General features: G+C 40.8%; 1 protein-coding gene and 1 pseudogene across 11 annotated transcripts; one reads left to right on the forward strand and one right to left on the reverse strand.

Annotated features, from left to right (window-relative positions):
• Nucleotides 1-59,643: 59,643 nt before the first annotated feature.
• Nucleotides 59,644-446,429, reverse strand: NEBL (nebulette). 11 transcript variants are annotated; one of them, XM_004014213.6, is made up of 28 exons: nucleotides 179,351-179,513; nucleotides 179,190-179,261; nucleotides 170,511-170,615; nucleotides 168,221-168,331; nucleotides 162,279-162,389; nucleotides 150,670-150,771; nucleotides 149,647-149,748; nucleotides 137,075-137,188; nucleotides 135,280-135,381; nucleotides 131,398-131,502; nucleotides 129,429-129,536; nucleotides 126,712-126,822; nucleotides 123,934-124,044; nucleotides 119,698-119,808; nucleotides 113,444-113,554; nucleotides 113,166-113,276; nucleotides 108,088-108,192; nucleotides 106,100-106,192; nucleotides 103,003-103,095; nucleotides 99,866-99,958; nucleotides 98,064-98,156; nucleotides 96,301-96,393; nucleotides 94,980-95,084; nucleotides 93,832-94,003; nucleotides 92,364-92,456; nucleotides 91,002-91,151; nucleotides 67,380-67,486; nucleotides 59,644-65,744 (listed from the first exon to the last, which is right to left on the reverse strand). In XM_004014213.6, exons 1-28 carry the CDS (start codon nucleotides 179,429-179,431, stop codon nucleotides 65,568-65,570), a joined length of 3,042 nt encoding a protein of 1,013 aa, XP_004014262.2. In that variant the 5' UTR covers nucleotides 179,432-179,513; the 3' UTR covers nucleotides 59,644-65,567. The 11 variants fall into 11 exon arrangements, with proteins under 11 accessions (XP_004014262.2, XP_012043684.2, XP_042086433.1 ...); XM_012188294.5 differs by lacking the exon at nucleotides 135,280-135,381; XM_042230499.2 differs by lacking the exon at nucleotides 113,166-113,276.
• LOC114117557 (BRCA1-associated RING domain protein 1-like) lies at nucleotides 86,647-90,227 on the forward strand (annotated as a pseudogene).
• Nucleotides 446,430-576,716: the final 130,287 nt, after the last annotated feature.

Genomic DNA, 576,716 nt, shown 5'->3' on the forward strand with positions numbered 1-576,716 from the left:
AGATCTTATAAGCCAGACTAAGGAGTTGGAACATTATTTGGTAGCTAAGCGGGAGTGGCTGAAGGCCTTCTAGCAGCACAAAAATTCTGAAAATAAGACTTTGACCACTTGCACCTCCCTGTGAAGCTCTGGTCACATCCCAGAGGAAACCCAAGGAGGACTGACCAGGAAAACAGAATTGCTCACTTCTCCTTCTCAAGTGTAGGTGGAGATCAAAGCCTCCTGGCCAAGAGTTCACTTGGAAATCTGCACCATGATATTCCTCCTGTCCCAGATGTGCTGCATGAACAAACTGAAACCCCCCAGGAATAGTTCTGGAGCCTACACAATCTTTTCAGAGAGATCTAAGCTTGGTTTTGGAAAAAGAAAGTGTTTGATTCTGAGTTGAGATTGAAAGGGAAATATTTTTTATAGTTTTTGGAAGAGACTTCAAATGAGCAACTTTTCAAAAAGAATGTATCACTAAACAAATCTTAGAAGTCAAACCCCGATCCAGAGGTGTCACAACAATGATGGTTTAATCCTACCATTGGTCCCAAGAGGCCCTTCCGGGAGAGATAGTTATTAGCCTTTAAGTACAAAACATATTACCATCCCAGGGCCTCTCATATAAGAAGCACAGGGCCTAAGCAGTGTTTCTAAAGGAGATTTTAGAAAGGAGATTTTGGAAGGAGATACAGTTTTGAGTACCTAAGGTCTCCGAACTTCTTGTTGTTCAGACGCTTAACAGTGGAGAGTTCAAAAGTAATAGCTGTGCTCTCCTAACTTAGGACTCAGAAAATGGGGCTGAACATGAGAATCAGGAGGATAATTTAGTAATCTGACCATCTTGGTAGACAAATTTACATCTCTGAGTGGCCCTGATGGCCCATTTACAAAGACACTCTGAGCTAGTACAACCTCACCTATCTGCACTCTGCAGATATAAAACACCCCACCTGAGGGAAAGACAATGGATGGACTGTGTTCCAGAGTTTCACTCTGCAGTCTAGACTTTGCATTTTATGTCTGCCTGAATGATGAGGTTCTGTTTTCAACTCTTTTCCTTAGATTTTTGCATCACCTGCTGCTACATATTTACTTACCTGGGCTTACAAAAGCACTCTGATACAAAAATTGAAATGTCACTCTATCCCCACCCAAATCCTGGGAACAACAGCTGGCTCAGTCATCTGCAAAATATCAGGTGCTAATAACTGGAGTGAAGGTGAACAGGAGAAGATTATCGATGCGAACTGCTGCAGCTAAGAAGTCAGATTTCCTTTTTGGTGTATTTTTGAAGAGTTCTACCTCCATCTGCAAGTGCTGTTGTTGTTGTTTGGTCAATAAGTCATGTCTGACTCTTTGTGACTCCAGGGACTGCAGCACACCAGGCTTCTCTGTCCCTCACCATCTTCCAGATGAGTTTGCTCAAACTCATGCCCATTGAGTCAGCAATGCCATCCAGCCATCTTGTCCTCTGTTGAGGGACTTTCCCGGTGGTCCATTGGTTAAGACTTCACCTTCTAATGCATGGGGTGTGGGTTTGATCCCTGATCAAGAAGCTAAGATCCCATATGCCTTGTGGCCAAGAAACCAAAACATAAAACAGAAGCAGTATTGAAAAAATTCAATAAAGACTTTAAAAATGGTCCACATTAAAAAAAAAAAAAAACTTTAAAATATAAGGAAAATTGTTAAGCAGAAACATTCATTCAATTCCCAAATTTCAACATGTTGAAAGGGAGCAGTGATGTCCTTCTTAACCACAAAGGCATAATGTTTTTAAATATGTATTTAGCTTTGAGGTAAGCTGGGGTGTCTGTATTTGAACACTAGTGCACTCTGATGCTCTAGGAATTCACATCACTAAAAGCTGTTGTAGGGCCTGGAGGAACTAAATGGTTATCCATCTTCCTCCAATCTCTGCTCCCTTCCCCATTCAGTCAACCCTGCAACAAGAACAGGTTTTTTCTCAGACTAATGGAAAGTAGAGATCAAAACAGGAAGATACATGTTCTCCAGTCTTTCCAGAATTACAGTTGTTCTTAAGCTTCAAATAGGAGTCTTTCCTTATTAGACTCTGCACTCAAAGTAGATAGTATACAGCTTGCCTTCAACCAGGACACAGTGCAAAAATCACTGGTATGAATTTGTAAGAAAAATAATTTTAAATGGTACACTACAGGTACATTGAAATGTCAGTATATTGTGAAAATGAAGTGTTAACTTTGATCTTAGTGGTAAACCAAGTAGCTGTGTGCCACTAAAAAGAGCATAGGAAAAAATTCCATCATCTACCAGAAACTTGATGTGTCTCCTATCTCATTGTGTGCTCACTGGGTCATGAAGAGAAGCATAAGACAGCACGTGTGAAAACCAGCCAATGTAGGGAAGCAAGTTTGCCACCCGGAACGTCTCTTTGGCACGTGGATTATTTCAGACTGAAAACAATCCAGACCCAAAAGACTCAGGAAGAAATTTTGACCTTACCCCTAACTGCCTAAAAGAGTTTAGATTGAGAACCTGTTCCTAGAATACAGCTATCACTAGACATGTCTGCAAAGATTCTGGGCTGAGTGTGGTGGGGGAAACTTGGCAGGGCCTAGAAATCAGGGTCCTCTCTGTGTCCCATTGTCTCTGCAGACTCCGCAAACATTTGTTTACCAAACATTTGCTTTTCTATCTCCACGGTGAAAAAGAACCCACTTGTCAATGCAAGGGATGCAGAAGACATGGGTTTGATCCCTGGGTCAGGAAGATTCCCTGGAGGTGGGCATGGCAACCCACTCCAGCATTCTTGCCTGGACAGTCCCATGGACAGAGGAACCTGGCAGGCTACAGTCCATAGGGTCACAAAGAAGCGGACACAGCTGAAGCAACTTAGCACACATGCACGCAGGCTCCATTTCCTTCTTCCTCCTTGAAGTCCCAAACCACTACCCCCAACATCCTCTTTCATCTTTAACTGAAGATGGTATTTAAGGGAGGGCTTTTGGCGAGTTACACAGTTTACCTAGGTCTCTCTCATGTGTACATTATTAAACTTTTGTTTGACTTTCTCCTGTTCACCTGGCTCAAGTCAATTTAATTTTAAGACCACTCAGAAACCTACAAGGGTAGAGGAAAATTTCTTCCTCCCCAACACAAGCACTGTTGTTAACGTTCCCCTGAAAATCCTAAAGATGGGCCAGAAATCCTGAGATAATACTATCTTCATGAACAAAGATCAGTGACACAAAGGAAAACCATAGTGTAACAGATCCTGCCTCTCAAGGTGGAGAAAACTTAAGCATGTGAAATGCAAAATGACGTAAATTGTTGAAACTTCTGTGGTGCTTGCCTAACATACAGTCCAGCCAAATAAACACAAGGACATGGAGGAGGCTGTGTAAACAGTGTTTACCAACCATGTCTCCCCAAGATGTTGTGGAAACAAGTTACAGCTGTGGTTTTGGAGGGACCCAGATTGCAGCCTGGAGATTTCAAAGCCGAGCTATTTGATGTACAAATCTGGGTTCAAAGAACTTCGGTGAAGTGGGAGAAGGTGCCAGGGACGCACCTTCTGGAAACAATTGAAGACCAGACGTGAACCTACAGATTGAGAGATATGACCTGATGAGAAGAATAAACTAAAAAGGTTCAAGGACAGGAACATGATCCCAGAACCTTGACTGTCACATTACTTGGTAGAGATGTGATTGGGAAAACCCTATAATTTCAAAAATCACAAAAACAGAGTGGGCATAAAAGTCATATTATAATTTCTCAAATACAGACCTCAGTTCAAGGCAGTTTAATCCAGTGAGCATTTAGTATGATGAGTGAGTTAGTGTAGCAGTTATCAAAGATTCTTCACTGAGCTATGGCACAAAATGCGAGGACTTCCTCCCTTTTTACCTCTCTCCTTTTGAAAAAAAAGTATTGCCATCTTTGGGCTTTAAAACATACATTTGAAATGGACTGAAAAAGAATCCAGTCAGAAAGTGTCAACTTGTGAATTAGATTTAGAAACATTTGCTAATCTTAGCTTTGATCTGGGAAAGTAAGGATAAACCTAACCTCAAGATGAAACCTTAGGATCTATCTGCAGGAGAATTGTGATGATCTTCAGTGGCCTCCTGATATAGGAGGCTAAACAAAAAGTCCAAGTTAAAGTGATTTAAAACTATGACTCTTTTAATTAAGAAAAACACTTTAAGTATAACCAACAAATATGTAAGAAATTTTTGCAACTTACAAATTCTTGTACATTGAGACTGTGATAAGATTCCGCTACCAAGAATTGTTCCCAAGTAGCCAAAATCTTAGGCAGCATATAGAACATATAGACTCTGCAGTGGCTCAGACAGCAAAGAATCTGCCTGCAATGCAGGAGACCTGGGTTTGATCCCCTGGATCAGGAAGATCCCCTGGAGAAAGGAATGGCTACCCACCCTAGTATTCTTGCCTAGAGAATGGAGAATTCCATGGACAGAAGAGCCTGGCAGGCTACAGTCCAAGGGGTCGCAAAGAGTTGGACATGACAGAGCACTTGTATCTAAATATTAAGATTTCCTGGTTAAAGGTAAGAGTTTTATCTGGGAGAATCATTCATAACTTTATGTTCACTAACATCACAGGGTCTCATTGGCAGGTGATGAAATAAGCTTTTCAGAGGGAACAGGGTACAAAGCAGGGTGGATGGACCAAATGAGGCCTCAAGCAGCAGGAAAAGAAAGAAGAGAGAGCTTGGAAGGAAGAGGAAAGATGTTCAACAGCAGAATGAAAAGCCGCAGATAACTAACTTTCCACCAAATGGATCCTAGGCTCATTGGAGACCAGAGGCATGTTTCCCAGAGCTCAGCTAGCATGCGATAATATATCCCCACCTGTGAGTCTAGGAAGGAAAACTGAGCCGCTCCATAGGCAATGAAAGTAAAAAGCAGCAACTAAAAGAGAATAGAGTGGGTAGTAAAATACAATGGCAATTTGGGGGAGAAAAGCTACAATTCGGTATGGGTGTGCCATTTGCGTGTAATATGATACTGATACACATTCAATAAGAACCTCACCACTTCTAACATTTTCCTTCTCCCAGGATATTGTGATACTGGAGATAGAGACCTATCAGCCATCCTTAGTTACCACTTGAATAAATATTCATGAAGCGTTTTAAAGTAATCCTTTCAGGCTTCCACACAGGGGTGCTACAATTAAGCCATCCCACAAGCCCTCTTCCATAGACAGTGCTGTACTGAACATCTGTTTATACTCTGGATGTTTTGCAGTTGAATTTTCGTACCTGGAATGTTTACAGCTTGGCTTTAAAAGGAAATGCCCCCAACTTGAGATCAGGATTCAGTACGAAGAAGAAAACTTCTCAGGAAGCTTCAGAAAATCCGCTACTGTTCATTTTGCCTTCTCTAACCTGTCGCCTAGAGTTGAGAACTGCCTAACTGACTTCTCCTGGTGGCTACAAAAATGAACTTTCAATCAAACACAGGTTGACGTAATCATTTGCTTAAATTGACCAAGCCATGGGATGACAGACTTGATCTGAAAGGGGTAAAATGTTTGCAAGAACTTGAAATCTTAAAGAATTTTGCCATCAGCAAGAGTTGTGACAGGAAGTGGGGTGAAACTGCCAAGTATTCAAAATCAACACCTCAGCTGTTCACCTTTCCTTTTTTTTTTTTTGCTTTCTGAATCATTGTTCCCAGCACTGGGTACTTTTTCTGATGGCTAGTTTTTCCTTCACATTAGAATGGTTTTGTTCTGTTGATTTGTCTAGGGTGGAGAGTCTCCCCCGATCTGTCTCTTTTTCACATTGCTTTCAGGCACATTTCTTCTCTGAGTTTGAGTTGGGTGTGTATTCACAATTTCCCATGGTACCTGGCACCTACTTTTTCTTAGCACATAAAGAGGATTTTCTCTCTCTTTGCAATCTACGTCATGCCTGTCCTCACTTCAGCCAATACCATGTCAGCTTCAGGACTGCAGAAAATGAAGGATAAGTCAATGATTTCTACGCAACTGCATGGTTTTAACTTGGGACCTTTTACTTTATTTTTATTCCATTTCTCTGCTTCAGTCATCAAAGCTTTCTGGGTAGCTCAGCAAAGAGGCAGTAGTCGCCATTTTTATTCAACTTAATTCTTATTTTGTGAAGATATCCCCGCCCCAAAAAAGCAAAATCAATCAATCAAAATGAAATTCTGACTTCAAATGGTTGCTTCCTTTCCTATTTCTTTTTTTGACTGTTTTCCATCACCTTTTCACTTTCCATCGGGTACTGGTTTCTTGTTCTCCTACTCTATTTCCTACTTCATCTACCTCAACCCCAAGCTGTCCATTTGGAAAGGTTCAGATAAACGACTATCTTATCTCTCTGAGGATTTTCTCTTAATAGAAAATGCTTCTTAATCCAAAGGAAAAAATCTCTAATGGAAGAAATTCCTGAGAATAGGGGTTGGGAGGGATGGGAGGGACTTTGAAGGAGCAGAAGAAAATTTGGGGGAATTATGGGTAGGTCCCTTATCTTGATTGTGGTGATGGTTTCACAGGTATATGCCAAAATGTACCACATCATGCTCTTTAAATACATGCAGCTTGTTGTATGTCAATTATACTTCAGGGAAACTGTTTAAAAATAAACATGATGCTGGAGAGGATTATGGACTATTACTCAGCCATAAAAAAGGAATAAAATAATGCCATTTGCAGCATGGATACACTTGGAGATCATCATACTAAGTTAAGTCGGACAGAGAAAAACAAATACCATATGGTATCACTATATATAGAATCTAAAAAAAAAAGAAAGATACAAATGAACGTATTTACAAAATGGAAACAGACTCAGAGACTTGGAAAACAAACTTATGGTTACCAAAGGGGAAATGTTGTGGGGGGTGGAAGGGATATATTCAGAGTTTGGGATTAACATATATACACTACCATATATAAAATACATAATCAACAAAGACCTACTGTAGAGGAAAGGGAACTCTGCTCAATATTCTGATAACCTATATGGGGAAAGAATTTGAAAAGAATAGATATATGTATATGTATGACTGACTCACTTTGCTATACACTTGAAACTAACATAACATTGTACATCAGCTATACCTCAATATAAAATAAAAATATTTTTAAAGGAATAAAAACGGAACAAAACCTCTCGAGTGTCTCTCTTCTATGCATAGTTCTTTCTCTGGCTCCACCACTGGCAGAAAGCTCTCACAGAGAAGGAGAACATGGGTTTAGCTGTACATTTCCCAGAGTGTTGTCTGGTTCACTGGTGGTGTTCATTCAGTATCTACTGAATTGTCCTGTGACGTCTGATCGTAATGGTTACCATCTCTGGTGTCTTTTGTCTGCCACCACTTTTCGCTGATTAACTCTTTAATCCTCCCAATAGTTCTCTAAGTTGAGTCCTGTTACTATTCCACTTTGCTCTTGAAGAAACCCAGGGGCCCACTGCAGGGCTCTTGCTGTCTTTCATATGACCCAGATACTGCCTTTATGGATTACACTTGAAATAAATGAGAATCTTCAGAGATCTGAAGCCAAGACCATAGAGCCTGTGGTGTGGGGAAGCCAGAAAGTTTAGGAATAAGGTAATGAATGCAAAAGACCAAAGGAACAGTACTAAACTTAGAATTAGAAAATTTGGTGTTGAGACCCAACAGGGCCACCTCAGAATTACTGCAAGGATTAGGTGAGAAAATGACTGGAGAATTACCAGCGTCAACTGAACAGCATCATGACCATGCTCTAGGATAAACCCTTTTGGATTATAATAATCCTAAATTGGAGACAATTTTCTTAACAATACCTAGTTCTCACTGCAGCACATTTCCTTTCTATTACAAAGATAAATTCAGTTTTCACGTACCAAGCAGTATGATCTAGATGATGGCCTTTACTCTGAAGGCATGACCAAGACACCCATTTGCTCTAAATGAAAAGCTGTGCTTCTCAGAGAGACATCTAAATAGATCTTCTGCAGTCCCTGTGATAACTTGTTAGCTTAAAACAATTGATTTTTTAAAAGATAAAGATGCTTCCTTGATAGACCTGTGTCCTTAGGTCTTCATATGGTCGCTAATATTACTATCATCTGCCTCACAGATGAGAAATGTTTTAAGTTACACATTCAACATCAACTTGTCAGAGAAACTTAAAAATCAGTATTTAATTTATCAGAAAACATGTATATCTTTTTCTGACATTATTCTTTAAATGTTTTTTTCCATTACAGTTTACCACAGGATTCTTTCTCTTTTTTAAGTCATTTTAAGTCAGTTCCGGATGGTTTGTTGTAAAAAAAAAGAAAATTAATTGCCAAATAATCAAAGAAATAAATAGTGGTAGGTTTATCCTATAGAATGAATGAGTTACTGGAGTAAGAACATGCGACCACTGTCTAAATTCTCTGTGGTGGAAATGTTTAGCCTGTAGCTCTCACACAAATATAATTCCCATTTTCCACTGATTTCATTGACCAGCAGCCTGATGATTTTATATACCTTGAAGGTTATAGCAAAGCTAAAGGACAACTAGCTGATACCCCAAGTAACAACAGGTAACAGGCAGCAAATACTTCTATCATTATCTGAAACAGGAAGGAACTGAATTATTTACCCTTTGTGTGTCCAAGAGCACCTGGCTTTATCACTGGATGTCCTGAAAAATTAATGTCCTTTAAAGGATATTATTAGTTATCTTGAGTCTGGAAAGACTCATATAAAAAGAGAGACTGGTTAATGTTCGTGGTCTTTCATATTTAACCATGCTTTCAGGCTATTAACAGGAAAACTATTCACTCATGCCTTTAACATAATGTGGGATGAGACCATAGCAGAAGATAAAAGGATACAATGAAGGTCTATCAACCTCCACCCTTACTGTAAATGCAGCTATTAATAGTAAGATTAATCATAGTTAAAAACCATATCAATGAAACTATTAATTTTTAAAATATATTTGAAAGAATTTGGACACAACTTGGATGAATCCCAGGGCAACTGATACAATTCAGGATTGATTGTGCCTGGCAAACTAGGTTGTGTGATCATCCTGCTAGATAAGCTATTTAAAGAACAGTGAAATTCTTAAAAAATGAAGAGGAAGAAGGAGGAGGGGGGTATAATGGAGGGGGAGACTATGACTGTATGAGGAAGAAATGATATTTCCATGTCAACTTGGAAAAGTGAGGCTGTTTTTTGACACTAAAACACACTGTTTTTGTTCTGGTTTAGGCTGTAGCCTTGTGGTGTTGTTTCTTCCTATCCGTTTCCAAAAATGATTTGTGCTTACTTAACTGCCAAAAGGGAGGAACAAAATATTATATAAAATCCCTCTGGCTTTCATATATTGTGGTCTCTTTCCAGCCTTTTAAGCCTAACATATTTTTTAAAAAAATCAGAAACATTTCTGTGCTTTACAACAGGGGTTCAAAGCTAATTTAATATTTTTCATCGTCATTCTATTTTTATGTTGATAGTTCATCACATACAATAGGTGGAAATGTTGCATAATTCCACTGCCATGTAACAATATTCACAAATAACTTAGGTTTTATTTTCAACTGTGAATTTTAAACTTAATTACTCCATGTGTGAGAAGTAATATTTCTTTTTTCTTCACATATTACTTGTCATTCCCAAAGCTATTTCTAATGAAAGAAAACTCTCCTGATCCTGAAAAATACACAGAAGTCACCATCTTCACCTCTTCTCTTTTACTTTCACTTATTCAGCATTTATTACCTACACTAATTAATTTATGTATCCTTCATTAAATGTGCACTGATTGGAGGCAGCAGTTGAGTGCTAAGAAGATCGTCAAGCAATTTCTTCTGTTTCACTGTAATGCATCCACCAGGAACAACAGCCGGATCTGTGGAGTTCTAAGCTGACAATGATCACCCTTGGCTCCACACTGAAGACTGGTCATTGAACCGGACCACGTGGTAGCTCTGCCCTCAGCCTGGTTCCTAACCGAAGGGCAATCCTTATACCCTTGGAACTGGAAGTGTGAGAATGGTGCTTATGAGAAGAGATGTGTGATTCTTAAACTGTGGGTTTCTCAGACTATAACTACCACCCTTGAGCACAAGTTCAAAAGTCTGAGCTGCTACTTTGAGTTCCCCTTCTGTTTCTGAGTAGCATCTGTTTGGTTCAACTCTGCTGTTGGTATTCTTGTGTGTTTGAATGGACCCTTTTTCATCAAGCCCTTTAAGATATCAGTAAAATATAAAATATACAAACAGCTCATACAACTCAACATGAAAACAAATAAACCAATCAAAAAATGGGCAGAAGATCTAAAGGGACATTTCTCTGAAGAAGAAAGATAGATAGCCAACAGACACATGAAAATGTGCTCAATGTCACTAATTATTTGAGAAATACAAATCAAAACTACAATGAGGCATCGCTTCATGCTAATTGGAAAGGCTATCATTAAAAATTCTACAAATAAAAAATGCTGGAGAAGGGGTAGAGACAAGAGAACCCTCCTACACTGTTGTAAGTTGGTACAGGCACTGTGGAAAACAGTATGGAAGTTCCTCAGAAAACTAAAAATAGAATTACCAGACAATCCAGCATTCCCACTCCTGGACATATATCCAGACAAAAATCCTAATTCAAAAAGATACATTCACCCCTATGTTAATAGCAGCACTATTCGCAATAGCCAAGACACATAAATAACCTACATGTTCATCAGCAGATGAATGGATAAAGATATGGTACATAAATACAATGAAATGCTACTCAGCCATATAAAAGAATGAAATGATACCATTCTTAGCAACATGGAGGCAGCTCAAGATGACCATACCAAGTGAAGTAAGTAAGAAAGGAAAAGACAAATACCGTATGATATCATTATATGTGGAATCTAAAATACGGCACAGGTGAAACAACTATGAAGTCAAAGCAAAATCAGGGACATAGAGAATAGACTGGTGGTTGCCAAGAGGGTTGGTTAGGAGAGGGTAGGAGCGGGAGTTTGGAATTAGCAGATGCAAACTGGTATGTATAGATAAAGAACAAAGTCCTACTCTGTAGCACAGGGAAATATATTCAATATCCTGTGATAAACCAGCAAGAAAAAGAGGATGAACAAAATTGTAATCATTCACACACATATACATGTGTGTCTATATACATGTGTATGGGTATATGATGAGTTATGATGTAAAATATAATTTTTTTCTACTTTGAGTATGAATCAAAACAAGTAGGAGGAATACCACCTCCTTGGTTAACTCAGGATATTTACTAAGAAAGAATTTATTTGAAGGCCCAGGTGAAAAGAATGAGTACCTAGGCTATAGGAAGGAGGAGAACTAAGGGTGAAAATTATACATCATAAAGGACAAATATAAGCTTAGCCAATGGGAGAACAATTCCTTTCCCGTAATGAAACACCGAGTCTCTCCAAACTCATGGGAACATGGGTTTCTATCAAAAAAACAGTCGGTTGGTCACTTGGATGAGCTGTAGAAATAGTGATTCCTGCATTTAGTAGGTAGTAGCTCGGTATAGCTCAGTTGGTAAAGAATCTGCCTGCAATGCAGGAGACCCAGGTTCAATTCCTGGGTTGGGAAGATCCCCTGGAGAAGGAAACAGCAACCCATTCCAGTATTCTTGCCTAGAGAATCCCATGGACAGAGGAGCCTGGCAGGCTACAGTCCATGGGATCGCAAGAGTCAGACATGACTTGGCGACTAAACAGAGAGATAACTCTGTATAATTTCTATCCACTCCTTTGGATGTCTTCATTTTTCTACAATGATCACCAGTTCCCAAGTTGCTGATTGTACTATTGAACTCTAAGTTTTTAAGCTATTAAGGATTTCTTTTAAACTTTTTTTTTAAATAACTTGACCCTTTTCCTGCCTTTTGATATATGCCCTTATCTTTAAAATAGCACTTTTAAGATTTGGGACTGAGAAATTTCAAAATGGTAAAAAGCAATTGCCATAGCTGAAAAGTAGTCCAGGTTATGTTTCATTTTATTTCTTTTTCCTTTATGTTACAAAAAAATCACATATCACAAAATAAGCAAGAACAAATAAAATAATATCAGTTGCAGTGGAAACACTTTGAAATTAGTAGTTAGAAAAATCACCTTATTTTTTACTGAAGACTACAGCATATTTTAAAATGAGAAACTCTGTAAAGTGGTCAGTATCAGTAGGCTTGTGTTTCTCAAGGAGGAAGGCATATAAATTCAGCACAGGATGTTATGTTGGACAAAGAAGCCATAAAATAAAATAAAATGAGTACTTGTGTGGGTTTTGATTTCTAATTTCAAAATCCGGCATCCTGAATTTATGGCTTCTCAGATACAGGCCTAGACCCTAGTATCTGGTTGTAAAAGATTTAAACATTTTGGATAGGGATAATCACCAATAAATAGGATGAAATGCCAGTCTGGGTTTTACAAAGATCATTTTGGTAAAGAAAAGTTACAAGTAGAGTTCACGTGAACTACACATGGTTTCACAGTGGAGGAGAGAGACTGTAAGGTGTGTGGCTTGCTTGCCAGAGAGAAGGTAACCTTGGAATCCCAGTCTTCTCTTCTTTCATTCTCTTTATTCCATTCTGTTCTACTTACGTTAATGTCCCTAATTGCCCAGAGGAATCAACAAATTCAAAATCCACAGAGAACTATAATCTACATGGGCCTTCAGGGTCCCCCATGGGTGAACATAAAGCCCATGGAAATAAGAAATGACTTCCTGAGACTAACTGGCCATTCACCCCAAAATGACAAGACTTGGAAGACGTGTGTAGGATCACAAGCTTTAAAAGCTCAAAATTCATTTTAAGGTCAATCCACTAAGGAATTCAAGTGCAGTTAAGTAAGCTACACTGATAAATTCAATTTCATTAAGCACGCAAAACATATTCTTCTATATGGTTAATCACAGGGGTTGGAGTATGTACTAAATTATTTCACAAACCTAGAAATCATATTCTAGTGTGGAAGCCCAAATTGCTCACACTATCTAGCTTTCCATCAGCAACAAAATTTCCACTATAGCTTAAAAAATTAGGTGATATAATGCATAATATGTGTGAGACTTGGAACATTCTCCATTTCTTTTTTCTTTCTCCATAATGTAGCTGCCAGTGCTCCTATTATGTAGAAGGAAGACACTGAGTTGGTACAGGGGCCAGTGGTCTAGAATGGCTAGCTTTTAAAAACCCAGTAATTAATTTAGGCTATTTATACCTTAGGAACGCAGTGTCAATCACTTGTCATGGGCTAAAAGGCTCCAGAGCTTTTACCCCCACAGACAACCGCTCCTTCCTGTCATAGGATCTCATTATAGCAATGATTTTATAAGACATAGCCCTATCTATGACCCTGGCCTTTGCCATTGGTAGGAAAGATATCCTTAGTTAGGCAGGGTTTTCATATGTTCCACAATTTTCTCATTCATTAAAATCCCTGCTAATAGGGAAGCATATATTTTTCTCTGATGTCTCTCTGTAGTCATTATCCCTTTGATGGCACATCTAATTTCAGCTTCTATATCATATTCCTTAAATTTTCTAGTATCATTTCATAAAAATTCCTTTTTATTTCCTTTCAGTTCCACTGCTTGCTTCTCAGTTCATGAGCACTTTTTACTCCAGTTGCTCCCTAACTAAGGGATCTTTTCAGTCGGACTACTCTCTAATCTCTTAGGCCTCACCAAGATTTTCAGAAGTCAGGCTTAAGTGATACAGGCCATTCCAGCTTCCTTTTTTGCTTAAAGCAAGGAAGTCTGCTGTGTTTGATTATGTCCCCAAGTTTCTACCGCACTCGTGAGTTTTAACTCTTCTTTCTAGTGCACCAAGATGACCCAGTTTCTAAATTCACTTCCAAAAGAACTACTACTAACTGCAACAACTCTATTTTGATTTCATACCTCAAATCTAATCTTCTTTTAAATTGAAGTATAGTTGATATACAAAATTATATTAGCTTAAGGTGTACAGCATAGTGATTCAATATTTTATAGATATATTTCATTTAAAGTTATTACAAAATATTGACTAGACTCCCTCTGCTGTACACTCAATCCTTGTAGCTTATTTATTTTATACATAGTAGTTTGTGTTTCTTAATCCCTCACTGCAATTTTGCCCCTCCTCTCTTCCCTCTTGCCACTGGGAACCACTAGCTTGTTCTCTATAACTATAAGCTGTTTTGTTATATTCATTTGTTTGTTTTATATTTAAGAGTCCACAAACTAGTGACAAAATACAGTATTTGTCTATCTCTTATCTAATGTATTTCACTAAGCATCATACCCTCTCAGTCCATCCATCTTGTTGTGAATCGTAGGATTTCATTCTTTTTTATGGTTGAGTAATATTCCATTGTGGAGATATATATGGACCCTTAGGTTGCTTCCATATCTTGGCTATTATAAAAATTTTGCTATGAAAACTGTGGTGCAAGTATCTTTTCAAATTAGTGTTTTTATTTTCTTCAGATAGGTACCCAAGAGTGGAATTGCTAGAGCATATGGAAGGTCTGTCTATTTTAGTATTTTGAGGAACCTCCATACTGGTTCCTATAGTGACTACATTAATTTACAACAGTGTGTTGGGGTTCCCTTTCTCCACACCCTCGCCAACATTTGTTATTTGTAGATTTTTTTTGATGACAGTCATTCTGACAAGTGTAAGGTGATATCTCACTGTGGTATTGATTTGCATTTCTCTGATGATTAGTGATGTTGAGCATTTTTCGTGTGCTTGTTGGCTATCTGTATATCCTTTTTGGAAAAACATCTATTTGGGCCTTCTGCCCATTTTTAATGTTTTTTAAATATTAAGTTGTATGAGTGAAGAACCGACTCATTGGAAAAGACTCTGATGCTGGGAAAGATTGAAGGCAAAAGGAGATAGGGGCAGCAGACAATGAGATGGTTAGATAGCATCACTGACTCAATGGCTACGAATTTGAGCAAACTCCAGGAAATAGTGAAGGACAGAGGAGCCTGGTGTACTGCAGTCCATGGGGTCACAAAGAGCTGGACACAACTTAGTGACAGAACAACCACCATCAGCTGTTTTCTCTCAATTCTATCAATAGTTATTGTGGGCAGTACATGCTACACCCTTCGGAAAAATCAAGAGAAGAGATAATCAGTCTCTGACTAACAGACATTACAAGGTGATTCAGGAAACCAGACTCATGCACGTGAATGGTATCTATATGCAATGGAATATAATTAAATGCCGGCAGGTTTGAGCTGAAAATTAAGAGGGCCTGGTTGAGTGCTCTAAAGACAAGCTGATATTCAAGCAAAGCTCATTAACTAATACCAGTAATAATTTATAGCCAATCTCATTAGAAAATGTATGTCTGGCATTCCAAGATAATGATTTTCAGAACATAAAAATATGTTGTCCTGGCCACTAATACCAATAGAGGCTATGAATGTTGACTTCCTCTTTTTATCTTTTTTGGTCATTTGTTTTTATCTTAATAAATAAAACAAAATAAAGAAACAAAAAATTTAAGACACATTGCATAAGAGAGCAGCGTAGAGAGCAGGAGCAACTTGAGTGGAGGGAAGGTCATTTCCCCTCCTGGGCCCTCACAATTGCTGTAATTCATACCTGTTTGAGATCCAATTTGAGATCCTGTGATACTCCGACTTTTTGTTTCCATGAAACAAGCTTATCAGCAAGCTTCCCTTCAATGTTCACCTCTATAAAGGCACTTTCTTTCCCTAGATTCTTGTCATTATTCCCGTCAACTGCTGGTGAGAGATCAACAGCCCCAACATAACCTATAGGCTATCTGCCAGGAGCACAGGACCAGCTGGAAGCAAAGAGAACAGGATTTTTTCTTCTCGGATAAGCACCTCTCCTTTGTTACTTTATCCTTAGGTCTATGAACTCCTCTGGCTTGGAAAAAAAAAGAAAAGAAACCCTCTTAAGAACCTTAATATGAAAAGAGCTCAAGAAAATATTACCATTCACCCACCTGAAGTAATATCCAGTTATTATAATACAAAGACAGAGAAAATCTGCATCGGGTAGAAATTTCATTATCCTACAGGATATTAAAACCCTGATATCAAGGTTGTCAACAATGTGATAACAAATGCAGCTCTAAAACTGATTGCTTCTTGAAATGTATCTTTAAAGATCATTTATAATTCAGTAATATCTTTACTACTCTAGCTGCTAATATTGATTAGCAGTCAACTGCATTCATCAACAGCACACAATGAAAAACTCCAGGAGTAAGAAACACAAAACTGAAGAGAAGCCAGAAGGAACTTTTGCAGGACGTTTTTTAAAAATAGAAAAATCACTTGGCTTTTCTTCAACTTCTGGTTCCTCTGTGATAATAATAACCAAAAGGAAGGTACAGTTTCAGCAGAGCAGTAAAAAAAAGATACAGAGAATACACCAGGAACATCCTATATTACTAAGCTTGACTTCTATATTCTAAGTTTAAAAATATAATAAAACCAAAGTTTATAAAGAGATCTTCTGGCACCTCTAACAAGACACCCCTTATGGTAAAAGTCAGACTTGTTAGGCAGAGCTTTCTTAAAAGATTCCTATAGGCATTTCCCATCCTGTAAGAGCTGAAAGCCGGTATTATTGAAGCCTGTAGGACAAAAGTGTGGAAAGGGCCAGTATGCAACTTTCAAGCAAATAACTTAAGAGAAAGACCTAAAAATGCTCTGCACTATTGGCGCAGAAGTGCCAGCTATGTCCACCAAAATGCCTGTTTCTAGAATCATTTCTACCCTACTTTGCTTTGGACACACTGGTTGCCACAGCACTTTAGCAAACCCCAGGATATGGATACGTGGAAAACTGGGGAGATGATAATGACTAGGTCACCCAATCAACTATAGCTGCAGTTCAAATCCCCCACTGCAGCCTTAGACCAAGAATGAATCCTCTTAAGTCACTATATCAATAACAATTGACTCACCTAAACTTAAGGATGGTTAGTGTTTGAGCATCACTTGCCTATGGGTTCCTATCACCAGGTCCCATTTTCTACATTCCTGTCCAGAAACAATTCTTGGGAAGTCCAGAAACAATTCTTGGGAATTCCAGATGACTCTGTGCCCACCTGGGTCATGGGAATGCTACTTAAACTTGAACAATCAAGTAAGAGGATCTAATTGAGAAGAGCTTATGGAACATAAGAAATCATACAAGTAATTTTCATTTAGTTTAAGGATATCCATATATGCCCATATAATCAATCCAACCTCCCATGCTGTGGAAGTGAAGAAGTAGAATATTTGTCATTTTTCCTCCTGCTTGTTCTTCATCTTAACTCTCAGGGATTCCTCTCATCTTTTCTGACCTCCAGATCCCAGTGACTATTTTGGGATTTTTCTAATTCTTTTGTCCAATTATCTCTCAAGACCCTATGCTCGGCAATTTGGATAGGCTGTTTCTCATTTCTCTGTGTTTTCAAAGTGAAGTTAATAGCTTCTGTGAAAGAGGTTAAAAGGAAGACTACTCCCTTGGCAATAATAGGTTACTTGTTTACATTCTCTTCCTTTTTAAAAATAACACTTCCGGGTCCCCTGCTCATACTACAATGATGCAAGGGAAAGATGAATATTTATCACATATATAAAATTTAGAAAATGAAAACTCTATCAAGGTGTTAAGTTTGTCTTGTCATCACAGAATTTTGGCTGAAGCTTCAGAGCTTAGAATACAAAGTATTTGGTGTTCACATATTCTCAAGAAAGGGGATGATCAATATAAAATATGGTAACAGATGACTAAAAAATACAAACAAGGGACTTTGCTGGTAGTCCAATGGCTAAGACTCCATGCTCCCAAGGTAGGGGGTCCAGGTTCAATCCCTGATTGCAAACTAGATCCCATATGCCACAACTAAGACCCAGAGCAGCCAAATAAATAAATACAATAGAATAAAAAACAGAGAGGTGACCTCAGCTCCCTTACCGCAACCTCAAGCCAAGTGAAGAAGGCTTCCAGAGACCTGCTCAAAGAACGTGGGAATGTTTTCTAGAACAGAAACGTCTTCTGACTGTATGCTTGCCAAGCTATGTAAATACATGGGTCCCTCTCTACTAAGGGACCTAGAAGAGTGTGGAGACAGATATCTTGAAAGAACCTAATACGTGTCCCTTTGAGTTCAAGCAACACAGAGACTTCTGCCTGACACTTACTTGGAGAAATTCTAAAGATCAGAAGTTGTCCTGGCTGGATTGTCCTGTAGCAGAGTAAGTAGAGAAGCTGTCGTGAAAGCAAAATGCCTTTCCAGTGATGAATTTACCCGTGGAAAAGAGCAGGCCTCACAGAATTTAGCTGGACTTGATTTTTCTTGAAAGACACACTGCCCAAGACGTGTGCCAAGGAATTAGGTGAGCCCAACAGAAAGAGGCTGTGAGGGATGAGCCTCAGAAGGGTAAGTAATAAGATATTAGTCAGAGTATGACAGGAAACCTCAGGAGGGAGGCTGTGTGAAGAAATCTGTTTGAGTTATTAGTTACCTGTGGTTGTAAAAAAACAAGAACGTAAACTTTGGAAACAAAGCACAATTTCCATGGGTCACAAGTCCAGACATGACTGAACTGTGTGTTCTGCAAGGCTGCAATTGAGAAGCTGGTTGACTCTGTGGTCTCATCTGGGACTCAACTCAGGGAGGATCCACTTCCAATCTCATGTGGAGGCGGGCAGCTTCAAGTTCCTCATGAGAGTCATGTTGAGGGCTTCAGTATCTTGCTTACTATTAACTGGGAGCTGCCCTCGGCTCATTGCTACATGGCCTTCTCCACAGGCAGCTCACAACATAGCAACCAGTTTCAAAGCCAATAGGGGAAAGAGTGTTTTCTCACACAAAAAAGAAATGTTTGTTATGAGAGAAAGAGTCAGTCTTGAATGTTTACCACGACCAAGGGCATTTGGGGACCAAGGGAGAGATGCAGACAATAGCAGCCAACTAAGATTTTAGCTCTCCCCTCTTTCTCCCCAATCATCCAGTTCTGGAGGAGTCAGGACCAGCAGCACGAAGGACAGGAAATGAAAAACCCAGGATAACAGTTTAAATGTCAAGCCATAGTCCCTTCCTCACTGTAGACTTCTAATCCTATGTCAGACTGGGAGCTGAGAGGATGGGGGAAAAGTCATGATCAATAAGGCTACATTTCATTTTTTTTCTATTATGGCTAAATAAACATTAAAAATCTGAAGCTAAGACTACATGAACACACAGAAGTGAAGGAAAAATCTATAAGGTCATCAAAGATACCATCCTAGGAATGTCACTGAGGAAAAAAATCAATGTGCTCTATAACTTCACTTCTATTAGGTCCAGGTTGTTCATTAAACTGTTTTTCATGAGCTTATTATATAGGAGGTTTCAAGAACCAGTGAGAAATATTGATGTGCACTGGACTCATCTAACAAAGAAAAAGGAAGAGAAGTAGTAATAGAAGAATGAGGAGGTAAAATAGGAAGAAGAAGAGGTTGAGGAGGAGAGAAGAAAGGAAAGAAGGGAGGAAGGAGAGAGAGGGAGGGAGGATGGAAAAGAAAGAGATTGTCTTTCCTTTAAAAGCCAGAGAAAACTGGTTTTTATGAGACATCAGCTCAGACATCAGTCGGGCAGGAGAAGGACCAGTGAAAGACAAGCCATTTACTGACTTGTACCCAAACAAGTTTAGTTTGTTCCTAAAACAAATTGCCACTGCCTTCAAAGAGTCGAAACTTCAGTAGCAAGTGAAATTGATTACTATTAAATCATTGAATTACTCCCTGATCTCTCTCTTTTGGATTATATTTACTCCTAACTTAAAATGCTATTCAAAAGCCAATCAGATAACAGCTCTAAGTAGCCTTGTTCATCTAAAGGATACCCTATCATTCTTTTTCAATTTACAGAAATAAATTTATTTTGCATTTACATAATTTAATTTCATTAATCAAAGGGGAAAAGAATAAAAAGTATCAGATGTCTCAAAAATGACTTCTGTATATCTCTCATCACCTCTAGGCCCGGTTCCCAGTCCTGATTTTTTTTTTTTTTTTAAACTCACTAAGCTCTGACTTCTGTTGGTAACCTCTGTTTGTCTAAATTATCATGCTTTATTATTTTTGCATCTTAATTTTCTAAATGTTAGACATTATGATAAAGATTTATCTTTCTTATAATATTCTAACAACACCATCCCTCACTCATCTTTCCATTATAACACTAAGTTAGGTAAATCATTATTTGGTATTGATTTATGTGAATAAACATATATGTAATATTTTTTCCTGAAACACTAAGTGTAAATCCATGATTACAATGTTTTTCCTTTCTCCTAGTTTATAGTCGCCTTAAAAAACACCCTTGGTCTAATTATTTTTTGTGTTTTTTCTCAATACAGTGGACCCTTTGGGACTTCCCTGGCTCTCCAGTGGTTAAGATTTTGTGCTTCCACTGCAGGGGGCCATGGGTTCGATCCCTGGTTGGGGAACTAAGAATCATGCGTGCTATAAATAAAAAAATTAAAATTAAAACAATTTAACCAATAATACATTTTAAATTAAATAAATATAAATAAAATGGAGCCTTGGATAACAGATTTGAACTGTATGAGTCCATTTACATGTGGATTTTTTTGCTAAACACTTATTATGGTACCACACGATAGTGGTGGTTTGCGATTGGTTGAGAGGGTCAGCTGTAAAGTTACAGCTATAAAGATGTAAACTTCTGTAAAGTTACACGAAAATTCTCAACTGCACAGAGGGTTGGTGCCCTTAGTCCATTAAGCACCAATGCTTTTGATCTCCTGTTGCATCAACAAATACCCTTCTTAGGAGCAAAATAACCCAAGTCACTAACTGCTGGCTAGTTAACTTTCCAATCAATGAGGAGTTTTTCATGAATCATACCATGTATCATAGATGGAGACCTAATGATTGCTGTATATTTTATACCAAAAATATTTTAATGCCAAAGGAAGATTTGGGAAGCAAAAGTAATACCAAATGAGAGTTTCTAATTTTAAAATTCACTCTAGAAATTATTCAAATAAATTAATAATCCAATAAGACTTTTGCAAATAAGTTAATTTACCCTTGAGTTTCTAATCTAATGTATAAATACCTGCTAGAAGTGAAACATTTAAGAAAAATATCAAAGGATAAAAAGATGACCATAAGCAGTAGCTTAAGCATGATCAATAACCTAAGAATATTTTCAGAATGTTGTGAAATATTGATAGCTTGGGGAAGAAATTTCCAGGCACTGTTCTAAGGGTAGAAAGACAAATTCTCTCAACCTCATGTGACCTTCAGAAAGCTTCTTCACACTATTTGGACCCCTGGACTGGAAAACTGAGTTCATCCAGAATCAGCTGTCTCATTGCATGCTGAGAAAACATTGTGGTTTTCAGCAGGTTTGGCATCCAAAATATGAAGTGGTTTGTTTTCAGTGATGTCGTTCTCCCTGCCTACCTCTCCCATACAGTTAATCATCATAAATAAATAAGCAGTTAATCATCATAGAAAGAACTCATGTGTGTGTGTGTGTGTGTGTGTGTGTTCAGTGCATGAGGCAGAGTATGCCAAACCTTTCAAATGCTGCATTTGTTCAATCATCTGGAAAAAAACAAAAGAAGTAATTTCCATTTTCAGTTTAAATAATGCAAACTCTCATCAGAAGATGACAAATGGTTTATGAACACTGTCTCTGACAAACACTACCAAATCACTCCCTGTTTGAGAATAAAAATACATGCTGGGCACAGGTCAATCGTCTTTCCAGCATAAGCAAGGAATGAGCCGAACTAATTTCCACACCACAGTTCATGCCTCTCCCAACAGTAACTGGGTAACAGCCACGTGCTGACTATGTGGATTTTGCAGCTAGTTCTCCCCCACAAATGGCAAAGCATCCCATTTCCAGAGACACATTTGATTTCACATTATTTATGCACAGCCTGATTTCCCTTTCATTCTCTGCTCAGATGCCTTCATTTCAATCTTGAGAGTTCTTTATGATCTTTCAGCATACATCTATCCATCACTACAGCCTCTCAAATATCACAGGACCTCTGCTGAAGGGGATGTTTTTGAAGAATTAACTCATTCAATCACTCAACGTTTTCCAAGCCAGCTATCTTGCATCCTGATGCCAATGAACACACGCCACATCCAGATTAATGTGAGGTGTGCTTTCATTATCAGGTACATTCGTGTCCCCCAGTACCTCCTACACCATGACTTCTCCTGTCACTCATCATCACAGTGATGGAGACTGAGCAGCCAGTCTCTCATTGTCTGTTATCCCCGCCTCAGGAGCCCACATTCTTCCATGCCATTCCCCACATTCAGGATCAAGGCGGAAAACTGAGAGGCCAGGAAGATAACCCCTCATTACTTTGGAGGGCCTGAAATCTATCCTGAATGGTACCTCAGGGTTGGAGCTGGCAAGAAGCTAGACCCCCATGGAACTTCCCTGGCTGTCCAGTGGTTGGAACTTCACCTTCCAATGAGAGGACACAAGTTTGATCCCTGGTCAGGGAGCTAAACTCCCACAATACTCACAGCCAAAAACCACAGCATAAGACAAAAGCAATTGTAACAAATTCAATAAAGACTTTAAAAATAGTCCACATTTTTAAAAAAAAACTTAAAAAATAAAAAGAACAAGCTAGACCCTAAATCCTTGTGTTTGAGTGAGAGTTCTCCATAGAATCAATAGGATGTGTAGATAGATAGACGATAGATAGATAGTTAGACAGATCTATAGATAGATAGAGAATTTACTTATGAAACTTACTTATGCAATAGAGGTTGAAAATTTCCAAGACTGGGGGTTAGCAGGCCAAAGACCCAGGAGAACCAATGGTGTTGATTTCAGTCTGAGAGACAGCAGGCTGAAGACGTGAGAGGAGCTGACATTTCCATTCAAATATGAAGGCAGGAAAAATACTGATGTCCCAGCTAAAGCATCCAAGCAGGAGGAGTCTCCTCTTTTTTGAGGGACGGTGTCAGGCTGTTTGTTCAAATGAATCAATGAGGGCCACCTGCAGTAGGGAGGGCAATCTGTTTCACTTAATTTACCCACCCTGTTCAAATATTCAGTTTAGTTCAGTTCAGTCACTCAGTCGTGTCCAACTCTTTGCAACCCTGTGAATCACAGCACGCCAGGCTTCCCTATCCATCACCAACTCCTAGAGTTCACTCAAACTCATGTCCATTGACTCAGTGATGCCATCCAGCCATCTCATCCTCTGTCGTCCCCTTCTCCTCCTGCCCTCAATCCCTCCCAGCATCAGAGTCTTTTCCAATGAGTCAACTCTTCACATCAGGTGGCGAAAGCATTGGAGTTTCAGCTTTAGCATCATTCCTTCCAATGAACACCCAGGATTGATCTCCTTTAGGATGGACTGGTTGGATCTCCTTGCAGTCCAAGGGACTCTCAAGAGTCTTCTCCAACACCACACTTCAAAAGCATCAATTCTTCGGCACTCAGCTTTCTTCACAGTCCAACTCTCACATCTGTACATGACCACTGGAAAAACTATAGCCTTGACTAGACAGACCTTTGTTGGCAAAGTAATGTCTCTGCTTTTGAATATGCTATCTAGATTGGCCATAACTTTTGTTCCAAGAAGTAAGCATCATTTAATTTCATGGCTGCAGTCACCATCTGCAGTGATTTTGGAGCCCAAAAAGTAAAGTCTGACACTGTTTCCACTGTTTCCCCATCTATTTCCCTTGAAGTGATGGGACCGGATGCCATGATCTTAGTTTTCTGATGAGCTTTAAGCCAACTTTTTCACTCTCCTCTTTCACTTTCATCAAGAGGCTTTTTAGTTCCTCTTCACTTTCTGCCATAAGAGTGGTGTCATCTGCATATCTGAGGTGATTGATATTTCTCCCAGCAATCTTGATTCCAGCTGTGCTTCTTCCAGCCCAGCGTTTCCCATGATGTACTCTGCATAGAAGTTAAATAAGCAGGGTGACAATATACAGCCTTGATGTACTCCTTTTCATATTTGCAACCAGTCTGTTCTATGTCCAGTTCTAATTGTTGCTTCCTGACCTGCATACAGGTTTCTCAAGAGGCAGGTCAGGTGGTCTCGTATTCTCATCTCTTTCAGAATTTTCCACAGTTTATTGTGATCCACACAGTCAAAGGCTTTGGCATAGTCAATAAAACCCATTTGATGAGGTTCAAATGTTAACCTCATCCAAAAATCTCTCACAGACACACTCCGTATAACATTTGACCAAACATCTAGGCACCCTATGGCCCAGTCAAGTTGACACACAAAATTAATCATTATACCTTGGTTTACAATCTCAGCTGTAAACTAGACTCAACTGAGAGCTAATCCCACACTCTGTAAAATATGGGGAAGTGTGCTGCGATTCATGGGGTCGCAAAGAGTTGGACACGACTGAGCGACTGAACTGAACTGAACTGAACTGAACCAAACCACAGCAGGAGGCCATGGCAAAACCGTGCCACAGGGTCTTGGCGTGCATCCCTCGTTCCCGCAGAGCAGAGATGGAGCAGGCTGCATTTTCCAAAGATGCCCACGGTATCTTCCATACATTTGGCCCTCTTTCAGTGACATGTTGACACTCTTCCCCTCGAGAGATTGGTCTATGCTGCCTCCACTTAATTTGGGCAGGCTTGTGACAAGGGCTCCCATGACCCAATGTGACCTCTGAGGCCAGATCATGAAAGATGATCCATCTACTGCCTGGCTCCCACAGGGTACTCGCTGTTGGACCCAGGCCCCATGCTGTGAGGATGCTCAAACAGTCACATGGAGAATCAATATCTAGGTGTTCTACTCACTGGCCTCAGGTGAGATCCCAGCTGAAACCAGCGCTAGCTGCCAGTCATGTTAGCAAATCAGCCTTCAGATAATGCCAGTTCCCCAGTCATCAAGTCTTCCCAACTGAAGCCCCAGATATCGTACAACAGAGACAACCTATTCCCAGGGGCTCTTTCCAAATATCAAGCCAATAATATATTAGCTTAATAAAATGGTGGCTTTCTGTCTTTAAGTTTCCAGTAATTTTTTACAGTACAATAGTAACTAGGGGCTTCCCAGGTGGCACTAGTGGTAAAGACTCCACCTGCCAGTGCAGGAGATGTAACAGACATGGGTTTGATCCCCAGGTCTGGAAGATCCTCTAGCTGAGGGCATGGCAACCCACTCCAGTATTCCTGCCTGGAGAATCCTATGGACAGAGGAGCCTGGCAGACTACAGCTGATGGAGCTCCAAAGAGTCAGACACGACTGAAGCTACCTAGCAAAAGTAACTAGACAGGGGGCCAGGCCATCATTTTCTTCAATGATTTCCATCCACAGGAATCTGTAATTATTGCTGTTATTCTCAAGATTACTGTGAGGATACTTTCATTACAGGGAAAACTCAACACATTCTACAGCAAGTTTCTGAAGAGGTCATGACCATGAAATCTATTGACAAGAGTGTGACCTCAATATATTGATGCTATGACAATGAGTAACAAAAAACCACACTGGATGCTTTCCATTACAAATTCAAAACCACGCAATCTTTTAATGAGGAATCCCTAAAGTGAATTAATTAGTGAAGCTAATATTTGTGGACCCATGTGAACATTTTTTATCAGTACCCTTATTTTATTAATTACCATAGAATTAGAAACAGAGGAAACAAAATATCAACATTCTTAGCTTTGGTCAAGCATAACATTTTATGGGGCTTCCTGGTAGCTCAGCTAGTAAAGAATCCACCTGCAATGCAGGAGACCCTGGTTCAATTTCTCGGTCAGGAAGATCTACTGGAAAAGGGATAGGCTACCCACCCCAGTATTCTTCTGCTTCTCTGGTGGCTCAGCTAGTAAAGAATCTGCCTGCAAGGTGGGAGACCTGGGTTTGATCCCTGGGTTGGGAAGATCCCCTGGAGAAGGGAAGGGCTACCCATTCCAGTATTCTGGCCTGGAGAATTCCATGGACTATATAGTTCATGGGGTCTCTGGACATGACTGAGCAACTTTCACATAACATTTTATAGCAAATTTAAGTTTATTTTGCTTAAAGTGTATTCTTTTATATTTCATTTCAATTTCAAAATAATAATACTTTTACCAGCAGAGCCACAGCTTGGTTGAAAGCACATGGATGTCACTTTGGTTTTCCAGCTCAGCGAGAAAATCACACCTTCAGTAAGTGAAGCCACAATTCTCCAACTTAGTTCAACATAAATTTATTGAGTGACCACTAGAAGACATCAGTGGAATGGCTCCATTTTCTCCGGCCATGTTCACTTGACCACAGACAGCCTAACAGTGTTTCCCTGCACTGATAGATCTGACTGGTTATGTTGAAATTACAGAAATTCATTACTCTCCATACCCATCACTCCATAAGATGAATAGTTTCATTTTCATTTATGCAGCTCTCCCAAGCTAACACGAAGTGCATCACAGTTCTTAAAACTGTCTATGCCAAGAAGCATAAATGAATTTTTCAATATCATTTTTTTCTGGCAAAAAAAAAAAAAAATAGCCATGTGCTAAAAAGAACACTTTAATGAGACAGTTAACATCTGGCTGAGCCACGTTGTAGTCACTAACGAGCTCTATGACTGAAGAGAAGTTCACCTCTTCCTCGTTTTTGTTGTGAATCCATGATTCTAACATACTTAACGGTGCCACTTTGGCTCAATAAACGAGCCATTGCCTAAGTTTTAACAAATATTAGAAAATATCAACTTACAGTTGAGATTTTTGTTAGGAGAATTCGAGTCCCAGGATTTTAATTCCTGATCCAAGTAATAGAATATCTGGGCTAAACAAATGTGCTTTTTGACTTTCCAGCTCCAGAGAAGCTGCGTACATTTGGGGAATCATGGACGCTGCGTTAGAGAGCTAATGAAACACCCAGCACTAGCTTTAGCTTTACTGCTTGACTACTGAGACCCTGGTTCTTTTGTCTCTGCGATTCTTCATCGATTTAGGTCATATTTCTTGGCTTTTATGATTGTGTTTGAAAGAATAGAAGAGGAAATAAGCTAATATTTACCAAATGAATAACATTTGTTGAGCACCTAATCTGTTTTTGGAGAGAAAAAAGTTACAGCAAGTGTTCAAAATAATTCTGTGGGACAGAGGTCATTTCCCCACAGTCATTTGAGTCATGACTGGCAGAACTGGGACCGCAGCGTAGGTGTCTCTGGCCAGAGAGTTCATTTTCTACCTTCAGTGCAGAAGGACATTGGAAAATACTGAAACTGGTATTGACTTCAATATCACATCCTCCCTTCAACATATCTCACCATGAAGCTTATTTCTGGAGCCCAAAATTCCACCACTGATTGATCTTATCAACTCATTGGTATGATACACTGATGCCCATTAAAATAATAATAGCGATAGATGACTCAGCAGTAATGAAACTGTCTGCAATGACTCTATCTGCAATGCAAGAGACATGAGAGACGTGGGTTCGATCCTTGGGTCCGGAAGATATCTTCTGGAGGAGAGAATGGCAACCCACTCCAGTATTTTTTGCCAGACTGATCCCATGGATAGAGGAGCCTGGCAGGCTACAGTCCATGGGATCACAAGGAGTTGGATACTGAATTTATATGTTGAACACCCAAATTTTACATAATACTGTAAATCAACTATATTTCAATAAAAGTCAAAATAAAATTTAAACAAAAGAAAGTATTCAGGAAGGGGAATAGGAACATAATTTGTCTACATCCTGTATAAAGAGGAAATAGGGCAGAGCCTTAGGTAGCAAAGTTTGGCCCTAACCCTAGGTTGAAGCTATTGAGAGCAACATGTTGATTGAAAACACAATGAGCCAAGATATGGCACTTTTGACAGTACGCTTGAAGCCAACCATCTTATCTGCAGAGCTCATGAACAAGACTTCATCTTTTTGAGGATACAGTGAAGTGGAAATAATGACCCACTTGTAGTTGGAGACAGAACAAGAATATATTTTAAAGTCCTTTATCAAATGGAAAAAAAGAACAATTCATCAGAAAGTTATGTTCCCACCATCTACATACACATAGACAGAATAACTGCCAACCGAATTACAGAGCTGAAAAGAATTTGTGCAATCATTACATTTTTTCAAAGCTAAAAATATACTTTCCCCAGAAACAAAAATAATAATTGAGTAAAAACTTAAAGCAAAGAATCAGACTTTAGAGATTGTACCAGTTTCAGATGATGTCAGATTTAAAGATTTTACAGTTTCAGGGAATTAATTAGGATCATTCAGTTTTATATGCAATCTGAAGCTCTTACATAATATTTCACTCTTGAAGGGTCTTCTTGCTTGTTATTTTTAAATTTTTTCCATATTAATGTCCTTGTAGAAATTTTGATGATTTAAGAAACTACTAGAGTTCTGCATTTACAGAATTTGAGGAGTGTAATTCTTAGACAGCAGATAGCATCTCTTCCTATTTAGGGCCACACCGCCTAATCAGTGACCAATACTATTATGGGAGCTCAGTTGCCTAGGAAGGAAACTTCACTTATGTCTCAGAAGATAGAGTCAGAAATTCATTTTCTTTCACAGAAGCCTGATCAGTCATGCTGTAACAGGTATCAGTTCAGTTCAGTTCAGTAACTCAGTCGTGTCCGACTCATCACACCAGGCTTCCATCTCCATCACCAACTCCCAGAGCTTGCTCAGACTCATGTCCATCAAGTTGGTGACACCATCCACCCATCTCATCCGCCATCATCCCTTCTCCTCCTGCCTTCAATCTTTCCCAGCATCAGAGTCTTTTCCAAGGAGTCAGTTCTTTGCATCAGGTGGCTAAAGTATTAGAGCTTCAGCTTCAGCATCAGTCCTTCCATTGAATATTCAGGACTGATTTCCTTTAGGATTGACTGGTTGGAACTCCTTGCAGTCCAAGAGATTCTCAAGAGTCTTCTCCAACACTACAGTTCAAAAGCATCAACTCTTTGGCAGTCAGCTTTCTTTGTGGTCCAACTCTCACATCTATACATGACTACTGAAGAAACCATAGCTTTGACTAGATGGACCTTTGTCAGCAAAGTAATGTCTCTGCTTTTTAATACTCTGTCTAGGTTTGTCATGGAGAAGGCAATGGCAACCCACTCCAGTACTGTTGCCTGGAAAATCCCGTGGATGGAGGAGCCTGGTAGGCTGCGGTCCATGAGGTCGCTAAGAGTCGGACACGACTGAGCAACTTCACTTTCTTTTTCACTTTCATGCATTGGAGAAGGTAATGGCAACCCACTCCAGGGCTCTTGCCTGGAGAATCCCAGGGACGGCAGAGCCTGGTGGGCTGCTGTCTATGGGTTCACATAGAGTCAGACACGACTGAAGCGACTTAGCAGCAGCTAGGTTTGTCATAGCTTTCTTCCAAGAAGCAAGCATCTTTTAATTTCATGACTACAGGTATAGCCCCATGTGATCTCCAAGAAGATAGATCAGACTATTCTCCCAACCCTGAACTCAGCTGAATCAGGAAGTCCCCCTCCAGTAAAGTGTGACTCAGATAAGACTACAGATGCTTCATGAGTGTGAAAAGAACCAGAAGAGTTTAGTCAATGTCATAGAATAGCAGGGCTCACTTAACTCACAAACAGGAAACAACTTAATTTCTCTTCTTCACTCTAAGATGCTCTGATGGCTCTCCCTTCCCCACCATGTTATGGGAAGAACATATCATTTCTTCTAGGTGCCCTAGGTCCTAATAAACAAATGAATGTTAACAAATAGTCTATAACCATGCATTAAAATTTTCCATTTGTCATCCCACCTATAGCTCCTTCCATTCCCCATAGCTCAGAGCTTATCCACATTCAAAAACCTAGAGCAGGAGTATTTTCCCTCCTCCCTCAATGCCCTCCCCAATCAAGAGCTGCTAGGGGTTTCTCTAAGGTTGGGGTGAGAGGAATCCAAAAAAATTAAGGGGACAAAAAGTCTTTGCAGAATGCTGCTGGAGTGGTAGATGTTAGTGTTCTTCATGTGTAAGATGCTCAAGTGGCAACTCTTCACCCACATGGCTGCAGGTGGCTGTGGGGCTATGACTATGTCTCAGCCACCTATTAGGAAGCCCCGCCCATGGAGATGCCAACACTGGTCTTTAAATGTGTTCTTCTCAGCTAAAAATCCAAGACCAGAAAAGTCTCATTTAATATTCTTTTATTTCTTGAAAACTGCCTGGATGCTGTGGGTAGGGAGAAGGTATGGAAGCTGCCAGGTGACAGGATGCAAAGACAACAGCCTTTCCCTTGGCATCAGAACACCTGGGCTCCTTCTCCGGAAGAGTCAGTGGCTGTATCAGCCTGACCAAGTCACAATAATTATCTTATGTTGGCCTCCGTTGCTTCCTCTATATTCTGTTGGTTGGATAAGGAGATCTCAAAGTCCTTTCCCATCTCAAGTATACCACCTTCCTATGGAACTGCTGCTGCAAATACTATATAGCCCCCACATATCAGAAATTTTCCAACACATACAAGAGATTTCCACAGGGTATCTGTATCTCTAGCATGTCAGAACCCTTGTCCAGGTGAATGTAAGCCACTGGAATCCAGATTTCTTGTTGTTTTCTGAAACCTGTCTACCTACCCCATTCTGCCTCGCCTTCATGAACATCTTTAATCATCAGTATTCTCTTTGCCCACGCTCTGCCATATTTACATAGCTTTCTACATGATATTCTTTTTTTTAAAGCATGTTTAAAAACTATCCAACTGGATTCAGAGAATAAAAATCTCCTGTGGATTCAGGCTGTCAGAAAACATAAAACTGCAGTGCTCAGACCCCAGGATTTTCTGACTTGAAACTGTCCATCAGTCCATTTCCCTCTGCCTTCATCCAATTTTACCTTTATCCTACTGTAATCCATTAATTATCAAACTAGGAGAAACTGACAGTAGGAGAAACTAGCACTCATTCTTTTTAATTGCTTATCTGAAGAGTTTCATATAAGAAGCCAAGAACTCAAAAAAAAGAAAATGAAAACAGATACTCTTCAATGCTAGGTAAAAACAACCCTTGAGAGACAAGATTCTCACTATTAGTATTTTTTATTAAATCAGACTAGATGTAATGTAGCCAGCTGGGTATGCACCATCCTGGGAGGACACCTATTGCTAAATCTCAATAATCCTAAGCAATGAACTAGATATCAGAAAACATACTGGAGATATTACCTAGCCACGTAAATTCAGGCTACATTTTATACAAACTAAAATGTACCAATCTATTTTTAAAATATCTGTTGTAGGCAATAGAAACTACCCCAAGCCATCGAATTAGGAGTCATGACCCATCTGCATCATATTAAGTAATTTATTTAACTTCTCTGCCACCTTTTTCCAGTTTTCTCAACAGTTCATCCAGTTTATCCAATAGGTCCAGCATTGGTTGGTTCCTGTTGCAGTACTGCAGCACATTTATCCAAATCAATTGACCATATAAGCGTACAGCTAATTTCTAAACTTTATTCTATTCCATTTTCTATAGGATGCCATTATTACGTCTTTGTTGCCATAATTTTAAGTCTTGAAATAGGTAGTGTAAGTCTTCCAGCTTTATTATTTTGCAATATTGTTTTGATTATTCTAGGTTCTTTGCATTTCCATGCAAATTTAGAATCAGCTTGTCGATTTTGCCCATCAAATGCTATATTTTGAATAAGTGGCATGTCTAGATGAAATTGGGGAGGGAGAGTTGGACTGTGAAGAAGGCTGAGCGCCGAAGAATTGATGCTTTTGAATTGTGGTGTTGGAGAAGACTCTTGAGAGTCCCTTGGACTGCAAGGAGATCCAACCAGTCCATTCTGAAGGTGATCAACCCTGGGATTTCTTTGGAAGGAATGTTGCTAAAGCTGAAGCTCCAGTACTTTGGACACCTCATGTGAAGAGTTGACTCATTGGAAAAGACTCTGATGCTGGGAGAGATTGGGGGCAGGAGAAGGGGACAACCGGGGATGAGATGGCTGTATGGCATCACGGACTCTATGGACGTGACTCTGAGTGAACTCCGGGAGATGGTGATGGACAGGGAGGCCTGGCATGCTGCAATTCATGGGGTCACAAAGAGTTGGACACCACTGAGCGACTGAACTGAATTGAACTGAACTGAACTGAATGCCTCAACATATATTGAGTTTTCCAATTCTTGAACAGCAACATTTCATGGTTTTCAGTAAAGTAAACTTGCACGTCTTTTGTTAAATTTATCCCTAAGAATTTTAAGATTCATGCTATTGCAAATGATTTAAAAATTTTTTCCATGTACTTATTATTATTTATATGTTTGATTTTTGTATATTGACCTTGTTTTCTGAGAACTTGTTCATTCTAGTTCTTTTGCATCTTCCTGAGGGTTTTTGTCATCTGCAAACGTCATCTGCAAATAAAGGTAGTTTCATTTCTTCTTTTCTCATATTTATGCCCTTTGTTTCTTTTTCTTACTTTATTGGACTATAATCTTCAAAACAACATAAAATAGAAGTGGTGACAGCAAGCATCCTTGTCCCATTCTAGATCTTAGGAGAAAGTATTTGAGTTTCCCTTTTAAGTTTTTGGTGGATGCCCTCTTCCAGATTGAGAACATTTCTTTGTATTTCTACTTTGCTGAAAGTTTTTAATTTTAAATAGGTTTTGATTCTTTCAAATGCCTTTTCTAAATCTATTTGAAATCATATGACCTTTTTCTTTAGTCTACTAATTTTTGGTCTTGATGTGTAGTGGTTTTTCCAGGGCGGACATAACCAAGTGCCATAAACTAGCTGGCTTAAGCAACAGAAATTTACTTCCTCAAGCTCTGGAGACTCCAAGGCCCAGATCAAGGTATCAGCCCAGTAGGTGTGGTTTCTTCTGAAGTTCATGAGGTAAGGATTTGCTCCAGGATTCTCTTCTTGGCTTATAGACGGTCATCTTCTTCCTGTGTCATGACAAGGTCTTCCATCTGTGTCCGAATTTTCTCTTCTTACCAGGACCCCAGTCATACTGGATTAGGGTCCCCCTATGACTGCACTGTAATTTAATTCCCTCTTTAAAGACCCTACTTCCAAACAGAGTTACACCCTGAGGTCCTGGGTATTAGAATTTTAGAACTACAATGTATGATTTTGGCAGGGAGACATAGCCAGCTCCTAGACATGATGCATTATCCTTTTGCATGTTGCCAAATTCTATTCACTAATATTTTGTTAAAGATTTTTGTATTTGTATCCATAAGAAATAGTAGCCTGTAATTTTAATTTCTTGATGTCCTCCTTAGATGATCAGTCTCCTTCAACTCAAACAAGTTTTGATAAGGCAGTGCTGAGAATAACAGAGCTAGAAAATGCTCAATTTCTATAAGATAAGCACCAAGAGAGGTTTAATATGCAAAATGGCATGACCAGGTCAGCTGCACGATTGCACATGGAATGACCATGTTTTACTCAGTAAACTGTTATTAATAACGACTCTGTGGCAGAATCTGGGATTCAAAAGCAAATTAGGCAAATTCTTCACCCTCAACGTGCTTACAACAAGACAGAGAAAACTATAGATTCAAAACAGCATCTAATCGAAATTGTGAAGTCGAACACACAATTGAGAACCAGTGCAGACTGTACAAATGTGAGAATAAAGACACTAATATGATTCCAACTAAGAAAATAGAAACGGAGGAGAAATCTTGAGGCTCCAAAAGTAAGACTCAAGTGAGACAGACACAATGATGACACAGAAGTAGAAACTTTGCCGCCTTGCATGTCGGTGATTACACACTTCACATCCAGTGTTTCCCCATCTGCATGTCTCCCCAGCTCCATATTCAAACCCATCTACTCTCCGGCTAGCCTTCCTTCTCTTCAAAGAAAAAAAAAATTTTTTTAAGATTTTTTAAAATGTGGATCATTTTTAAAGTCATTATTGAATTTGTTACAGTATTATGTCTGTTTTATGTTTTGGTTTTTGGGCCCTGAGGCATATGAGATCTTAGCTCTGGAACCAGGGCTTGAACCTGTATCCCCTGCATTGGAAGGTGAAGTCTTACCCACTGGACCATCAAGGAAGTCCTTATCCCTCCTTCTTTATAAAGGCTCCCCTACAGTCCTCAAGAGGAAGTAACTTACACTTCTCACTCCCTACCTTTTACTGTGTACATGTGGTTTCACCATTATTGGAAATACTAAATTCTTTTAAGGGAGAAAAACCTCCATCAAGTTTACCTATGTGTCTCTCAGCATCCAGTACATAGTCCTACATTTGGGCACAATTCACTCACTCTTTGTGTTGTATCAAGTCAACAGTTTCCATGTCATTACAAGTCCCATATTCTCAGTATGAGACAACCTAACCTGACAGCAAAGACACATGAATCGCTTCTCTTCAAATTTCAAAATCTCTTTTTGAATAGACTACAGAGCCTACATCAAAGACGTTTAATGAAATTGCCACTTCTGGCAAAAACACATTTGCAAAACTACATTTTTCATAAATTTTAATATATCTAATGTTTGCTTGTGACATATAGATGTAAGTCAATATTTTATTATGGTCATAAGCACCTGCCTTTTGATTTATGAGCTTTCAGCACTAGATAATCAAATTGGTTGGAGTTAACAGTGCTTCAAAGTTCTGTGCAGTCCTGAACCTCAGTAAGGGAGCAGGATACTGGTAATGCAAACCACCCTCCAGGAAATCGCTGCATAATGCACAGCATCTGTCTGCCAAGTGTGAGATGGCAGGAATGGGATACACAGAATAGAAACAGATTCTCAGATCTCAATGTGCCATCCTATGAGATGGGCATCTGGCTTATTGTGTCTTCTTTGAAGTGTGATTACTTTGAGAACACAGCTGAAGAAAACTCAAAGTAATTCTGTTTTGAAACAGAGTCTTAGGTAACTTGATTTTGTATCAAGAGTCATTATCCAGAGACTGGTTTTCCAAATGACCTTTCTCTGTCCACTAGATTATGATACTTCAAGTGACTGACTTAATATGTGTCTGTCTTGCCTGCTGTAGATTCCTGTGGTCTAGTGGTGGCTGCATCTTCCAAATGTCTGTAATCTCCAGCCAGGAAGATTCGGAGCTACCATGGCCTAATCTGTGTGAACAACTGTAATAAGAATTATAGAACATCTGATTCTCCTCTCAGCCTCCTCACTAACCAGATGTCTCACCTTGGGACAAACATTTAAACTTTCTATTAAGTGGATTTCCTTTCTAGAGGAATTCTCATACTATAAACACCTTCTAGAGAGGTATAGTGGTGTTTACAGTGTACTATTCTTGCCAGATATATTTGATCAGAGATGGCTTCTCATGTAATTTTGCCTGAGATGATACCAATTCCTTAGGATACTGGTTTCAGTTCAGTTCAGTTCAGTCACTCAGGCATGTCCGACTCTTTGTGACCCAATGGACTGCAGCATGCCAAGCTTCCCTGTCCATCACTAGCTCCCAGGGCTTGCTCAAATTCATGTCCATCTAGTTGATGGTGACATCCAACCATCTCATCCTCTGTCATCCCCTTCTCCTCCTGCCTTCAGTCTTTCTTAGTATCAGGGCTTTTTCCAGTTAGTCAGTTCTTCACATCAGGCGGCCAAAGTATTTGAGCTTCAGCTTCAGCATCAGTCCTTCCAATGAATATTCAGGACTGATTTCCTTCAGGATTGACTGGTTTGATCTTCTTGGAGTTCAAGGGACTCTCAAGAGTATTCTCCAATACCACAGTTCAAAAGCATCAGTTCTTCAGCATTCAGCTTTCTTCACGGTCCAACTTTCACATCCATACATGACTTCTGGAAAACCATAGCTTTGACAAGATGGACCTTTGTCAGCAAAGTAATGTCTCTTCTTTTCAATATACTATCTAGGTTTGTCATAGCTTTCTTCCAAGGAGCAAGCATCTTTTAATTTCATGGCTGCAGTCACCATCTGTAGTGATTTTGGAGCCCAAGAAAATAAAGTCTCTCACTGTTGCCATTGTTTCCCCATCTATTTGCCATGAAGTGATAGGACCAGATGCCATGATCTTAGGATACTGGTTTGGGAAACAACCACCTAGCCAGATGCCACAAACATGGGATACACATAAGTCATGATATTAGTATTCACTAAGCAAGATGGTGACACTGGGAAAGATTGAGGGCAGGAGGAGCAGGGGACAACAGAGGATGAGATGGTTGGATGGCATCACTGACTCAATGGACATGAGTTTGAGCAAACTCTGGGAGATAGTGAAGGACAGGGAAGTCTGATGTGCTACAGTTCATGGGGCCACAAAGAGTGAGACATGACTGAGTGACTGAACTGAACTGAAGCAACATTGGGCCTTGAAGTGCTCAGCCATCACAACTTCAAGGGCCAGCCTACTGATCCTTTGGTTTGTAGAGCACATGAGGGATTCTGTGAATGCCAACATTCCAGATGCATAAGGAACTGGGGTCACCATGAGTAAGAGTGAGCAGATGACCGAATAGGATTGCATTAAGTTGTATTTCCATGGCCATTGTTGTAGAAGGCAATCAAAGAAAAGACTCTGCCAGGATTGAGACAAGTAAAATTTTCTGTCCTCCTTGGGCAAGCTCTGTACTGGATGAAGCCCAAGGCCAGACTTCTTTGGAGAGACAGAAGGACACGCTGGATGAAACAAGGACATCAGGTTCACACAGAGCTGGGAAGAGGAGGGTTCTGTCATGTGGTCCAGCTGGGTGATGACAGCATGCTTGTGTGTAAGGGCAGGACCTATAGGGCAAGGGTTGCCTAAGGAGCAAGGCCTAAAAGATTCATACCCGCACAGCAGGAGGAGAGAGCTGAGCAAGGAGAGGTTGACAGATGATCAGGGTCGATGAAGACTGGACTTCATCCAAAAGACAATAGATTTCAGCAGAGAGAAATGATACAAGTAAGATGTGATTAGGGAAAGAAAGGACTAGCTTCTCCATGAGAAAATTCAACGCAGGGGAAAAGGGGGCACCACAAATCCAGAATGGTGTCTGGTTTTCTGCATTAGGCAGTTGGGTGGATGAAGCAAAGACAAGAAGACAGAAGAAAAAAAAAAAGAATCCAGGAAGCAAAGTTGTGATCAAAGTCCAACACAGCTCTCAGATTCCAAAGCAGCAGCTGCCCATGGCAGTAGCCACAGAAAGAATGACCAAAAAAAATCATGTCTTTTGCAGCTTTATGAACACATCGGCAGCTCATCAATGACTTTTCTTTCTTTCTTTTTTTTTTTTTTTTTTACTTTACAATATTGTATTGGTTTTCCCATACATCAACATGAATCTACCATGGGTGTACACATGTTCCCCATCCTGAACAGCCCTCCCATCTCCCTCCCCATACCATCCCTCTGGGTCATCCCAGTAAAACCAGCCCCGAGCATCCTGTATCATGCATTGAACCTGGACTGCTCACCAACAGTGCTGCACTGAGTGTTCTTCAAACGAAATCATTTGGATAATGGGGTGAAGCTGGAATTCTTCTAAAAGACTCTGACCAGGCCAGGCATGTAGAAAATATTTGAGGTGTTACAGGATATTTTAAAAGTTAGCTGCCTGCTTTGCCTTCACACAAGAAATTCGATGAGCCTGGAAAAGTTCAGCTTCACAGGCAAGACCCACAAAGTGGAAGTCACTGAAGGTAAAAGAAAATTTCAGGCCGTGATTGTTAGGTTTAATAATAGATAGTCCAGTGAAGGACACTGAGACCTTCAAAATAGCACACTGTGGTGGAACTGGCAGTGACTACAGTTTCTACAGAGTGCTATTGGTTTTAACAAAAAATGGTTTCTTAAAGCCTGCACTTAATGTCTGTAAGTGGCTATTTAAACAGTGCTGTGTTTAACAGCCTTTGCCCCTCCTATGCAGAAATCCTGGGCTGTGTGTTTTAGGAAGGGAGCCCCGCCCATGGAAAGTTAGAAAGAAAGAAGGCTGGCTCACTTCCTCCCACTGTGACTGTTTTGGGACAAAATGGAATCAGGCTAGATAGACGTGTTGTAGTCTTATTCAGAAGCCCTAAACAATTTTTCAAATGTATTGTTTCTTTCCTTCCCTTTGCCCATACGTCTACTGTATGTTTTGACTTTCGATTCCTTGAGGTTCTGTTATGTTTCTTGTTTCTCTCACTCAGGGACCTAAGATGCCATCAGGATGTTTTAAACCGGTGGGCTCCTTTTCTTGCCTTTCCTTATCATCAAGCCACTGGAGCATCACTTCCGAACTGGTTCTGTGTGCTTTCCTCCTTTCCGAATCTGCCAACCAAATGCCCTCCAGCTAAAGTCACATCACATCACACAAGTTAACAGAACAAAGTCAAGTCAATCCCAGGTCAGAACCCCTTCAGTGGAGACGTTGGATGTATTTACCGAGCATTAACCAGACATCACGTCATATTGAAGGAAACGTTCCTTCTGTATCATGGCTAGCAAAGTTATGGGAAAGTGGACTTATATATTACATTGTGTTTTGGAAAACTAAGTGTGACAACCTAATTGAAATGCAGTATTTAATAGAAATATTTACAGCTTCATACAGGAACTTTCAACCAATGCTCTTAGAGATTTCTCTCCCTTATTACCCACCTCCACGAAAGTTGTCTCTAATGCATCTGATAATCAGACACACACACACACACACACACACACACACACACACACACACACACTTCTAATTGTAGGACATGAGGACATAGAGTTATTCCTAATGCCTCAGCAGTAAACCCCAATGAAACAACCAACACTTCATTTCTAATTCCCTGAAAAACATAAAGCTGGCAATAAATCTATAAGCAAAAGCCAGATCTACATTAGCAAAATGAAGCAGAGAAATAAAGCAATTATTTAAATAATTTATCATGAGCCTGGGATAGGTAGCTGAATTACTTAAATGAATATTTCAGGGAGAAAATGCATTTTTGTGTAAAAAGAAAAAAAAAAGGTTTTGAAGACTCTCTCTTGGCTCATTGCACATAGAACAGGAAAATCATTACAGTGATGAAGTCTATGTGTACATGGAAGTACCCCTGCTGGAGCTTTGCTTTGAAAATGTTCAAAATGTTACTGTGATTTAGAATTTGGGACATTTGGCTAAATAAATAAATTAAAACCTGGGAGTACAAAACAATGGTATCGAACACCTGGGCTTTGGTTCTTTCCTCCATCCTTTCCTGGGTCCTACAATGTAAAGGCTCAAGAACCTTCCAGGTCTAATTTCCCTCCCTGTACTCATCTCTAGGTGAGTCCAAAGTCAACGTTTGGTCTCTAGGCGAGTCCAAAGTTAAACACTTACCTTGACTGCAGGAGACAGAGGCAAATTTTGAGTTTCTCAAGATAAGATACTTCTTCCTTTCCTTCAGCACTCAGCCCATCTCAGAAGGCAGGGTTTTTTTGCTCTGACTTGGCCTCTGTCAGTTCCTCTATTCCTGCCACACAAAAGCCTTGGGTCAGGCCCTCTGAACTAGCTGGGAGGATGCAGGGCAGGGTACCAGGCTCTCTTGTCAAACAGGGGGATTTAGAGCCTTGCCACAAAAATGTAGCTCATAGACCAGCAGCAGCAGCCACACCTGGATGCTTGTTAGGAAAGAGGAGACTCAGGCCCTACCTACACCTGCCAATTCAGAATCTGAACCAGCTCCCAGGACATTGATCTTGAGGACTTTGTGGAACTGGGAGAGAAGGGGGAGATGTTGAGTAAACTGGCAAAGGTGGAAGAAAAAGGAAAGAAGGCTCACACAGGGCTGCCCGAGTCCAGAGCTCAGAGTCCAGAGCTCAGAGTTCAGAGCTCAGAGGTCCGAAAAAAGCAAAAGGACTATGAACAAACCAGGTCACTGAATCACGAGCCCAGAGCCTGCTGACTGTTACTGCAAGCTGACGGTCAGCCCTCAGGACTGCAGGGGTGAATTATGGCCACAAAGTTCTCAGAGGCCTGGCTATAAATCCTCCCCTGCATCCTTGTTAACCGTGTCCTTCCCTGCAGGCAGGTAATGTACACAGAAGATGTCCAGTCCCTTGGTCTTTATTAGAAGCTGGGGGATGTGGGCTGGGAGTGATGTGAGTATAGACAAGAATGCCCAGTTTATACTCTTTCTCACCTGAGTTGAACATAATGCAAACATGCTATTTCCACGGTAGAGATTGTGTTAGCTCCTATTTGAACACATTATTGCTGCCATTAATTTGATTATTTTATTAACTGGTTTTGCAGAGCTTTGCATCCTGAGAGTTTTCTTTTTCTAAGAGAAAGCTCACTTGAAGATGAATGTACAGATTGCATACGTGGCTGAAACCAATTTCCTCTTTATTTGTTCTCAGAAAAGAAGGAAAGCAGCTGGCAGGCTTCTTCCACATGTCCTTAAAGAGCACAACTGACTCCTAAGAACTCTCTTACTTCTGAAACCCAGCAGGACTCTGTGGGGTTTCTGGGCATGGACGCCTTTCTGCGCCCACCCCACCTCCCCCAACCCTTCCCCCACCCCCCATAGGCTTCAGCCTCCATGACCTTCCCTGAGTTTCAAAGGACAGGCTCAAACAGTAGCTAATCAGGGAAGGGAAGGGATGCGAAGGTAAGGGAAGAGTAGCCAAGAAACAATAGTGCTGCTTCTTGGGACAGGAGCCTGGTTCTGCCTCAAGACATAGCAATATCTTGAGCTCTTCTGCAGAACTAGAATCCATAACAAATGGAAGATGTCAACTACTTGATGGAGCATTCTTCATTCCAGAGAGAAGGTTACAGTTTGATAACCTCCTGAGCCACAGAAACTCATCAGTAGACCACCTGAGGCCAGATTAGAGGAATGCAGACCCTGCACAAACCCTGATCCTTATCAGCAGCCCCACCCTTGAACCATTGCTGTAAAAACTCCTCACCAAATCCCTCTGGGTTGGAACACACAGTTTTGAGGCATTAGCCCCTTTTGTCCAGTGAAGCGATGAAGCTATTCTTCTCTATTTCACTTAAACCTCTATCTCCAGGATTCCAATTGGCACCGGTGCACAGAGGCTGAGTTTAAGCATCATTTTCAGGCTAAAGAACCCCAGGCTTAATCCTCTTGTCAGTAACATCAATAAGACCATTTACTGCCACCAGCTACGTGTGAAGCACGATGCTGTTGTCTCCTCATTTCATAATAGACCCAAGTTCCCGCTGAGTTCTACTCTCTGCTTCAAAAGCTCAGCCATTTAACTACTCTTTTCCTGACCAGACTACCTGCCTTGGCTGCAAACCAGGGTTGTAATAAGTATCAGATGAGAATACCCCGTGGGAGGGAGCAGTTCATCATGTAAAGGTTCACTGCTCCTGTGGAGCTTCTGTTTCTGCCTGGAACTTCTTCCATAAAAATTCCCACGCAGGATTCAGAGGCAGCTGGTACACTGACTAATGCGTGCCTGCTGGGCTGCCACTATCAGTAACTGCCTCTCTGTGCAAACAAGGCAGCCCTCCCGTATCAGACAACTTTCCCTCCCAAAATGCGTTATGCTCTCCTGCTCATGATACTTGTCAAACTTTAACTCCAACACTGCCCTTCCTTCACACTATTAGCCACACTCACGCCCACTGGAGCCATCAGCGGGTCCTCTCCAGAGCCCCCCTGTGTCACAGTCACCTAAACACCATCAGTTACTTCCTTCAGCTAGCAAGGGCAAGGGAAGTTAATTTATTTGAACATCGGATGTCCTGGAGAAGTCTGACCGCACTTTAACATGTCTAATCCATACTTGAAATGCTGTAGAATGAGATTCGGGCTTCCAGATAACCAATCTGGGGACATAAGACTCAGATTCAACATTTGCTGTTGTTCAGTTGTTAAGTCATGTCCAACTGTTCGTGACCCTATAGACTGCAGCACACCAGGCCTCCCTGTCCCTCACCATCTTCTGGAGTTCACCAAAGTTCATATCCATTGAGTCGGTGATGCTATCCAACCATCCCATCCTCTGTTGCCCCTTTTTCCTCTTGCCTTCAGTCTTTTCCAGCATCAGGGTCTTTTCCAATGAGTCAATTCTTTGCATCATGTGGCCAAAGTATTGGAATTTCAGCTTCAGCATCAGTCCTTCCAATGCATATTCAGGGTTGATTTGCTTTAGGATTGACTGGTTTGATCTCCTTGCAGTCCAAGGGACCCTCAAGAATTCTCCAGCACCACAATTTGAAAGCACTGTCTATGTTTGTCATAGCTTTCCTTTCAAGAAGCAAGCATCTTCTAACTTCATTCAACATAATGCTTATTCACCAAGGCAGATTCAACATCCCATAATGCTTATTAAATAGCATCCTTCTCTCCACTGGGTCCTGTGGCAGATATTTCACCTGTACTGGATACTTCATCCTTACAAGTAGCCTTATAAGATAAAGAGTATTACCCCATTTCTACAGTTAAGGAAACAGAGGCTCAGGGATGCTAAATGTCTTGTCCAGAGTCATGCTGCTACTTGGAAAAAGTGATGTTCAAGTCCAGGAATCCCAATTCCCATCCAGATGGCTGCCTACAATGCCACACTTGCCATCAGAGTCATGTGGAAGAAACATTCACAGCACTCTTCACGGAAAGCCTTACCTTTACTACATCTGGGAGCTTTGCAGAAGTATCTTGAGATGCTTAAAAAGGAATGTCACTTGCTTGATTTAGCTGAATATCTATTTTCCTGTCACTACTTACCTCATAAGGATGCAAAACACATGAAGTCCCGACTGCAATGCTTTATAGTGTTCATCTAAAATGACTAAGAGTTATTTCATATTTGGCAGAGATTAGTACATTCTGTCAGCCTGAAAGAATTTTTGGCCAACAGGTTTTATTTGGATCCACAGTTGTTAACTATTAGAGATGTCTGAAGAAACGCTCAGATCAGGCTGGTTGAAATATTTAACTAATGGCCGGAGTCGACTGAAACTGAGAATCTCTAGTTCTGTCATGTCACTGGCAACCAAAAGCAAAGAAGACTTTAATTTTCTCTCATCATTCAGGACATAGATTTTGGGAAGCAGATTAAACCTTTCTGTTCTAAGATGTGCTAAGTGGATGATACTGTTTTGCAGATTTAGACTCTCCATCCTGTTGAAGGATTTATCATTTATGAGAAAAAGCCCAATGAGTTGTAATACTTAGAAATTTCATTTAACTCCTGGCAACAAAGATCAGAAAGACAGTGATTTCTTTATTTTCATAAAAGAAACCTGGAGGCAGGCAGTTTAGGGCTTGTGTGGCAGTTCTACCATGTCATCAACAGCCCAAGGTCCTTCTATCTTTCTATCAACCATTCCAGTAGCTTCTACTATCAACATGGTTTCTTGGTCCTTGCTAGCTGCTGGGGCTCCAGCTAGTGTTTCTACATTCCAAAGAAGCAGGAGGAAGGAAGCAGGGCAAAAGAGGACCTAAGAGCTGTCTGTTGCTTCCTTACAAAGCCTTCTCAGACTTACACAAAGCTTCCTATCTTCAAGGGAAGCCAAGTTTCTTTCTTGTTGTTCTTAGCCAATAAAAACTGGGCTTTCTTACTAAAGAAAAAAAGAGTGAATGGGTATTGAATAGTTGACTAAGTTACCAGAGTTAAAAGACTAAGAAAGACTAAGACTAAGACTAAGTTACCAGAGATAAAAGACTCCCTGTTCATTTGGAACCGTCTTTGGGTGGATTCCAACCATGGATTCATAAACTTTTAGAAAGATCAACTAGTCCAACACCTGCCTTTTAAAGTTTAAGAAATGGAGGGCCAGAAAAGTCACTGGACCTGGCAAAGACAGGAAAGGCAGTATGCATTAGAGCCTGGACTAGAAATGAGGCCAGAGATTAGGGTGCCAGAGATCAGGTACTTGGTGAGGGCTCTCTTCCTGTGCTTCCTTAATGGCCATTCCTTCTTGTAGTGTAGGCCCAAGGAGAGACAAATGGTCCTATTTTTATAAATGCATTAATCCCATTTTAGGGGCTCCACCCTCATGACCGTATTTAACTTTAATTACCTCCCAGAGGTCCCACCTCCAAATTCCATCACATGGGGGATTAGGGTTTCAACATAGAAATTAGGGGTAGGGGAACTAGACACAGATATTTGGTCCATAGCACCCACTCACCACTAACTGCTCCAGGCTTCTACCTCAAGGCAGCCCCCTGGGATTGAGGGCTGGCTGGCAGACGGTGTGGAAGGACACGCTAGGAACCACGCCCCCTGAAATGAGATTGGTTACAAAGAGAAGGGGCGGGGCTGACCATGCTCAGTGCCTCCCCCAGGAGAGGACTCTCTTCTCCGCCCCCTGCAGGTACAAGAGGAAGCAAAGCGAAGAAAGACCAGAGGCTGTCATCTAACAGGCTACTCCAAACGGAGCGTCTTCCACATGAGACTAGAGAAGAAGATCCTCCCCCTCAACACCTGTGTTTATCTGTATCCTTCATGCTTCCTTCATTGTGTTCTACACAGCGACCCAAGGGCACCGTCCGTGACCTACTGTGAGACTCACTATGCTGTTGAGTGTGAAAGAGTCTGGAAAGTAAGACCCCGAAAGGTAAGGAGACTTCTTCCACATCACAGCAAGTTGGGGGCCAGCTGAAAGTGGCCCCACTTTTGGAGTTTTCTCTACTCTTGGCTGCCTGTCTGACAAAGCAACTGTACACCACCCAGCTAGAGACCTCCTGGAGCACTGGAAGAGCTGGCAAGATTTTGCTGGATTTAGATGGCTGCCCTTGCAGTTAACAAAAGTCTCTGAGGGTACAGGATACTCAGGACAGGATACTTTGTGACAATGGCTGGTGAGTTGGAGAATTAACTGGTCAACAAACAGTTTCAGTCACCTTCTGGGTGCCAGACTATTAGTGGGATAAAGTGGTTACAACAAACAAACAAACATACTCCTAATAGTTGAAAGTTGTCTGAGCCTAGTAGGGAAGGCAGAGCAGACAGACCCCACTGTGACTAGTGCAATGACAGCTATGCACTAAACTGGGGGGCAGAGGGGACAGGCTTTTGGAGCAGAAAGCAAGCAGGGGTGGGAGAGCATGTCTCCTGATCACTGCAAGTCACTTAGAATGACAGGCTCACACGATGCAAGCGAGGGATGGAAGGGACAGAAATTTCCTAGGACACACACAGATTGATGCGCATCTATTCAGGCCAAGCGTGAAGGGCCCATCAAGGTCTGAGGTCATCAAAGGTCATCTGTCACAATAAGAATAAACCTAGAAGCACCCATTTGAACATTATTCTTCTGAACCTCCTTTCCACTACTCCTGCTCCTGTGGTAAAGTGCTACTGCCGACGTCAAAGCAGAGCCATTGGGATGACTGATTCCCTACTGAACAGTTTCTTTTATGCGGATGCCGATGTGCACTTAGCAATGTAGCTTATGTGCTTCCTCAGATGGACTCCTATTTGCGCTCAGCGTTTTCATTTACACTTTGTTCATAGCTCTGGCTCCTTTCTGAAGGAGGCCGGCTGTAAGCTGGAAGTAAATTCAAATCATCTTAGCACGTTTGTGAGCAGCCAACTGAACAGGTTGAATGGGAATCCATGTTGCTTCATTCTTAGTCTCCACTTGGGATTTCAAGTCCTCAAAATGACTTTCAGTATGTAGATTTTCAAAAAGTTTAAGCCTCTAATCCTTTTCCAAAATTTATACTGCCCAGAACTTCACAGAAGAAGCTGATTCCTGTCCTGCCTCATCCCCATAGCAGCACCCGAGACACCTTCACAGACCCTCACATCCCCCTAGGAGACATGGTGAAAACTGCTGATCTCTGAGTGGTCTGATCTGGGCAGAGATGAGGATTAGGGGCAGGGGCAGGGCCCCTGTATGTAACGGTTCTCTCTGGGCCTCACTCTTCACCCAGGCTGTGGGTGTGCCGGCCACCTCAACTCCTTCCTAAACCTCCAAGTTTCCTGGTTAAGAACACTAGCTCTGGCCTCCAGGCCTGCTGTGGATAAGCCAGTTCCAAACGAAACGACAGGATCTCACTCATCTGAGATTCCCAAGATCCAGTCAAAGACACACTTCCCTTAAAAAGAGCAAATGCAACACAGCTTCTGTAATTAACTGTTCCCTGTATCATGCAGTTTCCAGGCCTGCTCACTACCTTGAGAATTTTCTCCTGGATAGAATCCAGTTTTCCAGAGTCTAAGAAAAACAGAAATTTAAGAGGACAATTAAACTCTCCAGAACTGGAGAGCAGAACTATAAAGTATTTGTATGTTTTTTTTTTTTTCTTTTTGTGGGAAAGACACATGAAGACAAAAATATTAGAGGTGGTTTACAGTGTCTGGGCATTTCACATATGTTACATCTTCTAGTTTTTAGGTAACAGCTAGAAGAGAGTTAGATCACTAGTAAGACAGAAAATCTCTTTGGTGATTTTTCTGTCTTATAGCAAAGCCAAAAAACAGCAACAAAACAGAAAAACAAGCTTTGGGCCTGGGGATCTTCTTGGATTCCACAGGGATCAAACACCTTCTCACTCACAATTCCATCATTTCTAAGACGTAGCCCTCGACTTCATGATTCAAGGAAGCGTTTCCTTCCAGGTGGTGATATTGAAAGACAGAAGGAAAAAGAGTTGGCCAGCAGGTGCCAGGTCTTAAGGAAGGTTTGTGGACACCAGAACTCAGTTCTTCTACTGGGTCCCATTGGTTAGAACCTTGCTACATGACTGTATCTGAGTACCAACAGCCCAGGAAATGAATTCTTTCATCTGATGGCCGTTGGCTCAGCCAAAATTTATTTTATTCTGGAGGAAGGGGAAAATAGATATTTGGAGATGGATGGTGCCCAATATGCTACTGGAGATCAGTGGAGAAGTAACTCCAGAAAGAATGAAGGGATGGAGCCAAAGCAAAAACAATACCCAGTTGTGGATGTGACTGGTGATAGAAGCAAGGTCCGATGCTGTAAAGAGCAATATTGCATAGGAACCTGAAATGTCAGGTAAGACTCTGATGCTGGGAGGGATGGGGGACAGGAGGAGAAGGGGACGACAGAGGATGAGATGGCTGGATGGCATCACTGACTCAATGGACATGAGTCTGAGTGAACTCCAGGAGTTGGTGATGGACAGGGAGGCCTGGCGTGCTGCGATTCTTGGGATCGCAAAGAGTTGGACACGACTGAGCGACTGAACTGAACTGAACTGAACTGAGCAGTGCCTACCACACAGTCCAACAGCTCCACACACAGGTATTAGTAAACTCATGGAGGATATGGGGAAACCACAGTTCATGATGTTCAAATAACTTGCCTGCAGTCATCCATCCAGAACATGCTACATCCACTACCTAAATTAGAAGATTTTTTAACAAGACTGTTGTATTTCCCTTCTACACTCCCATAATAAGAGTAGAATGGCATTTATATAAAAACTTGAGCAGTAGTATCACAGCCTTGGTTTTCAGGATGCTCTGGTGAACTCAAGTAAGTCAACTTTCTCTTCTATTTCTTTTGCCCCTGCCACCAGCCTAGTACAATCACATTGCCCGATTATTATCTCTGCCTCCTAATCAGATTCTCTCTTCTTCTCTGCCACCCCTCCAATTTAGTCTCCACACGGCAGAAGGGTGGGCTTTTAAAATCTCAAATGTAATCATTTTATTTCACTGCTTAAAACCATGAGGTTCTAAGGCCCTGTGTGCTCCAGCCGCCTACCTTCCCGGCTGATTCGCTCATGACTCTCCTGCTTTCCTCTCCAGGCTACTCTGGGCTTCTGTGGACACTCCATGGGTCCTCCTACCTTGGGGCCTTACACAGGCCATTCCCCGTGTCCTCAGTCTCTGCCCCCTGTATCTTTGTCAAGTCCAAAATAAGAAATTCCTCACAAATTGTTAAGATCTATTAAACTTGTAATTAATTATAGAAGAAATAACACATTTATGATGTCTGATTGTTTCATTCAGGAAGAAACTCAGGAATAGGGTTCTCCATTTATTCATACTTTTATATCACTTAGCCAAATTCTATCATTTTCTTCTTATAAATCCATTCATTTCTTGTAGAATTATTCTTAGAATTTGTTGTGCTCTGTGTCTGGAGGCTTTCTTCCCATGCAGAAGGAGGAGATATCCAGTTTCCTAGTTTTATAGAATCCATGTTCCTAAAGCAGAGACTAAGGAGAGGAGGAGAAAAGAACAGGTCTTTCTACCTACATGTAGGCAATTATTTATAGATTATTGATTGTCATCTTCATCAGCCTTGAATTTAATAAAATGAGCACCTTGATCCTGGCATCTAATGTGGTAGGCAGTCCTAGTTCCAGTTTTGTTTTTCAGTGTTCATAAGTCCTTCAGAAAGAATTTGCAAGAGTCAGTGGGAATGCAAGAATTTGCAAGAGTCAGTCCAAATGTCACTGTGTAGCAAATTTTTTGTTCTTACGTTGTGAGCACAGTTTTCAAACAAGTCCCAGCCATCCAAGAGTACTTTTAATTACTCTGTGTATTTTGCCATATTATCCACAGTGATATCGTGACCGATTTTTGTCAAACATTTTCCTAAAACTAAGAAGAACTAGGTCTATGTTACTCCCCTGATCTCTCGGCTCAGTAAAAAATACTTTCATAAAAGATGAGGTTAGTTTGGCATGATTTGCTCCTGGTGACTCCATGTTTTCTAGCAGTCAACACATTCCTTTCAAAGTGCTCATAAGACATCTGCTTTAAATTCATTCTATAATTTGACCAAACATTGACCAAAGTTAATAGTCTGTAATTCTGGGAGTCCACCCCTTTTCATAACTTATGACATTTACTTGTCATTAGCTTTCTGATTCTTCTCTTGTTGTACATGATTTTTAAAAGATTACCACTGGTGACTCCCTGATTGCATATTTGAATTCCTCCAGCACTCTGGGAGGAAACTTGGCTGTACCTGAAGACATGAACTTATGACATGAATCAAGGCTTGCTCTCTATTTCCAGCCATTTGGGACTGCTATCCCTTTATTATATAGGTTGTTCTACTCTGCTAGAAATCAGGGACTGTCCAGAGAACAAGCAGCTGTGGGGACGTTCTTGTCCTTACCAGGAAAATTGTCTTAAACCAGCACAAAAAGCAAAGTGCTTCCTGACTTGTGATCAGTCCCATCCAGACTCGTGGTGGCATGGTTTCCTCTCTGATCTTTGTGCTGTTGTGCAGTCGCTCAGTCGTGTCTGACTCTTTGTGTCCCCATGGACTGCAGCACGTCAGGCCTCCCTGTCCATCACCAGCTCCTGGAGCTCGCTCAAACTCATGTCCATAGAGTCTGTGATGCCATCCAACCATCTCATCCTCTGTCATCCCTTTTCCTGCCTGCAATCTTTCCCAGCATCAGGGTCTTTTCTAATGGGTCAGCTCTTCACATCAGATGGCCAAAGTATTGGAGCTTTAGCTTCAGGATCAGTCCTTCCAATGAATATTCCTTCAGAATGGACTGGTTGGATCTCTTTGCTGTCCAAGTGACTCTCAAGAGTCTTCTCCAACACCACAGTTCAAAAGCATCAATTCTTCGGCACTCAGTCTTCTTTATGGTCCAGCTCTCACATGACTACTTGAAAAACTAGTTTTGACTAGATGGACGTTTGTCAGCAAAGTAATGGCTCTGCTTTTTAATACTGTCTAGCTTTGTCATAGCTTTTCTTCCAAGGAGCAAGCATCTTTTCATTTCGTGGCTGCAGTCACCATCTGCAGTGATTTTGGAGCCCAAGAAAATAAAGTCTGTCACTGTTTCCATTGTTTCCCCATCTATTTGCTCTTCCTGGTTTCTCAATTTCTGAGCTTTGTTACCTCCTTATTTCCTCTCATTGGAAGCCCCGTGCACTATGTGCATTTGGATATTTTGAATGTCTGGCTCATTTGTATTTGGTCCTGCCTGAATTGGACCTGCAGGAGGACCTTAGGCCACACAGTCCTGCCCTGTTGTTTCTAGGTGAACAGTCAGTTCCTGAGTCTCCGTGCCACGCCCGCTCTGACCTGCCTTCCCTTATGACCAGTGCCGGTTCACTGTATTTTCTCCCCCTGAATTCATACACACTGTGCACCAGGGTCTTGGGTATCTTTCCCCAGGCTCCATTAGTATTGTTACGAATTTGTCCAACCAGAATGCACTGCAGCACAAACTATTGACCCCATGGGCATACAGCATCCTATTTCCTTACTACTACCCCTTCCCTGATCAGTTCTTGTCAGAAAAGCCTGGGTAGCTTCTTTGCAACCACATGAACTGGACCTGGACACAGGTAGAAAGTTAATAAATGCTTGCTGAAGTGATTTAAGTAACAATGATCCATTTACATTCACTTTGCGAAAAACTCTTTAAGTTTTGCAGCTGCCCATTTTCACAAACCAGGTTGATCCTTCCAAAACCACAATGGAAGCACAAGAGATCCATCCCGCATCTATCCCTGATCTATAGTGAGACACAGCCCTGTCCTCTGCTGTCCTCAGGCAACTACCCAACCCCCTTAATCTGGATGTAATTCAGGCCTGGAACATCCTAGGCATCCTCAGGGCCCTTTGGCTCAGGCACATTCTCCTCATGCCCAGGACCTCTCTGAGCCCAAGGAAGGGACACCCAGACAGAGGTCACACCACTGCTCTCCAGGTATCATGCAGGATATTTACACATTGTGGGTTCAAAGATGACAAACAAAAGTACCAGAAGCAAGCCAACCTCCAAGATCCATGAGAAAACATGGAGGCTGAGATATTCCTGCCCAGCCCCACAGGACTGCTAAACCCTGGTGTACCAGACACACGTTTCGTTCTAACACAGAGGCTTCCTGTGGGGACCAGGTTATGCCTTGGCTTATAAGCCCCTGCCTCCATCTTCCCACCTCATCCTCAGATCAGCCAAATGATCTTTAAGCATCACTAGCAAGTTGTGTGTCAATGTAGCAACTACCGATCATCAGGAGGATGCTAGTTCCATCATTACTTGTCAGTCTTTACTTGCCAATAAGGATTCGAGTGGTATGAAGAATTAAATTACTTCTAAATAAAATAATTTTATGACATTTATGTAATAAGTTTATGAAAGATAATTTCCTATCATACTGATTATACACATATTCAAGTTTAGCCTATTGTAGCAAAAGGTATTCAGAAACAGTACACAGCTGCCCTCTTGTGTCACTTTCATATAATTAAGTCTATTAGTGTCTAAATGCCAGGATTCAATTAGCTATGCATTTTTAAAGGTCACTATGTACCACTACTTTTCTACTTCTGAAATTAATAACCTAAATGTTAATTTACAAGGTACAGTATGTAAAATATGCCAGATATGTCTATCAACTAAACAACTTACTGGCATAAACATCTAAATATTTTAAAAGTAATATAATTACTGTGTCCAGGTTCTCTTGTAACCCCATACTGGAAGTCTTTACCGGCATTTGTATTTTCTCATTATACTTAGTTAATGCTCGATTAATATTTAATCTGCTCTCACTGAGTGCATGGGTTTGCATTAATGTTTTGCTACTGGCCACTCAATGGCCACCTAGAAGATGAGATGGAAACAAGTTCTATTTTATAACAACTGACAAGGGCATCTCCCAGAGAAGACCACTATGGTCTCTGTTGCCATTCACTAAGCATCTAGTATGAGCTAAGTCTGTGCTAAGTTCTTTACAACCGGGATGTGAAGAACCTGTGTGAAAGGGAAACCTTATCTCTGTTGAACAGATCAGGAAACTCAGGCGCAGGTGTCAGGCAGTGCCTTCCAAGAAGCTTAAGGTGGTGTCATTCTTCAGCCTGTAACACTGTCAACCCAGATGACTGCTCTTTGCTTTGGCATCCCTCCATCATAATAAGCCATCTCCGTGAGTTCATGGTCTGCCAGCCATACAGCATCCTGAAAACAACCTGATTAAAAAGTGAGAGGGAGCTTAGACAATGAAGACATGTTTATCATCAGTGTTGACAAAAATGGATGTTCTGTTTATTAAGTTGTGTTTCCTTACTAAGTACTATGTACTTCTAGCTCTGAATAATGTTTACTATATTAAGCAAGAATGAAGATAAAAGATGGAAAACAAGCCATGTTGTTACAGGACAGTTAGGAAGTGGGCTTTTGCACAGGTCAACACTGAATTGGTGGCTACACACAATAACCAGGTAGAGAGAGGATCCAGCGGTGATGCGAGAGGACGGACCAGCTGGGAGGTCTCAGTCCTTAACCTCCTGGGAGATGAGCATCTGGAACTTATGAAAGAGATACAGAAGTGAGATGCAGTTAAGCAAACATAAACTGAGGTCTAGCGTTCTGTGACTATAACCAGGTATGCAAGGAGGTGGGAAGGGGAAATTCTGGATAACACTTGGAGGCGAGGAAAGGGTGAGGGAAGTGGGATGTAGGGCACGGAAGAGCCTGCACCTCCACATTGTATCAGTATAGAAACCCAGCTCCTCTGGTGGAGCAGCGGAGCAGGGAGGCGGGCTTCCTCCAGAGAGGGCTTCAAGTGAAATTGATCTTGCTGCATTGACTGTACCCGAGAGAGAAGGGAGAAGTGGGAAATCATTCTTCTGCAGAGTGTAATTTAGCCACAGGGATTTGGAGCCTATTGCAGTGAATTTCTTGGCTCAAGATCACTGCCAGGGGTTGGAGTCAGAGCAGGAGGGGCCCAAGGGCACAGCCACACTGCAGAGCTAAGCTTCCTGAGGGAGTGTGGGGCAACAGGAAGATCAGGAGAGTTGAAATCCCGAGTCCTGGGCTCCTGTCCTAGTCTATAGCTAACTTGCTGTGACTCTGGGTCAGTAGGCTCACCTTTCTCCTTCCTATTTTCTTTATCTTTCAAATGTCTTCCTTGGGCACAGTCCTTCTACTTTCGAAGTTTTCTAAATTCAGTCCCTTCCAAGATCCACCTGTTTGTGACTGGCTGCCCACACGTATGGATTTTTTTCATTCTTATTATGGGTTGAACTTTGTCTCCTCAAAATTTATATGTTGAGTTCCTAACCCCCTGGTAACTCAAAATGTGACTGTACTTAGATACAAGGTCTTTAAAGAGTAAGTAATATAAAATGAGGTGATGAGGGTGGGCTCTAATCCAGTATGACTGGCATCCTTACAAGAAGAGGGAATTTGGACAAAGACCCAGAGGGAAGAGCATGTGAGGACACAGGGGGAAGAGGGCCATCTGCAGGCCAAGGAGAGAAGCCTCCGAAGAAATCAGTCCTGCTCAGACCTGGATCTTGGACTTCCAGTCCCCAGAAAATAAATTTTTTGATGTTTAAGTGACCCAGTCCCCAAAGAATTGATGCTTTTGAACTGTGGTGCTGGAGAAGGCTCTTGAGAGCCCCTTGAACTTCAAGGAGATCAAACCAGTCAATCCTAAAAGAAATCAACCCTGAATATTCATTGGAAGGACTGATGCTGAAACTGAAGCTCCAGGTACTTTGGCCACCTGATGCAAAGAGCCACCTCATTGGAAAAGATCCTGATGCTGGGAAAGATTGACGGCAGGAGAAGAGGGCAGCAGAGAATGAGATAGTTAGAGAGCATCATTGACTCAATGGACATGAATATGGACAAACTCTGGGAGATAGTGAAGGAGAGGGAAGCCTGATGTGCTGCAGTCCATTGGGTCACAAAGAGTTGGACATGACTTAGAGACTGAACAACAGCAACTGCTTTGTTATGGCAGCCTTAGCAGACTAATGTGACTCTATACTCTTTTCCTAGTCAGCCATTCTCCTTTATTCCCAACTTCTTCTGTGCATTTTCTTATTTCCACTCCTGCAAAATCTTGTCTGTCTCTCTGCTCTGTACTGTGAGGTTTAACATGCAGCAATTGCATAAGTAAAAATAATGGCATAAACAGGCACCAGACATAAACAGTTTCTGTAACTAAAAGGGATACTCACAAAAATTAAAACAATAGCATTCCATGTCAGAAAGGACTTGATGCAACAAACCCACAAATTGTCGATGGCAGTATAAATTAGAAGAAATTTCTGGGTGGCAATTTGGCCACATATACCAAATTGGAAATTAAAAAAAAAAAAAAAAACAAACAGGGAATGAACTACAAACAGCCAGTAAGCATGTGAAGAAAATGTTCAACCTCACTAGCAATCATGGAAATAAAAGCTATAAAAGAGGAACAATCTATTGACACTAGGTATCCAAATTGTAAATTGTGCTAAATGACAAGTTAATAATAGTATTTATTAAAAGCCTTCAAATCATACAATCCTTTTGTCCCAGCAATTCCATTTTGATGGGATTTACCTTAAAGGATATAATAATGGAAATAATAATATGAAAATATTCACTGCATTAGTTTTAAAGGGAAACAGTGTAAATGTCCAGTAAGAGGGCTAAATAATTTATACATATGATGGAATATTTTTCAAAAATTATTCAATGATAAAAAAATTTTCATTATACAATGTCAGATGAGGAAAAGGTTCACAAAATTGTTTATAAGACAATTACTGTTAAAAATGTATGCATATGTATCATAAATATTCTACAAGATACACATGAACACCACAGTTTCTGATAGTAGACTTAGAAGTCACTTTTTCCTTTACTCTTCTGAATGTTTTACAGTGAGGATGGATTACTTTTTTAAAATTTATTTTTATCTGCATAATAATTGCTTTACAATGTGTTGGTTTGTGCGGTACAACATGAATCAGCCATAAGTATACATAGATCCCCTACCTCTTGAAATGGATTACTTTTTAAATTAGAGAACCAACACATTCTTTTAAAAGCAGGAACCAGAAGGGGTAGAAGAGAAAAGACAGACAAGGAAGGGAAAAACAGGATGACTCATAATTGGGAAGAAGGTGACTTGTCACAAGAACCCAAATCCAATGCCTGCTGGCATCACAAGTGGACAAACATTTCGGTGTTTAAAAGTGCTTGTGGAAATGACACACAGGCTGGTTAGTAGTCCTGAGGCATTCTAACTACTTGAACAACAAGAGGTTTGAGTTTGGACCAAATGGCAGCTTCCCTCACCCTACTAAAGTCCCCCCAGGAGAAGAAAGGGCTGGACATGGAACAGAACGCATTCTGACTTCAGATCAGTGCTCTGAAGACCTTGTTCTCCTTTCATCTTAATTTGCAGTTGCAGAGTCTTAAAGGAAATGAGATACTGCCTTCCCAACCTGTGATAGGAGAGTCTGGACACCATCACTTCCTCTGCTCCTCCAAAGGGTCCTTGCCCCAGTTCGGGTGATCAAAGTCAGGCACCGCCTGGGATCGCTTTCCTCAGCCCACAGCTGTGCAGCAGAACTGGTGTTGGGACAATAAAGGAACAACAAGGGCAGCTTCAGATAAGCACTCACTCTGCTCCTCCCCATGTGAACAGATTGAGCGGATATCAAGAGCCACAGCATGTGAGGGGAGGGGTGCGGTGATGGAAGATAGAGGAGCTGGCTTTTTATCTGCCCTTCAAAGTCCAGCCACTTGATTATGACAGAGTCACCCTGGGCTTCTAATTGATACAGTGAGACAGTCATGCCAGGTCTTCCCGAAGGTGGGCATTGGACTGATGGTCTCTGCTCCCCCTGAAAATCTGTGAGTACAAACGCCATGTGCCTGGAAGGACACATGTGCTGCCTGTGAAAAAGCATCCCACCCAGAGATGTGAGACACCCAGATTCAACAGAACGCAGGACCTACTAAGCTCTCCTCCAATGAACACAGCTTTCTCAGACTTAAAAGAAAAGAAAAAACAAAAAAACAAAATCATTAAGTCTGGGGTATCAGACAATCCGAAATTCAAAGACTATATCCCAACTTGCACTCATGCAAAGTGAATTTTCAGCATTTTCAGATGCTTTCTGGAATCTATCTTTCTCCGAGAAAAGTTCAGTGATAACAGCTGAGCCTGGCATTATTTTGTGAACATGAGACTTCATGGGTAGTGGGCAGATAAAGAAGGCCAATACAGAGAGTCTCTACCTCCTGATACTGGAATAATTTTGAAAGACTTAATTCCACTTGAAGCTAACACTTCGGGTTTTCATCCAAGTGAGGCCTTGGTCTCTTCACCTGCCCTTGCCCTGGCTATGTCCTTCCTTCTCTTTCCTGTGATGCTATTCTTCGACAGGTACTCTCTCACTCACCTGACATGGTCATGTCTAGCATAGGACTTCTTTTGGCTGATAACTCCCCTCCACCCCAATCAATCACATGTAGATCTTGGATCTGTGCAGAAATATAGTAATAAATTGACTCTGTCAAATGCTTAAGGAGTCTACGTTGTCAAAATACCATTTGAGGGTCTCTGTCATGAACAAGTAGCCTATCAAGACCAGAAGGCCCATTTGAAGCTCTGAAACTGTTTTGGTATTCTTCAAACAGGAAATCTTGCAATAATACTCAGAGGTGACACACTATAATGAAGTTCTCATGCTCTAAGTATTTTTTCATTCGCCTGTTTTGAAAAATAAAGCCTCACAGGAGCCATCCTCTCCTCTATTGTCATAGCTTTTTCAAGACTTAAGTCATAGAAGATGGAAAAACCTTCCTGCGCCAGCTCCTTGTTTTTCTGGGTGAAGGATGACTGCAGGCAGAGAGAAGCCGTGTTCACCTGGACTGTGGGATGCATCACATAAAACAAGTTTGCTCCTCCGGGTTTTCAAGCACCTCTTCTCCCAACCCCACTAAAATGAATGTAAAATAGTGGGCATATGGTTTGTGAACAAAAGAAACTTTGTATTACAATACCAATTAGGATGCTGTAGTCGGATCATCAGAACTACTCTTTCGGAAAAAAAGCAGCACAATGAAGAGACGGAGAAGTTCAGAAATCACTTTGCAGGGCACCGTCTTGAAAGCCAAAACATTTCTTTCTAAAAGAAAGTGCCCATGCAGCCAGGAAGTGTTTATAAATATCAAAAAGTGTTCCCGCAGCAAGCATTATATTAGGCATTGGTGAAGGAAGACAACACATCCAAAATATTATCGATCATGAATTTACCCGGGCCAAGGGTACCCAAGATAAGATGTGCAAACATATCGTCAGACTTCGAAAGAGGCAGATGGTCAACAATCTTGCCAGAATTCTATAAACAAAGCTATGACTTACCTCTGAGCAAGGATCTATTATAAGTAATCATCAACAATAGACTTGCTTTGTGAGTGATTTTTCCCTGTGTTGCCCAGTTAATGTTGCAAATCTAACTTGTATCACATATTAGATGGAATGACAGTTTCCCAAATCTGTGGAGTCTAAAACCGGGGAGAACTGCATTTTAATCAATGGTTCTGCTGCTCACTGTACGACTGTAAACTCTAGTAAGCACATGCTTCCTAAAAATATTCAGGGAGGAAATAAGGACACAAGAAACTCTACATAATAACCAACTATCCAAAAAACGAAGTGAAGCATTGCAGATCTATAAAACTTTGTGTATATAATTCACTCTTTGCAACCTGCTGACTTTCTAAGTGGAATTAAATCATAATTAGAATAATCAATGGGTAGTGCGTACACACCTATTCATGCACATCTGTAACCCAACTTTTGTTCATGAAAATTTAATTGTATGAAAACTACAAAAATCTGCATTGCTACTTAAATTAAAATTGGGCAGGAGACTGGAATATTTCTTCCATTAGCTGCCAGTGACTAAATTTTCCCACGTCTAAGGCTTAGATGGACCGAGCTCGAAGTTCAAATAGCAGCTTCTCGGGTTCTTCCATGCCCTCCCCACCACAGATCACCCCTGCCCAGCTACAAGAACTCGGGTAGGACTAGGCTTCCCTTTCACAATACCTTTCAAACCGCAATGAAGCAATTAGCTGTATAAGTATACACAACAATAAACATGTGGATAAATGTATATCCTTGGTTGGTTGTTTTCCCTACCAGTATAGTAGGAAAGTCTCTGTGTTCTATTCCTTGAATCACATAAACACTGAATAAATATATGTTGAATGAATAAGTTACAGTCACTGATTCATCCACCTTAGTCAAAAACTATCACCGAGGAAACCCAGGAGAATTAGGTATTTCTGAAAGCTCTACAGAAACAATTCAGCTTTTGTCCCTGGGACATCAGTGCCTGTATCATTCTCTAAGGGAGCCCAGTCATTCTCATGTTCTTTACCCAACACTCAGACATTGATAAGAATATTTTTCCAAATCCCCAATCCTTTCTTTGTACAAACCCAGTGGTTGACATTAAATTCTTTTGTTATTAATTATTGATACCTTTCACAGAGCCCAGGGAAACAACTTCTAACTAAATTGCTTTTCAGTAGGACATACACAGTGAAATATGCCACATCATAAAACAAAATGATTTAAGACAATGTTGCAACATGGCAACTGCAAAAATGTAATTGGCATTTCAATCACATTGGCCACTTGTGCTGTCTCATTTGGGGACACCCCACAAATGTTCCTAACATTCATGCAATCTGTTGTTTAGCAAGATAAGAGGAGGTGGCACCCCACAGGCAGCAAGACTAGAAGGGAACCGTGTGCCTCTGGTATGGAGAGTGGCCACTCCCTCTGCCATGGGGAACGGGGCTGCCGAATCTCAGGGGCTGCCTTATCTCAGGGGCTGCCGAATCTCAGGGGCTGCCTTAAACAAGAATCAGCGTCCTCCCATCTTCAGGGCTCATGCTGCCAACAATCACACCCTTCACTTTTTGCTCCATCTCTCCTCTCCATCTCATGCTTTCTACTCACTCACAGCGACACTTACTCCTGACTTCCTCCTTCTTTCTCTATGGCTCTTAGTTTTCAGTAATCACACCAGTTAACCAGCCAGCTCTATACTGTGAACTCGGATTCCCCAGGGAGATGTGGACAGGTTCAGTGACCATCCTCCGTGTTGGGTAAAGTTCTTGTGTGGCTCCTGTCAAGGGCTCCTGGGCAGCCTATAGATCGGTCAGGTCACAGCCATCTAGTCGTCTGTCACCAGAGTGACAAGATAATGAAAGCTAATTAGGGCCACATGGCCTTGGAAAGCAACCCTTTGGAAAAAGCAGGCTATCTCAACTTAAGAACCAAAAACTAGTTCATTTTAAAAGCAATCTAACCACTAAATTTGGGATGCAGAAAAGTTCCTTATTTTCTCACATGGAATAACAGGTGTTCAGATTTTGCTCATTTCTCTATTTTAGTCTACTAGTCTCTTTTATGTTTGCAACTTTAAAAAAAATAGTGAAAGCAAAGATCAAAATGCCATGGTATAAATACAAAATCAGTAACTGGATCCTTTGTTCTAATATTGACTTTTCACCCTTTAAACCCATTTTCTCATTCTATTTTTCATCAGAACTCTGCTGCTCCCAAGTACAAATATAAATGGACAAAGCCTGAGAATTGTGCTGAGAACTGCAGAAAGTAGTTGAAATTCACATTTGGACCATATCCAGTTTTCTGCCATCACAAAACTCTATTCAATCTCTCTGCATAGAAGCAGATTACATAAAGAAAAGAACAAAACTTTCCTTTTATCTACTTTTCACTTTACTATGTATGAGTATTTTTGTAAAAACTTACTTTGCTAGATTTCTAGTGGTCATGTATGTCTCAATTATTTGTAAAACTGGCTTCACAAGGTTTTAAGTTAATACAAATATAAGATTATCTTATTCTAAATCTGAATCATTTTAGTTCAGAAAAAAAAACCTTGCTAAGTTGGTCATGTCTCTGTGGCTTGAGTTCCAAAGAGTAAAATCTATGAGCATAGTGGGAGAATAGAAACTTTGAGAGAAAAAAAAGTAAATTCTTCAAATAAATAAATAAGCTGATTTACCATTTGAAATATTATAAGTATGTTTAATGATTAATAGCATACAAATATTTCATACTTTGGGAATATGAAAAACAGAAAATTCAAGATTAGGAAGGGTATTCTTTGCGCAAGAGCACTAAATGTGTCATCAGCAGAGTTTATCGGTTTATAATTAGGAGAATTTAGGCACCATCAAAGAACTGTTACAAAATAACACAATAAAGCTAAGACCCTAGTCTCAGTAGATTTACAAGAGGGCAAAAAAAGGAACAAACTCATTTTTTCCAACTATGGGAAAATTAGGGGGAAAAGCAATTATCCTCTATGATAAATGAGCCATTCTGAGATGGGAAATCAGAGCATCTCCCTGTTTCATGTACCCAGTTTGAGCATTTTCTACTCTTTGCTGCAAGCTGTTTCCTTCATCTTTCAAACACAAGAAAATTAAAGTTGTACTATTGAGGATATATGAGGAAGTCAGTCTTGGAAGCAGTGAACTAGAATGATGTATTACTGTAGCACTCTGAAATAAAATCAGAAAGAGACTCAGCTTGAAAAAGCATACTATTGTTTTCACTTAAAGCTAAGTTTATGTGTAGAAGGAAGACACATTCTGAACGGCTCACCAAGGTAAGCAGTCTGAGGCCGGCACAGACCTTTGAGGCGATTTGACGTGAGTTGTCACGATAAACCCACACCCAGGGTATTATCAATGAGCACTGCTCTAAGAAACCAAGGTGAGAACTGACAAGTGGAACCATTTTGTTACATCCTGCATTTATTTAAGCAAACCGAGTGTGTAGAGATAGGAAATTAAAGCATTATAATGTTTTACAAATACACAAAGAAGACACAGAATAATAATACCCTGGAGAGAGTGCATCTGAGCACGAGGCTTCATCACAGGAGAACGCTTGCAGGGACCACTTGGGAGCCATGGCTGATGCATCCATCTGTCATTCTTGTTCTGACATCGTTCAAATGGTTTCGATAGATAAGTCAGCAATCTGCTCTTACACAAATGATAATACTAATGATCATGGTAGCCTTGAAGGGTTTGTGAGTAACTGTCTGTACATACACGATGCTCGACTGAATGTGTTATTTCAGTGCTGTTGTACATTACGCGGGGGAAATAACGGCATATCACACAATTACTGTGACATCCACTAAAATGTGAACTAGTTTGCATAGGTTAGTCCTTTGGGCAGCACGATGTTGCTCTAGTCCACCAAGGCTTAAAGATTCACAGTGTAGAGGAAAAAATATGAATTAAAGCATTTCTACTAAAATATATTTTAATAGCTGGTGTTAACAATTTGCATAACAAAAGCCAAATTATATTAATAACGTATCATTCTGTAAGCTCCTTCATTTTAAAACATGAAGTGTTTTCTATAAAACTGGAGGCTCTCAAAGTTAGTACAGTCTTGCAAATTAATCATCAACCACAATTCTACATATTTTGAAGCAAAGAGAAACCAATCTGCACAAGGATTCAAGTTCATGTTTTAATCACAGGTCAAAGAGCAAAGATTCCACACCCTGCCTGTAATACACTTGGTGCTGCTTATAAATGCTCAGCTGTTCATTGTATGAACACTAAAGAAGGGAACTACGATGTATTCTCTTTTCCTTTAAAGTAAATAATTCTTAACAGCAACTGGATTACAAAGAAGTGTATACTATGCAAATTGAATACCATATATCAAACACAAAAAGCATATGAAATTCCCATGAAGATACGGAAGTAACAAGGACAACTGAGGTGTAGATTTGCCCCAGGGGTCCTTCCAGGCTTGTGGATCCAGTAGTCTAAGCATCAGGGAATGATGCCCAGAGAAGGAAGCATCATACAATGTCTTGATTTTCTTGAATCAGTGCTAGTGGACAATTGCCTGGAAAGAACCTTTAATGGGTGTGGAATACTTCAAAAAGAGACTTTCATTTTAGCATTCTTCACTTGGTTTACAAGAGCTTCTTATTAACTAAAGCTTTCTCACCTCCATGTCAAGTTACCCCAACCAACCATACTCTAGCCACTTTCAGATTATCAGAAGCAAATAGCTAAGGTATAATGGATTTATGAAGTGAATTTCATTTTTGAATTCAGCCTTATAACATAATTCTTCTAATTTACAATAGGTATTTTAAATCTCAAACCTAAAGTTTATGTTTACGCATCTCAACTATATATAAATCCACAAAGAAACTTCCAGAAATAGACGAAAGAAGTCAGTATTTTCTAAAGTTCTCAACCTCTAGAGGTAAAATACAGTCATCACCTTTCCTAACCATCAGGAGCATCTCACTTCTCCACCATAAAAACACCAATAATCAAATAATAAAATATTATTACAGAATAGGCAGAAGCTTGCTTGCTTGCTTGGTTTTCTTTCCAAGACCATAATGAATGAACAAGGGTAATCAAAAAGGCACCAATATTTTTTAATCTCTATATAATTTTGGTATAAACTATATTCACTTTATATAGAGGGTGTTATTAAAGGATCACACACAATTTCTTTAATCTTTTCACTAAAAAACATTCCACTGGAGATGGGCAAACCTGAAGAAAAGATGTGCCTCTTAAGCTTCCACCGTGTGTTTAGGGAGATTTTCCTCCCAAATCCCAGAGTGTTGTTGAGCTCAACACAGACAAGATAAGGAAAGAAAGACTGTAGCGTGACTGGCAAAACTGTATGTTCGCCATCCTCAGAAATGAGCCTGGTAGCAAGAGAGGGGCTGGTCTAATCGCATCCACATTCATGAAAGGTGCTCCTGGGAAGTGTGCTTGCAAATTCCTGTGTGGTCTCTGAGGTGGGGGAAGCCTGAGAAGATGCAGGGACAGTGTGGGGATCTGACAACCGGATAATTATTTCCAAGTGGGCTGCACTGTGGATGTGTAAACAATAAAAAGGAGACATGAAGACGTGCCTTGTCACAGGTTAGAAATAGAAAGCTTTCCCAGAGAACAAGAATTAGTAAAAACGCTCACTACAAAAACTTACACCACAAGCGATATATTCGGTTGCTATGCTCTGCTCAAGAGAGAGATGATCCATGTAAGTTCTGTTTTCGGAACCTTTTAAAAGCGTTATCAGACTGCCCTTGTGCTTTAATCAGGTTTGAGAACACATCACAATTAGAAGATCAGGTGCATGCTCTCTGTGCTTGGGCATTTACAGCCCTCTTTAACTTGATTTTTAAAAGACTTGTTTTTTTAAAACCCTTCTTGAGCTGTCACATTATGTAGGATATAACTGTTGCCAAATTGAAAACAAGAGGGGCGGTGTGTGGAAAGGGGAAAAGGTGTTTGAGGATGTAGTCTTGAAAATGATGCTGTAAAAATAGCACTTTCGTTTTATACATGTATTGTTTTCTGTATTTCTGCTGAGATGCTTAATATCCTGACAGACTTTAATAACAGTGACAATACCATCAAATTATAGCATTAGGCAACTTGTTGTCCCTCGGTCTTTACTGTAAAATAACTCCCCTCTAGTTAAATTCTGATTAGTTCTTAATTCCTAAAGGCTGGAAGCAGAAGTATCTTGCTACGCAAACATTATGTGGAGCTTAAAATTTGGGGAAAATTACTCCCCAAATAAGTATTGACTTTGACATTCAGTGAATCTGATTTTAAAATAAGTGGAAGAGAAAAACAATGAAACATCAAGCTGTTACTTTATGACTACTTCCCCATTATAATCATCATTTGAAATTGGATTCCTTTGAGCTTCCTATAAATGTGGTACTTATCAAAAAGTGTACCCATCCCACATTTAGTCTGCAGATTTAATCAGCAACTACTCTCTTATAATCACAAAAAGTAGTCTGTCTGGGTGAAATAATAAATATTTATTTAATGGTATAATAAAACTAAGCAAGCTTGTTGCCCTCAGTTTTAATGCAAAGGAATTTTTGCAAGAATATTTCAAGTTCTGCTTGTTTTTGTAGGTTTGTGTATAAGACACCAAAACCAGTATGGGGTTTAAGCAATTGAATCGCAACTGATCATTTCAATGACAGAAAATCAGGCAAGCTGATTACGTGGTGATCTGTAAAACCCCCTCAAATAACCTCCAGTTATTTGCCTGAATTTTTCTCCTCTCAGTTTTACATCAGTGTCATATAGTATGTTGCTTGAGTGTAATAAAGCTTATCTAATTACCCTTTTAGCATGATAAAAATGAGACTACAGATTTCAAAACTATGTGCTTACTTTTCAAAGGTGTAAATGAATTAATATTTGCCTTTGGACTAATAAGCATTTCAAGAAAAGATGTTTTACAGCTTATTTTGTTAATTTCTTTGAATATATCATTAAAGCAGATATCCCCAAGGCCCATATATTTGATACATGTTTATAATTACATTTTGCTTTTTCAGTTTCATCACAGCTGTAGAGTCAGACCCTACATGACTGCTACCCTGTTGCAAGTCTTACTAATGGCACTATCAGAAAAACGCAGAGTTGCTGATGGGCATGAATCTCTCCAGTGATCCTGACTGTGGACTCCAGGTAAAAACTCCATGACGTGATGGTCATGCCTGTGAATCCAACAAGAGCCTGCAAAGTCACTCATTTGAAAATTAAAATGTGACAACGATTTCTTTTTTAACGAACAATTTGTCAAATCTCTGGTGACATCCCCCTCTCACTTCCAAATGTGATTTAGAAAATAAAAACCAGAAAGTGGAAAGGAAGTCTTTCCATTAAGCAATTTCAGTAGCTAGATTTCCATCCCAGAATCTGAATACTGTTTTCCCAGAGAAGAAACCAGATCACCTGTCTCTCTGTGTGTGCAGCTGGTAATCTTTTGTTCATTGGTTTCTCCCAGCACACTTCATATTCCAGCTTTGTCACTGGCTTCTAGGAAGTTTTCTTAACTTTTAAGTCAACAGTGGCATTAAGTTAATGGAAGCTGTTCAATAAATGCCTAAATCACTTATTTGCTAGCGTATACATCTATGTTCTAAGGTGTAAATCCTTCAAAACTAGAGTGCAATGCGGCAGGAGAATCTCAAGCAACTTTTCAAGTTATGCTTTTCTGCTGAGCTGGCATCTAGAGGGTAGGGCTTTTAGGTATCGGCCACACTTTTTGTTTGAATAACAGGAACAGGGCAGTGCAGCTGCCTATGTTACAGAAGCTTGAACCTACATGACATGCAACAGGGTAAAGGCTATTAGTATTAGGGAAATAACATAGATGACCTTAAATTTTGCCCTTTGCAGAGCAGCTGTGAAGTTATTTGGTCCTGACATTCTATGGAGCCAAGCGTGTACTTAGGTTCATAGAATGTAAATGGAGAATAGGATATGCCTCGGTACAAATGAGAAATAAATAGACCCAAGTCGGCCCAAGGAACAAGGAAATTTCTTTGTTCATTGAAAGTTTCTAGATCCCTAAGGCCACCAGTCAATATAATTTTAACAGAACTGTCATTCTTCCACTGCTTACATTTATTATATTTAAGCAATTTTCACTTGAATTGGAAATTGCCTTGTGACTCGAAAGCTAAATGGTTTTTAAATTATCAGCTGTATTATTGAATTAAGAGGACTGGCTTCTGGTGATTCCAAAGTGACAGCTAAGAAGTTTCATATATTTGTGACATTTAAGGGACAATCAACATCTCTATTAAAGTTTACAAAAATATGTTTTCCCAGAAGGGTTCAATAGCCAATCAAAGGGAACCATTAACACAACTAGCAGCACCAGGTCTCCAGACCTAATTATTTGTTTATACCAATTACCAAAAATGCTGCTGTTTTTCAGCCCGGAAGTCATTCCTTCTTCCTGCGTATCTAATTGTCAAAGGAAGGATAGATTATTGTAAAATAATTGCCAAGTTGTCTTAAAAGTATCTTCTATCTTTTAAAAAGATTGGGTTTAGTATACATTAGAACAAAGCTCAAAGGGCAAGGAGAAATGATTAATTAACAAACTCAATGTAATTCGCTGGAAGCATTCCGGTTTTTCCAGTTCTCTGCACCGTGCCGTACATCCAGCCGTCGTCAATGGGCTGCACATTGACGATGTAGTCACCATCTCTGAAGGAGACTTCATCTTCATCCTGGGCACTGTAATCGTACATGGCTCGGTAGGTCCTCTGAGAAAGGAGAGATGGGGTCACACAATGGACACCAAGACAGTCAAGGCTACAAATGACAACCGCGACAAAAGGAACTACCAGGAACCTTTCCAAGCACATCTATTTCTGGAGCCTACTGTCTGTCTTGATTGTGTTCATTTCAAGGTTACTAGTCTGGCAAAAGGCGTAATATTGTGGACCAGAGCAAGCCACTAAATACAACAGCTAGCTGTCAAAAAGTAAGCTTTGAGCACTTGGAACTCTGCTCCATGTTATGTGAGAGCCTGGATGGAGGGCATACAGTTTGGGGGTTTGTATGGCTGAATACTTCTGCTGTTCACGGGAAACTATCACAACATTGTTAATCGGCTATACCCCAATACAAAATAAAAATCTTTTTTTAAAAAGTAAGCTTTGAAGCAGTAAAGCCACTCTCCCAGCTTCAGATAAGCCCAGAGACCTTAGATTATGTAGATTCTCCCGTAGTCCACATTCTTCAGAGAACAAAACCCACCATAGTGGCAGACAGGCCCAAGTCACTGCCAGGTCATTACAACAATTGGTCCCCTGGCAGAGGTGATGAACTTTACCTGAAAATTTTGTTTCTACTTTAAAATATTTAAAAAATAATAATAAAAGAAAAATAAACCCATAATACACTCAATAGGATTTTGTATCACATAATAGGAGACATTTAACATATAAATGTCATGAATATTGAGGTATATATAATTAAATTCTTGTTATAATGAGTTGAGTTTTACTATATTTGTTTTCATTTGAGGCCAAGGATTTTGCTAATAATATCAGACAACCTCAAAATCAAGTGCATTAGTAGACTGAGGAAATTGGCTGAGATGCAAGAATTTTAGAGTGATTAAAGATTCCTTACCACCCATTAAAGGAAATAAGTCATAGACATGTGATGTATAGCACAGGGAAATAGTCAATAATATTATAATAATTCTGTACAGTACACAATCTATAAGAATACCAAATCACTATGTTGTATACCTGAAACTAACATAATATTAAAGTCAACTATACTTTTACAAATATATTTTAAAAAGGTATCTTACAAGCTGTTTAGAAGGGCCACCTATTTCTAAGGACACAGACAAAGGCCAAGAGACTGTGTCAGGAGCTTGAGAAGCAGTTTCATCATAAGATGCCAGACTGGACTAACTGGTCTACAAGTCTGCTTCCACGTCTTCCATTCAATGAATGAGTCAGCACTCCGAGATTTCCAAGAGGAGAACTCAAAGACATGTGTCGGCCTTGTCATTTAGGTTTCCATGGCCATCTTGATTAACTATTTAACATGACCAAATATTTGTGCTTTTTTATTGAATGAAGACCTTGGTTGACTATTTCCAATCATGAGGTAACAATGAGGACAGAATACTGGCAGAGTCTTACTGTTTCATTGTTTCCATGCTTTCACATCATGCTTTCCCTTCTCGATGGTTTACCTCTATCCTCCACTTCCTTCTACTTCCTTCGAAGAAGCTATACAAATGGCAACACATCATCATTTATATTTTATGTAAAAAATGAACCATATTCAATCCAACTGTATTTCCATGTGCCTTTATATTCTGGAGATAAACTATGAAGACCAGGCAAGGAGGAGCACTTCAAATGGGCACTTACTAGATTTGGTGAATGCTGCATTGACCTCACAGATGACAGGCTGGTCTGATGCATGTACCCATACCCTTGAGAATGGCTTTGCTGGTAGGCTCCAGGAAGAACAGGTGCTGGACGTTAAACAGACACACACACACACACACACAGAATCCTTAAAATGAGCCTCAGAGTACCCATCCCAAGCCTCAAGTAACCCCATGCTCAGCTAGACAATTCTGGAACAAAACGCCATTTTCAGTGTCATGTGAAATTTGAGTGGTGATGTTATAAGTGATCTCTAGGGTACTATAAATTTCAGTCATTAAGGGCATATATATAGGTAATCAGTGTAACATGCAATCAAATATATGTTAGAAATGCTTGTAATGCTATATTGCAGATGCTATATATTAAAACAACACAAACAACAACAATTCCCATAATCTCTTTAAAAAATCATGTTTTCACTTGGCTCTATGATCCTTGTAGGCATTTTCCAAAATAAAAATAAGAAATTTAAAGGAATTTATAGCAAAGACTTACTGTATAGCATAGGGAACTATACTCAATATTTTATAATAACCTAGAAAGGAAAAGAATCTGAAAAAGAATAGATTTACATGTATATGTATAACTGAATCACTGTGATGTAAATCTGAAACTAACCCAACATTGTAAACCAGCTATATGTCAATTAAAAAAAAAGAAATTTAAAGGAATTTAACTGGATTTTCAAACCAGTGACAGGATATAAGTGTTTTCACAAAATATTGAATACTTAACAATAGATGCTTTCAGTATTTTGAGACATACTGCTGAATGTTACCTTTACAAAGATGGTAAACATAGCATATGTTTAGAAACAAATGTTTGTTAAGCAGTTAATAATAAGTCTGTACCCTTTAAAGAAAATTTTATTTAGAATATATGGATCATATATATAAATCATATAAGAATTTTATTTTGGCTGTAAATCAGTTGAATAATGTTACAAAACCTTAGGAACAAAACCACTTAAATAATTTCATAAACATTAAACTTGTACATTAAAAAAAAGAGAGTATTCACTTAGTCTGTGCTAGTCTCACACTAATTAATGACATTCAAAAGACATAGTTCCTGCTTTGAAGAAAACAGAATTCTAGAGAAACTAATACAGAAGCTAGATAAAACCCCACAGAAATCAGTAGTGTGTATTTGTAATCAGAATCACAGGCTATACATGAAGGTATTTTAGTAGGCATTCCCTTCATCATAGTAAAACTTGTATGATACAAGTCCTATAAAAATCCACAATAGATTGTCCTGTTTGTTCAATCGGGTTGAGTATATAAAGTAATTACAATGGTTGATTTACTCAGGACATTATAATAAAAGAATAAAGCAGATGTAATTCTTAGGTATTATGAATAATTACTATTTTATAAGTGGCACACTCATTCTAGTGATATATGAGAACATCAAACTTTAAAGAAGTTTAATCAGAAAGTTACAAATCATTAATGTATTCTCCATATAATAGTGATACTAGGTTAAATTGAGATTTTTAAAGTAGTTCTTGAATTAATGTATATTATAATGTTGTAATGGTGTTTACTTAATGTCTTTCTAGAGAAAGCACTTAACTTGGATTGTAGTATATTTTAAAGTTAGCAAACATCAAATACTTCAGAAAATAGCACTTTTTAACATTATCAACTCAATTTAAATGTTTAATGTTAATAGATGTCAAGGATGTTGTCAAAATTCACTCATGATGAAAAAATAATTTCCATAACTATCTAGACCTAGTTAGTTAGCTGAGTAAAAAAGCTTTTCCTTGTGTTGGAAGCAGAAAGCACTGACCACTCATTTATTTTCTCCCTTGACTATCAGCAAATATTTAAAAGACTTCATGCGTGCAGAGAGCTTACTACCCTTCCTGTCACTTGGTAAGCCTGCCTGGATGTGAACAATTTTCACTGTCCACTACATTCGAAGCATGCAGGCATTAGAGAAGGGACAAAACCAGTTGTCTTCCTATAGCTGTGATGGTCTTGGACATTTATCCTTTGCCCAGTTAAAGAAATGGCTCAGGATACTTAAGGCATTTCCTTAAATACATATCAATCAGTGACTCCAACTGCATCCCCAGGCTAGCACTTCTGGACTGGGTTTTTATCCACTTAAACAAGCCATTTCTTCATTATTATCTTGATCTATATGTGAATACTTAAGTTTAAATAAGTAACCCTTTAAAATTAATTAAAATTACAAATTAAACTCTCAATCCTTTGTCACACTATTTAACTATGATCTTTAAATTTTGATGTACAGAGTCAAGCACAATCATCTTAAAATATTTTGGAGAAAAAAAATCAAGAAAGGACAATGATGAAAAAATTCTTAAATATGCTATCTCATAGTCTGTAACACATTTAAGTTTACACAGGTTTAGCACCCATCAGTAATGAAAACTCAAGAAATGTCATTTAAAAGTATTCTCTAGATTCAGAACCGTAAGTTGAAAAGATACATGTACTCTAGTGTTCACTGCAGCACTATTTACAACAGCCAAGGTACGGAAGCCGCCTAAATGCCGATCAACAGAGGAATGGACAAAGATGGGGCACGTATATAAGTGGAATATTACTCAGCCATAAAAAGGAATCGTGCCACGTTCAGAGGTGTAGACGGATTTAGAGACTGTCATAAGGAGTGATGTTAAGTCATAAACAGAAAAACAAATCTTATATATTCACACACATATGAGGAATTTAGAAAGGTGGTACAGATGGATTTATTTACAAAAGAGAAATAGAGTCACAGATGTAGAAAAGAAACTTATGGTTGCCAAAGGCAAAAGGAAAGAAGACTAAATTAGGCGATTGGGATTAACATATACACACTATCATATATAAAATTGATAATAAAGACCTACTGTGTAGATCAGTGAAAGTGAAGTCCCTCAGTCATCTCCGACTCTTTGCGACCCCATAGACTGTAGCGTACCAGGCTCCTCCATCCATGGGATTTTCCAGGCAAGAGTACTGGAGTGGGTTGCCATTTCCTTCTCCAGAGGATCTTCCCTACCCAAGAATCGAACCCGGGTCTCCCATATTGTAGGCAGATGCTTTACCGTCTGAGCCACCAGGGAAGCCTATATGCAGCGTTCTATGAAGAGGACATCATGAGTAACGCTGGACTGGGAGAAACACAAGCTGGAATCAAGACTGACGGGAGAAATATCAATCACCTCAGATATGCAGAGGACACCACCCTTATGGCAGAAAGTGAAGGGGAACTAAAAGCCTCTTGATGAAAGTGAAAGAGGAGAGTGAAAAAGTTGGCTTAAAGCTCAACATTCAGAAAACGAAGAGCATGGCATCCGGTCCCATCACTTCATGGGAAATAGATGGGGCAACAGTGGAAACAGTGTCAGACTTTATTTTTTTGGACTCCAAAATCACTGCGGATGGTGATTGCAGCCATGAAATTGAAAGACACTTACTCCTTGGAAGAAAAGTTATGACCAACCTAGAGAGCATATTCAAAAGCAGAGACATTACTTTGCCAACAAAGGTCCGTCTGGTCAAGGCTATGGTTTTTCCTGTGGTCATGTATGGATGTGAGAGTTGGACTGTGAAGAAGGCTGAGCACCGAAGAATTGGTGCTTTTGAACTGTGGTGTTGGAGAAGACTCTTGAGAGTCTCTTGGACTGCAAGGAGATCCAACCAGTCCATTCTGAAGGAGATCAGCCCCGGGATTTCTTTGGAAGGAATGATGCTAAAGCTGAAACTCCAGTACTTTGGCCACCTCATGCGAAGAGTTGACTCATTGGAAAAGACTCTGATGCTGGAAGGGATTGGGGGCAGGAGGAGAAGAGGACGACCGAGGATGAGATGGCTGGATGGCATCACTGACTCGATGCACATGAGTCTGAGTGAACTCCGGGAGATGGTGATGGACAGGGAGGCCTGGCGTGCTGCAATTCATGGGGTCGCAAAGAGTCAGACACGACTGAGCGACTGAACTGAACTGTGTAGATCAGGGAACTCTACTCAATATTCTTTAATAACCTATATGAGAAAAGGTCTAAAATCTAAAAAGAATGAACATATGTATAACTGACTTACTTTGTTATACACCTAAAACTGACACAACATTGTAAATCAAGTATACTCCAATAAAAATTATTTTAAAAAGTATTCTCTAATTTTGGCATTTAAAAATGAAGTAAATTTGCTGCTGCTGCTGCTAAGTCGCTTTGGTCGTGTCCAACTCCTAGCGACCCCATGGACTGCAGCCCACCAGGCTGCTCCGTCCATGGGATTCTCCAGGCAAGAGTACTGGAGTGGGGTGCCATTGCCTTCTCCGGAATTCAATTTATGCCTACTCAATTGTTCAAATCTGACCTCCAAAAGGAATCTGTAGCTACTGTGAAATACAGAGGGAGAAGAAAGTATTTATCCTAAACATGCATGGGTTGGAAAGAACAGAAGAGTTTAGAATGAGAAATTTCAGAGTAAATACAAACTACCTTGTCCTTATGGTCTCTCCTCACACCTTTATTGATTATTTTTATCTCCCTCTCTGGCTATAGTATTTAACACAAGTACTTTTGGGGTTATCAAACCTGTTATCTACCTTATACTTGGTACAATAAAAGATTTTTTAGGAAGCTCCTATTAGGACTATAAAAATATAACTGAGAGCTCAGAGGAATCAACTTACTAAAAGCAAACGCCTATTTAAAAGCAGGCACAAACATTGCTTTTTTATTGTTTTGCTACATGAATTTTTTTTTAATGAAACATAGGTGGAACAAGCAAAAGGAAATTTCACGCAATAGCTCTGGAAATTGGGTTTATTCCTTAATAAAATTTGAGTAAAAGATGAGTATGATGGGGAGGGAGGTGGGAGGGGGGTTCATGTTTGGGAATGCATGTAAGAATTAAAGATTTTAAAATTTAAAAAATAAAACACTAAAACTAAAAAAAAAAAAAAGATGAGTATGAGATATTGTTCATGAAAATATGAAATTCAATCGGTTTTGCAAAAGCAAGATATTAGGCTAATTTTGCAATGAACAAGAATTTCTTAAGAAAGAGAACACGCAGTGCCTTCCTTATTGCACTAGTGGTCAGTCCCCACGCACACTGGTACCGATGATGGCAAAGGTATGATGGCCTTCCATCCCAAGAGTCTTGAGGTTAAGCAGTTTCTATTTCAAAACAACAAAGGCCAAAAAACAATAGCTTTCATGATACTAAGGCAACCACAAAACATGAAAGTGTGACTCAACTTCCATTTCACATTGATAAATCAGAGACTGACCGGAGATCAGGAAGCTGACTAAAGCTCTGCAGATTTGGGGCTCTATTTGAATGTCCTGTAATATTTATAAGGGTTGCCCAGGTGGCACTAGTGGTAAAGAACACGCCTGCCAATCAAGAGACATAAGAGAGATCGGGAGGGTCCCCTAAGGAGGGCATGACAATCCAGGATTCTTGCTTGGGAAATTCCATGAACAGAGGAGACTGGAGGACTACAGTCCATGGGGTTGCAAAGAGTCAGACAAGACTGAAGCAACTTAGCGTGAATGCATGCATAGTATTTATAAAACCAAAATCTCTCTTCTAGTGCCCAATACATTCTTCCATAAACAGCCAACACTAATATTTTCTATTTAAGGTCTAGTCTTACAATGGAAGGAAAGAAACTCAAGGTAAAGAAGTAGACAGGAAGACCATAAAACAGAAGGTGAAAATGTATGAAGAAAAATCTTTAGGAGCCTTCAGAAATCTGAAACTAGAAAAATAAGGAAATACATGCAAACACAAGAAGATTAGAATAAATGAACCGAAAAAATCCAATGAAGAAAAAGTAGAATTACCTCAATTAGCAGTAGAAAAAGCACACCCCAAAATGACCCATCTTGGGGAGGTACCCAGAGTAAGCAGCAGAAGAAAAGGAGTATTATGGAGGTATCCTCCATGTGCCTGGGGCTTTATATATTGCCCCCTAGCAAAACAGAACAACCCTCTAATACAGGTGTCACTGACTTTCCACTTTATATAATAAAAATCCAGAGGCTGGGAGGTTAACCAGGAAGGCATCAGAATAACCATCTCTGCACAGTGACCACGATAAAAGTCTCAGGTCATTACAGACAGAGCGGAGGTTTTGACAGCCTCATAATGACTATAGAATAATAGTAGACCGCCAAATTTCAAATGCAGAACATAAAAATAAATATCATGCTGTACTGATGTCTTGGCCAGGTATAAGACCATCTGGGCTGGTTTAAAAACACCGGACTAGGTGGCTTAACCAACATCGTTTCTTTCTCACAGTTCTGGAAGCTGGGAAGTCCAAAGCAAAGCATCAGCAGATTCGGTGTCTGGTGAGGATCTGCTTCCTGATTCACAGAAGGCTGTCTTTTCACTGAGTCCTTTACATGGCAGGAGGGAGAGAGGGTGATGGAACTGTGTGGGGTCTCTTTTGTTTTTATTATTTATTTATCTATATGGGGGGTGGGAGTCTCTTTTATATAAGGGCACTAATCCCATTCACGAGAACTCCACCCTCACAAACTAATCACCTCCCAAAGGCCACATTATCATCATATTGGCAGTAAGGATTTAAATATATGAATTTGGGGGAACACAAGCATTAAGTCTATGGCTACTATAGACAACATGCACAGAGAAAATAAATTGGGGGTTTACTTAAAGGCATTTTTAAAAATCTAGAATAAGGAGAAAATCAGCCCTCAGGAGTTTTCCAGTAAAGAATACAAGATGCAATGAAATCATCATATTTTCTAACACCTGATTATGGTTTTATCAGCTAACACATGTCAAAGAATGTAATTAGGTTTTATCTTCCCCTGGTGGCTTAGTGGTAAAGAATCTGCCTGCCAGTGTAGAAGATCTGGGTTGGATCCCTGGCTCAGGAAGATCCCCTGGAGAAGGGAATGGTAATCCACTCCAGTGTTCTTGCCTGGGAAATTCCATGGACAGAGGAGCCTGGTGGGCTATAGTTCATGGGATTGTAAAGAGTCAGACACAACTTGGTGGCTAATCAACACCAAGGACAAAAAAAGATCTCTATTTAGACAAGCACAGGAAAATTGCTAAACTGAATGAAGACATGAATTTTAAAGAGAAAGAATGCAGATGCTGTTAGTTTTGAAGTAAATATTAAACAATAAGCTTGATCCTATCTGGGGCTTCCCTGGTGGCTCAGATGGTAAAGAATCTGCCTGTAATGCTGGAGACCTGGATTTGATTCCTGGGTTGGGAAGACCCTCTGGAGGAGGTTATGGCAACCCACTCCAGTATTTTTGCCTAGAGAATCCCATGGACAGAGGAGCCTGGCGGGCTACAGTCCATGAGGTCACTATGGGAATAAAAGGAAGAGACAGACAGGATTCAGTTACTTGCAGTGAATTTCAACCCTGGCTGCATATTAAATTCACCTGGAGTATTTTAAAACCAGGCTGTTGTCCATGTCTCCCTACCACCCTGATTAATTAAATCAGAGTCTCTGGGGTGGGAGTGGGAAGGAGTGGACACTGGTGTTTTATTTTTTAAATCTTCCAGGCAATTCAAATGGGCAGCCACAATGAAGAGCAACTAAGCTACCACCGGATTCCTCTTCTCCACCTGAAACAAATATAGGGGCACATGTGACCCTATTTATGCTACTCCCAAATTCCCTCTCTCCCCCTGCAATGGACCAAATGTCTGTATCCCCACAAATTCATGTGTTGAATCCTAATCCCAAAATGTGGTGGTATTTGGAGACGGGGACTTTGGGGTGATTAGGCCATGAGAACGGAGCCCTCATGAATTGGATTAGTGTCCTTATCTGTGCGGGCAAATATTTAACCCAGGACTCAAGGAACAACTGGGGATTGTGGGAAGAAGCTTGCTGCAGGATAACTGAGGGGCTAACATGTGACACTTCCGTGAGGCAAGCACCATGTGGCACCAATGACAGAGGGGTAGACAAAGTCCCCACTTTGGGGGTCTTGAGCAGGGCAGGGCCATCTGAGAGGAAATGTAGACTTTGCAGGCAAAAAATGTCTTTCCGATAATACAATTTCCCTTTCCTCCCCAGAGAAGACTTGTTTCCTAATTGGGTTCATATAGATAGTGTCTCCCTGTGGGGCAAAAGTTGGACAGGTTTGCTAGATAATCTGTGATTATCTAACATGACTTACATAAGCTTAGCCCTTCTCAGCTGCGACACACAACCTCTGTGTGGTCAGCATCTACCTGGGCTTGCACCCACGACCCGTTGCCATATCTTCCTTGGAACTCAGAGGGTGGAGGGGCACAGGGAATCGGCATCCTTGCCACATGAAGCCCATGCTGCCTGCTGTGTTGTGGGTATAAAGGCTTTTTTGTTTTCTTACCAGCTGGATTTATAGAAGTGTGACAAGACAGCCCTGCAGCCACACTGTGCTTTGGGATTGCTTGATCACTTGATTAAACAGTAGCAATCTGTGATTATATTTTCTTTTGCGTATAATTTTTTCCTGGAGGTAACAGTTAACCTCTTTTATTATTCACACTGTTCTAAGCATTTGGAATACATTTTTAAAAACTATCTGTGCAAAACCAAAAATTATCTCTCAAGCCAATGCTACATTCCTAACAATTTCTCCTCCATGTCATCTTTAATTTTCTAGTTGTATGTGAATTTTATTACCATAAGGTAATGTAAATCTGTTTTAGGAAAATGCAGAACACAGGAAGATGTTCAAGCACCTAGATATGAGCCTCTGTGAAACCTAACAGGGGAAAGATGTAACACAGGAATACAAAATATAAATACAATAAATTTGAATAATATAAAGGAAATGCTTACAACTAGGGGGACTAACTCAGCTTGCTTTTCAGGTTTGCACTGACGGTTCTGCTTCCCAGGAGCCCTCTTGGTCTTAGGTAAACTGGCACAGTTGGTTCCTCTCCTAAAACCATGCATGGCCCTGTGCCTAGTGTTTCAAGTACACAAACTGGTGGAATCATCACCACTTTACAGATAGTAAATGCCCACTTTACAGACAGGAAGTCCAAAGGTTAGCAAGACTCAGTAACTTGGTCAAACATATCAGAGCCACATAGGAGCTAGTATTTAAATGCTAACAATCTGACTCCAGAAACTAAACTCTGGGCTGTACCACATCAACATGACCATGGGCAAAATGACAAGACAGCAAAAGATGAATCTACAAATATGCATTATGAATTCAGAAACGTGGAAGAGCTCTGCGGCGTGGAGAGGAGCTTCTAGACATGGAGACGGCATGACCTTAAGTCAGAAGAGTCAGCATCAACCACACACCCCCACCAGCGGGGCAGACGGGAGTGATGGGGAGGGGAAGAACACAGAACGAGGTCTAATGGGGAGAAGCACAAGGCGGGCTTCGTATGATCACAGAGGCAACTTCAGCTGTCACTGACTTTTTGTGGTAAACGTAGGGTACAAACTCCACAAGAAGTTCCCATGTCTGTGGCTGATGAGTGTGCCTGAACATCCCTGGAACAAATTATAGTGAGAATAATTCATTCACTTTTGGAAAAGCAAGCTGAAATCACTGACAGCAGCATCACTTCTGAAGCAACAGCTTTGCGATGTCTTTAAGGGTCATCCTGGCCTCTGATAAGTCTCTGATGTGTGCATGTGGATGTGTGTTTACTCTTCTTCCTGTGGCCAGTACTATCCTACGTTACCCAGGGTGACTACATTCAGTCACCTTTCCCCGTTTGAATAATTTCAAGTCTATGTTCAAGTCACATCTCTTAATGTGACTTGAACTGCTTTTCCAGTAAGCAGCAAAACCCCCCCATCATGATGCCACCTAACAATTTTTAAAATCATCCTGTAGAAACAGCCTGAAAAATGTGACTGCCTCAAGTCATCATCAGCACAGTGACAAATCGATTCCCACAGACGTATCAAGAATCTAGCCGAAAATACAATTAAGCCCAGGAGACGACCTAAACATTTTCTTCCCTAAACTTAAATGACAGACTTAAAATGTTGCTTCAATCAAATATGTTGGCTAGTTAAATATTCCTAATTACTTGTTCACCACAAAAGGAAAAATATATATGAATTATGTACTTTTCAGAACCATACATACATACATTTGGCCATTTTATGAATATATTTGGCTTAGTTTTCTCAAGTAAGAACTTCTGAAATATTGTTTTGGGACTCTGCAATTCCTAAATGTTGAAAAAGACACAAAAATTAGTTATATGTTAAATTATCTTCCAGCTAAACGTAATTAGTCTCAAAAAACCAGAAAAGAATACGTTTTGATTTCAAAGCTAACTGTTTTTTCTCTGGAAAACTTCAGTCTGTGAATGACTGAACTGACAGAACTGAGCTGCGACTTAATGTGGTTCGAATAGAAATAGAATGCTTTGGATGAAGAATATCTGCTATTTTGCTTCAGAATAATCTAGTCAACTCATTCCTACATTTACATTTGAATTTCAACTTGCATAGTTTTTTTTTTCTCAGATGTATTTCTAAATTTTAGCTATCAAAGCCAAAATAATCTCCCCAACGATAACCATAACCCAAACCACAAATACAAGCAGGGCTGTCACTGATGGAAAAGGAAATAATTTCTGCCCCAAATTAGAGAGTCTTCAATAATATTCTCAAGGCACAAAATCCACATTGCACATATCTGTATCTACAGCCACATGCACACAGTCCTCCAAAATAAGACCAAAAAAAAAAAAAAGAAGAAGAAGAAGGGATGCACACTGTGGATATGTATGTGGTTTCCTGACAAGAACTATACAATTTGGGGCAGTTCTCTCATAAGATGAAAGCAATAAAGAATTTAAGGACAGCAGGTAGATAGGGACACTGTTTCCATTTAGGTAAGCCATACCACCAAGACTAGCTATTGCACACAAATTATGCCATGACTGAAAAGTCATCTCGCAGCAAACCCCAATTTTCCTCAGTGACCACTACTGCTGATATTGTGTAAGTCAATCTTACATAGCAAGATTCACCATTATTCAAGTACAATGAAAGAAAATCTCATTATGCTATTGAAGGAGCAATTCTGTAAATACTTATTGGATCAATATATGTAATATATTCTTAAAGATATAAAACTGGACTATGCATTTAGTTTATTCTAGCGCCAATAAGATGCTGACTCTTCAGGAACATCATCAGTCCACTAGGACTTCCTGAATAGTTTTACATTAGACTGCCTTAGGAACAAGCTACATTAAATATCACATCTAGACACCTCTCAGTATTGATTACACTTGCGAATAAGCAGGCATGTTTTTCCACCAATGAAAAAACATTTATGCAACTGACGCAATGTGCCTCTGATATGATTTGAAGATAGGGAGATGTGGAAAACTGAATGTCAAGGATTGTCTGGCTTTCCCAGAGCCCAAGCTCTAAGTTCAAGGTAAGTGGTGGGGGCCAGAGAAATAGACAGGTATGAAAAGTCCCAGTCAGGTAGGAAGGTGAATAAGGGGTCATTGTGATCAAGGCACACATTTATAAGCACAATGAGACAGGCTCTAGGAAAGTGCCTGACAGAACAGTGAATAAATTCAGTGTACAAAGGTCAGGTATATGGTGTAAGATAAAGATCAAGAACCAGAATGTCTGAGAAATGCAGCATAAACAGAGCGTTTGGGAGGAGGGCAGAGATCAGACAATAAGAAATAGGACATTGGTCACAAGAGAAGCAGCGCATAACAAGGAGCCTGGATGGCAGGAGCTAATGAGAAAAACGAAGGCCAGAAACTCAATCCATCGCCCAGCTGTATCAGCCTGTGGACATTTTAAGTAGTTCCTGTAAAGTCCAGATCCAACCCCTATGACCCACTAGCCTGGGGCTTGGGGCAGGAGGATGTGGGCACCTGGATGAAATAGGAAGTTGGGGGAGAACAGGGAAATTTGTGACTACAAAGATAAGATTACAACTTGATTGTTTTATGTGTAAGACAAAAATGTAAATATATATGTACACTCAATCTATTACCCAACTTGGACCTCAATTTTGATCTATATAAAAACCAAAACTACCACTTCCCATCTTCATTGCTAATGTTCAACAATACTTAATAATAGATAATAATAAAATACTAAACAGAAAGCAAGAATGCCCAGTCTCTCCTTTACATGTAGCCATTTACGATTTATAAAGCTCTTTCAAAGCTTACTCATTTGACACAGATGCTATAGCTACATTTATATCCTTCTTGATGATCAAACCTTCTTTTTCCCAATCAACTTAGCTTCACAGGAAATATATTTTTAAAGTTTTATTGTTTGCTACTTCAAGTGTCAGATGGTTCTCCTTCAGACACATATGGAATCCTTTGATTTAATTTTGGCAAATCAATGAAAGACACATGTGTATCTTGGAACAAGTGCTATTCATTAGTATTTGATCCTTTCCCCAACTTCACACTCAGAAAAGGAAACTTATGACGTTTCTTTCATTCCAAGTCTATTGATACTAGGAATATGAGTCTCTCTAAGGAATTCAAATTCAGTCAGAGCCCTGAACCTTTTTCTTGGGGGAGCAACAGAACTAAAGAAAAGTTTGTAACAATCTACGTTGTGTGTTTTTTCCCCCCCAGGCTAGATGTACTGACTAAATGGCTAAATATAATTATGTAATATTCTACTAACTGGATTTTATATTATAAAGGAATCATTTGTTTTCCTATAGATTCGTTTCACCACAGAAATTCAGTATTTCAATCAACTCCTTAAACCTTCCTAAACTTAAAGTGAAAGTGTTAGCTGCTCAGTCACGTCCAACTCTTTGTGACCCCACAGACCGTAGCCCACCAGGCTCTTTGTGACCCCACAGACTGTAGCCTGCCAGGTTTCTCTGTCCATAGGATTCTCCAGGCAAGTGGGTAACTATTCCTTTCTCCAGGGATCTTCCCAACCCAAGGATCAAACACTGGTCTCCCGCACTTAGGCAGATTCTTTACCATCTGAGCCACCAGAGAAGCCTTAAACTTAAATGAAGATATTAAACAGATTTTGACAGATTCTAGCAGACATCTCAAAACTGGATGGGAAACAACACTCAAATACACAGAAGGGAAATAATGTAACTGGGATTCTCTTATTGAATGTACTTTATTTACAGAAGTCAGGCTGGGAAGGATTGGATTTTTTTTCAGGGGATTAAGGGTTGTCAATCAGTAATCACAAAACTGAATTAGTGGCAAAAACAGAAATCCTGGAAAGCTTATTTTAAATGAAGGCAAAGAGTTTAAAATCCAGAGTGTATTTTCTTGTAGGCTGTTCTGGTTATCTAATTTTAAAAATGCTCATCACTGAAAACCAATAACAGGAACTTGGGACAGAAAACCATCTATAAATCATAAACCAGAAATCTTCAGTGGAAAAACAGAATCAACAGAAAAAATTAATGTGAATACTGGGCAAAGTATTGTGACTTTATGGACACTATTCATATTAACAGATATTTAGAAACACTGCTGATTGGATACATACCCATCCCTTTAAAATACACTAGCAGTTTATTATTGTGCCTGCGTTTAACATTTCTGTTTCCCGTTTCATAGCAAATTAAGCTCTCCATGATGTCTATTGTTCTTTAGGAACTTAAGGCAGATCCTAGTGGTCTTCACTGAGCCTAGGAAAGCGATGACTTGTTCAAGCTCTTCACCAAGCAAGCGCTCCTGGTCCTGTTCCAGGCACCGGAAGGAAAGCCACATGGTCCATTCAATTCTCTGACTCCACGTATTTCATGATTAAACAAGAAGCTAGAGTACACCAAGAGAGGAGCCATAAAAGGCATGAATTTCAGAATTCTGATGGGCACTTCTACTCTAAAGTCCCTACTGAGAAGAGATGTCCTCAATAAACAGAACACTGAGAGAAAATTATTTATATGAGAATGGAAGTGTTAATGTAGGAATAATTTACTGATGTCTTGGTTATGAAAGGTCATTAGCTGATTCAGGTATTGTAATAAACATAGGTCTCAATGTTACATTCTGGTGATACATTCTACGTGACTTCTCTTTTAAAAAATATAATAGGCTACATTCAAGTCAAATTAACTTTAATTAACGCTAATAAATTAAAGACTAATGCCAACTTTTAGAGATTTAACACATGCAGCAAAGCTGTTTCTTTAAATTTCAGATCAAATTTAAGTAGAATATATTTATATACTCTACAATATACATCAATGACTAATATGAGGTCTAAACTGCACCTACAGTTTAGAGTACTGTATTATGCACTTTAAAATATTTTAAAAGGGTAGTTCTCATGTTAAGTGTTCTTATCACAACACACAAATGTACACACAAAAGAACACAAGGAAATTTTTAGAGGTGGTATACATGTTCATCACCTTAATGTAGCAACAGTATCACAGACATATGTGCATGTCTGAACTCATCAAAATTTATAGATTACATAGGTGCAAAATTTATATGTCAATTATGCCTCAATACAGAGAAGGCAATGGCAACCCACTCCAGTACTCTTGCCTGGCAAATCCCATGGACAGAGGAGCCTGGTAGGTTGCAGTCCATGGGGTCGCGAAGAGTCGGACACGACTGAGTGACTTCAATTTCACTTTTCACTTTCATGCATTGGAGAAGGAAATGGCAACCCACCCCAGTGTTCTTGCCTGGAGAATCCTAGGGACGGGGCAGCCTGGTGGGCTGCCATCTATGAGGTCGCACGGAGTTGGACACGACTGAAGTGACTTAGCAGCAGCAGCACAGCTTAAAAAAATCCAAAAATAAAGCAAAGCAAAGGGACAGTTATGAGTGTGTGTGGGTTGAGAGATTTCAAGGCAGAGTGATCAAGGAAACCCTTTCTGATTTGTTGTTGCTGTTGTTCAGTCACTAAGTCATATCCAACTCTGTGACCCCATGGACTGCAGCATGCCAGGATTCCCTGCCCTTCACTATCTCCTGGAGCTTGCTCAGACTCATGTCCATTGAGTTGGTGATACCATCCAACCATCTCATCCTCTGTCACCCACCTTCTGATTAGTTGACATTTAATCAAAGACCTGAAGGAAGTGAGCAAACCACAGAAATATCTGGGATAGACTGCTCCAGACAAAGGCATCAGAGATTGCAAAGGCCCACATGTGAGAACATCTAACATCAATAGCTCAGAGGTCTGTGTGGCTGGAGCAGGTAGTCCAGAAGATGAACAGGGGACAAGACCAAGGGCCAGACGATTTGACACGTTGCAGACTGGATCTCAGTTTTTAGACACAGTGTGATTGAAGCCATTATATTATTTTGAACAAAGATGTAATGAGATCAGGTGCAAGTTTTTAAAAGTCACTGGCAGCTGAGTGGTGGCCAGCCTGAAAAAGTAAGAATGGAATTACAAAGACCAGGAGCCAATATCTGCAATCTCCAGGAGACAGAATGGTGATCCTCTTGGGGTGCAGTGGACGTGGTGAGACATGGCTGGATGAGACATAAACACATTTTGAAGACAGAGCCAACAGGCTTACAGATGGATTAGATGTGAAGTGAGAGGAAGAAAGGTAATGGGCGAGGCCAGGGTTTTTGCCTCAGTACTGAGGTGAAGTGTTGTGTCATCAGCTGAGCTGGTGAACAAAGGCAAGAGCAGATGTTTGTTTGTTTTGTGGGGAAGATAGGAAATAAGATTTTGGTTCTAGACATAAGATTTAAGATGCCTAGTAAATGTCCAGCTGTTGACTATTTTGTCTGGAGTCTGGGAGTCTTAGCGTAGGAAGGAAGGTGCTTAGGTTTTGGTGTTTCTGCTCTTCTACACAAATGACAAATGTTAACAATAAGAGTAGCTGTGATATTTGAAATAAAAATCCACCAGGCTGTCTCTACACCATTAATCCCTCTAGAAGACTGATAAGACCTTGTGGTCATTTGATGCCCAAGGAGTCAAGACTCTTGGTAAAATCTAGATTATTCAAAGCAAAATGGATGCTTAAGTGGATTAAACTTCCAAGGCAGAGACTCGGTGGCTTACCAGGCTAGGTAACTGGTCCTCTAAATTGCCTCTAGGTCTCCTGCACAGTGAAGTCCAAGAAAACATGCAAAGAAACCATATTCAATTATATTCAGCAGAACTGTGCCTCTGAAGAGACAGTGGCTCAGCAGCACCCACTCTCTGGCTCTGGCTCATCTCTTAGATGCACAGTCCCCGGGCTTAATGTATGCCAAATACATTAAGTTTCCAATGTGCTATACTCTCTCTCACATGCTACTTCTCTGCCTAAAACACTTCTTTCCCATCAGTCAGCCTGGCTGATTCTAACTTTCCATTACAATGTCTTCATGAGCACAATGGGTTCATGCATCTGGTTCACCCACCAAAAAGCAAGTTCACTGATGACAATAACCTTATCTTTTATATTTGTGTTTCCAGAATCTCACAAATATGGGAGATACTGGATAAATGTTTGGTTAATGGACAAATGGAATTATGGGTGTTTAACCAGGGCTGCTGGCTATCTAGTTGGTGCACTGCCCTCTTGGCACATCTACAGACCATATACTGAGAATTCCAGAAGGTATTGAAGCATCTCTTGCAACCTAACCTCTTTTGAGGATATATTATATGGAATGGAATGCTATAAAGCATAGCCTAGCTGGGACTGTCCCAGAATTTAGAACCTTGTTTTCCATCACTTAAGGCAGAATGAGGATTCTCGTCCAATAAGATCCTTCCAGAGCAAAATGGAAAAGTTCACAAGGCTGAGACATTGAGAAGGTCGGCTTTGAAAAGTGCATCTGCTTTTCCTCCCCATCACACACCCATCCCCTTTATGCTCCAGAGGAAAATAGAAACACATAAAATGCCTGAAGCAAAACTGAACTAGAAGAGTAAACACTGGGTGAGATGGCAAACACATAAAAATATAAGTAATACAAAACACTGTGAATTAAAAGAAACCAAAGAAATACAAAGCAGTACCAGAAGGCAAATACATGTTGCCGGCAAGTGACCTAAAGACAAACACAAAGATCAAAGAAAACCTTGCAGTGAAATAAGCAGAAATCATCAGGATTATTCCCACTCAAGGAAATGTGTGTCAAATGAAAATAAGTTAACCTAATCTAGTACCAAAAGGCAATAAAGATAATTTCAAATAATACCATTCAAGAATCAAAACAAAATTAGATGACATTTAAATAAAAGCCTCCTTTATTGAAGCAAGGCAACAGAGTAGAGATGGAAAATGCAAGCCCTTTGGTAACGTAATATCTTAGAAAGTAGACCTAAAACTAAAGAAAGCCCAAAATAATCCCATAAGAAAATGAAAATATTCAGCAATCAAAGCAAGATGGGAAAATATCATGAGAAGTGCATAACTACAACAATGATAAAAACGCAAAGGAGAAGGTTGCTATGTTAATGCTCATGAAAACCAAATGTGAGTGATGAAAACATTGTACTTCTGCCTCAAGGAAATGAGCTGATTGTTTAACCCTTTGTCCTAACAACCTAAATTTCCTGTAACTCAGAAAAAGGACCCCAAAACTATAATTCTCATAACTGTCCAGTCATTCAATACACAAAGTAAAGCAGGTCACCTTCAGGACATAAACACATTCTCATACATAGAAAAGAAGAGAAAGAAGAAAACAAGAGTTTATTTCAATTATGGCACTTGGCTTAGGAAATGTAAAACATCTTAGAAAAGCTACTTGTTACAGAAGTGGAATCTGAGCCGGGTAAGATCAGGTGACCTCCTGAGACCCCAGACCGAGGAGTGCAAGAGTGGGATGAAGCCTCCTGCCCCTGCACACCGTTCTGTCCCCCACAGGATAAGCTGCTACCATACAAGCCATCTCGACAGCAGGGAGTCAGCCCAACATGAAAGGTCACATCTCTGGGACATCATACTTTTTATCATATGAAATTCTAATCTAAATGGAAAGAAATCAGTAAAATCTGAAATAAAGAAAAAGATGGCATCTCTAAATAGAAACATTCTCTTTTTTCTCTATCTTACCAATAATAAGCATTGTTCTAAAGTCCCTTCCAATTTTCAGAATAGTATTTAAACAAATGTATGTGTTTTAACTGAGGACACTAAAGGTTTTCATCAAACCGCTGTCATCACCATGAAAGCTACCTCCTTCTACAGACTCACTCAGCACCTCCTGACCAGGGCCCAGCACAGCATGCATTTCAAAGGGGACCCCAAATTTCAAAGCAACCAGGACCTCATGGGTACTACTTCTGGCCTCCCCACCAGAAAAGAAACTATCCTGGGAATGTTTCCACTTTCAGGTCTTTTTTTCTCTCTCAGCTATGCTTTAATGTCATTGAAACATATCAAAACAAAAATGGAAGGCTTTTTTTGAAGGCCTTGCATAACAAAATTTCATATTTTTTTAAAAAACATACATATATTTATATATGCAGTTCTAATTTTTCAGATATTAATATTTTGTACACCTAAAATTAATACAACTTTATATGTCAATTATATCTCAATTGGTTTAAAAAATGGAGTGGAATAAGTGGAAAAAAAGTCATTTGACCATTTCATTTATTCACCAAATATTTGCCGAGTGCTTATTCTAAGATCTAGAGACAGAGTAGTCATAGTAAACAAACCAGCCAATATCCCAGCCCTGGGTTCGATCCCTGGGTTGGGAAGATCCCCTGGAGAAGGAAAAGCTACCCAGTGTTCTGGCCTGGAGAATTTCATGGACTGTATAGTCCATGGGGCCGCAAAGAGTCAGACACAACTGAGCGACTTTCACTTTCACTATGGGCATCTATCCTAGTTAGGAGAGACAGACAAGCACATAAACAAATAAATATATATCTCAGGTGATGTCGAGTGCTATGAATAAAGAGCAAAGAGTAAAGGGCCAGACAGAATGGGAAGCAGTCCTGTTTTGTATCTGGTAGTTAGAGAGGGTCTCTCTGATCAAGTGATCCTGAGCAAAGATATGAAGAAAAATAGGTCTAGACAAGCAAATAGCTCAGGTGCAGTGGGAGGGAGAGTGTTTCAAGCTGGGGGCACATGCAGGTGCAAAGGTGGGTAAAAAGCAGGGAGACTGGGATGGGGAGAGAGGATGAGTGAACCAAGAAAAGCAGGAAATGGTTCAGGGCGGCAGTCAGGGCCCAGGTCGGAAGAGGGCCCTGTAGGCAACAGCAAGGATTTGTGTTTTATTCAGCATGAAATGGTAGCAGAAGAATGATGTGATCTAACTGGTATTAGATTTAGGTGTTTCCTAAAGAGCCTCATCCTTAGAAATCATCCTTAGGAATGCTCAGTGAGCTTGCAATGATTCTTAAAGGCTAAAAACTGCTGAGTTTGACAGTACAGTAATTCATGTCAGTACATGTAACTCATGTCAGAACAGTAACTCATGTCTTGGTGATACAGTTCAAAGCACCCTGAAATGTATGCTTGGAATTCTCAGTGGATGCTGGATCCTAAAATTTGAATGGGTGAAAGCATGTCTGCAAAGCAAAGAATGTGAACAGGAAGAAAAGTATGAAATTCCTGAAGGACCACAGAAAAGCAGGCTCAACAGAGAACAGCTGTTGTCAAAGCTGTTTGATGGATGTTACTTCTATTTGGGGGGAACCTTCAAACACCACCCAAAGGATAACCTTATTAAGCTTGTCGCTGCCGGTGGGGGCCAGATCCTCATTAGAAAGCCCAAGCCAGACAGTGATGTGACTCAAACCATCAATACAGTTGCGTACCATGCCAAACCTGATTCTGATCAGCGCCTCTGCACACCATATACCATTTATGAGGACTTGTCTAATCATCGCCCAGAAAGGGTTTGGCAGGGCAAAGTCTGGATGGCTCCTTCCAGCTGGTTTATAGATTGTGTGATGTCCTTTGAGTTGCTCCCTCTTGACAACTGAACTCGTACAGTGTGATAACCTGTGATTGCACTGTTTTCATCAGTCACATTTTTACAAATAGGTAGACTCATTCATCGGAGAAGGCGATGGCACCCCACTCCAGTACTCTTACCTGGAAAATCCCATGGACAGAGGAGCCTGGTAGGTTGCAGTCCATGGGGTTGCCAAGGGTCGGACTCGACTGAGAAACTCCATTTCCACTTTTCACTTTCATGCATTGGAGAAGGAAATGGCAACCCACTCCAGTGTTCTTGCCTGGAGAATCCCAGGGACAGGGGAGCCTGGTGGGCTGCCATCTATGGGGTCACACAGAGTCGGACACAACTGAAGTTGACTTAGCAGCAAAGAGCCTCTGGCTGCCAGGTGGAGAACAGACCAAGGCAGAGAGAGGGCTGGTGGCTTGGGGTGGTAAGAACAGAAGCTGGAAACTCATCTGGAAACTTCTGTGACGACTGGAGGCAGAGAGGGCAGCAGCTGAAATGGGGGAACGGTGGGGGCCAGGGGTAGAGGTGGGCCATGCAGTCAAATTCTGGATGTGTTCGTCCCAGGCAAGCTGACAAGATCTGCTAATGATCTGGATGTGGATGTGAGTAAAACACAAGTGTGGAGGATGATCCCTAAGGATGTGAAGTTAGTATCTGGAAAGTCGCAGTCGCTACTTAGCAACCCGGGGGCCTGGAAAAGTAGCAGAATGTTGCGGAGAAGGTGAGGAGGCACTTTTGGACTTATTAGGTTAGATATGTCACTGACTGTTTGAATACAGACATAAGGTACCAACGAGTAGAATATGATTTGCTTCACTTAAAATTAGAAGCATATTCTCAGGTATCCCCAAATCTTTTTGAATTAACCTAGATATACTGTGGGTATGCCACTGTGTTAATGTTATAAAAACTTACTGGTATATCTACGGTTTTACTTCATACCTCAATATCAACTTTCCAAAACTGGAAATGTCACCAAACACAAGCCTTTTAACAGGTGACTAAGAATGACAGGTTATAAACACCTCCAAGGAGTCAGCTTTTCTTACAAGGCATTATTTAAGTTATGAAGACACTCCTTCCTGCCAACAATCTTCCTTCTGCCACCTTTCATGGAGTCTGATGTCCCTCCACTTTAAAAAATGTAATTATTCTCTCTTAACCATGTGCTGCTGCTGCTGCTAAGTCACTTCAGTCGTGTCCGACTCTGTGTGACCCCATAGACAGCAGCCCACCAGACTCCCCCGTCCCTTTGTTACTCTTACTCAAATTCCATTATAAATATAATAACATTTATGTATACTTTCTTTCAATGGAGACATTTGTTATTCATTTTGGCAGAGTGTAGGGTCCTCTTGCTAGAAGTAATTAGAAAGTAGTGGGGGCTTGAGAGGAGGAAGAGAAGATAAACCAACAACAGTGGGTTTTTAGATGAGCCAACAGAATCGGAGACAAGTGCCAAACTCCTCCCTGGCACAGACGGAGCTGAGAAACCTGCAGGAGGGGGCTCAAACTCTCCTTCTCCACACAGATGAATCCAAAACCTGATCACGGACACAGGTGATGACTTCCCATTTATCTCCAGTGCAGCCTCTTCCTCTGGACTCTAACTGCCTGCTCAATGCCTCCATTTGAATGTCTCACTGATGCACCACTTCTGTGTTCTGTTCTGTCTCTGAGAAACATTATTTTCCCAAAGCCCATTGGCATAGTTCACTTCCATTTAGCATTCACATCTCAGCTCAAATCTTCCTTCCCTGAGGAAGGCTCCCATGACATCAAGGCCAGATGGAGTACCCCCTTGTGGCCCCCACGTGCTCCCCTCCCAGCACTTACTCTGTTCATAATTATAGATTACTTGGGTAAGTATCTGCTCAATGTCAGGGTCTTCACCAGACTCCAAACCCCTTAGAGCAGATGCATATCTCTGCTGCTCACTGCTATGTACACTGCCAGATCTGAGCTCTTGGCCGATGCACAAAAAGCACTCAAACATTTGGTGATTAAATGAATGAATGCTGTGTTTGTGTGTTCAGACATGAAGTTAAAGGGTCCCTGATGAAGCAGACTCTAAGGTGCATCGCTTTTGTGAGAGACATCAGTTCTACCACGTTGAACTGAGAAAGTTAAATAAGGTTGATGGAAATTTATTCTTGTATTTGCTTTGGGTTTTATTTATGTTACCAGGCATCAATATTATTCTGTACCTATAGAGTCACAGAGGACATGGAAGAGAGAAATCAATAGCCCCAAGCCAAAAAAATAAAGTTACTGAATCCTTTGTTAGATAAGCAGACACTGAAAGAGGAGCTCTCACACCTTTATCTTACCTACAAGAAAAAAGCACTAGTTTATAAACATTAGAAGCATAGAGGAAGGAGACTCTTAAAAACTTTCTACAAAGATCAAGCCAAAAAAAAAGAAAAGTCAAACTCATAGAAACAGATAGCAGAACAGTAGTTGCCAGAGGCTGGGGGAAATAGGTAGAAATTGGTAAAAGCGTACAAATTTTTGCTATACAATGAATAGGGTACAAGAAGCTAAAGAATAACACAGTGACTATAGTTGATAACACTGTGCTATCTGAAATTTGTTAACAGAGTAGAATTTCAGTGCTCTTGCCAAAGGAAAAAAAGAAGATATATTTGTGAGGTAATGGATATGTTAATTAACTAATTGGGGAGAATCCATTCACAACGTATCATATATCAAATCATCATGATATACACTTTAAATATCTTACAATTTTATATGTCAATTATACCTCACTTTATCTGAAATTTAAAAAAGAAACATCTTTCTACCAAGCTAAGGCAAGTCTGAATGTACAATTTAAGATTATTGACTGTAATTGATTTTCTTCTCAAAGGGGTTTTTCCTATAAGTGCAAAAAAAAAACAAAAAAAAAAACAATTACTCAATTGCAAGAGATTTCATAGCTTCATTGGATCCATAGTCACATTGCTTTTCCCAAGATGTTAAACTCCTCCACTTCAAAATCTCCTTCCTTAGGGATTTCAGTGCTATGGCCTTTGGTTGTAATGGAAATTCAGTTTTCCTTTTGTTCTGTGTTCATTCCTCTCCCCTCCCCAAGGCACTAAAATGTAGCTGTCCTTTAATAACAGCTAGAGAAGTTTAACATCCAAAACAATTTCAACGACCGATTTCTAGACCTAAGCCATCAGCTTGGATCCAGAAAACAGAAGAATGTAGAGGACGAGGATAGTAATATAAGATAACAAAGATTATTAACAATCAACAGTATTTTCCATTTTTTAAAAATCTCATATCCCAAGTACATACCCCATTTCTATTTGGCAAGATCTAACTCTGTCTGCAACTGTATATGAATATTTAAACACACAAATTCATAGCACTCTCTTAGCCACTCAAATATAACCATAAGATTGATTTTCCTTAATGGAAATCAGATATGAACTCCACAGAACTCAAGTTTCCACTCTGGCTGTGTATATCCATCACTTACAACTCCTGTGAAACAGATTCGCGTAGCAGATCCCAAGACCCTGTTGTCATTAAAGATCCGTTTTCAGTGAAAACAGTGAGGAAAGATAGGAAAAACAAGCATGCAAAAATGCATATTATTAGTTTTTTTAAAAAAGACTCAACTTTCTAAACATAATTTTAAATGTTAAAATATATCCATGCCATATGTTTGTGCAAAAGTGAAGAATTTGTTATAGACACACTTGTGATACATTAAAAGAGACTTCTGAGAGTGGTTAATGTTTGATACCTCCTTCATCAGATGGTCTTGTTACCTCACTGCAGCATGAAAAGCTACGGTAAATCTCGGATATTTCTGATTTGTCATCTCCCAGACCTGTACCAAAAGTACTGCTCGAGTAAGACCGAGACCGTTGTCTCCTATAAAGATTCGCCTTTTCTATATTGGAGGGAAAATATTCATATTTGTGATTAAGCGACTTGAAGAACAAAGAAACCAAAAAAATTACTTAAAAAATTAACAAGGAAGAAAAATAATCCCTCATTAAATTGCAACCCCAAAGCTCAGGTATTATAAACTCTAGCCATCTATTCCCAAACTTCAGTACATATTATCAACAACACAAATGACTTAATCATCATTCACACTCAATTTGGTCTAAATGTTAAAGGAGAGAGAAGTTGACAAGAACTAAGAAGATACTGGCAAATTAGTAAATTTCTATCAAAAGTTTGGTTATAAATAGTTCTTTTCAAATATCACTAATGATACAGCATTTGTTGCCTTTATTTTTAGAAAATTTGGATAACAATTTGGCTGATTATGTGGATCAAATTACTATATAAATATTAGAATTTCTACTTTGCCTTGGGCTTTCAATTTTGTTAATGTTAACACTTAATCTTGGAGTCACAATAGGGGACAGAGAAGGACCTAAATGATAGATCTATTTATTTTTAAAAAAGTCACATAACTGTCAAATCTTCAGTCTGCTAAATGTGGTCTGAAAGCCTACAAAGATCAACCCTTGCTATTGCTATACCCAAATATCCAAACCATTTGGGTTTTACTTTTAATTATAAACATACAGTTGAAGTTAAAAGTCACATAAACTTCCTATGTAAACTACAAATTTTGCATTTTATAAAAACTCAGAGATAAATTTTAAGGATAGTCGAAAACCTATTTTAAGACATTCACAGTGATATGTAGAAAATCTCTCCTCTGTTTTATATAAAAGTCTTCAAAGAATTCCTTACATTAAAGAACGATATCTTTAAAATGTTGTGCTTTTCATAAAACAAATATTTATGTTAGCAGTTTAGTGCAGTCCAAACAGCTGCATTTCAAAGCCCAGAGAATTTCTAAAATCATATTCACTAATAAAAAGGAAGTGTAAGTAAGCTCTAGACACCTTTAAAATAAACCTAGAACTAATCTAGGATATACGAAAAAGCTCTTTTGTAAGTTTTGTTTTCATAAATGGTTAGTGGCATATTAAATAGCACAGCAACTCTCCTGGGTTTTTGAAGCCCAAACTTAAAAATTCACATTACACAGAAGGCACAATGAACCTGCACAGCTCACAGCAGTTTCACTTTAAGGACAAAAGCCATGTAAATGGGGAGGAACTCAAAACGTAAGCAGTACCAGAAAGCATATGTAGACTTCTAGACTGAATATTGTCTTCCAGGGGATCAATGTCGAAGATGGAGCCAGGATCTGTGCGCCAAACTTTGAGGTCTTTTACCAAAGGAAGAAATCAACAAATCAAGAATGAATTAAAAAATTTAAAAAAAGTCAGCACCCAAGAGAGTCAAACAAAAGTCTGAAAAGGGGCATATGCAAAAAGCAAGCATGTAATATAGGCAAACCCACTGTGCAGCAGACTTCAGAGAAGAACAGAGGGATATTCACACTCTCAGTGTGATTCACACTCACAGGATTTGCTAAAAAACCTTGCGATCAAATGTAAGTTGCATGGTTTATTTGTTGACCTTCCACAGGAAGCCTGTGACTTCTCACACATGCACACCACACCACTCCCCACATCCCCAAACCCTCATCACTCATGCTCTCCACACACTGAAACAGGGAAAATATTGGGTTAAAACTCCTGAGTAAGGACATGCGAGTAATTTATAAGAGGCAACTACAAGGTTTTTGTCTAAGAAAACAAAACAAAAATAAAAAAACTTATCTTCCTACAACAGAAACAAATGTTGAACAAATTGAAAAAAATCAGTATCTTTCCTTTCCTGTCTTAGCTTTTAGTACAAACCTTGCTCACTCTGTCACCATTCACCACTATGTTCCTAAGATTTCCCCTGGATGACAAAAAGAACAGCAGCTTGAGGCTCCTTTCTCTCTGATTTGTGAGACTTTCAGACAGCTCTACTCTCCCAGTTCAGAAATAATATTCAAAAAAAAAAAAAAAAGCTACTCACATTGTGGAAACCATCAGAATCTTTCAGGCATGTCTATTTGATGTCAAAGGACCTATATGGGGTTACTTCTGTTCTGTTACCCATGCAGACGATGTCTACAGTACAATTATTGATCAGTACATAAGCTAAAAGTGAAAGTGAAAGATGCTCAGCTGTGTCCGACTCTTTGTGACCCCATGGCCCGTCCATGGACTTCTCCAGGCAAGAATACTGGAATGGGTAACCTTCTCCAGGGATCTTCCCAACCCAGGCATTGAAATCAGGTATCCTGCATTGCAGGCAGATTCTTTATCATCTGAGCTACCAGGGAAGCCCACGTAAGCTAAAGGGAAACAAAATAATTGCTTAATCTTCATTATCACCTATGTCTGATTTTGGGGCTGCTTCTTTGCGTAGCAAGCAGGAACACTCAAGACCAGAAGGTTATTAAAAACAGAGAATGTCCAACTACAGAATGACTTTGCAATAACACCTGGCAAAGGCCATGAATAATTCCCTCCAACGTGGTGCAAACAACACTTTGCCTTTGGTCCACTTTGGTGGTGCCTGAGCACCACGTCACACATTTGAGGAGGGGTCTGATGAATAAGGAAGCGAATTCCATTAATAAAAACAGGGAAAGCACCATCATTTTGACTGTGCAGACCTGCCAAGCAGGCCAGTCAGCTTACCAACAATGATTCCAGGTCTCCTGTCCATCTCCACGATGTGAGGATGGACACCTTTATAGGCGGCATCGCTGACGACCTGGGTGTTCCTTCTCACTCGCTCTGTCACAGGGTCATCCACAACAGGAGTAAAGCCCCTTCCCTTTGTCTTTTCAAAATCTTCATGATATTTCACCTGAAAGAGGGAAAAACCATAGTAACTCAAACTGAAATTTCCTGAATGCTACACAGCTCACAAAATTTGAGTATAAAGACAGTTACTATACCAGCTGCATCTAGATTATTTTCTACATAAATGTATTTTTTCCAATTATTCCAAAAATAATCTATGAAATTTCAGTTTCCAAGCATCAGAAATCAAGTGCTGACATTTTCACAATGCTTTCCATCATTACAGTTAGCAGCTCTTTTAATATATAAGCTTGTATATAAGTAAGAAGTGTTGAAAGATTCATTTTTCAAATCCTAGTTACTTGCTAAAATGTACTCACTTAGATATAAGTTAATTTCCTATCTCTTAAACTTTAGTATGCAATAAAATGATAAGCTATTTCTATACAATTATTTAAGAAAGCAATATTATTTAAAATTAGATTAAGATAGCAAGTTACACATAACTATATATACAATCTTTGTATATAGTTACAAAAACATATACTTTAAAACACGTGTTTTTTGCATTCTGAAATTAGGTTAGGGTGATGGTTGTTTAACTCTGTAAATTATACTAGAAACCACTTTGTATACTTTAAATGGGTGAGCTTTATGGCATATAAAATATATCTCATGAGATTGTTTTTTAAAAAATACATATTTTCATATTCTTTAAACATGTAAACACACCAAACTCCATCTTAATATTAATTGGAAAAAAAAAGTCGAAGCAAGTATCTTCCATAAAAAGCATTTATAGTAGCAGTCATGTTAGAAATAAAAACACACCCGAAAAAATCAGTGAGAAAAATTATTTTATTAGACTGAATATTTCCCGTACATTTCAGTAAGATTAGAAAGCTCCCCCCAAAGGGTGGGCCCATGGGCCTTTCCATGCTTTGTTAGTTATCCAGATTAATGGTGAACAACGCCATCGGTGCATGGGGCGGTGCCACTCCTTAGTATTAGTCACGGATGGAGGACCTGTTGGACCCTACCATTGAAATATGATTTTGAGCTTCTTTGACATGTCTGAGACCAGGTGTATCTAAAATCAGACTTGGTCTACCTTTCATCTGTTTCTGGTCCTGGGTATATTTTACCTGCAAAGTAAATAACAGAACATACTTCACAAAAAGACAACTATAATTTAAAAATTACGTAAGTTTTTCAAGCTTTCCAAATGAGTGAGGCATATACAACATATTCTGAATTACTTCCCAGGTAACTTATTTAGTGAATTGCATTTCCTTCTAGAATAATGAGCTAAAATTGTATCCTTGATGGTCTCTTTTAAAGGCTACAGCAAAGATGACCTAAATCTCTCTACCAACTGAATACAAATGTATAAGTGACCAACATCCACTAACCATGAGTCTGTAAAAGTGGGAAATACTTTATCCATAGGGAAAATCCAAAACTAAATGGAACCTAAATTTCTTCTTCTGTTTCTCTATTTCTCCATTTTCCGCCATAACACTGTGGAAACATGCATAACAAACATACCTCTATCAACATTTCCTTTTATTTGACCAGAGCAGATGGTAAGACTCATTAAGTATCCATCTTAGGTTCCCTCTAAACAGCCACAGCTTAAAGGTAATTTGTGTTGAATACAGTCAGCATCTCTGGGCAGAAATGCCACTAGAGAGCTGCACAGTTTAAAATCTAAATGCTGAGTCCCAGTCATAAAGCTCTTTCTGACATCTGACTATCAGAACACTGCTTTTTGTGAGGCTGATTCTGTGTAAGATCAGGATATGGATTATTGCGGACATGTGTGCATACATGCACTCAGAACGGAAGCCCTGATATTTCCTGAGAGAAGGCGCATTCCCCAAATAAGACACTGACATGCAACACGGAACTTCAATGAGTAACCAATTTCTGTGTTAAATATATTTAAGGACTGTTTTTTCTCCCTAAGTCCTTACTTTGGAGTAATGATTCATTTCTTATATTGTTTTGCAGAGAGGACTTAACAATCAACATTCAATGGAATACATCTGTAAAATGATAATTGTTTAACTTATACATCAAAGACTACCACTTTCAAAGACACTGGCTAAAATAACATGATTCATTGTTTAAATGAACATAAATTCAGTTTAAAATGAAACTTTAAATATAAGTGTTGGTCACATCTGGAAACATCAGTAGGGTTTCAGGACAATGTAAAGTTAGACAGTGGCGGCTTTCAGATGTCATCTGAAATAACACATGTACTTTCTGCATATCTTACAAAAGCTTCTTGGTCTGCAAATAGATAATAAAGAACAGGTCCTTCATGATAGCCCCAAGTGAATAAAAACAACTTGCCGAACTAATATTTTCTTGATTCTTCTTTACTCTTTCCATTTCAGGAGTTACACTTAGGGCTGTAGCTCTTCCCATCTGAGATTTATAATAAACCTATCATTTTGGAAAACAAAAAACAGAGCACTGTGAATCAATTCAACCAACCAAGAGTCTCAGAGTACTTATTTTAAAGAGCTAAGCAAAGATAGGAAGCTGCGGGGGTGGAAAAAAAAGGAGGCTAGCAGAGGTCTTTGTTGTTGTTTAGTCACTAAGTCATGACTGACACTTTGCGACCCCATGGACTGTAGCTCGCCAGGCTCCTCTGTCCATGGGTTTTTTTTTCCAGGCAAGAATACTGGAGTGGGATGCCATTTCCTTCTTCAGGGGACCTTTCCAGACCATGGATTGAAATGGAGTTTCTTGCATTGGGAGGCAGATTCTTTATCACTGACCCATCAGAGGTCTAAAAATGCTTGTATCTTAAATCATTCTATTTTAATTCATCCTATGGCAGAGAATCTCTGTGAATGTACTCATTATATGGGTGTACCATCAGTAAAGCTATAATAAGCATTTCATCACAAAGGAGTAAGGTAAGAAATATCCTCATGGATGTTACTTTAAGGTACTCTCACCCATATAGAAGGCTGCTGGACCATTATGGTTTCTTAGTAATTAACTGTGGTAGAACTTTGGCCATGAGGCCTAAGTGGTAATCATGGTGATCCATAAGGCCAGCACGCTCCCCAGTGCTCCCTCCCTCCCTCTCCAGAACCATGTTCCCTTTAGAGAGTAATGGAGTTACATCAACTGTGACTCTGAATACATCAGGAGAAGGTGAGTATCTACTTCTCCAAAATACAGTTGTCAGGGACAACGCCAAACAATAAACTGCCTTTCCTTTATAATCTGGCCAAAGGACTTTAAAGGTTTAAAGAATAAAAGATTTCTTTGCATCTAACAGATTTTCAAATTTCCTCTTCCAAAGAACACAATTTATTATTAATGACTTCAGAAAAAGGATTCTCTCAGGGACTTCCCTGGTGGACCAGTACTTAAGACTCCAAGCTTCCAATGCAGGGGGCATGGGTTTGATCCCTGTTTGGTGAGCTAAGATCCCACATGCTGCATAATGTAACTGAAAAATAAAAGTAAATTTTTAAAAAAATTTTAAAAGAAAATAAAAAAGGACTCTCTCAGCAAACTGCATCCTTGGATGACATAACAGAAAGGAGTTGGAACAGGCCAAGAATTGGTGTCTGAGTAAAACTGGACAGCCCTGAACAAGTGCCCTGAAAATGGACCTGTTTCATATGACCTATTCAGCCAGGCACACTTCATAATTTTTTCCCAGCATCATCCAAAAATAAAGTAATGATAGCTATGAGTGGGAAATGGGACTGGATAGGCTATAGAACAAGAATAATGTATTAACACATATGGAGGAAAGGGAGTGGGAAAGCTTATTTGTAGAGCCAAGATGCCAAAAACTGCCATGGCATCCCTTTAGAGAATCCCAGGAACTGCAAGCATGAAAAGCAGATAAGAGGGATATTCAATAACCTGGAGACAAAAATCACATTGCAGTCACTGGGAGCTCTGAGCAGGGCGTGCCTGACTGGACCCACAATACCTAACACCCTGAAAACTATCCAGTAAATTGACAGTCAACTGAGAGCAGAGGCAATCAACTCAAAGTCGTGAAAACTGTGTAAACACAATCGCTTCATTGACATGTTGACGATATGTTTGCTTTCATAAGAAAAAAGTGACTAAGATCACACATTGCTGAGGTTCTTCTGGTTTTCTTTCACTCTCTTCAGCTCTGGTGGATCAGAAATCGCAGTCGCCTGTTTAATCTCTCCTCTGTATTTTACCTGTGGAGGATTAATATGAATTTTAATGAATAGCAGAATGGTCTCCAACCAAATACCAACAGAAGATAAGCCTTAAAATTAACCCTATTTTTTACATAATTTTTCCCACAGTAGGTGTGTATTAGCCTTTCAGTTCAAATCTACATCTGGCTTCTGATTCTTCTGACTTGGCAAGCACCAAGTGCTGGTTGTGCTTCTTAAAAATGATTTTTAATAAATATTTCTGTGTTCAGTACCGAAACTAATTGCAAAGACCACGACTAAATGTAATAGAAATACAACGGGAAGACACTGTAATGAAATCATTACAAGGGATTTCCTTGCCAGTTCAGTAGTTAAGACACCATGGTGTCTAAACTTCCACTAGCGGTGGCCACATGTTAGATCCCTGGCCAGGGAACTAAGATCCTGCATGCTGTGCGTGGACAAAAAATAGGAAAAAAAAATATTAAAACTAAAAAAAAAAAAATCATTAAAAGAGAACTATAGTGAAGTAGTCATGGCAGCCTGGGAAGGCCATTTACTCCTATTCTGACCCTGGAGCCTCTACCTTCAAAAGACGCCTAAGACCCCTCACTCATACCACTATCAGGGATACTGTAAGGATAAAGCAGTATTCAGCCTGATTTCCTCCTCCATCTGGGAGAAGTCACTCTTAAATTTTAAAGTGTTTCAAAACTATCTGTTTCAGAAGAAGAAGATTATTGTTTATAATGGTAAAAACTCCATAAAACGGTCCCCCAAATGGGGAAAATAACCATTAGGGGATACATTTGAAAGAGATTTCTGAATTCAGCGAGGCCTGGGTTCATATCCCAGCCCTGCTGTCACAAACCATAGGTTCTTGCATGTCCTCTGACTTCTCAAGACTCAGTTTCCCACACCTACAAACCAGAGCAATAAATCATGCCTACCCCACTGAATCACATAACACATTTAAAACAGGGTCCACAGCAGAGGAACCTCATGATTATTAACTACCCTTGCTTTACTAGCAACAGATCACTGAATGATTGATGCTTTCTGTTTTATTTATAAGGTTCCCTGCCACGACATTATGTCTCAGAACCCCAGTCAAATCAGGTCTTCTTTTGCCTTATGCCAATAGACAACTTTCTCTTTTGTCAGACTGACAACATACCCACTATGCTGCTCTCCAGGTCTTTAGATTTGGACGTAGTTTTAGAGATTTACCATCTAAACTATGAGGCCCATGAAGATAGGAAGGGGTCTTATCTATCTCTGTGTACCAGTGACCAGGATAATGCCTGCCACGTTGCTTAATGAAGAGTTCTTCAAATAGGGACTTCCCTGGTGGTTGAATGGTTGGAACTCTGCTTTCCAGTGCAGGGGGTACAGGTTTGATCCCTAGTCAGGGAGCTAGGATCCCATATGCCTCATAGCCAAGCAACCAGAACATAAAACAGAAACAATATTGTAACAAATTCAATAAAGACTTTGAAAAACGGCCCACATAAAAAAATATTTTAAAAAAAGATTTCTTGAATAAATAAGTATGGCCGAATAGTAGCAAAGCAGTTCCCAACTTCCCGGACTCCCGCAAGGGTGCCACAGTCCACACGCCTCAGTACGGGGTAGTAGAAAAGGAGTGGCTAAGATGCGGAGTGTCTAATGGTTTTCAGAAAGCATTGCAAAGACTAAAAGCAGCTCATGTTTGGCAATATAAGAGCAAAACAGAAACAACTTGCCGTGCTCAGCTGCTCCTGGTTTCTCCTCACTCTCTCTATCTCGGGCGTCATGCTCACCGGAGTTCCTCTGTCACACGGCTCTTTGTACCTGAGCTGGGAGACAAACGCAAGATGGCGTGGGGTTACCGGAAGGAAGAGGGAGCCAACACACAGCAGCTGGGGAAAAGAAACGTCACACAGCACTCGTTAGCTGACATCTTTGCTAGGATTTTACAGTGAAAGATGCTTTGCTAATAGATGTCATCATCACAGTGATCCTGGAACTCAGCTTTTCCTTGCCCAAATGTTTTGAATTATACCTGGGGTTGTTTTTCTTCAAACTGTATTATTTCTTGGTGGCCTCTCTGAGTTTGATCCTATCAGTAACGATAAATGGCCACTTCTGTGAGTTCATTCCTTCACAGTACTAAAATGACATTACCAAATGATCATTTTATATTTACATTTACAAATAAAAATTCTGGATTCATCACCAGAAAGAAGGGTTATGCCAGTCCTATGCCTTCACCTCAGTGATTGGTTGTCACTATAAAAAGAAACCCTGAACCTCCTTCTCCACCAAGTTCCAACAGTGGAAGACCATGCTCTGACCAGCATCGTGGAGATATTTCTTTTAAAAAAAAAATTTATTTATTTGACTGCACCAGGTCTTAGTTGTTCAAATGGAATCTTTAGTTTCATCAAGTATGAATTTAGTTTTCTGACCAGAGATGGAACCCTGGCCCCTTGCAGTGGGAAAGTGGAGCCTTAGCCACTGGACCACCAGGGATGTCCCCTCATGGAGATACTTCTGACCTACTGCTAGAGCAGGGGATCAGAGTCCAGCATTTGTGGTCAGCTTTCCCAGTAATTCCACAACATTCCAGGAAATAAATGAGGATCCAACACAGGGAGATAGAAAGCATGTCCACCAAATGAATTTCTGACAGGTGAAAGGAAAGCTAGAGGTTAAAATTCCATTACGAAGAACTCCACAGGGACAGCCTTAATGACTTTTTGGAGCTTAAACTTAGCGTGATGGAATTTTTTTCTTTTTTTGCAAGACATCACAAGGCCTGCAGATGAAATGGACTTGAGATGTACACCCTCAGCAGTGCATGTGCAAGTGAGTAGATATCTAAGCCTGGAAAATACATGACAAAGGGTCAGGCTCTTGCCAGTGCGACTTCTTTCTCTGTACCATGGTATGCAGTTTGAGAGTTTAGGCAGATTCTGTGTCGAATAATTGCCTAAAATGAGGAAAGGTCCAAGGTAATCTTTGTTGATGGCAGGATACAAAGAAAGATGACTCTGGGTAGAGTTCAGAGGAGAAACATTTGTGGAACAGCATCACTAATGTATAGAAATTGCTGCAGACGATGTCTAGTGGATGTCAGTTTGGGGACATAAATTTGCTATGGAGACGCTTCCTGTATTGCATTCATCCACTCACAAACATGCTGAGTGCTTTACAGGCAATATCTCACTTAATATTCCAGTCCCTGTTTTAAAGATGAGGGGAATGAGGCTTGGAGAGGTTGGTGGCTTATGAAGGATATACAGCAAGTAAGGTCTGGAGCTAGGATCAAACCAACAGTCCAGAGCCCACACTGTTCTCCACTCCAGAGTTATTCAGATTTCAATCATGTATACACCACTTACCATATGCTATGCAAGGTATCACCTGAGCTGTGGTTTCTAGTATTTTTTAATTAAATTAACTCCTTATTTTCAAATAGTTATTTTAAGGGAGTGTTATGCATCTATGATAAATTGAAAACTGGTAAACTCTTATTTGATTTTTGGAGGATAATTGCTTTACAAGGTTGTGTTGGTGTCTGCTGTGCGACAATATGCATCATCTATACGTAACATATCTCCCCTTCCTCTGCAGCCTCCCTCCCAACCCTCATCCCACACTTGTAGCTCATCACTGAGCTGAGCTTCCTGTGTAACTCTTCTTTCACAAAAAGGGACATACTATGACAGTCTCTAGGTCACACTGAGCGAGGCCAGTTGGAGAAAGACAAATATCATATGATATCACTTATAAGTGGAATCTAAAAAAATGGCACAAATGAACCTATTTACAAAAAAGAAATAGAATCACAGATGTAGAAAACAAACATAGTTACCAAAGGTGGGGAGAGGGATAAATTGAGAGATTGTGAGTGGCATACACATACTACTATATATAAAATAGATAACTAATAAGCACCTATTGCATAGCTCAGGGAACTCTACTCAATTCTCTGTAAGGACCTATATGGGGAAAGAATCTGAAAAAGAGTGGATATATGTATAACTGATATACTTTGTTGTATAGCAGAAAGTAACACAACATTGTAAATCAACTTTACTCCTAAAAACATTAATATTTTTTAAAAAAAAGAACACATTTAAGCTATTTAACTCATAAGTCAAGGCCTGAGCATAGGCAGGCCATCTGAACCAGGGACACTGGCACTTCCGGCAGCCTCCTCATGGCCTGAATTATGCTTTCTCTCCCCACCATCTCTCTCCTGCCATCTTCCACCCCAAGGACTCATCACACTAAACTTTCCCCTCTTTGAACAGATCTCAGATCATGAACACATTCAGTTTGCACTGCCAGGAGGGCCCTTCCTCATGAAATCCACCCCAAACTTTTATTAATCCTTTAAGAGCTAGCTCAAATGTTACTCTTTTTCCAAAGGTTTTCCTCTCTGTCACTGACATAGCCTTCCTTCTCTGCATTTCCCCGGCACTTTGAAAATAAGAGTTATTATTTAACATTAAGTGAGATATTGCATGTAAAGAACCCCCAAAAGGTAGTAAGCACTCACAGATATTAATTATTTTAGAGCACTTAATGCACAGTCTTTATCCCCAGAACTGCTTCTCTGAGAGACCTTGAGAATACACACAGCCTCTAACCTTAAGGTGTATCTCACTCATCTTTGAATGCCCCCAAGGACAAGAACAGAGTAGGCATCAACGCCACGTTCTTTAATAAGCAAACGCACATGCTTGGTGTAACGCTAGCCCAACACAAAGATGTGTGAAATCTCATCTCCATCTTTCAGGAACTGGCCTTCCTACAGGTACTCATTCTAATTCATTCTAGTGTGCAAGTGTCCTGCCCGCAGAAAACAATACTTAAAGAAATGAGATCACACATTGCTGATGTTCTTCTGGTTTTCTTTAGCTCTCTTGAGTTCTGGAGGATCTGAAATGGCTGTTGCTTGTTTCACCTCTTCTTTGTATTTTACCTGCATGATTTATTAAAAAAAAAAAAAAGTGAGTCTTATTCAACATGTTTTAAAAAATAATTAGGAATTCTTCATTTTTAACTATTACATAGCCTATTTTTTTAATTCCAATATTAACTTTCCTTCAATGACAACACACATTTTTATTTCATCTGGTGCTTTCAGGATTCCTTTATCTTAAGGTACAAACAAACCCATATCTATTCACCTATCCATCATTGGAGAGGTTTTTTAACTAACATTAGCATATACTGCTTATAAAAATAAATTTTATCATCAGGCAGATGCACTGAAAATTTTGGAAATTATCTTAATGATTCATTATTTTTCTATAATAAAAGCAATTTCTATTTATTATTTGTGTACTCGCCATGTCTTTAAAGGCAAGAGTCAAACTGAGTTAGCTACTAAGTCTTGAAAACACTGCTTACCTGACTGAGAGTACACAAATAATCTAGAATAAGAAAAAAAACATGAGATGAGAAAGAGGAAAGTGGGAGGAAATATGTACAAGCAGAGGCCATTGAGTGCTGATCACTATAGAAGGTCCAGTACCAGAAAGTCAAGAAGTGTCTTCTACCACGCAATCACGTTATGTAAAGCCCGCCTATATCCTGGCATTCACAACAGTCAGAAGCTCCTCAGTCAAGTCTACTTAGAGGAAGAGCAACCAGATAAATGATAACACCAGCACACAGTTATGCCCAGGACAAGCCCTTTAACTTTATAAAATGATTAGTGATGCTATCATATCACATGGTATTTTAATATGTCTAAAATGCACAGAAGATTGGAATTGAGATAAGGACACATATATACATATAAATATGGACACATCAGCTAGACTTAAGTGCCATATGTTGAAATTTAGCAAAGACTTAGATCTATGCAAAAGACGTTTTAGAAATCACTTGGTAATGACTAAGGCTGAGAGTCATGAAGAAAGTGAAAGTGAATTTGCTCAGTCGTGTCTGACTCTTTGCAACCCCATGGAATGTAGCCCACCAGGATCCTACGTCCACGGGGTTTTCCAAGCAAGAGTATTGGAATGGGTTGCCATTTCCTTCTCCAGGAAATCTTCCTGACCCAGAGATCGAACCCGGGTCTCCTGCACTCTAGGCAGACGCTTTTACCATCTGAGCCACCAGGGAAGTCCTCAATACCCAAATATCTTCACTATCATCTATGTTTTAGCATCTGTAAATTTCATATGTGATACGAGTAACACCACCAATATTAGGCCAGATCCAAAACAGTTAAATTAAGAGTACACTGAGACAGACTGTCTCCCAAGTAGGATTCTAAAATATTCTTAAGAGAGAAAATACTCAAAAGGCTTGTACTCTGGAGGTTGAAAATGTCGAGATCTTTAAATGTTAGAGAATCCTACCTTGGTTTGACAGATCTTGCTAATCTTGAAAGGGCAACTTTCCATTTGAATACTAAGCAGGAGTTTATAGCCCAGGCTCACAGAGATACAGAACTATGCGTTTATTGTTTGCTAGAGGAGGCAGGGGGACGTCGGGAGAAGAAATGAAAGACTGTGCGATTTTCCTAGGGTGAGACGCTAAACACGATTAAAGATAAACATTTTTGTTTTTCATACGACTCCAAACTAATCAAAATGGCACAGTCATTTCGCTGTAGGCAATAGAATTGTGCAGTACAGAACGTTTATAACATTATACCCCAGTACGTGGATGGGTACATTTCAAATGTCATCATTTGGAAGTGAAGGAAACGACCACTTTACATGTCTCAGCTGAACTAATTTCTCTGCCAGACTGGCGCGCTGCCTGACACAGACTCCTGCCACGGTGGATCGGCACTCTCGCCGCCAGGTCCTGTTCCCTGTGCTGTCTTCAGGAAACCAGATTCCTTCACCGCACTGGGCTTTAGTGCACTCGCATTCTGCAGGTTTTCTGCAAGTTCGTTTCCTGTAAGCCTGTTGACTACAGCGCTCCCTTACCTTCCCTACTCTGTCTCCACAAATGCCAGTGCACACATACTCCAGGATGCCAGGTAACCATCGGAGTTCCTGACAAAGGCGTTTAATCCAGGCAGTTGGACTTGGCTGACTTAAAGAAACTCTGCCTCCAAGGGTGAAGGTGAAGAGAAACGTCAGGGAAGATGTAAGGAAAGAACCCTCAACAAGAAACTAAATAGCAAGCTCCTCACATCCTCGATGTGGAACCTAAGGATGTGGAGGCCCAACATGAGGGACGTGGGCATCTGCAGATGTTGGTGTGAGTGTGTGTGAATGACTCTGTGCATGTGTGTGTGTGTGTGTGGGGGTAGGTGGGTGGGGGTCCTGCAACCACTCCCTGTGGACACCGAGGGATGACTGTATAACTATTACCAAATACACCTATTGGTAAGGGTAGCAATGGTCCACTCTAAATCTCAAGCACTGAGTGAAGAAGTTTTTAATTCATAACATTAAACACCTCCTCTACCCTTCCCCCAAGTTCAAAGGGCACTGGGGAGCGGGGTGGGTAACTTATTTTACAAATGATAATGAAGGTGTGTGCTTTTCTTTGCTGGAAGCTCAAAGAAGTACAAGGTAAATGGGGCCTTTGAAACCTTCTCTTGAGCCACCAAATAAGTGTTCTAGTGCCTTTAATCATTCTATCAGGATAAAATTTCTTCCGTCCAAGTTGAGGGGAGGTATTGAAAAGTATCCTTTCTCTGAAAAATGTAATACAGCTAAAATTATGTTCAGAAGGATGAAAACTAATCCTAGATTTCATTGCTGTACTATTAAAGTGATCTATCTCTTATGCACTATGATATATATATATCAAGATGAAATACTGCTTTAGGTTCAAGGGGAAGAAGGCTACAGTTTCCTTCTGAAAGTTAGGTCTTTGATATTTGATGAAACAGTGTTTCAACAAAATGAAGGGAAAAAAGAAAAAGGCAGCTAGTTTTGTAAAGAACTAAAAACATTTATCTAGCTTGTGTTTGCTTTTGCAAAGGATAATTAATGCCATAGAGAACTTACTGAACTAATGTTCTGCTGATTTTTCTTCACTCGTTCAATCTCAGGAGTATCTTTTACTGCTGTGCCAGCTCCTACTTCTTTCTTATAAAATACCTTTATTATAAGAGAAGGAAAAGAATAACTAAGCTTATTAGAATTCAAGTCCTAGATTCGATTCTTGTAAAGGAAAATTTCTCAGGTTTTAAAGTAACGTGAATACAGCTTCTATTTATGAGAACCAATGTTACATTAATCAATTAAATAATCCATCATGGGAATAAAGAACTTTGGTTTTGTATTCCACAGTCGTACAAGCAAACCTCTACTACCTGTTCTAGGGTATGCCTGGAACCTTACATGGCTACAGATTACTTGCTCTAAGAATATAAGTTTTCTTCTTCAAATACAAATATATGTCACATGTGCAGCTGAGAAAAATTAAAGGACATATTACAAAAGCTCACTAAGCAGTTACCCTTTAATTCAAAAATAGCATGAAGTTTCAAGCAACTGCTCTTCTTCAAGTGAAAGCAAAGACAGTCTTGTTCACTTCAAAGAAAATATTAGTTTTACCATCAGCATCAACACTAAGTCAGCCTGTTTTCCTTATCTTCCACTTATTCCTTAAACCTTCCCACATCTCTCCATCCCTACCAACACCTACCCCTTTTGACCACAAAGCAAAAGAAAAAAACAAAGTGTCCTACAGAAAAACAGACTAATTATAAGGAAGTCATTCGAGGCCAGAACTACTCCCTCTCTTCTTTAATTATTTTTTAAATTGGAGGATAATTTCTTTACAGTATTGTGATGGTTTCTGCCACACATCAACATGAGCTGGCCATAGGCATACATGTGACCCCTCCTTCCTGAACCCCCCTCCTGCTTCCCTCCCTACACTATCCCTCTAGGTTGTCACAGACACCGCCTTTGGGTTCACTCTCCTGATATTTGTTAACCAGTAGATCCCAGCGGGGGTCAGGAGGGCAGGACATATGAGATGTTCTCCTGCAAAAGCTAGAAATCTGGAATCACAGGCGGTAAGGGCCACACAACTCTTCTCCCTCATCCTCTCTTCCAGCAAGATTTCTACATCTCTTGGCACAGCCTGCCTGTGAAGACCCTAGAGGTACCTGAACAGCATACCTGCAGAGTTAAGAGGTTTCCCACTTATTAGAAAGTAGAAAACATTACAGAAATTTTCAAAAATAATAGAATTTATATTTTTAATAACATTTGCTTAACCACTAAGTTAATTCTATGTTAAAATATTGGCTGTACCATCAATTTTTATTTTAGAATTCAAGTTCATATACCCATTATATATATGCCCACTATCTTAATCAATGATGCTAATAAAATTCCTATTCCTCAAAACAAAAATATGAACGTTTAGGAAGTAATTGTTGTTGTTTAGTCACTAAGTGGTTTCTAACTCTTTTGCGACCCCATAGACTGTAGCCTACCAGTTTCCTCTGTCCATGGGATTTCCTAGGCAAAAACACTGGAGTGGGCTGCCGTTTCCTTCATGGGGTTTTCCTGACCCATGGATTGAACTCACATCTCCTGAATCAGCAGGCTGGTTCTTTACCACTGAGCCACCAGGGAAGCCCTTAGGAATTGGTTACAAACTAGTAAATCCCTAGATATATTATCAATGCAATTAATCAATGACCAGGAAGGCAATCACTTCATATGACTATTTTTATCTTCAAAGTAAAATATGTGTGTAAAATTAAGATCTCTTTCCTGAGTGAAATTTTAAAATTCGGTTAAAAGGAGCTGTTGCTTGTACCTAAAAAGGAAATATGAATCTGTAATTCTAAAATAATCATGATAAATTATAAGTTGTAAGAACATTTGGTGTTCTAATGATTTTAAAGAAGGAAAGATATGCATTTGACAGAAAATTCGAGCAAGGCAGCAAAAAAAAGCAGACTGAGGAACAAAGGCCCCCTTTCAAAACATCATTTCAAGGTGACAACTGGAAAGAGACAATGGCTACTCACCGCACTAATGTTTTGTTGAGTTGTCTTAATTCTCTGAATTTCAGGAGTATCTGCCACAGCAGAATAGCTAGAAAGCATCTTCTCCGCCTCATCTTTATACTTTTTCTAAAAATATAAACTGAATGTGAATCTGAAACTCTGTGTGCCACATTCAAGAGAGACAGAGACAAAGAGAAAATGGTACTACTTTTTCCAACTCTGCCATATCTGAAAGTGAAAGTCCCTCAGTTGTGTCTGACTCTTTGCAACTATACAGTCCATAGAATTCTCCAGGCCAGAATACTGGAGTGGATTGCCTTTCCCTTCTCCGGGGCATCTTCCCAACCTGGGGATCGAACCCAGGTCTCCCGCATTGCAGGTGGATTCTTTACCAGTTGAGCCACCAGGGAAGCCCACATGTTCTAAATTATACCTTAGGATTCAAATCAGTTGTTGATGTGTTTGTGTGTGTGAGCTCAGTCGCTCAGTCTTATCCAACTCTATGATGTATTTATGCAACAGTAAAAATAAACAGCATACGCAAACAGAGTAAGCAAACAGTCTAGGAAAACACATTCACCTTCTCTCAGGCAATGGTTCCCACTCAAGACTATTCAAACACCCTGGGACAGCCTGACCTCTACGGAAGTCCTAAGCCTAGAACCTACTCTCTTATGAGCAGTTCCAGTTCCTGTTCAAAATAGCCCTTACAACTCCTACCAGTAACCTGACTCTCTTTGCTTACTTGTCTTCATGCTTCTAGATTTATACTTTGCTTCCTACTTCAGAAGAAGATACATTTGACTAAGGAAAAGATACTAGTATTTTGTACTAGAGATAAAAATCTCAATTTTCCTTTTGCTACTAAATGTACTATTATGAGCTCAGCTATATCCTAGGCAATGCCTTCTACGAGTGCCAGCATTTACACAGTAGTTCAGTTCAGTTCAGTCACTCAGTTGTGTCCGACTCTTTGCAACCCCATGGACTGTAGCACGCCAGGCCTCCCTGTCTATCACCAACTCCCAGAGTTTACTCAAACTCATGTCTATTGAGTTGGCGATGCCATCCAATCATCTCATTCTCTGTTGTCCCCTTCTCCTCCCACCTTCAATCTTTCCCAGCATTAGGGTGTTTTCAAATGAGTGAACTCTTCATATCAGGTGGCCAAAGCACTGGAGTTTCAGTTTCAGCATCAGTCCTTACAATGAATATTCAGGACTGATTTCCTTTAGGATGGACTGGTTTGATCTCCTTGCAGTCCAAGGGACTCTCAAGAGTCTTCTCCAACACCACAGTTCAAAAGCATCAATTCTTCAGTGCTCAGCTTTCTTCACAGTCCAACTCTCACATCCATACATGACCACTGGAAAAACCATAGCCTTGACTAGACGGACCTTTGTTGGCAAAGTAATGTCTCTGTTTTTCAATATGCTGTCTAGGTTGGTCATAACTTTCCTTCCAAGGAGGAAGCATCTTTTAATTTCGTGGCTGCAGTCACCATCTGCAGTGATTTTGGAGCCCCAAAATAAAGTATGTCACTGTTTCCACTGTTTCCCCATCTATTTGCCATGAAGTGATGGGACCAGATGCCATGATCTTAGTTTTCTGAATGTTGAGTTTTAAGGCAACTTTTTCACTCTCCTCTTTCATTTTCATCAAGAGGCTCTTTAGTTCTTCTTCACTTTCTGCCATAAGGGTTGTGTCATCTGCATATTTGAGGTTATTGATATTTCTCCCAGCAAACTTGATTCCAGCTTGTGCTTCATCCAGCCTGACGTTTCTCCTGATGTACTCTGCATAGAAGTTAAATAAGCAGGGTGACAATATACAGCTGTGACATACTCCTTTCCCAATTTGGAACCAGCCTGTTGTTCCACGTCCAGTTCTAACTGTTGCTTCCTGAACTTCATACAGATTTCTCCGGAGGCAGGTCAGATGGTCTGGTATTCCAGCTTCAGCTCACACCAGAGGCAAGGGGTGGCACGGTACAGGGTCTCAGGGGTTTTGGGTTCCAAAACTTGGGGAAGGTTGTCAATAACAAGGAGAGGCAAGGGTGCGAGGAAGTCACGGTGGGCCGAGGGCAGGCAGTGTTGTGGAGTCCTAGGGTTGGGATGGGGAACAGAGCGTCCAGAGGCCAAAGTGGAGGGACAGGCTCTGGTCTGCAAGGGGGCACTCTTTGTAGCTCTTGACCCCGCACCTAAGCCTCCAGCTTTTTCCTTTGTGAAATACAATCCTAGAGCTCCTGGGAGGCTTGGCGCTGCCCAAGACCTGAGGGCAGGGCAAGGAAGGCTTTCCAGCAGTGGAGAAACAGGAAAGCAACTCCAGCAGTGCAGTAAAAAGGAAGCGGTGCTAATGAAGGCCCTAGCGAGTCACAGGAGAAGCTTCCAGCCCCAGCCTTTGGACAGCATGACAGGGAAGGCAAGACAACAAGTTTGGAGTCCAGAATGGCTACCCGCTGAATGATACCTCCTAGAGGATCAGAGAAAGGTAACCCCACAAGCAGGTATTATTATCTACCCTTGGGGAAACTGAGGCACTAGCTAAGTGTCAGAACCAGGATTTAAACCCAGCCACTCTGGTTCCAAAGTCAGTGAAGGTAACTGCATGGCATACTGCTGCTTGTTAAGGAAGGAGAATATTGTTCACATTGAAATGCACCACAGCATCATTAAACCCTTTTGAACATTTCCTTGTATCTCAAATAACTAAAGTTCTTTAAAATCAGATGTACCTTCATATCACACTCAAAAAATCAACACTGTTAAATTAAAGCAGGAATTCTAACAACTCAGGCATCACTTCCTATGGGAAGGGTTTACTTTTGTTATCTTTACTTTCTGGTAGGGCATATCATAATTTGTCATACTATATTTGCATGATTACTTGATAATTAGATTACCTAGTAGTTCCCCAAAGGCAAAAATCCAGGTCTAATTTTGCATGTAAATGGGTATTCAAGAAGTATCTACTGAATGTATGAATGAGTTTGCCAACTTTTCTCCACTGAATCAAATGGCAATATTCCCGTTTTAAGAATTTATGATTTTTAGTTTAGCTGATCCAACTAGTGTCACCTTCTCCAAGTTTGTGTGCCATCATGAGACACTGAGGACAGATGAACACACTTCAGGACCATCCCATCTGCTGTCACTGAAGAAGGCTGAGAAGCAGGCAGTTCCTTTGATAAATACTTAATTCTGGCATCACGATACCCTTGAAATAGAGCAGGACCCCATGGGGACTTCCCAGGAGAGACTCCACTCCCCCATACCTCCACCTATTTCTTGTCTATAGAAACACCTTAGCCAGAGAATAAATTTCATCAGAGAATTTGGAAATATGGAAACAAAGGAAAGCAATCAAACAAGACCAAATAAAATTTAGTCATTAAACAAAGTCAAGGACCTTTAGTTCTTCCTGAAGAGCTAGAGAGAATATTTCAGCCATATCCTTTGAGCTGCTTTGTAAATGCTGAAACCTCCACCAGGTGGAATAAGTTAACGACATGATGAAACAGACGATCACGATGACATAAGCTGCCACCGTTTTAAGAACTGGACTCAAGGAAAGGGGAACAAACCAATCTTGGAGCTGAAGATTAACTGCACTTAAAACAATCAAGAGGACACTGATTAGACCACCACATGATCAATTTCAAGACGACTGTCAGAACCGACTCTTCTCTGCTCACAGCTCCCCTCCCTTTGCCTCAGTTCAGTTGCTCAGTCGTGTCCGACTCTTTGCAACCCCATGGGCTGCAGCACACCAGGCTTCCCTATCCATCTCCAGCTCCCTTTGCCTATACACCCCTAAAATTCCCCTTTAAAAACTCCTGCCCCTGATGGCAAGGGATAGTTGGTTCTTTGGGACATGAGTCCACTTTCTCCCCAGGATTGCTGGCCTCCTCCTCCTCAGCAAAGCTATCTTTCCTTTTACTCACACTCGTCTCTCAATATTGAATCCTTGGGTGACTAGCCCCTGAACCTGACTTCTGTGACACTCTAATTTTGAACCAGTGGATGTTTCAATTCCTTGCTTGTTAGTCAGAATTTTGACAAACTTGGTCAAATTTTGTTAAAAATTATTTCAACATAAACCCCATTAGCCAAATCCAATTTCTTCATTAGCTTATTTTTTTTCATTCCCCAATATTACTTTTCCTGGAGAAGGCAATGGCACCCCACTCCAGTACTCTTGCCTGGAAAATCCAATGGGCGGAGGAGCCTGGAAGGCTGCAGTCCATGGGGTCGCTGAGGGTCAGACATGACTGAGTGACTTCACTTTCACTTTTCACTTTCATGCACTGGAGAAGGAAATGGCAACCCACTCCAGTGTTCTTGCCTGGAGAATCCCAGGGACAGGGGAGCCTGGTGGGCTGCCGTCTATGGGGTCGCACAGAGTCGGACACGACTGAAGTGATATAACAGCAGCAGCATACTACTTTTCCATTGGGATTCATTCTTTTTATAACAAATATTATAGCAAATAAATTATTCACTAATGAATAACTTTGTCCAAATCAGATTTTGTCAATAACTTTTTTCTTCCATGATATACTTTCTCGCGTGGTCATTATTTCTCTTATAACCAGTTTTCTGGCAGATTTGTCACAGATATACTTGGCAAATTAAATTTTATCAACAAAACTTAGATCTTACATTAAATTTTGGTTAATCTTCAATTTCACCTTATACCTTGTACAGTTTAACTTATTCTAAGTTGTTTATTTAAATTAAAATATGCATGATGAAGTAGATAAAAGAAAATTCTTTGTATTTTTTGCAGGATAAGCATTAGAGCCAAGTTCACAGTGGAATAAAAAAATGGAAATAAAAAGGTCAAAGTGTCCTTGGACTCAAAACAGAGGGACCTAATAGGGATGCTCTGATGCTCAATAAGTTTTGTTGAGCTGAATCTATAGCAGTTGTCCCTTTCATTATTGAGATAATCAAGTTTGGTCAGTGGTTACTTTATAATAGAGTGCACTGACTTTGAATAGAAAGCCCTCAAAAAGACACAAATCATAGAGACACACAGAGCAGAAGGTGCTGAGATATTAGAATATATTATCCTGAGTATCTTCATTCTCTACCAACCTGGCTATAGATTTCAGATGCCCTCTTGGCTCGAAGCATATCTGGGATATCCATGCTCACTTGCATTCCTTTCCCTTTAATTTCATTTTCTAAGTCTTTCTTATATTCTTTCTAAAAGAACAGAAAACAATCTTCAGAGCTCTGCATGGCTTTCCATAGCAATGCAGATATTTACATGTTTGCATCTCAATGTCACACATGTGGAAACACCATTTATATTTCTTCTGTATCCAATTTGATATGTTTGTTTTAAACTTTGCATCCCATTAGTTTCTTACCTGGCTGGCCATTTCAGATGCTTTCTTGGCTCTCTGGATATCGAGAGTGTCTGTGCTCACCTGCATGCCTTTCCCTCTAATTTCAGTCTCCAGATCTCTTTTATAATCTTTCTGCATAAAATAAAACCTGAAATTAGGGCCTTACAATAATTCAAAAATCTGCATTGAAAAACTTGATGTCATTTTTGATGTCAAGATCATGGCTTTTAGAAATAAACTGGACCTAAATCCACTTCTTTTTTTTTCTAGGAAACGACAAAGACTTAATTTGTGGCAGAACACAACTTGGAGTGACCACAAGGACTCAGAAACCTGTTTTTCTACTAACCTGACTTAAGAAACAAAACAGAGGGAGGTGAAGGAAAATATTTTATATTTCAATAAAGTGATAAAATATTGGTTAATATATAACTCGATGAATATCAATAAAATATGAGTGTAAAAAATGTCACATCTCATAAGTTTTCATTTCTCTTGAGTAAATAACCTAGAAATGAAATTGCTGGGTCATATGGTAACTGTTTAGCCTTTTGAGGAACTGCTAAACTGTTTTCCAAAGTGGGTATTCCGTCTTACAATCCTAGCAGCAATACACAAGAAGGGTTCCGATTTCTCTACAACTTCACTAACACTTGTTACAATCTGTGTTTTTTTATCTTAGCCTTTTAGTGGGTGGGAAGTAATACATCACTGTGGCTTTCTTTTGCATTTCACTGATGGTAATGATGCTGAGCATCCTTTCGTGTGCTTATTGGCCATTGGTATATTCTCGTCTTTACTGGCAAAAGCCCCAATCCATAGTAAATAGACTATATTAAAGTATAATTATATCTCTTATGGAAGATAATATATATGTAACTTAATAATACATGTGTTACATTGCTATTGACTAGTTGACAAAATGTTATACTTTGAAAATATTTAATTAAATATGTATTGATTTTAAAAAATTGTTGTATCTCATTCTGTAGTGAATAATTGCTGGCTGCTTCCTGGAACCTCACTTCTGTTTTTCCTTTATTCGCGCCTTGATTTGTCACTGGGCAACTAGCTGCTTCCTATTCTAAGCCCACCAACTTGGCTGAGACTGGCCCCAGTGCAAGGACCCTACTGGGCTGAAGAAAATTGTTACACCCCACCCCTGGCCCTTCATGATTGGTACATTTAAGGAAAGGAGCCTTTCTCTTCCCACACAATGTATCAAGAGACTTTTCTTTCCTTCTGGACATGAATGGAGAAGTTTGCAGCTCTGGTGCCTCCTTGCACATGGGAGAAGAAAGCCTGCCTGAGAAGACAAAGTTGGAAACTAAAACAGAATCACACTGTGTAAATCCTAGATTAACCCATGCCCAAGAATTCCTCTACTGTTGGGTCACAAGAACAATAAAAATTATCTGCTTTTTTGAGCTGGATTATCTGTTATCTATAAAATGTCATGATTACACAGACACAACTGTCTTAAGATACTCTTGTCACATTTTAAAGCTACTGATTATTCTTATTCCTATAATTGAACATTTGTCTGTATGTATGTTATTCTTCAATGAAAATTATATTAAAAGGAAACTACTGACTATATCCTATTAAATTTCTTCAAAAACAATTATTTCCTATTATGCTGACATACCCAAGATTTGTGATTTCATGCTGTAAAGTAAATTTTGCTTTGCTTATTTGTGATGCTGTAAATTTAGAGAAGTCGTAAACAAAAATTTCAATCTAGAGAAATGCTATTTACTATCTACCCATAAATCTGCCTATTTTCACTGACTTACGGTTTCAGTTTCACTTTACTGAAGTGAAATAATAATAAAGTTAAACATTCAAGTAAAAATGTTTAACTTTCCTACTAATAGTATTAAATTATCACTATGCCTGTAAAAAGCTCTGTTTTTAGCTAAGGCCCAAAAGCAAAACACTTCATTTGAAAGACAATATATGTAGAAACTGAGGTATTGGTCATAGATTACCACCAAAATTCCATGGTAGAAACATGTCATTTAATGTTTCCAATATGAATTTTCAAATCTAAAAGCATTCAAAAGCACATAAATAGACTACATGGACTCTAGTCACATCAGCTAATATTGATGCATAATAAAATATCTTACAACTTAGAAAAACTTAAAAACATGATGACACCTATGTTCCAAGAGCCTGAGTCAGATTTCTTAATGAAAGTCGCCTTAAACGAATACTGGATATTGCACTCTCTTCATAATTACAAAAATAACAGAAAATATAAGGTGATTTGACAGTGGCTAGATAGTCAGTTACTCAGAAGCCCAAGGAGGCAACCATAAGGAAATACTAATAAATCTAAGAAAAGAAGGACAAGAAAGAGCCAGCCGTGCAAAGACAAGGGGAAGGACTTTCAGGAAGAAACAGAGCTGTACAGAGACCATAAAACTTGTGGAGGTGCAGCCAGCCTGGAGCCTTTAAGACTAGAATATGATGAGCAAGGGAAGAAGGGTACAGGGGTTGAGAATGAGCAGGAGGGGGAGTATGGCATCATACTAGAGCAAGGAGTATGGTGCCCATACTGCACATGACTGGAAACCACTGGAGAGTTTTCAGTGGTAGAAATCAGAAAACTTAGCTCTTCAAGGATTGTTCTGGCATCTGGGTAGATAATGAGGTTAATGTTGGAAGCAGAATCTTGTTTAGGAAGCTACTGCAATGATCCAGGAGATAGAGATGCTGGCTTGGACAAAAGTAGGGAGAGGTAGATGGATCTAGGAAATCATTATGGTTGTGGAGTCAATAAAACTTGCTGACAATAGGAATCAAAGTAACTTCTGGGATTTCACTGATACCACTTGCAAAGGAAGGGGTGAAAGAAGGAAGCAGATCTAAGGGAAAAATGAGGATTTTCAGTAGGTTATGTAGAGTCCCTGTTATAATACATTTAAGTGTCATTGACATGTGGTAATGCCTAAGTGTAAGTGAAAGTGTAGTCGCTCCATCGTGTCCGACTCTTTGCGACCCCATGGACTGTAGCCCATCAGGCTCCTCTGTCCATGGGATTCTCCAGGCAAGAATACTGGAGTGGGTTGCCATTTCCTTCTCCAGGGGATCTTCCCGACTCAGTGATCAAACCTGGGTCTTCCGCATCACAGGCAGATGCTTTACCCTCTGAGCCAGCAGAGAAGCCCTACAGGACATTAACGCAAATGGTTGCATATTTATAGCCATGTTACAGAATGCAATTTTTCTAAAACAATGAGGTAGAATTATATGAAGTGACATGGAAAAGAAGATGTTAAGAAGCAGAAGATATTAAGAAGAGGTGGCAAGAATGCACAGAAGAACTATATCAAAAAGATCTTCAAAACCCAGATAATCACGACAGTGTGCTCACTCACCTAGAGCCAGACATCCAGGAATGCAAAGTCAAGGGGTCCTTAGGAAGTATCCCTACGAAAAAAGCTAGTGGAGGTGATGGAATTCCAGTTGAGCTATTTCAAATCCTAAAAGATGATGCGTGAAAGTGCTGCACTCAATATGCTAGCAAATTTGGAAAACTCAGCAGTGGCCACAGAACTGGAAAAGGTCAGTTTTCATTCCAATCCCTAAGAGAGACAATGCCAAAGAATGCTCAAACTACCGCACAATTGCACTCATCTCACGTGCTAGTAAAGTAATGCTCAAAATTCTCCAAGCCAGGCTTCAACAGTACGTGAACCGTGAACTTCCATATGCTCAAGCTGGATTTTAAAAAGGCAGAGAAACCAGAGATCAAATTGCCAACATCTGTTGGATCATTGAAAAAACAAGAGAGTTCCAGAAAAACATCTACTTCTGCTTTATTGACTATGCCAAAGCCTTTGACTATGTGGATTACAACAAACTGTGGAAAATTCTGAAAGAGATGGGAATATCAGACCACCTGACCTGCCTCCTGAGAAATCTGTATGCAGGTCAGGAAGCAACAGTTAAAACTGGACATGGAACAACAGGCTGGTTCCAAATTGGGAAAGGAGTACGTCAAGGCTGTATATTGTCACCCTGCTTATTTAACTTCTATGCAGAGGACATCAGGAGAAACGTCGGGCTGGATGAAGCACAAGCTGGAATCAAGATTGCCAGGAGAAATATCAATAACCTCAGATATGCAGATGACACCACCTTTATGGCAGAAAGTGAAGAAGAACTAAAGAGCCTCTTGATGAAAGAGAAAGAGGAGAGTGAAAAAGTTGCCTTAAAACTCAACATTTCAGAAAACTAAGGTCATGGCATCTGGTCCCATCACTTCATGGCAAATAGATGGGGAATCAGTGACACACTTTATTTTTCTGGGCTCCAAAATCACTGCAGATGGTGACTGCAGCCATGAAATTAAAAGACACTTGCTCCTTGGAAGGAAAGTTATGACCAACCTAGACAGTATATTAAAAAGCAGAGACACTACTTTGCCAACAAAGGTCTGTCTAGTCAAAACTATGGTTCTTCCAGTGGTCATGTATGGATGTGAGAGTTGGACTATGAAGAAAACTGAGCACTGAAGAATTGATCCTTTTGAACTGTTGTGTTGGAGAAGACTCTTGAGAGTCCCTTGGACTGCAAGGAGATCCAACCAGTCCATTCTAAAGGAAATCAGTCCTGAATATTCTTTGCAAGGGCTGATGCTGAAACTGAAACTCCAATACTTTGGCCACCTGATGCAAAGAACTGACTCATTGGAAAAGACCCTGATGCTGGGAAAGATTGAAGGCAGGAGGAGAAGGGGACGACAGAGGATGAGATGGTTAGATGGTATCACCGACTAAACACACAAAAGTTAAGTAAACTCCGGGAGTTGGTGATAGGCAGAGAGGCCTAGCATGCTGCAGTCCATGGGGTTGCAAAGAGTCAGACATGACTGAGCGACTGATCTGAACTGAACTGAACTGAACATGGAAAAGGGTCCATGATATTCAGTGAGAACAGCAAGCACAAAGTACATTGTATTTATTTAAGGTTTTTTCTAGTTCCTTGTGCACAAATGTATAGTTATCTATATACACAGAAAAATAGATCTGCAAGGCTCTACAGAAAATTCCTAACAATGGCTATCTCTCAGGAGGATGACAGAATTAGGGGTAGAATTAGAGGCAGAAGGTTTTCGAATCTCTGTTCAGCATGCACCCTCCCACCCCACTCCCACCATTTCCAGATGGAATCCCTTTTGGTCAAGAATTCTATGCCATGCCTAGTTTCTGTGTCTGAAACAAAGTTATCACCATTCCATTCCCCTGGCCAGTATCTAACCCTGGGGATGGAGGCAGATCTCAGCACAGCAGTAACTCCCCTCGTAGTTATTTAGCTACTTCTCAGCCTCCAGATGCCCTGGGTGGGAGTCAGTCCTAAGCCAGCTCTGCCTAACTGCAAATGTCACATCGTAGCTCTCAGAGTAGTGCTACTGGAGCCTCATCCCCAGCCAGCTTTATGGTACAGGAGCTGTACCCCTTAGCCTGCACCCCAACTTTCGCTTTACATGTGTTTCTTCTAAATCACCTCTTCCCAAACACTCTCTGCTCCAGTGGCCCTTCTATATTTTCAAAATTTCTGGGGGAATGCAAGAGATGTAGAACTGATTCTGGGTTCTTTCATTCGAAAAATACATATAAGATCTGACTCCTACAACTTTATTATTCTATATCTATCACATCATAGCATCTAAGACAAAACTTCAATATCCTGTCGTTCATGTATTACATGGAGAAGAAATGGTTTTAGATGAATGAACTTCAACACAAAATGCTGATTCTACAGAAATTTAAGACACACTGTTGAGGTCCACAGAGCATATTTTGAGAACACACCACCAAACAAACAAAAATAGCATCATTGTCATGTTACAATCTCAATGTGTGATTTTCAAGTTCTGCTCACATAGCTGGAAATGAAATGTGCCAAGTAGCACATGATCCATCCTCAAAAAAGACGGTATGAAAATATTAACCATAGAGTAAAATTAACATGAAACATGTATTATGGGATAAAGTAAAAAAGTGTATCCGTGTCTGTGTCTGTGTGTTCTATTAAAATGCCCTTCTCCAAGTTTTCTTTGACATACTTGAAGTTAATGAGCAAAGCAGAAACTGTAAATTTTTCCAGTAAGCATGATGATTACGAACAGTTTCCATTCCAAACTGTTAAAGTGGTCACAGAAAGCTTTGAAAAAGTCCATGTATTAGTCAGTTTGTTATTATGATTTGTCAAGTTCCAAAATAGGAGCCTCAAGGTCTACGTCACTCACTCTCAATACTCACCTCACTCGCTATCTCGGAAGCTCTTTTGGCATGCTGAATTCCAAGGGTGTCAGTGCCAACTTGCATTCCCTTCCCTTTAATTTCTGATTCCAGGTCTTTCTTGTATTCTTTCTATAAAAAAGCAATATTTTCCAATACTCAGACACTGAGGGGACAAAGACATATCTGAATTTAATGATACCAAAAATGGCTGAACATGTTTTCTTTTTTTTTTTAAAGAAGAAAACAGAGCTTACTTTGTACTATGAATGATCACCTAGACCTAAATTTTCTGAGCTGCTTAGAACTATATTCACTCTCCTCACTGAAGAAGAATTTATACACTCTCAAGATTTTTGCTATATAAGGCAATTGCCAGGTGACAATCTTCACTGACAATTGTCTTGGGGCCAGAAGAATTGGAAGGCAAGTTTGATTGAGTTCTTTAGAAAGAAGACCAACTTTGAGGTTAGGGCACTCGAGACCACTTGTGTGATACTGGGACTGTTCCTTCCCATTTCTGGTTTACTCATCTGCAAAATGAGGATTATAGTTCCTCTGTGCAGGATCACTGTGAGGGTCACTGAGATTGCATATAGCCTACTGCCGAGAACAGAGTGGGTTTTCAGTAATTGATAGCTTTTTTTCTAGTTTTTTATTCCTATATCCACATCCTAAGGCCTGGTTTATTGGTGTTCCTGCCACTGTCTTGCCATCAACTTTCTTTGGATGAACTCTGCCACAGAGAGTTTAAAAAACATTTCCCAAGTATTATTAATAAGTAATTTAAAAAATTGAACTGATGTCACTAGATATATCACCCATAACAGAAAAAAAATTTATAGAAAATTACTGCTATAGATAAGTGTGGTGACAACGTCAGTCAAAGACATCACGGTGGATAGTGCTGTTTCTGCCTCTTCTGGCAAAAAGTTCCACGATTTTCCCTTAAGGAATTACCTCTAATCTCTCTCAATCCATCAACTCTGGGTGGGTTGTTTTGGGGTGAGTGTCAATTTTCTTACATATATTTTTAATTCCACTAAAATGAGAGAAGCGAAAAGCAAGGAAAAAGGAAAGATATAAGCATCTGAATGCAGAGTTGAAAGAATAGCAAGAAGAGATAAGAAAGCCTTCCTCAGCGATCAATGCAAAGAAATAGAGGAAAACAACAGAATGGGAAAGACTAGAGATCTCTTCAAGAAAATTAGAAATACCAAGGGAACATTTCATGCAAAGATGAAGGATGGAAATGGTCTGGATCTAACAGAAGCAGAAGATATTAAGAAGAGGTAGCAGGAATACACAGAAGAACTGTACAAAAGGATCTTCACGACCCGGATAATCACAATGGTGTGATCACACATGTAGAACTAGACATCTTGGAATGTGAAGTCAAGTGGGCCTTAGAAAGTATCACTATGAACAAAGCTAGTGGAGGTGATGGAATTCCAGTTGAGCTATTTCAAATCCTGAAAGATGATGCTATGAAAGTGCTGCACTCAATATGCCAGCAAATTTGGAAAACTCAGCAGTGGCCACAGAACTGGAAAAGGTCAGTTTTCATTCCAATCCCAAAGAAAGGCAATGCCAAAGAATGCTCAAACTACCACACAATTGCACTCATCTCACACGCTAGTAAAGCAATGCTCCAAATTCTCCAAGCCAGGCTTCAGCAATACGTGAACCGTGAATTTCCTGATGTTCAAGCTGGTTTTAGAAAAGGCAGAAGAACCAGAGATCAAATTGCCAACATCCGCTGGATCATCGAAAAAGCAAGAGAGTTCCAGAAAAACATCTATTCTGCTTTATTGACTATGCCAAAGCCTTTGACTGTGTGGATCACAATCAACTGTGGAAAATTCTGAAAGAGATGGGAATACCAGACCACCTGACCTGCCTCCTGAGAAACCTATATGCAAGTCAGGAAGCAACAGTTAGAACTGGACATGGAACAACAGACTGGTTCCAAATCGGGAAAGGAGTACATCAAGGGTGTATATTGTCACCCTGTTTATTTAACTTCTATGCAGAGTACATAATGAGAAATGCTGGGCTGAAAGAAGCACAAGCTGGAATCAAGATTGCTGGGAGAAATATCAATAACCTCAAATATGCAGATGACACCATCCTTATGGCAGAAAGTGAAGAGGAACTAAAAAGCCTCTTGATGAAAGTGAAAGAGGAGAGTGAAAAAGTTGGCTTAAAGCTCAACATTCAGAAAATGAAGATCATGACGTCTGGTCCCATCACTTTATGGGAAACAGATGGGGAAACAGTGGAAACAGTGTCAGACTTTATTTTGGGGGACTCTGAAATCACTGCAGATGGTGACTGCAGCCACGAAATTAAAAGACACTTATTCCTTGCAAGGAAAGTTATGACCAACCTAGATAGTATATTCAAAAGCAGAGACATTACTTTGCCAACAAAGGTCCGTCTAGTCAAGGCTATGGTTTTTCCAGTGGTCATGTATGGATGTGAGAGTTGGACTGTGAAGAAAGCTGAGTGCTGAAGAATCGATGCTTTTGAACTGTGGTGTTGGAGAAGACTCTTGAGAGTCCCTTGGACTCCATGGAGATCCAACCAGTCCATTCAAAGGAGATCAGTCCTGAGTGTTCTTTGGAAGGAATGATGCTAAAGCTGAAACTCCAGTAATTTGGCCACCTCATGCGAAGAGTTGACCATTGGAAAAGACTCTGATGCTGGGAGGGATTAGGGGCAGGAGGAGAAGGGGACGACCGAGGATGAGATGGCTGGATGGCATCACCAACTCGATGGACGTGAGTCTGAGTGAACTCCGGGAGTTGGTGATGGACAGGGAGGCCTGGCGTGCTGCAATTCATGGAGTCACAAAGAGTCGGACACAATTGAGCGACTGAACTGAACTGAACCCACTCCAGTATTCTGGCCTGAAGAATTCCGCAGACTATATAGTCTGTGGGGTCACAAAGAGTCGGACATGACTGTTGTGAAGAGGTGCCATCTCATAGAAACAGCCTCTCAAGAGCAAAGCAAGAGTGAAGATAACAGAAGAGAGAGATGAAGGAAAAGGGACAGCATTCAAATTCAGGATCAAATCTGAATGTGAGCCTCAGATTTCTCTGTTCTTAAAGCAAAACAGTTTCTTAATCAGGTTTGGCTTGGGTTTCTATTATTTGCACCCTGACTAATACAATCACATCAACATCACCATTGTGATCATCGTTATTGTTACTGTGGTTTATTGACATATGTGGATAAAGTCTTAAATTTCTTCACTGTTAAAGTCAGTGAGACTCTCCCCAAAGACAGTGTCATTATTTGCTATCAAAGTAATGAGATAACACAAGGATTAAAGGACTTACAGCACTTCCAAGGCACTTCATTCTTAAAAATTTCATGTAAAGTGAGTAACGGCCACTTTCATTTTATAAAGAGGTTCAAGTGGACTCAGTAGCTAGCCAAGGACTGGGACAGCCAGTGAGCATGTGAACTTTTAAACTGTAGTTACTAACAGACCACCTTCCTAATCTGCCTTTCACTAGTTTAAAAGATGGCGTTAAATTTTATTCAATTATTTTCAATTATCTAAGTATATAGAATTTTTTCTGAAATAAGGAAATGTTCATTTTTCTCATACCACACAGACAGGAGATGGTGAGCATCGTTTTTTTAAAAAAATGCATTGACTGCAAAAAGATTACTAGGACATAACTGCTTATTACCATCTTACACATAAAAGCTGTGGAACATTTATATACAGTTAACTTTGGCCACCTCATGCTAAGAGCTAACTCATTTGTAAAGACTCTGATGCTGGGAGGGATTGGGGGCAGGAGAAGAAGGGGATGACAGAGGATGAGATGGCTGGATGGTATCACCGACTCGATGGACATGAGTTTAAGTGACCTCCAAGAGTTGGTGACGGACAGGGAGGCCTCGAGTGATGCAATTCATGGAGTCGCAAAGAGTCAGACACGACTGAGCGACTGAACTGGTCTCAAAAAACAAGAAGGTTAATTCCCCTATTACTATCGTCAGCCCTCCACATGAGAGGTTCCTCCACATCCGAGGTTCCTTAGCATTCACAGATTCAACCAATCATGGACCGTGGAGGATTGCAGAATTTACAATTGAAAAGTATGTATAAGTGGACCTGCACAGTTTACGTCCATTTTGTCCAAAGGCCAACTGTATAATCTCTGAGAAAGACTTACAGACAAGGAAATCAGCTGAAAATTCATAGATTCTCAATCGTTAAATAAATGCACTCACCTCACTAGTCATTTCAGATGCTCGTTTTGCTCTTTGAATATCAAGTACTTCGGAATTAAGCTCCATTCCTTTCCCTTTTATTTCATTTTCCAAATCCTTTTTATATTCTTTCTATGAAACAAGAATATTACTGTTTGAAATTTACTGGGAAACTCTTTAATTTATACACTGTTTTACATGTGTTTCCACAGACCACAGAAAGAAAATATTTCTAGAAAGGAATGAACCAGATTTCTGAGCATTCCTGCTCTTTATTTCCTACAGATACTTCATTTTCTTTTTTAGTCATGGTTGTGTGGTTGCCAATACTATCAATCTTTTTTCTTTTATCCTGTCTTCCCACATGTTTTGGTACCATATTGGAGCCATATTTTTAAAAGATATTTTCCTTTTTCAAAATTTATTGATTTTTTTATTGAAGGATAATTGCTTTACAGAATTTTGCTGTTTTCTGTCAAACCTCAACATGAATCAGCCATAGGTATACATATATCCCCTCTCTTTTGAACCTTTCCCCGCCCCATCCATCTCCCTAACCATCCCACCCCTCTTCCCTTTAAATGGTTAAGGAAGGTCTTAAGAATGCATGCTTCTTACTAATTACTTGAAGTATTTCTTTGAAAGCTGTCTATAAAATATGAATCATTAAAAGAACATAATTGGAAAGGAATGAAAAATTACAAAATCAAAAGGACTGATGTAGCCAATTTTTTGTTTCCATTTTATTCAAAGATTTGTAAACCCAAATAATTTCCTACAGATTGATAATATATAGTCTGAATTTCAGCCGTTTTAACATAATATTTTAAGTAGATCCAAATGTCTTTAATCTGTACATATAATATGGTTTTTTTGGTTTGTGCTAATGAATTTCTGTCTTCTTACTAATTGAATTATGAAAACAATGTCTATCTTAATCTAATTCAGCTAAGTTGCCTTTATGATTAACTTGTCAGATGAAAGATGAAACTTCCTTTAAGGATAAGAAATCACGTTCTAGTTAATTCTAGGGTTCATTTGATGTTATTTTCTCTTTGTCCAGTTTAATTAAATTAGCTGGTCCTCTGCTTAACTAATAGCCTACAAGACATTGTAATGACCTGCATGTAATTTTGGAAAGAGCTCTGGAGTTAAATGACCTGGATTCTTTCACTTGTTGGTCTTGTGACCTTCAAGAGGACTTTAAGTAACTGAGCCTTGATTTTCACATGGACAAAATGAAAATAAAAATACTTGCTATACCAGTACTGAGGACAGTTGAGGGAATCAAGTTAAGTATAAAAAGATACATTATATCACAACAGAAATGCAAAAACCATAAAGAATGCAAAGACAATTTGAAGCTAAATGTTTACACATTTAAAGCGAAGTCACAATTTCATTAAGTCATGAGTCTCTTTTTAAAATTAGATATCAGTATCAGTAACTTAATTAAAAGATTTTTAACCATAGTCTCTGGGCTTTTTTCTTATACTGGTGCAACATTCTAAATCAATAAGCCTAAAGTAAGATTCATTCACAGAGAAAAATAAAAGAAAATGGAAATAGCATGTATATTAAAGTCATTTACAATTCTCAAAATAGATCTCACATTTTCATTTGTATATAAATAATAAAAAGACTCTCTTTTTAAAAATTCATGTAAATAGTACATATTATTTAAATAGAAGACAATAATAGCAGGAAGTTGTCACATGGTCAGCCTTTAACTTCAAAAAATTTTATAGGAACTAGAAGTGAGAAGAGATAGGGTAGCAAGAATTCTCTTCCATGATATGCCTACTTCAGCCCAGCATACATTACAACAGTGAATCATATTAAATTTCTACGAGTAGTTAAATGCTAAAGCCAGTTGGTATTTCGTTATTAAAGAAGTTCACAATGATTAATATCTATGCAAGTAATTATACTCTGTTCCACTGGTTTAAGACACTTCTTTCAGGGATAGTTTCTTCAGTTCAAAATTTAGGATGAAATGGGTTCTCTGATGCTTTCTCTTAACTTAAAGAGAAACTATTTAAACAAAGAACTGAAAGAGTTTCAAGTTACTTAGAAACTACTTTTTTTTTTAAAAAGCAGAAACAAAAACAAAACTTTTAAACTGTGAACATGATATTTTTAATTGTTAGATTTGAGGGCCTTAATGTTCAACAAATTTAATAACATTGTGAGCCAAAATGTACCACTAAGTTTAGGGATTGGGGGGAAATGTTGCTAAGTATAAAATGAAAAATGGAAATGAATTCTTATGCTGTATATGCTAAATATATTATTTTTTCCCTACTTAGAACACAAGCCACTTATAAATGTACCATTTATCCAGACCTTCACACATCACCTCATTTCTGATATCAAATGTCATGAGAACGCTGCCGAGAAGTTACAGAAAAACCTGGTTCTAATATGTGGTTTATAATAACTAAATTTGAGAGAATCAAGCTAACCTCATCCACACTGAAAATATTTTTTTTTAAAAACTAACTGCTATAAAGCTACTTATAGAGACTCTAAGCTACAAGCCAAACATAAAATCAAAGTATTTTTTCAAGTTTTTCAAGGAAATCTGGGTAATTTCTTCCTTCAACATTAAATGGAAATATTAACACTTTCCTGTTTTTAATGAAAACATAAAACTCTATTAGTAAAGGTCAAAGTGAAGGAAAGAGTAATGGATGAATAACTCAAACACTGAATAAGAGAATTAGTAGAGAACTGATTAGCGCATATTTTCTGGGCTATTTCTCTTGCAGAACTATAGAGTAAATAGTAGGATCATACCTCCTTCAGAAGGTTGGTGATATACTTTACATGTAAAAACTCTGGAGTCTTGTCTAAATCCATTGATGACCTTCCTTTAATATCCTTCTCAAAATCCTCTCTGTAAACTTTCTGTAAAATAAGACCACATAATTTCAAATTTAGAAAATACCAGTGACAGTTGAAAAGATAACAGAACAAGAGTTCCTGGAACAAAATTGATGTTTTTCTTATATAATTGTATTACCTCTGAGTCTTCTTACTAACAGGAAAAAAACTCCAACCTTAACATAATCTCTCAGATCACAAGCTACCATCATTCCTAATATAGAAATGCAACAGGAGGATATATTAAGCATGCATTTACATTCCAGGATTTCTTGGTGAGAGGAAAGTAAGTGAACTAGTACAGGAGAAAAATCAAGGAACCATGAGACCAGCATGGTGCAAGGGTCCCCAGCGGGGGTGTTCCTGTGACTGAGGAAGAGGTACAGGCAAGCGGACTGCAGCAGGGCCGGGAGAGAATGAGGGTAAGCCTAAGACACCAGTACCTCCTTCTTCACGTTGTTGTCAGAAAAGCAACATGATTTTCGAGACCTGCGTCTCTCAGGTACATTTACCTGACAATTTCATATGGTCTTAAACTTCCAGAGAAGGCAAATGGCTCATGAAAGTAGAAACCTTTATCTGGGCTGTGGCTCGCTGACAACAAGGCAGAGGGAAATTAATCTGAAATCTGGCCCTAGCAATGACTGACACGAATGAGCACTAACAGCAACTAGCAGTGAAAGAGAAGACGGTGACGTGAAGGATACATACAACACTTTATATACCGTTCTCGAAATGCAGACAAGGTGCTGTGGACTGAATATGTGCCTCCAAAGTCCATATGTTGAACCCCTACCCCACCCACAACATGATGACATTAGGAGGTGGGGCCTTCAGGACGTGATGAGGATTAGATGAGGCCATCATACATGAGAGACTACGAATGGGACTCATGTCTTTCAAAGAGTCACTAATAAGCCTGCTTCCTTCCTCTCCCTGCTCTCCATCATGTGAGGATACAAGAAGGCGGCAGTCTGCACCCCAGAATTCAGCATGCTGGCACCCTGACCTCAGACCTCCAGCCTCCACAGCTATGAGAAACAAGTTTCTATTGCTTAAGCTACCCACTCTATGGTACTTTGTTAGAGTAGCCCAAACAGACTGGAACAAAAGATATTCCAGTGAGCCATCCCATTAAATGTGACTTTTTGTAGGGCTTTTGAATTTTGATCAAGTTTACCTGCTCTGTCAATTCACTTAAAAAGAAATGACTGACTCGGGTAAAACAGTCACTGAACCATTCTTGCTCAAATTCCCCTTTATTGGCTCAAGAAAACACAAGCTATGAAAAATACAAGTAATTATTTTCTCTTCTCTCCCCTGAAGAAGAAATTAAACAACTCTGAAATTCAACAAGCCACAGTATTCTACATGCCCTTTGTCTGAGAAGATGAATCAAAACATTTCAACAAAGCACATGTAATGTTTACTAAATCCCTAGGAGGGTTTTGCTGTCTAGAAATGGTCATTTCTTGGGAATTTCCTGGAGGTCCAGTGGTTAGGGCTCAGTGCTTTCACTGCCAAGGCCGGAGTTCAATTCCTGGTCAGAGAACAAAGACCCCACAAGCCACTCAGTGCAGCCAAATAAAAAGAAAAAATAAATTATCATTTTGCCCTGTTTTGATGTTGTTTTTAAAAACTAGAAAAGATTTGCCCGTTGAGCATGTCTGGAGTCTAGCACTGTGGTTGTAACCAGCTGATAGTAACTGCCCACTACTTCTGTCCCTTTGAAGTAAAAACTTGGTTGTACCCACAAAAATTGGATGTGTCTGTAGACAAAACCATCTGTGTCTGGTGTCTTATGCCCCTCTGCCCACACTCACCCCCAGTGCCCCCCTCAAAAAAAACAGCAGAAGAAATCTCATCGGGTAGACAGGAACCAGTGTCAGGAGACTACATGGATGTGACCTAGCATTATCTTAAGTAGAGAATTAAATGGATAAGTAGAAAAAACTAAGCAACTTATAGTTGATCTCTTGATGTCTTGAAACTTCCTTGAAACTTTCTGATATCACTGATTATTAGCCAGGGGTAGGGGGAGAATCAGTTAAATAAATTAACAGGAAAAAGGGAATCATTTATGACTTTTACCCATTACCACTTATTAAATATGTAATTTTAGGTAAGACAATTTTAGTGGATGCATTATCAGTCTAGGAATATATTTACCTAGCATCATTACCTTGAGAGGATTAAACGAGCCAACATATATAAAACATTCAGCCTGTCACCTAGCACAGAGTAAGTACTTAACAAATGTTAGCTCTATTCTCATTACAAAAAAAAAAGGTAAGTAAAGGAACCAGCCCTTTTAGTTTTTACCTGCTCATCATAATTTCACATGGACGCAGCCTGAAAGTGTCAATTTCATCATCACGGAATCCAAGAGCTCACCTGGCCTAGTATTCATATTTGCCAAATGGGAAAAACTGGGAAACGGAGGGCCAGGAAAAAGAAAATCAATGACCTGGACTAGATGCCTGGGTCTACAGTGCAGATTCCTTGGTCTGGCCAGTGCAGTATTCTTCCTTCCAGACGCACTAAGCCTTCTGAACCACTGTAATGGTTCCTTTCAATGACAAAACATCAAATTCGCACTAAACAGTTGACAGCAAAACAAAAAGACTCACCTCGCTCTGCATCTTCTGAGCCTCCTTTGAAACTTGATATGACGGTGTCTCAACAAATTCAAGCATCGATTTCCCCTTATTTTTCTCATACGCTTCTTTGTATTTCACCTTCATTGAAAAAAAGTATAAATGGCACATAAAGCTCACAAGCCCTTATATAAACAGAGCAAAGTAAAATATATGTGCAAAATCGATCACCCTGTTTTCTAAAAATCACAATATTCTGGCCATTTAGGTTGATCACTAGGTTGATCCCTGTGGTTAATGATGTACAAAGAAAGGAAACAGGTAACATATTAAAGTTCTTAAGGGATATGAATGGTTTAGAATTAAATGATGGAGTTCTAGGACATGTATATGTAAACAGCTGGGACAGATAGATATATATCACACGTGGAGTTATATATGTATACACACATGCCATTAATATACACACATGTATAGGTACATATATACATATGTACATAGGTACATATAGAGAGAGAGAGATAAGACACAGAGAGGCTGAGACAGAGGATATAAGAGACAAAGAGAGATCACTGCGAAAACTTTGAACAAAAAGAAAACCTGAACTGTGACTCTCTGTCTTTCTGACAAAGGAAGGACAGTGTTCTTTGGGGCTGCTAAATTTTCCCACAGACACTGAGTAAAACACACACACAGAGCTTTTAGGTGACTTCCTTCAGTTTTGCTAAGCATTATTTAATTATATCATATCATGAATTATTTATTCATCATAACCAACCCTTATCTATTTCAGTTTATCAAATGATCAGTATTCTCTATCTCCTAAAAACAAAAACTAGAATTATATTCTGCAAGCTGCAAGAGTGGTTGGCTTTTTTAACAATACACCTTTTTAAATTAAATTCATAGTTTTCATCATGATTCATTTTACTGAGATATGTATTTTCACTAAAATCCTTATATATAAAAATTACTTAATGAAATTGGTTCTTAAGTTGCATTATAATAAAAATAATTTTAGGGGCTTCCCTGGTGGCTCAGACAGTAAAGCGTCTGCCTGCAATGCGGGAGACCCAGGTTCGATTCCCAGGTCAGGAAGATCCCCTGGAGAAGGGGATTATTTTTAAAATTAAAAATAATTTTAATGGTATTTAAATCCAAAAGAATCTTTTCAAAACAGAACTTTGTGGTAGCAGGACATATAACGAATTTTTTAATTCCTGTTTTTAGGAATATTTTTGTTTTAGAGAAGTATAATAGAATGATCAATGAAAGTGAACACTATGTTAGGGTAAAATTTTGTGGGGAAACAAAATAAAAACAAAAATGCAAAGAGAAAAAAATGTGTACTTCCATACCTTAAAGCAGAGCTGGTTTGTATATTTTTTAAATAAATGAAGGCAGATATCAAATCATTATGGAATTTATGTTCCACTGGGGTATATTTGAAAGAGTGATTTAAGTTTTATCTTAATAGATGCTGGAAATAATATCTTTTTTCAATTACTGAAATTCAGAATTTAAAAAGTTATCAACTTAATGTATTCAAGGAAAAAGATATTTTTAAAAGTTTCTTTCAGAGAGTACATAGACTTTCATAGTTGAAAGAAACACTAAGGCAAAATACACTGGTAAGATAATTTCCCATTTTTAATACACTTACAACAGAGCTGAAAAATTATAATAAACTTTATGCCTGGAAAATTATACTTGTGCAGTTCAAAATGACCAGCACACTATAAAAGTTTTCATTATTATGAGATTTGACCATTAATTAATTAATTAACTCTTATCTTATAAGTTTTTAACTGTGTATAGTAAGTATAATATTATGAAATGCCTGCCTGTCGAAACATGGTTCCAGCTTCCCTAACCTAATAAATATAGAGAGAACAGAGTTTGAGATTTTTCTCACGATGCACATCCTTTCCAGCGGCTACACGTTCTCGGTGGAGGTGCCGGCAGTGAGTGTTACTGAGTCCAGGCAGGGGAGGCCTCATACCTGACTCTGGAGCATGGCATTGCCTTTATGGTGCAGGTGTTCCGCAGCATCCACATCAAAATGATACAGGCCTTTGTTTTCCTCAAAAACCTTTCTATATTCTCGCTAAAAATAAGAACACAAAAATAAAGTAAGAATAGAAGGGTCTGTTAAAAGCAACTAATACGTAGGAGGGCACACTGAAAAATGCAAGCGAACAAGAGTTGCAAAGCCGCTCCTAAGTTCCCATCTGCTGTCAACTGGTCATGTAGATTGCTGACCCTGAGCTAAAGCAACAATGGGAGATGGACCAGCTCTAGGCAGTCCATGTGAACAGCATCTAAAACACTCAAGAGAAGCAGAGGACTACTGGCTCTAAACACAACATCAATACTATTTGCAGCACTGGGAAGTGATGGTGGAAAATCCCGTAACTTGTGTGAGCAGGCAGAGTGGGCAAAATAAAGGCACTTGGCCTTGCCCTTATCCTAGAACAGAAATACATTTATTAATAACTGCATCTACAAGAAGAGAAGGAAAGAGAGGAACAGATGAAAGGAAAGCTGGAGTTAGGAAAGGAAAAAAAAGTTGTATGTAATGGATCATAAGGAAAATGAGAGGGAGAGAAGTAACTCAACTAACTTTCCTAAAAGGAGAAGGTAGGAGGTGGCTGAAAGAGAAACCAAGGAATCTGGGTATGATTGGTCGAATTTTTAAGGTGAAGAAAATTTTTAAGGATTAAGACACTTTTTATATACAGACAAAAAGGTGAATTTGGAAGAGAACAGAATGGATAAGAATGCCAAATTTGGCAAGTGTAGGACTCTAAACACAGCAGGCAGCAAAAAGACAAACACTGCTTTATGATTTGTACCACTAGAGATTGGACACTTAGTAATTTTGCCTTATTTGGAAAACTTTTAGAGGTAAATGATAACTCTCAAACACTCAGGTATACAGAGACTTAAGCTAGAGTTGGTCGCTTCTTAGACAATGAGGTTTTCAATGAAAATGGCAATTTAGTGTAGAGTGGAGGGAGAGGTAAGCAGCCTTAGAAAGGGAGCAGGAACAAGCTAGGACACTGAGGCCTAGGATATGCTCCAGTGATCCAGAGCGAAACAAGAGGAGGCCTCAGTGCCAAGGATGGGAAGGACGGAAGCTCCAAGTGGCCTACACAGGAAAACTGCTTTCCCTAAGGACACAGCAAGGTCCCCAGAGGCATTTTCAGTCAATTAGGGAACTAAGACATGTATCGCCCAAACTCTAACCAGAATACTTTAAGGGAGAATAGCACCCCCAGGAAGCTCATGAAAATGTTCACACAGTACATCTTGACCAAAGAGAACAAGTTCTGAATTTTAGCTTCTCTGCTAATTTTTTTAAAAGATAATTTCAAAAAAATAACAATATACTTAGAGATGTCATGATTTAATTAGAAGTAATTTTATAAAATATATTTATAAAATAGATATGAAATGCATGTAACAAGCTAGGATACATTCCATTACTAAGTTAAAATCCAGAACTAACAGTCTAGAATTGTATCTGGAATAATGGTTATAGATTGAGAAAAGGTCAAAAAATACTGCCTGTCACTCAACGATTTATTTTAGTTACAGAGAACTTCAGAAACTCCTGTTTTAAAACCAAAGAAAATCACCCTATTTGAACTAAGATCTGCAAAAGAATGATCAATACTTGCTTTTTCTTATATAAGAGTCTCTGTTGCCTCCTAGTGGGAGTTACACAGAGTAACACAATATACACTTTTTTAATTTATGCAAAGTTAAAAAAAAAAAAAACCTGAAAGCTAACAGTGTTCTATTTCTCAAAGAAAAATATCCCCTCCAATTTAATCAGTATGGTTGTACAAACTAATAAGGCACTAATTTTACTCTGCACAGTAAAATTTTTCAAATTACGATTTATATCAAAGACATTTAGAGGTCTTTAAAAACCAGCCATTTATAACAAACTGACAACTAATTCTGGTAGAATGCCTGTTTAAGCATTCTCTTACTCAATCTTTTACTAAAATTAAGTTGCCTTTATAAATCAACAAAATTCTAATTCTCTTTACATTAAAATTTAAAAGAAGGCAATTCTGACATATAATAAATTTGAACCAATGTAATATCGTGCAACTTTAATAAGTAGAGACTTCAGAGTAACACCTTTCTTGACTCAAATTTTCTCTTCATGAAGCAACTGGTCAGCTACAATTTTTCTATGGAGAATAAATATGATCTAGAAAAGATGAAGTTTAAACTTTACACGTGGTATATAAAACAAGTGTAAGACATGAATTTGATGAGTTTTCTCTAGGAGAAAATAAAAACAATTACTATTATTGTCTTTCACCACTATTATAAAATAAAGGTCAATATTTTCAAAAAGAAATATTGCCTATGAGTGGCCTACATTTTTCATGGTAATCCAAATTTTTGAATTACGACCATGACATTTTTACTGACTTATTTATACATGAATCCTCACATTCGAAGGAAATTAATCCACACAAGGATGAGTAAGAGTCGAGGTCAAACGCAAACGCAATGATCAAGCTGGATGAGCAAAGACTACCTATGACAAAAGCAGAGGCTCAGATCTCAGAAACATACTGATTTTTAGAAGCACATCTCTGAGTCGTGGTTAAAAATGTGCAACTGAAGCAGTCGCTCAAGAAACAGGAGCGTCTGTACAGAGGAGGATGAGGATTGAAATGGCAGGACAGCAGGAATTAAGTGTCCAGGGACCGAGTCTAATTCTGCACCTGACAGTCTCCCAACCTTCATCCCTGCTCAACAGATGGGAAAGAATAATGGGCTGCTTTTCCTCCAAAGGCCAGTGATAATTAATTAATTTCCTCCATAAATATGAATTCACACAGATAACATTTCAAGAAGAGGATTACAAAATAATGAACAGAAGCTTCAACATATCAAAGCCAAACGTAGACATACTTAAACCTGAACTGAAGTTGTTATCTCATTATTTAATGGTCTGGGAAGCAGCTTATAACTATAGAGTTTTCTCATTCATGACTGTGGTCACATCTCCTGAAGAAGACTGTTTTCACTTTTTAACATTCTTTGACGATATACTTTGCCATCAAATCTGTGCCTGATCCAGGATAGATATATAATAAATGCAGATAATTTTTGAGTGAGTTGTTATTACAATAGGCATAAAAATAACTTGAGGTCAAATTAGAGTTCATCGTCCTGACATGGGGCCTTCTGAGGTGTAGGAAACAGAGGCACAGGTGAGCCAGGGTCATCAGTAATGAGAGCCAGTGACATCAGGGTTCAGACACTCTGTGTGTTGGAAAGAGCGTCTAAGAGCCAAGTTCTGATGCAATGGGCCACTGGGCAGCGGACACAGACATTTTCATTAGGACACCCTCCCCTCCTTGTTGTGTTGAAGAAAACACGGAAACCTTCACAAGACTAAAAGTGCAGCAGCAGTGCAAACACTCTTGAGATTTATTTTTAGAGAAGACATAATTCAGACTAAGACAACTGTTATGCCACTGAGACCTTCTGAGTACCATACACTCTGTTCTGGCCTGCATAAAAGATCGCTGACTTAAGAGCCTGACCTCCAAGTGACTTCAATCTACTACAAAGAAAGGGGAAGGAGAAAGACAGAAAGGATGCTCACATAAACACTTGGAAGAGTAGCTGTTCCACAAGAAAGTTTGTATTCAAGAGATATTAAAGAGCCAGCTTTGTAAAGCAACAGCCTGGGTGGGATTTAAGCAACAGACACCAGTTTCCATGAAGTTAGTTACTGAGGCGGCAGCGAAGGCCAGGCTCGCCTTAGGAAGCGGGTGCACTCATAAGCGCTTCAGACACGCGGGCGCCACGGAGTCACAGGTCTTCACTAGCCACGGCCACTTACTCCGCTTAGCATTTTGCTGACTTTCAAAGCGTGGTCTAAGAACAAGTCTGGGAGACCTGAAACTGGGTCATGCATATTCTCAAAGTCTTTCTTGTACTTCACCTATGAAAATAACACGGAAGAAAACACCATCTAGGAGAAGAAAACACTATGCTTTTGCATTATGGCCATTATTATTTTAAACACAACCAAGCATTATTTAATGGTATTACATTAAATGAACTCACAAGTAGCCACTAGATGGTGCTCATTTACTACTGAATGAAAAAAAGTTCTTCCCAGGGACTTGAAAGTATTTTGATAACTCCTTTTGTTTATGAGCTCAGAAAGGGCGATGTTAAAAGAAATAAGTAACTTTAACTGAAACTCTGCTTTCAGAAAATAAAGAAAATAGAAGCTTTACTCTTTAGAAATTACCACTGTCTTCCAATTATATTTTGTGTCAATTTTAGAACCTTTGTTAGTTTTCATCCTATTACAATGTAGATCTTTTCTTTTCAATCAATTGCTTTGGAAATATAAAATGTTAATAACAGAAAACATCAAGCACTTACTGCGAGTCAAACACTTTTCTGTTTAAACATTTTATATGTATTAAGTACGCTCCACAATCTTAGCAAGCAAACACTTTAAGTATGCCCGTTTTACAGAGGAGGAAACTGAGACACAAAAAGACGAAAGTGTAATATTAGGTGGTGGAGCAAGATTCAAATCCAGACAACCGATTCTAAACCTTGAGCTTTGAATACCATGCTGGAGGTTCTTTTAAGTATATTCCTGCCCTATTTGCTTTATGCTTGTACACACACAAGAATAATCAAATAAGAAAAAATGAATTATTAGAATATTCCCAAAGGTCCTAAAAGACAGAAGGTGAAAGTGAAGTCGTTTCCGACTCTTTGCGACCCCGTGGACTGTAGCCCACCAGGCTCCTCCATCCATGGGATGCTCCAGGCAAGAATACTGGAGTGGGTTGCCATTTCCTTCTCCAAAAGACAGAAACACCCATTTAAATTGCTGATAACAATATCTGGTTAATGAACACAAATTATAGTACCTTCTCAACAGGAACAAAAGTAAAATATACTAAGTTCCCCAGATACAACAGGAGTTGAAAGGTTTAAATGCTCTAACAAAGGAACAGTTCAACAACAGTCAAACTTAATATTTAAAAAGGTACTCTATGTATCATTCAACTACAGTAATTAATTTTTTCTATGTTTCTGTTTTTATACTCTTCCTAATTCTAATAAAAAATTAAGGTATCTTTTCTTATAAATTGTAACTTCATTTTTAAAGATATGAAATGAAAACAAATCTCATGAAGAGGTATTTCACAGAATTTACATAAGAGATAAGAAAGAAATTATAAGCCATCTCAAGTACAATTTCTGGAAATTTCCTTGTAATCTACTATGTTTCAGGTATATTTTATAATATTCACAATTTCATGAGCATAATTACATTTGCTAACTATTGCCATAATCATTAATTTATGATACTACACACTATTTTTCTGAAAAACTCTATAATCTATTTCTACTCAGCTATAATACTAATAGTTTTGCTAATAAAACTATTCCTACTTATTAATTAGTAATCAGTAACACTTATTTTTCCCCCCAGAAAGGCTTCAAGAAAATAGGCTTCAGTGTTTCCTAAAATTATTTGGAAATTACATGATCTTGATTAAGTATCATAATTCCCACACAGCCAAGTCTATCAAAATAAGAATCAAAACATACTGAAAATAATATTCTGCAAATTACCAATCATGAGGCAGAAAGCAACTTACATCGCTCGCCAGGGCAGTGGCCAGCTGACTTTGCCTAAAGGAAGCACTTTCAAGAGGATTGTAAAGATGTTTCTTATCCTTCATTTCATTATCAAATTTTTCTTTGTATTTAATCTGCCATGAAAGAAAAAAAAAACAGGAAAAATTACACAGCACATTTACCTTCAACCTTTCAAAGCAACACATTTGATTTCTAATTAGATCAGATAAAAGCTACCTTAAAAATGTATGGCAGCAGAGTTTAAATACCTGGTATTTCCCCCCCATATAAAGCTTAATTAGGCATAAAGGGTTTTTTTTTTTTAATTAAAAAAACACCTCTACTTGAACATGGATCATAAATGCAATTAGGCATGAACTCAAATCCTATTAACAAGAATTACATAGAATCTCAGGATTTTAAAATGTCAGTTTCCATTTCTGCATTCCTAACATCTATGATCAATTAGAAATCAAGACCACAAATGTCTTAACATCTATCACATTTAGAAAACAGGTCCCAAATATCAGAATTTGAATACGAATTTTCCTAAAAGAATGACTGCAAATGCAAGACAGAGTTCCTACCATGGTTTTTCTCATCATTTCCTGCTTATTAAAAAACTCATTGTTAGGGATTACATATTCTGAAACATCCTGGGCCTATTTAATGTCATTTATTATTTCTCTGCTTTCACTCCACAGCTGTGTTCAGTAGCAGAACCATCTCCAACTTTCACTGTGGATTTTTTTTAACTAGTCTTAAGGCAACCAAATGTCTTCCGTTGTGGCTCAGATGGTAAAGAATTCTGCCTGCAAAGCAGGAGACTGGGGTTCAATCCTTCGATCAGGAAGATCTCCTGGAGGAGAGAATGGCAACCCACTCCAGTGTTCTTGCCTAGAGAATTCCATGGACAGAGGAGCCTGGTGGGCTACAGTCCATGGGCTGCGAAGAGTCGAACACAACTAAACAATTCTTTACTAAAATAAAACAAAAATAGCTAGTCTCATTTATTTAATTGTTTAACTGCTTTAATTCCTGTAGCCAGGAAAGGATGCAGGCAGGCAAAAGTAAGATGTTTTGTCCTTTTATATCTTATATTATGATTCTTACACTATCATTTCTTTCTTCAGAATGCACATTTATCCATAAATCCTAAGACTCTGCCTTGCAGAAACCTTTAGAAAAAAGGCGGTTTGGGAACGGCTCATGTTACTCTTTGAATCTAGTGTGTACTGGGTGATGGTCTCCATCAGGGATACACGCTGGTGCCTCCAGGAGGGAGCTGGTAAAAATCCTGGTGGGAATACATTTGGAAAACATTTCAAGACGGTTCACATGTAACAGTTTCTGTTGCAGTTTCATTTGCTAATAATACTTTTTGATCATCATATTGTCTTATAATTTCAAGCAAAATCTCACTTATTATAATTAATAGGCGAGGCCTCCCTAAAACAAGAAAAGCTTCAAGTTTTAGATTGTCTTATCTTGAAATGAGGGACACCACCACCGATGCAGTCAATTTAGATCTCCTTCACTACAGTCCACAGTAACTGGCACCAAAGCCAAGAGCCTCCCTACCTGGTCCTCTGCTAAACACACAATTCCACTCCTCAACACCCTGCTGCTGTGGCGCTTTTCACAACATTCTAATCTGTGTTTTTGTCTCTTCTAGGTTTTAGTGCCTGACAGGTATTCACTTGACTATGGTCATAGACTCTCTGAACTGACTTCCCTAGAATGGCACTCACGACTCAGCCAGATCCACCAACACTGTCCAGCGATCACGGAAAACATTATGCCGAATGCTGCGGTGCCAGGAACACTCTCAGCTGGTAGTTCTTTCCATCTAATCAACTGATCCTGCTGTGTAACATGGGCTCGCATCAAGTATCCTTTCAGTCACTCTTAAGTCCCCAACCTCAGGCACCACGAGTGTCTTAGTTATGTATTAGCTAAATGGCAAGAATAGGTTCCATGATCCTTGAGCACAGAGAGTGCATCATTTTGCCTTTGTACCCCCTGTAGCTCTCAGCACCGTTACACTAAGCCCAGAGGCAACATGGAAGGAAGCATTACTTGGGAATGGCAGGTCCCACTGAACCCCGCTGCTATGTCAGGGATCCTGGTCTTTTACACTAAGCCCAAGCAAAAGTGAGTTCAAGCATGTTATGTGACTCCATTAGATTTGCTTTTGGAAGAGATTACCAGCTCCAGGCCTAATGGGAGTGTGTCTGGGCTCACATCAGCATTCCCAAACTCAGGCAGGAAACACATCCTAACTCAAAATAGGTATCCAACGCAGGCTCAATGTTTAATGAATACAGGAAGGAAAGAATCGTCGTCAGTGAACTAGTTACAGTTTTTTCAGAAATATACATTTACTCGGAAAGAGCAAATGCCAGGTTTAATAACAGTTGAGAATGTGTCAGATGAATTTCCAAGTTAACACTCCCACTCTGTTGTATCTGCTCCTAGTGTAACGGTGCTGAGAACTACCAGGGGTAGTACAAAAGTAGAATGATGCACCCTCTGTGCTCAAGCACAATGTAACCTATTCTCGCCATTTAGCTAATTTATAACAAAGACACTCATGGTATACCTGAGGTTTAAGAATATGAGTAACTGAAAGAAAAGTTGATGCAAGCCAGCACTGCTCAGCTGAATTAATTGATTAGATTTAAATACTTCAATACAAACAGAACCCTGCATTTTTTCACCTGATGTTTTACAGGACAAACTTTAGTAACCTGTTTTTTAAGTAGAATATTTTCATTGATTTCTGAAAGATATAGAAGATAAATCTGAAGTACATTTTTACAAGTATATTGTTGTGAATAGTAACCTATTGTTAAAGGTGAGTTTTCCCTGGAAATACAAGATTAGACTATTTTCTAAGTTTTGGACATAGTTGAATTATCTGCTCTCTCATTAAACAGTGAGCAGGAAATAGATTTCTATTCATTTTTGTATCCCTAGTACCCAACACAGTACTTTGAATGGATCTGGCACTTAATATATGTTTTTTAAAGAAATGTATAAATTAATGATGAAAATGACAAGCAATCAACCATCTTTTCACACTCACACCCACAGGTAGGTGTTGGAACTATAATACTCTAATTTCCCAAATCTGTTCCCCCAACACACAATCCCCATAGTCATTGCTAAACTGACTTGAACAACAATCTATTGGGAAGAGAAAAAAAGGTAAAAGGAAATGAAAAACAATAGATATAAAAATAATATATTGCATCTATATTATACTAAATACATATAAGTATGTATTTAAAAAGTGTGGTAGTTCCTGCCACACTTTTCCTCATTAACTAATTCATTTAGGAATTACTTATCTAGTGCACACTCTGCATCACTTACTACCCTTAAAGAGTGCTATACTGGAAGAGATTTGGGAATCGGTGGGAAACTGTCGTCAAATATTTGCAAAAATAGAAAAACAGCATTTGTTCTGCCACCAAAGGTAAAGTTAGTGTTGACAGGTAGAAGCTGTAGCCAACAAGATTTCTGCCGATTATAACAGAAATGTTCTATCAGCTGCTCTGTCCGCCAGTAGAACTATCTTCTTTCCTGCTCAATTATGGCTCCCTACCTCCTCCCAATGTTCACCTGAATAATTTCTACACATCTTGCAGCTGCCCAAATGTAACTTCTTTCTGAAAGCCCTCTCTGACCTTCCAATCTAGAATACTTACAGCTGACACATTTTTGAATCACTCCACATTATGTGGTCCCTCACCATGCATTGCTGCAATTATTTGTAAAACTGTCTCTGGCTGTTGGTCTTCCCCTTAGACTTTAAGTTCAGTGAAGGCATGGGCTATATCTTTCCTGTTCACCCTTGAAAATCTAACCCCAAGGACGTAATATCTGTTCAGTAACTGTTTTGCTTGAATGAATAAATGGATGGATTACATTGAGAAAAGATTATTTCATTGAATATCAGGACCAGGTAATTTCCATAGTGTCTCCAAATTTTTTAATAGCCTTGTAATAGATTTTTATGAAAACTTTATTCTTAAAGTTATACCTGGAGCTATAGACCTTAAAATTCAAATTTTAAAATGGAAATAACCTTTCATGTTATTTAAAGACTAATTATTTAAAGTGTACCATGTCCTCCATGTACCTCTAATGAGTTTAATAATCAGCAGAGTATTGTGAAATGTATCTTATCCTAAACTTCAGAACTCTGCGTTATCTGATTCAAAAGGTAACTAAAGAACAAGAATGCAAGAGTTTCCCTCATTAATTAACCAAAAAGTAAAATAACTGAATTCCATAAAAAATACATTTACCAGACACTGACACTCAATTGTTTCTTATCATGCTGTAAGGTTTGCATATAAATGAACTAAGAAAATAGCCAAATAGTTCAAACAGGTCCTATGCACTCACCTTCTGACTGGTCCACTCACTCACTACACATACACAGAACATTCTATCTTACTATCAATCCACAGTTCACACATCTAAGTGTCCACCTGTTTACGTACACTCGCATCTCCTAAGAGATCAGGATCTCCAGAGATCATTATAACGGGTGACTCAACCATGGAACATGATATTTTTCCTTCTGGTTTCAAAACCACTTGAGACAAGAGGAAATAGGTGTTGGGTGCCTTTGCTATGACTTCCCTGGTGGCTCAGACAGTAAAGCGTCTGCCTACAGTGCGGAAGACCCGGGTTCAATCCCTGGGTCAGGAAGATCCTCTGGAGAAGGAAATGGCAACCCACCCCAGTACTCTTGCCTGGAACTATGGTTTTAGGCACAATGTTACCCCTTACACATAAATCAATCACTTTGGAAACAAACGAAAAGTTCCACCTATGACTGATTTTACTCATTTTATAAATATCATGTCCAATGGTGCTGATCTACCAACTTTTTGAAAAATGCAGGGTAGGCAAATGGGATGAAACTTAAAACTTTAGTAAGGAAGTTTCACAGACTTAGCAGAACTTTCAGAGGTTCAAACTAGGAGAAAACACTAGAATTGCTCAACCGCAATGACTGAATTTAACCTGCTGCTGCTAAGTCACTTCAGTCGTGTCTGACTCTGTGCGACCCCACAGACGGCAGCCCACATAACCGCATCCAGGCAGGGCTGTGTTTAAATGGCTAAAGTCTGATTTCTCAGCTCAGTAGTTCAAAGCTTTCAGCACCAAGGCGTACTGGGCTTCATGGCATCACCTATGGCTCAGATTCACAAAGGGCCAGAAGAGCAGAAAGAGAGCAGCCCCCTGAATGAAAGCATTTCATCAGAGCCACAGAAGCAAATGATAGGAAAGAAATGGGAACCTGGATCACTTAATTACCAGTGAAAATGAAAAGTAAACAACAACATAACGCCACACATCCATGGGAGCAACTGCCTTCAATTTTGGATGAAACTGAAGTAAAGGCTGTTGAGGAGGAGAGTAAAAACAGACTTTCACATAGAAAAAAATAATCATCATAAAATCAGTGTGTCCAAGTTCGAATTTTACACAAAATATATCCTGCCCTAATTTTCATCACAAAATAACATTTTACTGACTTTGTATCAAATGTGAATGATCTAGAGAAATGTGTTTAATCAGTCTCTACATATTTCTTGAAAGCCTAATCTGTGCCATTACTGCCGTTAAAGTCTGTCCCCACAGAGCCTGTTGAGTGGTAGTGAAGCAGATATTAAATACACACAAATATGACTAATACACACTGTGTTAAGAACTATAAAGAAAAGCAGAATAAAGAGGAAAAGAGCAATATAATTTAAATCAGCAAGTTAAGGATGTGACATTTAAACCAAAAGTGTGGGGGAAGGAGGTTGGAAGGGTGTGTGCTTGCCCAGAATGGGAGATCCTTCAAGCCAATTAATACCCTTTACAATTGAAGGACAATACTTATTATTCAGCTTTAACAGCAATCTAAGAAGTAATGTTTAGGTTTAAAACCCACTCTTTTAAATACATCACATGCAATTTCAGAACAAATACTAATTATTATAAATATAAAATTTTCTCTGATATTATAAAACTAAAGGTATTTCATTCATCACAAAAACACATTTCAATTCATAAATTAAGATGATAAATGAACATGTTACCAAAACAACCACTGAGAAGAATGTTTTTTAAGATGATGACTTCAATAACTACTGCCCTAATACTTAAGATACTTGTAAATATATCTCTTTATCTTGGCAGATGAGGTTTCACTTTTATTGTTTACTGATTTTCTTTTCATTACTTGGCCATTATTTTATGTTCCCCCTAGACTTTAAAAAGGGAAAGTTTACAACTACGGAAGCAAAGCTATTGAACAAGTTAACAGAGCAGTGAGTTTTGTTTCCATTCATTACCTTTTCTGGATTCAGTCCCACAGAGCTCAGTTTCCAGATAAATGGGAGAATTGTGCCCTCTCACTTTCTCCTTGTGTCTTGTCATCAGGGTGTCTTATCTCTCCACACCACAGGCACTGTCCATCATCGCCTACTCTCTCACAATCCTGTCTCGCCCTTTCCCCCTGGCATCCTGCACTCTGCCCCTAGCTTCCCAGCTTACTACATTCCTAAATTATTTCCCTTCTGCATATTTGCTTGCCTTTGTGTGAGCCTGTATTCATTATCTGTCATTAGTTTAGGAGCAAGGGAATACATGATCTTCAAAGTTGTCAATGAAAATAAGAAGCTACACTTTCTGCCACTGCTTTTTGTCAACACACCTGAAAATACAAAAGATCATACTGAGTTCATTCCAGAAGTTCTGAATATTCATCTGCCCAGTTTCTCCCTTTTCTGATGAGTTTATACACCACGAGATCAGCAAAAAGTTCACTAAAAACGAAGATGACAGATACAATGTAACTTGCAAATTAAAATCTGCTTAAATATCTGATCATTCAGATGTTAAATAACTTGAGATTTTTTTTTAAGTCTGCCTATAAAAAAATTGAAAGCATGCTCAGTCAGTTCAGTCGTGTCTGACTGTGTGACCACATGGACCTTAGCCGACCAGGCTCCTCTGTCCATGGAATTCCCAGGCAAGAATACTGGAGTGGGTTGCCATTTCCTTCTCCAGGGGATTGTCTCAACCCAGGGATCAAACCCAAATCTCCTGCATTGGCAGGCAAATTCTTTACCACTAAGCCACCTGAGCTACTCTGCATCCGAGGTCAGGGGCAGCGCCCAGGAGGAGCTACCCACAGCCCTAGGCCAGGGACGACGGCCAGGAGGAGCTACTCCATGTCCAAGGAGTGGTGGCTGCGCAGGCGCAGGAGGGCCTAGAGGATCTACTCCACGTCGAAGGTCAGGAGGGGTGGCAATGAGGAGATACCCCTCATCCAAGGTAAGGACCAGCAGCTACACTTTGCTGGAGCAGCTGTGAAGACATACCCCATGTCCAAGGTAAGAGAAACCCAAGTAAGACAGTAGATGTTGCAAGAGGGCATCAGAGGGCAGACACACTGAAACCATAATCACAGAAAACTAGTCAATCTGATCACACTAGGACCACAGCCTTGTGTAACTCAATGAAACTAAGCCATGCCATGTGGGGCCACCCAAGATGGACAGGTCATGGTGGAGAGGTCTGACAGAATTTGGTCCACTGGAGAAGGGAATGGCAAACCACTTCAGTATTCTTGCCTTGAGAACCCCATGGACAATATGAAAAGGCAAAATGATAGGATACTGAAAGAGGCACTGGAGATCAGTGGAGAAATAACTCCAGAAAGAATGAAGGGATGGAGCCAAAGCAAAATCAATAACCAGTTGTGGATGTGACTGGTGATAGAAGCAAGGTCCGATGCTGTAAAGAGCAATATCGCATTCAGGTCCATGAATCAAGGCAAACTGGAAGTGGTCAAACAGGAGATGGCAAGAGTGAATGTCGACATTCTAGGCATCAGCGAACTAAAATGGACTGGAATGGGTGAATTTAATTCAGATGACCATTATATCTACTACTGTGGCCAGGAATCCCTCAGAAGAAATGGAGTAGCCAACAAGGTCAACAAAAGAGTCCAAAATGCACTACTTGGATGCAATCTCAAAAATGACAGAATAATCTCTGTTGGTCTCCAAGGCAAACCATTCAATATCATGGTTATCCAAGTCTATGCCCCAACCAGTAATGCTGAAGAAGCTGAAGTTGAATGGTTCTATGAAGACCTACAAGACCTTGTAGAACTAACACCCAAAAAAGATGTCCTTTTCATTATAGGGGACTGGAATGCAAAAGTAGGAAGTCAAGAAACACCTGGAGTAACAGGCAAATTTGGCCTTGGAATACAGAATGAAGCAGGGCAAAGACTAATAGAGTTTCGTCAAGAGAATGCACTGGTCATAGCAAACACCCTCTTCCAACAACACAAGAGAAGACTCTACACATGGACATCACCAGATGGTCAACAATAAAATCAGATTGATTATATTCTTTGCAGCCATAGATGGAGAAGCTCTATACAGTCAACAAAAACAAGACCGGGAGCTGACTGTGGCTCAGATCATGAGCTCCTTATTGCCAAATTCAGACTTAAATTGAAGAAAGTAGGGAAAACCACTAGACCATTCAAGTATGACCTAAATCAAATCCCTTGTGATTATACAGTGGAAGTGAGAAATAGATTTAAGGGACTAGATCTGACAGATGGAGTGCCTGATGAACTATGGACTGAGGTTCGTGACACTGTACAGGAGACAGGGATCAAGACCATCCCCATGGAAAAGCAAAAAGCAAAATGGCTGTCTGGGGAGGTCTTATAAATAGCTGTGAAAAGAAGAGAAGCGAAAAGCAAAGGAGAAAAGGAAAGATAGAAGCATCTGAATGCAGAGTTCCAAAGAATAGCAAGGATCGCTTCCTCAGCGATCAATGCAAAGAAATAGAGGAAAACAACAGAATGGAAAAGACTAGAGATTTCTTCAAGAAAATTAGAGATACCAAGGGAACATTTCATGCAAAGATGGGCTCGATAAAGGACAGAAATGGTATGGACCTAACAGAAGCAGAAGATATTAGGAAGAGGTGGCAAGAATACACAGAACAACTGTACAAAAAAGATCCTCACAACCAAGATAATCATGATGGTATGATCACTCATCTAGAGCCAGACATCCTGGAATGTGGAGTTAAGTGGGCCTTAGAAAGCATCACTATGAACAAAGCTAGTGGAGGTGATGGAATTCCAGTGGAGCTATTTCAAATCCTGAAAGATGATGCTATGAAAGTGCTGCACTCAATATGCCAGCAAATTTGGAAAACTCAGCAGTGGCCACACGACTGGAAAAGGTCAGTTTTCATTCCAATCCCTAAGAGAGACAATGCCAAAGAATGCTCAAACTACCACACAATTGCACTCATCTCACATGCTAGTAAAGTAATGCTCAAAATTCTCCAAGCCAGGCTTCAGCAGTACATGAACTGCGAACTTCCAGATGTTCAAGCTGGTTTTAGAAAAGGCAGAGGAACCAGAGATCCAATTGCCAACATCCACTGGATCATCGAAAAAGCAAGAGAGTTCCAGAAAAAAAAACATCTATTTCTGCTTTATTGACTATGCCAAAGCCTTTGACTGTGTGGATCACAAGAAACTGGAAAATTCTGAAAGAGAAGGGAATACCAGACCACCTGACCTGCCTCCTGAGAAACCTATATGCAGGTCAGGAAGCAACAGTTAGAACTGGACATGGAACAACAGACTGGTTCCAAATAGGAAAAGGAGTGCATCAAGGCTGTATATTGTCACCCTGCTTATTTAACTTGTATGCAGAGTACATCATGAGAAACGCTGGGCTGGAAGAAGCACAAGCTGGAATCAAGATTGCCGGGAGAAGTATCAGTAACATCAGATATGCAGATGACACCACCCTTTTGGCAGAAAGTGAAGAGGAACTAAAAAGCCTCTTGATGAAAGTGAAAGAGGAGAGTGAAAAAGTTGGCTTAAAGCTCAACATTCAGAAAATGAAGATCCCATCACTGGTCCCATCACTTCATGGGAAAAAGATGAGGAAACAGTGGAAACAGTGTCAGACTTTATTTTGGGGGCTCTGAAATCACTGCAGATGGTGACTGCAGCCATGAAATTAGAAGATGCTCACTCCTTGGAAGAAAAGTTATGACCAACCTAGACAGCATATTCAAAAGCAGAGACATTACTTTGCCAACTAAGGTCAGTCTAGTCAAGGCTATGGTTTTCCTGTGGTCATGTATGGATGTGAGAGTTGGACTGTGAAGAAAGCTGAGCTCTGAAGAATTGATGCTTTTGAACTGTGGTGTTAGAGAAACTCCTGAGAGTCCCTTGGACTGCAAGGAGACCCAACCAGTCCATCCTAAAGGAGATCAGTCCTGGGTGTTCTTTGGAAGGAATGATGCTAAAGCTGAAACTCCCGTACTTTGGCCACCTCCTGCGAAGAGTTGACTCATTGCAAAAGACTCTGATGTTGGGAGGGATTGGGGGCAGGAGGAAAAGGGGACGACAGAGGATGAGATGGCTGGATGGCATCACCAACTCGATGGATGTGAGTTTGAGTGAACTCAGGGAGTTGGTGATGGACAGGGAGGCCTGGTGTGCTGCAATTCATGGGGTCGCAAAGAGTCGGACACGACTGAGCGACTGAACTGAACAGAGCCACCTGGGATGCCCCTAAAACTTTTTCTAAGGCCTCTCAAATAAGACTGTGAAGAAAAAAATTTAAGACTGAAATCTAAGGGCCAGTCTTACTACACTTCATTCTGTGCATGAATTCATTAAAAAAAGAAAAAAAAAAGCAGAGTAGGAAATTCTTCTGAATAGCTATGGTAAAATTATTCCCGGGAAATGATGCAGTGTTTCTATGGATCAGGCAGTATTTTAAGTTGCTCACAGTAGTTCATTTAATCCTCACCACAACCCTAAGAAGCAGTACTGCTCCATGTCATTTTACAGGTCAGGAAACTGCAGATGGAGAAATTAAGCCACCTGTCCAAAGTCACTTAATGAGCCAGCAGCAAAACCAGGAGCTCAGGGGTCCCGCTCCATAGCCCTTTTATTAATTACCCAGCCAAGGGGCACAGCTTTTCTATACCACCAATAGACCTCGGTGCCCCCAGAAAAGGCTGAAATCCTAAGTCAGAAAATCTAAAGCGATACTGGAAGAGCTACCTACCAGGTACGTGTCAACACCCACTTCAGCAAGCGTTGTCTGGACTGAGAAAAGCTTGGAATCACAGCCCTTCTCAGGCCCTCCAGAGCTAAGAACACAGCAGGTCTTCTCAATTGTCCAGATACTATTTTATGTTTTTCAGTTAGATTTTATAGTTCTCCTCATTTACGTTTCTCCGTTTTGAAATGTAACCCAATTAAGACATTTGCAACTTGAAGAAAGGACATTTTCAAAGTTGAAAACACTATATACATGCGTAAAAATTACTATTTGCTATCATTGTTGACTTTACAAATGTTACCTTTTTCCATTAAAAGAAGTGTTAATTTTTATATAGTCAAGCCTGTCTAATTATTATTTTGGAGCTTCTGGATCTCCAATTTTAAGAATAACTCAGGTTATCCCTCTGTATAGACCACATATATCCCTATGTGGTATATACAGTCTCCTGGATTTTCTTTTAAGATTTTAAAATTATTTTTTTGTTTACATTCATATCTTTAATCCATCTGGAATTTATTTTGTAGATGGTTTAAGATTCAGGTCCAATTTTATTTTTACCCTGAAGGATGCCCAGTTATGTCAGCACCATTTATTAACTAATATAACTTTTTCCCACTGACTTAAGTCAAAACTTTTATCATATATTAAATTCTTATACACGTTAGAGTCTATTTCAGGATTCCCTAGTCTAACCTACTGATTATTTTATCTCTTATATATCAATTCCATATTGATTTAATTTCAGTGGTTTTATACTATGTTATAGTAACTCACAATGTAAGTTCCCCTTCACTGGTCTTTAATACTTTTGAGGGCTATTTTCAGGCATTTCCTTGCCATTCAAACTCTAAGATCATTTATCCATACTTCAAAAAAATTACTGGATTCTAATTGAAATTGCATGATAGTTAAGTATTAATTTGGGGAAAGTTGTAATTTTTATCTATTGACATGTTCAGCCAAATGTCTGTACACTTCTTCAGATCCTTTTAATGATTTCAGTGTTTTCTTTATTGTCATTACTTAGTTTCAAATGTGTGATTAAAGACTTAAACATTGAGAAAATTGTCATTTTTCTTACTAAGTTAAAAATTCTGTTTATGAACATATAGATAGAAATTTAATTATTCATCTAATCTAATCTAATTGATATGACTATTGCTAAGTTGCAGAAATTCTAGGAAATGTGACAAAATGGCTGAACTCATTGGAAAAAGCTAGAATTTGAGCCAGAAGAAAAGAACACTTAGTTTCATGCTCAAAACGACATATTTTATCCCTTAGTGAAATTTACAATTATTGTAATCCTATCTGATATGGTTACAGGAACATTATCTATGTATATTCTTGCCATTAAAGACATTATCTAAAGTAAAATATTTTTCAGTGCTGCTAGAAACAAAATCTCTGAATAAAATCATTGTGAAATATCGCTAGATTCTTACTTGACTAGAAAGTTTAGAAGCTTCCACAGCATGTTCAAAATCTGGTCTTCCAATTACAGCAGGCTCTTTATTCATTACTCCTTGCCCTTTCTTGTATTCAGCCTAAAATGAATAAGAAAATGTCAGATATTTTTATTTTCCAGTGAAAAATTACACTGAGAATAGCCAAAATAAAATTAATAGACCGTCAGCCCATAAAAAAATATTCCCGACCACTCACCAAATTCTAAAATGCTGACTGCTAAGAAGAAACTGATTTTATAAAAACATGGTTTTTTGTAGTAAAATAATTACTAAGTTTGAGTCTGTGAATCTAGTCACCATCATCATTGTGTTTATTATATCCAGGAGGAATTTCTAGATAATTAAGACCCCGCATTCTGCATACATCTGTCTTTTATGTTTAGTCTTAGTAACTGATCTAAACCCATCTGGTTAACATGCAGCTGAATTTAGTAAATAATTATTGCTTTTTTAAGATGAGTACAGCCTATGCTACTTAATCATTTGGTTCAAGTTAAGTCATCATTTTTTAACCAGAATGTAAGATACGTTTAAGTAAAATGGTATTTGCCAAGACAGATGTCTTAGGGAAGAGAAAAACAGCCATGGTGCACAAGAAATGTGCATGGGTAAATGCGGACTAACAAGAACCGCACAATTAACAGCAACAAGATGGAAAACGGGCCAAAGTGAAGTTTTCTGGGACAAGATGAGAGGTAATTATGGAACCAGATGAATGACAAACTTGACTCTCAGGCTGAAACACGTGAATGTTATCTTAGGCCTGAGCAGTATTTTTTTTTTTAAGTATTACAACACAAGCCATAGTCAAGTTTGATCAGTTTCTGCACATATCTAAATTATTTACACAAAGAGATAATTCAGATAAAAAATTGAGACGTCATTAATTCAGATTGATAAATTTCACTAATTAAATTAATCACCCAACTACCAAAGCCATGCTTTGTCTTCCACCAAAATAAGAAATCAATTCTGCTCAAAATAAGAAAGAGAGATTACATCGCTTATGATCTTGGAGATCTGTGTCGCCATCTTGATGTCTGGTCTGTCAAGCTCTGCGTTATACATGTGGGTGTCCTGTACATCTCTTCTATAAAAAATCTGATGGAAGAGACAGTTTTGATTGAAAAAAAGAAAAAGGAAATGAGTAATGTCATACAGCTGCTAGTTTTAATGTCCCTAGTGTAATTTATCCTCACCATAATCATCTAAGAAAGTCACTGATCATAACTTTAAAAAAATTTTCATTATGTGCAACATTTATTTGGATAACTATATTCTCTTTTTACTATACCAATGACTCGTTGACATTACTGCATATGAACTGAATTCATACAACATAAAAAATATAATTCCAATACCATGGCACAAAACCAAGCTTATAGGATTTTATATACACTACCCTTAAAAGCATGTCATTATGGATAAATGTATATAGGCATATTCACATACAGAGTGTCCTCAATCGAGGTCATTAACTTGTCAATCACACAGTCTTGAGTCCCAGTGATTACAGGATAAGCTCCAGTACACAAATATAGAAAGTCATTTCCTGGGGTGAGGGTGTGTGAAACTCTGGAACTCTACCTTGCACACTCCCAACCACATCTTTCTCTTCCTTTCCTGATTGGACTTTTCATATGCCCCTATCTGGGAGGCCTAGTGATAGGTGCTAATAATTTTATTCCAGTAAATATCATTGCAATGACTTGATCCTCCAATAACAAAAGGATTCACATTAAGAAATAGCTGTCAAGAAAAAAGAAAAGAAATAGCTGTCCTCTGAATGCACATTAGATACAATCAAACCAAAGTATAGAGAACAGAGATTTAAAGAGAAATATATATATAAATTTTGCCAAATGTGCTTCAGGTGACAGTTGTCATTCAGAATAACTTGACTGACAAATGGGAGGAGAGACCAGAAGCCAACTCATATAACCCCTAATGGGCAACATCTCACTGTCTACCTGCTTTTCTGTTTCCTGAGGCCAGTCATGAACTGAAAAGATGAAGCTCTATTTGGCAAATTCACCAGTGGGTGGGCTGGTCAACTTGTCCATTACATTAGATTTTATTACATTTATAATGCAAAGCATGTAGTAATGGTCATTTTTAAAACCTGTCTTCACTTTTTCAAGACATAAAAGGTAGAACACAGAAATGTACAACTGAACATTTATAAAGAATGCACAATTAATTGCATTTATACAAAATAGGTATTTCTTTTTCTTTTCTCTTTTCTTTTGGCTGCACTGTGCAGCTTGTGGGATCTTGGGATCTTAGTCCCCAGACCAGGGATTGAACCCGCTCCTTTGAAGTGAAAGCTTGGAGTCCTAAGGAATTCCCACAAATTTCCCAAAACATAATCCTTTAAAAAAAAAATTTTTGGCTGCATCACACAGTTTGCTGGATCTTAGCTCCCTGACCAGGGATTGAACCCTCCTACAGTGGAAGCATGAAGTCTTAACCACTGGACCTCTAGGAAATTCTTCAAAATAAGTACTTCTAATGTTGCCTGCAAACTTTCTGCAATAGCATCATTTAGAGTACTTATTAAAAATTTAGATTCCTGAGGTCCATCCTCAGTTCTCTGTAATATAATTTTGCTAAATGGGGCCCAAAAATCTGCATTTTAATGAATTCCCCAGTTGACCACTAAAAATCAGTGTTCTAGATAATAGTAATGTATCTTGTTATAACCGTACAGTGTTAAAAAAAATGTACTTTTTTACTTCTTTAAAAAATAATATCAAGTATAAGGAATGATGTGTTAATACTTCCATAGGCTCCCTAATGCATTATATTATTTTATTTCAATGAAGCATGTCTATACACTTCTATTTAAGATCTTGCATTGGCTTCACCATTGACTAAACTATGTTTATAATCATGAACCTGTCTGACAAGTGAACAGAGCTTAAATATAATTAGCATAATTTTGGCAAGAACAGCTGTTTTCTTCACTGCTTCTACTTTCATAGGCTTAGCAAGCAATTTTAAGTCAGTTTTGTGTGCACAGGTAGCAAAAGATATAAGCTGAAAACTGAGTTATTTGGTTGGGTAAATTTAAAATCTTCAGGGATTTAAAATAAGCCAATTTTGATTGGTTTCAAAAAGCAACACACTCATCTACAAATGACGGCCAATCAACCTCAGGCTGCCCAGAGTTAAACACAAGCTGTGTAAACAAAAACGGACTCTCAGGTGAAAACAAACCAAAATTACTACCCACCTACAAGACTGTTTCTAAGTTACTACATTCAGATGAAAGCCATAGGGGGGAATGTCTTTTTGTTTACAAAAGAATGAGTGTAAAAATGGAAACCCTTACTTTTTGAAAAGAGCTGCAACCTCTCAGAAATCTATGCTTTACATGGGTTTCCTAATTATATGCTGTTCAGCCTAATGACTGCGTGGAGCGAGGTGAACAGCACAGAGGCGGCAGGACTGGGACAATGAATGGGGCCCCACCATCCATGTAAATTGCAAATTAGAGGCCGGCATATGTGACTCAAAACAAATATTAAGATTGACATGAGCTGCACATTCAAACAAGCGGACACCATGGAGCCACACAGGAGAAAAGCCCAGGGGCCTGGTCACTACAGATCTCCCAGGATACCAAGGCTTGGGGAACAGGGGCTGATGCTGAGGCGCACAGAGCCACAGGCTCCTGCTCTGTGCTCCCTGCAAGGATGTCTGAACAGGGGTGGTGCAGAGACAATGTGCCCTGAGCAGACTACTCGCCTTCCTCCACCTCACCTGTGACTTAGAGCTGAGGGAAACTCATCTGACATTTCTCAAATGTCTGCACTATGCATTTTCTCCCTTCTTCAGCCCATCCAAATCAGGAAAGAACAAAAATGTTATGCAGAAGAATATGTGTGTGTGTGTGTGTGTGTGTGTGTGTGTATATATCAGAATATATATATTCAGTTTTATATAAAATATATATGTATATACATATATTTTATATATAATATATATGTATATATATACGTGTGTGTGTGTGTGTATATATATATATATTCTGAATAATCTAAACCCTAAATGCAGTGTTTTCTGAATAATCAAACCTTAAATGCTCACTGAATTGGAACAATGGATGCGCTCCTATTCTCCAGCAGTCTTCTCATGGCAAAATGGTGTTCTATATGAAACTGCGTTGAATAAGAAGAAAGATAGGGGTTCCTAAAAGTCATCAACCCAGGACAGGTGCAGGCCTGAGGGCCTATGATTTATTTTACCTCGTTTTACTTAATGTTTTGTTCCCTATCGTGTCCTCAGAGGACAAGAGAGAATGAAAAACATGGCAGAGGGAGGAGCAATGAAAGGGGAGGGGGCAAAGAGGGAAGAAGGAAGAAGACGGGAAAAGGAGGAGAAATAAGCAGTCATTTTAGGCAGTTTATGATGTGAGTGAGTGAAAGTCACTCAGTCATGTCTGACTCTTTGCGACCCCATGGTCTACACAGTCCATAGAATTCTCCAGGCCAGAATACTGGAGTGGATAGCCTTTCCCTTCTCCAAGGGATCTTCCCAACCCAGGGATCGAACCCAGGTCTCCCGCATTGCAGGCAGATTCTATACCCACTGAGCCACAGGGAAGCCCTGTTTATTATGTACCCGGTACATATTAAGGACTTCACATTCACTGCCTCACTCACACATTTCTTAAATGAATGACTCATAAGGATTTATATTCATTAAACCCAAGTTGCCTTTATTACTCTATTTCAAATTTTTTTCTTAATTTAAGCTAGTTATTCTCACTAATGAACATTAGACTAATTCTAATAAGTTCCACAAAGGAAACAAATGGACTTTTAATGAACACTGCACTAAACCAACCAAATGATTTTAGGGAAAATTATATCTCAATAATATTTTAGTCTGTTCCCAGGAGGAAAATGTATATTTCTCCATTTCTTTAAATCTCTTATTATAACTTTCAGTGAAGTTTCACCCTTATCTTCTATAGGTCCTATATAGGTTAAAACACAACAATTATGACATTAATATCACATTTATACATTTAGTTTGTACTCAAGATAAACTGCTGTATATTTTGGCAGTATGTAATATTTTCAAAAAGACCAACTATGGTTTCTTCCTCAGGAGCACCTAGAATTATTACTTTACATGCTTGATCTCTTTCTCTTGCCTTTTTTTTCCCCCAGTGAATTCACTTCTTTGCCCATTTCTATGAATCTGTATCATTTTCCTAAATTACTCCTTTGTTCCTTTGTAGTGGACATGTGTTCTTTATTTTTTTTTAATCCACCTTTTGTTGTTGTTTTAATCACTAAGTCATCTCCAATTCTTTGCGACCGCATGGGCCGTAGCCCACTGGTCTCCTCAGTCCATGGAATTTCCCCAGGCAAGAATGCTAGAGTGGGTTACCAGTTCCTTCTCCAGAGGACCTTCCCGCCCAAGGAATGAAACCCTCATCTCCTGCATTGCAGGTGAATTAATTACCACTGGGAAACCCAAAAATCTTCCAGGTACTTTTTATTTGGAAACTGTCCCTCCCTTCCTCCCTCCATGTTATTTGGTGAGGCTATCAGAAGCAGCCTTCCTTTCTGGTGACAGGAGTGGCCACGTGACAGGCTATCCAACCAGATACCCCAACCCTTTGGAAACTATGATTAAAAAGAGGGCAGACACATAAACAAGCAAGGTCAGAGTCACTGATGGATCTGAGGCTGGGGGAAAAACAACTGCTGTCCTTTCTTCTGGGATCGGCCACAGTGAAGATGATTTAGTTTTGGAATTATCAGCCTTGAGACCAGCTAGACAGATTTGATCTGCAAATGAAGTCATGGGAAGGAAGAAGAACCAAAAAATAGAGAAAGAAGGGGGTCCTCGTGACACTGTAGAGCCTAGGAGCCAGTTATCCTGAAGGTAGCTTTATGCAAACCAATAAATTCTCATTTTTCACTTGAGCTAATGTGAGATGGATTTCTGTTACTGAATCTACAAACTCTAAATGTAGCCTCCATTTCATATGTTTTTCTGCAATGTCAAATCTATTCTTTATTGCCTCCAATAGAGATTTTAATTCTATCACTTGAAGCTAATACAATATTGATCAATCAATTATAGTTAAATTTTTAAAATTTTTAATTCTATCGAAATCTGTCCTGGAATTTCTTCCTTATATTACCATGTTCACTTCCCTCTCAGCTTGCATTTTCATCTCATTTTATTGTCCTTTAATCTTGGTTTATTCCCCCCTAATAGTCTTTCTACTTTTGTTTCGGAAGGCCAGGTCTTTTGCATGTTCCTTACATTCACGCAGGCTATGTGCCAGGTACTATAGTTCTGCACACTTTAAACACATGAATTTAGTAAATCTTCACCCCACCATTGTTGTGCCAGCCTGTACTCAACTCAGCTCTGTCAACACTCCCGCTCAAAGCTGGAACTAGTTATCCAGAAAAATCTTCTTTTTGTATCATTCTTGGTTGGACTTGGCCAATAAGAGAAACTTTCAATTAGATATTGAAAATGAAGTGAAATGGATGCCTTTATTATCCATGTACAGCCAGACTGAGCACTGAGCAAAGGACTCCCAGTGACTCTGCAGCAAGCTTTTCATGTTTTGACAACAGTAATCTGAAATTCCTCAATAGGTGAGTTAACAAACTAGAAAAAAGCCAACCCTCCACCATGATGGTCCTTAGTGAAATGCAATTACTTAGAGATGTGAAGACTGAGAACTGAGGGATGGCAGGCAGCATGGAAACCACAGACAGACACCTGTGGAGCCAAGGGCAATGTGAGCAGATAGAGTAAAAGACATCAAATCCAACTGACCCCAAATGTATTCATTCCTTTTACTACTCTGGTGAAAGTTAAAACAATTCTTAGTGAGAAGAAACTGCTGGATAGGATAGTTTGTAGGACAGAAGTGAATAGTATGATCTGTATTTAGTCATAATCTCAAAACACCAGTTTAGTCATCCTCAAGAAATTCTTTTGTAGTAAACTTTCACATTAGAGAAGCACTCCAAGTGTCATTAAGTAGGCACATGGACTAGAAATTCCATCTTAATAAGGCTTATTTCTGTTTAGGTATGTCCCATGTAAAAAGCTATTAAATAATTAAGTCTTAAGCATTATTTTTAAAAGAAAATATAAATCTCTAAATATAGGTACACAGAGGATCAGATATTCATCAGAAAACACATTTTTTTCAATTTTCTAAATGATGGAGCTTTATCATTATTGTCAGTATTATCATTGTTGATAAAAGCATTTTAGAGTTGATAAAAGTTTCCATATTTATGATTAATTTTATCATCACCACAATCTTATGAAGAAACCAGAATAGCTATTATTAACTATTCTGCCTTCAGTTCAGTTCAGTCACTCAGTCGTGTCTGACTCTTTGCGACCCCACGAACCGCAGCACACCAGGCCTCCCTGTCCATCATCAACTCCCAGAGTCCACCCAAACCCATGTCCATCGAGTCGGTGATGCCACCCAGCCATCTCATCCTCTGTTGTCGCCTTCTCCTCCTGCCCTCTATCTTTCCCAGCATCAGGGTCTTTTCAAATGAGTCAGCTCTCCCCATCAGGTGGCCAAAGTATTGGAGTCTCAGCTTCAACATCAGTCCCTCCAATGAACACCCAGGACTGATCTCCTTTAGGATGGACTGGTTGGATCTCCTTCAGTCCAAGGGACTCTCAAAAGTCTTCTCCAACACCACAGTTCAAAAGCATCTATTCTTCAGAGCTCAGCCTTCTTTATAGTCCAACTCTCACATCCATAAGTGACTACTGGAAAAACCACAGCCTTGACCAGATGGACCTTTGTTGGCATAGTAATGTCTCTGCTTTTTAATATGCTGTCTAGGTTGGTCATAACTTTCCTTCCAAGGAGTAAGTGTCTTTTAATTTCGTGACTGCAATCACCATCTGCAGTGATTTTGGAGCCCCCCAAAATAAAGTCTGACACTGTTTCCACTGTTTCCCCATCTATTTCCCATGAAGTGATGGGACCAGATCCCATGATCTTCGTTTTCTGAATGTTGAGCTTTAAGCCAACTTTTTCACTCTCCTCTTTCACTTTCATCAAGAGGCTTTTTAGTTCCTCTTCACTTTCTGCCATAAGGTTGGTGTCATCTGCATATCTGAGGTTATTGATATTTCTCCCAGCAATCTTGATTCCAGCTTGTGTTTCTTTCAGTCCAGCGTTTCTCATGATGTACTCTGCATACAAGTTAAATAAGCAGGGTGACAATATACAGCCTTGACGTACTCCTTTTCCTATTTGGAACCAGTCTGTTGTTCCATGGCCAGTTCTAACTGTTGCTTCCTGACTTGCATACAGATTTCTCAGGAGGCAGGTCAGGTGGTCTGGTATTCCCATCTCTTTCAGAATTTTCCACAGTTTCTTGTGATCCACACAGTCAAAGGCTTTGGCATAGTCAATAAAGCAGAAATAGATGTTTTTTTCTGGAACTCTCTTGCTTTTTCGATGATCCAGTGGATGTTGGCAATTTGATCTCTGGTTCCTCTGCCTTTTCTAAAACCAGCTTGAATATCAGGAAGTTCGCGGTTCATATACTGCTGAAGCCTCGCTTGGAGAATTTTGAGCATTACTTTACTAGCGTGTGAGATGAGTGCAATTGTGTGGTAGTTTGAGCATTCTTTGGCATTGCCTTTCTTTGGGATTGGAATGAAAACTGACCTTTTCCAGTCGTGTGGCCACTGCTGAGTTTTCCAAATTTTCTGGCATATTGAGTGCAGCACTTTCACAGCATCATCTTTCAGGATTTGAAACAGCTCATCTGGAATTCCATCACCTCCACTAGCTTTGTTCATAGTGATACTTCCTAAGGCCCACTTGACTTCACATTCTAGGATGTCTGGCTCTAGGTGAGTGATCACACCATTGTGATTATCTGGGTCGTGAAGATCTTTTTTGTACTTAGAAATGAACAAAACCTAATATACCTATTTTAATACTAAATTCTAAAAGCATTGTTTCTGTAAGTCACATCAGGGAATTACAGGATAATAAATATTTTTCCAATATTTTTTTAGTGATTTATTTATCCTTAAGATTTTTCTCTTTCTGATAGAATGGAAATTTTGTCTACTGATAAGTTTTTATTAATGTTAAGAAAGTACATATATCATTCTTGAAAAGAGCATTATGTCTTTGGTTTCCCCTGATGAATACCTCTTTCTTATACACATTGAATTGACTACCAATATGGTATTTTGGGAAAGCTTACCACTCTAATTTCATCACAGATCTACACAAATCACATTATTTATAAAACTTAAAATGGCAGCTAAAATTTGTTTAACTTAACTTTAGAAGTACTGCTCTTCATGCCTCTGATAAGACTGATGAAAACTAATGTTACTGAGGTTTTCATTTCAAACCCATCTTTAGGGGAAAGTAACAGGATAGAATATCTCCAGTTTCTTTAATTACATTAGAAACATTTGCCAAGGGTACATCCTTGAAGATACAAAAAAACAGTAACAATAATAAGTCAGATGAGCTGTTTTTAATCATTTTTTGATAACAGTATCAATAAGATAGGTGGTTAGATGGGTTCAGGAACCTTGTGAATATGCCCTTCTGACCTAAATGCTTCTTAACATAAATTTCTTACTGATTTGGCCTTCTTAGAACTCTAACCTTGTTTCATTGTTTTGAATTAACAATGATATCACCCTAAACTCTTAAATCACTCTTTAAAACTGAAGGAGGACCAAACAGAACTAGTATTTTCTGAACTGGCTCTTCAACAGAGCCCTTTACATATCATATCTAATTTATCACTTGCAAGAGCTCTCTGAGGTAGATTTCATTACCCCAATTTTACATTAAAAAAAAAAAAACAGATTTGGAGATACGTGTAACTTGTCCAAGGTTATCCAGGCAACATGTGGCAAAAGAAGCCTTTTATCCCTGGCCCAACTCCCAACTCCTTTTCTGACCTATGTGACAATGGAGGATATTATGAGAAATTATTTTTTCCTGTTTCATGATCATTGAACTTGGGGGAGAAAGAAAAGACCACTGCCCCCATAATACTCTTCACCTTGGAACTCTCAGTTATTCCGAGGTGGAAATTTAGTCGGCTAGTCACAAAGAATCTCTTCCCAGCCTACTTATTCACATCTCCAAAGGTATAAAAGACAGTCAGCTTCTGAAAGAAAAATGATTCCATCTGGCCCATTGATCAATGTTCTAATAAAATGTCTGACCAGAAAGGAGGTAGAAATTAAAAGCTTTGAACTGTAATTGTCCCAGTTTCTTGGTTCTCTAACAGACATCAGAAAGTTGACTTGATTTTGGTGGAAACATGAAAAGCCAAGATGCTAACATGTATTGTTTCTAGGGAAATCAGATACACATGTGACAACACATTTTGTTTTAAATTAATAAGTCATTAATATAGTGCAAAGAGACATTTCACATTATGAAAAGGTAATTCTGTTAGTTAAACTCTCTACAGATGAATTTCATTATACTGAAGTCTTATGGGAGACATAGTTTTGTATTTCATGGAGATGCTGTGGCCTCACCTACTGAACCAAGAGACATTCTTGCTTTCCTGTGTTTTTCAAGACCCACAGTTAAATTTCATATCACAGGGACAACAAATGTATTATTCTAAGTGATTTGACTCTAGGGGAATATCAACTACTTCACAGGTAGAATACAAATATCATTCTCACTTTAAATCTGAGTAAACAGTCTTAAACACTTTCTAAATCCTATTATATGTACAAACTTTGCATGTAAAGGTTGAGCCGAGCAGGCAGAGGAGTGTAAGTAAACACATCCTTCTCCCATAAGTACACAGTATTGAATGGAGGAGAAAGGGGCTTTCTGCTCTATTCCCTCAATCCCTCAATCAAAGACCTTTTAAAAGAAAAGGCAGAGTTAAAATAATAACCTCAGCTCCATGATAAGGAACTTCTGTATTTGAATTTCATTGAATTATAGAGTTAGATAGTGTCTCCTGAGGGTCTATAAAATGGCAGCCACCTCCCCAGACCACCATGACCACCCTCTAACCCACACCATTTACAGAAATTCAAAGTTTCTTCAGCTCAAAACAGTGGAGGCTCAGGGTCTCAGCTTTTCTCTCCCACAAGAGCACTGGATCCATTGATCTGAAATCTAATGATAACCTATTTTGACCTATATTTTAAAAATTTCATTTAAAATCTTGACACAATAACGAGAGAGTGACCTTTAAGAGGGACTCAGCAGATTGTAACAGAAAGACTGGACTGGGGAGTTTGATTCTTCAGTCTCATTTTCTTCATCTACAAAATGGGAATCTGTATGTGGATTCTGTGAGAACTGGAAATGATCAAAGTCTTGGCACAGTTCCTCATGCACGGCAGTGCTCACTAAGTGGTTGTTATTACGGCTGTGATAGTCATTGTGTAAGCAGAAGTTCTTATAAAGCCTCCTGATAAAATGGCCTTGCTGGTAATTACAGACATGTAGCATCTTCATCTCTTATCAATCTTAAACCATCTTAGAAAAGCACTTTTGGTACTGGCATATGTTTATACATTTGAATTAAAATGTAAAACCTCACTCAGTTCTTACTTAAGCATTGACCTGCAATTTAATATCAGATGACTGTTGCTATCCTACAAAGAGATGCTGCACAGCAGGGGCTCTAGAGGCACAATTAAAAGAACAGTAAAAGAACTAAGTGATGGGGCAGAGCCTGTGTGAGATGACAAAGATGCTTCAGGTTCTTTGCAAAGAACAGGGAGCTTCCTGACCCAATAAAGGCAAACACTTTCTTAACTGATTCTAACCCATAGAGAACCTGACAAACAGTTCCTACATTCCTTCTAGAAAGCAAAGAATTCATGATAAGTGAAAGTGAAAAGTGAAGTCACTCAGTCGTGTCCGACTCTTTGCGACCCCATGGACTGTAGCCTACCAGGCTCCTCTGTCCATAGGATTTTCCAGGATTTACTTAGTACTGGAGTGGATTAAGGAGACAAATAAGCTTCCACTGCAATTTCAGGAAAAAATATTCTCCTAGGCCCCCAAGACAGTAGTGATAGCTAATTAAACACATGAAAGTGTTGATGTACTAGCTACCTTATAGCCAAAGAAGAAATGTGCTTGCTACAGGCTTGTTTCCTCTCTCTGGGCTTCTGCTTCTAAGCTGGCCATCAGGCATCTATTGCCTTCCTGCTCCTCTTGGGTCTTGTGACCGTCTGCCCCCACACACATTCCAAAAGAAATCGTAGTGGGGTTTAGTCTCCCTGGCATCCCAGTTCTTCTGCAGTTCTAGACTGGAAACCACAGGAGCACTGCCATCATGACAAGGAAGCTATAGGAAAGGCTGTTGGAAACCCGATTTCCAGGTCTGCAAGAACACATTTTAAAGGCATTCTACAAGGTTCTAATAACCACTGACAGAATAATTCAGATGTGCTTTTGAATGGACATGGAGAGATAAAGATTAAAAAAAAAAAGATTTAAAGTCCTTTGTGAACAGGAGTGTTGTAACATTTAAACTTCAACAACTTATCCAGTAGCCCTGACGCGAGTTAACTACAGTTTTCCAGAAAATCATGAGGAATAGCCTGCTTACATTACTCTGGTGCTTAGTGACCTCCATGGCATGTTGGATCTCAGGCGGCTCCTTCATGTGGGCATAATCCGAGACTCCTTTGGCAGCGTCATGCTTCTGCCTGTAGGCAATCTGAAGAAACAAACAAATAACTGTTAGTTTCATTTGGAGGTGTATGAAATTTCCCACCTGTTAAATTTCAGTGTTTTGCTAGGATTTTACGTAGTATTTGGTCAAATCTGCCTAAGCCTTTATAACGAAATAATATACACAATACTTTAATCTTTATGCTTCTGTTTAGACTAATTCCAACTCTGTGTCACTTATTTCAGAAGTTTTTGTCCACACGCTAAAATCCCTACTTCTGTTCCTCTAGCTTAAATCTCATCTACAGTTTTGGGAAATCTTTCCACAACCAAGAGGTTTTAAGTTAATATATGTTCAAGGTTTAAATCCTGGGAAAGTAAATGACAAAACTGGGGAAACAATGGGATATTTAAAAGTGAATTGGTCATTTTTTAGTTGACTGTTATAATTTTATGGAGGCACAACTATAATATTAAATAAACCTTATTAAAAGCCCTAACCTTTGGGAGAAAATATAATGCAAGTCTCATATATGTCAAGCCTTGTTCTCTGTTAGCAAAATAAGCACCTTCGCAATGCCACCCATCACTACCATGTTCAATCCGTCCCACCCCTGGTTGGAGAGAAGATGTGAGACTAATCAGAAGTACTTCAGAAGTAGAAACAGAGTTAAAAATTAAAGAAGATCCCTAAGACAGCAAATTATCCCCTTCCAGGTAGTCTATTCCTATATTATTCTGTTTATTTCCTTCATAAGTTTAAATTACAAGCTTTCATTTTTATAAAATTACTTATTTTCTGTCTTCTCTTACTAGAATGCAACTAATTCACTAAATCCTTATAACCCAGAATAGTGCTTGACATAAACTGCAATAAACATTTGCTCAGTGAGTGAATAAATTAATAAATAAGTGAATAAATGAATGAGAATAAATTAATGAATTACTTATAAATTAAAATATATGTTAAAAGTTTACTGATAAGATGTTAAATGGAATCGGAATTACTTGGTACAAAATGTGTGTGCTTAGTGCTTAGTACAACTATCCAAGTTCAAATCTCTTTTCTGACTTCCCCACCCAGGTTTTTTTTTTTTAAAAAAAAACTTCCAGTGAAAGAGAACTCAACCTGGGCATCACAGTTTCTAAAGTTTGAAGGTTCTGACACAAAGTTCCTCCTTTAATGAAACTCAAATCTACCTCCCCAGCAATGCAACCATTTGGCCATACAGGAGGATTCTAGTTCACAGGACAGAACACTAAATGTGGGAACCCAGCTCTCAGTGATTTCCACTCCCAGAGTATCTGTGCAGATTAAGGCACTAAACCCCTGTATACTCTGCTGCTGCTGCTAAGTCGCTTCAGTGGTATCCGACTCTGTGTGGAGACGGCAGCCCACCAGGCTCCCCCGTCCCTGGGATTCTCCAGGCAAGAACACTGGAGTAGGTTGCCATTTCCTTCTCCAACATGAAAGTGAAAAGTGCAAGTGAAGTCGCTCAGTCCTGTCCGACCCTTAGCAACCCCATGGACTGTAGCCCACCAGGCTCCTCCATCCATGGGATTTTCCAGGCAAGAGTACTGGAGTGGGGTGCCATTTAGATCATGCCAATTTCCTTTTGATTACTATGTTGAGATTTCTGTCAATGAATTCCCCTAAGTCTTGTTCACTCCTGCTTAGCTCTGTTCCTATATCTGATTATTAAGCCTCCCATATAGCACCTCATGTTATTCCAGGGATAATTCATCTTGCTAGAGTCTGTTCACTGATTTAATCCATCAGGAAATCTAATTTTGATGAACATATCTTTAAAATTTTCACCAATTAATTATGTTAAACAGAAACCCATTAAGAACTTCCATTCAGGCTGAGAAAGCACATCATCTCAGTTCCATTACATTCTATAACTTGGTGGGGGGGGGGGGGAGGAGTTTAATGGGTGGCCAAGTCTCTTAAGCCAAGGAACAACTTTTATGAGATCTGCTATAAGTAAAAAGAACTAGCATATGCCTGTCTCCTTTCTGCTGGATACCAGGCTGATTCTGTGTTTTTAACTGTGGTATTTGTGACATTATAAACATAACCAATGCAGCTGATCGTTTTGTGGGCTATCATAGAAGTAGTGAGTCATCAAGCACAATTTTAAAGAGCACTCTTTCTTTAAAAGGCTATGTAATTTTCTACTTGCTGCATTAAAATAGTCATTTCATTTATAGCTGCTACTAAGCACCACTTTAGAATTAAGATTACATCAAATTGGAAGCAACTGAACTTTAATTTATCATATTAATTTTCATCCTTAAAATAGCTAATGGAAACGTATGTTGAGCTAATCAATTTTCTAATAAATTTGATTTCTTAGGATGTGTCATTATTGCGTAGCATTTCCCCAGGTTAACACTGTGTTCTTCATACCTTGTGAGTTAAGGTTGCTATGGCCCTAGATACCTAACTAGGGGAAGATATTTATAGTAGTCTTATATAAACTATATGTAAATATGTTTACACAAGGAATATATACATTTATCTTATATATTTCATCTTATATGTTTATATCTCATCTCTACATATAAATGATGTATTATATTTCTGATTTGCAGTATATTTCATAACTACTATACAGGTACTGAAGTGAAAGTGGCTCAGCCATGTACAGTTTTTTGCGACTATATAGTCCATGGAATTCTCCAGGCCAGAATACTGGAGTGGGTCACCTTTCCCTTCTGCAGGGGATCCTCCCAACCCAGGGATCGAACCCAGGTATCCCCCATTGAAGGCGGATTCTTACCAGCTGAGCCACAAGGGAAACCCAAGAATACTGGAGTGGGTAGCCTATCCCTTCTCCAGCAGATCTTCCTGACTCAGGAATCTAACCGGGTTCTTTTCCAACTGAGCTATCAGGGAAGCCAATCCCATAACACAGGCAACCCTGAACCTCTGGAAACAGGACCTCGTGGCCACTGAAGATACAAACATAAGCTCTCATAAATCTTCGCCATTCAGATGCCTGAGCAGCCTGTATCACTTCTATGATAAGGGATTATTTAACCTCAGCGTAAGACAGCCCCTGTGAGAAGGGTCTCACCACTTCATGGCACAGTCCATCCATTTCCAGAACCTTTCTTTGCGATCTTTGTAAAATTTTTAGAGAGAGTTATCTAACAATATGTCCTTCTAAAATCTCCACATCTGTCTCTCTTTTTTTCTAGGGATATCTATGTATCAGTCATTTTCTATAAGGAGCATTAACCTTGTCACTTCAGTCTGAATATAAGCATTTGAGAACGTTTGCAAGGCAATGGCACCCCACTCCAGGATCTCGCCTGGAAAATCCCATGGACAGAGGAGCCAGGTAGGCTGAAGTCCATGGGGTTGCTAGGAGTCGGACACAACTGAGCAACTTCACTTTCACTTTTCACTTTCATGCATTGGAGAAGGAAATGGCAACCCACTGCACTGTTCTTGCCTGGAGAATCCCACGGATGGGGGAGCCTGGTGGGCTGCCGTCTCTGGAGTCGCACAGAGTCGAATACAACTGAAGCGACTTAGTAGCAGCAGCAGCAGCAGCAAATTGATTTGAAGATAATAATTTGTCCCAATATCAAAAGTTTAGGCTACTTTTCACTAGAAACTGGAACATGCTTACATTTTAGAATTTGCCTCATATTCTAATTCAGGTTGCCACAAATCTGATACTATTTGGACACAGTAAAAGGTGAGTTCTTTAATTATCACAAATACTATTAAATTGTTCTATTTTCTTGCCTGTCATTATCAGGTAAGCTCTGAGAATTCCAATTTTAACAATAATAAAATAGATTTATGTGTATTTAAAGAAATGTTATTACAATTACATAAATCTTTGAAGTAGACACCTTCTTCGGAATCCAGGTATTTCCTTTCTAACAAGTTCAAAGACTAATTATGACCCTGGGCAGTGATACTTCTTGAGAGCACATATATTTCTTTCTTAGGGTGCATATTCTCCTCTGGAATAATACCTGTCACCAATTAAGTGACAATCTATTCTGGGAAAAAATAGGAACAGATTCCAAAATGTCCAATATGGATTACTTTTTATGTTAAGTTCTATGTACACATAGTTGGGTACTATAGACATGCTTATCCCATAACAATTTGAGAAAAGTTGTGCACTTCCAAAGCAATTAAGAATGTAAATATCTAAAAATGTTACCTTCCCAAGTAAGTATAAAACCAAGAGAAGATTTTTCTTTTCTTTATTGTATAACTGTTGCTTATTATTATTATTATCTCAAAGATCTTGTCAAATATCAAATGTTATAATTATTTGCTTTATAAAGTACTCTGTATGACTAGCAAGTGGCTGGGTTACCAGATGTTGGGAGGGAAAAAAAAAAAGGGTGGGCATATTAGTCATGGTCAGCCATGCAGAGCCCCGACATATATTTTTAGCCTCATGTTGCACAGCTGAGATTAGCTTACTGCCAAGCTGGGTACACAGCGGACATTTAAGTCTGTGATAATGAAGTACTTAAAGATATTCTGCAAAGAATAACTATACTTGGTGTTGTTCAAGAATAATCTATTTTCAGACTATTTTAAAATTATCTACATATCCTCTACTTGAAAATAAAAGGATTCTGGAGAAACAAGTGAACTTGTTTAATTAAAAAAAAAAAAAGAGGGGTAGAAATAGTAAGAAAGAGGTGGTAATGGATATAGCTGAGAACCCAGACTCTAGAGCGAATTCACCCATGTTCATATGCTGGCTCTGCTATTTGTTAGCTGTATGACTTGGGCAAGTCACCTAACCTCTCTGCTTCAGTTTCCACATCTCCAAAATGAGGCTATCTCATGGAGTTGTGAGCATTAAGTGATATAAATATATGTGAAATAAACAGAACAGTACCTGACACATAATGAGCATTTTTATGTATTTATTATTATTAACCAAAAATGTAGCATGAAAAATATAAACTATGTAAAAGGGAACATTTCTTTTTAAAAAAATCAATCAACTGAACAAAAATCCATTTTACAAGTATTTATTGAACACCCCTTGTGTTCTAGGAGTCCCTAGACTCCTAAGCACAGAGATGGAACAGGGAACAAGACAGATGAGGTTCCTGCTCTCTTATGGATGAATAAAGTACCAAAAAAAAAAAAAAATCAGAGTGTACTATGAAGAAAACATAGCAATAATATGAGTGAGAAAGAGGCGAAATATTCTATTTTGAAATTCTGTTTTAAGGAACACAATAGATTAAATGCATTAAGGATTCCTTCTGTGTTAATGTACTCTAAAAGGAAAATTACTCCTAAACTCTCAAGGATTCAAAATGAGTTTACATAATGATAGTTCTTAAGTCTGTCTGCAACTTGCAATCATTAAAGTAGCCATTTCCACCTGGTGGAGGCTTTTTTGGGAGCCTGATACAGTCTAAGTGAAAATACCATCCATGAGAAAAAAAAAGTCAGGAACCACTTGTCTAATTGAGGGAGCACAGATCTGTGGATCCTGACTTTAACCATTAATTCTTTATGTGACTTTTAATAAGCTATGGGTATGTTCTTCACAAGTTAAATCAAAGACTAGTTTAATATTTGCTATAAGATTATAATCTAAGTAAGATTCATATTTGCTCTGTTGGTAGTGGTGACTGGGACTAGGAAAGACTGCATCACGTAACCAACACACTGGCAGGTCCTTGTCACTGTCTGTGACTATCAGTGACCGTCACTATCAGTGACTGCTGACAGAACATGAATCAGTTGCTTCCAATGTTTCACTCCATATTTAATATCTAAGATAAACAACTCTTTATAAAATGCTAAACAATATGTATTAGGTATACATTTGATTTACATAATTATATAATAATTTAGGAGAACCATACCTCACTCTGTAGTTGTGTAACTTCTCTGGCAAAGACACTGTCAATTGTGGCTGGCATCTGCTTATAAAGAGAATTGGAAAGGTCCGCCTTAATGGTACCTTTGTATTTTGCCTAGGAGGGGAGAAAGAAAAGAAAAATAAATATGTCTTAGTTTTTCTTTTACTGTGAATATTGAAAGAGAATAAAGAAAATTACTTTCTTAGGAAACAAATTAGCTGGGATTGACATATATACACTGCTATATATAAACTAGGTAACTACTGAGAACCTACTGTATAGCTCAGGAACTCTACTTCAGGCTCTGTGATGACCTAAATGGGAAGGAAATCCAAAAAAGAGGGGATATATGTATACAAATAGCTGATTCATTTTGTGTTATGGCAGAAAATAACACAATACTGTAAAGCAACTATCCTCCACTAAAATATTTTTAAATAGGTAAAGTCAACTTTAATCTCAGATACTGAACCCGATGGTCATATTTGAAGAAATAAATCCAATTTATCATGGCAAAACCTTTAAATCAAACATGCAAGAAAATAAAAACTGGAAGAGAGGGGTTGAGGGATGGGAGAAATGGTGCAAAGCGGTTAAAAGGCACAAGCTTCCAGTCATAAAATCAGTACATGGGGACATAAAATCGAGCATGGTGGCTGTAGTTAATAAAACTGTATCACATATTTGAAAGTCACCAAGAGAGAAAATCTCAAAAAGTAACCATCATAAGGGAAAGAAAAGAAGTAAGATGTGTGACTCCATACGATGACAGACTTATTGTGGTGGTCCTCTCACAGTGCATACAAATATGGAGTCCTGAAACTAATATTCCATGTCAATTATAGCTCAAATGAAAATTTTAATTAAATCAATCTAATTAAATAATGGCTATTTTTCTACTTAAACCCATGCACATTTCTAACAGTAATTCTACTTGTGTATCAACAATTTCATATATTTGATCATCAAAAAATAAATGAGAATGAGATACTTGAGCTGTTCCAGAAAACACAAGTCATTAGAACCTGAACACAAAGGACAGCCTTCCTTTATTCAAGTCTTCTTAACTTCTTCCACCACAATGGCAGGGTGCTGAGGTGGCGGAGCTTTTTTGCTGTTTTTGCACTTTCCCACATACAGTCTGCACTGCCTCTAAATGATCTCAGTCATTACTCATAAAGAGAGAGACTCATTCACTATTTCCTCTTGGGAAGATTAGGTTCAAAGGAATGTAGCAGATTGCCCTCTTCCTTTTTTAATTTTTCCTCTGTAGTTAACTCCTTCAGGAAAAAGACTCAATTAATAATTAAGAACACCAAGCATTTCTCTGTGAAGGAGAAATAATATTTAATAGCTTACACAAGTAAACAAAACTGTGGCTTTCCCCACTCTATCCACAAGTCCCTGATGTTACTCCTACTTGGAGCCAGATTTGAGTGTTGATTCATTGAGCATATAGCTTGTGTAAGCCTTGTGTTCCCATAACTCTTCAGATTTTCATACTTAAAATTTACTAGTTTTCTTAAATGCTTTCATGTTGGCAGAAATAATCCCAAGAATATCATGTTGATCTTTTTTCCAATAACTTACGAAACACTAGAGGTCAGTCATCTACAACACTATCTAATCATCTTCTTGTCGAGTTTATCTCTTCAAAATGATCCATTCACAGACACTGGCATTGCCTCATCACAGAAATCACTGTTAACATTGTGCTCTATAAGACAACATAAGCTGCAGTTCTACATTCGCTCAGAAAAAGATTACATGATTTTTCAGCTGGAAAATGAATGTAGCGCATTTCTTACTCTATGGTTTCATAGCAGGTATCTCTGTTGAACTGATCCTAACCAAAAATAGTTCAAATTGATCTGAAGTTACTTACCAAAGATACCACGTTTTATCGAATCTGCTGATAAGTTTGACTTATTTTTAAAATGAGATTGGATCATTTATATCTAATAAGTCTGTTAAGAAATAAAATAATGGAACTTCTGAGACTATTTTGCCAGTACTTTCTATTGAATAAAAATATCTCCTTTTAGTTTGATGTAAAAAAAAAAAAAGGTTAGAGTCAATATAGATATATATCACAAAACATATCAACAATGGATAATAAGCTATCAGTTTACTAAGTTAACTGACATAATACATAGAATTACATATACAGATATTTTTAATATCAACATTCAGTGGTATTATCAGAAACGTTATTCTCTAATTTTAATACAGAAACTTATATCTATATAAATAGAAAATAATCCAAGCCATTTAAAAAGTCTTGATACCTTACCTCAGAAATAAAAGCACCAATGTGTTTTACATGGTTTAGCATAGGCGTGTCAGTCACAAACGTACACTTGCCTTTAGACTTTTTATACTCTTCTTTATAATGGATCTAAAAGAGAGAACATTTTACATAAGAGAAAAAAAACAACTTTAATGCTTCCTTTTTGAACAGAAGAATTAACTGCGCAAGTCTATTTTCTGAAATAAATACTCCAATGTGGAATGATACTCAAAACAAGCCAAATCAAATAAACTGATATCCAGCTCAGAACAACAAAGGGGATGAGGCAGGGTAAGAAAAAGGCTGCCCTTTAGATAAGCAAGGGCACAGTTACCATCAAGGATCTTGCGTGTCACACCCACACTGACTGTGGGTCCTATTTGTCCAGCTTCTTCAGCATAATTAAGAAACACTGGTACCATGTCTAAAATAGTGAACTCATGAGAATCTACTGTATAACACAGAAAACTCTGCTCAGTGCCTGTGGGAGCCTAAATGGGAAGGAAATCCAAAAAAGAGGGGCCATATGTATACATACAGCTGATTCATTCTGCTGTACAGTAGAGACTAACACAACATTATAAAGCAACTATACATCAACAAAAATTAATTTTAAAATAATTTTTTTCTTTATTTTAAAAAGAAGCATTGCATAGGCTTCCCAGGTGGCTCAGCGGTAAGGTAAGAATATTGGAGTGGGTAGCCACTTCCTTCTCCAGATTTCCCCAATCCAGTGGGAAATCCCATGGACAAAGGAGCCTGGCGGGCTACAGTCCACAGAGCTGTAAAGAGCTGGACACAACTTAGCAACTAAACAACAACAACAAAGCATGGCATGCATACTCAGCACACCCCTTTACCACTTGATTTCTTCAAACCATGCTAAAATTTCTCAGTAAATAAACCTGGTTCTGTGCGAAGCATGGCCTTTCTCAAAATAACTTGAATACTGAGAACTAACACACAAGTTTGAGGGAATAAGCATAGCAGGTGTATATAAAATAGGTATATCCAATTTACACATTTTCGGTGTAGCTATGTCATACCACACACACAAACTTTAACTCACATCTTAAAAAAAAAAAAAATGCTCCATTTCACTCATACAATTGTCCTAATTTATTGTTACTTTAAGCCACAGACCCTAACAGGTAAGCCTATGGTCAAACAGAAACACAGTTGCCTACCTCTGGATTTAAAGTTAGGAGTCATCAGGACAGATGTGACCAATTAAGAAGAGGACAAAATTAAACAAATGGAGATTACTGTTAGCATCATTACCTAGACATGCTGGATTAGAGGAGGGGGCATCAATTGTGGCCACAGTGGGATTCTGGTTACTAATTAATTATGCTCAAATCAAGGTTGAATATCCAATTTATGAGAACCCATAGGCCTCCCCAACCTCCTCCCCTCTCCCAAACATAGAACCCACCCAGACAGCCTGTCACCTGTGGAAATCACTGCAGAATGCCCCCGTGTGGTGGCAGGCAGACAAATGGGAAAAAGTCCAGAAAGGCTTAGCTGAGCAATCCTCATTTCCTCTTTCCAATTCACTAGTGAGAGGAATCACTCTTTCTCCTCTCAGGAGAGGCAGGATTATTCTGTGAGAAGATCCCGCATGGGCAGATAAGTCAAAAAGAAGTCAGGAACTATAGAGAGGGACCTGAAATGTAATCCCGCTGTCACACTAATTGCCATCCAATCTGAAAACTGGACTGCTGCTGCTGCTAAGTCCCTTCAGTTGTGTTCAACTCTGCGCGACCCCATAGACGGCAGCCCACCAGGCTCCCCCATCCCTGGGATTCTCCAGGCAAGAACACTGGAGTGGGTTGCCATTTCCTTCTCCAGTGCGTGAAAGTGAAAAGTGAAAGTGAAGTTGCTCCGTCGTGTCCAACTCCTAGTGACCCCATGGACTGCAGCCTACCAGGCTCCTCTGTCCATGGGATTTTCCAGGCAAGAGTACTGGAGTGGGCTGCTATTGCCTTCTCCGAAAACTGGGCAGGCAAAACTTATAACTGTTTGAGAGGATGAAGGTAATTTGCTGAAAGTTGTATCACCCTGTAATAAAGTCATGTTTATCTGCCCAAGACTGTAAATACTTAGACTGAAAAAAATGTCATAGTTCAGATGATAAATTACATGGCCTCCCTAATTACAGCCTAAAAGTGAAGTTTAACGGTATACACTACCTGGTTCTTAAAGAACATGACTAATGTTGATGTTACACTTTAACATGACATAGAGATTTTACCATATTTGAACAGACCTAAGGGGCATTATTTGACCTGAGGTATAACCAGCCACAAACATACTGAGTAACATTATTTTAAATGCCATATTTCACGGCGATGACTCAGATAATAGATGCTGACCACATTAAACATTTGCTTTATTCATGAAATCAACATTAGAACATATTTATCTTATCTGAGCACTAAATTGCTTTTTTTTTTCTTCTCAGAGATTAGCCATAATTTTAGGTCTCTGCAAATCACCGTCCTCAGTCACTAGTAATTAAACCGTTAATGGCACTATGATAAATAGTAGGCTATTTTGATCATAAGGAGGAAAAAAAGTATCTCCGTTATATAATTAAGCATGAGAGAAAATAAGCTATCATTAGGCTTAAGTTTGGCTCATTATTTTTATCTTTCGCCACCATCTCTTCCCTCTCCCATTCACATTCTTCACAGCAGCGGTATGTGCTGTGGCTACAGCCTCTGATAAGCTCTGACTTGAGCAGAATGTTCAGGACAGGAGCTAGGGATAAAGGTGAAGTATTTATTTCCTCTGCTATGCAGGCAAATAGTTCAGTTTTAAGTGTGCTCTCCATTCCTTTCTTTGGTCTTTATTTAAAAGATAAACACACACACACATACACCTACTAGATGTTTATTGTCACGCATATTACATTTCTAGTGAATTTTACAATATGAGAGACAGTAAGCATATGATCTTAAATTTTTATATAAAGAATACCACGAATTAGTAGCTTCCGTATACTAGGAGAATTGGAAAAAATAGATGAAAGGGAACTACGTCGATGATTAATACTAAAACTTAGGTAAAATGAAAATCACTGAGTAGACAGTCAATTCCAAATCTAACAGATGCCCCATCTATTGGATAGATTGTCTCTCCAATCCCTTTCTTTCCTAACAGTAGAACTCAAGTGTATTTACAGGAGGAGATACACCCCTACCGTAGCCGCAAAGGACAAATTGCTCTGAGACAGGCATGGCTTTCTCATTCCCTTTGGCCAGCGATCGGTCGGGGAGGACAGGTGCCCAGCTCTGGCCATGAGATATTTTGGAAGTCTCCCCAGCATTATTACTGGTGAAGCAAATACAAGGGGAGAGACTTGCTGACACAGTCCATTGACACCTCGCCCATCCACCTTTTGTCTTCCCCAACCACAGGAAAACAGCAGGAACCAGGCCATCACAAGACAATAAACCACCATAATGATGGCAGAGCAGAAGGAAAGGAGCCTGAGAGACTGATAACATCAAGGCCGCAGCCCCTCCATCCAGGATTCATCTCAAAAAAATAGTCAGCTATCTGCTAAGCCCCTGTGCTAGGATCTCCAGGTTCTGTGCAGCCATCTGCACTCACAACCAACACACAATCCAAAGTTGATGACTTAATGTTAAGAAGATGCCCTAAATAATTTACTTTCTGCTGACCTCACCCATTAATCCCAACATGTCTCAACTACAGTTCAACTTAAATTAGTTGAGTGTGCTTCCTCTTCTTAGTCTAGTTTCTTTCACTTTAGTATGAGACCAGCTAATGGCCAAAAGCGGAAGACAGATGTAGAAATGTTAGAGGGTATTTCCTTTTACAAGCATTCTTAACCAGAAGGAGTTAGGAAGTCTTTTCACAAATAGAACCACATTGGCTAAGTGCAATGAACCCTGGAAGACAGAACTGCGGCTCCAGCACTGTGTGTTAACTGAGGCGCTCAGAGCCAAGGCTGCTCTCCCAGGTTACTGAACACCATTGGAGCTTTCTCTGGAGGGGTAACCATGGAATCCCATGTTTTCAGCATCGGGAAGGGTTACCCACAATAAACAATGTTCACTTGCCTGGAAAATGTTCTTCCTGCTGCCACACAAATGAACACCCTAAAAAGGTTTGAATCAAAACACTGAGTCAGAGGCTTCTGGCAGATGCGGGCTCACTTGCTCTGCAGAGACTCTTTATCCTAATTTACAAGAAACATACAAAGGGTCCCTTTAAACCTACTATTTTTTATGACCACCCTACAAAAGGCTCCCAGATCCATGATGCTGACTGCTCAGTGTAGTCAGTGGGTTTGATTTATTCAAGGAATTGATTAGATAGCTGAGTAACAGGACAAAATACCAAAGAGAGGATATCTGGGAAAATAAAAAGCATTACATGGCTAAGAGAAAATTTAAAAGGCTGTCTCAGAGAACCAGGTGTCTTTCAAGATTGGGAAGTGAGCTATGCAGAGGGAAAACCCCACAGTATGGGCAGAGCATGTGCAAAGCAGAAACTAGGCAAGGCAAAAAAAAAAAAAAAAAATTTTTTTCTAATGCCTTATCCTGATCCCCAAAATGAAGCCATCTGATCTGAAAAACAGACATTTCTTTCTATGGAGAATTCTAAACAGTACAAGCCTTCCAGGACTTATCACTAGGCCATTCTTAATGAATTATCTGGCAGGGGCATGATGCAGCCAAGTCTGCAGGTCTGCTGATGAGCCCACACTCTTATGGAGAGGGAGATGGTAAACTGCAAGAGACGAACTGCGGAAGCTCTCAAAGGGCTGTGCAAGAGGATGGGCCACCACAGATTAGATCATCCCTAGCAAGGGAGAATCACTCGGACTATTAAAAGAGGAGGGGCCCTACATGATCAGCTACAAGTCAGAAATTAGGACTAGAAATGGCTGAGGATGCTGTCCTTACTGAGGCTGAGCTAACGGCTTTCTGCAGCAACCCCCCCCCTCCCCCTTAGTCCAAGAAACTGTAAATATCATCACAAAACAGGCAGGAAACAGCATGCTTCCCTACTCATAATCACAGCCATCCACATCTGGACCTCTGCGCACAGTTCTCGTTATTATATCCTGATAAAGACACATGAAACCTCAAAGAGGTCCAGAGAGGAATGATCAGAATGATAATGAAGGGGATGCAGAGAGACTGTGCCATGAAGAGAAATCCATGAAACCAACCTTCTCATCCGGAAAATGGGGCAGAGTCATGAGGGGCTACCAGCCAGGCACTGGACTTGGCCAGATCTAAACCTGATTCTTATCCCCATCCCTGACTAGTCAGGTGGCCATGGACAAGCTACTCACTGCCGGGTTTCACCACCTCTGAACTCGGGCTCACGGGGCCTATGGCACTAGCTCACTGTGGCATGAAATACGGTATTGCATGTGGAGTGCCTGGCACACAACAGCAGAGAAAGGACATCGTGGTGGCCATAGCTGGGGAGTCAGACAGACCTTGTTCCAAATCCCAGGTCAGTGTCTCACTAGCTGTGTGATTTGATCAAGAAAATGTGAGCCTGGGACTTCCCTCGTGGTCCAGGGGTTAAGAATCAGCCTCGCAATGCAAGGGATGCAGGTTCAATCCCTGGACAGGGAACTAAGACCCCACATGCTATGGAGAAGCTAAGACTGCGGGCTGCAACCAGAGAGTCCATGTGCTGCAGTGAAAAATACCACACGCTGCAACAAAGACGTGACGCAGCTAAACAAATATAAATCAGAAAACGTGAGCCAGCGTCTTAAAGCTCCAAGACGTAGGGCTCTACAAAGCAGGCAAGCAGAAACCCAAACTCACCTGGTGACAAGCTGCAAACAGACTGCCTTCAAACAAACAAAAAGGCTCAGGTAAACACGTAGATTTCCCCCTTGGGATATAAAGGATTATAAAACAAAACTAAAGTCCTTGAAGGTTTGTCTTTAAGATTGAGACTGGGGCAAAGACTGGTGGACTAAATTAAATGTGAGCACGAACAGATGGACACTATCAGAGACGTAATAAAGACTTGACTGGAGCTCCAATCTAACTCAATTTGTCCTTTCTATATTTGCTTTTATCTCCGTATTGATGCAATTTCAAATATACATTTTAGACCACCATCTAGTCATGCAGACAACACAACAAAGAGAAGAATTTCAAATTTAAGTTAATCTGCTCCATATAAAAACACTGATGACACCAAGTGTGAATGAACAAATTATTACTTAATAATACTATTTAATTACATTTCTAAAAACAACAGAAATTTGATTCAGTCCAATCCCTGAAACTCTTCCAGAAAGGGTAAATTAAAATCTGATTTAAAAATGACTGTACAAACTCTTCATTCTTTTTTTTTTAAGAAACAAAGAAAGTAATTGTTCAGACTGTTCATTGGTAAATACAAAAATTTCAAAAATTGAACCAGTATTTTAATAAGTATGAAATTCTCTTTGGAAACAAAATGCAAACATGTACACAGATATAAACTAGGCCACAGTAATATGATCTAAATATTTAAGTAGAACAGGCTATGCAATATAAACCTATAATAAACAGAAATTACTCTCACATATTTGACTTTACCTACATGAGAGAGAAATAACATGGCTTTTGCTTTGTCAAAACAGTAAAGGCCATCGCCCCTCACTATAAGATTGGTTTTGAAGTCACTGAGAAATGTTCTTATCACTTACTAACTAAAGTTGTCACTTTAATAGTTTATATAACTTGACTCGGCCACAAATACACCTCAAACAAAACAACACTGAAAGAGGTACTATCTCCAGAGCTACAGGACTTGAAGTTTTAAATGGTCACATTACTAATATTTGTGTAATACACAATAATAAATCGAAGGTAAACTCTGCATGAAAGCTATAGGACAGATAACATAGCAGACTGGCCAAGAGACAGGGCTTCATGTTCAAGTCCTACTCCCCACTACTTAACTGTGTGATCCAAGAAAATTACTTAACCTCTCAGACGGAGCCTTCTTGTCCTTCACCTCTAAAACAGGAACACAAGAGAGCCTGCCTCACAAGCTGCATTACCTGGCACTTAGTCCTCAATAAATCTTAGCTGTTGCTGCTTTTACTATCACTGTTGTTGCTGTTATCATCTCATTATTATTATAGCTTACAAAGAACTTTTACATATAGTAGCTTGTGACAAATATTAAGAAATGGCACAGAGAAACACTCAATTTAAAATGTAATTACAGTACATGTCAAGGATACAGGAAGGAGTCTGATTTCCACCATCCTGGCTCTTCTAACAAACCAGAAGGGAGCACAGAATCATATATAAAATGTGATTGGATGGATACAAAATTAATTTATGGAGACAACTGTTAATAACAGCTAGCATCTTGTTGCTCACAATGTTTCAGACAATTTACTAAACACTTCAAATGTGTTATTATTTCTTAATCTTAGTATTTTAAATGCTTCCCTTGAGGAACTGTGTCCTGCCAGCCTGCCCAGGGTTACTGTTAAACTACTCAGGCAGGCTGATTTCAGAGAACACTGACTATATGGCCCAGGACTGATTTCCTCTGCAAATAAAAGTCTATAAACTATTCTGATCATCTTGCTTAAGAACAACAGCAGAAACAAGCAGTTCTCTGCTCCCCTTTCTAGATAAGACAGGCACCTGCTCACGCTTCATGAGCCATCTTCCCTGTGTACCAGCAATTCTCTTCTAACTGTTCTAGTGAGGACCATCTAAATTCTCATCCCACGAGAAGAACACATTTCCCTTGCTTCTGCCATCCTAGTTTACATATTTACTATAGAGAAACAGATAGACAGAAATATATAGATTGTTGTTGTTCAGTCACCAAATTGTGTCTGACTTTTTGTGACCCAATAGACTGCAGCACACCAGCCTCCTCTGTCCTCCACTATCTCCCAGAGATAACCCATATTAATTAATGTACTGGAGTGGGTTGCCATTTCCTTCTCCAGGGGATCTTCCCAACCCAGGGATGGAACCCGGGTCTCCCGCACTGCAGGCAGACGCTTTACCATCTGAGCCACCAGGGAAACCCAATTAATTCTGTAATTCTAGGATTCCCTCGATATACAACATAAACTGATCCCAGTTAACAAAAAAAGTCACAACAACAATGCTCCTTTCACTAATAGTATCATCCACATCCAGTTCAGAGTTCTCAATATGCAGTTCAGTAAACTGTGAATCCTAAATTGCTAATAAATGTTAGATGCACATAGAAACATTCATGTTTCTGGTCTGGAAAACTACTGGATTCATCAGATTCCATAAAAGCTACTCAAAATGCTAAAAACCATTCATTTAGATAGAGATCCTCTCAAAACAAATTACCTCATTACACAAATAGTAAAAAGCTTTGTATTCTCAGTGGAATATGCTCAGAAATTTGATGCTTTATGATTTCATGCCAGAGTGACAGTGAAGTTCAAGAAGGGACAAGATTCTGGCTTAAGAACATGGAGACATGTCCCCACAGAAATTCTCTGTCTAGGTGACCTTGGGAAAACCATCTAACATTTCTGGACTTCGTTCCATGATTGGGAAAATCACTGGGTTTTAAATAAATGATTTCAGGGTTTTCTCTTCAGCTCTCTGATTCTATGATATAATCATGCCACATACGCAAGGCAAAACAGATAAAAATTTTTAAGCCACTTACATCACTAATGAGTTCAGTGCACCTTCTGGCCAACTCCATACTCAGGTCTTCAATAACAGGCTTAAAGAATACCTGTCCAGGGAAAAAGGAAAGGAAACATTTTCCTCATCATCAATTTTAAGGAATGAACACCACGCCTCAGCAAGCGCCTTCTCACCCACCTTGTCTTCTTCATTTTCTTCTTCCCCTGTTTTTCCTTCTTCAGTTTCATCTTTCACATCCTCAAATACAGGAACCCTCATTTTTACTCTTTATATATATATAAAATTCACAAGTGCAGCACCTTTTTATATCCTGCAGCACCCTTGAGATCTTGGCATCTCTGTGTTCTGGCAAAAATGACCTTGCCCAGGCCTCCTCCCTATTTAGCTCACTCTTCACCCTCCTTATCACAGCTGCGTGTGAGTGGATAGAACCAGATCACTGAGGCTGGCAAGGACTAGCCTCATAAGAGGAAAGAATATTTTAATAAGCAAAATTCAATTTTGTGAACTTTTCAAGTCAACATTCTTTAAACTGAGACAAGTTTATTAACATTTAATGAATTCAATTCATTCATAAAATAGTTTGAACAAGACTTAGAGATTCTGGGAAAACCACTCAGCTATAACACTCAAGATAACACAGTGGAAAGCCTACTATCTCAAAGATTCCTCAACTCCATCTAAATAAAGCTTTCACTGGAATGTCAGACATACCCCAGAGCTGGTATGGTGAAGCTGGATCATTAAACTCATTTCATTAAGTTAAATTAAAATTTTTATGAGACATATATATACTTTTTCAGTCTAAAAAAGTACTTTATATTAGCTGATTAAAGGCTAGTAATTTATCATGGAAAGCCCTTTGAACCACTTCGAAGAATCTATTCTGAGTTAATTATGGTTGTTAATCATACATTGCTATTGTATTATTTTAATTGTAAACATCATTAAACATGAGAAGCTATAGTTAACATAGGCTGATATATTATTTAAGAATTCTAGAAACATCATTATTTCAAAAAATAATAAGTACCCTCTTTCAATTCTGCCTATAGGGTCAATTTTTACAGATTTCACTAGATATCTGTATATTTCTCAATGTGTAATACATGCTTGGAAAGATTTAGAAGAATAAACTATAACAATATTTACAATGCAGTATGTATCACCAGTTATATAATTTAAAATGTATTTCTCAAAACAAATCCTTTAATGTCAACTGGGGTAGTTCTAAGACTATACAGCTCAATTTATCAATTTGTTTTTTTAAATCCTAGGATAAATTAATGTTTATAAAGCCATAGCATATCAGTGTGGGACATAATAAAAGTACCTTATGGTGAATAATGAAACAAATGATATAAAACATAACTTTAATCAAAAAATACATTCCAAGCAGAAAAGTATAATAATGTTTTTTTCTTAATAGCATATCTAGTTGTTGGGGTTTTTTTTTCTGTTTTTGGAGTATAATTGCTTTACAATGTTGTGTTAGTATCATATTTCGTTTTAAATTTTGTAAATTGCCTTGGCCTTGCCTAAAAATTCTGAAAAGAAAAAAATTCTATACAATCATCATGTACAGATGTCAAATTGTGTTGTATGAGGCTAAAATTCTGCAGAATACTCTGAAGGGGAAAAGGGGGTTTCTTTAACAAACATGTCTGGGGAAACCTGTATACTAATCTATACCCCTGCCACTTATAGATCCACAAGGCATAATGACACTTTAGAAGCTCCCACACCACACCTTAGAAGACCCATAACCAAGAAAACTATTTAAGTTTGCTTAACCCAGCAATTCCCCAAAACGAAAGCCTATTCATCTAATCTAATCTATCTACTACCTACTTACATACCTACCTACCTACCTATCTGTTCTTTTATTGACATTTGATATTGCAGAAAACTAACATTCTTCTGTGAAATATTACTTAGGGAAACATTGTTTTATTCTGAAAAAAAATGGTTGTGTTCTATTAAGAGTTGATCATTTTATGAAGTGACTTTTAATGTGAACTTAGTGGCATTATATAACCTGCGTACCGGCAAAATGACAAAAAGAAATGCCCCAAGGGTTCTGAAACTGGAAACTTTAACTTTATAATCATAGTAATGGGGACTTCCCTGGTGGTCCAGCGGTTAAGACTCCATGCTTCCAATGTAAGGGGTGAGGGTTCAATCCCTGGTTAGGGAACTAAGATCCCAACTGTTGTATGGCATGGTCAAGAAAATATAAACAAATAAATAAAGATAAAATCATAGCCATGTCATGCCAGCGTAGAGAATTCTATGAGGAAATTCTCTGTATGTCATATTTGTTTCATAAAAGAGAAGAATGTGTGGACTCTACTTGTTTCCCTCAAGCCCCTGCCAAAAGACTATTCCAGTATTCTATAGAAACTATATTACACTATCTTTATTTGGAAATAGGAATCTTGCAAACTTCTAGAAGCATAGGAAGAAAATCTTGCCAAAGCTGTCTAAGATGCATTGCCTGGCTAGTGTTTGAGGTGACAGTACTTGCAAAGCTCATGGTGACACCTCCTCTCTATGGTGAGTTACCTTGGTCAGACTTCAGTGGCTGCTATTTTCTCATTTTCCATCATACAACAAATTCTTATTGTCTCTCCACTGTGCTGGAAGAAAATAATCTGTTGAGATTATGCACAAAAGTTTGGAAATCAAAAACAAATGCCATATACAACGTGAACACAAATTTTCCATGTAAGGTTTTAAAACCAGAATTTTAAAACTATAGGCATCCTTAAGAAGTCTATCCTGCTAAAGCCCTTTCTTTCATACAGAACAAAATTGATATCAACAGAAATTATTTGTCTTATTCACAAAGTTATCTAGTGGAGCATTAGGACCAAAATTTAACTAGAGCCCTATGTTCATTCATTCAAAGAAATGTGGTTATTCCAGGCACTGAATTTGATGTTAGATGTGTAATGGTGAGTAAAATTTAATTTGTGCTAAAATGAGGTGGGAAATTTTTTTAAAAAATCATTTAAGACTTGCTGTAGGTACTCCTTAATGGAATGTTTGGCAAGCTAGATACATTACTACTTTTGACTGAATGCATTTTTTTCCATTTACCTGTAGGTATAATATAGAATTCATGTAAAAATTTCTGTTAAACATTTTAAGCCCTGAACTTCATCACAGTAAAGGTCTCTTAATAGCTTCAAAATGGGACTTTGGGGATATGAAGGAAGTATTCTTCATGGATAGCTATCATGTTTCAAAATTCCCCAATTTTCTTTTTTTTTTTTTAAACCATGTTAAATGCTATATTTTAATACATATTTTCACCTTAGGCTGAGCCAAAAGGGAATATCTGTATAGCTGTTAAGCCCTTTTACTTACCGAACATTTCATTTCTGTCATCTACCTTTTACTTTCCTACTCTACCCACTCCCTGATTGAGGGTGATACCAAGGGTGGGATCATATTATCTACTGCAAACACCCCCTGAGGTCCAGGTCCAGCTCTCCCACACCCTCTAGGGAAAATTATTTAATCCCTCTCTGGCTCAAAGTCTCCATTATCAAGCAGAAAAACTGAATTGCCCAAAGTTAATAAAAGGAAAGTACCTAAAAATAGGAAAGCCCCTTACAAACATAAGAGTTTTCAACTATCAAATAAAGGTACACAGTTCCAGGGAAAGAACTTGATATCGAAAGATCATCTCATTTGAAAGAGTAAATTCTAAACCTTCAATATGTTTTTAAAGCCCAGGAAGTCTTCATGCAGCATAACAACCCAAAGACAAGAGCTAACTTGTGTATTTGTAGTACAGAAGTCTTCCATATTTTTATGGTTTGACGTTTATGTATAAGCAAATCTATTTCTATAACAACTGACAGGTCCCAGGGGTAATTCAGGTCTCTGGAGACACAGACCCTGACCAAGGAAGCAAGTCTACACCATCATCACGAGTCAGGCAGTGTCTGTCTTCTTGTTCTTTAAGGTCACATACAATAAGAATCTCTTGAATTTTGAGAAGTGTTTCATATTTATTTCACTTTTTTTTCCTTTCTGTTCTCTGCAGTGATGGAACATGTGGTTCTTCCCTAACATGGTGATGAGTGACTTGCAAATGAAATTCCATAATAAACAACTGAAATAGATTGAGATTCAGCTCTGTGTTGAGGGATATTTAGAGATAAACTGAATATTTCCAGTTTAAAAATTAATAATTCAACATATCTTATTATAACATATTCCACCTACATGGTAAATGAGAGAGAAGCCTGCCTGCCTTGGCAGTCTTTTCAAGTACTCATTTTGCTTTTTTTTTTTTTTTTTAAATGACTATCCCCAGAAGGTTCTTGCTTCTCAGTTGAATCCCTGATTATTTTACTTTTGCCTTATGTGTTTCTTCACCATTTGGCATCTATCTAAAAGAGAACTTTACTAAGAGATGAGGGGGAGAAATCATTTCTTAAAACAAGAAATATAAGCTCTCTAGGGCAATTCGTCTTCTTTATAAAAGAGAAGAGTCCTGCTTATTATTAGCCCAATCTGTTTTTACAGTTAACACTCATTAAGTCTATCCTCTCCTTTTTAATGGCTATTTCATTACTGTTTGTTAATGAGAAATCTAAAGGATGCGAAGCAACTGAATAATTGTCACCATTACCAATTTTGCCATTAAAATAAGATTTTTAAAAAACCTTTATTTTATATTGGAGTATAACTGATTAATGGGGCTTCTCTGGTGGCTCAGTGATAAAGAATCCTTCTGCCAATGCAGGAGACGCATGTTCAATCCCTGAATTGGGAAGATGCCTTAGAGGAGGAAATGACAATCCACCCCAGCATTCTGCCTGGAAAACCCACGGACAGAGGAGCCTGGTGGGCTACAGTCCATGGGGTCACAAAGAGTCGGACATGACTTAGCAACTAAACAGCAACAACAGTAACACAGCTGATAAACAACGCTGTGACGGTTTCAGGTGCACAGCAGAGCGACTTGGCCACGTCCTATCCACGCTGCCGCATAATTGAGATCGACATGTGCACACTTCTATGTTTAAAATAGATAACCAACAAGGACCTACTGGATACCACAGGGAACTCTGCTAAAATTAGATTTAATTTAAAAGAAAGATTTAATAGTTTTTCTGTATTGAACTTCCTATTTTTACAAATATAGATCCTACTCACAAATGAAAGCCACACATCTACACTTGTGTTGGAGGAAGAGACGAACAAGAAACCACAAATAATCTTTGGCACAACAATTTGCAGGTTGGGGATGGCTGGGATGCCAAAATTATAATATCTATTCTTCTAAGTATATTGACAAGAGGGGAAAAAAAAGAGTTCTCTTATTCAGAGTCTCCATTAACATAAGTACCCAGTGAACTGAAAGAAGACTTTGGTTCAGTTTGCTACTTACTTGAGTTATTTGTTCCAATTTAATAACAACAAAGCCAAAACCATAAGCACTTCTGAAATCCTTTCCACCAAGAGAAGCCCAAGGTTTGAATGGCTTCTGTGTAGCTTGTCATCAGAACCAAAGTGTCAAGCACGAAAAAAAACCATCTTGACTCTTCTGAAAAAGTATGCCTTTCCTAGAGTTTTGTGTGAGAGGTGTCAGGGGAAAACGGTGAAAGACTCTGAAATTGGTGGGGGAAAAAAAATTACATCTTGTCTTATCTAGCATTACCTTCTGGTTAATCTGGCCTTTCACTATTTTTAAACTACTTACCCACACCATAAATTATTGAAAACTGATAACAATGCTAATGATGTTTTAGCCATACAAATGCAAATGAATTGTGTCCTGGGGAAGGGTAATTGATTATTGGCTTCTTGATAGATCCTTTTATAGCTATCTGTAAATTCAATTCATCATTCCCCATTACTCATTTATGTTTGGTTCTTCAAATTCACCTTTTAACCTACTGTAATATCTTTCTGGTGTCCTCAATTAATGAGTTAAAATCTTTGAAATGTGTTCATTTTATGTTTTATGAGAATCATGGTTTCACCTTTCCTTAAGAAAACCCTTTAACAGATGCAAATAATTTTATTTCTTCCCTTTGACATACAGTAAAAGTAAAAATTAATAAAGTCATATTAGATAAAGCTATATTCTCTAAATTGTGAGCTATAGCTATAAAATTTTTTGGTGTATATGAAAATTAGCTTTTTGTTTTGTTTTGCTTTTTTAAAAAGGTCTGATCTCATTTGACTATTGGCAAATGCCACATGTGTGCTTGTATATATGTACATTCACACGCAAAACACACACACATAACACACACATGCACTCAAGCAGAGTTAATTCCTCACAGCTGCCAGTTTCCTCTTGAAAAGCATACAAGGCTTCAATAAATGCAAAAACTTAATTACTTCTCACATCTGGAAAAACTTGAATATGAGAGTGGATTTATTGAAGAAGCTCTTTGCTTGGCTGTCAACACCGTATCAAGAGCCAGAGTGTGGGCTTGATCAGTGTTGGCAATTCTTTAACCCTTCAGAGGTAGATGTCCTCCCAATTAATTCATAGCATGTCCTGCTTACATGATTTAAGGATTTTATCAAAACACAGTAAATAATTTCCTAGTCATTTATGGAGAAAAGCTGTTTCTGTCATGTTTCCAGACGGGAAGAATCATATATTGAAACGTGGAAATAATGAGGAAGTCTTTATAGTCAAGGAAAAAGGGAAAGGCTTTGGAGTTGAAGCCATATTGAAAACAGTCAATGGAACAATAACTTGTGTAAACACATGTGAAACAATTCAGCCCTTTTTGGAGAAAGTATAACAATGTCTCTAAAACGCAAGTAGGGAGTTGCATGAGCTCAGAGCAAGAAGATCTAGCAGAAACCAAGTAATGGGCAGATCTCCCCCTAGAGAGAATACTTAAGCCAGAATTAGGCAAAGAAATGGGGTATATGGAAGACATCCAAAGAACATTTGCAGAGACCCAGAGATAAAGCCAGAGGAACCAAGATTTCAATGTCACTGGAGCATAAAACGGGGAGAGATGAGGGCATCAGGGAGAACTCCATGTAGTGTGTGTGTGGGAATCACTTACCGAACACCGTGACCGTAAGCAGGTCTGAGTCACAGACTTTTAAAATAACACATTCCCTGGTCAACTAATCACAGAAACATCTTTACACCTACTTTACACCTTCAGGTGCCTTGAATTTAATTTTTACCCCTTCATTTTATCACTGGCCAACTGAAATATTCCTCTTACCTGGACCTTATGAAGATTTATACTGAAAAAATTATCCCCAATTGTACCTAATGAAGAAAAATATGTAAGGGAAATATATTTTTATTATATATCCCCCCAATTAAATGAAAATTATGTTAAATGTTGTTTATAAGTTTCACACTTCTACATTGCTATAATTACAATTCTATCATTAAAATGCACTTTTTTTCTACTTTTTACTATACAAGCGTTATTGATACTTCTACTTGAACCTTAAGCATCCAATTACTGTACCTAAGCTGGCTAAATATTTCTATCCTGAAGCCATGATTTCATTATTGGATAAGACCAGGAAAACAACACAACTGACCCTTACAAGTTTGTAACTTTTGAAGCACTAAGTCCCGAGTTTTGTTCCAACTGTTTTCATGGATTTTTCTTCATGTGTAACTCAAAATATAAGACACTATCAAAATAAGACCATAATTAAAGTAACTGTATCATTAAGACAGCTATAAAGTTCAGTTCAGTTCAGTTCATTCGCTCAGTCGTGTCTGATTCTGCGACCCCATGAATCAATCATAGCACGCCAGGCCTCCCTGTCCATCACCAACTCCCGGAATTCACTCAGACTCACGTCCATCGAGTCAGTGATGCCATCCAGCCATCTCATCCTCGGTCATCCCCTTCCCTTCCTGCCCCCAATCCCTCCCAGCATCAAAGTCTTTTCCAATGAGTCAACTCTTCGCATGAGGTGGCCAAAGTACTGGAGTTTCAGCTTTAGCATCATTGCTTCCAAAGAAATCCCAGGGCTGATCTCCTTCAGAATGGACTGGTTGGATCTCCTTGCTATAAAGTTAGTGATGTTTAAAACAATTGGTACCTTTTAGTGAGAACTAGTTTAACATATATTGGTGTTAATTTCTCTCTGAGGACTTTATTTTCTCTATGATTTTGTGTGTGTGTGTGTGTGTGTGTGTGTGTGTGCATGGGTCCAACTTCATTCATTTCACAAATATTTCTTGTGTGCATTCTATGGGTCTGGCACTACTTTAACATCCTCAGATAATGTTGGTGAATAACATCAACAAAAATCTCTACCACTTCCTATTTCAATTACATATTTGCTCAACATGTATGTAATGAGCATCTATATACTTTATAATGCACTGTACTAGCTTTTGTATATATCTCCAGTATATTTCAGATACTGAATATACATGTGAAAATCTATATTCATTAGTATATTCAACTTAAAGTATATCTTTTTAATACTATGATAAATTTGTTGGATTTTAAAAAGCTGCATTTTCTAACAATATTGTAAATCAACTATACTTAAATTATTAAACAATAAAACTGCATTTTAGAATGCAGCATGCTTTTAAAAGCTTTTTATCAATGTTCAAATAATTTTGTAGCTATCAATTTTTTATCATTTTGTACACCAGTTACATCTACAAGTGGTTTTCTCCATCTACCTTTTTTTTCTTAAATTGTGTATGCAAGACTTTTCTTCATAACCCCAGCATGCTTGGCCTACTTTTGATTTGCTCATAAAGTGACTTTTCCCAGGCAAAGTCTATTTATGTTGTTTTAACTCTTTCCAAAATCATTCTCTGGAGTATCTCTGTCCAGAATTGTAATGGGAGCCACATATGTAATTTTAAGTATTTTAGTTGCCACAAAAGAAGCAGATTAAATTGACAAATGACATATTTTCTATAACTTGATGTACCCAGAATTTTATCTTTCAACATATAATCAGTGTAAAAAGTATTGTGATATTTTACCCTATTTATATTCTGAAATTCAGTGCGTTTCAATCCAGCACATCTCACTTCAGACGAGCCCTACTGGATAGTGGCTCCAAAGTGGACAAGAGAGCTGTGCCATGATGCTATAAGACTGGAAATCACTAGCTATTTTTTTTCATTTTTGATCATCTATATCTTGCTGTTTAGTCACTCAGTCATGTCTGGCTCTTTGTGACCCAATGGACTGTAGCCCACCAGGCTCCTCTATCCGTGGGATTCTCCAGGCAACAATACTGGAGTGGGTTTCCATTTCCTTCTCCACATCTATACCTTAGATGTGAAAAAAAAGTACATTTAAAATTAAACTTCTTAAGATGACAATTTCAGAATCCTAATAAGCAAGCCATAAAAACTACAATCTATTTTAGTTTCCAGAACTATCCAAATCAGAGTTCTTTACATGGGAATGTATTTTATTAGAAGTTTAAATTGTTGTTATAAATAAAGAATTAACTCTTTAAATTATCTTTTAATTAACTTCACCAAAGGTGTATTTTCAAAATACTATCTTGTTTCATTAATGAGAACGACACACTTAAAAGTTCCAGCGGTTTTTGGGATAAATATTCACTCCTTAATATTGAATAAATAGATAATTATGTGAATGAATAATAGATATTCACTCTCTCTTTCTCTGTCTAAATAACAAAAGCCCAAATGGTGAAATATCTCCATCAATACTCTCACTTTTTTTTTAAACTCACATTTTTAACTCACATTATGCAATTCAGGCCACCAATTTGCTCATCAACTTATCCAGGTAAGTTCTTTTTAAACCATGTTGTAAAGCAGTGTCATAGTGAAGCATGAGATTTCTAAAGAAGCTGATAGATCCTTTAAACAACCTAAGTATTTTACTGAAATTAGACTTTATATTAAAAACATGAATTTCTCAAATACTCAACAAAAAAGATCTGGAGCAATGAGGGGAAACACCACATCTCTTATTTCTGTTCCACAGAGGACCCAGCTTCTTTCCTTAATGGAGCCAGCAAAATGGATATTTTTAAACTGTTGAGTCTTTAATAATATCAAAATGCCATGAAGCACTTTGATTCAAAAATGCTGCTACATAAAATGCTATCCAAAGCCTAAAATTTCATTTGTGTATCCCTCGTATAAACTCTGCTGAAAATTTTGGAGAAAAATGAACTTCATATAAAAATGGAACTCTTAGAAGCCCCCTCTACTGGTTCCTACCAGGAACTCTGATAGGACATGAAAGGGTAATAGCCACAAGCAAAGCACTGTGTTACATATAGAATCCTACTTAATCCTCCCAACGTCCATTTCACAGATGAGCCACTGAGATGAATAATGAACCCACTTCAGTTCTCACAGTAAGAGATTCAAACCCACGTCTGCATTATTACTCAGAGAGTATAAAACCTATTAGAACATAGAGCAATGAGAGAGCACTTACTAACTGATTTCTTTTAGCAATAGTATTTCCTATTTCCTTTTTCAATTTCCACCTTCAGAGGGATGGTCATTACTGATGGCTCTTGAAAAGAAGAGTACTTGTGGTTTGGAGACAATTGAGTTAAAAGCAAAAGTAGAAGCAGGTAACAGTAAAAGCATGATGAGCATCCTTGACTTGACAGGAACCTAATTTGAGAAGCTTTCCTACTTTTCATTCATTAATGGTACACTTATAAGCACTAGTGATCCAGCAAATATTTAACCACCATCTCTCCCAGGGAAAGAATGGAAGGAAAGAAGGAAGTGTAGGAAGGAGGGAGGGTGGAGCACAGCTGAATGGGATGAGCTCTTACGAGCACCACACATGAAGCACCATGAGTAACCACAACAAAAGCCTATAGTAAATGGACCATGGGCGGCCAGGCAACCTGAGACTAACCTTACAAATTCCAAAATAGTCATTTCAAGGTAAACCATTATGCCCTAGTGCTATTCTGTTCCTTGCTGCTGCTACTGCTGCTGCTGCTAAGTCACTCCAGTCGTGTCCGACTCTGTGCGACCCCATAGATGGCAGCCCACTAGGCTCTGCCGCCCCTGGGATTCTCCAGGCAAGAACGCTGGAGTGGGTTGCCATTGCCTTCTCCAATTCTGTTCCTTACCTGAATGTTGAAATCATTCTAAACAGTAAGATTTAAAATTTACTTGAGCCGTGCCTTTTCTCTTCTGATCATCATATACTGAGATCATAAAGTTTGTGTTTGTGGTCCTCTTAATGATGATTCAGATGCATATAAGGTATAGCAATACAAAATGAAGGAAGCAGAATGGAAAACAATCTAACAGGCAGATTTTATTGCATCAAAATAGAGCCCACCCTTTCTGCATAGCAGCCTTGACACCCAGAAAGATCTGGTGTATTTTCTTTTAATGCGATTTAATACTTAACAGTTCAGAAGAATATAGTAGGTGTTCATTGAAAATAGTGTGATAGTAATGACTTTTATGATAAGAGTTTTCTGATTTACACAAAAATGATGAAGATAACTTACAAAAAAAAAACTAAAAAATTCTCTAGATTTAGACTAGAATATTAGGAATAATTCATCCCCAAATTTAAGAGCAATCATAATTGTATAAAAGAAATACTGGCCTTATATGCACTTCTGAGCTGAAAACAAGAACTTCATTTATCAATATGGATAATTTTTTAAATGCATGTTCTCTAGCCATTTCTTGTAAAGCTACATTTTAGAAGGATGAAGTAGCTACTTTTAAGCTTTTCTATTATAAACTATCCAAAAAAGTGAACTTTAAAAAGAGTATTCCCACTTTGAAGGATTCCTTTTTTATGTCAAAATTTTACTTAGGTGTAAAGTTTGCTGAAAAGCAGGTTATTTTGCTGACATACTTTAATAAAGTTACAAGGACATCTTGTTTCAAGATTTTTAACTAAGCTTTGATACTACATCACCGTTGTCATAATCCTATGAAATATTTTTCTTATAGAAATATTACTATATGTGCATTTGATCAAGGTTGTACTCGGTTTCTTATGTTATGATTTAAAATCACTGGATATGTTATTTCCTTTGACAATTATTTATGATATTTCTATTATTCCCTTGTACAAATAGTCATGAATAAGGTAACCACATATTTTAATTTAATGATTAAATAGCTAGATTGTATAATTTCTTATTCATCTGTATGGGTTTTAAATATAATAATAAATTTTATAATACCTTTAGTTTATCTAAATAAACTTAATAAGATTATTTTAGAGACTACCTGATTGCCAATTGAATGTGGCCAACTCAAAATGCAAATTCCTGTATGGGGTAAATTACCTGCATTATGAAATCTACTGGGATGGAGCTGCCAAGACTTTGTTGTTAAGAAGATTATGCTTTAACTAGTTCTATACTTAATTTATCTTTTTATTATATCTTAAGTTAAGCATTTTCTTTTACTTGTCCAAAAACAACACTGCTGCTGCTGCTAAATCGCTTCAGTTGTGTCCAACTGTGCGACCCCATAGACGGCAGCCCACCAGGCTCCCCCGTCCCTGGGATTCTCCAGGCAAGAACACTGGAGTGGGTTGCCATTTCCTTCTCCAGTGCATGAAAGTGAAAAGTGAAAGTGCAGTTGCTCAGTCATGTCCAACTCTTAGTGACCCCATGGACTGCAGCCTACCAGGCTCCTCCATCCATGGGATTTTCCAGGCAAGAGTACTGGAGTGGGGTGTCATTGCCTTCTCCGAAAAACAACACTATCTTTGTTTAATTATTCAATGTTTATAAGGACTAAATAGTTTTCAAAATATCATCAAAAATGTATCTTTTAAAGTAAATTACAGGTTTTTATAATGTTTGTATCTCAGAGACAGGACCAGGGTTGTATTTGGGCCATGATTTGATGAAGATCATAACTGACTCATGAAAAAAGTTGTAATGGGGCTTCTCTGCTTAAGTTTCAGTTCAGTTCAGTTCAGTTCAGTCGCTCAGTCTATGTTATACTAAAAAAAAAGAACACATGCATCAGATCATATTCCACACCAAAATGATAGCAGAACTTATTCTACATTTTTTTTTAAGTTGGCAAAAACGCTACAAGTGACCAGGCAAGAATGACTAAGGACAGAAGAGATTCAAAGCCCACTAACTGCTCACTGAATGAACTGCAGTCACAGAGGCATCACTTGGGAAGGAAGCGTTTTGATACGTAGAGTGGAAAATGTGCCTCAGAAGGAGCAGTCCCAAGACCTGGGTTCAAAACCCCACTCTGCTATTCACCTGCTGTGTGGTGGCTGGGGGGCTCAACTTACATCCTTGGTCCTTTATATTTTCAACTGTAAAAAAATAGGCTAGCCGTTCTAGTTCTGAGATTGTATGATTATCTGATTACCAAATTTACCTTATCTACTAATCACCATGGTACAAAACATTCAAAGATGACAACATTATTATCAACAAATTCTTTGATCAAATCAGTTGTTTTGTTTTGCTTTTTTTGGTCAAAAGAAACAGAAGGCACCTATGTTGAACATGTTTCATTTTCTGGCATAGTCACCAACTCTCTGGAAAGTAAATACTATCAGGACCCCTAAACTGAAGCTCAAAAGGACGCAGTATTTGCTTAAAGTATCATCAGGACCAAGACCATGTACCTATTTTTGCACTGCCACACCATTGAGATCCACTGTGTGAATTCAACCCTGTGAAGTCACACAGCTGGAATATACTTTTAAAAGCACCCTGTATACTTTGACTACAGGTCAGAACCTAATCAGGTATGATTGAGCAGCTGACAAAGTACAGGATATTTATAAAGCCCGTTCCTACACACATCAAAATGTTTTTAAATATTAAAAAGACACAGCTTTTAAACCAGTACAAAAACATTTTCATAGTCTAGTCTAAAAACAGAGTATTTAACCCAAGGTACTTATATATAAGAAAATATAAGTGGATTCCATATGCACATAAAACGGTGATGTAGTCCCAAGGCATGGGAGTCATTGGTGGTGTAACTATGGTGAGTATATTCCTAGCCATGTGTTCCAAAACTGATATAAACATAATCAGTGGGAAATTAAATTCTGATAGAGCCAAGAGTATTGCTTTGAAAAGCTTTTAAGCATTTATCTCTCCAATGATCTCATGGGGAGTTCAAGCTAGCTTTTCAAGCAATGACACTGTCCAAAGCTCTAAAAAGCAGATATTTATCACAGCATTCAATCTGTTGCAAGAATTTCTTGGCAGTTTGAGTCAGTATAAAGAAATAAAGTTTTCACGTTATCACAAATGGGGAAAGAAGCTGTTATCTTAAGTACTACCTCTCCTTACCCTTTAATTTAATTAAGATACTCTCTCGAGGTTATAATAATGACTTTTATTATTCTTTACACTAATAATATTTGTTTCCTACAAATATGAATGTAAATGTGTGAAAAAATAAAAATAACTTTTAAAAAATGACACTAGATGACCAATGCAAAATAGATGATCAACTTTATTAGTTTTGTTTTATATTTTCAGTTGTATTACTATCTCCCAAAGGAATGCTTCGGAGTCAACGGCACTGATAAGTTTGAAATACAAATGTATACTGCTCATAAATACATTATTTTCAAGTAATTCAGTATTTGATTCAAAATATTAATGTTTGAACTATTATATATAAGTGTTTGGCATTATGAGAATACAAAGCAATAAAATCTAGTTTTCATTCTTAAGGAGCTTTTAATCCATGAGTAGGTAGAGATAAAAATTTCATCTTCAGATGAAATTGAGACAAGATGATATTATGTGGGAACAGTAACACAACAGCAAAACTATCATCGTGAATGGACTTTGTCAATGAGATCTTGAACTGTCTAAAGTGGTTTAAATACCTTTATGAAATTTTGAATTATGTTTCTAGCCTCTATAAAGTATCAAATTGTAGTATTTTAAAATGAATGTCTAATGACCTCCTCCAGAGAAGACAATGGCACCCCACTCCAGTACTCTTGCCTGGAAAATCCCATGGATGGAGGAGCCTGCAGTCCATGGGGTCACGAAGAGTCGGACACGACTAAGCGATTCACTTTCACTTTTCACTTTCATGCATTGGAGAAGGAAAAGGCAACCCACTCCAGTGTTCTTGCCTGGAGAATCCCAGGGACGGGGGAGCCTGGTGGGCTGCTGTCTATGGGGTTGCACAGAGTTGGACATGACTGAAGCGACTTAGCAGCAGAGATAAAAGAATTACAAAATACACTGAAGTCCCCAGAGAATTGCAGAGCACTGTGACCGCTCAGAGAATGAAGGAAATCACAAGTATCAGGGAGTTTCATGCACATTGTCTTGGATCTGCACGTTCTGAGGATGAATTAGTTTTTCATAAGTGAGAAAAGGGAGGCTGGAAGGCCAAGTATGAGAAAAGACAACAGAATGACCACACTATGGCCCCAATGAGAAATGAATTCAGCATTCATGGGGAAGATGTAGGAGTAAGGAATACATGAAAGGCAGTATTGAAGGCAGCTTCAAATGCCAAGCCAATCATTTTAAACATAATCCAATCAGAAATGTTGCTTCACAAAGTTTTAAGCAGGGGGGTGACATAGAAATCCAATATTTAAAGAGTACTCTAATTGTAATGTGGGTAAAATACCCTGAAGTGGAAGGAAAGAGGATATTAGAAGACTTCTGAAAAACAGTCCAGGCAAGAAATAAAAACCTATACCTAGGGTCATGAAAGCTAATGGAGATAAAGATTCAGAAGACACTGAAAATGCAGCCTGAGCAACAGACAAGATGTGAAAATGAGTGAGAGGTTGTTCTAAGGTCTGGATAAAAAGGGAAACGGGCTCACACACAAGTATATTGAATCTAAGATGGAATTGTTCAGATGGAGTATCAGCTATCAGTTAGCTATGCATAGCTGTCAGATTAGGGCACCGATTCAGCTCAGGAGAAGAGGTCAGAGTCCACAGAAGTGAATCGTGGAGAAAGAGAGAACAATTTTCAAAGGCATCTTCTAAAAGAAAAGCAATTCACCCTCAAAGGACACCATTGGTTGTTTATGCTGTACACAGGAAAAGGTACACTTCTGAAACAAGGTGTTCTGAGAGAAAAACAAAAATTCTATTTCATTTTCTTAACAATTCTCAAAACCTAGACTACTTTGTTTTGATGAGACGTGTCATTTAAAATATTTATTGAGACACTATTAAATGAATAAGAAATTTGGAATACAAAAAAAAAATATTATCTGCCCTAAAGGGCTTTTAAAAATTTTTACATGTTTTTGTCTAGTTATAAAAATAATTAATGATAGCAAAAGAGACACAGATGTATAGAACAGTCTTTTGGACTCTGTGGGAGAGGGTGAGGGTGGGATGATATGGGAGAATGGCATTGAAACATGTAAATTATCACATGTGAAACGAATCGCCAGTCCAGGTTCGATGCATGATACAGGGTGCTCGGGGCTGGTGCACTGGGATGACCCAGAGGGATGGGCTGGGGAGGGAGGGAAAATGGGCTGGGGAAATGGTAGGGGGGTTCAGGATGGGGAACACATGTACACCCATGGCAGATTCATGTCAATGTATGGCAAAACCAATACAATATTGTAAAGTAAATAAATTTAAAAAAACAATAAAAATAATAAATGTTCATAGTGTTCTGTAAATAGCAAAAATCATAAAAGCCAAGTTTTTGAAATCCTGTGTCAGGAATTGTTGAACTGTACAAAATACTTTTTCAGCATCAGATAACATTTCTTATTCGATTTTTTTAGTACAGACAGCATATTGGTTTTATTATATTATACTAACAGGTGTCCTAATATTGAACCATCCTTGCATTCTCAGATTACATACTGCTTTTTATAGATTATTCTTTGAAAAAATACAATTTTATAGCATTTGTTTATATAATAATACATAGACAAACATGTGTAAATGTGTTCATGACTAGAGTCATTTATGTTTACAAACTGGAGTTTCTTTTGAGGCTATTATCTCTTTGTGTGCTCTCTGCCAATTTATGTATCTTTGAAATAGCTGTTCGTTGAAAATAGGATGGACTCATCAATAAGCTATAACAAACATATCAATAAATTTACCTATGTGAACCACTCTCAGGTCCCAGGCTCTTATGAGACTATGACTCACATGACCTGACTATTCAGCTATAGCTCAGAAATACCTCACTCAGGGAGAAGTGCATTGGCCATTCAATGAGCAATAAGACAGGGTTTATGAGATTGAACCAAAAGACATTAAGCTGCAGATAATCAGATGGTGATGAGAGCTAGAGCTATAAGGTCAGGTAGATATGGGTGGGTGGCTATTTTTCATCCATATGCTAATAAGCAAGCTAAGAAATCTTGTGTTCAGAAAAATAGACAAAGAACCGTATGAACCCTAGAACACATGATGAAGGAGATTTGCTTTCTAAGAACTTCACAGTTCCCCTGAAGTTCAGCCTCACATGTTACAACTGCTTTCTATGAGCGTATCCTAGATCCTGCCTAAAAATCCATTTTTTTCCTTTAGCCATTTCTTAGGATCAAACATCCCTAAGAAAAGATCAGGGACAGGAGCCTTTTAATTATTTCATGATATTTTTCAATGTTTTCCTTAGCTATTACTTTGCTCAGCTTTTCTAATTCCCCTAGTATCAATTTCAGTAATCTACATGTTTCCTTTAAAAATCTATTTTATTTATTTTCCAGATTTATTAACTTAAGGGCCTATTATGGGTTGTTAATTGATTGATAAGCTAATCACTCTGAACTAGAGGTAACTACACCTTCAAATAGATGTTCAAACCTTAAAACAAATGTGTGAGAGTAAAAATAATGGAAATGATTTCAAATTTTCAGAACAACTTTAATAGCCAATTAAGCATACACTGATTAAACTAGCTCTCAAGATTTAGTTTTTATATATTTTTCTAATAAAACTTTATAGTATAGAGCTGGGATCTATTAATGAAATATGAATAAAAATAAGTGAACTTATCATTATAATAATATTTCACCAACAAATACATTTTTAGACATTTAACTATAAAAGGCACTGAAAATGAAAGTCATTCAGTCGTGTCTGACTCTTTGCAACCCCATGGACTGTCCAGGGAATTCTCCAGGCAAGAATACTGGAGTGGGTAGCCTTTCCCTTCTCCAGGGAATGTTCTCAATCTAGGGATCAAAGCCAGCTCTCTCACATTGCAGGCAGATTCTTTACCAGCTGAGCCACAGAGGAAGCCCAAGAACACTGGAGTGGGTAGCTTATCTCTTCTCCAGGGGATCTTCCTGGCCCAGGAATCAAACCAGGGTCGTCCACATTGCAGGCGGATTCTTTACCAACTGAGTTATCAGGGAAGCCCTGTATAAGGCACTAGGCTTTAAAAATTTCAAGGTTGATGTTTTAAATTAGACCTGCAGCTAATAGAATATATTTGGGTCTAAAGAGTAAGTGAACACTCTAATAAAAGCATAATTATTATTAAAACTCATTTTCAAATGTTATAATAACCTTATCAGTTACATAGCATATGTGTATATGCGTGCTCAGCCATGTCCGATATTTTGCAACCCCATAGATTGTAGCCCATCAGGTTCTTCTGTCCATGGAATTTTCCAGGCGCGTACTGGAGTGGGTTGCTATTTCCTACTCCAGGGTATATTCCCAGCTCAGAGACTGAACCCACATCTCCTGCATTGGCAGACAGATTCTTTACCACTGTGCCACCTGGGAAGCCCAGTAAGACATAAAAGATTATCTTTATGTTATAATCCTTATTAACTAAGTCATCCCTAATTTCAGAAATAACTAGCTTTTTATTTTCTAGGGAGAAGTGAAACTTAATTAATTATAAGGTGATTAATCAGTCATCAATTTGACTAGATGTTTGATGAGTACAGATTGCTAAATGTCAGAATTCTAGAACTACACACCAGAATTTTGTTTATGGAGTTCCCAATTTTCAGTCCATACAACTGTGAAACAGAACTATACTGGAACAAATACAAAATAAGGAAGGGTAGAAAGAGTAGCAAATTATCACATTTAAGGTATAAAAACATTAAATACAGGAATATCTGTGGTCTTATTATGAAATCTTTTTTAAGCAACTCTGAATCAAACAGTGTTGAGGTAGGTTGCAATTTGAGGCAGGTTCAAGAAATTTCTATTTTATTTACTTCTGACTGCACATAGAGCTCCAGACTACCCACTCTTTAGCCACACGTCACTATGCAAAGTGTACCTCATCTCCAACTCAGAATTTGAGACAACTTGGATCTGGGAAAGACTGGGGGAAAAAAAAAAGGTAGCTATGCAAATTTAATATAAACAAATTTTGCAGGGAGACTGCTCGGTCAACATAGGAAAGTAAACTCCCTCTGAACCTTATGTAAAATGTTGAGCAGCAAACATGTCTATAGAAATCAATATGTTTTTCTGTCTCACACTGGCCTCTGCCATAATAATTCTCTTTTATTTTCAAGATACATCTTTGTGTAGATGCCAAGATCTTATGAATAATGTCTGAAGAAAAAAAATAAGAAAAAATATTTTTAACTCCATCTTCTTATAATCCGATATAACCAATTTAATGGCATTAAGAGCAAGGTGGTATTACAACTGAAGTTTAACATGACCACTGAGGAAGCAAGAACAAACATTCCCATTAAAATATTAATAAAATAATAGGGTCCAAAACTGTATATATGGGACATAGTGGCATAGTGGTTAAAATATAGGGGCTGGAAGAACACATTATTACCAGCTCTGTGAGACTGTCCAAATTATTTAACATCTCAGAGCCAAGCATTCCTCATAAGAAATATTGAAATAATAAAAGACTGCCTCCCTAGATGGGTTCTGTGAAAATTAAATAAGAGAATGTACGTAGAACACTTTAATCAGTGCACTTAAGTAAGTGTTTAATAAATGCTTAACGTTATTGTCATCCTCTCAAAATTGTTTTCACTTAACACTCTCATAATAAACAAAAGATTTTGGCATTTAAAAAAATTCCAGAAAGAAACTGACCAAAATATTAATATATTTCTGGGAATCAGTAGTAGGGTTCTTTTCTAAATGTTCTAAAACGAACATATTTTAAGTAAAATAAACTAAATCTTAAGTTATTTTAAATATTCAAAACTAAGAAAATATTTTGTAATAAGAGAAGGTATCCAACCTGGGTTTAGGTCATTGCTAGGAGACTAGTTTCCTATATTATCTGAGAAAATCAAATTTTTATGAGAAAATCATGCAGTGTATTAGCTGAGACTATGGGTTCTAGTCTCACTGCTGGCTATCTGGTAATCATTTTGGTAATTTTGGATGAGCCTATATGACCTCTGGAAGTCCTAATTCCCATCTTTGCAAAATGAAATAATAAAGTAGCTCATTCGAGTGTATTTTTTAAAATGTTTCTGTTTCAAATTTCATGTTTCTATAAACACAGGAATCAAGGCATCATGACTTTTGTTTAAAAATATTTTTGACACATAAAGCTTCTGTTATTAGAACTCTATGCTCCTGGAGCATTAATACATAGAATAAGATAAATTATCCAGAGGCAGACACAAGTACATACGATAAAGGGTGTTCCAGCAATTGGGAAAAAGGAAGATGCCTCAGTGAATAATGTCAGAACAACATGGGAAAATATTTAATTGGATCCACTCCTCATACCTCACACCAAGATAAATTCCAAATGAGATCTAAATGTACAAAATGAAAACATGGAAGAAAACAGCTGCGGCTTACTTTATAACCTGGAAGCAGTAAGTTATTCCTATCTCAAAATCCAGATCCAATGGGGAAAAGAATAACCACATAAAGATAAATTTGACTGCATAAAAATAAGTAATAATTAAAACTTATACTTAATAAAATATTGTAAGCAAATGGCAATAGGGAAAAAACTGTAATATATCATGCAGGAATAATAGCCTCAATTTATAAGGAACTTCTAAAAACTGAGAAGGAAAAGATCAATAGCCCAATTCAGACAAAACATGAACACACAGTTCATAGAAAAAGAAATGCAAATGGTCCTCAGCATAATAAAAATGTTTAACTTCATTAATGATATGAGAAGTACAAGTTAAGACAACATGAGATCCCATTTTTCACCTTTCAGATTAGCGAAAGCTCCAAAAGCTTACAACATACTCTGTTGATGGGAAAAACTAGCTCTTATACATTACTGTTGGGAACACACCAGTGGAGGTGGATTGGGCAGTTTCTATCAAAATCACATATGATTTACTCTTTGACCCATCAATTCCTCTTATAAAAATCAACCCCCCAAAGTAGCAGCAAGACCAACAGCAAAGGACTGGAAATAACTCAAATGTCCAACAACAAGGGACTGGTTAAATAAACTACAGCCACACAAGGGAGCTGTCAGATACATAAAGCAGATCCCCATATACTGCTATGGACTGCTTTCCAGGATACATGAATACAGAAAAAACACAGTACAGAAGACTGTGTACTGAATGTCATACAGGGAATATTATGTGCTATAAAAACATAGCAACTTACATATCGGGGGTGTCTAAGGTAGCTCAATGGTAAAGAATCTCCTGCCAATGCAGGAGAGGCAGGCTCGATGCCATAGGTTTGATCCCATGGGGTTAGGAAGATTCCCCTGGAGAAGGAAATGGCAACCCACTGCAGTATTCTTGCCTGAGAAATCCTATGGACAGAGGAATCTGGCGAGCTACAGTCCATGGGGTCACAAAAGAGTCGGACATGACTTCGTGCCTCAACAATAACTTACATATTTGAGAAGAAACAAGGAAAAGAGGAACCAAAACTGATCAGAAGAAAAAAATAAAATATTTATCAAGAAAGGGACCAACCAAGAAGGAAGAAATGGAGGAAAAAGTGAGATCTCTCCCAAAATACATCATTTCATAGTTTTGATTTTGGACAATCAAAGGTCCATCTAGTCAAGGCTATGGTTTTTCCAGTAGTTATGTATGGATATTAGAGTTGGACTATAAAGAAAGTTAAGCACCAAAGATTTGATGCTTTTGAACTATGGTGTTGGAGAAGACTCTTGAGAGTCCCTTGGACTGCAAGGAGATCCAACCAGTCCATCCTAAAGCAAATCAGTCCTGAATATTCATTAGAAGGACTGATGTTGAAGTTGAAACTCCAGTACTTCCGTCACCTGATGCAAAGAACTGACTCACTGGAAAAGACCCCGATGCTGGGAAAGATTGAAGGCGGGAGGAGAAGGGGAAAACAGAGGATGAGATGGTTGGATGGCATCACCAACTCAACGGACATGAGTTTGAGCAAACTCCAGGAGTTGGTGATGGACAGGGAGGCCTGGCATGCTCTAGTTCATGAGGTTGCAAAGAGTCAGGACATGACTGAGCAACTGAACTGAACTGAACTGAACTGATTTTGGAAAATCATGTAAACATGTTATATAACTGAAAATACAACCAAAACTTACAAAAAGCAACCTCCAAAATTTAAAACCAAACAGAAAAAAAAAAAAAAATAGGACCTAACTATGTGCCAAATTAACTAGCATAACCACACAGAAAAGAATTCTTTCTAATATTCTGACATGCTGCATTCAGTATACTTGGTATCGCTAACATTGTTATTTTGCCAATACTACATTTTCTTTCTTATAAACACATGTTTATTAGCCCTGTCCACTGAAAATGTTTAGAAGTAATGCTATGCATGCTTGCTCAGTCATGTCTGACTCTTTGCAACCCTACAGACTGTAGCAGACCAGGCTCCTCTGTCTGTGGGATTCTCCAGGCAAGAATACTGGAGTGGGTTGCCATTTCCTTCTCCAGGGGATCTTCCCCACCCAAGAATCAAACCCACATCTCCTGTGTCTCCTGCACTGGCAGGCTGATTCTAGCACTGCACCACCTGGAAAGCCCAGAAGTAATGACAACCCAGTAAAAATGGATGCCCAACTCTGGCGAGTATGGGTATCAAGATATTAAAAGACTATTTTCAATCTGTGATCATGAACAGACTGAGATAATCATCGAGAGAATGAATTTATGCCTTTCTCTAATTCAGGGAACAAATGTTGAGATTTTACCTAAACTGTTATGAGAATCCAGAATAGTGCTGATCTGTGGCAAATTTTTCAGGTTTAAGGTAAAATTAGAAAAATAAGAACAAATTCTCTCTCTCTCTTTTACACAAACACATACACACACACACACCTGTTATTCTCCATTTGCCTTAGGAGGAAAACCCTGAGCACTCCATCTCCTGGACTTGCTGGCAGGCTCTCTACTTGCAGAAGGCAGGGAAAGGAGGTCAGAGGTAGAGGAAGGGAGTGGTGGGGGTATTTCCTGCCCAACCCCTCATTCCTGCAGTGGTCTGTCTCTGGTACAAGCTTCATCCTCACAGCTATGATACCACGATTCCAGTTCTCCACAGGCTTTAGTCCAACATGCGGTCATGACTCTCTGAGTCTCTGGGCACCCATTCTGTTAACAACCTCAATAGCCCAGTAAATGTACTTACTATCAAGTGGGTTTACTGCTTTTTTCTGTACCCTGACCCACACCCACACCCACACACACAGAGTTATACCCATATATCCACATCTAAACATACATACATACTCTCCTATATTCTTATATCCACACACAACCACATATATACATACATATAAAATACATAAATATGAACATATGTGTCTATGTGAAGTAGGCAATAACCCTTACCACAATTTCATCTGAAAATGCACTTTTTTGGAAGGAAAAACAGAGTAAGTATTGGTCCTAAGTAATTACCAAGATTTTTTAAAAAAAAGAAAGAAAAATTGGCTCCAAATCAAATGTCTGGACACCTTATGACAAAGTATACACCAAAAACACAAAGAAGTACAAGGGTCAAGAGATAAGGTCGTGAACCTGAAGAGCCGACAGCCAGGAATGGCATCCCTGCTCTGCATCAGGCAGACTGTGACTCTGGGCCAACAAGCCAACATCTGGATGCCTTGCCAGCTCCTCTGTGACACAGGCACCCAGAGAAGGGCCCCACCCACCTCACAGGGTTGCTGGGAGGCTCCAAATGCACCAAGTGCTTCAGAGACACTAAAAGCACCAGAGGGATATAATGTATTTTGTTACACCAGGATGTGTACCGTGATGCATCAATAAATTCATAGAGTGTCACTTTATATCCCACCTTCCCCCCACCAAAAAGCAAAGTGATTCACTTAAGAGCACTCAAGCCAGAAACAAACCTTGACAGAACAATCTAGCCTATTCCTCCTAATCAGCGGGACCACAGCAAAACCATTCTGGACAGATGGGTATTTAGTTCTATTTTTAAAGACCTCCAGGGAAGGAGAGTCCACAAACTGCCTTAGCAGCTGACTCGCCAATGCACTGTAAGATAACATAAATACGAGGACAGCTGAGAAGGGTCTCCAGCATGCAGCCCAGCGTGTGTGTACTGAGCACTCACACACAGCTAAGGCGGATGCTGAAAACTGTAGCCATCCTCTGATTGCTTGTCCTCTTCTTTTTAATTATAATTGGTCCTTCAGCAAGCAAGTAAATTAAGTGCAAGGGAAAAAAAGAGAAGGCTTTGTGTTGATAAGAAAGATTCTGAATCGTATACAATAAAATGATCATACCAAACATGCCAAAATAGAACACTTCACACAGAAATAAGGGTGGAGTGGAGGAGACTGTTTTCCCTTCTGGCACATGGTAGCTCCTCAGTAAACATGGGTTAGGTGACCACAGCAAAGAAGTGTAAGCTGCCTCTCATTCATATTCATGAGGAAGTGTTTTCTGGATAGCTGTTTGCAAGTGACCACAATACAGCTGACTGAATGCTAAACAGTCGGTTAAAGCTGTCGCTCCATCCCCATGTTTCCACAGGGTTCCTAGCTGCTCTCAAAATCTGTTGTTTACCAACTCATAGGCAGCCAGACATAGCCCCAGGACACAGCAAGTCCTCGCAGCCAAAAAGCCAGTGGAAATAACAAGAGGGACAAAACCCCAGCCCCTAGTGTTAGTCGCTCAGTCTTGTCCGACTCTGTGACCCCATGGACACTAGCCAGCCAGGCTCCACTGTCCATGGAATTCTCCAGCAAGAATACTGGAGTGGGTTTCCATTACCTTTTCCAGGGGATCTTCCCGACCCAGGGATTGAGCCTGGGTCCCCCGCACCGCAGGCAGATTCTTTACTATCTGAGCCATCAGGGAAGCCCACTGGCCCTCTTTAATTCATCTGCATAGAGAGATGCCTCTTCTAATTCTGCACAGAAGCACTTCATACACTTTCAGGAAGATTTGCTTTGCCCCACCTCTAGGTCTCCGAGATCTGCAGACTTCTCTTTCAATAAAGAACAATCCTTGGAGACTGAAAACCAAATCTAACATCACTCCAAATCAATGACTGTCAGTGAGGGCGCTGCGGCCCCCAGAGGACATCTGGTAATGTCTACATTTTTTTATTGTTCTGATGATGGGGGTTCATATTAGCATTCAGTGGTTTGGGGGAGGGATGTTGCTAATTCTGTGTGATGCACAGGACAGTGGAGCCACAAAAAGAATTATCCCACCCAAGATGTCTACAGTACTCATGTCAAGAAGGCCAGTGCTAGACTAGAGCTTTTTCTGCAGTGTCTCTGAGGCCATGAAAGTTTTATCTATGAGTTTACAGTGACCAGCTTGCATCCACCCTTTAACTTACTGACCCAACAGATATTTGCTTTTTACTTGTTTGCCTGCCTGTCGTTCTCTACCAGGTATGCAAACAAGTAAAAAAAGCATTACCCTTCCTCTGAAAAACAGTACAAGACAGCTGGAGAAGAAAATGCAAAACATAAGGTATTTTGTTGGAAACAAACTAGCAAACAAAAACACTAGTAAGTATTCAAGCACATAACTGCATATAGTGTTGCTGTCATTTCTGATGTGCTGAGTGAGAATGTGGTCAGATAAGGTCTCCTGGAATAAGTCTAAAGTCCTCTTTTTTTTTATATAAAGGTAATAGACATTAAATTGAGAAAGAAAGAGGGAAATAATTTAGTTCAGCATGTTCTCTGGAACACTGTAGAGTTTTCCCCATAGAAAGAGATTATAAAGAGTAGTTCAGTTCCAGGTCAGTCCCGAAAAGCTTATTTAACCATAATCCAGCTGAGGTAATAAAACCAGAGGGGTCCTGGGGTACAAGAGCACTGAGTTTTGTGACTCAGAAGTGAGAAGGATACAGGGATTATCTGTCCCCCACTTCCCTAATTCCCCCTCCCACTGCCCCCTCCCCCACCAATTTTCCTAAGGGTAAGAGAGTAACACTAGAAATTTAACTAGTTCTCTTTTCTTATTTTAAAGGTAAAGAGCATAGAAATTCAAACTGTACTCAAAAACTTGTACATACACACAAAAAAAAATCCTCTCTCAAACCCAGGTCCCCAGCCTCCTTTCCCAGAGCCAAGCTACTGTTTATACAAATCTTCCAGAAACACTCTCGGCATATACTCACACACACAGATACATGCATAGGCAAGAATACCAGAGTGAGTAACCATTCCCTCCTTCAGGGGATCTTCCCACATTGCAGGCAGATTCTTTACTGTGTGACCCACCAGGGAAGCCCCTTATATGCCTATATAATCTTTCAAATTTATATACAGAAATGGAAGCATACTACACAGTCTGTTCATTTTCTTTTTAACCATACATTTTCTACCTCATTTCTTTAATGGCTACAGAATATTCCACATTGTGTCAGCATTAGGATGGCTCCTGGGAATATTTTGAAAAAGCAATTGTTTACCCTTCCTCTCTTACAATCCAGAACCCCAGATCCCAGGGTTTTCCTGTCCTCAGGGCAGAGCCGCCCAACGCTTCACTTCCTCTCTACTGACCAGATCCACGCTGTCCGCTCTCCCAAAGCGTCCAGCCTCCTAAGCAGGTACCTCTCTCCACCACGCACACCTCCCTCCTTCAGAGTGGTTGGCCTCACTCACCAACTTTATCGTGAAGAAAGCAACCTGATTCATACTAATTATTACATGTATTACTGACAAATCCTTAACTCTCACATTTAGAAAGGGAGATGTTTGCTAACTAACTTCTACACAATTACTATAATTCCAGGGAGGACAATAACAAAAAAAAAAATTTTTTTTAAGAAGCTAGAACAGAAGCTATCAAGGGCACACAATTTTGAGGTGGGGGTTACCATACTGACTGCTGACTCATGTCAAAGAATCTTGACAGAGTTTCCTCTAACTGATCCTAGTTTGGCCAGTTTCTTCTTTCTCTCTGGCTAAACATCTAATTATTATTCCAAAGTTCTAAGCTTTTTTAGAATACTCTTATTCAGTAGGCTGTCCGTGATCAGTAGGCAGTACTGCCTATTCAGTAGGCAGGTATGATCACTCACACCTGGGTAAAAACGGGTATTTATAACATAGGGACCCACCTTTCTGAGACTTGCCACCAGAAAATTGAGAAAGAGCAGAAAAAGAACACATTGTTTAGCTAAACTATTATACTTCTTATGAAATCCTATAGGCCATATACAAATACCAGTATCTCTTCATCAGATGCACAGCAACCTGCCCGAGTGGCTACTCTCATCTTGCTGCTACATAATAGACAGAAATAACTGCTCCTTTTTCACCAGGGGCAGAAGGGATGCAGACTCATTTCTGAAATTATACCCCTTTTGGAGAAAGACCCAAAGTAGATGCTGAAGTAATTTGGTAACATGGAACTCCAAGCATTGTTTATATTAAGAGCATTCTTTTGCTGTCCTTATGAAATTTGACGAATTTTTCAGAGGACTTAAACTTGTGATTTGATTATATGGAATTCTACTTCCTTAAGAGTCTCCTTTTATTTTTCCTTAGTTTTCTATTGCAAGCTTTGGCTCATAACAGTGAGCCAAATGCTCTGCCTATACACCTACATGGAAATCATCCATAGTTTGTCCCAAGGTTATGGAGTATCAGATATCATATTCTAGGGATTTCTATCCAATTCCATTCCCTAGAGACATTACTCAGGCTTCAAGAAAGCAATCTGTCTCTCGTTAGCTGAAGTAGCCAGGGAGATTTTCGTTGGATCCCCGTGAGCCAAGTGGGAACGTGGGTACAGCGTGCAATCTTACATTCAGGAAGGGCTTGCCACAGTGCTGCTGACTGTGCATCCAGCTGGGAGTTACGCTGAGTAAGCTTTGCTAACAGCACTCAGGAGGGCGGGAGAGAAGGATATACATGAAGAGAGGATCACAACCTGTGAACATTCCTGCCACAGCACAGGCTCTCAGCTAAGACCTAAAAACTCAAAGATAAAAGAGACAAAGGCCCCTCTCCCGAGACTGATGAATGGGAAAGATAAATACGTAAACAATTATGAGTGAATGGGAGCAGGAAGAAAAGTTAAAGATGTTGAAGATCTGAACTTGGCAGTGGCAGTGGGTTGAAAGAAGGGATGAGAGAGACAGGAAGGACGTGGAGAATCACTTCACCACGATTGAGGATGGCTCACAGGGGGTGATGGAAGAGAATCGGAGTTGAAGATGACTGAGGTTTCTGACTTCAGTGTCTAGATGTGCAACAATGACATTAAACAAGGCAGGGAATAAAAAAGAAGAGGAGGAATGGATAATGAGCTCAGTCTGAGATGCACTGACCTTCGGATGCCCATAGATCACCGTGGTAGATCATAACTTTAAATTTATATTAACTTTAAATTAGTCCTATAAAAAATAAATAACTCTTCTCTTCATGAGGATCCCTAATGAAAGCTTAACAATTTTCAGGACAAAAGGAGTGCATCATCAAACGTGGGGAAATGGACTAAGGGCACGCCAGCACCTGGTGAGAGCAGATCGAGTGCACAGAGCAAACAGTGGCCATCATTAGTAGTAAATAAGAAACACGAAAGAGCTGACTGGTAGTCCTCGAGTTCAAGGCCAGGGAGAGGCCTCACTGTAAACTGTATCCTCAGTTAAATCAAAACAAAGTCAGTTAACAGTACATTAAAACCATACCCGGAGACTCATAATTTCAACTGCTTGAGTCCAAAACCAAACTCTGTCCTTTAAGTGTCCATGTAAATATCCTTTGCTAGTATAAACATGAAATAACTCAAGAGAAAGAATGCACAAAATGACTTCCATGTGACGAACAGTCCCGGGCACAGCCTGCAGGCAGCCAGAGAGCCAGGGTTCAAATCCCAGTTCTACAGCCCTGAGACCTTAAGCAAGTAGCATCAACCCCCTGAGGCCACATTTCTTGAGCTGTGGTGAGATATGAACTGCTCTTAGGCATGACCAAGCATACACCTAAGAAATAAGCCTTTCTTACAGGCACAGCCCCAAAACAGTGCCACCCAACAGAAACATGACGTGAGTCTTACTTTAATTTTTCTAATAACTACTTTTTAAAAGAAACTTTTAAAAAATCAACTGAAATTAATTTAACAATATGGTTTAACTCTACATATCCAAATTAGCATCCTTTCAATATGTAAGCAATATACTTTGCTGTTAGCAAAGCTTGGTAGTTCCCACAGGCGAAAAAGGGCTTCCCGGCTGGCTCAGTGGTAAAGAATCCACCCACAATGCAGGAGCCACAGGAGATGCAGGTTCAATCCCTGGGTCGGGAAGATCCCCTGGAGGAGGGCGAGGCAACCCACCCCAGTATTCTTGCCTGGAGAATTCCCATGGGCAGAGGAGCCCGGTGGGTTGCCGTCCATGTGGTCACAAAGAGTCCAACATGACTGAAGCAACTTGGCACAGACATACAGGCAAAAAACAAACAAAAACAAAAGTGATACATACAACACAAATCTTTTCACCTTAAGTTAACCTCCACCTCCAGTCCCTCCCAGCAAAACTTCTTGAACAACTGGCCTCTATTCACTATTTCCAATTCATCACCTCCATTCCACTGAACTACCCTTGCCAAGGTCAGCAACTCCCTTGATGGTGCCAAATTTAATGAGCATTTCAACATTCTCCCCTTATTTGGCCATCTTAACAGGATTTGCCAGTTGACCTCCGACCTTTTAAAAAACTCTCTTCTTCTGGCCTCTGTTTCTCACTTACCTAATTTCCTGTCATCTCATGAGACCCATCCTGCCTTGTTCTCCCTCTCCTACCAGACTTCTAAAGGGTGGAGAGCTTGGTGCTTGGTTCTGGCTCCGCTTCTCACCTCTACACCTTCCTTCTGGGTGACCTCAGCCATTTTCCAAGGTTTGAAATACCATATGTACCATCCAAGGTTTGATGACTCTCTCAATGTATACCTCCTTCCTGCCCTGTCCCCTGAGTGTCATGATGTAGAGAGAAGAGCTTAATGGCTGCCTCCACTTGGATGCATATATCCAAATAGAATTTCTGCCTTCCACTTGTTCCTTCCCTAGTCTTCCTCATTTAAGTTAAATGGCCACACCATTCAATCATTTGTTAGAACTGAAATTCTGGAGACATCTTTGTTTTCTTCTCTGCTCCTTCATTCTCAACATCTCATCTTCAGTATGCGGCTGTAGGAGCCTTACTTCCAAAGCAAAACTTGAAACTGTCCTCTTTTCTTCATGTCTATTGCCACCAGCTTCCCTGACAGCTCAGTTGGTAAAGAATCCACCTGAAATGCAGGTGACCCTGGTTTGATTCCTGGGTCAGGAAGATCCACTGGAGAAGGGATAGGCTACCCACCCAAGTATTCTTGGGCTTCCCTTGTGGCTCAGCTGGTAAAGAATCTGCCTTCAATGAGGGAGACCTGGGTTCCATCCCTGGGTTGGGAAGATCCCCTGGAGAAAGGAAAGGCTACCCACTCCAGTATTCTGGCCTGGAGAATTCCATGGACCGTGTACACCATGGGGTTACAAAGAGATGGACATGAGTGACTTTCAATTCACTTCACTTGATTTCTGTTGTCACCAGCTTAGTGCAAACTACTATATCTTACCTATGCCCCATAATCATTCCCTGTGTTCATTCTTGGCCACACACAATCCATTTTTTCCATCCATAAGCCAAAGTAATCTTCTTGAAGATGTAAATCAAGTTGGGTCACACTCCTACTTTAAAACTTTCAACAGCTGCCACTATAGTCACAGTAAAGTCCCAACTCTTTATCATGGCCCTGCCTAGACACTCTTCCTCAATCCTATGCCGCTTCCCTCTTTGTTCTCTCTAGCCTTCTCTTCATGCCTGCAACATACCAAACTCCTTCCTACTGCAAAATTTTTACACTAGCTACTCCTGTCTTAAGCCTAAATAGACAGCCTCTCCTTAGAGGTTGACCAAGCAAATACTCACAAGGAAGACAAAATCTTCCTTGTAAATGGTTCCAAGCCTCCTCCAACACAGAGAAGAATATGTGATTTAGTCCCCAGATGCTATACTATAGGACTTTCCTAGAATGATTTAACTAGAAAATGTTCAAAGAGGTAATACTATATGCCTGTCAGAGATCTGGAACATTTTAACTAGCCATTTCTGCTATTCGAATAATGATAGCCTTGAACTCCACATATGAAGCACAGAAACAAAAATCCTCACCTTCATCCAGTTAATCATGGAAAAAAAGACTATCTGGGTTTCAAGAAAGGACAGTCTAACTCTGAGTAAGCAATTCCTTTCAAATTCACATCTAAGTCACTCATAGTTCTCTCAACCCCTTTTTTCCCATAGGAAAAAAAATTCATCCCCTGGCATTTCAGCTTAAAATAAGCTAAGTAAAATTTCACTGGGAAGATGTTGCTTAAGCATGACAAAGACACACCATCATTCTCAATCTCTTCCAAATAGCTGGTAGCTTTTAAATTCCTAGCCAATGAGATGCAAAAAAAGAAATCTCTCACACATCTTTAAACTACAAAACTGATATTTCAGAACCAACTCTGTTTATTCTTGTCCTACCATGAACTGCTCACATCGGGAGCTGGAAGTTTACCAACAAATAAGTTTATAAACCAAGAAAAACATTTTGCCAGTTGATCCTAATAATGAGAAAGAGCAGAATTAGAACTATAAAGAGACCAAAGAGATTCTTCCTCTAGATTAGCAAAGATACAGGGAAGGGGGTCTGTAGATTACCAGGCAGTAAGGTCTGTTAACCCTTGTGCTTCATGGCAGTCTCCTGGAAATGTTCAGGTCTCCTTGGGGAGACTCCTTAGTTTGCCTGATGAGGTTGAACCCCAGACACCAGGCTTTCCAGTGTGAGAAAGATTCCAGAAGTCAGACTCACCTGAGATAACATGGACAAGCATATCAACAATTACCATGTTGAACGTGAAATTGGAACCCTTCCTCTCCACCCAACCCCCCATCCATTCTTTAATCTTTTACATTCTCACATGCACCCTTAAAAAAAGTAAAGGAAGCCCTGTTCTGAGCCAAGTATTTCTTGGAGTCAATTTCAAGCTAAGATGAAGAAATAAATAACTAAGCAATAGACTATTTCTTACAAAAATTAGTTCATTACTCATAGTATTTTTTTGTACTGGCAATGTATGAGAATAAAAGCCCTTTGTGAAAACTGCTACATATTCTAAAATACATATTCTAGTCCCTAAAATATCACATTGTTAACAAGTCTTTAGACCTGTTACACACATCTATTAAATACCATTAAATAAAACCATTTCATTTGTCAGTATTAGTGCTTGTGCTATCTCTGTGCATGCCTTTTCCAGTAAAGGAAATTTTGTTAAAAGGACAAAAGTTGAAAACTGTAACCTCAGCAATCACTAACTTTGGGGCCTTATCCCCTGGTGCAAATGTTCATGCATATGCATATTTTTATCACATACTCAGACAGATGCCCTTGCATTGATTTGAATACGTGCATAAATATTAATGTGTACAAATGCTTGCATGTAGAAAACCCATTTATGAAATACCCAATTGCATAAATTAGGAACATTAGATACTAACTGTATTAACACTTCATAAAATACATGCACAAGTTTGAATGACCAAAAAAAAAAGGCACAATCCATTGGAAGAGGCTATATTCTCTCAATGTGTTTGCCGTTTCATAGCTGTAAACTAGGAACTTACACAAACTAGTTGAAGCCTTTAGGTTACTTATAATTCACTATTTGCACGCATCTCTTCTGGTCTGAAAGCTAAAGTTCTCTCAGAGTAAATTTATAAACTGTTACCCATGACCTCAAATGAACTGTCAATTTTTAAGGTCACCAAATGGACTCAGAAACTCTTTCATAAAGAAGATATCTCAAAAGTAATTTCACAAAACACCACCCTAAAAGCTTAGCTGTATACCATTACTTTATACATCTGATTCATCCTTAGAGGTGTCAGGTAAGTGTAAACTTTAAAAAGTACCCCCCCAATACACTATGCCCCACAGTTTAGTAAATCTGGATACAGCACCATTGGCAGTAGGCTACTGTCCTCCATCCAGCTTCCAATTTCAAATGGGGACAGGCTAAAATTCTTATCTGGGGGAGATGGGTGACTAGGAATTAACTTCCTTGTGACCATTTTGGACTTCTCAGTTCAATAAATGGTCAGTTGGGTATACTATGGATTTCATTTTATATTTGTACTTTCGGGAAAACACAGATTGACTTTAGACTATTTTTTCATTAACTTTGAAAAAAATCAAGTCTGTGTTTCATACTTGAACTTCTTAGATCCTCTTTATCATATTATTGCAAGATCTCACGAACCACTTTAGATTGGACATTAATCTCATCCATGACTGAGCCAGACCTAAGAGACAGGTCCACGGTTCTCACAAAGGCAAGAGAGAGAGTTTGCAAGCCAAAGTATCACTTCTTCTGTGGAGAGTGCTTAATTCTCCCTGAAACTCAAGTTCAGCTCTATGAGAACACGATGAGCACCTTAGAGCCTGAGAGGACACACAAAGCATTTGACACTTTTCTGTCTCTACTAGGAACTTTGCCAGCAAAGGTCCATCTAGTCAACGCTTTGGTTTTTCCAGTAGTCATGTGTGGATGTGAGAGTTGGAATATAAAGAAAGCTCAGTGCCGAAGAATTGATGCTTTCAAACTGTGGTGTTGGAGAAGACTCTTGAGAGTCCCTTGGACCACAAGGAGATCCAACCAGTCTATCCTAAAGCAAATCAGCCTTGAATATTCATTGGAAGGACGATGCTGAAGCTGAAATTCCAATACTTTGGCAACCTGATACAAAGAACTGACTCACTGGAAAAGATCCTGATGCTGGGAAAGATTGAAGGCGGAAGAAGAAGGGGACAACAGAGGATGAGATGGTTGATGGCATCACCGACTGAATGGACATGAGTTTGAGCAAACTCTGGGAGTTGGTGATGGACAGAGAGGCCTAGTGTGCTGAAGTCCATGGAGTCACAAAGAGTCAGACATGACTGAGCGCATGAACTGAACTGAACCAGAACAGATTCTTGATAAAAGGTTGTAGGGCTGAAACTGACCATAGCCACTAATACCCGTTTTTTGCCTCTCTCCTTGACATACCACTGCTCCATATTTCCAGCCTCCTGAAGTTAAATGAGTTCACAGGACTGAATTCTGGCCTGTGAAATATAGATGAGTGTGATATACACAACTGCCAGACCAAGCCCCTAACACCTTCCATGATCCACCGTGGTTCCTCTCTGATTGACTGCATGCCAGATGTAGCTCATCTATAGTGGGGAAGTCCAAGGTCCAGGCAAGAGCAGAAACACTAGATAGAAGGGGGCTGGATCACTGAATGACTCCATGGAGCAAAGTCCTTAAACACCACACCCCACCACCACCACCACTGCACTGGAGGAATAAACTTTATTATGCTCAGATTTGAGGACTGTCTATTTCAATGGTTCATCTACTCCAATTCATATAATATGCTACCATAGCACATTCAATATAGCTACCATTTCCTTAATAGGTAAATCTTTAAGCCATTGCAACATATCTCTTCTAGGAGCCAAATGGAAGGAGAGGAGATCAAGGAGTGTAGAAAAATAAACTTACATGCTGTGCACTGGCAAAGTAAAGTGTCACACAGCTTTATTTATTCATTAAAACATTTATTGGATGCTAACACATGCCAGGCACAATGTCTGGTGCTGAGGTTAAATATATGACAGGCCACATGCCCTGGGCTCAGGAACCACAGTCTAGCTGACTGGGAAGAAAGAAAATTAAATCAGTTCTTCCCCAAAGTGTGATAAATGCTATAAAAGTCACCTGAGGAAGGAGTGACAATCCCCTCTCAGATGTGGATTTTGTGTAATACACAACATGGGTATCCATAACACAGGTCATGAAACAGATCCATTTCTGGATGAAAAATAACAGAAATTTTGACTCTGCCACGACTATGTTAAGTATGACAAACATCAACCGTGAGCATACAAGTACTGCTGATATTAACTAACGCTGCCAATGATTCCTCATGTCTTTATCGAAGTCGCTAAGCACCGCAGGGGAAGAACAGAAATAACAGAACTGCAGGCGGCACCCTCCCTCCACCATCTCCACCCTCTCCACCCTCTCCAACCCCGCCACGAGCAAGCCCTCCACAGCAACCTGCCCTAAAATATCCATATCACCTGGACAAAGCCATGCACATTGACAGGTCTCCTCCTGCAGATCAAATACCGAATCTGGAATCTGTGCCTTCTGATGAAGCAGAAACAGGACTGAAGTGTTAGTTTCAACCCTTTTAAGTTAAAATACAGAATTCCAGCAGAAAGATGGGTTTTCTCCATCCTCCACCCACCTCCTCTATCCTTTCTAAAAGCAGGCATTTAAATAACCCTGATGTTTATCATAATGCTTGTGAGGGGAAGCCAAACATCATTAGGGATTTGTCTAAAAATCTTAGATTTCTGAGTCTAAACTGGGAAACAATTCATCTGCAAACTTATAACATGTGCTGTGCCGAGCTGCATTAATGAGAAGATCTTTTTTTTTTCACCTCAATACATGAGAATCATTAAATCAGGATGCACACGGTCAGTGAAAGGACCAACTTCTACCGCCATCCATGAAAATTCTACAATAGACATTAGTTCCCAGGAAAATTTTGCCATGTTGTTTAATGAAGACGTTTTATACAAAACTATGAGTGACCATAACCAAAATAATATTTTGAGGATGTCCAAACAAAATAAAAAGTGGTCATACATGGTAACAAATTTGAAGACTGGAGATACTGTTTCCACAAAAAACAAAACGAAGTGACTCTTTAAACATTTTCATGCCAAAATCTTTTCTCAATTTTCAGTTTATTTCACAATAATAACAAAACTATCAGTCACTGAGCACTATGCCAAGTGTTTTAATTACAAGAGCTAATATTTAATTCTCATAATAATCATGCAAGTTAAAGTATTTTTTAATTTCCACTTTACAGATGTGGAAACTTAGATACAGTGAAATAAATGAAGCAAAGACACTTTATGACTCTATTTGCTCGAGAAAAAGAGGTGATAAAAGAGATGTTGTCATTCGAACCCCAGTCTTTTCTGCCTCTAAAACCAACTCGTAAGGCCCAAAGTTCTGCTGAGGACAGAGCCTAGGAAATAGCAGGTAGTGATAAGGAAATACATATAGGAAGAATCCAAGCCCAGGTCGGCTTGTCTCGATGGTTCATGTCTTTCCTGGCCTGAGTCACATCGTTAATCATGTCTGTTCCCCACTTCACTTTACAGTTAGATCTGACCTGAGAGCAAGAATCAAGTGAGAGCTTAAATTTGATTGACAGCTTCTTCTCCAGTCTACAAACATTCCAAAAAGCAGAAAGCCAGCTGCCTCTCCCTTGGCACGGTCGCACTGAATCCAAATAAATAATGCAGTGTTTTCCGTGTTTTAATCTTCTTTAGGATTACTGTTCATTATCGCTTAATTTCTGTCTGTTCTAATTATTGACTATTCTGTCCTTCAAAATGACCTTGTCATCCAACATTGTTCAACAGACTTGAACATCCTCCCACCTTTTGAATAAGGTTAAGTTGCCTCTTTTTCAGGGCCAGAAACATCAGTTCATTTCAAATATTCCTCTTAACAAAACCATAAGGAAGAAGAAAATGGGATCTTTCATAAAACAGAGGATGTTTTGCCCAGTATTAATCCGCATTTCAAAATATAACATTTTGGGATCCTCAGGGATAATCACCGCCACTTGGTTTTCAATGTGTGATCTGCAGGGATTTCAGACAGCATCTGGCAGGTGCAGAGCAGCCCACTGATGTATGCCCAGCGTCCCCTCCTCTACATACACACATCTCCCTCTGACTCTCCCAAGCCAGACTACACTGCTTTCCTTGGGTTTCTCAATGACATTTTAATAAAATTATGAAAAAAACAAAAAAGGAAAGCCAACCGTCCCTCCATGTACCCCTCCCCACGAACCTGGTTTCACATTTTTATTCAACAGTGCCTTTCTTCTGTGTCATACAAAGGGCTTTTCCATCAGGCTTCCATCAGGCTCAAGTGTTATCATCTCCATTTGAGATGTACGAGAAAAGAAGTATAATGATTGAGATATAATGCTCTGCCGAAACAGGTCATTTTAAAAGCTGAAGGGGCCTTAAGACTTTATCATATAAACCACATATCGTAGGAAGTTATTTTTTGTTTCTTATCCATATATCTTGCTACAGTTCAAAACTAACTTCCTTCTTCCTTTGCTTTTAACTAGGATCAAGTTCTCCATTTCTTACACACATAAAAACTAAGTCATTCAAAACTATTCAACTACAAGTATTTTGTTCCTTTGCGTTCTGACCAGAGGAGCCAATGGTGAACAATCTCAGACAGATATCCTTAATAGGCTCCCAGGAAAGATTATTTCCAGACAGTGTCTTGAGGACAACAGGAACCCCAGGTCATCTCTTGGACCACCTATATGTACAACACAGTCATCTGTGCTGATTGATATCGATGAGTCCTGGCCTATTCAATGAGCAAGAGGCAGTTACGTTTTTGAGCTAAAGTGAGTGCACTCTGGTTTGTCATCTAGCATTTAGAAACAAAGCAAAAAAAGTTTAAACTTAACCTTTATTAAAGCATAATAAGTCTACCCCAATTGCAGACATTTTAGAAACAAATTTTCGCACCCTATTTGTATGGAACTAATGTAGCATCTGCAGGCAATGCTAAAGGCATACATATTTATCATGGGTTTACACTTTCAGACCTGCCAACCTGACATTGTGTCTGAGACTAGCCATCCAGGCTTGTATCACAGTTGGGGCGTGAACACACCGCCACCCTATTTACATACCATACAGACACCTGTGCTCAATGTTTGTCATTCAGTTCTAAATCCAAGCTACAAAACTGCTTACGTTCTTTGTCTTTTCTAATTGGCATAGTTTAAAAATACAGAGATACAAGAAATCAAAATTTTTCTGTCCTGCAAAAGCCAAGCCCTACAAATACTACAAACAAATCACCCCAGGCCTAACAACCAGACGTGATGGACTTCAGGATCCTATGGTGACACCTGCAGTGCCACCCCATGCATAAAAGGTCCAAGTTGACAACAGGATTAGATAGACCACTGCCAACATTTGGACAAATAATGACTCGAAAGTCTAGTGCCACTTGCTTACTAAAAACTGTCTTTTAGTTACTCCCCTAAGTCATCAGGATAAAATGAGTGTTTGCAGTTCCTCACACGCACGCACCATGCAGTTTCATTCTTGACTCCTTGTATACTTGGTCCCTTATGGGGGGAGTTTTCACCACTCACCACTCACTATCATCTCTTCCTTGCTTGTCTCTATCCTTATGCATTCTTTCAAACACACCTCATTCCAACTTCTTCTGTGACCACCACCATATCCCACTAGGGCTGGGTACCTGACTCTATAATACCCAAACCCTGAAACCTCCTCTCTTTCCTAACATGCTGACCTGGCTGTGTTGTATGATCTGGGCTGTGAGGGATACATGCTTAGACAGTATGTTCCCAGCACAGTGTCAAGCACAGAGCAGGCACCTTCAGAGGTAGGGAGAACAAGAAAGGTAAGCGCATCCTGAAACAGAAGAGGTCGTAATCAAGTGTCACATGAATGATACCACGCTCACGCTGTCTGGGATAATGCATAGGCTTCCTGTACCCCAGTGCAGAAAGGAATGTTTGAATGGGAGATGCCACTCATTGGGATAAAGCTCTGTATCCAGTGCTAACAAAGTTGGAACTTCTGTATGTGGTCCTAATATCAACACGTGGCCTCCAAAATGCCATTTAAGGATGAGTTGGCTGCTGAATTAACAAAAAGAAGCTCATGGGAATTCCCTGGCAGTCCAGTGGTAAAGACTTGGCGCTTTCACTGCTGGGGCCCGGGTTCAATCCCTGGTCAAAGAACTAAGGTCCCGAAAGTCACATGGTGTGATAAAAAAAAAGGCTCACATCTTTCACATCTGCTCTCCAGATAGAACACACAATCAACAAACTCAAAATTGTGTTGTAGAGGGAAAATACTGTATTTCTGAAGTCACACACACACACACACAAATAAATCCTGGAATCAAATCTCCACCCTGTTCTTTACAGGTTGTATGCATTTAGGAAATTTATTTATGCTCTCTGGGATTGTTTCATCCATGACATGATAATGACAGTTATTTCCAGGGATTGTTGCAAAAAACAAACAAAATAACAAGTGTGGAAGACTGCCTGGCACCGAGTGAGCCCTTCGTGAGCATCTGTCCCCACGTCCGTCCTGTGTTCAGGGAGGAGGCATCATCTGCCTACAAAGAGGGGTGCAGGGGTGCACAGAGTCGCAGTGAATGAAACTCTCATACGTGAGTTCTGAGCAGCTGAGTGAGAACAGACCTGCAGACTGCGTGTGCCTTAATGGTGCAAAAAGCCAGTCGGGTTTTTCTCTGAGACCTGTACTCTGCTCCCGTGCACAGGAATTGTGCCTTCATACCATCTTCTCATCATTTTGACGTGAAAAATCTGTGTTTTCAAGACGTGGTGGGCCTTGCGTCGCTGGTAGCTAGTCAGGGGGGATGAGCATAAACCTAAGGGAACAAAGGGGCCTTCAAAGGGTTCCAAAACGCTCTCTTCCATAAGCTGGGGTACTAAGTATATGAATGCCCATTTTATTATAGTAATTATTTAAACTGTACATAAGTGTCCATAGACAATTTTCTTTATGTAATAGATTTTACAATTTAAAAGTGAGTGTCAACCTAATACTCGGAGACTGGAATCTGTGTCCTAGGCATGGAAATCCTGATGGTATTTACTAAGGATAACACATTAATATTTTGTGAACTTGAACTGATGGATTTTATCTGAGCTACTGATGATATTTTAGAGGAATTACAGATTAATAATTAGGAGTCCTTTTTAAAATGCACTTCAAGAGGGAGGGAAAGATGGCGGAGGAATAGGACGGGAAGATCACGTTCTCCCTCACAAATTCCTCAAAAGAACATTTCAACGCCGAGCGAACTCCACAAAACAACTTCGGTAGGCTGGCAGAGGACATCAGGCAACCAGAAAAGCAGACCATTGTCTTCAAAATCAGGTAGGAAAAAATATAAAAGACGAAAAAGGAGACAAAGGAGGTGGGGAGGGAGCTCCGTCCCGGGAAGGGAAGCCCGTCCCGGGAAGGGAATTTTAAGAAGAGAGGTTTCCAAACACCAGGAAACACTCTCCCTGCCGAGTCTGTGGCGAGCCTTGGAAACACAGAGGCAACATAACAGGAAGGAAAAATAGATAAATAATTAAAACCAAGAGATTACAAGCCCACCAGTAACTCCCCCAGCGGAAAAGCAGCACAGCCGCCTGCATCCGCCATTGGGAAGTGGGGGCAGGGCAGGGACGCGCGGGAGGCGCGGGCTGCAGAGCTTTGTAAGAATCGGGCACGAACGCCCCACGCTCCACCAGAACGATCTAACTTGGGCTAGCAAACCAGACTGTGGGATAGCTACCACGCGAAAAGCTCGAACATAAGACACCGCCAGGATCCAGCACAGAACAAAGGACGGAATGGAAAAGCCGGCTGCAGACCATTCCCCGCCGGGGACAGGCAGCCAGAGCCGTAAGGACTGGAAAGGGGCAACTGCAGACCCGGAGAGACTTTACTTACCTAACTGCAAGCAGGCTCCTTTGCTAAGACTTCTGGGGGTGCTGGACAGTCACAGTCTGCCTCACGGGGTGCGCCAGCGGTCCACCCAGAGAGCTGAGCGGCAGCGGCGGAAAAGGTGACAAGCCGCGGCAATTGCGCTCGCCAAACTCCTGAGCTACTCGGACCTGGGAAGGGCACAAAGCGCAGTCCCAGCCACATTTGTGCCTCTGAGGGCTGCCTGAGGGCCGAACCTGAGCGGCTTGGACCGGGGAAGTGCACGCAGCCTAGGGCCGGCCCCAGACGGTTCCCGGCTGAGCATCGTAGAGCCGGAGCGGTTTGTGCGCCGCGAGGAAGGACAGGTCAAGCGGGGCAGAGATACTGTGTACACACAACAGTGCTATTTGTTTGCAGCATCCCCCCTCCCCACAGCGCGACTGAACTAATGAGCCTAAAAACCAGCAAACAGAAGAAGTTAAACAGAGGGAACCACCTTGGAAGTGAGCCCACACGGCCCATAACATCTGAGAAGAGCCAGATATATTTTTAATTTTTTAATATTTTTAAAATCATTCTTTTTTTTTTGCCTTTTGCATTTTTTTCTTTTTTTTCCGAGCTTTTTTTTAATTGTTAAATCTTCTATTTCTCCTCTAATTTTTATTTCTATAACCTAGTATTACTATTTTTTTTAAAAAAAGACTTTTTTTTTTTTTAAGGCAAACACCATATATACTCTTTGGATGGTTGTTGGTGTTTTGTTTTGTTTTTTTTGTTTGTTTGTTTGTTTTTTAATAATTCTTTTTTTTTCTTTCTTCCTTTTTCCTTCTGCTTTTCTTTAATATTGTATCTTTGAAAATCCAACCTCTACTCCAGATTTTTAATCTTTGTTGTCAATTTTGTACATTTAAAAACCCAAACTTCACTACCCAAGTTTACCTGAGAGCAAGATTACTGGCTTGTCCACTCTCTCCTCCTCTGGCCTCTCCTTTTTCTCCACCAGGTGGCCTCTGTCTCTTTTCTCCCCATCTCTTCTCTATCCAACTCTGTGAATCTCTGTGTGTTCCAGACGGTAGAGAACACCTAAGGAACTGGTTACTGGCAGGATTTGTCTCTCTCCTACTCATTCCTCTCTCTTATCCTCCTGGTCACCTCTGTCTACTTCCTCCCTCTCCTCTTCCCCGTATAACTCTGTAAATACCTCTGAGCGGTCCAGACTATAGAGCGCACATAAGGAAGTGACTACTGGCTAGCTTGCTCTCTCCTCTCTTGATCTCACCGCATCTCATTCCAGTTACCTCTAATTACCCCCTCCATCTTCTCTTCTCCTTGTAACTCAGTGAACCTCTCTGAGTGTCCCTCAAGGTGGAGAAACTTTTCATCTTTAACCTAGATGTTTTATCATCGGTGCTGTATAGATGGAGAAGTCTAGAGCCTACTGTGAAAATAAAACTGAAAACCAGAAGCAGGAAGCTTAAACCCAAAGCCTGAAAACATTAGAGAACTCTTGAATTCAGGGAACATTAAGCAATAGGAGCTCATCAAAAGCCTTCATACCTACACTGAAACCAAGCTCCACCCAAGGGCCAACAAGTTCCAAAACAAGACATACCACGCAAATTCTCCAGCAACACAGGAACACTCCCCTGAGCCTCAATATACAGGCAGCTCAAAATTATCCCAATACCTTTGATGTCTCATAACCCATTACGGGTCACTCCACTGCACTCCAGAGAGAAGAAACCCAGCTCCACCCACCAAAACTCCAACACAAGCCTCCCTAACCAGGAAACCTTGACAAACCACTGATAGAACCCCACCCAAAGTGAGGAAGCTCCATAATAAAGAGAACTCCACAAATTATCAGAATATAAAAGGCCACGCCAAACGCAGCAATATAACCAAGATGAAGAGACAGAGGAATACTCAGCAGGTAAAGGAACAGGAGAGTTGCCCACCAAATCAAACAAAAGAGGAAGAAGTAGGGAATCTACCGGAGAAGGAATTCCGAATATTGATAGTGAAAATGATCCAAAATCTTGAAATCAAAATGGAAACACAGATAAATAGCCTAGAGACAAGGATTGAGAAGATGCAAGAAAGGTTTAACAAGGACCTAGAAGAAATAAAAAGAGTCAAAATATAATGAATAACACAATAAATGAGATCAGAAACACTCTGGAGGCAACAAATAGCAGAATAACAGAGGCAGAAGATAGGATTAGTGAAATAGAAGATAGAATGGTAGAAATAAATGAATCAGAGAGGAAACAAGAAAAACGAATTAAAAGAAACGAGGACAATCTCAGAGACCTCCAGGACAATATGAAACGCTCCAACATTCGAATTATAGGAGTCCCAGAAGAAGAAGACAGAAAGAAAGATCATGAGAAAATCCTTGAGGAGATAATAGTTGAAAACTTCCCTAAAATGGGGAAGGAAATAATCACCCAAGTCCAAGAAACACAGAGAGTCCCAAATAGGATAAACCCAAGGCGAAACACCCCAAGACACATATTAATCAAATTAACAAAGATCAAACACAAAGAACAAATATTAAAAGCAGCAAGGGAAAAACAACAAATAACACACAAGGGGATTCCCATAAGGATAACAGCTGATCTGTCAATAGAAACTCTCCAGGCCAGGAGGGAATGGCAAGACATACTTAAAGTGATGAAAGACAATAACCTACAGCCCAGATTACTGTACCCAGCAAGGATCTCATTCAAATACGAAGGAGAAATCAAAAGCTTTACAGACAAGCAAAAGCTGAGAGAATTCAGCACCACCAAACCAGCTCTCCAACAAATTCTAAAGGATATCCTCTAGACAGGAAACACGAAAGGGTGTATAAACCCGAACCCAAAACAATAAAGTAAATGGCAACGGGATCATACTTATCAATAATTACCTTAAACGTAAATGGGTTGAACGCCCCAACCAAAAAGACAAAGACTGGCCGAATGGATACAAAAACAAGACCCCTCTATATGCTGCTTACAAGAGACCCACCTCAAAACAAGGGACACATACAGACTGAAAGTGAAGGGCTGGAAAAAGATATACCACGCGAATAGAGACCAAAAGAAAGCAGGAGTGGCAATACTCATATCCGATAAAATAGACTTTAAAACAAAGGCTGTGAAAAGAGACAAAGAAGGCCACTACATAATGATCAAAGGAACAATCCAAGAAGAAGATATAACAATTATAAATATATATGCACCCAATATAGGAGCACCACAATATGTAAGACAAATGCTAACAAGTATGAAAGGGGAAATCAACAATAACACAATAATAGTGGGAGACTTTAATACCCCACTCACACCTATGGACAGATCAACTAAACAGAAAATTAACAAAGAAACGCAAACTTTAAATGATACATTGGATCAGTTAGACCTAATTGATATCTATAGGACATTTCACCCCAAAACAACGAATTTCACCTTTTTTCAAGTGCTCATGGAACCTTCTCCAGGATAGATCACATCCTGGGCCATAAATCTAAACTTGATAAATTCAAAAAATCGAAATCATTCCAAGCATCTTTTCTGACCATAATGCATTAAGATTAGATCTCAATTACAGGAGAAAAACTATTAAAAATTCCAACATATGGAGGTTGAACAACACACTTCTGAATAACCAACAAATCACAGAAGAAATCAAAAAGAAATCAAAATATGCATAGAAACTAATGAAAATGAAAACACAACAACCCAAAACCTGTGGGACACTATAAAAGCAGTGCTAAGAGGAAAGTTCATAGCAATACAGGCATACCTCAAGAAACAAGAAAAAGTCAAATAAATAACCTAACTCTACAACTAAAGCAACTAGAAAAGGAAGAGTTGGAGAACCCCAGAGTGAGTAGAAGGAAAGAAATCTTAAAAATTAGGGCAGAAATAAATGCAAAAGAAACAAAAGAGACCATAGCAAAAATCAACAAAGCCAAAAGCTGGTTCTTTGAAAGGATAAATAAAATTGACAAACCATTAGCCAGACTCATCAAGAAGCAAAGAGAGAAAAATCAAATCAATAAAATTAGAAATGAAAATGGAGAGATCACAACAGACAACACAGAAATATAAAGGATCATAAGAGACTACTATCAGCAGTTGTATGCCAATAAAATGGACAACGTGGAAGAAATGGACAAATTCTTAGAAAAGTACAATTTTCCAAAACTGAACCAGGAAGAAATCGAAAATCTTAACAGACCCATCACAAGCACGGAAATTGATACTGTAATCAGAAATCTTCCAGCAAACAAAAGCCCAGGTCCAGATGGCTTCACAGCTGAATTCTACCAAAAATTTCGAGAAGAGCTAACACCTATCCTACTCAAACTCTTCCAGAAAATTGCAGAGGAAGGTAAACTTCCAAACTCATTCTATGAGGCCACCATCACCCTAATACCAAAACCTGACAAAGATGTCACAAAAAAAGAAAACTACAGGCCAATATCTCTGATGAACATAGATGCAAAAATCCTCAACAAAATTCTAGCAATCAGAATCCAACAACACATTAAAAAGATCATACACCATGACCAAGTGGGCTTTATCCCAGGGATGCAAGGATTCTTCAATATCCGCAAATCAATCAATGTAATTCACCACATTAACAAATTGAAAAATAAAAACCATATGATTATCTCAATAGATGCAGAGAAGGCCTTTGACAAAATTCAACATCCATTTATGATAAAAACTCTCCAGAAAGCAGGAATAGAAGGAACATACCTCAACATAATAAAAGCTATCTATGACAAACCCACAGCAAACATTATCCTCAATGGTGAAAAATTGAAAGCATTTCCCCTAAAGTCAGGAACAAGACAAGGGTGTCCACTTTCACCGCTACTATTCAACATAGTTCTGGAAGTTTTGGCCACAGCAATCAGAGCAGAAAAAGAAATAAAAGGAATCCAAATCGGAAAAGAAGAAGTAAAACTCTCACTGTTTGCAGATGACATGATCCTCTACATGGAAAACCCTAAAGACTCCACCAGAAAATTACTAGAGATCATCAATGAATATAGTAAAGTTGCAGGATATAAAATCAACACACAGAAATCCCTTGCATTCCTATACACGAATAATGAGAAAGTAGAAAAGAAATTAAGGAAACAATTCCATTCACCATTGCAACGAAAAGAATAAAATACTTAGGAATATATCTACCTAAAGAAACTAAAGACCTATATATAGAAAACTATAAAAAAAAATAAAAAATAAAAAAATAAAATGCACTTCAAAAGTCTATTTCTAAATGACTGCAAATTTCAACCATGCTCACCAATGTAACTCAGAGTCATGCATCCTAAGTAAAGGGCAAAATAGACTAGAGGTCAAGAGACCTTGGTTTGAGCCTCAGTTATTTTTCTGACAGTGTGAGAGGACTGCAACTTAACTTTCAAAGCATTTAGAAAACACAAACTCAAGGTGCGGTGGTACTCTGACACCCTCATCTGAAGTAAGTGCAAAGTATTGGCTACTTTGTGAAGACAGGCTAAAAGCTGCCAAACTGATACTGCTCCCCTCTTGTGCCTTTTCTCTGGACGATTTTTTTTCTTTTAGGCTGTCACAGGGCATGAGGGATCTTAGTTCCCCAACCAGGGATTGAACCCATGGTCCCCACAGTGGAAGCCTCGAGTCAACCACTGGACTGCCAGTGAAGCGCCTCTCAGGACATTTTTTAGCCCCCCAGTTAGTTTCTGGTGTGCTTATGGTGGCAAATTATAAAATAATAACTAGCTATTTAATTTCAAAGATGTTATTGTAATAATTGCAGTGATGATCTAAGGAGCAATCTTTAAAAGTAAACACAGCACTCACCAGGTTAAGTGTCTTACAGCTGTGTCATGCTTTGGTATTTACAAATCATAGTCACAGACATTTGTACTGAGAAATCACACACACACACATGCACACACAGGAGGTGTCAGGAGACAAGTGGGTACTAATGCAGGAAGCAGATGGAAGGACTGTCTCATGAGCAGACAGAGTACATGCTTCATAAACATAAGTGAGGTGAGGGCCCCCTCAAAAAACAGAAAAGAGTTTGATAAAGTTATCCAGAAGTCTGCAATCAGAAAAATCTAACAAACCACTCATCATTTTCAGGTTATCTGTATGTTCTGTGCTTTAGAGTTAGCATTGTTAGTGCTGACTTTTTAATATATCTCATTTAAGGGAAAGCACCATGTAAAGAACCCTCCTGCTAATGCAGGAGACGTAAGAGACGTGGGTTCAATCGGTCAGGAAGATCGCGTAGGGGAGGAAATGGCAACCCACTTCAGTATTCTCCTAGAGAAGCCCATGAACAGGGGAGCCTGGCAGGCTCAAGTCCATGGGGTTGCAAAGAGTTGGACATGACTGAAGCCACTTAGCATACGCGCATGTATGCACCATAATCTTTATAGAATTTAGACATTTATTTCAAAGTTTATCATCATCTAGGCCTAGAAGCAGAAATAGTCATGGAAGAGAGGTTGGAAGCAGTGCAAATAATTTTAGCCATCTGTCCTGCCTTGTACTAAATACTTCATAGTTTTCTGACCAGTAATATAAAACCTATGATCAGAATGCAATAGGTTAGTCAGTTTACTCTAAATAACTCAGTGGTATGGCTCATCTAATTACATAAGCGACATTAAATTATTTAAGTATAAAAACTGATTTTCCTTCTTAATAAATAATGACCTACCCTTCACAGTACTTACCAATTTAACACATCAAATGCCTTATTTGGTGAAACATAAATGTGAAATAAAGTTATGAAAACATTTACAGTAAATGCCCAGGGGTGGATTGGAGCAACTTTGGGAGAAAATGAGGGAAATAAATGGTTAACTGCCAGGATACACATTCATGCTGGAAGACACAAAAAGGTTCACAGCAGTTGTTAAATTCATTTAGAGAAACTCACTTTATTTTTCCAACAGAGCTCTCACCAGCTAATCTGTATTACAACCTGCAGGAGTCTTAATATTCTCAGCAGGATCAAGATTGAGGCCACACTGATTCAGCTATTTAATCTTGCAAGAGAACAATATTTGGCAGGAAAAGACCCCACAGCACTGAGGGGACTTCCCAGAGGTTCGTTGTCAGCACAGACTGGGCCAAGAACACCAAAGGTGGAAACCAAATAGCATCAACCGATGCTGAGCCATTCCTCTCAGCAGCTCTCTATCACACCCATACGTGCACTCTACATACGTGTGCTAACTGACACATTACATGTGTATATATGGGTCTTTCAGATCCATGTATGTTTTTAAAATCAAAATGTTTTCTCAATATTTTGGACTTGAGTGTGAAGATTTTCTAAATCAAAACTGTAGCTACAGAGGTTGGGAGTAGGAAAGAGATGAAAAAAACGGCTATAGTGTTACTTTCAAAACCCTTCAACCAGCAGATGAAAACCATCCTCTGGTGTTTACTTACCAATGTATGGCAAACTACATTTATAACCTCTAAAATGATACAATGTATAAAGTTACATTTTGCAATAAAAATTAAAATAATCAATGAATTCTAATGAATATAGATTCTATTTTTAATGAATAGAGATTATTCATTACAATATTGTTTGTTCATAATATTGTTCCGTTGTTCATAACAAGCATATTTCCCCTATTTTTTATTATCTAATAAGTGTCTGTTACACTCTCTTTAAAGTCCAACACTGAAGTGTGACACCTTCTAATTACAGTATTTTGACTTCATATTTGGAAATAGTATTTTCTATTTAATAATATTCCAAAGTATTCTTGGACTGTTTTTGTTTAAATAAATTGAATTAAAAATTAAAAAAAACTTTGATGGTCAGAAAAATTACAAATGAACAAATAAATAAATATTCACTCACACACATACACACACACACACAAAAAAAGCCTTCAACTTCTTAAGCACTGAAAACCAAAACAGAGCATATATCTGAACTTAGAAATGTATGCAAATATTTATGTGTTCATCTCTTAAGCCATCCTGAAATTAAAAAGTTGATCAATACTCTTCAATAAATGAGCATTTTTTTACATTTTATATATAATACTACGGTTTGATTGATTTTGTTCGATATTTTCTAGAAGCCCATACTGACAGCCAAACAGGGGACAGGAAAAACAAACACAGGAGACATAAAACTTAGAAACAAGATTGATAGCACCTACTTTACAAATGACCTGTATGAATCACTGTTCAAGAAAATGATTCCATAAACTTCTTCAAAAACTATTTTCAAATAGTGATGGTAAGGGTTCAATTCCTTTACCTCCAAAACCTGGTTAGTTATCCCTCTGATATTAACACATTTCAGTTCAGTTCAGTCGCTCAGTCATGTCCAACTCTGCGACCCCATGAATCGCAGCACGCCAGGCCTCCCTGTCCATCACCAACTCCCGGAGTTCACTCAGACTCACGTCCATCAAGTCAGTGATGCCATCCAGCCATCTCATCCTCTGTTGTTCCCTTCTCCTCCTGCCCCCAATCCCTCCTAGCATCACAGTCTTTTCCAACGTGTCAACTCTTCGCATCAGGTGGCCAAAGTACTGGAGTTTCAGCTTCAGCATCATTCCTTCCAAAAAACACCCAGGGTTGATCTCCTTCAGAATGGACAGGTTGGATCTCCTTGCCGTCCAAGGGACTCTCAAGAGTCTTCTCCAACACCACAGTTCAAAAGCATCAATTCTTCGGCACTCAGCCTTCTTCACAGTCCAACTCTCACATCCACACATGACCACAGGAAAAACCATACCCTTGACTAGATGGACCTTAGTCGGCAAAGTAATGTCTCTGCTTTTGAATATACTATCTAGGTTGGTCACAACTTTTCTTCCAAGGAGTAAGCGTCTTTTAATTTCATGGCTGCAATCACCATCTGCAGTGATTTTGGAGCCCCAAAAAATAAAGTCTGACACTGTTTCTACTGTTTCCCCATCTATTTCCCATGAAGTGATGGGACCGGATGCCATGATCTTCATTTTCTGAATGCTGAGCTTTAAGCCAACTTTTTCACTCTCCTCTTTCACTTTCATCAAGAGGCTTTTTAGTTCCTCTTCACTTTCTGCCATAAGGGTGGTGTCATCTGCATATCTGAGGTTACTGATAGTTCTACCAGCAATCTTCATTCCAGCTTGTGTTTCTTCCAACCCAGATTTTCTCATGATGCATTCTGCATATAAGTTAAATAAGCAGGGTGACAGTATACAGGCTTGACATACTCCTTTTCCTATTTGGAACCAGTCTGTTGTTCCATGTCCAGTTCTAACTGTTGCTTCCTGACCTGCATACAGATTTCTCAAGAGGCAGGTCAGGTGGTCTGTATTCCCATCTCTTTCAGAATTTTCCACAGTTGATTGTGATCCACACAGTCAAAGGCTTTGGCATAGTCAATAAAGCAGAAATAGATGTTTTTCTGGAACTCTCTTGCTTTTTCCATGATCCAGCGGATGTTGGTGATTTGATCTCTGGTTCCTCTGCCTTTTCTAAAACCAGCTTGAACATCAGGAAGTTCACGGTTCACATATTGCTGAAGCCTAACTTGGAGAATTTTGAGCATTACTTTACTAGCGTGTGAGATGAGTGCAATTGTGCAGTAGTTTGAGCATTCTTTGGCATTGCCTTTCTTTAGGATTGGAATGAAAACTGACCTTTTCCAGTCCTGTGGCCACTGCTGAGTTTTCTAAATTTGCTGGCATATTGAGTGCAGCACTTTCACAGCATCATCTTTCAGGATTTGAAACAGCTCAACTAGAATTCCATCACCTCCACTAGCTTTGTTCATAGTGATGCTTTCTAAGGCCCACTTGACTTCACATTCTAGGATGTCTGGCTCTAGATGAGTGATCACACCATCATGATTATCTGGGTCGTGAAGATCATTTTTGTACAGTTCTTCTGTGTATTCTTGCCACCTCTTCTTAATATCTTCTGCTTCTGTTAGGTCCAGACCACTTCTGTCCTTTATTGAGCCCATCTTTGCATGAAATGTTCCCTTGGTATTTCTAATTTTCTTGAAGAGATCTCTAGTCTCTCCCATTCTGTTCTTTTCCTCTATTTCTTTGCATTGATCTCTGAAGAAGGCTTTCTTATCTCTCCTTGCTATTCTTTGGAACTCTGCATTCAGACACACTATCTGCATTAACATACTATCACGTACTTTATCACTGTGCTGCAAACATGTGGTCACCTTTTATAGGGAGGGTGGACAAGCTCCATGAAGTCAAGGGTCATATCTGTTTTATTCCTCATATATTCCCACCTCCTGGCAAAAGTACCTGGCACATATTAAGAGTAAACACTCAAAATGTGTGTTAAGTCAGCAATTGTTTGAAATTGGTTTCCTTTGTAGTATCTGGAGGGTGAAGGGATCTATATGTACACATCTGAAATCTGCACATTTGAAAATACAATACTACTCTTTCAACAATCTACATTTCAGTGATAGTGTCTCTTTCTGCACCCTCACAAGTAGATTCTGGGTGTTTATAACCTTAGATTCATTCCTTTCTCCTTTTGCTCATCTTCTCCCTCATTTAGGACTTTACATTGCATTAAGGCTCTCCTTCATGAAAGCGTTTCCCAAACACTTCACACATTCTAGCATGGAGCATAAATGCATGCAAAAAGTAGTTTCTCATTTTTTCTGCAAGCTACAGGGCCGGGTGCAATATGATGTTCACAGCAAATGTTTAATGTCTAACAAACACATGTGCAGGTAAGGGAACAGTGAAGGGAGCTTCTACTTCTATCTTATTCTTTATAATCAAGGTATTGTGTTCTGGAGGATTCAAACATGAACAGGAAACGCTGCTTGCCCTCAAAAGACCTATAATAACTACAGATCAAAAGTAAATATTTAAATCACTTTTGGGGGGGAAATAAATTCTATCAAAAATAAGAAGTGTTAAGTACAGAATGATATTTTAAGTTTTTTTCCTTTATTCTTCCTTCTAAATCTATATCCTTTTTCACAGTTTACAAAACACTGGCAAATCCCAACTCTTTCATAATTCCAAAAGTGAAATGATCAAAAGGCTTAATTCAAACAAATTAAAAGTTGGCCTTGTTACAGTTAATATAGCCACAAGAGGAAAGCTAAATCATAAATATGAGCAAACAAAAAAAAAATGATTATAACTTCTTGCTTCTTGTCTTTGGAAAAGCCTGGGGGTATGTTCCAAGAGCAACAGATCCTTTTACCAGCAATCCTTCTACGAGCATCATTGCACAGGATTCTGTACAGAAGAAGAAAAGCCTACAAAGCCACTCTGACAACAGTAAAAGAAAAGAAAGCTATGGTAGGAAGCATAAGCAAAAAAAAAAAGTGATTTTCATGAAATAATTCTTCTAGGAAAAAATAAAATGCAAATTAGAGAATGTATCTGCATATACTTGAAAAAAATCACTGCTTCTAACTTCCAATCATGCAATTTTCTTTAATTGTCTAAACCTGGCTTAGGTTACTGATGGGTTTAAATTAAATCTCTGTATAATGTTCCCCTTGACTCATGACCTCCTAATAAGTTAAAATGACGTTTGACTATTACACTTATTAACTGAAAAATACAACAGGTTTTAAACCTACCTCCAAAAATCCATTGAAATGATAATTATGTGGCATAATTATTAATGACAGTCACATCTGGGGATTCCACAAATGTATCTGGTAAGATGTCTGGGTTTTCCTCAGTAATCAGTATGTGCTCACTGGAGATATGTCCCAAGAGGTATAAGAAAATCTGGAAGAAAATTCAGATACTTTTTAAGTTTTAAATCTGTATAATGCACTGGAAATTGAGACTTTTATTTAAAAAAAAAATAAAGCTAGTCTTTATTAGATTTTCCCTGTGGCATGGAATATTTCTTCTCTATTGTCACGCCTCTGGCCTCCTTTTTCTTCACATCCACCCAGGTGAAACTGCCAGCACAGGACATGTGAAATCTATATTTTAAGCTACGTAATTCAACTGAGGCCTAGAAAACTTAAAAATATAACTAAACTACTATGATTTATCTTTGTTTCCATAAATGACTATGGCATAAAATCACAAATGAAAAGAGGCTTGAAAGGCCCAAATTAAGGATTAGAAATAGGACTAGAAGGAATTTTTTTTTAAGTTAAGATTGTTCTGTTTCAAAATAGGAAAAAACCTAAAAACTGCATGTACAAGTTTTCCTAGAATAGCAACAGGCAGTATCATCTACCTCCACTAAAGACAGTGGTTTATGATAGAAGCTTGCATATCTAAACATATCTAAAATGTATATGACCTATCTCAAAATCATTCTGTGATTTTATGTAGATCATTTTTCATTATGCCCTGTTATGGACTGAATCTTGCCCCAAACCCAACTCATATCTTAAAGCCCTAATCGTCAATGTGACTATTTGAGATGGGGGCCTTTAAGAGAGCAATTAAGGTTAAATGAGGCTTTCCAGGTGGCTCTAGTGGTAAAGAATCCACCTGCCAATGCAGGAGACATAAGAGACATGGGTTCCCTCCCTGGGTGGGGAATATTCCCTGGAGGAGGGCATAGCAACTCACTCCAGTATTCATGCCTGCATGAAGAGCCTGGCAGGCTACTGTCCATAGGGTCACAAAGAATTGGACATGACTGAAGCGACTTGTGAGGTCATACCAGTGGAGCCCTGATGCAATTCAACTGGCACCCTTACATGAAGAGAAAACCACACCAGAAGCCTCTCTCTCTCATGCACATGTGCTGAGGAAAGGCCACTGCAAGAAAGGTTCCTTCAGCAAGCCAGGGAGAGCTCTCACCAGAACCTAGCCCAGACTAACTGCGACCTGAAACTTTCAGCCTCTAGTTCAGTTCAGTCGCTCAGCCGTGTCCGACTCTTTGTGACCCCATGAATCGCAGCACGCCAGGCCTCCCTATCCATCACCAACTCCCAGAGTTCTCAAGTCCATTGAGTCAGTGATGCCATCCAGCCATCTCATCCTCGGTCGTCCCCTTCTCCTCCTGACCCCAATCCCTCCCAGCATCAGAGTCTTTTCCAATGAGTCAACTCTCACATGAGGTGGCCAAAGTACTGGAGTTTCAGCTTCAGCATCATTCCTTCCAAAGAAATCCCAGGGCTGATCTCCTTCAGAATGGACTGGTTGGATCTCCTTGCCGTCCAAGGGACTCTCAAGAGTCTTCTCCAACACCACAGTTCAAAAGCATCAATTCTTTGGCACTCAGCCTTCTTCACAGTCCAACTCTCACATCCATACATGACCACTGGAAAAACCATAGCCTTGACTAGACGGACCTTTGTTGGCAAAGTAATGTCTCTGCTCTTCAATATGCTATCTAAGTTGGTCATAACTTTTCTTCCAAGGAGTAAGCGTCTTTTAATTTCATGGCTGCAATCACCATCTGCAGTGATTTTGGAGCCCCCCAAAATAAAGTCTGACACTGTTTCCCATCTATTTCCCATGAAGTAATGGGGCCAGATCAGCCTCTAGAACCATGAGTAAATAAATGTCTGCCATTTAAGCCACACAGCCTATAATATATTTTGTTATGGTGGCCCAAATAATAGACTACTTCAAGTCCTATTTTTTTCAGGTACTTACTCATCAAAAAGAGTTCCTTGACTACAACCTTTAAAACAGGGGAAGTCCTTGCATTTCTAATATAATAAGATTCTTCAATGCCACATTAGAAACCAAATGGTCCTGCTTTACTTAGAGAATACTACTATAATCTTTGGATAAAACTACATAAATCACTGAATACTGAAGTAAAAATAGGAGAAAGTAAAAAAAATAAGTGTTTATCAGGCAGCACAAAAGAAAAAAAAAACAGACTCAAAGCAATCTTAAAAGCTAAGAACTCTCTTTCAAAGAGAGGTTTCAAGAAAAAGAAAGTGACAAGAAAGGTGACATGCAAAGCACCATCTTGGAGACACAACACATAAATTACGAAAGCCATGGATAATCTCCATCTTCACAAAGTCAGAGAGGTGAAACAGATATCACATGAAATGTTAACTAAAGCCAAAAAGCAGAATGCAATGTGTGAGTTCGGTGGTGCAGGTAAAGGGGCTATTGTCAAAGCACTGTCGTGACTCAGAGATAAGGTCTCTAGATAGCTAGAGGCAAGCTGCTGTATAACATACGCGGAGCTCAGCCCGGTGCCCTGTGTTGCCCAGAGAAGGTGGGAAAGCGGGGTAGCGGGAGGGAGGCTCAAGAGGGAGGGGATAGATGTATACACACAGATGATTCACTTTGTTGTACAGCAGAAACTAACACAACATTGTAAAGCGATTATCCTCCAATTAAAAGAAAAAAATCACTGTTCTTTGGGGTCTGAAAGTATGTCTGAGAACAAGGGGTGGAAATGCGGTGAACGGTGCGAAACTGTTCCAAATCAGAGGAAAGACTCGTGAAAAGCCCAGAACAGAGTAAGGAGCCAGGCCTAAAAGAAATGGAAGAATAGTGTTGAAGGACAGTGAAAGATAAGGTGAAAAATAATTTAGGAACAGACTGTGGGGGGTCCTTAGAGTCAGAAATTAAGGAGTTTAGAAGATTACATTTTATCCTACTGAAAGTGGAGGTCCAGGGAAAGTTTTTTAGTGGGTCATAATTAGGGTCATGATGAAAGAGGTATTTTAGAAAGAGTCATCTGGTGACAGTGTTTAAGATACAACGGAAGGACCACAAGAGCCTGAAAGGAGATAAGACCAATTAGGAGACCTCTGTAATAACTTAGGCAGGATAAGGCCTGAACACAGCAGGATTGAAAAGAGAGGAATGTTGGGGGGAAGGGATTTCACAAAAGATCTTCAGAAACTGTTTGCTGAGTCCTTAATCTTTGTTTCCAAAAAGAAGTAATATGTGTTAATTCTTTTATTATGGGGGTTCTTCCCAAACCTCCTCTTTAGACAATGCCATTTTACAAGGAAAACTCTTGTACTTGCCATGCACAAGTAATTACTGGTCTGGGATGTATTTGTTTTTTTAAGTGACTGTGGGTAAAAAAATTGAGGATAAAAAGAAGAGATTAACCTTTGAAGTTCTGCCATAGGTGGAAAAATAAAACAAAACCAGGTGTAAGGGAAACCACGGATTTAGATGAGAAAGAACCAAGACATAATTTTCCGTACATTTTTCTCATGAAAGTATAAGTATTCCTCATAGAAATACTTTCCCTAAGGAGAGGTTGTTCAGAGGATCTAATTAGATTGGGTATGTCAAAGTGTATTGAAACAAATAAACCATTCCTACATGTGGTAGGTATTATAAGGAAAATATATATTATTGCAGTATTGCTTTCTACATACTCAATCTTTGCTTTAAAGACAATGCTACTGACCTACTGTTACACAGGAATTCATGGAAGTTATTGGTTGAGATAAGGTGAAGATAAAGCACGGATCATTAAAGTAACACACAGATTCACTCTGAGAAAATACTAGATTTCAAGGACTTAAATCCAAACCACTGACCTCATCACTAATAATCTATGTTAATCAGCCCAGTTAGGAGTTACAACAAAAATACTACTGGATTCTCCTTTCAAACTACCTGGTGTTCTAGATTTCACTACTCAAAATCAGAGGATTCCACTACTTAAAATCAGAAGATTCCATTAAGTTTTCATTAGTTACAAAACAGTTATGCTTCTTGTATGAGCAATAAGAGTAACAATCCATTTCAACACTGTATGGTGTTTACCTTCCTAGCCTTTAAAAAAATCCCATTTTATGTTTGCTCAATATAAAAAAGAAAGAAAAATTCTATGTCAGTTGTTCAGGTTCATATAAGACCTAACTGCCTCATACACTATAATTTTGCTACTGGTTTACAATTAGCATGCATTTCTCATGCATGAGTTGACCCAATTACATAACAAATTTTGCCTTTGGGGATTTCTCTTGACTGCTTGTCTTCTGTCCACCATACAACTCAATTTCACACCATCAGCAGCTTGAACATGGCCACAGTCAGTCTCTGTCAAAGTGATTTATTTAAATTACAAACAGAGACCAGATCCCCAGACAATCAGCTCTACCCTCATGCTCACCCTTTATACTCAGTGTACCTTTGAATCAAATCTTTTAATAGTCCATAGACACTGCTATTCAATTATTAGGCCATGTTTATCTCCAATAATCTAATATTTTTGAAGCCAGCTCACAAAATCTTAGGGAACTAAATCAGCAGTATCCATGTGAGCTTATTAATGGGCATATAATTTATTTTGCATTCTAAGAAGTCAATGAAAAATTAAAAAACTAAAAACAATTATATTTCAATATCAAATTACAGACAGACCCTTTTCTATAATGTTAAAAAAAAAAAAAGAGGGGCTTCAACCTGAACTTTTCTGGTAAAGCAAGTAAGCATTTCTCGGTATGCTAAATGTGAAAATAGTAATGAAAGGGGATATTTGGGAAACAGGACAGATAACCATAATGATAGATGCTACAGGTAAGGGGCTAAATATAGAACAGGTGAAAATTCTGTTGTCTACAGGCCAGTGATCTAAGGAAAGGGAGTTCTAAAGATTCCCACTGAAGCCAACATACATAGGTACACTTACACACATGCACACACTCACACACACACATATTTGAATATTTCTTCTGTGAGTCAAGGCACAAATCTTGACAAATTACATAATGGTATACTTACCATTTTAGTCACTCTGTAAAATACAAGATTTGTCATCTGGGTCTTTTTTTTTCCCTCCCCTTCATACAATATTTCTCCACCACCTGAAATAAATTAGAAAATAAACATCTCAATTTTATCTACAGCACTAAGATTGCCATAGTCTCTAGGGGTTGAACGTCATCATTTTATTTCACAATTTATCCCCAGACTGTCTCAGCTAATTGAAAATGCAGTTTATATTAGTGTGTAAACAGAAAAGCACATCAATACTCTTCTCCAGGCTGGACTGAGTCCCTTAGATGTCTGGGGGTGATTCTGCCTTACTATCCTGCTGCAGATTTCCTGAATGCACTGCTTATCAACTTGAAGGTGGTAACCACGTGAATTAGAAACTGCCTTTACAATTATGCCAGAACTATAAGGACAACAGAAGAAAGACTTTTTTTAACGTTCGAAGTCACAGGAATTCCTCAATTCATGTTTATAAGTTGTCATGTAAGAACACTCTTCTGAAATATCACTAAGTAAAGAAAACGTGAACATGTACTAAGACATTTCTGCCATTCCTGACTTTAAACTCTAGAACTGGGGATGTGCGGTAGGCAATCAGACATCCTCTGGAATTTCATAGGAAAACTTTTTTATTTGAGGAACTAGTTCTTTTTTTCATTCCAACCACTCCATAAATTGTGAAATCTTGCCTCTCTTCGTATTCTTTCTGCAGCTATACTAAGAGAGAAATATAATGAAAGAATTTTAAATTGCAGCATTTAATAAATCTCCCAGATTCAATATGTTGGCATTATAGACTCCAAAAGAAAGAAGTTAAGGCTAAACCTGCTCTCACCCTTTTCATTACACACAATTTCAAATTTACAGTTGTATTTCATCCCACACCTTGGTAACACACGCAGACTAAGTAGGCATTTCCAAATGATTTCAAGCCTTTGACAAATGAATATGAGAATGTCTGAAAAAAATTTTCATAATACTAACACAGTAACAAGCAATCAAAAATGCCCACTCATCCATAACATATTATCCAAAACACCTAGGAGTTGTCATTAAATCCACTGTATTATGTCTTTATACTTTCCTTAGTCCAAAAGGGATTAAAGGCAGTTCAGAAAGATCTGGACAATATTCAAAGATAAACTAAATACAAGTAAGGAAATGAAGCAAATGGAAAAATAAAGATTACGAAGACCCTGATTTAGTTAACATACCTACATCAACCTATTTTAAACCCAGAGCTCAAATCTCATATCCCTTCTGATTTTCAGGATAAACTAACTCCATCCCAGCATCAGGAGAAGACTCTGGTGTCTCTATCTGAACTTTTTCCTCCCAAAACAGACACAATCTAGGCCACAGTCAAAAACATCTGTCCGGATTTGGCCAATATATTTCAGTGGTTTGGGTTTATCTGAAAGTAATGCAGAAAACTGGACTAGTCAAAATACCAACCTTTCAGATTAGCCCATGTTTCTTACAGAAAAAAAAGATCCTTGAGTAATATGGAAAACCTGGGAGGTCACAGGAAAAGTTCATGAAGTTGTAGCCTTATAAATGAATAATAAACTCACTAGACCTCAAAATATTTAACAGCTTCTTTTCTCCAACAGTAAATCCCTAACTTCTTGTGCACTGTTGGTGGGATTGTAATTTGGTGCAGCCACTATGAAAAACAGCATAGCAGTTCCTCAAAAAATTAAAAATAGAACTACCATATCATCCAACAAATCCACTTCTGGGAATGTATCCAAAGGAAACAAAAACACTAACTCAAAAAGATATCTGCATTCTCATATTCATTGCAGCTTTATTCACAATAGCCAAGACATGGAAACAAGCGAAGTATCCATCAACGGATAAATGGATAAAGAAATTTCAAGATGTATACAAGTATGTATGCACGCACGCACACATGCACACACACAAAGAAATATATTATTCAACCATAAAAAAGGAGAAAATCCTACCATTTTCAACAACACTGATGGACCTAGAAGGCATTATGCTAAGTGAAATAAGTCAAATAGACTTATTGACAAATACTATATGATCTCACTTATATGTGTTACCCCCCCCCCAAAAAAAAAGAAGAAACAAAAAACCTGCACCAAACTTACAGAAAAAAAGATCAGCTTTGTGGTTACCAGATGGGTGGAGAGAGGGCAAACTGAAAGAATGTGGTCAAAAGGTACAATCCTCCAGTTATAAGATAAATCAGTATTAGATATGTAATGTACAACATGATGATTGTAGTTGACATAGCTGTATATTATACAAGAAAGTTGTTAACAGAGTAGATCCTACAGATTCTCATCACAAGGAGAATTCTTTTTTCCCTTTCTTTTTATTGTATCTATTTGAGATGATGATGTTAACTAAACCTACTGTGGTAATCATCTTACAAACACGTAAGTCAAACCATCATGCTGTACAGCTTAAACTTATACAGTGATATATGTTAATTATTTCCAAACAAAACTAAAGAAAAAATGATAAACCCCTAACAGTAATAATGTGAAATTTATGTTTTCTTCCTGCTATCTAAATAGCAATATGTCTCATCATGGCTAAACAACTACTTATAAGACTGCTATGGTAGATAACATCAAAACTGTTGCACGTGAGTGTTAGTTGCTCAGTCACGTCCGACTCTTTGCAACCTCATGGATTGTATCCCACCAGACTACTCTGTCCATGGGATTCTCCAGGCAAGATTACTGGAGTGGGTTGCCATTTCCTTCTCCAAGACTGTTGTATAAATTTGTTTCAAAAGATGTTATCTAAATTACATACTTTTTAAAATCACCACTGTCTACCTTATAGGTTAAGATTAGATTAAGATACCTTAATGTAAACAGTATTTTGTATATACTGCTATGTATATAATAAACATAAATTTATACATACCTGTGTTATAAGGGGTTTTGCGTAATTAAGAATGGATCTGCAAACAGCCTCTGGTATTGAATAAAATGTATATTCCTGCTAAGGATAAAGGTTGGTGAAATGATCAGTTCTTTTCTTATTAAATATGAATAATGACTTAATTTGAATACAAATTAAAAGGCTTACCTTTGAATCAACTGCAGTCCTTATGTGAGCTGTCACAGGAATGTCTTAAGTAGAACTGTTTAGTTCTTTTTGAAATAAATTTGTGATAGTTGAAGGTTTATGATGTAACTTTGTTTTATGCAACACTTTTTATTTTTTAAAAAAAGGTTCTCCAAAAATAATCCAAAATCAGAAACATTACTGAATGCAGTAACTGCCAGTGAAACATTTCTCTAATTTGCATTTTAGAAAACAAAAATAGGGTTTTGATTTAAGGAAAGAATGAAGGGGAAGAAAGACGATGGAGGCAATCTTCAGTATTCATGATCAGTGGGTTATAAGGATGGGGTGGAAAAAACTAAGGGACAGAAGCCTTGAATCCTTAAAATTCAACTCTTTCTCCTCAAAGGAAAAAGTCCTTGCTGAAATAAAACGCCCATTTAAAAAGCAAACAATGGATAAACCTTAGGGAATATGGCAAAACAAAGTGTCTCTGTCTCTTCTTACTCCCTAAACAAATTTTTAAAATATCAGATAATTCTGTTTTTGAACTTTTGACAAAATTCATTCTCAGATTGTATGCTATGATTTCTTTCTGTAAATTGTGGCTATATGTTGATACATAACGAAGACAGCCAAATACCAGTGAGTTGAAAACAACCTGCTAAGTAAACATTTCCCAGAAACCAATGCTACATAACTTAAACCATTTAGACACATAAATTTTGGTGACTGTACATGAAACACACAAAGTAGACCTCTTGTGAAAAAGTATATGTCTCGCATATTTGTTCCTACTTTTATATAATAAAAATGGTTGCTGACTTTCATTCATATTTCCTCTGGAGTACTTAACATTGAATTAACTTATTTCTAGAAAAAAATGCATTTTGACACACTTCATATAATAAAGAAACATAATTACCACTTTAATAAGTACTCAACACTTTTTGGTCCCTAATATGGTTTGAATTTCTGCTAGTTTCCATTTTCTTTTCCAAGAAAATGCTATTAATGCGCAGAAACAAGAAAATGCTAGTGAACAAGACGCAGCTTTCAAATTCAAAGCAACTTCATATGTAAATGTTTATTTCAGAAATTAGATGCAATACACCATTTCAACAAATATCTAATTTAAAATATGAAATCTTGAATACACACATTGAGCAAACATGAGATTTCTCCAGATACCTAACCTTGTATGTATATTCCGTATGCTTACTCACCACAAAAAACCAATTGATAGGCTTTAACATTTACCTATACAAGTTCTATTCTGGAAAAATTTTTACATTGAGAATCGTTTAAAGTGAAATAAGACGCTGTTACAATAACATCTCTTAATAGCAATGACTATTATTTCTAAATACACAATTAATTTAATTAAATTGATTTGCTAGATAAGCCAATTTACTTGATAAACCAACTAAATAAATTAAAAGTGTATTCAGAAATACACAGGCATAACTCTGAAATATTGCATGTTCGGTTCCAGACCAGGTCAATAACGCAAATATCACAACAAAGAGAGTCGAATTTTTTGGTTTCCCAGTGCATCTAAAAGTTATATGTACACTATACTGTCATCTACAAAGTGTGCAATAGTGCAACACGTCTAAAAACATGTTGTTGTTTAGTCACTAAGTCGTGTTTGACTCTTTGAGACCCCATGGACTGCAGCACACCAGACTTCCCTGTCCTTCACTATCTCCCAGAGCTTGCTCAAATCACGTCCATTGAGTCGGTGATGCCATCCAACCACCTCATTCTCTGCCACCCCCTTCTCCTGCTGCCCTCAATCTTTTCCAGCATCAGGGTCTTTTCCAATGAGTTGGCTCTTCACATCAGGTGGCCAAAGTGTATCTACCTTAATTAAAAAATACTTCATTGCTAAAAAATGCTAAACATCATCTGACAATACAGGGTTGTCACAAATCTTCTATTTGTAAAAAAAAAAAAAAAAAAATTCATCTGTGAAGTGTAAAAAAAGTAAAGCCCAGTAAAAATAGGTATGCCTGTAGTCACTGCTATTGTCAAGCTCTTGATAACTGTGATGAAATCAAAGGGAAGCAGTTCAATAGATGAACCTGGCATATTTTCTGAGGACACTGAGTACTGCTTACAACTTACAGCAATAAGAACACTTCCAAGTTGTCCAATTTCACTTTCTCACCAGAAATACAAGTCAGGGTTATTACGTCACTGAACAAATGGTCACCTACGTTACTGATTTGTTCCTGAGTCCTCTTCAGCCTCTGTAGTTCAGGAGTGTCTGTAACGATGCTGAAGCCCCTCCCTTTGCTTTCTTCAAAATCTCTTTTGTACTTGACCTAACAAAATTAGGAGTGAAAGAAAAAAAAAAAGAAAGAAAAAGAAAAGTAAACAAAACAATCATAAATTCCACTCAGGATAGTCAGAGGCCATATAAGCTGCTAAAGTCAGAAGCAGCATCTCCAGGAACAGCTCTATTAGCAGGTGATACAGTGAATAGCGAGACTGGTTGGTTTGTATCCCAGCAACCACTTTGTGGCCTTAGGCAAGTTACTCAACCACTCTGTGCTTCAGTGGTCTAATTCATAAAACGATGATAATGGCAAAAATAGCAGTATTTAAATTTGTTGTTGTTTAGTTGCTATGTCCAACTCTTTTGCAACCCCTTGGACTGTAGCCCATACCAGACTCCTCTGTCTATGGGATTCTCTAGGTAAGAATAACGGAGTGGGTTGCCATTTCCTTTCGCAGGGGATCTTCCTGATTCAGGGATCAAACCTGTGTCTCCTGCTTGGCAGGATGACTGTTTACTTCTGAGCTGCCTGGAAGCCCTAGTATTTAAATAACGCTATTTAATAGGTTGAAAGATAATATCAAATGTCTTAGTTCACACACTGAGCCCATAGGAAACAAGCAAGTGCTCCATAATAGTAATTATTATCATCATTAACAGTTGTAATAAAACTGAAAAATAAATGTGGAAAGAGAAAGCTTAATCTTCTGGTCCCATGGCTTGTTTTGTCAATGACAAAGTATCATTTTGAGCCTGGACTGCACTATGGATGACGGAGACATACAACATTATCAGCAGCAGCCCTGTCCTAACAAAGTTTTCATTTTATTTCATAAGGCAAAGCATATGGGTATGATTATACAGTGTTTAACTGCCAAATGTTGAATATGTAAATGCTTATGGAAATATTTATAAAACAGGCCACACCTAGGGATTAAAAGGCTTTAAGCACATGCCCTTGGCATACTGTGTACTGAGGTACCAAAGTTTTTTTCAGTCTTTAAATATATTTCTTTCTAATTACAACCCAGTGAGGCTGAATTTTACAGTTTCCTCAGGGAACTAGAACAGCCAGTGCTTAATCTTACTAGGGTCCCATATCCTATTATTAGCATAGTGACAATAACTGTGACATCAGTTAAATATTCTGCTTGTTAATGACTGAGACAGTTACATCACTTCAACTGTTCTTATTTCTTTAAAAGCCTAACTATAAAGAAATATGGAAACATATTTTTGATAATTCATATAATTTGCATTTTAACTTTCATAATTACCAGCTTCAAATTAAAACATATTAATAACTAATGCACCTAATTTTAGGACCTAAAAGATGATGCTGTGAAACTGCTGCACTCAGTATGTCAGCAAATTTGGAAAACTCAGCAGTGGCCACAGGACTGGAAAAGGCCAGTTTTCATTCCAATCCCAAAGAAAGGTAATGCCAAAGAATGCTCAAACTACCGCACAATCGCACTCATCTCACACGCTAGTAAAGCAATGCTCAAAATTCTCCAAGCCAGGCTTCAGCAATACGTGAACCATGAACTTACAGATGTTCAAGCTGGTTTTAGAAAAGGCAGAGAAACCAGAGATCAAATCGCCAACATCCGCTGGATCATTGAAAAAACAACAGAGTTCCAGAAAAACATCTATTTCTGCTTTATTGACTATGCCAAAGCCTTTGACTGTGTGGATCACAATAAACTGTGGACAATTCTGAAAGAGATGGGAATACCAGACCAACTGATCTACCTCTTAAGAAACCTATACGCAGGTCAAGAAACAACAGTTAGAACTGGACATGGAACAACAGACTGGTTCCAAATAGGAAAAGGAGTACATCAAGGCTGTATATTGTCACCCTGCTTATTTAACTTCTATGCAGAGTACATCATGAGAAACGCTGGGCTGGAAGAAGCACAAGCTAGAATCAAGATTGCCAGGAGAAATATCAATAACCTCAGATATGCAGATGACACCACCCTTATGGCAGAAAGTGAAGAACTAAAGAGCCTCTTGATGAAAGTGAAAGAAGAGAGTGAAAAAGTTGGCTTAAAGCTCAACATTCAGAAAACGAAGATCATGCCATCTGGTCTCATCACTTTATGGCAAATAGATGGGGAAACAATGGAAACAGTGGCTGACTTTATTTTTCTGGGCTCCAGAATCACTGCAGATCGTGACTGCAGCCATGAAATTAAAATACCAACCTAGATAGTATATTAAAAAGCAGAGACATTACTTTGCCAACAAAGGTCCATCTAGTCAAGGCTATGGTTTTTCCAGTGGTCATGTATGGATGTGAGAGTTGGACTGTGAAGAAGGCTGAGCGCTGAAGAATTGATGCTTTTTAACTGTGGTGCTGGAGAATATTCTTGAGAGTCCCTTGGACTGCAAGGAGATCAAACCAGTCCATCCTAAATATCAGTCCAGGGTGTTCACTGGAGGGACTGATGTTGAAGCTGAAACTCTAATACTTTAGCCACCTGATGCGGAGAGCTGACTCATTTGAAAAGACCCTGATGCTGGGAAAGATTGAGGGCAGGAGGAGAAGGAGACAACAGAGGATGAGATGGTTGGATGGCATCACCGACACAATGGACATGGGTTTGGGTGGACTCCGGGAGTTGGTGATGGACAGGGAGGCTCAGACACGACCAAGCGACTGAACTCAACTGAACTGAATAATTAATGTTTAGGGTAGCTAATTAAAAAAATGTTTCTGCAAGTGTTACTTTCTGTATAAATTTGAAAAGTCTCCTTAGCTGAGCATGGAAAGACTGTTTTTGTTGAGTCATGTTTGTTTTTAAACACTCAGTTCTCCCAGGCATTACTGTCCTTGAGGCTACTGGAAGTTTTCCTTTATCTGAAGAGCTTAAAAGAAAAAAAAAAAAAAAAATCCCAGATGACAATAAATAAAAAGATACACATACTCTCATCACTTTTAGCCTAAGAATATCTAATTTTCCCTCCAAATTTTCATTTAAATGTCTAAAAGTACTAAAATCCTTACTTTATTTCCATAAGTAAAAGGTCAAATAAACTACATTATTTTTCTGCTACAGAAAATGCTGAGTGAGATTAGCCTTCTAACTCTCAATCTCCCAGCATGTGCGAAGATGCACACGGGCACATTCTCGGGGTTTTGTGCCTAACTAAGCAGGGAGGCCATTTAGCTTTGCTTGAAGTAAACGCTAGGGCGCAGAGCAGTAAAATAATAAAAGTAAGAAAGATGGCAACGTTACAATAAGAGCAAGGGGAATGAAGAAGTAAGAATAAAAATCTAGAAGCCAAGTTCTAACATCCTTAACATTCATTCCAGAGAAGGCACAATCACATATTCTTTTTGTGATGAGCTTGGAATTTTGTTTGTTTTTTAATGGCAATTTCCAAAGGAAGAACTGAAAAGAAAAACTGTTTAATTCCAGAATCATAGCTTTCACGTTAATTATCATTTAAGAGTCCTTTCCACATTCACAAGACACATAAGATTCATCTGATTAGGGAGTGCCTCGTTAACTGATTAGTTTTAAAGAATATACAATTATCTCCATAATTGATTTGCAGAGTTTTTAGATGTTTAATCCTTTTTTAATGGAGTGACCCACAACCATGTTCAGCACCAACACAAGCACCAGTCCCTGCAGTAAATCTTGACAGCTCGCAGGGAGCTTTTGAGCCCTTCATCAGTCCCTCTCTTTTCCATACTCCCAGCCACTTATATCCTATCTCTCTACTTAGGTCTAATTTTAAATATTATGTCCGATGGTCTGCCAAGGATGCATAGTCTGATTCTGAGAGACAGCTGGATACAAAAATAGTAGATGCCAGGGGCCGGGGGCAGGGGTTGCAGGGTAGGGAATGGGGAATGGAGAGTTAGTGTTTAACGGGGACAGACTTTCAGTTTAGGAAAGTAAAAAGTTCAGTAGATGGATGATGGCGAGAGTTGTTCAACAGTGTGAATGTACTTAGTGCCACTGAGCCGTACAGTTAAATATGGTGAAAATAATATGTTTTATGTGACATTCACCACAGTAAAAAATTTTTAATTAAAAAAAATAAAAAGCTCAGGGAACAGAGAGAGGGAGAAGATTCCTCTTTTTGGTTGTAGATCTCTCCTTTGCCCTCACATGACCCCATCCAACCAGTGCACGCCTGCACTCTGCACTCAGGAATCAACCCATACACATAATCCAGTGTGTGTCCAAGAATCCCAGACCTGGGACTGTGGTAGAAACTCATGGGAAAGGGCTACTCTTTCTCCATGGTCTGGCTCATTTCATTGTTGTTCAGGATTATTGTTCAACCCCACAGATTACAGCACACCAGGTTTCTCTGTCCTTCACCATCTCCTGAAGCTTGCTCAAACTCATGTCCATTGAGTCGGTGATGCCATCCAACCATCTCATCCTCTGTCGTCCCCTTCTCCTCCTGCCTTCAGTCTTTCCCAGCATCAAGGTCTTTTCTAATGAGTCAGCTCTTCACATTAGGTGGACAAAGTACTGGAGCTCCAGCTTCAGCATTAGTCCTTCCAATAAGTATTCAGGATTGATCCTTTAGGATGGACTGGTTTGATCTCCTTACAGTCCAAGGGACTCTCAAGAATATTCTCCAATACCACAGTTCAAAAGCATTGATTTTTAAGCACTCAGCCTTCTTTATGGTCCAACTCTCACATCCGTACATGACTACTGGAAAAACCACAGTCTTGACTATACAGACATTTGTCAGCAAAGTGATGTCTCTGCTTTTGAATATGATGTCTAGGTCTGTCATACCTTTTCTTCCAAGGAGCATCTTTTAATTTCACGGCAGCAGTCTCTGTCTGCAGTAATTTTGGAGCCCAAGAAAATAAAATCTTTAACTGTTTCCACTGTTTCCCCATCTATTTGCCATGAAGTGATGGGACAGGATGTCATGATCTTCACTTTTTGAATGTTGAGTTTTAAGCCAGCTTTTTCATTCTCTTCTTTCACTTTCATCAAGAGGCTCTTTAGTTCCTCTTTGCTTTCTGCCATAGGGCTGGTGTCATCTGCATATCTGAGGTTATTGATATTTCTCCTGGCAATCCTGATTCCAGCTTGTGCTTCATCCAGTCCAGCATTTCACATGATGTACTCTGTTTCAGTTCAGTTCAGTTCAGTCACTCAGTCATGTCTGACTCTTTGTGACCCCATGAATCGCAGCACGCCAGGCCTCCCTGTCAATCACCAATATTCCATTATTTATTTTTTGCCAGATTTTGTAACTGCCATTTGTCTGGGGTTCATCTTTGGTTTCTCATTTTTGGGTATTTGTTTTAATCTCACTTAATGCCATAACAAACCACTTGTGGAATCTTAGTTCCTGACCAGAGATCAAGCCCTGAACCTTTGGAGTGGGAGTACCAACTCCAAGACCCTAGACTACCTAGAATTAATGCTAGGGAGTATCAAATAGTGAGAACTCACACAAAGGAAACCACTTGAATACAAGACCTATCATCACCCAACCACCAGTAGCACTCTGTTTAGTGGGCTATAAAACTGAAGTTGCTGGCCCTCATTTGGCCACTATGCAATGATGATGAGGCCAACACAGAGGCAAGCAAAACTCCAAGAGTGATTCCCGACATCGTTCAAGCACTTGCATCTAACTCTTCCTAAAGCCAGAATCACCAGGCTTACCGGATGAGTGAGCTAATATCTCTCTCTTCAATAACCAAAAGAATTCTGATTAATATGCGACCACCACCATGCCTACAAGGTATACACATGAACAAGGTTCGCAGAAATACTGACATGTGAATTTATCCTTGTTTACTTCTATGCTTTGGTTCTATTTATGACACATGACTTAAGAGTTTATAAAAACAGAGGATCATATCAGAGAAAGAGCCTAGACTTAACATCCCATCCCTGCCACTTACCAGCCACCTCACAGGTCTTCTAGCTTCTGTAAGCCCAAATTTCCTCATTTTTAATTAGAGAGTCTGGTAATTTCTTAACTAATAAGGCTGTAGGGACTGAATGAGGTAAATCACAGGGAGAAATTTTAGAAGGTATAAGGCATTTTGTGTGTGTGTGCAAATGTCCAGTATTATCATCATAATACTGGTTTTGCCTGACTTGAGAGGATTACCTAATATCTGTCGTGAGACATCAAAAAGAACAGTTCTATAAAAATCAGATAGATCATGGTTAATAAAGCCAAATGATTCATGTCAATGTATGGCAAAAACCACAATACTGTAAAGCAATTAGCCTCCAATTAAATAAATTTTTTTTAAAAAAGAATCTGCTATTAGTTTACATTTGCAAATTTTACTATTATTCTAGGATAGATACTTGTTTTTTGTTAGATTTATGTGAATGATCAGACTCCTAAGAAACACCTTGGATGTGTCATCTGGTGACCACACTGGTGAAGATGAATCCTGAATCCCATCTGTGCAGGTGCTGGGTGACAATCTGTCTCTGCCAAGAGGCATGCCGCAGGCTCTGCAAACCTGTAAGAACTATGTGAAGAGGGCTCTCATAAGATCACTCAGAATTCCTTGTCACTGACAGAGTGATTCTTACCTTCAGCCCCTGGGAAACATAATGCATTTATTCACTAAAGCTCAGCACCAGTGGTGATGCTCTGTGTGCTGGATGGGTCTTCCCCAGTCCTGAATGCCATGGGTTTTCACCCCCTATTAGAGCAGTTATCACCCTGAACTGCAGTAACAGTGGAGTCACAGTCCCTGCTCTAGAACACGTAGAACTCAGGGACAAGGGCAAGCTTTTATTGAGCTTTGTGATCCAAAGTCATGGCATAGCACCTGACCTGTGCAAGTTGATTAATAAATAATAAAGAAACGTAAGAAGGGAGGGAGCAGAGGAGAAAGAAAGAAAGGGAGTAGACACAGACAAGGGAAGGTGGCCCAGATCTAGAGATCCAAGTGCTGTGTTCAGTCACCGTGTCCAACTCTTTGCCACCCCTGGGTCTGTAGCCCACCAGGGTTCTCTGTCCATGGGATTCTTCAGGCAAGAGCACTGGAGTGGAGTGCCATTCCGTCCTCCAGGGGATCTTCCAGACCCAGAGACTGAACTTGCATCTCCTGCACTGCAGGTAGATTCATCCCACTGGGCCACCTGGGAAGCCTAGAGGTACAAGAGGAACTTCCTATTTGGGCACTGAACTTGGTTCCAACTGGCTGAAGAAACAGGGAGAGCTGGGAGATTGAGCTAAGAAACACAGATCTAGATCTGATTTGGAAAGAAACTGCTATTCATAGTGCTTATCTTAATCCATCTGGGCTGCTATAACAAAAACTGCCATTGACTGGGTTGCTTATAAACAGCAAAAATTTATTTCTCATAGTTCTGGAGACTGAAAAATCCAAAATCAAGGTACAAATAGACTCAGTGTCTGAAGAAAGGCTGCATCTTTGTTCACAGATGGCCATCTTTCCACTGTGGTCTCACATGGAGTGGGGGACGAAGGAGCTCTCTGGGGTCTCTTCCATAAGGACACCAAACTCATTAATGAGGCTTCACCTTCATGACCTAATCACCTCCCAAAGGCTCCACTTCCTAACAGCATCACATTGGGGATTAGGTTTAAACAAGAACTTTGGGAGAATAAAAACATTCAGTCCATCCCAGCACTCCTATAAATTAACTCACTCAACATGAACTCAGCAAGTATTCAGTGAACCTCATATCAGTTGCTATTACAAACTCCTGCCCTGTCCCTTTTCTTTCCTTCAGCATTGGATTAAAAATTATCATCTCTGGTCGCTCATCCTCGATCCTGTTAAAAAGTATTTTATAACGATTTTATAAGAAACAATGGTGAATTATTCTAGGAATGTCATTCTCTGGAATGTCCTCCTCAAATATTTACATATTTAATCTTTTGTTCATTCAACAAATACTTACTGAGCAGCTACTATGAGCCACGTACAGTTCCAGGGGTGAGAAAACACAGCAAAGAACACAGTAACTGACCTCTGCCTTGTGGAGCTTACGTTACAGTGGAAGAGAAAGAAAAGACATGAGACTTCTATAATTTGAATAGATGGTACATGACTGGCAAGTGCTAAGAGAGAGATAAAGCAGGAAGTGAGGTGAGAAGGGTCAGGAATGCTGCCCTTTTAAAGAGAGCAGTAAGGGAAGCCCTCAGTGAGAAGGTGATGCTGAAGTAAGATCAGAAGGAGGTGAAGGCTGTATGTGACCAGCAACACGCTGGGCTGCTGCTTTACCAGGCTCTTTCTGGCCGCCGCATTAGCCCACTGAAGTGAGCAAAACAGAGGCAGGAGACCAGCAGGAAGGCAGGAAATTTTGGTCCTCTCTCCTCATACATGCATGTTCATGTCCTATTCTTTGTGACCGCATGGATTGTAGCCCACCAGGCTCCTCTGTCCATGGGATCTTCCAGGCAAGAATACCAGAGTGGGTTGTCATTTCCTCCTCCAAGGGGTCTTTCCAACTCAGGGGCTGAACCCACATCTGCTTGGCAGGCAGATTCTTTACCACTGAGCCACCTGGGAACCCCCCCTCCCTCCCCAGTTGTCCACTATTAGAGAAATGTTCCAGGACCACAGATGTCAGGGAGACTTCCTGGGCCCAGCCTGAGAAGCTGGCCTCCTTGGGAGACCTAGCCAGGTGAAATGCATCTCTTGTCAGAAATGGCAGGAAGGACCCAGGAAGAGGGAGTACAGAGTCCAGACACTGCTGAGTTCAGCCAAAGGACATGCAGTGCCTGGGAGGCGATGCGGTTTGTTTCCCGTATGCTGATCCCTTCAAGCCTAAATAAACACGTGTTGAAATGCATTCTTAAACTCAAATGATCCATGTTGTTGTGCAGCAGAAACTAACGCAGCATTGTGAAGCAGCTGCACTCCAATTTTTTTTAATAAACTAATTATATTACATTTTTGAAAATCAAATTTAAGAAATATACCCAGTGGGCAATGGGAATTGCCATATTTTTCTTCAGAAGTATCTTTAAAATCTATTTCAAATACTGAATGCTACTACCATTGACATGTTACATACACATACACACACACATTTCTCTTCCTGTATTATAGATCAGAACCCTAAATCACGACCCAAAAGACCTAAATTTAAACCCTAATTCTGTCCTGTGACCTTTTATAATTTGTTCAGTTTCTCTAACACTCTTCATCCTCTGCTATAAAATGGAAAAAGAAAAGGGGAAAAAAAGTAACGTGCCACATAGTGTTTGGAGGGTTAACATAAATAACGTGGAAACATCAAGCAGGGACATGCCATTACTAGGTCATTAGCAAATATTAGTTTACTCCTTCTTAATAAATTTCAAAAATGACCTTTATTGCTTATGTATGACGGTTTCTGCCAACATGTGCGTGCTCAGTGATATTTTGTGTTTGGAGTCATCAGTAAGTAACACTCACAAGTTCAGACACAGAGAGCCTGGAAACCAGGGCGGTTTGGCAAAGCTTAAGAAAAAGGTTCACAATGACTGAAAAGGAAAACGTAAAAATCAAAACAATGAACAGAGCTGTCAACTGAATTATTTGCTAATTCTGAGACATAAGTTCTCTCCCCCAATGCCATAATTATTAATCTTATAACAAATGTAAATAAATGGAGAAAATGAAAATGACTAATGAAAAAGGTCATTCTGAGGCAGACAGTCATTTCTGATGGAAAAAAAGCCAAGTGAACCAGAGACTGGTAAAATGTTGAATGACGAGCCAAAAGGAGATTAAGTGAGATCTTAAAGATGGGCATGTCCTACAGTTCAACAGGTCTACCCACAAGTATGTTTCTCTCTAAAGGAACCCTTGCCCATGAGCAGCTAGGAATATAGACCAACATGTTCAATATAACATTTGTATTATCCAAAAAAAATATGCAAACAACCTAAATATCCATCCACAGAAGACGAATAAATTATCGTATATTCATAAAATATAATATTATCCAGGAGTAAAAATAAATGAGCTACAGATACACGGATCCGTATGGCTGAATCTCAGAAACATTTTGGTGAAGGAGAAAACAAGCCAGGAATACACACATATGGTGGTAAGTAAATGGGGGAAGAGATTCAACATGTATAACATCCAGAAGAGCTGTGAGGAGACCTGATCATGGAAGGATGCCCTGCGAGCTTCACTGTTCACGTGACATTCAAGTTCTTCAGTTGGAAGGTAGATCCATATGCAATCCTTTTATTATCAAGATGTAAAACTTACATGGATGCTCCATATATTCTTTTGTACTGATCAAACATTTTACAATAAAAGTATTTTCAAAGAATGCAGGGATACAGTTTTAAAGCCTCGGATGGATGGGGAAGCTGAATTTACCAGAGGAAAACAAAAAATCATGAGCAAGAAAACAGAAAAAGAATCTCAGAGCCAGGAATCAGCTGATACTTTAAGTTAGCTCACAGACAAGGCTTGGGTTTTCCGTTAAGTGGCCAGTGACCTAGTCAGTAGCCACCATTGGCAGAAAGTTAGTCTTTCTAAGTTTCTTCGTCTTAATGAAGTTGTTTTACTATGTTGGCAAATACTGAAATGAAGCAAAAAGGCAGGAAAAAAGAACCTGAGAGAGGATTAACAGGATTCCAAATGTGGATTAATGAGCAATGGTAGCAGTATAAGAGGATTCTTGCTGAATCACAATAGACCAGAGGGCTAAGAAAAATCCAGGGGCAGAAGAGGAAGCAAAGGGAGAATATTATTTAGCTTTAAAGCAGCTTACCTTGCCCAAAAAGGTTTAACAGAAGACTAAAATCTACAGGCATATTTATGACTGATTCATATTATGCTGCTCTCTATCTCACACATTCTAAAGTCTCCATCTGATACAATAAAATCAATGACCAGTTTTATGATCTTTCATGCCATGATGGCTACTTTACTTTTCTTCCAGGGGAGGCTGGGGAGGGTCATGTCATTTTCCAACTACATGCAAAATTCTTAGTTTGATCTGCAAAATTCACTCAATTATGTACCATCTTGTATAGTTCAGTAGATTTCAAAGTACTGGAGAATGTGTACCATATGCTTCTTTCTATCTCATCACATTCTGCTTGGTGCTAAGCATATATTAAAAGCTTAATAACTATTTCATGATTGATTACTATCCAGTTTTGTATTTTTAATGTCTAAAATGCAGAAAATTGGCTAATCTTGCAATGCTAGTTGGGAATAAAACAACTACAAAGGAAAATCTGATTAAGGCCTTTTTTTATGGTGAAGTTAATTTTAACAAATGTTAAGTCAAATAAGCTCAAAAGTGAATTTGCTTTCTTATAAATTAATCTCATAATTTGTAAATTTATGGTTAATTAAATAGAATTAAAATTTTAATTACCTTTTTAAACATAATTAAAAGGCATTAAAAATAATTTTCATAGATCTCTAAGCCTTCAATTAGCTTTCCACTCTATGTGCAGAGGTACTTACTAAATAATTACTGATTTGTCAGTATTCTAAGTATATTCACAACCCAACTTCACCAGTTTTGAGCCTGGTAGGCTACAGTCCATGGGGTCGCAAAGAGTCGGACACGACTGACTGACTTCACGTTCACGTTCACATACCTTAAAATCACTAAAGTCTAAAGTTTATTCTAAACAAATACTCTGAATACATAATAAAAGCACATCTTAATTAATTCCTCAGTAAGCTAAAAAAATTTAAAATCACCCCTAAGACACGAACGTGTAGCTTAGAGGTTAATAGCCCAGGTTAGAATTTTTACTAACTCCACTTCTTAATAGTTGTGTGACCTCAAACAGGTTACTTAACCTCTCTAAGCCTCAGTTTCCCCAAGTGCAAAAGTAAGCATAATTGTGGTACAACACTGACAACACGTTTGTGAGAATTAACTAAGATGATCATAATAATGCGTGCCATCTACTAACTCTCTATTACATCCAGGCACTGCACCAAGTGTTCATACGTCACATGAGCAAAGCCAGGGTGGGAAGGCTGGCAGGTCATGTGTAAGGAGAGCGCAGCACTCAATTCCCATAAGTTCATGTTAACTCACAGCACCTTAGTATCTAAAGAAAGCTTCCTACTGCATGGGCCCGGCACCATGTCACCTGTACCTGAGGGCTGCTCCAGTCTTTTGAAGATCAAAATAGAATGTGAATAAATAAATAGAAATGAAAATATGCTTTATCTGTCTATATCATCTTCAGATAAATCCTAGCAGGGACACAATTTAGTGCTCATTTTTATTGCTGAAGGAAGGGAGTTTGAGGAGGTAACAGAGCTAACAGGAGGCAGAAGTCTCTCTCTAGCATCTCCCGACACTGTCTTTCAATTCATCAGACAATGAAAAATATGCCAAAATGAAAAAATCCAGCTGAAGACACATATTAATACAAACTATGTCCTATAAACAAGCAAAGAGGAAAGTGGAAATCATTGAATATTTCTTAGGGTGCCAGAATATTTGCATAAATTAAAATTTTAGCCAATTCATTATCTGTACTGGAACCTGCGGTGCCATAAAAGGGAAAAAAATTATCACCCCAAGTAAAGTTCTTTACAGTTCCTGTTTTTCACCCAAAATGTGTTTTCAGGAATTTCTTTTGAAGGAAACAATTATCTGAATGTTCTATTACTGAGGGCCAGGCCAGGGAGGAAGGCTGTCGCCAGAGCTGTGGTGCAGGCGGACCTTGGGGACACTGTGGGTCTGTTCCAGATTGCTGCTATAAAGCAAGTACCACCATAAGGCGAGCCCCATGAATACAGAAGTCATGTTTACACTCCACTGTAGTCTAGTAAACATGCAGTAGCATTAAGTCTACAAAAACGATATTCATACTTTAATTTAAAATAGTGTGTGTTAGTTGCTCAGTCATGCCTGATTCTTTGTGACTCCATGGACTGCAGCCCACCAGGCTCTGTCTATGGGATTTTCCAGGCAAGGATACCGGAGTGGGTTACCATTTCCTTCTCCAGGAGATCTTCCCGACCCAGGGATAGAACCCTGGTCTCTTGCACTACTGGCAGATTCTTTACCAGCTGAGCAGTACTTTATTGCTACAAAAATTGCTAACCCATCCTCTGAGCCTTCAGTGAGTTGCAATAGTAACATCAAACATTACTAATTACATATCATCATAACAAATACAATAATGGAAATGTCTGAAATATTGTGAGAGTTACCAAAGTGTGACATGGAGACATGAAGCTGAGCAAATGCTCTCAGAGAAAAAATGGTGTCAACACACTTGTTCGACATGGGGTTGCCACAAACCTTCAATCTGTAAAAAACTCAGTATCTGCAAAATGCGGTAGAAAAAAAAAAAAGCACAATAAAAAGAGGTATGCCTGTAGTGATGGGACTATTGGTTCAAACCAAAAAATCATATCTACATTGACAGAGAAAACTGGTGTGCAAAATATATACACAAAATGCATGTTTCAGCAAGAATCTCACAATAGAGAAATGTAACTAATCTACCAAACTCTGTCTATGAGTTGTGGATTACTCTGGGGAGTACATTAAGTATTTGGCGATGATGATTAACTTTTCCAGGAAACTAAAGTACCATCCAATTAACTATTCAGGTACTGAAGAAGCAAAAAACAATTAATATTCTAATACCTGATTTAGTCCTGAAGAGTAATTGACTCGCAGAGTCTGACTCTTGCTGATTTATGTTTCCCTGTTACGTTTTAAATAACATATAATAATTCAGACAATTTTTGAATTTTGATTTCTGGACACATGTTCTCTTAACTATTAATCCTTTAGAGAGAGCTAGTCTCATCCCATTACATGATTATGATTTTTTTTAATATAAACAGTCTAATTCACACACAGAGTAGAATTTTATTCAAATTATTTTGAACCAGACAATATCATGCAAGGTTAAATTAAGGAAAGAATAATAAGTTACAATAGGGAACATTCCTGTGTGCATATTCTGATTTATAAAATATTAGAAGCTGGGGCAATTTCCAGTTAGGATAAAGGTAATTAGCAAATCAGTCATTCAGAAAAGAAAGCTACCTTCAAACTACAGTAAAGAAATGAAATAAGGATAAAAACAGGAACCAAGAAAATGTAAACAAAGACAGCTGAAACTAACACAAAACAGTTATGAAAGTGAAAATAACCTGTTCTTAATCTCAGAGTCACAGCTGACGAAAGTGACAGATGATCCCCCCCCCCCACTTTCTTACATGTTCCTGCTTCCTAACAGATTGATAATGTCATTAAAATTGGCCTTAACAACCCTCCCACACCTGCAGTGGCATTATCCACCAGGCAACATGGACTGTTTTTCTAAAAGAAAACATGCTTCTTCCACTTCTACAAAACTGGGGGGAAAAGGAAAATATAAACTATAACACAGCAAAAACAAAGGAAAAAAGAATGCAAAAGAAGAATAAATCTAAATACATTATATACTTACTATGCACACAAATGACACTGAGAATAGCTTCAAAGATAGACCGTTTTTGCTACCCAGAAAAACCCATGGATCTCAGCAAGGCTTTTTCTTTGTGTGTGGTATGGTAGAGGTTTACTGGGGTGGGGGGGACACCAATTATTTCTGCAAATGTCACTTGCTCGGTAACTACATTTCTGCATGAAAACAAACTGTTATATCTCATAGGTGAGGTTCAGGACACTCAGGCCAATATACAAGTCCTGACCGTCACTGGTTAAATCCCTACCTCCACTCATCTCCATCAGCAGTCTTAATAAACAAATAATAATTATCAGATTAAATCCTTAATACAGAATTTTATTTAAAACATAAATTTCCTAGAAATGTTTGCAGGTTATTAACATACTGATAATACAACTAGAAATGTAGTCCTAATTCAGGTCTTCCACGGGGAAGAAGCTATGAGAAATAAACACCCGAGTGGTGCTGAAGAACGAAGTGAAGAATTATGGCTTCTTATGCTTCTTAGTTTAGAGTGAGAGCTTCACACTGATTACAGGCATCAGTTTTGAGAAATGCTGGCTTCCTGCCTCCCTGCTATGGAGTAGCAGCTATGATTTATTAAAGAGCTATTGTATAAGGTATCAGGCATTATATTAGGCATCTGACACACCATCCTGCTTCATCTTCAATAGCACTCTGCAAAGAGGTATCTTTTTACCATTTTGTACGGATGAGAGATGTAGTGGACATTATTGTTTGGTCTACCCACAACCTGCTTCTTCTGGGTAATGGTCCCAGGCCTCATCCACCCATGCAGTTCTTCTCAAGAACTGTCATTTCCCTATAGGACACACTTCCTTAACCAACCGAGGATCGTCCCAAAGGCAGCCAATCATCTGGCCCAAGCTAGTCCAAGTCCATATGTTTCAGAGGTTTGCAGTCTTGGGACCCAAAGTGTAGAATGAGTCTCTCCCTCTGGCAAGTAAAACTCTAAGGTACATAAGCCTTGCAACTATCAACAGCCACGTTTGCCACCACCAGAACCCAGAGGGGCAGATATACCCCATCTGCCAAAAGAGAATCCCAGCCTGGTGGCATTTGAGTCCTGATCCACACTGTTTCTAAAGCTCAAACAGGCACATTCTTGCCCATGGATCTGTATACTCTAACATCTTCAAAAGAAATCATCATTTTGTTCAAGTGAATGAGAGTTACATTTTCCATTTCGTGAAGCCCAGAACCCAACCTAATACAAGAAACTAAGTTAGAGATGAAGACACAAACCACATATATATACTATCATGTGTGAAACAGACAGCTAGTGGGAAGCTGCTATATAACACAGGGACCCCAGCCTGCAGCTTTGTGATGACCTAGAAGAGTGGGATGGGAGAGGGGAGAGGGGCTCAGGAGGAGGAGATATATATAATTATGACTGATTCGCATCACTGTATGGCAGAAACCAACACAACATTGTAAAAACAATTCTCCAATTATTAAAAAAAGACACAAGCCTAACATCACATTCTGGTGAGCTGCAGTCAGGATCCAAACCCACATCTGTTGTCTCGGAAGCCTTTGCTCTTCTTTCCCTATCACACCACAAGACAGTAATTCAAACACTTTGAAAACTTTAAAGATCTTTACTTAGATTGAAACAATTTTGATGAAAATAATCATTATTTCTTTAAAAAGACTACATTTTAAACAACCGTGTAAATATCTTAATTTTAAAATTATCTTACATGTTACATACATTAGGCTGTGTGTGTGTGTGTGTGTGTGTGTGTGTGTGTCTGTGTGTGTCTGTGTTAGTCACTCAGACATGTCCCCCTCTGCGACCCTATGGACTGTAGCCCACCAGGTTCCTCTGTCCATGGAATCCTCCAGGCAAGAATACTGGAGTGGGTTGCCATACCCTTCTCCAGGGAATCTGAATCTTTAATGGTTACAAACACCATCAGTTAGATGTTTGGTAGGTATTCATCAAATGAGTGAGTAAAAAACTAAGGTAACCACTTCAAGATGAAACTGTAACATGATGACCCTATTAAGCATCAACTTAGAAACGTGTGTAGATGATTCAATACTTTCACTTTTAAATTCACTCTAATTCCCAATACAAAAAATCAGATACTAAGTAACTGAAGAAAATTCCAAAATTTAACTTAAATGTGATCATTTAAAAAGTTACTGCATGTCTGCACATCAATTAATATATTATCTTGGTTATATTCCTATGAAGTTTCATGACTAAGTATCATTTTATGATGCTATAGGTATAATCCTATTCTTCCCTTGCTGATCTAAAAGTCTCCTCTTTGGTCAAAAAACACTAATGGAGTTTGGCTGAGTCCATTTCTCAGAAGGACAAAGGAGAACTTCCCTCGTGGTCCAGTGGTTAAGATTCCATGCTTCGACTGCAAGGGGCATGTGTTCAATCCCTATTCAAGGACCTAAGAGCCTGCATGCCGCACCACCGGTAAATAAGTAGTATCTTTTTAAAAGAAGGACAAAGAGTCTTTCTTGTCCCTCCAGGACGAACATCTCAAGAAGAAATAGCATTTTTCCTTTGTAATGTGGGTTTTCAAGTTACAATGAGAAAGGGAAAAAAATATAAATGGAAGAGAACAGCCTGTTTGAGTTGATATGGATAAGTGTTTTAACATCTCTTAATAATTCTAATTTTGGAATGTTGTTCTGCCTGAGCCCATGAACGTCTCACTTATTTCACAGTCCGGGAGAGTGCAGCTATCTGAGAAACAGGAATAAGTTGGCATTGCCAGGGAGCCAGGTGGTTCCACTGTTTGGAAACCATCTGGTCTGAGTTTTCTCTTTGTCAGCACCATCAATACTTCAGTAGCAAGAGCTATTATAGGGATTGTGTGTGTTTCATTTCTTTAAATAAACTCAAACAAAACTACTCTGAATATAAATTCATTATTTCTTTGAATTGTGCTTGCAGAGCATAATGAAACCCTTGTCAAGACGAGTTACACTTGAATGCTTACATTCATTCCACAACTTCACAAAACCAAGTGGCAAAATACTGGAAGTATGCCTATAACTCCAGCAGCCTCTCTTGATCATATTCACCTTTAAGGGGATAACTATTGTCCACATGCCTCTGGCAAAATGGAGAATTTTTTTCTGCTGAGATAGATACCAAGGCAAAGCTACATATTCTATGCAGTAAACAGATTTAGATATCGGGATCATTCAGAGACAGTTATTTAATTAAAGAAGTAAAACACAGAAAGGCCTAAGAAACTTAAACCTATTAATCCTAGGCTCAGTCGACTCTTCATCCAACAGTCGTTGCTGTTCAGTCACTAAGTCATGTCCGATTCCCTGCGACCCCAGGACTGCAGCATGCCAAGCTCCCGCCCCTGTCCTGCACTATCTCCCGGAGTTTGCTCAAATTCACATCCACTGAGCTGGTGATGCTATCTAACATCTCATCCTCTGCTGCCCCTTTCTCCTTTCTCCTTCAATCTTTCCCAGCAGGGTCTTTTCCAATGAGTCGGCTCTCTGCATCAAGTGGCCAAAAAGGGAGTATGACAAATCAGTGAGCAAATCCATCAAATCATGGCCTGGACTGCAGAACACAGGACGATAAACGTACTGCAAAGCACAGGGCCCTTACCTCCGCCAAAAAGAAAGGGTCACTGCGTACTAAAAATACCAGGCTCTCTGTAATACGTATATGTGAACAGACACTGGCATTAATAAACCTTGTCTTCTAAGACCTTAATCTCAGCTTCAGTTAAAGATAAAGTTTCCAGACCCAGATGTTTTTATCGGAATACCCAAAGTCAAATCTCCCTAAATGCCAGCATCCACCTTCCAACGGCAGGCCTCCGTTTCACTGCCCTTTAGATAGAAGCTGGAAGTCACCATGTCACATTCACTTAAGAAGGGACAAATTAAAGAGGTTAGAGTACTGACCTAGAGTTAAAAGAGAAAGAAACTGAGGCCAGGAGAGGTTTTACTTTCTTCTATCAGCAGGTCATCCTCAACCCCCTTCTTTGCAACAATGTTTGACTTGTCAAAATTGCTTTGCTGCATCTGCACCTGACATCTAAATCATTTGACAGGCACATAACCTTATCAAATTTCTAGTTATAGTACAAATAGAGGTAACAAACCATATCCACTGAAACTGATAACAGCTCACACGAAGAACTGCAAAGCTGTGATTGCAGGAGAGGAGGGAGTCCCTACAGACATCCTGGCCCGGGAGCCCACTGAAAGGGGAGGAGAAACCAGAGCCAGACAAAGAGTGGTGGTGGGTTTGACTCCACCAAACCCAGTTGCAGCTCTCATTCTTCTGCCGAGACCGAAACAACCAAAAGGCCTCTCATTGGGGGTGAAAAGAAATTGTGAAAAGAGTGGGGTCTGTCCGCTCCAACTAGCATTTAACTTAAAAGGCAACTGGAACAAAAGCATAGAACGGTACTTTTGAAAGTCCCCTGCCAACCACCATTTGCCCTAATACACTGTCAGGTTGTTAGGTACTATGTCTTAATTCAGGAGACAATGCAAGCACCAGTAGATACATCCCTGGTTTTGTCTGTAACTCAAGCCAAATGCTCATCTCTAGTATTTGCTCAGGAACACACAGGGAAAATAATGTTGCCAAAAAAGGATAAAATATTTTGAGGTAATGTTTCACATTTAAAAATTAATTTTAAATCATGGCCCTGAAACAAAAAGGCCTTTAAAAAAACTCTGTTTTCTTCACTTAAATGTTCTAGGCTCCTAATACTTCTGGAAAACACTGCAGAAGAAATTAAGGATATAAATATGAAAAAGTATATATGTAATTAGAGAGACAATTCCCCAGGTAAAGGACACACACTGAAATCAGATTTAAATTCACCTGATCATAAATATTCCAGCTTCCTAAACAACTCCCTCGACTGAAATCCCAGGCCCAGGAAAGGCTCATGCAGGATTAAATACTCTAATCAGAACACCAAATCCTTTTACTTTTCTAAAGGAAGAATATACATCTTATCAATATCGGATTACTTGATCTGTGAGTCTATCCTACTCTGGACAGTTCTAGGTGAAATTAACAAGCTGCTTTCTAGGTCTCCAGTTTCCTCTCATTTCTTTCCCTTCATCTCATCCTACCCAACTCCCAGTCTCAAATGCTAGTGATTTTCCCTCATCAGTATCTCAAATGCAACCCACTTCTCTCCATACTTTCACCGCTACTATTTATTTTTTAAAAAAGAAATGGGGAAGATAAGCATGAAAGCAATAAAAATCCATAAAATATTTAGACAAATTCTGCACAACTGAAATTTCTATGGATCACTGCATGCCTGGTATTATCCACAGAATGTCACAGGATAAACTTGACAAAAATATGATGGATATGTGAATATTCAGTAGGCAGTAACAGTCAATCTAAAATATACAGGATGCACTCGGGTGTTTATTTAAAATATGATTCTTATGGAGATGCAAATGAGACTAAATCTTGGTGTTTCTTATTTAAGAAAACCTGAAGTCAAGCTATGAAACTATCATTCCTTTAGTGACATTTGAAAACCAAACACTGAAGGAAAATCAACAGGATTATTTTTTTACCTGAAAAGAGAAAAAAAAAATTTTAGCTGGGATTAGATTTAAATTATTCAACCATTAATACCCTACCCTCCTAACCATGGCCTTGGTCTGAAGCCTTTTAATCCCTGTCCCAGAAAAGGCTCATCCAGGATTAAATAACCAGAACACCAAATCCTTTTACTTTTCTAAATGAAGAATATTCAGCTTATTAACATCAGGTTTGTTGTTGTTCAGTCACTAAAGTGAAGTGAAGTCGCTCAGTTGTGTCCGACTCTTTGCGACCCCATGGACTGTAGCCTACCAGGCTCTGAGGAGCCTCTCAGTCCATGGAATTTTCCAGGCAAGAGTACTGGAGTGAGTTGCCATTTCCTTCTCCAGGGGATCTTCCCAACCCAGGGATCAAACCCAGGTCTCCCACACTGCAGGCAGATGCTTTACCATCTGAGCCACCAGGGAAGCCTCAGTCACTAAGTTGTGTCCAACTAAATTCAACAACAAATTCAAGTAAGTAAATACAAAACTAGTAGAACATTCATTCCAGCCTATTTCATATCATCATAAAAGGCAAAACAGATAAAAAGAAAATCTGTGCTTTAGATACTATGTAAATTTCTTTCTTAATATAGAAATTAATAGAGAAATGCCTTTAAAACTCTTAACAAAAATGATTTCATACACACACACACACACACACACACACACACACACAGAACTCACCAGATCCTACTGCTGGGCATACACACTGAGGAAACCAGAATTGAAAGAGACACATGTACCCCGATGTTCATCGCAGCACTGTTTATAATAGTCAGGACATGGAAGCAACCTAGATGTCCATCAGCAGACGAATGGATAAGAAAGCTGTGGTACATATACACAATGGAATATCACTCAGCCATTAAAAATAATACATTTGAATCAGTTCTAATGAGGTGGATGAAACTGGAGCCGATTATACAGAGTGAAGTAAGCCAGAAAGAAAAACACCAATACAGTATACTAACACATATATATGGAATTTAGAAAGATGGTAATAATAACCCCGTATGCAAGACAGCAAAAGAGACACAGATGTAAAGAACAGACTTTTGGACTCTGTGGGAAAGGGAGAGGGTGGGATGATTTGGGAGAATGGCATTGAAACATGTATACTATCATGTAAGAAACGAATCACTAGTCTAGGTTCGATACAGGATACAGGGTGCTTGGGGCTGGTGCACTGGGATGACCCAGAGAGATGATATGGGGAGGGTGGTGGGAGGGGGGTTCAGGATTGGGAACACGTGTACACCTGGTGGATTCATGTCAATTATGGCAAAACCAATAGAGTATTGTAAAGTAAAAAAAATAAAAATAAAAAAATAATAAAAAGAGAAAAGTATTGAAGTAGTCTCAGTCAAACTATCGGAGAAGGCAATGGCACCCCACTCCAGTACTCTTGCCTGGAAAATCCCATGGATGGAGGAGTCTGGTAGACTTCAGTCCACAGGGTCGTGAAGAGTTGGACACAACTGAGTGACTTCACTTTCACTTTTCACTTTCAGCATTGGAGAAGGAAAAGGCAACCCACTCCAGCGTTCTTGCCTGGAGAATCCCAGGGACGGGGGAGCCTGGTGGGCTGCCGTCTATGGGGTTGCACAGAGTCGGACACGACTGAAGCGACTAAGCAGCAGCAGCAGCAGCAGCAGCCAAACTATTGACCAAGTGTGAGGGTAGGGTGCTTCTAGACATGTGAAAGTGAAGTCACTCAGTAGTGTCCGACTCTTTGTGACCTCATGGATTGGGGCCTACAAGGCTCCTCTGTCCATGGGATTTTCCAGGCAATAGTACTGGGGTGGATTGCCATTTCCTTCTCCAGCAGATCTTCCCAACCCAGGGATCGAACCCAGGTCTCCCGCATTGTAGACAGACGCTTTACCGTCTGAGCCACCAGGGAAGTCCGATTCTAGACATATAAGGACTAAAATTTATCAACCACATACCTTTTCTCAAAAAGCTACTGAAGGATGTGTTCTACCAAAATGAGGGAGTAAACCGAGAAATATGACATGGGATCCAAGGGTTTTTTTAAAGGCAAAGGGAAAGCCAAGAGTAATGGTGAAGGAGAATCCCAGGGCAGAGCTATTCAATGAACCCAGAGAAAAAGCAGTTCAGATTAGAGTCGGGGACAAAAAGCTCCAGGAGGAATGTCTCAAGAAACAGATTACAGAATCGATAGATTACTGAATGCATGCAGATCTAGTGAAAGAACTTTTAAAACTATCAGACTGTGGACATATAAAAGAAATTAGCTACTCTGGGAAAAAAGAAAAATGGTTTTCAAGAAAGTATAATCATAGTACATTCACTGGCTCAGCCAGGAACAATAAATAATCTAATTACACTCATATTATTGTCCTTTGCTTTACTGCACTTCACAGACATCACGATTTTTTTTTTTAACAAATTGGAGATTTGTAGCAACCCTACTTCAACAAGACTATGAGCACCACTTTTCCAACAGTATTTGTTCATTTTGTATCTCTGTGGCACATTTTGGTAATTCTTGCAACATTTCAAACTTTTCCATCATTTTCACATTTATTAGGGTGATCTGTGATCAATGATCCTTGATGTTACTATTACAGCTCACTGAAGGCTCAGTAACGGTTAGCACTCTTTAGCAAAAAAGTATTTCTTAATTAAGGTATCTACATATTTTTAGCCACGATGCTACTGCACACTTCAGCATAGTGTTAACATAACTTTTACATGCACTAGGAAACCAAAAATTCATGTGGCTCACTTTGTTGCCATATTATTGTGGCACCCAACCCACAGTATCTCTGAGGTATGCCTGCAAACAAAGGTTTCTGAATATCCAAAAAATGTGACATAAATATATTGGGTGCATGGGAGGGGGTAGTTTAACAAAGAATAAATCTTCCATACTGAAAAATCAATAGATAATCTCTAAAAAAAAATTAAGCTTACAAATAGCAATATATGCATAGAATAGACAGATGCTACAAAGAAAAACAAAGGCTTACAAGTGGCTGTCTCTGAAGAGACGGAATTAGAAGTATAAAGATATACCGAGGGGACTGCTATATTTTACTATCAAAAATTATATACTTTGAAACTCTGACAAAAAATTAAAATAAAATACAGATGCCATTCAAAACAATTTTAAAGGAGAAAGAAGCAAATTTCTTTACTGCCCTGGTTGAGCTATCTTTTCAAATCTGGCCTGATAGTAATTTCTCTTTCACTGAGAAATAAAGTCATCATGGCAAAGATAAAGGGAGATATGATGTCACTATTTCTATTATTGATAAGAAGGGTCCATACTTTGCATATTTATCCCATAATCTGTCACCAATAAATACTCTCAATCAATTACTATAACAAAAACTCAGGCTTGATTTCACATGGGAAATCTCTGTGATAAAGGGAGTATTGGAGATGTGTATGTGATGTTAGGATTATGAGCCAAGATAGACTTGCTTTGTTTACATGTGATAAAACCTACGGCATTAACAAAAAATACAGCAATGTACAGTGTGGGGACTGGTAATGGCCATATGAGCTAAAGGTCATCTGTGAACAGGCTGTGTTATCTCTGTCCAGCTCTAGTGATCACTAAGCCCAGAAAAGAGAGAACCGGGAAAAAACTGAGGGCTTGAGAAAGCAGGGTGAAAAACTGAAGAAGAAACAGAAACAGGCAGATGCACTAAGATCTACAGCACATTCGACAAGGCTATAGATATGCAGCATGGATGGCATGGCCATCGCAGGCAGCAGGGAGGTGAGCACCATTAACCAGGGCCCTCACTGGTAAAGTCAGCAATCCATCAGCGAGGCCCACTATCAGCAGAGAGCCTCGCCCACCTTGAGGACAAGGATCTATGCACTGCTAACATTACCCTGAAACCTAGAAATGGCTTTGGTCAGAGGCTTAGCAAGTCCTGCTGCAGGACCCAACTATTCTTGCTGCTTTTGTTAGCAAGAGCTGGTATCTATTTAAGGATCGCTTTTTTTTTTTTTTTTTTTAAATAATCTTAGGTTGTTGTTCACTCACTCAGTCATGTCCAACTCTTTGGAACCCCATGGACTGCAGCATACCAGGCTTCCCTGTCCTTTATCATCTCCTGGAGTTTGCTCAAACTCATGTCCATGGAGTCAGTGATGCCATCCAACCATCTCGTCCTCTGTTGTCCCCTTCTCCTTCCGCCTTCATCTTAACAGATGGAGCGTATTTTAGATTTATCATTTCTCCCTTCCAACAGGCAAGAATGTCCTATTTCCCCAAGTCTCGTCAGAACTGTTCGTACAATCCACTGAAGTCCCCTACCTCTCTGAAATCCTGTGGATCGCCTAACTTTAACACACAGGTGATTCCATTTACTGTCTTACTACATGGGTACAACCTGAGACCTCATGTGTTGGGAGAAAAATGGGCTAGAGAACACACGACACTCAAAAACAAACTTATCAGTTCAGGGACAGGTCCTATCAGCGGGACAGCCTGCCCAAAGTGGCTTCAAATACTAATACCAGCCCCCTCCACAAAAGGCATTTTAATACTGGTTTCACAGATAGAGAAAATTGGTTTCTTTCACTCCTTTCCTAGTATTATGAAATGAAAGGTTCTATGACATACCACAATAAACGCAGAATCACATAATGATTACTTTATGGGGTGGAAAACACAAATGAACACCTATATTGTGGTCACTCTTTGTTATTCCCTGACCACCCACCAACCATCACCCCTTCTTTTGGTATAACACCTTTCCTTTCTTTTGAGAACCCAGTTTTCCCCAGCTCTCTCCAGAGGTGGATTATGTAACTTGGAAATGGCCAGACAGTGTAGTGCACCCCCCATCTCAGTGATTTTTCAACCATGGATACAATATCCAACCAGGACCAGAGAGAGAGAGTGAGCTCGTTGGTGGGGGCCTTTCTGTCATTGAACTTGTACCTACAGAGAGGTAGGTTAAAGGCATGGTAGCTGTCTTTCAGCCACATATGAGCCAGTCTGAAAATGGAGCTGTCACAGAAGACACCGGACTGAGAGATGGAGAGAAACTGGGCCCCAGTGAAACCCTCTGAGCCCCTCTAGGAAGCCCTGCCCTAAAGCCAGTTTCACCCCTGGGCTCTTGCAGCATCTGAGCCAAAAATAATAATGCCAGGTTGGACTGAGTTTTCTGGCACTTGCAAGGAAAAAAAGTCCTAATTAATATGCTCACATACATTTTGCTAGTAGATAAAATTTCTAAGAGGGTTTAGAGCCTTCCAGATTACTTTCCTCTCACTATCTTTCATTGGTTGAGCTGACTTAACACAGCTGTTTGTGATTAAAGCTCAATTATACACACCAACAGAAAAGTGGTTCTGGTAATCCTAAACAGCAGATACCTGCAAATCACCTGCATGTGGTTTGGGAATCCAAAGTTAAAGAAACAAAAAAGTCATAAAACACTGTTTAAATATTTTTTAACAACTCCTCAGATGGGAGGCCCTTTCCCCCAAGTGACTGCAGTTAGTACAGTACAGTTAACTTGAGCAAGAATTCTGTACTCCAGAACTGGCTGGGATGTCACCATTTGAGATGCTGGCAAAAACCATACTTCAGAGCAAACAATATATAACTAAAATGTTTTTCAAAACAATTTTCTGAAGAGGGGTTAATTCCACAAAATGATTGAAAACAGTGTAATTGTCATTTAGCTGTGTACACCCACTGTGTCTGTTGAAAGGTGTTTTCTCCATTATGCAGAATTCTTAAAAACCTAAGAACAGGAAGTGGCAAGCATTTCACTTATAACCTTTTGAATTACTCAGCACATAATCAGTATTTGAAAGTTCTCACTATCTCCTCCTCCCCAAAATCTTTCCTATCTTTTCTTCTCTTTCAGCCATTTTGATATTTTCTTTTTTCAATCACAGTTTTGTTTAGAAATGTCCAAATAAAGATAAAATAAATTCTTGGGATTTCCCTGGTAGTCAGGTGGTTAAGATTCCACACTTCCATTGCAGGGGACACAGGTTTGATCCCTGGTTAGGGAACTAAGATCCTGCATGCCTTGCAGTGTGGCAAAAATTTAATTAATTAAAAAGAATAACAGATAAATTCTCATACTGGGTCAATTATGTCTTAAGTAAATAAGAATATCAAGCTTTACATGGATCTAAGCAGATTGACAATAAACTTAGGAAGGTTCACAGTTTAGGAACTCAGAGTACTCACTAGAATGTTTTTACCTATACAGTCATACCTGGGTATCCGAGGGGGATTGGCTCCAGGACCCCTTGAAGATTCCCAAATTCACAGATGCTCAAGTCCCTTACAGTCAGCCCTCTATCCACAAATGCAAACCCACAGATACAGAGGGCCAACCATAACCTAAGTAAAAAACAAGGAAAATGCTAAGGCTGGAAGCTGATACCTGAGTGGTAGGAAGCCCCACACCCTGGGAACAGTGCAGTGCGGAGTGGGTCAAGCTGGTGAAGGTACCTGGATTCTAAGCTTGGAGTGGGGCCTAACAAGCTTTGTGACCCTAGCAGGTTCCCTGAGAATTGTCTCTCTTCACTTGTAAGGTGAAAAAATTAAATAGATGATCCCAGTAGGTCTTGTAGCAAGTAAGCATTTGTGCCTCCATAAAACCATCTAGAGAATTAACCATGAAAGATGGTGAGAATGGTTATCCTGAGACAGCTTATAATAAGCACCAAACAAAAATAAAATGAATATGCTTCCATTCTAATGCAAAAGTGTGCACCAAACGTCAACCATGCTTCATTTCAATGTATTTTAGGATTCTTTTCAAAACTCATCAGTGAAGTAAAGGGAGTTTTCTGATTAACCTTTGGCTAACCAGAACACTGAACTTGGAAAAATACCTCTTTCCTTAATCACTCCAGTTCTCTATAGCAATAAACATAACAGTTGTTCTCAAATTGCAAAGAGTTGTGCCCAAAATATCTGTTCCTAAGTCTTCACAGGCATCCAGTGATAACTAGCGCAATCTAATGTGTACAGGGTAGAGAGAAATTACAGTAATTGGCTTGTCCAGGGATAGAACCCGAAACTTGGCCCCATTAATAAACTGAACGGGCCAACTGGGCAGCCCCACCACCAACTAATGAGACATATGCACTTACCTCTGCTATGAGAGGCTCCAGAAAAATGCAACACATGATACACACGGCCAAGGAAAAATTGCCTACACATATCAAATGCTAAGAAATAGTGTTTTCTTATGGTTAACTGTAAGTTATACTTTAGTTAATCAAGTCCTGTTTTAAATGCCTCAGGGAGCTGGTATTTAAAATTCTTTTACAGCAATTACTTTCTTAAAGAGAAAGTAATTTACCTTTATTTATTTATTTTGTAAATCTATGTCATTTATCAAAAACTAAAAATATTAAACAGTTCACCCAATTAACTTTTAGTCAAAACCTATAAAGAAGAAAAAAAGCACCTTCTATTGACGCTTTCCAGGCAAACATTTAAAAATACAACCAGAAGTTTAAAAAAAGCTCCACAAACTTCTAAAAAAACAAAAAATAAGTAAAGGTTATATTAAAAACAGGTACACAAAGAACACATAGTAAAAATCTAATAGCAAACTTGTGAAAGCTACAGTGACTTCCACCATCATTTTAAATCAAATTATCGTGATGTTATTTCAACTTAATAACAAAATTATTTGTTTGTAAGCTATCTGAACAATGTAGTTGTCATTTTGTTTGACAGGGTCCAAAAGACAAAACTAAATAATCTAGTGGAATGGAATGTTATTTGTGTTTTTCATATAGAACAAAATAAAATTTTGAACTAAAACTATTACTTCTAGGGAAGTGGCAAACTGTTAAAAATTTTCAACTTGACCAAGAAGGACATCTTTTGTTTCATTAGGTTTTGACAATCAAAAATTTTTACCCTATCAAACTTTAAATGCAACTTTTCTTGAAGAAGAAAAGAGAAGAATTGAGGGCTCTATTAGCCAGGCTCACTCCTGTCATCTAAAGTTTACAAGAAGCCCTGGAAAATCTCCTCCCGTGCATTGCTGAGCTCTGGTCCAATGCAGCCTTTCTTACCCTGACTTTATGCTCTAAGGAAAATGCCCCCCATTTCTATAATGTCATCAATCTCCCCTAGATCCTGGCATCCCCATGGGCAAGGTGATCGAGGAAGGATGGTGCCTTCACCCAATGAAAATTGTGCTCAAAAGATTTTTTTTTAATTGGGCTCTGTGACATTCAAATAAGATTGTTGTGGTTCAGTAGTTAACTCGTGTCCAACTCTTTGCTAACCCATGGACTGCAGCTCGCAGATTATCCCCACATAAAATACCAGGACATGGATCAACTCTATTACAATGAAGTCTCAAACTAAAGCGCCAATTAAATATCAGAGGAACTTCAAAATTTCTCCTTGAGCCCTGCTGCTATTTCGGTTAGTCAGGAATACCCATAGTATGGGAAAAACTGTTATATTTGACAAAACACAAAACCAAACAAAACCAAAAACCATTTTCCATAATTACAAGCACTCATCTCTGCTAAACATACAATATTCAGGGTGGAGATCAGTGCTGAGTAAAGAGATACATGTAAGCGATGACTAAACTGTGGGGATTTTTTTAAGCATGCATCCATATACAAAGAGACTAGAGGGGAAATAAAAATGTTGATAGATCAGATTACCTCTGGGTGGTTTCAGAATTTTTTCCATTATTACTGCTATAAAATTACTTGTACAATATATTAAAAGTACAAATGCACATCCCTTCAGGTAGAGGGTAATGGTATATTCTGGACCCAGTGGCACTACAAGCAAGGAGAGCTGACCTTGCTCTACAAAGCAAATGAAAGGCTAAAAGGAATCGGAGAAATCATACATTGAAATTGACTGTACTCCTGCAAAGCTCCAATATATATGTAGTTATGTATAGGTGCTTTCTCCAAATAAGTAAAATATAACCAGATAATCACATACGTTATTTATGCAAAGCAATCCACATATATAAATATGGGTTATCTATATAATACATATAATATACATACATATATATATGCATAATATATCCTAAGGGCTTCCCAGGTGGCTCAGTGGTACAGAATCTGCCTGCAATGCAGGAGACACAGGTTTGATCCCTGGGTTGGGAAGATTCCCTGGAGAAGGAAATGGCAACCATCTCCATGGGAGAATCCCATGGATAGGAGGAGCCCGGCAGGCTACAGTCCATGGGGTCACAAAGAGTCAGACATGACTTAGCAACTAAACAACAACAGCCAATAGCATATCTACTGACTCACATATCATATATATAACTAATGCAAAGCAACCCAACAGTTCAGTTAATTCAGTTGTTATAATAACCAGATGAGCCTACTCAAAAACAAATACAAACTTTAAAATAGGGCTAACAGTAATGGAAATTCACATATTACATTGACCTGAGCAAAATAATTAAGCTGAACATGATTCAATAACTATTCTCTTTTCACAATTTCCAAAGTACTTTTGGTTTAGATCCTAGCAGAGGCAACTCAATATAAGGATTAGAGGCAGCCCAAGACCAGTCATCTTTCCAATTGTGCTGGCATTGCAATAGTTTAATTAGCCTAAACGATGGCTTAAGAAAGATTAAATTAAATGATATATGAAATCTCCTTCAAAAATAAATTCTGTGGTTCTCTAATTAATCTATCAAAACACAGATACACACATACATGATCTCTAAGTTTTGAAGTAAACTAGCATTGAATCATAATGAGTAAGTCAAAGTTTCATAATTTCATTACATATGTTTAGATCACTGACCTAGAACCTTGTTTTCTCTTGAGTATTAATTTCTATGATATATCTGAGTCAAAACTTATTTGAAAATTTAAAAATGAAAGGCATGAGAATGAAAAGGGGAAATAATACTTTTTCCAAACATTAAAATGAAGAAGCAGGAGAATAAATCCAAGCATCCGCTTTGTGTTTAAAAGAACTTCTTTTTAGCTCATTTGATTATGGGGAGTTATTAACAACCCCCCCTCCCCCCCAGCAAAAGACACTATCAACTATCTTGGAGTCCTATGTTAGCCAGCCCAAAGCAACAGTATTCATTTTTAATTTAAAAGTTTATTCCTGGTACTACATTTTTAAAGTATTGGTTGGACTAAACATTGATTAAATGGATAAAAATCAATCCACTTTTTTCTTTTTGGCCACGCCCCACAGCACATGGAATCTTAGTTCCCCAACCAGGGATCGAACCTACATTCCTTGCATTAGAAGCACAGAATCTTAACCACTGCACCATCAGAGAAGCCCCCCAATCTACTTTTTCTAAGGTACACTATACTGTGCTGCTGCAATTATACATACACTATCCACAGGATTGGTATTAGTGTGGCTATACAGAAGATCACTACTTCCTCATGATAGCCGTAGGATTAATTCTAGCCAATCCCTGGCTATTTCCTTTGGATGTGGTTTTCCATGAAGCTCCTCAAGTGATGGCAATACTTTCTCCCAGGCCCCACAAAGCTGGGGTGAGTGGCCCTATTACTGCTCATCGCTGCTTCCCGGCTTTTACTCCTCTCTCCTTCTCAGCTCTTTTAGAGTACACGGTGCTGAATGACACCCCACTCCACCCTTTCTACAGCCATCACACCAACATATCACCTCGTTTAACCACTGACTCACTATGCCACCCTCTACGTCCACTCTGTCAACATTCTTAAGGGGCCTCAGCATCACCCATGCAATGCATTCAACATCCTGGCTCCTCTCTCTTTGACCAACTCTTCTCTGTCCTCCACTCATCTCATCCTCCCACTCCCATAGCCAAAGCCTGGAGCATGATGCCAAGAGCTGTGCCACCTCCAAAGTCTATTTCAAGCCTGCCAATCAATCACCAGCACTATTTACTTTTGAAGTCACTCTTCTCATTACTTTAACTCCAACAATTCTCTAACCTCATCAGGACTTCCAATCTTCTGACCCTTCCTATTGCTTACTGTCCATCACTCTCCATGTCTTCATACCTTCTACATAAATCTCGGATTCTATAGCTCATCATTACAATCTCTTCCCAGCAATTACCCTCAAGTATCTTTCCCATCTCGTCCTTTGATGTACTCTTCTGGCAAAACCCAGCCCTGGTAAAAACCCAACTCTTTGGCTACCCCGTGTTGCATACAAAAGGCCCAATGTGGTAGAGGAAAACACACAACTGTGCTATCTGCACGCAGTTTAATATCTGATCATTTCAACTGGACCCTCAGCTCTGTCTGGCGACCTTACAAGCTGTCCCAAGTTCATCACTTTTTCACTATTCAGAAAAACTATTTCTGAACTCTTCTACAATATTCTATACCCGCCCCCTGCCCATTAGGAGCCTTGTTTTGTTTCATTGATGATTTCTTGGTCCCTGGGCCAGTATTCTCCGTTGATTACTTTTATTTCACTACGGAAATGGAACTAATCAGAAGAAAACTTCATTTTCTCTATTTCCCCACCAAAAATCATTTTAACTTTTCCATATCTGTGCTCACAGGACTCTGCCTTCTCTCTCATACAGCAGGATTAACCGTGCTGACTCCTAGATAAGGCAACCCCTCCACTCATGCACTGGGTCCTATCCCTTCTTGCTCAGTGAGGGACTTTGCTCTTTGCCCCTCCATCATCAAATTTTCTTTCTATTGAACCACGGCATACAAATACACTGTATATCTTAGAACCCTGGGTTTCTTTTATAGCAGCAATCCTCAAATAGTCGTGAAGTGAAGTGAAGTCGCTCAGTAGAAGCTCACAACTCCTATTTCTCTCCTCTTACTCAGTCATGATCCCATTCTACGCGAACTTTCCTTCCACCACACCATCGAGACTCTTCAGTTCAGTTCAGTCAGTCGTGTCGACTCTTTGTGACCCCATGAATTGCAGCACTCCAGGCCTCCCTGTCCATCATCAACTCCTGGAGTTCACTCAAACTCATGTCCATCGAGTTGGTGATGCCATCCAGCCATCTCATCCTCTTATGTCCTCTTTAATTTCTGCAACGATCACTTAGTTATTTAGCAGAGCACTGTTTAGCCACACTGTATTTGTGTCTTTTACAGTTTTCTTCCTGTAACTGATTTCTGATCCTATAACACTGTGGTCAGAAAAGATGCTTGATACAATATCAATTTTCTTAAGTTTTCCAAGGCTTGATTTGTGACCCAAGATGTGGTCTATCCTGGAGAATGTTCCATGTGCACTTGAGAAGAAAGTATTCTGCTGCTTTCAGGTAGAATGTCCTATAAGTATTACCTGTCTGTTCTATTGTGTCATTTAAAGCTTATGTTTCCTTATTTTTTTATAAAAAAGGGAGTGGAGAGCTAGCTCTCTGTCCATCACGTGAAGACAGATTGAGAAGACGACCCTCTATGAACCAGGAAGCATGTGCTCTCCAGACACACTATCTGCCAGCACCTTGGTCTGAGACGTCCTGGCCTCCATAACTGCAAGAAACCAACATGTGCTATGTGAGCCAGCCATCCTGTGCTATCAGTTATAGCAGCCCAAACGATAAGATACTGGTCTTCAAGCCAAAGAAAACTCAGAGCACTGAGTCTAGGTAGATAAAGAATTTATACAAATCAAAATGACTCACCAAATGGAGCTTAGCCAGCCCAAAGAATGACAGTCTTCTTCCTGTCTCACTCCCTGTGTGATTTGCTCACTAATCTCTGCCTCGTTTTACTCTGTCAGTGCCTAATCCTCCCGCAGGTTACTCATCTCCTCTCCGGTGTTCTAATTGCTAGTCTGACTGCTCCACCCTCTTCACATTCTGCTGGACTTCTTCAAACAGCTTTCTCTTCTTCCCCCATTCCACGCTCCCTGCCACACACCTGGGTGCTATAGTTGGCACATCCGAAGCATCCTGTCCAGCAAATACACGCTGCTCCATACAACAAATTAGCATCCTAACACAGTCTTACATGTGACAGCTCTTCCCAAGAGGGACACAGGGCTATAAATTAACATCCAAGGCATATAGAGAGATGTGGATATTTCCTCACAGGTTCATCTAACAATTTTCTCCGAAGCCAATGAAATGTTCTAGAATTCATTCCCATTACTAAATGGGGAATTGAATCTCTGACTTAATGAAGAGTTTAGATAGCAGATTTTTAAAGGTAGATTCAAGACTGCCAAGCCCTAATGGAAATCAAACAATGCTACCTAGGTTAGTGAAAAAGAAGAATGTTAAAGTAAGTAGAATTGTACATAAATAGATGTTTCCAAAGTTTTGAGAATATTTTTAACTTAGTGTTACAAACACGGCCATGTTGTGAAACTAATAAACCAATTTAGTCAAATTGATTATCACAAATTTTGAGTAAGAATTTAAATCAATGAGATTTTGATGTAAAAATTTTTTTGCTTGATATCTGACTTTCTGGGATATTTTGTAGAAAGTACCCAGTTGAGAAATATATATCTATAAGGTCAGAGGTTCTTTGAAGTTTTACTTTATATTAATGATCACTTTATTAAAAAACTGGATAAACTACATTTATTTTCACCTTTTAAAAATTGCTATACTAATTACTAGTAATAAAGGTTTGTTTTAAAACAGTACAGATTTATATAGACTTTTTTCAAGCTTTAGGACTGTGTGGTATCTTCTGAACAACCCACCTAAGTTTCGGTATTTTTCCACATTGTAAGTCTTGCTTTCCTAAGGAAGAAGCTATAAACTCACTTCCTCAGGCTCCCGTGCAGCTAGGATACAGGCTTACAATCTAGGCACCACCAACCAGATGTACACATAAGAGCCTTTGATGAAGAAAAGAACTTGAGGAAGCAGAATCTTCTTTCTGAAAAGGGTGATGACAAAGGTTCCCAGGCTCAGGGCAGTAGGGACGTTAGTAGCAGAGGTTTGAGGGTCCAGTAGCCCATGAAGGCAGCAGAAGCTGTGAGGTCGCATCACCAGACATACCAGGGTCCCTGCTGACACAGTCATGGTTCACTCTGGGAGCACTGACCCTGTCAGTTTAGTCTCCGGGCCTCTCTCTCCTGTCCTCACCATCTTTGAACTACCTAATATGGTCTACTAAACTTATTGTCTCCCAAACTATAGTGAAATTAATTACATGTAACTAAAAATTCTTTTACAGCAAAATTTTTTAGTTTTTTAAATTTCCTCTTTAAAGCCGTCAAAAAGCCAACATAAAGCTTTAAAATATGTAAAGTCCCCCAAAACATAATTAACTAGGTATGTCTAATTAGATTAATATATAAGCTTCCCTGGTGGCTCAGATGGTAAAGAATCTGCCTGCAATGCAGGAGACCCAGGTTTGATCCCTGGGTCATGAAGATGTCCTGGAGAAGGGAATGGCTACCCACTCCAGTATTCTTGCCTGGGAAATCCCATGGACAGAGTGGCCAGCAGGCTACAGCTCATGGGGTCACAAAGAGTTGGACACAATTGACCAGCTAACAGTTGATACTCATGCAACCTCTGGTGACGAAATCTAACCAGCAAAGGACATCACTGCATGGTAGCCAAAGGACCCCACTAAATCACGAATGATGCTAACCCACACCCTATGAAGGGTGTGAAAATGAGGATCTTAACGTAAAAGGAGCTTGTTAACCCAAATGAAATTCTTACAAAGGCAGGGATTTATTTTCTAGCTGTCTCCAAAATTATGGTTCATAATGAACTCGCCCGAAAGTCAGTGGCTTACAATCCTAAGCATTTATTTTTCTTGCTCACAGGTCTTCATGTCTCAATCCGTTTGGCTCCAGGGGGTGTTGCTTCTGTTCCACGTGCCCCCATGATCCCCTTAGGCCAGCAGCCATCCAGAACACATTCTTCTCATAGTGGAGGCAGGAGCACCAGAGGCCAAACCAACCACAGAAGCACATCCGAGATCTCTGCAGGCCTCATGTCTGCTAAGCACACGGTCATGCCCAACATCAATGGGGCAATGGTACCTCCTCGAATGGAAGCCCCTACAACATCACATGGAAAGGTGTGGGCATACAGTTCTGAAAGGGAGAGGTGAATGATGGAAGAAAACACTGCAGTTAACTGCTGAAGTCATCCCCTCCCTACTCAGGGCACTGCCACCCTCATTAGCTCTCTAAGGAGCAAACTATACTCGCTTATCATGGTTTACCAGGCTTCAGCGTCACATCACTCACTCACTGCCCTCACCGTGGCCAAAAGCAACACACATTATGCATAAAGATCGGGCCAGCACATTGTCATATTAAACAATACCCACAGAAACAACTGCACCCATCTCACAACAGAATCGTCTCCCAGCAAACACAATAAATATTACATATCTCCAATTACCAAACCTCAGAAGGCAAAGTGATTCTTCTTGTACGGTAATTTAAACTGTCTTTCAGCCCAGCCAGTTAAATCATGTTTTCTCACATTTTGAACTGTGCTGACCTAAATGGAATATACTTTGTCACTGAGTCATTTATTTGATGTCATACCTAATTGCTCTCTTTAGTTCTTCCATGTGCAGTCAATTTATCAGACAAAATGTATTTGAACTTGAAACTGACTCCATGCAAGAGGAGCTAGAGGCAAAGTATGGCTAACACATCTCCCGAAGGATCTTTCATTGAACTTAATCCATAAGATCCAAAAAGAGTAATTGCATCTATAATATACATTAATTAAAGTGCTGACAATCACTGTGGTAACTAATAGGAAGATGATCAAGCATAACTAATTCAGGGTCTTTTTTAAATATGCATTTATTTATTTCGTCTGTGCCAGGTCTTAGTTGAGGCATGGAGGATCCTGATCTTTATGGCACTCAGGATCTTTCATTGCAGCATTCGAACTCTTAGTTGCAGCATGTGGGATCTAGTTCACTGACCAGGGATCAAACCTGCAGCCCCTGAATTAGGAGCGAGGAATCTGAGCTACTGGACCACCAAGAAGTCCCTAATTCAGTGGCTTTTTGCCTTCAAAATTCAGACTACAAGATAATCAGTTTCACTGCTCATAATCTGAGAAGCCAAACTCGTAGTAGTAATTAGCAAGTGGTGCTTTATTACAAACACCTCTCCTAAAGCCAAGCACCCACACATCTTGGGTTGGAAAAACTTGAGGGTGCTGGAAAACCCTTACCTTTGAAACAAAGGCTGAAAGTCAGGGAAATGCAAAAGGAAAACATTCCTGAAAAGAAATGCTTATTCCCTCCCAAAAAATGCTCAGTAACGAAAGAGGAGCCCTGGGCTGACCAGCCTGCAGCACAGATATCAGAAGAAATGATGTTTATAGTCCCCAGGGGTGGGGAAAACGAGCACCGCCTTCTTGAGAAGGAAACGTATTAGTAATTGCATCAGATGTGAAGGTGGCTGCTTGACCATCCTGCCAGCGAGACAAAGGAGCAGGACAGTTGCCGTCGTTTTGGTGCAAGGTTAAAGCTGCCACACAGAAGCAAAAGGGACCCTCAGCCCAGGCAAGGCCTAAAAAGTGAAGATTCTCGAGTTCAGTGCAATTACGAAGGGACTCGCAGCAGCACCGCATTGCTGAGGAATACCAATGAGCAGCGCTATGGTAACCGAGGAAGACAAATCTATCAGGAAGATAAATAGGAAGATGCCGGGGAGACGAAATGAATTCCCAAGTTTCCTGTTCTATATTTTTACAAACTGTTGCTAATAACCTCTACCTATCAAAACATCCTTGAATTCTTTTTTAATTTCCACAACCTACTTTTATGGTTTATTCTTGAGCTGTTTTCACACATTCTAAAGCTGACACAGCTGTTCGGGAGCTATCTCTGCAAATGCTGCTCGGTTTGAAAATAATTATCTCTGAGTAGATAAGGCTAGCTATGAGCTAGATGCTGTGCACAGCAATTCTTCCTGCTGTCTCAACCCACTTACTCTTTGTGGTACTAATTCTTTTTCCTTTACAGTATATCAAACACACACACACACACTTCCATTTTTATTCTTAAGAAGGAAGCACTGCCCTTTTCATGGCCACCTTCCTCTACACCACTAATCCCTGCCAGCAGGAACCACAGCTCCCTCTGGCTCATAACCCAGCCAAGTCTAACATGGCATCCATGGGCCATTCACACTTATCATGAGCCTTGGGAGTTTGAGATTTTTAGAGGACTCTTCCATGGAACAATGCAAAATCAGTTCATGTACCACTGAACTGCATCGTCAGGGCCCAGAGCTTTAGAATTATTAGGTAATACCAAGCCATTTTGGAGAAGGAAATGGCAACCCACTCCAGTACTCTAGCCTGGAGAATCCCATGGACGAAGGAGCCTGGTGGGCTACAGTCCACGGGGTCACAAAGAGTCGGACACGATTAAGGTATTTCCTTCCTATAGAAGTTTGTTGTTGTTGTTCAGTTGTTAAGTTGTATCTGACTCTTTGTAATTCCAAGGACTACATGCCAGGCTTCCCTGTCCTTCACTATCTCCCAGAGTTTGCTCAAACTCATGTCCATTGATTCTGTGATGCCATCCTACCATCTCATCCTCCTTTCTCCCTTTTCCCCCCTGCCCTCAATCCTTCCCAGCATCAGGGTCTTTTCCAATGAGTTGGCCGTTCCTATCACATGGCCAAAGTACTAGAGCTTTAACTTCAGCATCAGTCCTTCCAATGAATATTCAGGATCGATTTACTTTAGGATGGACTGGTTTGATTATGGTACAACTCTCACATCTGTACATGACTACTGGAAAACCATAGCCTTGACTATACAGACATTTGTCACCAAAGTGATGTCTCTGCTTTTGAATATGATGTCTAGGTCTGTCATACCTTTTCTTCCAAGGAGCAAGCACCTTTTAATTTCATGGCAGCAGTCTCTGTCTACAGTGATTTTGGAGCCCCCCAAAATAAAATCTTTAACTGTTTCCACTGTTTCCCCATCTATTTGCCATGAAGTGAGGGGACTGGATGCCATGATCTTTGTTTTTTGAATGTTGAATTTTAAGCCAGCTTTTTCACCCTCCTCTTTCACCTTCATCAAGAGGCTCTTTAGTTCCTCTTCGCTTTCTGTCATTAGGGTAACCTCATATCCGAGGTTATTGATATTTCTCCCCATAGTCCTGATTCCAGCTTGTGATTCATCCAGGCTGGCATTTCACATGATGTACTCTTCATATAAGTTAAAAGAGCAGGGTGACAATATACAGCCTTGTCATACTCCTTTCCCAATTTGGAACCAGTCCACTGTTCCATGTCTGGTTCTAACTGTTGCTTCTTGACCTGCATACAGTTCTCTCAGGAGGCAGGTCAGGCCATCTGGTATTCCCATCACTTTAAGAATTTTTCAGTTTGTTGTGATCCACACAGTCAAGGGTTTAGTCAACAAAGCAGTGGTCAATGAAGGAGAAGTAGATGATTTTTGCAATTCTCTTGCTTTTTCTATGATCCAACAGATGTTGGCAATTTCATTGCTGGTTCCTCTGCCTTTTCTAAATCTAGCTTGTACATCTGGAAGTTCTTGGTTATTGAGCCCATCTTTGCATGAAATGTTCCCTTGATATCTCCAATTTTCTTGAGGTCTCTAGTCTTTCCCATTCTATTGTTTTCCTCTATTTCTTTGCATTGTTCACTTAAGAAGTCTATCTTATCTCTCCTTGCTATTCTCTGGAACTCTGCATTCAGTTGGGTATATCTTTCTCTTTTTCCTCTGTCTTTCACTTTTCTTTTCTCAGCTATTTGTAAGGCCTCCTCAGACAACCACTTTGCCTTCTTGCATTTCTTTTTCTTTGGGATGGCTTTGGTCACTACCTCCTGTACAATGTTATGAATCTCTGTTCATAGTTGTTCAGGCACTCTGTCTACCAGATCTAATCCATTGAATCTATTTGTCACTTCCACTGTATAATCCTAAGGAATTGATTTAGGTCATACCTGAATGGTCTAGTGGTTTTCCCTACTTTCACCAATGTAAGCCGGAATTTTGCATTAAAGAGCTCATGATCTGAGTCACAGTCAGCTCCAGGTCTTTTTTTTTTTTTTTTTTTTTGCTAACTGTATAGTGCATCTATAACAACAGGATGGGAAAGACTAGAGATCTCTTCAAGAAAATCAGAGATATCAAGGCAACATTTCATGCAAAGATGGACTTGATAAAGGACAGAAATAGTATGGACCTAATAGAAGCAGAACATATTAAGAAGAGGTGGCAAGAATACACAGAACATCTGTACAAAAAAGATCTTCACAATCAAGATAATCTGATGGTGTCATCGCTCACCTAGAGCCAGACATCCTGGAATGTGAAGTTAAGTGGGCCTTAGAAAGCATCACTCCGAACAAAGCTAGTGGAGGTGATGGAATTCCAGTAGAGCTATTTCAAATCCTGAAAGATGATGCTGTGAAAAAGTGCTGCACTCCATATGTCAGCAAATTTGGAAAACTCAGCAGTGGCCACAGGACTGGAAAAGGTCACTTTTCATTCCAATCCCAAAGAAAGGCAATGCCAAAGAATGCTCAAACCACCACACAATTGCACTCATCTCACATGCTAGTAAAATAATGCTCAAAATTCTCCAAGCCAGGCTTCAACAATATGTGAACTGTGAACTTCCAGATGTTCAAGCTGGATTTAGAAAAGGCAGAGGAACCAGAGATCAAATTGCCAACATCTGCTGGATCACTGAAAAAGCAAGAGAGTTCCAGAAGAACATCTATTTCTGCTTTATTGACTATGCCAAAGCCTTTGACCGTGTGGATCACAAGAAACTGTGGAAAATTCTGAAAGAGATGAGAATACCAGACCACCTGACCGGCCTCTTGAGAAATATGTATGCAGGTCAGAAAACAACAGTTAGAACTGGACATGGAACAACAGACTAGTTCCAAATAGGAAAAGGAGTACATCAAGGCTGTACATTGTCACCCTGCTTATTTAACTTATATGCAGAGTACATCATGAGAAACGCTGAGCTGAAAGAAGCACAAGCTGGAATCAAGATTGCCGGGAGAAATATCAATAACCTCAGATATGCAGATGACACCACCTTATGGCAGAAAGTGAAGAAGAACTAAAAAGCCTCTTGATGAAAGTGAAAGAGGAGAGTGAAAAAGTTTGCTTAAAGCTCAACATTCAGAAAACGAAGATCATGGCATCTGGTCCCATCACTTCATGGCAAATAGATGGGGAAACAGTGGAAACAGTGTCAGACTTTATTTTGGGGGCTCCAAAATCACTGCAGATGGTGATTGCAGCCATGAAATTAAAAGACGCTTACTCCTTGGAAGGAAAGTTATGACCAACCTAGATAGCACATTCAAAAGCAGAGACATTACTTTGCCAACAAAGGTCCATCTAGTCAAGGCTATGGTTTTTCCAGTAGTCATGTATGGATGTGAGAGTTGGACTGTGAAGAAAGCTGAGCACCAAAGAATGGATGCTTTTGAACTGTGGTGTTGGAGAAGACTCTTGAGAGTCCCTTGGACTACAGGGAGATCCAACCAGTCCATTCTAAAGGAGATCAGTCCTGGGTGTTCTTTGGAAGGAATGATGCTAAAGCTGAAACTCCAGTACTTTGGCCACCTCATGTGAAGAGTTGACTCATTGGAAAACACTCTGATGCTGGGAGGGATTAGGGGCAGGAGGAGAAGGGGACGACCGAGGATGAGATGGCTGGCTGGCATCACCGACTCGATGGATGTGAGTTTGAGTGAACTCCGGGAGTTGGTGATGGACAGGGAGGCCTGGCATGCTGTGATTCATGGGGTCACAAAAAGTCAGATACGACTGAGCGACTGAACTGAACTGACTGTGCGTCTCCATCTGTATAGCAGTCTGCTTTACAGCGAATACACAAAAACTGCTATATCTTCTCACGAAACTGAGATCCACCATTCAGAATGCCTTTTGGCATAAACAGACTTTGATTTGTTCAACAAAATACTATGATTTTCAACCTTGTTCTTGGTTTAAGTCATTGAATACAGAAAATAAGCTGATGTGCCTTAATCATATTTAATAGCTTACGATTTGTCCTAGGTTCTTATGGATTAGAAAAATTACTTGTTTTACAGTAAGTCTCCTACATACACACCTTCAAGTTGTGAGCTTTGAACGATGCGACATGCGTTCGCACGTCCAATCACATACGTTAGTTCACGCGTCTGATGCGCACTGTCAGGCACCTGCCTCCTCTGCAAGTGGCCGTGCTTGAGTGTACTTTACACAGTACAGTGCTGTTGCTGCGCAACATGAGGCGCTTACTAACGACGATGATGGAACTGGAGGCCCAGAGAAAGGAGGAAGAGAGACAAGAGGAAGAAGGAGCTGAAGAACCGAAGAGAGTCACAATGCAGGAAATGGCAAGGGGGTTTTCTTTATTTGAGGAAGCACTGTTAGGTTTTGAAGTACAGGACGTGAACACAGAATGGTATTTGAAGGCTGCAGCAGCCATTCAGAACACAATCCAGTGCTACTGAGTCATCTTTGACAAGAAACAAAGAGCTACTCCCCAGACATCACTGAGTCATTTTTTCAAGAGGGTTGATAGAATTGAATCCAGCAATGAACCAGAACCTGTGCCATCAACACCAAGCGTGAGTGAAACGGCAGCTTGCCCTCCATCTCCTGCGGCTGACAATCCTGCAGCTCTACCGTCTTCCACGCCCCCCTCCTTCCTCTTGTCGGTAACCCTTCTTGCCTCTTCGATCGATGCCAGCCCCTGTATGCCAGGTGTTGTGCTGAACTAGTGTACTTTCCAAGGTACTGTACTGTAAGATTAAACATGTTTTATTTTGCGTGCTTGTTTTTTATATATTACTTGTGTAAAAAGTATTACAAACCTATTACAATTATATAGTCGACTGTGTTAGTTGGTACGTAGGCTAACTTTGTTGGACTTAACAAATGAATTGGACTTACAAAAATGCACTCACAGAATGAAACTTGTTCATATATAGGGGACTTATTGCATTTTATTTCTTTTTACTGCCTTCTTAAAATTCCACTAATTCAACAACTCATCAAAGAGTAGGTGAGTCAACACTCCTTTATTGAAAGGGACAATCCAGGTCATGAGAAGTAACTGATTGATTTAACTTTTCTCTAATAATCTCTCCTGAGACTATCATCGGCCTCTAAACTCTCAAATTACTGCTGCTCCTTGGATATTTTCCATAAACTAATAGATTATTTAACCATTCATGATAAATTATTTCATAAATAATTTCACTGTTTTTCATAAATCAGGATTTCACTAAGTTTTAAAGTGATGAACAAGTAGTTCCTTTGTGCCCTTTTTTCTTTTTGAGCTTTGCAAGTAACACCTAAACAGGAACACCTAAACATGCCCTAGACCATCTCCATAATCCAGTTCTCCTTCTTCATTTTAACCCCTTCTACCCTGTCCAGCCCCATGGGACTTCCTGTTCTTCAGACACACATCATCACATCATCCTGTACAATCCTTTCAATATCCATGTGTGTGGTTACCGTACCTACACTTAGGAGAAACAAACTCAAAAATTAAAATACTTCTCAAAGCCACATAACTAGCACGAAACAATAAGTATTTTTACCCAGACCTGAATCCATGCTCTTTCATTCTACCTTATAGGTTCCCTGTACCAAGTTTCAGGAATGAGTTTTCTCGAGGAGGTGAAGACAATGAACAGGATTTGGGGATGTTACTTCCAGAATGCCTGTCTTGCTCACAAGCCCCATCTCACTTCAAAATTAAGGAAAACAGCTGTCATTTTCAAAAGTGATCAGTATCACCCTATGTACAGTGAAGTGAAACATGTAGTATCTTGGACAAAGCGGCTCCAGTTAATGTTTGCTAGGTGCCTTCTATGTGCCAAGACCTGTATCAGGCCTGCTTGCAGAATATTTTATTGCTAACCTCATGCTAACCTTTGAAGAGAGAAAGAAAAATCACCGTTTTAAAATGAAGTAGATAAGACTGTAAGAAAATTGTCCAAGACCACATAGTGTTAAGTGATGGAAAGAGGTTGAAACCCAAGTTTGAAAGCAAAAGTGTTAGTCGCTCAGTCATGTCCAACTCTGTGCAACCTCATGGACTGTCCCAGACCACCAGGCTCCTCTATCCATGGAATTCTCCAGGCAAGAATACTGGAGCGGGTTGCCATTTCCTTCTCCAGGGGATCTTCCCAACCCAGGGATCAAACCCAGGTCTCCTGCACTGCAGGCGGAGTCTTTACTACCTGAGCCACCAGGGAATCCCCCTTCACCTTCACTAGTTTAAATCACTCCAAAACCCTTATTCTTTCCTTCACTTTCCACTTGCTCTTGGGGGTTAGACTGTCTAATGGTCAGCTTTCTAGCCAAGTCATTAAACTGCATAACGTACCTTCTTAAAATGCCATAGATCACCTAAAACCACCCCAAAATTACCCAAAGTTTCACAGGGGTATTTTTTATATATCACTTAATGTCAAAACTAATGGCAAAGCTAAAGAAATTTAAAGAGCAGATATCCTGCTTTTTAAAGATTTAAAGAATCTTTAAAGAATTTAAAGAATCAGAATCAACACTGATTCAATATTGAGATTCTTCTCAGCTCTCTTTCTCTCTCTAAACCTCAAAACACATTTTGAAATGTGTGTGCAATCAACCACCATCTTGGCCACTTCACAAATGTTCAAACTAGATAACAATTTGTTATGTGTAACTATACAACACTTGTGTAACTTATCTATGTATAATCAATGTTTTCTTTTCAAAAATCAGTCCTTCTACATTGCAACTGCATGTGGTTTTAGAAAGCTTCCATCATTAATAATTGGCTTTCTCCTGAATGTCAGTTTCATCCATTCGTATGGAAGTCAGTTCCCCTTAAATAATCACTGAACTCTTCAAGGCAGTGCTAATCCTGAACTCACTCACTCTCAGTCCTATAATCATTCAAATGTTATGGTGTGGGGTTACAGAGGCAATGGCCCCTGGACAATCTATCCTTGATCACAGGCCTGACGACAGTTCCAGCTACTCAAGGGCCTCAGCCACACTGGACTCTCTCTCTCTCCCAGTGGCACCACCAAGAGGGTACAGCATAGGGAGGTAAGCGGCCACAGTCTCCATCAGACAACCCCCCACCAAGAACACTGGAGTGGGTTGCCATTTCCTTCTCCAGGGGAATCTTCCCAACCCAAGGATCAAACCCAGGTTTGATCAAACACCAAGTCAACACTCAGTCTCAGTAAAAGCAGCAACTTGTTATATGAACACAGCATCCAGCCATGTGGCCTAAGGGCCTCTTCCCCTTCCAACTGGTTTGCTCATTGAAAGGTCCTCCCAAAGAAACTCTAGAGCCCCACACCTTCTGCCCTCACATACAACAGTCTTCATTCTGCGCCTCCTTCAGAGTTCACTCTCTGTCCTTTCCTTTACCTTGATGATCTGCTTGATTACCACGCACTTTCATTACAGCACACATTTCCTAACCTGGCTCCCTCCTTCAGATCTCTCCCCGTCCAATTCATTCTGCTGCCTGACTAACCCTGCTGCAACGTCATGTTCAGCAAGTCACTCCCCTGCCCCGAGAACTGGTAGCTCCCCTGCTTGATGATACAGCCCAGACTCCTCGGCATACTATTCAAGTGCTTTACACCCAGACTTCCTCTTCTGTATCTTCTGTGAGGTTCCTGCTTCCACTGATGATCAGTAAACACATCTGTCACAGTCCCAGCTTCACCCACAGTTTACTGGGCCCTGCTATCTCTCCCACCACCTGCCAAAATCCTGTCCTCTATTAAAGCACTTCCTCCTCTCAAAAGCCATGCTTCCTTTCTCATTATACCCATAAATATCCTCTGAAGTATTTCCCATTGAAAGTGATCTTAAATCCTCTTTGGCACCAGCAGAGCACAGGATGAAGCTCATACAGGCGTGCAGGTGTGCACTTAAGGACACGCCTAGTGAACCCTGGCCAACCCACGGCAGTGACCTGGCCCCTCTCGGAGCATCCCCTGTTGACTCTACTCTGTAGGCACTGAGCTGAGGGTGCTTCTCTCCTCAGAGCCAAGCAAAGTTGGAAACCGAAACCTCAGAGCTCCTGGAAGCAGCACCACAGCAGCCACGGAGTAAATGAGTGCTCTGGGTCGCTGAGTTGTCTCAGAAGAGAAAGACAAAGGATATGACAAAATGGAAAACACCTTTGTCAATAAAAATTAGCTCCTGAAGAACTTACAAGTAGCCACCAGTTCTCCAGCACACTTCGTATGAATGTGTTTAACCAGTTTCTTGTCATTATTTGGTGAAATATAGCTAACTGAAACTCAGATTTCTAATGTAATAGTATTTTCTGTGATCAAGCCTAATAAAAAAATGTCTTTGAACTGTGACTAATTTCCTCTTCTTTCATCAGTTTCATAATAAATTAAGTGGCAATACTCTGATCAGTCGAAGTATAGAAAGAAAAAGTTTAAAAATTAGATGCATGAGGTATGAACCTATATAATAGATGAGAATTTAAAACTCGGTAAGTTGAAATTTAAGAACTACTCTGACAAGCTAAAACATGAGAACATTTATTCAACACAAATTATAATAAACAAAATATCAGAGCTGTTAAAATAATAACTGGCTAAAATCACTGACATGTAAACAAAAAGTTATTGCATAATTTAAACAATTAAAATTATTTAATAGCTCCAGGAATGATATAAACCAAATTGAGTGTCAAAATAACCACAAAAGTAAATAAAATGAAACCATAAGACATTTATCAGAAATTACAACTTTAAAAATCCAAATATAAAAATTTTACCTCATGAAGAAAAAACTTGGAGAATTTTAACCTAAAATGTCAGGGCATTGCTAGGATATGGCATTGAAATCACAGAAATGTCATTCATAAGAGCGGCTACACTGAGAAAGCCTGGCCTGGTAAGGAACAGCTTGGGCTTTGGAGTCAGAAAGACGTAAGGCCGACTGCTGACAAGGGCTCCAGCTAGCTGTGTGACTCCAGGTGGTTTGCTCAACCTCTCTGAGGCACAGCTTCCATACCTACAGCATGAGAATGAGCATGTTTACCTAAGGAAGTTAGCATGAAGACTTAACAACACACTCTACAAAATGCATCCTAATCCCTCACTAAATAATGTCTCATGTTGTCTCCACTCACTCACTCCTTCATTCATCTAGAATCTGTGGGGAAAACAAAGACGAGATCTCTATCCTTGCTGGAGTTCTTACAACACAGGCATTTAGAAACCACAGGCTCTGACTGCTACAAGAATTGTGCAGGTGAAAGAGGGCAGGAGGAATGGTAGAATTAATAGAAATACTATATCTATGTCTCATCCTTAATATCAGAATAAACAAATAGATAACACAGCAGATGGCTGTGAGGAAAAAAGAGGAATCACAATAAAGCACACAGCAATAATACTCTCTCTCTGCATACTACATTCCAAATCCAACTGGCTTTGCTTCTAGCACTCTGCAACATGTTGACTCGGATACCCTGTAAAAGCCACAATCTGATTCTGTAATTGGCCCCAATTAAGTCACTTAATCCAATCACCTCCTTTTCCATTAAGTGAGTCCTATCTGTCCAGTATGTAGATAAGGAGAACAGCAGCAAAGGTGAGATGGCAGGATGACAGTGAGGGACACAGGAGTTGGTCACACTCACAACAGGGTCCGGAAGCTGGCAGCAAGGCAAGGTCAGTGTCTGGAACCAGTGATCAGGCTGGATATTCAGGTCAGATAAGGCCCGGGGTCAGAGCCAAATAAAGAAGCCCAAGCAAACAGTATTTCTCTTTCCCAGGCTGTTGTTTGAACTGCCTATTCCCGTCTGCAGTTCCCAACCCTAGGCCTGCTATTAACCATATGGAAGCCATGGAGAAGTCTAGGTGCGTGGGGGCAAGAAATGGGGGAGGAGGGGCCTCTCTGAGCGAATACTTCTGCAATTAATTTCAAGAATCATCGACTGCCTGCCTAATGGGTACTGGAGCCTTGAAATCAAAATAAGAACTATCAGTGATGCTGTGCACTCCCACCCACACAAGAAATACACACCGAACAATTATATGTCCGGGATTTATACACCCCAGATTTGAAAAGTGCGTGTGTTTGCTTGCGCTCATTCAGAGAAACGTCTAGAGCAATGAGGGGCCACGGTTCCATGTTCTCTTACAGCCTCTGGTTTAACTGCCTCTGAGGCCATTAAGCTTTCACATTTATTCAAACATAAACACGAACATTTCCCCTTCGATGTCTTTTTTTTCCCTCCCATAATAATCTGCACTCTAATTCAAAGAAATGCAATTTCATCGTTGGTTCACCAGGCTGATGTTTGAGAAAAGATCGTGTGATGCAGACCATAATGACTAAGGAATAGAATGAAGGCTCCACGGGCAGATGACTTCAAGCAATACCGTCATTTACTATAAAGTGCTTCCTTCCCTGATGAAAGGTTGGGGGAAATTAAGCTCTAACTGCAGCCATGAATTGTTATATGCTGGATGCCAACTGTCACCATCCTCGTGAATGGTGAATCTCTTAACTCAGAAAAGACTCTGGCCACTAGGCAGAGGGGGCTGAGGAGGGCTGTGGCCACCATGACGGAGTTATTCAATATTATTGTTCTGCTGGGAAGTGCCAGTTTTACCCCAGCACTAACCATATGAACAGCCACACAGGGTTCATACGAGCCACAGCTGAAGCAGGTGGTTTAACTGAGTGCCTGGATGCTGCATGGCAAGAAGATTTTGGTTTGATTCCTGTCCTCAGTCAAAAGTGACTCTTCCTGGCCAAAGAGAGCCTGTTACCCTTCTACGAACAATTGCAGGACGCTGACCTCCTGCAAACAACAGAAAAGGGAGAAGCCATTCCTGGATAAACAAGCAACTCACAGGTCACCATTTGCAAAAGAGGGAGTGAAATAGCTGCCAGAAAAAATCAAGCAGATTTAGAATCTGTTTAAATCTAAACCCTGAACATTTGGAGATGGAAGGGTCAAATACTTACTGCAAACGGGGGGAAAAAAGCCCTTGAAACAAGAAAGTCCTATCCCAGAATGTATCTAAGTAAGCAAAAGCTTCACATGGACACCAGAGCACAAATCTCCAGTCCTTCAGGATGCTTTGCCTCTTGGGAGATGGACAAAGATCTGGAAGGGATGCCCTAAAGGGAAAGCCAAGTGCAAAGAAGAAACTTACAATCCCCTTAATGTCAGTGTTAGTCACTCAGTTGTGTACAACTCTTTACTACCCTGCAGGCTCCTCTTGTCCATAGGATTCTCCAGGCAAGAATACTGGAGTGGTTATCCATTCCCTTCCCCAGGGGAATCATCCTGACCCAGGGATCGACCCAGGTACCCGGGTCTCCTGCATTGCAGGCAGATTCTAATCCCTGTGGGATTAACTAGTTAATCACCTACTCTGTCCCTATCATTCCATAGTGAAATTCTTTTCTCTCTCACTCTCTCATGAGTATACAATGGAGTTTTTCAAAAGTTATATGATCTCACAAAAAAGATTAAAGGAAGAAACAATATGAGAATACAGCTGCCTATTATAAAGCCAGACAATAAGATTGGCAAACATATAAAACAATATCACTCTTTTCACTACCATTTTTTAAATAAAAATGTTATTTATGTTTAAAAAAAGCAAGTGATCAGATGGTCATGGGTGTCCCTGTTGGAAGCCAAAGGTAGAAGACAAGCTTGGGAAGAACAGAGGATGGGGTGAAGAGCCTGCAAAGCATCCTCCTATTAGCTTCCATGGATCCCACTTTCTCTCCAGAAAGTCATGGGCAAGATGGCAGAGAGATGAAGGTTGTCAGGAAAAAGCAAGTGTAAAGTGAGACCTGGACACTGGGGCTAGCTAGTTGACCAAAAGCTGACACTGCCTAGCCACCAGATTCCACGGGGAGAAGCAGGACTTGGCACCAGAGGACAACTCGCATGTGTGGAGTAGGCACCTGTGTCAACAAACATTCCATGGAACAGGCTCAGAGCAGGTGGGAGCCTAAGAACCTGCAAAGTGAGACACAGACGAAAGATTTTTCCTACCCAAAGGTTTTCCAAGCTGCAAGGTGGACATAATTTCATAGTCTACCCGAATAAATGATTTGCAGCATACTGTACAGCATTATGATAGATACTCCAGGGAAATAAAAACCCAGGAAAATAATACCATCATTGGTAAAGCCCTCTCAGTAATTAGGAGGTGACTAACAGCACTCCACATACCAACTATACAAGCTTAATGTTCCCTGACAGCCCAAGACACTTTCAGCCCTAAGTCTTTTATTTTTCTTTTTAATCATCATATACTTTGTTTCCCAGTAGAAAATATGAACTGGTTTCCTTGCTCGGTTAGATAGCAATTTAATGTATCCATTCTCCTATACCCACTACAGCAAATATCCAAACAGTTCCTAACACAACTATTTTTCATATATGGATTGATCTAAAAACACACACAAGAGAAAAAATAATGCCAGCTTTTTTTTCCCTCTGTAGGTAGTAATCAAGGTGACTTGTTTGGTTAGTTGGGTTTTTCTAAGCAATTATTTTCTTATCCAGAGGAAAAAGCTACTAGTTCTGTAAATGTCAACTTCTAAAAAGAAGTATGTACCTTTTAGACAAGAGGAAAACAGCTCTAAGGTGGGAAGAAGGGAGGGTTTTTTTTATGTTGATGAAACAGTGTTCTTTTAAATGGCAATTGACAATACTCTTACTAGCTTAGTCATAAAAAATTATTCACAAATAATTGTAGCAGAGCTTTGTGTCCCAGGCAGGAAAAAATGTCTCACAGAACGACAGATGACTTTGTAAGATAAACACCAGAATTTGTCATCTGGTACTTATTCACCACCTACTGAATGAAAGCCTACAAAGTTATTCTAAACCATAGAATAGTTTCATGTGAAAGATCCATTCAATGATATTTGTAGTCTCATAAATGAATTTCTAAAGATCATAAATCCACAGAAAATTTAAAAGTCAGGCTTATTCCCTGCCACTAGCCAGTGTTCCCCATCTAGTGTAAAATGTCTCAGATTGATGAGCTTAATACCTTCACAAATATTTTCACTGTATGGCTTCATTTTTTCCAACTTATCTGTAACATTTGATGTCCTCCAAAAGTATCTCTAAGCTTTGCTTCCCTGTTTGCATAGCCACTATCCTGATTCAGCCCCCTCACTTCAACATGCTGAACTTCTTTAATTTCTCCAAGCTTTGAATTTCATAAAATCCCTAAATCATAATTCTTCAACAGCTTTTTCACTACCCTGACTGGGGACACCTCCTTTCCTTCTGGAGCTTCTCCACCCTCCAAAGCAGAGACCCCCATGACTAACCGCCCAATCCCCTCCAGCTGATGTTTTTTGGATGGAGATACTGTATGGATTATGCTCACCCCTTTCTGCACGCTTTGCTCCTGTTCAGCTCTATCTCTCTGCCATCTCATGTGTCTGCTCGCCAACAACCCCTCCCCGTTCCACCATCATCTCTTTTAAGTTGGGTTCTCTAGTATTGTTGAAAGAGCCTTTTGTTACGGAACCGTGTCATAGCATGCACGTTTGAACTATTTTCTGAATTAGATTGTTCTTCAAAGGCAGATACTATGACTCTTCTTTCTGTACCCTTTCTGGTATTTAATACACAGCCCCCAAACCAACTCTACTCAATCGATGATTATTGACTGAGGGATGATGTTATGGGTGTCTAGCATCGACTCGGATTGTATATATCCTGCTGTGGAGATAAAAGGTTCTCAGACAGGGTTTTCTAGTCAGAATAGTACTAAGGTCATTGTCTACATGGTACATGAGAAATGCAGGAAAACAGTCACTCAGTTCTGCTTTTTCATAAGAACTAGCCTTTGCTTCTGTTATTTTTTGACATTTTAGATAAAAGCATTGAGGAAGAAACTGGTGTAAAGGGATAAATCTCAGATGTCTGAAAAACATTTTCAGTTTTTGACTGTACTATGAATATGCATAAATAAACCAGAAGCAGTCCAAAGAATCAAAATTCCAAAAAAATTTACATCATGTGCGCAAATCCTGGTCTTACTCCTGTTGTTACAAACCAAATGCATTGTAACCTGAAATTCTCTCTTATTTGTGTGTATATACTGACCCTAACCCTAACCCTAATTAAAGACATTTGAGTTTGACCATCAGATTTGTTGATTTTTCAAACCATTCTAGTCTTTTTCTGACCTACATTGATTTCTCTACATTCAGAATAAAATCATGTTTGGTAGTGACAATGTTGTCTGAAATTTTCCTTCACAAAACCTCCTTCAAAATGCAGACATCACTAAAGAATAAAAAGAGGAAAATAAAAAGCCATTTTGATATTAGAAAAATTCTTGTTCTTGTAAGAATATCTGCTGAGTCAAATAGCTAAAAGTCCTAAAACTGAAGTAAAACATCCCTTCTTCTGTCTACATCCCCTGGACTGGGGTCCTGAGCAGCGGCATTAACTTTCAGAAGCCTGGTAGCAGCGCACGACTCCAAGTCAATCCAACAATGTGGCAGTATGAGAAACCAGGAAATGTGGACCAATTTCTGGGGCAAAAAACCTAAGCATTCCACATGGGAAAGGAGACCAAGGATATGGGAAACTCTTGGCAAAATTCTGGGAGGAGATGCCAGGAGGGCTCATTATTTGCAGCAAAATTTGATGGAACTGGATCCAAAATACTAACGTGTGTAAGAATTATTACACGGGGTTCTTAATAACAATGTGGATTTCTAGAGTTTCCTTCTCAGTGAGTCTGGGGCCAGGCCCACAAATGAGTATTTTCAACACACTCACCAGGCAACTGTGATGTGGGAAACCACAATTTTGAGAGACATTAATCTGCAGATGGTGATTGCAGCCTGAAATTAAAAGACACCTACTCCTTGGAAGAAAAGTTATGACCAACCTCGATAGCATATTCAAAAGCAGAGACATTACTTTGCCGACTAAGGTCCATCTAGTCAAGGCTATGGTTTTCCCAGTAGTCATGTATGGATGTGAGAGTTGGACTGTGAAGAAGGCTGAGCACCGAAGAATTGAAGCTTTTGAACCGTGGTGTTGGAGAAGACTCTTGAGAGTCCCTTGGACTGCAAGGAGATCCAACCAATCCATTCTGAAGGAGATCAGCCCTGGGATTTCTTTGGAAGGAATGATGCTAAAGCTGAAACTCCAGTACTTTGGCCACCTCATGTGAAGAGTTGACTCATTGGAAAAGAGTCTGATGCTGGGGGGGATTGGGGGCAGGAGGAGAAGGGGACGACCAAGGATGAGATGGCTGGATGGCATCACGGACTCGATGGGCGTGAGTCTGAGTGAACTCCAGGAGATGGTGATGGACAGGGAGGCCTGGTGTGCTGCGATTCATGGGGTCACAAAGAGTCGGACACGACTGAGCGACTGAACTGAACTGAATCTACGGGAAGTGCCTCTCACTTCTTTCTCCTCTAAAATCCTTACAGTACTATCCTTTCTAGAGGTCTCTGGGCATTTCTGAGGTAAACAGGGACAATTAGATAATAGGTCCTTTAATGGAACAAAAGAAGAAACATCAAGATTTTATTACTTCGGGGGCTTCCCCGGTGGTCTAGTGGTTGAGTCCCCACTTCCAATGCGGGGGGATGGGTTCAATCCCTGACCCAGGGAACTAAGATTCCACATGCCATGTCGCCAAAATAAAGAAATAATTTTTTAATCGACTTTTTGAAAAAAGATCTTACCCCAAATTCTTAGGTTCCTACTAATATGAGAGCAGCACCTGGGCTCTCTTTCTCACACACACAAGCAAACATGCAGATAAACAGCAGATTGAGGGGAGGAAGTTCAAATGCAGCTGCAGTCCCTGAGTTGTACAGTCAGGCACAAGCCTCAGTTCTTCGAGTCTCCCCAGCAAAAAGCCGAGTACATGATGTAAAATAGACATCCAACAAACATTTGCTATAGACCGAGTAACTTTAGAGCTGTAAGTTCACCTCTTAAGTCATCAGGGACATCCCTAGTAACCCCACAAAACTGAACTGAAAATGTCTGGTGTTACCAACTGTGAAGGAAGAAAACAATGAAATGCTAACTACATACAAGCAATTATGTTCGAAATCACTGTTTTTTTTTCTTTTCATATATAGCCACCAACAGATAGATAATAGAGATAGGTAGATAGATATAACAGAGATAATTGCATAAGAATGCATTAATGCTCTCATATACATTTTTTAATTATTTCAATTTTTTTCCCCTTAGTTTGGCTCACTATGGATAGGTTTCCAGAACAAACTCTAACACCCTAGTGTATATTAGTTCATATTTTTCTCCCTACATCTGCTGCTGTTGCTGCTAAGTCGCTTCAGTCGTGTCCAACTCTGTGTGACCCCATAGACGGCAGCCCACCAGGCTCCCCCATCCTGCCATACTGGAGTGGGTTGCCATTTCCTTCTCCAGTGCATGAAAGTGAAGTCTCTCAGTCGTGTCCAACTCTTCGCGACCCCATGGACTGCAGCCTACCAGGCTCCTCTGTCCATGGGATTTTCCAGGCAAGAGTACTGGAGTGGGGTGCCATTGCCTTCTCCCTACATATATACTCTTAATCAGACATATAGAAATACAGACACAGACATGCACAGAGGGAGTGTTTTCTAACTGACACACTTTTCTGTATCTATAGTTCTCACTGGGCAATATCATATGGACATCCCAAATTTTAATGGCTGCATAATATTCTTTGGTCTGGGTTATCCTAATTTATTCTACTATCACCTTGTTGATGGGCTTTCAGTTTCCAGTTTTTTGCTGCTACAAATGATGCTGACCGAGAGATCCTTGCCCATATGCCTTACATGTTGATATTTCTTTTTCTATAGGAGAAATTTCCAGGAGTGGACCTGCTGGATCAAAGAGTATATATATTTTTAAGGTTTAACAGTTGATGCCAGACTGCTTTCTTTAAGGCAGTAACATTTCACATTTCCCAAACAGTTAATTAAAAGATAAAATTGTGCTTAGAGGGCAGTGAATCCATAACCTCTCTGTGCCAGCCTCTAGCCTCTGCCCAGCCTCTAAATTCAGCCTATTCTTCTCAGCTCCTCCCACTGGCTGACTTGACCACACTCCCTAAAACTTGGGGCTCTGATGACCTTTGCTAACTCATGAACTCCCTTTGATTTTAAAGTTCGCATATTTGTACTTCTATATCTTTTCCAAAGGAGAATTTCAATGGCTTTGATCAAACTTCCAAAGGGGTCCCATGACCCAAAAAGAATGAGGGGCCACTGCTCTGGAGTCTGCAGAATAACAAGAGGACTGGGATGTTGCTGATGACGTGATTTAATTCTCCTGACGATAATCCCCCCAAAAGTGGATTTTATTGGAGAAGCTTTTCTGTGTCCATCAAACAACTAAAAATATTTTATCAACATTATTTTAAGAAGGAACAACCTCTACAAACAGATTACAAAAGGGCATGGGTGCTGTAGAGTTATTTTCAAAATCAGCTGAAGATCATTTCCTCTCCAATATATAGTTTCTCAGAGTAGCTGGTATTTGATCTACATAAAGGGAAAGAAAGTCGTTCTGGGCTTCCATTCAAAGAAAAGGTAAATATCTCATCGGAGAATGTGAGGGGAAGACTAAACAGACTGCAAAAAAAAAAAAAAAAAAACAACTGTTTACAGAATTTGGGAGAATATCTGTTGAGAAACTCAATAAACGCCTCTAAGTCAGGGGTCATGTCCCCCTCTTCAATACTGCTGGCTTCTGTCTACACACACCTTCACCCCAAGAGCAGGCAGTGTCTGGTCAAAGGAGGTATTCAGTAAATGTAGTTTAAACCAATAAATAATCGAAGCAACTTTTTATAGAGAATTAAATTACAGGAAGTACATGTGGGTCCTTACATGAGATTACTTTGCTAGCAAAGGTTTGAAATCAAAAATGTCTTGAATTTTCTTAATTTGTAACTAATGCCAAGAAACAATTAGAAAAGCATCTGTCTACTTCTCAAGAAAGTATCTAATTCTTCATTCTTATAAGACTATTTTATGAAATTTCTTTGTTTCTATTTCATTTCATACATTATCACCCTTATCATCAAACGGTATAAATATAATCCAGAACTGCTTAGCTGTATTATCAGGTAATAACCACTACATTAATAAGACCTCTAGCTTCTGATTTAAAATCTGAAACAAAGGATAAAGAAAACAGATATTAAAAAAAAATTAAATTAACAAACTACAGAGAGAGTAAGGCCCGTCAAAACAGGTAAAGCTTTAATGATGTCTCTTCTCCTTATCCTGTGAAAAGTGAGTGATCTGCCCTCTGAAATAGGTGATATTTTGAAAAAGCTCTCATTACCTCCCTTCCAGTAATAATACCAGCTCTGTTATTCCTTTTCACCTCAGCTAGTTCCTAAAACATATGGAATGACTAAAAGACACAGGAACTGCAGAGCTCATTTACATGATGGAAACTAAGATTGCGAACGGTGCAGCTATTTCAGAGTCCAGCAGTGAATTAAATCATACTTAGTCATTTGATAACAAAAGAGAAAAGAAGATTCACATGCTCTAGTCTTGCAGGTTTTCAAGGAGACTATTTTCTAAACATTGTCTCTCTAAGCCAGCTTTATTATATTATTATATATTGAATACATATATGTGTGTGTATCTGCATATTATACACATATATATACATGTGTATACATATATTCACAATGTATATATGTATGTTATGTGCATATATACACATACATATAAACATTTTACATGTGTTATGCGTAATAATATACGTAGTATATATACATACCTAAGACTTAAGTGGTATTCCTGTAGAGAGTAAAATATTCTAGAACAAAAATCCTCTCAAAGCCTTGGGGATTATCCAGTTCTAAACAAATCTTTAGAAAACATATAGAAGAAACACAGATAAGATTTACTTTGGGTTTAGTTTTAATGATTGAAAGTATTGCAGCCATACTAGAGATTTTTAAAATCTGTATAGGGGCTCTGAAAAAGGGAAAGTGGTAGTTGCTCAGTCATGTCTGACTCTTTGTGATCCCATGGACTATAGCCCACCAGGCCCCTCAGTCCATTGAATTCTCCAGGAAAAAATACTGGAGTGGTCAGCCATTACCTTCTCCAAGGGATCTTCCCAAGCCAGAGATCGAACCCAGGTCTCCTGCATTGCAAGCAAATTCTTAACCATTTGAACCACCAGGGAAGTCCTGTATAGGAACTCTAAGATTGTTTAATTAAAAATAGGATCCTTAGTTTTACTGTTCTTCACTTCTGTAGTTTTAAGTATGTGAAATCTGGTATATTTAGTTGCTTGGTGTCTAAAAGTACTGTGTGCTTAGGAAGCTAAATCTGTAGCTAAAGGGGCTTGTTAAATTTTCCTTAGAAGATGTTTGCAGAGCATAGATTCCCTTGAAATATAAACAATTTCATATTAATAGGAATCAGAGCACCAGTCAAACAGAGCCTAGATGTCCCTTCTAGTTAGGATCAAATTTGGGTTCCCTTAACTTCTGATCTACTATCACCCTTATGCTTGATCACCAGAAATTAAGACAGGCTGGAAAGGACGAAGGAAGGGAAGGGAATTCTAACTGCTCTCCTCACCCACTAAAAAAAGTACAACCAATATTTTTGGAAGCTTAAGTAGAGATCTCATTTCAGAACACAACACAGTAATTGTTCCAAATGAAAGCTTTTTTAAAGAATGAAGCCATCACAGTCATCTTTCTGCACAGAATTTCTCAAGCCAGTTTTCATCTGTACAAGGACCACGTAGAACTCCAGCAGGCAGTCCTTCTGAAGACAGTGGATGCTACAAGCAAAGTTCTGAAATAACATGAAATAATTAGACCAAATAATTTCTGGCAAAAGAACACACAGGGACTTTATGAGAGCTGAAAGACTCAGTGTGCTCATCAGGCCTACTGTGTGCTGCTGGCTACTACCAAGAGGACCTTTCTGAGTCCAATAGTGGACAATAGATTTGGTTTTGCTGATTCCATGATGAGACGGTGACCTCGGAGGGAAGCAAGGGTGAAGTGCTGGACCCAGGCCCACTCATTTTCTCCTTTAACGCCTCTGAGCTCAGTGGCATCTCCTTGGCCTCCTGCTCCCTGGGCCCCTGCTGGCGTCCTGCCGAAGACTATGGCTGGTGACCTCATGTTGTCTTCTCCCCCAGCTCAGAAAAGGCCTGCTGGCATCGGCACCATACCTGCCTGTCCGGGCTTCTCACTCAGGTCTCACTGGTCCTGCCTGCCTGCACACCATCCCTGGCTCCTGGGGCCCGTTATTCCTTCATGGCATTGCCCATGCCAGCTCCACAGCAAGCACCCTCAGCATCTCTCTACTGTCTCCACACCGGAATATCCATCCCCCTCTGCCCCACATGAGAGACTAAGACGCCGATAAACAGCACTCAGGTTCCCTCCCTGCCTGCACACCGCATAAGCCCGAGTATACCATGGAGGAGGGAGGAGGTCTGCAGGACGTCTTGCAGGGTGGTCTTCTCTGCTTCTTGCCTTTCTCCACCCATCTACCATGCCTCCCTCATCTTCCCTTTCAGAGACTTAAGCCAGAAGAGAGAGGGGAGGTCACGTTTCAGCCTCTGATTTTTTCCCACCTTCCTTCTACAAGCTACCATGGCCAGAAGGGAAGACAGGCCTCCTCTTCACCTGGGACCATATTTCCTCCTTCTCAAAGAGGGGGTTGCTCTTCTCCTTTCTCTGGAGCCATAAGTGTGAAATAGTAGGGCAGAACACAATTTATAGAAGACAAAGATGAAAAACTACATTGATGTATTTTCAAGACAGTCTCCTCATCACAGCTGTTACACCATGACCCCAGAGCCACAATATTGATAGGCTATATATTCAAATGCCTAATTAAAGGACAAGTCATCTGCCTCTGGCCCACAGAATAAAAACAAGTAGCTTGCTGCCTGCCATCCCAGAGAACCGCACCTCCACCCTCCAACCTCCACCACGGGCTGTGGGAATGATGTGGGGGGCAGGGACAGGATGAGCCCAGGGTACCAAAGAACCACGCTGCTGGGACTCTGAGAACAGATGGAAAGAATATGGGTCATTTCAGGAGGATGAGGAGGAGACCAGGCTCCAATGATGAAAGGCTCTAAAACTCCATCATGACACAGCAAATCAAAACATCTTGGTTATTTTGCTGTCCGTCACCACTGACATTTTTGCCTCTTACATCATTTTATCCAGAAGTGAAAGAGAAAAACAATCTGACTTGTGGGAGATGGTGGGGGTGAGAGTTAACATCTGCACAGCATGTTATGTTCCCTGAAAGAAATGTGCCACACCAAGTGAATTAATATTTCTCCTTTGAAGTACTGATTCACATTCAGCCCTTCCTATATGTGAAACACAATCTCTCATCATTTTCACTGCCTCGAAACCTTGAAAAGAAACATGCCGAAGCTTTTCCCTGTGAACTTTTACCTTTACATACATGAGAAAGCGCTTATTGTGAGAAATAAGAAGCATCACCGTAGGATCAGAACACAGCATCAAATGGTGAGGAATCAAAAGATGGGAACTATACAGCTGCCAAAATTAAGTTCAAAGAAAATGGAAAATTAAAAAGCAAATATGAAAGGCTTCTTGTCCGAGAGCAGTGTAATGTAAGCATTACCCACAGAAACTATCTGGAGAGACAATCTTCTGTTTAGAAGTCTGAGCTTGTCAGATGAGATAAGGACCAGTAAGAGGACCCAGCAAAGAGCAACGGATTGTCAGCTAAGATGGCAAAGTGGGAAAAAAAGAAAAGAGAGAGAAACACACTTAGAAATGGGATCCACATCTGGGCAGGAGGCAGCAGGCCACTCTGAGATCCCATTATGTATCTGTCTGCTGAGAAGCACTCAGGCCTCTAACACCCCGAAAATGTTTTTAAACATAACTATAATACACACTGCTCTCTCTGCAGCTCTTGTCACAGTTGCAATTTTTCCTACGGTAGTTAACGTTTGTTAATTTTTTATTATCATCCTCTCCTCTACTAGACCATAAGTCTCTGGAGAGTAAGGGCTTTATCTGGTTTTGCTCACTACGGCATCCCCAATATCTAGCACAGAATTTGGCATATCCCTGGTGCTGGGTGGCAAATGAAAAATTCAGGTCAAATTTCTGATCGGGTGAGAACCTCTGGGGTGAGATTTGACAGACATACAGAGGATGAACTCCAAAATGGCCCTTCGGTTTTCTTTCAACAATTAGTAATGTTCCTCAGTTATGGATCCGTTACTTTGAAGGAAGTCCATCCTCAATGATACCTTATTAAAAAGCAGTTGCTACCTGAGGGGAGTCTTGCGTTAGATAATAGTTTAACAACTTCCTGGATGGTTAGATGACAGATAACTGAGAGAAAAACCCTCCGGAAATGGAAAACAGAATTAGGAGACACAGAAAGGTGCCAAGGGCAAGCTAGAGAAAGAGAATGCTGGACACAGCCTTACCTCCTTGACCTTCAGAAGTATGTATTAGACACATGCCTTCATTAATTCCACAGAGATGTGTAACTATTCCCTAGAAAAAAAAATCACGCCACCTTCTCACCTTCCTACTATCATATATCCTGTTCCCGATGCACCATGTTTTGTATGCCTCCACAGAAACATGGACGATTAAAAAAGGATCATATGTCTCTTGCCTGGAAAATCCCATGGACGGAGGAGCCTGGTAGGCTGCAGTCCATGGGGTTGCTAAGAGTTGGACACAACTGAGCGACTTCACTTTCACTTTTCACTTTCCTGCACTGGAGAAGGAAATGGCAACCCACTCCAGTGTTCTTGCCTGGAGAATCCCAGGGATGGGGGAGCCTGGTGGGCTGCCGTCTATGGGGTCGCACAGAGTCGGACACGACTGAAGTGACTTAGCAGCAGCAGCATACATATGTCATAAAATTCAATCTTCAAATAAACCTTGTGTTAAAGATACCATACACATTTTAGAGAGAAAGAACCAGATGCAACAGGTCATAGGTGTTATCACTATTCCTTTACTTGACCTCTACAATCTCCCTCCTAAACATTTATATCTAGCTCATCCTCTGTCATTCAGCAAACCACCATAGATTTCTACTGCTAGTCTCTATTGGGTATGAATCTGTTGTGACAAACTGCAACTAAATAGCAATGATACCACATTTATGTTAATATCACAGGAAGACATTAATAAGAGGATACAGTGTCCCAAACTGCTATCCTCACATTGTTTTGAAATTTTCACTTACTTCTGTTGAGAAAAACTTTAAAAAGATGCTAACAATATTAAAAACTAAAATCCAAAAATGATTTTTAAAAAATCAACACAGACGACAAAATGAAGGCCCAAAGGTTCCAGAATCATTTGTAATTGATTCATCATCATCTCCGACTTCATCTTATCAGGACTCATAAATTATGCACACTCCATTTAAGAATACAGTGAACCCCAATTCTCCATTATTTTCAGGACTACAAACAACTAAGTCAAGTGGGAAAGTGTCTTTGTTTTAGCGTTGATTTTCAGAACTCAGCCCCACAGAGGCCCAGGGTTTCCTAAGACACTCACCCTGAGGCCCTGGAAGCAGAGGATGGGGAGAAGCAGAGAGAACACAAGGAGGGGAGTTTGCACCCCCCCTTCCCTTGCTTCAGCCACATCTGTCCTGTTTTGCTCTCTTCCTAGAAAGACTTCCCGTCAAAATTCCATTTGAAGAACAATTTCCCCAGCTTTAAGAAGTCTTCAGACATCCGATGAGTTCAAAACATCTGTCCATTTTCTTCCACTAAGAACATTCTACACAGCCCAAAGAAAAAACACTTGCTACAACATCACGTGAAAATAAAAAGTTAAAAAATTCTCTCCTAAGGGGCCTTTTCACCTGAAGTTTTTTAAAAGCTTAGGGACTGCCCAACTTACAAAAAGTTTGTGTTCCAGAAGTTTCATTTACCAGGCAAGTCTTTGGAACTCAAGGCTCACTTCCCCACAAAAAACAATGACATTCTGCTGTCTCAAGGCATGCAGAGAAAGCCGGATGCTCCAGAGGTAAAGTACAATGTTACTAATACCACTGGAAGGAAAGGTTTACATTTCTGCGCCTTATTGAATGGGTTCTGCGGGCCAGTGGGGGTGCCTAACCTCCAGTTCTGTTATTTCTTGGAGGCAGTTCATCCTGTGAGATGTGATTTCCAGGGCCGTCCACGTCCACTGGGGTCAGTGGCTGGCCATGTGGGCAGGCACCAGTCATCTGCAAGCTAGCTAACGCCTGCAGCCACTGCCTGTCACCAGTTCCAAAAAGCTAACTCATGGTTTCCTTGTTTATTCTCTGGTATTTCATATCATTTTATTATGACAATTGGCACCTAATACAGATCCCAAAAAAGCTTGAGAGGATCTAACACTCAGGCAAAAAAAAATGGGGGCTGGCAAAATTCATAACCCTCTCAAAAAGAGGACAGAGGAGAAAAAAAGAAAAAGACAACAACATGTAACCATAAATAACTTCCTAAGTTGGACTGCAACGGCTTTTGTTTTTCCTTCATTTTGGCTCATTTGGTAAGCTAATGAACTAAAAGAAAAGGATTAATTTTAACCAAACAATTACAAAGGATTTCAGAATTTCAAAACTCAGAGTCATGAACAGATGAGTAACGTGACTCATTTAGCATCACAGGTTATCAAAACAAGTAAATAAAATATTAATAACCAATTTTCCACCAAAACTGTTGAGCCATTCAGAATTCTTGATACCAAAACTCAAAGGACATGCTCTACCACAGAATCAAATCATTTAATACGCTAACTTTAAATGAATTGCCAGTCATGAACACTACCATTAGGGCAGGTATCTTTCCATGTCTTTGCAAAAGGTAGAAATACTCTAGAAGTGCTTGCATCTCTCACAAAGAAGGAGGGGAAAGAGAAGAAGGGGGAGGGGAGGAAGGGGAGGGAGAGGAGAGAGAAAGGACTTCCTCCTATGTGTGACGTTTGCACTTTATGCAAAATTCCACCCTTACATACACTGCACTACCAGCTGGCCCCTCAAGTACTTGCTTACACATCTCCTTTCCTAGGCGCTCTCCAAGTAATGTGACCAGAGTACTGGTTGAGACTGGACACTTGGGGCTCACAGATCCAGGTTGTATGTCAAGTTCAACTCCTTGCTGTTCGAAAGGGCAAGTTCTCTAAATTCTTTAAAGGTTGAATGCTTCCTCTACAGAGGGATGATAATAAACTCCTGTCTCATAGGGCTGTTTGAGAGGAAATGAAGTAGTGCATGTAAAATTATGTGCCCTGAAGATGATGATGATAATGGTGATGATGGTGATTTTCCTTCCTTTCCTTCCCCCACACCTAGCACAGTTCCTTGCACATAATAAGTAGTCAACGCATGCTTCTTGAATCGAGTTGAACTTCTCCATGCTGTCTGTCTGATGAAGTCCTACATTTTCTTTCTGGAGAAGATGATTTTTGAGGAAAATCATACAGAAAATCTGATGCCTTCACCTGACCAGTACTTGGAGACCACACAGCACTTTGTACCTCCCTCTATTAACTGACCCGCCGGCCATGAACTACACTCATGCTCTGCCTTGTTTGCAGCCTGCTACCTACGTGACGGAGAATAAAGGCAACCCTTCATGAAACTGTGAGCTCCTTTTTCCTTTTGCTTTTCCAGAGTTAGGCATGTGGTAGGAAAACAATAAATGCTTGTTCCTGGACCAAGTAGGTGGCATGTGTAGCCACTAACTGAACCCAAAGGGAGAGAGGTGCTCTCTCAAGGAAGGAGACAAGGTTCATATCAGATTCTGTGTCAGCCTTCAAGTTCCATTCAGACCCCGCTCTAGCGTGAAGCATGACCAGACCAAGCCATACTCATCCCTCCCCTTCTGAATCCTCACTGTAAATGAAACATGCTTGCTTGAGTGGAGGGGAGAGCATGTTAGTCCTATTTCCTCAGACATCCCATGAGCTCCGGGAAGGAAGGATTAACTAATTATAAATGCTTTTGCACATAACAAGGACATGTAACAGGAAGGAAACAAATATTTGATTTCTTGATTTAGTTCTGTTTTCCAGTGTGCTCGTAGTACTTCTCCAGAATCATCTAATTAATCCTAACTCGAGGAGAAGAAAGGCATATTGGATCTGCACAGACGGGAGCCAAGTCCTGGCATCCTCTGTGGTGTGAATGAGCAAAGGGGTGTTCTTGCCGGCTTTGCAACAGTGCCTCTCTTTGGCCGGCACTCAATTTTTTGAACTAATGGCTTAGCACACAGAAAATTAGCATTTTACATAAACCAAAAACTAACTGCCAACCAAGTCTTCATGGCATTGTTAACCAACAGTAAACTGTACTCTGAGTTTTTTTCCCATTAATTAAGTGGACTGAGAAGTGGTCCCAAGTTCCCCCAAAAAGAGGGTGAAGGGAACTACGATCTCCCCTGTGATCAGATAAACCTGCATGAACGTAAATTAGATCCACTGCAACTGAGAGCTGACTACTCTCATTACAAACAGCTACAACTGACATTTTCAAAAAGTGTTAGCTAGACCCCCTTCCTCCTTCACAAATTCTTCTCTTCTCCCTTTTCACATCGAGGATTCTCAGGGACCTTGGTAATAATCATCGGCCTCCACAGTCATATCATCATTTGCTAACTTTTCAAAATGCTTTCACGCCTAACTACTCATTTGACACCTGCAGCCACCCTCAAGACAGGTAGGTAAGATCAGATAGACTGTCTCACTTTACACAACCACAAAGAATGAGAGTGGCTGGCCCAAGGTCACAACCAATCAACAGTGGAAGGGGGGCCTCAACACAGCCTTCCCTCCCCGCTCCTCAGTGTTATTCTACCTCGATGCTGACCAGCGGGCTCTCACGTTAGCCACCGAGCATCGTCCGACACCACGGAGGCAAGAAAACTTCGCTGAGTGAAAGTGCCCTCGGTTTCTCAAGAAGTGATTGCGTGTCCCTGAAGAAAACACTGTCATTCGAATCCCTAGTCTTAACTGATGTGTTTCTCCATATTGGAGGCACATTTCCATCCAAAATGGTTGACTGGGAGCCAATCGTGGTGTTCTAATCTTTGTTCATGCTGTCAGAGTGACATATGAAAGAAAGATGAATAAAGTGACAGGATGAAAACAAAGCTAGTGGCTGGTGTGAGATACACAGACAGGGTGTTAGCCCCACACTCTCTGCAACTGGGTCAAGTTCACACCTCTTTTTCCCCTACATATGCAGTGTGGAAAAGCTATTTATAAAATGTTTTTAAATATTTAGGACCAAATAAATCAATATTGTTGGAAAACACTGCCTCTGACCAGAACTCATTTACTTGCCCAAGTCCCATGTGGATAACAGAACCAAGAATATCAGGGTGATCCAAGACCAGGAATGAAACAGACGTTGGGCACTTGCTCCCGGAATGCCCGCCCAGGCTCGCTTTCAGTCTTCACACCGGCTGGTGACCCGGTGTGAAGAGTCCAACAACGGAACAGTGGTCTTATGAATAATATTAAGAATCAGCAGCAAAACCAGGCTTTTCAGAAATTACCTGACTCTGCAATTCACTTTGCTGCTTCAGGCGAAGGTTTTCAGGTGTATCTGCCACCGTGGTGAAGGACTGCTTTGGGTAGTGTCTGCGGAGACATTTTTTTAAAGAATAGAATTAAAATATTGTGACAGCAAACAATGTTTTTACCCCAGTCATTTTATTCTGCCCTTCTGTCACAACGGCAGAGGTGTCTCTCCTCTTAGGTAAGGTCCTGTCTATCATGGATCCCAAGCCCTCCTCTGTTCTCAGGACCCTCTGTGACCCACTTATCCCCACTGTCTCCCAGAATTTCACCCTAGGCTTCTCTGTGAGCTTCTTCCCGTCAGCACCCGAGCACGCACAAGGCTTTCCTGACTCCATCTCCCCTCCACCCACACTACTCGAGCATGAGGTTCCAGAGTCCATTCTTTCCCTTCTGCCGAACTTCCTGACAAAGAGGCCTCAACTCACTGTCTCTGCTCATCTCTTCCAACTCTCTCATCAGCGCTATGCATTCCAGTTCCTGTCTGCAGACACTGCTCTGGTTAAGGTCACAACGGCTTCTGGTGGCATAGAGGATCCCACAGACACGTCTTGGTCTTCCTCTTGCTTAGCCTCTCCTGATTTGAATTGTCCTCTTCCACTGGTGTCTCTGTCCCCCCACACTCCTGGCCCGGCCCACTCCTGGCCCTTCTAGCTGTTCCTTCTCTGTCTCTTGGGACTCCTCTCTGCTCATCCTCCTTCACAGTTCTAACAGGCTTTTCTTCTCTTAGTGATCTTCAGGGTGATCTAATTTGTTCTCATAGCTCTGGGTACCCCTGATATCATGCCAATCACTCCCAAATCTACATCTCTAGCCCAGCTTTCTCTCCTGTATTTCAGACCCACTGGCATTTCCACTTGTGTACAGCCCATGCTTACCACAAACTCAGTCTGATAACCAACAGTCCATCACCCCACTACAGTCCCAAAATGAATTCCTTCCCCTGCGTTCTCTCTTTCACCCATTAGTCTGCAGCTGTCTACACCAGAAACCTGGGAGTAACCTTGACTCTTCACACATCTAATTAATCCATTGCCAACTCTATTGATTCCATCTCCTAAATATGTCTTGATTCTATTTACAGCTCTCTGTCTTCACTCAATCTTTCTTTAAAGTCCACATTTATCTTTTAGGTAACTACCATGCTTGCCAGTCTTGCCCTTCTAATCCAACTCCCCAGAGCAAACTTTCCAAAATGCCAACCTGATCATCTGACTCCTCTGAATAAAACCTTCCCAATGCTTCCCACTGATCAGAGAAAATAGTCCAGCCTCCCGTCCACCAAGGCCTCCATGGTCAGCCTTCTGCAAACTTCTCACTCACACGCCACGCTCTGGCCGTGGAGCTCACCCTACTCTTTCCTACCTCTACCCCGACATGGTTCTCCCTGGCCAGGAACACCCCACTTCTTGGTTAACTCCTCTTTATCTCTGAGTTCTCGCCTTAGACTGCACTTCCTCGAAGAAGCCTTCTGGTCTCACAAATGTGTCCTGGAATGTACTCTTCATCCCATTATAATTTTTTTCATATTCATTTCTATGTTCCTATTGACATAACTCTGTCTCACAGTACAAGGAAAGTCCTGCGGCAGCAAGACAGGCTATCTTTCCCTTGTCAGAGCACACTCCACATCTGTCGGAGTCTGTCTCAGCATGAATATGATTTCAATAAATATTTGTAGAAAGAAGAAGAGACAGGAGGGAAGGAAGGAGAGAGGAAGGGAGGGAGGGAGGAGGGTAAGAGAGAGAGGGTCAAGCTATAAGACCATAACTCATGGCAGGCTACAGAACAGCTTCACTGCATTACATCATATACGATGGCGTGTATGCAGGCACACAGGCCCTCCTGGTGGTGAAGTGAGGGCGTCTTCTCCCACGTGTGGCTAAGACATGAGTAAGTGCCTCCACTCCCTATGCCCAGCTGGCACGGAGGGTACATCTGGCTCCTGTGACTCCATCACCAGAGAAGCTGAGGAGCTCAGAGCCATCCCGCAAAGAGCTCCCATCCTTCCACTTCCTTCTCCGTGGACCCTCTTCTTGGTAATGCCCACCCTCCATCTCTTCCTGCAGCTTCCCAAAAGTCCTCTAAGCCTCACTATTTCACCATAATTTCCTTGCTTTTTAGAGCAGATACAAACCTACTTTAAATTTGTTCACGATAACTCAGGGTCATTTAAATAGACATGATCAGACCATGGTACAAAACAGTAGTGCTTTCAAAGTTTACAAAGGTCAGGATGGCCTAAATGCCACGAGATCGCTTTTATGCCTGTTGACTGGCAAGAGAGTATTTCTCATACACAGAAGTCAGCCTTCCATGGTCCTCTGCCTTTCTGGTTTCCTTCTTCTAACCCAGACTAAGAAGTAGAGAGCAGTCAAGTTTAATGAAATGTTGGTAAAACTAGAGTTACTGATTCAAGTGAGGAAGCTGTGATAAGGCAAGGTCTCCCCTCCTTATCATGAAGTCATAGACTTGGTATCAGCCACACGGGGGGCTACTACAAGGATTTTTTAATTTATTGAAGTACAGTTGACTTACAATACTATATTACTTTCAAGCATACAACATAGTGATTCTTTATTTTTATAGATTACTTGGGAGCAACTGTGCTCCAGACAGGTGAAGCTCAACAGACAACTTCAAGGTGGGTGTTTCAGACCATTTGCAACTCCATCTTGGAAAGCTGAACTAAACTGGACTTAAACATGTAGCCACTATGTATGTTCTGCTATACGTTAAAGCTAAAATAACAACTTGGCATATTTCCTTTTTCAAAATACATTCTGCAAAATAAAGTTTCACAGAGATTTTCAGGACTTCCATAATGTTTAATTCAAAAAGTGTATGTATGTATTTTAATGACTTTTGAAACTGTAATTAAAATCTACTCTCAAATGTGTTACAGAAAGTTTAACCAGTTGAAACTGTATTGTACTTGCAGGTCAACTCAGTTTAGGGGAAGATTTGGAGGGGACAATTTTCGCCTGCCATGTATGTTTAATTAAAAATTATGTTTTAAACACAAAATAACTATTAAACAGAATTTTTAAGGAAACATAATTTTAAAACTAAACAGAATTTTTATTGAATAGCATCCTAGTATGGAAAAATGAACTGGCAGTGGCGGGGGGGGGGGGGGGGGGGGGGGGGGGATTCAATCTGGCATTTGGTCCATACTAGGCAAAAATGTCTACTTGGATACTCACAAAACATCACTTGTCACACTTATCTCTCAATTTTAAAGTAACCATTTCATGAAAATAATCTACTCTCACCCTTTGACTTTATAATGGAAAAAGTGATAGATCTGAACTTATACCTGAATGTAAATAAAATACCACTTTAATATGTTTGAAATCAGCAACCCAAACTAAGTTCTATTTGAAACAAGGTTTTACACCTTTGAAAACAAAACAAACTGAAAAGCTTCTACTGTTTTTCTTTATTTTTTTTAAAGAGGACATACTCTGCTCACCTGATAGCCAAAACAACACATTTACTGATACACAGTACAATTATATTGAGGACTATAAACAGATTGCAGTGCTTTGCATTTTTTCCAATATCTTCCTAATCCTAAAATTTAATGATTTTGTAATTACAGGTAATATAACTCTCTAAAGATGCATTACAAGAAGAAACTATCCAAATTTTTGACAGAAGAAAAATTCAATCTAGTATTAATAGCCAAAATATAAAAAATGCTGAAGAAATGTGGAATTCATATCTGAAACTACTAGGAGTCATGAGTAGTATAACAGATTAAAACCTAAGACTTTGGGGACTAAAGTTATCTTCAGAGCTAGCAAAATTCTAGTGAGTATGGTCTTGGGGGGAAATGCCTGACAAGCAAAAGACAGTGGAGTGGTCTCATGAGTTGGGACCATGAGACACAGACGTAATAAATGTAATTACAGAGAAGGCTGCACACACTGTTTATATTAAAAATAATAATTACAACATCTAGAGAACCTTAATTAATTTTGCCAAACTGGACACATCTGAAAACCCTGGATTTCTCAACGTCATATAGCAATGTCCATCTAAACTAATCTGATGATATTCTGTTCTGAAATCATAGTCTTAACTCCCACTCACCCAACACCCCACTCGCAAAAGAAAAACAGACCCAGAAAAAAAAAATGAGGGCTGAATGATCCCTCATGGGATCACAGGAACAGAGAAGCAAAGCATTTTAAAACTAACTGATGGATATAGTTAATTCTAGCTCTTCCCAAATAGTGCATTTAAAAGAGACAAAATAACTGTCTCAAAAAGAAAGCTTCAGGAAAGATCATTTCTTCACTAGGCTTAGAGAAAGAATGGCATTTTTCTCCTTGTCTATATTAGGGATCAGAACATGGGGTAGAAGGCATGGGAGCATGAAAAATGAATGTTCAAAGGGAATAAGTAAAAAAAGTAAAAAGAAAAAATTACAAAAGATGGAGTGGGTGAATTGGTACATTAATAAATTTTCTGGATAATAATATATAATCATGGAAATATGAGAAATAACACATATTTCTCATATGTGTTATGAGCTGGTGGAAAGATCTGAAGAATATCATAAAATGTTTAAGCACCATAAATAGAAGCCTCTTAGCTGAAGTATGCAGGAATTGGACAAAGTGTATGTGTCAAGATGAGGCTGACAGCTGCAACAAATCCATGCTTCCATGAAATGCTACATTAAAAATAAATAAAAAGAGAAAGAATCAAGATAATAACAGAAGACTATAGCTGAAATGGCAAAGTTAGGTCACAAAAACAAGACTTCTGAATTTTTTCATCTCTGTGAGATTTGGTTGATAATATAGGAAAATTATATGCAAACAGGAGATCAGAGCTGGGCAGAGTGAGGAAAACAGCGTAATAAGCAAACGGCAGCCTCCACGGGGGCTTCCCTGATAGCTCAGCAAGTGAAGAACCCGCCTGCCATGCAGGAGACTCAGGAGACGTATGTTCGATCTCTGGGTCAGGAAGATCCCCTGGAGGAGGAAACGGCAACTCACTCCAGTATTCTTGCCTGGAGAATCCCATGGACAGAGGCGCCTGGCGGGCTACAGTCCACGGGGTCACAGAGAGTCGAACACGACTGAAACAACTTAGCAGCACAACCTCCATGGAGACAGTAATCAGACAGAACACTATCAAGAACCCAGAACCTCTCGCTTTTTACCCAGAGCCCATGGTTCATGAGAGCGCTGGAGCCAAGCAGCCTGGGTTTGGACCTGGCTTTTTCACCCACTGCGCCTTTGGGTAGATTTCTTGATCTCTCTGGCTTCAAGTTCCTCATCTGTAAATTAACACAAGGATAGTGCTTCCTAGGCTTGTTGCAAAATGAACACCTGTAGAGCATTTCAGTGTCTGGCTCAGAGAAGGCACTCAATTAATAACAACAAATATTATCGTTACTATTACTTCTACTATCACTTTCTCGTTGCTTTATTGCAAAGCAACTTAACCTGTGTGTCTCACTGCCTTCATCTATGTAACAACGATAAAACACCCCGAGCTCTTGCATGAGCTTCTTGCTAGAAATACATGAAACGGAAAGCTTCTACAAATATGAATTATGAGTAAACCGCTCAGATATATAAAGCTAAGATCATCGTGAATTTATTTACCGTAAATTCTGTAGTAATGGTTCTCAATCACTGTCCCTGGAGGACAGGTGGCAACAGGCAACGTCTGGAGACATTTTTGGTGCCACAACTGGGGAGATGGTGAGGAGGCACATGCTCACAGGCATCTAGCAAGCAGAGGCCAGGGAGACTGCTAAACACCCTACAATGCACAGGACAGCCCCCCACTCCAAAATGTCAGAGTGTCGACACTGGGAAACTCTACATAATAAATACAAATTTCTAACATTATAGGAGGCCACTAATAAGACTGCTAGCTGTTTCCAGCCAATCTCTGATTTTTTTTTTTTTAATTTTCATCCATCTGGCAAAGTCAAATGGCCTGCCATCTCCCCCTAAACCTGTCCACAATCCAGGTCAGTCCCTCCTCCTCACCAGCACTCAAGCCTACCCACCCTCTCCAGTTTTTTGTTTCCTTGAACACTGTCAGCTCTACTCAAACTAGGAAATCTAAGAACAGAGCGCAGGTGTCAAAAGCATTTGTTATTATATCATTATTTCATGAAGGCCCCTGAGCAGAAGAGTAAATACAGCAGGCCCCAATGCTATTTATGAAAGGCCAGCTTTCAAGGTCGCCCCTCGGCTGGTGTCTAAGAACTTGGATTCCATGGAGGGGGTGGGAGGGGGGCGTTCCAGGAGGGGGGCATTCCCACCACCACTAGCTGATAAGAGTGGAGTTCTGTGCCTAAGCTGTTTGCACAGACAATATGGTGAAGCAGAATCCTCGCTTTCCTTCTGGGAGTCTGGAGTTTGGGTACATGCCAGACAGAAGTGCCTATGTAAACAGCCCGCAGGTGAAAACTCTGGGAGTGAAGTCTCTAACGAGCTTCAGCTGGTTGGCAACATTTGACACAGAGGGGGTCTCAGAGAGGCCCCAGTTAACTTTCTGGGAGAAAACTCTAGCAGCCTCTGCTCAGTTTCCTCAGGACTCTGCCCCATGCGGCTTTTCCCTTTGCTGCTTCTGTATCTTTTCATTATAATAAATTACAGTCATGAAGCCTGGGAGACCCCCTAGAGAATCATCAAACCTAGGCGTGACCTTGGGGACCTCAGGTCCTCTTCTGCTTAACAACACTCATGAAAGAGGAAGGGTATTCACATTTTTAATACATCATCTGCTTTAAGAATAGGCAACTTCATCTCTAAGAACATTCATTTCTAATATTTATATACTATTTATTTTTGGCTGTGCTGGCTCTTCACCGCTGCACAGGCTTCTCTCTAGCTGTGGCCAGCAGGAGCTGCTCTCTAGTTGCAATGCACAGGCTTCTCGTTGCAGTGCCTTTTCTTATTGCGGAGGACAGACTCTAGGGCACGCAGGCTTCAGCCGCTGTGCAGCACTTGGGTTCATTAGTTTCAGCTCCCAGGCTCTAAAGCACAGGCTCAATAGTTGCAGCACACAGGCTTAGGTGCTCCACAGCAAGTGGGATCTTCCTGGATCGGGGATTGAACCCCTGTCTCCTGCATTGGTAAGCAGATTCTTTACCACTGAGCCACCAGGAAAACCTTCTTAACAACATTTAAAAGGCAGAAGGTCTGACCTCACGTTATTAAATTGGCTCTTCAATTTGACCTTTCTGAGTTAGGTGAGGGCCTGATGACTTTCCTCTGGACCATTTTTTTATGCTCTGAATTTAACCAAGGAGGTAATTTTATCCAAAGGTCAAGATCTGAACTGTACTGGATAGTGGAGAGATGACAGAAGGTTTGTACATAATTTTAAATATTTCTTCCAACTATGAACAACTCCATTTTGTAGCAATAATAACTGTTTCACATCACTCAAAATTATCTTCAAAGAATGAAAAGTGAAACATTTAAAAATAATCAGGCCCACCACCAGGGTTCTCTATGACGTGACTTACAAAGGATATGCTTCAGCAAGAAAGAAAATAATTCCAGAAGGATAAGCTAAAATGCAAAAATGGAATGGTGAGCAAATAAAATGCTAAATGCAAGGCACCATACACATGCATATGAACACATACACCCACATACACAAACACAGCATGAAACAAGACAAAGCAAAAATACCTGACAAAGAGACAAGAGGGCAGTATGAGAATAAAGCATGCGGAGGTCCTCTGTTCTTCAGGAGAAAGGTTAAGACGTTACTGAATTTTAAACTGTGTGTAAACATATGTGATAAAACCCTAAGGGTAACCACAAAGATATAATGCACATAAATTCAAATCCTATAAAAGAGAAAAATCAAAATTTTTTAAAGTGCCAAAACTCTTAACAATAAAATTAAAACTGGAAAGACAACAGAAAGGAAAAAAGCAGCGTAGAATAAATAGCAGCACAGAAAATAAAAAGCATAAAGAGAATAAAAGCAAATATAGCAAATAAAAGCAAAAGAGAATAAAAAGCAGCATAGAAATTTAACCGTTGGGAGAAACAATTCAATAATCACAAAACTGTAAATGGGTTACATCTGCTGGCAAAACAATCAATATACAGTCATATTTTTAAACTTCACTATAAAAATAGCAATCTCAAAATGAGACAAAATATACTTTAAAAATAAAGGCATTATTAAGAATAGAGATACTACATAGTGATAAAGACAATTCACCAAAAAAGCATCATCTTAAATGTAAAATTTTTAAAAAAATATGTGTGTGTGTGTGTGTGTGTGTGTGTGTGTGTGTACATCTAAATGGAAGAGAGAAAGGGAGAGAGAGAGATTGTGTGCAGATGCAAAATTGATGACACGGAAAACTGGCATATTCACCAATATAGTCAGAGATTTCTACACCCCTCTCCCATTCATTGCTAGGTCAAGCAGGCAGACACAAAATGAGTAACTCTATTAAATATGTGAAATATGAAATACGTGACAATAACACTATTAAAGTCTCCACACAGGGCTGGTATTCAACCTAACAACCAGTAAGTACATCGTGGGCGCCCAAGAATCAAAAGGGGTCTCAGAGCTGGCCCAGCCATGAACCACTGGCAGGACTCCCCAGTGCGAATCTAGGATCACCAGTCTGCCTCTAATGCAGGAAAACGTAGGAGGCCAACGTGTCCCATAAGGAATGACAGCAGAATCATAAAAAGCAAGGAAAAAACTGTCTCAGCTATAATATCAACTCTTCATACGTGGATCCTGCCCTATTGGATACAGCTTCCCTGAGGATGCCTGCTTTGGAGCCCAGATGTAGTGAGAAGAGGAAACAGCATGAAACTGGGGTGGATGAGAGGGAAGAGGAAGAAGGAAAGAGAGAAAGACTGTAACCTAGCCTGGGATCTGCCATCACACACTAAACACGAGAAACGACTGCTAACACTGCAATGACCTCCAGGAAGAAAAGGCATGGAGCAGGGGGCCCAGGAGCCACGTGTTCTGCACAGAAAGGTTTCCAGAGCAAAGGAGCAACAGAGACAAATGCAGCTTGAGGACACTTGAGCCATGCACAGCTTTGAAGACTGGATCAAACCAGACCTACTCATGAAGGGACGGGGCCTCAGGAAGGGTGAGATGGAGCTACTCGGACAAAGATAGGAACTGGTGCATTTACAGCCACACTGTGCTGTGTTCCCCCCAGACTAAAATGTTAACAGATTTGTTTAGGGAAGATCTCCTCCATTGCCTAAAAAGTCTGAACTGAAGCCAGTTCCAAATTGCCAAGGGCCTTCCCGTGTAAGTGCTTTTGCTGTCTGAGCACGCTCTGCCAGACACATCAGGGGGTTTCTCCCACCGTTTTCTTTCCCACCTAGAGCCCCAATCTCAGAAGCCTGAACACCCAAAGCCACTCACTGGATTTCTTTTCTTTTTATTTTGGCCACTCCGCACATAATGCAGGACCTTAGTTCCCTGACCAGGGAGCGAACTAGTACTCTCTGCAGTAGAAGCATGGAATCTTAACCAGTGGACCACCAGGTAAGTCCCCTGGGTTTGGTTCTTCAAGGGCGAAGCACGTAGAGTCTCACATGCTTAGTCTCCATTTTTATTTCTTTCTCCAAAAGAAAATCTTAAAACTTTATTGTAAGGATTTTGTTAAAGAGCAATCATGGAAAATGACACATTGTGTAAAAGAAGGCAAAAACCTGAAAGTCTTTTTCGCTTGAATATAAGTTCTTGGAAATTCCGTAATTATTAATAATTTGTAAAAATAATTCTATTTTGATTATCTTTTCAGATGTAGAAAATTAACACATTACTGACCGGGGAATTTTTGTATAAGCAAACACCTGTGGCCATAATACTGCTACTGCTGCTAAGTCACTTCAGTAGTGTCCGACTCTGTGTGACCCCATAGACAGCAGCCCACCAGGCTCCCCCGTCCCTGAGATTTAGGAGTGGGTTGCCATTTCCTTCTCCAGTGCATGAAAGTGAAAAGTGAAAGGGAAGTCGCTCAGTTGTATTCGACTCTTAGCGACCCCATGGACTGCAGCCTACCAGGCTCCTCTGTCCATGGGATTTTCCAGGCAAGAGTACTGGAGTGGGGTGCCACTGCCTTCTCCGGCCATAATACATCTCTGGATGATAACATGAGTAAAAACAATTCTACAGTATTTTTTACTAATATTCCAGTTTGAGTGCTGCCAGGGAAACTAACATCTAATGGATAGAGGCATTTTAAGATAGTACCATTTTTACATGTTGGGGTCAATCTGGACATTTCCTACCTAATAACACCCCTTAAGTATAAATTTGTTAGTGTATGATGAATGCTATTCAACATGAGCTAAAGACATATTCAAGTTTAAATGCTTCTTTCATTCTCTTGCTATGTCACTGATGTGATGTCTATTCATGGATTTCTCTCCATAGCCATCATCTCGTTCTTAATTCTACCACTAATCTTCTTCCCTGTAGCACCTCCATAAACAACTCACAAATGATGCCACTGGTTGCAAAACATCAAATTTATGATTTAAAAAAAAAAAGATGGTGAATTAGAGCAAGTAAATGGGGAATGCTCTTCAGAAAGGAGGCTTACAAGAGCCGCTGGTAGATCACATAAAAGCGAAAAATGGATTATGATAATGCAGGCCTCCCTTACATGACATACAAGCCCAGCTGAAAGAGATGCAGAAAGCAAACCCCTGGCTCTCTAAAGGGCAGTCAATAACCTAACGATTTACCAAATTCTCTTTCTGGCTGGAAGGGTCAAAAACCTGCCACCCTCTGATTTACTTCCTTAGCGGGACTCCATTGTAACCTCCATCGTGTGTTTACAAAAGAAGGCAGGATCAAAGGGATTACACGGTAAACCAAGCACACTATGAAATGCTTATCAGCTATTGGAACATGTCACCTAGATTTTGAATTACTGTGTAAAAGGTAAGAAATTAATACACACACTCTCACACACACACACCCCTAGATGCTGTTGAGAAAAATACAAGCTGGTGGAGAAGAGTCTGTGCCTATGCTGCTGCCAATATTGACGGTGGGAATGCACAAACGGGCGCACATGTGGCTGGGCAGCTCTGTGATTTGCGCTCAGGAACGCTGAAAGGCCCGGGTGACCAGAGCCAAGAGGAACACATGCAGAACTGGGACTCAAGTATCTGAGGCATTACCGCAGTCTGAAAGATATTAAAAACACCCGTGTGGGAAGGAGAGGGTGGGACGAATTGGGAGATTAAGACCGACACATATACACAACCATGTGTAAAATAGATAGCCGGTGGGAAGCTGCTGTAAACACAGGGAGCTCAGATCAGTGCCCTGTGACGACCTAGAGGGATAGGATGGCTTGTGGGGGTGGGAGGAAGGCTCAAGAGGGAGAGGATATATGTAAACATACAGCTGAGTCACACTGTTGTACAGCAGAAACACATTGTAAAGCAATTATCCTCCAATTAAAAATCAATAAAATAAAAAGCATCGATATTTAAAACAAAGTTCATAGAAAAACAGAACATTAAAAACACAAGAAAGATCACATTATCTTCCATTGCTAAAAAGAATAATAAATATAATTCCTTTGATAAATGCTCTGTATCTATAAAAATAATTATTTAAAGCCTAAAGATGGGGGGAAGCATAAAATAATTCTATATTTTGGAAATATCTATGCAAACCTAAAAATGTAATATTATATCCAGTTGTGAATTTTTTGATAAAAATAGTTATAGTCACAGAAAAATTATGGCCAAAAAAATCAAATAAATTGTGGGAAACTAAGAAGATGAAAAAGAGCCACCACTGGGGTGTAGATTTCACCTGCATGTTAACCCCCGCAGGCTCAAGGCAGACATCACCAATTCACATCGCTCTTCCTGAAGGGAAGTCTAACCACAAAACAGATCAACTCTTCTTGAAACGTACTTTTTTATGGCTATTGATTATATAATTAAACAAAAACACGACAGGTCATTACATTGCCACTGTGTTCAGTGCCATGGATGAAGAGAAAGATGTGCAGCTTTAACCCTTTCCATCACAGGTTAATGGTACAGGGGAAAAAAGAGAGGGTTTGTGAAAGGTCTGGATGAAGTGCTGTATTTTTAAAGAAATATAGTTATTACCTTCCATATATTTGACTCAAGTGGCAAGCCAAGCACTTCCCACACAAAGTCCAGTGGAAATATTTTTTAAATGTACCTAAATACAAGTATAATAAATATCCATACATACAGAGAGAGAGAATGTCAGTTGTTTAAAAACACAGAATATAGAGAAGAAAGATTAAAGACAGCTAAGGTGATGGTCAACAGAACAGAGTCAGAACTGTCGACCACATATAAGAGGGCTCCGGAACTGTCACCAGGGGCAACACTGTATTAGAAGAACCAGATGACTCCTCAGGCTATTTCTTTCCCTTCTCCATTTACTTCCCATTTGGAGGAGAGGTAATCACCCTGGAAGGGGAGGTAATCACCAGTAGACACTGGGCCTATCTCTAAATAAAGTAAGTGATCAGCTTGTGGACAAATCCTATCTTGAGGTCTGAAACAAGGAGAATAGGCCTTGATGTGGACACTGGGTTGGTGAGTTAAATATGCTAAAGCAGTTAGTCCAGTCCTCCTTGCCTTTGCTTGTTTGTTTTTGTCTTGTTTGTTTATTCTAAAAACAGGGATTCTCTATCTTAGCCGATCCTATGTGGTCACCTTAAGGATGCTGGCCTGTTGACTCCACTGGCAACTCACAGCACCTGGAGAAGGCCACTGTCAGCATTCACACTCTAGGTAAAGATCTGCTAGGGAAGCAACCATCCCGACTACGGTGGAGATATACCTACACCATACCGAAATCAATCCTGAATATTCATTGGAGGGACTGATGCCAAGGCTGAAGCTCCAATACTTTGGCCACCTGATGCGAAGAGCTGACTCACTAGAAAAGACCCTGACACTGGGAAAGATTGAGGGCAGGAGGAGAAGGGGCAACAGAGGATGAGATGGTTGGATGGCATCACCTACTCAATGGACATGAGTTTGAGCAAGCTCCAGGAGATGGTGAAAGACAGGGAAGCCTGGCGTGCTGCAGTCCAGTGGGTCACAGAGAGTCGGACAAGACTGGGTGATTGAACAACAACAGCAGCACCCTTCAGCCTCCTCCTCGATCATAAAAATAGACAGACAGCATCAAACCCCAACTGGGTAAGATAATCCAACAGTAAGAAAGAAAAGAACAAAGATGTAAATGTGAGGGAGACAGTGTGTGTGTGAACAGAAGAGAACCCAGCAAGCCCTGATGGAAACACAATTTACGCATGAGAACTCTGAAAATCATTCAAGAGGCTATAATATCATAGTACACTGAATATTACAACATAATCAAGCTATATCAACAAATAACAAATTATTAAGGAAAAAAGAGAAACCAAAAACACCATAGAGCTAGTAGAAAATCAACAAGTGAAAATATACTCATTGAAATTAGTGACTCACATTGGCCAGGGATGAAGGGACTGAGTTGGCTACAAAGGGGCAATCAGAGAGAATTCTGAAGTGATCTTCAGCTCTAAAGGAAAACTAGGTGCCCAGCAGCACTTAGCAAAAGAAAACTCTAACATGCCCTAGTGAGATTTCAGAATTCTAAAAATAAAGAAAATCTGCAGAAATCCTTGAGGGGAGAAGGGGAAGTCTGCCTACCAAGTTATAATATCACCAGTTTTATGAGCTAAAGTACGGCTTTGAAATCTTGAAGGTAAACAGTTTTATCAATATAGACTTGGTGGCTCAGACAGTAAAAAATCTGCCTCCGAGGCAGGAGACCTAGGTTTGATCTCTGGGTTGGGAAGATCCACTGGAGGAGGGCATGGCAACCCACTCCAGTATTCTTGCCTGGAGAATCCCCATGGACAGAGGAGCCTGGCAGGCTACAGTCCATGGGGTCGCCAAGAGTCAAACACGACTGAGCAACTTTCACTTCACTCGCTCAAGCTATGAGACAAAAATAGGACATTTTCAGTGAAGCCAACTCAAGTTTGCAACCAACGCACTTTGTTTTTCAAATATTAAAACGGGACATTTTTCACGATAACAATAAAATTTGGGTAGCCTTTCCCTTCTCCAGGGGATCTTCCCAACCCAGGAATCGAACCCAGGTCTCCCGTATTGCAGGCGGATTCTTTACCAGCTGAGCCACGCCAACAATAAAATGTAAGATATACCAAATTCAATGGCAGCTAAAAATGTGTTTTTTAAAACCCTGACTAGAGCTCGCAGTAAACAATGCATCTTGCCCCACAACCCAGTATACACACAGGTGTATATAAGATGGAAGTGTCCAAACAATACAACGTCCATCCTGTCTGATGATCTCTAACATTCTCTACTTTGTTCTAGTATATTCCGTTAGCCTTTTTTGTTTAATGCTGGTCTCAGCCCACTAAATCAATATCCTGGCCCAGGAATGGGTCCAATCCACAGCTTGAAAAACACAGAACTTAAAGAAGCAAGCAAGAAAAAATAAATTAAAAATCACTAAAAAAAATAAAGTGAGGATCCACTCAACCTCAAGGTGTGGGGTACTCTGGTGACTGGCAGGATTTAAAGGCACAGAATGACATGGTCGGAGAGGACTCCTGAAATGCCAACTGATTTTTGTTTCTCCCAGTATTTTCCCTTCCATCTCCCCAAACTCTTGCTCACTCTGATTCGTTCCAGAGTTCACAGTCTCACTGGCAGATGACAGGAAGAAAGCAGAAAGGGCCGGCTAGTCTCTGCTTTTGTATTTCCTGGTTTCTGAGACAATTAAGGAGATGATGCTAGGTGGCCCTTGAGGGGGAAAATAATCACGGAGAGAAGAGCGCCCTTAAGAGAACATCAGGGCTTCCCTGGTGGCTCAGCGGTAAACAATCTGCCGGCTGATGCAGGAGACACGGTTCAATCCCTGATCTGGGAGGATCCCACATGCCGGGGAGCAACTAAGACGGTGCGCCACACTACTCTAGAGCCCGTGAGCCGCCGACTTCTGAGGCCACTGCCGCAGCTCCTGAAGCCCACGCGCCCGAGAGCCTGTGCTCAGCAACGAGAAGCCACTACAAACAGAAGCCCCTGCACCACGGCCAGAGCAGCTCCCGCTTGCTGCACCTAAAGAGAAAACGCAGCAGCAGCGAAGACCCGACACGGCAGCCATAAATAGAGAGAGTTCATTCAGATGGCGAGGGGCAGGGAATAAAGAGAACAGAGAGGGAGCTTCGCACCTAGGCCCGGCTCAGAGCCCCAAGTCCAGGCAGAAAGGGCCACAGGCAGCCCTGAGAGGCCGTGGCCTCTGGAGTTGGGGGGCCACAGTGGCCCAGTGTGTTCTTCCAGACAGGACACAGAGCCACGGGAACCAAGAAGGCTGAGGACAAAGGAACACGAGACATCTCGGGGGTGACCTGTGTGAGCCTGGCCTTGAGAACCGGCTCATAAGGACCACTAAGGTCCTGGCAGCAACCTCCCAATAATTTAGCCACAACCTCAGGGAAAGGGGGATGAAATCTTACATTTATTTAACACTGGGTTTTCATTACCCTACCAGAGTGAGGACTTGAATAGAAATTAAGTCATTATAGGAAATTAAAGTTACATTTCTGGTACATTTTACTTCTGGACTGGGACTTACTTATATTTCCTTCTTACTGAACTGAACCACAAATAGATCTATTCTCCCAGGAAGATTATTTATAAAACCTAACTTTCAGTGTTGTTTTAACGAGATCATTTTGCAGGATCAATCTATAAACAAAGCACAGAAATTTTAATTATAATTATTGCATAAATATTAATATTAAAAAGTTTTTAATTGCTAAAAATGGTAAATATCAATCAATAAACACTAAAACTTTTCCTCAATAATTTTGAAGAGTTTAAAGGGATCCTGAGTCCAGAAATATTGAGAACCATTGGTTCAAACTATTGTTAGTGAAATTTTGTCACTTTAAGTCATAAACATTCTAATCAACAAAACTATTTACTGGACTGAAGTAAAAGTTATCCATTAAAGAATTCTGGGTGTTTTTTGTTTGTTTGTTTGTTTTTTTGCCATGCTATGGGGCATGTGGGATCTTAGTTCCAACCAGAGATCAAATTTGCACCCCTGGCATTGGAAGTGCAGGGTCTTAACCACTGGACTGCCAGAAAAGTCCGCGAATTCTGGTTTTAGACCAATTTTTGCTTGCCCATGAAATCCAGGAAGTTCAGACAAGAAAAATAGTTTGAATGATTTACTCAACTTAAAAAAAAAAACTTTAATGACTTTCATCTGAATTTACAGATTCTAAATTAGTGATGTTCAACTTAATATAATGGTGCTTATTAATTATTTTAAAATAATTCAATCAGTTCAGTTCAGTCACTCAGTCATGTCTCAATCTTTACAATGCCATGGACTGCAGTACACCAGGCCTCCCTATCCATCACCAACTCCCGAGCTTGCTCAAACCCATGTCCATCAAGTCAGTGATGCCATCCAACCATCTCATCCTCTGTCATCCCTTTCTCCTCCTGCCTTCAATCTTTCCCAGCATCAGGGTCTTTTCCAATGAGTCAGTTCTTCGAATCAGGTGGCAAAAGTATTGGAGCTTCAGCATCAGTCCTTCCAATGAATATTCAGGACTGATTTCCTTTAGAATTGACTAGTTTGATCTCCTTGCAGTCCAAGGGGACTCTCAAGAGTCTTCTCCAACACCACAGTTCAAAAGTATCAATTCTTTGCTGCTTAGCTTTCTTTATAGTCCAACATCCATACATGACTACTGGAAAAACCATAGCTTTGACTCGACAGACCTTTGTTGGCAAAGTAATGTCTCTACTTTTTAATATACTGTCAAGGTTTGTCATAGCCTTTCTTCCAAAGAGCAAGCATCTTTTAATTTCATGGTGGCAGTCTCTGTCTGCCGAAGACAGAGATTTTCTTTGGAGCTCAAGAAAATAAAGTCTCTCACTGTTTCCATTGTTTCCCCATCTATTGCCATAAAGTGATGGGACTGCATGCCATGATCTTAGTTTTTTGAATGTTGAGTTTCAAGCCAGCTTTTTCACTCTCCTTTTTCACTTTCATCAGGAGGCTTTTTAGTCCCTCTTTGTTTTCTGCCATAAGGGTGGTATCATCTGCATACATTAGGTTAATGATATTTCTCCCGGCAATCTTGATTCCAACTTGCACTTCATCCAGCCCAGCATTTTGCATGATGTACTCTGCATGTAAGTTAAATAAGCAGGGTAACAATATACAGCCTTGATGTACTCCTTTCTCGATTTGGAACCAGTCTTGTTCCATGTCCAGTTCTAACTGTTGCTTCTTGACCTGCATACAGATTTCTCAGGAGGCAGGTCAGTTGGTCTGGTATTCCCATCTCTTCCAGAATTTTCCACAGTTTGTTGTGATCCACATAGTCAAAGGCTTTGGCATAGTCAATAAAGCAAAAGTAAATATTTTTCTGGAATTCTCTTGCTTTTTCTATGATTCAACAGATGTTGGGAATGTGATCTCTGGTTCCTCTGCCTTTTCTACATCCAGCTTGAACATCTGGAAGTTCACAGTTCATGTACTGTTGAAGCCTGGCTTGGAGAATTTTGAGCATTATTTTGCTAGCATGTGAGATGACTGCAATTGTGTGATAGTTTGAACATTCTTTGGCATTACCTTTCTTTGGGATTGGAATGAACACTGACCTTTTGCAACCCTGTGGCCACTGCTGAGTTTTCCAAATTTGCTGGCATATTGAGTACAGCACTTTCACAGCATCATCTTTCAGGGTTTTAAATAGCTCAACTGGAATTCCATCACCTCTGCTAGCTTTGTTCATAGTGATGCCTCCTAATCCCAACTTGACTTCACATCCCAGGATGTCTGGCTCTAGGTGAGTGATCGCACCATCATGGTTATCTAGGTCATGAAGATCTTTTTGTACAGTTCTTCTATGTATTCTTGCCACCTTTTCTTAATATCTTCTGCTTCTGTTAAGTCTGTACGGTGTCTCTCCCTTATTGTGCCCATCGTTGCATGATATGTTCCCTTGGTGTCTCTAATTTTCTTGAAGAGATCTCTAGTCTTTCCTGTTCTATTGTTTTCCTCTGTTTCTTTGCACTGATCACTGAGGAAGGCTTTCTTGTCTCTCCTTGCTATTCTTTGGCAATCTGCATTCAGATGGGTATATCTTTCCTTTTCTCCTTTGCCTTTCGCTTCTCTTCTTTTCTCAGCTATTTGTAAGGCCTCCTCAGACAACCATTTTGCCTTTTTGCATCCCTTTCTCTTGGGAATGGTCTTGATCACTTCTTCCTGTACAATGTCATGAAACTCTATCCATAGTTCTTCAGGCACTCTGTCTATCAGATCTAAACCCTGAATCTGTTTGTCACTTCCACTGCATAATCATAAGGGATTTGATTTAGGTCATACCTGAATGACCTAAATGGTTCTCCCTACTTTCTTCAATTTAAGTATGAATTTGGCAATAAGGAGTTCATGATCTGAGCCACAGCAGCCCCCAGTCTTGTTTTTGCTGACTGTATAGAGCTCCCGGAGAAGCTCTGACCGGGAGCTGACTGTATAAAGCTTCAATATTTTCAATGGTTAATATTAAATGATTTAGACTTTAATTATCTTATTGAGGATTTGATCTTTAAATAATTGATTTTTTCTCTTACTTCATACCTCAAAGCCCCCACTGCAGCCTCTACATTCATTGTCTTTTCTGGGCTCAAAATAACTTGCTAGCTTCATTCTAAAGCTACAGATGCTTCCTCTATCAAAAGCTTATAAAGATACTCTGGCATCAATACCACAATAGCACTGTGCAGACAGAATAAAGACAATGCCATCCTTTCCATTAAAACTGATGGAAAATCCAGACTACATGGGAAAAGCTATGGAAAAAAAAGAATTTTTTATTTAGAGAAATTGCTTCTGCTGACAACAAAAAATTAAATTTTAATAAATTATACTAATTAAGTTTATGGCCCCTTATTACCCCTATTACCTTCAGCCTGTACATAAATTATTTAGTTGACCCTGAACAACATGAGTTTGAACTGTTCAGGCTGACTCATACATATATTTTTTCAAAAAATATATTGAAAAATTTTTGAAGATTAGTGACAATTTGAAAAAACTCAGAGATGAACTGCATAGTCTGGGAATATTAAAAAATTAAAAGTTAGGTATATCATGAATGTATAAAATATATGTAGATATTGATGTATCCTTCAGTTCAATGCAGTTCAGTCACTCAGTTGTGTTCGACTCTTTGCGACCCCATGGACTGCAGCACGCCAGGCCTCCCTGTCCATCACCAACTCCAGAGTTTACCCAAACTCATGTCCATTGAGTCAGTGATACCATCCAACCATCTCATCCTCTGTCATTCCCTTCTCCTCCTGCCTTCAATCTTTCCCAGCATCAGGGTCTTTTCAAATGAGTCAGTTCTTTGCATCAGGTGGCCAAAGTATTGGAGTCTCAGCTTCAACATCAGTCCTTCCAATGAACACTCAGGACTGATCTCCTTAGAATAGACTGGCTGGATCTCCTTGCAGTCCAAGGGACTCTCAAGAGTCTTCTCCAACACCACAGTTCAAAAGCATCAATTCTTCAGTGCTCAGCTTTCTTTATAATCCCACTCTCACAACCATACATGACTACTGGAAAAACCATAGCCTTGACTAGCCGGACCTTTGTTGGCAAAGTAATGTCTCTGCTTTTTAATATGCTGTCTAGGTTGATCTATCCTTAGATAGGCATAAGTTGTTTTAGTTTCGTTTTCTTACTGCTTTACCATTTTGTTTAATCTTCTTACTGTTTGTTAGTTTCCTTACTGTTTAGTTTTCTTACTGTTTTATCATTTTACTTTCAAAGAATTACAGTACCACATGGTTTGCCTCTCTCTCTCTCTCATAAGTGGAGAAACGGTTTATCATCACAGGTAAGTGAGTTTTAATGTAAGGATGTTCCCAGTTATGCATTATGGATTTGACTGCAACACTGTATGCCATAGAGATTTTATAATGGTTCACTCATTAGTGTATAGGCTAGGCTACTGTGAGCAATTCTATCAATGACACTAGGTGACCATGAAGCAATCATATTGCTGTTTCTTCATTATCAGTGCATAGAACACTGCTGTAACTAAATACGAAATTCTTTTTCACATCATCTTTTCACTTTTGATGTCAAGTGTTATAATACATACAACATCTACTGTGTTATACATCATATAAGACCATATGGGTGTTGGTACTTTTAGACAATTCATCTTGTGAACAGATGACATAAACTTACTCTATCAATAAATACAATACAGTCCCATGAATGTATTTTCTCTTCCTTATGATTTCCTTAATAATATTTTCTTTTCTCTAGCTTACTTTATTATAAGAATACAGTATATAATACATATACAAAATATGTATAACATACAAAATACCTGTTTATGTCAGGGGTAGTTAAGAGTAAGGTTTTGGGAGGAGTCAAAGTCATACATAGACCTTTCAACTGCACAGAATATGGTGCCCCTAACCCTCGCATTGTTCAAAGGTCATCTGTAGTTTAAAATAACTAGAAAGAAACCTATACAGAGAGCCATTGTGCAGTCCCTTTCTTGTAAAAGATCAAACATTATAACTAGTTGCATATTTTGAACACTTACTAGAGTGTCAGGCATCACTCTAAGGACTTGTACTCAATATCTCATTTAATCATCCTAACAACCCTATGGAGAACAAAATGGCAACCCACTCCAGTGTTCTTGCCTGAAGAATCCCAGGGACGGGGGAGCCTGGTGGGCTGCCATCTATGGGGTCACACAGAGTCAGACACGACTGAAGTGACTTAGCAGCAACTTAGCAGCAACAACCCTATGAGGTAAGTACTCATCAAACAACCAGTAAGTGTCAGACACAAATCTAACACAGGTCTGCTCCACCAGGGGTCTGCCCCACTAGAGCCAACTCATGCTACCTTCTGAGAGTAAATCATTAATTTTTCAGGAATGTTGTGGGCAAGCTGCTAATACAGCCATGTAAAAAAATTAAATTATATAAACAGAGTTAAATAAATTATAATACAACCTAAAGTAATAAATATTCAAATCTCACCAGTTCATAAATATTCTACCACACCGTGTATTAATATCAGTGCTCCTGACATTATTTGCATCTACTGTGTTGTAAAGAAAAGCACTGTATAATCTGTACTGTTGTGTATCTCTTTCCAACTCCATGTTCTGTGATGTCTGGTTGGTGACTTGAAATTAACCATGGTGGGAGTCTTTTCACCACAGAAAATGGCAAATACTGGAAATTCAACTTTTTGTTCCCAGAGAGCCGACTGTTACACATTTACCAGCACAGAGCAGACCACAGGCTCTTAACGCTATAATTTTCTTTCCCACCTGATAAGCATTATACATTAATTTTGATTAACAAAAACAAATGGCTTTCACAGACAGGCTTTGCTTTTACTCAGAAAATTAAACCACATGAAAAGTAAAAGTAGTTCACTCCATTGAAGCATTTAATTAAGTTCTCAGAGGAAGACTTTGCCTTTCTGGCTCAAAAATAACATTTCCCAGGAAATGAAGGGGCGGGGAAGTGGGAGAGGCTGCTCTGTAAACAAACAAGAAAAGGAATGCGTTTCCACCAGTACCTTCCTATAAGCTATAACCACTTTTACAGAAGATTTAAACCTGACAGTAGTTATCTTTCCGAATGTAATAAAATTTGTATCTTAGAAAGGGCCTGAGATTACAGCTCAGCAGTACCCTTTCCTCACCCGGTACTATCACCCTTCCATCCCGATTCCCAACAACAGATGGTGGAGCCATTTTGATCCTTTTCTTTCCGTAAAATGAAGCAACACCAACCAGTTGTCAATCTACAAAAAGACAGCACTTGACATTGACTAATTTAGAAGCAGCCTTGTCAGAATCTTGAAAGCCTGCAATCATAAAAATCCAAGATCTCCAAGTGTGCTTTCTATGCACAATGAACAAGATAATTAGCTCCTTTCCTTGAAGGCTTAACTTTTCCATTTAGAAGGGACAACTGTTAGATATCATTCTCCAAAGTTTAATTTTCTCTTTAACAAAATAACGTGCATGTGACTCATATCTGTACATACATACATATATGACTAAAGGAATTATGACTTTATTAATAAACTAAATTTCTATTTTCTCAAAAAGAATTCTAGCTGGGAATATTTTAATATCATCACCTTTCCTACTGAGAGGGTTGCATATGTTGTAACTATTACTCCTCAGTAAAATATCTGCCAAGCCAGAACACTGAGGTCTTGTCTCTCAAACCTTCATCCTTTCAACAAGTAATAATTAGGTATCTAATAACAACACTGTTATATTTATTCAACATAGATGCATCAGGCTATGTAATCACATATATCATATATATACATATGATGTATTTGCTTCTATTATCACCAATCAGATATCAAAGTTGTCAAAGTTCAAGGTGGGAGGGGAGAAATGTAAAGTGAATTGTATACACACCCGAACCACTAGTCTATCCACTAGTCTATAGCCACAACATGAGTACCGCTACCTGAAGGTCCTTTCTACAGAACTGTTTTAAAACAAGGTAGGAAATATAAGAAAGCTAAGGTTGGATAATATTGCTGACCAATGTTCCATAAATAATGCTCCATGGAAAACAGACTCCATGGGATGTTAACAAGTTGTTCAAAATAAAGGCATGAGGGTACTCTGCCATCAAATATATTTGACTCGACCAAGTTAAACCGGTTCTTTACTGCAGGACTGCTCAGATTTGGCCCGCATTGGCCAGAAACATCTCACACAACTGGTGTTCCTCAGGTCCTATCCTGAGAAATGCCCATTTACGCAGCACTTTGGCCTAAGTATGTATATTGGAAAGGAGAGTTTAAAAGAATAGAAAATAAATTCACGTAAGTGTTCACAGACTCCTTGGTCAGCACTAAGATTTCCAGCCAGATGCATTTGCTTTTGATTTGCTTTGAATGTGCTCTGCCGAATGGCTGATCCATCCTTTCAGACACTGTTCACATGGCCCCTGTTCCATAAACCCTTCTCTGATCTCCCAGTCACACACTCAAAGCAGCACTTGTGTAACTTGCTTACGAAAGAATGTGTGTACATCCCATTACCGCTAACTGCCTGCATGCTTCCTGGTGGGAAGGAAAAGAACTTGAGAAAACTATTGAATGGAAAGATGAGTGACTAAAAGACTAATTAACTGAAAGAATGATACAATGAACAGCTCATTGGAAACTGGTAGAAAAAAAAAAAAGGTATAACTGATCCAAAGTAGACATTTTCAAAAGAATGTTCATTATAGACTACTTTGCTCAAATAGGAATTAAGCTTTTCACTTCCAATATATCTGGATGCTTAAAGGCTTCCATAAATTGTTAAAATTTAAACTGTATCTTTAAAATTGTTTAAAATTATTACTTTCACTCCACACCATTTGTTTAAAGTCACTAACATTTTTTACAGTTTCTGAATTGTAGGAAATACTATAGTAAATCAATAGAAACCAAAAATTTATGCTCTGATCACGCAAGTACTGAACAAATCATAATTCATTGGAAAATTCAGTTTACACATTTAAAGAAACATGCTTATCTTCTTTCAGGTGTCAAATCCCAGTCTTGCATCATTAACTGCTGAATATTGAAAACCCATCCCAAAATGCTATTACGTTGGTCCTCACAAACTCAGAAGACACCAAAAACACTGTGAACGTCCAACTTCTTAAAAAAAAATCCTCTTTGGCCAAGAAATAAAGGCAGACATGTGACTTCTCACTTGCTTCCTGCTTTTAAAAAATTTGGATTCTTTGTGCCAAGTTATAACCTAATTTTAATAATTTTATCACTTGCTACTTTATTTAATAATTAAAGGGGAAATATCCAATTTGAATGGGGGAAAAAGTATACATACAATTTTAGTACATTTTTTATAGTTTTCTATGTTCAAGGAAGCATGGTTTACCAAATACTAATTTTATGCCTATGTCTGTCAAGTGGCCTTTTCAGATACACTAGAAGTTGATCAGTAACAACACCCCTATCATGAAAAAGCCGCAAATCTAAACTGTGTGGAAAAGCAGATCATAAATTTAGTCACTTTTACTTAACACTGTCAGTTAAATACACGTACACTCCACACACACACATAGTCTTGCTGACTTACTCAGGAACAAATACAAAAGATGGCTGAAAGTTACACACACCGACTATGGCCATGGGCAAAGTGATGACTGAGCCATCCCTTGTCAAAATGTCTGACAATATTTGAATGAATCACATCTTATCTGGAAGCTCTACACCCAAAGACAATATCCAGTCAGGTGGTGGATGAGGAGAACGGGGCAGAAAGCAATGAAAATATATATCAGAGTTAGCAATGTTCTAGTTATTTCAAAAGAAGTCTCTATCAATAATAAACTCACATTGATTTATTAGAATGTAAGTTTCCATAAATTGTTAGAAAGTTAAGGTCCCCTTCAAATGTAAATTTAATAACACTTAAGGCCATTCAATAACAGATCTCTTTGTATTTAATACTGTTCCAAATGAAGTTATAAAAAGAACTTTTTTTAAATATAATCTTCTTTTTGCCACAAATAAGACTGATATAAAGTAAATATTGCCTAAGTACCCAGTAGGGACTCAACAACATACTGGATGACTTCTATGGAAATTTGGCCCCTAAATAACCTAAGCAACTATTGTATGAATCAGAAGAGATGTCTTAATTCTCTGTGACCTTGACCAAGTCACTTCATCTCAAGAGGCTCCTCCCTTCATACTGTAAAGAGGGGTTGTAATATCTTTCCCACATGCCTGAGTGATGTTGTCAAAGGCTATCAACTGAAATAGATCATGAAAAGATATATAAATTTCAAGTATTATTCACTTTGCCAAGAGGACCACTTTTATCCCACAACGATGCTGTCATATAGCTTATAAGCTTCCTTTCTTTGTGAGGCATGCAAACACTGTAGAATATTTATGCAACTGATAAATCCAGAAACTACCCAACAAAAGACTTCTGTATGTCACAATATGCAAAGTGAGCAGCTTTCCAAGATAAAAATTTCCATGGTGGCAACTCCACCAAGAGGAACATTCTGCACTGAATTCTTACAGCATCCCTTGTCATTTGCATGGGCACCTTCAGTCTTGTTTTTCCCTCACGCGCTGTTCCGAAAGAGCTAGTATTCCATCAGTCACTGTGACAGCCCCACATTACAGATCAATGTAACTTGTTTATCGACTTCTGAATACCAAATTCCTCCGAGGAGAGTCACAGATCCGCAACATGCTGGGGAAACATGGCTGGAAAACATGTAAATACAGACGTGCCCTGACGGCTCTTGATGGCTGCCACTCCGAGTATCTCCCAGAGTGCACTTCTTCCTTCAAGGGCCACTCTACTCAGACGTGGTAAATTTCCTCCTGTGGCAGTGTGGAGGGGGGAGGGGAGGGACTAGGTAAACAAAAGTGAACAACAGATCTTAGCGCCGCACGAGTTTTTAAATCACCAAAGTGGTAAAGATGTAAACGCTGCTGTATTAGTCAGGTTCTCCAGAAAAAGAAGACTCAGTAGGATTTATATTTATATATATATGGGCTTCCCTGGTGGTTGAGTCAGTAAAGAATCCATCTGCAATGCAGGAGACCCAGATTCGGTCCCTGGGTCAGGAAGGCCCTCTGGAGAAGGAAATGCATATATATGTATATATATATATATATATATATATATACACACACAGATATATACACATATGTAGATAGATAGATAGATACATAGGTGTAATACATGGGTTTCTTTGGTAGCTCAGTCAGTAAAAAAATACACCTGCAATGCAGGAGACCCAGATTAAATCCCTGGGTTGGGAAGATCCCCTGGAGGAGGAAATGGCAACCCACTCCAGTATTCTCGTCTGGGAAATCCCAAGGTCAGAGGACCCTGATGGGCAACAGTCCATGGCGTCGCAAGAATCAAGCACAACTTAGCAACTAAACCACCACCACTATACACACACACACACACACACACATATAAAATGAGAGAGAGATTGTGCATGCATGCACAGCCATTCAGTCCTGTCTAACTCTTTGTGACCCCATGGACTGCAGCCCGCCAGGCTTCTCTGTCCATGGGAATCTCCAGGCAAGAATACTGGAGTGGGTTGCCATTTCCTCCTCCAGGAGATCTTCCTGACCCAGGGATCAAACTCTTGTCTCTTGCATTGGCAGATGGATTCTTTACTATTGCATCACAGGGGCAGGAAAATCCAAAATCTGAAGGCCAATTCGGCAAGAAGTGTTGAATACTGCAGCTGGAGTCTGAAGGTAGTGTGGAGGCAGAATCCCTCCCTACATGGGGATAGTCCCTACATGGGGAACTCAGTCACCAGCTGACTGTCATCAATTAAACATCTGCACACAGAAGCTCTTGGCACACAGGGCTAAGTCTAAAGAGATGCTAGAACCAAGATTAAACGGCACTGTCTTGAAACAGTGTGGATAATCCAGTGAAATCCCCAAAAATCAGGAAGAGCAGTTTCATTCCAGACCTGGAATAGGATCGGTGTTACAGAATGGGTCCTCTCTAGCCTCCTGTCTGTGGAAAACCACCTGCCCACGTCCAGCGAGAGTTCGAGCCACAGCCAAATGTGGCTGCACCAGGATTAAATGCAGAGAAGAAATGCTCAAGACCCATCTGCTCTGGCCTTGCCCCCTGGTGACCGCAGTAAAAGAGCTGGGATCACCATAAAAAATTCACTGACAACATTCTTGACCCCCATCCATCTTGACCATGTACAGTACAAAATTTGCAGTTTGGAGATTTCTGAGAAGGAAAAAGAAGGGATGAGGTATTATGCTAACTTCTTGATTATAACCTCACCTCCCACTTTTTTAAATAGTGTCTATCCTTCTAGGCATTTTCCACATGTTCACAAGCACTCACACACTCCAAAAGTCTGGCAGGGAATACACAAAAATACTAACAACGATTGTTTCTGGAGGATGGGAATTTTGGATAGTTTTTTTTTCTTGTTTATATTGTTTAAAACATTTATAATGAGCATTAATAGTTGGGGGAGAGAGAGTAGAGCTGTTTTTGCTTTTCCAATACAAAAATAAGTGAATCCCTTGGATTCTTTGTAAAGCTCATTCGATGGTCCCTTACTATAACAAACCCCAAGAAAACATGCACATTAATTTAGGAGTTCATTTTTCAAAGTGTCCCTGAGATGTGAGTGAAATCAATGTGAGGTACTAGAAAGCAAAAATCAACAAATATGCTTAAACACTAAGGATATCAGAGTAAAATGAGCAAAACAAGAAAAAATGGAAACTTTGGCTAAAATATTGTTTTCAAAAGAGCTTCTAACCAACTTCTGAAAGATACTGCTGTGGATAATGAACTAGACCCAGTACAAAGGTGTTTATGGATCCACTGATATTTTATGTTGTTTATGCTGGTTTTGGTTTTCTGTTTGTTTTTATGGTTATTACTATTAACAAGAAAAACAGAAAGTATCCCTTATGGCAGAGTACGGTCGGATATGTTTAGTAACTATATTTCCTGAAAAATATTTACAGTTTTGAGGACTGGCAAGAATTCTCTGAGACCTCAGGAGACATTATAAAAAGGGTGATGATGTTCAGCTGGCAGTAATTTTTTAAATCCGCTAATTCACATTAGCAGGAAAGGAAGGAAGCAGGGCTGGGATCTGGGGTGGGGGGTTGGTATTAAAGTGACAGCTGTCTCAACTTTGGTGTCAATGCTGTATTGACACACAAAGGTCAGGGCACACAATGGGCATGTGACATGTAGGAAAAGACACCTCCCTCTCCCTTGCTTCACTAGCTTCAGGTAACCACCAGCTGCCTAGCTGCATCCTGGCTTTCCCACCCACCAGCTCTGTCACTGGAACATGGTACTTCACGTCCCTAGGTCTCAGTTCCCTTTAGTAAGCACCAAATAGAGTTGTTAGGAGATGATGTGAATCAATAAAGTCCTTTAAACAGGCCTGGCACATGGTAAGTGGTTTGTGTTCAAAAAGCTACAATTTACACAACTGCTTCTACCACCCAACTCTATGACATACCCACAGCCCGAATGATCCAATTGAATTAGCCCCCAAAGTAGCCATAACTCCTATAATTCAGGGAGACTCTCGTATGAAAATGAAAGGAAACTACCAGAAAGGACTCGAAGTAGATGCACCGTGGCGACACACATTAGCATCAGCCAGAGTAGCTTGGCTCCAGGCTGCCCTGCGGCTACACAGACAAGCGCTTTGTTAGTCCTGAGGCTTAGTTGTCTCTGGGTGATTCATCACAGTACAGACCGATGAACCATGTTCAAACCGGCCGCAGTAGCGCTGGAGCAGAGTTAGACAGGAAGCACAGAGCGACTTGTAGTCACTGCGCTCTGACGTGGCTAGACACTGTGAAGACATCTCCGCACCATGATGTAAGGATGACTCTCTGTTCTTCACAGCGGAGAATATCCTGCCTCATGAAGCTAGTGAGTGTGGGCCCAGAGCTCACTCCAGGAAACCCTGCTTCCCATTTGGACTTTCTCCTACATGGTGCTCTCTCTTGTTCATAAAAACTAGCATAGATTTCTTCAGAGAAGAAGGGGAAATTTACTCAATTCTAGAATCCAGAATTTGCCAAATTTGAGAAAGTTTCAATATTGAAAACTGCATATGCAAACAACACTATGAGGACGACCCTCTGGCACTTTAAAAGCAGGGAGTGACTTCCCTGGTGGTCCAGTGGCTAAAACTCCACACTTCCAAAGCAGGGGGCCCAGGTTCCAGGCTAGGTCAGGGAACTAGATCCCACATGCTGCAACAAAGATCAAAGATCCCGTGTGCCGCAACTAAGACCAAGCACAGCCAAAAAATAAACAAACATTTAAAAAAAAAAAAAAGTGTTCATCTTAAAAAAAATTCAGTAGGGGAAAACATCTGGAGCAACAGGAACAAGTATATGCAGCTGGTGGAAGAATAACTTAGTACAACTGCTTTAGAAAACAAAGTAGCAGCATACTCAGAAATGCTGGAAATACACACAGACCCAGCAATTCCATTCAGAGGCATATTCTCTAGACCCAGACTCTTTCACATTTATACCCACACTGTCTATTAAGAAACTGGATACACTGTGCCCTGGAATACTACACAACCATGAAAATCACAGCAGCACAATTCAATCCCAACAACATAATACTGAGTGGAATTAAGCAAGTCAGGAGAACACAGTTTCATTCTACTGGTATTGATATACAGTTCAAGAAGAGATAAAATCAGGAAATATATTCTTTATGGAATTATCCATATGCAGATTAACTGCAAAAGAAAACAAGAAAATTATAAACACAAAATTTAGGACTGCAGTTATCCCAAGAAGGAGAGAAATGTGGTCAAAGAGGATGTCATGGACTGAATGTTTAGGTCCCCCCAAATTCACATGCTGAAATCCCGATTCCGAATGTGACGGTAATAGGAGGTGGGGTCCTAGGGAGGTGCTTAGGTCAGGAGCCCTCAGAATGGGATTAGTGCCCTTACAAAAGAGGCCCCAGGGAGAACCCTCATCCTTTTGGCCACATGAGGACACAGCAGGAAGACAGCTATGAACTAGGAAGTGAGCCTCACCAGACACTGAACCTGCCAGTTCCTTGCTCTTGAATTTCCCAGCCTCCAAACTGTGAGAAACAAACATGTGTTGTTTAAGCTACCAGGATGTGATATTTTTGTGACAGCAGCTGAATGGACTAAGACAGAGGGCTCCATGCAATAGTGGCCACCCCTTTTGTAAGCTTAGCAACTTATATGCAGATGCTAAATTTTATGAATCTTTAAAATGTGCATTTAATTTATAGTCCTTTGTATGCATATTTTTTCTATAATCAAGTATTGTTAAAACAAGCAGAAAAGATCAACTTTATTAGATGCTAAATGCAAAATAGTCTTATACACAGTCACAAAATAAGGCAAAATAAAATGAGATGGAAAGCTGACATTCCTTAAGTGTCTATGTGCCAGATACATACTAGGGGCTTTAACGTAAGTAATTTCATTTTGAAAAGCACAAAGCTTATATGAAGTTTCAGAGAAAAGTGAGATGACATCAGGTGGGAGAACAATTTGCTGAAGAGGGTTGCTATTCGACTCTTGCTGTAAAACTGGTTAATACCTTTGGACAGGTAGCAACGGTGTGACTGGGCATCTTGGGTAGAGAAAGCAACACTTTGAAAGAGGGCAGCAGAAGGACACTGGGGATGTCCAAGCAATGCCAAATAGTCCAATCTGGACCCTTGTCTTAGCTTAACATGTTGCCAGAGATATGGGTTACTACAAACTGGTTCCCAAATCTGAGATCTGTTAAGAGTCTGGATGACCCCAATAGCCTCTTAACTCCCCAAGTCTGAGTTTCCAGTAAGACTCTCTTAGAAATGCCTGTCAGTTCAGTTCAGTCGCTCAGTTGTGTCTGACTCTTTGTGACCCCATGAATCGCAGCACGCCAGGCCTCCCTGTCCATCACCAACTCCTGGAGTTCATTCAGACTCACGTCCATCAAGTCAGTGATGTCATCCAGCCATCTCATCCTCTGTTGTCCCCTTCTCCTCCTGCCCCCAATCCCCTCCCAGCATGAGAGTCTTTTCCAATGAGTCAACTCTTCGCATGAGGTGGCCAAAGTACTGGAGTTTCAGCTTTAGCATCATTCCTTCCAAAGAACACCCATGGCTGATCTCCTTTAGAATGGACTGGTTGGATCTCCTTGCAGTCCAAGGGACTCTCAGGAGTCTTCTCCAACACCACAGTTCAAAACCATCAATTCTTTGGCCTATAGTCTTAATTTATTCACAATATAATCTGACACGAAAAGAATGTTTAACACTAGACTTAATGTTGTTTCTTCAAATTTCTTCAGTAAATCATATACTCCTGAAAATCAGCTTGCTCTCCCACCAAAGGAGAAGTTCTAACTTTAAATCTATTTCTACTGGAGGATACAGTAATTAACTAAAACAAAGGACACACTTCAAAAGATGTTAACAGTCAATTTCAATCAGTATTGTGTGTCTTCTCAGAAATATGACTAAAAACAGCTACTATCAAAGTGAATAACATTCATTCTAGAGGCTATGGGACCTGGCCATGGTGCCACAGTTCATCAGCTCTCCCCATTCTGGTCAAGAGCCAAGGCTGGTTCAAATATGCTAGACTCGTCTCCTTTCATTCTGCCTGTGATCCTGACAGCAGCACATTCGCTCTGCTCCGGGAGAAACACATATGATCCACCCTTGCTCTTCTAGACTTTTGGAAAGTGCTTTAGCTAAACATGGCATTTAACAATTCTTTCTGATAAAGTTTTATTACAAGTTTTAAAGTAATTAAAAATAATTTCAAACACACACAAAATGGCTCCAACCCTGTATAAAGATGAGGCTTTAAAATATGGAGAGGAACTTCCTGGTGGCCCAGTGACTAAGACTCTGCACCCCCAATGCAGGGTGCCTGGGTTCAATCCCTGGACAGGGAGCTAGATTCCACAGGCCACAACTCAAGATTCTGCATGCCGCAACAAAAACTGAAGGTCCCATGTGCCCGCAACTAAGACCCAGTGCAACCAAATAAATAAATAAAACACAGGGAAAGAGAGGCGTGAACAAGAAAGGGGGAAAACTATATACCAGAACATTCCATATTTGAGAAACAAGTCTTTTTGACTTCTCCTTAGGAAATGACAAAATATGCATTTAGTTTTATAATACATTTTAAAAATAACTTCTTCTAAAAGAATCAACATTAGTTTATGGCAAGCTTATCAAATGCCACATTAACCACAAAATTATCTCAGTCCAAAACCTCAAGCTGAACTTTCTTAAAACACTGCAAAGCTATTATACTATCAGAGTTGCATGTAAAGATTAACAATTTTGCAAACATTTAAAAACATTTCAAACTTCCTTTAAGTAACTGCCGAGCCATCAGCTGTTCTAGACCTGATTGCATTCACTTCAGAACCAAAGATTTCCTTACCTATGGGTGTAAAACATTTGGACCAGGACTCAGATGCCCTGGGTTTTAGGCTTAGATCCCATACTCCTGTGCACAATTTGTAACTATTGGGGCTAAGGCTTAAGCCCAGGACATCTGAACTTGGGTGGGTCAAAGGCACGAAGCCTTGTCTTTTTCTCCCAGTCTGCCTATATGGAGACTGCTTATGTGGATAAAACAGATGGATATAAAAGTAATTAAATATAAAAGTGTGAAATGGTATTATAACTTATTATGAGATATTTAAAAGACTATGTATTGGGAAAGCTCCGCTACCACATCCCCCTATGCACCATGCTTACCACTGACCACTGCGCCCAGCACTTGGGGTGAGTCACTCATGAGGCAGCCAGAGCGCCCACGCCTGCATCGACTGGCGCTCTTACTGCATGCGCTGCAAAGACTGTTTACCAGACTGTCAGCCCCACGGGACCCGGCGACCCTCAAATTCTGTGTCTCTGGTGGTGGGCACAGAGAGACGCTCATTTGAGGGATGCTGATGAATGTCCCAATGTGAAAAAAGTTAACATTTAACAAACAGGATACAAAACCCCAGGGTATTAAAAGGCAAGTCTCCTATCAGATTTCCTCAGACACATTCAGAGGAACCAGGGAAATACTTTCTAGTACTGAAAGGTAACTCAAATCCTTTCTGACTACTTCAAAGGGGAAAGGGGGATAAATGTCCTCTTGATAAAAGTAAATCTCAGAGAGTGGGGGATATATAACCCTAATAATTGCATATTTTCTACCAAATAATGTGCAGTCAATATTCTCAAATTAGTTTCAACACATAGTAAAGCATAATTCTCTGGGCTGGCCAGACATCTGTTCACACCAAGTTATTTTACTAAAACCAAAGTCAATTGCTGCTTTGATTAAAACCCTCCCTTGTCTTAACTTTCTTCAGTCCTCTAGTATTAGGAAAATGAAAGTGAACATTAATTGACTTGAGAAAGAAAGTATGGTTCTCTTATTGGAAACTGTATATTTTGGAATAAAAGTGAGTCAAAGACCAATTGCGTTAAGGTGATAACACCAACCTTCAGCTACAATTTTCAGTGAACAAAATAAAACTGTACACTCATCTGACAAGCCAAACTAGAGGGTTTTCTTTGGAAAGTTTTAATGGAAATCCTAGTCCTTGTTTTACGTGAACTCACTGTACAAAAATGTGATATAATAGCATTTGAGTATTAGGACATTAATTTGTCAGACAGCATTTGAGTCCTGCCAAACACAAACATTTCAAGTCCTCATGACATGCTCATCACTCTACTGGGATCTGATGCAGGTCATCTAAAAATAGCAATAGGGGATGCAGCCAGATCTCCCAGGCAATGCTAAAGAGGTGCCTCTAAATGGCAGAAACTGTAGTTTAAAGAGACAGTGGAGCTTATTAAGCCCCTGAGAGCAAAGCACATTCAGAGAGCTACCATCCCCTAGGGCACAATTCTCTGTACATGCTCTGTGGTCTATCCATCTGAATTCCCTCTTCGTGCACTTATCATTATTCTAATAATGATATCTAGACAATAATAACATATCTAGGCAATAATGATTATTCTAAACAAAAGGGGGGTTTCATACACAACTAACGGGGTAAGATACATCACAAGACACAGAACTTTAGCAGGCCCTAGAGTTCATCTGGAAAGCAGTTCTCCAACTTGGGCATGCACCAATATCAGCTGGAGAACTTGTCAACAAAGTCATCCTCTGCATGGCTATTAGATTCCACATCCTCTTACCAGCTCAAAGACATCTCTCTAAAATTGCCCCCCTCTCTAATATTCCTCCTCTCTATTGGTTCATTGCACGCTGGTATATTAGCATGCTGCTATCTCTTACCCTCCCCACTCCACTGAAACCACTCATTGCAAGGACACTAGTGACCCCTACATGATCAAGCCAACGGTCAGCCCTCAGTGCCCATCTTCTTTGCTCCATCAGCACCATCTGACTGAAGTTATCCATCCTTTCTGTCTGGAGCACATTCTTCACTTGGCTTCCAGAACACCACACTCTCCTGGTTCTCTTCCCACCTTGCTGGCTGTTGTGAATTGTCCCCCTAAAAGATATATTGAAGTCTTAACCCCCAGGACCCGAGAATATAATCGTATTTGAAAATAGGGTCTTTTCAGATTTCTCACATATAACCCGGTTAAGATGAGGTCATTAGGGTGGGCTTTAATCCAACATGACTGGTGTTCTTATGAAATGGGGTAGTTTTGGATGCACACAGGCACAGAGGGAACATGGAGTGAAGATACACAAGAAGAAGGTGACCACATCACTACAGTAAAGCATCTGCAAGTCACCAAACATCACAGGTTGCCAGCAAACATCAGAAGCTGGAGGAGGCCAGGGGGGCTCCCCGCTGGAGCCATCAGAGGTAGCGTGGTCCTGCTAACACTTTGATTCAGACTTCTAGCCTCTAGAATTATGAGACGATAAACTTCTATTATTTGAAGCCACCCAGGTTTTGGTACTTTGTTATGGCAGCTGTATGAAAGTAAGACACTGGCTAAATCTCCTAAGTATCTATGGCTCATTTCTCATCTCCCTAACCTTGGGGTGGCTCAGGACTCAATCACTGTACCTCTTTTCCTGCCTGTACATATCCGTAGATCTCAGTCTCATGGCTTTGAATACCTTCTCTATGCTGATTCCAGCCCAGACTTGATATCTGATTGCCAGACTGATGTATCCACCTGCCTTCTTCACACATCGTTGATGTCTCATGGACATCTAAAACCTATCCAATCCCACACCAAACTTAATTCTCCCCAGAAAACCCTTGCCTCCTTCAGTCTTTCCCATCTCCATAAATTACTACTCAACAAACCACTTCTCAGACCAAAGAAACAGGGATATTTGTCTCCTTGTATTTTCTATAACCCACATCTCAAAGATAAACCCTGATGGCTCTACTTCCAAAGTATCTCTAGAACATGATCTCTTCCAATCCCTTCCACTCTCACTGCTGCTGCTAAGTCGCTTCAGTCGTGTCCAACTCTGTGCGACCCCAGAGACAGCAGCCCACCGGGCAAAAACACTGGAGTGGGGTGCCATTTCCTTCTCCAGTGCATGAAAGTGAAAAGTGAAAGTGAAGTCACTCAGTTGTGTCCGACTCTTAGCGACCCCATGGACTTCAGCGTACCAGGCTCCTCCATCCATGGATTTTCCAGGCAAGAGTACTGGAGTGGGGTGCCATTGCTTCTCCATCCACTCTCACTACCAAGGCACAAACCCCATCATTTCTCATCTGGACTACTGCCAGTGACCCCTGATGGGTCTTCCTGCATATGCTCCTGCCTCCTACAGCCTATCCTCAACAGAGTAACCAGACAGAACTTTTAGAACATAAATCAGATACCATCATTCTTTTCTTCTCAGTTAGTGAAAGTCAAAATTCTTAAAATCTTCCAAAAGACTTTTTATGATTTCTGATTCTTCCAACCCTTACATGCTCTGCCCTGTACTCTCTCCATTCATTGTTTTTACTTTTTTTCAACACATCTCCACGCTTTACCTCCTTTCTTTATATCTGTTCTTCCCCCAAATATCACACGTCACCTTCTCACTTCAAGTCTATTCAAATATCCCCTGATTGGATCATCTTTTATCATCCTGCATAAAACAGAAATCCACCTCTCAACCTACCATTCTCTTTCACTGCATTACCATTTCCATAGCATCGAGCATCATGTGATTTGTGAGCTACTCACCTTTGAAAAAAAAAAATATATATCTGTGTCCTTTCACTAGAATGAAGTTCCATGACAACAAGGGAATTGCTATATCCCCAGTTTCTAAACTGGGCCTTGGGCTTTGCAGACACTTAAAACACGTGTCTTGAGTGAACAAATAAATTTTTTTAAAAGGTAGAAATTCCTAATATGGAGTGACATTTGCTTTTTTATATAAACAGCTTTTTCACAAGTTCATCTATCTAAATTTCTCCAACTCTCATTCAAGACAACATTCTCAGTGCCTGTAACCAGGAATCATAATGGAGAGAATCCCAGAGTGCTTTTCTTAGAGTGTATATAAGCCAAAAAATGTCTTAGTTTCCTCAAAACTGACAGCTTTATTTCAGCACCACAAACATTGTAGCCTAAGAAAAAAAAAAAAGTTCAGAGATCCTAGGAAGACATAACAACCTTCAGATTTACCCCAAAGAAAGCACGCTAATGTCATCCTTCTCTTAAATGATATTTTGCCCCTAAAGATGGCTGGGTCCTCCTTGGCCTCACAGTCCCTCATGTTTGAGCTGCCTACACCAAGTGACTCTTTGGCATCGGTTTCTCCTCTGCAGAGGTTGTACCTGAGTCAGCTCTGCTCTACGGACAGTAATCTGTAAACCACACTCTCCAGGCACAGAAGCTGAAGATGCAGTCACACAGCCATGTGAGTCAAGTGTCTGCTTCTTCAGGATGAAATGACCATCCCAAAATGTGCTTTCCCAACATGGAAAATGCAAGCCCAGTGAAAGGAGCCAAGATCTACAGCAAGCGTATCGAAGTAGTCCGTGATGAAGATTCTGGTAGGGTTCTATATGTACACAGCTGCTGCATAATTTGTGAGGTTTAATTTTATCAGACTGAGTTCTGTTTCATGTGCCAAGTTTTTTTCCGTTAGAATTTCAGCAGGTGCAATGTGACAAATCAATACAGCTAAATTCTTAGCCACTGAGCTAAGAAAACTCTATCACAACATGTTAGGGTGAGAGACAGCATAAGCTAGGGGGAGGGGAAGAAGGAAAACGCAATAAAGAGAAAGATATGAGATTTTTTAAAGGAATCTGTTATGTATGCCCAGGAGTGCTGTTAGAAATTGTGTTCCTTTGTCTCCATATCTGAGGGATTTAGATATGTGTGTTATCCGGCCAACTCCTAAGTCCCCCACTGGTCTATTACAACACAACAGAACTAGAACTTGAAAAGGGGTCTCTGGGAGGTAACAGTGCTGTGCCATCGAATTTTTTTAGTGCTTTGAATATTTGAGAAGAGTGTATCAGCGGCCAAGCTGTGGTCAGGAAGATGAATCTACAACAGTGATTTTACTGCAAAGGAGAACCAAAAGTTGAGTATACAAAAGATAAAGCATCAGAAACAAAGGTTGCACAAGAGGCCACAGGTATAAGAGAGCTGGAATGACTTCACCTAGGGGACACCTGAGACATTACTATATATTCTCAATTGCTCCAGGGACTGAAGAAGGACTCCACGAAACCCCTGGCATTTGAAAAAGACTCTCAGTCACACACACAGTCATGATCTTGCTTCCTTATACCTTTCCACCTTTGTTCTGACCTCCTAGGGTGTCCACCCTGGCACACATCACATGCATGGCCCTGTCTTCCCAAATCGCTCCCCAAGGGCCATCAAGGACATGGGCTGTGGACTCTGTCCTGCGTGGCACCTAACACTCTAAGTTTGCAATTAATATCAAATCACTAAGTCATGAGATACCTAATATTTTAGACTAACATTAGAATAACATTTAATTAAACCTAATAAGTAAATCATAATGAGTAACATGAAGTTGGAAGGTCTCTTTAATGAAATCTATAGAAACACGACTGAGATTATCAAAGTTCTCTATTCAAACCCAGAGCACCAATGTTGGTTATATTTTCCCCCTGATTCTCACTGCAAAACAGAAATGCTTTTAAGTATCTCCAGAATTACAGTTTGGGGATTTTTTTCCACTCACAATTTTTGTTTTGCTTTGTTGTTTAAAAAACCACAGCAATGATGGAAGCTTTAAATAGAAAACTAGTACCTATTAAAATATATAGTAGAGGTCAAAAAACAATTTGAATTCAAATAAGATTTCTAAAAATATATAAATATTTCCTTTCTGATTTCTACAAATTTGTTCACTCCTTAAAAACTTCTATGCTATTTTGAGATTTTTACTGCAAAGCCAAGATAAGTGCTGATTTCTATCTATTGAGGGTGTTTCCTACTCAGAAAAACAATTCAAGTCAACCACCACAATAATCGTAAAAACAATGGCCAAGGATACAGAAAAAGAAAATTCATGAGTTCACATTCAGTACATAGGGCTCTGACCCAACCTTAAGAAAAAAATTAACAATATACACAATCCCCTTTAGTTTTATTGACCATTTAAGGCAACTGAAAGTTTTTATTAACTTTTACTAATTAGGTTATTCTAATTCTTCATTAAGTGTTATTGATATTTTTAAAGTAATGATTTAGGGAAATGCATTTCTAATTACTATTTCTAAAAGTACTGCAAACCATGTTCTTACCACATCAAAATTAAGCAATTACCTATAAATGCCCATAATTGGAAATGCAGTATAAATTCTGTTCTAACAAACCAAGACACTGTGTCTTAAAGACCAGGATAATTAGCACAGATACTACTAAACGGATGCCATGGTGATCGGTGCCATAGAGATGTGCAGACAGATTTAGGGGTGGGGGTTTGTGGTGGGGCGGTGAGGGGGAGGAAGCAGCCTGAGCAAGGAAATTGATTTGTGCAAGCAGAAAAATAATCTTTGAGAATGAGATAGGCAACTGGAGGGAAGAAATATGCCGCAGAGGGGCTTTTTAACTGGTATTAGGAAGGTGTGTCGTTACAAATATTTAGTATGAATATAGGTAGCGCTCCCTGTGTATCTGAATCTGCCTGATAATGACTCATTGAAAGAGTTTATTCCTGGAAGGCCCTGAACTAAACATGCAAGTGCCTTTAAGGAACAGGGAGAAACCTCATTCTGAGTGAAGAGAAAAATCTGACCCACAGCATTTGCTTTAGTTTCAGAGAGACACAGAATTCTTTCAAGTCTGTTTTGTTATTTACATCATGAACTTGATCACATTTTTCTGCTTAATACACTCTACACACAAATGAATAAAAGTGCTGTTTTGTTTTCTTCAAACTTGGCAGTAATTCAGGAGGATTTGAGATGACTTTTTTAAAGCACATGTTATAGGACAAAAAAGTAGGTACACAGCCTCAATTTCAAAAAAAGGAAAAAAAAACTGGAATTATGCAACTGCTTTTCCATGCACATTGCCTAAAATGAATTAAGCACTTAGCAGGTGTTCAGAAAGTATTTGTTTAAGAAGAAAGAAAGATGGGAAGGACTGGAATGTTGCCTTTTGAATTGTAGGCAGAAACTGTTCTAAAACACGTTCATGTCTTGACTCATGTTTCTTATTGCACAAGCTGCCCCATCAATCACTAATGTCTTCACTCAAATCCAATGGCATTTATTGAGCACCTACTATGTATAAGGATTGCCCCCTTCTACATCTGTCACTCAGGATTAGTCTTTAATCCTGCAGCTGCAAAGCCCCAGGGGAGGGAGCAGATGGGACTAGTAATAGGGCCCAGGAACACTTTCACTCCATCTGGCACGTGATTCCTGGAACAGTCACTGGAAAAGAAATTGCACTAGGTCAGAACATTAACAAAGCTGGGTGATGGGTTTCAGTCGAAATCGCATGTGACAAGTTGCTCTTCTGGTCTTAGCATCCGCAGCTGCACACCTTTCCTCCACCCGGTACCGTATCAGCCCTCCTCTCTCTCCTTCCACACCTGCATCCTCAATTCATCCTCCTCTTAGACTAATAGTTCTGCCAACTCAAGATCCATCAATCTTTCCACATCAGCATTAAGCTGTGTGGAAAATGAGAGAGTGCAGAACAATCTTCCTAAGACTTGGGTCACTTCCCTCCTTTCTCATAGGCTTAGATAACATTTAAAGGCCATTAGGCTTCTCCTCCCTGTTTTATAAGAAGTGTATATGCTTCTTAAAGATGACAAATTTCCTTTCCCCCAGACTTTCACCCACAATACATACTATATATTGCCATTCTTGGCAAAATGTTAATTATTAGTGAACTTTTCATGAAAACAGTAGTCATCACCTAGATAAATGAATAAATTTGCTACTACTTTATTTCCCATAAAGGCAAGAGCAATTCAATGTTGATCAATCTTATTCATGCTAATGTTTATAAACAAAAATAAAGGTTAAGAATTAACAAAATTTACTGATTAAAAGAGGCCCAGTTTAAAGGCCCAGTTTTCCCAGTTAAAGTGGAAAAAACAGGAGACAAAACAATATACATCTTCTCTAAGACAAATTTAGGCTATTTAGCTAAAGGAAAATGACGCTGATCCAGAAATGTAAATGACTGGTAGAGAATCACTAATAAAAGAGTTTTATTTTCAGCCTCTGAATTTCCTCTAAAAAGCCAAGATTTTAATATTCTTGGCTTGGATTTACCATACTAAAAACACAGTTCTACAAGGGAGAACAATGAGACATCCCTTGTTAAGAGTTCATTTACTAGGTCACGTGTGCATTAGAATCTTAATTCTGATCTACAAAATCATTAATCTCCTACAATTTAACTAAATATTTGTATCCAAGGACTATTTAAGGACACTTCAGAATTACTGTCATCATGCCCCATTTGCTCCATCTTTAGAATGTTTAGAGCACACACCAAAAAAGTTTAAAGGCCTATGTTTCTGAAATAACTTTACTTTTAAAATTAAATAATCAATGTTTGTGAGTGCTATTTTTAAAATTCACTTTCATGATAAACTCTATATTAAGTCCCAAACTATAATTCATGAGGAACTTGAGAAACGTCTAAAAACAAACTACATGTCCAACAACTGCCATGAAATTGGGGAGACAGAGTTTCCTCCAATAATGAGCATCTATAAGGTTTCTGGGCTCAGGACAGGGGACACAAGTACACCCGTGGCTGATTCATGTCAATGTGTGGAAAAACCACCACAATACTGTAAAGTAATTAGCCTCCAATTAAAATACATAAAGAATTTTTTTTTTAAAGAGGGAGCAGGAGGAGGTGGGGAGAGAAGGCACAATGAACAGAATAGGTGTATGTAGCCAAGAGACAAAATAGGATTTGAAACAGCCACACATGAGACTGTGGTTTAGAAAGATGACATTTACTCCATATGACTCCAAAAGGCAGAAAAGGGCCCATTAGCCCAAAGGCAACAGAGGAGAAGGGAAATTCTCAACTTAGTGTGAGAAAGAAGAGCTTCCTATTAAAATGGAATATACAGAGACTTCCCTGGCGGTCCAATGGTAAAGAATCTGCCTGGCAGTTCAAGGGGACATGGGTTCGATCCCTGGCCCAGGAAGCTCCCACATGCTGCAGGGCAACTAAGCCTGGGTGCCACAACTAGTGAACTCATGCTCTAGAGCCCACAAGCCACGACTACCGAGCTCGCATGCCTAGAGACCCTGCTCCTCAGTGAGAAGTCTGAGCACCACAACTAGACAGTAATCCCTGCTCACCTCAACTAGTGAAAGCCCACACGCAGCAATTAAGACCTAGCCCAGCCAAAAATAAAGAAACAGATAAATACATTTTTAGTGGAATAGTCCCTGCTCACCTCAACTAGCAAAAGCCCACACGCAGCAATTAAGACCCAGCCCAGCCAAAAATAAATAAATAGATAAATACATTTTTAATGGAATATACTCACTTATGGAGTAACAAACTCATTATCTTCCAAGGATTTAAGTAGAAGCTGAAAGACCATTTAGCACAGACACTGAAATTGTGAATTTCTCTACTAGGTAGGCAACAAGACTAAGAGGCCAGCTCCATGATGCTCCATCTTACATATGTATAGTCAAATGTGTTGAGCCCTTATACAAAGGCAAAAAAGTGTAGGTGAGCACTTTCAAATAAATGCATTATCATTTACATGTCAGTGATGTCTATCTGCAATCTGATGCTCAGCATCCATTTTCCCCCTTCTGTTAGCATCAATTTGCTCTTCCCTTTGGAATGATTCAGTCCCTCTGGTCTGCGTGTGGCTGGTAGAACCCCCACCCCTTCAGTTTGTATCATCCTCCTGGCCACACAGATGGACACGTGATTAAAATCAGACTCCAGCAAATAATTGTGGAGTGTGCATTCAAACTATTAGAGAAGGAAAATTCTTTCTGCAGAGCCAGCTAGGAGGTAAAGGTGAAGCTTACTAAAAGGCCATCTTGCCATCATCACAAGGAAAGAGGCTACCCAGAAAAAGTTAAGAGACAGAAAAGCTGAGATGATAACCCCAGGACCCACTGACGCCTGGGCTCCTCAGCCATCAGGCAGCAAGCCAGTACATCCTCTCTTCTGCTTTAGGCTAGTTAGTGTTGCGTTCCTGTCACTTGCAACCAAAAAGTCCTGACCAATGTCAAAGGAGGAAACAACGAGAAAGGGAATTTGAACATATAAATACTGCTGCTGCTGCTGCTGCTAAGTCGCTTCAATTGTGCCTGACTCTGTGCGACCCCATAGATGGCAGCCCACCAGCTAATAATATAATTTGCTTCAAGTTTCAACCTTTAAACCTAAAATATTTAGGGTATCTCTTGGTACCATTTGAACTTTCTCATCTTTATCATGATTATTTTCCAATTTGTACTAAACGAGCTTTTCTCCCAGCTTTCTGCCTTGGTTTCCCTTAATCTCTCAAGAGGCTCTGTATTGGTTTCTCTCGGTCTCCCAGGACAAAGATGCCATGGGGCACTTCCAAGAGTCATCAGCCATCCTGTTCATGCAGAGCAGCCAACTGTCCCTTGTGGCATAACACTCACACAAACCAACTGGAAAATTTCCCCTCTAAGTGAACAGAATGCTTAAAAAAAAAAAAAAAAAAAACCAGGATTCCAGAAATAGTTTGTCAAGCTGTCCAGGTTTGCTGTTATGAAACCAGAGCCCAGGCCAAAAGAATTAATCTCTTTGCTCCCTGAATCAGAATTTTCTCAATGAGTGTTAGCTCCATTAACCAGGGTGTCCAAAATCTTCTCATCACTCCATATTTAAGTCTCTACGTTAATGTTTTTTTGAGCATTTCTAAATCTTTACTTACATTTTACAAACAAACTAAGAAACGCTTGATTGTACACATTTTAATACATCCTGGCATGGATCACTGGCAACCATATAATTGTTTCTATAGAACAAAATAAGGTACAAAGAGACTAAAATGTACATACTTGCTTTCATATCTGATTACTATCTAATAAAATTAATCATACCATCATTTTTTACAGAAGACATAAACAAGTTTTGCTAAAGAATAAATCTTATGACATTTTCCTCTGTGAGTGCAAGTCCTGTAAATATCCCCTACCATGTACTTATGGCAGTTTAACCAAAACGCAGGCACTCATAAAAGAAATGAAGCATCGGATTTGCCGCACACAGTGCCACGTCCACACAAAGCCTCACACTCTGGACAGGAAGGGAAGAATAATACTGTATCCACTGGGAACTGCAGGGGGACTTTTCGGGAGACAAAATGGCATTACTTGAGTTGGAATTTGGCCAGGACACTGGGGCTAAATACCCGGACTCTTATGAAAAGTGCCCTGGGATTGTTAATGCCCTCCAGTCATCAGGACCTCAGTTTTGTGTCTTCTATGAAAAGAAAAGCTGATTAGATCATTTAAGTAAATCTCTCGGTAGGCTTCTTTAGCTTCTGATTATCTAGGTATGCTTTAATCACCGTCAGACTGCCCTGGTGAAAATTAATGACAGATTAATGTGAGACACTCCAAGATATCAAACCACCAAAATATATACCTCGATAATATATCACATATATATTTTTCATTTGTTCCCCAGGGGATTAATTTAGAGCCCCAGCAATTCCTACTTGGACTAAATCATGCTGTTTTAAAGAGTACATAATATCCCAATTATCCTGTTACCCTTATCTTTATGAGTCTCCAAAGGAGGGAGAGCCTAAGTGGGGTGATTAGATTTAATACCACAGCCCTGATCCAAGGTCCTGTTTCAACAGACACTCTTTTTTTTTTTTCCAACAATCACTCTGAACATTAAATCTTCTATGTTATTTACTAAAACACTCACCCATAATAAGACTTTAAACACAACTATTCATCTCCTTTGCCAAAGAGAAATCTAGACTATTTAAATTTCTTAATGGAATAAAGCACCTGAAAATCTTCATTTTAGGTATTCACCTAAATAGGCATTAAGGTAATACTATTCATAAATACTTTCCACTAGTGTACATTTCTTGTTTTGGGCGAACAAACTGTCTTTTTATAACAGGACTGGGGGGAGGACCCTGGAAAATATCAGCAGATGACTTCCTCCTCCTTCTTCATTGCTAGTGCCTACAAAGCCCGAAATGAGATGAATTCACTCCCTTCTTCCCCCTTTCCCTCTAAATCTTTATTTTACAAACAGACTCATTCTTCTGCCCAAAGGAGCAGTTTTTCTCCCCCTCCTCAGGCTTCACAGGAGGATGTTTTCAGGACCTCTCTGGCCCACAGGGCAGCTTTACCCAGTCTCGGCCTCTTCATCTGTAAAATAAAACAGCCAGACGAGGCCAGTGGTTCTAAACCCAGGCTGCGCATTCGAATCACCCAGGATGCTTCCAGAAATAATACCCTTACCCCAGGCCCCCGAGATTCTGATTTGCCTGCTTTGGGTTTAGGGATCCAGCATCTAACCTTTTTTAAAGTTCTCCAGATGTTCTAATGTGCAGCCAGAGGTGAAAAAAAAAAAAAAAAAAGACTGAATCAGTGTCTCTAGGATTCTTTCAGTCCTGAAGCTCTCTGTGTCCATCTATTCATGTACAGACCACGCAGCTAGCGTGTCCAGCACAACTAATGGGCTGTTTCCTAGTGCTGCCCAAACAAATGACCACAAACCTGGAGGCTTAAAACAAAGCAATAAAACTGTCCACAGTTCTGGAGGCCTGAAGTCTGACATCAAGATTTCAGCAGGGTTCATTCTTGCAGGGGGTTCTGAGAGAGAGTCAATTCCGTGACTCTGTCCTCTCATCCTCGCATCTGGGGGCTGCAGGCCACCCTTGGCTTCTGGCTGCATCGTTCCAGTCTCAGCCTCCATCTTCACGTGGCCTTAGGCCCTGTGTGTCTTCTTCTTTTCTGTTTTTTAGATGGATGCTTGTCATTGGACGTAAGAGCCGACCCTAATCCAGAAAGACCTCATCTAGAGAGCTGGACCTTCCTTCCATCTGTAAAGACCATGGTTCCAAGACAGTCACATTCTGAGGTTCTTGATGGACATATCTGGGGCCGCCATTAGACTCACTCCCCTGGAGGTGCCACTTTTATCAGAAGCCAAGAATAAAATCCTCTGAAACAGGTGCTGGGACAATGGAAAGGCGCACTGCACAGAGGCAAGATAGGCCACAGGGCTTTTAGCTGCCATCACAGGGAGGACAAGCAACAGAAGGGGGAGCACACGAAGGGTATGCCACGGTGGCTCTGGGTCAGTTCCCACAAGCAGCTCAGCGCTCAGCTGTCAGGTCAACTCTACTCCAGTTACAGACAAAATGAGCTGGTAGCTCCCCTGTGCTGGGACAGAGGCTGGACAAAGCAGGGCATGCAAGTGGCCTCCGTAAGAGGGGCCACAGAGTCTGGAAAGGCCTTCCATAACTGCTCAAGAGGTGGTGCATTCCTCACCCTGAAGAAAGGCCCTCGTTTATTATATTCAACAGTCTCCCTACTTTCTTTTTCCTACTATCCTCCAAAAATTCCTCAGATCTAATGGACTTCCATGAATCCTGTTATATGTAGCAAGGAGGAAAAGAGATGACAACACTATAAAATGCCTACTACAACTATAATCTTGTTTTTATGCCAATTCATGTTATTGCTGTCTTTCAAAACTATACTCAAAAATCCTCACCCATTTATAGTTTCACCCTACCCTCAGGCCTATGGATCATCCCAGTTCACTTCCTTTAGCATAAACATGCATGATTTTAACTGCGTCAGCTTGTACGTATAAATATGTTTCCTCCACACATCATGTGCCTTTTTAGACCCAGGTGCAGGGAGACTGGTGGCTCATCACAGGTGGAGATCCTGCCAACAACTTCTATAGGTTCCTCCTAGAAACCGATATTGCCCTCCTCGTGGTGGAGGTTGTTAACTGAGAGGCCACCAGTGCATCTCCAGTCAAATGCTGCTTCTCATTTATCTGCTTTACGTCTTTTAGGATTATCACCCAAAATAAGAAGAAAAAAAGAAGAGAAAATGGAAGAAACATTTCTCTATTCTGAAATAAGTGTAGAACACCCTCTCTCGAAATACAATAACATTTTGAATTACAAACACATGAAAGGACCTAGTAACAGCTACTTACATAAATAAATGCTAAGGGGTAAACACCTCTGGAACACCCACCAGTTTCTTCATTTCTTTAAAATGGTTGGATTCTAACTGGGCTGTGTTCCTGGCTGATAACAGGAGAGCTGTAAACAGGGAGCCTGTTTCTTTTTCTTCAGGCCCTTGAAATACCAAGACCAGCTCCATCATTAACTTGATTACTTGGGCATCACATGGCTACATCTGTGACCTGTGATATTATACCACATGGCAATAATGTCACATAACCAACCAGTCACACCGAGGGGACTTAGCAGGAGCTGTTTACCCCTGTGAACCAGTTCTCCCTGCAGATGGTGTGGTCACCCAAAAGGAAAAGATTCTGTCCCTGCTCTCCAGCACAGTCTGCTAATCCAGAGGGTAACCCTCATTTTCTTCAAACATTAGCATCAGCAGTTGTCTACTAGCTTACCTCATTCAAATGGTAGAGTTTATCAGCCCAGAACATTACCATCCACTTAAATCAACAATCCACTTAAATATAGCCACCCTAAGAAAATATCTGCAAATCCTGCATCTGATAAAAGACGGATATCCAGAATATATAACAACTCAACAACAAAATAACAAACAATCCAACTTAAAAATGAGCAAAGGACTTAAACAGACATTTCTCCAAAGGAGATCTACAACGCCCACTCATCACATGACAGGATGCTCAACATCATTAATCAGAGAAATGCAAACCAAAACCACAATGAGATACCGCTTCACACACATTTAGGTGGCTGTTATTTAAAAGAAGAAGAAGAAACTAACAAATGTTGGCAAGGATGTGGAGAAATTGGAACCCCTGTGCATTGTGGGTAGGAGTATAAAATGTGCAGCCGCTGTGAAAAATGGTATGATAGTTTCCAAAACAATTAAACACAGAATTACTGTATGACCTAGTAACTCCATTTCTGGGTAGAGACCTAAAAGAACTGAAAGCGGGAAGTCCAACAGATATTCGTACCTCACTTGTACAGCAGTATTCACAATAGCCAAAAGTGGAAAACCCAAGTGCCCACTGATGGGTGAATAAACAAAGTGTGGTGTCTACATACAGTGGAATACTACCTGAAAAGGAAGGAAATTCTGACACATGCCAAAACGCAAATGAATCCTGAAGACATTATGCTAAGCGATTTAAGCCAGTCACAAAAAGACAAATACTGTGTGATTCCAGGTATGTAAGGTACCTACAGTGACCAATTCACAAAGACAGAAAGTGGAATGGTGGTTGCCAGTGGCCAGAAGGAGGGGAGAATGAGGAGTTATTGTTTAATAGGTACAGAATTTCAGTTTGGGAAGATTAAAAAGTTCTAGAGATGGATGGTGGCGATGACTAGACCACAATGTGAACCGCGAACGTACTTAATGTCACAGAACTAGACACTAAAAATGGTTTAAATAGCAAATTTAAAGTGTATTTTATCATAATAAAAATTATATATAAAATAAGAGCCATCCAAGTCCAAAACTGACCTACATTATAATACTAACTTTTAAATTAAGATTGTTAGAGTCCATCTTATTTTTGTTCAGTGCAGCACTGAAAAATCAAGCTCATCTATCTTTCTTTAAAAAAAAAAAAGAGGCGGGAATAAATTAAAGCTTCTTCCCTCACTCATCCCCTTCACATCTGCTGCACAGTAAGGTAAGTTGTTTTCAATAGCAAAAATAAAACCACTGCCATTTTCACAGAATTCACCCGCTGTTCTGCTGGTTCCACTCACCCTCCCCATGTTCTGTGTCTCACTTCTGTCCATTCAGAAATCCCCCAGCACCAGTCCCTCCCCTCAACACTCCCAGAAGGTAGGAGGAAATCTCTCTCCTCTGAGGTTTATGCCTCTTAGGTGCAACAGGATTTTATAAAAACCTATGGGCTCCCCAGCACCATTCATGACCACAAGGAAGTGCTTTAGTGCATAGAAAAGCAATTCCACAAATTGCCAAACTATGGAGCAAAACGAACACTGCAGAGTCAGGGTCATAGCAGGGACACCGAGAGACTGATTCTAGGACCTCTTTTCACAGATGCTCTTTTGAGAACCAGGAGTGGAGCAGAAGAAGAATATAGAAAATATGTTCTATCAGTGAAAAAAAATACAAATAATGGGGAAGACAACAACCAAGGCTGGAAGCTTATCTCATATTTTGCATATAAGTGTAGACCTAAAAATAAACACAGCAGCATAAGTACAAATATATTCTTGTCTTAATGATGGAAGAATGAACAGGGATGAAGTAGGTTTCTGTATCTTGAAAATATTAACATTTTGTGTTACATACAAAGTATTGACTTCCCTGGTGGCTCAGATGGCAAAGAATCTGCCTGCAAATCAGGAGAACCAGGTTTGATCCCTGGGTCAGGAAGATTCCCTGGAGAAGGGAATGGCAACCCACTCCAGTATTCTTGCCTGGAGAATACCATGGACAGAGGAGCCTGGCGAACTACAGCGCACGGGGCTGCAGAGTCGGACACGACTGAGCGACTAGCACTTTCATTTTCACTTTCCACAAAGTATTTGAACAAGTAAAACACATTGTTTCTTAAATAAAAAATTTTCCAAATGATTACAATGAATGCTTTTACAAGCAGAAAAACAAATCTTCTACATAAAAAATGAAAAGACCACAGAGTATAAGAAATGTTTTCCTTTCCTAAATATAGCCCTTTTTAGTGTCAGTGCTATTTAGAATTATCTATAGTAATATTTATCATCCTGGACCTTCATTCCTGGTCAATACACCTTGAAATACTTCTCAGATCCCAACACACATAGCCCAATGCCACTGTTTGTATCAATGGCCTGTATACACATATGCAGAGGTTTCTACCTCCATGACATGCTCAGTTGGCCAGGCCTTCAACAGCTTCATTTGCTTAGTAAAGAAGAATCATCTATCTCTACTATTCCACATGCCCGAGGAGGGTTCATTTTCCAGATCATTCTCTCTATATCCAGCCAAGGAAAATATACTTGATCTTATTTTTAGAGAATGAAAGAGACAGAGATGGATACTTGGGCAATGCACTGGAGGAAGCTGCTGTTAAGACAGCAAGTTTCCACTTGCTGATTAGCCTGGTGCCACTTGGTGGCACTGTTGATTCCAGTTTGCTCCCTGATCCGGGGGATGGGTGTATCCATTGATCCAACCATAATAAGCACGTGTGATTCTGGCTCCAAGAGGAACTTTATTAAGCCCTGACAGCCTTAATAGAAATATCAGAATGTCTGTATTCCTATCACTCCCAAATCTAAATGGTAAGTTCTGTGGCAAACGCCCTTCTCTTGGAACCTTCCCCTGCTTTTCTGTCTAGATATCCCACTTTCCTGTCTAAGTGCCTATCTCAGCCTGCCTCTGAGAAACCTTCATTACAGACTCTGGCCAGAGTCTCCCGTAGGGTGTGGCAATCTTGGAAAGGATCTGGGGGCACCACCCTTGTTTGTGGAAACATGAGTGGGCCGGGACTGGGAAAGCAAATGAGTTGGTGGAAAGGAAGCAGTAGCATCGTCTTGATAGATTTTTTTTTAATAATACAAAATGCAGGGAAAACAACACTTTGATAGACTTTCATTTATGTGATTAATTTGGTGGGTGCTTTCATTAAGCCTCCCAACACACCTGTGTGACCATCTGAATGGGAAAACAGGAAATGGGACGTTCATAGGGGTAACTGGCTCAAGGGCAGATGTGCAGTTAGAATTCATGGCTTGAGGACTAGCGCTTCATCCCCTTCTCCAAGTCCAAATCCCACACTGTCCTGACACAACGGGGGCTCTGAAAGATCTCCCATGGTCAGCACACACAGGGGCCCAGCAGCCTCTAACCCAACTCTAAGGACTGACGTAGGGCAGCTACCCCTTAAGAAGACCCACGGCTCCTGTCTTCACTTCCCTGCTCCCCATATGCCCCACAGACACACAACCACACATACTGATCTGCATATTCCTCCCTTTGTCCAACTTCGCTTTCTTCCCTCAAGACTGCCAAAGTTAAGCGTTTTAAAGATTTCAGTCACGTAAACATTTGGCGGAAGCAACGTTCACTGACATACGCGGTCATTATTGTGTTCTCCCAACCCCTCGGGGAGGCTCTCTCTGGCCTACTCTGGTCTTTCCTTTTTTTCTATAATGAGGGGATGTGACGGAAGCTTTGAACAATGACAAGATAGACTCCTCAGGGGAGGAGCAGAACATGGATGTTTTACATCAATAATTATTATATTACTGAACAACACGCATCACACTCTTTAGTGATGAGAACAACATTCTGTGACATTACAGCTACTCTGACCATAAATCACCAGCAGCGAAGATAAAAGCATAGGGAGGTATTTCTGGTGGCTGTGACCTTACTATCAGCATTCAGTTTATGATGCATATAAAATACAACTGACTATTAAAGAATGACGCTAATCTTTTAACGAACACCCCAAGTCATAAGTACAATGACAGGATATCATCACCGTCTAAACTGATGCTTCAGAACATTATAAACACATTCTTGAGACTGCTCAAAACTCTGTGAAAATTCCTCTTCTGATATTGCATTCCTACCTGAGACATGTACTTTTTGATTCTCCTCAACTACGGTAAATACTCATACTTTGAGGCTGGATTTCATTTTTGGAAACAGCTGAGTCATTTGGAACTAAATCGGGCACATAAGCTAGAGAAAACGGAACCAAAAATAAGATTCATTCATTGAATTATTCAACAACTACTGAGTTGGACACTATGCAGTATGAAGTGGGCCTCAGCTTGTAGGGGGCTCATGGTCTAATGGGGGAGATGAGCATGTAAATAAATAGTTGCAATGAAAATAATATAATTTTCCCAAAGCTGTTTAAGCAGCTCTGGTTGCTTTTAAGTAGGATGACGGCAGGAGAGTAACAAGGCTGGGTTTCTGGATTGGCTTGTAAAGCAGTTATAAAAGCAGTCCCAGAAGGAGGTATTCCAAACCTGTTTGAGCAACAGCAACTTCAATGGCATGAGTATGTGACCTCCCAACAGGGCTTCTCCAACAAAGGATGCCTGCCCAGAGAGTAACACTCTGGTATGTGTTACTTTAAAATGTGATCTAGTATCACTTCACCATCAGATCTACCAACCCCAGAAAAAACTGCACTTACAGATTATGATACTGAATGATAAGAAATCTTTCCATCTGTTTCCTGAAAGTGAAGTTGCTCAGTCATGTCTGACTCTTTGCAACCTCATGGACTGTAGCCCACCAGGCTTCTCTGTCCATGGGATTTTCCAGGCAAGAATACTGGAGTGGGTTGCCATTTCCCTCTCCAGGAGATCTTCCCGACCCAGGGATTGAACCCGGGTCTCCCACATTGTAGGCAGACGCTTTACTGTCTGAGCCACCAGGGAAGTTCCTAAGTTGGCCTAAAAATTGATGTTGCCACCATTAAAACTAGGGGAGAGCTACAGTGCCTTGGCACAGGATGGCAGAGCCTCCCACTGGTGGGTAGTTGGGGGGACAGCCAGCAGCAGTGACAAGCAACTTATTACATATTGAGGGTGGGGAGGGTGTCAAATAAGTAAATATATAGAAAATGACAGGAGCCAGGCTTCTCACCAGCAAAGAAGCCAGTTACAAACATGAAAAAGGAGAAAAGTGGAAATGAAGATACTGGCATGAACCCATAGATAAAGAAATTAATGATATTTAACACACACAGATATATAGATATATAGATATATTTCCTAGCCCTGACAACTAAGAAGATTTGGAAATAGCAACACCCCCACAGCAATAAACATACGAAAGCCCTAATGCTTGGTTTCTAAAACCATTATTCACTAAAAGAAACCAAGGATCATTGAATCAATAGATGATTCCAAAGATGGACAGGGAAAATATCAGATGAACCTAAAACATCTTCATGTGTCAGAACCTAAGGAGATACCCAAAGAATGACGGAATTGTGTCAGAAGCACACAGCAACCTGCTTATATGGGGTCACACTAGCCATATGTGGGACCACTGAAGGATCAAAATAAATAATGATAATGATGGATTATAACCCACTGAATGAAAGAGGAAATTATCAGTCTGTGCTGATAAAAATACATGAGTGAACAAATTAAAAGTCTGATGAGGACTAGGATACATATCTAGTCTCAGAGGACTCTTAACAAAGTTCATATTAATTAAAAGGGAAAGAAGTAATTTTACAGTGGAGAAGCCTGGCAGACACAGCCTTAATCAAGTGACTAAGCGAACATCATCAGTAATGAAACAAATCAAAAACATGTGTAGGAGGCAATGAAAAGAATACAGCACCAGGGCCACGTAAACCCTGCCTGACGCACGCGCGCACGCATGTGTGTGTGTGTGTGTGTGTGTGTGTGTGTGTGTGTGTGTGTGTGTGTGCACTGACCAGGAATGAAGATCCAGGATGATAAATATTACTATGAAAGTCCAAGTGTTAGTCACTCAGTCGTGTCCAATTCTGTGAGACCCCATGGACCATAGCCTGCCAGGCTCCTATGTCCCAGGAATTTTCCAGGCAGGAGTACTGGTGCAGGTTGCCATTTCCTTCTTCAGGGGATCTTCTCAAACCAGGAATCGAACCCACATCTCTTGAGGCTCCTGCACTGGCAGGCAAGTTCTTTACCAGCTGAGCCACCAGGGAAGCCCTTGCCTGCCAATGCCTAACCTCAATACAATCATGAAGAAACAGCCAAACTCAAGTTGAGGAACAGCAGCTGGCCTTCAAAAGCATGGTGAAAGTCACTGAACAACTAAGGAATTGCTGCTGGTTGGAGGAAGCCAAAGAAACATGACGAGGAAAAGCAAAACATGACTCAGGACTGGGCGCTTCTGCTATAAAGGATATTTTTAGGACAGCTGCAAAATAGGAATGGGATCTGAGGATTAGATGACAGCAACAAATCAATATTAGTTTCCTGATTTCGATAACTGTATTGTGACTATGTAGGAGAACGCCCTGGTTTATAAGAAAGTCACAGTAAAATGCCTGGTGGTGATGACATGGCATGGTGCCAGCAACCTACTCTCAAATGGTTCAGGGGCAAGAAAGGTTTTCTATATTATACCTTAAAAATTTATAAGTTTGAAATTTTTCCCCAAATGTTTAAAACAAAAATGTGAAAAGAGAGCAGAATAAATTGTTTGATGCTGCAACTGGCCATCACCTTATCCCACTCCACTCCTTGGTCCTGTAACAATGAACCAGCATAGGAGGGAAAAATACTGTCCCCATCCCTAAGGACTTGAAAATACATCTATCTAAAAAGGGAAAATTATGAGAAATGCAAAAAGGGATGTGCCTTTTTCTTGTTGACTGCTTCATGGACCAAGGACCAGGGTAATGAGAAGAAACATTAACATTCACCAAAGGCCATCAGAGGCCCTTAGGGTATAAAAGCTTTGAAGATTCTTTAGAGCATAATAAAACAAAGTAAGTTAGGAGAGCTTATCTGGGCAGACCTGGAGCAGCATAGCATAACTTCAGGGCAAGCAAGAGTCTATTTAAGTTGGTTGAACCGTATAGCTATTGTGTTTGTTCAGGAAGTTTCCCTGTTCCTCTTCTAGGAATAGATTCCACTCCTCCCTACCACTGCTCACAACAGTCATCTGTTTAAGGGATACATATGACCCAAAATCTGAGTTCTTCCTGAAGCACGTATACAATGCTAAAAGAAAGATGCTCTCTCTTCGTACTGTGGTCACAGCTCTTCCTAGGAGGCTCCAGAAGATCCGACACCTTTCCAGAGACAGCATTCCCTTCGCTGCTGAAGCCACTATGGAGTGTCTCTCACCTGTCCCCACAGCATCACGACTAACACAGCTGCCGTCTTGGAAAAAGACAGTCTCTGGTGTAAATGTGCGACCTGAATTTCCAGCACCAGGCCCCACATGTTGGATACCATGTGCAGCTTTCCAGGGCCAAACCAACTGCTGGATGGATAAACCAGCCACTGAGGTCCCAGACTGACGGAACTAGGAGACTACATTCTGGAGTCCAGAGGATGGAAGTGGCCCTGAGTCATCCTCAAATTCCTCTGCTCCTCTAATTTAACCACAAACGGCCAGTTCCACTCAGTGCATCAGTTTACAGTCTGAGTATCGGATGCAGCCGTGTACATCCTTGCCTTGTTCCCCAGCTGCCTTATGTTTGTACTGCCCTCTCCTTAGTTCTTGCCCGGAGAACTCCATAGACAGAGGAGCCTGGCGGGCTACAATCCATGGGGTCACAAACAGTAGGACATGACTGAGCAACTAACATACTTTTTCTCCTCAGTTATACACTTTAACTGCTTTATAGGTAAGAACCCAGAGTTCCTTTTTCTCTGCCTGCAAATCGCTGAGTAGACACTCAATAAGCATAACTGAATGGTTATCCAAGAATAAAAAGATCATACTAAAGCTCAAGACTCTAAATGAAAAAATGAGACTAACGATGGCTGAAGAGTCTCATTACAAACTCACGGCACCTAAGTCAGGACAGATTTCCAAGAAACACTGAATGAATGAAGTAGCCTAGCTGTCTCCCTCCTGTTAAATCCCTAGCAACAATCGCCAAAGCTCTGGGGTCACACACACCAGCCCGGAGCACGCCTGTTCGCTGCCAAGCCTTGATGTGACTTTAACCACCTGGTCTGGTCATGGTTCTTGGTCAACTCATTAGGAAGCCTGGTGGGGAGTTTATGCATGGCTAGCTCTGTCACACATGAATGCTTTTTAGAGAAGGGACCAGTGGGTTAGTGCAGAAAAATGTGAAAGGTTATACCCATCTGATCTCCTCTCTGCTCAGGCAGCATCACCGTGCTTGTCACCCTTGCTGGGCCTAAACAGATTCCTCACAGCCATGAACCAACACCGTGAACACTTGGAAGACAAATGACCACAGGTTTGGAAAAGCTCACCCTCTAAAGCTGCTCAACTTGCATGGGAAGAACCGTTTTCTTCCTTACATTACATCACATTCTTTTCCTGAAATCTCCCTATTTCTTCCAAAACTGTAATGTACTTCAGAGGCTTTATTAAGCTACATTAGCTTTCTTCTCATTGTTTTAGAAACACTGAATTTTTACAATGGCACATTTTCAGTGAATATGTTTTAAAACACCAAAGATGTAAATGTTCGCTTAATTAAGACATGAAAATTGGTTTTTTCTACATAAAGATTAAAATGTTTACATTTGTTAAAGTAAAATTTTATTTGAATATAAATATGAAATACATATATACAAATGAACTTCATGACAGCCAGAGAGCAGGATGAAAGGAGGCAAAAATATTTCCTCCTCATTGGCATCACACTCTACAGGGTAGACAGGCACTCGGACATCATGAATAAACATAAAAATGTTTTAGATACATTGGGGGCAGGCAAAAATAGAAATCTGCACTTCTCATTTAGGATTTTCTTAAAATGGGCTATATCTGTACTTTGCCTTATTTTCACAATACTCCTTTGATATAATGTATTTTGAAAAAAATCCATAAATGTTTGGTTTTCACTAGTCAGTATTTAGTATTCGCCTGGTGCAGCGATATAGAAAAGAAACAAGAGATGGGAGCAGTACTGTTGGCTGTGCTTCACCATAATTTCCACAGAAATGTAAAGGTTCAGTTCTATGCTGTTTATTATTAGGACCAACATAAGATAGAGCTCATTTGTATTTAGCGTCTTGTGTTTAGAAATATCCCACAGTCAATATTAGCTTATGCAGAACTGTACATGTGAAAGGAGAAATCAATGACACAGTAGATTTCTAATTCTCTAGCAACTGCATTAAGCCCCCATAATTCAAAGAGCAGGATGCTACTTCTACAAGGCTATCAGTGCTCCTTAGCTGTTTCCTCTCAAACATGAGGGGAAAAATTGTGTTTAAAACACTGACACCAAAGAATGGCCTGGCGATTGTGTTTCTGAAAGTGCAAATTAGAAATCAGACTTCTAGTGAAACTAGAAACCAAGAATAGTTGCCAGTGTGCTAAGGAATCTAGTCACACCTTGTATAACTGCCAAGCCCAGGGAAAATGGCAAGTCAACTTCATTTCCCTCTAGAACCACATGCCCGCCCTCACTACAAACACGCCACACACTTTCACGCCTGGGCAACCTGGTGCTCACTATCTGTCCCCCCACCCCCAAGGGTCAATCCTAACCAACCTGTTTGTCTGCTAAACCATCCATCTAGACTCCCAACTATTTCTTTTGTAAGTTGTTATCATTTGATCATGTCCAGCTCTTTGCAACCCCATGGACTGCAGCACACCAGGCCTCCCTGTCCTTCACCACCTCCCAGAGCTTGCTCACACTCATGTCCATTGAGTTGGTGATGCCATCCAACCTCTGTCGTCCCCTTCTCCTCCCACCTTCAGTCTTTGTTAGCATCAGGGTCTTTTCTAATGAGTCAGCTCTTCGTATCAGGTGGCCAAAGTATGGGGGCTTCAGCATCTGTCCTTCCAATGAATATTCAGGACTGATTACCTTTAGGATCTTTTGCAAGGGATCTCTCTTAATCCAGCATCTACTCTCCCTCACCAAGAATTTGCCTGCCTCTCCTCTGAGTTGCTATCACATCTGGGTACACCTCCAGGGAAACACACGATACAGTGTCACATTCATTTATTTTTCTACCTCTGGGAACTCCTGGAGGACAGAGATAGTTAACATCTTTTTGTGACCCCAGTGACTAGCAGTGTCTAATGTTATCAACAATAAATGTTGAACAACTGAAGGACTGGGGTTTCTGAAAACTAACACTGTGTTTTACCTCATTTCTACTTTTTGAAATTAATCTTCATAAGACAACTCTGCCCTGTTAGGGTATAATACATCTTAATAATTAAACTTTCTTTCTTGGTGACTCAAGTTCATCCTCATTTTATAAACTATAACTGAGGCCCTCTGGCTACTAATTCATAGAGGATTGCCTGATGCAATCCTAAAAGCCTCCCTATGGCAGGGATTTATAAAATCTTGAATCACTTCTTAAGTTTTCTCTGTCTCTCCTTTTTTTTTTCCCAGACTTTCTCTTCATCTTGTTTTTCGTAAAACTGCCTCAAGTCATACTCACAATCCATCTCTCTTAATTAGTAGCCTCTAATCTGCTCAAGGCAGAGGAATTTGATAACTAAGCTTGTTAAACCTGTGCAACTAAAACTGAATAGCTCTTGAATTGGCGCCTATAAAATAATACTGTCCTGGGGCTCCGGTATTTGGAATGCATGACAACCACTTCAGATGCTTGAGGTCCCAGGAATTACATGACACGCTCTCCACCCTGGTTTGCAGTCCTGACCTCCACATAATTGAGATTTTATAATAATTAAGCACCTGAGATATGATTTGCCATAATCCATCATTAGAAGAAAAAATTCATGTGGAAATCAGCCCAGAACTGGAAGTTTAAAATTAATTAAATGGCTCTTGATATATTCTGAAATAGGCTAATCAACTTCTGTACTGAATCTGACCATTTATAAAAACAGAAAGCACCACCGAACTACTGTACGTAGATACTGGCCATCAATCAGGATAGACCTGATTAAGCTGTGTGAACAAACAACCCCAAATTATCAGTGTCTCCCACTGACACGCATGCTGCATGTCTATCATGAACTACCCACAGGTGCACATTCTCAGGGGGGGAGCCAAACATCTATCTCCGTTTTGTCACTCCTGGTGGACAGCAAGAGATGCAGAGCACCGTATACTGGTTAATAAAACTTCTGCCCAGAAGTGACACCATCACCTCTGCCTTCGTTTCACTGGCCAAGACAAGTCAATGGTCACTCTTGAGTCCAGCCAGGTCGGAAGGAGCAATCCTTCTGCTGGGGATGGAACCATGGGAAAGGAAACTGAAATATTCGGTCAACAGAAGTACCATCAATGAGAGTGACTATAAACGAAGGGATGCAGATACCATCACAGGTGTTTCCAACAAAGAATAGTGACAGCACCCTCTTCCCATAGAGAACGGACGTGACTTCAGAATCTCTCTGACCTCAACATTCCAGAAAAGTGACTGAGGACGGCAAGTGAGATACTAAGTATTTGCCAACTCTTCTCTACAGTCAAATAATCCATGGTTGGGGGTTAAAGAAAGACTTCCCAGAAGTAACATCTGAAGCGAGGACAGGTGATGCCCGGGGCAGGAGAGGAAGGGGCAAGGCTGTAGCAGAACTAGCAGCAGGTGCAGAGCTCCAGAGGCGGATGGCGCGGGCCAACGCGAGGCTGGCACAGCACTCCCGGTGCAGAAGGGCAGAGCTGGGGCTCACGTGGTGACAGAGGACAGAGAAAAGTGAGACATGGCAAGGAGAGCCGACTGATCTGACTGGACCTCATAGGGGCTGAAGGAGAAGAAATCAAACTTGACATGTGTTTTTTTGTCCTGGGGAGTCTGGAAGACACTGACATTCAGGGATGAAGCACAAAGGAGGAGGAGCAGGCCTGTGGGGGAACTACAAGGCCACTCCTAGGCACATGAAGTCCGAGTCCCCCCTGGGACCCACATTTAGACACGTAAGTGGGGTGTGTGCAGGGCACAGACGGGGAACTCAAGGTAAGAGCTGAACACCAAAAATGGACCATCAGCTTAGAGATGGCAACTGAAGTCTGGGGTCCAATGAGCCTGTTCAGGGGGCAATCAGAGTGGGAAGCACAGAAGACAGGTCAGAGCTCAGGGAAACAGCACTGAAGAAAGGAGAGAGGTGAGCATGGGGAGAGGGGGCTGGAGACAGACAGACCAAGAAAGATGGGCTGAAGAGAAGCCTCTGAATTTACCCTCAAAGTGGGGCACGTGTGACCTGTGAAGAGCAGGGGAAAGTCGGGAGGGTAGGGTTAGGGCGGTGACTAGAAGAGCAAATGGGAGGTGGGAGGACAGAGACCACCCTTAACTCCCCAACAAACCCCAAGGACAGCACTGCCTCCCTCCCACAACCCTCCCTCCCATCCGTCAGAATGAAAGTCTCCATTAGGGTTAAAATAAGATGAACACAGATGTTTTCCTAAAAAGTATTTTTATGGTTCTAATATTTAAGTTAATGTTTTGTGGAACTGTGACTTCTTTTAAGCTTAAAAATGACTGCATACCACGTTTTACTGCCTAAAGGAAATTAGTCCTAAATATTCATTAGAAGGACTGATGCTGAAGCTTCAATACCTTGGCCACCTGATGCAAAGAACTGACTCACTGGAAAAGACCCTGATGCTGGGAAAGATTGAAGGCAGGAGGAGAAGGGAACGACAGAGGATGAGATGGTTGGATGGCATCACCAACTTGATGGACATGAGTTTAAACAAGCTCTGGAAGTTGGTGATGGACAGGGAAGCCTGGCTTGCTGCAGTCCATGGCATCTCAAAGAGTCAGACATGACTGAGTGAACTGAACTGAACTGAACTGAAAGATACAAAGAACACACACTGCCTCCTCACGGATGACTCTCAAGCTTGTCCTTCCAGCCCAGATCTCTGCACCCACTTTCTGGCTGTCCCATGGGTGTCCTGCTCACCACTCAAACCTAACCTGTACAAGGCTGATGACTGCACCCCTCCAAGGGTACTGTGACCCCCCAGGAAAATGAAATTCCTGGTGAGTCAGAAAAATATATTACTTAAATTGTTCAAACAACATTTTAAGTCAACTATACTTCAATCAAATACATTTTTTAAAAGTTGTTCGGGTTTCCTTGGTGGTCCAGTAGTTAAGAACTTGCCTTGCAATGCAGAGGACACTGGTTCAATCCCTGGTCTGGGAAGATGCCACATGCCACTGAACAACTGAGCCTGAGAGCTGCGAATACTGGAACCCATGCACCCTAGAGCGCGTGCCCCACAGCGGAAGAAGCCACCGCGATGAGAAGTCCTCACCCTGCAATGGAGAGCGGCCGTGGTTCGCTGCAACTAGAGAAAGCCTGTATGCAGCAATGACCTACCGCAGCCAAAAAATAAAACAAACAACAAATAAATCTTTAAAAATATGTTTTTCAAGACCACTATGTTCTGTGGTGAACTGTTAACAAAACAGTATCACCCCAAGAATCTCTGCCTAGTAAAACTGCAAACATGGATTCTTGTTATAAACAAAGATACTATGTCTATTTTCTCAGTCACAAGTACTTGGTCATCCCTTCCTTTGTTTTACCCCTGAGTTATAAGAATCTATTTTTATAATGAACAAATTAGTCACACTTAACATTTTTATTTTAGTTCTTATCCACCTCAGTGACCAGTGTTACACCAAGTCACCTGGGGCCAAGGGCCAGCTGTTAGGAATTAGAAAGTTGAGGAGCCTCCCTGTCCCCATCTAGTTGTGTTGTTAGCCATTTCTCACTCGGTTCGGAAATCATGGTTCATGGTTATTGGTCCCTGCTGTTCACTTCCTTCTGTTCAGCCTAAATACATTTCTCTACTGAACTTTAGATATACATATCCAACTGGCCAGCAGACACTTCAGACTCACCATGAGCAAGTTCATTACACTTACACACACACACACACACACACACACACACACACGTGTCCCACAACCATCTGATCATCCCAACTAGAATCTCAGCATAACTTTGACTCCTTCCTCTCCTCTACAATCCAAGACCAATTCCACCTCCTGAATCGCTCAGATCTATCTGCCTATTTCAATTCCTACCTCTACCGTCTGGATCCAAGCTTCCATCCCCTCTTGCTTGGCTTCCTAAAATAGCCCTTAAACAGAAGGAAGCAGGGAAACAAGGGAGGACTTCCTGACTAGCTAAGAAGACTTTATATGTCTACAAGTGCAGTTCTGGTGTTGCTGGGGGAGAAGGGTTGCCCCTAGTAATATCTCAGTTATAACTTTTATCCCTTTAGAACATTTGAACTTAAATCCTTGTTTTCCTTAAAAAAAAATCTCAAGAGTGTTTAATGTGACTATGACATTTCAATCAATGAAAGAACAAAGGTTCAAGAATCAAAGCTAAGTTTTATGTTTTTTCTACTGCAAAGAAATGGAGTATGAGACTAATAAGCAGCCTACAAAATACAAAACAAAAACACATCTTTATTCAATCAGCTTTCAAGTATCTTCAAGTCTCTAAAATTTTCCCCAAATTTAATCATTTGGTCTCCACCCCTCCAACTGAGAATGTTTGTACCTTATGCTTCTATTGCTACTGTAGGATAACTAGTTCTTCTTCATCAGGTATTTGCTACTGACATTTTACCCATAATTAATATAATCTTGGGCTGGCCTGGGCTTCCCTGGTGGCTCAGAGGGTAAAGCATCTGCCTGCAATGTGAGAGACCTGGGTTCAACCCCCCAGGTCGGGAAGACCCCCTAGAGAAGGAAATGGCAACCCACTCCACTACTCTTGCCTGGAAAATTCCATGGACAAAGGAGCCTGGTAGGGTACAGTCCATGGGATTGCAAAGAGTCACACACGACTGAGTAACTTCACTTCTCTTCTTGGGCTGGCTCAGTGGCAAAGAATCCTACCAAGCAGGAGACTCTGGTTCAATCGCTGGATCCAGAAGATCCCCTGGAGAAGGAAATGACAATGCATTCCAGTGTTCTTACTTTGATAATCCCAAGGACAGAGGAGCCTAGCAGGCTACAAAGAGTCACAAAGAGTCAGACATGACTCAGTGACTAAACAACAACAAATATCATCATATGGCATATAGTTTTTTCAATTTGTTAAGGTCAACTAGAATTCTTTCATATTTTACAGAGCATCAGTGACTCCATGAAATCTGCTAACTTAATGTCATATTCTCCAATTCTTAAACAAATTACCTTTGGGTATATTAAGCATAACTAGTCCCTTTGTTCTATCCCTCCTCATATCACTTCATTGGTTGTGAGAACAAAGATAGATGTTCATGGAAGTGACATTCATTCATTAATTCATTTATATACCATTACTTCAATCAAGAGAAAGTATCAGCTTACTAAAGTTAAGAGGAACATATCTATTATTGTCCCAAGGTTTACATGTTTTATGCACAGAAGGCAGTTAGATTAGTCAACTGCTATTTAGTTTATGCAAAACTCAGTTGGTAACTAGTTTCCTCTAGAAATGACAGTAGTTTATTTGACAATTTGATCTGATATGCCTTTTATTTATCATCTATGTATTCAATGTCAGAGTTATCTATAATGTCCATGGTGAAATCTATCAATATTTTGGCTGTCTTTTTAAGCTAGTCATAACACTTAACATATTTTAATTCTCAGGGACTTCTCTTTATCTCCACAATTTAAAAAATTCTAACAATGACACCTGCCAGTTCCTTCAGTGTGCACTGTGCCTGACTAATACAAATAGTTCCAGTTCTTCAAAGCACTCTTTAACTCTTTTTCTATTTGGACTCTCTTTACTTTCTTTAAAACTGGGAACTTCTCCAGGCCCCTTCACATCTGATATCTCTTATGAAGAGTGAATCGAATAAGACATTAAAAGACTCTGCCTTTTCACCAGCTTCTGTTATCAGTTTTCTGGCCCTGTCCATCAGGGACCCATGCCAAGCAACTGGTGAAATTATATGACAACAAAGTCTTTCTGAAACTTACAGTAACTAGCCCATATGGACAGGGTCCAAAGTGGACGCACAGTAAGATTCTCTCTGATGTGGGGAAAGTTTGTAACATGAGAATAGGATGGAATATAGATTGCTTTTTTCAATTTATTGCATTTTATTTTTTCTCAGCTTCTCATGCCTCTTCCAAGAGGATGAAAAAGGAGGAGAAAAAATTTCAGACCATCTCTAGTCATTTAAAATCAGTCAGACCATTTTATCATTTTAACACAGACAAATGAAGATTCCTCAAGATCTGGACTCTTTTCACCTGGCTGTGTCTATCTTGGTGACTCAGAGGAGTAGTATACAAGGAAACACATGGACTCTACTGGCCCAGAATGTTTGAGGCCTTTTATCAGAGGACCATGAGTGAGATAACATCTTGTGGGTAGAAAGTAAGAGACGTAGGTAGGAGAAGGTGGCTTCTGATCTCTCTCAGTTTGCTTTGGTCTCCTCTTCCCATCACACAGCGCTTGGAAAGAACTAAGGACCCAGAGCCAAGCTCATCAGCCCTCCACCAGCAGTGAAAAAAAAACTCCATCAGTGTTTATTCAGTCTGCTAAGCCCGTGAAAACTGAATTACATTTCCAAAATGCCACTGTTGCCAACAAGCTGAAATAGGAGAAAAAATGTGCAACTTTCTGTGGTCAAAATGTTTTAAGAGCTTTCTTCAAGATTAAAGAGCTGACAGAATCAAGAAACGGGAAAAGATACGTAGGCCCTCTTTGGCTGCTGTACCCACCAATCTCTACCTTGATCAAACACATCTGAGTTCACCCAGTATAAGCAGAGGAAAATCTTTTTTTCCTGAAAAACCTACTGCTTCATACACAAATCAATATACACCTTGTGAAAAACTTGTTTAAAATGTCCTAGACCAGTTTCCTAAGCCTCTACAGCAGGTGTTTTTCCATACTGCATGAATCACACCGAAGTTCTTGCTGACCTTCTTTTGAACAGAGATTTTTTTTTTTTTCCTCAGAACCAGGAAACATTGTCTCATTTTTGTGAAAGACTATTTTCCATTCCAAGCTTTCCACAGAAAATTCTATTTATCTGTGGTCTGACACTTTAAGCATCATTACTCAACTTAATTTGTTCTTATGAGTTCTTAAGAGTCTAGAGAAGACCAGCAGTCAGCTATTGCTTAAAACCTATTTCTTCTAATTTATCATTCTTTGGTGGTAGCATGGTTTTACAGGTTTCTTTTAACATCAGCTGATACAGTATGGTCACCTCTCAGCTTCCAAGCCTGATGTATTGAAAGTGAAATTCACTGAACCAGATTCATTAACTGGAAGAATGATAATACTGCATGAGAAACTAAAATTCTTCCTCATCAGCTACTCTTAAGTGTTAACAAAGAAGAGGGCCAGCAGACAGAACCAGTGGCTAGAATACCACAGGAAAACTCCTTAGAGTTAAAAGGAATCCAAAGTATAAGTGTCCCTATGATTTATATTACTGCAGCCAAAATTTGACACTGTGAAGCACTGTGGTTCGTGGACCACCTGCATCAAAGTCGATACTAGTGTTTGTTTTAAAATACAAGTTCCCAATTCCAATTAAAATAAATAAATTAATATTTTTAATTCACATAATTTAAAAATAAATAAAATACAGATTCCAAGGCCTCATCTCAGAAGGATACCCCAGTGGTGTTCATCTCCTGGCCACTGGTAAGCTTCATTCTATCTCAGCCGTAGTCTACAGAGGTCAGCTTTTGGAGAAAGTGACTGGGAAGACTTGGGTTTGGTTTTCTCATGCTTCCCTCCCCTGCCAGTCCTCAGAGTCCTCTACAAAGAGGCCAGAATTGGGCATGAGTTGGATAGGACACTTAGTCCTCAAAAAGTTTTGCTGAGTGTACTATCTTAGATTAGCCTCAAGTAGTCATTTATTTATTTTTAAAGGGTCTATAAAGGACAGACCATTTTTGGTTTGTAAAGGACAGCACAATTTTTTAGCGCTATTCAATGTTGACTATATAGCTTTTGTTTGTTTATTTGCTGGGTTTTTTTCTTTGCGATCGCAGCATTTGGGATCTCAGTTGCCCAGCTAGCAATGGGCATATACCCCGCAGTGGAAGCCTTAGCCACTGGACCACCAGGGAGGTCCCTTGACAGTATGTTTTTTAATTTTATTTTTAATTGGAGGATAATTGCTTTAAAATATTGCATTAGTTTCTGCCATCAGCCAGTTCAGTTCAGTTGTTCAGTCGTATCCAACTCTTTGCAACCCCATGAATAGCAGCACGCCAGCCCTCCCTGTCCATCATCAACTCTCAGTCTACCCAAATCCATGTTCATTGAGTCAGTGATGCCATCCAACCATCTCATCCTCTGTCATCCCCTTCTCCTCCTACCCTCAATCTTTCCCAGCATCAGAGTCTTTTCAAATGAGTCAGCTCTTCGCATCAGGTGACCAAAGTATTGGAGTTTCAGCTTCAACATCAGTCCTTCCAATGAACACCCAGGACTGATCTCCTTTAGGATGGACTGGTTGGATCTCCTTGCAGTCCAACAGACTCTTGAGAATCTTCTCCAACACCACAGTTCAAAAGCATCAATTCTTTGGCGCTCAGCATTCTTCACATTCCAACTCTCACATCCATACACGACCACTGGAAAAACCATAGCCTTGACTAGATGGATCTTTGTTGGCAAAGTAATGTCTCTGCTTTTGAATATGCTATCTAGGTTGGTCATAACTTTCCTTCCAAGGAGTAAGCGTCTTTTAATTTCATGGCTGAAATCACCATCTGCAGCGATCTTGGAGCCCAGAAAAATAAAGTCAGCCACTGTTTCCCCAACTATTTGCCATGAAGTGATGAGACTGGATGCCATGATCTTCGTTTCCTGAATGTTGAGCTTTAACCCAACTTTTTCACTCTCCTCTTTCACTTTCATCAACATGCTCTTTAGTTCTTCTTCACTTTCTGCCGTAAGGGTGGTGTCATCTGCATATCTGAGGTTATTGATATTTCTCCTGGCAATCATACATCAATATGAATCAGCCATAGGTATATATATATATCCTCTCCCTCTTGAACCTCCCTCCCACCTCCCACCCCATCCCACCCCTCTAGGTTGTCACAGAGCACTGGGTCTGAACCCTCTGTGTCATACAGCAAATTTCCACTACCTACCTGTTTTACATATGGTAAGATATATGTTTCAATGTTACTCTCTGAACTCGTCCCTCCCTCTCCTTCCTCCACTGTGTCCGCAAGTCTGTTCCCTATGTCAACATCTCCACTGCTGTCCTGCAAATAGGCTCATCAGCACCAACTTTCTAGATTTCATATATATGCATTAATATACAATATTTGTTTCTCTCTGACTTATTTCACTCCACATAATAGGCTCTAGGTTCATCCATCTCATTAGAACTGACTCAAATGTGTTCCTTTTATGACTGAGTAATATTCCATTGTATATATGCACCACAACCTCTTTATCCATTTACCTGACAATGGACATCTAGGCTGCTTCCATGCCCTTACCTGTTGTAAATAGTGCTGCAATGAACATTGCGGTACATGTGTCTTTTTCAATGATGGTTTCCTCAGGGTATATGTCCAGTAGTGGGATTGGTGGGTCTTGTGGAAGTTTTATTCTCAGTTTTTTAAGGAATCTCCATACTGTTCTTCATGGTAGCTGTATCAATTTACATTCCCAACAACAACACAAGAGGTTTCCCTTTTCTCCAAACCCTCTCCAGCATTAATTGTTTGTAGATTTTTTGATGATGGTCATTCTGACCAGTATGAGGTATCATCTCATGAAACTGTAGTTTCAATTTGCATTTCTCTAAGGGTCGCAAATATGCAGGTCAGGAAGCAACAGTTAGAACTGGACATGGAACAACAGACTGGTTCCAAATAGGAAAAGGACATCAAGGCTGTATAGTGTCACCCTGCTTATTTAACTTATATGCAGAGTACATCATGAGAAACGCTGGACTGGAAGAAGCACAAGCTGGAATCAAGATTGCCAGGAGAAGTATCAGTAACATCAGATATGCAGATGGCACCACCCTTATGGCAGAAAGTGAAGAGGAACTAAAAAGTCTCCTGATGAAAGTAAAAGAGGAGAGTGAAAATTTGGCTTAAAGCTCAACATTCAGAAAACGAAGATCATGGCATCTGGTCCCATCACTTCATGGCAAATAGATGAGGAAACATTGGAAACAGTGTCAAACTAATTTGGGGGGCTCCAAAATCACTGCAGATGGTGATTGCAGCCATGAAATTAAAAGACGCTTACTCCTTGGAAGGAAAGCTATGACCAACCTAGATAGTATATTGAAAAGCAGAGATATTACTTTGCCAACAAAGGTCTGTCTAGTCAAGGCTATGGTTTTTCCAGTGGTCATGTATGGATGTGAGGGTTGGAATGTGAAGAAAGCTGAGCGCCAAAGAATTGATGCTTTTGAACTGTGGTGTTGGAGAAGACTCTTGAGAGTCCCTTGGACTGCAAGGAGATCCAACCAGTCCATTCTGAAGGAGATCAGCCCTGGGATTTCTTTGGAAGGGATGATGCTAAAGCTGAAACTCCAGTACTTTGGCTACCTCATGCAAAGAGTTGACTCATTGGAAAAGTCTCTGATGCTGGGAGGGATTGGGGGCAGGAGGAGAAGGGGACGATAGAGGATGAGATGGCTGGATGGTATCACCGACTCGATGGACATGAGTCTGAGTGAACTCCAGGAGTTGGTGATGGACACGAAGGCCTGGCGTGCTGCGATTCGTGGGGTCGCAAAGAGTCGGACACGGCTGAGTGACTGAACTGAACTGAACTGAGTAATGCATGAGCAATGTTGAGCATCTTTTCATGTCCATCTTTCCTTAACTTGTCTCTACTTTTCGCCTCACTCTGGACCCATTTCTTTCATCCTAGCTGCCCTACCTGTTCCTCTACTCTTCTTAATCCCAGTATCTATAACCAGCAAACTGTCTTAAAGATAAAAATGTAATACCTCTCGGGTTACATATTTCATTTAACTAACTCGTAGGAGTTTTAAACTTCTCAGCTACCAGTACTTTGGAAATTTTTGCTCACACATGGTCAGTTCTTTACTGTTTCCAAATAAAATCCACCATAACTATTTGCTCTTAGTAAATAAAATGAATTCAATAACAGGGCATGTCCCTTCTCTTCCCTATAGCTATAGGCTTGCCTCCATTTCAGCCAAACTAGTCATTTTTTATACTGCCAGGCACCAGGGGCTCTGCCTGTTCTATTCTGGTTACATCATTATCAACAAAAGATTTACAAACAGGTTTCCATGGCAAGAAACCAGAACAAATGAAACAGTCCAAGAGAAACGTAAACTGGAAAGATAAGGCTAAACCCATTTCTGATGACACTGGAATGCAACCTTCCCGAAAGGAACCACTGAAATTACTGGCATTTCCCTGAAATGCAACAGGAACCATACAATAAATGAAGACATTAGTTTTTATTGGTATAATAGTTACAGCTCCATGCAAAAGACTCTAATGACACAAGGGCAGTCACCTTCTGCATACAAATTCGTTTCCTTGTTTAATGGACTAGACAAGGATTGCCATTTTAATTCATGGCCCTCCATAAAATGAACATTTACAATAATCTCCTTTTGAATCTTTATGTTTTCTGTAACCTTGATAGCAAAGTGCTGCTATCAACAATTATCTAAGTGTAAACAGTTGTTAGAAAAGGCAGAAATTGGTAGCAGTGGGTCAGCTGAAAAGAAGTGGGTCCGGAAAAAGAGTGCAGTGGTTGTAGACTTATGACAGTGTTGGGACTCAAGCTGTAGGCTCCTCTCAGGTGGATAACACAGCAGCACACACAAAGAACACAGATATTGTACCGTATGCGAAAAGAAACATTTTCACATTCACACAGGAGACCAAGCCAAAACCTATGACTTTTTCCTCTTTGCAGCCCTAACCTCTTCCTCGCACACAGTAGGCAGTCAATAAATGCTCACAGAAGGAAAGAAAGCATAATACCTAATTCAGAGTCAGGAAACTCGGTGATGTTAAAAAAAATTATTCTGCAAATAAAATGACATCATTTCACACAAAGGGGAGGTGAATGGATTTCTCTACCTCTCAGTAACAGGAAGCCACTCTGACCATCTTAATGCTTAGAATGGGAATAATTTCTTGTTTCTCAATTTCCTCTCTCTCAAAATTCTTCCCCCACCTCCATCATCAACCCATAAAGATGAATGCAGGTCTTTCAGGACTCAACAAGACTGTTACAGGAAAGCATAAGCATTCTTCAATATGTACCACCATAATTTGCTTGTTTACAGAAAAAAAAACCACAAAATTTGATAGCATCTTCCCTGGCCCACCTCCTCCACAGCCTCTCATTGGTGATGATTTAAATACTGTTTTGCCTATAACCACAGCCTCAGCAAAGAAGTCAAAGTCAAATCTGCCTTTTTCATAACCATAATAAAGGTCTGTTATAAGACATGAACTTGCTGAGTAAATCATTAAACCGAAAGCGATGGGTGTGGATTCAGTAATTCTAATCTCTTCCTACATAACCTCAAAAGTTCTCAGCGCCCTGCGCACCAGCATGGCGGCCTCCCTCAGTCTCCCCCACAGGCTTTCTCTCCCTCTCCCCTTGCTTCCTATCCCCGTCTGGTGCCAGCCTGCGTTCTGTCCCTTCACACCAGCTTGCCATTGCTATTCCCACCATCTGGAGTCAGTCTTCACTATCTCTGTCTCATCAACTCTCCATCTATTTTAAAATATCATCTGAAAACATATGTTTCCCCCCCACACACCCCTTTCAATTTCCTCTCTGCTTTTATTTATTTCATCCTCTGACTTCCTTCAGCTCTGAAAAACCCATCTGATTCACTTCAGAAAACTGCTCTACAAAGGGCTGTAACTGCATTTGATATGAAAGATTGTAATCTCTCAGGTCTGAAATATCTCATATGAGTGGTCAGCACATGCTCCTCCATTTTATCTCCACGAAAATGGTGGAAAGAGCGAGAAAGACTACAAACTAGGAAATGAGGGCATTTCTAACATTAAAATTACTTCGAAGGCCATGGAGCATTTCCAAGTGTCCAGTGCCGTTCAGCTCTAGCACACAAGCCACAGACAGACCATCCCAAGATCACCATTGAAAGTCGTTGTCCTGAACATCTTTTCAAACACTTAGAACTCAAGAAGAGACTGCTTAAGCCACTTTCAGAGTGGCCAATAAGTAAGCCGGGGGAAAACTTAAAAAGCCTCCCTCCATCCTTTCTATATCCCTTTAAAAACTTTCTCAGTAACCTGGACCAAAAGGAAAAAAAAAAGGAAACAAAAAGCCCTGAAACAGAAGATGAAAGTCCTTGAGACACCCAGTCGGTCAGCAACTTCCAGACTGCCTGGCCACCTGGTTCTACTGTCTCTTTACTTTCTCTAATTAACCTCTGCTGCCATGATTATTTCCTTTTAATTCTCCTGACTAATGTTTATTAATTATGTGCGGGATTCATGGTGCTCAACCATTCTCCACCATCAGCCAAAAGCCTTTCTGCAGCATGCTGTTGGTTTTGATTCTTTCATCTTATTTGCCTTTTCTTTCTTTATTCCCCCCTCCACACAATGAAGAAGCTGAAAAATGAGAACCTCACTCTCAAACTCCACTCTATTGTCAGTTCCTCGGGCTGCAGCACTTGTGAGAGCTGGAAGAATCACTGTTGCTAAGCAACACTTTTGCACCCTGTGTAAAAGATAAAGAGCACCATGAACGGCTCTGAGGGCCAGGCAGTCCAGTCCTCCATAAACTCTAGGGGGCCAACCTCAGGACAATCAAGGAGAAATGTCAACTCTATTAATACAGGGCTTGGGGAGGGAAGTTCTTAATTTTTCTTTCTTTTTCTTTAGATCACTTCTCATTTTTTCCACGCCAATAAAAGAAAGATGACCTAATGAGCAAAGAAATGGATGAAAAATCCCTAATTTGAGTTTCCAGGATTGATCTGTGCCACGCACTCACTCGTTAAACAGAGCTGCTTCATTATATACCCTTCTATGACTCGGTTTCTTACCCTTGGACAAGTGAAAATTAAAATCAGCTGTTTCACAAAACTGTATGCAATCGATTTTTTAAAAAACAGTATTACAAAGTCCTCAGCAATGATTAAGGAGAAGGCGATGGCACCCACTCCAGGACTCTTGCCTGGAGAATCCCATGGATGGAGGAGCCTGGAAGGCTGCAGTCCATGGGGTCGCGAAGAGTCAGACAAGACTGGGCGACTTCACTTTCACTTTTCACTTTCATGCATTGGAGAAGGAAATGGCAACCCACTCCAGTGTTCTTGCCTGGAGAATCCCAGGGACGGGGGAGCCTGGTGGGCTGCCATCTATGGGGTCGCACAGAGTTGGACACGACTGAAGCGACTTAGCAGTAGCAGCAGCAATGATTAAACTACCATCTGTTATTAAACGGTAATAACACATTTCCTGCCAGTCTTCCTCAGATGTCCCTTGTAGTAGTTTTTATCAGAGATTCCACTCCTGCCTATTGACCTTCCATGAGAATATTCTGTGGCTTTTAGGCAGAAATATTAACCATCAGAACGTAACTTTAGAAAAGAGAGAGTCATCTGCATCATTCACAGCCTGAAACAGAAGTGGTGTGTTAGCAATGGGATGGAAGACTGAGCCACACCCCTCAGGCTCTTCTCTCTTTGTCGCTTGTGAAGTGAACCAAAAATGGAAGAATTAGGTGACGTTACAATATTGTGACCTTCTTCAACTTTGGTTATCTGTGAGTCTAAGACTCCTGTGATACTCAGATTCTTCCCTGTGGCTCAGACTGCTAGTCGCCCCACAATATCTACTCTCTATTCTTCCAAAATAAGACTTCACGTCCAGCTCACCGGCAGCAGGTGTGACCGAGGGGCAGCTCTGGCCAAAACAACCTTCACAGAAGTGACAGATGAAACTTCCTGGTCATTGTTTCCATTTCCCATCACCCCCATGCCTCCTTGTTGGAGGGAAAGCAGACATGGTGAGTCACCATGAAACATCTGAATAAGGGAAAGATAAAGGGATGGTGGCCAAACAAGAATGAGCCTGGGTCTCTGATGGCTTCACAGACTTAGGTGACCAAGAAATACACTTCCCTCTTGTCTAAGCTGCTGTTATTTGGCTTCTCTGCTACTTACAGATCCTGTGTAACATGGAGGATGTGTTCTATCTCAGAGGGTTTCCTAGACCAAAGCACGACAATAAAACAACTTTGTGCCCAAAGGAAACTCCCAAAAGTTTAATAAGTGGAAATTGTAATAAGATCTACCACTTAACTGAGTGCATCTTTCCACTATACCAAGAAAGCGAAGCAGTTCTCATCTATAATTCAGCTTAGGAAACATCATGCTTTCAACTAACCACAGTATATTTACTAACCACCCCGTGTACCAAATAGATGGAAGCCACAAAGATGGACAGGACATGCCAATCTTCCTGGAACTAACATCCTTGGGGGAGTGTCATGAGATGTAGCATTTAAATAAGTGTAACTGAATGATGCGTGAGTATCCTGGACAAATCATTTACTTCTCAGTGATGACAGAGATCACCTCTAAGGTCTCATCTGCTCTAAATGTCTAGGCTTCTACCACAATTGTTAACATGCTACCTCAGCATCTCACCAGTGGTATAAGTTGGGTTCTTTTTACATCTTTCATGAGGTATAATTGGCACACAATATAATGCACACATTTTAAATGTGCAATGTAATGGGTTTTGACATATGTATGCCACAAAACCACCATCACAATCAAGATAATGAACATTTCCAGCATAACAATTTCCTCATATCCCTTTGTAATCTATCTTCTCTTCCTTCCCCACTAACCCAAACTCAGGGAACCAGCAAATGCTTTCTGTTGCTACAGATCGCTTTGCATGTTCCAGAATTTTATTTTAAATGAATCATTCAGCATGTCCATGTTACTGCCTGATTCCTTTCATCCAGTATAATTATTTTAAGATTCACAGTCCATAGGGCTGCAAAGAGTCTGACACAACTGAAGCAACTTAGCATAGCACGTTATTGAGTGTATTGATATTTTGTTCCTTTTCATAGATACATAGTATCAAATTGTATATATGTATCAAAATTTATCCATTCACCTGTTGATGGACATTTGGATTGTTTCCAGTCTGGGGCTATTGGAAATAAAAGATACAAGTGTATGAATATTTGATAACAAGTCTTAATACACAGGGCTTCCCTGGTGGCTCAGAGGTTAAAGCGTCTGCCTCCAATGCGGGAGACCCGGGTTCGATCCCTGGGTCGGGAAGATCCCCTGGAGAAGGAAATGGTAACCCACTCCAATATTCTTGCCTGGAGAATCCCATGGACGGGGAAGCCTGGTAGGCTCCAGTCCATGGGGTCGCAAAGAGTCAGACACGACTGAGCGACTTCACTTTCTTTCTTTTCTTAATACACATATGTTGTACACACATGTTCTACTTCTCTTGGATAACTTATCTTAGAGTGAAACGACTATGGGGTATGTATAGTATCCAACTTTTGAGGAAACTATTAAATTACTTTATAGAATACTTCACATTTTATATACCTACCAGGAACATTTGAAAGTTCCAGTTTCTCCACATCCTTTTTAACTCTTAATATGGTCAATCTTTTTTATGCTAGCCATTTCAACATGAGTGCAGTGGTATCTCACTGTTTTTATTTTATATCTACCTAATAACTAATCATGTTTTTTTAAAAAGATGCTTCTCCAACTCTTCTATCCATATTTATTGAGGTTTTTTACTTCTTAGTATTAAATTCTAAGAGTTCTTTACATATTGTGGACACAAGTCCCTTGTGTGACACATACTTCGCAAATATTTTCTCCCAATCTCTATCTTTCTAGGTTTCTCATTTAGTATCTCTAGGGGAAAAAGTTTTAATGTTCATGAAGTAAAATTTATCTCTTTTTTTCCCTATAATTTTTGCTTTGAGTGTCATATTTTTTAAATATTTGCCTAACTCATAGTCACTAAAAATTTTTTTCACACTTTCTTCTAGAAATTTGTCTTAACTCTTACATTTAAGCTTACAATCCACTTGAAGTTAATTTTTGTATGTAGTGTGAGGTAAGGTTTATGGTCCTTTTTGCTTTCTTACGTATATGGCTATACAATTATTCCAGTATCCTTTCTTGAAAGATCTTTCCTTGGCCAGCTGAACTAATTTGCTGTCTTTATGGAAAATTGTTGCTCTCCATCGCTCTATATATCTCCTAACTTTATGCTACTACCACACTACCTTGATCTCTGTAGTTTTATAATAAGTCTTGATACCAGGCCGTTTGTGTCCCAATTTAGTTCTTGTTTTTTTAAGTTATGTTCTTAAATCAGCAGGTCTAATTCTACAAAATAAAAAGCCTACTGGGATTTCAACTGAGAAAATATTGATTCTACAGATCAATTTTGGGAGAACTAACAAAATAATATTGAGCCTTCCAATTCATGAGCATGGTATATCTACCCATTTATTAAGCCTTAATGAATTTTTCTCAGCAACATTTTCTAGGTTTCAGTCTTATTTTTATGCATCTTTGTTAAATTTATCCCAAAGTACTAGGCATTTTTTTCTGTTACTGGAAATGGCATTATTCTAATTGCTCATTACCGTTATAGAGAAACACAAATAATTTTTGTATGTTGATCTTAAAATAGCATTCAATCTTATCAAACTTCTTTACTAGCTCTAGCAGCTTTTCTTTTTTTAGATCCCTTTGGATTACCTACATGGATAAGCCATATTGTCTGTAAATAAAGGCACTTGATCATTCTTTTTAAACCTATGTCCTTTTTATTTTTATATCTTGCCTTATTGCCTTGACAAGAACTTCCAGTACTATGTTGAATAGAAGTTGTGAAAAAAAAGATATCTTTGACTTGCTTCTCATCTCGGGGGAAAGCTTTCAGTCTTTCACCATCAAAAAAGACATTAGCTTTACAAATGTCCTCTGTGTGTGTGTGTGTGTGTGTGTGTGTGTGCGCGCGCGCGCGCACGCGTGCTCAATAGCTCAGTCATGTCCAGCTCTTTGTGACCCCCTGGACTGTAGCTCAACAGGCTCCTCTGTCCAAGGAATTTTCCAGGCAAGAAAACAGAAGTGGGCTGCTATTTCCTCCTCCAGGGAACCTCATAGATGCCCTATATCAAGGTGGAGCTCCCTTCTATTCCTAGATTGCTGAGCTTTTATCAGGAAGGGATGTTAAACTGGTTAAATGCTTTTTCTACATCTATTAATGTATACACATGGTTTTATTTTATTATTCTGCTGGTATAAATAACATTTACAATTTTAAACTTAGAAACAACCCACAATTACTGGGATAAACACTATCTGGACATAATGTAGTATCTTTTTCATATGTTCTTAAATTTGATAAGTTTGTTAAGAACTTTTACATCATGTTTATGAAGGATGTGTGTGTGCTTGCTAAGTCACTTCAGTTGTGACTGACTCTATGTGACACTATGCGCTGAAGCCCACCGGACTCTTCCGTCCTTGGGATTCTCCAGGCAAGAATACTGCAGTGGGTTGCCATGCCCTCCCCTAGGGGATCTTCCCAACCCAGGGATTGAGCCCATGTCTCTTATGTCTCCTATATTAGCAGGTGACTTTTTTACCATGAGCACCAATTAGTCTATAATTTTCATTTCTTACAATTTCTCTATCTAGTTTTAGAGTTAGGGTAATAGTGGCCTCTAGACCATTCAGGTATGACCTAAATCAAATCCCTTATGATTATACACTGGAAGTGAGAAACAGATTTAAGGGGCTAGAGCTGATAGATAGAGTGCCTGATGAACTATGGATGGAGGTTCGTGACATTGTACAGGAGACAGGGATCAAGACCATCCCCATGGAAAAGAAACGCAAAAAAGCAAAATGGCTGTCTGAGGAGGACTTAGAAATAGCTGTGAAAAGAAGAGAAGCGAAAAGCAAAGAAGAAAAGGAAAGATATAAGCATCTGAATGCAGAGTTCCAAAGAATAGCAAGGAGAGATAAGAAAGCCTTCCTCAGCGATCAGTGCAAAGAAATAGAGGAAAACAACAGAATGGGAAAGACTAGAGACCTCTTCAAGAAAATTAGAGATACCAAGGGAACATTTCATGCAAAGATGGGCTTGATAAAGGACAGAAATGGTCTGGACCTAACAGAAGCAGAAGATATTAAGAAGAGGTGGCAAGTATACACAGAAGAACTGTACAAAAAAGCTCTTCACGACCCAGATAATCATGATGGTGTGATCACTCACCTAAGCCAGACATCCTGGAATGTGAAGTCAAGTGGGCCTTAGAAAGCATCACTACGAACAAAGCTAGCAGAGGTGATGGAATTCCAGTTGAGCTGTTTCAAATCCTGAAAGATGATGCTGTGAAAGTGCTGCACTCAATATGCCAGCAAATTTGGAAAAATCAGCAGTGGCCACAGGACTGGAAAAGGTCACTTTTCATTCCAATCCCAAAGGAAGGCAATGCCAAAGAATGCTCAAACTACCACACAATTGCACTCATCTCACATGCTAGTAAAGTAATGCTCAAAATTCTCCAAGCCAGGCTTTAGCAATACATGAACCGTGAACTTCCCAGATGCTCAAGCTGGATTTAGAAAAGGTATAGGAACCAGAGATCAAATTGCCAACATCCGCTGGATCATCGAAAAAGCAAGAGAGTTTCAAAAGAACATCTACTTCTGCTTTATTGACTATGCCAAAGCCTTTGACTGTGTGGATCACAATAACCTGTGGAAAATTCTGAGAGAGATGGGAATCCCAGACCACCTGATGTGCCTCTGAGAAACCTATATGCAGGTCAGGAAGCAACAGTTAGAACTGGACATGGAACAACAGACTGGTTCCAAATAGGAAAAGGAGTATATCAAGGCTGTATAGTGTCACCCTGCTTATTTAACTTCTATGCAGAGTACATCATGAGAAACGCTGGGCTGGAAGAAGCACAAGCTGGAATCAAGACTGCCGGGAGAAATATCAATAACCTCAGATATGCAGATGACACCACCCTTATGCCAGAAAGTGAAGAAGAACTAAAGGGCCTCTTGATGAAAGTGAAAGAGGAGAGTGAAAAAGTTGGTTTAAAGCTCAACATTCAGAAAACGAAGATCATGGCATCTGGTCCCATCACTTTATGGCAAATAGATGGGGAAACAATGGAAACAGTGGCTGACTTTATTTTTCTGGGCTCCAAAATCACTGCAGATGGTGATTCCAGCCATGAAATTAAAATATCAAACCTAGACAGCATATTGAAAAGCAGAAACATTACTTTACCAACAAAGGTCCGTCTAGTCAAGGCTATGGTTTTTCCAGTTATCATGTATGGATGTGAGAGTTGGACTATAAAGAAAGCTGAGCACCGAAAAATTGATGCTTTTGAACTGTGGTGTTGGAGAAGGTTCTTGACAGTCCCTTGGACTGCAAGGAGATCCAACCAGTCCATTTTAAAGCAGATCGGCCCTGGGTGTTCTTTGGAAGGAATGATGCTAAAGCTGAGACTCTAATACTTTGGCCTCCTCATGCGAAGAGTTGACTCATTGGAAAAGACTCTCATGCTGGGAGGGATTGGGGGCAGGAGGAGAAGGGGACGACAGAGGATGAGATGGCTGGATGGCATCACCGACTCAATGGACGTGAGTTTGAGTGAACTCCAGGAGTTGGTGATGGACAGGGAGGCCTGGCGTGCTGCAATTCATGGGGTCGCAAAGAGTCGGACACGACTGAGCGACTGAACTGAACTGAACTGAATGCTGGCCTCATGATCTGTGTAGAATTGATATTTTCCCCCTCAACTGTTTGCTGGAAATCACCAGTGAATGCAACTGGGTCTGGAGCTTTCTTTGTGGGAACATTTTTAAATAAAAATATATCTTTTTAATAGAAATATGATTATTCAATTTGCCTCTTTTTGAGTTTTTGTAGTATATAAGTCTTTCAAGAAATGTTTCCATTTCATCTAAAAGTTGCCAAATTTATTGACATAGACCTGTTCATAATATTCTCTTATTCTCCTTTTAATATCTATAGAATCTGTGGTAATGTTGTATCTATCATTCCTAGTATTGATTATTTGTGCCTACTCTTTTTTTCTTAATCACTCTAGTTAGAGATTCATCAATTTTCCTTTCAGAAAGTAAGTTTTTGCTTTCGTTGTTTTTCACTATTTTTTAAAATTTTTATATTTCATTTATTTCTACTCATATTTTATTATATTTTATTTCTTTCCTTCTGCTTGCTATGGCTTTAATTTGCTTTTTTTCTAGTTCCTTATGGTTTAACCTCAGGTCATTGATTCTGAAACTTTCTACTTCCTTAATATATGCATTTAATGCTATAAATTTCCCTTTAAGCACTGTTTTATTTTTTACTCACAAATTGTCTAACACATTGTTTTAATTTTCATTCAATTAAAAATATTTTCTAATTTCATTTTTGATCTCCTCTTAATCAGTAGTTTTTTGGAAGTATGTTACATAGTTTCCAAATATTGGAGATTTTCCAGATATCTTTCTGTTGTTCAGTCGCTAAGTCATGTCTGACTCTTTGAGATCCCATGAACTGCAACATGCCAGCCTCCCCTGTCCTTCACTATCTCCCAGTTTGCTCAGATTCATGTCAATTGAGTCAGTGATGCTATCTAATCATCTCATCTTCTGCCGCCCCTTCTCCTTTTGCCCACAATCTTTCCCAGCATCAGGGTCTTTTCTAGTGAGTCAGGTCTTCCCATCAGGTGGCCAAAGTTTTGGAGCTTCAGCATCAGTCCTTCCAATGAATATTCTGGGTTGATTTCCTTTAGGATGGACTGGTTTGATCTCCTTGCAGATCTCTCTTTCCGTTATTGATTTCTAATTTAACCCCACTGTGATCTGAAACATATGTTATATGACTTAAATCCTTTTGCATTGATTGAGATTTGTTTCATGGCCAAAATATGGTCTATCTTGGTATGTGCACTTGAAAAGAATACATTTTGCTGCTTGTAGGTGCAATTTCTGGACCTTTTTCTATAGATTGCTTGTCTCCTCATTATGGATCATTTTTTCATGCTTCTTTGAAAGTTGGTAACTTCTGATTGGTTGCCAGACAATGTGAATTTTACATTTTGGAGTTGTTTTATATTCCTGTAAATACTTTGGGGCTTTGTGCTGGATGCAATAAATTTACTTGGAAAAAAATCCTTCCATGGCTTGCTTTCAAGCTTTGTTAAGCAAGGCCAGTCTAAGGGCTAATTCTGCCACACAACCAAGGCAGTGGTCTTCTGAGAACTTCCAATCGATGCCCTGGATGTTAGGAGGTCTTCACGCTCCGGTAGTTTAGTCGCTAAATTGTGTCCAACCCTGAGATCCCATGGACTGTAGCCCTCTAGGCTCCTCTGTCAGTGGAATTTTCCAGACAATATTGGGGTGGGTTGACATTTCCTTCTCCAGGGGATCTTCCTGACCCAGTGGTCAAACCTGTGTCTCCTGCATTGAGACAGAATCTTTACCGCTGAGCCACCAGGGAAGCCCCTTTACATTCTGGGTGGTGAAATATAAACTACTGAGCTCCAGCAATGAGTCTATCTGATTCTCTCCATATCCTTCCCTGACCTTAAGCAGTTTTTTATTCACTGAAAACTCTGCAGATCTCTGGAGCTGACTTTTTATAGTTTCTCTCATCCAGGACCTTAGCCTGTGAATTCTAGCAGTCATAGCCTCTTCAAACTCTGAACTGTTTTCTCAACTGAAGGTAATAGCTGGACTCTGTTATGTACTTAAAAATACATAATCCAGACAGGAAGCTATAGCAATCTTGTTTCCCTTCTCTGAAAGATGAGTGTTTTGTGCTACTTGCCTAATGTCTGAAAATTGTTGTATGATATATTTTCCCTAGTTATTTTTAGTCTGTTAAGTTCTGAGAGTTATTCCAGTCCCGTTTAATCTATCATCCCTGAAAACATGTCTTATCTCTAAAAAGTCTCCACATCTCCTTAATCTGGCTCTCCAATATCAACTTTAGAGAGTTAGTGAAGTATAGGATGGTGGTTATGAAACAGGGTTTGGAATCAGACAACCTGGGATCAAGTAGCAACGTTGTTAAATAACTTGACCTTACACAAGTTATTTAACATCTCTGAGTCCACTTTGCTTATCTGTAAAATAAAAATATTAGAAGTACATACCTATCTTATAGAGATGTTGTGAGATTTAAGCAAGAAAACACAAATAGAGCATTTAACATTGCTCCTAGTACACAGGAATTACTCAATGATTGTTGTCATTTAAAATATTCATCATCATAATCACCTCATATGCCAAACAACAAAGGCAGCAACCGAGTGTCACTCTGGCTGATTATCAGTGAAACCTGTACCCACCACATTCTACACCTGAGCTGTCTACACTAGCTGAAGAATCTTGTCAAGTTCAATAACTGACAAGAACATCTCGAGCTACGGGGTTCTATTCGCTCCCTGCTAATTCCCTTCTCGTCATCTTCCTTTCTACATAGTTTTCTTTCAGTCAGGGTCAAAATACCACCATTTTAGAGACATCCTGGCCTGTCTTCCTCTGAAGGAGCAAAATGTTCATTTTCCATATTCATTCCAAGTATTCCATATACACTGACTGAGTTTTATCTTTAGTGTAACAATAAAATTCTGAAAGCATACTTAAAAACCTAAATTGAAATTATCACCAGATAATAGCACAGCAGCAACTGTGAGTTTTTCTCTAATGTTCTATTAACTTACGTGAACGCTCTTGTTTGCTCTTTTCCAATCTCTAGGGAAAGATTTTTCCATTAAGTGCAACTGGTTAAATGAGCATAAAAAGTAAGTGAAGTTCTGTCTCATTATTGAAAAAGTTATTATTTGTTATACATATTTAGACAGAGTTTCTAGACAAGCCATAAGATAGCACTATGCTAATCTCATCTACATGGGGACAGCTTCTCTTTTCTAAATTACATATGTTGCGGAATGAGTCTTAATAAAGTCACTGACCCAATCTGTCTTCCTACCAAAGCATATTCTCTATAATGATACAACATGTGTGTTCTAATTTAGCACAAGTTATAATACCCCAAACACAAAGAAACTTGGAGACATTATTTTCACAGCTTACAAAGCACTTTCACATACATTATCTCATTAACTCTTACAATAATCCTGTGAGCTAAGCACTCACAAGAGAAAGTCAATATTGTGAAAACAAAAGAGAAAGACTAAGACGTCCAACTGTAAGCCTTTATCCACACTAAATATACTTAATTCCAGACTATCGGAGTCAAGTTCACTCAACAGTTCATGTTTGCAAATACTTATTTTCAATGGACTGTATCTCCTAACTTTGCTTTGTTCAACAGTAATAAAATGTCCTTTTCTCAGAACATGAGTTTAACACCTCAACATTTTTCTACATTACCTCATCCCTAAAATAAAAATTCTTCTTTCCCCAACTTTTTAGTTTGATACATTTCAAACCTCAGAATGATTTCAAAAATAATGCAGTGAATATGCCTTCTATCTAGACTCACCAATTGTCAACATTTTGCCATATTTGCTTTACACATGCACACAAATATGTATAATATATAAAATGTGTATAATACACAAAACAAATATGTATATTTAAATAATGCATTATATTTGAGTTATTGTTATATAAATTATATAATTAAAATATCATATATATATTTATCATGACAATTAAATAGCAAATACTTTAATATGAATCTCCTAAGAACAAAGATGTTCTCTTACATACACAAAATTATTGCACTCAGGGAATGTAACATTGATATAATGTTGTTTCAAATATGTAATCATTTTCAGTTCAGTTCAGTTCACTTCAGTTCAGTCGCTCAGTCGTGTCAGACTCTTTGTGACCCCATGAATCGCAGCACGCCAGGCCTCCCTGTCCATCACCAACTCCCAGAGATCACTCAGACTCACGTCCATCGAGTCAGTGACGCCATCCAGCCATCTCATCCTCTGTTATCCCCTTCTTCTCCTGCCCCCGATCCTTCCCAGCATCACAGACTTTTCCAATGAGTCAACTCTTCACATGAGGTGGCCAAAGTACTGGAGTTTCAGCTTCAGCATCCATCCTTCCAATGAATATTCAGAACTGATTTCCTTTAGGATAGACTGGTTGGATCTCCTTGCAGTCCAAGGGACTCTCAAGAGTCTTCTCCAACACCACAGTTCAAAAGCATCAATTCTTCAGCGCTCAGCTTTCTTCACAGTCCAACTCTCACATCCATACATGACTACTGGAAAAACCATAGCCTTGACTAGATGGACCTTAGTCGGCAAAATAATGTCTCCGCTTATCAATATGCTATCTAGGTTGGTCATAACTTTTCTTCCAAGGAGTAAGTGTCTTTTAATTTCATGGCTGCAGTCACCATCTGCAGTGATTTTGGAGCCCAGAAAAATAAAGTCTGACACTCTTTTCACTGTTTCCCCATCTGTTTCCCATGAAGTGATGGGACCAGATGCCATGATCTTCATTTTCTGAATGTTGAGCTTTAAGCCAACTTTTTCACTCTCTTCTTTCACTTTCCTCAAGAGGCTTTTTAGTTCCTCTTCACTTTCTGCCATAAGGGTGGTGTCATCTGCATAGCTGAGGTTATTGATATTTCTCCCGGCAATCTTGATTCCAGCTTGTGCTTCTTCCAGCCCAGCGTTTCTCATGATGTACTCTGCATAGAAGTTAAATAAGCAGGGTGACACTAAACAGCCTTGACGTACTCCTTTTCCTATTTGGAACCAGTCTATTGTTCCATGTCCAATTCTAACTGTTGCTTCCTGACTTGCATACAGATTTCTCAAGAGGCAGGTCAGGTGGTCTGGTATTCCCATCTCTTTCAGAATTTTCCACAGTTTATTCTGATCCACATAGTCAAAGGCTTTGGTGTAGTCAATAAAGCAGAAATAGATGTTTTTATGGAACTCTCTTGCTCTTTCCATGATCCAGCGGAGGTTGGCAATTTGATCTCTGGTTCCTCTGCCTTTTCTAAAACCAGCTTGAACATCTGGAAGTTCATGGTTCACGTATTGCTGAAGCCTGGCTTGGAGAATTTTGAGCATTACTTTACTAGCATGTGAGATGAGTGCAATTGTGCGGTAGTTCAAGCATTCTTTGGCATTGCCTTTCTTTGGAACTGGAATGAAAGCTGACCTTTTCCAGTCCTGTGGCCACTGTTGAGTTTTCCAAATTTGCTGACATATTGAGTGCAGCACTTTCACAGCATCATATTTCAGGATTTGAAATAGCTCAACTGGAATTCCATCAAATCAATTTTCAAATTTCCCCAAATGACCCAATAAATGTTCTTAATCGCTGTTTCCCTGATCTACACTGCATTTAGATGCCATATCTCTTTAGCCTCCTTAATCAAAAAATAGCTTCCCCTGCTTTTTTGGTCTTTAACAACTGGCATTTCTTAAGAAAACAAGCCCTCACTTCTGAATTGTTTCCTCATGATTAGATGCAGGCTAAACATCTGAGGCAAGAATGCTACCTAATGACAGGCATGGCTATCAAGTCAGTGGGTACATGACAGCCATTTGTTCCGCTTTTGGTGATGTTAGATTGCTTAAATTTGATCACACCCTGAGTATGGAGTATTCTCCATCCTAAAGGTGCCTTTTTCCCTTTGTAATCAAATAGTCCAAAGGGCAACCCTTTGAGAATGTTCTGTTTCTCAACAATCTTTCACTTGCTGACTTTATCATCCCCTGATCATTCTTGCCTGAATCACTTATTAATTACCAAGATTGTAAAATGAGGATTTTCTCTTCCATCATTCTTTCTACACTTATTGACAGGCACCCTTCGAAAACACTTTGTGATTGTAAAACCACCGAGGACCACCTCAATGAGAGGGTGAGGACAAGAATGAAGGTGCTTTCTGGGGAGACCACGCACCCCAGAGGAAGGGCACGTGCCTGAGTGAAGTCTGGCACTAGGGCTGGACACACACAACTCTGCATTTGATGCTATGGTGATACTCTCTCTTCGGTAGATCAGCTTCAAAGGAATACGCCCATTGTGTAAGCTGTGGATGTTTACCATGTTTTTGTTTCAAGATGATGATGGAATACTGGCAAAGGATCTAAAGGAACTATATTTTTCAAGCTTCATTCAATAACCTCTAGCTTCCTCCCTGAAGCAGGGGGAGAAACCATGAAAGCATCAGACAGAAAATTGGACATGCCTGAAAAACACAGGAGATCATTCCTAAAGTGTGCTTGGCTCTGAAACATTTTTTTTTACAGTACAGATCAAGCACCTCCAAATCAAACCCTTTCATCTTGCATGGCTTTTGTTCAAAGAAGGAAAAGGTATTTCTCTCTACCCCCTTCTACCTCTCCTATGGAGAGATACTCTGAGCCTTTAATATAAGTTTATAAACTTGATCAGGCTAATTGTCTTCAGACTATTGTGTGTGTGTGTGTGTGTGTGCGCGTGTATGTGTGTGTGTGCGTGTGTGCATGCTTAGTCGCTCAGTTGTGTGTGACTCCTTTGCGACCTTATGGACTGTAGCCCACCAGGCTCCTCTGTCATGGGTTTCCCAGACAAGAATACTGGAGTGGGTTGCCATTTCCTTCTCTAGGGGATCTTCCCAACTCAGGGACCAAACCTGTGTCTCCTGCATTGGCAGGTGGGTTCTTTACCACTGTACCACCTGGGAATCCCCTCAGACCACTTTAATGCCACAAAAATGCTAAAGCTGGTGCTTCCAAGGATCAACACCTACCACTGAGTTTCATATTAACAAAATCAAAAGAATATTTTAGTTTAATTCAATATTCACAGTGTAATCATGAACACTCTGCCAGTGGTGCCACTCTGGGATGTCATTTGTGAGTGTTTATACTTTCCAAGGTGCAATAGAGAAAGCCAAAATCAGTGTATACTTATTACCAATATATAACAGAGATAAATTACTGAATAGTTGTTATAAATCACCATAAAAGGATAAAATCTTAATCTTAAAAGGGGTCATAGAGACCTAGTCTAATCTGTTACTCAATGCCAGGAGCATGTCTTCAGTACTTGAAACAGCAATGCCATCTCTGTGTAAATACTGCCAGCAAGAGACAGCCCAGGACACATGATGTTCATTCCACTAGTCATCACCTCAACATAAGACAGTCTGGAGACCATGGAGTTAAGAACCGATGTGTTTTGCATGTAAAGCTACCAGTATGCCAGAAAAACACAGTAGTAGAAAAATGCAAGTTTAATAACAGACTTCCATTCAATACTAAGATTTTCCAAACCATTTAAAACAAACTCTTACTACACAAATTGGATATACCAATATTAAGCAAGTTAACAGGTAACGTAAGTTTCAGGCCAAAGAATGCTGTGATTTCTCCCCCTGTATCTCTATCCCTGAAACAGACTTTTCACAGTACCATTAAGTCAAAACTCTCCCATTTACGTCTTCCATCAGAGTCCCAAGGACATCAGTTTATTTCCTTCTGTCCACCACACTTGCTCTGCATATATGGGCTCACTTGGTTAAAAATCCCTTCTATTCTCTTGATCTAGTCACAATCCAGAAGAGTGGCAATGGCAACTGATAAACATAAGGAAATATGTATATACAGAAGTAATTAATGACTTTAAGCCTGGGTGATTAGAACAGTGCTATTACAGAAAGTTCTTAAAGAGATGGGAATACCAGACCACCTGAACTGCCTCTTAAGAAATCTGTACACAGGTTAGGAAGCAACAGTTAGAACTGGACATGGAACAACAGACTGGTTCCAAATAGGGAAATCAGTATATCAAGACTGTATATTGTCACCCTGCTCATTTAACTTATATGCAGAGTACATCATGAGAAATGCTGGGCTGCAAGAAGCACAAGCTGGAATCAAGATTGCCGGGAGAAATATCAATAACCTCAGCTATGCAGATGACACCACCCTTATGGCAGAAAGTGAAGAGGAACTAAAAAGCCTCTTGATGACAGTGAAAGAGGAGAGTGAAAAAGTTGGCTTAAAGCTCAACATTCAGAAAACTAAGGTCATGGCATCTGGTCCCATCACTTCATGGGAAACAGATGGGGAAACAGTGTCAGACTTTACTTTTTGGGCTCCAAAATCACTGCAGATGGTGACTGCAGCCATGAAATTAAAAGATGCTTACTCCTTGGAAGAAAACTTATGACCAACCTAGGTAGCATATTCAAAAGTAGAGACATTACTTTGCCGCTAAGGTCCATTTAGTCAAGGCTTTGGTTTTTCCAGTGGTCATGTATGGATGTGAGAGTTGGACTGTGAAGAAGGCTGAGTGCAGAAGAATTGATGCTTTGGAACTGTGGTGTTGGAGAAGACTCTTGACAGTCCCTTGGACTGCAAGGAGATCCAACCAGTCCATTCTGAAGGAGATCAGCCCTGGGTGTTCTTTGGAAGGAATGATGCTAAAGCTGAAACTCCAGTACTTTAGCCACCTCATGCGAAGAGTTGACTCATTGGAAAAGACTCTGATGCCGGGAGGGATTGGGGGCAGGAGGAGAAGGGGATGACAGAGGATGAGATGGCTGGATCACATCACTGACTCGATGGACGTGAATTTTAGCGAACTCTGGGAGATGGTGATGGACAAGGAGGCCTGGCGTGCTGAGATTCATGGGGTCGCAAAGAGTCAGACACGACTGAGCAACTGAACTGAACTGAACTGAACTGAAAATCACTGCACATGGTGACTGCAGCCATGAAATTAAAAGACACTTCCTTGCTGGAAGAAAAGCTATGACCAACCTAGATGGCATATTAAAAAGCAGAGACGTTACTTTGCTGACAAATGTCCATCTAGTCAAAGCTACGGTTTTTCCAGTAGTCATGTATGGATGTGAGAGTTGGACTGTGAAGAAAGCTGAGCCCCAAAGAATGGATGCTTTTGAACTATGGTGTTGGAGAAGACTCTTGAGAGTCCCTTGGACTGCAAGGAGATCCAACCAGTCTATCCTAAAGGAAATCAGTCCTGAATATTACTGGAAGGACTGATGCTGAAGCTGAAACTCCAGTACTTTGGTCACCTGATGCAAAGAACTGACTCATTCGAAAAGACCCTGATATTGAGAAAGATTGAAGGCAGGAGGAGAAGGAGATGACAGAGGATGAGATGGTTGGATGGCATCACCGACTCAATGGACATGAGTTTGAGCAAGCTCCAGGAGCTGGTGATGGATAGGGAGGCCTGGCATGCTGCAGTCCATGGGATCGCAAAGAGTTGGACACGACTGAGTGACTGAACTGAATTACAGAAAAGGAAAAGGAACTTAATCTGGTTAGGTTTAGAAGTAAAAGGTTTGAGATGATGGAAAAATGCTCAGTGTCCAGGTTTGAAATCCAGAACAGATATCAAATTGAGTCACTCAAATTGAGTCATTGATAGTAACATTAGTAAGAAATATGACAGATCAATTTCCTAAGGAAAAGAGAAAAGAAGAAAAGAACAGCAGTGAAGATATCCTCCTTATTCTCCCCTCCAATATTTCTGCCTTATATATTATCTTTTGATTTTCTAATTTTTTAACTATTTATTTTAATTGGAGGCTAATTACTTTACAATACTGTGGTGGTTTTTGCCACACATTGACATGAATTTTCCCAATGAATATTCTTATCCATAACTTCTGTAATGTTAAGAATCAAGTCTCACATACCTTCTGTTACTGGAGTCATAGAAGATACTCAATAAAATCATTTTGGCTGGTTCTAATAACCACCCTAAACTATCTATGAAAAATCTAGTAGTAGTGGAACTTGACCAACACATACTTCTTAGACAGTAAAGTCCACCTTCTAAGGGTGCGCTGGAGTATCATTTATAACGCCTCTTTGCAGGCCAACACCAAAGGACGTCTTTATACTACTTCATTCATTCTATGAAAACTACTAAAAATTCACTGTGTGCAAGGTACTAGGCTAAGATGCAGCTCTTAGGAGACAGAACACTAAATCAGACAAGGTCCTCTCTCTTGTAGATCTTACAGTACTGTCACCATCTTCTGCAAGGTCAAAGATAAACTTGTGTCTTGAATCATTTTAGGGTGCTCCACTGCAGTTGCTAATACAAATGCTTATAATTTGATAGCTTTTTTTTTGACTTCAGGAAACAGTCTAAGCTACTTCAACAGGCAGTAACATTCTTTGAGTATAATTGCTACTTTCTTTGTAACTATAGATAAAACTTCATATTCATAAAGTTCTCCATCATCAACTTTATTCATACACTAAAACTGGTAAAAAGTTCACTAATTTTTTTATGTCCATAAGCCACAGTTCAAATTATCCTGGCCTTCCCTGTGGCCCATAAAGCCTCATCACTTGCCTAAATTTCTCCCTTCCCCTACTATACAAATAATTCAAATTCTTCTTCCCTTCCATGTGGTCTCTGCAATTCATATACACTACTATCTCCTTTCTCTGAATTCTGATAATTTTACATATAGCCAGCCTCCATCAATTGAATATTTAGGTTTAAGTTTCCTTATGTTATTCAACAAGCATTTCAGTTAAGCTTTTTTTTTTCCCCTTTATGGGAATATACCAATAAATTCTTTAAGGGAAATTTCCACACTTATGTGTCTGTGTGTGTCTTTGTGTGTGTGTCTGTGTGTGTCTTTGTGTGTCTGTCTGTGTGCATATGTGCGCTCACTGGCACCATTTTATGCAACTTTCTACTTATAGAAGGCAGACAATATATGTAAATGCTTCTTCATATCTACAGAAATTCACAAAGCACTTTCTATACTTGGACCTTTGATAAATGCTTTAGATCATAATATTGCTTGTTAGACCAACACATATTCATTCTACTCACAACCTAACTCCTCAGGGAAGATTCTATCTTAATGGAAGATGGAGGATGGGGGTAAATTTTTTAGCATATTTATACCCCTATTACTGCTCTACTGTTCTTCATAATTTAAGGTAGGATCACTAACAACGGAAACAGTGAGAGACTTTATTTTGGGGGGCTCTAAAATCACTGCAGATGATGACTACAGCCATGAAATTAAAAGACTCTTAGTCCTTGGAAGAAAAGCTATGACCAACCTAGACAGCATATTAAAAAGCAGAGACATTTCTTTGCTGACCAAAGTCCGTCTAGTCAAAGCTATGGTTTTTCCAGTAGTCATATATGGATATGAGAGTTGGACTATAAAGAAAGCTGAGCCCCAAAGAATTGATGCTTTTGAACTGTGATGTTGGAGAAGACTCTTGAGAGTCCCTTGGACTGCAAGGAGATCCAACCAGTCTATTCTAAAGGAAATCAGTTCTGAATATTCATTGGAAGGATGGATGCTGAAGCTGAAACTCCAGTACTTTGGCCACCTGACACAAAGAACTGAGTCACTGGAAAAGACCCTGATGGTGGGAAAATTGGAGGAGGAGGAGGAGGGGACGACAGAGGATGAGATGGTTGGATGGCATCACCGACTCAATGGACATGAGTCTGAATAAGCTCTGGGAGTTGGTGATGGACAGGGAGGCCTGGCGTGCTGCAGTCCATGGGGTCATAAAGAGTCGGACATGACTGAGCGACTGAACTGAACTAAACATCACTAACAATGAGTTAAAAAAGGAAGACCAGGGAGTTATGAGTTACTAATAGGGATAAAAAGAAGTCTAATACCAAAGCTATTGGACCTAATAATATCTTGCCTTTCATTTGCAGACCTGGAGTAATCAGACCAGTGCCACAGAGAGGCAGTTTCTTCTTGAGAAGTGATAATACCCTCATGGCAATAAAAATAGTCACTTTAGGTTCATTTAGTTCAGTTCAGTTCACTCAGTTGTGTCTGATTCTTTGTGATTCCATGAACCACAGCATGCCAGGCCTCCCTGTCCATCACCATCTCCCAGAGTCCACCCAAACCCATGTCCATCGAGTCAGTGATGCCATCCAACCATTTCATCCTCTGTCGTCCCCTTCTCCTCCTACCCTCAATTTTTCCCAGCATCACAGTCTTTTCAAATGAGTCAGCTCTTAGCATCAGGTGACCAAAGTACTGGAGTTTCAGCTTCAACATCCGTCCTTCCAATGAACACCCAGAACTGATCTCCTTTAGAATGGACTGGTTGGATCTCCTTGCAGTCCAAGGAACTCTCGAGAGTCTTCTCCAACACCACAGTTCAAAGGCATCAATTCTTTGGTGCTCAGCTTTCTTCACAATCCAACTCTCACATCCATACATGACCACTGGAAAAACCATAGACTTGACTAGATGGACCTTTGTTGGCAAAGTAATGTCTCTGCTTTTTAATATGCTGTCTAGATTGGTCATAACTTTCCTTCCAAGGAGTTAGGTTCATTAGGATCACTCTTTAGGTCAAACAGAACCACTACCCAACTATATCATGATCCAAAGTTTCAAACAAAATAGGGAATAGAGTTAGGAAAAGAGTAATAAAAACTGATCAAAAATAAATAGGCCAAAAGAAATAAAAAACACAGGACCTGAATCAGTCTGCACGGATGCCTCGGTGTGGAGGAGTAGCTGGGGGCCACAAAGAAAAGGCCACAAAGGAAACGCGCCCCAAAAATATGCCTGAAAGAACCATCTTGTGCCGGTAAGGGAGAGACAGAGTCATTGAAAACAACCTGATGCCTCTCATTTCTAGAATTAATGGAATCTCTGGGTCTCGAGACACTTACAAAACACACAAACTCACACAAACTCAAACACACAAACTCACACATCGTGCACATACGTTAGGTCGAAGCTACACTTGCTCATCAACAAGGTGGTCTCATCAGTTTGGAATGAAATCAGAAGCTCCTTTTCACATCCTACTAAGTCACTTCAGTCGTGTCCGACTCTGTGCAACCCCATAGACGGCAGCCCACCAGGCTCCCCCGTCCCTGGGATTCTCCAGGCAAGAACACTGGAGTGGGTTGCCATTTCCTTCTCCAATGCATGAAAGTGAAAAGTGAACGTGAAGTTGCTCAGTTGTGTCTGACTTTCAGCAACCCCATGGACTGTAGCCTACCAGGCTCCTCCGTCCATGGGATTTTCCAGGCAAGAGTACTGGAGTGGGGTGCCACTGCCTTCTCCGTTCACATCCTAAGACTCATATTAAAAAGCGTGTTTCTTTTTTGAACAGTCTTATAAACTAGTTTTAAATTCTTTTTAAAAAAATTTTATTGAAGCATAATTTATTTACAATGTTGTGCCAATCTCTGCTGTATAGCAAAGAGACTCAGTTATACACATACGGACTTTTTATATTCTTTCCCATTATGGTTTATCACAGGATATTGAATGTAGTTCCCTGTGTTATACAGTACGGCTTTGTTGTTTATCCACAATACTGTTTTAAATTCTGAAGACATTTATTATGGTGGGAAGAAAAAAATTGGGGAAGGGCACGGGGGTGGGGCAACTGATGAACCAGGCTGTCCCAGGCTTCACTTGAAATCATCTAGTGTCACCTTAGTCTTTTTCCTACAGAATAAAGCCTCAAAGTAGGGAGAATGCACACATTAATGAAGTGGAAACTGTCGTGGCAGGAAAACAAAGGTGGGCCTGCTAAATGCAAGTGAATCTAAATGGACTGTAAGGTTTGTTTCCTAGCCATCAAAAATACTTTGGAGGATTTGTGCCAAAATTAGAAATAAAACCATGATCTTTTCTCCCTGCACCCTGCAGAGTTGCCTTTGAAGTCACATGTGCTCTCCACAGGGCACAGACAGAAACAAAAATCAGGCACTTCTTAAGTTTTATTAGAGGCAGTTCAGTATGAGACAGTGTCCTTCCAGCATTTATTAAAAAGTCATTTTCAGCTCCTTCTTCTCAGATATGATGAGCTTTTGTCTTATGCCCTGGAATTTAAATCCATGCTTCCCTCTGGTGATACCTTCTGGTCCCAGGGATAGCCACAGGGACTTGGCCCAGCCACCTGGATCTGGTTCATACACTGCCTGGATGGACGTGCTCCAGCTCCAGGATCATAAGGACTGGGGCTGACTTTCTGCAGCCACCTGGCAAGACTTGGCTGGCTTTGCAGCCTTCTGGACTTCCCTGAATAGCTCATTGGGGTGCTTCAAGCCCCCCTTATCTCCCCATTCTGCCTTACCAGGGCTACATAAAATGCAGCTATCCCTTCCTCCTGCCAGTGTCCCATCTAGAAGGTGAGAAAAATAATCACATTTGACATAATAACAACCATAATGCTGGTATATTATGAAAACAATCCATCTGCAAAATCAGGCATTTCCTTGGTAAGCCTCAGGACAGCCTTAAGTTTGGAAATATTTATACTGTTTGTTTTGTTTTCTGCCCAGATACTGAGCTGAGAGTGGAAGTCGAAGTGTCCTGAGCCAGTGTCACATAAGTGGGAGCTAAAAGATCACAGAAGAGAAAAAAAAAAAAAATTTCGTATGTTCCAATGCATTAATTCACCCACTGTGTGAACTCAAAAAGGAAAAAACTCAAAATAGTGTATTTTCAGCATAAAAGAGTTCATTGTAGGCTATTAAAATTGGGTTTTTTTGGAAGGGAAGCTAGAACTAAAGGGAATCTTAAAGACCAACTAATCCAATTACTTAACGAAGTGGAAAGTGCTGCCCTGAAGTCAGTGGCTCAGACTGCTAGGATGGTGTCAATAAAACGTGCAAGCCATTTAGAAGGAGCCTCCACTAGCCGAAGTCGGAACAACTTGAATATCAAAAACAATGACTGCAACTGATTCAAACACTTCAAATCTATAATGTCCATGAGTTTATAATGAATAGGTAAGTTGTCCTTACATCTCCACCCTCATAACAGTAGAGGGTAGCTCACTGGTGACTACTAGTAAACGATGCTAGGGCCCCAAATTAATCATTCTGACAGTTGATAAAGAAAACGCAAGGCTGAATAATGTATCCTATTTTTTTTTTCAAACTATATTTCAGGATAATCAAATAATTGATGATGGAAAATTCATCCACATAAAAGAATCCAAACTAATAAGTGCAGAAATAATGATGGAACTAGAAAATTTCCATTTTGACTCTGACATCTGAAATTTAGTCTTTAAACCAGGTCCTAAGAGACGGAACACAGAACAGTTAAGAATCAATGAAAGTAGAGGGGGATAAAATTCCACAATCAGGGTAATTATTTAGTAAAAATATAAAAGGAATGAGTATCTGGCAAAGAAAGTTCAAAACGGAAATGAGGCAGCAAAAGCAGCATCCAGGGAGACAAAGAACACTATCAACACCTTTCCCAAGTTTCAACTTAGCCCAGGATCATTTCAAAAGAAGGAAAAAGCATGACAAAATTGAGCATATACACAAAGCACAGAAATAACACTGGGGGGGAAAAGGGGCGGGAAGAAGCTGGTCCTGTTCATTGTAGCAATCTTCACAACAGTCAAAATATGGAAGCAACCTCAGCTGAACAGACGGATGAAGGGATAAAGAAAACACGATGTGTATACACAATGGAATATTATTCAGCCATGAAAAAGAGGGAAATCCTGCCATGAACAACAACATGGACGGACCTTGAGGGTATGACACTAAGTGAAATAAGTCAGACAGGCAAAAGCAAATACCATATGATCTCATTTATATGTGGAATCTGAAAGAAACTGAACTCGTAGACGCAAGGAAGAGATCAGTGGTTGCTAGACGTGGGGATTAAAGAGTGGGTGAAATGAGTGAAGAGGTTCCAAAGGTAGAAACTTCCAGTTTCAGACAAATAGATTCTGGCAATGTAATGCACAGCACAATGACTACAGTTAACAATATTCAGTGGCTCAGTCATGCCTAACTCTTTTTGACCCCATGGACTGTAAGCTGACAGGCTCCTCTGTCCGTGGAATTTTCCAGGCAAGAACAATGGAGCAGGTTGCCATTTCCTACTCCAGGTATAGTTAATAATACTGTAGTGTATATCTGAAAGTTGCTAACAGAGTAAATCTTAAAAGCTCTCATCACACACAAGAAAAAAAATGTGTAACTGTATGTGATGACCGCTGTCAACTAAATTTACTGTGGTGATCATTTCACAATATATACATGTATCAAATCACTATGGTGCACACTAAAACTTAATACAATGTTACATGTCAATTACACCTCAACTTTTTTAAAAACCTGGGGCTCAAAGTCCCACTTGATCCCTAACTCTAATGAACAGTATAAAAAAAGGACAAGCTGGGATTAAGGTTGACCATGGGCTATGTCCAATATCAGATGAGCCCCATGCATATTAACCAGAAACAACAAAGTTTCTGAAACAATGACCTCGTGTATCATCCACAGTGAGGTCTCAGTGGGTTTTACTTGGCTCACCGTGAGGATTCTCTCTGTCAAAACAAATAAGCAGAAGTAACAAAGTCAAACAAACCAAAAAAAAAAAAAAAAAAAAACCAAGGCAGCCAGAGAAAAGCGCAGCACTGCGCAAAACTAATAAAGGCAGTGAGGAGAGAGTCAACACTGCAAAATGTTGTTGCTTTGTAATACATTTTGGAACCTCCAGAGTGTTTGACAGGTCATGACATGGAACGCTGACCTTGTGATTGAAACAGAAGCACCATCTTTTTTTCTCCCTACTGAACTAGTCATTTCTTCCAACAGCTAAGTATGAGAGAGGGAGTGAGGAGAAGAAAAACAGAAGAGAAGGAAATTCATTTGATGAGGAGCTGGATCCTAGTTTCCCTTGGTTCCTATTTTCCAAATGAAGTTCGTAAAAAGTCCTACTGTTGAGCTTTTTGAATGGTCAATAGTGACTTGTTTCCAGATTTTTCCAGAAGAGCAGGTATAGCTTTCTTTTTTATTTTATTTATTTCTTGTATATGTATATTTTTTTATTTATATATTGGGATACAAAGGAACTTCCCCGATGGCTCAGCAGGTAAAGCATCTGCCTGCAATGCAGGAGACACACAAGACACAGGTTTGATCCCTGAGTCAGGAAGATCCCCTGCAGAAGGAAATGGCAACCCACTCCAGTATTCTTGCCTGGAAAATCCCACAGATATAGGAGCCTGACAGGCTAACAGACCAAAGAGTCACAGACTTGGACACAAATGAGCAACTAATCACATACTGAGATGTAATTCTAATGCCATAAAATTCACCTTTTTAGAGTGCACAATGCAGTGGTGTTTAGTACTTTCTCAAAAAGCTACCTGTATATAATCCCAGAAATTTTTCATCACCCCCAAAAGAAATGCTGTATGCATCAGTATATTCTCCATTCTCCCCTTTACCCAAGAGTTAAAACGAATCTGTCTAGTTTGTCTCTCTGGATTTGCTTGACAAGGACATTTCCACTGTACGGCATCATACAATATTCTGTCTTTGGGGTTTGGTTTGTTTCACTTAGCTTAATGTTGTCAAGGCTCATCATGGGACACCATGTATCAGTACTTCATTCCTTTTTAGGGCTGAATAAAGTCATGTGGGGCTTTCCTGGTGCCTCAGACAGTAAAGAATCTGCCAGGAAACCCAGGTTCAATCCCTGGGTCGGGAAGATCCCCTGGAGAAGGGAATGGCTACCCACTACAGTATTCTTACCTGGAGAATTCCATGAACAGAGGAGCTTGGTGGGCTACAGTCCATGGGGTCCTGGGACCCCCATGCTCAGTCATGACTGAGCAACTAATACTTTCACTTTTTCACTTTCAGTGGAATCATGTACAGATGTGAGAGCTGGTCCATAAAGAAGGCTCAGCACCAAAGAATTGATGCTTTTAAACTGTGGTGCTGGAGAGTTCCTTGGACAACAAGGAGATCACACCAGTCACTCCTAAAGGAAATCACCCCTGAATATTCATTGAAAGGACTGTTGCTGAAGCTGAAGCTCCAATATTTGGCCACCTGATTTTGAAGAGTCAACTCACAGGAAAAGACTTTGATGTCAGGAAAGATTGAAGACAAAAGGAGAAGAGGGCAGCAGAGGTTGAGATGGTTATGTGGCGTCACTGACTCAAGGGAGATAAATTTGAGCAAACTCCAGGAGATAGCGGAAGACAGAGGAGCCTGGCATGCTACAGTCCATGGGGTTGCAGAGTAGGACATGATTTACTGACTGAACAACAACAACAATGTTCTGTGTATTTTGTCCATCTATTCATTATATGATGGATACTTCCACTTTTGATGAATTCACCTTTTTTGATGAAGCTTCCACTTTGGGCTATTATGAATAATAGTCCATGAACATTCATGTACAAGTTTTTCTGTGAATGCATGTTTTTTATTCTCTTGGGTATATAGCAAGGAGCAGGACTACTGGATCTTACGGTAACTCTGTATTAACCTTTTGAATAACTGCTGGACTGTTTTCCAAAGTAGCTGCATTGCTTTACATTCCCACCAGTAAACTGTGAGACTTCTAATTTCTTCATATCTTCACCAACACTTGATGCTGCTAAGTCACTTCAGTCATGTCTGACTCTGTGCGACCCCACAGCCTGTGCCCCCACCAGGCTCCCCCGTCCCTGGGATTCTCCAGGCAAGAGTACTGGAGTGGGTTGCCATTGCCTTCTCCCCCAACACTTGTTACTGTCCATCTTTTTGACTATGTATTTTCCAATGGGTATGAAATGGTATCTCACTGTGGTTTTGATGTGCATTTCAACATTTGATGGGCTTAAAAACTAAGCCTCTTTCCTTCTGCTTATTGGCCCTTTATATATCTTCTTTGGAGAAATGTCCATTCAAATCTGGGTTATTTGTCTTTTAATTATTGAGTTGTTAACAGTTCCTTAAATATTCTGGATATAAATCATTTATCAGATATATGATTTGCAAACATTTTCTCACATTTTATGAGTTGTCTTTTCACTTTCTTGAGAATGTCCTTTGAAGCATAAGAGTTTTTAAATTCTGATGGAGTCCAGTTTATTTTTCCCTTTTCTGAGTGTGTTTCTGGTGTCATACATAAAGCCCCTGCCTAATCTACAGTCATAAAGGTTTATACCTGTCTTCTTCTAAGAGTTTTATAACTTTAAGTTCTGAGTTAATATTTTTTAATGATTTGAGTTACGAGTCCCACTTCATCTTTTTGGTACCTTTTGTTTTGTGACATCTTCAGTGTGTTTGTAAGGCTGCAGCCCTCACATAATTTCTCAGTGCAAGTTGCTGCTTCAAGGTAGGAGAAGGAGGTATTATTTTTTAACAAAATGAAATGACTGGGGAGGCAGTACACAAATCAGTAGTTCAAGTTCTGAAGTCAGACTCTATCTCAGTTCTACTACTTACATGCTGTGTGACTCTGAGTTGAGTTGCTCTCTTCTCTGTACCCAGACGCTCCCTATCTTAAAATCAACAGAGAAAAAATAGAGTTGCAAGGATTATATGAGTTAATACAGGCAAAGTTCTCAGAACAGTTTACAGCTCATTGTGAGCATCAAGTCTATGTTAGCTACTGTTATCAGTAAAGATCCAATTACAGTAATCCTAGGGCTACAGTTTCCAAAGAAATATAGGTCTCAAAATAAGAGCACAGTAGAAGGAAATCAACCCTGAATATTCACTGGAAAGACTGATGATGAAACTGAAGCTCCAATACTTTGACTACCTGATGGGAAGAGCTGACTCACTGGAAAAGCCCCTGATGCTGGGAAAGATTAAGGGCAGGAGGAGAAGAGGGCAACAGAGATGGTTAGATAGCATCACAGACTCAATGGACATGAGTTTGAGCAAACCCCAGAAGACGGTGGAGGACATGGAAGCCTGGTGTGCTGCAGTCCATAGGGTCTGAGAGTCTGACATGACTTAGCGACTGAACAACAAAAAGAGGCTGGATCAATGATGTGGCTTGCAAGACAACACCTCTGATTCTCCCATATGGTGTTCCTGCGTCCCGGAGGCCCACTACCTCTGGGGACCACATTTTGCTGACAGTCATCTTTGTTCTGTGTACAAGTCACTCTCTGTTTTGTTTTCCACAAACTTTCAGGTTTACCTGCTGCTGCTGTTGCTGCTGCTAAGTCGCTTCAGTCATGTCCGACTCTGTGCGGCCCCATAGATGGCAGCCCACCAGGCTCCCCCGTCCCTGGGATTCTCCAGGCAAGAACACTGTAGTGGTTGCCATTTCCTTCTCCAAGGCATGCAAGTGAAAAATGAAATTGAAGTCGCTCAATCGTGTCTGACTCTCAGTGACATCATGGACTGTAGCCCACCAGGCTCCTCCGACCATAGGGTTTTCCAGGCAAGAGTACTGGAGTGGGGTGCCATTGCCTTCTCCTAACAGGTACCAATTTTCAATGCCAGACACCAAAAAACTACTGGAGTGATACTTTAATTACTGAAAATTACTAGAGTTTACTGGAGTGATACTTTAATCTCCTAGAGTCAAAGTCTATTTATAAGGGCAAAGTATTCTTTCTCTGTAGCCTTTTTGTGTCCAGGTCATTTTAGCAACAGCATCAGAAATAGTAACAGCAGAGTCAGAGGGCAAGTTTGATTCACTCAGTTCCTTTCCAGGAATTTCCCACATGTTTCATAAATTTCAGGAGATACCATCCAATCCATGTAAACCGACATCATGCACAACTGTAAGTCTTTCTTCCCCACAGGCTATCTTTTTTATTTCAATTCCTAATTATCAGAGTTTGACCAAGTTTCCATTCAGAGGTGGTTTCCCATTTGTCAGAAAGCTTCTAGAACATTGCCCTTCCTATCCTCACAACTATCCCATCAATTAGTGTGCGTTTGCTGCTACTGCTAAGTCACTTCAGTCGTGTCCGACTCTGTGCTACCCCACAGACGGTAGCCCACCAGGCTTCCCCGTCCCTGGGATTCTCCAGGCAAGAACAGTGGAGTGGTTGCCATTTCCTTCTCCAATGCATGAAAGTGAAGTTGCTCAGTCGTGTCTGACCCTCAGCGACCCCATGGACTGTAGCCCACCAGGCTCCTCCGTCCATGGGATTTTCCAGGCAAGAGTACTGGAGTGGGGTGCCATTGCCTTCTCTGAGTGTGTGTTTAGCAACTGTAAATTACTTTTAATATGAGCAAATGCAAAATATTATTAGATGGGAAAACTTCTGGGATCAAATTCCATCCTGGGTGATTACTGAGTTCTGACACCATTGGAACAAATAGCAGGATATGTTCATCCAGGATTTGCTGTTCCCCTTCCACCTGGGAGGTATGCCACTCTGATTCTACAATGATCCTTTGGCTTAAAACAGAATTCCTTGGCAGTCCAATGGCTAACACTTCACCTTCCAACGCAGGGAGTGAAGGTTTAATCCCTGGTCAGGGAGCTAAGGGGTCTAAGGGGTTTCCCAGGCGGCACCAGCAGCAAAGAACCCATCTGTCGATGCAGGAGGTATAAGAGTTCGATCCCTGGGTTGGGAAGATCCCCTGGAGGAGGCATGGCAGCCCACTCCAGGATTCTTGCCTGGAGAATCCCATGGACAGAGGAGCCTGGCGGGCTACAGTCCTTAGGGTCGCACACAGTCAGACACGACTGAAGCAACGGAGCACACACGCGCACAGGGGCTAAGATCCCACACGCCTCACAGACGAAAAATCAGAACATGAAACCGAAGCAATGCTGTAACAAATTCAATAGACTTAAAAAAAGAAAACCAGAGTTCCTCTTAAGACTTCCTTTCAGACTCTCTTATCTGTGTACACACATTTCAATATCTTACACCTCTTTTGAAAACCAAAAACAGGTTTATTCAGCTGGCTCATTTGCCCTGTCCTCCCTCAACTGAGGACATCACTGCTCCAGGTTCCAACACACTCATTCACTTCCTCCCTGGACACCCCTAGTGCATTATTTTAGTTCAAACACAGCCATGTCTATAGATCCTGTTTCATTCCAGAGCCCAAGCTGAGAACAAAGCAGCCTGAACTCCACCTGCAGGATACTCCTCACTCAAGAAAACACATTTTCCTCTTCCAAACTGAATTCAGGAAGAATATACTAGGGTCACTCTAAGCTAACAAGAGAGTAAATCCACTGGGTGAGGTGAGGCCACAGGGCCTCTGCCACCAGGACCGCCCATCTTCGCTGAACCCTCTTCTCTGATGTTTCCCCATTCTTAACCTCCCAAGGGGCTGTTTTAAGGTCTAATTCCTTCAATCTCAGGAAACACATATCCTAGTTACAGCCTCAGTCAAGAATGAAAAAAAACAAAAGTTAAGCTGGCAATGGTTCTTGGCATCATAATATCTGACAAAAATGAGGCGTTGATAAGTCACTGCATTCGGCCTCCTGTACCTGCAGGAAATGAGCCTGAAGAGCCACAAAAAGGGCTCTCCACTAAGAAAAGGAGCAGCTCCAGCTGACACGAGAATGTGCCTGTCAAGCTACACGGCTGGCCGAGAGGCCACGACAGTCCTTCTGAGCGCTAAGCAGAGGCGTGATGAGCTGACACAGTGGAAGCTTCCGTGCTAACAGAGTGGTCAACCCTCCTAGCTATCTACGACTGTCCCTGTTTCAACACTGAAAGATCTATGTTCTCAGCAGCTACCCTACCACCATCAGCTCTCTGCAACTGGCTACTCTTACCCTTTTCTTAAAGAGATGGGAATACCAGACCACCTGACCTGCCTCCTGAGAAATCTGTATGCAGGTCAGGAAGCAACAGTTAGAACTGGACATGGAACAAAAAACTGGTTCCAAATTGGGAAAAGAGTATGTCAAGGCTGTATATTGTCACCCTGCTTATTTAACTTATATGCAGAGTACATCATGTGAAATGCCAGGCTGGATGAAGCACAAGCTAGAATCAAGACTGCCGGGAGAAATATCAATAACCTCAGATATGCAGATGACACCACCCTTATAGCAGAAAGTGAAGAAGAACTAAAGAGTCTCTTGATGAAAATGAAAGAGGAGAGTGAAAAACTTGGCTTAAAACTCAACATTCAGAAAACTAAGATCATGGCATCCAGTCCCATCACTTTATGGCAAATAGATGGGGAAACAATGGAAACAGTGAGAGACTTTATTTTGGGAGGCTCCGAATCACCACAGATGGTGACTGCAGCCATGAAATTAAAAGACATTTGCTCCTTGGAAGAAAAGTTATGACCAACCTAGACAGCATATTAAAAAGCAGAGACGTTACTTCGCTGACAAATGTCCATCTAGTCAAAGCTACGGTTTTTCCAGCAGTCACATATGGATGTGAGAGTTGGACTATAAAGAAAACTGAGCACCGAAGAATGGATGCTTTTGAACTGTGGTGTTGGAAAAGACTCTCGAGAGTCCCTTGGACCTGGAAGGAGATCCAACCAGTCCATCCTAAAGGAAATTAGTCCTGAATATTCATTGGGAGGACTGATGCTGAAGCTGAAGTTCCAATACTTTGGCCACCTGATGCAAAGAACTGACTCATTTGAAAAGACCCTGGGAAAGATTGAAGGCAGGGGAAGGGACGACAGAGGATGAGATGGTTGGATGGTGTCACTGACTTGACAGACATGAGTTTGAACAAGCTCTAGGAGCTGGTGATGGACAGGGAAGCCTGGCATGCTGCAGTCCATGGGGTCGCAAAGGGTCTGATATGACTAAACAACTGAACTGAACTCTTACCCTAAACTGGGCCAGGACAAAAGAGGAGACCAGAAACTAGTAAGAGGTGAGGAAGAGCAGGGCACCTTATCACGGAGGCAGAACTTTCTGGATCTTAAAGGGTTTTGACTAGCTAGATCCAGTACAGTTCTCAAGGAAAGAAAGCTCCTCCTTTTATTCAAGCACCTTCAGTTTTCTAGCTTGGGAAGCAATACCCTCCCAGAAGCCGTTGGGCTGCAGACTTTATAATAGCTCAGTGGAAGAGACTGCAATCCAAATTTTCTAAAAGTTTGGTCTTTGGATCACCTGCATTAGAATCGTCTAGTGAGGTTGATCAAATCTAGGTCCCTGGGTCCATCCCAACACCTGCTGGATCAGATTCTCTAGCAGTAGAGCTCAGAAACCTCCATTTATTAAGAAAGCCCCAAATGTCTGTTGAATATCAAACTTCTGTGTTTCTTCTTTCACACCCTCTCCTTCACCGTCTGCTAGGCTTCAGGGCTCAACCAGGACTCCAGTAACAGGAATCCTCAGAAGAGAAATCAGAAGAGAAGTGAACTTGATTTGGGGGCTCCCCACTTTTCTGTACACCTGCCCTTTTTCAGCTCCTAAATGTTCTCTCTCCTCCCTTTCTAATCCATCACCTTTGATTGTCCTCTGGTTAGACAAGGCTCATGAAGACTTGTTCTATTCTGAGCAGTCTCTGTGTCCCCAAATTACTTTTCAGTCTCTCCTCCCTCAACCATCTAATCTTTTATTCAATAGTACATTGCAGTTTGTTGCTAGGAAAGCAATCTGTATAAATTAATTCATAGTTAAGGCAAAATGACTGATATGATGTCTTACTCTTCTTGGTAAGGAAGAGTTGCTTGTTACCAAAATGAGTCACTAACTGTTGGAATTAATAGACATCTAGGGAAAGTATTTGGGGATTCATAGGGTTATTCCTTAAGTCAGTGCTTTCTGCTGACTTCCCTGACTGGCATAAAACCTTAATGCGGTGAGGAGAAGTCCTTCCACAATAGCCATTACATAACTCCTCATAACATACGCCTACAGGGAAGTGATTAAAGCATGGTCTTTGGTCCCAGGAAGACATGGATCTAAGTCTTGACTCTACTCTAAGTCTTGCTCAGACATGACTGACCAACATATTTAACATCTTACTCATAAAACCAGAGATTATTACAACACTTATTTCAGGAGATTGTTAAACTCAATAAAAATTTTTTCAAAGCATCTGGTATCTTGTACTTAACAAACAGTTATTATTATTAGCATTATAAGAATAAGTAGATAATGAGTATTCATCCAAACTCAATGAGTACTTAATGAGTATTCATCCGAACATCCAAACTCCACTGGATTCAACTACACAAAACTAGACTCGTATGCTTAGTCTTCATGGTGGATTGTTCAAATCGCCGTGGTACTCATTTACAGCTCTAAAATACTGAGGGAAACATTGGTCATCATCAACCTGGTTTCGCCTTTGACAAGCAGGGATTTGTAGAATTAGTCCAGGTTGCCAAACGATCCTGGCTCAGTGTCTAAGGATACCATGGCTACTGCTGCTCATTTCCTCCTAGGCTTTCAGCCTTTAAAACTCATTGAAGGTCAAGGTCACTGAGGTTATGGCCTCAGCCACTTCCTATTAATGGCACCACATAAGCAAAAGCAAAATGGAGCATGTAGAGAGGAGCAGAGCAACGGGAGAACCATGGGCACCAGGATTTCTAATAGTCAGTGGTCAGCTCCTCTTTGCCAGGTCCCTTTTCTACAGAGTCAGTTCAGTTCAGTCGCTCAGTCATGTCCGACTCTTTGCGACCCCATGAATCGCAGCACGCCAGGCCTCCCTGTCCATCACCATCTCCCGAAGTTCATTCAGACTCACGTCCATCGAGTCCATGATGCCATCCAGCCATCTCATCCTCTGTCGTCTCCTTCTCCTCCTGCCCCCAAACCCTCCCAGCATCAGGGTCTTTTCCAATGAGTCAACTCTTCGCATGAGGCGGCCAAAGTACTGGAGTTTCAGCTTTAGCATCATTCCTTCCAAAGAAATCCCAGAGCTAATCTCCTTCAGAATGGACTGGTTGGATCTCCTTGAAGTCCAAGGGACTCTCAAGGGACTTCTCCAACACCACAGTTCAAACGCATCTGCAGGGTAATGATGACTAAAATCATGAAGACAAGGAAGGACGAAGCATAAAATTGCCTTCTTCAAACAACAGAGACCAAGCGAGTCTTGCATCACTGGGACAATTGATGGCACTGTCCCAGCTCACACTTAATACCTAGAAAACGTGTCCATTTTCTGCTGTGAATTTCCAAGACTAAGACAAAACAGACACATTCAAGAACACAGCTTTCAGAGATAGAGTTCATGGCCTTTGGGCTCCTACCAAGTTCAACATGCATGACTCACAAGGTAAAACTGAGGGGCTCCCCCAGGAGACATAGAAAAGAAATTTTTCCAATAAATAGGCCTTCAACTATGCTTCTACCATAATTATAAGGTAGAAAACACAGAGCAAATACAAGCAACGCTTGGCTTATAGGAAAATCAAAAGAAGGGTCAGAGTTCAACAGGATGAGATGCCAGAGGAGGAAGTGAGGCAGACTGAAGGCAATGGATGATGACAAGAACACAACAAGGATGGCAATGTAGAGAATTAGAAAAGAGGATAATGGGACAGAATACCTGCCAAGAAAACAGACTACTATTACCCCAGACACTGGAAGTAAGCAAAGTGAAATTAGATTTTTTTAAAAGGTAAATAGCACATCATAATAAGCAGTAGCCACTATCCATGACTTCGATATTCTTATACAGTATCTATTCCTACTTGATCGTATCTGCTCAATTGTGATTAAGCCTTCAAATCTGCTCAAAGGCAATTCAATAACAAAATTCAAAAACAACATACTTTGTCATCTCTAGTTACAATATATACACAGAGCTCTCAGATGTTAAGAGCAGTGGCTGGCCTAGGAATTTTCATAATCAAATTACATAGCACTAGTGGAACTCTTTCTGGGAATCCAAGCCAATCTCTGAAGGCTATAATTCAAAGTAACATGGAGAAATTAGAGAAAGACATTTTCATTAGCGTGAAGCTTTAGACTTGTGGCCAAAAATTTGAAAGGAAATGCAAAATCCAATCAGATAGAAAAAAATGACTATATAATGCTGCCGAGAACTAAAGAAGTGCAGAATGTATTCAAGCAGTAGAGGAAATTAGTTGCAACCTGGATAAGGATGCAGAAGTATGTCTACCCAAATCAGATGAAAGGATATAAGGCTATCAATATAGGAGACCAAGGCTGAAAAATCCATCTTATCAGAAGGGTATGGACAGCCATCTGCTGTCATAGCAACTATATAGGATTTAGCCTTCTGTTGTCATAGCAATTATTAAATGGACTTACTGGCAGTTCTAAAGAAAGAAAGATAGTGCTAAGTCGTGTCCGACTCTTGGGATCCTATAGACTGTAGCCTGCCAGGCCCCTCTGTCCTTGGGATTTTCCAAGCAAGAATACTAGAGTGGGTTGCCATTTCCTTCTCCAGGGGATCTTCCCAACCCAGGAATTGAACCCCGGTTTCCAGCACTGCAGGCAGATTTTTTACCAACCAAGCTATGCAGGAAGCAGTTCTAAAAGAACTAGACAAATGCCTCCTCAATTCCAAATCTCTGTCAGATAAACAACTGCATGGTGGCCCAGTCAACCCAACCATCAGCATGGCAACCTCAGCCAACCTCACATAATCTTCTTCCCTTAGTGTGCATGCGTCTTGAATTAAGTATAGAGATACTGAAGTAAATAAAGGCAACAGTACTAATAATTTGTATTGAGTTCAGAATCATCTTTGTACATTAGGTATTAAATTATATGGAATGCTTGAGAACCTGCCATCTTTGGGAACATGCCAGATTGTAACAGACTTGTGACTATGAGTGAAAAACATAAGTGTTTTCCAACAATATTAGAATGTTTAGAACAATGTGAAGGTCTTTCAGTTTGCTTTCTAGGCATTTAAAGCGATTAAAAAGAAGATTGAATATATTCATTTACAAATGAATCTTTACAGATTTAAGAAAATGTGATTAACTTTTAAATGAAATGGATTAATGGGAATTTAGTCTGTCCAACTTGAGTTTACTGGCCGTAATTTAAAGTAAACATCCAAAAACTGTTTGTTCTTATTTTATACATTACTTACTAGATTTACATAAAGAATAAGAAGCATTTTAAGTAAAATAAAGGCATAAATTAAAAATAAATCTAGTCTTCAACTTTAATAAATCAATATTAATTAAAAGTCCATATCAGTTAAGAAGAGTAGTCATTTTAGTCCTGCCAAAAATGAATGTGTGTGTTGTGTGCTTAGCTGCTCAGTCGTGTCTGACTCTTGCGACACTACAGACTGTAGCCTGCCAGGCTCCTCTGTCCATGGGATTGTCCAGGCAAGAATACCAGAGCAGGCTGCCATTTCCTTCTCCAGGGGATCTTCCCAACCCAGGGATCAAACCCAGGTCTCCTGTATTGCAGACAGACTCTTTACGGACTGAGCTATGTGGGAAGCCCCATGAATGACCTGAATCTAATAACAAGTAAACATCAAACAAACGTAAAACAAGAGGCATTCTACAAATGAACAAGGAAGAAGGGAAGGCAGGAAGGAAAGAAGGACTGGTCTGTACTGCTCAAAAACGTCACTGTCATAAAAGAAAAGAAAGAACTGTTTCAAATTAAAGACATCCAAACGAACATGACAATTCAATAGAATGCATGGTTTGGGACTTTCTTTTGCTAACAGTGACTTTGTTGTTTCAATTCATAAGATCTGAATGAGGTCTGTAGATTAGATAGTAGGATGGCATTAATGTTAATCTCACAATTTTGATAAGGCTGTGGTATTTAAGTAGAGAGTTTTATTGCTTTCAGGAAATACAGAGTGAAGTATTTAGGGACAGAGACATCATGTCTGACTTAGCCCAATGGTCCAGAAAACAAAAACAGAGAAAAAAGAGAAAAGGATAAAATGTCATCATTTGAGAAATCTGGAAAAGTTTACAGGAATTCTTTGTACTACTCTTGCAACTTTTCTATATATCTAATACTATGCTTTCTAAAACTTCAAAGAAAGAAACACTAATATTAAAGTAATAGGTTTTTTTTTTAAGCCACTCTTTGACATCAAAAATAACCCACTGATAGTGAAGCACAAAAAGATGATTAAAAACTGGAAAAGTAAATCTGAGAGAGTAAAATTGGATTGAATAAAATGGACAAAAGGGAAATTAGAGAAAGGATTATTTAAAGCACGTTAAGCTTTCCTCTACTTTGAACCGAAAGTCAATTATATCCACTGAGATGAGAGCTCTAATGCCAAGAGCATGGGATGCCCACAGCAAACATCTGCCCCAGAGTTTAACTCAACAGGGTGGCTGAGGCTCAGGGTTGTCTCCCCTACCTCATCCTCCTCAGCAGAACTCCTCTTCAGGAAAATCTCCCTCTTGACCTAATACCAAATGCTTCTAGGTAGAAGGCAGGTCCAACGCCTGGGGATCCAGATATCAACCCCAGCCAGGCCAGGACCAGAGGATTGTGAATCACTCTTTGTAACAGGACAAAAGACCTCATTCAGTGGAGAAACTTGTAGGAACAGTAATTCTCCCAGCGTTCTCCTAGGTAATACACGCCCCCATTCCTAAGTACTCCCTACTGGTGGTGTTTCCAGTACACAGATATCTGACTTCAAATGTGCCTAGCCCTTCTCTGAGCCCACAACCAGACAGACAAACCAACTGCAGCTTCACCCTGGGCTGTACCAGCCTCAACTATTTAGCATGACCCGAGGCACCCCACCACCTGTAACTGTGCAGACTCCAGCTGGTTTTACCCTGAGCATGCTCTGGAGGCAATAGCAGCCTATGAAACAGAGACTGGAACACAAAGAAATCTCCTAATAAGATCAATTATTAAAAATCAAAATGAATGCCGAAAGGAAGCCGTGGTATCCCCTTCTGTAAATTCTTCAAAGTCTTGGGAGAATTTTATTTACTCTGAGTATTTAAAATATTTCCATGTCTGAAACCAAGAGCCAGACTATATAACTTTGAAATGGTTATACAGTGGTGACTTTGAAGTTGTGTGTGTGTGTGTGTGTGTGTGTGTGTGTGTGTGTGATTGAATTAGAGAAATATATAACAACTACGTCAACCTTTCATTAATTCAACAAATGTTGACTAAGTTCATATTATATGCATAATGGAAGCTGTGAAAAGAGGTTTTCAAAAATATGCAGAAATGGGCTTAAAATTCAAATGTGAAAATGCTTTTTAAATAACTACTTAGCACAGCAGTTTAATGAAGTAAGCACCACCAGCCTCACTTTCAAGGTAAGAAAGCCAAAAGAAAAAGAAAGAAAAAAATAGAAAAACTTCAGAAACAAGTCAAATGGCTCCAGAAGTCCTAACAGAGTTGAAAAGTCCCCAGTACTAGTCTCTGATTTGGAATAATTGGGTAATCTTGGCAAACCACTCTGCTTCATAAGATCTTAGATTCAATAAGTGAATTGAACCAGATGGCCCCTAAGGTTGCGTCCAGCCCTAAAAAAAAAAAAAAAAAAAAAACAGCTAGAATCTGTACCCTAGGATATGCCCTGTTGAACATACATCACAAGCCAGATGAGGATAAGAAGAGAAAAGCCTAAAAGAAAGCCATTTCAAAAAAACTGTAGTTTACACAGAAAAGGAAATGGTAATGATTCAATCAGAAAGAAAAAAGTTCTGATTATTCAAAAGAGGTGCTGCAGAAAACTCAAATAAGGAGAAGATCTTTGTTCTGCTTCTTTTGTGATTATCAAGAATAGTAACACCCTCCAGTGTCTGCAATGCAGAGGCAGCTGAAGCGTAGGGTACTCATGTCCTTGGAAGAAGGAAAAGCAGCACCCTACAGGGGCTGTCACTCTTGTTCTCCTCTGCCTTTGTATCCACCTCCCAAGGAACAAAGACACAGTCATCAGCCCCCAGTCTTCACTTTTTCCCAGGATTAGGTAACTCAGGAAGGGCCGCTGGCACTTGGAGAAGCCTGTGTTCAGCCACTGTGACCCAGAGGCCTCCTTCATGTTGCTTCCAGCCATCTACCATGAAGGTAACTCACCCTCCCTGGCCTAAGCCTCCCAAATAACCTCTCTGCTCAAATAAAAGCAGACTGGACTAAGAGGAGCCTGGCTATAAACCAAGCCCCATCATCAACTGGCTGCGTGACCTGTAACTACCTATTTAACTTCATGTGCCTCTTAGCTCCCCTGTAAAATAGTGATTAACACTGGACCTATCACCTCAAAACTATATACAAACATGTTTTAAATGTATAAAATGTTCCTTTGAATTAATAAGAAAAATATGTATCTCCCAAAAGATAAAGAGATAACTAAAAAGATTAATCATAGAAGAAGGAAAACTGGTCAATAACCAGTAGATGATGCTCATTAATAAATCAGAACTTGAAAATAACACAACTATTAGATACTACTTTTCATCCAACAGATCAGTAAAATTCTAAAGATCATATTAGCAAGGGTATAAGAAGATGATTACTCTTATACTTGTCAGGTGAAAAGATAACTTGCCTTTTGGGGAGAATCTGATAGTATCCATAAAGATATTAAGTATGCATGCCTTTTGATCTTTTGCAATATCCTCCTAGAAAAGTGTTCTCACATATGCTGAAAACATATGCATAAAGATGGTCAATGTAGCACTGTTTGCTTAAATGTTCATTAACTGGGGGATGGTTAAAGAAATTATAAAACATCTATACCATGGAATATTAAAGTGCCAGGTAAAAGAATTAAGTAAATCTACTTATCTGTGCTGGTATGAAATACATTATGAAACCAGAATAGTGCCTGGCACACAGGAGCCACTCAGTAAGTATTTGTTGGGTAAATGAATACATATATACCTTTTCACAGCACTTTCATATATCTTATCTCATCTAATTCCTATGAAAATCCAACTACATAAGCCAAGCAAGGATTTCTATCCCCAGAGGAAGGGCAAAGACATTAAAGTTCAAAGTGATCATGCCTTCCCCAAGATGATACACGTAAAGTACTGGTCAGTGTCTTCGGTGACTGACACACACTCTGCCTGCAGCGAGGCCAAGCTGGGAGAAACCCCAGTGAGGAAGCGCCAAGTTTATAAGTAGCTGGAGGGTCACTCGGCATTGCTCGTTGACTGGGACAGACTCCTCTTTTATCAGCAAAGCCATCCATGAGGTGAGGTTTGGCCATCTGGACCTCTACTCTGGCCCTTTGGGCATCTAACAACAGGTCTGAAAGGAGGTCATTCAATACCAGGTCGTCATGGAAACTCTACCCTGCCCCCACTCCCCTGCCCCTGGAACAGAATGAACCAGGAAGGGAAAGAGGAGCATTTGTAAAGCGCCTGCTATGAGCCAAGCACAACGAATAGGAAAAAATTCATCTGAGCCTTCTTTTAAAAATCACCAAAAGAAAAAGACACTGTGTTGTTGGTAAGCAAAGTACATAACATGCCTGCATCGCAGCTTAATCTAGGTCAGTCATGGCTGCCAAGGAAGTTGAGCTCACATGAAGCTCACTCTGGTCACCCTGCTTGCCAGAGCGCAAGTCCAGACAAGGAGGGTTTGGGTACCACATGGCCAGTTGTGCCACAGCTGCACAGGGGGTGCTTACTGGTTCACATCGGGAATATGGATGTCAGACATAAAAGAAAAAATCACTGGCTGATTTGTAAAACACAAACATTCTGTCCCAGATGAGCCAGTGGACAGCCAACATATTCAGAAATTTCAGATGCTGGGCTCTTACTGAAATAGCATCTTCTTTCGCTTTCATTCATCCTACTCAACATTATCAGAAAATGGTGAAAATGGTACTATGTTTGGGCATTGTTACCTTGCAAGTTTCATCTTAATTACACAAGCTCTTGGCAACCGTTGCTTAGTAACAAACACATTTGAAATAGATTTGTTGACTTAATATGAGACAATCTGAAAAGACCTTAGCCCAAAATTCACTGATGGAAAAACAGTAACGGTCTGGCAAAGCAAAAATACTTTTTTAAATTAAAAAGTACTCATAAACTTAAGGTTTTACCAGATTCCAAAGACATTACTAAACGTCTACAGTAGTATCATAATATTTTATGACACTTCAGTACCGATCTATTATTTTCCGAAGCACTTCAGATGCAGTTATCTGACTGAGAAGCTAACTGCAGCTCTGCGAGACAGGCCTTAGACTTGGACTTTTAGTCAAACCAGGCTCCTTCACAGAAAAGCAATGGTGTCTGGGTTTCCACCGGTTCAAAATATCCTCCATGGCATAGTTTTGAACACCACCACTTCTTTCAAGATTTCTGGAAGTGTTGCTGGCTTCTGGTGAGTTTTCAAGTCAGAAGGAAAAAAGCAAAAGAAGCTTTCCCTCAATCTTTCCAAGAATATTCTTTTACCACCTGTTAATAAAATCTGTGATAAAAGTGGAAATGGAAATGCAATTCAGGACTCTCTCCTACACACAAGGACAGAAACCCCAACCCTGTTCACTCTCCTCAGCGAGTGCCCTGCACCCTCCCCTGCCTCCTGATGCCGCCTCACTGTCCATGGCCATGTCCACCTCAGGAGCTGGGCATCAACACCCACTCTGCCCTGCTTTCACTCTCTCAGGGAGAGGGATCCTCACAGGTGCTTTAAGTCCCTCCCACCCCTTGCATCTTATGGTATTTTCCACTGCCCCTGTTTCTGCTCCAGCCTCTTTTCTTCCTTTTTTGAAAAACTTCTTTACAGAGGAGTCTCCATTCACTGGCTTTCCTTTCTCACATCCCACTCAACCCTCAACCCACAGCAATCTGACTTTATAACTCATGATTTCCTCTTCCAGTCACCATTTCTGTGGATTCCAGAAAGACTTCGCTGAATAGCAGTATACTTTTTAGAAATCTGTTTTTCTGATATGTTTGTCTTTGCAAAATTAGTGTTAGATACTAAACTACTGGTCTGACCACCACATTTCTCCCAGTGTTTGCTTCATTTATCTCTGGTGAGGACTTTACGCTAGCTTCAAAACCCACTTAGTCCTCTGTTCTCCATGAAGACATCCCCGGCTGCCAAAATTTTCTTTCTAAACACTCCTTCATCTGATGATTTCTCATCTCTGCTCAAAAACCATCCTGGCACTCCAGGTCTGCCAACAGCCTTCCTTCCAGTCTTCTCTACTACTTAAGTCCACCCCAACCTAATCCGTCTGCTGGGGTGAGTCCTTCAAATTTATCACAGTCCAAGCATACACCCCTATGATGAGAAGAATTAGCTCCCACTGAAGGAGGAAAGAGAATATCCACCAAGCAGACACCTGTCCAGGACCTTCTATCTGGTTGCCCATCACATCACAAGTCACTTCACCAGTCTCCTTCACTTACTTGGGCTGCCTGGCCCCAAGGCATTTGAACTCTCAGACATAAGCCTAAATCTTTCTCACTAGAAAGAGACCTTTCTATTGCTTCCTATACTCAATCATTCATGGATTTCTTCATCAAACAAATCCCTATTTAAGAGCCAAAATGCATCACTGTGCCAGGCATTGTCTATAGGCAACAATGACTCATTAATAACAGAAATAATGAAACTTTCCCTTATCTCATGGAATCCCGAAAATAACACATTATTCAAATACGTATAAATTAAGTGCTATGGAGAACTATATACGGCTAGAAAAGTGTACAATAGAGAGACTAACCAAAGTTATGTGGCGGGGGGCTGAGTGAGGAAGGGGGTACTTAAGGAAAAGGAACAGCATATGGTAAAGGTCCTGCTCCTTCTCACATTCTTGACCCGTGATGTCACCAAAATGCAAGTTCACACGCCCGACACACAGTGAGGCCAAACAACAGCAAAATGTCAGAGTTGGGAGCAGAGAAACATTTATTGAGGGCCCTACAAGGATATGCGGGGCCCATGCCTTCGAAACCCCAAATTCCCTGAAAGCGCTCACCAAAGACCTTTTCTAGGAAGGCTGAGGGAGGAGCGGGTGAGTTGCTGCAAAATTCTTGGGGGTCAGATCCTTTGTTCCTGAAGTGAAGCCAAAGTTCAGGGAACGATGTTCCTTGTATACCTCCACCAAATGAATGTTATTCTCTGTTCTGACAAGAAAGGTCCCAAGTATGACTTTCACTCTCTGAGGCCCAATCCTGGCTGAGAGAAGGCAGAGCTCAGCTGGCAGCTCCCTCAGGGCCAGGTCCCCAGACTCTGTCCAGCTGTCATAGCCGAGGTGCCCAGGACCCAACTGTCCCTCAGGTTCCGCACATTGCCCAAAGAGTGGGGGCCAGGTCCACCGACTGCATCCTATGCAGACGGCCACTGCCATGAGGTCACAGAGGCAAAGATGGGGGAGGGGGTCATCGCTGTCTGAAGGCCTGGGTCCAGCCAGCAGGCGGCCTTGCGAGGGCTCCAGAGCCCTGCAGGACCTGTTCCCTGGGCCCTCCAACTTACCCGCTGCTCTGAGGCTGGGTGAGCTGCAGGTCCCTAGGGAGAAGGCCAGGGTCCGCCTCTACCTCTCTCTTCCCATGGAGGACCTCCACTCACTCCACGGACCGTTTGCTGAATGCCCCCCTGGAGAAGGGAAAGGCTACCCACTCCAGTATTCTGTATACTGGGGTCGCAAAGAGTCGGACACAACTGAGCAACTTTCACTTTCATCCATGTTTTCACTAAGGGTCCTTCACTGACAGTTGGCTGCATGTGGGAGGGACCTGGAGCCAACCAATGGCTGAGCAGGACCACTAACCATCGTTCACTGACAGTTGGTTGCTTACCAGAGGGGCCCACTGTGGCACTGACCAATGGCTAAGCAGAGCCACTAATGGTCCCCTGGTAACCGCGGCCTGGTAACAGAGAGGAGAGTTGGGTAATGGGCCCACACAATGGCCTCTGCTAATGGCTGCACTTGGCCACACTCTGTTACAGGGATACAGTCAACCCTCAGTATCCAAGGAGGGCTGGTTCCAAGACCCACCATGAATACCGAACTCCATGGGAGCTCAAGTCCCATAGTCACAGGGTTCCACTTCAGAGGGTTCAACGTACCTTAACAGTGATTGGTGGAATCCACCGAGGGACACACTGCAGATACAGAGGACTGACTGTACTCACCATCAGGAACACTCCCTACTAAGTTACTCTTTTTTTTTCCAGCGTGTTATATTGACTTCTGAACAAAGACACCCTTTGCAAAATCAGAGCAGTCATTGTTTTTGAAAGACTGAGGCTAAAACAACAGGACCTAGGTTTTAAAACATATCTTTACAAAAATATTTTTCTACATCTCAATACCCTAGTTTATTCACAGCTTGCATTTTTCTTAAACTAAGGGTTTAAATCACAGTGCTGTAAGCATTCCCTTCTCTTCAACTTCCTACAAATTCCACTCGGCACAGCTGCAGCCATAAAATTTAATTTGCCACTTCCCCAAAATAGTCGCTTTGATGTAAAATAACTTTGCCTTCCTGCTAATATTTTACAAGGAATTAAAACTGAAATGATGGACTAAGAATCCCCCCATTTTGGCTCCACTTTGGACTAAGAATTCCCCTCCAGTTTGTGCAGACCTGCACAACTGCAGTATGTGGGGGAAAAGTCACTCATGACTGCTGGAGAATACACGTCTCCAAACACATGCACTGCCAAGAAACTGAACCAGTGGGGATGTGTTTGGCAAATACAAAAATGAGATGTGAAAACTTCAAACAGTTATCTGTGTTAATCCATTTCCGTATTCCAAGGGTTCAAAAGATAAGAGTCATCATGTTCTCCCAATTATAACCTCTGTGATAACCATTGTTTGCATACCTTATGTACAAAAGTCGCCACCAAAGCCAACAGATTGGCAAATCACTTTATGGTATTTATTATGAGCCCACAAAATGAAAACTTTCTTCAAATGTTTTCCTAGGTGCCTTAATTGCACAAGAAAATTAATAGGAAGTAGAACCATGCCAGCCTCTAGCTGCAGAACAAGGTTCCGTTGTCAAAACACATATGTGCCAAGGTGGTACTCTACGTTCTGAGAGAGGTGACAGGAACGTTTCTTCAGCCAAGCCAAGGGAAATTAATGACCACCACTCAGAAATATACAGTCTGTTAGGGCAATGCCCTCAGCCCTGGTCATCACAGAAGGGCAGGAAAGGCGAGGATGGAATGAGGGAGGGCAAGGAAAGGAATGAGGTCGTCTGCTGGGAAATCAACAGGACTCAATCATTCTACAGGATTTTTCCAAGTTCCTTCTAGACCAATCCAGGCCTACAGTACATTCAGGAAATAAAAGGTCTATTTTTGCACATAAAACAATGCCCACAAATATCCACCTTGCTTAAATCAAAAGCAGTACTTAGTCACCCATGATAATGGAAACCCCCTACTCTGTCGCTTTTCTGGAACCCTCGTGACCTGCCAACTTCCAGGGATAAAACTCCCTTAAGGACTGAGGCCTCATGAGAACTCTGGGTTAATTTTTACGATAAATTACACCCTTGTTTACACCAAAGATGACATCAACACACCCTATGTGTGGCTGTCCCTTCAGCATACACATCCCAGGAAAAGCCCTTTGGGGGCCTATTTGTACATTATTTTCACAACAGCCAGAGCAATCCTGTTTACAAAAACCTCAGTCACAGGTCACATTACTCTTCTGCTCATTCTCTGGCCTCCCGCAAGTTTTGCTCAAATGTAAGGATTAGATTTCCCTGACCAACTGATTTTAAATTACAAGCCACCCTCCAACTCCCATCAACAAATATCCAACATTAATCCAGAACAGAAAACTCCAAAAAGAGAGAGAGAAGGCTGTCACTTCATGCAAACATTTAGCTGGCTCAGTCAAGTGTGGATCAGGTGACGTATCTGGTTCCAGACACAAACTCTACCCAGAACAGTAATTCAGCTTCCTGTTCGGAGAGAACAAGGAGACAGACGCATTCAGTTCCGGTCCAAGAATCCAATGACCACAAATCTTTTCCTATTTATTCTGTTGAAGTGAAAAATATTAATTGGGAGATTGGGGTGGACATACATACACTATTGATACTATGGATAAAACAGATAATTAACGGGGGCCTACTGTACAGCACAGAGAACTCTATTCAGTGTTCTGTGGTGAGCTAAACAGAAGGAAATCCAAAAAAGAGGGGATATATGTATACAAAGAGCTGATTTACTTTGCTGTGCAGCAGAAACTAACACAAAGTTATAAAGCAACTCTACTCCAATAAAAAATTTTCAATGCAATCTTAAAATAAATAAATACACTCTGTATCCATTTTCTTACTTTTGACAATCTGAATAATAGAATAATCCAACAGAAAAGCAACACTGCCTTTTGTACTTAGAACCAAGGGGGTCTTGCTCTCCTTAGTCTCAACCTCCCTTTCCATCCTTTGTGGTTTTCTCGAGCCTAGAAACCTACATCTCGGCTAGTCCCAAATTGTGGCCCCACACCATGTATCTTCTGTCTCATAAATGCACACTGTCAATGGTTAACAGCTAACAACATGTATGGGTCAGGCACTTACGTCTTCAAGTAAATCTCTCAACAACTCCAGTTGGTAGCTGCTATTATTATCGTCATTTTACAGAAAAGGACACTGAGGCTGCAGAGATGAAGTAATAACTGACTGAGTCCAGAGCTCAAACTGAAAAGTTCAACTTCAAAACTTGGGTTCTCAATGACTACACCTACAACAAGTTTAGTCGTTCAGTTGTATCCAACTCTTTGCAACCCCATGGACCGTAGCCCACCAGGCTCCTCTGCCCACGGGATTCTCTACACAAGAATACTGGAGTGGGTTGCCATGCCCATCTCCAGGGGATCCTCCTGACCCAGGGATCGAACCTGTGTCTCCTGTATTAGCAGGCAGATTCTTCACCGCTGAGCCACGGGGAAGCCCTACTGGAATGAGTCGCCATTCCCTTCTCCAGAGATCTTCCTGACCCAGGTCTTCCTCATTGCAGGCAGATTCTTTACCGTCTGAGCCACGGGGAAGCCCTTACAGAGGCTAATGTATTACAAATCTCAAAATAAAAGTACCGTAGTCTTCTCTGATCCGTGGTTTCCCTTTCCGAAGTTTCAGTGACCCACGGGCAACCACAGTCCAAAATTATTAAATGGAAAAATCCAGAAGTAAACAATGCATAAGTTTAAAATTGTGCACCATTCTGGGTACCATGATGAAATCTTGAGCCACCTGGTCTCACCTCCTGGGATGTGAATCATCCCTTTGGCCAGTGTATCCCATCCATTAGTCACTTAGTAGCCACCTGGGTTATCAGATCACTGATTGTAGTGTCACAAGGCTTGTGTACAAGTGACCCTTATGTCACTTAATATTGGCCCCTAGGTGCAAGAGTTGGGAGACTGGCGATTTGAATATGCCAGAGAGAAGCCATTAAGCACTTTCTGTGAGAGCTGAAAGTTCCCGACTTAATAAGGAAAGGAAAAAAATCGTAGATTGAAGTTGCTATGAGCTACAGCAAGAACAAACAATCTATCTGTGAAATCATGAAAAAGGAAAAAGAAATCTTCGTGTTTTGCTGTTGCACCTGAAACTGGTTATGACCAGTTTGATTATGGCCACAGTGCACGGTAAGTGCTTAGGTAAGATGGAAAATGCTTTAAATCTATAAAATGCGATATTCGAAGATGATCCAGAGAGATGACATGGGGTGGGAGGTGGGAGGGGGGTTCAGGATTGGGAACTCATGTACACCCGTGGTGGATTCATGTCAATGTACGGCAAAACCAATACAGTATTGTAAAGTAAAATAAAGTAAAAATTAAAATTAAAAAAAAGGGATATTCTGAGAGGAAATAACCACATTCATATAACTTTCATTACAGTGTATTATTATCATTGTCCTATTTTATTATTAGCTATTATTGTTAATCTCCAACTGTGCCGAATTTACAAGTTAAACTTTATCATATATATCTATTCATATATATAGGAAAAAACATAGTTTCCACAGGATTCAATACCATCCATGGTTTCAGGCACCTACTTGGGGTCTGGAATGTATCCTCCAGCATAAGAGCAGACTACTGATGTACAAAAATAATATGCAAGTTTTTGTGAAAGATGCAGGACTGCATTTATATTTATTAAATGGTGCATAGTGTAATAAAGTCACATAGACTAAAACAGGCAAAATAGGAAAGTTCATAATGAACAATTCATGACACGTGTTTCAGAAATGTTTCACTGTTTTTAAAGAATGTTTGCTAAAAAACTGACTGTGAAAAGAACAATTTCCAGTTCAGAAGAGAATGCCTGATATTATTCATACAGAAAAGAAATTCTCTTTAAACACTCAAGTCAAACTTAGAAAGGGAGCCACAATGTGAACGAGAAGTTTTCCTCTCTGCCTGCTACACTCCTGGCCTTGCATAGCACCTGTAAACAGAGTATGAAAACACTGCAACTCTCAACATGATTCAGAATGTTAAAGAGATGATGTATGTGCCATCCTTCTTAACAACATCATAAAATAAATCTTTAAGATTTTGACCATGAGGATTGTTTTTTAATTGAAGCTTAAAGCTAACAGAAAAAAAAAAATTTATTCCCCTCTCAAACTCTCATTCAAAATCTCAGTCCTACAGAAAACTTAAAATAATGTGAAAAGGCATAATCCAATTTGAAAAATACACTTTTGGAAAAGAATGCTTTTGAAATCATGAGTCACTTCAGCTTTAAAATGCACACTCAAAATGCAAGTAATTGCTGCACTGCTAAGGCTCAAACCATCACTACATTTGAAAGGAAGACTAGAGCAGTGGACGGGATCAAGTATCGGCCAGCTCTAGAAAAAGAGAAAGATTGGGCAAGAGACACTTGGAAAAGCAAGTCAGGTGGTCATTCCTGCCTCCACTGATGTAGTGCTGTGCTTGATATTTATAAAACACTTTTTCTGTTCCTCTCATTATCAATCCCTCTGTAGAGACTAGCCACCCCACTGCATGAGGCCAGAGGTGGACAGGCCCCAGGCCACCAGCCTCTGCTGACTCTCAAAAGCCAGCCGGGTCACTGCACTACGGTCTCAGGCCAGGCCCAGCAATCCTGTTTGAGGGGGTCAAAGATTTTTAGAAAAATTAGAAAGGTCCATCATACAGCAAGGCTGAATTCCTGGCCACTCAAGTGGTGAAAACAGAAAGGACCAACAGAAACTACAGAGGAAAACAAAATTAGAGGCATTCCTTTATTTATGGGAGGAGAAAAAGACACCAGGACAACTGGAGAAAGGTGGGCTAGGTCTTTTCGTTAAGGCCCTAAGAGCTTTCCATTCAGCTTCTTGTGGAGCAAAAGGCAGCCATGTGTAAATAGACAAAGAGTTACCAAAAAATTAACTCAAGATAGAAACGTCAACAGGACTTGGGAGCCATTGAAAGTTAATATCTGATTATGAGGAGGAAAAAGGAGGAGTGTGTTTGGGATTTGTTTTCAAAGTCAGGGGGCGAGGGTGGAGGAGAAGTGCTGCTTTTCAAAATACACATGAACTCGCTGAGTGGATAAGATTTCTATCAGGTGATAAGGTTCACCTGGGAGACTAGGTTCAGCAGGGAGCACTACTGAAAACAAAGCAGGACCCACACAAGTCTTATCGCAGGATCCACCTGTCCTGCAGGCCTGGACATGTACTTCTCAGGAGCCCAGTGCCTACACTTCAATGCCAGCATGACAAGAGTCAGCCTACTCCACCACCTCTTGAAACACAGATGAACTTCATTACTTGATAAAATAATAAAAGGGGTTTTAATAAAGAAGTTCTGAGAAAGCTTCATGATCGAATTAATAATTAAATTCTGAAATGAAAATATAAATCCTCAATGGTAGAAATATTACGATGATAAATCTCCACACCAGAATTTTTCACATGAACTAAAAGGTGAAGTCACTGTCAGGAGACTTTTTTTTTTCTCCTCCTTTTCAAAATAAAATAATGAGAATGGTGTCATTTTCTATGAAATTTTAAACCATATTTCTTCTGGCCTTTTCCATTGGAAACTGAAATTCATTTCTCTATAAATATTTTAATGCCATTTTCCTGTGAGCAGGAACAATCCATCAGAGAACAATTTCATAATTGTTTCGTAAGCTTACAAGGCACACAATGTCATAAAGTAAAGGCCCTGGGTGGACGAAAAGAAAGCCTTGAAAATAAGGGTGAGGTCAAGAACACGGAGGCAAGTGAAGAGGCAGACACTGGAGCCAACGTGTGTAATTCAAACACAGACTAACCCAAGTGCCTGTGTGGGAGGAGGGGGAATATACTCACCATAAATTTCATCTGTGAAAATTAAGAGTATTGAATACTTTTTAAAAAAAACTCTACATTCACTCTGTATATATTTCTCTTCTTCTATACCACCAAAATAGAAAGGCTTATTTTGCTTGACTTGACTTTTGTTAGTGAATCTGTTAAGGGCTGAATTTCCCTTTTAAAAGATATGTTAAGAGACTTTCCTAGTGGTCAGTAGTTAAGATTCCACCTTGCAATGAGGGGGATGTGGGTTTGATACCTAGTCGAGGAACTAACATTCCACCTGCTGAGGGGCAACTAAGCCCATGAGCCATAATTACTGAGTCCTTCCACGGTAACTAGAGAGCTCGTGTGCTGCAAATAAAGATCCCACGTGATGCAACGAAGATCCCATGTGCTGCACCTGAGACCCAGCACAGTCAGATAGATAAACAAATATTTTTAAAATAAAAAATAAGAGAATTTTTCAAATTTATTTCCTAATCCCCTAGGACCTCAGAACATGGCTGTATGTACAGAAACATCAGAGGGAATCAAGTTAAAGTGAGGTCATTTGGTGGGCCCTAAACCAATATGACCATTGTCCTTGTGAAAAGGAGAAATTTCAACACAGGCACCTTGCCAACAAAGGTCTATCTAGTCAAAGCTATGGTTTTTCCAGTAGTCATGTATGGATGTGAGAGTTGGACTATAAAGGAAGCTGAGGGCCAAAGGATTGATGCTTTTAAACTGTAGTGTTGGAGAAGACTCTTGAGAGTCCATTGGACTGCAAGGAGATCCAACCAGTCCATCCTAAAGGAGATCAGTCCTGAACATTCATTGGAAGGACTCGTGCTAAAGCTGAAACTCAATACTTTGCCACCCGATATGAAGAACTGACCCCTTAGAAAAGACCCTGACGGTGGGAAAGATTGAAGGCAGGAGGAGAAGGGGACAACAGAGGATGAGATGGTTGGATGGCGTCATCGACTCGATGGACATGAGTTTAAGCAAGCTCTGGGAGATGGTGAAGGACAGGGAGGCCTGGTGTGCTGCCGTCCATGGGGTCTCAAAGAGTTGGACAAGACTGAGCAACTGAACAATAACATTTGGGTGGGACCTAACCCAATATGACCACTGTCCTTGTAAAAAAATGAAATTTCAACAGAGGCGCAGAGAGAAGATGATGTGAAGAGACACAGAGAGACAGTAACCATCTACAAGGAAAGGAGAGACACCCAGGACAGGTCCTCCCTCATGCCCACCACCCCCAGAAAAGCCAGTCCTGGGGACACCTTGATTTTGGATTTCTAGTCTCCACAACCGTGACACGATACATTCCTATTATTTAAGCCACCTGTTCGCGGTAGTCCACCCAGCAGGCCTAGCAAACTAATACAGAAGCCATTAGGACTCTTTATGCTGATCCTCCCAAGCATCTCCAAACTTATCCACATGAGAATTCTGCCAGGAATTAATGTCAAATTTATTAGGCTGTAATTTCTACAATCTGTCTCCTCTTCCCCTTTCTAAAATTTGAAATATTTTTCCATCTCCAAAGCTCTCTTGTGCGGATAATTTCTCAAAGAGAACAATAATTATACTCATTATTTCTCAAAGAATAATGAGTATAACAGATACTTAGATGATATCAACTCTGTCAACTGTTTACACGGGTTATCTGATTTATTCCTTACAATAACCAGAAGAGGTAGTAAGTGCTATTATTGTCAATATCTGAGACACTGATCATTTGACAGGTGGGCTGACAGGACATCATTTTACAAATGAGAGCCCAGTGGCAGAGCCAAGGGAAGTAACTCACCTAGCTGAGCACCCAAATCCATCTCGTAACTCCCCCATCACATCTTCTTTCATCGTCAGGGGTAAGGGAGCCTGATTTCAGTTTCAGGACAATGTCCACAGGGCCTCCTCGGGACCCTATGATGCCATGCATCTGGGCCTAGAGGTTCATCTGGACCTAGAGATTCCAGTTTCTTTCACTACCATGAAGAATGGCTTGATGTCTTCTTCCTCACCCTACTCTCCTAGGTTTTAATTTCTTAATGATTCTTATGGGTCTTTTTTAGTTTTAAATATCTTCTTCTTGGTTGAAAAGAGGAAAGCTAACTAGGAATTGAATAATTCTACTCTTTCCTATGTCATTTTATTATTCCAGTATCTTCCCCAAGCCACAGTTCACCTTTTTTCTTGAAACGTGTGTACTCAGTCACTCAATGTTGTCTGACTCTTTGCAACCCCATGGACTTTAGTCCTCCAGGCTCCTCTGTCTATGGGATTTTCCAGGCAAGAATACTGGAGTGGGTTGCCATTTCCTTCTCCAGGGAATCTATCCAACCCAGGGATAGAACCCACATCTCCTCGTATATTGGCAGGCAGATTCTTTACCACTGAACCACCTGGGAGCTCCTTCTTAGAACATAAAAGCTTTTAAAATTCTTTCGTCTCAATGACAAGCCATTGCTCATGTCAGCCTTTAGCTTTCCTGACCCTATTCTTAGACTGTTCGCGCATTTTTAAATTCTCAGTTTCCCATCTTTTAAACTGTGTGTCATGCTGATCAGAGTTCAAAAGACTCCAGGGGGTGGTGCCCTATGTTGGTTTTTTGTGTGTTTTGGTTTTAAGAGTTGTTCCTCATTTTCTCCCTCGCTGGAATAATTAACGTTTTCAATCAGAACTTTATGTTTCAAAGTCTTCTAGTTAACGGAGCCCCCTTTCTTTTTATTCCTTCTTTCATTTATTCACTAATTCTTTATTAAAGGCCGACTGTGAGCCAAGGACCGTGCCTGCCCCTGGATGCACAGGGAGGACTGAACTTTACGTGGCTGCTGCCTCGTAACCCAGGGCTTCCTGAACTCACACGCCCCCTCTGCTTCTCACACACTGTGAACAGGTTTCCTGAAGTCTGGGATGTGGTGGGACCAGCAATCTCTCCTCTCACTCTGGTGAGCATCAAGGGAGCAGAGACCACTTGCTCCAATATTCTCGCAACCTTGCGAGGATATCGCCAGCCCACCCTTCCTCATTTTCCACGTTAAGTTGGAAGCAGCTTGAAAACAGGGAAACTATAAACAAAAGCAAAGCGAACAGTCAACTTATATTTTTAATCTTTGAACAGCTGTCTCAGTAAAGCCTCCCTTTAGACAGCATCTAGCCTCTGTGCCAAAGTGTACGCATGTGGAGAAACCATCCGTTATCTTTTGTATCTGTGTTAAGTGGCCCTGGTCTGCCATAAACTGGCTTCTCCTTCATTTCATCCTCCTCCAAAAGTTTTCCATCATTTTTTCACCTTCCATTTTCTTTCCTTCTATACACGGACCCACCTATTAGGTTTGTTTCTTTTTTTAGCACAGCAAGCCCCACCAGGACTGACTTAGCCTGTCCCCACCACAGACCCATAATACCTCTGGATCCAGTGAACCATCGTTAGCATCTATGCTTTGGTACAGATGGGTAAGATCATCACTATATTCCCCTGTTGGTCTCTTCTGAGGATTATTCAATACTTCCTCATCCTCCACACAGGTACTTCATATTTTTTTTCCTTTTTATCTTGTTCAGTAGACTGTATTGTTTAAACCCAAGGGTTAGAACTGTTTCATAGCTGTCTTTATGTCCCTCAGAATTTTGTACATGATTCAAGATGGCCTTGCACTCTGGATCTGAGTTCCACAAATATTTGTTCAGTTGAATTACTCAAGTGTAGTGTGAGACCCCATATTTACATTCTCTGGATGGAGACACCCCCTGCCAGAAAACCTAAGCCAATAATGATAAACACGGAACTGAATACAGATTCTTTATCCTCATACAGAATAAAACGGGGTGTCATCAAACTATAAATTTAACTTCTGCAGAGTCTGCCCTGAGAGTGAACACCATACACAGCATCCTAGCACCATTTTCTTCCAGGGGCTTTCCCCTCTCCTCCACTCTTGGTCAAAGTACCAAGACATTTAGACAGGGAGAGTGGGTACCGCACCTCCATTTTGGATATGTCTGACTCTAGAAATAAGTGACAGGTATAGGCCAAGTTTTACCTGAATAGACCTGGAGAGAGAGAGAAAAGAAAAAAAAAAAAAAAGGTTTCTATATACTGAGAACTTGTAGGTATAAGGTACTGTGCTGAATTCTCTGTAAATAATGTGCTCAACCATCACTGCCTCCCACTTACAGATAAGGGCAGATTAGGAAACTGTGACAAAGAACTCTTGAGTGACACTCCCCAGCTAGTGAGTGGCGAGGCTGGGATTTGAAGTCAAGCCATCTGGCTCCACAGTTATCACTCTCTGTGCTCTGCCGCCTCTTCAAAATGATTGCTAACCTTTCCTCTTCTTTTCTCTTCAATTTCTCATTTCTATATAATTTCTAAAGCTATTTTCCATTTACAGTTCTTACAAAACATTGCCTATATTTCCCATGTTGTACAATACATCCTTGAACCTATCTTACACCCCATAGTTTGTACACTGGGATCTTTCTTTTATGTTACCACCTGTTCTTTCCTGCGGGGAATTTTTTTTTTCAACTTTAAACTTTTTATTTTTGTATCGAGTTATATCTAGCCAGTTAACAATGTTGTGATGGTTTCAGGTGAACAAGGAAAGGATTCAGCCATACCTAGCATCCGTTCTCCCCCAACCCCCCTCCCATCCAGGCTGCCACATCACACTGAGCAGAGTTCAGGGAATTACTTTTTAAACCCTGAGTAGCACTCTCTCCTGACCCGCCAGGCTATGCCAGAGAAAGATGCCAGCATTAGGAGGTTTACTACCAAACAGAGGACTGCTATATCCCATTCAGCACAAATGTGCTTTTAAAGTCCATCCACAAGTGTTTATTCAGTGGCTCTTACACACTCATCATGGCAGGAAGGAAAAACAGACTGCTTCTCTTTCAACATCTGTCCAGTCACCATTGTGCAGGACACTTCCTGGGCAGGCACCCCGTGTACAAATTATGGGTGTTTGCGCTGACCACTTATCTCCTCAGGTACATAGACCAGGAGGCACACAATCAAACCAGCTTCCTCACTCTTGGCCAATTAAACCTGATGTTACATAACCACCACTAAAAAAAAAAAAAGTCCACAGAGGCAAACCCTCTAAACAGGATTTTCCTTCTTTAGCAGCCTCCAAGGAAGAACTGTTCTAATATGGTGCTTCTATTCCTGACAGGAATAACCCTTAATTATGATGTGCCTTAAACATCTAGACACTTTAAAATACAATTTCACTTAATGTTAAGGAAACCAGAGAACTCCGGCAGTGGCAACACAGAAGAGTTTAACACAGCGAGAGAGAGAGAGAGAGAGAGAGAGAGAGAGAGAGAGAGAAGAGGGGTGGGGGTGAGGGGCACAGAGACTACTCCAGCTTTGGCACGGGGGGGGGAGAGGGAAGAAGCACAGACCACTGCTGAGTTGTTTTTGAAGCCTGGAAGAAAAGACAGTGAAGAAAGTCACTAAAGAAAATTAAATGCTTCCATGAAGTGAAGTGAAGTGAAGTGGTAGTCGCTCAGTCTTGTCTGACTCTTTGCAACCCCGTGGGCTGTAGCCCACCAGGCTTCCCCATCCATGGGATTCTCCAGGCAAGAATACTGGAGTGGGTTGCCATTTCCTTCTCCAGGGGATCTTCCTGACCCAGGGATAGAACGCAGATCTACCCTCATTGCAGAGAGACTCTTTACCGTCTGAGCCACCAGAGGAACCCCATAAAACAATGTAAAGACTTCTTCATTTAGCAGGGATTAATTAATCCCTGATTATATTTTGTTTCAGGGATTAAATAAATCATACTTATTACCGGAAAAAAAGTATATGGATAGGCAAGTGAATGAAAACATGGCCTGATGTCTAGAACCCAGGAGTGAGGGACTTCCCTGAAGTCCAGGAGTTAAGACTCCACACTTCCAACACAGAGGGCGTGGGTTCGATCCCTGGTTGGGGGAGGTCCCACGTGCCATGTGGTGTGGCCAAAAAGTATTGGGTTGACCGAAAAGTTCATTCTAAATGAATTCAAAAACAAAGAAAACACAGAAGTCACTCCTGAGACCTTTGGAAAAACCAAGTGATTTCACCAACTACCTTTGTAGATGGCACTCCTCTTATCACCTTTTGACTGCATGTCAGTGACCAATAATCTAGCTATAAATTTCCACATTCCACCTAAACAGAGAAAGTAGTAGCTGTTGTTCATGTGTATTGTCAGCCCAAGCACGGCCGCTCCACTGGGATCACCGCACGGGTCCCCATGAAAAGAAAGTGTGTTTCTTCCATTGAGCCTGCTCTCCGTGAGGGATGCCTGAGGCTGAGCCGCATGGCTCAGACAACTAAAGGGGCTCGCGGCACCCCCAACAGAGCTGCCATGAAATCTACACTATGAGGGGAGAATAAGCAAGCACACAGCAGGTACCAAAGGGTACAAAGGCAACTGGGACCATCCTCACCCTCAAGAATGTAATTTGCTGATAGGAAAGATTTGCTTCTTTATAAAAACCAAACCTAGAGAATTATATCAAGGGTCCTTCCACAAATAGGTCCTCCCACCCACCTCCTGTGTGCAGGCTGTCAACGGCTTACATGTCCTCCCCAGCCTCTACTGACGGACTACATAGATATGGTGGGTTTGAGATGGTCCTTCTCGTCATGATGAGATAGGAACATTCATGATATGAAAGGGCAATACAGTCTCAACAACTCAAACAGCACATCCGATGGGGACAGTGAGAAACAGGCCTGTTGTATAATCATGAATTTGAGTAGCATTAGTCCCTGGTTCCTGGGACACACGCTAAATAGTTGGAATTTCACAAGTAATTGGAAATATCTTTGACATTTATGAGCCCCGGGTTCCATGCCTGAGTTGTTGTGACAGGATGATCAGGATGGGGCTGGCTGCTCCAGAAATCATGAGATTAGAGGGCTGGAGCTTTGCTTTGGGCGATGTGAGTGGACTTCCTCTAGGGAGGGGTAAGGGGCTGGAGTCGAATAATCTCATGGCCAAAGAGTCATCATCCTGCACAATGAAACCTCACTAACCACTCTGAACACCAAAGCTCCAGATCTGGCTGAGATCCCTGGTTCAGGAATGCATGGATGTGTGGCGAGGGCGGGAGGAAGGCAGACTGCTCCTGACTCCACAGTGCAAGGGCAGGTCCAGGACATTCCCACACCGGGTCCTATGTGTCTCCTTGCTGAACTGGTCCTGCCCGTGTCCTGATCAAACAAAAATCTTCAGTGTAGGACTGTTCTGAGTTCTGTGGGTCACTCTAGCAAACTGTCAAATCTGAAGGGGCTGGGGACCCCCTCTCCAAATTTGTAGCTGGTCGGTCTGAGGGACGCCTGAACTTCCAGCAGCATCTGAAGCAAGGGCTGTCTTGTTGAAGATGGCACCCTTCACGTACGCATCAGAATTGCACTTCCAGGACTTCCCTGGTGGTCCAGTGGTTAGGAATCCTCCTGGGAAGATTCCACATGCTGCAGGGTAACTAAGCCCGTGTGCAACAACTACTGAGCCTGTGCTGCTCAACAAGAAAAGCCACCACAATGAGAAGCCTGTGCACCGCAACTAAAATGTAGCTCATGCAACAACAAAGATCCAGTGCAGCCAAAAGTAAATTTTAAAAAAAATTTTTAAAGAACTGCACTGCAGCATTGCAACATATTCTCAATTCCTGAAACATACATGAGAAATAATCCCTTCAAGAAGCAAAGCTCTTGCAGCTGACCTAACTCCCCACATCCAACCCAGATCCAACACCAGCTGAGAACTTTACAGCCCAATTTCAGCAGGAAACCAGCTTGAAGAGGGAGACAAGCACAGTTCTAGTACAAGGGAGGGTTCCTGATAAGTGATAAAACTGAGACATAAAGACTACAGTGGGTACACAAAGAAAGAGTCCAGTAATTAGCTAAGCAATGTCAGCAAATTTGGAAAACTCAGCAGTGGCCACAGGACTGGAAAAGGTCAGTTTTCATTCCAATCCCAAAGAAAGGCAATGCAAAAGAATGCTCAAACTACTGCACAATTGCTCTCATCTCACATGCTAAAACAGTAATGCTCAAAATTCTCCAAGCCAGGCTTCAGCAGTACGTGAACCATGAACTTTCAGATGTTCAAGCTGGTTTTAGAAAAGACAGAAGAACCAGAGATTAAATTGCTAACATCCGCTGGATCATCGAAAAAGCAAAAGAGTTCCAGAAAAAAAACATCTATTTCTGCTTTATTGACTATGCCAAAGCCTTTGACTGTGTGGATCACAATAAACTGTGGAAAATTCTGAAAGAGATGGGAATACCAGACCACCTGACCTGCCTCTTGAGAAACCTATATGCAGGTCAGGAAGCAACAGTTAGAATTGGACATGCACTGGTTCCAAATAGGAAAAGGAGTATGTCAAGGCTGTATATTGTCACCCTGCTTATTTAACTTCTACGCAGAGTACATCATGAGAAATGCTGGGCTGGAAGAAGCACAAGCTGGAATCAAGATTGCCAGGAGAAATATCAATAACCTTAGATATGCAGATGACACCACCCTTATGGCAGAAAGCAAAGAAGAACTAAAGAGCCTCTTGACGAAAGTGAAAGAAGAGAGTGAAAAAGTTGGCTTAAAGCTCAACATTCAGAAAACTAAAATCATGGCATCTGGTCCCATCACTTATGGCACTTCATGGCAAATAGATGGGGAAACAGTGGAAACAGTGACTGACTTTATTTTGGGGGGCTCCAAAATCACTGCAGATGGTGATTGCAGCCATGAAACTAAAAGATGCTTGCTCTTGGAAGGAAAGTTATGACCAACCTAGACAGCATATTAAAAAAGCAGAGACATTACTTTGTCAACAAAGGTCTGTCTAGTCAAGGCTATGGTTTTTCCAGTGGTCATGTATGGATGTGAGAGTTGGACTACAAAGAAAGCTGAGTGCCGAAGAATTGATGCTTTTGTTGAACTGTGGTGTTGGAGAAGACTCTTGAGAGTCCCTTGGACTGCAAGGAGATACAACCAGTCCATCCTATGACAGAGATACATGGGGCTCTGGGTGGACGGTGGGATGAGAAGCCAGGAGAGGATGCAGGCAACCGAACAGACCATCAAAAACACATGTTTATATGTCTTTCTGTACTGATGCGTGCACTCACTGCACCGTTATGATGCTCCTGTGTGTTCCCTGAACTTGGAGCAGTTCACACTTTTGATCCAGTAACACATCGTGAAGTCAGATTTCAAGACCGAATTCAATCCCAGCAGGCAAACCGTCTAACTCCACATCCCAGATCTCTGACCCACGGCCACGCGCAGCCATCCCATGTCTCTACCTCTCTGTGAGGTTGACCTGCCCCTGCTCTGGATGGAAAATGAGCATCAGAAGAGTTGATCAAGGATTTCTGTCTAAGAGATTGCAGAGATGAAGCAGAAGTATATCCCCAGGCCACCCATCTACAAATCGATCTCAGGCTATTCAAAAGTACACACATCAAACTAGTTTTCTTCTAGCTCCTCCTACGGTTCGATGGGAATGAGTCGGCAGAGAGTGTGGAAAAGTAAACAGAAGCTGAACATGATGAGAGGCTCTCAAGGACTCAGAAAAACACACAGCTGGTCACAGATAAAGTTAACCCTGGCTTTCCAGTGCTGGAATAAACGATCCTTGCCATTCAGACCTGGTCCTTCCCCATGGCTTCCTGTTTGCTGGTTATGTTTGTGCCCCATGTCTAGTTTTGCAAGAGAGGCTACAGAACCCTTTGATAGATTAGCTGAACGTCAGAATCAATCATCATCCTTTTACTATATATAAAATAGATAAATGACAAGGATCTATTGTATAGCAAAGAGAACTATATTCAAATCTTGTATTAACCTATAATGGAAAAGAATCTGAAAAAGTGTGTTTATATATATTTATATGTGTGTGTGTGTGTGTGTGTGTGTATATATATATACATATATATATATATGGCTTCCCAGGTGGTACCAGTGGTAAACATTCTACCTGCCAATGCAGGAGAAAAAAGAGACTTGGGTTCAATCCCTGGATCGGAAAGATCCCCTGGAGAAGGAAACGGAACCCTACTCAAGTATGCTTGTCTGGAGAAGCCCATCGAGAGAGGAGCCTGGCAGGCTACAGTCCATAGGTTGCCAAGAGTCAGGCACAACTTAGCGACTAAACCACCACCACATTCTAAAACATAATCACTTGTCTGTACACCTGAAACTAACAGTGTAAAATCAACTATATTTCAATTAAAAATAAAACCAAAAAAATTATCCTTTTACCAAATCCTCAAAATATTCTGAGTACTCAGCTCATCGACATTATTCTAGCTCCCACTTCCCCCACTGTAAAAAGCATAGCTCTTCTAGTAACACTGACTAGAGGAGAACAGAACCAGAAAGAAAAAGAAAAAATCTGACTTCCTGTGCCTCTAGAGGCTGAGCTATGAGGGGGCCGTGAAGTTCTGGAGGATCGGGGTGTCATGTGTGGGTCTGTCTGCCTCACTCACCCTCCTGACATTCCCAAGAACCAAGCGTGCTTTAAAGCACTCATGTGAAAACGTTTAAAGAAAGACGTACTGAAATGCACTCTTACACAGGCCCCTGACACATAATCAATACCCCTTTAAGCGCACACATCTATATCTTGCATTAACCTCGCATCTCACTGTGATTTAGGAAGTAACGCTGTGCTTTAGCCCCAAATCTTTTCTAACCTGACATCACTCTGTAACACACAGATCATCATAAAGAAATGGAAATACTTCCAAATGTGGCAGAACTCAGGGCGTGACATGTACATAGAGCCTTCTACAATGATTTCAAAGGATACTAAAATTCATCCAATGTCGTCAACGGTTCCATAAGGTACCTGAGAATCAGATCAGGTTGCATGGACACTGGAACCTTTTTATTTAGTTCAAATAAAGCGTCTCCTTCCCTCACTTTCAATCAGTTTTAGCAAACTGAAAAACAGTTTTAGCAAAATGAAAAACAAAAAACAACTGTCAGCTTCTCACGTCAGGTCTATATGCAAAAGGTCTCATCTCTATGCAGTAGGCAACGGAAAAGTCAGACAAGGCAGAATTCTAATTGATGCAAACTAGAACCTCTATGTATCACAATGTCCTCCCACAGAAACGGTTGCTTTTAACAATGTGACATTCTTCTTCTTTCTTTAAAGGGGAAATAAGCAACTTTCAATTTATTATAAATAAGGGAGGGGACCAACATTTGGATATTAATAGGTGTTATCTGATGCGCTGAGGCTTACAAATATTTTCCCCTTTTCATTTCTATAAACGTTCCTCTTAGGTAGAAACTATCCCATTTTACAGATTATAATTAAACCCAGAAGAAAATTAATGAGCATCCATATAGAATCTTTTAGACAGGTACCATATTTTGAAACTGAGCCCATTAGCACGGAAAGGAAATCCCATCATGTTCACTTTGGATTGGCAAAGGTGAGTCTATGCCTCCAGCAGGGAGACTTTATCCTTTGGTATTCAGATCTGGTGAAGCTTGGCCACCGGACCACCACTCAGGTTCTATAGGGTCTGTTCTCAAGCCAGCTCCTCTAGATGCCCAGGCTCAGAAGGAGCTCTGCTGGACCACATCCTGAACTGGGGGAGGAGGCCGGAGACCGCACTCTGGGATGCAGCATAACCATCACACTCACTGAGGCAGCCAGTCTCTATTGAGCACTAAGTGCCAGGCTCTGCAGATACCGGGGAAGCAAGACAGCTCTACCCTCAGAGCCACGCCATGCAGGAAGAGGGCTCGTGGCTCCTCCACAGGATGGTGAGGGCTCTTGTGGCTGAGCTGAGTCCTGAAGGATGGCTGGCTACAGGAGAGGGCGTGGTTGCACAGACAGAGTGAAAGCAGAGGCTGTCTGAATTCACGTACTTTCGGCACAGCACTGTACATACTGGCAACTTCCAACGCTCTGTGATGTGTGGGGCGTTAAGAATAGGGAACTAAGCTAGGATTTCTCAAATCTTTTTTGACTACATCTTCCAGTAAAAATATTTTTTACATCATGATGCTATACACACTTTACACATATGACTTGAAAAAATCTTTGCCAAAACAGTACTCTTTCCACTACTCAAACGCATTCTGATATTTTCTCTCTCCTCTTCTCTCTCCCCTTCTCTCCTTCATTCTTTAAGTTTTAGATACAACCCTCAAACAGGTGGCAACCCATAGTATGCAAAATACTGGTATAAACCTTCTAACAGGTGTGACTATCATTTCTTTGAACAACACGAGTTTGAACTTCAAGGATCCACTTACACGTGGATTTTTTCCAATAAATACTACAGTGGAACCCGATCCCCAGGTGGTTGAACTTGAGGATGCAGAACCACCAATGCAGAGAGAGCTGACCTTGGACTTGAGCGGCCTCAGATTTTGGTATCTAAAGGGAGGTCCTGGAACCGGGTACTAAGGAAATTCCTCTTCTGCCTTTCATCCTTTTTTTCCTCCTTCACCCCTCAATAAAGCATCACCAAGGAAATAAAAGCACCACAGTTTCCTGAAGGTTTGTGATTTGGCAGAAACCAGGCTGGAACCTTGACATGCCCAGTGTCATTCATTCTCACTCAGATCTGCAGGTTAAGCATTACTATTCACATTTTAGGAGTCAGACATGACTGAGAGCATGCACGCATGCACACACACACACACACACACATACCCATTTCACAGGTGAAAAGACAAGCTCAGTGATCAGAGAATCAGTGGACCATGATAGAGCCAGGATTCAAGTTTAGTTCTGTCTGGCTCCAACTTGCCAATTGTCCCATTGTGCCTTTCATGAAAAGTTCTTAAGTAATTAAAGTTAACCTAATAGAAAGAATTTCCTAAGTCCCCTTGAGATAACTCAAGTCCTTGGAGTGTTATGGAACCAGGTTTGGGAGGCGTCAGGAGAGATAAGGCAAATATGTAACGGATAAACCTCTCAGGTTTAAATTCAATTTCCTTCTGTGTCCTCTGAGGTCCCCTTAGTAAAGGCACTGGTGGAGAGTCACCAACAGAGAAAGAGGAGATGAGAGCTGCTGGGTCGCTGGCCTAGATAACCCCCTCATGGCAAGCTGGCTGAACGGAGCTGACCGTTCTGAGTGGCCCGTAACCAGGAGCACCTTGCCCGCATCATCCAGGCTGCAGATAGTCCATAAATATTCACAAGACAGAATGCTAACACAGGCAGAGTGAAAGTAAACACAGCGAACGGCTCCTGCTGGTTTATTTTTAAACTGTTCCAAAATTATGTTAAGTGAAACTATCTGGTGAGAAGGAAGCTTCTTTGGAAGGATAATGAAGCATATTTAGTACAGACACTTGTGTTCCTTCAGGCCCCTAACTGAAGATACACTTGACACAGATACAAGGGATATTAAATGTGGGCAGGTCAGGACAAATGGGCAGCCCCCCAAAAATCCCTGCAAAAGTGATGATTTGGGGAAATTATTGGCAGTGCTGCACTAAGAGATGGCATCATAAATTGGCCCTTCCCCTGACCTAAAATAACGTGCCGCTTTGTGATAGTACATGAAACGGCCAGTCACTGGCATTGCGAAGTGATGATACTGCTCAGAATATCTTAAGAACCAATATGTTCTTTACAAACATATAATAAATGCAATTCTGGCACTTACAATACATTAAACTCTCTATTTGACAAACAGCCTTGAGGGGTTTATGTTCTCTGTAGGGCTTGTTGGGTAGCAATACATTTATAGTTTAACTTGGCATGCTAATTCACCTACAGATATGAGCAGTGTTTTTTGTCTAATCAGCTAGTGTTATGTTCCCAGCATTTATGAGCAATAAAAATATCGCCTAGTCCTCTTTTCTTTGCAAGTTCCGTGATGGGAAGAAATCTTGAATGTGCAAAAGAATCCACTGCCTGCTGACAAAACATAAAGGCTTGTGGAAACATGACATGTGCTCAAGTCGATCAGTTTGTTTTTTAAATATTCTACCAGGGTACACCGCTGCATTGGGAACTAAATGTGTATCATGCCTAATCTTACAACTAGTGTGCACTATACTTTGATCTTTCTATCAAAAGATCAAAATTTAAATAGTATGCAAATTATATTTTACACATGTTCTCCTTTGCATGAAATCAAACAGAAAACTTGTTTCTTCTCTAAACACATGAGAATATAAACAAGCAACACATTTAAACTAAAGAAAATACTCACTACTTTATTCCATTTAAAAAAAAATTGCCCCTGGGTATCAGTAAAAATGAAAAGCCTTTATGTTTTCCTAAAAAACCCTAAATGTCTGCTTATGCTTTCAAATTTTTTCAGCATATTTTAATATTTACTTTAAAGGTTCTTAAGTTAATTACATGCATTATTTTTACAAGAAATGCTACTTAAGTCCTCTTCCTGAAAGCTCTGACAGGTTATGTAAAACAGCAGAAATTAAACAACTGATGGTGAATCTCCAGTAATCAAGAAAAGTTGTCATTTTTATAACAACTGAATGCAAAGTATGAACCTTAATTGGATCCTGGATTTAAATTTAAAAAAAAAAAAAAAAAACAGCTACCAAAGATATCCTGAGGCTAGTGAAGGAAATGTGAATATGAACAAGATTTTAAAAGCTATTATGAGATTTCTGTTAAATTTTTAAGTGTGATATTGGCTCTGTAATTCCTTAAGAAAAATATCCTTAGTCTTAGTACCGTGTGATGTCATTTTTAGGGATAAAATATCTTGATGTATGAAACTAACATGATGGCTAAAACTGATGAATGGCCCAACAATAATAAATATATCTAGATAGATAACTAGATAAACAAATGAGGCAAATACTACAAAATGTTAAGAACAGTTACATCTCAGTGGAGGGTATACGGAAGTTCATTGCCTTATTCTTTGAACCATTTTGTATGCATGAAAATCTTCACAATAAAAAGTTACAGGGGGTAAAGAACAGTCATTTTCATTTAAGCATGTATATATATTCACTCCTGAGCCAAACCAGGGGCAGATAAAATATTACTTTACATGGACATAGAATGTTTCATTTTCTGGTAGCAGTATGCTTCAGAGAATCAATTTTCCACCAGTGACCCAGAGAAATGATGGCAGCCCTTCTGGCCAAGACCACAGGGAACAGCTGATTGACACACAGCACCTGATTTAGAGCAAAGGCATTGGGATCTCCAGAGGGTAATCCACGCTGACCAGTGAATTTACGTGGCAGCCTGTGCCCTTGGAAAAATAAGGGTCAAGAATAGGGGCCTACCAGCCTGGAACAGCAGGCAGAACCTGCAAGCTTGCCAGGCTTGTTTTCTGGGAGACAGCATATCAAGCTGTGACATGAATGTAAAACTAAATTAAACATTTAAGCCATCAACTGTACTCACTAAAGATGGATTTCTGTCTTCCCTTGTCTCACTGCTCTATGAAGTGGACTACCAGTTCCAACATTAAGCAAAACATCGGAGATGCTGCTAACCCCCAAAACTCAACCTGAACCTAATAACAAAGCACTAGAAAGTACATAATAAATTTTAGAGAGAAAACCTGTAAGCATTCCATTTAGATACACCTAAAGTATTAAAAATAAGACTCAGATCTATGAAACAACACAGCAGGATATTTCCTATCTACAAAGAGAGGGTTTGCGTTTGGGGGGAGTCCAAATTTCCACAGTTCTGGGCACTAGCTCACTGAAGTCAGGGGACCAACCAGCCAACCATGACTTGCTGCAGAATCTGATGGTCTTTTCTAACTGGAGTGAACTGAAACTCAGCAGTAAGCTTTGAACTTTCAAGTGACCCAAAGCAGTCAAAGACTCCACTTCAGTTACACTTCTTTTTCTTTTGTCCTTTTTTATTTTTGTCATCTTTTTTCTCCCTCATTCAGTTCTTTGTGTGTGTGAGCATACGTGTATGTCTATAAACATATATTTGTTGTTGTTGTTTAGTCGCTGAGTCGTGTCCAACTCTTTTGAGACACCATTGCAGCCCACCAGGCTCCTCTGTCCATGGGGTTTTCCAGACAAGAATGCTCGAATGGGTTGCCATTTCCTTCTCCAGGGGATCTTCCCCACCCAAGGGAACCCAAGTCTTCTGCTTGGAAAGCAGGAGATTCTTTACCACTGAGCCACCTGGGAAGCTCATATGTATATAGTATAGATATATCCTACATACATATATATATACACATAAATACATTATGCATATACGTATATATTTGCTGCTGTCTTCTCCTTTTCTCTTTCCTGGCTTTCCTCTTCCTGCCTTTCCCCTTACCCTCCCCATTCCTCCAGGACCACCAAAGTTTCTCACTGGGTTAAACTTCAGACTGTGAAGCTATAAAGAATCCTGATGTGGCCCAAGCAGCCTGATGGAATCAGGCCACAGGCTGGAAGAGTTACAGGGTTCACTTTCCTTTAACCAAAGACCAATCATCCTGCTTATGGGTCGTAGGGGTGGGATGGTGGACGGTGCTCTCCATTCTAGTTACTGCTGCCTGCTTTTAATCTCTAACCAAGCCTCCATACCTCTAAGAGAAGCAGGTGATCATGACACTGGGACCTCATTTATTGCTCTGTGTTATTCTAGTAAGAGGCGTGATACAGGAGGGCTGAAAACATCAATGGACTATCTGTGGACTTCACTTATTCAAATCATGAATTCTGTTCAATGCTACCGTTTTACGTTTCTGGTCTATTTGTAAACACTAAACTAGGACCAAAGGAAATACAAAGTGATTCTTAATTAAGTTATTCACCAGAGAGGTATGAGCACATTACATCCGTTTACCAAAAATTTACCATCTATGAAAAAATCACTCCCATGAGTGAAGCAGGAATGAACCACAGGCCCTCCATCTCCAGAAGACCTGAACAAACCTGTTTTCAAAACTCCAGGGAGAATGAATCTCTGGCAATATTCCAGCCAGAAGGCTAGGGCTCCTCTGCTGCCTCCAGGCTGGATAAGCCCCGACAAGGGAACCGGGAAGAAAAAGGTTCAGCCATCAGGGCCAAAAGCCCATAGTCGAAAATAGTCTGAGTGGGAGGATGCTCAAAAAGTGGAGAAACACAGGCGGAGAGTAACAAGGTAGCCATTTGGACGCACTGGGCTATGTTGACCATTTGCAGGCTCCAGGAGTGATCTGAGCCCCGTTCCCAGGCTTATCCTCTCAAAGCCTCAACTCCTTCATCTGACAAATGGGAATAATAACAACCCTCTAAGCTGTAAGGTCTGTAAGGATTAAATGAGTCAGTATGCACAGTGCTTAGCATAGGGCCTGAGGAATGATAAGCACTGTATGCTGCTGCTGCTGCCAAGTCGCTTCGGTAGTATCTGACTCTGTGCAACCCCAGAGACGGCAGCCCACCAGGCTCCCCCGTCTCTGGGATTCTCCAGGCAAGAACACTGGAGTGGGTTGCCATTTCCTTCTCCAATGTATGAAAGTGAAAAGTCAAAGTGAAGTCACTCAGTCGTGTCCAACTCCTAGTGACCCCATGGACTGCAGCCCACCAGACTCCTCCCTCCATGGGATTTGCCAGGCAAGAGTACTGGAGTGGGGTGCCATTGCCTTCTCCAAGCACTGTATAAATGCTACCTAATCACAATTACCATAGATTGGAAGCATGCCAACTGTAAAGCCCACCAAAGATAACTTACCAATTTTAATCTCCACCAACAGACCTACTATTAACCAGTTGGAAATACCCAGGTCTCAATTCTTTGCTTCCCTTTTTAAGCTCCAGCATCTCCAGAGCGGTCTCAGCTAAGGCCAAAGGAGCAAGACTCCTTTCTCCAAGAGACTAGGTTGGGGCAGAAAACGTAGCATGGCCATACCATGTGATTAAAATGGAAACTGGCATATGAATAAACTGCAAATCTGACATGCATTTCATAGCTTGCATGTTCTCAGGTGTGTACGTTCCTCAGCTTCTAACCAATGTCTCTAACTACAACACTGAATCTCAAGAACTAACCTTGTTTGAAGACACACACAAATCACCCACCACATCAGAAAGACAAAAACGCAATGACCTTCAGCAAAGTGCATGGCCCCAGAGGATGTGGCATAAACAGATAACTGGTCACCGCCACACCTGGGAGACAACAGCAAGCCAATTCTTCAGAACAGGCAGATCCACCCACTTCTCTGCTCTGCTGCTGCGCCCGCACCTGGCACACCATGTTGGCGATACTTACGCATTACAATAGGGCTTCTTTTCATAGCCTTTGTAGTTGTTCATGTTGAGAGCCATCTTACAGACTTCGCAATGGAAACATCCTTTATGCCAATACTGAAAAAAAATAAATGTTTGAAATGTCAGTACAATGCCAGTTCTTTCCAGGATGGGTACAGAAAACAGACATTTTCAGTCCTCCTATCTGAAAATACTACAACAAAATGACTGTAGGTACCAGTGGACGTCTCAGACTTTCAGTTAAGTAAATAACACCGGCAGTTATTAAAACTGAGTTTTAAATGAATCCCCACCGCAGTTTACAGACTCAGATGGAAGAAATGCCAAGGGCTCTGCCCGGATCACACTTCTGTGAGCAGCCAAAAAGGAATTCTGCGCCTGGTTAATGGAGAAATAGAAACTGTGAAGTGGCCTCAAGGAAAATGAATCCAGTTCAAAGCGCCTAAACTGTCTGGGGCATCTTGATAAACAGTGTCCACCGCAAGTCAGGCAACCCGAAGTGGCAAGAGGCGCACTATGTAGGTACCCCTGGTCTCCCCATGCCTGTCCAGCTTCCACTAAATTGCGAGAAAGATGGACTCTGTCTGGAATGACTATAGGGATGACGGCGTGCTCTTAACAGGCATTTGTGTGACCACTGCCAAATTTCACCGGGACCGCCTTCGGCAGGGTTCAATTGTCACTTAGGATAGAGCCAGGGTCTCTCCCCTGGGCTGTTAAACTCCATCCACGCCCGGGAAGGGTAGCGAAGCAGGGCTGCAGGGGCTGGGCTAAAGCCACTTCCTCTGGAATTCCCAGCCGGGCGGATTAGCCCCCCGTGGGTCTGGCTCGCCGCGCTCAGCCCGGGCTCTCCGGCGGGGATTATTCTTAGCAATGCGGCAGCGGCTGCCCCATGACATATTAATTACTATTTGCCTCTCCACCTCGCCGCCTTCGTGGGAGGCGCCGGGGCGGGAGTGAGGTGGGGATCCGGGCGGATCCTTGGGGTGCGGGTGCAGGACAAGGAGGGGTCCAAGTGGAGGTGGGAGGGGTGCAGCCAGCCGCACTGCCCCTGGGGGCCCAGCCCCGGCTCTCCCGGCCCCGCGCCGCGCTCGGCCAGGCGCCCTCCGCAGCCGCTCTGCCGCCGCCGGCGCAGCGCCGCACCCCCGCCGCCCGCACCCCGACAAAAGCCTTTCCCGGTTCCAGCATCACGGTGGCCACGCGTGCTCTCTGGCACTCCTGCGGGCGTCTTCGTGTGCCCTCACCGGATGCCAAGACATACACACACACACACATACACACACACAGGCACAAACCCACTCTTCTCTTTTCAACCGAGATGCCAAAACTTCTCCGAGCAGGTGCAGCCCGGAGCCCGGCAGGTCTCGGCTGGCCCAGCGCCCCCTCGCTCACCTTATCCAAGCAGTTGACTTTCTCGGTGGGATACACGACTTTCCCGCAGCGGGCGCACTGGGGGTTCATTGTCGCGGTTCCCGGGGGCGGCGGCTGGGCGGCGGCGGCGGCGGCTGGGGGCTCCGAGGAGCCGCTGTGACATCCCCCGGCGAGCCCCGCACCGCCTCGGGGCAGGCGGGAGGGCTGCGGGCGGCCGGGCGCGGGGCCGGGGGCGAGCGGGCGGCGCGGCGCGCGGGGAGGCGGCGGCGGCGCGGGTGGGTGCGCAGCGGGGCCTGGCGCCGGGGGGGGGCGGCCGCGCTCGCGGGCTCGGGCTCGGCTCCGGCTCGGGCTCCGCGCCGCTCGCTCTGCGCCGCTCGCACTCCAGGTACCGGTGACTCACACAGACACTCGCTCCCGCCCCTCGCGCTCACTCGCTCCCCCGCCTCGCCGCCGCGGCGCAGGCCAAACCCACCGGCGCGCCCCGACCGAAGTGGCAGGGAACGAGCACGTCGGGCCCCGGGGGAGGGCGGGCGAGGCGCGGGTGGGGGAGGGCAGACGCCCGGCAAGCTCCGCAGACAGCGCGCCCGGGAGGCCGGGGAGCGCGCCTCCGGCCGCTGCCGCAGCAGGGGCGGCCAGGTGGGCGGCGGCGGCGGTTTGGGGGACAACGCGGGCGGGGAGGGCTCAAGCCCGCCCACTCCTTGCCCCCCATTTCTCCTCTCCCCGGCCCCAGCCGGTACCCCACCCCCACTCCAAGGCAGACTGACGTTCTTGGTGCCCAAAGGTCGCGCGGAGCGGGGGGCGGGGGTACGCCCACCCTCCTCCTCCAGCCTCGGGTCGCGGGCGGCGGCGCAGGAACGCCCGGCGCAGCGCCCAGTCCCCGGGCAGAGGATGGTCCAGGAGCGCGCAGCGACGCGCTCAGGCCCGGGAGCCCGGAGACCTGCGGGGAACCTGGGGATTCACGTCCCCGAAGCGCCCTGCGCTGTGCCGCGCCTGTTCCTAAGGGTCTTCTCCCCGAGAAAGCGTTCCCCGCGTGCCGCGTGAAGTCCTCGGACCCTGGATGGGGGCCTCACTGGCTCCCCACCACTGCACTTTTTATATCTATTCTTGAAGAACGATTGGTCATTTTAGACCCGAATCAAGTCTTTCCTGATTAATTAAACGGTCGTCCTTCTGTATTTTTAGCTGTATTTTTGCAATTAAACGACGTAGGATCTACGAAAAGTTCTTCACTTCCATTAAGGGATGCAATTACAAACTCAGGGTCCTAACCAGAAGGGCCAGAAATCAAGTTGAAGGCCCAGTGTAGGATATCAAATGGAATTAGAATCGGCTTGTTATTTCAATAAGGTCATTGGACTCGCTTTGTAAAACGCAGCAGAATGGAGCTACTCGGCCTGAGTTGAAAGCCCAACCCTCCCATTTACTGTCACAAATACGCAAATAGCCTCTCTATGCTTCAATTTTCACATCTGCAAAATGGGAATAACATCGCACAGCAAAACAGCTCCCGGTCTCCTAGTGTGAGGATTTTATGAGTCAGCAGTTCTGAAGTGTTTCAACCTGCCTGGCTCTTGGTAAACACTATGGAAGTGTCAGCAAGGATTATCACAGGCCAGTTGTAACAAACAAGCAAACACATTCCAGTTGCTGGTACACAGATTAAGATTCAGCAATGCCACTCAGCAACTACTGTAGCAAATATTAGTTGTTAAAAAAAAAAAATCATAGCTGGAGCTTTTCGGGGGAAAAAAGAAAGCTACTAAGTTCTGAGCTCCTCAGGCAGGCATGCTGATGAAATACAATTTAGATTGAGGCTGTAATGTTTGACTTTTCAAAAGAGATTATTTCTTAAAAGAGATCCATCCACCACCGCAGCAGCCTTTGAATTACTATTTGCCTGCTCATAAGTCAACCTCAAAAGCAAATAAAGCAATAATTTGCTGTCAGAGAGGATCCCTTGTCATTTAAAAACACCTCAGAGCTCATTAGAAATGCTTAAGGCCATGGGTGAAAGTGGAAGATTTTATGCTAAGTAAAAGAAGCCAGACATGATGTCAGTAACACGTGGAATCTTAGAGGGGGAAAAAAAAGGTAGAAAGTTGAACTCATAGAGAGTACAAAGTGGTTGTCAGGGGCTGGGCACTGAAATTGGGAGAGGTTGGTTAATGGTTATCTAGTATCCAGTTATGAATAAGGTCTCAGGATCTTACCTATAACATGGTGAGAAGAGACCCACTTCAGACCTAGAGATACATACAGACTGAAAGAGGATGGAAAAAGATGTTCCATGCACAGGTTATCATAGAACTGAAATTTGCTAAGAAAGTAGAACTTATGTGTTCTCATCCAAATAAAAAGAGAAAATATGAGAGGTGATGGATGTGTTATCTCCATGGGGATTTCCTTTCACAATGTATCAAATCATATGCATCAAATCATCACCCTGTACATTTAAATATCTTACAATTCTGTTAAGTATACCACAATAAAACTGGGAGGGGGAAGGACCTACATTGAATTAAAAAAACGAAAGTAAGGAAATGCCTGAGGAAGAAAAAGGTATAGATCACCTGGAAGACAGTAATTTTTTAGCACTTAGATATTCATAAGTGTACATCATAAAATATAGTTTAAAATTCTGTTGTCTTTTAATTGGCAAGCAGAAAGTTCTGAGGAAGCATGATACTGATCTGTGACATTTCTAGCTGATTTATCAAATCTTTTAACTATGAATTATATAATTTCTTAGCCAACCAGCACTTATCACAATGCTGAACACACAGTAGGAACTTATTAAATGTTTTTTGAAAGTGTGTATAAGACCAATGAATGTATTAAAAGTGGAATTAACTATGGTGTTTTATTCTCTCAGAAGTACACAGTAAATACTCAAGTTATATTTTCCTCTCATATACGTTTTGCTTGCTGTTTTCTACATTAAGCCAGCTTCTAAGTTTCTTACTGCCATTTTACTGGTGTAAAAGGAGTTTTAATACCATTTGCCTCTAAAGGGCTTCTTTATTTCAAAATTCAAAGTACTATAAACAGAGAATTGGCAGAAATCTGTCATCTGGTCCAGCCTTCCTCTTTCAAACAGATGAATGATTTAATTATCCACTGGGGAGACCTTTTGCCCCTTTCATGTCTTTTTCACTTGACTAGTCAAGAAATCGGTCCTTATGGTAACTATATGCCAATATCTCTAATTAAATCCTTTTCTGCTGGCTTGGACATCCATAGATGTAAAGAAAAACTTACCACCATGACCCCTATGAAAACATTTATATACTTAAAGAATTAAATTTTTTCTTTAGTTAAATTTCCCAAATCTGCTTACTTTTACCTCTGGGGCCTATATATACAGATCCTATTGAAGTCCCTATAATTACCTATATTATTTAAGCTACATGAATTGAACTCCAAATTAAAATCCTTGAAGAGTAATTAATATTACAAAAGGCCAAATAGTGGCTTTGACAAACAGAGGCTGCAGAGTATGGTGGATTGTATCGGTTCACAGTTTTTTGTTCCTCTTCAACCTGGCTCCTGAAGGCAGTTCCTGTAGGCAGAGTGTATTTCTCCACTGCACTGATGCTGGGACTGATCATGTGACTTTCTTTAGCCAATGGAATTCCCGTGGGCATGCTGTATGTCCTATCAGAGTGGAAGCTTTACGTCATTTGCATGGATTGCCTCTGTTCTCCCGCCTTCTTAAGCTTTGGCACCTGACTGTAAAAACAACATATCCCAGGGAGTGCCTGCTTCTCTGACTCTTGTCCAAGAATTTAAAGACCTGTCTAGCCAGTACAGCCCAATGAACTCAGTAAGCCTAGTCATGCCCAACAAAGCCACAGCAAGTCCACAACCCTCACATAAAGGAAGAAATAATTGTTTCTGTGAGCCACTGAAATTTGAGGGACTGCTCATTACTGCAGCAAAAGCTGACTGATAGACCAATGGCAGGAATTGAAGAGCATGCTTTCAGTTTCATCACAATAATAAGGAAATAATGGATTTACATACAAGATTCAATGTGGGGTTTGTTTTTTTTTTTTCCTAAAATACACATTAGAAGTAAAGCTAGGACTTCCCTGGCAGTCCCAGGGGACACAGGTTTGCTCCCTGGTAGGGAAGCTAAGATCCTACAGGCCATGTGGTGTGGCCAAAAATTAATTTAAAAAAAAAAATAGGGTAATAAAGCATCACTCTCATTACTGAATAATAAATGATTAATTCTCTTATTACACAGTTTTATTATATGCCTTATATTTGTCAGGCTTCCAAGGTGGCTCAGTGGTTAAGAATCCACCTGCCAAGCAGGAGACCTGGGTTTGATCCCTGGGTCATGAAGATCCCCTGGAGAAGGAAATGGCAACTCACTCCAGTCTTCTTGCCTAGTAAATTCCATGGACAGAGGAGCCTGGCAGGTACCTTCCATGGGGTCTTGAAGAATGGGACACAACTGAGCAACTAAACAACAACAACAATTGTATTTGTCAGACATTGTGTAAAATTGTGTATACTTTTTTCAGTTGGCTCAAATTCACCAAGTTTTCTCAGCCAACAATTTGTGAAACTAGAAAATGGTAAATTTTAATTCACAATTTCATTTGATAGCTGCATATAAGCCATAGCCTAATGAAGCATTTCTCCAAAGATCTTATGCACTTTTGAGAAATTATCTCATTTACCATTATAGTACCACTATGGGTCAATGGGGAAACAATGGAAACAGTGAGAGACTTTATTTTCTTGGGCTCCAGAATCACTGCAGACAGTGACTATAGTCATGAAATTAAAAGACGCTTGCTCCTTGGAAGAAAAGCTATGACAAACCTAGACAGCATTTTAAAAAAGAGACGTTACTTTGACAACAAAGGTCCATCTAGTCAAAGCTATGGTTTTTCCAGTAGTCATGTATGGATGTGAGAGTTGGACCATAAAGAAGGCTGAGGGCCAAAGAATCGATGCTTTCGAACTGTAGTGTTAGAGAAGACTTGAGGGTCCCTTGGCCAGCAAGGAGATCAAATCAGTCAATCCTAAAGGAAATCAACCCTATATGTTCATTGGAAGGACTGATGTTGAAGCTGAAGTTCCAATAGTTTGGCCACCTGATGCAAAGAACTGTGTCATTGGAAAAGACCCTGATGCTGGGAAAGATTGAAGACAGAAGGAGAAGGGGACGACAGAGGATGAGATGGTTGGATGGCATCACCGACTCAATGGACATGAGTTTGAGCAAGCTCTAGGAGGTGGTGAAGGACAAGGAAGCCTGGTGTGCTGCAGTCCATGGGGTCACAAACAGTGCTGAAGTCCATGGGATCGCCCGACTGAGCGACTGAATAACAACAATGGATCAATGAGAAATGTAAAATGAAAACATTCATGGAAATTCAAGATTCAGAAGCTGTTATAGAAACAATTACTAATTTTCATTCACCCACTCAACATAAAATTATTAGTAGGCAAGATGTTAGGCACAAGGGGATGCTATGGAGAATAAGGCAAGATCTCTGCTTATAATGAAATCCAGTGAGACAGAGAAATAAGCAATGAATTACAATGCAGTGAGATAAATACTAAGAATCTTAAAGTGGAGAGATAATCCTAGATTATCCCAGTGGGTCGGTGTAATCACAAGCATACTTATAAGAGAGAGGGAGAAGGTCAGACTCATAAACAGAGATGTGACAGTGGAGGCAGAAGTCAGAGAGACATCTGAAGACGCTACTCCACAGGTCTGGAAGATAGAGGAAGGGGCCACAAGGGAAAGGATGTAGGAGCCTCTCAGTTCAATTCAGCCCAGTCGTGTCCCACTCTTTGTGACCCCATGAATTGCAGCACGCCAGGCCTTACTGTCCATCACCAACTCCCAGAGCTCACTCAAACTCATGTCTGTTGAGTTGGTGATGCCATCCAACCATCTCATCCTCTGCCATCCCCTTCTCCTCCCACCTTCAATCTTTTCCAGCATCAGGGTCTTTTCCAGTGACACAGTTCTTCGCATCAGGTGGCCAAAGCATTGGAGTTTCAGCTTCAACATCAGTCCTTTCAATAAATATTCAGGACCTATTTCCTTTAGGATGGACTGGTTGGATCTCCTTGCAGTCCAAGGGACTCTCAAGAGTCTTCTCCACCACCACAGTTTAAAAGCATCAATTCTTCGGCACTCAGCTTTCTTCACAGTCCAACTCTCAAATCCATACATGACTACTGGAAAAACCATAGCCTTGACTAGATGGACCTTTGTTGGCAAAGTAATGTCTCTGCTTTTTAATATGCTATCTAGGTTGGTCATAACTTTTCTTCCAAGGTATAAACAAGCGCCTTTTAGTTTCATGGCTGCAGTCACCATCTGCAGTGATTTTGGAGCCACACACACAAAAATAAAGTCAGTCACTGTTTCCACTGTTTCCCCATCTATTTGCCATAAAGTGGTGGGACCAGATGCCATGATCTTAGTTTTCTGAATATTGAGCTTTAAGCCAACTTTTTTACTCTTCTCTTTCACCTCTAGAAGGCGGAAAAGGCAAGAAAGCAGAGTCTCTCGCAGAACCTCCAGAAAGAACACAACCCTGTCACCATTTTGATTTTAGGACTTCTAACCTTCAGAACTGTGAGACAATAAGTTTATGTTGGTTTTAGCCAATAAGTTCATTTGTTACAGCAACAATAAGAAGTTAATATATCCTATGTGTGAATTCTCTTCTGTCCTCAGGACCACTTTGAGTTTCAGGACTGCTGAGAGAATCAGCTGAAGTCAAGATGACTGTGATTCTTCACCAGTGATGTCGCCAGTGGAAAGATCCAAAGGCAAAGTAGTTTAAAGCACAATATGCCATCACACTCTCTCCCCCATCCTAATTAAAGGGCCTATTTTACTGCAAGTCTTCAGATAACTGCTTCACTTCTCCAGTTAATTTCTCACATGTAGATACAAACATCCTGGGTTGCTCAAAAAGTCAACACATTTTTCTCCAGGTTCTTCTCCTCTTTAGAATAACTCAAGGAGTAACATCCATATATTCCCAGCCAGAACCCTAAAAATCCCAAACTCCTTCCTCTCTTCCTACCTGTCCAGTTACCCAGTCCTGTCAACTTTATCTCCAAAAGAGTTGATGAATCTGTTACCATCAGTTCAGTTCAGCTCAGTCGTTCAGTCCTGTCTGACTCTTTGCAACCCACACCAGGCCTCCCTGTCCATCCCAACTCCCAGAGTCCACTCAGACTCATGTTCATTGAGTCGGTGATGCCGTCCAGCCATTTCATCCTCAGTCATCCCCTTCTCCTCCTGCCCTCAATCCCTCCCAGCATCAGAGTCTTTTCCAATGAGTCAACTCTTCGCATGAGGTGGCCAAAGTACTAGAGTTTCAGCTTCAGCATCATTCCCTCCAAAGAAATCCCAGGGCTGATCTCCTTCAGAATGGACTGGCTGGATCTCCTTGCTGTCCAGGGGACTCTCAAGAGTCTTCTCCAACACCACAGTTCAAAAGCATCAATTCTTCAGCCCTCAGCTTTCTTCACAGTCCAACTCTCACATCCATACATGACCACTGAAAACCATAGCCTTGACTAGACAGACCTTTGTTGGCAAAGTAATGTCTCTGCTTTTCAATATGCTATCTAGGTTGCTCATAACTTTCCTTCCAAGGAGTAAGCGTTTTTTAATGTCATGGCTGCAGTCACCATCTGCAGTGATTTTGGAGCCCCCCAAAATAAAGTCTGACACTGTTTCCACTGTTTCCCCACGTATTTCCCATGAAGTGATGGGACCAGATGCCATGATCTTGGTTTTCTGAATGTTGACCTTTAAGCCAACTTTTTCGCTCTCCTCTTTCACTTTCATCAAGAGGCTTTTTAGTTCCTCTTCACTTTCTGCCATAAGGTGGTGTCATCTGCATATCTGAGGTTATTGATATTTCTCCCGGCAATCTTGATTCCAGTTTGTGCTTCTTCCAGCCCAGCGTTTCTCATGATGTACTCTGCACAGAAGTTAAATAAGCAGGGTGACAATATATAGCCTTGATGTACTCCTTTTCCTATTTGGAACCAGTCTGTTGTTCCATGTCCAGTTCTAACTGTTGCTTCCTGACCTGCATATAGGTTTCTCAAGAGGCACGTCAGGTGGTCTGGTATTCCCATCTCTTTCAGAATTTTCCACAGGTTATTGTGATCCACACAGTCAAAGGCTTTGGCATAGTCAATAAAGCAGAAATAGATGTTTTTCTGGAACTCTCTTGCTTTTTCAATGATCCAGCGGATGTTGGCAATTTGATCTCTGGTTCCTCTGCCTTTTCTAAAACCAGCTTGAACATCTGGAAGTTCATGGTTCACGTTATTGCTGAAGCCTGGCTTGGAGAATTTTGAGCATTACTTTACTAGCGTGTGACATGAGTGTAATTGTGTGGTAGTTTGAGCATTGTTTGGCATTGCCTTTCTTTGGGATTGGAATGAAAAGTGACCTCTTCCAGTCCTGTGGCCACTGCTGAGTTTTCCAAATTTGCTGACATATTGAGTGCAGCACTTCCACAGCATCATCCTTCAGGATTTGAAATAGCTCAACTGGAATTCCATCACCTGTACTAGCTTTGTTCGTAGTGATGCTTTCTAAGGCCCACTTAACTTCACATTCCAGGATGTCTGGCTCTAGGTGAGTGATCACACCATCATGATTGTCCTGGTCTTGAAGATCTTTTTTGTACAGTTTTTCTGTGTATTCTTGCCACCTCTTCTTAATATCTTCTGCTTCTGTTAGGTCCATACCATTTCTGTCCTTTATCGAGCCCATCTTTGCATGAAATGTTCCCTTGGTATCTCTAATTTTCTTGAAGAGATCTCTAGTCTTTCCCATTCTGTTCTTTTCCTCTATTTCTTTGCATTGATCACTGAAGAACGCTTTCTTATCTCTCCTTGCTATTCTTTGGAACTCTGCATTCAGATGCTTATATCTTTCCTTTTCTCCTTTGCTTTTTGCCTCTCTCCTTTTCACAGCTATTTGTAAGACCTCCCCAGATAGCCATTCTGCTTTTTGCATTTCTTTTCCATGGGGATGGTCTTGATCCCTGTCTCCTGTACAATGTCACGAACCTCCATCCATAGTTCATCAGGCACTCTATCTATCAGATCTAGTCCCTTAAATCTATTTTTCACTTCCACTGTATAATCATAAGGGATTTGATTTAGGTCATATCTGAATGCTGTAGTGGTTTTCCCTACTTTCTTCAATTTAAGTCTGAATTTGGCAATAAGGAGTTCATGATCTAAGCCACAGTCAGCTCCTGGTCTTGTTTTTGTTGACTGTATACAGCTTCTCCATCTTTGGCTGCAAAGAATATAATCAATCTGATTTCGGTGTTGACCATCTGGTGATGTCCATGTGTAGAGTCTTCTCCTGTGTTGTTGGAAGAGGGTATTTGCTATGACCAGTGCATTTTCTTGGCAAAACTCTATTAGTCTTTGCCCTGCTTCATTCCGTATTCCAAAGCCAAATTTGCCTGTTATTCCCAGTGTTTCTTGACTTCCTACTTTTGCATTCCAGTCCCCTATAATGAAAAGGACATCTTTTTTGGGTGTTAGTTCTAAAAGGTCTTGTAGGTCTTCACAGAACCTTTCAACTTCATCTTCTTCAGTGTTACTGGTTGGGGCATAGACTTGGATTACTGTGATATTGAATGCTTTGCCTTGGAGACGAACAGAGATCATTCTGTCGTTTTGAGATTGCATCCAAGTACTGCATTTTGGACTCTTTTGTTGACCATGATGGCTGCTCCATTTCTTCTGAGGGATTCCTGTCCGCAGTAGTAGATATAATGGTCATCTGAAATTCACCCATTCCAGTCCATTTTAGTTTGCTGATTCCTAGAATGTCGACGTTCACTCTTGCCATCTCTTGTTTGACCACTTCTAAAGTGCCTTGATTCATGGACCTGACATTCCAGGTTCCTATGTAATATTGCTCTTTACAGCATCAGACCTTGCTTCTATCACCAGTCACATCCACAACTTGGTATTGTTTTTGCTTTGGCTCCATACCTTCATTCTTTCTGGAGTTATTTCTCCACTGATCTCCAGTAGCATATTGGGCACATACTGACCTGGGGAGTGCCTCTTTCAGTATCCTATCATTTTGCCTTTTCGTACTGTTTATGGGGTTCTCAAGGCAAGAATACTGAAGTGGTTTGCCATTCCCTTCTCCAGTGGACCACATTCTGTCAGACCTCTCTACCATGACCCGTCCGTCTTGGGTGGCCCCACAGCCATGGCTTAGTTTCATTGAGTTAGACAAGGCTGTGGTCCTAGTGTGATTAGATTGACTAGTTTTCTGTGAGTATGGTTTCAGTGTGTCTGCCCTCTGATGCCCTCTTGCAACACCTACCATCTTACTTGGGTTTCTCTTACCTTGGACTTGGGGTATCTCTTCACGGCTGCTCCAGCAAAGCGCAGCTGCTGCTCCTTACGTTGGACGAGTGGTATCTCCTCACCGTCGCCCCTCCTGACCTTGAACGTGCGATAGCTCCACTAGGCCCTCCTCGCCCGCCCAGCCACCACTCCTTGGATGTGTGGTTGCTCCTCCCGGCCGCTGCCCCTGGCCTCAGACGTGGGGTAGCTCCTCTTGGCTGCTCCTGCGCTGTCGCAGCCTGGCACTCTCCGCAGCCGCCCCTGACCTCGGGCGCGGGTTAGCTCCTCCCGGCTGCCGCCCCTGACCTCAGACGTGGCGCAGGCAGCTGCCACCAGCACACACAGCGCTGACGAGAGGAGCTACCCCACGTCCAAGGTCAGGGGCAGCTGCCGAGAGTGCCAGGCTGCGACGGCGCAGGAATGGCCCAGAGGATCTGTTACCATACTCACTGCCAACTACCTTGGCTTAGCAATTTATCATATCCACTTTGGACTCTTCTATAACAAACCTCTAAGAAGTTTCATCATCATACAAGTCATGAAAAGGCTCCATGAATTGTGGGAAAATAAATTTCTATTGTTTAAGCCACCCACTGTATGGTAGTTTGTTACGGCAGCCCGAGATAACGAATATACTACCTGCATCCGTACTAAGTTGCTTCAGTCATGTCCGACTCTTTCCAACTCTGTGAACTGTAGCCCATCAGGATTCTCTGTCCATGGGATTTCCCAGGCAAGGATACAGTTGGGAGTTGCCATTTCCTTCTCCAGGGGATCTTCCCAACTCAGGAATCAAACCCATTTCTCTGACCTGTGCTGCACTGGTGAGAAATGCAGGTGAGAAATCATTACAAGTTTCTAAGAAAGTAGATTTTAGGAGTTCTCATCACAATAAAAAATTTGTAGCTGTGTCTGTTTCAGATGTTAACGAATTTTATCATGATCATTTCACAATATATACAAATGTCAAATCATTATGTTGTATGAGTGTGCAAGTCAGTCATGTCCAACTCTTTGTGACCCTGTGAACTGTAGCCCACCAGGCTCCTCTGTCCACAGGCTTTTCCAGACAAGAATACTGGAATGGGTTGCCATTTCCTTCTCCAGCATTATGTTGTATACCTGAAACTAAGATAATATTATATATCGGTTATAGCTCAATAAAAATTAAAAGATTGCTTTCTGTCACTGAAATAGTTAATTAATTAAGAATATTGTTGTTGTTTAGTCACTAAGTCATATCCAATACTTTGGGACTCCATGAACTGCAGCCCCCCAGGCCTTCCGGTCGTTCACTATCTCCCGGAGTATGCAAAAACTCACGTCCATTGAGTCAATGATGCTGTCCAACTATCTCATCCTCTGTCATCCCCTTCTCCATAGACCATAACCCATCAGGCTCCTCTGTCTATGGAATTCTCCAGCAAAGAATACTGGAGTGGGTAGCCGTTCCCTTCTCCAGAGTATCTTCCCCACCCAGGGATCAAACCTGGGTCTTCTGCATTGCAGGAGGATTCTTTACCATCTGAGCCACCAGGGAAACCACAATTAAGAATCAGATTGATGCAAATGCTCTTCTTAACCAATAAAAATAGTGATAGAAAAAAAATTTAATTCCTTTGTTGGCTGAAAAAAATGCACAACATGAGAGTTGTGAGTTAAGTTTTATTGGGGGCAAAATGAGGACTATAACCTGATACAGTCTCTCAGAAAGCGCTGAGGAACTGCTCCAAAGAGGTGAGGGAGGGTCAGATTATATATGATTTTAGTGAACACGGGTATATACAGTCAAGCACATGTTTTGGCAGAGACTTGCTGCTAGTCACAAGGAACAGATGTCTCCATTAATGATTTTAGTCTTTTCTAGACATGAGAAAATACAAGAATTGGGGCTCATTAAATCTTCTGAAAATATGTAACTATGTGAAGGGCTGTTCTACCAGTTTTGCCCAGAGCACAGAGTTCCTCCTTCCTGATCTCCACCCTGAACTCCTTTCAGGCTATGTTGAAGGTCAGTGATTGCAGTGGCCAGTGACCTAATCCTTGTAGAGACAGATGCTGAGTGACAGTTTTTATCTGACACCTTGTAGTAAGTGCTTATACTTTTTATGCCAAAGCTCTGACCCACTAATTAGCAACAGTTTTGAATTTCAAAGGAAAGCAGAATTCTAACCTGCTTGGTAAGAATTGCAGTTAAGTTCAGTGACAAATTAAGGGATCATCCTCCTTTTACTATATTCAAAAGCAAATAAAATTTAACCATTATGAAGTCATATCAAATTATATGGTTTAGGGGCAGTTGATGGAGGGTTATTTTAAGTATTTTTTAAAAAGCCTAGGATTAGAGTGGTTGGTTAAAATTCTGTGTGGACCTAACAGAAAAGTAGGAGTGGGAAGCGGCTGAAAAGTATCTAAATCTCAAAGATATTTTAATGGGAAAAGGATATATTAACTCTAAAAATTATGCGGACAAAGGTGGTGTTTCCTTTAGATTCTGGTTTCATGGAAAAGAGAGCCACTCAAATACTCTCAATGAGAGGAAACTCATAGTGATGTTCTATAAACTATCCAGTCTTTCTGGTATAGCAGCCGAATCAGACTAAGACACCTGTCATAGGGACAGTTCAGCTGGTCTCCAAGTCTCCTTCTCCCTGTCACTAGCAACTTGCCTATTCTCACCCTTATCCTGTCCATCTTACATGCTTCCCCATAGACAGCTTTCCCTGCTCACAGATCTCACTGACTCATACTGTCTTCCTTAGAAATTTGGCTGGCCATGGCCACACAAGGTCCTGACTGCTTCTCTTAGCATCTTTTCATCTTTACCTCCTACAAGCAACAACCTTATTCTTTCCCAATTTCAGATCAGAAAAACATGCTGATGGACTCGGGTCATGGTTTCACATCTCTGGGTTGTTGGTCCAGCTCTTGGTGGACCCGGAATCAGATCTAAGCAGCTCCAGAGGAAGAGTCAGGGAGGGACTTAGACAAGGTCCCCCAGGGTACAGGACCTGGTAGGTATTTGGTGGCCTGACCCATCAAGAATACTACGGGAAGCTTGAGAACAGAAATGAGGGAAGGGCTAGACTTGTATTTAAAAATCTGGATCTGAAGATAGATCAAAATCTAAACCCAGATAAGATGTGGCTACAGGGAATTTTTTTCCTTTTAAATTAAATTTACAATAAATTTGCAGAAGTGTATAAGTGTGTGTGTGTGTATACACTCTTGCCTTTAAGACATACTATTCCCATTTCTAAGGAGCAACAGTAAATAAGAACAAAGAAGTCATCATGGCCTCAAAACAAAGCTCTGGGCCCTTAGCATTTGGAAAATGGCAAGTTCTGAGCAACGATTCAAAGACCTGTACATGTGCTGCCCAAGAGAAACCAACTGAGAGGCGCAAATGTGAGCCTCATGTGCAATCTCACAGTATTTAGTAGCCACATTTTTAAAAGTAATAAGGAACAAGTGGAACATATTTTAGTAATATATTTTATTTAACCTAATTTATCCAAAATGTTATTACTTGGACGTGTGATCGGTATTTTTTTTTTTAATTAATGACAGAGCTTACTATTCCTGTTCATACTGAGACCTGGAAAGCCAGTGTGTTTTACACTGACGGCACCTTGAGCTGTGACCGGCCATATATCACACACTTAATAGCCGCTGGTGGCCACTTGGAGGGACAGCGTCACCTTCTGCTGACGTCAAGCTGGGGCAGGGCAGCCTGGAAAAGGCAGGGAGGGGAGGTGCAGAAAGTGGAGAAGAGCACAGAGGCTGAGGAAGGAAGAAATAAAGTGAAAAGCGTGGGAGGAAAGATGGGAAAGGAAACCACGCAGGACAAGGCATGCATTGGAACCGCAGTGCAGGAGGGGCTTGAACAGCCCCAGAAAGGGCACCGTGATGCGTGGGAGGGAGCTGCTGTGCAAGAACCTGCCAGCGTGCCCAAAGGGGATTACAGAGGCAAACAAAGGAAAAAGGACCCGAGAAACTCCAGGAGGGAGGCCTGCCTGCTGCCCGGAACCACGGTGGGGCTGAAATCGCCAGGCCCGGAAACACAGTTCATAAACATCAAACGCCCAGAAAAATCAGCAGAGAGGCATCAAGGACGAAGGCCCTTTCCATAGCTGACAGAAGTAGAATATGTTTTGCTTCATATGAACAAATCAACTCAGTTGATGAATGTACTTGAGGTCTTGGTAATGAGCTCCACGGGAAGGCTTCACAGAAGGAGAAAATAATCGCGGGGCACATTTTTCATGAGTGAAGAAATAAAGACCTGTTCTAATGGAAAGTGAACTAGCAGTTCAAGTGATCAACACTTTTCTCTTTCATTTTCACTTCGTTCATGAGTATCATGTTTCAGTGGAAGAGCTTTTCCCGTTTCAAACACTGCAACAAAAGATGCTATGTGGCAAAACTCCATCAGAAGAAACCCATCCAGAAGCAAAGAGGCCAAGATCTCAGGGAAAGATCAGAAAGGTGGTTTTCCCTTTCATTTGCAATGATGACTCACCAAACAAAGAAGTTGGGTGTCTGCTCCTAACCATTTTTACAAACATGCGCGTTACAGACGGTGCCCATTAGCAGCAGGTACCAGAGCAAGTAAGTGCTCTTCAGCGTGAGTCATGTATATAAACGAAATGAAATGAATGCAACTGACTACATAGAGATGGCAGGAGGAAAGTGCCTTCATTATATAAAAAAGAAACCTGAACCCCTCCTGCTGCTGCTACAGCAGCTTCGTCCAATAAAAATAGGTATTAAAGCTCAAATAAAACAAAGTGGAGGCTTAATGCCATAACGGAGTACCTCTTAAAATTAAAGTGAAAAGGTAAAGCATGATGTTAAAGAGTATTTAATGACATGAAAAGATGTTTCTGATATTTTGTTAAATGAAAAAAACAGGTTATAAAAACATGTTCACTATGATCTCATTTTTGTTAATTTTATATAAGTAAATGAGCACAGAAAATGCTGTACTGAAATGTCCACAGGGGTGGGATTATAATTGGTTTACATTTTCCTTTCTATCTATATTTTCCAAATATTATACAAATGTTCTACAATAAATATTGTATTAAAAAAAAAAAAAAAACCTTTTCCATGGAGCATAAAGGTGCTTTGTTTTTGAGACTGGTGTCTAACATTGATTCCAGCTCCACAGGCTCCACCCCACCCAGGCTCCATCAGGCTCCATCACAGCCTTTAAACCCGCAGCTCCACTTGTCATTCAAATGGTCCCTCATTTGCTCCATTAGAGAGAAAGGTAGAACCAAGAGGAAGTAATGACCAGTTTTCAGGACAGATTTTAGGGTGTAGGCTTTTCTTTCATTCACATTTTAAAGAATGTGCCTGGTAACACCCAAGCTTCTCATCCTACAGTCCCTGTTCCAGCTACTGACAAGAGCCCCAGGGCATGGAGAGGTCACCATCTCCCAGAGAGACTGCTAAGACGTGCTGGGCAAAAGCTGATGGGGGAGAAATATAGGTCTCACCTTCTCCTGGGACTCCTGGTGGTCAGGGAATGAGGGAGGTGGGGGATTCTCAAAGTTCACCACGAACCTAAGCATACATAATTTCAACTTCTCTTTCAGCTCCATTTTCTTCAGACCCTATGACACATAAATGGCTTTCATAAAAATTCCAGCAGTATATGCAATAGATTTTGCTATTTGGAAAATTCTCATGTCTGACCTGTGTAGACCTTTCATTTTGTCTTTTTTTTTTTTTAACTTTCCAACATTTCAGCTGAAAATGGAAAATTCAATTATATTTCTGCTGCTGCTTGAATTCCCAGGAAAGCTCACTAAAGGCATCAGAGATTTGGTCCATAGCGGTTTCTGTTTCTGGGGAGTGAATTCTTATTTTGTAATTCCCATCTGCATCTCTCTAAATTCCCATCATTTAATAAAACAGTGAAGCAAAAAGTGACTTTCAAATCTCCAAACTTCTGATAAAATTAGTGCACGCTTTTAGAACTTAAAAAATGTGTTTTTATGCATAAAAAGATGTTAGAGATGTATCGAATGTGAAATGAAAAAGCAGATGAAACAGAATGTGCAAAACCATCCCCTTTAAAAATTGTTTAACTTTATGCATTAAAAGAATCTGAAAGAGTGCTTATCAAGGCATTTTTGATCCAGGTTTTTGCTGAATGGTAGGGTTTTTTTCTTCCCTCTCTCTCTCTCACACACACACATACTTGATCAGTTCAGTTCACATCAGTCACTCAGTCGTGTCCGACTCTTTGCAACCCCATGAATTGCAGCACACCAGGCCTCCCTGTCCATCACCAACTCCTGGCATCTACTCAAACTCATATCCATCGAGTCAGTGATGCCATCCAGCCATCTCATCCTCTGTCGCCCCCTTCTCCTCCTGCCCTCAATCCCTCCCAGCATCAGGGTCTTTTCCAGTAAGTCAACTCTTCGCATGAGGTGGCCAAAGAATTGGAGTTTCAGCTTCAGCATCAGTCCTGCCAAAGAAATCCCAGGGCTGATCTCCTTTAGAATGGACTGGTTGGATCTCCTTGCTGTCCAAGGGACTCTCAAGAGTCTTCTCCAACACCACAGTTCAAAAGCATCAATTCTTCAGCCCTCAGCTTTCTTCACAGTCCAACTCTCACATCCATACATGACCACTGGAAAAACCATAGCCTTGACTAGATGGACCTTTGTTGGCAAAGTAATGTCTCTGCTTTTCAATATGCTATCTAGGTTGCTCATAACTTTCCTTCCAAGGAGTAAGCGTTTTTTAATGTCATGGCTGCAATCACAATCTGCAGTGATTTTGGAGCCCCCCAAAATAAAGTCTGACACTGTTTCCACTGTTTCCCCATCTATTTCCCATGAAGTGATGGGACCAGATGCCATGATCTTAGTTTTCTGAATGTTGAGCTTTAAGCCAACCTTTTCACTCTCCTCTTTTACTTTCATCAAGAGGCTCTTTAGCTCCTCTTCACTTTCTGCCATAAGGGTGATGTCATCTGCATATCTGAGGTGATTGCTTCTTCCAGCCCAGTGTTTCTCATGATGTACTCTGCATATAAGTTAAATAAGCAGGGTGACAATATACAGCCTTGACGTACTCCTTTTCCTATTTGGAACCAGTCTGTTGTTCCATGTCCAGTTCTAACTGTTGCTTCCTGACCTGCATATAAGTTTCTCAAGAGGCACATCAGGTGGTCTGGTATTTCCATCTCTTTCAGTATTTTCCACAGGTTATTGTGATCCACACAGTCAAAGGCTTTGGCATAGTCAATAAAGCAGAAATAGATGTTTTTCTGGAACTCTCTTGCTTTTTCGATGATCCAGCAGATGTTGGCAATTTGATCTCTGGTTCTTCTGCCTTTTCTAAAACCAGCTTGAACATCTGGAAGTTCATGGTTCACGTATTGCTGAAGCCTGGCTTGGAGAATTTTGAGCATTACTTTACTAGCGTGTGACATGAGTGCAATTGTGCGGTAGTTCGAGCAATCTTTGGCATTGCCTTTCTTTGGGATTGGAATGAAAACTGACCTTTTCCAGTCCTGTGGCCACTGCTGAGTTTTCCAAATTTGCTGGCATATTGAGTGCAGCACTTTCACAGCATGTCTTAATTTTTCTAAATGCATATGTTGCGTAGTATTTTTATTTAATAAACACAATTCAAATTGTAGCAGTTTATCACCTATGTTATGTTTATACACTGTAGGTACTTAAACATTTTTTTCCAATTCTATCCAAAAAAATAATAGTAGGTAGCATTTACTGAATATTTTTCATATGTCAGGCACTAAACTAAAGGTTTTATATATATGTTATCTCATTTAAACCCTTAAACAACATTCTGAGTTTCGTACTACTATTCTACCCTTTTCAATGATGATTCAGACAGAGTTGAAGAAAGAGGACAAAGACCCACAACACTAGACAGTCTGGTTGCAGCCCTTGCTCTTAATCACCTCACTAGGAGGGGTGGTTTTGATTATAAAAGTCTAGTAAGACTTTTGATATATTTGGACTAATAGCCACTACATCTATAACTGTTTGCTCTTCCTTGCCTTTGTTCTGATTTTCTTTTTTTTGCCTTTCACGCCTTTCTCTCTTGAGCACTTCATATGATTCCCTTTTTTTAAGCATTTCATATGATTCTCCTATCCTAGAGTATCAATTACATTTAAAAAAAACTTTTAGTGGTCGCCCTTGAATTTCCATCACACATTTACAACTAACCCAAATCCTCTGTCAAATTACATTATACCACTTCAAGAGTCATGCAAACAACTTACAACAGAGAATTCCTGGTTCTTCCCCTCTGTCCCTTATATTAATAACATGGCCATCAGTCATCTTATTAATAGTTCTCCATAAACTAAACTCACTGAATACATTGTTGCTATTATTATTTTGAACAAATTGTTATAAACTGAGAACAAAAAAATAAATGTTTTATATTACTTTCCTCTATTCCTTCTCTAACATTTTTCCTGTTTTATTTAGACCTGATTTCCTGACATACACAGGTTTCTTTCTTTCTACAGAACTTCTTTTCATATTTCTTGCAAGGCAGGTCCACTGGGAACAAATTTCCTCAACCTCTGATTGTCTGAGAAAGTTCTAATTCTCCTTTGCTTTTGCAGGATAATTTCACTGAATACAGAATCCTCGGTTGGTGGGGTTTTCTTCTAACAGATTTAAATGTTTCACTTGACTTTTCTTCCTGTTTGCATGGCTTCTGAAGATAATTCCAATATGACTTTTATCTCTATTTCTCTGTAGATAAGGTGTTTTTCTCCTCTGGCTCAATATTTGGTGACTAATTGACTGAAAAGATAATAAAAGATCCTGGATCTGGTACCCTCTCAGATTAGTTGATAAGAATTTGGAAAGCAGGATTATTCAAAGCTAACTTAAAGCACAAATGATCCATTTGTTCATTATATGAAGAGTACATCATGAGAAACACTGGACTGGAAGAAACACAAGCTGGAATCAAGATTGCTGGGAGAAATATCAGTCACCTCAGATATGCAGATGACACCACCCTTATGGCAGAAAGTGAAGAGGAGCTAAAAAGCCTCTTGATGAAAGTGAAAGAGGAGAGTGAAAAAGTTGGCTTAAAGGTCAACATTCAGAAAACAAAGATCATGGCATCCGGTCCCATCACTTCATGGGAAATAGATGGGGAAACAGTGGAAACAGTGTCAGACTTTATTTTTGGGGGCTCCAAAATCACTGTAGATGGTGACTGCAGCCATGAAATTAAAAGACTCTTACTCCTTGGAAGAAAAGTTATGACCAACCTATACAGTATATTCAAAAGCAGAGACATTACTTTGCCAACTAAGGTCCGTCTAGTCAAGGCTATGGTTTCTCCAGTGGTCATGTATGGATGTGAGAGTTGGACAGTGAAGAAGGCTGAGCGTCAAAGAATTGATGCCTTTGAACTGTGGTGTTGGAGAAGACTCTTGAGAGTCCCTTGGACTGCAAGGAGATCCAACCAGTCCATTCTGAAGGAGATCAACCCTGGAATTTCTTTGGAAGGAATGATGCTGAAGCTGAAACTCCAGTACTTTGGCCACCTCATGCGAAGAGTTGACTCATTGGAAAAGACTCTGATGCTGGGAGGGATTGGGGCCAGGAGGAGAAGGGAGATGGTGATGAACAGGGAGGCCTGGCATGCTGCAATTCATGGGTTCGCAAAGAGTCGGACACGACTGAAAGACTGAATTGAACTGAACTGAACTGAGAGGTGGATTGTGCAATGTAATTGATCTTTTAATGCAATTTATGAGTGTCATAATCTGCTTATACTAAGTATTTAAAGGATAATTAAGGAGAAATTCATTAAGAACAAAAAATCTACGAGTCCAAACTGATATTGATATAGAAATGTATCTATAGAATTCATAGAGCATAGAATAACTATTATGATGCCTTTATGCTGCTGCTACTAAGTCGCTTCAGTTATGTCCGACTCTGTGCGACCCCATAGACAGCAGCCCACCAGGCTCCCTTGTCCCTCGGATTCTCCAGGCAAGAACACTGGAGTGGGTTGCCATTTCTTTCTCCAGTGCATGAAAGTGAAAAGTGAAAGCGAAATCGCTCCGTCATGTCTGACTCTTAGCAACCCCATGAACTGCAGCCTACCAGGCTCCTCCATCCATGGGATTTTCCAGGCAAGAGTACTGGAGTGGGGTGCCATCTCCTTCTCCGTAGAATGAAATAAAATGCTTATTTTACAAGCAAGTAAATAAAACTATAGAACAGATGTGTCCTTTTTACTAACCAGCTATGTATTTTAGTGTTTGAGGGACATGATATCCAAATGCTTCCAAATTACCATCTCAGATTTCAACTTTCCCCTCTTTCTGAGAACTGAAAATAGGTACATTTCCAGAAAGGAACTGGGCGCTGCTCTTTGATAACTTTTTTTCTTTGTAATTATTTCCTACCCGCCCCACCCCCTGCCCTTTAACTGATAATGCCTTGTAAGTATCTTCTATTGGCAAAGAAAACTTCAAGACTACTTACAATAGAGGGATGCAATTCTGAAGAGGTTCAGTATTGGTTCAGGAATATGGACAGGTGTTCTTATAAAATTTATCAATTTCCCACCAGGGGCCCCTCCCCCAAGCATTCTTAAATCTGGCATAGCATCAATTAATACTTCTATAAATCTTATAATATGCCAGGCACGCATCTAAACATTTCACATATATACTGGGTAATTTACCCTTTCACTAAAAATTTTCTACACTAGTAGTATCATTTTACGGAGAAGGAATTTGAGACATTCGGATGGTAAGCAACTTATCCAAAACTACGCAACTGATAAATGCAAGAACCTGAACTTAAACTCAAGCCTTCTGATATTTGAGTTTGAATTACCCACTGTTCAATACTGGAATGAACTGAAATTTCTTCTTGATACCTGGATACCAGGTTAGGTCAGGCCCAAGGTCTTTCCCATCCATGAAAGCTCTTATCTTTAGGATATCCTGTCCTATGACCAGAACAACACCTGAGTTTACTGATTGGAAGTTTCATTGTTACTATTTTGGCATATGTAGGAGAGGCCTGTTCAGCAAGCAAAAGTGAACCCAGGGTCTGCTGCTGGCTTTTGTAATCCCATTATGTAATTATTTGACTGTACGCCCAAAGCCTTGGACAATAGGTATATTTTTAAAATAATATTGTTTTTAGCTGAAGACATTCTATACAGTGAGTCATTCTTATAAAAAAAAAAAGAAGAAGAAAAAATCCCATCAACTTCAAGGTCATTTTCCCAGCCCCACCCCTGGTAAGCCCAATCTGCTTTCCCAGAAAACTTTTAATGATAGGAAGCTTCCCTAACTCGTAAAACTGGAAATTACACAGGAGGCTCTGGAAGAGTGACAGTAAAAAGTCTGTAAAGCCAAGTCTTTAGAATTTCTCTTTTATAGGCTTAGCAGGAGCGTTAGAGGGAAGAGGGTGATGGATTGCTCTTCTCAAAAAAGCCCCCGAGGTTTTTGTTTCTTTAATGACTTATGCAATGGAGGATGTCTTATGGGTAAGTCATCATTCCCATGTTTTCACAAAACCTACTTCTGTATAGGCAGGTTCTTCTAGGTTTTCTAGACCCTTCATTCATTCCTCCAGTTCAACAAAGGCGTATTTTTTTTTTTAATATTAGTTATTGTGATAAGCACCAGGAATGAAAAAAAAGTTAAAGGACAAAATTCCTGACCTCAAGGTGCTCACAGTCTAAAAACAATAAAACAGATAAAATATTCAAACATCCTCAATACCAGTGACACACCGTGAGAGCCCTTTAAAAGGATTGCTTTTTCTTTTTAGTATTTGTTTATTTACTTTTGGCTGCATCAGGTCTTGGTTGCAGCACTCAAGGGAACTTTCCGTGCAGCATGCGGGCTCTGCAGTTTTGTGACATGAGGGCTCTCTAGTTGCCCTGTGACATGTAGGATCTTAGTTCCCTGACCAGAGATTGAACCCACGTCCCCTGCATTGGAAGGTGAATTCTCTTAACCACCAGACCACCAGGAAAGTCCTGGAGGGATTGCTGTCTAAGGCAACCTCACTCCAGAGATGGAAATTCTCCACAGTTGACCCAGAGTTGGGTGTTCAAGGATGAGAAGTTTGCTGGACAGTTGAGAAGGGAAAAGACATTCCAGACAGATGGAAGAAGGCACGCAGATGACCTGAGGAGGTGCCCATGCTCTCAGGAATCAGCAAACCAATCACCCCAGTGGGAGGGGAGAATAAACAGGTAAAGTGGAGGCAGGGAGAAATATTGGAGGTGGGGGGCGGCGGGGGGGGTGGGGTGGGGGATGCGGGGCTGCCTCCTGGAGACCTGGAAGGGGCAGCAGGCTAGGGAATTCAAGAAGTCAGAGATCTGAGTAAATGCAGCCAACAGCTGGACCTGGACCAAAAAATGATGACTATAAGCAATTAAGAAAGCCAGAGTCAAAAGCCCAAGATCTTTGACCAGCGGGGACACACCCAGTAACGTAGTGGGAAAGCTTCAGTGCCCATCCCCACTGTCATCTCCCTTTGTCCTCCCCCAATACCCAAGCACGCAATCCAAGAGTGAAGAAGGGATGAGCTTGCTGTGCAAGCAAGGCTTCAAGCCAAGTCCTACAGAGCACTTTTCAGCCAGATGACTTGTCCAAAGCTCCTCTCTATAGAATTCTAGAGCAACCACTGAGAACCAGAAGGACAAAAGGAGAAAAAGCTGTGGATTCCACCACCGAAGGCTGAGTAATGATCAATAATAAATACAGCCAATATTCCCAGGTGGCGCAGTGATAAAGAATCCGCCTGCCAACGCAGAAGATGTAGGTTCGGCCCTTGGGTCAGGAAGAGCCCCTGGAGAAGGAAATGGCAATCCACTCCAGTATTCTTGCTTAGGAAATCCCATGGACAGAGGAGCCTGGCGGGCTACAGTCAATGGGGTCACAAAGAGTCAGACACAACCGAACACAGCATATCATAGCCAATATTGATTGAGAACTTTCTCAAGCACAGTATTCTATGCTTTCTCTGCATTATGCCCTTAAATCTTTACACAATCCTGTAAGGAGCCCTGTGTGGGCTGTCACTTATACCGTAGCATGTTTATTTGTCATCAAAAAGATTTCTTCAACATGAAAATTAACCGCTATTAAAATTTAGAAGTTTTTTACGTGAATGTTACTTTTCAATGTTCCTGATTCAAAGATACAATACCTAGTTATTGCATTTCTCCTCATTGAAGAAAGTAGCTTCTCAACACTAAACCATATTTTTAAATATTTAAACTCTACAAAATTCCATGTTCATGTTTCTCTTCAAATACAATGAATCCTTTGTCTTTTACAAAGTTACAGGAAATACTGTCAAATCTAGCAAACTTTTTTTTTAATAAAAAAATAAGTTGTTGAAACAAATAAGCATTCATACCAAAGGCAAATGTATAACTATTTTATAACAAATTATCAAATTGTATAGACTTCAATTTTCTCTTCACTAACTTGGAGCTAATTACTAGTTTTTATGAGTTCAGATAGAATAATTTGACTTGTATAACTTTACAGAATAACTCTGTAATCACTGTTCTTATCAGAGAACTAAAGTGTAATAACTTATATGTTTACTTCAGGGAAGAGTACCTTTTCCAAAATCTCACAAGACCATTCTAGGAGCCAGCAGCAACCCTGAGAGTGAAACCAGGAATGGAAACTGTGTCTATTTTTTGAGGCCATGTTAAGCCTCTCCTGAGATCTACCCCTGCACAATTCAGGTATATGAGAAAATAAAGACCTTTTTTTTTTTTTTACATCATATACTTTGGTTTTCAATTTTCACTTTAAATTGCTGGCTACCAACATGATCCTAACACAGCAAAATGGTCAGGCCCTCAAGATCCAATTCAGGAAGATCAGATAAGAAGCTAATGACACGGTTTAAGAAAAAGACTGGGATTTGTCCCATGAGGCACCACAATGGACTCAACAGGTGGTCAACAGCCAGACTAGCTCAATAGGACCCGGGCAGACAAATGGGACATTGGTGAAGAAGGAGAGGGCATAATCTAAACTGAGTCCCACTTCTAAGTGCTCTTTATTGTTCTGTTTAGCCAGGAAGTTGTGTCGACTCTTACAACTCCATGGTTTGCAGCCTACCAGGTTCCTCTGTCCATGGGATTTTCCAGGCAAGAATCCTGGAGGAGGTTGCCATGTCCTTCTCTAGGTGATCTTCTGGACACAGGGATCAAACCTACATCTCCTGCCTTGGCAGGCAGGTTCTTCCTGAGCCACCAGGAAGCACCCTTTAGAATCTCATAAATTATTAACTGATAAAATTAGAAATGCCCCATGCCTGGCTCACTCTCTTCACCCCCCTCAGGGTTATTGTCAAATTACTCCAACAGTCTCTCAAGAAGTGTCAGGTTGATACAGCCATCCTTATGAGAGTGAGATCCTCAAATTTTTTGGAGAGACATCACTCAGCAAGATTAAACCACAAGGAAGAAAAGCAGATGATGACAAATGAGGAAATGCACCTGGCTCAATTTGAGTGACAGCCATAAAATTACCCTACTTAGGAGGCTTTTTTTAAAAAACATAAATCTCCAAGTTGTCAGGGTGATACTCAGCATAAAAATCACAACATATCCAAATATACAACATATTCTAGTAATTAAATCAACTATCTGTCACCAGAAAGGACTTTTACTCTCTGAATTTATTCCACCCATGAACCTGCCAGGCCACTTCAAACGTGAGACAGGTTTCAATGACTAGCTAAATACTGGATGTCAGCCATTTAATTGCATAACTAATTCCCAGAGTTGAAAAACAGACCCATCTTCACTGCTTTTATATTGTGTAACCACACACCTCCCTCCCACTATCCCTGGAGTTAAAATAAACATGTTATTATTCTATTAGCACTAAGTAACTCAATATTACCAAAATATGCTATAACAAAATGAAAATATTGGTGCTATTTGATATCAAGTATAAGGATTCTGGTAAGAATGTTAAAATTTCTTTCACAAGGGCTATATTTTGTGTCATACAGCCAAATTTCAAGTAATCAACTGAAGTTATACCTATACAAACCTTCTAAAGAGTTTGCCTGGGGATTTCCCTGGAAGTCCAGTGGTTAAGATTCTGGGATTTCACTTCATGGAGTGCAGGTTTGATCCCTGGTCAAAAAAAAAAAAAAAGAGTATGTTTCATTGCCTTTGTTTTGACACTACTGCTGCTGGCAATAGCTCTTTATTTTTGGATCTCAAAACTCTGTTGGCTTCAAAGACTGTTCGGCTTCTGTCCTGCACCAGGACTCTTCTTAACAACTGATTTGAAAAAAAAAATTTTTTTCTCTCAAACCATTCATCAGTGTTACTTGGACCCAGTCTCAGAAGTAAGCATACTATGAGTAATATAACTGACGTTCTTTAGAAAGCTCGGGATCTTGTTCTAAATTTTTTCATTAGAATCCTATTCTTCTTTAATATATGCCTCAGCTCCACTGCTAAGGAAATGCACAACAGCATGTTCCATAAAGTGCAATTTTCTAGGACGTTATTTCATTTTCTCACATTTGCAGTTAACAGTTATGGTGGATCTTGTACTTACCAACTAAAAGCATGATGAGGCTACATTGGCATAGATTTCACTAAAAATAATGACATATTGAATTTTGATCTTCAACTTGTGAAAAATGATTATTTCTCTTCTGGTGAATTTTATCAAATGGTTTTCTACAGCCGTGGCGCCCAGCCCTGGCTGTGCATCAGAATCCCTGCGAGGTTGTTTAAACATACAGATGCCCAAGGCCCTGCTGCCAGAAATTCTGAATCTGCAGCTAGCACTTGTATATTTAAGAGCTCCACAGGTAATTGTGATGGGCAGCCAGCACTGAGAACTGCTGTTCTACAATATGTCTAAAAGCTTTTCTTCTTAGGGAATGGAGGATAAAGATGAAGTAATGCCTAAATTTTGAAAGCAGAAATTTAACATTGACTTATATTTTTATGTAATGACTCAGATGGAGCAGGGGTTGTGTAAGTAAAATACAGATAGCAGGGGGTCCAGCCTTGAGTCACTGTGGAGCCCTACATCCTGGTTATCACACACTTTGCTGATCTCTTCTGAACACAGGCCTCCCGCATGTTACACAGCTGTCTGCTGCTTGGATGTCCCCACGTCCTTCAGCTTGTTGAGAGGTCCTTCTTCTCTGAGAGCTTAATAAAACTGACTTGAAACCATTTCTCTGAGACTTCTCTGGTGGTCCAATGGTTAAGACTCTGTCTTCCAAATCAAGGGGTACAGGTTTCATCCCTGGCGGGGGAGCTCAGATCTCACATGCCTCACAGCCGAAAACCCAAAACATAAAACAGAGGTAATGTTGCAACAAATCCAATCAAGACTTTTACAATAGTCTTTATCCAAAAAAAAAAAAATCTTAAAAATATTTTCCTTTTCTTTAACAGGGAAAAACTCAGACTCCTTTCCCAGATGTTTGAGATTTACTGGGAGAGGGAACAGGAGTGGTAGAACCTGGCGTATTTCCTAGACTCTTTGGTCTTCGCATCCAGTCAGGTTGCTATCACAAAGGTACCATAACCTGGGTGACTTAACAACAAACATTTATTTCTCAGTTCTGGAAGCTGAGAAGTCCAAGATCAAGTCTCTCATAGATTCAGTGTCTTGTGAGAACCCACTTTCTTGTTCACAGACATCTATCTTCTCACTGTGTCCTCACGTAGAGGAAGGTGTGAGGGAGCTCTCTGGGGTCTGTTCCTTAAGGGCACTAATCCCATTCAGGAGGGCTCCACCCTCTTGACCTAATCACCTTCCAAAGCCCCCACCTCCAAACCCCGTCACATTGGGGATTAGGCATCAGTCTATGAATTTAGGGTGCATGTGTGTATTCTAAGTTGCTTCAGTTGTGTCTGACTCTTTGCAACCCTTATGTAGCCCACCAGGCTCCTCTGTCCATGGGATTCTCCAGGCAAGAATACTGGAGTGGGTTGATGTGCCCTCCTCCAAGGGATCTTCCTGACCCAGGGATCGAACTTGATGTTCAATTGAGTTGTTGGTCTCCTGCATTGGCAGGCGGGTTCTTTTTTTTTTTTTCGCTCAGTCATGCTCAACTCTTGGCGACACGTGGACTGTAGCCCACCAAGCTCCTCCGTCCATGGGATTCTCCAGGCAAGAATACTGGAGTGGGTTGCCATTTCCTTCTCCAGGGGATCTTCCCGACCCACAGATTGAACCCAGGTCTCCCACATTGCAGGCAGATGCTTTAACCTCTGCACCACCAGGGAAGCCTGGCAGGCAGGTTCTTAACCACTGCCACCATCTGGGTAGCCTAGGAAGTAGGTAGGGGCGGGGGATGGGGGGGACCTGGACTCAAATATTCAGTCCACAGCAGTTCCGAAACTCCTCCTTCCTCCAGACTCCCCTCTCTGCTTCATGTTTTTGCATCTAGGCATGCTGTGCCACCCACTCCACTCACTATAACTTTGACACCAATATTCTTCCCCACAGCACCACCAAAAGTTATATTTTACTATTGATAGCTTAGAAAAGTTTCTTTCAACTTCACAAATTTCTTTTGGTAACGTCAGGTAAAATTTTAGGACTGTCGTCAAAGTTGAGAAAAGAACCTCGGTCAGACTTTTTTTTTTTTCACATAGATTTGAAAGAATATTCTACAGAGAAGCTTGCAGTTCCATGTATCTCAAACTTGCTCCTCTATTGACATTTTTCTAGCACCTTTCACTGTCCTCCAGTGTCCTCTCATGAGTCAACATCTATCCCTGCATCTACAATCAACAATGCTGGCTCAGACTTCCCTGGCAGTCTAGGGGTTGAGAATCTGCCTGCCAGTGCAGAGGACATGGGTTCAATCCCTGGTTTGGGAAGATCTCACATGCCTCGGAGCAACCAAGCCCATGTACCACAACTATTGAGCCTGTACTCTAGAGCCCAGGAACCACAAGTCATGAGCTCACATGCCACAGTTATTGAAGTCTGCATGCCTAGGGCCTATGCTCTGCAACAAGAGAGGCCACCAAATAACAAGCCCGTGCACCTCAACTAGAGAGTAGCCCCAACTTACTACAACTAGAGAAAGCCCGTATGCAGCAACAAAGACCCAGCACAGCCAAAAATAATTAATTAATTAACTTTAAGAAACAATGCTGGCAACCAGAGAAAGCCTGTGAAGTTCATAGAGAATAATACCCACGCTAAGTACCTCATAAAGTTGTTTCACTTTGTGTAATGTAAGGACTAAATGTGAATAAACGTGAACAGCACTTTATAAATGGGGTGTATGTGTGTGTGTGTGTGTGTGTGTGTGTGTTAGTTGTTCAGTCGTGTCCAACTCTTTTCGACCCCATGGACTGTGTAGTCTGCCAGGCTCCTCTGTCTATGGGATTCTCCAGACAAGAATACTGGAGTGGGTTGCCATTCCCTTCTCTAGGGGATATTCCCGACCCAGGGATCAAACCCAGGTCTCCTGCATTGCAGGCAGATTCTTTACCATCTGAGCTACCAAGGAAGCCCCTTATAAATGGTAGCTAATTTTTCTGTGTTTATAATGGTATCATGTAACTGGTAGCTACTTTTATCACTACTATTATTTTTTACAAGGTAAAAAGGATGCCCTGAGACCCTTATCAATCCACCTACATTCTAGAAACACATACAACACACAACTGGCAATAGACTTGGACAGAATAGTTGATTCACCTTTGTTTCAGTTTCTAAAATATATATTAAAATATATACTTTACTTGAACTATATATATATACTTGAATATATATATAATTGAAAATGTTTTCTTTAATAAGTAATGGTATCATTGGTGAATGTATACCTAGGGCAGTTTACCTTGCTTTCAAAGAATCTCTGCTCAGACCACAGGAAACTCCCTACGGATGAGGAACAGCATGTTAGGATCAGTAGGTTTGGCAAGGCATTTATTGGAAGCATATTTGCATATTCATCTTAAAAATTAACACTGCAGAATTGGGAGTAAGATTCTTGGGAATCCAATTGAAGATTTGAAGATTCCTTGAATCTTGAAGATTCCTGAATCAAGTCATGACTGTAGAACTTTTGAAAAACCTGCCCTGATTAACATGCCGCTTGTTCTCTCACAGGAAAGATTCTCGAAGAAGAATGCTACTGTGCTGTTCCCCCATTACCAACATACTGTGTCTCTCTCCAGAGACATTCTCTGTACGGTCATTAGTCAGGCCCAGATGGCCAACAGCTCCCACATCAGAACTTCAGAAATCCTGAGCTAAGTATTTTCCCAGAGGATCCACAGTCATCTATATAAGTTAGTGTAAAAAGGACTGAGAAATTGCTTTTATAAAAAAAAAGTTCTCCAACTTGTGGACTGAAACCCCGTGGGTGTTTATCTGGGGAGAAGAATTTCTCACTTCATTTCTCTTTTAGGCTAAGAGTGGTCAGTAGATAATTTTCTATTTTTGCAGAACTGCAGCAAATGCCTTATTACTCCCTTTGTAATTGAAACAGAAGAGTGGCGCTGAATGGTAAAGAACAAAAGGAAAAAATTACATCCGTATTTTCTATACTAATAATGGCTTTCCAACAGGTCTGAACACAACCTGTTTCCATATGGGGAAAAGAGAGTAACCCAGCAAAAATACAGAGAGACCCCTCCTAAAGAATGGTTATTGTTCTTCCAGACTGCCCAGTGTTTGGACCTCCTCCTCGAGTCTGACAGCCTGAACACTCTGCTGACTGCCTGATATTCGCCTTTCTATGCCCCCTTGGAGCTAGCGTCCTGACAGGTAGACTGGCATCCCTCCCAGTCGCTGACCCAGAGCGCAGGAAGCAGTAAGTGTGCAGCCTGCTCTTCCTGCAGTGTCAGCAGCTTTGTTTCCGAAGGAAGCCCATTGGTCCAAGGAACCTATCAAGTCCGATTCTCTCTGATAAGGGTCTGAAGACAAGAAGTTTATCTGGGCTGCCATCTCCCAAAGTTTGACAAAAGAAGAAAGCCAAAGAGTCAGCGAACCCTGCTGAACAGGTTACCCTTGTGATCCCCAAAGGTTCAGTCGTGCTGGGACCTTTAGGAGACAGAGCAGAAGAAGCCTCAGCATTACACTACTGTAGGGTTTATTCTCACTTATGGACTGCATGTATGTGCCCCTCAAAATTCTTACATTGGAGCCCTAACCCCCCGTAGGACAGCATTTGGAGTGAGGAGGTAATTAGGGGTAAACGAGGTCATTGGGGTGGGGTTCCAAGCCAAGAGAATTAGTTTCCTTATAAGAAGAGACATCTGCAGTCTTATCTGTTTATCTTTGCTTTATTTCCCTTGCCTGAGGAAGCATACCCAGAAAGATATTGCTGAGACTGATGTCAAAAAGGAAGCTGTCTATGTTGTCTCCTAGGAGTTTTAGGGTTTCAGGTCTTCCATTCAAGTCTTTAATGCATTTTGAGTTCTGTTTTGGGTATGGTGTGAGATAGTGGTCCAGTTTTCCCAACACCATCTTATTGAAGAGATTGTCCTTTCCCCATGGATGTTCTTGGCTCCTTTGTTGTAAGTTAGTTGTCTATATATACATGGGTTTATTAATCAATATATTGCTATATAATCTTTTCAAAATTTGAGAATCCCTTGGACTGCAAGGAGATCAAATCAGTCAATCCTAAAGGAAATCAATCCTGAATACTTATTGGAAGGACTGATACTGAAGCTGAAGCTCCAATACTTCGGCCACCTGATTCAAAGAGCCAACTCACTGGGAAAGACTGATGCTGGGAAAGATTGAGGGCAAGACGAGAGGGGGCGGCAGAGGATGAGATGGTTGGATGGCATCAGTGACTCAGTGGACATGAATCTGAGCAAACTCTGTGAGATAGTGAAGGACAGGGAAGCCTGGCATGCTGCTGTCCATGGGGTTGCAAAGAATCAGACACAATTTAGTGACTAAAGAACAGCAACTATATCAATCAATGTTATATTGAAGTGGTAGAACAAAGATGATTTCTATTTTCACCTTAGAGTTAGACATATTTATGATTGTTCCTTACTAAGCATTAATTACTTACTAATTTTTACATAATAACACTACCTGCTCTAACTCAAAAAATATTATAATATAAAAAAGCTTGTCACTAAAAACTCCATAAACATCCAGTTAAGGAAAATTTTCATAGCAAAAGATATATGACAACCTTCAGAACAATTTAACATATAATTTAACAATGCACTACTAGGGCTGCTATGATTAATAATAGTAGGCACAAAAATAATGCTAAGATTATGCATGAACAATTAGCCATCAAGTGTGAATCAATATGGGAACTCATTCAGTACTAAACGTACAAACTTAAGATTGTCTTCAGCATCACCTGTAACAAGATGTCCCGGAATAAAACCAATTACAAGAGATCAAAATGTACTGGCCAATAAAACAGACACAGGATAATGTAAAAATACTAAAGCGGTAGATATTACTGATATCATAATTACTCCTAGCAGGAACACGTTTAAAATCTAAGGAGACAGAATTAAACAAGTAGCTATGGCAGCAGAATTAAAGCAAATGTGTAAATTGAACACTACTAAATTAAATGCTGTTGTCCTGGCAACTCTAATGCTTTAATAAATAAGTCATTCAACATCTTACAGATCTTGGGATTTTTCATGTGTTAGTGAAAATTCAGAAGCTATTCTTTCCATGTACTTGTCATATGGCCAAAAGACTTCTATCTCCAAAGTAAGTTACAGTTATGGAGTTAGCCCCTCCAGGGCCTGAGAGGTCACCAGAGAGGTAGAACTATGGGTTGCTCCCTACTATTCCTTATTCCCTCTGCCATCCTGACAAAGCCAGAGTTGGTTTGGGTAATGGACTGGCATACCCAGCCTGTGCTGGATGTCCCCTCCAGGTCTTCTCCACTGCACTTTGACCTGGGAGCCTGACCTGCATGGATTACCTCATGGGCACCCATGTCCTTGGGCTTCCAGTCAGGTTTGGATACTGGGGAGCCCCTGCAGAAGATCAGGGGGCAGGATAAGAGCAAGGTCTTATTCCCTCTGGCCTCCTCCTTGCAGGCTAGCTAAGATCATAGGACTGGAAATAAAGCCCTCTGTCCACAGCCTATCTGTTCCTATGGTACATTTGTCTCTTTGCACGCTAAGTCAATTCAGTCATGTCCGACTCTTTGCAACCCCATGGACTGTAGCCCGCCATGAGATTCTCTAAGCAAGAATACTGGAGTGGGTTGCCATGCCTCGTCCAGGGGATCTTCCCCACTCAGGGATCAAATCTGCATCTCACGTCTCCTGCATCAGCAGGCGTGTTCTTTACCACTAGCACCACCAGGGAAGCCCACATTTGTCTCTAGGTTCTGGAAACCTTTCACCAACACAACCCACCCTCTGGCCTAGGGGTGCCAAGGCTCTGCTCTTACTAGCTTCAGGATACTGCACCGTATGGACTCCCTACACCCACTCCAATTTTTGTAAGCAGTCACTTTATTAAATTCTCCTCAAATTACTCTGTTTCCTGCCAGGACCTTGACTCATCACATGCCTGGGGGAAACTGGCCCCAGCCCGAGCTCCTGGAATGGTTTGTTTAAACCATCAGCAAAGTCCAGTCCATTGATTAAAGGGTGGACCCAAGATGTGTGATCCAATGAGAGCGAGTCTCATCTTGAGGCCTGAAGCAGCATCTCTTACAACAGGCAATATTGACTTAGTTGACCCCAAGGAACCCAACATCTCAGTGACTTAAGTTTATTTCTTGCTCATATTACAGTACAATGCAGGAGGAGAAGGGGGCGACAAGAGGATGAGATAGGTGGATAGCATCACTAACTCAATGGACGTGAGTTTGAGCAAACTGGGAGATAGTGAAGACGGGGAAGCCTGGCATGCTGCAGTCCGTGGGTTCGCAAGGAATCGGACACGACTTAGCAGCTGAACAGCAACAAACAATGCGGATCAGCACGAGGTGGGGAGGGTCTCCTCTACAAAGTCATCAGGGGCTCAGGCGGCTTCCATCTGCTGTCTCCATTATTCCTTAGGGCTCCTTGCTCTGCTGCAGACATGCCAGGAAAAGCAGGAGTGTGGACTCAGACCTGAAAGTCGCATGCACGGCTCCCACGCACATTCCCATTGGCCAGAACCCAATCAAATGGCCCCCACCTAGCAGCAGGGGGCTGGGAAGCATAGTCTAGCTATGTGGCAGGACGAAAACAAAAGTCTGGTGAGCCACCTGCCAGCCTCTCCTTCCCTCTTCCAGTAAGGGGCAGCTGTATCAGTGATGACTGCATTTGGCAGCATGTGGCTGAAACTGAACTACCATGACTTAACCAAATATGGGCTTTGTTTTTATTATAATAAGGAATCTAGGGGTAGGCAATTCAGAGCTGCTCAAAGACCCAGACTTCTCCTCCTTATTTCTCTGTAATCCTTAAACAATTTTTATTCTCCTGGTTGCAAGATGGCTTTAGATAATTCTGTCCAAAGTCCAGGCTAGTGGAAGGGGGAAGACAAAGTGCAGTGGATGAAAGGACTGTGTCTGACACGTGTGGTCCCTTTCTTCAAAAGCTTTTCTGGAAGCCCCCTCTAGCAGACTATCTCTTTCATGGTCATGCTACCTTCCAAGAAGCCTGGGGTAAGGGTGCCAGGTAAAATATATAGGACATTCCATTCAACTCAAATTTCAGGCAAACCACAAGCCATGTTTTGTGTATGGGTGACTCATGCTGGGCATCCTGTTTTTATTTGTTTGGGGCAGATTTAGTAAGTCTAACCTGTGAAGATGTGTATTTTTTTTAATCTTTATTTATTTATTTGGCCATGCCAGGTCTTAGTTGCAGTGCATGGGATCTAGTTTCCTGACCAAGGATGGAACCTGGGCCCCCTGCATTGAAGTCTTAGCCACTGGACCACCAGGGAAGTCCCTGAAGATACGTATTTTTTTAAGGGCCATATTGCAACTTTGAAAAAAGTCCAGGTTCTGTTGATAATGAAGAGGAAGAAATGGACACTGGGCAAGCAACCAGAAATCCATGCCTCCCAGCAACCATGTGACCCAATACTCGCCAGTAACACAAAAGCAGAGGTGTATTGGGTGTGGCTTTCAGGAAAGTTTTGTCTTTCCCTTGGTATAAGTGGGCAGACTTGACTTTCCTGAACCATGGACATGAGTCTTATCAGCTTAGCAGCCATGTTGAGACTATGAGGTAGCAGACATGAAGACTGAGGCTGGGGGAGCAGAAAGATGGAAAGAATTCAGGTCTGGAAAGGATGGTTGCACTGCTGTACCAACCTGGTGACCGTCTTCACACCCCCAGACTTAAGACCAATGATACACTACCATCTAAACTGTCACTACTATGCCTCTTTATCAGAACATGAAAAATACCCTGAGAATTACATCAACCCCCAACAGAGAGTACAGATGATGGAACTTGCCCCAAACAAAGCCAGACCCACCAGGATGAACTGATCCTCAGGCCCACCATTTATCTAGTTACACGAGCCAACAAATAAATGTCCTTATTGTTTAAGATAATCTGTGTTGGGCTTTCTGTTCCTTGGAGGGAGAACATCCTAACCGATAAAACCAGATTCTTCAGCATAATACATACACTTCTCATGGATTTGACAACATTTATCTCATTACACCAAGGCACAGAAATAAAATTAACATGAGGTCATATAACGTGGCAGGCATTTTTAAATAGGAATACATAGTTTTTCAAAAGTTCAAAGTGAAAATCATACAATTAAATGTCTTTGTCAAGCATGTTTTTCCCCTATTACTCTATGTATTTTGTAAGGCCTGTAAATAGATTAAAATTTTTAGTATTAATTATTCCCACTGGTTCTGTAGTCATGCACTGAAGGGTCGAATTTTTAAGTTTCAATAATTGGACTCTGGAGACTCACAGAGAGGAAGAACATACGTTAACATGTCATATTCTATTCTCAACATGTGAGTGTCATTATCTCCCAACTCAATAATGCTTATAAATGTACAAGCTACGTATGAGCTACTGAAAGTCTTTAAAATCCTACAGCTTGACATTTATAGCTATCCTCGCCAGCAGGAGCTCACTGCAGATGGGGTGCACTTACTGTTTCAAGCTTGCCCTCTAGGTTCTTTGGAAACACTGTAAAATATTGTGGCAAAAAAGCCAAAACCATGACCCACATCCTCCTTTGGGTTTTCTGTGACTGTCACTGTTTGTAACACATTGAGTGGGAAGAGAGGCCACAAAAGGAAGTAGATGAGGGATTAAGTCTCAAGGCTACATCTGCACCAAGTAATTCGGTCATTCTTATCAAAGTCATGTAGGGAGGGAAAATCCGGGAATGGAAAAACACAGTGAAAATAGTTATCTCACTGAGTTGACTGATGCATGCAGTCAAAACCCTTGACCCCAACTGACCTAAACTGGCTCCTTTTTTTCATTATTACTAACTGGAGTATAATTGCATTACAATGTTGTGCTCGTTTCTGCTGTACAACAATCTGTTTTGTCTACCTGGCTGCGCCACATCTTTGTTGTGGCACATTTGATCTTTGACTTGCGTTGCAGCATGTGGGATCTTCATTTGTGGCAAGCAAACTCTTAGTTGCAATATTTGGGATCTAGTTTCCGGACCAAGGATCAAACCGGGGCCCCCTACATTGGGAGCATGGAGTCTTAGCCCCTGGACCACTAGGGAAGTCCCTAGACTGGCTCTATTAACATTCTCGCCTCCCTGACAAGGAAAACCAACTAGCTGTGGTCTCCACTTACATAGCAACACCAAACCCAGTTACAGCAACTTCAGAAACCTGGAGTCCAGGTAAAATTTTGTGTCAGAAGTTCCCTCTGTCAACTAAGTTGAGCATTACCAAGAGAGATCTTTTTGCTAAAAAGGGATCCTCCAGCTAACAGTTATTACAAGGATGGAAACTGATTTTTGGTATGGCTTCATTCATCCCTCAAGGTAGTTGGGGAAATAGAATTTCTTGTGATGCTTGGGTCAGAAGTCTTTCAGAAATAACCCACCAAGTTAGCATCAAGTATACTTGCTCTTATATAAGGTTATCCACGCTAATAAATACATTTCAGGGTTAAAATTACTCAGTTCTCTCTCATTCTCGCTTCCTCTCCACCCATCCTATATATTATGTTATATATCTATTGCTATTATTATATATATATGTATTATTGTACATTATATGTAAATACACAGTATTAAATACACACTTCCCTCATAGCTCAGCAGTAAAGAATTCACCTGCCAATACAGGAGACACGTGTTCAATCCCAGGGTGTGGAAGACTCCTTGGAAAAGGAAATGGCAACCCATTCCAGTATTCTTGCCTGGGAAATCCCATGGACAGAGGAGTCTGGCAGGCCTCAGTCTATGAGGCTGCAAAGAGTCAGACTTGACTTAGCGACTAAACAACAACAATTATATATACAGTACATATAGTATTATTTCTATATATTTGAAAAACAATACCATATATGTACTCTCTGTATAACACTATATATTTTATGTGTATCATACAGAGAAAATGCTGAATATAGTATTATAAATTGAATACAATATCTACATACCAATATAACAACTTGCAGATTTATATATACCTGTAAACAAAATTTTGTAATCTTTTAGAAAATTCATTGAATAAACTGAAGTACAAACATCTCCCAAATAGGGCAATCCTTGCCCCAGAGTTCCTTGTAAAGATTTCCAACACCCAACACATTTTGGGACACAGCTCCAACCTTCTACTCATCCTCAGAGTTATCAGAGGAAGGAATTAAAAGCAGATAATGGTTAAAGGACAGAATGAATGAACTATCACCATCATTTCTCAAGATTTTGTGACACTTCCCACTTTCTACTTCTGTTCCTTTGGAGTAAATTAAGGAAGCTTTGGTAAAGGGGATAAAATTCCATAGTGACCCAGGACAATCTTCAGATTTTCATTTCTGTGTCTCCCCTCATTTCCTAAGGGCTTTCCAATGGCCTGGTGGCTACTGACCTTCTACTGGCTTCTCACATTTTATTCTAGTTTTGAAATAGTTGCCATTTTCATCCTTCAGAATAGCTGGCTTGACTACATTTCTCACTCTTTTAGCTGCTATGTCAATACTTCAAAACATTCAGTCACTTAATTCAGTCAAAAATTGTCACAATGTTTACATTGTGTTGACACAGCCCATGGCATTGGAGGAAATACAGCTCATTAAGTTCTTGGTGCTTCTTTATGGAGCAGAGCTACACACTGTAACAGAGCTACAAATGAAACCAGACCATCATGACAAAGGGCAGGAAATGATTTACTATTGGGGGGTCAGCAACATGCCAGGCACCATGTTAGAATTCACCAACATCTTAGCTCATCTAATCACACAATAATCCAAGCCCTTCATGCTATCATCCATAGTTGGACTGAAAATGACGGTCTTGTGGAGTTCCTCTTTACACCCTAATATTCAACAAAGGCAGGAAAAAATTATGTGGTTTTTTTTCTTGAAATACAGTTTCATGGTTTCATTTTCTTGAAGTATATTTTGTTTTGTTCCAAATTGATATGGCTCTTTTAGGATGCAGAGGGCTCAGCCTCCAAGTAGCAGGCACCCAGAAAGTGGATTTTAGAGGATTGGACACACATGCAGAGGTGGTGCTGGTGGAGGAAGGGGAGAGTGGAGGATGGGGAGGCTGGAGAGAGGCATGTGCTCACCCCTAAGGACAGTACCTGTGAAATGCATACTCAGGACAACCCATCTGAATTCCTACTGTGTGCAGACACAAGTCTAAGGGAGTTTAAGGAAACAGGCTGCTGCTGCTGCTGCTAAGTCGCTTCAGTAGTGTCCGACTCTGTGCGACCCCATAGACGGCAGCCCATGAGGCTTCCCCGTCCCTGGGATTCTCCAGGCAAGAACACTGGAGTGGGTTGCCACCTCCCTCTCCAACGCATGAAAGTGAAGTCGCTCAGTCGTGTCCGACTCTTAGCGACCCCATGGACTGCGGCCCACCAGGCTCCTCCCTCCATGGGATTTTCCAGGCAAGAGTGCTGGAGTGGGTGCCATTGCCTTCTCCGAAGGAAACAGGAGGAGACACTAATGTGCAGGAGTGCTAAGGAGCCATTTAGGGAGGGCTCTAAGGGCCTCGCAATGAGAATGTCCTGAGGCGCAGCATCAGGGCAGAAGAGGGCCTGGGGCATCCCGAAGAGCAGAGAGTAAATAAAGAAATCTCTAAAAACAGTCCAAAAGAGGCTGTTTATATAAAAATGGAGTTTATATTTTAAATGAACTATTCTATCTTTATTAGAAACATTTCTGTCTTTAAACGCATTAGAGAAATATCCACACCTTATATACCTGCTCGTCCTCTCTGTTTTGTGCCCAGAGGGAGTCCAGCCCCGGGCTGGTACTGGCCTGAGCCACTCTCATCACTTGTGAAGGAAAGGAAGGGGGCATCCTTAAAAGTCACCCATTCACCTCTCCTGGACTTTCATAAAAATCTCGATGTGGTAAGGGAATTGTCTCAGGCGGAATAGATTTGCCCCACAATTATAAAACTCGGCAGATTCGTGTCTTGAATGACAATCGTAGAGAAGATAATTAGATCCTAATTTCTGCTCCAACGTCCTGCAGTTCTCAATAACTAATTGGTAATTTACTCGTGAATCTCTCTCTGCTGTATCTCACATTTGCACACCAAAAAGTCAAAGTCAAAGGCAATTTCTTCCTATCTTATGTTTTTCTCAAATTAAAAAATTTGTATCTCACACACAGTCTTAAAAGGTATGAAATAAAGCATTCTTTGAAGTTTCCAAAGAGTTATTAAGATGCTAGTAAGCCTTTATGGATTTATTCTAAGGGAAAAAAGAGGGAAGGTGGCTGAGAGGAAGAAAGAAAAATGACTCCATAGTAAAATCTCTCTCTCTCTCTGTCTCACACATAGACACACACAAACACAAACGGGATTGTGCGTGCCATGGGCAAAGGGGTCTTCAAATGCTCTTTTTCTTACTGCTAACACATTCTATTTACAGAAAGTTCAGAAACTATTCTTAAAAGGGAAAAAAGTAAAAGTCACTTCTAATTCTATCTCCCAGAATTAACCATTGTTGGTATTTTTAGGTTGACCCTTGGCATTAAATTCTTTGAAGAGAACATCCTGTGTTCTTTAAAAAAAAAAAAAAACAACAACAACTAATAATAGTAAATTAAAGGAGGGATCCAGCTGCCTCCCTAGACCCTTTACCTGCCTGTGAGTGGCACTATAGTGTGATACCCACACCTACCCCCAGTTCGCCTCACCTGATCCTACCCTAAAACCTCTAACCCCATGAACAGACATCAGCTCCCACTTGGCCAAAGTCCTGATGCCCAAAATGGGAAGAATGTCAGATCTAAATAATTAAAATGAAGTTTTGGTTTCTCTGTTCATTCACATTCACATAAAATTTTGCTAGATCTGTACAAATCAAGACATGCGTACATTATGCCATTTGCACCAACATGGATGGACCTAGAGGTTATACTAAGTGAGGTAAATCAGAAAAATAAAATTACCTTATGATATCGCTTATACATGAAATCTAAAATTTGACACAAACGAACTTATCTATGAAACAGAAACAGACTCACAGACACAGAAATCAGACTTGCCAAGGGAGAGAGGAGGGGAGGGATGGATTGGGAGTTTGGGATTAGCAGATACAAACTATTCTATGTAGAATGGAAAACAAGGTTCTACTGTATAGCACAGGGAACTATATTCAATATCTTTTGATAAACCATAATGGAAAAGAATATGAAAAAGAATATATATAAATAACTGAATCACTCTGTTGTGCAGCAGAAATTAACACAGCACTTCAAATCAATTATATGTTGATAAAATAAACATTTTTTTAAAGAATGCATATATTAGCTTATATAATATTATACATCAACTATATTTCAATTACATGCATACATATGTGCATGCTCAGTTGTTAAGCTGTGTCCAACTCTTTGTGACCCCACAGACTGAAGCCCACCAGGCTGCTCTGTCCATGGGATTTCCCAAGCAAGAATACTGGAGTGGGTTGCCATTTCCTTCTCCAGGGGATCTTCCTGATCCAAGGGTTGAACTTGCATCTTCTGCACTGATAGGCAGGTTCTTTACTGCTGAGCCATTAGGGAAGGAAATACGCATATATATAAATTTTAAAAGAATGTATATATTAAATTGTCTTATTAGAGCCATTTTGTGGTGTTTGTGAAATTCACTTCAGAAGACTCTCCGGAGCAACTGCTTCTGGAAAAGAATTTCCATGCAATTTAAGGGACAGAACTTAATTTTTATGGGCCCTGAAATCTATATAATTTAGAGAGGTGATTTCTTTAAGAAAAAGAATATCATGAATGCAAAACATAGCATAAAAATAAATATTTATCTAGAATGAGAAAAGAATTCCCAGCCAGTAACAGATATTTAAAACTAGACAAATACCACAAATATAACAAAATCCAGAAAAATCGGTGTAATCTGTCCATGACCTGGCTGACCCACCATTACAATATTTATCCACAGACCAGTTTCCAACTTTACTTGCTTCTTCTCTGCTCCCTGCCTCCTGGAAACACCAGGACCAGAGGACAGGTTTCTATCACAACTTGGCCTCTGGCCCCACAGCTTCCTTTCACAATACCAGGCCAGTTGGCACAGGGGGCATGTTGCCAAGTCCAAGCTTTTACTCTGCTCACCACAGAAGGCCAGTGAATCTGAGAGATGAGATATTGAGGCAAGGAATATTACTTTATTTGGAAAACCAGCTGACTAAGATGGCAGACTTATGTCTCAAAATAACCATCTTACCAGGGTCTGGATACCAGGTTCTTTTATAGATCAGAGACGATGGGGAGGCAAGGAAACAAAGTAAAAAGGCCATTAACCTTGCAAATATTTCCAAGAATGGCTAGCCTCAGAAACAGGGATGTGTTGATTTTTTCCTTCCTGTCATCTGCAAGTGGATAGGGTTCTGAACAAAAGCACTTTAGTTTATAGGTCAAGCAGAGGGGCAGGATTCTCTGAGGCAGGCCGTTATGTATGATTATAACAAAAGCAATGAAAAGGAAGTCAAAGAAACAGTTTTAACATGGAGTTAACTGACTTCTCCCTACAACAGGTGGGAGGGTATTTTATACCCATTGCTGCACTAGACAGCTGGCAACTGTTAGTCTATAGCCTAACTTTGAACCACATAAATATAACCCACTATGTATGCTAAGTCGCCTCAGTCATGTCCAACCCTTTGCAACCCTATGAACCAAGCTCCTCTGTCCATGGGATTCTCCAGACAAGAATACTAGAGTGGGTTGCTGGGCCCTCCTCCAGGGATCTTTCTGACCCAGGGATCGAACCTGCATCACTTATGTCTCCTGCATTGGCAGGCGAGTTCTTTACCTGGGAAGCCCTCCTAAATATATTCCCAACTCAATTTCCCTTAGCCAGATCCGCAAAAGCCCTATGGCCACTTCCAAGACCACTCAGCTTGAGGGGAAGTATGACAAGAAGTCAGAAGAGACACAATGGTCCCAACCAACTGCAATGGAAAAATCTTACTTTTGCTAATTTCACTAAAACAACTACCATAGGAACACAGTGCCTTTGGGAAGGGATCACACCCTGGGGATCCCTGTTTAAGCCTCATTAGCTTCACTTCCACTCCATGGTGTATTCATACTTTTGACGAGCACTTTTGTCCAGCATCCCAGAAGCTGGCATCCCCAGAGAAGCTGAAACTGGTAAGGGAGTGGTCACCAAATCAGGTAATATATACACAACGGACTTGAGGGGGCCTGGAGAGAAATTCTAGAATATTCTCCCAAGTGGAGAGGGGAGAGCCAGCCATAGTTCAAGGCAGAAAAAAACACACCAAACATGAGCCCCAGAGAAAAGTCGCAAGGGACACCCTCCAAATTACAGCATAGATATGCGAAGGAGCTGCTCTTCACAAGGGGTAACTCTATACAGTTCACTCAATGAGCAGCAGCAGCTGTTTATTTATTTAAGGGTGGTGAGCAGCTCTCCCAGATACTGCCAGGGAGGCCAGCAAGTTCTAAATACAAATTGTCTTCTAATAATTTGAAACCCTTAATCTTGATAGGATCCTCTGTTGGAAAAATGCAGCACGGGGAATCTCACAACTCCAGCCTCTGAGAGTTATTGGTTTTATGATTCTAGATAAGGTACTTAGCTGCTCTGAACCTCAGTTTCCTCACCCATAAAACGGATTTAATACTACTCACCCTAGGATTGTTAAGGCTTCATGATAGATGTGACAATTATTCCACAAATGAAAATTTCAACCAATAGTAGCCATTATTATACAGCTGTCTTTCCCATTTACTTTGCCAAGTTTGGTGACCTTGCCTGTTACACAAATAAATAAGTGCTTGCTTGTTAAATAGAGATTAAAATCAAATGTAGGCCATTGCAGAGTATTGAGTAGAGTTCCCTGTGCTATAGAGTAGGTACCTTTTAGTTTTCTATTTTATATGTGTACTCAGTCAAGGCCGACTCTTTGCAACCCTATTGACTTAGACAGGCTTCTCTGTCCATTCAGTTTTCCAGGCAAGAACACTGGAGTGGTTGCCATTTCCTACTCCAGGGGATCTTCCCAACCCAGGGACTGAACCTGCATCCCTTGCATCTCCTGCATTGGCGGGTGGGTTCTTTATCACTGTGCCATTTGGGAAGCCCATCTATTTGATATATACTAGTGTGTGTATGTCAATCCCTATTGCCCAATTTACCCCTGCCACTCTTCCCCTCCAAAAGTTCTAGTCTTTAAGTCAGTCCTGATTACTTTGGAATTTATAGAGCCTTCACTTATAAATATATACATAAACTTTGTTACTTGTAACTAATACCTCCTCTTCTCACTCCACTCCCACCCTCCCCAGATAGACACCTTCAACTCACATCTTTAGAAAGGTTTTATTTTTAACAAATCAAAGACTGATCAATATATAATCTGACCATATACTCTCAATTTTCCTGACAACAGAAAGCAGAGCCCCCCTACCCCACCCATGAATCCATGACTTTTTCTCAAAGAGGAAAAAAAACTCAACTCATTGTTTTAGACCACTAAAATGTGAGACTGTTTGTTATCACAGGATAATCTAACCTGACCTGACTCTTACAAGTTCTATATAAGATAATATAATAAAATTTGTTGTGGATCACAACGAACTGTGGAAAATTCTGATAGAGATGGGAATACCAGACCACCTGACCTGCTTCTTGAGAAATATGTATGCAGGTCAAGAAGCAACAGTTAGAACTGGACATGGAACAACAGACTGGTTCCAAATCGGGAAAAGAGTACATCAAGGCTGTATATTGTCATCCTGTTTATTTAACTTATATGCAGAATACATCATGCAAAATGCCGGGCTGGATGAAGCACAAGCTGGAATCAAGATTGCCGGGAAAAATACCCTCAGATATGCAGATAACACCACCCTTTGGGCAGAAAGTGAGGAGGAACTAAAGAGTTTCTTGACAAAAGTGAAAGAGGAGAGTGAAAAAGTTGGCTTAAAACTCAACCTTCAAAAAACTAAGATCATGGCTTCCAGTCCCATCACTCCATGGCAAATAGATGGAGAAACAGCGGAAACAGTGAGAGACTTTATTTTCTTGGGCTCCAAAATCACTGCAGATGGTGACTGCCGCCATGAAATTGAAAAATGCTTGCTCCTTGGAAGAAAAGCCATGACCAACCTAGACAGCATATTAAAAAGTAGAGACATTACTTTGCCAACAAAGGTCTGTCTAGTCAAGGCTATGGTTTTTCCAGTGGTCATGTATGGATGTGAGAGTTGGACTATAAAGAAAGCTGAGTGTCGAAGAATTGATGCTTTTGAACTGTGGTGTTGGAGAAGACTCTTGAGAGTCCCTTGGATTGCAAGGAAATCAGTCCTGAATATTCACTGGAAGGACTGATGTTGAAGCTGAAACTCCAATACTTTGGCCACCTGATGGGAAGAACTGTCATTGGAAAAGACCCTGTTGCTGGGAAAAATAGAAGGCAGGAGGAGAAGGGGATGACAGAGGATGAGATGGTTGGACAGTATCACCAACTCAATGGACATGAGTTCGAGCAAGCTCTGGGAGTTGATGGTGGACAGGGAGGCCTGGTGTGCTGTAGTCTATGAGGTCGCAAAGTCAGACATGACTGAATGACTGAACTGAATAAAATTTCACCAATTTAAAATATGTTTTAAAAAATAAATGAACTGGAATGTGTTAGTAATTCCTCTGAATTACAGAGATTTTAAGAAAAAGGTGTTACATCTAACAACAATCTGCTGTGATATTCCCACACCAAAACCATCCATTACACCATACACTGGAACTCTCTCAGCCATCCTATCACTGGAGAATAAGTGATGTTATTTGAAGTGGTTTTGCTCCCAGTTGTTTCCTTTCTAATATGTGTCTATAAAGTAAGTAGGAGGGGATATATCCAAATGGAGAATGGTATGGACAAAAGCAGATGAATCTAGCTTTCAGTCACATCTCTATAACACACCAGCTGGTAACCCTGAGCATGTCATGCCCCTCCATGCATTAAAAAAAAGAAAGAAAGAAACAAGGATAATACCTCCCAGCACAGAAGCTGGTCGGTGGTAAACCTGGCTGGTACACAATAAAACTCAGACGGTGGCCTGACATTGTCAGAAATTGTCCAGAGCAGAAGCCTTCCTTTTCACACTTAACTCCCTTTGCGTTGTTCTGCCTGGGGTGGCAAGCCTGCAAATGGAGTTGGCAGACAACATGTTTCAAAATGAATCAACTCTTCTTCTTCCTCCAGTTCATGGTTCATCAGCTAATTCCATCTCTTGGGTTGGAGATCCCTGCTGTGGCATTTTTAGATGCACACATTCAATTTCATTTTTAAATTGGAATTTTGATAGCCCATAAAAATAATTCAGATATACCTATGAGAGTCTCACTCAAGTTTCCCCCGTGGGAAGCAGTGTTGGGAGATTATAAAGAATTGGGGTTTGGGAATGAGTCAGGGCAGGGGTTGAATCTCAGTTCTGCCTTTGACTACGACCTCCGGCAAGTACATAGTTCTCTAATTCTCAATTTCATTATCTCTATAAGAGGTAATAATACCTGTCCTAGAGCATGGTTATAAAAGTGAGCTGAGCATGCATGCTGAATACAGCACATTACCTGGGACACAGTAACTGCTCACTTAAAAAAAAGACCAAAAAATAAAAAATTTCTTAGCATGCTGTATTTCTGAGTTTTTGACATTGCTTATTAAAATTTAAGTTCCTGTCAAGAGAGTGGTGGTTTCAAGACTGAACATGTCAACAGTCTCACTGTTCCTTCTTGTATTGAGAGGGCTCACTTCAACACCACTTGGATTTTAAATGTAATATCGTCCACAAATTGGAAACCACTAGTCACTAGTGTGTTACAAAATGAAAACAAACTCCATGCAAGCTGATTTCTTCTTAATCACTCAATAAAACTGAAAATTATTACAATCCTGTTTTGTGTTTCCAGTCCAAAAGAAGCAGCATCCATGGAACAAAGGAAAATCAGTTGATTCACTGTAATAAACTGCTGAAAACAGGAGGACTCAAGCTCATTTCTTTACTTTTATCAAGAACTCACTCTGCGGCAGGCACTTCCGGGGGACACAGTGATGAGCTAGACAAAGTAGCTGCCTTCGTGGAACTCATATTCTAATGGAGGAAACAAGCAAATACATAAATAATAAAATGTACTATTTATAATAGAGATTATTTGCTTTTGAGGGGAGGGGACTATATTGTTCGACATGTGGGGATCTCAGTTAAGCAAGAAGGGATAAAAACTATGTTCCCTGAAGTGGAAGTTCTGGAAAGCCAGGAAACTCCCTGGAAGTATTTGCTTTAAAGAAAAATAAGAGAGGATAAGAAGATAGATGTTGGGGGAGGCAGCATCTTTAGTCGTGGGAGAAGATGCAATCAGCTCAGTGATGCAAACGAGCAAGCTAGTGATGACCTGGAGTAAGAGCCTCCCTGGAAGAGGCAGTAAAAGCCTTGAGGCAAAACGAATTTGCCAAGTCCAAGGTAAAAAAGCCAACCAGTGTGACCAGCAGAAGTGAGTAAGAAGAATTGTAGGAAATGAGGTTAGAGAGCAAAGCAGCAACCAGATCTTATAGGTCTCTAACCCATGCTGCAAACCTGGATTTGATGTTAGGTGCCCTAGGAAGACTACAAAGTTTTGAGCAGGAGAGTGACTTACAGTTTTAAACAATCACTTCAGTTTCTGTATGAAAATGGGCCACTAAAGAGCTAGAGTGGAGTGGAGCCAGGGGACCTATTAGGAAATTGCAATAGCTGAGGGGAGAGATTATTACAGCTGAGATTGAAACAGTGGTGGTATCGGAAGCAAAAAGTGATCATGTTTAGGGTATGTGTGTGTGTGTATATATATATGTATGTATGTATGTATGTATATATATGTATGTATGTTTGTGTGTGTGTGTGTATATATATATATATATGTATGTATTTAATTTTACTTTTGGCTGTGCTGGGTCTTTGTTGCTGGCATGGGCTTTTTCTTGTTGGAGTGAGTGGGCTTTAGAGCACAGTCTCAGTAGCTGTGACACTAGGGATTAGCTGTTCCACAGCATGTAGAATCTTCCCGAACTAGGGATTGAACCGTGCATTGGCAGGAGAATTCTCAACCACTGGACCACCAGGGTTATATTTTGAAAACAGTACTTGCTAAACAACAGAATGTGGGATACGAAGGAAAAACAGGAACAAAAGGCAAGTCCTAGATTTCTGTCCTTAGCAACTGTGTGAAATGGGGCACCATTCGCTGAGAACACTGGAGGGCAAGTAGGTTTAGATGAGAAAGTTAATAATTCTATTAGATATTAGTTTGAAATGCTTATTTGACATCCAAGAGGTGCTGAGTAGGCGGCAGGATATATAAATCTGAAGCTCAGGGAAGGAGTCTGGGTTGGAAAGTTGAAATTCACCAGTATTCATGAGCAATGGGACTAGAAAAGGTCAAACCAGTTCTAATGGATTCAGAGAAGCCAGCTCCTCCTCCATGACCTGTGATTCAGCAGCACTCTCCCTTAATGCTTCAGAACTCTTGAAAGTCATCACTTTATTTAGAGGGAAGAACCATGGAACAGCTGGCTTCCTCCAGAAGAGGCCAAAACAAGGCTTGACTGTGAGGTATAACCAACACCCAACATCTTGCACAGAGAGAAAGGAGCAGATCTACAGAGATCAAAGAACCAGGGCCTTGAAAAGGTCACACAAATACATCCAGAAGTCAGAACAACCGGAAGCATGGTTTTCAGAACTCAGCAATTGTTCTCCAAAAAATGAATGTGAGGCGCCATTCGTCATCTGAGGCAGTAGATCAATTAACATCTCGGAACTGAGAACGGCAAATAAAAACATCTGGAGTCACTAGAATTCTTCAAGAGTCCCAGCTGTTAAAAAACAAAATGTTTACCTTGTTTGCACCTATAATTAGGGATCAAGGCTGCACCAAGGCAGAAAAGGCATTTTACTACTTCATGTGCTGATTTATGACACGCCTACCTCATCTGAGACGTGAAGATCATTCATGCTTCCTGAAATATAGGTCATCAGTCAAATCTCTCAGAACATATTACAACATGGAAAAGAAATGACTTTTTTTTTTAAATGATATATTGCACTGTCTCAAAGCCCTTTATGGTAGAGAAGGGTTCAAGGCCACTGGCTTTGACATACATGGCCCCAGAGTTTTTATTTGTATGATAAAGTAGAAGTTGTCCTCTCCAAATCGATTTTCTCTTCACCTGTACAAGATTAGCGTTCAGTAATTCTTTCTACAGGTGTTTTGTATCAAATCAATTCCCAACGCCGCTCACGGTCACCTAACGGAAAGGTTAGCATGGTTAGCAGCTGGGGGCAATGGCTGGAGATACAAAAAAAGACTACACCAGATGTTTAACAACTGAAGTTTCCACTGCTGTTGCTTTCTGATGTTTTGTTGTTCTGGTGCTATTTACTTCAGTTTAGTCACTCGGTCGTGTGCGACTCTCTGTGACCCCATGGACTGCAGCACGCTAGGCTTCCCTGTCCATCACTCACTCCCAGAGCTTGCTCAAACTCATGTTCATCGAGTCAGTGATGCCATCCAATCATCTCATCCTCTGTCGTCTCCTTCACCTCCTGCCTTCAATCAGCTTACTTACCGACATAAAATGTTTTTTAATAATAAAAATAATCGCCTATCAAATTAAGTATAAACTTCAATCTGATATATTTGGAACCACAAAATGAACCCAAACCCTTTCCGGTCTCATAAACACTGCACCTCCTTCTAAACTCCACTAATAATAACAACCACAGCAACAATAATAATAGCTGACACTTTTCAAACATTTACTATAAATCAAGTGCAGTTCCAAGAGTTTCACATATCTTAAAGAATTTAGTCCTCACCTCTTTATAGACAGAAGACTAGAGCTCAGAGAAGTTAGTGACTAGCCCAAGGTCACACAGTAGAATGCAGCAGAGTTGGGATTTAAATCCAGGCAACCTGGAGCGTGAGCCTACACACTTAACCACTTACAGCTCTGAACTAGATGATTTTGTGGGTCCATCTCTACCCTGCATCTTCAATACCCTCCTTGAAAAACATCCATTTTGTCAAAGCCCATTTCAAATCTTCCATGAGGCTTTCTTGGCTACACCCATCAAATTAATGTCTATTCTTCCTTGGAGCTTATGCAGCATTTTCTTCAGGTTTTCATATCTCTCTGATGACCCTAACTCTATTCATTTTTATATATAAATTTATTCACTTATTATTTATTTTTGGTTGTGCTGAGTTTTCGCTGATGCATGGGCTTTTTCTCTAGTTGCAGCAAGTGAGGGCTACTCCCTATTTGTAGTGTGAGGCTTACATTGCAGCAGCTTGCTTTGTTGCAGAGCACGGGCTTTGGGGTGCACGAGCTTCAGCAACCGCGGCTCCTGGGCTCTATAGCACACGCTCAACAATTGCGGCACAGGGGCTTAGTGGCTCCATGGCAAGTGGGATCTTCCCGGACCAGGGATGGAAGCCACGTCTCCTGCATTGGCAGGCAGATTCTTTTCCACTGAGCCACCAGAGAAGTCGCCTAATTATATTCTACCTTTATTTATTGTTTGGCTTTTTTTTTTTTTTTGGTCTTAAACCCTTCAGTAGCCTGTACATCAATGAGCACAGAGACTAAATCGTCTTTGTCCCTGCATCCCAGGCAGCAACCAGCAGAATCCCTGGAACACTGAAGCCCCTGCATAAATGTGTTCATGAACTTTTCCTCTTTCTTTCAGTCTAAATTTTCCAGGGGGCAAAACAAAAACAAGTCTTGACTTACAGTCTGGTATCTTGTGGCCTGGCCTTGTGTTATGTCAACCTCAACACAGCTGAGAGAAAGCCAGATAGGTATTGCCTTATTTTCTATAAAGTCATTTCAGGGAAAAAGACGACTGTGTGGATTGGCACTTACCACGTAACCTAGGCGAACAAACGTCAAATAGTTGTGCTTCTAAAAGCTTCAGTCATAATCCAGTTTTACAATTTCATGAAGGTGAATATAGCTTTTGGTCTAAAATAAAGGAGAATGGGGGAAGGGAGGATTGGATGAAAGCAGTCAGAAGGTCCAAACTTTCACTTGCAAGATAAATAAACACTAAGGATGTAATGTACAACATGATAAATATGATTAATGCTGATGTACGCTATACACAACAGTTAAGGGTGTAAATCCTAAGTGCTCGCATCACAAGGAAAAAGATGCTTTCTATTTATTTAATTTGGCATCTATATGGCTTCCCAGATGCTCATTAAAAATACTGAGGCAAGTCAAATAGTGATGGTATGTAGCATCACTATACATACATCACTACACCTTAAACTTATACAGTGCTGTAAGGCAACTAAATCCCAATAAAACTGAAGGATATTAATATATACACAATCTGCAAACATTATTCAGTTTTCACCAGTTTTACATTCAGGTACTTGTGTGTATATTTAAATGCAATGTTATCATGTATAGAGTCATGTGACTACTACTGTAGCCAAAACACCTAACAATTCCATTATGTTGATACCTTGTTATACTTTTTTCTTCTATTTTTATTGAGATATAATTGACACACAGCCCTGTATACATTTAACATGTGACTGTTGTACTGTAATTATGCAAAGTGTTAATTAGCAGGAACTAGGTGAAAGGTGAAACGCTGAGCTGGAAGAAGTACAAGCTGGAATCAAGATTGCCAGGAGTTATATCAATAACCTCAGATATACAGATGACACCACCGTTATGGCAGAAAGTGAAGAGGAACTAAAACACCTCTTGATGAAATGAAAGAGGAGAGTGAAAGAGCTGGCTTAAAGCTCAACATTCAGAAAACGAAGATCATGGCATCTAGTCCCATCATTTCATGGGAAATAGATGGGGAAACAGTGGAAACAGTATCAGACTTTATATTGGGGGGCTCCAAAATCACTGCAGATGGTGACTGCAGCCATGAAATTAAAAGACGCTTACTCCTTGGAAAGAAAGTTATGACCAACCTAGATAGCATGTTAGAAAGCAGAGATATTACTTTGCCAACAAAGGTCCATCTAGTCAAGGCTATGGTTTTTCCAGTGGTCATGTATGGATGTGAGAGTTGGACTGTGAAGAAAGCTGAGGGCTGAAGAATTGATGCTTTTGAACTGTGGTGTTGGAGAAGACTCTTGAGAGTCCCTTGGACTGCAAGGAGATCCAACCAGTCCATTCTGAAGGAGACCAGTCCTGGGTGTTCATTGGAAGGACTGATGCTGAGGCTGAAACTCCAATAATTTGGTCACCTCACGCGACGAGCTGATTCATTGGAAAAGATCCTAATGCTGGGAGGGATTGGGGGCAGGAGGAGAAGGGGATGACAGAGAATGAGATGACTGGATGGCATCACCAACTCGATGCACATGAGTTTGTGTGAACTCCGGGAGTTGGTGATGGACAGGGAGGCCTGGCATGCTGCGATTCATGAGGTCGCAAAGAGTCGGACATGACTGAGCGACTGAACTGAACTGAACTGAGGTTAAAGGCTGGGACAAGACAACATGGCAGAGGAATAGAATGGGGAGACCACTTTCTCCCCCACAAATTCATCTAAAGATCATTTGAATGCTGAGCAACTTCCACAAAACAACTTCTGAACGCTGGTAGAGGACACCTGGCACCCAAAAAGGCAGCCCATTCTCTTTGAAAGGAGGTAGGACAAAATATAAAAGACAAAAAGAGAGACAAAAGAATTAGGGATGGAGACCTGTCCTGAGGAGGGAGTCGCGAAGGAGGAGAAGTTTCCACATAGTAGGAAAGCCAATGGAGAAGCTCTATACAGTCAGAAAAAACAAGACTGGGAGCTAGCTGTGGCTCAGTTCATTAACTCCTTATTGCCAAATTCAGACTTAAATTAGAGAAAGTAGGAAAAACCACTAGACCATTCAGGCATGACCTAAATCAAATCTCTTACAATTATACAGTGGAAGTGACAAATAGATTCAAGGGATTAGATCTGATAGAGTGCCTGAAGAACTATGGATGGAGGTTAGTGACATTTTACAGGAGGCAGGGATCAAGACCATCCCCAAGAAAAAGAAATGCAAAAAGGCAAAATGGTTGTCTGACAAGGACTTACAAATAGCTGAGAAAAGAAGAGAAGCAAAAGGCAAAGGAGAAAAGGAAAGATATACCCATCTGAATGCAGAGTTCCAAAGAACAGCAAGGAGAGACAAGAAAGCCTTCCTCAGTGATCGATGCAAAGAAACAGAGGAAAACAATAGAATGGGGTAGACTAGAGATATCTTCAAGAAAATTAAAGCTACCAAGAAAACATTTCATGCAAAGATGAGCACAGTAAAGGACAGAAATGGTCTGGATCTAGCAGAAGCAGAAGATATTAAGAAGAGGTTCAAGAATACACAGAACTGTACAAAAACGATCTTCACGACCCAGATAATCACGATGATGTGATCACTCACCTAGAGCCAGACATCCTGGAGTGTGAAGTCAAGTGATGATTAGGAAGCATCACTATGACCAAAGCTAGTGGAGGTGATGGAATTCCAGTTGAGCTGTTTCAAATCCTGAAAGATGATGCTGTGAAAGTGCTGCACTCAATATGCCAGCAAATTTGGAAAACTCAGCAGTGGCCACAGGACTGGAAAAGGTCAGTCTTCATTCCAATCCCCAAAAAAGGCAATGCCAAAGAATGTTCAAACTACCGCACAATTGCACTCATGTCACACGCTAGTAAAGTAATGCTCAAAATTCTCCAAGCCAGGCTTCAACAGTACCTGAACTGTGAACTTCCAGATGTTCAAGCTGGATGTAGAAAAGGCAGAGAAACCAGAGATCAAATTGCCAACATCCACTGGATCATTGAAAAAGCAAGAGAGTTTCAGAAAAACATCTACTTTTGCTTTATGGACTACACCAAAGCCTCTGACTGTGTGGATCACAACAAACTGTGGAAAATTCTGAAAGAGATGGGAATACCAGACCACCTGACCTGCCTCCTGAGAAATCTGTATGCAGGTCAAGAAGCAACAGTTAGAACTGGACATGGAAAAACCGACTGGTTCCAAATTGGGAAACGAGTACGTCGAGGCTGTATACTGTCACCCTGTTTATTTAACTTATATGCAGAGTACATCATGCGAAATGCCTGGCTGGATGAAGCACAAGCTGGAATCAAGATTGCTGGGAGAAATATCAATAACCTCAGACATGCAGATGATACCATCCTTGTGGCAAAAGTGAAGAGGAACTAAAGAGCCTCTTGACGAAAGTGAAAGAGGAGAGTGAAAACGTTGGCTTAAAACTCAACATTCAGAAAACTAAGATCACGGCATCCGGTCCCATCCCTTCGTGGCAAATAGATGGGGAAAAAATGGACACAATGAGTGACTTTATTTTCTTGGGCTCCAAAATCATTGCAGATGGTGACTGCAGCCATGAAATTAAAAGACACTTGCTCCTTGGAAAAAAGCTATGACCAACCTAGACTGCATACTAAAAAGCAGAGACATTACTTTGCAAACAAAGGTCCATCTAGTCAAAGCTATGGTTTTTCCAGCAGTCATGTATGGATGTGAGAGTTGGACTGTAAAGAAAGCTGAGTGCCGAAGAATTGATGCTTTTGAACTGTGGTGTTGGAGAAGACTCTTGAGAGTCCCTTGGACTGCAAGGAGATCCAACCAATCCATCCTAGAGGAAATCAGTTCTGAATATTCATTGGAAAGACTGATGCTGAAGCTGAAACTCCAATACTTTGGCCACCTGATGCAAAGAACTGAGTCATTGGAAAAGACCCTGATGCTGGGAAAGATAGAAGGCAGGATGAGAAGGGGATGACAGAGGATGAGATAGTTGGATGGCATCACCAACTCAACGGACCTGAGTTTGAGCAAGCTCTGGGAGTTGGTGATGGACAGGGAGTGCTGCAGTCCATGAGGTCACAAAGAGTCAGACACGACTAAGGGACTAAACTGAACTGAGGTGAAACGTTTACAAGAATATCTCTCTATTATTTCTTGAAAGTATATGGGAATCTACAATTATCAATAAGAAACTTTAAAAAATGAAGGATATATAAAATAAAGAAGGATATGAGAGGCAGGAAGAAGAAAAGGAAAAGCTGGGCTTTTTCTTTTAGGAAACTCAGCCCAAAAACACCCTGTGTAACTCAGTGGCAGGTGGCTGACTAGCTAAAGCGTGAGGTGTCTCTGCTGTTGGCTTGGCAGGTTCAGGTTACCAAGAAAATGAAGGCTCTGGTTACCTTGACAACACAGGAAACCCAGGGCTACAGCATGTTTGACTAAACTCCCTTTCAAAGCCTTCCTGGATTTAGTACCATTTTATTAGATCTACACCCCTGCAACTCTTGTTTCTATGATAGAGTAAAACTGCACTAGAAAAATTTTTTCAGGTAGATACTTTATTTGTTTCATAGACAAAGTTACAGAGCTTTAATAATTCTGATGCACCCAAATCCCCTATCTTGAGATGCCCAGGTTGTTATCTCTACCACCCAAAGCCTCTGAATAAGAACCCCAATTCTGTTCCAATTTACCGCAGTGAGATGGCATAACCCATCTTACCTTGTTTTTTTTTCACAAGCACATTACAGTGTTCTTTGGCCTAATGTTTGGGTGCTGAATATTTTAGTCTTAATTAAAAAGACAAAATTCAGAAATTGCCATTTGATGAGATCAAGTTATTTCCTTGGGAATCGAGTCAGTTGCTGCTGATACTCAGTGAAACAGGCACCTCTGAAACTCTGTGCCGACCTCCTAGCCCTGGTCTCAGCTACTCTCTTGCTTCCCCCTCAGCCTTCTCTAGCTCTCTGCAGGCTCGTGGGAAGGACCGACCTGCAAGACTTTCTTTTTTTTTTTTTCAGTTTTTTATTTTTTTAATTTTAAAATCTTTAATTCTTACATGCGTTCCCAAACATGAACCCCCTCCCACCTCCCTCCCCATAACATCTCTCTGGGTCATCCCCATGCACCAGCCCCAAGCATGCTGTATCCTGCGTCAGACATAGACTGGCGATTCAATTCACATGATAGTATACATGTTAGAATGCCATTCTCCCAAATCATCCCATCCTCTCCTTCTCCCTCTGAGTCCAAAAGTCCGTTATACACATCTGTGTCTTTTTTCCTGTCTCTGCAAGACTTTCAAACCTAGAATCTCTGGAGTGCTACTCCTCTGAAAGTTCTAGGGTCCACTCTCTAGGATCCCCACACACACCACTCCCATCGGCCAGAGCCCATGGGGCCTTGAGTCCTCTCCCTGGGTCATTGGAGGATGATCTTGGCCAGCCTGGTCAGAAGCCAGGATAGACTTCCCATTAAAACTGTTGTGGGTAGTATATATATACCATGCATGCATGCTCAGTAGAGTCCGACCCTTTGCAACCCCATGGACTGTAGCCCTCCAGGCTCCTCTACCTATGGGATTTCCAAGGCAAAAATACAGGAATGGGTTGCCATTTCCTACTCCAGGGGATCTTCCCAACCCAGAGATCAAACCCCTGACTCCAGCATCTCCTGCATTGGCAAGTGGATTCTTTAACACTGAGCCACCTGGGAAGACTATAGGAAATGTATATATACAGGTTCAATCAGGAAAAAAAAAAAAAAATGAAATCTTGCCATTTGCAAAGACATGGATTAACCTGGAGGGCATTTTACAAAATGAAGTTAAGTTAGAGAAAAACAGATACTGTGTGCTTTCACTTATATGTGGAATCTAAAAAACTGAACAAACAAATGACTATAATCAAACAGAACAGACTCACAGATACAAAGAATAAACTAGTGGTTGCCAGTAGGGAGAGAGTTGGGGGAATGGGCAAGATATGAAGAGAAGATCAAGAGGTACAAACTACTATGTATTAAATAAGATATAAGAATATAATGTACAACACAGGGAACATAGCCAATATATTATATTCACTTTGAGTTCAGTTCAGTCTCAGTCGTGTCCGACTCTTTGTGACCCCATGAATCGCAGCACGCCAGGCCTCCATGTCCATCACCATCTCCCGGAGTTCACTCAGACTCACATCCATCAAGTCCGTGATGCCATCCAGCCATCTCATCCTCAGTCGTCCCCTTCTCCTCCTGCCCCCAATCCCTCCCAGCATCAGAGTCTTTTCCAATGAGTCAACTCTTCGCATGAGGTGACCAAATTATTGGACCTTCAACTTTAGCATCATTACTTCCAAAGAAATCCCAGGGCTGATCTCCTTCAGAATGGACTGGTTGGATCTCCTTGCAGGCCAAGGGACTCTCAAGAGTCTTCTCCAACACCACAGTTCGAAAGCATCAATTCTTCGGTGCTCAGCCTTCTTCACAGTCCAACTCTCACATCCGTACATGACCACTGGAAAAACCATAGCCTTGACTAGACAGACCTTAGTCAGCAAAGTAATGTCTCTGCTTTTGAATATGCTATCTAGATTGGTCATAACTTTTCTTCCAAGGAGTAAGCGTCTTTTAATTTCATGGCTGCAGTCACCATCTACAGTGATTTTGGAGCCCCAAAAAATAAAGTCTGACACTGTTTCCACTGTTTCTCCATCTATTTCCCATGAAGTGATGGGACCAGATGCCATGATCTTCGTTTTCTGAATGTTGACCTTTAACCCAACTTTTTCACTCTCCTCTTTCACTTTCATCAAGAGGCTTTTTAGCTCCTCTTCACCTTCTGCCATAAGGGTGGTGTCATCTGCATATCTGAGGTGATTGATATTTCTCCAGGCAATCTGGATTCCAGCTTGTGTTTCTTCCAACCCAGCTTTTCTCATGATGTATTCTGCATATAAGTTAAATAAGCAGGGTGACAATATACAGCCTTGACGTACTCCTTTTCCTATTTGGAACCAGTCTGTTGTTCCATGTCCAGTTCTAACTGTTGCTTCTTGACCTGCATACAGATTTCTCAAGAGGTAGGTCAGGTGGTCTGGTATTCCCATCTCTTTCAGAATTTTCCAGTTTATTGTGATCCACACAGTCAAAGGCTTTGGCATAGTCAATAAAGCAGAAATAGATGTTCTTCTGGAACTCTCTTGCTTTTTTCCATGATCCAGCGGAGGTTGGCAATTTGATCTCTGGTTCCTCTGCCTTTTCTAAAACCAGCTTGAACATCAGGGAGTTCGTGGTTCAGGTATTGCTGAAGCCTGGCTTGGAGAATTTTGAGCATTATTTTACTAGCATGTGAGATGAGTGCAATTGTGCAGTAGTTTGAGCATTCTTTTGCATTGCCTTCCTTTGGGATTGGAATGAAAACTGACCTCTTCCAGTCCTGTGGCCACTGCTGAGTTTTCCAAATTTGCTGGCATATTGAGTGCAGCACTTTCACAGCATCATCTTTCAGGATTTGAAACAGCTCAACTGGAATTCCATCACCTCCACTAGCTTTGTTCATAGTGATGTTTTCTAAGGCCCACTTGACTTCACATTCCAAGATGTCTGGCTCTAGATTAGTGATCACATCATCGTGATTATCTTGGTCGTGAAGATCTTTTTTGTACAGTTCTTCCATGTATTCTTGCCACCTCTTCTTAATATCTTCTGCTTCTGTTAGGTCCAGACCATTTCTGTCCTTTATCAAGCCCATCTTTGCATGAAATGTTCCCTTGGTATCTCTAATTCTCTTGAAGAGATCTCTAGTCTTTCCCATTTTGTTCTTTTCCTCTATTTCTTTGTATTGATCGCTGAAGAAGGCTTTCTTATCTCTTCTTGCTATTCTTTGGTACTCTGCATTCAGATGCTTATATCTTTCCTTTTCTCCTTGGCTTTACACTTTTCTTTTCACAGCTATTTGTACGGCCTCCCCAGACAGCCATTTTGCTTTTTTGCATTTCTTTCCCATGGGGATGGTCTTGATCCCTGTCTCCTGTACAATGTCACGAACCTCATGCCATAGTTCATCAGGCACTCTGTCTATCAGATCTAGACCCTTAAATCTATTTCTCACTTCCACTGTATAATCATAAGCAATCTGATTTCAGTGTTGACCATCTGGTGATGTCCATGTGTAGAGTCTTCTCTTGTGTTGTTGGAAGAGGGTCTTTGCTATGACCAGTGCATTTTCTTGGCAAAACTCCATTAGTCTTTGCCCTGCTTCATTCTGCATTCCAAGGCCAAATTTGACTGTTACTCCAGGTGTTTCTTGACTTCCTACTTTTGCATTCCAGTCCCCTATAATGAAAAGGACATCGTTTTGGGGTGTTAGTTCTAAAAGGTCTTGTAGGTCTTCATAAAACCGTTCAACTTCAGCTTCTTCAGCGTTACTGGTTGGGGCATAGACTTGGATAACTGTGATATTGAATGGTTTGCCTTGGAGACGAACAGAGATCATTCTGTCGTTTTTGAGATTGCATCCAAGTACTGCATTTCAGACTCTTTTGTTGACTATGATGCATACTCCGTTTCTTCTGAGGGATTCCTGCCTGCAATACTAGATATAATGGTCATCTGAGTTAAATTCACCCATTCCAGTCCATTTTAGTTTGCTGATTCCTAGAATTTTGACGTTCACCCTTGCCATCTCTTGATTGACCACTTTCAATTTGCCTTGATTCACGGACCTGACATTCCAGGTTCCTATGCAATATTGCTCTTTACAGCATCGGATCTTGCTTCTATCACCAGTCACATCCACAGCTGGGTATTGTTTTTGCTTTGGCTCCATCCCTTCATTCTTTCTGGAGTTATTTCTCCACTGGTCTCCAGTAGCATATTGGGCACCTAATGACCTGGGGAATTCCTCTTTTGGTATCCTATCATTTTGCCTTTTCATACTGTTCATGGGGTTCTCAAGGCAAGAATACTGAAGTGGCTTGCCATTCCCTTCTCCAGTGGACCACGCTCTGTCAGACCTCTCCACCATGACCCACCTATCTTGGGTTGCCCCCGCAGGCATGGCTTGGTTTCATTGAGTTAGACAAGGCTGTGGTTCTAGTGTGATTAGATTGACTAGTTTTCTGTGAGAATGGTTTCAGTGTGTCTGCCCTCTGATGCCATCTTGCAACACCTACCATCTTACTTGGGTTTCTCTTACCTTGGCGTGGGGTATCTCTTCACGGCTGCTCCAGCAAAGCGCAGCCGTTACTCCTTACCTTGGACGAGGGGTATCTCCTTACCGCTGCTGTTCCTGACCTTCAACGTGGGACAGGCCCTCCTCTAGGCCCTCCTGCGCCTGCACAGCCACTGCTCCTCGGGATGCTCCTCCTGGCCCCCGGGCCTGGCCTCGGCGTGGGTGGCTCCTCCCAGCTGCCGCCCCTGGCCTCAGACGCGGGGTGTCTCCTCCAGACCACCCCTGACCTCGGACGAGGGATAGCTCCTCTTGGCAGCCAGCCTGACCTCGGACGCGGGGTGTCTCCTCCCGGCCGCCGCCCTGACCTCAGACACGGGGTATCTCCTCCAGTCCGCCGACCCTGACCTTGGACTCAGGGTAGCTCCTCCTGGCCGCCACTGACCTCGGACGTGCGCCGGCTCTCGCAGCCACCTGCGCTTAGTGCGCCGGCTCTCGCAGGCGCACATGACCACTGGAAAAACCATAGCCTTGACTAGACAGACCTTTGTTGGCAAAGTAAGGTCTCTGCTTTTCAATATGCTATCTAGGTTGGTCATAACTTTTCTTCCAAGGAGTAAGTGTCTTTTAATTTCATGGCTGCAGTCACCATCTACAGTGATTTTGGAGCCCCCAAAAATAAAGCCTGACACTGTTTCCACTGTTTCCCATGAAGTGATGGGACCAGATGCCATGATCTTCATTTTCTGAATGTTGAGATTTAAGCCAACTTTTTCGCTCTCTACTTTCACTTTCATCAAGAGGCTTTTAGTTCCTCTTCACTTTCTGCCATAAGGGTGGTGTCATCTGCATATCTAAGGAGATTGATATTTCTCCAGGCAATCTGGATTCCAGCCTGTGCTTCTTCCAGCCCAGCGTTTCTCATGATGTACTCTGCACAGAAGTTAAATAAGCAGGGTGACAATATACAGCTTTGACATACTCCTTTTCCTATTTGGAACCAGTCTGTTGTTCCATGTCCAGTTCTAACTGTTGCTTCCTGACTTGCATATAGGTTTCTCAAGAGGCACGTCAGGTGGTCTGGTATGCCCATCTCTTTCAGAATTTTCCACAGTTGATTGTGATCCACACAGTCAAAGGCTTTGGCATAGTCAATAAAGCAGAAATAGATGTTCTTCTGGAACTTTCTTGCTTTTTTGATGATCCAGCGAATGTTGGCAATTTGATCTCTGGTTCCTCTGCCTTTTCTAAAACCAGCTTGAACATCTGGAAGTTCACGATTCATGTATTGCTGAAGCCTGGCTTGGAGAATTTTGAGCATTACTTTACTAGCATGTGACATTAGTGTAACTGTGTGGTAGTCTGAGCATTCTTTGGCATTGCCTTTCTTTGGGATTGGAATGAAGACTGACCTTTTCCAGTCCTGTGGCCACTGCTGAGTTTTCCAAATTTGCTGGCATATTTAGTGCAGCACTTTCACAGCATCATCTTTCAGGATTTGAAACAGCTCAACCGGAATTCCATCATCTGCACTAGCTTTGTTCGTAGTGATGCTTTCTAAGGCCCACTTGACTTCACATTACAGGATGTCTGGCTCTAGGTGAGTGATCACACTATCGTGATTATCTTGGTCGTGAAGATCTTTTTTGTACAGTTCTTCCATGTATTCTTGCCACCTCTTCCTAATATCTTCTGCTTCTGTTAAGTCCATTCCATTTCTGTCCTTTATTGAGCCCATCTTTGCATGAAATGTTCCCTTGGTATCTCTAATTTTTCTTGAAGAGATCTCTAGTCTTTCCCATTCTGTTCTTTTCCTCTATTTCTCTGCATTGATCATTGAGGAAGGCTTTCTTATCTCTTCTTGCTATTCTTTGGTACTCTGCATTCAGATGCTTATATCTTTCCTTTTCTCCTTGGCTTTTCACTTCTCTTCTTTTCACAGCTATTTGTAAGGCCTCCCCAGACAGCCATTTTGCTTTTTTGCATTTCTTTTCCATGGGGATGGTCTTGATCCCTGTCTCCAGTACAATGTCACGCACCTCCGTCCATAGTTCATCAGGCACTCTATCTATCAGATCTAGTCCCTTAAATCTATTTCTCACTTCCACTGTATAATCATAAGGGATTTGATTTAGGTCATACCTGAATGGTCTAGTGGTTTTCCCTACTTTCTTCAATTTAAGTCTGAATTTGGCAATAAGTAGTTCATGATCTGAGCCACAGTCAGCTCCTGGTCTTGTTTTTGTTGACTGTATAATAACTTTAAATGGAGTATAATCTACAAAAATATGAAATCACTGTTTTACACCTGAAACTAATATAATATTGAAAATCAACTATTCTTCTATTTTTTAAGTATTGTAATGGTAGTTAATGGCAACCCACTCCAGTACTCTTGCCTGGAAAATCCCATGGACAGAGGAGCCTGGTAGACTGCAGTCCATGGGGTCGCTAAGAGTCAGGCACGACTGAGCGACTTCACTTTCACTTTTCACTTTCATGCATTAGAGAAGGAAATGGCAACCCACTCCAGTATTCTTGCCTGGAGAATCTCAGGGACAGAGGAACCTAGTGGGCTGCCATCTATGGGGTCGCACAGAGTCGGCCATGACTGAAGCGCCTTAGCAGCAGCAGCAGCAGTTAATATCTGTATCACTGGTGATACCATAAAATATGAACTAAATAGAATTATATAGACTGGCCTAATCACCCTTCTGGGACTTCCCTGGTAGTTCAGCTGGTAAAGAATCCACCTGCAATGTAGGAGACCCTGGTTTGATTCCTGGGTTGGTAAGATCCCCTAGAGAAGAGATAGGCTACCCATTCCAGTTCCTTGGGTTCCCTGGTGGCTCAGATGGTAAAGAATCTGCCTGCAATGCAGGAGATCTGGGTTCAGTCCCTGGGTTGGGAAGATCCCCTGGCAGAGGGCATGGCAACCCACTCCAGTATTCTTGCCTGGAGAATCCCATGGACAGAGGAGCCTGGTGGGCCACAGTCCATGAGGTCGCAAACAGCCAGACACGACTGGGCAACTAAGCACAGCACAGCAACCACCTTTCCACACCTGAGATCACTCTTTCTATCAGGAACATTTTCTAAGTTCCAACCAGCTAAGTTAGAAACTCTAGAAACTTAATATTCAGTTGGATTATGCCCATATTTATAGTTTTTCAATGTACTTTACATAGTATAAATCCTTTTATTATTTTAAGATCATAAAGATTCTTTGCAGAGAAATATAGCTGAGGAAAATCAATTACTTGTTTTGCTAAAAAAGAAGAAAATAGCAGTCATTATGTTTAATGTATTAAATATAAAAGTAACATTTAATATATTTAAAGTTATTACTGAATTTATTTTTTCATGCTTTTAAAATTAATAACAAGTAGAGATACAAGCTCAGAACTTAAAATATTATCTCTCAGTGTTGGCTAGTTTATGATATCAGAAAAATCTTAAGATTAGAAGAAAACATAATCAACAAAGTTCCATTTCCTGGATTTAGTGTCTTTAGTGATGTCCCCCCAGAACAGGGGGAGAGCACTCATTTCAGAAACAGAACAGGGCAAGAAGAACAGTATCAACTTCTCCCAAACTGTCTACAACTTTTGGCATGTGTAGCATTTTTTTACTGAGCCCCATTTTCTGGGTTTTCACTCTCATATTTCCTGCCCCTTCTGTTGCTTTATTTTTATCAGCTTCACAGATTTGTGAAAAGGGGGATTTCTTCCCAGACTGAACCATGTTTCTCTATCCTTTCACATGTTTATTCCTGGGCATACATTCAAGCTTCTGTCCTGATTTTATATTAGTATCTCTCTAACACGCAATGAACTCCTCCTTCACAGAGTCAGGAGCTAGAAAACTGATGCCTGAGGAAAAAAAAAGAAGAGCAAGAGGCCAGGCCAGCCTGAGCCAGGCCAACAAGCTGCCTGTGGACCGAACTCTTTCAGCTCCCAGATTCTGTTCCCATGCAGCACATCTGAGGCTGTTCTGCCTCCTGCAGCATCTGGAAACATCTCTCCCTACACGGAGCCCCATGAGTGGATGGATGTTTTGCAAAGCATCAGCACAGCACTAACACAATCGCAGCTGGCATCCCTGTCTTTATGCTAGAAAAATGTCCTTAGTGTATACTCACGCCAAATGCTCTGATGTTGATGTTTAATCGTCATGGTCATAAGAAGTCATGTGCTAGAGGTTGGAAAGAGACTGGCCTGTGACATTTTTCTCCACACCTAGAGAGCAAGGTCCAGGATGAGGAGGTTCATGTCCTGCAGGGAAATCAGGTGGCAAGGGCATCTGGATCCAGTATGGCCAGTGAGAAGATGACAACCCTACGCAGCATCAAAGAAGAATTAAAAGACTAAGGCTGTGGGGTTTTCCTGATGGTCTAGTGGCAAAGAATCTGCCTGCCAATGCAGGGGACACAGGTTCCACCCCTGGTCCAGGGAGACCCCACATGCAACGAGGCAAATAAGAAGTGTGCCACAAGTACTGAGCCCATGACCCACAGCTACTGGAGCCTGAGTACCCTAGAGCCCGGGCTCCACAGAGAGAAGCCACTGCTGCAAAAAGCCGGAGCACCACAGCTAGTCAATGGCCCTCACTTGCTGCCACTAGAGAAAGTCGGGGCACAGCAACAGAGATCCCACACGGCCAAAAAACATACAGACGAAGAAAGAAAGAAAATACATCTTTAAAGAAAGAAAAAAAAGACTAAGACTGTGAAGTTCTATAAAATCAGACCACGATCTGTGAACCCATTTCTCTCTCAGCACATCTTGGTTCTTAAATTTACCCTTATTTCCTCTAAAAATGCTCTGTTGTACTGGCTGAGGGATACACAACTTACCTGGACAAACAGAAGAAAGGAGGCATTTTATAACAATCTATAGGTAGTTTGTATGTGCAAAGTATCTAGAGCATTTCAACATATTAAGTGGCTAAAAGAACTGACTGCTGTTTACCAAGCCAGGACTGGAGAAAGGATTCATTTGTTCAAATACCTCTGTCTAAGGTGGTTGTAAACCAAGTCACAGGCAAAGTGACATATGGAATGTTCTCAAGGGCCAGAGGAGGGAGGACCAGAAAGAAAAAAAGCAACAGGGAACCCTGAACGTATTGCTGCCTTGGAAACTGGACAGGCTCCTTCTCATGGCCAGGTTTGAGGTCTCAAGAATTTCTAATCTCATGAGGGCCTAGAATCCTGTAGCCTTGGGTTTCTCAGCCATGCACACCTCAGGGAATGAATGATCAGGGGACTGATTAAGAAAGCTAATTGCCACACTCTGGTGAGTCTCCAGTTAGAATCTGTCACAACTCCCCATCCCAGGAGTGGGAAGTGGCTAATGAGTGTGGTTAAAGATCACTAGAGGGACTTCCCTAGTGGTGCAGTGGTTAGCACTCCACACTTCCACTGCAGAGGGCATGGGTTTGACTCTGGCTGGGAAACTAAGATCCTGCAAGCCATGAGGCATAGCACACACACATCCCCGCCCCAAAACAAAAAATGTAGACATTCATTCAAGACGTCCAAATCCCTGGTGAAAAAAAGAATCAGCCTGTCTGTCAACCTGCAAGACCAAGCATAATCTAGCCTCTTGGTAGGTAGGCACTTCTAGCTGATATATCATATTAACATTATTAGCTACCAATAGGTATTGGATCTTCACAACATGCCAGGAACCATGCCAACCACTTTACATGCATTATCACCTTAAATATTCACAACCACCCCTACCCCCTGGGGTAGAACAGGTGCAAACATCGTCCTGTGCTCCTTTATCCATCCTGCCCCATTGAGGATGGGGCACTCCCCCACCCTCAGTGTAAGGATGTTCTAGCAGAAATACAAAAAGTCTATTCCCACTTACCAAGTACTGTTATGGAACTCAAAGGAAATAATTTGAGAGAAAAGGGTGCTTTTATGAAGATGTAATTTATTTTTAATTTTTACCTAAAAGAATTATAATGAAAACTAGCAATCTTCCATCCCATCCCTTCCCACAACTTCACTGGCCTAAACCTTGGGAGTCACAACTTTAAACTCTTTAAACTTATTCTTATATTAATTTTCTTATTACTAAATTATGTACATATACTGCTGCATGGTGATTTCTCAATAGTACATATTTTCTATGGACTTTCTGTTGTAGATAAGCATCCACACCATCACCTCCCTCCTTTCCACTCTCCAATCTCCCAAAGTAATTATATCATAAGTTTAGGACTTCCCTGGTGGCTCAGATGGTAAAGCATCTGCCTTTCAATGTAGGAGACTTGGGTTCGATTCCTGGGTTGGGAATATCCCCTGGAGAAGGAAATGGCAACCCACTCCAGTACTCTTGCCTGAAAAATCCCATGGACACAGTCCACAGGGTCACAAAGAGTCAGACACGACTGAGCTACTTCACTCAGGTAAGTCAATAATTTATATTTACACTTTTTTTTTTTTTTTTTTGGCCTCACGAAGTGGTGTGTGGTATCTTAGTTCTTCAACCAGGATCCCCCTACATTGGGAGCACAGTCTTAGCCACTGGACCATCAAGGAAATCCCTATAGCTGGGTTTAAATCACAGAGCTGTAAAGTAAAAGAAAAAAGTCCATTTTACGTATGACAATTTTTTAGCCTTGTTGAATGTAAGTGAATTATTTAAAAGTCAGGTAGAGATATGTGAAGTTGTTGGTTTTTATTTTTTAGTTTTTTAGCATAAAGAAAATTTAGATAACAGGAAGTATGGAAGTAGACTAGTTCCAAGATTGGTTTGGAGACTCACTGACACCACCAGAGACATGGGCTTTTTCCAATTTTCTGCCTCACCATCTTCAGCAAGTTGGCTTGTCTCCAGACTAGCACTGCTCCTGGTTAGCAGATAACTGTAGCAATTCACATGCAGCTCTTGAAGGTACAACCGTAGTCAATAGAAAAGAGACTGCTCTTTACTTTGTGATTCCCTTTGTTTTTCAAAATTTTTGTCAAAGCTGTGGTTTTTTTCAGTAGTCATGTACAGATGTGAGAGTTGGACCATAAAGAGAGCTGAGCACCAAAGAACTGATGCTTTATAATGTGGTGCTGGAGAAAACTCTTGAGAGTCCCTTGGACTGCAAGGAGATCAAAACAGTCAATCCTAAGAGAAAGTAGTCCTGAATATTTACTGGAAGGACTGATGCTGAAGCTGAAACTCCAATACTTTGGCCATCTGATGTGAAAAGCTAACTCACTGGAAAAGACCCTGATGCTGGGAAACATTGACAGCAGGAAGAGAAGGGGGAGAGAATGAGACGGTTGAATGGCATCACCGACTCTATAGACAAGAATTTGAGCAAGCTCTGGGAGTTGGTTTCCCTGGTGTGCTGCAGTCCACAGGGTTGCAAAAAGTTGGACATGATTTAGCGATTGAACAGCAACAAAAATACATAATATAAAATTTATTATTTAAACCGTTTTTAATTACACAGTTCAGTGACATTAGGTACATCCACATTGTTGTGCAACCATCATCACCACTCACCTCCAGAACTTCCTCATCATCTCAAACTGAAACTCTGTCCCCATTAAATAATAAGTCCCCATTTCCCTCTCTTACCAGCCCCCGGTAACCATGGTTCTACTTTCTGTCTCTATGAATGACTATTCCAGGCACCTTATGTAAAAGGAATCATGATTTCGTCTGTACTTTCATGTCTGGCTTATAGTACCTAGCATAACAGTTGCAAAGTTCACCCATGTTATAGCATGTATCAGAATTTCATTCCTTCTTAAAGCTGAATAGTATTCCATTGTTTGTACATACTCCATTTTGTTTTTTCATTCACCCATAATTGACATTTTGGTTGTTGACACCTTTCGACTAACATTAATAATGCTGCTATGGACGTTGGTGCTCAAATATCTATCTGAAGCTCTGCTTTCAGTTCTTTTTGTGCAGAAATGAAATTGCTGGATCAAATGATAATTCTATTACCTAGTCATTGTTTTCCACAGTGACTGCACCATTTTATATTCCCACCAGGAATGCAGAAGAGGTGCCAATTTCTCTACACCAACACTTGTTTTCTGTTATTTTAGTAACAGTCATCCTAATGGGTATGAGGCTTCCCTGGTGGCTCAGATGATAAAGAATCGGTTTGCAATGCAGGAGATGCAGGCTCAGTCCCTGGGTTGGGAAGGTCCCCTGAAGAAGGGCATGGCAACCCATTCCAGGATTCTTGCTTAGAGAATTCCATGGATAGAGGAGACTGGCTACAGCCCCTGGGGGTCCCAGAGTTGGACCCAACTGAGGGACTAACACTAATGCGAGTGAGGTGATATCTCATTGTGGTTCTGGCTTGTATTTCCTAATGATAAATGATATTGAGCATATTTTCATATGCTTATTGGCTACTGGTAGATATTCTCTGCAGAAATGTCTATTTAAGTCCTTTGCTCATGTTGAACTAGATTATTTTGTTTTCTTGTTGTGGATTCTTAGGAGTTCTTTATATAGTCTGGATATTAATCCCTTGTCAGGTATATAATTTGTAAATATTTTATCCCATCCTGTGGGTTGACTTTTTAGTCTGCTGATAGTATCCTTTCATGCACAAACATTTTAGATTTTTATAAAGTCCAATATGCCTACTCTTTTGTTTCATTGCCTGTGCTTTTGGTGTAATATCCAAGAAATCACTGCCAAACTCAGTATCATAAGGTTTTTCCCCTATGTTTTCTTACAAGAATTTTATAGTTTAAGGTCTTATATTTAGGTCTTTGATCTATTTTGAGTGCATTTTTGTATATCGTATTAGGTAAAGGGAAGATCTTATTTAAACACTTTAATTTTTATTTAGTACCATTTAAAATAATTATTAAAATATTAAATTTATCTTTACAAGCCCTTCCAACTATTTCCTGAATTTATCTAAAATCTTGTATTTTAACATACTTCTCACAAACAATCTCAATACTGGAAAGAAAGTGTTAGTCGCTCAGTTGTGTCTGACTCTTTGCAACCCCATGGACTGTAGTAGCCCTCCAGGCTTTTCTGTCCATGGGATTCTCTAGGCAAGAATACTGGAGTGGGTTGCCATGCTCTTCTCCAGGGGATCTTCCTGGCCCAGCGATTGAACCCGGGTCTCCTCCACTGCAGGCAGATTCTTTACCATCTGAACCACCAGGGAGCTCAATACTGAACTGCTTGCAAAACAATTCTTACCCAAAAGGTACATTCATACATTCCTCTAGGATCTGTCCAATAGAATTTTCCATAATGAAGGAAATTTCTTGGCACAGTCCAAGACAGTAGCTACTAGACACATGTACTTAAAATATGGTGTGTGTAACAGAGGAATTGGATTTTTTATTTAATTTTATCTTTATTCAAATTTAAATAGTGGCTAGTGCCTGCCATATTGTACAATGTCTATATAAAAAACAATGTCTAGAGTCTCTAAATTTTTTCCCAGAAAGTTATATACTCAGACTATATTATTCTAGCTTTTCCCACAAAAGCCGTCAACACCTCAGATACTATACCCTTAGTTTAACGTTAGATATAAGGAATGCCAAAAGAAAAACATCCTTAAATTTCCTACAGAATTCCTGTTAAAGAAATCACACTTCATGATAGCCTCTGTTCCTTCTATAAATGCCCTTTATGACAGAGTTCTCTCATACCCAGTATTTTTAAAGCATTTTTTTTCATCTCTTGGCATTAAGGTATGCTTCCTTGTACTACATAATAAGGTCCTTATAATCTTTCATCTTTCCCTTCTTTTCTTGGTTGCTAAGAAACCCAGGGCTAAGAGGAAGTACTTTTTGATGAATTGTAATTGTTCCTCTTAAACTTAGTTTTCTAGTTATAATCATTTTCTCCTCTTGCTCCCCCACCTTATGCTCCCATAAAATACACTCTCTGTGCTTGTGATCTTCTATCTTGATTGTAATGATTTGGTAGTAGCTGTTTCTTTTATTTCCTTTTCAAGTAGTAGCTAGAGAGATGTATTAGTGATGCGGCTATTTTAACCTCAATGCTATTCAGATACAACTAGAAGGTGTAACTTGTTCATTTTCTATAACCATTTCATCTTCTCACAAGCCCCCATCCACTTGGGTAGTAGACAGGGTGAGGGAAGAGCTATTTAATCTGCTAGTTCGTGGTATCTTGACCTCATCAGGTTTAAATAATCCATCTCAGTTAGATCAGTTTCTGTTGGGTGAATTTTCAATGTTTAATTTTTCCTCTGCCTGCATAGTAAGTTGAAAAGTGTTCCCCCAAAAGTCATATCCACTTGGAGCCTGTGAGTGTGATCTTATGTCTTCTTTTCCAAGAGCTCTCAAAATGGGGATCAAGTTATACAAAGCCTCCTTAACTTTCAGCTTCCCTCTCTCCTCATCTAAAACCTGGGATGCTGATCCAAGGAGGGAAGTCAGGACTCATGTTTCTGATGCTGGCTTCCTCCTCCTGTGCTTCTTCATTCTACATCCTCGGGACTGAACGGCGCCAGATTCTACCACTTCCCACGTATATCATAGCCTTGGCTTATGGAGAAGACTAACGTTCAAATCCCCCAGCTTTCGATGCATTAAAAGGAGCTTAGAAACTTAGAAAACACTTCCTCTATTTCAAAGTCTGATTTTCAATAGTCTTGCTGTGGATTCAAACATCCTATTTTGGATATCAAACACTTAACATTGATTCGTTCTTTCTTTTTTCATTTCTGCATAATAATCTTAATCCTCCCCAAGGCAAGTAAATGCCCCTGGCAGAATAGGCGGAAATTCACAGCAGCACTGAAGGCAGACAAGAAAAGCCAAAATGTATTGGTAGATACATAGATGATAGGCAGATATAGATAGATGGATGGTAGAGAAATAGATACATAATTTTATATTAGCCTCCTTACAGGGAGATAGAAAATAAATTCCACTCAAGTTTAGGTGAATTTGCTTTGGATCTTGTAATTCTTGTTGAGAGTTTTTAAGGAACTGAATCACCCAAATGGTATCGGTATGTAGACACTACATTTCTCATGTAGTATCTGAACTGCATAAGCATAAGCAGAGGGACTTAGGACCACTCCAGGAGCTGCACCCACTAGGAGCTCCTGGATTCCACTCCGTACCCCTTGACTGCCCAGTCCTTGGGTAGGTGACTTTCATCCTGGGGATCTGAAACATGAACTGGCTGCACCAGAGTTGCCTGTCCATGACAGCAGGGACCCACTCTGCAGCAGGTTGCTGAGGTCAGTCCTGCTGATCAACCCTTAGCCGCAAGGTACACCGTGGTGAGCCCTCCACCTCGGGACCCATGGGACAGTCATCAGACTCTGCTCCTCTCAGGGGTCCCAGACAAATCAACTGGAGCCTGAGAGTGATTCTCCCAGGAGCTCCAGCCACACCACGCCCTACCAGACTATCCCACAAGTTGAAGAGAACAATAGCTCACGGGCACTTCCTTACAACCCCTGAGAGGCACATACAGGCAGCGAGAACATCACGTTCAAGGGTCAGATATGATACCCAGCTGAGTGTGTCTCTTAGGGATTGGAAAAAACACCAGGGAAGCTGGGAACAAAGCTGAGAGCAGGAAGCGATTAATGTCGAGAGGCTAAGACAGATGGAAGCAGTGATGCACACTGAGGAGCTGCCACGCAATTTCATAATAAAGATCCATTAAAACGTATGTACCAGGGTGTAAGCTATGTTGCTCAATGAGCCACTCGGGTTTTAACTCCCCTGAACCTCCAGCCTGTGCATCCTGGGGCAGAAAGCACAGTGATACGAGGTGTGCAGAGAGGTGGGACACTGACTTGAGCTGAAACTTGCATGGAACTTGCCTCTGAGGCTGAGGCTGAAGTGAGGGGATGCAGAGAGGTGCAGCAGGAGGCGAGACCCCTATGCAGCTGAGCCAGTCAGAAAAGAGAGGGATCGTTTGAGTGGGAAGGCTCCTGAGGGTAACTGGGCCTGTGTTGACAGGTAGGAACCCAGGCCTAAGCCAATCAGCTCTGACATTTCCATGGCCACAGGGACTGCAAGTTCACACCTGGGGCAGGGGAGGACACAGGCAGACTTGGGTCTGATATTTGAAGGAGAGAGAGCCTCTCACCGGCTCACTCAGAACACGCATGAGAAGCACACATGCTCAGTCCCTAAGCCGTGTCAGACTCTGTGATTCCATGGGCTGCAGCCTCCTAGGCTCCTCGGTCCATGGAATTCTCCAGGCAGGAATACTGGAGTGGGTTGCCATTTCCTCCTCCAGGGGATCTTCCCGACCCAGGGATCGAACCCCGGGCCCCTGCTGCATCTCCTACTGCAGGCGGATTCTTCACCACCGAGCTACCGGGGCAGCCCATCAATAAGGAAGCAGGCGGACAAAGGCAGGTGGTGACCACCTTGCAACCCAGACAGAGGCCAGCCTCGGAATCAATACGATACCACTGAGGGGCAAAACAGGAAGAGAGAAGAAACCGCGTCATTAGTGATATCACTGAATGACTGGATCCAACCGGCCTAGTCCTGCCTGAGGTCTGGGCCCTCCCCTTAGGCAAAGCAGAGTGGTTCCCCATTGCCTGAACCAGCTGAGTTGGGTTAGGATGAAACGAAGGGACTCTTTTGTGACTGAGGTCCCCAGGAAGCCTCAGAAGGAGACAATCCATCCAAGCGCTTTTGCAGCCTCTGGCCCTTTGAGGACAACTCCAGATGGGAGTGGGCCATCCAACTCCAACTGCTTTAGAGCCACTTTCCTGAAGGCTGAGGAGGCTCTGGAGAGAGCCCAGGGCCCCCGGCATGTGCCAGAACGGCCAACAGGGCCGGCTGGCTCCAGACACAGTCTGACGGGCTCCTTTCTTCTATCACTACGTTCTCCATTTTCTTGTTGGCGATTAGAAACATTTCCTTCTAATTTAGATAATTTCCCCCTTTTCCTTTCGCCTGCCTTTAAAATAGATCAGTGCCGTAATGCCGCTCTACACACTGCCCTTGATTTTCCATGTTCATTTGTTCAAGTATTTGGTAGGTTTGCAGCCAAGAAGCCTTAGGCTCTGGAGCATCGTGTTCCTCCGTTTTCCCAAGCACTCAGTTAAAACCCGTGATGAAACTGGACAGGCAGGGCTTTCGGGCATTTTTCTGAAAGTTGAGCCCTACTCTTTGGCACCCGGACTTGTACCTAGTGGCTCCCGAGAGCCAAGAAGGCTGCCTTTCTGCGTGCCCCTCCCTCAACCAGCCGCGCACAAAACAGCCGATCATTCAGATTGCAGGAATTTTCTTTAGAGATTCTTCTAAAAGCTCGAGGCAGCGAACAATAAAATCTTGCAGCATAACATGCAAAGTGCTAGAAGAAATAAGCTCTCCTCATGTTTAAAAATCCCACAGAGGCGTGCAGAAGCACGGCCGTAGCCAGGAAGACAGGAAGTACTTGCATTTAAGTCACTAAGGAGGGAGAGTTGATGGTGCTGGTGCTTTGATCTCTGATCCTCTTCTGATCTGGCTTCCTTTGGTTGTTCTGCTTGCGGGGATACGTGTTCGTCTGAATCACTAATACTTTCTGCAGGTCTTGGCTTACACCTATTAAGCTAGACACACCCCGAGGAAATGGTGGATGAGGTAGGTTTGTACACAAAGGAAGCATCAGAGCAACTAGGCTCATGAGGCTCCCAGGCATCTCTGTTTGTGCTTCTGTGCATGGAGGGTGACAGTGGATTGTCTAAAAAGGAAGTAAAATTGTTGCGGTTCTAACCTTCAAAAATGGACCCTGGGGGCTCAGGGGTAAGGAATCCACCTGCCAAAGCAGGAAGCAGAGGTTTGATCCCTGATCTGGGAAGATCCCACATGCCATGGAGCAACCAAGTGCCTGTGCCACACCTACTGAGCCTGTGCCCTGGAACCCAGAAGTCACCGCTGAGGAAGCCCACTCATGCTAGAGCCCACACAACCAGAGAGCAGCCCCCACTCGCCACAGCTAGAGAAAAGCCCGTGCAACAGCGAAGACCCAGCACAGCCAAAAGTGAAAAATAAATACATAAATGATTATTTTTTTAAATGGACCCTGATGGGAATTCCCTGGCAGTCCAGTGGTTAGAATCCACACTTTCCTTGCAAGGGGCATGGGGCATGGACAGGTTTGGTCCTCAGGCAGAGAACAAAGGTCCCACACACTGCTGGGCAGCCCAAAAAATAGGGAAAAAAAAAAAAAATTGGACCCTGAGCAACATGATGGAAATGTTTTTATCCTGAGCACCCTGCCTTTAGCCCAAAGGGCAGGAGTGTCAGCTCTAATACGAACTCACATGCAAACTAAAAGAAGTTCCCAGTGGCCTCCTCCAAGCCTGAGGTATGCTCCTTCCTGTCTCCAGGGTTGGGCCAGGGTGGCGGGGCGACAGCAATGAAATTACCCCGCATTGGTTCAGTCCAAACTAGCACCTGAGATAATGAGCAGAGGCTGAAGATTCTGAAAGCCAAAAGGCCCTCTCAGTTGAGGCTGCCCCCAACTGAAGGCAGACAAAAAAGGCAAAGATGAAATAAAACGGACTTTGTCTTACTAACCTGGCACACACGCCTGCTGATCGGTGGCTTAGCTGGCAAATTGCAAGGACCTCGATGGGAGGTTGAAAACTCAACAAGTCACTGTCACTATGGAAACGGTTCAGATGAACCCCAAGAATGAAGGACCTCGGCCCGGGGAAAATGTCGGAGGAGGATGGATGTGGCCTGGAATCTGACATCAGCTAAAGCTGCGCCAGGGAGGAGGTTAAAGTGATGGAAAAAATGCCTTTGCACGACACAAGAACGTGCCGTGGGGCACAGGACTTAGAAACAACCGTACCCTCTCTCCCCTGGGCTGGGGGAGGGCTGGGCTGCGTGAGTCTCTGCAGCCCACCAGACACAGCTGGCTCTGGGCCTGTGGCCCATGGGGCCTCTGGAGAGTGTTGGCCTTGCAGAGCCTACAGTGCCAGAGCTGGAAACCCAGTGAAACCAGGAGAAGCAGAACTCAGCAGGGATAAAAAACAAAACTGGGCCTTTCACTCATTCAAAGCTGCTGGCAGTGATGTACAGGGCCGGATGCGCTCTCAGGGAGTGAACGGATGCAAGGTCATATTTTTTATAAGAAATTTACCCAGAAAACCCTCATTTGTGAGATAAGGCTCAGCTTATGTCTGAGTTGGGGGATGGGGGCTGAGGGCTGGACTGAATACCATCTGTCCTTCCTTCCAGCCTATGATTCCGGAATAATTGCTGGCAAGTGTGGTGATTTCCAGTACAGCATGATTACAAACTGCTCTCTAAATGCGCAGTGTAGACATTCTAATAGCATGTTGGAGACAATTACCCAGACAGGAGATTACACGAAGGCAATAGCTAACCAGAGTGGGGTCCTCCTCCAGTGTCAGGGGCAGGAAAGTCCATCTGAAAACAGTTCCCACGGTCCCTGGGTGGGGCGGAGGTGGGGAGGGGTAAAGAGGTGCTGATGTGTTATTCACATCAAGTCTTTAATGGGTGCACAGATTTAGTTCAGTATTTTATGCTCTCATAATAATAAAAGTGATAATGTTAGGTAGTTAGAATAGGGAAAAGGAGTCCAAAATGGCGGTGGCTAGAAGACAAGGAAGAGAAAAGCCCGAGAACAGAGGAAGGTCAAAGGAAGGTCCCAGGACTGAGGACCGGAGTGAGGACTTCAGGCAGAACAGCACTCCTGACTAAGCCCAATTTGCATAGGGCAGGCCCAGGGGGAAGGAAAAAGCATAAAAAGAGGAGCCAAAGTGCTTTCTCTCTCTCTCTCCCTCCCCCGCGTGCTGGCTCACTCCTCCACTCTCTTCTCTTCGTGACCTTGGGTTGGCATGCCCTCACGCTTCAAGGATGGATTCTCCTGCTATCTTCTAAATAAAATAGAGCTGTAACACTGATTTGTCTAAGGGCTATAACACGGTTTGTCCAAGACCCGAGAGCTGTGACACACCAAGGGCTTTAATGTCTGTCGCTCCAAATCTTTGTTGTGATAAGACAGAACCTAGGAGCATACACTCGCCTGACAATAAGATAATAACAACAGCAGCAGTTGAACACTTCCTATGTTCTAGTGTGTGTGCATGTTCAGTCAATTCAGTCATGTCTTTGTGACCCCATAGACTAGCCCACCAGGCTCCTCTGTCCACAGGATTCTCCAGGCAAGGATACTGGAGTGGGTTGCCACACCCTCCTCCAGGGGCTCTTCCTGACCCAGGGATCGAACCTGCATCTCCTGTGTCTTCTGCATTGCCGGCAGTTTCCTAATGGCTGAGCCACTGGGGAAGCCCGCTATATTCTAGGCATTCCTAAGTACTTTCATGTGTCATATCCCATTTAATTCCATTTTTATTCTATTTCCAGATTCTACATTTGAAGAAACTGTTCCCAGTCTTGCATTTGGAAGCTTGGACGTTGACTGGGGTTGGAGGCATATCCCCTTTACTCCGTGTCTTCGCTGAGGTGGTCCCATAGGGATACAGCTGAGAGCTGAGAGCTGGAAAGACACAGGTGAGACACAAAGGGTGTCTCCAGCGGTCCCGGAATGTGTCCTGGGACAGCACCAGGCCATCTCCAAGGCCTTTCAGGCAGCGTGTGTCCACTGTGTGAGGGTCCAGAGAAGAAGCGTTTGCTGGATCTGAGTCCCAGGAGAGGCCTGGGCCATCGCCCTGCACCCCTGCCCCCGCAGGAGCAGAGAGCAGACTGAACACACCGACTGCCTCCAGCAGACAGTGTCCTCAACCCTTATTCCCATTCACTTGGAACATGAGCTATGTGCGTTCTTAAGAGATGTGAGCAGAAATTTAAGCCAAATGATGCTTCCTTTTTGATGCTTGTGTCTCTTCTCAAATAATCCCAAACCTTTAGGGAAAGCACTATGGTTAAAATCACTCAACAAAAGAAACCCTGAGCTTGGTTTTCGACCTTTGGAGTTCGAAGTGCCTTTAAACACCTAAGGATGAGGATCTGGGCCCTTCGCTGAGCCCAAGGAGATGAGGAGATGGGAGTCCTCTCCCCTGAAGATCCAGGAGGAATGCCATCCCCAGGGAAGAGGAAAAGGTGGGAACCAGAGGGTCTGATTGGTTACCACTCTCCCTCTTCTCATCCTGCCTCTGGCCGGCACTGTCCGGGGTCACCCCACCTGTCCTGGTCCTTGGATCTGTGCCGCTCCTCCTCCTTCTCTGAGGGAGGGTTCTCCCTGCAGGTCTCATGCTCTCTAGTTGCCAACTGAGAATTCTGAGTCACAAGCAACTGTCTAATGAAATCAGGTCTGCAGGTGGCTTGCAGGGGATTGGCAGCACTAGCTGTTGCTCTGCAGCCCATCTCCCCCAGACCTGCCTTTGGGGGCTGGGAGGAAGGAGCAGCCATCTCTGCAAAGTGGGTCTTGGTGACAGACAGCTAAACAGGACCCAGAAAACAGGCCATGTCCAGGTCTAAGACCACCCACCGCTGGAACCAGAGAAGCAGGAACTTGTAGGCTTGCACAGGGGACAGAGCAAAAGGCTACACTCTGAAATGCAGGGAATTTGTAACCCACTCAGAAGGTACTATAGCACGTTAATTAAGAGCGTGGATTTTAGTTAGCCAGACCTGTATGTGACTCCCGCCCAAATCTGCAACCGACTAGCTTGATGACCTTGGACAAAAAAATCTCTGAACCTCAGTGATTTCATCTGGGGGAATATATTGAAATATAAATTTGAGAATTACCAGTTGGGGGAAATAGTATTTAAGGTCGGAAGTTGTGTTTGGAAGATTGTATATGAGTATTTTTATATTTAAAAAGTTTAAAGGCAAAAAAAGATAAAATCAATATAATAAATGTCTGTGTCTGTTAAATTGCTTTCAGCTTCAAATAATGAAGACTCCTAAATCAATGGCTTAACCAAGAAGCAGATTTTTTTTTTTTTTTAATCTCACGTGACCCGGAATTCAAACACTGAGCAGCCTCTAAGTCCCGCCCATCAGGGCCGTGATTCAGGTTCTCTGTGTAGGCTTCCTCTTCAGAATAGTAGCACCGTGGCTGCTGCAGCTCCAAACACTTTAAATACATAATGGCAACAACCAAAGGAGGGGGGAAAAAATGGGGAGCTGTTTCTCTGAGTCAGAAAAAAAAGAAGCTTTCCCAGAAGCCTCCAGCAGCTCTCTCCTCCCTTCTCCTTGTCCAGTGATGGATCACTCTCAGGGGTAGGCTGCTGTTGGCCTATACCCCACCTTTATGCAAACTGGAGAAAGGCACCTCTTCCCCAAACAAGACGTGGCTTTGAGGGCACCCAGCTTCTTCTTCTTGACAGTGCTCTCCTAGATGCTTTCTCAGTGAAGGGTGCTGACATGGATTCATGCTCCAGAACTGCATTGTCCAATATGGCAGCCATCAGTCACATAGGACTTTTAAAATTTAATCTTAGGTCAATTAAATAAAATTTAAAAGTCAGTTCCTCAGTCACACCAGGCACATTTGGAGTGCTCAGTAGCTACATGTGGCTAGCGGCTATTGAATTGGAACACACAGAACATGTGGTTGTCATCACAGAAAGGTCTAGAGGAGAGAGCCTCTTTATGATTCAGCCAGAGTCTTCAAGCTTGAAAATTGTCATCAGTTAATAGACGCCCACAATGTGAGTGGTGCCTTTGTGTGGTGTTCAGCCCTGACCACGTGCTCATTCCAAACCAATCACTGGCAAGGGAAATGACACCCCAAGGATTTGATTGGCTCAACTCTTGGCCAATCATGACTCTGCCCTGGTGTTTGACAGTCACCCCTCCCATAGGGCATGGCTACTCAAAGAGTGGAAGGTATAGAATTAAGACTGTGCCAGGGGACTTTCCTGGTGGTCCAGTGATTAAGACTTTGCTTTCCAATGCAGAGGGTACGGGAACGGGAGCTAAGATCCCACGTGCCTTGTGACCAAGAAAAAAAAGAAAAAACAGTACCAATACTATAACAAATTCAATAAAGACTTTTAAAATGGTCTACATAAGAAAAAAAAAAAAAGACTGCTGACCAGGGAGTAGGTGAATTGGGGGTCTGCATATAACTCATAGGGCTATTGTAAGAGTTAAGTAAAATAATAGTTCCAAAGCAGTTTGTATGATGCCTGCTGCTGCTGCTGCTGCTGCTGCTGCTGCTGCTGCTGCTGCTGCTAAGTCACTTCAGTCATGTCCAACTCTGTGCGACCCCATAGATGGTAGCCTACCAGGTTCCCTTGTCCCTGGGATTCTCCAGGCAAGAACACTGGAGTGGGTTGCCATTTCCTTCTCCAATGCAGGAAAGTGAAAAGTGAAAGTGAACTCGATCAGTAAGTGTCCAACTCTTCGTGACCCCATGGACTGCAGCCTACCGGGCTCCTCCGTCCATGGGATTTTCCAGGCAAGAGTATTGGAGTGGGGTGCCATTGCCTTCTCCGTGTATGATGCCTAGAAGATAGTAATTATTTAAAGGACTTTAGTTGCCATAATCATTATTGATTAATAATTCCATCTAAATTGTGTTTGGGGCACTGCCGAAGCTGAGCTTCTCACAGGGAGGCAAAGAAACACTACAGGGGTTCCCCCGTTCCTACTGGGGACACTTGTCATCTGTCCTCCCCAGCTGGCTTTGCATGAAGGCACCCCCAAAAGTGTCTTGGCCTGAGTCCTCAGAGCAGGACTGGCTGGTCAGGCGGGCTGGGCTCAAGCAAATGGGCCCTACATAAGAGGACGTAAGTGAATGTGCTTGTCACAGCCAGCTCCAGAGAGAAAGGGCTGGGTTCCCAGGGAAGGGATCTCCTGGATAAAACTCTGCAAGAACAGTGGGCTTCTTGGGAAACCCTCAATGAGCACCATAGATACAGTTGCTTTCATCTCCTTCACCCTCTAAAGACTATATGTTTAATATTCCAAAGCAGGCCAATTTGTCAAACAAAATAATGAATGTTCATAGTTTAAAATATCCGGCAACACCAGAACGTTTTGACTTCAAAGCCTCCATTCTCTTTCATTATCAAATATTACAAAATATCAACACATTAGGATGGAGCCCACAGCTCATTAAAGCTGAATATAATTGCATCAGGCTGTCCATACTGGCTTTTCCACCGGGCTGACTCTGTAGTTTACCAAGATTTGCTGTAGGGAATATATTTGCATATAGAGTGAGCACCAGTGCCTAACAGAGTAAAAAGTTTACTTTCAAGGTGGTGGCCCTTTCTCCCAGCCTTTGTCTCCGGAAGGGCTCTTTGCTGCCTTCTATTAAATCTCATGGTTACTTTATTTGCACAGAGCAAATACTAAAAGGTGGTGAGACCCAGCAAATGAGACCATGTGCAGAACTTAAAGTTGAGTAGCTGTTTGTTGTCAGGTTCTCTACGGCTGATGTGCCTGAACTTCATGAAAAGTTACATTAAGAAAAATGATTAATGTCTAAAACAGATTCACCCATCTTTCTAGCCATTATCTTAAACTTAGCACCACTGTTACTTGTATCCCCAAAGCAAAACTGTCTGGAATTTCACTGAATAGTGGCATCATCTGGTGGACATAAGTGATACTGCAACTCCCCTACACATTTCTGCCATCCTTCTGTGACAAATATTAATTTCTTAATTGGGCTAAATTGCTCAGGAATTGCTGTAAGCTACTGAAGTTTCCTCTATGAAACATTTCCCATTTAGTGGCGTATCTTCAAGTTAGTATAGCACTTACAGACCGTTGTACAAGCTGATGATCTGAGTTTGAGCCTGTTTTCCATACCTTCCTAATGACTTGGTGGATAGATCTTGTTTCACCACCTAAGGTCATGAACTCCTTGAGGGCAAGTCTTTCAACCCTCTTACATACTGTATGCTTTCTACTATCTTAGTGGGTTCTGGTAAGGCCTTCTTAGGACTGAACAATTTACATAAGAGAAGTATCTATATTAAGGAGGGTAGAACTCTGCAGTACAAAATCTACAGAATTTGGAAACAAGATGCCTGACCTTGTTCATGTTCCAGATCTTCCATTTGATAGCTATTGGTTCCCCTCTCTGGAGAAGGGAATGGCAACCCACTCCAGTACTCTTGCCTGGAAAATTCCATGGACAGAGTTGATCTTTGAATCTGTACCTTGGGTACATGAACAGCTCCTTCATGGCACTATCTTGGAGAATGAATGAGATCATCAGAGTGAAAGAACAGCGTGACCTGTTCAGTCCCTGTTGGTCACTCTTAGAGTCCTTTATATCCATCCTCCCTGGGCAGTTCTGTATGCACATTTGCTTTAACTTATTGTTAAATAACTACCATTAACTGCAAGATAAATTCTGCCTTTAAGCCCAGGACCACACTGGCCATCTTTCTCTTTATTTGCAAAATAGACAAATGTCCTTTTCACTCTCCCCGCAACAAGAACAAACAGAGGAGATTTGACTCAGCATCTACTCACTGAAGGCAACTTGGGATATTCATTGATTGGAGGTTTCAGATAATGGAATTTGACAACCAGCCAAAGTGGCTTGGGAGCGGAGAAACCAGTGGGCTCTCAGCCTCTTGGACAAGGTTAATAGAACAGTGGTTTGTGGGGAGGTGGGAGTTTTCCCCCATCCCTTCCACATCCACTCTGAACAGACCACATCCAGGACTTGATATGCAGCTCTGAGCACCAACCTTTAACACTTTAACCAGGACGAAGATTCCAAAGAAGCAGGACTCTCCCTTTGAGTGCCAGTCTACAGAAAGAGGGAATTCATTTTCTCCAAAGGGGAATAAACATCTAAGGGAGCTTCAGGGAAACAGATTTCATTTCTGTGTTAAGAATAAACTTTCTATGGCAAGTTGCTGTATAGCACAAGGAGCTCAGCCTGGTGCTCTGTGACAACCTAGAGGGGGGAATGGGAGGTATGGGGGGAGATGGAAGGGAGGGTCAAGAGGAGGGGACATGTATATACCTATTGCTGATTCATGTTGATGTGTGGTAGAAACTAACACAACATTGAAAAGGGAAAGTGAAACTCACTCAGTCATATCCAACTCTTTGTGATCCCATGGACTATAGAGTTCATGGAATTCTCCAGGCCAGGATACTGGAGTGCGTAGCCATTCCCTTCTCCAAAGAATCTTCCCAACCCAGGGATCGAACCCAGGTCTTCCACATTGCAGGCAGATTATTCTTCAATTAAAAATTAATTGGCGGGGGGCGGGGGGGGGGGGCTTCCCTTGTGGCTTAGAGGGTAAAGAATCTGACTGCAATGCAGAAGACCCAAGTTCAATCCCTAGGTCAAGAAGAGCTCCTGGAGAAGGGAATGGCTACACACTCTAGTATTCTTGCCTGGATAATTCCATGGACAGAGGAGCCTGGCGGGCTACAGTCCATGGGGTCACAAAGAGTCAGACAGGACTAAGCAACTGACACTTCATTTTAAACTCTCTAATAGTCCTAAAGGGAATGGGATGGATAAAATTCCCAGCCTGGGGGACTCCTTCCCCCTGAGCTGATCTGAGGGATTCAGCATCACAGGACTGGTACACTTGCAAGCCTGGTACACTAGTGATCCAGTTTGAGATGCTGGGGTTTCATTCCATACTCCATCTCTGTTGACTCTGAGGAGAGCACCATCTCCCCCTATGCCCCACAACCTCTACCAAGCATTGCTCTGTGCTGCAGCAATAACAAGGAAACAAGACAGACCACCGGGCAGAGAACAGAGCATCCCCTAGGATGCAAACTCTAATACACCCCTGGAGGCTGAACCTTGCTCACAGGTCCTCTGGGCTCTCCCGGGTGCAGGAGTCTCAGTTCCTCTCATTCTCTCCCTACTTGACCTTGCCATTGTGATGACGTTTTCCCACTGACAAGAGGGAGGCCATTCTGGCTGTCACCAAATATCTCATCCTCTACAGCCTCCCTTAAAGGCAGACTCACTGGATGGTTGGCTTTCCTCTGGCAAACTGAGACTCACCATCTCCTTTAGGGTTTAGCCCTGAAGGGTTTAGCCCTGAAGGACTCCCCTCCACGTTTCCACAGACTCTACAGGACCTGTTATCATTCTAATTTCTCCAGGATAGACTGCAAATAAGATGGCCTTATGTCTCTAAACACAGTATGTTGGAGCCCTATTGCAGGCTGAGCTCTAATCAGTGAGGCTAGGCAAACCTGAGCTCAGTGATAAGTCTGAATCCCAGAATACTCCTTCAGTGATCTCCCTAACTGTGCCTTCCAAAATGGTGTTTTTGTTTTGTTCTGGAATAGTCTACCTTGCCAAAATTCACTAGAAGTTCAGAGAGGAGGAACAATCCTGCCTGGTTCTTGCCCTGGAGATGCTCACAGCCTAGTAGGATCACAAAAAAACAGGCACAGGAAGGAGAAACAGTCAGAGGGAGGAGGAAGTTTGGTGTCAAATGAGGGTCAGAGGCAGGTTGAGCTATCCAGTGTTGGGTGGCCCAAGGTCCTCATGCTGACCCTTCCTCCCCATTTGAGGTTGTGTTTCTAGAATTCAGTGATCAGGGGCCTGTTGGCTCCGTGACTCCCAAGTGAGGCCAGATAAATGCTCCCCAGCATCTCTGTTCCCTTGGCAGGGGTCTCTGGTTTCCTACTTATTTAAAAGACAAGTGGGGAGGCAACCCCCTGATATTCAAAGCCCATAACTGGCCTTGCCTGGGCACAACTTCATCTCTCATGAAGAGCATCACATCTGGTTCCCACTCAGTCATTTCCTGGCTGTGAAACCCTGGACATGTTCCCTGACCTCTGACCTCACCTTCCTCATTGGTGAAACAGGGCTATTCCCAGGGTTAAATGAAACCATGTAAGGGACACAAAGAGGGAGCTTAGTGCAGCAGCAAACCCCACCCTAACTGCTCTAGGCCTGTGCATCCAAGTAAGAAGCCACCAACCCCATGCGGCTATTTGACATTTAAATTGAAATGAGTTAGAATTCAGTTCCTCACTTAGACTAGCTGTATTTCAGTGACTCAGTGGCTACACAGGTCTGGTGGCTACAACACTGGACACTAACATCACCACAGGAAGTTCTGTTGATGGAATTTAAAAGGCCCCACATTGGGCTGGTCCAGGTGGCACACTTGAGCAATTAAATCTGACTTGTCTGTTCTAGACACCCTCCACAACTGAACTCTGTTGCTGAATATTCCACCTGCACACACCTGACCCCCAACCTAGAGAACGCCTCAGAGTCTTGTCCCTCTCCTAAACACTAAGGTCTTTGCTTCTTGTCTCTGACCCTCCATTTGCCACCAAGGCTCCTCCTCGCTCAGACTGTTTCTCCTTCCTGCACCTGGTTCTTCGTGGCCCTGCTAGGCTGTGAGCATCTGTGGAACAAGAACCAGGCAGGATTGTTCCTTCTCTCTGAACTTCCGGAGCCCTGGCCTGAGGTCCCAGCACACCCTATACACGCCCCTGTCTCCTGCCTTGTGTCACATATTCAGCTCCTCCAGGATCTCCTCTATCTTTACAGACCCCACAGGACCTTCCAGATGAAACCCTCCAGAGAGTGAGCATGAACTGAGTCCCGCCGCCCTGGGACACACTGCACTGCTGATTGTTAAACTGGAGAAATATTTAAACTGACCTTGCTTCTTGCAACATGAGCTACCAGTTGATCAAATGGTCTTTAGAGCACAACTAAGGAGTATACTCTGGGAAGATCCCCTGGAGCAGGAAATGGCAACCCATTCCAGCATTCTTGCCAGGAACATCCCATGGACAGAGGAGCCTGGCAGCCCGCCTGACAGTCCATGGGGTCGAAAAACAGTTGGACAAAACTTAGAGACTAAACAACGACGAAGGAGAGCACAGCCCCATCACGTGTGCAAAAACAGGGCAGGGACTTTTCACTGCACTACGCTTCACTCTCACGACAACTTGTAAGAAAAGAACTACTTTCCCCTTTTTACAGATGAAGTAACTGAGGTTTGCTGAGTCTAGAAAACATACCCAGGGACCCAGTTAGTCAAGGGTAGATTCAGAATTCAAACCCTGGGTATTTCAGATTAAAAAGCCCCCGTTTTTTTCTACTGTCCTATGCAGCCAGTATCTGTCCCTGCACAGTGGTAGTGATGAAAAGAGAAGACACACACACAGAGAACAACCAATGAGCATCCTTATGCTGATGTGTTGTTGATAGAGGTTCAATAAAACAAGAGGCTACCTTGGCCATTAGGGCAAAGGAAATCCTCCCCCCCAGAAGAAAGCAGGCTAGAACTGAGTCTCTTAAAATGACCTCCATAAAATCAGTGGACATGAAGAGGGGAGAGGCGAGACAAGGGGAGTAGGGGATTAAAAGGTACCAACTGCTATGTATAAAATAATAAGCCACAGGGATATATTGTATAGCACAGGGAATAAAGCCCATATTTTAAATAATTTCATTTTAAAAAATTTATGTAGACCATTTTTACAATCTTTATTGAATTTGTTACAAGATTGCTTCTGTTTCATGTTTTGGTTTTTAAAATATATTTTAACAGAGTTAAAGGCTCTGAGCCTCACATTCACAGGGACAGAAAAAACAAGAGACAGTGGATGATCATCAGTGATGGTAACAGGAGGTAATGGTTATTGGCGCTGAGTAATGCCAAGCACTAACTCTCACTCACTAATGTTCTATCCCACTCATCTGCACAACAATATTATTGATCTTATCATTATTCCCATTTGACCGATGAGGAAACAGAAGCTTAGAAAGGTTAAGTCTGTCCCCAGAGTCCCACAGCAAGTGAGTTATAAATAAATTCTCATACCTGTTGACTAAAAATAGCCTGAGAGAAATGAGGCATCCATGCTCCCTGTAAAGAAATTGGCTTTGACGTCACACTGCCTGGGTCTATATTCAGCCTCCAAACCTCATATGTTCTCATGCAGAACACTCTACAACTGTGTCCTCCGAATGTGTCTCATTTGTAAAGCAGGGAGCAATTCCAGTACCTATTTTGTTGGGTTGTTGTCTGTATTAAATGACAAAAGACACATCATTGCAGGCAAAGAGGAAGTGCTCAGGAAATTTTAGCCGCTTTTTTCATCATTGAAGTATAATTGCTTCACAAAGTCGCATTAGTTTCAGGTGTAGGGACTTGGGTGTGTTTTGAAGATTATATTCTGTTCCAGGTTATCACAAGATATTAAGTATAATTCCTTGTGCTGTAGAGTAAATCCTGTTATTTATCCATTGTATGCGGGCTTCTCTGGTGGCTCAATGGTAAAGAACCTGCCTGCCATGGGTAGACCTATGGCTGATTCATGTTGATGTTTGATAGAAACCAACACAGTACTGTAAAGTAATTATCCTTCAATTAAAAGTAAATAAATTTTTTTAAAAAAGAATCTGCCTGCCAACGTAGGAAACGTAGGTTGAATCCCTAGGTAGGGAAGATCCCCTCCAGCAACCCACTCCAGCATTTTTGCCTGGGAAATCCCATGGACAGAGTAGCCTGGTGGGTTACAGTTCAAGGGGGTGAAAAGAGTCAGACGTGACTTAGCGACTAAACAGCAACCATCTATTTTTTGTGTGGTAGTTTCTGTCTCTTAACCCCATACTCCTAATTTCTCTCTCCCTCTCCTTTCGTAACTATAAGTTTGTTTTCTGTGCCTGTGAGTCTATTTCTGTTTTGTATATAGATTCATTCACATTATTTTTTTAGATTCCACATGTAAGTGATATCATATAGCATTTGTCTTTCTCGGTCTAACATTTCTCTAAGCACGATACTCTCTAGCTGTTGTTATTAAGAGCATCTGCATTTGTCTTTCTCGGCCTAACTTATTTCTCTAAGCACGATACTCTCTAGCTGTGGTTATTAAGAGCATCTGAGAGATGACTGATTCCTTGAAGGGAAGAGCTGGCACCAGGGCAAATTCTAGTTGATTGTGCCAAAAAATGTGCCTCGGAGTATGCGGCACCGCTCAGTGGGTACCAGTCAGTTCTCTGAAGAGAAGCAGTCTGGTCCCGTTGTGGGTCTGGGCTGCCTGTGAGGGGGACCTAGACCCACAGAACCCTTACCTAAGAGGCCTGGAAGGACCTGTCAAATTCCTCCCGGGCCGTCCTCCGCTGAGGGACCCAGGCCAGGACCACTTCTATTTGGGGGCTCCATGTGAGAATTCATGTGAATAAAGATTCTTCTAGGAAGAAGCAGAGAGGGAGGGAGGACTTTGAGAGCTCCTGAGAGTTCAGCCCTCTCCTTGTACAGATGGGAGGCTCAGAGGCCCAGAAGAGTTCGGCCATCTGCACAGCCAAGGAGTTCTCAGCGGGGCCAGGGTCAGAATCAGGCCTCTCCCGCTCCGCCCCGGCTGCATCAGATCCTGGGCCTCCTCTAGGGGGCACTCTTCCCATTGTGTTGAATGTCACCTTCCCGGGGCCCTGCAGCTCCCGGGCCTGGCAATTAAAAAGCTCAAAGTCCCAGTTCCCTTCAGAAAAACCATGGCATGGATCAGAGTGCTTTTTGTGCATAAGTGTTCAAATTAGAGGTGGGCAACTTTCCGGACAGTTACTATTTGGCTCTTACAGGCCACTCCATCTGTTAGCTCCGCTCACCCCTGCTGTGATAGCATAAAGCAGTCATAGACAATAAGCCTGCATATTCCAATTGAGTTCCAATAAAACTTTATTTATGGACACTGCAATTTGAATTGTATTTACTGTTCACATGTCACAAGGGACTCCTTTTCATTTTCTTCAACACTTAAAAAATATAAAAATCACTCTTAGTTTGCAGCCTATACAAACACAGGCAGCAGGCTGAATTCTGCCTATAGTTCACATGATTAATTCATATTCTTGCCTCTCCTGAGGTTTGTAAGAGTTATAAAAAAGTTTGGGGCACAAGTGTAAAACCCACTTCCTACAAACATACATGGACCTACAAACATACATGGACCACAGCTCAGAGAGGTTAATCTTACACCATAGTGCCCCATCTCTGGAACACTTCTGCCTCTCTTGAGAAGTCACAGGGTCCTCTAGAGAACCTAGAAGAGGCCAGTTTTGAAGTAACCTTCTTCTGGAGACTGTCTAGAACCTAAGTCAATCTTGCAAGTTATGGTCACTAAGGTCCTTTTCAAGATTTGTTCCACAAACAGAAATCCCAACGACACCCTCTCAGCAAACTGGCAGTAGCCTGGGCTATGGGACACGAGCAGAAGCTACACAAGTATCCCTTCCAGGTGTGCAGTTCTCACTTCTACACCCACATACTCCTATGAGCACCAAACCCAAAGACCAGAGTTCAGTGTTATGCTTCCAACACGGCCCTGGGCTCTAGAAGAACAAAATAATTCTAAGTCCATACTGGAGTTGGACTAGAGATGGAGAGTGAGGGGGGAGGAAGATGGTACAATTTGCAGGCTGAAGAGGTACACGAGGCAGAGAGGAGTAGGGGGCAGTAAATTGAGAGAACTAAGAAAGACAGGTGGCGAGGAGGTGAGGAGGTGTAGATGGCAAATGGGGTCTCCCCTAGTCAAGAAGGAGCCCAGACTTACTTGCTGTGAGAGACATTGTAGGTTTCTTTGAGGAGAGAAGTGATGTAAAGAAAGCAGGGAAATGTATTTTATCTGGCAATATTGATTAGGACAGTAGAAAAAGAGGCAAAAAGTCTAGGAGAAATGTCTAATTCTGATAAATTCCAGGGTTGAACTCAAGGGAGCCTAACCCACAGAGGTGGCCCCGAAGTCACACACAAAGCCAAGTGCAAAGACCCTTCCAAAAGAAGGGGAGGGAGGCCCAGATTCATTAGACCTTGAACTGTGGTGTTGGACAGCAAGGAGATCAAACTAGTCGATCCTAAAGGAAATCAGTCCTGAATATTCATTGGAAGGACTGATGTTGAAGCTGAAACTCCAACACTTTGGCCACCTGATGTGAAGAACTGAGTCATTGGAAAAGACCTTGATGCTGGGAAAGATTGAAGGCAAGAGAAGGGGACAACAAAGGATGAGATGGTTGGATGGCATCACCGACTCAATGAACATAAGTTTGACCAAGCTCTGGGAGTTGATGATGGACGGGGAAGCCTGGTGTGCTGCAATCCATGGGGTCACAAAGAGTTGGGCTGAGCAACTGAGCTGAGGACCCGACAGAGTCAACAGGGCCCCCAGAGGACCTGGCCCAAGTGAGTGGACAGAGACAGGATGCTGGTAGAAGGAGACTCTTTCTTGCTCTTAGGAATCATCCAGTTTGTCCACACTGACTACAATTAGTAAATATAGTCAGCCTCCCATGCAAAACTCCAGCACTCAAGCTTCCTACAAGCTCTTTTCTTTTCTCAATTAATAGATTTTATCTTTTTGAGCAGCTTTTAGTGTGCAGCAAAACTGAGTGGAAAGTACAGAAAGTTCCCACATCTCCCCCCTGTTTCTGCACAGGTGCACCTGACCCACTATAGACACCCTCCCACAAGTGGTTCATTCATTCTGATCAATGACCCTGCACGACACATCACCTATATCATCAGCCTCCTCCAAAGTCCACAGCTTATGTTAGGGTTCACTCTGGGTGCTGTACATTCTGTGGACTTTGACAGACAATAGTGACACACGTCCCCCACTTACAGTATTAGCCAGGATCATTTCATCGCCCTAAAAATTCCCTGTGCTCCCTTTAACCATCTCCCCCACCCTCTTACTAACTACTGCTCTTTTTACCATCCATGGTTTTGCCTTTTCTGGAATGTCATATAGTCATTTCCTTTTTGAAAGATAAATTATTTCATTTTTAAATAACACCTACAGCGGTACAAAATCAAAAGATGTCATTTTTTTTTTTTTTTTACAAAATCTCTCTCCAACAGCCACCCTCACTCACCCAATCCCCTTCCTACCAGTTCACACATATGCAAGTGTGTGTGGTGTCTTTTGAGGGGAGATGTTGAAAATGAGGTGCTAGCAAGACAATTAGGTAAAGAGATGGGTAAACATAGGCAACAATGGAAAAGGAATTCTGGCGGCAGGGCAGACTTGCATATGTAGATTCAGAACCCCTGCCCAGTGGGGTGTCTGAAAACAGATGAGCTGGGAGTGATGGGGTGGGGGTGGGGGGCACACAGTGAGCACAGACCAGAGACGCAGGCTTGGAGAGTTCCTTCACTGCAAGTATTTCTTAGAACCTCCTAGGAAAAGTGAGGACAAAAACAGGGGTTTGGGCAGGAGGCTGCAGGGTTGTGTAACTACTACAGCGTCCTGGATGAAGCCAAGAGTCAGTACCCTGATTAAGAAGAAAGGCTTCCCCGGTGACTCAGGGGTAAAGAATTTGCCTGCCAATGCAGCAGAGCAGGAAATGGCAACCCACTCCAATATCTTGCCCGGGAAATCCCACGGACAGAGGAGCCTGGTGGGTTATAGTCCACGGGGAGGCCAAAGGGTCGGACGTGGCTTTAGCGACTAAACAACAACAAACAGGACCAGCAAACAAGGAAGGACTCTGGCAAAAAGAGGTAATGGTGAGAGCAATTTCAGCTGGATCCTGGAGAACAAAGCCAGATATTGAGTGACTAGGGGATGCACTGTGAAGAAATGGAAGCCAGGAAGTAAACGTTTTGTGACAGGTCATAACCCTTTATCCAAAATCTTTGGAGTCAGATGTATTTCAGAATTCAGACCTTTTTGAATTTTAGAAAGGCAATACTGTTGTAGAAAGGGGGACCCCTTCCAGGGCCTGAAACTGGGCTCTTGTCTAACATTTGGAAAAGAATTGTCCGAGGAGACACATGCTGACAAAGTAAGAGATTTTACTGGGAAGGGAACCCAGGAGAACAGCTCTGCGCGTGGCTCCCAGTCTCAGGTTTTATGGTGATGGGATTAGTTTTCAGGTGGTCTTTGGCCAATCATTCTAATTCAGAGTCCTTCCTGGTGGCACACTCATGGCTCAGCCAGGATGGATGTTAGCGAGAGGGGTTCTGGGAAGTGGACGGACACGCGGTGTCTCCTTTCGACCTTTCCCTAACTCTTCCGGTTGGTGGTGGCTTGCTGCTGCTACTGCTGCTAAGTCACTTCAGTCGTGTCCGACTCTATGTGACCCCATAGACAACAGCCCACCAGGCTCCCTCGTCCCTGGGATTCTCTAGGCAAGAGTACTGGAGTGGGGTGCCACTGCCTTCTCCGTGGTGGTGGCTTATTAGTTCCCTATTCCTTATCAGGATCTCCTGTCATAAAACAACTCATGCAAATGGTTACTATGGTGTCTGGCCAGGGTGGGCGGTTTCAATCAGTGTGCTTCTCCTGACAACTCCTACAGGCTTCATTCAGCCTCCTTGACCTTCCATGAGTTCCAAAGGGTAGATTCAAACAATTGCTAATCAGAGAAGGGAGGGGATACAAAAACAGAAAAAACAATCAAAGGTTGGTACAGCCTCCAGACACAGTCCTGGTTCCTACTCAAAAATTTGCATAACAATCTCTTTGAGTTCTTCTACAGAACTAGAGCCCCCACCCAGGTGAAAGATGGTAACTACAGACTAAACACAAGATTCCTGGAACACAGCTCTATTGCCTCACCACCAACCTATCAAAAAGGGTCACAAACCCTACAACCCTCACCCCAAATGTTGCCTTCTGTTTCCGGGGACTAGAGATGACCATCTTGTTAGGTCTCCTGTTTGGCCCCTGTCTAGTTCATCTCTGAGAGGAACCAACAGTTTCAAACTAAATTGCTGTTATTACAAGGGTAAATGCTGGTTTCAGACCAAAAAAATACCTTGACATAGATCTGATAGAGAAAGACTTCTGCTCTGCTAGACAGGCCTACGCCCATGTACAACAGGAAAAAGTTACAAAAAAAAAAAGACCTCCGCCCCAATCCCCAAAAATATCTTGAGTATGAAGTCTCTCAGGGAAGAGTTGTTAGAAAAAAGCACACTGATTAAAACCGCCCACCCTGGCCAGACATCATAGCAACAATTTGCATGAGTTGTTTTATGACAGGAGATTCTGATAAGGAATATGTAACTAATAAGCCACCACCAACCAGAAGGGTTCAGAAAAGGTCAAAAAGAGACACCGCGTGTCGCTCCACTTCCCAGAACCCCTCTCGCTAACATCCATCTTGGCTGAGCAATGCCTGCGCCACCAGGAAAGACTCTAAATTAGAATGATTGGCCAAAGATCACCCGGAAACTAATCCCATCACCATAAAACCCGAGACTGTGAGCCACGCGCCAGAGCTGTTCTCCTGGGTTCCCTTACCCTACTGCTCTCCACCCCGGTGCCCTTCCCAATAAAATCTCTTACTTTGTCAGCACGTGTCTCCTCGGACAATTCTTTTCCAAGTGTCAGACAAGAGCCCAATTTCAGGCCCTGAAAGGGGTCCCCTTTCCTGCAACAGTACAAATACACACCACCATAACAGATTAGATGTAACACAGCCAGCAGAGTCAGGGATAATTCCCCTAATCAAATACACCAATATTTCTGCAGTGAATCATACGAATATTCACACCAAGTGGGACCAATGAAGATCACAAAGTTTGAGCTCCACCTTAAGAAAATCTTTTTGGTTTTCAGAGTTGTTTTGGGTTTCAGAGCAAAAAAGAGCTAGGTAAGGGATTGCAAGGAGATCCAACCAGTCCATTTTGAAGGAGATCAGCCCTGGGATTTCCTTGGAAGGAATGATGCTAAAGCTGAAACTCCAGTACTTTGGCCACTTCATGCGAAGAGTTGACTCATTGGAAAAGACTGTGATGCTGGGAGGGATTGGGGGCAGGAGGAGAAGGGGACGACAGAGGATGAGATGGCTGAATGGCATCTCTGACTCGATGCGCGTGAGTCTGAGTGAACTCTGGGAGTTGGTGATGGACAGGGAGGCCTGGCGTGCTGAGATTCATGGGGTCGCAAAGAGTCGGACACAACTAAGCGGCTGAACTGAACTGAACTGGACTGAAGGGATCTGAGCTGAGTTTCTTTTCAGCTTTTGGGCCGAGCATCACAGACTTATTTAATATCTGAAATAAAGTCTTTTACGGTCACAAAGAATGAAGGTCCCTCAAGAGGTTTCACGCATGCGTTCTTTTTAACAGGACCCTAAGTGGCTTGCAGACAGCATTCAAGTCTGATTGTCTTTGGGTCCTCAGCACAAAGCAGAGCAATTGACCCTTGGTACATCCCCAACAACTTTGGGGGCACTGAATTTTCACGACTTCTAATAAGCCCTCTGCACAGGACTTACCACTGTCCCAACTTGGCTCTTTCTGTGGCCCAGCTTCCATCCTCTGTCTGCCCAAGCTCCAGAATTACTCCTCTATTGATATGCAGCTGACACATCCTATTTCTCTTCTTAAATCCAAACTCAATAGCCATCTGTTTGTTCTGGTATTCTAGCACTAATTGCCATTCCTGATTCTGTTTGATATGTTTGACCTGGTATTTTAGAACTAACTCTTAATTGTGTTTTTATTTAATATGGATAGCACATATAAAGCAAGAGCATAAGAAGTGCTATATAAATGCAAATTTTATTGTATTTCACTCCAGACCTCAGAGACTTGCCAAACTTGGTTCTGCTCTGAAGAAATTTTCCCCTGAGGGCTTAGAGAAGTCTCCCTCTCTCTGAAACAGCATCTTCAAAGGTGGGCAAAAAGAGACCAACCCCCATCCTATATCGGCCAACATCCCAGTGACTGGTCAATCAACACCAAGGACTTAAAATTATACCGAGTTCTGTGTAAAATTAACACAACTCACAGTAGGTCATGACATTTTTTTGCCTTGATTTTGTGAATTGGATGAGCATTTTGCATTAAGAAGTGTCATCCTAGCTGGGTCACTATGACATTATGTGAAGTTCAAGTTTGCAATGTGAAGAGTACTGTTTTCATTTTCTGCTTTTCAAAGAACAGATTCATCGTTACAAAAATGTACCTTTAACCAGTAGATAATCAGTACTACTTCCAAAGCGCCACTGAAATTTTTCAAGGTAAGCTAGTCCACTTCCAGGAAGTATCTGAAGTTATTATTTTAATGCGATTTTAGACTTTGTGAGAATGGAGTAAGACATCAGTTGACAGCCAAGGAGTAATTCTTCTGACTTGTTAATCACCCCATTCAGGGGCCACTGACTCACCACACTTGGTCCCTATGCTCCAGGCAGCCAAGCTGGCCCCCATGCCACATAGAGTTTAGTACTCCCACTGGCCAGGGTCTTAATTTTGAACTTCTCACCTGACCCATCCCTCAGGCCACATTCCAAGCAGCTCTCATGTCTTCTGGCTTTTTACATCATTGCAAATTCTTCCATTTCTGGTTTGTCCCCTCTCTTTAGACTTGGCCCTCAGATTATCTTCCAAGCTACAACCTTGACTTTCTCTTAGCCTGTGTATGATTGGATGAATGAATTTTATTTTCTACTCTCTCTTAGTCATTGATTCCATCCCATTGTGTTTCTGAAACAGTCCAAATGGGTTATACATGTCTGCAATGTGAATAGCATATTTAGTTTTCATTGCTGGGGACAGAAAATGCTTGCCATTTCAGGAATCTTTCTATCTTTACTGGTTTATTTAATAACATTCTTTGTAGCCCAGAGCTGGTCATGGAAAATTACCAACATTCTCCATTTGTGGTGCATGGCCAAGCCAATGAAAAGCTACCAACATTATTATGAAGTCTCTGCTAATATCTGATATTCCATGTGTTATCTCATTTGTGTCACTGTGAGGTTGACTATGCCTCTGCGGTTATTGTTCAGTCGCTAAGTCATGTCCCACTCGTTGCAACCCCATGGACTACAGCACGCTAGGCTCCCCTGTCCTTCACTATCTCCAGGAGTCTGCTCACATTCATGTCCATTAAGGCCATGATGCTGTCTAATCATCTCATCCTCTGTTGCCCCCTTCTTCTTTTGCCTTCAGTCTTTCCCAGCATCATGGTCTTTTCCAGTGAGTCAGCTCTTTGCATCGGGTGGACAAAGTACTGGCACTTCAGCTTCAGTATCAGTCCTTCCAATGAATATTCAGGGTTGATCTCCTTCATGATTGACTGGTTTGATCTCCTTGCAGCCCGAGGGTCTCTCAAGAGGCTTCTCCAGCACCACAATTTGAAAGCATCAATTCTTTGGCACTCAGCCTTCTTTATGGTCCAAGTCTCACATTCGTGTACGCTTATACTATTGTTGGTCATTAGAGAACCACAGGTACAACTACACAACCACCACAACCACAGTTGTTAAAGACCAGGAATTGCACAAGAACTGAAAAGTCCATTTTCGTTCAGGTGGCAGTAGCAGTAATGACAAGCATGACCAAGAAAGGGTGGTGGGGAGGTGGTGGTTTCTACCTGGAAGGAGAAACCAAGTAAAGGGTCAAGAACCAAGTAATTGAGGTGAAAACCTGAGCCAGGTTCTACTACTTTGAGATGCCAAGGCCTACTAAGAGTTCTAGAAGCTAAAGAGCCACTCCCAGAAGTAACCAGTGACAGACAAGTGAGCCTCAGCATCCAGGAAATCTGAAGACCGTGGAGAAGTGCCCAGAGGAAGGTCAAGGTCAGGAAACCAGGAAGTCGTGAGAACAACATTGAGAGAGATGGTTGTGAAGGGCTTTGGTTAAGAGTCAGACAGACACTTATATGTGGAATGTAAAAAATACAACAAACTAGTGAACAAAAAAGAAGCCAGTTCACAGATATACAGAACTAGTGGTTACCAGTGGAGAGAGGGGAGGGGGAGGGCCAAGTTAGGGGTGGGGACTTAAGAGGCATAAATTCCTATGTATAAAATAAATAAGCAAGGATATACAGTAGAGCCAGAGAATACAGCCAATATTTTATAATAACTATAGAGCGTAACTGTTCAAAAATTTGTGAATCATATTGCATACCGATAACTTACATACTATTATATATCAACAATACTTCAATTTCAATAAAAGATCAAAAAAGTAAAAACAAAATCACTTAGCGCCTATGTTCAAGTCCAGATACTTAATGAGTGATAAGTACTATGCTACTATCTCTCTGAGCCTCAGTTTTCTCAACTGAAAGAAAAGGAATAAGAGTAGTAGCCTGTATCCCCATGAGGCTGGAAGGATGAAATGAGATGATGTATGGAGGGTACTTAGGTAAATCCCTGGGACCTAGAAACCACGGAATAAATGGTGATCACTATGACACCAGTCATCCAGGGGGTGAGGTCATAACAAGACACAAAAATAATCGTCGTCTGCCTTCTTTTTGTGTTTTATGATAGAGCAGGAATGGGGACCTAAACCTGATCGGCCCTGAACCTGAAAGAAGGAGCGGGAACCTAGTTGTCCCCAGTTGAATGAGCATCTTGTGGCCACTGGGGAATCCTGACACCAGCCAGAAGCTGGGTGGGAGCTGAACGATTCAGTATTCAAGAGAGGCTGTCTGCAGGACAAGCAGGCAACTCGTTCCTTTAGCTAAATAGTGTCTATTTTACACTGATTCTAGCCTAGACCACCAGCAATCCAAGTAAGGTGTCTCATGTCCTCAAAAGTCCACTTTTTCTGGACCATGGTTTAGAATCACACCCTTGACTGGCTCGGTGGGATGCTTATCAGCAGCTCCATGAATCTGGCTATTGAATTTACAATGTTGAGGACTTTTTCCCTTGTACCACCTATTGCCCCTTTCTCAAGACTCAAAGCCACAAAGCCAGGACTTCTCCAGAGCAACTGGTGTGCTTTCATCTCGTGTAAAGTGTGATTTTTAAACATAAGGCCAGTGTTCCTCTTTGCTTTGACCTTTAGGAAACTCACAACTGAATTTACATCCTGTTGAGCAAATATGCAGGTCCTCGGGTTATACAGTTCACCCTAAATATTTTCTGTAGCTTAATTTTAAGATTCTGATTCTAGTCTAGTGTCAGAAAATGACAGCCCATGGGCACATCCAGCCTGCTGCCTGTTTATGGGTCCAGGGAACACTATAGATGATTTGACTATTTTCTACAGCTGCTTAGGCAAAGAACAGAGTTGATACTTGTACTAGAAACTGTGTGGACCCAAAAGCCCCCAGGCTTGCTCCAGACTTATTTCTGTCCAGTCTTGATTTTTACCCAATTTTGTTTGTTTTGGAAGTTGCCTCAAATCCATTTTAAAAGAAAGCAGATTCTAAACACTCTAACACTGGGACTTCCCTGGTGGTCCACTGGCTAAGACCCCATGCTCCCAATGCAGAGGGCCTGAGTTCGATCCCTGGTGGGGGAACTAGATCCCACGTGCTGCAACTAAGACCCACTGCAGTGAAACAAATAAATAAAATTAAAATTAATATTTTGAAAATTAAAAATCTAACTTTAAAGAGTGGGAAATAGGGCCACTGGATTCACTATAGTTCTCAACACACACACACACACATAAGACTACAGGAAATTGGAACAACCCTCCCTGGTGTTTGCATAGATATTCTACCCTGATGCACAGAGCTATTGTCAGAGCAAAAGGAATCATCACATTTCCCCAGACTGGATTTCAGTCCTGGGTCTTGAGGATTCCTCTCGCCTAGAACTCATTAACATTGTTCTTCTCCCTAAGAGCTTTGCTAAGTTCCTCCCAATAATCCGTATTCAGAAGGTCCCACTAGAAGCTAAAAGAACTGCTGGGCAAGGAGAAGGGCATGCATGGAGCCTGAGAAGCCTGGGAGAGTAGGAGGCAGCCTGTGAGCCTTCCCACTCAGCGCCAAGCTTGACATGGAAATTGGATCATAGTGATGACAATTATGAAAAATAAAAACCTGATTTTTTTTTCATAATTAAACCCACATGCAGATGATAATTGCCGTTACGGGTTTAATGCCCAGACTTGTTTTTCTTCCAAAAAAGTGGAAAAAAAAATCAGTCAGGCTTTAAGTTAGTAATGCTCTTAAATCTGACTTAATAAGGAGCAAGACATCTGATTTTCAAGGTACTTGGTGTTTGGTTCTCACTAGTTGAAAGTAGTTTTATTTTTCTCTCCACACGGGATGTATCTAGGGAGAGCCTTTCATCAAAAACAACCAATTTCAGGGTGTGTGTTTATTTTATACAAGATATACACGTTTTCCAAGATCAAGTTTAATTAACAAATCAGTGTACAGTCTTATCTAGCAAAAGCCTGAAAATGGAAGTTGGCCGTTAAAACCAGTGTATCATTAAAATTGCGAGATGATCTTGGTCTCTCTCACAGCCCAATATCAATGCAAAAAGACTGTATTTAGGAAGAAAATTTATGGCTCTGATTAAAATAAACAATAGGCCCCTGAGAAATTTACTGAGAAAGTAACTTTAGGGACTTTTTCCCTGAAACCCGTTCAAGCCTTAAGCAACTGCAATTACACTTTTCATCTTACAGTAAATACTGTCTTTATCATTAAGAAAAAAAAAAAAAATCCCTTGTGCTTAGTCTCTTAAAAAGGACTTTTCCTCCTCTACTCACCTAAATAGAAAAACAGCGTTTTACATTTTCTGGTGAAGTCATAAGGAAAGTCAAGAAGGTCTCCACCTCGTGAAAGAAAAATCATATGGGCATCAAACTTAAAACTGTATCTTGGCAGAATCGGAAAGAGACATGGCTTCCTTCAGTTTCTTCAGAACATAAGAGAATTTGAATCACTCACATTCTTGGCCTTTTTTTTCCACCCACACAGGGAAACCAGGAGCAATGCACGAATCAAAGAGCCTCATTCCTCTTGGTCACAAAGTACTCACACTCGGCAAATGGCAAAGATTTGGGTCATCATTTTTTAAATGATTGCCAAGCAGTGAGGAACTCAGGCTGAGCGCAAATAACAGCCTCCAACATCCTTTCTAGCCCTGTGCCTGTGGCGTCGACCACAGAACCTGTCTGCAGGTAAAAAATCCAAATTTCTGTGTGCTGAGGGGAGGCATTCATTACTCAGCAGCTTTGACTTCATAAGCAGGACAAAAGTCCTTTGCTAGGGTAAGACTTTTTGATGTCCCTTTAAATGGTTTCTGCATCTAGTCCAATAGCATGGGTGTGGAAGTGTATTTATTGCAACCACAAGGATGTGCAAATTTATTTATAGTATAAACGGTCCTTTCCACAAGTCCTAGCTGTCAACAGCTCCCTGTTTTCCTGGAGTACCCCAGGAGCCAAGAATGCTTTGTTTCTGAAGCTTGGTACCTGGAGAGCTAAAATAACAATCTTGTTAATGAGAAGACAATGAGACTAACTGCTGTTTTGCAGTGTTTCCATGGGCCTTACCTTTTAATTGCTGAGTGCTGGCAACTTAACAGACTGTAATGAGTACATTGTCCCTCCTTTCTTTTTTTTTTTTTGCAAGCAGCCCCTTAAGCATGATCGAAACAGGAGTTTGTTTTGTGTACAGAGCAGAGAAGACTCTTATTAAAAGCTGACGGAAACGTTTGGAATGAGGAGTTTATTTTGACTGGTGAGGTATGTCTTGATAGTTTGCATTCAGATGTGAGAGAAAAAAAAGAGATAAAGTGGATTAGCCTCAATCATCTGGGAGATGACATTTCTCCCCGTGTTTGAAGTATTTTATGAATTAGAGAATGGGACTGATTTCGAAGCCTAAATTAATTTAATCTGTTTGCTTTTGTTTGATGCCGCAGCTGCATCGACACACCCTCCTTCTTTGAAAAATCTTCAGCTTCGAGGGTCTGGGTGTAGAAGAGCGAGTGCAGCCGAGTGAGTGGGGAGGGTGGGGGCTGCCTCGGGTGGGGAAAGGAGTCAGTTTTCAATTTCCCCCGGTGGACGTCTGGCATTCTCCGATGGGGTTTTGTCTCCAACTTCAAGCTAGACTCTCTCACACTTGCCCATCATGCTTTTTATTAAAGGAGAACTTGCCAGCAGAAGCCAAGAGGAGGGAAAGAAAGGAAATTATTATCCCAACTCCTTTCCCTCTAGCACGTTTTCATTGGGGTGGGGGTGGGAACACTTCAGGGTGAAGATGAAAGAGGCAGAAAGGTTCCCATCGGTCATGGCCCATTAACGGTGACTGACACCCAGTTTGCTGCACATTCAGTGCGTCCATAAAACCCCAGTTGTGTTTAGAATCAGAATTCCTTTGGTGCTTTAGATGCGCCAGTGTGCTCAAATTCCTGATAACCGTGCATGTATGTCCCCAAATCTTCCTAACTCCACCTCAGAAGGTGAGGACTGTGCGTTTCCCTCTAGGACATGGAGGAAGTATCCTTACAATGAATAACACTGTCTGAATGTTCACAGTCCATGTTCCCAAAACTCTCAGTTACTCAGAAGGAGATTGAGTTAACCTGGTTCATCTCAGTATCAATCCATCACCAAGTCAGTTTGGCTTTTCACAACCTGATACACTGATGAGAGATGATTTTGAGCCTGGGGGGGTGGGAGGAATGAAACCTACCTATCATGATTCTTGATTCAGGATTTCAGATAATATAACTCACCTCCCCACCCCCGACTTGGTCTGAAAGTAGATAAGCTGCTATTAGACAAAAGAAAGTGTGTGTAGAAATCAGAAGGGGCAAGCAAGTAGTGTCCAAGGATGGTCACATCCCCCTGGGCAGTTTCTGGTGGCGGAAGTTGCTAAAAGTCTACTGGGCATTTACGGATTGACTTCTAGGAGGACTTTCAAAGTTGTAAGGTAGAGAAAAGGAAACCTGAGGAGTTTTCTGATGAACCTCATTTACCAGGGCATTTGCCTTGTAACACAAGTCACCCTATGTGTAGAGTGTTTTGGATTCAGGTTTGAAAAGCTGTTCCTGCCACTTGGGGTTAGAATCACAGCCCCCTGACTGTTTGCACAGGCACCTTGAGCTTAGAAAGTTTAAAAGCAATGATAAATCTCCTTAAGCCTTTGAGATGGCAAAACAATCCCAAATCTGCAGCGAAGGCCCTGAGAGGTTAATGATCTTCCTCCAGCAATAGGGACAGCTCCCAAGGGAGCCCCGCAGGAATTCCAGGCTATTCTCTAGGCTCCTGCTCCAATTTTCATTTAAATCAATCTCTCTAAGCCTCTGTTTCCTCTTCGGTAAAATGGGAATGAGAATTCCTACAGGACAGGTGCCAAAAAGACTCAGTGAGAGGATTATGTAAAACATTTCAACCCCAGCTTTGCAGTGTCAGCGCTACGCTGTAATTATGGTTACTGTTACTATTACACTCATCAGACTGCATCTCCTTCCCTCTGGGAATTCATTTTGAGGTTCTATCTTCTGATCTTTTCTGTAAGACAGCTATTTGCAAGCAAATGAAGGCTAGTCTTAGCCAATATAAAATGAGAAATGATTCTTCTAGGGGTACATATCCTGCCATCACTGGATTTTTAGAACGATACCACATTAGAAAACAAAACACTCCTAATTAATACTCATCCAAGATTGCAGCTTTAGCCAAAATATACTTCTGTATTCTCTTTGTGAATGTTTGTGTGTTAAGGATCTCAAGTTATTTAATTTTTTTTTTTTCTTTTGGCTGCTTGGGGTCTTAGCTGCAGGCACAGAGGATCTTCGTTAAATCTTTGGGATCGTTCAGTGTGGCGCACAGACTCTCTAGTTGCGGCTCACGGGCTCAGTAGTTACAGCACGCAGCCTTAGTTTCTCCTCGACATGTGGGATCTCAGTTCTCTGACCATGGATGGAACCGGTGTCCCCTGCACGGCAAGGCAGATTCTTAACCACCAGACCACCAGGGAAGTCCCAAGTCATCTAATTTTTTGAGGACCTGCTGCTGCTGCTGCTAAGTCACTTCAGTCGTGTCCGACTCTGTACGACCCCATAGATGGCAGCCCACCAGGCTCCCCCCTCCCTGGGATTCTCCAACCTACTCGATGTTAAATGCCATACCAAATACTGAGGAGGCCATAGACAAATGTCAGAAAAAACTATCTTCATTCAATCCATTTATGAACCCACTGTCAATATAGCCCCTATACTAGTCTGTCACCTGCAAGGGACAGATTCCCAAATGAGGCTGGCTGAAGAATAATTTATTCGCTTGTGCACCCCATGGAGTCACAGAGGGGTTTGCTGAAGGAGGAAAGATGCTACCTAGAACATAGAGATATGTCAGTGCTGGCTGTTACAATCCACCACACCTCCTGACTGATAGCAGTATTATCCTCATTCATACAAAACATACCCAGAGTTCATACAAATACCACACAAACAAGAACATCCTTTTTACACTGAAAAAATGAAGATACTTGAATCTTCCAGGAATTAAGTCAAAGCAGACTTAAAAAGCAGATCCATTGTTACCAAGGGATCTTCCATAGGGAAGAGTGTTTCAGGGCCGTCACTCAGCCTAATTCTAGAAACCTGGTGCATTTGGTACCTAGAACAGATGGAGAGGTGAGGAGCAGAAATGCGCTCTCCTACTCCACCTCCCATGCTGGGCAAGCCAGGCATGCTGCCCTGCCTGGTATGCATGGCGCTGGAAATGAGGTGTCCTGTTCCTGTCAACTAGCCCTCTAAACAGTAAGCTCTTGGGGGGCAGCAGGAGCGTCCACCCTGCTCACAATTTACTGAGCACAATTTACTGCGGCGTTTCGCCGGGTAGGGGCAGAGAAGTGAATAAAAAAAAGTCCTTTTCTCAGGGACCTTTCCTTCCAGTGGACTAAACAGGTAAACATACATCAGATGTAAGAGGTGCTAAGAAGAAAGTGGAAAGACAAGAATAGAATCCTCCAGGCTTCTCCTTCTCTGGGGATCCTGGAAACTCCATCAGGGAGCGGTCCCGGTGGCAGAGGACCAATGGGGTCCAGAGTCAAGACCCACCCCCTGACTCCAGCCCTTTTGAAGAGCAGCATTGGTTGGGGTGGAGGAGAGAGGTTGCAGTAAGAACTCAGGTTCAAGGCAAGTGAGATGAGAAGCTGTTGCAGAGTCCTAAACAGAGAACTGGTAGTATCAAAACTCTGAATAGGACCTGCCACCCGAAAATATGCCACTTTGAAATAAGAATTATTTTGAATTGTAGGCATTTGCATTCCTGGAATCGCTTATCTGCCTAAAAGCACTGCTTTCTCCAAGAACTCAATTGCCATTAATCCCCTTCCAGAGAGCAACTCTAGTCTCTTCCAGAGACACAGCACCTCACCCAAGCAAAGAGTGTCACTGAACCACCGTGTCACCCATCTCTTCTCCTGTGAGCCCATTTATCTTTCAAAAGAGCAATTGTTCTCTCAGAAGTGCCCCTTTGTCCCTCCCCATCCTCTAAGACGATGGTACAGAAACCCTAAAATCCAACCACCTCCTTGAGTCACGTTGCCTCGTGAACGCCCCTGCCCACGTAGGTAATTAAATCTGTTTTCTTTTCTTGCTAACTAGCCTTTTTTCTATTTAACTTGCAGGCCCTCAAGGAAAACACTGAACTGGACAGAGAAGAAGGTTTTTCTCCCTGACACTGTCTTCTCTTTAGACACCTTCTGTTCCACCACTGACCCATTCATATTTAGACTGAGTACATGAAAACAGGCTTACTTCCAGAATTTGTGAAATGATATAAATTCTCACTCAAAAACAACAAATATATAAGGATATGTTTTTTAATGTCTAAAGTTTATTAAGAGGGACTTCCCGACACTATACTTCCAAGGCAAGGGGCCCAGGTTCTATCTCTGTTCAGGTAACTAGATCCCACATGCCACCAACTGAGAGTTCTTATATTGCATCTAAAAGATTCTGCATGCCACAACAAAGATCGAAGGTCCCATGTGCTGCAAATAAGACCCAGCGCAGCCAAATAAATAAATAAAAATAAATGTTTTTAAAAAACAAATAAGAAGGATCTTTAAAAAAAAAAAAAAAAAAAAACGTTTATTAAGAAGCCCTAGTACTAACAGTCTCTCTCATATCCTTCTCAACTAATCTTATAGATGGAGACAGTTTTTCAAGGGGCCTGCCTGGGTTCTAACCTCAGAACTGTGGAATTTCATCCTCTCCATCTGCTCCTCTTTCCGCAAAGATAAAGAAGACAGGCCCTTGCTGGTTATAGGCTTCAGGGGAAGGAGGGCAAAGGGAGCGCCCAGAGATAAATGACACAAGGTCAACGGGCCAGAGGAGTGGTCTAGGATGGACTTTTTTCCTCCTTTGAATGAATAGCCACCAGGCAGAGTGTTCTCTTTTCTTGCATTAACACATCATCACTGTCATTCTCCATGCCAGGAACAATCCTTATAATAATGCCGACACTTTCTTCACTGAAACGCTTTTCCTGAGATGCACTGCATTGTCTCATTTGGGAAACTAGGTGGGGGGAAACTCAGGGAAGTTAAATACGTGACTGAGATGCTCAGAAGGTCCGCTGCTGACACAGAAAGGGATCATAGATACAGTTCAGTGAGCCTGGTCCCATCAACGGCAGACATTTCGTCTCCGCCTAAGTACTGTTCTTAGTAACTGTGTAACTCTGTTAGGAAAAAACAGCACACTGTCTTGGTCACAGTCTTCACACTCTTTATTACCTACCCGGCCCTTTACTGTCTTAATTATATCTGACTTGCCTAGACTTAGACTTCAGTGGCCAGTATCTAGGATCTGGTCTCCTAACATTCCAAAGAACCCAGAGAGCAACACAAATACTAGGGGAGCAAAGATTCCCAGGAAAAGGCCTTCCCTAGCAACTCAGAAATGGATGAGCATCATGGGGACAAGAAATAGGATCTTTTTCCACTGCCACCCTTTGCCTATAAAAGCTTTATTTCTTGTTACTTTAATTAAGTTTCTGACATCACCTCTGGAAAAAGTCTGTGTTCATGCAGGCTTGCAGAAAATAGCCCAGAACCCCACAACAACAGCAGGAAACCAAGAACTCAATCACCCACCCCAGCTCCCCACCTATACTCCCCAGCAGTTACAATGTCACTGTTATTAAAAGTAACAGTCAGAGAATCAAAGCCTCACCTGGGCCTGTCTTATCTTTCTATTGCTCCAATCTTCCCCTTTCCACTGTCCCTCCAGCCCGTACAAGGATCCATCTCTAGCGTTTCCAAAGGTGGCACTGCTGCAGAAACACCTTTCTTTCTGCAGAAACACCCTTCCGTGGTCCCTACTGCCCCCCGTGGCCCAGCCTCAGGGATCATGACCCCGTGGGGTCCTGAGCTGCACAGAGTGGCTGCTGAGGCTGGAACCCTTCACATCCCGTCCCCAGACATTGCAGAGACTGGGCTACTCCTGGGAGAACACACGCTTAAAAGAAGCGAAGTGTATTTCAAGACGCAACAGTTATCGTGGGGAAATCATGGCTTCTTGTGTGGTTCTAATATCGGTAAGTTCTGTTTCTAGGTTTCACTTACAAAAAAGGCAACATTGGTCCACAGATCTTACCGTGTTTTCCACTCACACAAGACAATTTAGATTTTAATTTTCACGAGAGTGTCTTCAAGGGGGATGGAGTGATTCAGCTCTTGAATCTGACCTGTAATATTGTCTCTTGTTTGTAAAGAACTTTCTGGCTTAGTAAGTGCTTCCCACAGTGCATTTGTTCACCAGGCCCTCGAGGCAGGCCAGGAAGCTGGAGAGGGCTCGGTTTCACCAGGGCTTCTAGCTGCTGGGAAACAGTCTACACCCACCAGGGCATGCTGCTGTGACTGAGGGTGCATCTCTCTGAAAATGAGCCACATTGCACTCTAGTGAAATTGCACAAAATGCATAGTGACCTTTCAGACTTTGTACACTTTATTCAACAAATATTCATGAAGTTCCTACACTGTGCCACCCTCTAACTAGGCACTGTGGACACTGTGGAGAACAACAAAAGGCATCAGTTCAGTTCAAATTCTTACGGACAAGATACATATTAACCCATAACCACACAAAGTAAACGTAAAGAAACAGGATGCCAACTTAGCCAAGGCGAGCTTCCTGGAGGAAGTGATCCCTGCATTGAGATGTGGAGGACTGGGGCCATTGGGAGAGGAGAGAAGGGAATAAAACTGCAAGGAGAGCGTGGATGGTAAAGGGCCTCCGAGAAGGCTACCTGGGGGAGCGCGGGACACAAGGAGCCTGCGGCAGGGGAGGATGAGGCTGGAGAGGGAAGGAGTCCAAGTGCAGGGATTGTAGGGATGGCTTCCGGAGCTGCACCCTTAGCACTAGGGTATCAGGAAGCCACTGAAGGGGAGGATCAGGATGAGATGGATTCTGTCAAGTATCACACTGTGGGATAATGAGAGGGAAGGAATCGGAATGGGGGAAGGTAAACTAGTTATGATGCTATTGAAGCAATTCATGTGAGAGATAATGAGAGCCAAAGGGACTTCTCTGGGGGTCCAGTGGTTCCATCCCCAGTCAGGGACCTAAGATTCCGCAAGTGGTGTGGCCGAAAAACAAAGAAAGAATGAAAGCCAAGGTAAGTGGTAAGACAAGGGAGGGAGAGAAATGGGAGGATTCCAGAAATAGAACGCAAAAACCAAAAGAAGTGAAACATGAATTGGGTATGAAATGAAGAAGATAAAGATCTCAAGGTGTCCTTTTTAAAGAAATATTGTGTACTTTGATGACATTCACTTAAAGTATTTGAATGTGTGTAAAACCATGATTAATGTCCCCCGAAGCAAGTACCATCAGACTTTCTCTTTGTACCATAGCAGAGTTCTCAGACTCGGAATCTGTGAAGAACTCCAACAGGTTCTGACAGTATACAGAACATCTGTTGCCCTCCAGTATCTTGTTTATCAGACTTGATTGGTTCTTTAATGTGCTGAGTGTTTAAGTAACTGGCCCAAGGTGATGACAGAGCCAGGGTTTACTGCTGAAGACAGAAAATAGGTAGGAATTGAGACATCGTGGCTTAGGAAATTAAGTCACTGCTATTTACAGAATCTAAGAGTTAATAATATCATATCAATTTACAGAGAAGTAAAACAACATTCAAACAAAAATTCATTCACATGCCAATGAATCACTGTTGAAGGAGAAAGAAGGTATATTCATCAGTTCACTAGAAACATTTTTATACCTTAAAGCAGGGGTCCCCAGCCTCTGGGACCTAATGCCTAATGATCTGATGTGGAGTTGACGTTATAATAACAGAAATAAACTGCATAATTAATATAATGTGCTTGAAACATCCTGAAACCATCCACTCCCCACTCCAGTCCACGGAAAAACTGTCTTCCACACCAGTCCCTCATGCCAAAAAAGGTTGGGGACCACTGTCTTAAGATATTTAAAGTTACTTTAAGGTATTTAAAACTGAATCCAGAAATCAACCCAATTGCATGCTGAGGATTAAAGATTTCCCCAAGTTCAAATCAACACCATGAAGTTAGTGCTTTTTATTTCATTCAACAGATGTTTATTAAGGGAACTACCTTGTTGCTGTTCAGTTGCAAAGTTGTGTCCAGCTCTTTGCAACACCATGGACTGCAGCATGCCAGGCTCCCCTGTCCCTCACCATCTCCCAGAGTTTGCTCAAACTCATGTCTATTGAGTCGGGGATGCTAGCTAACCATCTCATCCTCTACCTTGGAAAAGTTATTTAACATTTTGGATCTCAGTTTCTACATTAGTAAAAAGTGGACACTAATAGTACTTGCTTTCTAGAATTGCTGTAAGGATCAAGTGAGTTAATTGACACAACAGTCTTAGATTAGCTGGTGCCTGGCTGCCTCTTCAATGCTATCTTGAGCCCCACTCCCCCAACTAACAAATATTGAATAAAGCCTTCTTTTCCTCTTCTCAAAGCTTCTCTGATGCATTTTCCTTCACGAAAACACTCTGCTTCTGGCTGGCTTATATTCATCCTTCACATGTTGAAAGGGCAGAAACAGTAGAAAAAGATATGGGGACCAAAGTTACCGCCCCAACATACACAATATATATGTTTGTGTGTGCAAATGAACACAGACACGCACTTGCATATCTGTATGTAAGTCAACAGTCCAGTGCTATTGGATTGGAGGCAGGATCTCTATTGGAAGTCAACATTCTAACAGGAACTTGAGACCCTCACACAGGAAGTAACCACACTACTGTCCTCTGAGTTGACCTGACCTGTGTAAGCATATTTCACTCTGTTGCGGCCCATGATGTTTGGGGGTTTTCTTTAATGCTACTGTGAATGTATTAGGGAGTTCCAAGTAAGTGTACTATGGATTAAAAAGCATGAAAAATCAGTCCTGAAAAGAAAGTGGTAATGATTGGAAGAAAGACAAGACCAATCAATGACCAAATGCTTGCCTCTAGAATGACCAGCAGATGCTCTTTGACGGGGAGGCTGGGTCTGTGGAGGACGGAAGAGACAGCTTCCTTATGCAACAAGACAGAACATTTTAATGACAATATAGGACACTAAGAACTGGATTTTTGGCGTCTAAAACATTTAGACTGTCCTAGAATTTAGAACCCCTGAGTTAGAATCCTTTCCCTACCACTGTGCTGTGGTGCTTAGTTGCTCAGTCGTGTCCGACTCTGAGACTCCATGGACTGTAGCCTGCCAGGCTCCTCTGTCTGTGGGATTCTCCAGGCAAGAATACTGGAGTGGGTTGCCATGCCCTTCTCCAGGGGATTTTCCCAAACCAGGTTTCCCGCATTGCAGATGGATTCTTTACCATCTGAGCCACCAGGGAAGCCCAACCCTACTGCCAAGTAGCAATTAATCTCTCCAAGTCTCAGTTATTCTTTTTTGCCAAATGGGAATAATAATATCTACCTGCTAGGTTTTTGTAGTTATTTTACCCTATTTGGCTGTGTTGGATCTTAGTCGAGGTACGTGAGATCTTTGTTGTTGTGCGTGGTCTCTCTAGTTATGGCACGAAGGCTCAAGAGCACGTGGGCTTCAGTAGTTGTGGCTCACAGGCTTAGCTGCTCCAAGGCATGTGGGATCCTAGTTCTCCAAATAGGGATCGAACCTATGCCTCCTGCATTGCAAGGCAGACTTTTAACCACTGGACCACCAGGGAAGTCCCCGGTAAAGTTTTAACGAGAAAATAATTTGTTCCTGGCTTCTAGTAACAATTCAACAAAAGCTGGCTCCAGTGTCCACTTCCTAGCTTACTCCTCTCAAGACTGGCCAATCAGTATTAAGAAATTATGATCACGAAATATATTTTATTTCTCTTGAAACTATGTATAAGAATCATTGAGTGCAAAGAATACTAAAATACCAAATGAAATTAAACCGTAAAGGATGTGTTTGGGAAAAAGATGGAGTTTGTTCCAGAACAATCATTTTAAACAAAAACAAATTAAGAGGCAGGAATGGCATCTATAAGATCAATAAAAATGTTTAGGCAGTCAGCACTGTGGCTAATTCACATGGGTGACTAACCCGGCTGCAGAGTTAAATTTAGATAAAGAAACAGACTCTTCCCTTAGAGAAAATTTGAACATGAAGGTTGCACCACACACGTTTGAGTGATAGATAGAAATGGAAAAGATCTATGCCTCTTTTGTCCTTATCTTTTAAGGACAGCTGAACAAATGGTACATTCCTCAGGAATAGAGTAAGTGGCAATGAACCATGTGTTTTCCAATATGACCTGGAAAATAAGTGTCAGGGTCTGCAGTGGTTCTCACCAAACCCCAGGATCACCTACAACACTGATATATCGAAATCACAACCGATGACAAGAAAGGACTGGTTCCTTTGACATCAGGGGCTTTGTTCATGCAGAATTCATTCCTGGGGTCAAACAATCCATCAAGCTTATGGAGAAATTCCAAAGTCTGAGATTCTCAGCATTGCAGAAAGAGGGGATTCTAGTTCAAGGCTTCAACTCAGACTAAGCCTCTGTAAAATACTTTTGATATTTAAAAAAAGAAAAGAAAAAAATCTGATAAGACACCCTCCTTGACCAAACTTTAGTCAGGCTTCTCTGAACTTTCTTCTCAGCTTGGCCTCAACCTTTAGAATATTACAACAGTCTTTAGGTTGCTCAGTTTTAGAAAAATTCCTGCTAAATTGGTTTAGCAAGGACCCTCACCCTCAATACCTGATCACCCTCCATACTGGATCGAATTTCTCATCTTCTGTGCTTGGCTGGTGTCACGTCACCCTGGCCTGCCTTCAGCAAGAATCTTAAGTTCATTTAGCCAGAATTCCCCTTTACCTGGATGTAACTTTAGTAATTTTTCATCCACTGACGCCACTCCTTGGCTACAAATCCCAACTCGTCCATTCAGAATGGAGCCAAATTCTGCACTGAGGTCTCTCTACCCCATTACAATTGTTCCTGAATAAAATCTACTTTCAGGCCTCTAATTTCTATCTGGCTCTGGTTTTCTTTAACACTTCCTTGCCGGATCAGTCATCTTTTCCCCAGTGTTGGCTCCAGTCACTTCCAACTGTTCCTCAAAATCAAATACACTCTCAGAAGATGAAGATTTCCCACCAGGAAAGGTATATGAAAGTCTGTCTATGTTGTAGGCTTAGGAAAAAAAAGCCAAGGGACTTCCTTGTTGGTCCAGTGGTTAAAAATCTACCTTGCGATGTAAGGGACATGGGTTCGATCCCTGGTCAGGGAACTAAGATTCCACATATCGAGGAGCAACTAAGCCCAGAAGCCACAACTAGAGAGTCTGTATGCTGCAACAAAAGATCCCACATGGTGCGACAAAGATCCTGTGTGCCGCAACTAAGACCTGATGCAGCCAAATAAGTAAATAGATAATAAAATTAAACAATGGTAAAGAAAAAAAGAGAGAGAAAAGAATAAAAAGAAGTCTTCACGTTGTTCGAACAAATGGCCCCAGGTGACTACTTTAAAGGTGACAGACAACAACTATTTAACTGTTTATCCTTTGTTTTTTAAACATTCTACGGTGTCATAGGCACAGCTCTTGCACTCATTAGTTAAGTCACAGATGCATAGCATCCAACGACTTGAACTAACTTGGCTGAGGGTCTTAGTTATCTCCAGTTTGACCTCCTAGCTTACTTTTACAGATCCTCTAAATAAAGCTCATTTTAAAGCCTTTGGTCTCTGACAAAGGGAAGCTCTTTCTGAATGAGCTCTTCTTACCCTCACTCCAGGCCAACAATATTCTAAGGAGTTTATTAATATCCTTTCTGGCCGTATCCTGGGATGTCAGACCTTACCTTAGACTTACTTTCTTTGACTGTACCAAGTCTTAGTTGCAGCATTCAGGAGCTAGTTCCCTGACCAGGGACGGAGCCCAGACCCCCTGCATTGGAAGCACGGAGTCTTAGCCACTAGACCACCAGGACATCCCTCTCTCTTTCTCCCCACAATTTTTTTTTAATAATGAATGTGTTTTTATTTCTCTTATAATTAAAAAAATGTGAACATTCTGTAATTCAGCTGCAGCCTTTACTTCCAGGTGACTTCTTCATATATTAATATATACTACATATATTAATAACAGACTCTTGCTACAGAAGGCAGTTAGCTTTCCATCATTCTTTCTGTCTAAATAACATCCAAAGACAAATCTCACAGGGACAAATAGACGTACCCAGTGGTCACACACAACCTGAAGTAAGTTCGTCATGAATGCTGTGGCCTTGGAGCCAACAACAGCCCCACAGCCAAGGACAGCAGTGAGCCCAGCTACTCTCCCTCTCTCCACTTTTGATTCCCATGAGCGACCCAGTCTCCATTCACACCAGTCACTTCCCAAGCCTGTTCCTACTGCCCCCATCACCACTTTGTCCCGAAGTCTGACAAGCAGAGTCCTTCATTTCTATTTGAACATCTTTTCCTCTAAATACCCTACAGGCTTTCACCTTCCCCATCCCCTAAGTCCTCCATCTGGGACCTCAATCTCACATCCTAGGGCACCCAGGACTCCCCCAAATCCACTTCCTGGTCACTTCTACCCCCATCCCCACTAACAAGGCAAGGTGCCCAAAGCATCATTTGCGACATAACCATAGGACTTTCCTGAATTTAATTTTTTCTTTCTTTTCTTAAAGGAATTTTTTTATATTAGCAATCAGAGTTTAGATTGCTCTTGCTGTCCAAGAGAAGTCTAGATGGGACAGTTTCGGGATAAGAATTCATTTAGCGAGTCTGAGGAAGCCTCACAAGTTGCAGGAGCTGTTCTCAGTTCAGGTGAGCCCAGTGTTGAGCCAGGGCGCACGCTCTTGGCCTGTGGTGCAGCCGATTAGCCCTCTGGTCTCTTGATAGGCTGTTCAGCCCTCAGGCGTAGCTGTGACTGAGGGTCAAGGCCCCAGAAACCACCCAGACAGCGGGAGCAACAAACTTGGTGGTCAGGTGAGAGGGCGGCCAGTCCTGAGTATATCTAAAGAGTCTTCTATGTTTTCCTTCAAATAACTTCCAAAGGGGGATAGCTTAGAAAAATCTGAGCGCATTCAAAGAACAAAGATGTGAAAGGGGCTGGAAAATAGGACCCATGAGGGCTAGAGAAAAGAAGCTCTGATTCTCAGTCTGAGGAAGAGAAAGTCTAGAGGCCATTTCACAAAGGGCTGCGAGATTTAAAGGGATATTCCTCAGAGGACTGGAGACCAGCTGTCACGGTCTCCAGCGAGGGCCGAACAAAAGGAAATGAGCTTCGGCTTCCATAGGAGTGACTTAAGCTAGAAATAATCTCTGCCAATGAGGTTATCAGGCTTGGGATAAGTTACGGAGGGAGACAAGGGCCTCTCCTCTGGACAAAACACAGAGAAGGCCATCTTCCAGGGCCAGTCAGGCGCAATGCCGTCAGCAGGCAGAGGAGAAGAAGGGGACCGGGCTCCAGTCTCACCGGCCACGTGAGCCTAGGACTTTTACAAACAGCTGATGCTTTTGTGCAGCAGCATAATAGTTTTTTGGATGCCGGCATTTGCAGAACTGAGCCAGGGGAGAGGTAAAAGAGAAGGTATGCGAGGAATGAGAAAAAGGAAGAGAAACTGAATCATTTTCCCTGGGAGAACAAAGGAGAGACTGCAAACAACCAAACGCCGGCCCTTAGTAACTGTCGATTTCTCCAGTAAGAATCTTTCAGTTTTTCATATGAAAATCAGCTTCCTTATACGTACACTAATTGGCCATTCTTTTCCTTTCTTTCCTGGTTTCCTGGTATCCCTTTGTATGCTCCCTTTACACCTTCAGTTTCCTACACAGTAAAAGCCACAGACAGATTTTTGCTATTGAACCCAAGGCTTTACAAATCCAAAGCCAGAATGTGTGGTATGACATGACCTGTCTATTTAAACTGAACCCTAGCATCGAATTTCTAGATTTTTTTTTTTTTTAATTCCTTAAGACCTTCGGGTGTCTCTCCAAACCTTCAACCTTTTTCAGTCCTGTTCAGTCCAACACAGAAGGCTGATTCCTGTGTCCCCAGAGCAGCACAGAGGGACAGTGACCCCCACTGGGCTGAAGTGCCCAGGAACACTCTCCATGGACGCGGGGCTCCAGGGGTCAGCCAGCAGCTGCCCTCACAGTGCGGCCGAGTGACACCATCTGTCCCGGGCATCTGCTCCAACTCAGAGCACACCTGAGGACGATGGAAGGAAGGACACCTGTCTCAGCCTCAGCCGCTGTCCAGTGGTCTGCCCCTGGAGTGGCCAGCGGCAGGACCACCTTCATCAGGGGGCTGCAAAGGTGGGTACGAGGCTGTGAGTCCCAGTAGAGCTGGGCCTTCTCTGCTCTGTTTGCCGGGTGTGTCCCTGGCGCCTAGAACAGTGCCCACTGCACCAAGGGAGCATCAGTATGGATACTCGGTGGCAGAACAAACAGATGCCAGGCATGAAGGGGCCTGGACACCATCCATCCCCAGCCCTTGTTCCAGGCAAAGTTCAGCACAAGGCCTTTCTCACACTGGTCACAGTCCTCGAAGACCTATCTGCGCCGTCTCATTTCCTCACCACTGGCAATAAATACCTTTTCTGGGACTTCCCTGGCAGTCCAGTGGTTTAGACTCAGCTTCTAATGCAGCGAACATGGGTTTTATCCCTCGTTGAAGAAGTAAGATCCCACATGCCTTGTGGTTAAAAAAAAAATTTTTTTAATAATGATAAAAATAAATAAGTACCTTTCTGATGCATTAGTCCACACTAAAATGTTGTTCAGTCACTAAGCTGTGCCTGACTCTTTGTGACCCCATGGACTGTGGCCCACCAGGCTCCTCTGTCCATGGGATTTCCCAGGCACAAATACTGGAATAGGTTGCCATTTCCTCCTCCAAGAGATCTTCCCGAACCAGGGAGCAAACCCATGTCTCCTGTGTCTCCTGCATTGGCAGGCAGGTTCTTTACAACTGAGCCACCTGGGAAGTTCACTCTAACATGTTACTGGGTACTATTGAGTTAACGTGTGTATGTGTCTGTCTGTCTGTCTGTTGCTCTGTCTCTGTCTCTCTCTCTTGGACTCTAGGCCTGAAGCTGACCTTCCCCTAGGCCCCCTTGCACCAACCCCTCCTTACTGGGTGATGGGCATTCTTGAGCTGGTGCCAAGAGACAGCCTGCTGGAGAAGAGCCAGGCGAGATGGGGTTTCACACGTTGACCAAGGACAGATTTCGCCAGCCACCCCGGAACACGCACGCACACAGCCCTGTCCAAGTTGAGTGAACACAGAGGAAGCCCTCACAAGATGAGGAAGCAAGAGAGTGGTACTCGGGGGCCCCAGGAAGCCCTGTCATCACCCCAACCTGGGGCTGCCAGCAAGCCTGTGCCAGGAGAAGGGGGCTGGGCCACCAGAGGTGCTGCTGAGGTGAGGCGCAGGGTAAAAGCCTCTGACTGCTGGCAGTACCAGCCCCCAAACTTGGCCATGTGTGCCCAGAACCACCAGGGGCTTTTGAAAAGCAGACCCACTGTGCCCAGGTTCAGGTCTACCAACTGCGTCAGTCTTGTTTTTTAAAACGCTGTGATTCTCATGGCCAGCCCAGTTCAAATAACTGCCGTACTGGCTGATTGACATACATTCTCTCCCTAAACTCCCCTTCCCCTGCGATAGGGAATTTGGTGCCTCGAGTTACACTAGTAGACTATCAGCATCACTGGGGCTTTCCTGGTGTTTCTACAGTAAGCCTGGCTTTGTTCCTCTGGGTCACATCCCTGAGCCAGCATCTCCACTGAGTACCTGAGGTGACCTCGCCTTTTCCTCTGTTATGAGTTAGGAGATGAAAGGCAAATGCAAACATTTGTCTCTTCAATTCAGGAAACCCCAGCACCCTCTCTATCTTGGAGAAGAGGTAGCCAAAGTGGCTACCTCCTTTATCTCAGGAGCTGAGGGTCGTGGTGGAGAGCTGGACTGTAGACAGCTGAGCAGGAAGAGAAAGCTGATGGATACAGAATTTCTACAGGTGGACAGGATCTTTGTTGAGACAAGGAGGATTCTACTCAATCAGAATCGGAAAGGGAAAATTCCTTTTTACTGCACCTGCAGACTCCGGTCCCAAGTGTGTCCCAGGCAAGGGGACCTTTCTAGATTTCTGGGGTTATCTTTCTTGGTTTCACCACTCAGCTGCCTCCCTCCAGTGCTTATTCACCTGGGAATGGGCTCTCAACTGATTCCACAGGATGGAGCCCTGCACTTGAGCTCCAATCTGAGGATCTGAGGCTGCATCTCTTTTTGTGGCCAAGGCTCCATTTGACAGCTGTCCCCTGACTCGAGGGGCTTCCCAGGTGGTGCTAGTGGTAAAAGAACCCACCTCCTGCCGATGCAGGAGTCATGAGAGATGAGGGTACGATCCCTGGGTCTTGAAGATCCCCTGGAGGAGGGTATGGCAACCCACTCCAGTATTCTTGCCTGGGAAATTCCATGGACAGAGGAGCCTGGTGGGCTATGGTTCATAGGGTCACAAAGAGTCGGACATGACCAAAGCGACTTAGCACCCACGCCCTGACTCCAGTTCCTTTCTGGCTTCTCTCGTCCCCTCTGGCCCCTGAATCCTAGCCCTGTGCCCACAGCCTCGACACCACTGCTGCCAACTCCCTTGGCCACATTTCCCCCCACTGGCCTCAGCCCCACCTGTTGTCTCTTGCTGGCTCTCCATGACCCTGGTCACCTGCCCTCAGAAATGTCACTTCCTGTCTGTCACCCTCATCTCCTGATATTACCCTCTGCCTGCTTCATCTCCTACCATTTCCTTCATCTGTCCCTCTTCCTGCCCCGTCCCTTCCCCTTATTCTGTCTCTCATGGGAGCACTGGATGATACGAATCGTAAGTGGAAGGCACACATTCAGAGGATTTCAAGTATAAATGACACTGTTTTCTTTATTTACTATGACTGCCATGCAATTAGTTGCCTTTAACCAGTGACTTCTCCCAAAACAATGCCTTTAAAATATGCCCTTTAAATGTTTTCATCTCTGTAAGATTTCTGTTCCTTAATAATCAGGGTGGTTGCTGTTTCTTTTATAGACCCAAAGAATTCAAGAAAGTACATTTATACGAATTCTCAGCATTCACCAAAGCCTCTTAATTACCTAGGATGCTTTTTAAAAGAACACAATGCCTGGCCTCCACATCCAGGTATTTCCATTCAATCAGCCTGAAGTTGGGCTCTGCATCAATATTTTAAACACACTTCCCAGGAGAGGCTGATGTGCAGAAAAGCTTGAGAGTCACTGATTTATAAGAAAATCACTCATGATAAATGTATATTCAAATAGTCAATTCCTGAGAGTCTTGATTTAAAGCAGTGGCTCCTAACCAAATCCAACCAAGGCAAAGCAAAAGATCTTAAATCCCACCCTACCCCACCCACTCCCAATTACCAATAGAGAAGGACTCTGGGATAAGGAATCGAAAGGCAACAAACCCGTGATTTTACATCTAAAACAATCTTGTATATATCTTAAAGGTAACCCAGACATTTTCTAATTTGCTTGTGTTTTATACGTGGTGCAGGGAACACAAGTTATTCAAAGAACACAAATTCATTGGCAGCATATCACCAATGATTTGTTCTTGAAGAAGGAAATGTTAGGAAGGTTCTATAATCATTCACTTCACCAATAAGCATATAGATGAATATGTGGATTTAAGGACTAGTTACTGGGAAATAATAGGCCAAAATACTGTTTATAACAAAATGCACCAAAATCAAGGCGCTGGCTGACTCAGTTCCTGGTGAGTGCGCTCTTCCTGGCTTATAGAGAGCTGCCTTGTCACTGTGTCCTCATATGGCCTTTCCTCCGTGTGTGTGTGTGTGTGTGTGTGTGTGTGTGTATGGGGGTGTGTGTGCACACACACACACAGAAAGAAAATACAATTTCTGGTGTCTCTTCTTGTAAGGACACTAGTCCCATATCAGGGCTCCACCCTTATGACTTCACCTAACCCTAAGTACATCTGAAGGCCCCATTTCCAAATACTCATTGGGTGTCAGGGCTTCAACTTAACAAATTTTGCGAGGACACAAACATTCAGTTCATAACCTCAAACTTCTCTGATCATTAGGAATCCCTTAAATTACTCAACTAAAACAAACCCAGGGACTTCCCTGGTGACCCAGTGGTTGGGAATTCACCTGCCAAAGCAGGGGACATTGGTTCAGTCCCAGGTCCAGGAACTAGGATCCCACAAGCAGCAGACAACTAAGCCGGCACGCCACAACTACTGAGCCCTCGTAGGAAGATCCCATGCGCTACAGCTAAGACCTAAGGGAGCCCAACATGATTTTAAAAATGAATAAATAGTAAAAAAGAAACAAAACCAAATTTCCAGTACCTGCCCTTGATGTTCTGATTGCAGAAGGTGGAGCTGGGAATCATCCAGGGTGATTTTGATGATCAGACAAGTTTGTGAAACAAGGACCTGCCCTTTAGTGTCTAAGTGTGAGTTGCCTTTCTCTCCGTCCAGACTCTTTTTCTAGTCCTGGCAGGCTGGACTGTTTGGACACCATCATACCCAGAATGTTTTCATCTTTCCCAACTGAAGCTTTAAACCCACCAAACACCAGCTTCCTATTCCCCTGTCCCTGGCAACCACCATTCTTCCTTCTTACTTCTGTGTCTATGAATTCGACTACTCAAGGTGGCTCCAGTAAAAGGAATCATATATTTGTCCTTTTGTAACTTATTTCATTTGCATAATGTCTTCAAGGTTCATGCACATCATGGCATATATTGTAATTTCATTCCTCTTGAAGGCTGAGTATTCCATTGTCTCCATACAGGTTCTCCTACCTTTTGGCTATTGTGGATAATGCTAGTTGTGAACACGGGTGTACAAATATCTGTTCAAGCCTTTGCTTCTCATTCTTTCGGGTTTATACCCAGAAGTGGAACTGCTGGATCCCATGGTAATTCTGTCTAAGTTTTTGAGGAACTGCCATACTGTTTTCCACAGCAACTGTATTATTTTGCGTTCCCTCCAGCAGTGCACAAGAATTCCAATTTCTCCACGTCCTCATCATTATTTGTTATTTTATGTTTTGTGTTTTTTTAAATAATAGCCATCCTATGGTTATAAGGTGGTATTTCCTTGTGGGTGTAGTCTGCATTTCCCTCATTATCAGTGAAGAGTTTTCTTTTGGGGAACTGTAAAAAATGTAAGCTCCCAAGGGAAAATGTAGCTCCAAAGATTTAAGTTGGATGGAGATCTCAGAAACAGAGATAAATGTGCAGAATCACAATAGAAGAGAGAGAAATGATATGGGAATGCAGTCTTACAGATGCTGATCTCCAAAACATGCTTTAAAAATAAACGTAATGCTGTCTTAAACAAAACAAAATCAAGAGGGTATCGCTGCCCCTGAGGTATAATAAGAAATTGAATTGCCATGAATACGCACACAATGTACTCAACCTATACATAGCAAATCAAGAAATAACTATGGCAACATCTCTCTGATATATACATTTTTAAAAGGATCAATTTATTCATTTACCACGTTAAAAATTCAGAGGAAATTCAATCTACCATGAGATTACTTTCACAGTGATAAATCAAATTGATAAAAATCATTTTGCAGCTTGTTGAAAGACAAGAGCAAAAATTCCTGGTGTCACTTTAAAACATCAAAACCTGTGTTTAGTCAGCCAACATTCTTTGCCCAGAAGATCTACAGGTTTTGGGTTATGCAAGATTCCCTAGGAGAGGAATCCAGATATGGAATTAGCAATAGAAAATTTGACATCAGGTGAGGGAATGTTCCAGAAAAACATTAGTGTCTAACTTCCTTCCCCATGTACACATAAAGGAATATACATCCATAATACAGTCATAAACTTTAAGAATGCAGACTAGTTTAGCCTTAACAGATAGGTGAACACACTTAGACTATTTGTTTTGATTTTATTTGTTTATTTTTTTGGCCATGCTGCAGGGCATGCAAGATCTTAGTTCCCTTACCAGGGATTGAACCCATGTCCCCTGCACTGAAAGCACGGGATCTTAACCACTAGACTGCCAGGGAAGTCCCAGGTAAACACACTTAGAATTGGCTTTTGAAAACACTCTCTAAAGGGAATTGATACTGCAAATTCTATACAAAATACAGTATAAATACAGTCTATTTACTGTGAAGTACACAGTCAGCATTATTTTCTTTTCTTTCTCAGAAGCAGTCAGTTACAGGACCCCATTATTTGACCAGCTACTTAAGTCTTATGCTTCCCCTCCCTTTTCAAATTACATTATTGTCTTAAGAGGTCAAAAATAAAGCCTTTAGAATGTTCTGGGGTTTGCATTTCTGGTGAGTAACAGGCCAGAGTTCCATACGGATCATCATTAGTGAGGCAACTTGGTTTCAAGCTGATGTCAATTCAAAGTTCCTCTGTTCAAAAAAAGCTGCGGGCGGGGGTGCCACGTTGCACACCTGTGACGATGAATCAGCCTGACTGCTGGGGCTGCAGATGTTTCTTCACTTGGCTGCCGCTGAAACAGCAGTCTTTGTCAGTAAAAGAAGTGCAACCCTTGAGCGCCTGACCCAGTGGATAAATATGAGGGGAAATGATAATGGGAGGTGAGGGCCCTCCCGGTGGTCAAGGAGAAGACCTGGGTATCCGTGAAAAGTCAAGGAGGATCAGAGAACCATGGAACTGAAGGAAACAGATGGTCTCTCCTTTCTGGGCAAGCAGTAGAATCATTTACCCTTATTTACCCAAAATAAGCATATTTTCTCTCTTTTTTTTAACCACTTTAACCATTTTTATTTCATTTTTAAAATTTTTATTGGAGTATAGTTGATTTACAATGTCAAAATGAGCATAATATTTTCTGAGCTCAGCTCCTACAACCAAGATTTCTGTTGGGATAAACTTCCTGTAGCCTAGGATTAGTAGTTTTGTCAAAACTTTTTGATTAGCACTTGGCCTTGCACCAAGGGGAAAGAGACATGATCTAACCCATCAGTTCTCCTGCCATCCTGGGTGGGATGGCAGGTATTTCCCTCCATGGGGATGGATGAATCAGATCATCTTAGCCTGGCATCGTTAAACATCCAAATTATAAAATAAACTCCCTTTGTTCCAATTCCTGTGGTCACTAAGCAACTTCCTCTTACAGAATTTGACTTCCCACGTAACCTGCTTTTGCTGTTGGCCAAGACTGCTAGCATACAGTCCCCTTGGCCCTTTTAGTCATAAGAAATTGGCAGCTACTTTGGCTTTCCCATCACTCTTTGAGTTTGGTTCATAGGACTCCACCCCTGAGAAACATTCCACTCCCTGCAATTCACAGATTGATAAATTAGGTTTCTGTGCTTCCAAGGCTTAAGAGGCTAGTACCATGGGATCAGTTGAATCTGCAGATGCAGAACTGTGGAGACTGGGGGCCAACAATGGGACTTGAGCATCTGTGGGTTTTGACATCCACAGTGGGTCTTGGAACCAATCCCCCAAGGATACTAGGGGGAAATGGGCCCCTAACCTCCCACATTGCTCAATGATGAGCCACTCTAGTTTTCAATTGACTTATATTCCCTCTTAAGATGCCCCCTGCCATACTTTCAGAGGCAGGAAATATGTTTATTCATCTCTGATATTTCAAGGGTACCCAAGATACATTACAGAATGGAAAGTGAAAAATGCAAGGTAAAAAAACCAGAGACAAAAAATACCATTTCTTTGTGTTTTTAAGTATATGCATGTATGTACGTGTGCTAAGTCACTTCAGCCATGTCTGCCTCTTTGTTGCCCTATGGACCACAGCCAGCCAGGCTCCTCTGTCCATGGGGTTCTCCAGGCAAGAATACTAGAGTGGGTTGCCGTGCCCTCCTCCAGGGGATCCTCCTGATCCAGGGATAAAACCTGGGTCTCCTATGTCTCCTGCATTAGCAGACAAGTTCTTTACCACTAGCATCACCTGGAAAGCCCATGCATGTATACACATCCAAAATTTTTGGAAGGATAAACAAGAGAGTATTATTAGTATCGACCTTTGGAGATGGGTGGGAAAGCAGGAAAGGAGATTTGTACCTTTTTTGTTTTATCTTTTGTGTTTTACCATGTCATACATTAATTTTATGAGTAAAACAAGTGAAAAGAAAGCTATGTGTTTAACGATATATAAATGTTAAGATCACTCATCTGAAAAGACAGCTCAAAAAAGGAAACTTGAGAATCTCCAAATCTAATCCAACTGACTAGAGCATAAAGAGCTTGACTAGGTGTGATTCTAACATAAGAAGCCTGCAGCTTAGACCATTTTGATGAGGATGTTTTAGCAGAAGAAGGATGGAGACCAGAAAAAATCAGAGTCTCCAGGAGGAAGCACGGTCAGTGTTTATCCAATACTGTCCAAGTAGAGAGCCACTAGCTATGAGAACATGAATATGCTGGTTCCTTGAGAGCTGGACTCCATTGTGGGGAAGGAGCAGTTCACCAGATTTACCACACCTGGATGGAATGTTCTTGACTACCCAAATCCCTTTGCTCTAATTTCATGCTCACCAAATGCATTACTAGCCACCTGAGGGAATAATGCTGAAATCACATTGTCTTAAAGCAATGAAACTCTCTGTCTCGTGTCTCATTCCAGTGACAGTGGGGGTCACAGGTAAGCTTCACACAGTCCTTCAGGGACTCAGGACTGTCTACTATTGTGGTTCCATTCTCCCCTGAGTCCTTGGAGCAGGTGGAAGGGGAGGGAGAGGGTAAAGAAAGTACACTCACTCTTCAGACTCTTGGCCCAGATGTAACACCTCACTTTTGTTCACATTCCAGTGGGAAGAACTTTCAGCCGCCATGCCCAGCATGGTGAGAATATGGACATGGGTGAGCCTTGAGCAATTTTCCAGTGATTAACTTGGTTTGCCTGAAATTCAAATCTAGAAAGGGGACCCTTGAACAATGTATATGAGCATTTCTATCCCCAGGAAGCCATGTCTTCTATCCTAACACATCATCTTTTTAGTTTATAATTCTACCATGTGGCTTTCCCTGGTGGCTTAGATGGTAAAGAATCCACCTGTAATGTGGGAAACCTGAGTTCGGTCCTTGGGTTGGGAAGATCCCCTGGAAAAGGGAATGGCAACCCACTCCAGTATTCTTGCCTGGAGAATCCCCATGGACAGAGGAGCCTGGCAGGCTACAGTCCATGGGGTTGCAAAGAGCTGGACACAACTGAGCAACCAACACTTCTATCATGACTTTACTTTTATTGCAACTTACCCCCAAGAACTTATCCATATCTCTATAAAAAAAAAAAAAAAATGTTTCTGGGAATTCCCTGGTGATCCAGCAGTTAGAACTCTGTGCTCTCACTGCCAAGGACCCAGGTTCAATCTTATCCCACAAGCCAGGCAGTGTAGCCAAAAAAAGAAAACAAAAAACCTGTTCCTGAATTTGTAAACTTGAGGAAATAGCTTTTGACCATGAATCACCAGGACACTGCAAACCTGTAAGATCCCTTCTTTTTTTTTTTTTTTTTTTTTGAGATCCTTTCTAACTGATCAGATGGATCAAACATCACAATCTCTTCATCACCCCTTTCTAAAACTTCAGCTTTTAGAAAGAACTGTTCTAAGAATCGTCAGCTTTTGCTCATGGGAAAGTATGACTTGGAGTTTACCTGGACAGGGAAATAATTTTTCAAGTTCAAATTCCTTGTAAGTGACTAAATGGCAAAGGGTAAAGTCTTTATATAGGCCAAGGGTATTAGTCTCTTAGGATGGCTGCAGCAAATCACCACAAACACCACCGAGTGTAAAATAGATAGAAGACTCTTAGAGTCCCTTGGACAGCAGCAAGATCAAGCCAGTCAATTCTAAAGGAAATCAACCCTGAATAATCATTGGAAGGACTGAGGCTGAAGCTGAAGCTGAAGCTCCAATACTCTGGCTACCTGATGCGAAGAACTGACTTATGGAAAAGACCCTGATGCTGGGAAAGATTGAAGGTAAACAGAGAAGAGGGCAGCAGAGGATGAGATGACTGGAAGGCATAGCCAACTCAACTCAAGAATCTCAGCAAATCCTGGGAGATAGTGAAGGAAAGGAAATCTGGCATGCTACAGTCCATAGCGTCGGACAGAACTTAGCAATTGAACAATAAGAGCGGAAAAATGTTATATAGCAGAGGGAGCTCAGCTCAGAGCTCTGTGCTGACCTGGAGGGATAGGGGTGGGGGAGGTCCAAGAGGGAAGGGATCTGTGTATACACACACCTAATTCATTTTGTTGTACAGCAGAAACTAACACAACACTGTAAAGCAAATACATTCCAATTTTTAAAAAAATAGACATTTTGGAAGCAGGAAGCCTGCGATCAGGGTGTTGGCAGGATGGCACTCCTCCAAAAGCTCTGGGGGAAAAGTCTTCCTGCTTCTTCCGGTTTCTAGTGCTTCCAGATGTCCTGTGGCTTGAAGGAGCATCACCCTAACCTCTGTCTCTGTCTCTGTCTCCACATGAGCCTCTCCTCCTCTGCCTTTCTGTATTCCACTTTTCTGCCTCATTTAAGGAGACTTGTCATTGGATTCAGAGCCTACCCAAATCCAGGGTGATCTCGTCTCCAGATTCTTACCGTAATTACATCTTTGGAGACTATTATTCCAAATAAGACCACTATCTGAGGTTCTAGGTAAACATACCTTTCGGGGGGACACCATGCAGCCCACTCTACCAAGTAAAAAGTTTCTTGCTCAGTATCATGTTCCATTTATAAAGGCACTGAGCAAGAGCTGTCTGGATTACCCACGGTTTCTTGCTTAAAGGATGTGACACGGTGACTAATGCCAGGAGGGGAGCCAAGGTTTGAAAGCAGTCTCCCCAGAACACGGGGCAAACGCCAAAGCAGAAATGCTATTCTGTGTCTTCTAAATATTGAAACTACTCTTCAGTCTTTCAAACTTAAAAGACTGCCCTGAGCTTTTATATTTGGCTATGGTGTCAAATCCCAACAGAACACATGGCAACCAGCCTTTTTGTGACCAAGGGTTTCCCTGTTCACTTGGGGCAGGAGATGCTGACAGCTCAAGCCTTGACCGAAATAGGAGAGGGGACCCTGTGGCAGACTATGTTCAGGAATCCGGGTTCATAAAGAGAGCAGTTCGAAGTGCAGGCAGATGGCGAGGAGGATGGCAGAGCAGCACTGGACGGCAATCCCCGACCTGAGATTTCAGGGTCTACTGAGCAAACTGAGAGGTCATTGGCCACCTCTCCAGACTTATCATCATCATCTGCAACGCAGTGTCCCACGTCAGAATGTTCTTTTCATCCAGTTTTGCTATGATCACACCACCCAGAGTAAAGAGCCAACTAGATCCTTACACGGCACTCACAGTTACTAGAAGCAGTAATGAAGACAAACAGAATGAGCTTAATGTGGTGTGACACTTCTAATTGTATTGCTTTCTTTTTGCAACCTTCTTTACCATTTAGGGCTAGACACCATGATATACATGCAGGGAGGAAAAGAACAGTATCGATCTCTAAATCCAATGACTTCATGCCTCCTCCCATGCGGCACGACAGCTTTTGTATTGCCAAATTCTCCATATTCCCAGCAGCCTAAGAAAAGTTGTTCTTAACATTCTTATATAGTGCTTTCTTCCTAAGAACCTTAATATTTACTCCATAAAGCGCTTCATTTCACTCTCATGCCATCCTGAAGGTAGGACATATTATTGTCACCCTCTTTTCTCAGACAGAGAAACAAAGACCGGAATGGAGGAGCTGGCAGGGAAAAAGGGGAGGATTAACATATGGAGAACATAAGAGGTTTATCTAAAGCACTGTAATAAGATCAGCAACCAGGACCCCATAGCTTGTTCTCTAGGCCAAACTAGCATGCCTGCTAAAAGATCGGAGACAAAGAATACATTAAATGACCTCACAACAAAGAAATCTGACAAATCCAGGGTGTATTCATTAGGTAGGACAAATGACCTGGTTTTACCAACAAATCAGTGAAAGCAGGAAATGGGAGATGAGCACTGATACACTGGGAAAAAACACTTAGAAGAAAAATCAAATGCAGATACTAATACTTGCTTAGATAGTAATTTGAAAAAACCACCTGTAAAAATACCTGTTAGGAGTGATCAGGGAAATTCATTCCTCACCTAGAAAAGCATCCATGGAGGAGACCTGGGCGAGCTGGAGGGGAGGGGCAGCCCAAAGGGTGAGCGGGTGTCATAGTCCTTTTCTTAGACAAGATCCCTTCAGGCTTAGTTTCAGGGGGTTCATTCAGCTGCTGTGCAGAGGGCAGGCTTGAAGACCAGAAGGTGCCCCAAAGAGATGGGACAAGAGTAGAGGCCCTAACAAGAGTTTGTATGAAAAGATAAGGAGGTACCCACCACAGGCCAGGGTATCAGAAGGAACTGTACAGAGAAGGAGCCTGAGGAGCAGCATATTTAAAAGAGGGGAAAATGGGGCTCCAGGATTTATGTCTTCAGCTCTTGCCCATCTAACAGTCCAGTGTGGGACTTCCAAGTGGGTTTACCCCTGTTCCAGGCCTGAAGATGGCAGTTCTTCAACACAGGGTTTCCAAGGTTATCCAAGCTGTGGCAAGGCCAGACTGTAAGAAAGGGGGAAAGAGTTGAGTCCAGGACCAGAAGTTCCCTGGTAAGCAAGTGAATCAGAAGTTGCTCCCAAGAGACTTCCCTCATGGTCCAGTGGCTAAGACCCAGAGCTCCCAGTACAAGGGGCCTGAGTTTGATCCCTGGTCGGGGAAGTAGATCCCACATGCTGCACCTAAGACCTGATGCAATAAATAATAAATAAATAATAAATAATAAATAAATAAATACATTTAAAAAAATTGCTTCCAAAACTTGCACACAGGCTCCATTAATAAGCGCTGCATCACGTGGCCAATCTTTGCTGTAAAGATTCAGGCAGAGGAGCGGGAAACACAGTCCCTGGAAATGCAGCCAAGATCTCCAGCACCATTCTAATACTAAGGAAGAATGGGAGGATGGAGTTTGGCAGACAACTAGGAGTCTTCACCACTGCTTTTCTTCACTAGTGATGCCTGATTTCCTTTTTTTTTTTTTTTTTTTTACAAAACCAAGTACTCAGCTTATTGCTAGACTAGATTAGTGTTTATTCCAAATTGTGATTAAGATATGTGAATTGCTTATGTACTTACCTTGTATAATAAAAAATTACCATTAACCTGTTAGTGTATAATCTGTTTTCTAAATTTTTTGATATTATATTAATATTGAAATAAGTAGACATTAATAGGCAGGGCACATACTTAATATATCTTTGGTTTTTTTCTCTTTTAGGATCATACTTAATTCTTTAATGTGTATGTAAGTGTTGGAAGCAAAAGAGTGGTAAGCAGGTACAATGATATATAAGAGAGTAATATAGGAAAGAATTATAGTACATTTCATTTATTGGATTCCCACTATTTTCATCTGTACTGTCACTATAGAGGGCATGGTTTGGATCCTTGGTTCAGGGGACTAAGATCCCACATGCCTCATAGCATGGCCAAAAAAAATATTATTTTCAGATATAAGATTGCTTTGAAAAAATAACTATGTACTGTGTGAGATAACCATTTTTTTTCTCTACTACCTTCTCAACAAATTTTAAAAAGCCAAGAGTGCAGTTGCCAAAGAAATGAAAGGCATCTTGATTTTTCTGAAGTGGGATGGCTTGTGGTTTGCTGTTGCTAAAAGCGAGTAAGATATAAATATACATAAGTATGATATAGCCAACAGGCTGTGCTGTTGCCATTTGGTTGGAAGGAAAGTTAAGGGCACATATAAGATTCAAGATGACCTTCAAGGAGATCACAATGTCAGGATTCCGCCAGGTCACACACAGGGAATAAAATGTAGACTGACAGTTAAAATCTTCCTTCCCCCAGTAATCTTGTGCCACCTCTGTCATAAATAGAAACAATAGCACAGGAAATATCTGGTCCTTTCACTGGGGATTGCCAGTTCCAACTTGGCTAATTGCTAGAGTTTCTATAAAACAAGGACTACTTCAGAAACCTCATTATGAAAAGGGACATTTTCATTTTACAGGTCCACAAGGCAAGCATCGCCCATACCCAGAGACCTGGTCTCTGTTAGAAGAACGCTGGCAAGTTAAATAGGCTGTGTCTTATCCTTTGAAGCAGCTAAGAGTGCCTCTAAGCTCATGGTAATGCTGGGAGGTGCCAGCGGTGACTCTCAGGAAAAAGGTTTCTAAACAGGGAAGATGCTCCCCAACCCACAGTGTTATCACTGCAGTTGTTAACAAGATAAATACTCTCTACCTTAACTCTCCACGAACTCACTGCACAGTTTATTGAAGTCCCTGATACACTGTGCTAGGTGCCTAGGGTGCTGTTCAGTGAGGGAGAAGAGTTCTGCAGATGGACGGAAGAGGACAGTCCCTGGGGAACAGTCCAGGCCAGCTTCCAGAGAAGGAGCCAGGATATCCGGCCTAAAGATCAGGAAGGGCTCCCAGCCATGGCTGCTGTAGCTGAAGCAGACAGGGAGCAAGCTGCTAGCATAGGTTGGACCCAGAAAACAATGGATGATTTACATGTGATTTGTGGTCACATGTTTAATTATTGGGTTGATAAGAATTAAACATTGAGGTAGGTTTAACAGCCAGATGTCTAAAGTACTTAAAAAGGGACTCGACATACTTTTTGGTCATAATTACAGTCTCGAATGCACAGAAGTTTGGTTTTGTAAATGGGACCAAATATTAAATCCTACACTTGAAACGTTGAGATTTGCTAGATTTCTCTTTTTTACTATTTGTTAATTTATTTGGTTGCTCTGAATCTTAGCTGTGGCACACGGGATCTTTGATCTTCATTCTGATATGGGATTTTTTTCATTGGCAGCATTCCAACTCTTAGTTGCAGCATGTGGGTTCTAGTTCCCTGACTAGGGATTGAACCCTGGGCCCCCTGCATTGGGAGTGCAGAGTCTTAGCCACTGGACCACTAGGGAAGTCCCTACGTTTATAAACAAAATAAATATATAACTTGACCTTAAGAGAAAGAATTTGATTTTTTTGATATTGCCTAAATGAATGACTGTTTCAAAACTCAGAGTAAACGCCCAAATGCACTCCTTGTGGACACAACTATCCTTAGAAACACCAAAAATTTCTTCTTTAACACCAGGACAGTACTAAGCAAAAAACTACAATGATGAGATGAGATTCCTTGCTCTTGTAACCCTTATAGTCTAGCAAGGGAGAGCAGACAGTAACGAGGCAACAGTGGATGTAAAAGGGACAAGCAAAAGTAGGGTTATAGACTTCCCTGGTGGTCCAGAGGTCAACACTCCATACTCCCAATGCAGGGGACCCAGGTTTGATTCCTAGTTAAGGGAACTAGACCACACATGCATGCTGAAGCTAAAGATTCCACATGTTGCAAAGAAGACCAGGTGCAGCCAAATGAATTAATCAATTAATTTCTTTTTTAAAGTACAACTGGAGCTTGAGTAATGGGGCATCTAGACTGGGAGTCAGAGAACTGAGCACAAGCATGAGTTGGTCCAGCAGATGGAGTCGGTCGGGTAGGTGGTTCTGTCCAAGCAGAAGGAAAGAAATGGGACAGCCCTGGCTACCAGTAATTCAGCATTCCTGAGTCAAAACTTGAGTGGGAAATAGGTACAGATGAAACCAGATAAGTAGACAGAGACTGGATCAGAGGCCGAATCATTAAGGGACTTGTGTCCCGGGGAAAGGCATTTGTTTTAACCTGTAGGCAGTGGTGAGACATTAAAGAATTTCCATCCGATTTGATCCAATTTGCCTGTTACAGAGTTCACACTGGGAGAACGAAAGCAAACTGAGATGAAAGACAGGAAAATGACTGAAGTCCAGGCAAGAGATAGTGGAGAGGGAGAGGGAAAATGAAAGCAGAAAACATAAGATCAGGCTAAGGGTGAAATTAGTGCCTGAAGTACACATTCTCTTGGGCCATATACACCTTGCTGCAAAATTTATCAGATAGAACAGATGGGAGGGAAGAAGGGATGGGAGGCTGAGTCAGGAATTGAGATGAGAGTTTGGGCTAGAGGTGTGTTTCAGGCATCACAGAAAATAGATGATCACTGAAGCTAGGGGTATAAATGGGATTTTCCAAAGACAGCATATAAATGGGAGGGGAGAGAACAGGGTTAAGAAAAAAAAATGGGGAGAGTCCATACTGAAGGTACAAGAAGAGGGAAAATAATTCAGACAAGGTGATTGAGAAAGTTCAGCCCAAGAGGCAGGAAGTAATCTGGAAAGCGAGGAGTCCTGGTCTTAAGGGAGGGCAGGATATAAGGAAGAGGAGGAAGGTGAGCTCCAGTGTTAGAAAACCCATAAGACAAACACTCACATCATGAGGTCCCATCCAGCAATTATGTGGAAAGCTCCCACCCTTACTTCTATATCAGTAACATTTCTGATAAAATTATAAAGGGGAAGAGAGTCTTTGCTTTCCAATTGCTTTCTGTTCTCTTTTGTTGTTGGTCAGCCACTAACGCATGTCTGATCCTTTGCACCTCTATGGACTGCAGCATGCCAGGCTTCCCTGTCCTTCACAATCTCCCGGAGTTTGCTCAAACTCATGTTGAGCCAGTGATGCCATCCAACCATCTCATCCTCTGTGGTCCCCTTCTCCTCCTGCCCTCAATCTTTCCCAGCATCAGGGTCTTTTCCAATGAGTCAGCCCTTCGCATCAGGTGGCCAAAATATTAGAGCTTCAGCATTAGTCCTTCCAATGAATTTTCAGAGTTGGTTTCTTTTAGGATTGACTGGTCTGACTTCCTTGTTGTCCAAGGGGCTCTCAAGAGTCTTCTCCAGCACTACAATTTGAAAGCATCAATTCTTTGGCACTCAGCCTTCTTTATGATCCAGTTCTCACATCTGTACATGACTACTGAAAAAAACCATAGCTTTGATTATACGGATCTTTGTTGGCAAAGTGATGTCTCTGCTTTTTAATACACTAAGTTTGATAGCTTTCCTTCCAAAGAGCAAGTCTTTTAATTTCGTGACTGCAATCACCATCTGTAGCGATTTTCGAGCCCCAAAAGATAAACTCTGTCACTTCTTCTCTATCTATTTTCCATAAAGTGATGGGATAGGATACCACGATCTCAGTCTTTTGAATGTTGAGTTTTAAGCCAGCTTTTTCACTCTCCTCTTTCACCCTCATCAAGAGGCTCTTTAGTTCCTCTTTGGTTTCTGCCACTTTGACCAGCAAATAGTCATTAGCCAATGAACCCTTCTATCGCACTGGACCCCCAATGGCCAACTCTGCCTTAAGAAATTCTACCCTTCTTCAGCTTCTGGGATTTACCCTTTGTGGTTTTCTCCCCACACCTCCCTCTCTCTGACCTGCTCCCTTCCCCACCTTTCTCCTTTTCATCTGGCTCTCACCCCCTCTCTGTAAGCATGTCTCAAGGCTCAGTGTTCACTCTATTGGTCTCATCCTACTCTCCTGGAATAATTCTGCCGGACTGATTTCATTTCCTTCTTCAGTGATCATTTTTTGGCTGATATTTCCTGGAAACCACAAAACATTGCTATTGTCATTGTTCAATAAATCACTGCAGGGAGAGAATTGCTAGAAGTACACAGCCTACATCCAGAATCACAAATACACAGGCTGTAGATACCTCATCCATTATGCCCCTGTTCTCTTTTTCTGTTATTATTTTCAAGCAGCTCTAGGCAGCTTGGTGATTCCAAGCTTCTGGGACCATTGGCAGGAATAATAATGACTTATCCAACTGCAGCAACAAATCCAACCACACAACTAACACTTCTGCAAGTGACTTGGAAATTATGTATGGTCCTGCCTTTGAGAACTCACCCTGAGAATATATCAGACCTGCCAAGAAGTTACATTGCCAGCACCACTCATGCAAGTGGGTAACACAGCATTAGCCTCTTATTTCTATGAAAAGTAGTTCTATAATTTTATCATATTTCATCAATTCTAAGACTTACCTACTTTTCACATGATTACTTCTCAGAAATTGAAATGCATCTTACAATTATAGTTAGCAGCACTTTTCTGTTATCAGAACATGAACTAATGATATGTGTTACAAGATGTAGTCTTAAAGAGTTGATGGGATTGGGGTATTTGAAGAATAAGATGCAAAAGTAAATCAGTTTCATTCTGGGAGACAATAAGCACCGTGATTAAAAGGTAGGCTTAGAAATCACAGATTGGGTTTAAAATTCAGTGTTGACACTTACTAGCTCTAAGAACATGCAAAAGTTGCTTAATCTCTCTGAGTCTCAATTTTGCAACATGAAATTGGACTAAGGGACTAACAATATTTACCCCACAGGGTTTTGTGAGATTGAAACGCTGTCATATGATGTGCTTAACTGTGCCTGGCACCTGGTAAACGCTCAGCACATCAGCTACATTCTATTCCTCTTACTTTTTTCAAAACAGAAAGAGGCAAGAAGCATAGGCACAGTATTAGATCCTTACTTTGAATGAATTAGGCAAACAACTCTCTCTCATTACAATCATGTAAAAGAAAGAATAAATAACTAGCCTGTGATTCAGAGT

This window comes from Ovis aries, chromosome 13, assembly GCF_016772045.2.
Source record: "Ovis aries strain OAR_USU_Benz2616 breed Rambouillet chromosome 13, ARS-UI_Ramb_v3.0, whole genome shotgun sequence".
NCBI classification, from domain to species: domain Eukaryota; kingdom Metazoa; phylum Chordata; class Mammalia; order Artiodactyla; family Bovidae; genus Ovis; species Ovis aries.

What these genes read in the sequence shown, in the direction of transcription:
- NEBL (XM_004014213.6), bottom strand. Translation starts at nt 179,431, where the DNA reads ATGAGGGTTCCTGTATTTGAGGATGTGAAAGATGAAACTGAAGAAGGA. An exon ending in ATGCCATGCTCCAGAGTCAG is followed by an intron (nt 129,537 to 131,397) that starts GTATGAGGCCTC and finishes TTTTCAATGAAG; the next exon opens with GTGAAATACAAAGAAGCGTA. An exon ending in AAGACCATCTGATGAAGGAG is followed by an intron (nt 67,487 to 91,001) that starts GTATCAAACATT and finishes TTTAACGTCCAG; the next exon opens with CACCTGTTCTTCCTGGAGCC.